The 566801-nt window shown below is 39.7% G+C and overlaps 12 protein-coding genes across 26 annotated transcripts; 3 read left to right on the top strand and 9 right to left on the bottom strand.

Moving 5' to 3' along the window:
- Positions 1-4842: 4842 nt before the first annotated feature.
- NCOA4 (nuclear receptor coactivator 4) lies at positions 4843-13595 on the bottom strand. 4 transcript variants are annotated; one of them, XM_084290445.1, is made up of 10 exons: positions 13492-13595; positions 10230-10383; positions 9648-9788; positions 9436-9524; positions 8850-8958; positions 8180-8251; positions 7376-7522; positions 6156-7160; positions 5753-5842; positions 4843-5079 (listed from the first exon to the last, which is right to left on the bottom strand). In XM_084290445.1, exons 2-10 carry the CDS (start codon positions 10368-10370, stop codon positions 5074-5076), a joined length of 1800 nt encoding a protein of 599 aa, XP_084146571.1. In that variant the 5' UTR covers positions 10371-10383; positions 13492-13595; the 3' UTR covers positions 4843-5073. The 4 variants fall into 4 exon arrangements, with proteins under 4 accessions (XP_084146571.1, XP_084146573.1, XP_084146574.1 ...); XM_084290447.1 differs by having other exon boundaries at positions 7376-7519; XM_084290448.1 differs by lacking the exon at positions 13492-13595 and adding an exon at positions 13134-13330 and having other exon boundaries at positions 7376-7519.
- A 7707-nt stretch (positions 13596-21302) lies between these two features.
- LOC311211346 (GRIN2-like protein) lies at positions 21303-23126 on the bottom strand (the record flags this gene model as incomplete). The annotated part of the gene is made up of 1 exon (XM_084289996.1): positions 21303-23126. One exon carries the CDS (start codon positions 23124-23126, stop codon positions 21303-21305), a length of 1824 nt encoding a protein of 607 aa, XP_084146122.1.
- A 24869-nt stretch (positions 23127-47995) lies between these two features.
- SHLD2 (shieldin complex subunit 2) lies at positions 47996-82293 on the bottom strand. 2 transcript variants are annotated; one of them, XM_084289977.1, is made up of 11 exons: positions 82245-82293; positions 80605-80675; positions 64688-64745; positions 61138-63673; positions 58848-58955; positions 57844-58038; positions 55659-55793; positions 53108-53314; positions 51504-51738; positions 49503-49618; positions 47996-49100 (listed from the first exon to the last, which is right to left on the bottom strand). In XM_084289977.1, the coding sequence occupies exons 4-11, from the start codon at positions 62657-62659 to the stop codon at positions 48928-48930; spliced, it is 2691 nt and encodes an 896-aa protein (XP_084146103.1). In that variant the 5' UTR covers positions 62660-63673; positions 64688-64745; positions 80605-80675; positions 82245-82293; the 3' UTR covers positions 47996-48927. The 2 variants fall into 2 exon arrangements, with proteins under 2 accessions (XP_084146103.1, XP_084146104.1); XM_084289978.1 differs by having other exon boundaries at positions 48946-49100; positions 49507-49618.
- A 292-nt stretch (positions 82294-82585) lies between these two features.
- On the top strand, positions 82586-109144 carry GLUD1 (glutamate dehydrogenase 1). The gene is made up of 13 exons (XM_084290646.1): positions 82586-83082; positions 92845-92925; positions 93640-93695; positions 94572-94635; positions 95817-95911; positions 100317-100496; positions 102147-102284; positions 102866-103003; positions 103115-103195; positions 104022-104145; positions 105137-105228; positions 107513-107575; positions 108145-109144. Exons 1-13 carry the CDS (start codon positions 82671-82673, stop codon positions 108262-108264), a joined length of 1644 nt encoding a protein of 547 aa, XP_084146772.1. The 5' UTR covers positions 82586-82670; the 3' UTR covers positions 108265-109144.
- Positions 109145-112387: 3243 nt separating this feature from the next.
- LOC311211574 (uncharacterized protein) lies at positions 112388-115513 on the bottom strand. The gene is made up of 3 exons (XM_084290383.1): positions 115295-115513; positions 112969-113031; positions 112388-112560 (listed from the first exon to the last, which is right to left on the bottom strand). The coding sequence occupies exons 1-3, from the start codon at positions 115362-115364 to the stop codon at positions 112463-112465; spliced, it is 231 nt and encodes a 76-aa protein (XP_084146509.1). The 5' UTR covers positions 115365-115513; the 3' UTR covers positions 112388-112462.
- A 6147-nt stretch (positions 115514-121660) lies between these two features.
- On the bottom strand, positions 121661-123987 carry LOC311211319 (uncharacterized protein; the record flags this gene model as incomplete). The annotated part of the gene is made up of 3 exons (XM_084289956.1): positions 121661-121767; positions 122411-122473; positions 123927-123987. The coding sequence occupies 3 exons, from the start codon at positions 123985-123987 to the stop codon at positions 121661-121663; spliced, it is 231 nt and encodes a 76-aa protein (XP_084146082.1).
- A 7891-nt stretch (positions 123988-131878) lies between these two features.
- On the bottom strand, positions 131879-144407 carry SNCG (synuclein gamma). Its single transcript, XM_084289734.1, has 5 exons — positions 144281-144407; positions 140152-140193; positions 139111-139238; positions 132783-132860; positions 131879-132181 (listed from the first exon to the last, which is right to left on the bottom strand). The coding sequence occupies exons 1-5, from the start codon at positions 144399-144401 to the stop codon at positions 132161-132163; spliced, it is 390 nt and encodes a 129-aa protein (XP_084145860.1). The 5' UTR covers positions 144402-144407; the 3' UTR covers positions 131879-132160.
- A 7384-nt stretch (positions 144408-151791) lies between these two features.
- Positions 151792-173469, top strand: MMRN2 (multimerin 2; the record flags this gene model as incomplete). The annotated part of the gene is made up of 7 exons (XM_084289991.1): positions 151792-152075; positions 164131-164253; positions 165309-165415; positions 166664-166729; positions 168070-168243; positions 169339-171243; positions 172979-173469. The coding sequence occupies 7 exons, from the start codon at positions 151792-151794 to the stop codon at positions 173365-173367; spliced, it is 3048 nt and encodes a 1015-aa protein (XP_084146117.1). The 3' UTR covers positions 173368-173469.
- A 4927-nt stretch (positions 173470-178396) lies between these two features.
- Positions 178397-260403, bottom strand: BMPR1A (bone morphogenetic protein receptor type 1A). Of its 2 annotated transcripts, XM_084289782.1 has the most exons (14): positions 260258-260270; positions 253926-253964; positions 223065-223191; positions 202655-202861; positions 193309-193471; positions 191294-191396; positions 190361-190460; positions 188930-189029; positions 187898-188042; positions 186991-187183; positions 186301-186598; positions 185243-185418; positions 184246-184376; positions 178397-183157 (listed from the first exon to the last, which is right to left on the bottom strand). In XM_084289782.1, the coding sequence occupies exons 4-14, from the start codon at positions 202719-202721 to the stop codon at positions 183032-183034; spliced, it is 1602 nt and encodes a 533-aa protein (XP_084145908.1). In that variant the 5' UTR covers positions 202722-202861; positions 223065-223191; positions 253926-253964; positions 260258-260270; the 3' UTR covers positions 178397-183031. The 2 variants fall into 2 exon arrangements, with proteins under 2 accessions (XP_084145908.1, XP_084145907.1); XM_084289781.1 differs by lacking the exon at positions 253926-253964 and having other exon boundaries at positions 260258-260403.
- Positions 260404-273844: 13441 nt separating this feature from the next.
- On the bottom strand, positions 273845-392606 carry LDB3 (LIM domain binding 3). Of its 6 annotated transcripts, none has more exons than XM_084289741.1 (17): positions 392466-392606; positions 386380-386502; positions 356917-357068; positions 342366-342441; positions 329362-329384; positions 325516-325719; positions 319982-320151; positions 319010-319046; positions 304179-304214; positions 302284-302490; positions 298508-298678; positions 289150-289277; positions 282853-283153; positions 281443-281623; positions 278625-278745; positions 277085-277200; positions 273845-275076 (listed from the first exon to the last, which is right to left on the bottom strand). In XM_084289741.1, the coding sequence occupies exons 2-17, from the start codon at positions 386470-386472 to the stop codon at positions 274987-274989; spliced, it is 2106 nt and encodes a 701-aa protein (XP_084145867.1). In that variant the 5' UTR covers positions 386473-386502; positions 392466-392606; the 3' UTR covers positions 273845-274986. The 6 variants fall into 6 exon arrangements, with proteins under 6 accessions (XP_084145867.1, XP_084145866.1, XP_084145868.1 ...); XM_084289740.1 differs by lacking the exon at positions 392466-392606 and adding an exon at positions 386602-386660; XM_084289742.1 differs by lacking the exons at positions 298508-298678; positions 392466-392606 and adding an exon at positions 386602-386660.
- Positions 392607-392681: 75 nt separating this feature from the next.
- On the top strand, positions 392682-547858 carry WAPL (WAPL cohesin release factor). 5 transcript variants are annotated; one of them, XM_084289735.1, is made up of 22 exons: positions 392682-392822; positions 399530-399660; positions 449996-450151; positions 470569-470759; positions 480060-480583; positions 498496-499545; positions 506636-506754; positions 520619-520714; positions 523485-523637; positions 523889-524025; positions 525991-526102; positions 531366-531593; positions 537910-538021; positions 538551-538648; positions 540147-540223; positions 541401-541576; positions 541903-542018; positions 542637-542798; positions 544020-544227; positions 545317-545405; positions 546448-546543; positions 546931-547858. In XM_084289735.1, the coding sequence occupies exons 5-22, from the start codon at positions 480082-480084 to the stop codon at positions 546994-546996; spliced, it is 3597 nt and encodes a 1198-aa protein (XP_084145861.1). In that variant the 5' UTR covers positions 392682-392822; positions 399530-399660; positions 449996-450151; positions 470569-470759; positions 480060-480081; the 3' UTR covers positions 546997-547858. The 5 variants fall into 5 exon arrangements, with proteins under 5 accessions (XP_084145861.1, XP_084145862.1, XP_084145865.1 ...); XM_084289736.1 differs by having other exon boundaries at positions 470453-470759; XM_084289739.1 differs by lacking the exon at positions 523485-523637.
- OPN4 (opsin 4) lies at positions 407462-430127 on the bottom strand (the record flags this gene model as incomplete). The annotated part of the gene is made up of 12 exons (XM_084290565.1): positions 407462-407653; positions 408587-408625; positions 409094-409162; positions 409728-409880; positions 411231-411411; positions 412581-412688; positions 415376-415540; positions 416451-416622; positions 418504-418707; positions 420494-420627; positions 422431-422573; positions 429984-430127. 12 exons carry the CDS (start codon positions 430125-430127, stop codon positions 407462-407464), a joined length of 1704 nt encoding a protein of 567 aa, XP_084146691.1.
- Positions 547859-566801: the final 18943 nt, after the last annotated feature.

Here is a 566801-nt window from a genome sequence, read left to right as displayed (position 1 = left end):
ACAGAAGTGCTACTCTTGTTTTCTATTACAGGATTTATAATTAATGCATTCCCTTCTACCTCCCTAAGTAGTATTGGTAGGTTATTGGCAAGATAGATAGATATATGTGTTCTTCAGTGTTGAAGCAAAAGCAGGTATGAAGTATTTTTTGCAAATGAATTGAATGGTGAATTGTGAATTAATTTGCTAGTTAAAATTATTGTATAAAAGCTATTTAAGTTTTTAAGTAGGGTAACTAAATAGATCAGAGATAATGCAAAGATCAGGGAAAAAGGCAAGAAATGTACTGTACTGCTCAGCAGGTAACGTAATGCAAAACTTTTGATAACTATGATATACCCAACAAAACAGAAACAATAGGGCAGTAGAAAAAAAGTGTAAGTGCTTACCTTTCTTTCTCTCTCTGTCAAGAAACCTTTCTTGAGGAGGAGAGGTCTGAAGACCACCTTCTTATAGCAAGCTTTTTAGCTAACGAGCCTTCACAGTTGACCTCAGTTAGCTTTGCTTGCTACCAGCTCAAAGCAGATGCTCCATGCCAGCACTGAGCTAGATGTAGCACAAAGGAAAGCAGACTGTTTTCTCACCAGCATTGTCAATGTTGTTTCTTGTTGAACCTTACTTACGTTCTGCTTTCTTTCAGTAGGTTGTGTATCAGTGTTGTGGTGTAAGAGTCAGCCCGCCTAGCGCATACTCTTTTCAGGGCTGTACCACAAGAAACTCTTGTTCTACCTGCAGACTGCAGAAAGGTGACTGGGGTGCTAGCTGCGCAGCAGGACACGAGAGAAATGCATATGGTTTTTTTTTCCTCCAGGCTGCTTTTTCTCTCCTCATTGGCATCAGAGGGATCTTCCCCTCCTGTGCTTCTTGGTTTCATTTAATAGGATTTGTACTCCTATGCGCTTAACAACAGAGGCTTGTTGGCCACTTCTGGGGCTGCTGGTGGAGGAGGATTGCTTTTAAGTGTCTGGAACTTTGCCAGGTATCTCGTATTTTTGCTAGAGACTTTGTCAGGAATGAAATGTGACCCAGGAGCTCTCTGCTCCTAGCTGAAATAGGAAAGCTGTGAATTGGAGCAAATGGCTTTCCTCCTTCAGCTGCACTGTGGATAACATAGGAATGAGCTTCTGCGTTAAAAGGTGCCACAACCCCAAGGTGAGGCTGACTCTGAGGCAGCTTAGTTTGTTATCTGGTCTGCAGTCACCTCAGGTTTCTGGGAACTGCCTGCCTCAGGGCAGAGCTGTATGATTTTCTGCAGTAGCTTTGTTTCTAAGGCCACTAGAAGCTTTGGTTTGTAACCTGTTTGCATGCAGTGATGCTTAGCTTGAGGTACCAAACATAACCGCAATGGCAGCAGCCGGGGGCTGGCTCTGGGGCTGAGCACTTGAAGTGAGCTCTGGGTGCAGCACTGCTATCAAGCGGGGAGAGAGCAGTGGCCATCTGGTAGCATCAGCTTCTGTTTGTATTTGTGGCTCCAAGCTCTCCAAAGCAAAACTGCATTGTAAGGAATCTCTTCATTGTGCTTTATCTACAGGACTTGCTGCATTCACAGTTTACTGGTGCCCACTCAGTGTAAAGCTGCTGCTGCTTCAAGCTGTGACCAAAAGCGCACCTGAGTTCAGTAGGAGTAAAAGGAAGTAAAAGCAAGGTGCAAATGTAGGGTTCGGTTAGCAAGCTATAGTCCTCCCACGGAAAATTACAGAATTGTGGGCATCAGAGGTCTCAGCTGTCCCAAAGGGCGCTGTTTTATCTGCTTGCTGTGCCAGTCACAGCATCAAGTTCTGCTGATAGAGTTCTGATAGATTTACGGCACCTTTCCGTGCTGTGGCAGCAAGTGAGGGAGTCTAAGGTAACAGGTGTAGGGAAAACTGGATGAATTTTGTAAAGCTGCTTTCGTGTAGCCTGAGGAATGGAGCAAGGCAAACTCCTCTTTCACTATTCCCTTTCAGCAAGTGAGTTCTCTTACAGCTGGAGAGAAGTTGTTGAAAAATCATTAGGCATGGCCCAGCAAGCTCAACTTCCTCAGCAAAGCAGGACAGTTAGGAAATTGGTATGCTTTAAATGGGGCCTTGTGTACTGCGAGCAGTGGTGCTCCTGCATGCCAGGCACCACAGTGACTCCAGAGGGTACTAGAGCCTGTTTCAGTGCTCTCGGTGTTCTTAACATTGGGCTTACATCCCCCCAGGAGCCATGTGTAATGCCCCTCGAGCAGCCCTGGTGCCGGGAAGCAGCAGGCTTGGACCAGGCTCTTGTCCCCCTGCCCAGAGCTGCTGCTCCCTGCTTTCGCCAGCAGGCACTATGCGGTCGCAGAGCGGGTGGGTTATTTTGCACAGAAGCTAGTTAGAGTCTCCATTCGTTAGGGAAATGCAACACTTAAGGGAGGAGGGGAGGTTTCTTTTCCTCCCTATGGACCTGGAACAGCTGTGGAATTGGGTGTTGGAGCACCCCTCTTCCTCAGTAGGAGGCATCACTAATAATCTCAGCTCACTCAAAAAAAGCCTCTCCAAATACTTGTGAAGCCACAAATAGTGTTCTCTGCTCCTGCTACTTTGTCTTGTGTGAACTATTTATGCCTTGTCTCTGAAAGCTGTACATTCAGCCATCATGCTGAGGAGTTCCACACGTAGCTGCTTCTAAGGCTAGCTCTAGTACATCTGGAAGAAAACGTGCGTATATGTGCACACACCCACAAATGAAATTCAGGCTATCCTGTTTGGAAGGCTGCCAGGCCCAGCTGCGTGTTGTCTCACAAGAATGTTCTCTTCAGGGTACAGAGCAGCTTAAAGGAATAGAAAATCCTCAAAGGAGAAATAAAATATGTCAGTCTGATATTCAAATACAAGGACAGCATAAGAGCTAGAGAAGGACTAACTTGGCAGCCAGACAAGGTATATTTGCCAGCCACAGAAGAGGACTGGAACACATTAGAACAAAAAAATCCATAAATCCTCCTTAAATACTCAGGGCAGTAAGACTCAAACGCACCATTCTGTCTAAATCTGTCTCTTGCAGCACCTGAATAAAGGCCGGGTGCTGTAGCCCTACCAGCTGAGTGTCCAAGGCCTTCTGTCCCAGCGCAGGCCAACAGGAGGCTGCCCACCAGGAGTGCACCAGGGCTCCCTGGCTGGGAAAGCTGACTGCACGGCCACATGGGCAGCAGCCACACAGAGAACTAAGCTGTGAGCCCTGCTCTGGGATGGGTGCGCTGCTGTGGCAGCCTCCAAGCATACGTTAACCAGGCAAGTCTCCTCGGCGCTCTTTTGTTACCCACCTTACAAAGAAGCCATATCACACACCTTGGCTGCAATTATTTTTAATGGAAAAGACTAAATCGATGTTTTACATAAATATCAATTAGTGATAAGTCAGTTAATAAGTAAAGGAATACATACCCCAAGTCTGAAAGGCTTACAATGAAACTGACAAGGTAGCACACAATGAGGACTACAAGGAATGACAGGAGGTGGGCTGCACTTCTGTCACCTTCAGTAAGTTCAACTGCTAATCAAATTAGGCTATTATTGGAGTTAGTCACAGTGCGGTCTTCCTGTGCAGCAACAAGGACACGTTCAAAGGGGAAAAGGAACTTCAAAACCATCTTTCTGCTTTCAGGAGCAAGCCCCAACTATTAACATACAAGCCTCTAGTGGTCCGCTGATGTTAAGCCCTTTTGGGGTCTACTTGCAGATGTGCAGTGTACCCGTCTCAAAACTTAAATACACAGGTTATTAGACAGGAATGTGGTCACGTGTTGGATCTTGCTAGTTTCTTTTCTACAGCATTGCAAAGAATTTAAATCACTTTTATTTTCAGGCAGGCTTCAGTGACGGGGAAGAGGGGGAGCTATTTTCTGTAGTCATTAAGAGTAAAGAGAGTGGAAGCTGTACCAGAAACTACAAAACTTCACAGTTTTTTCATGCAAACTGACAGATGTGATCCACATTTCTATCTGACTTCTTTTTTTTCCTATGGACTCAAAAGGTTAAATATAGTGTTCATATGTCCACAGCTATAAGGATCAGAATTATTGGAACCCCACTTTTATATGCACAACAATAGAATTCCACAGCTACAACATTACAGTGGAACAGACAGTGGGATCCACAGTTTGCTGAGTTAGTGCTTCCCAATTAAAACATCGATCTGATGAGAAAGCATCTGATTCCCCAAGTATTACCATTAAGCGCCATGTGGCCAAGATGCCTGTTTTCCAGTGGCTTAGTCAACAGAAGTTCATTCTGAATTATCTAAAACTACCAGAAACATACACATTTCGTTTTACAGCTGTTCCAGGGAAATTCAAATAGTTACTGAAGGCTGGGGACACAGTAGGTTCTGGATCTACTGATGCTTGAAAGTGAATACTCTAGAAAAGCCCATCAATCCAACTTTGCCCTATTTCTTTGACAAACCCATGTCTACCCTGTCCTCTGACTGGCTCAAAAAGTTGCAAGAAAGTTTTCTTTTAGAACTATGTTTCCAAGTCTCCTGTCTTGTGTCAGGTCCCACACATTCATGTATTTTTCAAAATCTAGACTACACATACTCAGCTGGGAGACAGCGATACACGATGCAAACAAAACCTTTATAGTAAACAACTGCTCAATAAAAAAAAAAAATGCTTCCAAAGACAGCCTAAGCTACCTCACAACCCCAGTAAGCTGGAACCCAACCCACATCAAAGTTGTAGCAGCTGAAAGTAAATGCAACATTTCTGAAGTTGATGCCAAAGGTGGACATTTGACAGCACCAGAGAGATTCTGCTTTATACTTGCATTGGCTTCAGTATACTTCAATTGACGATCCATTACAAGAAGATTCATGTAGTCCCAGAACAGATATGAATTTACTAATACCTCTGTAGTTTCAGATTGCTTATGCTCAGTGGGTGTACATTTCAGAATTAATCATAACAAAGAGACATCTTCTGCATCATAACTCCTATATTTTTTGCTATAATTTTAGAAGAAAAAGCAGATGGCCAAACACAAACACAAGAAATCAGCTGGCTGCAGTCACTCAGTGTGATGTGCGATTGATCAGCAGGAAGGGGACAGTTTCAGTGCTTCCAGTTCTTCACATCTAAACAAATTTAAAATAGGATTATTCTTTTCAATCTATGACACATAGAAAACAGTAGTTCTGGAAAAAGCACGTATAAGACACTAGAAAAAAATCTAGAACAGTTTCTAGAACTCGGTATCTTGCCTTGTAGGGGTTGCTAACACCTGCTTGCTAAGAAGAATGCCTTTTGTCATTTTTAAGAACAACGATTAAGAGTTAATCTTGGCAGAGAGGACAAACATGGTGCAAATACACTACCAAAATAAGAAAGAAGTCGTCTAGACATTTAGAGATGAATTACATGTTTTAGTTACAACAGAAGTTACCAAGATTTCACCAAATATCAATGTTTAATTGTGATCTAGTCAACTTCCCTTCCTGGCTTGGAATCAAGAGAGGAGTAGTGAACAAAACAGAATGGCCCAAGCTGCTAAGAAGGTGCATGGGAAGGAAGTTTTACAGAACCACAGAGATCATTTAGGCTGGAAAATACCTCTAAATCAGCTAGCCCAGTCTAACCGAGCACTGCCAAATCCATTAAACCATGTCACTAAGTTCTACATCTAGTCCTTTTTTGATCTTGATGCTGTTAAATACCATTTCTATAGATCTCTGAAGATGAAAGCTGCTGCCTCCTCTGTTCTGTACCCAATTTATGTTTAGGCTCAGGTACTCATTCTGTGTATCCTACCTGTAAAGGAGTGCGATACAGCCATTTTTCGTTATCTCCATTGAGCTTCATACAGGCAAAAAGGTCACAAACTGTAGGAAGGCCAAACTCCTGGAAAAGAAATCGCTTTAATTACTGATAGCTACACATAAAGACATGCTAGTGCCTCTTCAAATTCTGTCAGGCATTCATAAAGAAAATAAAACTGAATCCTGAGCCTTTGAGATTAATACCTTCTTCATTTAAGACTCATTTCAGACTAACTTCATTTTAGTTAAGACTACTTTAGTTAAGACACTTCAGAATTAATTCTTTCTGTATGTTAAACACTGGCCTCATCTACTTAATTATTTAAGTAATAATTGCTGAAAACACTAAAAGAGCTTAAAACACAGCAGTAGCAAAAACTTAGGAGCATGCTCACTTGTGCTTTCTTGCGTAGGAGCCATTTATCTTCCACTGGAGGTGGGTTAGCATTTTCTAGGTTCTTGGAAGTCAACACCCAACTATTTACGTTCAAGGGGAGGTGGAATGGAGCCAAGAGGTCTACAAAAGGACTCTTGAAACTATTCGCTTTTTCCCTGCTTGCCTTTTCTTCTGCACTTTCTGTTTTGTGCTCAGACTTGGCTAGCCAGCTTGTCAGAGGCCTTTCAAGCAGCACTTTCCATGGTTCTGCTATCTCTGCTGAATAATCCACTTTCTCTACGCTAAAAGGCTCCCCTGCGAGCTGCTGTGAGGGGTTAAGCCAGGTGTTGGCAAGGGACTTTGTCTTCTCATGCTCAGGGTTTGGTACAGCTTTCTGGCTTACTGGAACTCCGTTTTTATCCTTCCCTTCCTTCTTCAGAAGCCATTTACATAGAGCCACTTTTCCACAGTTTTCATCACAGACGCATTCTGAAAAGCTGGTGCATAGCTCATTAGCTTTGCACACATCTTCCACTTTGAAAGGGGCCTGAGGATGCTGAAGAAGCCAAACATTTACGGCAGATGTAGTGGGTGATTTCTTTCCGTCAAGATGCTCGTTCAGGCACTTCAGGTTTCCCAGGTTCTCAATTTCCACGCTTTTGACCTGGCTGCCACAACAACTGGTGCACGTTTCACCTTTGAGGAGCCAATCATTCATATTAAATTCTTCCCTAAAAGGTTTGAATTCATACTTCCATTTCTCATCTGAAGCACTACTTCCATTTTCCACCACAGGCGTAAGCAGCCAGTCAGAAAGGTCCACCTCTTCTTGTTCCAGGCATTCCAACTCCTCCACCTTTTCCATCGAAAAGGATGAGTTGAAAGTAGAGGTGGAGTCCTTGCAAGCAGGGGAATCTGCCTTCCCAGCAACATTGTGCTGTTGATTCTGCAGGAGCCAGTTTTCCAAATCTTTCAGATTTCCCCAGGCTTGCTCAAAATAACAGACTTTGGGAGAACTTAAATCCTAGTAAAAACACATCAAAATGCATTTATTAGCACTAAAAGACAACGTTCAGTACCTGTTGCCACAATTTTATCATAGAATATTCTGGTACGTGCAGAAGTATTACTGGAGCATGAGGCAGAGTAAAGAGAATTAATGAAGATCTAATTCCCACTGTGCTGCATCTCTAACCACTGTCCCCTTTATTAAACTAGATTAGTGCATAAAAGGCGTACCTGGCTGGGTTCCGACACGCATTTCTGGGTAACCCATTCTTCAAGATTGGTGCTGGGAACATATGGAGCCTGGCAAACACCCACAGGTCTGCTTCCAAGTAACCAGTCAGCAAGCGAGGCACCCACTGTCCCACACAATGTTTTCTGCTGGTAAAAAGCATTCTTGGTTATGGAAGTGTGTAATTGCTGAGGCAACTGATGGTGAACATCAAAACGAGCAATACCTCACATCAGTATTTCTGAACCAAAAGAAAAACCCAAAGTTCCTTCTAGTTAAAACAACAACAACAAAAAAAGATCTTCAATCACCTGTATGACTTGTTTTGTGATCCTAGATTATTCAGAGAGGGAACGATAAGAAAGGAAAAGACAACTTCTACAATGCACAGGTCTGATGCATAATCCAGCCGTAACACTCCTTTTGACCTCAATTCCTGTTACTAATTTGCTACCCTCTGAATCTTCACTGACACTGTTTCTGAGCAGAGCCCAACATCCTGTTTCCTGTGAACTCCTGGATTAAACCTCATTGGATAGTTCCAAGTCCTGATGTGACAACATTCAGTTAAAATACTTGGACTGACAATCAAACTCCAAATTCACATTCATGTATCTCCTTGCATGTCTGCTCCTGGAGCAGCTAGAACATCAGATTACTAATGCTTACCACAGCAACTGCTACTGGCTGCTCAAACGTCTGAACGAACAAAAGTCATTTCTCAAGCCAGCTAACATACTATGCGTGAGTTCTCCTTTTACCATTGCTTACAGTGAAACGTTCACAGATACAAGTCCTAATCTTACCTGCTCACAGTTCACTAGGGGAAAATTCTGCCCTGGGAACCAGGGAGAAGCATTCTCTCTCTCTGAGGTCTGCTATAAGGAAAGAAGAGTGAAATTCAATTTAAATCTCAATTTTGTCCAGTTTCAAGGATGATTTCTACAATGAAGCAGAAGCAAAGCGCAGTTGCAGCTGGTCAGCTCTTTGTAGCTAATCATTTTCTCAATATTTAAAAAAAAAACACAAAGATTTGCTCTAAAAATACTGCTCCCATTCTACTGCCTTTTAAGAGAATTATCTCCAATAATACAGAAGATACACTGCTTACGTAAGAATCCCAAAACATTTATAAATCACAGACAGCTTTCTACAATGTAAGTATTAACATCTAAAGAAAATATTATCATCAGTTTTCATTTGCTGGAACCATAATTCCCTCTGTCTCTGCCAAAATATTGAAGTAACATATACAAAACTAGATCTAAGCTCAGTGAAAATCACAATTAGGTGCATAATTAATAAACCACCGTGTATATATTACATAGCTAGAACTACATGACTTGTACACAAGATTTATTCAAGCTCTGACTGAAAGTGGAAATACTACTTGGGATATATTGCAATACTGCCTATATATACACATATCTGTGTGTGTATGAAGTATTGCAGTCCAGGAAAAGTCTTGATGCTTACCATTGTTTTAATTGAACCAAATGAGGTAATAGCCTGGCGAAGGTAGGATGTGTCAGCCTCAAAATTCAGGACAGAAGACTCCTCTGGTTTAAGAGTAAGACTCTCCAGTCTGAAAAAATAAGATGGTAGTTACAGAAATGTTAAAAAGAAAATTGCAACCTTCTACATGTCATCTGTCATGTTTTGGGAAATCAGTCTGTTATTTCATAAGAAGGTTTCCAAAGTGATTTGGCACTAATTAACTAAAAGATTTTTACCGTTTGCACAAAAATAGGGAGATGCCTGTTCACAAACCATGAAGAAAGTAAACAGCCAACAAAACACAAGTTTTTCCTTCACATTTCAACAGTTAATATTTGAAAAAGTCTGCACGTCCAAGCCCACTGCTTTTCATGGTTCTGTTTTGGGTTTTTCAATCTGATAAAGATGAGAGGAATCATACTTCAGACTGCTTTAAAGATCTTACTTCTAGGAACTAACTATTATGAATTAGATCTATTATTAGTTCTCCTAGAATCACAAACTGGATTAAATTCTTAAGTCAAAATAAATACCAATTATGCTAGCTTGCAGAGACAATATTTACCTCTCCAGACACACTGAAATCTGGTTTGCTAGTTCGTTACTGTAGGAGCGCTCCAGCTGATGAATAAGGCAATTGAACTGTCCCAAATACTGCACAAAGACAAAACACACATTACTGCTTTCGCTTCTCAAGTTACAATGTAGAAAATACTTGCAGAGACAATTTATTTAAAAATCCCGGTGCAACAAAATCAATTTGCAGCCAGATCTTACCCAATACAGCTGCTGAGCTTGCTGCTGCAATGCTTCCTCTTTCAGCTGCTGGATGAGGTCTACCTGCTCGAACAGCCAAACTTCACGACTGCGCAGGCATTCCAGGTGGCGACTTATGTGGCTGTGAATCTTAGCTTTTACCTGTAAGGCAACAGGCACCACTTCTGTAATATCTGTCACACAACAAGCATATACTGTGCTAATTACAAAACATTTGCCACAGAGAAGTGGTATTTCTGTACCCATTTATTTCTCAAACGCTAACCACAGTTGCCCGCAGCACATGACTCACAAGGCAGTGCAAGTTCCAAGGCTACCTCTGAAGGAGTATCAAATAACAGGGCTGTTTGCAATCTCTCTCTTTTCTGATGTTTCAGCCAACAGCTACAGAGAATTCTGCGTGCCTAAGCTGGTAGCACAGGAGTAACTTTATCAAAAACACACCCAAGTTACACACCATGATACTTGCCTGTCTCTAGGGAGATTTCATATCATCATTATATGATAAAGTACTCTAGAGCAATTAAAACTGTCATCAAAGTCATATTAGTTATTGATGCATTCTAATGAATTAAAAATTACCTCCCGCCAGTTCTCTTTAATCTGTTGCTCAGCCTTGACAATTCCAGATATAGCTGCTTCCAAGTCCTTCTTTGCTTGAAGGCACTTTGCCAGTGGCTCGCTGCTGCAGGAATTTCTACTTCTATCTTGTGGTGGACTCATTCTTAAAGTATTCCTAAAATAGGACAAAAAAAAAAATCTTAATAGTTTCTATTCCTCTTTAAGGGAAGAAGAAGGGCATCACATGAAGAACCATCTGCACTGCTTCGCTATTAAGGTGAACAAAACAGCCTAAGACCCTACACCGACGGAAGCTTTCTGTGCAACTGACACCGGTCTCTCGAAATGCCTTTGCCCAGGGAATTTACGCAACCACAGGAAAACCAACAGATTCTTGACAACAGGTCCAACCACAGGAGCTTAGGCAATCCTCCCAGCTGCTCACATTCCTCTGGCATTTGTGCCTAGCCAGCAGACTCCAGCACTCAGGAGCTGATCCGAGCAGGGCTCAGCAGAGCTGCAGGAGCTGGGAAGAATGGCCTGGCAAGTGGCAGCCACTATTTGAGTCATCCTTTTTTCACCTGCGGGCAATTTAATCAGCTCCCTTAAATTCCCTCATAAATAAGAAAATTCTTACACAGTCTGATCAGCTCAAAAACCAAGCACTGACACAAAGACCACTCTTTTTACTAAGCTGCAAAGGCCAAAACTTACTGTGGCTGCCCATTATTTTTGTTATGGTCACAGCCTTAGTAACTTTCTTAGCTTCAGCATATCCTCAACAGGGCTCAGATACAAAATTTCTAAGAAGTTATGCTAGTAAGGATTTTGGAAATAAGGGAAAAAAATAAATACAGATTTTAAGCGAAAAATGGGAAGAACCATTAAAAACATGTTTTCTAAACAATGGGTATTTGTTACCCCAGAGTTTCAATTCTCCTGTTCAGTTTCACAGGATCCCTGAAGAATTTCACAGTATCTCTGAACTTAAGATTTATAGAAAACACCCCATTTAAAATGTTAAAACTCAGCAATAACAGCTATGGAAACCATCAGCAGAATTAAGAGGTTTACATCTATCAATCAAAGTACTTTACAGATTTCACCACCCCACTGGAGGTAACTCAAAGAGTATTTCCAATACAACAAGACCACAGAGCTCATGTTACTGAGCAGCTAGTTAGTCCACAACTGCCAAACTCCACAACTGCACAAACTGCAATCCAAAAATTGCAGTTTACAACATGAATACAACACGAAAAATACAACATGAACCAACAGAGCTGCTTCTTGCCCCTCTTGTTTTGGATGGCTGTACCTGTACGATCCAAATGCTTAAATACATATCCACTGTCTGACATACATCCTGCAGGAAAACCTAAGTGGGAGCCCAGCTCTCAGAAGTAATCTAAAATTATTACCACAAAGTCAGGGAGATACCCAGCCAAGAAAAGAACGACACAAGATATATTGAAAGGTGTTGTCTACTCAAAATAAAAAATATATATATTTTTTTGATTATATTCTTGTGCAACAACCACAGTCAAAGTCTGAAAGGCTGAAAGCAATTGCCTTGTTTACTTACAGCATAAATAATGCACTTAAAGGGCTGTCATGCAAATGACGTTATGCGTGTATCTACAAATGCCAAGTCCGAGCAAAGTATACCGCACTGCTATGTAAGCATTTTCTGAATTTATGTCACAGGGGAATTCTGCAGGATGCCTGAAGACAAGCTGCTTCAGTTTTTACAATGTAGATTAGCAACTTCATCCTGGCACAGGTAAATTTAAGAAACTCCCACACAGTCCCCATACGATCTCTGAAAATACTTTCTTTTTTTCCTCTTTATTGTGCACGAGCCTCTCTCTGGCACCACCGGAGCCTCCCTGCAGCCCCCCTAAAATGGCCGTTCTTTCACTGTGAGCAGCGTCCCAGCCGAAGCCAACAGCCAGATCTGGCTCCTCGGTTCAGTTCTCCCGTCCCCTGGGACGCGGTGAGGCCCCGCTGTGCCGCACCCAACACCACCGGCGGCCCCAGAGGCACAGGGCTCAGCCGGCAGCCCCACCGGCTGATAAGGCAGCACGCCTCCCTGCACGTAATCGGGGGAGAAGTTGGGGCTAGAAAACAACAACACGCCTGAACAAGGCTTGAAGATAATGTAATTGCTGCTCATAAAATACTTGTCTTTACAGGGGAGGGGAGAAAAAATTGGCTGTTTCTCAGTACCCAAAAACTTCAGTGGAGCGCTGGTATTACAAAACCCCTTCAGCTAAACCTGGTGCTGACAGCTTCACCCCCCTTAATGCTCTGCATAATCTCAGCCTTGGGATCTTTTGATTTTCTTTGTAGCTCAACCTCCTGGCCAGAAATTGTTTTCTAAGGCTGTAATTATGCACAGTGCAGCTGGGAGCAGAGGACAACCTCTCTTCCCACACGGCTTGCTGACAGGCCGGCAGAAAACTGCTTTTCCTGGCTTCTCACTTCCAGCACAGCCACCCCTGCTGCTGCTGAAAAGATCCTTGTTTTCCATTGCCAATGCACAGTGCAAACCCTCAAAAAGATGACCTTCCCGAGCCCTTACCAGGAGGCTGCCCCGAACAAAACTCGCGTTTAAGAGACTATTTATAATACGGAATGATTTCTTTGAGCTGCCAGGGCCAGGCTGTTCCCGAGGGCTCACCGCCCGGGCTTCATGTGGTTTCCCACCAGCTGGCCTGTCTGACCCGAAGGCCCTCTTTGCTCCCACACCGCCCCACCAAACCAGGAGCTCCTCGTCAGGACCATCCCGGGGTGGGTGCGTGGGAGCTGCGGTCAAGGAGCGAAGCACCGTAGGCGTAAGAGCCGAATCTCAGAAATTTCCATTTCAATCCAAAAATAACAAGCGCCGTTCCGAGCACGGCGCCAACGCCACAGACGGCCTACCTGTGCGGAGCCTCAGCCGGGGGGTGCCGTGCTGCGGGGCTGGGAGCCGGGCCCTCTGCGGGCAGCCAGCTGCGGCGCTGGGCAGCAGGCGAGAACCCGAAGCAGCGCGGCGAGGAGCGGCACGGCCCTGCCCGAGCCTCAGCCCCAGCGCTCCGGAGGGGCCCTACCCCGCGGCGGGGAGCTACCCCTGCAGACGGCCGCCGGGCTGTGCCCGAGCCACCCGGCCGCGCACCGCCTCCCGGGGGCTCCCCGCTGCCCACCGCCTCCCGGCCCAGCCCGCCCCTGAGTCCCGAGGCCGGCGGCACCCGCAGCCCCCCGGCCCCGCGCAGGGCTCCCCCCGTCCCGTCCCGTCCCTCACCGTGCTGCCGCGGAGCGCTCCCTCGGGCTGGCGGCGCCGCGGCTCAACGGCGACCCCGGGCCGCTCTCGCGAGAGCCCCGCCCCAGCCCGCCCCGCTCGGCCCCCTGGCGGCGCGGCGGAGCGGCTGCAGCACCGGGCGGGGCGCGGAGCCGAGGGGACACAAAATGGCGGCGGGGCCGGTGAGGGGACGAAGGCGGAGCCGCACGGGGCGACGGCAGCACGGGCGGGGGTTCAGCCCCGCTGCCCCTTCTGAAGAGGGAGCGGGGTCTCAGAGAGCGCCCTGCTGCACCCTGTGCCTCGGCACCAGCCCCACCACGGCACCTGAGGAACGCTCGCTGCTACAGCGATTTTCTTCGCAAATGGGACAGGGCTTATGCACAGCCTCTAAAAGAATGTTCCTGGCACTCAGTTAGACCAGACGTCCTTCAATAATGGCAGTAATCTGAGGGAACCAGCTGTGTTGACAGCACCCCATAACATAATTTACTTTTATTAAGCTGAGCTGGCACCATGGCTGTCCAACAGACAGGACAGGGCAGCTGCAGTGGACCCACAGCACAGCAGAAATTAGAGAAAAGGCATCATTGCAGGCAAAGAGGAAAGTGTCTGCCCCTGGGGCCTGCGCCTCGTCCCCTTCTAGCAGCCTCACACACGTCCATCCCCAGCTGTCCCCCAGTGCTGGTCCTGGGCAGGCAGCAGCTGACAGTCCCAAATGGTCGAGGGAAGTACGTACACATACTTCACTTATGTAATGAAAGTAAAAACCACCAATACAGTCATTTTAATCCTCACCCAACTTGATCTGCCTTTTTTTTCCCCCTTTAATTTTTCTCTCCTGAAAGCCTCCGAAGCTTCAGCTGGTAGAAACATCTCTGTGACCACTTCATACACACATAAGCTTCTGCAGATACAGGAGATTCTTTGATGGCCAGAAATTACATCTTCCCAGTTACCAACTGGAAAGCACCCTCAGTTCAGATATGATGTGTACAGAGTGCTACTCACCATGCTTTACAAATGAGAGGAATTCCTGTATGTGTTTTGTAGGACTAGAATAGGTTTGACCACAGCTTCAGTGTAAGCAGGCATGGCCCAAAGCCAGACAAAACTTTGCTCACATGATCTATTATTTATCAGTAACTGGTTCAACAGCAGCCACTTCCAACACACACTATTTGTGTCACTGAAAAATTGTCATAAAGGCAGTGCATACCTGTAGCTAGACTTCCAAGGCCAGGACTACTGCTTTGCTTCAGCGCCTGACAGAATTCTCCCTGTGGCATTTGGCTGAAAATACTCTCTGCCACAGTGTGCTGGCCAGTCTAAAATACAGAGAAATACATTCAATAAGCAAAGGCATACCCCAACAGTGGTTCACTGATCCCAGACTCAGTGGCTCCAACAACTTAAAATAGCGAGGAAGGAGTTGAGTAAACAAGTCCTTTGTAACGTCCTGTATAAACTACATAGTCATTTTTTAATAACTACACAGCACACGTGGGATGTTAAAAAGGCTGTGAAGTTAAGAAGTCAGAACATCAATGGAGAAGCTTACAATGTGCGTGTAGAGCTCACTGCTCACATTTCAGGAACCTAGTTTCCTGAAGAGCTGCATTTTGGGTTGCAAGCCCCTGTGTTTTTCACCCTGCAGTTACCTGGTTTGGGGGACGGGGGGACAGGGCAGGACAGCTGCTTTCCGTTTGGCTGCTTTGAGGATGGCTCAGAGGCAGGCTAAGGGTGAGCAATCAGTTTTGTGCCCAGTTATCGAACACAAAGTTTCCAGTGGCCTCAGGACATCTTCTCTGAAACATTGTTCCCAAAGACTCACTTTGCATCTAGATTAGAAATATAAAAAGCATTAAAAAAAAAGTACTCCTGCACAGTGTATTTCTCCAATCATCCATTACCTCCTGCTTGTTATGGCAGGGTTGGGAGGGATGAACTTGACTAGGTTATAATTAATTGTCTTGGCAAAAGACATTTGGCTTCTGCAAAGCTAGAAAGCCAGGAAAATGATGCAGGGAAGAGCATCTGGTACTGGGTAGGAGTCTCCAATTTTCATGTCCCCACTTGAAAGAAATACTTTATGTCACACAGAGCCATAAAATACCCAGATTGTTGTTGTTTCTCTCACAGAAACATGGACTATCTTGAATGAGAACCTGAGGAGAAGACACGAAGCACCCTGAACACTGCTGCCGTGGTGCCTGCAGCACAAAGGCTGGATCCAGCTCCTGGGTGTGTGGAAAGCATGGAGCTGACCCAGGTGGGTTCCCCCGCCACAGCAGCACCTGTACTGGAAGGCAGGAGTGGGGCTGCCGGGGAGGTGATGGCAGCAGAGAGCCGGGGACCTGCTTTCTGCAGCCCTGGGGGGCAGGGGCTCTGTCAGCACTCATGCACAGCACCCACAGGCTCACAAAGGCAGGGAGGGAGGCATATGAACAGCGTGCAACGTCAAACAAATCTAACTCACCTAAAACTGGTTTTTACAAAGCTTCAGCCTACTTCAGATCTATCACAGATTCAGACTGTAATGAAACAGCTGTGTAAGGTTTTCCTCATATGCATATATAAATACACACACACATTTATACAAACACTCCAGCCAGAACTGAAACAGGAAAGGCATCCCAACGTAGGCTTAAGGCACAAGGGCTGCTTTATCTGACAGCTTTGCTACGCTCTAGGGTTTGCTGTTATTTGGCAGAAGTGGTTTGCTGAACAACAGACATTATGCAGTCAAAACAGGTCTCTTCTGCTTTTTCAGAAACACTTATATTTTTCCAAGATCCTTTTAAAGAAAGCCACTACAGCAGCATGGCACTAAATTAACCCATAATTCTGTTAGAGTGAGGTTGATGCTGAAAAGTCATAACACTTAGCAAATACAGATCGCTGAAAACAAGGAAGAAATGAATAACATAAACCATAACACCATAAATTCAAATTAATATACAGGCTTGCATGAAATTGGATTCTCAGAGGCAATAGTATTTGTAGGGTTTTCCAGACAACACGACCACAGGGCAGCATTAAACTGATACGCATGCAGGGATTTCAGCTCAGTCCCAATGTGGGGTGAAGAAACGTGCAGTACAGCCAGTGCTAGCAGTAGGGCAAGTAAATTATCTGCAGCTATTGCAAAGAGAGAAAGGACTGACTTTTTGTGCATGTATCATTACTGATGGTGAAGCGTCTGTGGCAGGGGAAGGACCCAAAATACCAGCTCCTGCTGTCAGGGCAGTATAGCGCAGGTCAGATCACACCACCCAAGCCCCAATGGTTCTGCCTGCTTAGCACGCAGCAGAGAGCTGCTCGTCAGCAGTTTTGCACTGGAAGGCACAAACAAACGGGTGTTTCTGCAAGGTTCACTGCACAGGGAGCTGTGAACCCATCTCTGCTTTACAGTTAAAGTTGCAGGATAGAAGCAGGGACCATAAGAGGGGGAGGAGTGGATCTGTACTGCCAGGCTGAGCACCAGGTGGAGCTAGGAGATGCGTTCTGGCCAGCAGCATCACTGCACAATACTTCATGGAAGGCTCCTGACCCAGATTTGTGAAATAATGCTACCTTTAACTGCAGGGGGGACGAAATTTCTCCTTTACTACATTGCTGAGCCACAGCCACACAAACAGCATTGTTGTTGGAGTTGCCTTTTTTTTTTTTTTTTGCCAGGAAGTGAGCAGGAGGTGGTTGGAACAGGATGGAGGTTTGCAACGTCATTTCCTCGCTCGGGCTTTCCTCTGCGTTTTCTAAGCTTCCTTCACATGCTGTCTGAGTGGCGTAGCTATAGTATATTGAAAGGCTGATAATAAGATAGATGACATCTGTTTAGGTCACATATTTGATAGGATTAATGCTTCTAAAGACTTACAAGCTACAGCTTAGTACTCTGCTATCTGAACACATTGGCCCTTGGACATGTGATGGCTGCCAACTCAAGGCCCAGCATTTGCAGCGACCCAGAAAGATGGAAGCTGGACACCCAAGTGACTGTGCCAACAGCTGAACACTCATTTCCTTCTTTGATGCCAGTCAGCACAAGAGACGGGGTACTTAGTCCTGCACCAGGACTTCACAGTTCAGCCCCTCTCCAAGGACCTGTCTGCAAAGCATCTTCTGGAAGAAGAAATAACTCAGCAACACCATTTTTTGGGGAGTATAGAGGTGTTGCCCCACAAAATGGGTATGCTTGTTTAAGCTTACATAGGTGAATAAGGAGCACACCCATTTTTATACAGGGCAGAATTTTTGGCTGCAAGCTCCTTTACGAGTGAGAAAAGGAACAAAATCCCGTTAAGCCATACAACTTACCCATCTCTTCCCCTTCACAAACCATGTGGTGCTCTCTAGAGCTAGCCCCCTTGCAGGGCAGGTGAGCGGGCTGCCACTGACTGCCCCATCTCTCAGCCACGGACACGAGCTGCCCAGGGCTCTACCCAGAGGCTCACAGGCATTAGTCTCCTTATTTGCAGAGAGCCAGCTGGATCTTGTGACCTATTTAAATAACAAGGCTTTGGAAAGAATCTCGATAGGCATGTTGTTTTCATCATTTCAGATCTATAGTTGTGAATAGCAGGAAACAAAAGACAGCTTAGAAACCAAAACTCTCCCTTCTCACTTAGAGTCCTAAAAGGGAAAGGCACAAGTGACTGATGCAGCCAGGTTATTTAACTGGTATGGCAGGAGTTGATTAGAATGATTTATTTCCATCTCATAAACCCACATGCTGCCTCCCTCTCTTTTGCCAATTAACAGTATTACTTAGCACTAATAGACTGCTTTCATTTTCAAGGGGCTTAGGAAGACGAATTAATCACCTCAACATGTCTGAAGGGAACAGATGGCAACGAAGTATTAACATTGCAATTTCACAGTTGGAAAAGCTCCCAAAAGAGGGGGCTAGCAGTGTCTGGAGGGCACCTGGCCCTGCTCCACGCTTGGAGCCAGGACCCCTGGTCTTGTCTCTGCCCAGAGACTCTGCTTTATTCTAACCTCACCACACATTGCTTCTCCTGAGCAAAGCTGCACAGTTTGTATCACTCCATCTTTAACGAGGAATAACATCCTTCAAGAAGGCCTCTTACCTCAGCATGTCTCCAGACAGGTCATTACTGCTTTGGATTTAAAAGACTAAATGTCTATCCAATAATGCAATTAGTCCAGCTTGCCATTATTTCTTACTGTCTATAAGCAGAGAAGCGATCAGGAAGAAATACATTCCTCAGGCCATACAGCAGAGATGCTTTTTTTTCCTCTGAAACATCTGTGGTTACAGCTGGGCACAGGACAGCTGATTGCATTTTCCTCCCCACTCACTCCAGTCTGAGCAGACCAGGGGTAGCATTGCTCTGTGGGGCCTTTTGGCTCAGCTGCACAGGACACAATTTCTCAAGCTACATCCAGAAGTGAAGCTTATTCTAGTGCAGATGTTCCTAAAGCAAAAGAGAAAAAAAAAGGGTGAGATTTGTGGCCATTCTTAACAGAACCAGCTCAGGATCCAGGCTGTAACAGCTAGCAACTGAAAGATCGCTTCCAGCAACACGAGGCCAAAAGCAAATTAAACTTGCCAGAGAAGACCGAATAAATAAAAGCAATGGTTTTAGAACTGGTGTTACACTGACTAAGCAACTCTTCAGGGTAGTTTTATTTATTTTATTTGAATGAATTAACTATGAAAGGTTTTTATTTAAAGCATTAAGAAAAGCAGTCTCTACTTCAACTATTAATCCTATAGCCACAGATGACCTCAAATTACACGTGTGATAATGAACTCAGTCAGTGACAAATGTCTGACAGGTCTTGGCCTCTCCTCTGGGAACAGTAACAGTAAATATGGTGACATACCTCCTTTGTTACTATAATAATTGAGTGAAATTAATTATTATAACTTCTTCAGAGCTATTTTATCAGCATACTGATATCATCAGTCTGCGCTAAACCACTGACCTAAGCACCTCAGCCCATTATCAGTCCCATAGCCATCAAGCAGCATTTACAGTTCAGTCCTTCTAGAGACATCAGTTACCGTGCAGGGATGACTTACCATATCTGGAACATTGCATTTGCAGGTGGCTGTTCCCATGTTTCAAAGGAAAGAAAGAGCACCATAGCAGAAGTGTTAAAGTTGCCAGTTCTGGAAACAGGATTTGTACCAAACGCAGGCCCAATTTAACTGTTTTTCAAATGGGCTCAAGAAAAGAACACACTCCGATTTCACCCTTGCTTGACAAACATCTAGATTTAGCATAGATCCACTCAACTATAAATCTAGAACATGTTTTTCTTCTACTTATATATAAAGTAGAATGAAATGGATTTTGATTTTCCTAAGTTAGAAAGCATTCAAAAACAGAGGTAGTACTCATATTTACAACAGTTAACATTTGAACAGAGATCTAACATGAAGAATATGTAAGTACAACCTGATTGTATTTCAATTAAAAAAAAAAAAAACCCAAATGCAGTGAATCTTTTTTTTTTTTTAAACATGCATTCACCATACAAATAAACCAACTTATTTTATCCACGTAGTTAACATTCAGATGAGTAGGGATTTTTCCAAGTGTGCACTAACATGTCTTGTATTTTAAACCTTTCCCAAATCATAGGAAATCCACAGATACAAACACTATTTTTGTTACCAACAGGTTTCTTGACAATTCTTTCACTTCAAACAGGCTCTGCGCTATATCTGTATTACAGTATAAAAAAAAAGGTTTCTCAATGGGAATTTGTTTGCTTTACAAAATTGTTTTGGAGAGAAAATAAATCCTTAAGCTGCCTGAATGACTAAGGCACTCAGAACAAATAATCTTATTTTGAGCTGTACTTTGATGAAGACAAAATCAGACACTTGACATCAGATCAGATATGGAGCATGGGACTGGTGAACACTACATGCAAATTGTCCTCTGTGGCTTATGCCACAACAAAGTAACCACTTCAGGACAGACACACATAAAAGGAACTCTCTGGAAATTACTTTTAATATAAGAAAAACAAGACTGCTTTTGAGTTGTAGGGTATGATAGTGTGACAGACTATTATGAACAGCTTTTGTTTTGTGTCTTCAAGAAATAAACATTCAATACGCAATTCACATTACATGAGTCATCTTTGGTAATACTTCACATTTGCATCAGTTGGTAAACATCAGTTCTGCATATTGAGGGTGTAATTCATCATAACTACAGACTATTTTGAAAGTTGCAGGAGCATCCTCCAATTACACATCAGCTTGCAAAGGGATGAGTTCAGGCTAGTAATAACAGTCACATCACAGAATTGTGTAGCAAAAGTTAGTTATTTGTAATACAGCATTCACCACTTTGTCATTTTGTCTACAACTCAAGTGGGTTTACAGTCAGTATTAGCATAAATTAACAGCAAAGTAGCTACCGAAACTTAGTGAGCAGGATGGAAAGCTAAGAATTTTGATTAAAGCATCATTTCCTAACTCTGCTTAACCCTAAATTATTAAAAAACGGAAAAAAAATCAACATTATTTTAAAAAGATGCATCATTTATAAAAGGTCTTATTCCTTACAATATTATGTAAAACCAACATAGAAGAGTAAGGGCTACATTAAATACAGTCAAAGCAGTCAGATGACATGACAGAGACAACCCTACGTCCTCTGTTGTATTGCCCAATCATGAGTTTTTCCTTGCTTTGCTGTGTAGCTGATGGCCACTGAACTTTTCCCACTTATCCCAAAGTGGATTGTCCACATGTACTTGTGTTCACACTTAAGAGCCAGCATTATTTACAATTGAAAAAAAAAAGCATGGCTGTCCTACAGCTATGCTCACTCCACTGCAGTACTGGAACGAGTGCAACAGCTGGGGTATCTCAGGGAATGCATCATTGTTCTGAAGGGTCTTTTCTTCCCTGTTTTATCAGATGTCGTCTCCTTATTGAAAGAATCCTCCTTTCTTTTCCCAGCCAGCTGAAGGGGCTCTGTCTGGAATTGTTCTATTTGAATCTCAAGATGTTTCTGAATGGCTAGGCCAAGGACCTCTGGATCCACAGATGCCCCATACACTTCCCACGTCATTCCTTCATCATCCCATCTCACTTCACGTACAGGAGATTTGGGGGCCTCCAGGTCTTGCTGCTCCAGGTTCACCTCTGGGAACACGTGTGAGTGACCTTCTGCTGCAGCTGCTGGGCTTGTTGCCACAGATTTGCATTCCATGGTGGGAAGAGTTTGTACCTCGGCATCTCTATGCTCAAGAGCTGCTTTTAGTCCTTTGGTTAGATCATTCACAGAGGTCATAGTCCACATATCCTTGGTTTTCATTACCACATCTGTGCCTTGATGGTTGCTAAAGGCAGCACAGGCAGCCTGTGCTTCTGGAGGAGATCTTTCCTGCTGAGTGCAGTGCGGAGCATGCTGCAGTTGTTCTCCAGGAATGCTACAGCACTTCAGGACTCTCTTGGCATCCAGGCCTGATTCACTTACTGAAGACACAAGCTTAGGGTATGTCAGAATGTCTGAAGTAGAAAAGGAATGAAAATAGCCAGGGGCTGCCTGCTCTTTTCCTGACTCGCTAACCGAGCACACCAACCGTGGAACAAGTTGTATAGATGGTATGGGCAAAGAATGGCAATAGGCAGGGACGGTAGCATCTAATTTCAGACAGGAGTCCTGCCTTATATTACAGGGTGCTGCAGAGTTATGAACTGGCACCACCATTGGTGAGTATGCAGAGTTTGGAACATTACCATAAATCAGACCACCGTGAATAATCCCAGTGGCTTGACTGAACATTGTTCTGTTGGGGAAACCATTGCCAGGCATGTGGAGTCCAAGAACAGCACTGTGAAATGTTCCAGGATCTGTGTAAATGGTAGTGTTACGTGGAATACCACCACTGTCAAAGCTATTTGTGGGTACTTTTTGGTCTGTAGGTATTGCTGGAAGGTGAGTCCCAAGGTTTTTAAAGTGAGATGTGTTTTCATTTGTTTCTGATGCATCTCTCTCTGACTGGAAAGACATGCTCGCCACTGATGGACCATGCTTGCTGCTGGAAGAACTTAGGCTGGAGTGAGTAGCACTGGTTTCTACATGAGCAATGTAATTCTGCTGTTTGCAACTGCAAGTTAAGTCTGAGTGGCTTCTCTGAAGAGCAATTCCTGGTTCTTCAATTTGGCGTGTGCTATGCTGGTGTACAGTGCAGGCTGAAGAAATATTCTCAACAGTGCTGCTCTTCACACACATCTTAGTGTCACCCACTTCCCAGGATGCTGGGGACCGTTCAACGATAAGGAAATGGTTTGCAGGCTTAGTTCTGCTCTGTGAATTGTTATCAGGTGACAGATTGCTCATGGTTTGGACTACTGATCCATCTGGTACCATCAACCCAGACTGTGAGAAGGACCATCTTGGACTTGGCACACTCCTGGCATCACTCTCATTTCCCAGAGTTTGGCAGACAGTGCTACTATGGCTTTTCCTAAGCTCCTGTTTGTTGCTTTGCGTTTCCTCTAAGCTTGACTGCCCAGAACAGATCAGACTCGAGGAGCTCTTTGACAGGGGGTGACTGTTGACATTCAAGAGACCAAGACAAGTAGGACTCAGTGTGTCCCTGTGGGAATGAGTGTGGAGCTGGTGGCTGTCAGCTGACATGGCAAAAAAGAAGAATCTGCAAGAAATAGTGGAGGAGAAAAAGAAGCAGTTTAAGAAGGCAATACAAAAAAGTTCTCCTTGGTTTCTACCTTCTAAAAATAGTCATCCAAACTGTGCCAAGTACCATGTCCTTTGAATTTACTGGAGCCATTTTTGGGGACATACAGAGATATCGTGCAAGTTAAGCAAAGGCAGGTATGTTTTTAAAAAAGACAGCTTTTGCCATGATGGTCATCAGCCAGCAATGCTAAGTGTACTGTCAAAACGAAGCAAAATACTGTTTTTAGTCTCTTGATGTTATCATTTCAAAAATTATTCAGTCACCACTGGAGTTTTCAAACAAAAAGGATATTGAGAATCTAAACAAATGAACAAGTTCTCCCTTTTTCCTTACCCTTCCTAGCAAGCTTCTTTCAACTCCATTTCACAAGACCACCACTACATTAGTCAACTGTTTTATCAAGTAGTTCCCATACAGAAAATGTGGGCAAAACCATTTTGACCACCAAAAGGAGATGAGTCCTGCCAAGTTGGTGTGGAGTCAGTGCCAGTGTTCCCAGAACCGGTAAGCTGGGGAGCATAGGTCGAAGATACCCACCTGGCCCACAGCATGGTTCTCATGCCTTCTAGCTTACCACTGACATGATAGGAGGTGGCAGCAAAGAGGGATCATCCAGTGAAAGGCCAGAGGTGATACTCCCCCAAGACCCACTGAGCTGGATGGAAAATCAGTTCTGTCCTATTTGTAGCGCATGCAGCCACTGCTGGAAAACACTTGCTTCAACTGATTAGCATACTATCCTTTTGTTACCCTTTTGTTACCCTTCCAAATTGTTAGTGTGTGTTAACACACCCACATTTAGGAGAAGTTGTCAGTTTCTGAATCTACCCAGATTTAGTAGTCCCCCTTTTTTTTTTTCTCCAGTTGAATCAGGTTTTCCACTGTGAGTAGTCAACTCACATTCCTTCAGCATCAGATGTCTTGCATATTAAAATAACTTGCTATACAAATACTGGAAGTATACCTGTATCACAGACACATACATATCAAGCTCATTCCGTTGAGCAGAAAAATCTTGAGCATTAATTCTTTGCTTCAGATAAAGCTTCCAGGTCAAGTACAGCTAGGTAATTTGCTGTGTCAAAGTATGGTGGGAGCCACAAGTTACCATTTTCAGAAGCTTTCCACCAGATGAGCTGCTCTATACATTCTGCATCCCTAGCAGAACTCCTACAGAAAAAGCTCACAATTTCTTGTGAACCATATTCACTGAGGAAACAAGTGTATGGAACAAGACAGCTATGTACACATGGAGGACAAAAGCACTCTGTAAACATAACATGCAAGTTCACTCATAACACCAAGAGACCAGCAAGGGAGCACATTCAAACCTCTCAGTGAGGAGCTTTTAACATGATCCTTTTAATATGATATTTACAGGATCAGAGAGTCAACTGCCAACGTAACTGATAAAGAGCACACCTTTTGCTCCATCTACAAACCAAGTGCTCTTCTGCTGATCCAAACAGCCATCAGCGCTTACACTTGTGATTGTGTTTTCATTGCTAACTTCAGCAAGCTAGCACTTCATCTTGCAAATTTCCCATCACTTGAGATCCACCTGGGCTGGCTATTTTTCATAATGAAATTACTGTGAGCAAGACAACATTTCAAGTAACAGTGGGTGGAATCACTTCTCTGAGAAGAGTCTTGACGTGCACTTTGTAGCATGGACTTGCGATTGGCAGCAATATCCTTTAGCATTAGGCTTTGCTCAAATTTGGACAAAACTGTATGCCAAAAAAGGCAATTTCCCCTCCTTCACTCATATTTGTTCAGTTAGAAGTTAAACTCGTTATGGACTGCAACCACAGCAAGCCTGCTCTATTTGTCACGTAGCCTCTCTGGCCTGTGGGACTCCACCAACTGGTGGCATCCAAGGATGCCAACATTAAAAACAAACACCCCCACAAACGCCAGCAACAAAAGCATATTTTCTTCTAGGTGTGAAATGTCAGATTCCTGGGTTAGAGGCGCTGCTGAGTGCAGCTGCAGTCAAGAGCAATCACTTCTTGCCAGGCTGGCTATTGCTATATTTCTATGAGTTTTTCAGAAGCCTCCACAAAATTTCCCCCTACACTTAGAAGAGAAGCATGAGCTGGGAAAGGGACAGTTTTAAAATACTTCCCTCATCCCCTCCTCCAGAATGTCTATCTTGCAGCCGCTATGTCTTATGTATCCTGCAGCCACTTACACCTATGGGTATAGTCTGCCACATAGAGTTCAAAGGAGTCAATAGGATTAAACACCAGAGCATAGCTGTCTGCAAGGTGAAGACCTTGTATTTAATCTCTTTACAAGATAACACCTGCAAAGGCTCTCACACACTTGGATGAAATGACATTTACTAAAGAATATCCTGTAACAAATATTGAGTCTCAAGCAAAAGAAAACTTCAAACATAACCTGCTGTAAATGCTATAAGGCTATGGAAGCTTTAAAGAGCTCTCTCAGAAAGTTGACAAGATTTAAATGTGTATGCATACGCAGGTAACAAGATCTGTGCTTTACATAGCATTTCTGCAGACACCTGTGTAACGAGCTGATGCAAATTTCAGTTTGATTCATCATCTGAATGAGAAGCAGAAACATTCTCCTGAATGAAACGGTCCAAGTATACATCACTGAAAACATCTTGTGTGATGTTTGCAATGAAACCTTCAGAGAACACCCGAGAGTCGTATTTTTTGTCGCACCCATATAGACTCCTACTGCAGCTGAAATTATAACTAAACATGGGCCAATGCTACATATCTTACACATGTACCAATACATATATAACAGCATAATCAAGAGCTATCAACGCCATTTGAATGTTATCTTTGCTCAGATACACAAACATTCTTCCATGCTAGCACAAATGTAACTATTACCCTATGACTTTTGGACCTTAAAAACCAATGAGCACACACTAGTTCAGCAAAACAGCACCTCACCAGGTACTTTAGGACATAGCTAAGGATGGGGAAAAAAGAAGTGAAAAAAAACAAAGCCCCATTGAAACAAGATGAATCAGCTTCCTTCACAATAATGCACTTCTCTGTCATGTTGAAATCCAAACTCACATTTTCACACACAGCCTGAACATTTCCCCATTTATAGGCCACCTATTGCTTTCCCCCCTCTACTGCCTGTTCCCTTCCTACTCTTGAGAGACCTACAAGCCCTTACACAACCAGTACATTTTGCCCACCTGACACAGGCAGGGCTGTGAGATAGACGCGCCCACATGGAGCTCTGGAAAAGGCGATACAGAACAAACGTCTGGTAGACCTGGCCTTTGCTCACTTCCGCTGCAGCCAAGTGTTCCCACTACATTTCATATTAGCGTGAGTGTGCACACAACTGTGTCACAAACTCCATCTGCTTCTTGACCCAGATTTTTTTTTTTTTTTTTTTTTTTTAAAACTGGCTCAGCACTCACTACATCAGATCATCAATCCAGCTGAACATCCAGCTGCACTGATCACTAATGGCAGCAGAGGAAGGAAACAAAGACCATCCCCTCTGAAGAAACACTTACCACTGCAACCAGAGCAAACCCACACAAGTGGTGCCTTTCTTCCTAAGACTTTGGAAATTACATGCAATTCCGTACCTGCCTTCCCAAACATCTTCATTTCACATGCACAATGCTGGAGCTGATTCCCCAGAGCATGCAAAAACTCACATGTACATAAGCCTCCCTAGAAGAGGTAGCACAACAATGCATGCACACACACTGGAGATACCATCCTTCCTACATGAGTACAGGCAGACAGCATCCAGCTGATGGCTTCTGAGAAGTGGAAGGAGCAGATGTGTCTAGGTGTGTACACCAACACTTATTGCTTACCAGGGAGGAGCTGGAGACAGGTGCTGAGAATGGTGCAATGCTTGTTTAAAAAGCAAGCAAAATAATCAAAATGAGGAACCTCTCTGCTACAATTTTATAGTCATGCAGTGCCACTGCATTTTGTGTCTTTTGTGTATTTCCAGCTAACCAGGAAATGGATTACCCGTGTGAAACATGAACACAAACACAGCTGACTTGGGTACTTACAGACCTGGAACTTCACACACATTGGGTGAAGACTGCTTTGCTTAACTTTGTTGGTTTTTTTGTTTGTTTTAAGGAAATTCTTCATTTCTAGGACAGTAATCATATTCAAAAATACCTATAGTATATTCTGAAATGAGCTGAGATTTTCATTTGAAAATTCAAAGGAAATCTGCACCTGAATATGCAAACAAGAAAGCATGAACTTTGAGGCAAACACCCTCTATGAACATATAGAAAATTGTTAGACAAGCAGAGAAAGGATTAGGATAGAAATGGAATTAACATCCACTATTTTTGGCTTAGCTTCAGATAGCTTATGAGGGGATCTAGTCTGCTTTCACTAATTCCACTGAACTACTTTAAAGCAACAAATGTGTATTTTGCTATGACTTATGATTAAAGTTGCGACCTATTTACTGCACTAGGAAATTCAGTCTCAGAGTATTAAATACCATGTATGTCACCAATTGAAATATTCCATGATAGGTTAAATATCATTTTCAAATTCTTCAGCATTTTTATATTGCATGCACATACTTTTAAGTACAATTTTGACAACAAACAATTGGATATAAAAGAGTAGTTCTTTATGATCATGTCAATATACAGACCAAGCTTTTATGTAATATGTAATATCACACGATATTTCAGTATGATCATATTTAGCTCCTGCATCATTTATGTGCTAGTGATTGCTTTCTTCCCTGCATTGGCCTTTCTGGTCCTACAATCAGGAAAAAAAAGCTATTTTTTAGAAGCATCAGAAGAAAATTCTTTTGTCATCTAATGTTCTGTTTTTAAAACTAGCATCTAACTACAAAATAAGTGACAAAAACAGGGTCTGCTACAGAGCTGAGAGCATTAATAAGTACATGTGGAATTTGGAAGAGCTGGGTGATTTGATTCATACCAAAAGTTTAGGATGACAATTGTTAATTGCAGGTACTAGACAAGACCCTTCCATGGTAGGCAGCAGCACTTTCTAAGAAAACACAAAACATTAAGAGGTTGCTAGGTCTTTGCAAGAAATTCACTACTTCCTTTGTATCATTCCAGGGCCCCACTATGCACTGGCACTTGCTAACCTGTATAATAATCCGCTGCATAAGAGAAACATAGAATTTCTGCAATAGCACCATTCTACAAGACAAACACATGCATGTTTTATACCAGAGGAATAGTGTGATTTTAATTAACTTACAAGATTTACTCGAATAGAAGGCTGCTGTATCTAGGTTCTTAACTCTGTTTAATCTTATTACAGACACCATTGTTATAAATTTGAAAAGGCAAGACTAGCCTTTAAAATAATGCGACTTTCATTCCAACCTAAGTGACAGCTGTCAGTTAGCCATAAACATTGCCTAAGACACAATGCAGCACACACAGAAAACTCAACTTCTGCTTAAATAGTCAAGTTACCTTGTGTATCAGAAGCAATGCAGCATGTTCACACTGTGTTCTCTTCAGGCCTGGAATTTTAAGCAATGCATCCTCATTGTTAGTGTCTACAACTGAACTTCTGAGATAGAGTTTACCATAGGCAAATTATGTAAAAAGAAATGTTTTCTAATAAAACATTAATTTCCTGTAGAGCTATAATAATTTTAAAGAGACTCATACCAACAAAATTATAAGTTTTAGTATGGTCGTATCTAAAAATTTGGTCCTGCCTGCCCACACTGCAAATTAGTGATAACTTGAACAAGGTAAGAAAGATCTACCTGTTCTGCATTTACATGAAGATTGACGTGCTATTTGATAATACTTTATAAAACCTATGAGTCTTCCTTCCTTTACCCCCCTTGAAGAAATAGTCCATTAACAATCATTAGCATCACTTGTTGGGTGGGGGAGAGTCAAACCACTCAAAAGGCATTGGCAAAACAGGATTAGCCATGTTAAAAAGCTTAAAGATTCAAGTGTCTGGGATTAGTTTTTGTCCTTTTAATTGTTATTTTATTTTGGTAAGCTATAAGGGAAAGGAAGAAACAGAGGAGTTGGAAAAGGGGAAAAGATCTTCCTCATCAAGGAACTTTGAGGATTTTATCTAAATTCTGTAAATACAACTAAATCAATGCACCTAGATTAATACAGAATCAGGTTGAGACCCCAATTACTTAACCTGTAATCCATCATCTTCCCTTAGGCTTTCCATTTTGGAATGGCATTGTATGTTGACTATGTCTTGCTCAGTTAAATCTGCTAATACCTTCTTCTTAGTAATTTGTGTCATCTTGTAATTCTTCCAAGTATTAGTCAGTTCTAGAAAACAGACTGATCTGGGTATCTACAAATACCATCATATGCACACAACAGACAAGTACATACTGCGTATGTGAATAGGATTATTTTTCAGTTCTGACAGTACATTGCTGCTTCCCCTGCACCACAAGGAGCACTGGTGACAGTGATGATCACCAGAGCTCCCTTGTAGGAGGCAGAGTACATTTGACAGGCTAGAAAACACAAGAGCAGAAGAGTTATGACACTCAGTACTCATCACATCTAAAGCATAAATCACATATATTTTATATTCATATAAACTGACTATTCACAGCTTCTCTTTCATTGCTGTTAATTATCATTTTGCTTGTCAGACTCAGCTTAAAATTCTCAGCCCTGACTTTGTCTTTCTACCAGCTGAAGCTAAGCAGTCTGGACAGACACCTCTGTGTGTGGCAACAAGGAGGAGTACCCTTTTACTGGAATTGCTGAACCGTAGCTATTTCCTTATGTAGGATCCAAGCAGAGACCTCTTCTCCCAAACACTAAAGTTACCACGGGTAGCCTTGTCACCAGTGACCTCACCAGCGGATAAATTAAATAATTACCATGTCAGAAATACGCAGGTTCAAACATTTGTTCATACGTACGCCTCCAGGCAACATAACAAGACCAGTGTGTCCACAATTACCTACAAAAATGTCACATAAGAGGATGAGCATTCCCTTTTAAAAACATCAGGCACAGCCTGTAGCCCTTCTGGGGAGTTCCGCCACAAACAGTTGTAAAAGCGAGCTGCATGTTATTTTGGGAATCAGTCTTAGTTCTTATTAATGTACTTATCCTCTGAAGTGGGTAAAACTCAGCTGTTAGATGGGATCAGGAAAGAGAAATTCAGTAGCCCGAGGCTGAACCCTAGATACCAGCAGGCTATAAAGTTGTTTACATCACTGCACACTTGAAAGAATTTAAGCACTTAGTCAGAGGCAGTAAATCAACATTCAGAACCAAGCCCAAGAAAAATAAAAGGCTGAAATGGCCTTGGCAAAGTCTGAGCCAGGAAAGAAGAGCTGGGAAGTCTAAATTCTAAAACGAGATTGCCATGGGAGATAAGGCTGAGAAGTATGAACCAAAAGAAGGCTATTTTTATGATAATTTCAGTGGAATTCCCAAGGAGAATTCACACTGGGCTATAAACAACTTATTGGGAAACCAGAGAGGGGTATCACAAGGGAGGCACATGTTGGGATGCAGCCCCGCCACCACCACACAATGCATTGCGCAAGCCTGCGTCCTCTTCACCACCTTTCTTTGTTTCATCATCTGTCCCAGAAACAATGTTAAAGATCTGCTTAGGATTTTGGTACTTTTTAGAATAAACTTACATGCAAACATTACTGCCACTGTATCTCCTTGTACACACAGACCTATTCCACTGTACAACCCGACAGAGCTAAAACACCATGAGATACTGTACAGTTGTGCTTGATGCTTACTGTTAATATAGTGCCAGTTCAATTTTTCAAGGCTCACCTTTTCAGTCAAAAGAGTTAGAACTTGTTAAATTACGAATGGAATATGCTGATATGCTCATGGAATCAGATGGTTTCAGCAGCTGGGGCTTTAAAAAAAACATCAAGTATGATGAGATCAGGCAACAGTGACATAGAATCATACTTATAGTGAACACTGTGCCTACAGAAGTGGCACATTAATAAAATTGCCTTGTTGGTTGAAGCAGAACAGAATTATGCAAAATGAAACTGTTAATTCAAGTGCCAAACCTATGCTAGTAAGAATTGCTAGCTACTGATATCCGCTGCTATTGCAGAAGTCATATGAGAAAAATATTTCATAATTTCTTTAGGAATTAATCTTTAATGAACAGATTTTGCAATGACCTATCTACATTTGTTTTTATTTCAAAGAGACAGATGTGAGCGAACTTTTTCTTCTTCATTGCAGAGGATCAAAACCTATTTCATCACATGTATGAATTCGGAGGTGTCAGGGTCAGTCTGCTATCAAATGACTCATCCTCCTCAGAGCTCCCTTTTTGGGTCCACTCTTCAGCTGCAAACAGCATGCCTCCAGAGCAAACCCACTGATCTACAACTGTGTAAAAACACATGGCTATGGCTTGTTCAGCAAGCTTCTACCCATCAGAGGCCCAACCCTGCAAACTGCATGGATCACGGTTGCTTGTGAAGCATCACATCATAATCATACAGAAAATCAGAAGTCCAGCTACAGCCTACTTCCAGTCTCACAGCAAGGGAGTACAGCTGCATATTAATGCAACCTGCTTAGGAGGCCAGCAGTTCACACATCAGTGAAAAAAATCACCCAAACTGGCTAAGTGATTAAACTATCTCCTTGTAAATTCATGTGTCGCACTAGAAAATACTCAAATCATTTCCGCTGTTTGCTTGAAAGCCTAATGGGAACAGATAGAGGAAAGAGATGAACTCAGCTTGGCTTAGCCTCCCTGCCATATGGATATCCTAGCTTTAACTTCAGGATTCAGCACTGTGGTTAGTTACTTCTGATTAAGAAGAGCATGAAGATACTAAGACACTCCACCCTGACAAATTAACGTGCATTTGACACCTAAAGCTCTGTCACAACCTGCGTGAGTTGATGGACAGTTACATGTGTGCTCTGTGCTGCCTGGAAGGTGGTGGCCCAAGCACACAGCTGACCCTTTATCTGATATGCCCAGCCTCCTAAAAGAGCAAGACAACTGACTTCTATATAATAAAAATAAGAATTGATATGATTAGAAAGAGGAAACAATTGCCTTCTGCTTCTGTCTACTGACATAATTGTATGACCTTGAGCAAGTCACTCACTTTGTGACTCAGTTTATTCATCCGTGACTCAGGGATTAGATACAGAAGCCCCTGATGTAAGAATTTAAGGCTTAATTCATGATTGCAGAGCACTCTGAAATCCCAGGATGAAAGGCACTAAATATAAGACATTGAGAAGATATTCTGTGGGTTCTTTCAGAATATTTGGTTTGAAACAAATAAACAGAGCATCTCTTTACATGAAATTCTTATTGCACTTGCAGAAAACTCATCTAACTGGTCCAGTTCAGCTACTATGTGTCTGTGAAGCATCTGCTTAAAGCACCTCCTCTTCCCAGCATCAGGCCAGGATGAATAATCTTAAGGATTCCAAATATATAAAACCACTATTAACAGCAGTTTTATGTCACTAAAACCTATGTAATTTCTCAAATAGGATCATGTATATGTTATATATCATATAAGATATATGATATGCATGCTAGTACCAGCTACATCATGCAGCAATGATTTACTCTAAGTAGATTCATTATACCTTTATAAGCAGAGCTGACAACTGGAGATCATGTTGTCCTGCAGAGCTTCATTCACTTTCATGCTTTCATTTACTGTGATGATTATTCTCATGAAAATCTCCAGCAGGAGCTACAGAAGATTCTGTGACAAATTTAAGGCTTTGATTCACACTGCAAGTTGTCTTTTCCATATACTTAAGCTGGACAAGACTTGACAATCTCTTTCCAGACAAGTGGTAATACACATGTTCACAAAGGAAAAGGACTAAAAAGAAGTCTATTCATTTATACTTTTAACACTGCTAAAAGTTCCTTTTTTCCTACTGTAGCATAAGCTAGCATATGCTAGCTTTGAAACCATACAAGCAAAGAGTAGAGCAGGAACTGAAGAATAAGTTTCCTTTTCAAAATTGGTATTTCATCACAAATAGTAGTTATGCCATTCTGTGATGTCTCAAAAAAAAAAAAAAAAAAGTAACTGTTCCAGTTCCTCTGTGGTCTAATCAGACTTAAGCAGACAAACGTCTGAACAGGGAACATCTCTCTACTCTCTCAGGACTGAGAGGGAAAAAAAAAAAAAAAAAAAAGCATTGGAGCTTGGGTAGAGGAGGGGTTTGTGCTCACAAAATGCTATCCAAAGCTTGTTTGACACCAAACACTACAGGGAAAAAAAAAAAAAAAAAAAAAAAGACACAGAAAAGTAGCAGACTAAAGCTTGCAAATATTTTCTAAATCCAAGCATATGAAGAACTTCCTCAAGAACGTATACTTACACCCTTCTGTGTAAAAAAAAGCAAGTGTCCCCTCCTCTTCCCTAATCTCAACCACAAAATGAGCTGTGGAAGTCTCCACTTATTAACATTTAGCAATGTCAGGAACACAAAACATTGAGGTATAAAGAGAGTGACCCAGGAACTGCAAGACAATGCAGGTTCTGGTGATTACCAGGGTAGAGGAAGATCCCACCTGTACCACCTAGACAGTTAAGCATCTCCTGTTATCTGCTAGCAACAAGATACCAATTATGAAGAACTGTGACATCTGTTAAAGAAATTACTTGCTTTTCAAACATTTGTTTGAATATATTCAAGACCCCAGTAAACAAAAGCCTAAAAAGCTGATCTAGCCTCACAGCCATCTCTGCTTTGAGCAGGAGTTGAAGTAGATGAGGTCCCAAGGACTCCTCAAAACTGAATGATTCAATTATTTTTGTTTCCATTCTTTTGTGTTTCCATCTGTCATTACCAATGTGAAGCTTCTCATCTTGTGTCTCAAGCTGAAATGTGTGACCATTCTGCAATATTAAACCATTTGTTTAACAGTTGGGTGGAATCTGCAGCTTTTACTGAAACAAGGTAAAACAAAAATGAGTTTTGAAGGGAACCGCAAAAGGGATCCCTGTATTATATGGCCAAGGTGATACATATGAAAGAGGCAATGAATTCCAAATATTTTTTTTTTCCAGTGTGTTAACACCTTTTTTCTTACAAAATCAACAAAAGCACTTAGCTCTTTCCACAGTTTAGAGACCATTCAGAACCAAATAAAGCTGCTGGAATGTAATACATCTTTTCCCTTAACAATATGTTAAGACACTTAGCCACCCTGTACATTCACTCAGTCACAAACTCTGAACATCCTAGCAGATCCTTGGCAAGAAGCAATAAAATATTTTTAAAAGCCTAGAAACAATCCAGTTCAGAAGAGTTAGGATGGTTTTGGCCATTGTCTCTCCAATTTCTACTTCAGGTTCGCATAGTTTGAGTCAAAAAGGAAGCTGAGCTGTCCAATTCAGCTTAGATGAACTGAGTTCCAGTCTTATGCACTGTTGACTATAGTAAAGCTTCTGCAAGCCAAATGTAGGTCTTACATCTGCTCAATCCCATTAACCTTCATTTGCACACTGAGGTATGCCCTTGCTGAAGCTTAATTAGCAAATATTCTGCAGATAGAGAAAGACTCCCACTCCTTTCTCTGTTTCATATCAAATCCATGGTGCGTAAGAGTTAAGTGATAACTTGTGAAGACACACAGCTTAAAGATGCACAAAGAGGGACAGACAATTTCAAAGGCGATCTTTCTTACGATGCTTTGTAGGTGCAGAATGACACTTGGAAATAACTCACATGCTCATGCTCATACTGAACACCATGCTGGCAAAGACCTGGCTGATGGGGATTTCATTTAGCAAGCCTGTACCTATTCCCATGTTCTAAACAAATATATATTCCTAAGCAGTCCCCAAGTGTTTTTATTGGAGGTTCCTGTTGCTGAATGTAATTGCCCTAAGTGGGACTTCATTCTGAAGATCTTTAACAGCTTTAGTAAAGGAAAGACCACCTTTCCAACAACCTACTAAAGAAATGAAGGGTATTGCTGCAGGAAGATCCTTAACACATATATGAACTATCAGCTGTGTAGCTTCAGATTAATTCAATAGTTTTAATGCATCCATAAGAAATCTTGCAAAGATCTTAACCAAAGAATGCCTCATCGAAAATCTCTCAGTATCCCTCATTGTGTTCTCATTGTATGCCTCCTGCAGATAGTCCTAACCTCTGTACTCCTTTTTTCATTCCCCCTGCTCTTTTTGCTTTTACAGAAAAAAAAAAAAAAACATCAGCATTCCCTGGGAAATGTACCTGACTACTCTTCATGTACGTTCAAGTAAGCATCAGTGATGTTATCTTAGGAAAGGACATCAACATGAACTCCTACTAGGGAAATACAAGCAGCGTCAGGTGTTATCATAAACACTACTTTCTATATACCCATGTGCAGAGTAACTTAGAATATAAATCCTCTTTTGCAAAGGCTAATTTTTTATTCCCGTTCTCTTCCTCTGTATTTTTCTTATTCCTGTACAAGGAAACTGCAAGGATTCACCAAAAGGCTAGTGCTCATAAAACCCATTGAAAGCTTCTTTCCTAGACTGCATTCTCCTACAAGGTGTAAAACTGCTTGCAAACACAAATGCAAGGGATCCATCAAACACACTCCGTTTTCATTTTAAAAACATTAAGTATAGGGGAAAGGAATGTAAAATTCAGCCTGTAATCTCCAGAAGAGTTGCTGAAGAGGGAAGAGGATTCTGCTGCTGTTCTGCAGAGAACTAACTAGCCTGCCGACAGGTATAGCATTATCTCACTGATGCAGCAAATACTTCTGCTCACCTGGAGTGTTTTAAAGCTACCTCTGATTTACGTAATTTTGCCATTGCTCTAAACAGAAAGAATACTAAACTTTAGAACTATAGTGATCATAAGGAACAATTTATGTCTGTTGCACTCTCCCTCATACATTCTTTTTTCCAAAGTTGATTTTGAGAACATGTAGTTTATCATGGAAGGAAAAATGCAGATTTGGAGCGGTTAACTAAAGGGGAATTATCAGATTTGGTAATGTAAACCAGCCCAAGTACCACTATGCTGTACACAATTTACTGCTTTTGTTGTTTATGCAATCCTAGTTAAGTGCCAACATCTAGACTCCAACGACAACTTTCTAGATAGAGTACGAGTACAGCTAAGATAAAACACATGGGTGACAAAAATCAACAGAACCAGAGAACTGTATTTATGGAGTGACTGAGCCATGACATAGAAAACATGAAGCCCTCAACAAAGCCACCATCATAAAGGAAACCTTCCCCAGACCTAATTTTTTTACACATAGACCCCATGCAGAGGTCTTTGAGCTCGGACCTTACTGCAATCTTGGTCCTGCAACCATTCAGACACATGCTTAACCTTAAACACGCAAAAAACTATGGGCAGGCTTTAATCAACATCTCGGTGAGGAAATCACTGATATTTTTGTATTGGCTGATTACTTTGAAGTAAGAGTCACTAGAAAAGAGATAGATTTTGATCTTTATATGGTCCATCTTATTTAGGCACAAGCTCAACATATTACATATTTATCCAGTTGGCACCTTCCGTCACCTGTCATGCTTAGAGTTCTCTAAGCAGAAGTAACTGCTTGTTTTCCCTCTCCTTTTTAAACCTCTTCCCCAAAATCCAGAAGAGCACCAGCACAAACTCTTACATTTAATCACAGGTTGTAATCCACAACATACAGAAGAAACAGTCTTCTGCTACAGTTTCTGATTTAAAATGTTGACTGTAACGACAACTAAAAGCCAAACCAAATCAAACCTTCAACTTAAAAAAAATGAAAACTTGAGAGAAAATTTTATTGGTCATCCTAAATAGTGATTGATCATCTATTTAGTAAAGCATAAAAACAGAGCTGATATTCAGAAGACACTGAAATATTTCTCAGTTTTTCTTTCGGTATCAGATATTAACATCTTAGGAATTTTTAAAAAAAGATGTGTTATACTTTATGGAAAATAAAAGAAACCAGATTAGTACAAACAGTAACAATTTAAAGCTATACAAAATCTAGAAATATAGTAACAAGTATATTCTACAAACACATGCTAAAAGGCATACACATACACACCTAAGTTAAAGACACGAGCACAGAAAAACACCTTCTACACAACGACATTAAATTTGATCAAAGCTCAGAGCCTAGGTCCCTTTTTTTAGTAGAACTAAAAACTACGATTTCCTATGCTTTTTCAAGTCCAGCTATTTCAGTCCCCTGCTGCCAACACAGCACTTACAGAAGCCTGGGTCTGTCTCTCTGCAGCTCCTCTCCCTTCCCCTCATCTGTTTTGTTACTCTAAAAGACCTGCTGGCAAAACGGAGAGGATTCGGTGTCCTTACAGGAGGCGAGAGATCGGGCAGTGCCTGACTCCTGTGGTCCTTACCTTCCTGCTACTCAGAGACTGCGCATCCAGCTTCCCTGCCCAAGTTACTTGGAGGGGATTTGAAATTGATGCTCAGAAATGTAAGGAGAATGAAAGCCAAAAGAGTTCAGATTTCCTTTAGAAACTGGGCTCCTTGATCTGCCTGATGCTGTTGACACTAAGGTAAGCATTTAAGGAGAAGGAGGGGGGATTGTTAGAGAGCATCAAAGGCAGGAGACTGGGAGATGGGATTTCCTACGCCTAGAGGTGACGCCCCTTCCTGCCTCCCCCCTTGGCTGGAAAGGAAATAAAATGGAGCCTAGGAGGGAGGGAGAGAGATAATCCTGCGGCTTCATCTGATTAGAGAAACTGGGCCTGTGCAGAGCCGGCAATGCCGCCAGGGAAGCACAGGGAGGGGAGGCAAAGAGGCAGGAAGAGGAGGAGCAGAGGGAAAGGAATACAAATGATAGGGAGAAAAATGATAAAAGCTATACGAAGAAGCCAGCACCTGGACCAAGCTATCCTGCATGTGTTCAATTTCAACCCTCACGGAAATGTAAAAATACCAGTAGGATACACCCGCTGCTTCAAGTAATCCAGAACATTAAAAAGGTAAGTCAACCAAAGCCACGCACACACAGCACATTCTCAGTCTGTTCCTGGGTCTTCACCTAGTACCCTCCCATCACACCTCACTCAGCTGGGAAAGGGGGACCAAGACCCCCCACCTAATGCTTTTGTGAACACAAGAGTGCTTCTCGAGTCTTCAAAACAGGCTACAAAAACAAAGTCAATGTCCATGTGAAGCCAGGCTTTGCACCTAAAAGACCTCTCCACACACACAATGTGCAATTACTCCTTTAGGCTGCAGGTCAGAAAGCATTTCAGGAGTTAACAGCTATGCCTAGGTCAGCAGCAGCTTTCCGGCCACTTCATTTTACTTGCCATGTTTATTACAATAATGAAGCAGAGTAGGCAGTTCAAGTCAGCGGCTTGTGCTGACCTTATGCATCCGACAAGGCTGGAAAAACAGAAGTTCCTTGAACCCTTCTGTTCCTGAGCACTCTTACTGGTGTTCCTGGTAGCCTGGGATCACGTCCAAGCAGATCTCCCCACAGTGGTATAGGACTTTGTGAGTGCTATGGGGAGAGTACAACTTCACAGCATTTTACTTCCTTTCTATTCCAACAGAAAGCCAGTGATGAGAAACACTCTGGCACTTGCAGATATTCCAGCACTGTTCCATAGATGCCAGCTGTGAAGTGATTCAGCACACAACCCTTCCAGTCAAATGCATTTTCAAAATTTGTTGCAAATTGTCCAATATTCCAAGAACATACACAATAAAATGTGATGATGCCATCACATTTTCTTTAAACCCTCCACAGGATGAAGTATCATAACTTACTCATCCTGGAATTGGTATGTCCAGCAAGGCTGACTATTTTTATCGAAAGCATGAAACATGCTTACTGAAAGATAGTAGTGATGAACTTGTACCTTAAGGGGTTACATATAACACCCATAACATTGTGAGGGGTATATAGCTTTAACTTCCCATTTAATAAGAAAAGGAACAAAGATGTCTCAAACCCACGTTTGCACAATTTATTCTTTCTTTAACCAAGCTCACAGTTAAAGGAAATTGAGAAGTCAATAGCCTACTGTATCTTTAGATACATTAGAATAAATCCAGACAATGTTTGTGGATTTCTCCTGGGAAGAAAGGAAGAATCATAGAATCATAGAATATCCTGAGTTGGAAGGGACCCTTAAGGATCATCAAGTCCAACTCTTGACACCGCACAGGTCTACCCAAAAGTTCAGACCATGTGACTAAGTGCACAGTCCAATCTCTTCTTAAATTCAGACAGGCTCGGTGCAGTGACCACTTCCCTGGGGAGCCTGTTCCAGTGTGCAACCACCCTCTCTGTGAAGAACCCCCTCCTGAACCCACTCAGAAGTGCCCTTCTGAGCTGACTCACAAAACGCTGCTTGCAGTTTGTTCCTATCTCTCTGTCTGCAGACTCTGTACGCAACCCCTGGAAGGCTGATATTTGCTGTCTGATGATTCAAAGCCACTTAAGCCAGTGAAGCTGCACCTGCAACCAGGCCAATTTTAGCTTAATGCATTTCTGGTATATGTACTAGCTTATGACAATAATGTAGCCCTCTGGGAACAGTATGCTGTCTTGTGGGCAACACTGCTCAATTGCCTGAATGTCATCTGCCACAGTCAATTTGGATCAGGTCTCAGACATTGCCATTGTAAAATATTGTTGAGGGTTTCTGTAGAGTAACAGCGCTTCAGTACAGACTGAGTGAGCCTTCAAAATCATAGCTAATGCACCATAGCCAAAATTAACTTCCACTATGCACAAAACCTGCTGGCAGCTCTCCACTCTAGATACTGCTAACCTCTTACTGAACTTGGCATCCCGTATGCAGTGCCAGATTTTTAGTTTTTGCCAGTGTTTATCCAGGAGAGTGCTCATGCCAACCCGAATGAGTATTAGCCAGTCCAGTACCAGAGTTAGAAGAGTGTCTGTTTTCACATGCACTGTAGGCAAATAAAATGTAAGTGGGACTGTTTGAAAGCATGGAACTGACCATCACCTACTATTTGACATAGGCAGCACAATTTTTTAAAAATAGAATTTTAGAGAAAGCAACTGTCAGACGAACAATATCACAAAAACTTCAAATTAAAGTAAAATTACACACATCCAACAGCTGTAATTCAATGATAATTTACCAAATTAAACCATCTGAACACAAGAAAGCAATGCCTTTTATATAGAAATGCTTCCCTTATTAAAAACACCTGAAACTACAGGCATTCTTTTCATGTGCAGGGTTTCTCTAAGAAGCTGAGCTCTTTGCAAAGACAGCCCAGCTGTAGCCAGCATGGTCCCTGAATAAGCCTATATTCTCTAACTTTATTTTTCTGTAAAAAGGAAGATGATTTTTGTGGGTTTATCTCATCTGTTGGTTTCATAAAGTCATTATGAAATCTGGCAGGTCATCTACATTCATCTTTCTTGGTAATAATGCCCTAATGCTCCTGACGTGACTTTGTTCAAGGAGCAGCATAGATGTGGTACTCTTCTTTGGGGGATTAATCTTTTTGAAAGCTGTCAGGCTTTTTAGTGCTGTGAAAATTGGTGTTTTTGAGCCATGTCATCTCCTTTCTCTTTCATGTTGGATTTGAGAGCAGGTTTCTCAACAAAGCAGCCAAGTTCTTTTACCTTGGCAGTTTGCAAGGCACCCTGCTGATATAAGCAATCTCATATTTCAAAGACTTCGCAAATCTCTACCCAACACTGCTTTTTTGTTTGTTTTATCCAATGAATAGAACAGCAGCTGATTACAAAGAATGCTGATCCCTCCTTAAAACAAGTTTTGCTGTAAACAAATTATTTCATGACGTGAAACCTAAAATCTCATCTAAAAACAAGGGACAGTCACATGGGCACTCTGCTCTCACTTATCCTTTGCCCAGACCTCATTTGCCCCAATGCACAACCACCAGAACATCTCCCCTGTTCTCTGCAATCGCTCAATATCCAGGAGGAACAAGCAGTAAATAATCGTATACACGCAAGAAAAAAACAAAACAAAAAAAAAAAAAAAACAAGCAAAACCCCTTCAAGCCAGTTTGAGGGTAGCTTTAAGCTGCCTTTCACAGAATAAGGGCTTTGTTCTTTTTGAGAGTTTTAATCACTTTTAGCTTCACTCTCTATCTGCTGCTTGTCTTCCACCTGTTTGTTGCTCTCAGGCTCCCCCAAAAAAAAAAAAAAAAAAAAAAACACACACCACAGGACAAAACATTACACTTTGAGCAGCCCAATCATTCGGTTTTATGCCTTGCAAATTTGGGTCTGAAGTCTTTTCAAAAGCACGTTCATTCATATAGTGATCCTCCTTAGTTTTCTTTCACAAATATAATTCAAAGAATTATTTGGTCTTTAGACAACAAACAAAGGTATTGCAGCCTTCTGAGTTTTAGCTTGTACCCAGAGCTGAGTGCTATGAACAAAGCCTGCTGTATAGACAGTTAGCTCTACTAACCGTCTTAGACCAAGTTAAACATCTAAATAAGGATTTGAACTTGGATGCCTCAGTAACCAGATGTAAAATGAGAAAATAGTATCAAGAAACTGGGGAAAGCACCAAGGAAAACACTGTACAAGAAGAAAGCAGCTTGGGAAAATAATTTCTGACTCTGACCCACATTGAAGAAGCAGCTCTGCGGCTCCAAGAAAGGCTTTGTTTTCTCATGACCCGGAATATTCCCAACTGATTTAGCCTACGGTCATCATAACGCAGTTGTCAGATGGCCTATGGACTGATTCCAGCCCATTCAACACTGCTGATCTAGCCTCCCTTTCCTTGGTAACATGCTTGGCCAGTTTACCCACCCCCATCTCTGCCCCATGCCTTCCTATACTGGTCTTCCTGATGCCTCTTGTATTCAGGATATGCTGGGGGAGAGTATGACAGAAGGAAGAGAGACAGAGGACATACTTCAGGGAAGTTGGGGGAATTTGAAGGGGCTTTAGACAGTCTCTGGCTGCCTTTATTGGTCTACCTTCACAAGAGGCATGGTCCTTGGTTAAATGAAAGAGGAAATTGTTACGCGAGCAATACACTGTGATGTTCCAAATTAGACACAGGGAGCAACAGTACTGTGTATTAGATATGGCATGCACAGGTAAGACCTGTGAAGTACACAGATTTCAGAACAGCCCCACAGGAAGGGAGTAATGCTATTTCACGTGTGACCAGTGCCAGAGGGAGTCCAGCAGGATGGACTGTAAACCCAAGGCTAGCTCTGCCTGCAATAATCTGCAGGGTTGACTCTGTGACAGATTGAAATGCAGTAACAGTGTTTATGCAACTAAATCTTGTTCTAATCTATTAGTTTATGTAACCTTTGCTCATGGACATACTGACTCATAGGCCTCAGAAATCCTAAGAAAATGTTTAACTCTCTCACATCCTTTAGCCCCTGGTTGCCAAGTACACAAGCAGGTTGTCAGAGATCTCATTCATTCTGAGGAAAAGTTAGGTTGGTATGGCAAAAAAGGTATCAACTCAAGTCCTAAAAAGCAACTTATATACAACCAAAAGTACATAGTAAGTTGGATAACAGTAGGCAGGAATGCTTCAGGTTAGCATTTCCAATGCACAATGTACCACTTGAACCTCGGGCTAGGACAGGAATAGAAATGGTTTACTTGGCTTCTGGCGGGGAAAAAAGGGAAAAGAAATTGCTTTCGACCATTCAGACACCACCCTTCTCAGTAAAGTGAAGAAACAGTGCCTGTGGGAATGACACTGATTCTTGCTAGCTTGTAAGACCGACTTGTACCCTTCCTGTATTTCTTGAATTTTTTTTTAGAATATATACCTTAAGTAAGCAACAGGAACAGACAGTGTGCAGCACTCTGGCCGCAGCAGACAGTTCCAGTAATTGCTAGCCTGCCCACATCTGCTTATTTCAGCCCTTCCTGTGAGCACTTACCTCTGTTGGCTTGTTCGTCTGGCTAAGCACTAACCTAGGGTGTTGTTTTTTTTTTAGTATTTGAATTAAAAAATATTAAAATATATATATATCTGTCAATTGAATAGTTCACATAGCTGCTATGATACTGCCCATGTGGCACTTTTTTCTTCTTGATACCAACACTGTTCCTGATTTATTTTCTAACGAAATAATCCTTAGCATTGAGGATTTATGGATAGGCCAAAGTCCATTGATATCATTTGGAATTAGGTGCATTTAGGGCCAAACCCGATTGTATTATGTGTATTGAGGACATATCATAATTTATTTTTGATGCACACAAGACACTGATTTATTTGCAGGACAATTTGCAAAAATCTCACTGTTTGCTGCAAAAGCAGTGCAAGAATAGGCACGGTGCCTTTTTATACAAAGTCCCCTTATGCATTATGATGGCTTCCCAGTGGATTCTGTGATCATATTGATTCATTCAGTGTGACAGAAGCTGGGTCAGTCACTTAGCTCCGACTTGTGCAGTGGTTGCACATTGCAATCCACCAGAGGGAGCCAAAGAACTGCGAGCTGCCTGCAGCCCCCAGAGGTTGTACAAAAAGGGGATCACTTACACGGATAAAATAAGGACTTAATTAGCTGAAAAGTTTATTCTTTTTCACCTACCATCAGGATATTCTTGGGACATCCCTGATCCTCAAAATCTCATTAGTCTCACTAAATAGACTCAGATTTTTAGGCACCATTGCTTAATTACTTTTGTTGTTGTTGTTGCTTGTTTATTTTAACATAAATGCGTGGGATGGCATCTGTAAATCTGTCATTACTATACACAAAAGTTTTAGATCTATGTACCTGCAGAAACAATCACAAGTTAAAATAAACAGATTTTATTTACTCCCCAAAGATTTAATTTTGACATAAATTTATAATCCCATAAGGCTGTATCAATTAGAGTTATGTTAAATATGACATAATTCCTATGCCATTATATATACCTATGCCATTATGCAGAAAAGCACATAATCCTATACATATATTATACATTTGTGATTTTTATATTTTAATATATTTATATTTTATATTATTTTATATATGATTTTGGGCTTTTCTACACTTCATCCAAATTTCGTGATACATTTCTGCCTACAGAGATCTATGGTTAGCAATCCCTCCCTGTTTGCTTTATACCTCTTATACTTGGTTTACATTATGCTTGGTCTAAATCTGTTCTCTATTCCAGAGGGACTGAAAGTTAGGAAAAAACACCTATTAAAAATTAATAAAAACTAGTTTTGCCTTTGAGCAACATTTGTTCTTCATCGCTACAGCTGTGTGAACAGTTCACTTTGCACGTGTACACAAGTAATCTCACAAGGCCTTGTCAAAGCTACAGAGTCTAGATTATTACTACCAAGGGTAGGTGGTATACAAAACTACAAGCCAGACATTACCCCCAGAAAGCTCTAAACCCGTGTGACCCAGAGCTTCACAAGTCATCTCTGCAAAAAAAAAAGTCTCTGTAGGCCTTGCACACATCTGTGAATTTGGTCCTTACTAACAGAAGTCTAGCTAAAGGAACATTTGTACTGTTTTTTTTTTTTTTCCTTAGAACAGCAGTAACTGTTAACTTTTTCAATGCAATTTACATTAGCAAAAATAAGCTATGCAAACATGTTACAGTAAAAGCAGACTTAGTATCTCTGAAATTCTTATTGTGAAACAGGAAAGGTCATCTAAAAGCCATAGGACATCTTCCGCATTCAGTTCCATACCAAAAAAAGTCACCTTTAAGAGAACTTTGTGTCACTCTGTCAATGCACACCAAAGCCCAACATTGGACAGCAGGTGGCGCTACAGCCTGCATAAATATTATGATTAGGGAAAACCAATGGTTACAGCATACTGTGAGCAAAACTAAAAATGTAAGGTAGAAAAAGAAACAGTTCTGCAGAATTGGTGATACGCAGACCTATGTGCACTGTCATATCAGTAGGCATACTATAACACTGCTGAGAGAAGACCTGTAAGAAGACCCTGAAGAGGAAGCAAATGCATTGTGTCCCTGTCTGTCAAGGAGTTAAATACCCAGCAAAAGAGCAAAGTATGTAAAAGTCTATCTTGCACAGCATGTTCTGCACAAGCTGTAGCAGTACTTCATAAGCTCACAGGCTCCACTGCTTTAGAAAGAGACTGGTGGAACAGATACACTTAGTTGGAAGCTTAGCTTTGCACAGGCACATAGCATTTGGCTTGACTCTCTATGAAGAATATCAAGGTTAGCTACAGTGTCAGGGGTTTTCCTGGACTAAGTAGGAACCACAAACTAGGGTTCCTTAATTAGGTTACAGCTATCTTTTATTTATTTTTTCAGCTGCCTTTCTCCCTAGGTCCTAAAGGCACCAAATGTAGCAGCTTTCAAAGATTTTTTTTTTCCCTCTTCTCTGTTTTGGCCCTGTCTCTAACCCCGACTGTTTTATACCTGTAGTATTACTGGCTGACCAGTTCTGGATTGTGACCTTGGCCACTCAGAGTGCATAAAGCATTCAACAACAGTCATCAGGAAAACCACAACAAAACATTTCTTGGAGACCCATTCCCTTCTGGATGCCCTTACTCTTCCATTCCCAACTTTTCTTTTGAAAGGAAACTGACAAATAGCTCCCAGAATAAATCCACCAAAGGATACTTCATGAAAGAGTACATTTTCTTTTATGAAACAGTCACATCTCCATAGCAAGCTAAAGCTAAGAACTAAATACCAGTTCAAAGCCAATAGTAGGTTGTGGGAAGAAATTATCTCATTAAGTGTGAATCTGGAGGAATTCCAAATATTAAGCAACCTATAAAATAACATTAACTATTACCTCAAAAAGCTTTCATGATGGTTAACTACCAGTAATTAAAGCTGGTGCACAATTCAAGAGCCTGGGAACTAAAGGCCCTATGGAAATTCTAAGTATTCTTATTATTTCTGCCTTTCACAATTATGCTTCTTGATGTACATGTAAACCGTTTGTTGTAGTTAGGGTGCCCATCAGTGCTCCCTACAGCTCCATGTCTATTGTGTCCCTGACTGATACACTAGCCTCAAAGTTAGTCACATTGTAATTGGGAAAAAAAATATCCTTCCTTATAGAAGCCATTCTAGCTGAAGGGTACCACCACTGTGAAAGTTAAAATTCACAAATAAAAGGAAGTGGTGGAAAAGGCAGTAGAACTCCAATATATTTCACATAAAACGCCTAGAGCTGCCAAATGGAATTAAAATTTAAATAATTTAACATTAAATTAAAAAATCCTTTCACTGAAAGCAATCTGTTGTAACTTCAAAAGTATTAATTCCAGTAGGGATTAGACTTCAGAGGGAAACTGCCAACTGAACTAAGCTGAAACTACTTATTGTTAGAAGGATCTACTGGTGCTTCTGATTCTACCACTCTATTGTCTTTAAGTACTTCTCTATCCTCTGCCACGTGGTGTTCCTGCAAACAGCATTTAGTAATTACATGCAGTCAACCTCACTGTAAACACAATGGTGTGAAATACATTGAGCAAATATTTCACGAAGATATCCAGTTTAAGAAATAAAATCCATCATAAGGTAAAAGATGCAAACATTTAATTTGGTGTCTCAGAAGCACAGTGAACATATTTTTAAATCAATACATTTTAGAAAATTGTTTTGTGAGAGAATATTGTTTAGACTGAGTGTTCTGACATTTAAAAACAATCTGAATTGATTTATGACTTTTCTTCCTATTTTTCAGAAGGCTTAAGGGCAACATTACAGCAGCTGATCATACTTACCTTTTCTACATATCTCTTCCAGTGCTTATGCCTGCCTTTTCCACGTCAGTTTCAACTTCACTGAAGCTAGAAGAAAGCCTCCACCCAAGCAGCCACAAAAAAAACACAGTATTATCATTCCGGTGTACAAAACAAGAGGGCTAAACAACCACCACCGAAGTAAGGAAATCACCCATATGTAAAGGCCCATCAAATGCAGCAAGAATCACAGTATTTGGTTTCTTCCCAGATAATGAGCTATGTACATTTCCAAAACCAGGAGGCAGACATGTCAAAGTTCAACAACAACAAAAAAAGACAAATATTTAAGAAATATATATTCCTAGTTGGAGGCCTGACTCCTTGCTTTTGTTGCTAATACTACAAAAATCATAAAGATGGATCATAAAGATGGGAAAATGAATACCTTTATCCTCTATTCTAAACTAAGACATCTTGGTGATAACCCTGAAGTATAGTAAATACAACTTCATAGATAAAAGACTATGTAAAAATTTCACTTCTAAAGGCCAAGGTAAGAAACAAGACCTAGACATGCACACCACAAGATACATGTTACATTATAGAAAATGAACCAGAAAGTTAGACTATAGTACAACATGTAGCTCCACAAAACATTACTCTCAGCTTGATCTAAGCTGTTCTAGAGATAAACTTTCTCTTAGAAATCAAAACTATTTTTTCATGTGAAGCAGTTGAGAAGCATGAATAATCACAGCATCAGCTGAGAAGCAGAGAAAACAAATTGATCCTGGTCAAGGCTGGAATGTGCAGAATGTGTATTTGTTAAAGTGACACTATACATTTGAAATGGACAGAGTTAAAGTGCCACAACTTGGGCAGGAAGTCTCTTAGGACACTTCCAGAATTCTCACTGATACAATAATAAAAGTTACAGAATGCGAACACAGGCAAATCAGCTTGGTCTTATATTTGAACTTAGAAATGGGCTTTTTAAACAGACAAAAAAACACCTTTAAAATAGAGAAGCTTCCACTGCCCTTCATAACCTCATGAAAACCTTTCATTAGTGTATGGACATTATGGAAAAGGCTATTTTTGTGCCCAAAAGGGCAGAAAACCTTTGATCATTTAACACAAAGGAGACAAGGGTAGAAAAAAGAAACTGTATTTTTTCCTTCCCCAAACACAAACAGAAGACCTTGTCTCTGGTGGGCTGAAACTCCATTTGCCCCCTCTTAAAAATGTTTTTTCCAATTTAGTTAACATACAGCAGAGCAAACAGGAAGACAAATATGATCACCAGGATTAGTTATTTTGACTAGTAAATTTCAATTCTTGGTTTTGAATTCTGCACACAAATGATAACCCATTATTTGGATGTAACCCAAAACGACCTAAGAATTGACAATGATGTTATCAGGCCTGACTACAGTGCATTGCATCACCATGCAGAGTAGCCTCACCAAAAAGGTGAGAAGCCCACTACAAATGTCAAAACAACATTGGCAAATAAAATTTATACATTTGAAACTGTTTAAGACCACTCAAACTGATGCAATAACTTCTAGCTACGCAAGATTAGATTCTCAGAGAGCTATTTTAAGAGAAAACAAACAGCAATAATCCTGGCGCAGAGCAGCAGAAATCTTTCTGTTAAAAGACAGAAAGCAATCACAATAGAATAGTAAAGCGCAAAGATGTAACAGACAGGATGAAAGTCTTTTTAACTACAATGATGCTACTAAATTGTGACCATCTTCCTCCAATATGCCATATCTGAAAAATTCAGTCTCTTAATACTAGAAAACTTTTCTGGAGAGTAGAAAACAGATACCACCAGGAGTTTATTAAAATAAAAATATATATATAAAAATACATTTTATGACAATTCATCAGTTTTACAGCAGTAGTATACATAATTAGCAGATATTCCATACCAGTCCTTTTTTTTTTTTTTGAGGGGAAATAAGTTAAATGCAAAAATCCTTCTTGTAGTTTAAAAAATATTTGCTTCCTTGAGCTAATTAACCTTTCTTCTGCTTGCAATCTTGTTTTTACAGTGTTATTCAGTTGTGGCAGAGGTCAATGCTTCAAAGATCAGGGTGAAAATTTAGCAGATGGAAATCCTTTTGCAAAGGATAGCTGTTTTCGTCTAGCACAAAATGGCTCTTAACTTCCAAGAAGTACAATGCTTCTGTATCTGCTAGCAGTGAATGACACAGATCTGCTACTATTGTGCTGTACGTTATATCTGAGGAAGGCACTGCAAAAGACAGAACAATTTACTTCATACTCTCATAATAGCATCTAACATTTAAGTTCTACATCCATGAAAGCTACACTGAATTACTGGAAATGTAATCTAACATCCAAATAGGATATTAGATTTCAGTTTTCATCACTTTAAGACAGCAATATGCAGAGTGCTTCTCATTAAACTATGCTTGTGAATCATATACACCACCTCAATAATCCAAACTGAAGTATCATCAGTGGAAGCCTGTCTGATACAACACCATTATAGTAATTTACTTAATTAATGTATGGCAACTATTTCTAAAAACTTCTAAGGGATTTTATTTTCTATGAGAAATCCATTTAGTAGCTGAATATTTAGCAAACTTTGCTGCCCATAGTATTTCTACCACAATTCATGAAACAGTACCTACTGATCTGTTCAGCCAGTCGGCAGGAATATTGAGGAAGATTTTTTCCATCAACTCAGACACCACATGAATATTAATTTCACATCCTCTATCTTCTACTGTCATCAAAGCAGGCCTAGGTAAGAAAACACAAGACTCACGAAAGTTAGCTGCAATATTTTTTCTGGTTTAAGTAACATTTCTAAATCAAAGTAATATGATGTAATACTACCCTCGGACATATCAGGAACTAGAAAATCTGTATGCTCTTACCAGTCAAATCTGTAGAGCTGTAATGAGCTTGATATATACTGAACTTCACTACACAATGTTAAAAATAACTTTAAAGCTATTAAGCAAGCCTTACTTCGAGACAACTGCAAAAAACAATCCTTTAAGCAACATCAGCTTTTTTCCTGAAAGACGATGCGAACTGCACCAAATGATGTTTTTAATTCCTGAAAGCATAAACATGTCAAGATGTCATGAAGCTGAACATTTGATGTTTCTGCTAAAGCCTGAATTTCACTTCTCGAGATTAAAGTGGATTGAAGATAGAGCTTTTAATTGCTAAAATTAAAAAAATCTTCTTTCATTTAAGAAACAAATTTCTCAGGTCAGATAAATGTAAAAAGGAACTGTAATAGCAATGGAAAGCCGAACCTTATCAGTCAACTTGAGAAACGCTCAGTCTTGTATTCCAATACTTTTTTCTGATAATATTCAGGGCAAAAACCTAAACATGCGAACATAACCTATACCAGATCTGGAAGAAATTCACCTAACAAGTAACACTTGTCCTGATCTGAATAAAAAAGAGAGTTGTCTGCACATGAAGTGATAGAAGTCCATGTCTTCTGAACACTTTTATAAATAAATAAAAAGCTGTCTTGCTCCAGTCAAGTTGCTAAGTTATCTGATGTCTTGTATAAGCAAAATAAATATACGCGAAAAACCATGCATCCAGATGTTTTCTCTATTAATTACCAATTTCATCCTATGAGTTTTAGACCTACTCCATTTCTAGTGATTTACATGTTTTCTTTTGTTAGTTGACAGGCAAAACTGGTTCTATCATGAAGACAAACTAATATAGATATTTTTAACTAGATACTAAAAAAAAAAATTGTTCTGTTTACTCATATCTACTATGCCTTTTCTTGAAGACTTCGGTTGCTGTAATGCTTTCTTAAGATGCAGAACTATTTTACAGAGCAGAGAATGATCAAAAGTTACACAAATAGGCTTATATTATTTAAATCAAAGTCAAGAAAAATACTATTGAGTATGCAATGATTCACTAATGTAACTCACTATGAAGTAATTTAGGAATAATTTTATAGGAAGAAAACTGATTGAAGACTTACATATCCTAGAATTCTATTCATTCTATGATTGTCTTAGAATTCACTGTACCTACTAGTCTTTCAAGTTACTATGATTCTTAAATTTACTTTGAGCTTTTGAAATGTAACTACTTATTGTTCAAGGTATTTCTACATCAACCAAATCCAAATAAGCTGGAATTTCATATTCTTTAGTAAATATCCATATTCATCTTGAGTCACAGTGCCATCTACTGGATTTTGCATCCCTGCTCCCTCAGAATATTTAATGAAAACATTTGTTAGTTCTATTCCCAAAAGGCTAAAACAGATTTACCAGTTTAGAAATATAGTTTTGTGTTCACACAATTTCAAACTTAGGCTGAAATATGAGGCTCACAGAATTTTACTTTTGTCCTGAACATTCTACTTCATCCTAACTCACTGAAACAGTACTGGATAAACCTTGTTACCAAACATAGTATTCAAAGAAAGTAAAAAGTTACGTTACTTCTAGGTGACATTCTTTGTTTAAATCCAGTACAGCAATTTATGAACACATTGTTGAAAATTCATTAGAACACCATAAAGTACTAACCACAGCTTAAATATACAATTTGATATAAGTGAGGCTTAAAACAGAAAAGTTGTAGTTTATTTCTTTAATAGTATATACTCTAGCTTTATCTTATTTACCTGTAGAATGTTTTTACTTTGTTGTATGGCAAACATCTAAAACATTGCTTGTAGATCATGTTCTCATCTGCCTGTAGTTCCAAGCCACATTTAGCACAGCCTGAATATGTAATCATAGGCAGAGAAGCCAACACACACTCCAGGGAAGTGTCAGCATGGAAGATGAGTTGCCTGTACTGGCCAGTTAAAACAGTAAACTTCAGCTCTATGATGTGGGCTTTCACTTGAATCACTCCTACAGAAACAACAATTTCAATCAAACTTCCATTCAGTTTTGTAGATAAAGCAAAGTAAGAGGTACAGCTGATTCAAAAACAAAGTCATCAATTTAACCTTAAGCATTTTTTTTTCTTTAGAAGCACATTCTCAAATATAAGAGAGAATTTCAACAGTGAAAATTCATCGTACTTTAACACTACATCTATAAAATACACCTAACTCTGTAGTACTTTGTTACTGTTGTAGTAGATCCCAATATAGAAGAGCCTTCCCAATATAGAAGAGCCTGAATAAAGGATCAAATCACAGAATTTTGCAAAAAAAAAATTTGAAATCCAGCAGTACCAGAAAACAATCAAAATGACTTTGTTAATCTTGAAAGACAACTTTTGTAATGTGGCAGGCCAAACATTATTCTGTGGTAATCAAAATATCTTTAAGAAAAATTATCAATAGAAGCTTAAGTTGCTTTTATATCACATGAACACAATGGTGAAGACTGAGTTTAAGTGCACAGAATGAAATAAGTACATTCAAAACAAATGGAAAATTATTTCATTAACACCTATAGATCTCAATGCATACAAGCAAAGTAAATTTCATATTATACAAGTTTTGGATACAGGTTATAGATATGAAAAAATACTATGAAGTTTGTCACGTGGATTTCCTGCAAGTCAAGTCCATGATCTGATGTATTAGATGCATTCACACAGTATACTGGTAAAATAACCTACCTGTTCTAAAAACTTTGTTCTGAAAAGGAGGTGTGTCAATAGAAGTGGAATATAAGCCATGATTAGATCAGAAACAGAAACTAATTGCTTTGCCTCCACTCTGATTCAGAGATAGACACTAAAAAACAGATTTAACAAGCTGTTTGCTGCTATACTCATAAATAAGAAGTTAAGCGCTGCAAAAATCAATTTTACTGATTTATTAAAGTTTAACACCAACCTTAGCAATCCTCTAGGCCTATTTATGAGGGGATGACTGTCCAACAGATTTTTTTGGTCTTCTTACAGAAGTTTCTAATAGCAGTAGCTGTATTACTCTAGCTTCAGGGAATTCAAGAGTATTCCACAATATCCAAAGTAGTTTTCCACAAACTCTTTCAATGGTTAATTGCATTATTATAATAGTTGACATAGGCAACAAAAGGCAGCACTGCCCCATATGTTTCAAAGCTATCTTTGTATGACACCACATACCACACCTATCTCAGTTGTGTGCTCCCTGAATGAAGGCTGCATTCACAGTTTGGACTCTCAGCAGAACTATGTTAACTCGAAAAAAAAACATTTAACTTAAATAAGAAGCATCTATTTTGCTTAGCTATGCACCGCACTATACAGATACCACAGTACTAAGAATAACAACTTTACCTGAGCATTTTTCATCCAAATGTGCTGATAGATTTGTCATTTTCATAACAGTGGTTTTGCTTTTCTGAAACTTTTCTTTAAATTCAATGGCCCTTTTGTCATCATCAAACAAACACTCACAGGATGACCATGGAGTTGTGTGCAGCTCCAAGTCACCTGAGACAGAACTACGTTGGACCAGAAGGTATTTAAAGTCCCATAGATGACCTACAGAGCAGAAAATAAAGCAAGAGTTTAATTTCTATATCTTGGTTACTTTACAGAAAACTGAAGTCATTTACAAGATTGACTAACAAATCAGCAAAACTTTCTAATACTGTTGGTTCCAGCAAGTTTAGGTCAAGCCTCATGAAATACATGTTTTTTCCCTTTCTCTATGAACTTTACATTAGAATTGCATGGATCCTTAAGAATACCAGAAAAACATTTTTGAGGTTTCAGAGAAGGCTCAAAAAAAAAAATCTAAGCATAAAAAAGATAAGTAACATTTTCATGTTTTTGGAATGGGTCAGGTAGGTGATACTGATGCAGTGTTTGCTCAAATGGGAACATTTTACACCGTAATTTCTTGTACTTCTCTTTAAGAATCTCTATTGTGCATATTGCTGCTTCTCAGGTTTCAGCAAGAAAATTTTAAAAATCTTTCAAACCTTTTCTGTTGAAGTTCTGGGGCAAAAAGACAGACATTTGCAGAAATAACAGTTATGACAAAGGATTATTTGGAGAAGAATTGACATTGCAGTGAGACAGAAGTATCCTTGAAGAACCAGTGAGCTTGCATGGTATGTTAAGAGACCAGATCAGGTTCTTGCAGTGGTTGATTTTTCATAAATCATGTGAGCACGCACACTATTATACTGTTTAACCCCTCTGGGGGTAGAGCTAAAATGTTAAGAAAGCTACCTATTGCTTTCAAAACAACTTTTTTCTACAAGTTGTCCCTCATTAAATTATGAAGGCATTCCTATAACAAAAGGAAATGCCACTTTTTAGTATTTACTTCATCTTAAAAAGCTTATTCTGTGTTTTCCCCATCAATCTTCAATGGGTTCAGAATTTCACCCCATGTTAGTAACAGCTATCCTCATCCTCCAAGAATGCTGGTTTACAGAAACGTATTTGATGTGTTTGGTAGCACATGGCAGATGAGTGTAAAACGTATTTACTGAATGTCTGATGATTGTATACTGAAAGCTTGGACCAACTTTTAGAAATAGATGAAAATTTTAACTTTTATCGGCAATGATTTTTAGATGCTTCAAAGCTGTATAATCTGTACTTTAAATATATACACCATTCAAAATTTACTAGTCTCCATCCCTTCCACTACAAAACTGAGTTACCTAAACTACTAGTATAAACAGTAACATATGTCCCAGCTGTTCATCTGTGTCTAGAAGCAAGAATAATATCACGTGCTTTCCTCCTGTAACCCACTCACACTATTAGCTGCTGTGTTGTATATGCTTGTTTTGTATCATGAGATATCTTTTTGCTATTTTACGAGAATCAAATGTTCACAGTTTGTCTATGATGCATATTTGAACAGTTGAGAAATCACTCTTACCTTGAATTTCAGATATAATCTTTTAATCATTAAAATACCAACCGCTAGATACACAGAACTCTAGCTGGAAAATAAGACACAAGCTTTACCACAATAAGCACTTACACTACAGAGCTGCACCATCTTTTCTGCTTTTCTACTTTAAACATCAGGTAATTACATATTTTTCTGTCTTAGAAATTACCTGTGGAATCTACTCAATTTTTTTTTGCAGCTCCAATACATAATATAAAATACTTCAGAATTGTATATTTAAGAACTAATATTCTAGCATACTAAATTTTATAGAAAAATTAAGCATTTATCTAATAAATAGCATATACCTGCCTACACTGAAGTATGCACAACAGTAAAAGCCATGTAGGTTTTATGAAGTAAAGTTAATTGGTTAATACTTAAATTGGACTGTCTTCTTCAGGTAGTCCAAGAGGCAGATCTTGCAGTTATGCAATTTTTTTATTATTTTTTTTTAAGGAGTGTAAATTATTACTAAACTGAAGCGGAACTGGCAGAATTCAGAATTTCTAAATTTAAAGTCAGAACTCAAGTCAATATTCACTGAGGTTGTTCCTAAATGTACCCACTGATCAGAAAGGCAAATTCTGGAGTAATCAATTTAAACACCTAGTTTCCAATTAAAAAACCTAGTTTCAGGTACTTTAAAAGAACAGTAGTAGGCACTGCTAAGACACAGGCTATGTAGTTCTTACAAGAGATGCTTTTAGTCAGTTAATGACTAGGTTTGTATCTAGGTTCAAATTTTTGAATATACATGCTTCTACCATGTTGTAAAAAGAATACATTCAAGTTCTGTTGCTGATGACACTATTTCCAAATAGTGTTAAAGTTCAAAAAAACATACTGCCCTTTCTAGGGCTGTATATAAAGGTTGAATGGGAAATACCACCAGTTGGGTATGTTAAAGCTACTAATAGAATCAAAGAAATACTATTACAAAAACCTACTTATAGGTAAAGACTTTACCTTTTCTCCTTTGAAGTTGAGGGCACCAGGCAGCTCCTGCTCCCCACAGCACCATTCTGTAGTGTTGATCTCTGCTCTGTTCTACTGATAGAATAACTTTTCTCTGGTTGCCGCCTCTGTAGCTATACACAGATTCTGGAAAGTTTGAATTTATGACGTTTGTTATATAGTAGAAAGCATATAGAACATACCTCAACATTAAGATAAAATCATGCTACTGTAACATTTTGAGTTAATTCTAAACAAACAAGAAAACACCTACAATTTCTTCAGGACAGAATGAAAACAATGATTTCTTCAGTAAGATCAATCTAATTCAAAGGAATGCATAAAGAGTATTAATTTACCCTTATCCATTTAACTACTTGGCAACTAGACCTCTCCCTTTAAAATAGCAGGTATCTGAATATCTTTGAGTACCCCTTACTCATCCTAATTGATAGAAGTAGAAAAAAAATGTACTCAATCTCTCAGCAATCAATTGCCATAATGGGAAACTAAAGTTCCTACGGAATATATTGAAAGAAATATTTCTCAACAAGTTTTCATAAAGTTACAGTCATGGACAGCACAAAGGTAACTGTATATATTAACTGAAATGATTAAGATATCTACAGGTAATACCTGTACGTTTCAGTTCCTAAACACTTTTCATCAACCAAATCCTAGCATAAAAACTCTTGCTTTAAATGTCCTAATCATTCTGAGACCTACGTACAATAATAAATTATGGAGATTTCTATCTTCAAATAAATCTCAATTTCTAATGAGTTAAGGTGACATTGACAGTGATAAAGTCATTTGAATTTTTGATTGATGCAAGCACTAATACAAGATGCCAGTGGAACATGACCAAAGTGAAAAGCATTATGTCAAGCACTAAGAAACAGTGGTACTGTAAGGAAAGGAAGACCATCAGAACAATTAAGCAGGGAGAAGACGAAAACTCCTTTCCCATGGGTTAGAAAAAATACGGCAGAACACCGCATAAAGTACTGAGAAGGCCCCAGGCCAGTTAGGTTTTGTTTGTTTCAGAATGTGGAAATGTTAAGCAGCAGCTGTAAGGCCTGATTGTGAAGTAATGGAAACAAATTACAAATTTTAATGGGGAAAACAGCTTCAGTAAAAGGAATCCCAAAATAACCACCTTCATTATTTTAAGTAGTGTGAAAGAACAAAACCCGTCACATTAAACACATGAATTGGTGACAAAGACACTTTGAGAAAGCAGTCTTTGCAAATACACAAAGAAATACACAGGAAACACAAATTTTGTGAATAAGTTATATATTAACGAGGTAGCTTTCTGTTCTGCTTATGCAAAGGAAATGTAAGTATTGCAGTAAGACACTAATTTCACACTGGGAATTCAGCACTGAAAACTTACATAAATAGGCATACAAGTAAAGACAATAAAGAAATAACACAAATGCAGATATGTAAGACACCAGAAATGCTTAAAAATCTATTTTACCTAGGAAAAAAACAGAAAGAAATAAAGTGTTCTGAATAAAGCATCAAGAAAGAGAACAGTTCCACTACGAAGAAAAGAGCAAATCCTAGAACAGTACATTAAAATAATAATTTACTCATTTCATTTTGAAAACCACATGATTTAGAGTCTAACCACAAGTATTCCTTTAATAACAGGAGGCTTACATGGAAGGTATCTGGAAAGCAAGGTTTGAATTAGTGAAACTTCACTGTCCCACGTGACATTTTTATAAACCAGCCACCTTTTCCAAGCAGCAGGCTATCACAACAACACACCTGTGAGTTTCAAGAGCCATTAAAAACAAGTTTGTTCCTTTGCTGTACATTCAGTATCTCTCTCTTCTCAGGGCTCTTACTATACGTTCCTTAGTGAAAATAACAATCCTTCAGCAAGTAAGAACACTGAGTATCAGTGCTCTGACTGCGTGCTTTTTGAACAGATGTGTACACTATTGATCAGAGTGTGCAGAAACTTCCCTCAGCAGCTGACTTCAGTCATTATTTCCTTCCTGATTAGTTCCATTTCACCTGCTATGACCTTTAAGTGGATCTTCACAAAGGTTTTATTTGTGACTCCTATCAAAGACTGGAGTATGGAATGAGAAACAACCAGCAATAGGTAAAATTTAAACAGTCATTTTGCAAGGCCATTCTGAAGTTCTGAAAGTTGAAGTCCAGTGCATGAACTTACCTGTTAATATGGCAATGCTGACGATTTTTAAGATCAAGTGAACCAATGTATTTGGCTGAAGCTGGTCTAGTTGAGCATACTGAACACTATTCAGTCTCTGAACTTGCCTTCGTGGAATGTGTCCAAAGTGAGGAAATTCTGATGCTACGTATGCCAGTAAGCCATGGAGAACATCACCATCCACTATATGATAAACTTGTGTAAAAACAACGAAAATTAGATGGACTACTTTTTTTTTTTCAACTTAGCAGTATAAAATTGGTACATATTTAAACCAGCAAACCCAAAACTTACAAAATTCTAAGGCAAGAAATTATTGAGATTTGAAATATTTGATCGAAAATTAAACTGTACTTTATCTGCCTCCTCTTGATAACATTCCAACATTACGCGCAGTTATGGTATTTTAAGTTACACCAAAACCTGGAAAGAGACCTGGTTTTGTAGTTGGTAAGGACAGCCTTTTGATCATTTACCCCTGAACCTCTCTTAAATCGCTGACAGCAACAGCCATCAGGAAGACTAAGAACAATGCAAGTTCAATGATACTTCCACTGTATTTTCCCTTAGCCTCTGTTGCTCCATAGCTCATGTATCTTTGAAGTCTTTATGTTTAAATAACCAGCAATTAATTATTTTCCCTGAATGTTATCCATTCAATTAAGTCTCTAAAATTTTTCCAAACAATTTCATCCTCATGAAATCTCAAACCTCTTGCAGTTGAGTCCTGTGATAACTACTGTTTCTTAAACTAAGATCAAGAGATTCAGAGTTTTGAATGTTAACCACTCAACTTCGCCATAAACTTCACATGCCTATCTGATGGCATTGTGGCCACATTTTCTAATAGCTGTTTTTGTAAAACGTTACCGCAGTGTTTTGTAACTCTCAGTCGTTCACATTTCTATTTCACCCTGTGTTTTTCGAGGCATTCCAAATAAAATGGACTACTTTGAATAGGTATTTTACTGTGATTTTGGGGGAAAACTTATGCACAATCTTACATTCTTCTGGATTGAGAGCTGAGCAGTTCCCCAGATTCAGTAACTGACTAGTAAATGTAGATTGCAGCATGATTTCTCCATACCAAAGATTCTCATACATCATGATATCTGGAGGAAAAAAAAAAATTATCATTCATGCATCCAAAATATTGAAGTGTATCATATTATTGGCTATAGAATCAAAAATCTTGAAGTTGGCTTTAGATCAGAACTTCAATTTTGAATCCTCTCCATTCACCTTGCTATTCTTTCAGAACCTCATTATCTACTGTATACTTCATTCTAAAATGGCTACCTCCCCCCCAAGGGGTTCCCTTCATTACTGAGGACTTGTTGCATCTCATCGTATGCCAACTATGGCTGACATTTATAATTACAAGGGTCTTGCAGACAATGCACATAATCAAGTCATTCCAACGGTTATGATATGTTCTTTGACATAGACAGTAAACTGAAGGAACTTCCACAATTCAGACACATGTAGCGTGCACATCAACATCTACTACTATTTCCAATGGACAATTGACAGAAAAGCTGTATGAAAGGCACATTGAAACTAGCATAACAATACAGTGCTCTGCATAAGATCACTGGGAGCTGTACATCTGCTTTAGTTTCTTGAACTGCTACTAATGAACAATTTGCATGGTAAGAGAAAAAAATGAGAAAAAAATCTTAAAATGTTTCAGAGTAAAAAGGAATACTAAAGGACTTCCTTCAAAAGTGGCAAATACTAGTTAAGCCACTTAAGAGAAAAAAGTTACAGAACCCAAAAACCATGGCTGTGTATGCTATTAGTGGCTCCACAGGAAAAACTCGTTACATTCTGGGTGCAGAACAGTCTGCGTGCCAACCTGAACAGACAAAACTGTCTGTACCAACTACTTTCCCAGCCGACCCACTGTCATCACATCTATCTAAGCGTTATGTCTGCTCGTGCTGAATGCTGCTACCCAGTGCAAGCAGGAGACTGACAAGAAGCCACCAAAGGGGAGCAATACGGGAGCAGATACACACAGCCAACAATAGAGCAAGCTGCTAAATTTAATTAATGGCAGGATGCCAGAAGGTGTCAGAACTACAGTAACTCCCACACATTTTCTGGAGTTATATAAACAGATTTGAGTTTGAAAGAGACCACTTGAAAACAAACTGATTTTTAGGACCTACCAAAACCACTTACAAAGACTTAATCACATTTGCTCAGTAGTTTAATTATTCTTATAAAATATTTAATAACCCAATATGAAGCAGCATATAAACAAAATTGCTAACAGTACGGGACAATTTATTATGCCACATTTCAGGTAAGTAAAGTACTAGGCTTACGTAGAAACGCTTGATGTCTTTTAGGATAAGAAAGTCTAAACAGCAAAGAAAGCCCAGCTTATCTTAAATCATTTTAAAATAACTACCACTCCAAAGTAAGCCCTTTAAGAACTCTTAACAAAGAGACATGTGCATCTTAAACCACAGAAGTATTCAAACACGTTTTTTTTTTTGTTTTATTTGTTTGGTTTTTGTTTCAAAATTGCAATAACTAAATGGCCAGATGACTATCAAGTTCTAGTCAACTCCAGCTCTAGTATAATGAAGTCCTTGATAGTATTGCATTCTCTTACATGACATGTATCCTATTAATCCTGGATTTTTTTTCTCCTGTTAGGTATTAACAAATACAAAGGATTCATTGGGAGGAATCTTTATTACCAGCTGACTTGAAAAGAAAAAGAAACTGAAGACAATAAGTTTATGCAGTCTATATCAGTAATTCACAACATAATCCAGATTAAGATGCTAACGCTAAGGTACAAATCTTTCACATGAGGAAAAGAGTATTTCACATCCTGAGACCATATAAACATCACAATTTTCCGGTCTGTATGCTGGTCCAACAGAGAATTACAGAAGTCAATGCATACTAGCACATCTGGTTTGTAGCAGCACATATACATTTTCAGAAACAGCTGTTTTAAAACACTGGTAGGTTTCAGGACATACCTTACTACCCACAGCACAGCTCCAGTGTCTATGCACTGCTGTACCTCTGATCAGAGACTACATGAAAGATTGACATCTTCTATGGGATATTCAATGTTCCAATAGCAGTATGACTACAGGAATTCAAACCAATACTAAGCGATATGAGCAATATAAATAATGTAATAAAGATACCAACAGATGCTTAGGCAATTCCAAATTACTAATTACACATTGGTCTAGCTGTAACAGGCATTTCAATGATCCACATTATTAAAGATCCACATTTAAAAAAAAAGAGAATTCTCACCTGAAAGTAATACAATATCCCCAGGAAACACAGTGAGTGACCAAAACGCAGCACCACGCCATAGCACCACCTTCCTCTCAATCTCTGACTGGTCAGTAACTACAATTGTTGCTACCGGCACTTTACATGAAGATTTTGGTCTAGCCTTAATCTGTATTTCTTTGATAAGACATGGATGTACTATTGTAACCAATACATTGTACTTTAGATTCTTGCAGCAGCAGTTCTGAAGTGGCGACAGTAGTTTCCTTTGAGACTGCTTGAAATCTGTCCCTTCTTGATCTACTCTCATTCCAGGACCAACCAGAGGAGAATTCAATTTTGCTCTCTTGGATTTCAGCTGCCTTTTAGATGTTGATGGGAAAATATGAAAAAAATCTTCAGACTTGTGGGCTCTTTTAGAAGAGCTCTTATGAGAACTTTCTACCTGAGAGCACAGTATTCCTGAGCTCAATTGTTCAATATGGATTTCATTTTCAAATTGCACAGCAGGAACACGAGATTCATGAGACTTCACTGAATTTTCATGAGCACTCACTTCTCTTGTAGCTTCAAAGCAAATGTTTTTCTCATCACACTGCGAAGTGAAAAGTTCAAGAGAACTTGCATACTCCTGCCCACAGCCATTTTCAACCACACTAAGACATGTTCCAGCATCAGATTCAAATTTAAAGTGATCACATGGTCTTTCACATTTATTTCCCATTTCTGTTTCTAACAGCTGTACAGTTCTCTGCATCTCATTCTGGTTCTTAAAGTGATTCTGTGCAAAAACAGCCACTTGACTTGAAGTCATTATACTACGAAATTCGGTATCAGTTGACACTGCAAGGTCTACACAAGCACTTGGTTTTCCTCTTGGTTTTGACTCTTGATTTTGGGGGAAAAACATATCCAGATATTGACTTAGATGTTCATGGTGATCATTTCTATCATCTGATTGAACACCTTGTTCCACAGACCTTAGGTGTATGCTAATCTCCTTTGTACTAACCACCAAATTAGAAATGTCAGAACCCTTATCTTCTAAATGACTGCCTTTTACTTCAGTGATGTTTGAACAGTCTTGTGATTGCTTACATTGTCTACTGGATTTCACAAGTTTTTGAGGAAGGTGTTGATCTGCAGCCGGATTTATGTTTGCAGGTTCCTGTCCGTCTCTGGATATTTGACAATCAGAATGAATTAAACTTCGGGTCTTTTGGGGTGTACTGGCACACGTTCCCACCATAGGCACAAAAGATGACAAATATTCTTTTGCTGCTGTTAATTGCCCCTGTTCAGGCTGCTGAGAGCTGTCATCATTTGCAGAAACTGCTGTGACTGGGGAGCTTCCTGCCTTAAACATTAAGCAGTCTGTCCCTTTGACTTTTTCAGAAAAAAGACTGTGCATATCAAATGAACAGTGGAGTTCTCTCCATTTTTCAACAGCAGGTGCCAAACTACTTTCTTCAGACATGTCCATTTGGCTTGGAATAGTGGGTGCTCCAACAAAAATATGAATTTGAGATCTTTTTGACATTTTTGATTGTTGGGTAAGTTTGACTTTGAACAGTATGGTTTATGCAGTAACTACAACACTAAACAATAGCACAACAAAAATTATTTCAGATTTTTCTTAGTTTAAAATACCTAAATTTCAAAGGAATACTCTATAATTTTACTAGTAAAAATACTAGTTAATGCTTATAAAATTAAATGCATGATAGAAAAGGAAGTAATTTAGTATGTTATATAAGCTTGACCCAGTAAATAATCTACAGTAGGACTTAATTTATGATTCCGATACTTGGAAACATGTAGCAGATGCAGACCTGTAGTGAAGTTCAGTATGTATTGAGAAGACCCTAACAAAGTTTCCAGGAACTTAACTTTTATTAGTCTTCTATCACCTGAGCAGACTTAAGTTCACTTATTACACTAATAAACATGTGAATTTACATTTTAACTGATGTGAAATAAGTGCCTTAAACTTTTACAGCAGTTGGGACAATTTCATCCCCTGGAAAAAATATCAATTTTAACTAAATTAAATATAGTAGAGTCTCTTAAAATTTCAGAAAAAATCAGTAGAAATTCATAATTTACATAGCTATAAATTTAACATCACTCTTTTAGCATAAATATACTGTATTTAGTAAGAGAATATTTTAAAGGCAGATTCTAGGATATTATCAATAAATTTAAAAGTATTTAATAAGCATTAAGAGGTCACAGTGAAGCTTGAGCAAACAATTTACAAGTTGCTTTAATCCACATATTTATCATACTGTTCAAGTTCAAAAGCTTCTAAGCTTATTAAAAAGTTACCTACCTTACACACCACAAAAGAGAAATCCTAGATTTTTTAAAGTTACCTGCTATATTGTCATTTTAAAGTACTCAGCTACAGCTACAAGCATTTTATGCATTAAAATGCAGACACCTAACTACGTGTTTGTAAATTTTGGCAGTGTTGTTAATAAGTTACTGCAGTAAGGAATTCTGCCGAGGTAGAAAACAGAACACCAGCAGATAAATTCAGGAACTAATCCATCTGCAAGCAGAAGAACGAACATTAAAAGATGAAACAAATCAAAAATATTTGCAGTTTTCATTTAACACTTATTAAATTAAGAGACCTTTTGTTCACAATCCACTAGGGGTCAATAAATCTGCACATTTACAAAGCTCATAGTAACAGAAAAACTGCAAACATCCTGGAACACCAAACTAAGGTGTATTAGAGATGTAACTAGAAAAACAGTGTACAACTGCTGAAATTAAATATGTCAACATAATATAAAGAAGCTACAAAACAGAGGAACTAGTGTTGCAGTTTTCCAAAATGAGTAACACTTAAATTCGTGAAGAGTATCCAAATTTCTCCAGTTTTACATTTAAATTTATGCTCATAAAGCAGTTTTTAAAGGACAATTATACTTTTGAAAGCTTTATATTACATAATTATAGAATAATAATACACAACTCAGCAAAAGAAAAGACAGAATGAACAGTTCAACGCAATAACGTATCAGGTAAGAACGAAAAAAGTGACAGTAAGACTGAATCCAGTAAGATTGAAGAAGTTAAGTGATGTTAACAATTTTTGTAGGTAAGAGGCAAAAGTCTCCCCAATACATGAGTTAAAACAATTTCAGGAACAGATAGATACACTACAACAGAATTTCTTATCCTTATTGAATGTGAACTTTAGAGCTGCAACCCAACTGAGAAGATTAAATTATTTCTTCCATCTCAAAATGTATTGTCTAATAGCAGCTTTTTTTTTAGTTCAGTTGCCTTGGTTACATATGGATAACCTTAGATACCCTAAAATGGAACAATATGTCTACTAATAAGGAGGCTCAAGTGAATAAAAGGCTCAAATGAAATAGGAAACAGTTTTATTCTCCATGTGTAATACAAAAGCGCTTAAAATCTGACAGAGATCTATGCTATTCCTAAAGAACTTAAAAGATCGGTGAAATAATGTCAAACTGGGCTTTGTAGAATTAGGAACAGTTCTTTCATTTCAACATCCTAGCTTCTACAAGGACAGAATACTGACCTGCCACAGGCGTAAGATTCAGTCTTGTCCCAGTCTGTCTGTCACATGTCTTTTTAACCTAGAAGAGATTTCAGAGGCTTATCTAAACTCTGCAAAACTCTCAAGCTTTTGTATATCAAATTGCAGAAATATTCATTATAATGTGATTATTAATTTAATTATAAGTTTATTAAGTTAATAATTCATTATGTGATCAGGTCAAAATAATTTGCATACCTATTTTCTCTACCCTCAGATTAAGCCTATAAGAAACAGAGCTCTAAATTTTCTTGTAAGGAAAAAGATTCAACTGCACTGGCAGTGAATCCACCTAGTTTTTGATGAGTTATGAGGAAAATGGAAGGGCACTTTGGTTGCTGAATAAGTGAGAATTAGAATAACACAGTTAGAGGCTATAAGCTAGTGCTTATACCAATAGATACAATGCATACATAGCATAAAGTACTCAAAATTAAGAACTGTCACATCTTAGACTGCTTCTTGTGAATATAATTGCAGGCTTCTTGTAGTATACTAAAGCAAGTTCTTGCACCTTATAGCTAAGGAGAAGAAAACGGTACTAAAGGAAGGTTTTTATGTAACTACGTATTTCATGGGTAAGCATGTCTTTTCAATACTTGAAGTTCAGTAGGAAAATAAGTTTAAGATCCTAGAAATGTACTTGTACTTCACCCGACTTCCAGCAGAGGTATCCTGTACTATATTTCAAATGCATTCTTCCTATAAATCATGTTGAATAATAAATTACTCAGTTTAACACTTCAAGGAAAAAAAAAAATCACTGAAGAACAGTATTACAATGTTTGTTTGTTTGTTTTTTTTTAATTTGTAATTCTGTAAAATCCCTATATGACTAAAACCATGGAAACTAGCTTCATTTTTTAATTCAAGAAAAAAAAATTTATCAACCTACAAAAGCAATAAAATGTGAACTTAAATGCATCTCAATAGCCCCACTACACACACACCGTATATGGAAAACAAACTCCTTATGCAGTCTCAATTAGACAAGCTACTATATTCTTGCCATAAGGTCTTAATAAAAATCTATTTTTTTATCCTTGAGATTCAACTAGATAAATTCTTCTTACATAAAAATAAGATTCTTGTGGCTAAACCTCTCATCTCCTTTAACTATCTCTTTGGGGTATTTTTTTTTTGGTTCTCTTTAATGATGTTATAAGTCATTTCAGAAAGTTTTCCTTAGCTTTCCAATTCCAAGAATTCTCTAAACTTAGGTGTCTTTTCCTGATTCCTATCTTTAAGCAGTATAAGGGTATTACATCAAAGCAATTGAATCTTTCTATTACTTAATGACTTTTTGAAACTGAAGCATTTATGTTTCCAAAGCCTTCAATTTTGATTCTTAAGATCTTAGGAATGATTAGTACCTACTTCCTGACTCGCCTAATAGGTCCACTAGCAAGGGACTTTATTTGGCAATTTGAATGGTTTGTTATATTAAGAACACTAACTGCAGTATCAGTAATCATCTGTACTTATAACTATTTACATCTGTAAATTAACAAAATGCTTTTAAGTTTGGATAAGTTTTCCATATGTAAAATAGCATAACAATGATTGTTTAAGCAATCTTTAGAACAGAGTTAGTACTTAATTAAATTTGTCATTAAACTTGTCTTGCTTTTGTTCTTCTTCCAGATTATTATAAATCTTCTAAAATAAAGAAAACTATCAGTCTAATCATATTACCAGATATCACTGCCACAAAATGATTCATTTTTATCACTTATTTAAAGGATCCGTGGGTGGACAGAGGGTTAGCTACTCAGATAACAGGAGCTAAAGCTCATAAAGATATAACCAAAACCTGAATGCACATATCCATTATGCCTGTTAATTATTACACCATTTCTTAATTTGTGAAAAGGTGCTCTATTCATAGAGCCAATGAAAGCCTCGCTTTTTATCTCTGAAACGGTCAGAGTCTGATTGACGGGTCAATGATCTTTTAAAAGCACTAACTACATCAGCAAGTTTTACATTTGCAAGACACTGCAACAAAGGAGTAATGCACCTATGACAAGAAATACATTATGGCACATGTGTCCTCCAACCTACACAGTAGTATTATTAAATACTGTTAATTTAATTCCCATACTACTGTCACTAACAGTTTATTAATCTCTAGTCATTTGCTATGTATAAGACATACTTTTCAAAGCAGCTTGAAGATTTTTCTTCCAGTAGCAAAATACCCCAGCAACCTTGTGTGAAGCTAAATTAATGCCCTTAAATTACCTTAAAAGATAACTTCTATTCCTTATTTCAGTTCTCATTAATGGTATCAACTCACCATGCATAACTTAAGCATTCAGCCAAGGTAATTTAAAAGCGTGTATGTCAGTTTCAGCTGCCTATCAGTCTTAAATATCAATAGCCAAATGCCTAAACCCATTTTCAAAAATTATATCCAATATGATTTTAATAAATGTTTCATTGCTCATATGGAAAGCAAACTGCAGGAGTTTCACCTCTCACTAACAATTTCTTCATATGTCTGTTACACAACATGGCTTTATACATTAAATATACACAAATACAGACAGTAACATATCAGAAGATATAGGGTTAAAGAAATGTAACACAAACATGTAGCTTCTTTTCCCCTCTGAAATTCTTACCACCTACAAACCCCAAAGCTTTGAGGTAAAACGAAAAAGCATGTGCATTTAACTTGCAGCTTTGATTTGATGTTGAACTTCTTAACCTTTAAGTAGCTCATAACGTGATTCCTGTAATATGCAAAGAAACACTGGCCATCACCTGCTCAAATGCCAGCCCTTTAGATAACAAATGCCTATAAGTAGGATATTCTTTAACTTCTAAATCTTAAATTTTACTGTAAGCTTTTTACCTCCCTCTTATTTGTATGGTTAATTCTATATTTCTATCTGTAGCATGAAGACAGTTTCACTGACCTCAGAACAGAAAAACTGAGTTCTTAACAGACATCTTCAGGGTATCCACTTTCAAATAAATTCAAACTATAGTATCCTTTTTGAATAAAGTTGTCCCCTATGATGGTTGAATAGATAATCCCTTAAGATATGTGTCAAAGGAAAAAATGAAATAAACCACTGCATACAGGATTATTATATCACTGAAAAATCTTCTGACACCTTTACCATGCTGCTCAAGTTTTCCCTCAGTACTTAAGTTTTCTCTGTACAGTAGCAGTACCTGGCTTAAAAAAAAAAGAAAAAAACTGAACCAACTGCAAGCAACGTAGTGACAGTTTCATATACTTTTAGAGTCTGAAACAATTCTGGGATTAAGAGATTAAATCCCAAATATTACACATTTGATTGCAACTTGTGCGAGAAACGAGAAAAATGACCTTACCAATACCAACAGCTCTTGCTTGCACTACATGTGAATCAGCAGCAGCAGCACCTACCCACCCAACCAATAAGGTGCTTGGTCCCAATATACAGATTTGCATGTATTAAGGACAGCCCTATGGAAAACAGACTGTCAGAAGAAATTAAGTGAAGCAACTCATAACGGAAGCTGTCTAATACTCTACATCTGAGTAAGGGATGTACCATATGGACCTAAGATTATATTTCTGCTGGTGCACTGGCAGCACAAGGAGACTTGAATGGATTGTTTTAGACTAAGCCAGTGGACCTACCAAGAAATCAAGAGAACACATATTTGGGAGAATAGGAGTACATATGCACAGGAGTAACAGGGAAAATGAATAGGACAGGCCATAACAGATCTCATTTTTGTCATCCCTTACTTCAACATTTTCATCTCCTTCCTTATATCCATTGGTGATAGTTACTATCACCATATACTGTTTAAGTCTTAATACAGATCTACAGTATTTACCTGAAAGCCTATCTATAACTAAGCTTGTTAATTTAACTCAAGATGGTTATTTAGCTCCCATTCTCCAAAATACTGTGCACAGGGCAGCCATCCATGGGTAGATACTGTTGTATAGCCATAACTGTGCTAGTCAGTGTCTGAATTTATGAAAGTCACCAGCCTTCACTTGATAGTAGGAATACTGTTGCCATAATAATTAGGATAAAGTTACCTCTAAATATAACATGAATAGTTTATTTCTTTCAGTATACATTTCTTTTAATACTTATTTATATTAAATAGCAGACATTTTAATCTATTAGTACTGAATTTGTTACTTGCTATTACCTGAGGACTACTGTATCACTTGGCCTCAAGACATACACAACTGGTTTACAAATAGATGTGTGTGTGTATTGCCATAAAACATTTATAAACTTTTTTCCCATCCATGGAGTTGTCAGCAATCAAACACTTTTTTTTTTTTAAATATGAAACACCTATGGTTTGGGCATTTCATGAAAAACCTTCCTAAGCACTCCTGCAAGCTTAAGCAGTGAGATCAATAATTTAAGCCTAAAACTAGACAGTGTTTTTAACAGTTCTATAGGTTGACATTTTTCAAAATACAATACTAATCAAAATACAGAATAAAAGGCCAGAAACACACTGTTGTTCTTCATAGTTATTATAATAGTTCAGTAATAGCTAAGGCAACGAATCAAATGGCACTGCTAGGTTTAACATATGCCTAAATGCCTGCGGGATCAAGGCCTATGGTTTCTAAAGTTATGCTGCAAGGAGGAGTATTTTCTTTGAACTGAATTAGAGACATTTCTTCTGTGTTTGGATTGTATGTAGCTATCTACTTACCAGTTGCATCAGACATCACTTTAAAAAGATTATTTTTTGAAACTAAATGATGCGAAAATATGGACGCTCAGACAATTCATTTTCAGTTCAGTCACTGAGATAATCTTCCTTGCATTTAAAAAAATGAGTAAACGAAGTAGTTGTGTTTTTCAATTAATAATTCATTCCTCACTCCTTTTGTGCCTTGCAAGATCTCCTTTTAAATAATAAACATTGTTTATTGATTTTTGTTTTGCAATACTTCAAAAACACAAATAGAGATGAACACAGTGGCTGTTACAAACAAAAGAAGTTAAAAGTTCTTCAGAACAGTGACCTTTTGAGTAGGAAGGCGAGATAAAGGTAAAAGGTTAAAGATACACAGAAGTTACGTGCACGTTTTGTTGAAGAACATGCATTCTCTACTTTGAGAACTATTTTAGTCAACTGAACTGCTATATTATCTGTCAAAAAAGATATTCTTTCAGGTATTTCAGTATACTTCAAAACCTCACTATACTAAAAAGACATAATTATTGCTTGTTTTCAGAAGGAAAAGCCAAGTCTGCAGAAAATTATCCAAAGGTATCATTACCAATGAAAACCTATTTTAGGACTTTAATCTTTTGATAAACTGAGGTTGATAAAGAAGTACAGGGAGAACTTAAGACAAAAATGAGGCAGCTAGTCATACTCAAGAAACGTGACAACAACAGACCTATTTACATCAGATTAACTGCATGTAGATTTATTAGGATTAAGATAAAAATCAAAGACTTTTCCAAGAAGAAAATAAAAAATGATGCAAGCCTCATATCTTGTTTTTCTGAAACAGCTTTTTGAGCAGTAGAACAGAGTTGGTTTCCAAACTGAGCAACAATTCACTGGCCTTTGATTTAATGATTTTCTGTAAAATCTATTTCTAGACTAGTAAATGCCTTTCAAGTATTCATATCAGAACATCACTAATGTTGTGCAACACGCATAATATTAACCAAGTACATCTTGCACAAATAGTTATTTCTCCAAAAATCCAAGATCCTTATTCAGGATCAAAACACAAGCTGGTATTTCACATTTTACCAAAGTTACTAGAATCCATCTTCTGCAAGAATTTTCTATTACTTGCTTTAGCTGGCTGTAGCACACAGCCATAATGAAAGGCTGCTCTCACAACTGCAGTTGCTTTAGAGGTTTGGGAAATACAGTATGGATGAGTAAATTCTATGGCAGACAAAAATCATTTACAATACCAAAGGACCATTATTTTCTTACTTTTACAAAAAGGTGACTCAAAAATGAAAATTATAAACATGTGGATGCTGACTGCACATTCCTAGACACAAAATGGGATATCACTGGTGTTCGGAACAACAGTGGGAGATAAGAGTGCTGTGCTTTTGCCTTGGTATTGTGGGAGACAGGGTGGTGAGAAGGTATCATTCACAAAATGAACACAATTTTATGCAAATCAGTTGTAGGTGTTACTTACATACATTTCATTCTCCACAAGTGGACATTAGCACTAGAGTTCAAGAGTCACACTTCCTCTTGCATTTTGAGGTCTAGTGAGGTATTTTTCATTTGTCAGCATCATTAAGCAACTCAAGTTACATGCTTAACTGAAAAATCCAGCCAGCCACCCGAAGGAGTCATACCAGAGATACGAAGTCACACGCTTGAAGGCTGTGCAAAACTAGAAGCCACCTGAACAGTTTCAGAAGCCAAATAGCACAGAACCCTCAAAACCTCTTTACACCAACAGCTCAAAAGTTCATTCTCCCCCTCACTGTTTACATAGAATTCCTCCAGAGTAACAAATATTTAACCTTATATAAACACAAACAAGTATTTTCTAGCATGACTGAGTCTATGGCACCAGACTTCTTCCATTCCCCCTCCCCCCCCCAAGATACAGATATGTCCCACAAATTCCAACCATTTCTTCATTTTCTTCATTACACAACTACATCCTTCATGTGGTGTCAGTTTGTTTTTGTGAGGTGCAACCTAAGTGGTGATAGGATATATTAAACAGGTAATCTCTGCTGATACTTTTATAGCTCAGGAAGAAGTTGTCTCCATACAATTTCTCTATAAAACTGAAACCTCCAAAGGATAGCGTGCAATATGCTTTTGATGTAAGCATTGTATTTTAAACAAAAATCACTTTTTTTTTTTTAAACTACATGATAACAACACCGGAGACTTGAATACAAGTCAGTTGCTCTTCTTGAAAATGCAGCAAAATTACCAGGTTGTTTGGGGATCTTAGCTACTGAAAAATATATGCTGCTCTGTCTACAAGTTAGAAAGTAAATTTTTTCAGAGATAAAGCTCCTTCTAGTAATTATAACCTTCAGACTCGGGCCAAGCTGGTTCTGTACAATAGTGAATGGCACTACAAAGATCACAGATGGTTCACTGCACATGCTTGCTTCTTACTGTGGCTACAGAAGCAGCATACCCACCCCTTTCTTTACAGGACTGTACAAATGTCAGCCAAGCAAAAACTTTCACAGCCATTATGGATAAGAAGCAAGGTTGTTAATTTACTAGAGCACTACCAGAAAAAAAAAATCAAGATAAAATTTCACAGTATTTTAAATTTGTGAAAACTGAAGCAATACATCTGAACTCAAAGTTTAAGAGTTCCTTAGCATTTGCCTAGGAAGAAATTAAGATATGCTACATAAAGGAAATTACCATTAGCTTTTTTAATAGATAAGCCTTTACATTTCAATGGTTTAGATAGATGTTAGTTTAGCAAGTGAGTTAAGCTTTAACAGAGCACAGGTGACACTGAGTAACTATCAACACAGCTGACCGAACCAAAGGTGCCTTTTAGATGTAAATTTCCCCATTTCAAAGACAGGTAACCTTTCACCGCCTCCTCCACCTCACTGACTTCAAGGCAGAAATACACTTAGACCATTTATTCAAAAGAATTTAATTGATGAGACTTGAAATCTGCAGATTGCAAAAGGCCAGCTGTGTCCTGGGCTGCATCAACAGAGGCATGGCCAGCAGGTCAAGGGAGGCAACTGTCCCCCTTGGTTCTGCCCTTACAAGACTCCACTTGGAGTGCTGCATCCAAGTCTGGGGCCCCCAGCAATAGGGCATGGAACTGATTGAGTGGATCCCGAGGAGGGCCATAAAGATGAGATGGCTGGAGCACCTCTCCTATGAACAAAGGCTGAGAGAGCTGGGGATGTTCAGCCTGCAGAAGAGAAGGAACCAGGTAGACCTCACCAGAGGCTTTCGGTACTTAAAGAAGCTTATCAGAAGATGGAGAGCAACTTCTTACACAGACAGTCACAGGACAAGGAATAATGGTTTTAAACTAAAAGAAATGACATTGTTTAGTAGGCAACTTGAAGATTTTTGCTTGGCAAGTAAAAATAGAGATTGTCCTTAAGTAGTATCCTTCACTGCTAAGAAATGCAAAGCCATTTGTACTGCTGTATAGAACAGTTGTGTTATATCAAGTTTACCTTATTTTTAATCCCCGGTCACAACTCAGCTATTTAAGACTATAAATGTTAAAATGAAAGACCATAGAGAAAGGCCTTGATTCACATTTATCTTTCAAAAACCGATCTTGTTCTAAGACAACATTAGTATTTATCAAAGGGGTGGGGAAATATCATGTGAGACTTAGAAGGAACTGTACAGTACCTACTCAACAACAAATCTTTTATGAGGCAAAATACAATTTTGCAGGGACTGAACAGCTCCCTTTTAAAAGTTACCTACATTTTTTCCATATTACTTCATATTTCAGGTCTAATTCCAGGCTCCGTGACAGAAATTTGCCACCATGCTTTGTACTAGTTAACAGTGCTTGCTCTAATTCAAAGACTGGTCTAATACCTTTACCTTTAGAAGACACTACTGACTTCTCAGGCCAAGAACTAAATTTCAAGAGCAGCACTATTGGTGGAAGGCTTGTCATTGGTCTTTAAGATTAGAAGAGCTTTACAAGCACTGATGAAAAAACATTCCTCTTTAGTGTAGGAATCAAACCACCTCCCAGCTGAGGAGTCAAAGCTCTGTCCACTGGGGTCCCATTTGCTATTCACTGGAAGACCAGGGAGTTGCTAAACCGTGACGTTTGTCCTCCAACAGATCAATTCAGAATTGGCAGTGCATGCAATTATGATCTGATAGGGAAAGTCATTTTGGTCCCTCTCACCTCCAGAATTTATATTCTTATTTTATTTATATTCTTATTAATTTATATTATCTTATGATCTATCTTGGATGGAAAAACAAAATGGAAAGATGAGTGCAGATGCAGCCCAAGAAATTACACTAGTTTAAGTTGATCTGACATGTCTTCTCAGCATACCCAAAGGCAGTCCTGTCTACACTAGCACATGCCCAAGCAGCTCATGCCAATTCCAACATCTATTTCATTTAAGTAATTTCACCTCACTGAGTATATTAGAAAGCTTTATAACCAAATACAGTCACAGATCAAGTTATATTACTTTCTCTTCGTTTGTCATCTTCAGACTTCCTTTAAGAGTCTGATTTCATACATGTTAAGTAGATGGAAAGAACTGAAATAAAATCTACTGGAAAAACCTACTTAACTGATATTTGATAATCATTCCTTTCATCCAAACTGATGTATTGAAATACCTTACACAGGCAGCTACAGTAAGTGTTTGTTATTCCCACGGGGAGAACTTCTGCTTATTTCTTTAATTTCCACGGATTATCTTAATTCTACAGAACCTGGAAAATTCTACACTAATTTTTCATTAGTTTTCTTTAATACTCTACAAAAAAGTGAACTGTAGTTCCATTAGAGCTCATGGATTCTGTTCCTAGGAAGAAAAATAGCTGAGTAAGATTATGCTCTGATACAAAGGATAAACATTCAAGACAATAAATTTTAGTCATCACTTTAGACAATCTTAAGACTCCTCTCTTGAGAAAACCTTACTTTGGAGAGGAAAAACTCTATTAGCTGGTTAGAAAATGCAAGTTCTGAGTTCCTAATTTCTCAGAGAATAAATACTGTATATTCGCATAATTTGTCCTACATCCATTACCAACTGGAAGATCGCAAAACCAGATCAAGTTCTGAACGATACTTAGTGTGTTTGTCCTCCCCATACCTTTAAGTAGGGAAGGAATTATCACCCCTTTCTTATAGAAACTGAGGCCAAGAAAGATTAAGTGATTTACTTCAGCTCACAGAATCAGCTGAAGCTAGCAGAGAACTCACTTTGTGCAAACATTTAATGCTTATCCTTCAAACATTGCGCAGCCATAGCCCAATGTGTAGTTCTTTGACTTAAGGTAACTATCACAGAAATATCCTTTTTAACTTTTCAGCTTACCTGTTGACATTTTAATATTTACCACCTTTGTTTAGCCGCCCATTTCTATATCTAATTTCCTCTCTACCTGTAGTGTAAGACACTGTCCTCAAGCATTTAATCCTTATTCCAGGTCTGAGGTACTAATTTATACAAGCATAAATAGCCAATTAATTCAAATTTGGTATTAACATAGTGTGCTTAGTGTTCTTTTTGTTCAGTTCTTGAACCTCATACCATTTGAAACAAACAGGTTCTCTCTTTATAAACTAACAGCTTCTTTATGTACTGTGCAGAACCAACCCACACAAAAGTTAAGATTTTCAAAATGTTGCAAACTACCTTTTGATTTATTTCCTCAGATACTGTGCTATATTCTGATGTGGCTTTAAGACTTGCATGTTCTGGGAGAAAAAAAAGGCGATGAGGGTAAAACATTTTGCTAAAAAATCTTTTTCTTTTCGTTAACAGGCCCATTAATTTCCTTGACTTAAAATAACCTCCACTGAATTAGCCACGTAATAAACAAGAATAAATTAAATCTAGTACCAAATAACACTAATGGACTTGCACTACAAGTATTGGTTCACTGCTAAGTGATGCATAAAGTGTACAGAGGGAAAAGAAACGGTGAAGGAGACTGGCTTTCTCCCTCCTTCCCCTCTATTACCTTCATGACGCATTTATCACATGGAAGCAGCAGCTCCATTTCTGCTTATATAGCCTACAGTTTTTATATAGCCCAGTGTTACATTTAAGTAACTGCCATAATAGCAGTATATCCTATAAACTTGAGGTGATCATGTGTTCAAGAAAGTTAATTTCTCTAATGATAACTGTGAACAATGTAAAAGTGTATGTTTAGACAGCCAGTTAGACTTCCTTTACTGAAGACAAACGCCAGTTTATCTAAAAAACTGATAAGGCAAAACAAAAGAAATCAAGGTAAGTGCTTTTACAAATTCCATGACCATTTTAAACTGGCGGTCAGATGACAGCAATATAATATTCCTTCCAAAAGCAAAAAAAATCAGTTACCAGCACTGATGCAGACATTCTACCTTACAAGTATTTCAAAATAAGCTTATCTCAACCTCCTGACTTTCAATGAAAAAAATGAGAGGAGATAAAGTAAAACAGATAATAAGTAAGACATTATCTTGCCAACATTGACAAGCTTAGACAACAAAGAATAATCAAGAAATATTGAAATACAACAGTCTTCAATTTGGCATTTAAAAGGAAACGCTTATCTAAATCAGATTTTATGGCTGGGATGAAGGTTTATGGCAGTAATAGCAAAGTGTTCTCACATCAACTGGGAATACTTCTCAGATGCTCTTCATACCTCCAGAGACCACTGGACTCATCCCAGCCTTGCTCCACTGCTCCCACACTGGCACCAAGCTACAATAGCAGCAACAAGTAGTCCAGAAGCGATTCCAGGATAAGGAGGAGAAAACCAGATTTTGTCTGTGCATGTTTTGCCACAACTCTATAATGGTTATTTATTTAACATTATTGGCATGTTGGCACTTAAACACCATACAAAACAGGTCATTTTAAAGAACTCTAATATTTTACAGGAAGGCATGACTCACAAACCAAGTCATTTAACTAGAAGACAACCTAAAAAGACTGGAAAATGTCTAGCTTTTTTTGTTTGTTTTCAATTAAAACAGAAATATCTCTTCTTCTGACCTGATTTCTCATTCTGAGATTCCCTGGGGATGAGTTATGTAACACAGTAACTTTCTGCTTTGGATCTCTAGATACTGTGAAGGATGTTTAGGTCTGTGAAAGAAAAGGTATCACATGATTTTTAGCATTTAGCATAACCAGTGAAAAATTTCTGGAAGTCTCTAGTGTTGAAAACTACCAGCCAGCACGTATCTCGACTTTTCGGATCAACAACTGTTTCAACTATACCAACAAGCTTAACTCCTTCAATCTATGGCTGAGATAACAACATTTTCCAAAGGGCACTAATGCTATCATCTTTTTCGAATTAAGCATTTGAGTATTTTAAGACTTCCATATCCAATGTCTTAAAAAATGAAAGAGGATAAAGCTGATTTTGTTGTAAGAAATACAAAAGCACTACAGTAGACTAGTATCCCCTAGTCCTTAATAGCTTTGCTTATTATTTAAACAATACACACTTCATTTATGGCAACAAGAACTTCTGATTGCCAGTTCAGTACTAAAGCAAGAACAAACTGGTTTGCTATCTCCGATGCTGAGATTCCAGGCTGACAGAATCTCTGCTGTAATTTTCAGCCAGACAACCAAGGCCAGCAAAAGACGCAAAATAGAATTTTCATCTGTAAATGTTGCTCTCTAACAATGCTTTGTTTGCCCTAGCAAACCATACTTTCTATTCTTTATTATGCTGACTGAAATAGACAGCAATTCTAAAAAAGAAAAAAAGAGTGTAACTTCTGGGAAATAAATTGACTAAAATGTCTTCCCTCCTCACTCTATTTAAGGGACCAAAGCTTCAAGCTCAGTGCATCTCTGAATGTTTTTATGCCTGTACACCTATCAGCTTTCCCATTGACAGCTTTTTCAAACGTGTTTAACAGTCGGGTGAGAATCTCAAATATATTGGCTTCTTCAAACTGTATCATCCCCTTGTTTGTCTTTGAAAGTCAAAGTGAGAAAGCACCAAGCAAAATCCAGCTATTATTCCACAAAGACTCAAAACAACTGCTTTAACAGATTCTCACTAATACAGGAACTAAGACAAGTCTTCCAACTGACCCCTAAGAACCTCTATAGCATAACGAACGGCCATGCTCACTGAAAGGTCACCAAAATCAAATTTGTTACTGACTTCAGTGAGCTTCAGATCAGGTCTGCAGCCTCCAGATAAAATTATTTTGTCCTACCTATCTGAAAGCCAGAAATGAAGTTACCATAAATGCTATTAAAAAAGGCATTTTATATTTCAAGTGTACTATCTGACAAACAGCTATTAGTTAACATATTGACAGTAACACAGTACCAAAACATGTCACTGAAAATTTTTGCATATCTATAGACTGTCTAAACAAGAGATGAGGACATTATCTCCTGTGTACTTGAAGAGCTTTTTATATCTGTTCTGTCACAGAGCTGAAGTAAGCAGTTGGCAACCTCAGTCATCATGCACAGCAACAATATAAACAGATGGAGACAGAAGGTCTTTCAAAGCTGACAAACACAAGCACCACCACTTTTCACAGCAATCAAAAGTGTATTTACTCACGAGGCAGTTATCAGAATCGATTCAATATTTTCTGACTCTGCAGCAGAATTATTAACATTTAAAAAGCTCAGAATGCTGCCCTCTGACACTTGCTCTGAAATGCTGGTAGAGGATCCGTTCCACTTACTGAGGGCTTTTCAAGTACCTTTCACTCAGATAATTAGGAAAACCCTCTCAAGCTGACATTCTGCAAAACAACCTACTAATTCTATTGCCATAACTGTAAAATAAGAAAGGGTACCCTGTTTCTAATGTTCAGAACAAGTAAACCTTCCAATTGTTTAAATTATAATTTAATCATGATTTTGCTGCTGATTACTTTTGCAGCAATGCTTCAAGTAGAGAAAGCAATCTATGCTTGAATCTATGCCTGAATCTGACAGGCTACTCATTTCCTTGTACAGTTACAAGTTGCATTCCCCACTGTTATAGTGCTATAGACAGACAAAACATTTTATATATATATATATATATATAAAAGCAAGATGTTAGCAGTTTATAGTTTAGTAATCATGAAAACACACTAATTACAAAACAAAAACAAAAAAAAAAACAATGGTATCTAAGCATCTCACTAACAACAATATATACTCGAAGTTTTAAAGTCTTATTTCAAAGTCACCAACATACCCCTTTCTCCAGCTCTGCTGCATTACAGAACTCACATCCCAAATCTCCAGCATGGGCATATCTCATTTCTGCAGCCTGCCTGGAGAGCCACTGAAGCCAAGTCTTCACAGCATGGCAAACGGCGCCAATAAAGAAAACCTGCCAGTCTGTTTCCTAACGTTGGTATGGCTGAACACAGATGAAGCTATTTAGAAGAAAAGTCACCTCTCAGACATCAGACAGTTAAGGGACTCATAGAGGTTTACCAGAAATTTAAGTTCACCTGGTGCCCTGTTAGTCTCTATGCAGGTATTTTTAGGCATTGATACCTTACACTACCAGTGAAAAGCCTTTTCATCAGCTTCGGTCTCTAATTGGTTGTAACGAAGTGACTGAAATAAATTCAGATTTCTAGTCAAGTCCATTCTATTGGAGTGCTTATATAGACAAGCCAAAATAAATCTTCTGGGATGTAACTAATTCATACGTTGCCTTTAACAGCAACTTTTAGAACCAGCCCTCTAGCAATGCTGACTGTGAAGCCAGATGACCATGCCACACTTCTCATTTCATCCCTGTTATATCAAGCACCAACTTTGCATAAAAAAGAAAGAACGCAACAAGGAAAGCAGCACTTAGGTTCAGACCTAAATGAGAGAGCATTACTAACTAATTTGGAATGAAAGCTAGGACTAGGTCATTCTAATCACTCCTTAGATTTATGACAGTTACATTAAAACCAAGGCACAAAGCAACGCTGCATAACACTTAAGTCCAATAAAAATGTTTTTGTCATTTCTAGTGAAATTAGGAAGGGACATCTACTCACATGGAATTCAATGGGGAACATGACTTTGCTTCAACTCATCGAAGGGATTCTTAGCTGTCCCACTGTGCTGGAACATTTGTTTTACAACTCTCTACATTTTTTCCTCAAGTTATTCCAGAAATAACATGTCTTACATGTGTAAATTACCAATATATGGTTGATAGCTCAAAATGAAGCTTGCTGAAACAACTGTAATTCCATCTGCAGTGTATTTCAAAATCCATTCCTGTTCCCAGAGGAATGTTTCCTCAGTTTACCAAGGAATTTACACAGTTTACCAAGTTTCCAAATGAATTAGTTCTCTGCCTGCTATACTGATCGACTTTACTCCTGAACGTTGCCTAACAGATGGTCCAACTGAAAACACTAAACTGGGGTAACCCTGGGGTTAACCCCGGGTTCAATGGGGCTCAGCCAGCCAAGAAGCAGAGCTGTTAAGAGCTTCACTTGAAGCTTCTTGGATCTCTCACCTGCTTTGGTGAGCTAATACAGAGACCAGGATGTGAACAGGCAATAGCTATCCTAGCTTCTGAGAGAATTTAGCATCAGGACATCTTAGGCACATTTTAACCAACACTGATAGAGAACACTATGCCGAACCTGACCTTATAGCAATATTTTCCTCCATTTATGACATTGCTGTTAATGATGTTAAACACAGGAAAGAGATTACCCTGGTCACCTAGATACTGTCAAACAGCTAATACTTCAAGTAAGATTCTCATATTAAAGCAGACATTACTGATTTCCGATTAGATCTCATTTTATTCAACTGATCTTTAAGACTTGACACATTACATTTTACTCCATTTGCTTTGAACTTGATAATATCAACCTTAAAACTGATTTCTGTGAGGAAAGTATGATGCTGTTTATTATTCATGTATCTAAAAAGTAATCAGTTCAGTGTATATAAAGATGTTTCAAAAGCTTAGGAAAAAAACTTACACCAACTTGTTTATCTTCCTCACCTACACTCCATACATTTTCAGTAACAACTTATACCAACCTACCACATGCACAGTTAAAAATGACCACATCACAAAGACCATGAGTAATACAGACAGCTCCTAACCACACAGGCACTACTGAAAAAAAGATATATATATATACACACACACGCTTGCATCTGAAGGGGGGTACATATATTCAACACTAAACTAAAAGGCAGTGCAACTCTTAGTTGTAAGAACAAATAAATTACCTCTGAAGCCATACAGGATTTTTTTCTACTGATGCTGCTCAAATACGGATCTTCTGACAGCACCACAGGTACTGCAAGAACAAAAAAGATGCTGTTAATTTTTCATCATTGCAGTTGTCATTCTCAAGCCTGATAGCCTTCTTTCCAAAGCATTTTTTGATTTTTTAGATTTCTTTATAGATTATAGATTCCTGTTTACGGAAACTTGGCTTTGACTAGTCACCACCAGCCATATAAGAAGCTTGGTATTGTATATATGATTCTTGGCAGCCTGGTTACTCTCACCTCCATGTGGGATGTGAAGCAAAAAAATATATATACAGTAGGGAACCACTGGTTTCCATAAAGAGCCTGTAAATTGTACATGCAAGTTCATTCATTCACAAAAACATGCAAAAAATGTCTACTTATTATTTAAGTCTTGTAAGTGAAAAGATAAGAAATTTAGCATGCTGATTTAGTTATTAAGTATTCAGGCAGCTTCATCCTTTTGCTAAAAAACAAACTTGTTTAGAAAATAGTACAACTGTGGTACTGCCACTACGCCAAATATAATTGTATGACCAAGTCTATGGAGAGACCCACTTTTGAGGGTCCCACTCCCAGCAAAGCGCATTCACAGGTATGCATTGTAAAGATGTCCTGATGCTGCAAGCAACTGATAATAGAGTAAAGTCCATATAGATTAGAGATGCCACAGCTGAAGGCAGTGTAGCAGCTAAGGATGTCCACCTTCTCCCTCTGATCCAAGCCAATGCACTTGGGCAAACTGGTTTAATGATTTATTTTTTTTTTTCATTCAACCTTCCTGTATGAAGTGGTATTCTAGATAACCTACAGCATAAGGTGAACATCCCTAGCTCACAGGGACTACTTACCACTTAATTTACCAAGTATTACCACCTTTTTTCCTGCAGGTTCACAAAATTTAAGAGCTTTACAGAAATTCAGCTTTAGCTAGTAAGAACCTGCAGATGAGGGACATCAAATCACAGCTCAAAACTGATACAAGCACCAAGAACACCACAAAGCTTCAAAATAAAAACAAATACCATAGTGGAAATTATCTAAAACCTACATATGCTAGCAACAAAAGAGATGTGAGAATGTAAGTTTGTCTCTGACATGATGTGAACGCCCAAATAACAAACTGGGCTAACAACAATAAAGGAGTTTGTTGTTTCCCTATCGCTTCCTATCAAGCATTTTTGTTCTCCACGCTACAACTAACACCCACCCTCATTATGAAGAGGCAACCCTTATCCTTTTAGCAGCCACAAGCCTTATTATGATGCTCAGGGTTAAAAAACACCACTTGGAACATCAAGTGCCTCACGCGAGGAGTTGCACTGCAGAAACCTATGCTTTTAGCTGACAAAACGACGCAAAAGGCACGCTGCTTTCCCCCAGCCTGGGCTAGAGACAGCTCCTGAGGGCTGAGCGCTCCTGGCTGCTGCTGCCCTGCGGCCTCCCTGCGCCCAGCCGCAGCCTCCCCGTGAGCGCCTGACCCCAGGGCAGCCCGACTTCCTCGGGCACCAACCTGGCGAGGGCGCTGCGGGGCAGAGGCGGCACGTTCCCGCACAGCCCCGCTGACCTTACTGGGGGCTGCCCCGCGGAGGCCCGCCCCAGCCTCCCCTCACCTCACGGCACTGCCAGCTGTTAACGGCCGCCTAACGGTCAGGGCGCGCGCGGCCGGAGCAAAAGGAAGCGGCGGGGGCACGCGAAGCCCCGCCCCTTCCCGCCGCCGCCCTATCAGCGCCCGAGGAGCGGGACCCTCCGCGGGGCCGCGCCCCTCCCGCCCCGCGCATGCTTACAGCACGAGCCTCCACCCCCCCCCCCCCGCCCCTCCCGCCGCCAGGCTCCCGCGCGCCGCGCCCCGTTCGGCCTCTCCGCCAATGGCGCCGGGGGCGGGGCGGGGCGCGCAGGCGCAGTGCGGGGCTGGCGGTGCCCCGGCCCCCCCCGCGCCCCCTCCCCTCCCTCCTCCCTCCCCGCGGCCGTTTAAAGGCGGCGGCGGCGGCGGCGCCCCCCGCCTCCCGGGGCAGTCCCGTCACCGTCCGGCCGCCGCCATGTACCGCTGCCTGGGCGAGCAGCTGGCCTCGCGCCTCGCCGCCGCCACCACCAGCTCGGAGCCGGCCGGCGCCGTGGTGGTGGCGGCGTGGGGCCGCGGCCGCTGCCCGCGGCGGCGCTACTGCGAGGCGGCGTCCCCGCGGCAGGAGGACGACCCCAACTTCTTCAAGATGGTGGAGGGCTTCTTCGACCGCGGCGCCAGCATCGTGGAGGACAAGCTGGTGGAGGGGCTGCGCACCCGCGAGAGCATGGAGGAGCGGCGGCACCGAGTCCGCGGCATCCTGCGCATCATCAAGCCATGCAACCACGTGCTCAGCGTCTCCTTCCCCATCAAGCGCGACAACGGCGAGTGGGAGGTGATCGAGGGCTACCGGGCGCAGCACAGCCAGCACCGCACCCCCTGCAAGGGAGGTGAGACGCGGGCGGGGCGGGCGGGGCGGCCCCCGGGCAGCGCTGCCCCCAACCCCAGCTTCCCCAGCGGCTCGCTCACCCGGCCTGCCTGCGGCCGCTGCTGGCCTAGCCCCAGCGCAGGGCGCAGCTCAGCGCCCTGACACCGCGGGCACGCAGCGCCCTCCCGCAGTAACAGCAGGGCGCGGCTCGGGGGGCTCGGGTGCCTTCTGTCCCGATCCCTGCGTTTCTAAACCCTCGGTAGAAACAAACCCTTGGTGAAGGAGCGTTTCTTACGCCCCGCCGCTCTGACGCGGCAGCAAGCACTGCAGCGCGTACAGAAGGGCAGGGCTCTGCCTGCCAGGCCGGTCCAAGGCAGCTTCCTCAAGCTGACGCGTTCTGGGGTTTGCTCCTTGGCTCTATAGGTGTCCGTACTTGGGGTCTGAAATTAGAATGTAAAAAGTAAATGACGTGGCTAATGAAATGTAGTCTCACACAGAAAATGTCAAGGCAGTTGGAAATGACAGCTGAGGAAAACACCCGCTCTCAGCAGTTTGTGCTTTTCTTCCTATGCCACTCCCCTCCACGGGCTTAGGGAAGGAATTGCAAATGATATTTCCTTTCCACTCTATTCAGTACCATGATCGTAAATGGATTTCACCTTCTAATGCTCTCTAGGAATCTGCTCCCTATCAGATGACAGGTCTGGCTTTGTAGTAAATTTAAATGGGATGTGAGATACATGTGTAGATAGACTGCTTGCGACCTGCTGTAAAAAAGGTGGGGGGAACTGGAACATTTCTTCTTAAACTGCAGAGAGAAGGCTGCTAAAGATATTTCTGCATCCTTCTGGAATGCACCAAGAACTTAAGCTTTTGTTTAAACGACTTTTAAACTAGGATCTTAATAGATTCCCCAGGGGAAAAAAATCCTAAGCCCAGGGAAATGCAACTCAAACTCTTATCGTAGTATGAAATGGAAAAACGTGCTGAAGTAAGTGTCCTACATGCTGTGGAGTCCAGAGTATGATGCAAGTAATTCACACCAGCAAGAAACAGCAAGGGACAGAAGGTCACCTTTTAAAAGAAGGGGGTGAGTTGGCATCTGGAAGGCTTTCAGAGCAGTAGGAGGAACACAGCTCCTACGTCTCTTCAGATGCAGACTTGTGAACTTCGGCTTTGTGCTGCCTGAAAAACCAAGTTTGGTACAGGAAATCTTATTTTTATCAAATGCTTTTATGGACATGTACTAAGAGCCTTCAGTTACTGCTAGGTAATTGCTAACAAGTAGGTATGCTTTGTCATCTCTGTCACTCTTTTAAGGAGCATTGTACTTTAAACTCTCATCTCCTGTGTGTTCCTTGAGCCTTACATGTTCTATCAATTGTGATCGAATTTGGCTTTGCATCTTGAAGTGCGTTTACAGAAAATGTACATGGTATGCTTTTTATTAATAAGGTGAAGAATAAGAGGTGCTGGTTGAAGAATGTGAAATACATTCTTCTGTATGCAGCTTAGAAGATGAAAGAGCACTCTAAGATTCATGTATGGGATGCAAAAAAGCAATGGGTTGCGTTTAGTCTTTTAAAGATTGTCCTACTTCAATTGCTTCTTATTTCTAAATATGTCCATACCAAAATACTTCATAAGTGACTGTATGTTACATCTTCATACCTTTTTGTGTGAGATAATTTACAGATTTAACCATGAATTAACCAAGAATTTGTACTGTAAATCGAATAAATTTTTGATTGAAATGCTCTAAACCTGGAGACAGCTTGATTACTCGGGGAAACAAACGACATAAATATTTTAATAATTCTGCAGTTTATGCAGTGTCTTACTTTTTCTACAAAGTGTCAGCTTAATCATAGCAGTTAATCTGTCTCCTGCAGCTACCGATGTCATCCTCAATTTTTTTGCCTGCTCATTCTCCCCTAGGGTAAAACCTCAATCCCTGCCTAGTAGTCCAGCCCCAATCTGGAAAGTTGATCTTTCTAAAGCAAGTTTAAAACACACAACTGCATGCAAATTATACCTGCCGGTTGAAATTGAGCCATTCATTCCTTGACTACTGGTCCTTCTGTACCTTCTTATCTGCAGTCACTTTTGTTGCCTGCAAGTAGATAGAACTCAGTGAGCAGAGCACCAGAAGAGGCATGTTTTGAAAATAAGGGTCATGAGTGGAAGACCATGGCCTGATACAGACATGGAATAGCAGACCACATGGGCTGGGCTGGATGAAGGCAAATTCAAGATCAAGCATAAATTTTTGCATAGCAAACCTTCTGTAATTTGATGGGAAAGTTGACTTACTTCTGTATAGGTATGATGCTCTTAATGCCCCAGATCTAACATTCTGATACACAGCTAACATAAATAGGATTTTATTTCATGGCTTACTTATCCTACCCTCCTCTCCCACCAAGTGGGTACAGAAACACAAGTCAATTTGTGTCAGACACAGTTGTTGCTACACAGTAGTGCATGTGAATCTTCAATGGGTCCAGAGAAATACTTTTCAGGAAAAATGAGCGCTGTGTACTGAAATGTGCTTTGTTTTTAGATTATAACTTAAATGTCTCTTCCACATCATCGAGGGAACCTGGAAATAACATTTCTTCTGGCACTTACGTATTTCATTTTTAGAGAAAATAATCCTTAATTCTGTTTTCAAGACTGCAAACTTTTGCAACTCAAGAAGGCGGTGGTTCTTTTTCTTTTGGTGTGCTTCTCTTCTGTGCTGTAGGTATCTTTACAGGATGGTCCTGAATACACCCACTAAAGTAGTAGATCTTGCAGCACACAAATCCAGGTTTTAAAGAGTGTTTTGTGCAATTCAGCTGTTTGCAGGACAGGAAACTAATTAGATGCCTCCTCACCCCTTTGAGAAGTTGGACATGAACAGTTTTCTTGCATGGTGGAACTCCAGTTACTTATGGTCCAAGCTGAGTATTTGAGACTGGGCTGATGCTCAGTGGTAACTGAAGTAATGCTGCGGGTCAGATTATTCTTTCCCTTGCTTGTGTGGTGACTTGCGTGCTAGTGGCCAGCACTAACAGGAAACCACAGCTGCTCTTGTTCATTGCAGTGACAGCTGCCTGAACTAAAACAAACCAAACAGGGTACAGGAAATGAGATGGCTGAATACAGATGACTCTGTTGAAAAGTACCCATGCAGTTCCTATTTAAAATAATGGGTCTTTGTAAATAATTTTATTGGGTTCTGTGAAAGGTATAAAACTGGTTAAGCTGCTTTCTCATGCAGCTGCTGACAACTGTTTCCATTCATAGGTCCATGTGAGAGACTAGATTAGTGAAAATAACCATTGTGCAAATACGAATAAGCTCATTGAGTTCCTACCTGCTCAGTAGTATGGAACTGATTCCATGTTTGCTAGGCAGCACTTACTGCAGGGCTAAAGCTATTAAATGGTTTTAAAACTTTTTAAAGCCTTCCCATGTTAACTGACTGCCCAGTAGGTCTGTTGTCAATGAACCCAAATCAATCAGAATTGGCAAACAGGCTAACCTGTTGTTTACGCTCACCCAGATTGCCCTAACAGAGTTTCAACTGCTTGCTCAGTTCACAGAGACCAAAAATCATCTTTCGTTCCAGAGCAGATTTAGTCTGACTTAAATTTTAATAGGGATTTTGAAAAACTTTGTCATATGTTACTTCAAAAATCATGTTTACTATTGGTATTAAAATACAGATAACATTTCATTTCCTCGGTTGAGCTGGAGGTGAACAGATCTGATTTTCTTTGTGGTTTTCAGCTGGTTAGTGGAAGGAGCTTTTTTCAGTATGACAAAACTTTCCAATTTTCTGGTTTTGGCTGTTCTGCCTATCAGAATTTTTCCTTGTCCCTTGACCTAAGTACATGTTAATGAGCTTCTTACTGTACAAGGTGACATTTATTCATCTTACCCTTGCCACAGTTTTCCAGTTGCAGAGATCTATGGCTGATGCTAATCACAGTGTCCAGTCACCAAATAGCTGCAGTTGTGCACATGACCTTGTTTAAAACAGCATGCATACATGATGCTAACCTTGTTTGCAACAGAGCAGCACAGCCCCTTGTGTTGGCTTGGCTACTGTGACATAGTTTATTCTCTGTTGGGTCCCCTTTGGAGGTGGGTTTTTTACCTCTTAACTTTGTTTAAGGATTGAAAATGTAAGGTACCTTCACTTCCACAAGGCTGTTTTTATCTTGGATTGTTATTATGGCTTTTTTTTTCTTTTTTTCAAGCAATGCACTGAAGTTCTGAGGGTCATGTCTTTGACTCAGGGGCTTAGAAGGCAATATATGGAAATTTATCTTAGGGGCCATATAACCGACAGAAGGGTAACCTAGACCATCAACAACCTGAAATAAACCATGGAAGCTGATCTAACTTTGAAGGAATCTGAGAGCTGAACAGAAAAAAAAATGGTAATTAGCCTGTGATAACACTTTCACCATTATAGCTAAAGCTTACATGAACACCTCATTTTCGCAGGTTTCTGTTTTCTTATTGTAGCTTACCAAACCTTTAATACTGGATATATAAATAAAATGAAAAAAAAAAAAAAAAAAGGATAAGAAATGGGTGGCCTATGCTATTGCTGTCTTTTTATAGCTGCAATTCTCAACGAGTTGTATCAGTTTGGGTTTTTGCCTCTGATCCTCTTGCAGGAGGGTATGTACGCCATTCTCTTCTGGCTACGAACTGTTTCAGCCTCAGCTTTCTCATGTAATCAGCTCATACTGTTTGTGCAGTAGCCAGCTTTGTCCTTGATCTTAAATAGTTGTTTTCCCTTGCTACTGTTGGCTCCTTGTCTATTTATAGAGAGATCATACCTCTCAGCATTGGGCTTTCTGGATAAACACGTGCTGGGGGAGCGAGGAGGGAACCTCTTGCGTGATTGTCTCCCTCGTGTTCTCTGGGTCATCTGAGCAGGTGTTTTTTGCATCTGATTTGCATGCATTGCATCAGCTCCATCTTGTTAGGGAATAAACTCTCAGGCACAGCATAAAAGTTCGCCTCTTTCATGTCTGCGCTGTGGTGGCTCATTGTTTTGTGGCTCCAATGGCATTTGAACTAGCCATGGCCAAACTGTTATTTCTGCCCTCTGCGCACACCCATGCACATGGTATTAATATCTGCATGGAAGCAGTGTTGCCGTATCCCTTTGTATCAGTCATTAGCACTACATTGTGCTGAGTGCAGCTGAATGAACATCCTTGTCCTTTAGTTAGTGTTAAGGTAGTTCTGTAGGTGAGACCCTACCTCCTAGCTGTATTGTAGGGTCAGGTACTACGTGCCTCCCTGGCAGTATACAAAACTTGCCGTGTTCACATTTAAAAGTGCAAGACCTCACTAATGCCCCACAAACTGTTTCCAGTGTCCTCTTCATGAACTGGACAAACCATACATGTATGTTTACAGATACATTTCAAATCACAGCAGCTTACTGAAGGCGCACAAGAAGCAGCAGGGTGTGAAGTGTTTTATCTGGCTTGGTACCTTAGTGGTCACTTGGTCACTGCAGGGAGAAACCTGGTTGTCAGGGTGGTGGGACCTGTCCCTAGGGGAGCCTCTTTTGTGTCCCAGGTTGTAGCTGACTAACGCTGTATGTGAAGAAACAAATAGTTTTATGTCCTCCCTTGGCAGTCAGTGAATTGAATTTAGGAATGAGTAATTCTTGTTGCCGATTGTTATACGATGTTCTTATTTTCCAGCACCGAATTACTCATCTGGCTTTGTTAGAGGTCTGCCTGGCATTTGCTGGGTGGTGTGGGGAAGTTTCCCTCTGAGGCCCGGGAGACATGAGAGGCCATGGCTCGCTGTGTTTTGCCTCCGTGTTGCTGTGGTAACGGTTTGGTTTTGGGGCCTGGCCTGGGCTCCTTCTTAGCGTAGGTAGGCGCTGTTTGTCATCGCTTCACTACAGGATGGGGCCATAAGGACACTAACTTATTTCAAGCGTGTGGTATCACATGGAGGTAGCTAGCAATCATCCTCCAGCAGTCGGTGGTTCTGTGTGCTGCTTTTCTGAGGCAGCATGACAAACATACTGGCATCTGCACAACATTAAACCTAGCCAGTTTTTGTTTTTAAATCCAGAGCCCCGCTACGTGCCTGTTAGTACAATGCTTAATAGAAACCAGCTGATTAGCATGGTAACTCACTGTGTGAGCACAGAACCCAAAATACAGTCACGCTGCTAATTGCTGCTTTGACGTGTATTTCAAAAATGCTGTGCCTCAAGTGCTTTGCTATCTCCTTTTGCAAAAGGGAAAACTAGTCTGTAACAGCTAAGAATCTAAGCTTAGATCATAAGCAAATTTTACTTTGAGCAAAACAAGCTTTGGGCTCAGTGCAGGAGTTAACTGGGTAAAGTTTAGCTCCCAAATTGAGGTTGTAAAATGGAAGCTTTAAAAGCCACGACAGTGCAGTGTGGTAGCAAAGCCCAAACTATATACAGACCAGTAATGAACAACACTAAGATGAAAATAATTCTTCAGCTAGACTGACTGTCTTCTGCTTAGAAAAACAAACTCCAGCTTCACATGCTGTTTAACTTCGTGGGGTGTGGCAAGGAAAAAGAATTCTCAAGCAGAACAAGAATCTGTATGTTTTTCAGTGAAAAGTATTTTCCATAGCAGTGAGTCACACTGTAACTTGAAGCTTTCTTCAAACTATTTTGTCTAGCTAGCTGGCTGTAAAAGTCATAGGTTTCCAGAGACTTCACTATATGGAACTTGCCAGGGTTTAAAAAACTATACTGCTGTGCAGCGGTGGCTTTAATTGCTTATATATTCAGAATCAAACAAAACAACGAATAAAGCAGCACTTTATCTGTGGTCCATTTTTAGAATCGGGTTATTGAATGCAGAGTAACACTGCCAAAAGAGCCATACTAATGCATGGCAATGCTCTCCTCCTGCCAAATTAGGAAGCTGTCAAACTAAATTTCACTCATGTCCAAATAGAACAGAAATTAAGTCTTTTATCTGTGTGCATCCTCTCGCTGCTGGAATGTGCAGCATTCTCAGATGCCTGGTTCTCATCAGTCCTAGCAGCACAGCACAAATAACTTCCCTGTCAGAGGTGGGCCTCCTGTGGAAGGATTACGGTTCCTGGAAAACAGTAACTAGCTGAGCAGTGAAAAGGAACAAACTGTTAGCACATCTTAAATGCTATCCATCCGTGCCACAGGAGGCAGGAACTTCCTGTCACCTCTCAGGGAACCTGAAATCCACACCCAGAACTGCATCTGACATTGTAATAAATGTTTTACTGGATAAACTGGAGTAAAGTGCCTAGCGAAGTCAATATGACTCTGAATTGTCTCATCACCTACTTAGGATGAGCTACCCAACAAGCCATTTCAATTAAAACTGGTTAAAAGACTATGAAAGAAGCAAAGTTGCTTAAAAATGCAAAGTTGCCCAGAAAAGTATAATTTCAGCCTCAAGTCTAAAAGCTGTCCCTATTCTGGTGTGCGTATTTGGGTGACAAGGATGTGCCTCAGCTGAAGGCATTTTGATACTTCTGATAGTGTTGGGTCTTTTTCCCCAGTTCATTTGGTTTGAAAGTTTATTACAAGAAAGTTTATAGCAACCTGTGACTATAATACAAGGAGATGGAGCTGTTTTGCACGCGTCTGGTTAACCTGCTGCTTGTTCACCTTTTCATGCCCTGTCTTCCATATGAGGTGCAAACAGACTGCTCTCTCCTTTTGTATTTTGTTTCCCTGTTGATATACAGAACAACTATCCTAAACTATTTCACCCCCCTAGTGCTTTCTGTATATCCATGAACAACATTTTGTGTGCCTGCAGGAGTAGTTCTGTCATAGTTTTGGCAAAACCACTTTGTGTACACAACTTGCTGAAGTCTGAATAAATATATGGGTTGAATCAATACACAGTGACCTAGTTCAGATGGGGTTGGAGGGGCAGAGTTCATTTCTTCTCAGCATAGACGGGGCTTTGGAGCTGGCTGGCTCGAGCAAGGCCTTCAGAGGAGCCCTGTTCTGAGTGTACCTGCTCAGCCAAGAGGGACCGCTGGTCCCAGGCAGGACGGTCAGTGCCACCAGTGGTGTTTGCTCTTGCTCAAGGCTCAACAAAAAGCTAACTGCTTCTCTGAAAGATCAGTAAGACCTGTAAAAGCATATGTTGTAACTTACTGTTGGGTTGGGCTTTAATAGGTAGCATGTAGATTTCACACATTACTTCCTGCAAGAAGGTTCTTGAAAGCCCAGCTGTTACCACCTTTAAGCTACCTAAGTCAGAAACCAGTGAATTCGCCTTTGGAGGCCACCCTTCCCCCATGTACACACACAATTTAAATTCTGTTCCATGGAGGCATGGTCCTTTCTTTTGCTGATTGAAATCACATAAGAAAGCAGAGCTGGGCCCTCAGCTTTATTTGAGCAGCACTCAGTTCCTCTGAAACTGGGATGGTTTCCAGAGCATTCAGGACTGGCTTTCAGAGTGGCACAGTGCTTTAGTTTGGGTAATGTATGCTGGCCTTTTTTCAGTCCTGAGGGCCTGAATATGGTCTTCTCTTTACATAATAGGAAATTCGCGGTGCCATATCCTAGCATCCAAAGGACACTCTGTGCCTGCTACAATCCACCGTGCCACTTGGCACAACCTACGGCCAAGGATTTGGGAAGTAGAGGGGGGAAATAATAAATCCATCAGGGCTCTATTTTATGGTTAGTGGTGCAGGAGAAGCTTGGGTACAAGCAAGTACAGCTGTAGAGTGTGTTTTTCTTTTCTGCTGTTGCCCCATCACTTTGGGCATGACATTGATTTTAAACTTCCTGTTTAGGCTCATGTGTGCTGTCAGTTTGGTAACAAATATTTTCTGTTCTGCAGCTACGTCCAGCATACATGAATTTTAGCATTTAATCCAGTCTATTTATTGGGCAGCTCTAACCCAGTTTTAGAAGACGTGTAAGAGTCCGGCAGGTGACAGATCTCTACCCCTGTGTAATCATTGTCTGCTGAGTGCTGAGCTGCCTTGAAGGCAGTGATCGCCCATTTTGCAACCTAGCTGCTATCAGACCACAACGATTTCAATCTGCAGCTGGACCATTTGCCAGCACATGGTTGCAGTTCTGCTGGTGACTAAGAGCAGATGAAGGTGTGGGCTGGCTTCCACATGGTATAGGGCAGGTGGCCTGCTCACACACGAGCTTCTGGGGTAGAGTTATTCCATCAAAATGTTTAAAGCAAAGTTGAATTAAAGGAGTGGCTTACAGCTCTCTGTTACGTGGCAGTGACTAGCAGTCAGAGCCCTGAAGCAGCATATAGTTTTGTTGGACCGCGGCCAATATGTTGCAAGGCTCATAACTTAACAGCAGCTTGCGTTACTCTAGTAAGGAGATGTTGATTTTAACATGCACAGGTAAGTTACGGTCAGAAACATGGTTCATCTTGTCTAAACAATGAATGAAGTTCAAAGCTAAAGATCTTACAGGTTGCTGATGAGTATTATAAGCCTCCTAAAAACTGCTCTGAGTTACCTATCGGCTTGTCTTCCTCTGAAGGAACATTCACTTTTGCTCCAAGGTTGGTTGCTGCTTTTAAACTACTTCATACAGAATTGCTTGAGTCTTGAATTCTTGATAAAGAATAGATATTTAAGTAGAAAAATGGGTGAGTGTTCTCAAAGTCCTAAAGCAAGAAAGTTGATGAATTGCATCCTGGTCTAGAATTAACCTTCCCAATATGTAAATGCCTGTGAAGTTGTTCAGTGAATTCTTTTTTATCTCTTGTGTCTTCTGTAGGTATTCGTTATAGTTTGGATGTCAGCGTGGATGAAGTGAAAGCCTTAGCATCTCTAATGACATATAAATGTGCTGTTGTTGGTAAGTGATGGTTTTTCAAGTAAGGATACGATCTTTAATTGCTATCAGTACTGAAGTATTATACAGAAAAGCATCTTAAGGATAAAATTAAGTGTTTTTAAATTAAGTTCAAACTCCGCTAGTTATTCCCCTATAAAAGTACTGCTCCCTTAACTCAAATGTGTGACAAACTTTGATTAAGAGGGGGCTAATTTTAAGGGAGCAGATAGAGCCTGTGAAGGATTCAGGCTGGAAGTGTGGAGAGAGAGGAGGGATAAATTTCCTTTACAGACATAATGAAGTACAGGCTGCTAAACTGTAGGACTGGTTAGACAGAATCTACACATCAATTGATGGAAAACAAAATACTTTCTTGATTATAGAGCCACTTCACTTAGGACTTGTAAAACAATTTTCTGAAATAAAACAGTAAAATATATGCTGTAGAACTTGCTGCTTCTACAGGTGCTAAGTACAAAAGCTGGAAGTGTAGCAAGTTTAAATCATAAACTTTTGCATTTCAGAGGCCATTTTCAAGCTGCCCCTGAAAGATATATCATTTTAGTAGAAGTACCTAGATTGGGTTATAGCTTACACTGTGAAGACCTAAATGCAGCAAAAAAAGCAAATTCAGTGCAAAAATCAAAGATAAAAGCTATTTACTCACACATATTATTGATGTATTCTGCCTGTATTGTTGAAAAAGTAAAATTATTTTCCTTTGCATTCTTGTAGATGTGCCATTTGGTGGGGCAAAGGCTGGTGTCAAGATCAATCCCAAGAACTACACAGTAAGCTTAATTAATCATAGACAAATACCCTGTTAACTGTAGTACTGAAGCCAGCCAGTTTAAAAAGTTCTTCTAAGGGTGTTACTGACCTATTGAAACTTCCTCCCACTTCTGCTTCTGTAGAGGTGGAATTTAGCTTGTGCATGCAATAGGTAAAAAAAAAAAAAAAAAAATTAAAACGTGTTTCAAAGGTTGAATCCTTTAACTTAGTTATCTTGGAATTCAAAAGACTACAAATAATTCGGATCTTGAATATTTTTAAGTTGACATTGTTACTAAAGGCTTAACTTTAATTGTTCCAAGCGGAAAGCTAATGTTTTAGTTTATTTTTGACATAGTTTTATGCTCCATTAAACCTTTTAATGCAGTGTTCCAGTGCAAATAACAACTAACTTGGCTTATAAAAAGCTTACTGCAGAATTTCCTTCCTTCCCCAATTAAAATAACTTGTACAGAAGGGAATACTAGATAGAATACGTACCAGATATTCTGAACTCAACACTCCGTAAGGATTTGTGCAAAGTAACTCAACTGTGTTGATTACGTAACCCACAGGCTGGCTACTGCTGTCGCTGGGTATAAATCTCTCACATAGGATATCAGATTTGTGTACTGGAAATGTCTGCACAGGTGGTTCTTACTGCATTGCACTCCTGACTTGTCACGGATCAGAATGTACAGAAAGAAAGTCGAACATTTCCTTGTGCTGTCTATATACCAAGGGGCTGTTAGGAAATGGCACATCAACTACATAAACATATGAATCGTCCTTTCTTCTAAAAGAAAAGGGCGTCGTCTTCTACTTGGGTGTAAGTTTTAGCAAGTATTCCTAAACACTAATGATTTCTTGTAATATTTATGGCATTTTCTTTATAGGACAATGAATTGGAAAAAATCACAAGAAGGTTTACCATGGAGCTGGCAAAAAAGGGTTTCATTGGTATGTTGCTTACGTACATAAATTTTACTGCTAAAATTTGATCTATTGTACATTGGCAGCATCAACTAGATACTGTCCTTAAAAGAATTGCATTTGAGAACCGTAAATAATTTGGGTGTAATAGTTTCAGCAAGAAGCTGCAAACTGAGTCATTGCTATATCTTAACCTTTTTCTGTGGGCTGTTGTGCTGCGAAAAGCCACAAGAGTTGAGCTTGTAGGATCCAAAATGAATCATGTTTTTCTTAGAGACAGATTATAAAGTTGTGACCAAGTCTGTTGCAATTTTAATCTCTAATATCAAGCTGCTCACTGCAACTGTTTCCTGTAGCCTCAGTTGAGGCTTTTGGCAGGTATCTGAGGAAACAGGAAGGAAGATCCACCCCAGAGAAAGTTGCTGGCTTCACCCATGGCAACCATAGGCTGCAAGGGAAGCATAGGCAAGAACTATAGGTGCCTGTTGTAACAGAACCTGTGGCTGGTGCTATGTCCTTTTTAAAGGACTTTTCTAAATACTTAGAAAACAAATTCGTAGAGTCAGAATTGGATTTAAGATCATGCTGATCAAGGTCCTCTGATCTCATATAGGTTGGGTAAATGCTCTATTTAGTTATGTAGAAAAACGGAATTTGCTTTTATTGCAACAGATGTGTGCCAGTTATTTCAAAGGCTTAGTTTGTGAAGATGAAACTCTTTCTTGAAAGGAGGGGTAAAATCAAGTATGTGCTACAGTGCAATGGTTAGAAAGAGCCTATCTTAAATTTTTAAACAAAAAAAATACTCAGCCAGAAACAATACAGAAATTCTAATTAAAAATATATGGCATGGTATATAGAAGTCATACCTAGATATTGCCCTTCGTGCTGCAGCAGTGATCATTGAAGAGGTAAAATTACGGTTTTGATGCATTATCTTACTCTGTCTCCCTGACAAACTGACTTTCAGTTTACTGAATGCCATGTGTGAAAAGTTGGAGGTTTTGACAGTGTTATGGTGTAACGTTTAAAACTGAACTGAATCCAGAAGAAGCAATTCCTTGAATAATGAACTGAGGATTAAACATGAAAACAGTTCCCCTCTGCCAAGCCCTGCTTAGTTCCCAAGAGAGTCATGTTTAAAGATAACTGTTCATGTTAGATCCCCTTTTAGGGATCTAACATGATATTTTTGCTGTTGCCAACAGGTCCTGGAGTTGATGTGCCTGCTCCTGACATGAGCACAGGGGAAAGGGAGATGTCCTGGATTGCTGACACCTATGCCAGTACAATAGGACACTATGTAAGTTTTGAGCAGAGGCTTGGAAGTAGAAAAGCTTTTTCGATCTTTGCCTTTTATCTTTGCCTTATAAAAGTCCTTTTATCTAGAAATTTATTACTATGCTGCTTTATCACGTAATTGTATTTGATTATGTGGATCTAGATACATTCTTAACAACTGTAACAATTGATATGAGTTTTTAGGGTACAGTTAAAGAAAAAACAACCTAGAGGTTAATCTTTTTTATATTTGCTTAAATTAAGTTTGTCCGGTCCCATACTGATAGCAACCATGCAGCAAAAGGATTGTACCTTTTTTAAAAGTCTGAGGCTAAGATTTTTTTTTCTTTTTCTACCATTTTGCCCTGTTTTTTCATTAGTACTATAATTACAGTTTTGTGTTTGCTAGATGATCATTTAATAATAGTTGGTATAATCTTAAAGTACTGACATCTCTCACTTTCAGGCTATTGAATTTCAAGTTTCATTAAATAAATGCTTTGATTTTGTGCACTCGAGACCATGTAAGTTCTCACTTACTGGTATAACACAGAAAAAAAAATGTTTTTAAGTCTGCGAAAATTAATTTTTAATTATAGCCCATTAATCAACCTTTGTCCTTATATTGCTTAGTAGGTTATTTGTACCTGCGTTGACTGTACCAAAACCATGACTGTTGACCAAGCAAATACTTACATTATATACTTCTGACAGATTGAACAGAAGAAAAATGTATTTTGGACAACTTAACACTACTGTCATGCTATCTAATCCTTCTAGCTTGCCTTTCAGACATTTTTTGCTACTTCAGCAGGTCATACTTTCCTAAGAATCTTACCGTAGTTTCATTGTAGGGTGTAAATATGCTAAGCTATTGCTTGGTTGCCTTATCCAGGTCCTTCTGAATTGTTAAGATGCTTTCTTTTCACATTCCGCAGTTACTTCCGAAAGTTTCTCAGAAGTACAGCAGGGCGTATACTCCCAGTAACAAGGCATTAGAGCCCCCAGACACGTATTTCTGTGTGGCATACCTGTACCAGATGAGTCTGCCTCTCCTGAGAGAGCAGTCTCTTGGCAGATTATTAGTCTTGTGCTATCAGTTGCCTTAAACGAGAGGAGGAGGGGATGGCATGCTTTATTCTAGGTCTCAAATACAATCTGAAGTATGTTGCAGGGTGTGTGTGTGAATGATTGAGGAATAGGCTGTTAGCTTGTTGATTACTCAAGTTAAATGGCACGTGCACAGAGCTGTCAGGGAAATTAGTCAGCGACATCTACCTCCCTTTTGTTATTCACGTATATAAATCTTATTTAAAACTGTAAGCCTGATAAAAAGCCAAAAATATAACTTCAGAAAGACGTAAAGGTGCAAAGCAGCAACTTGCTCCCCAGCCACAACTTAACATTGCAACACTTGAGAAAACTACTGCCTCAAGGCACTCTAAGTTTTAATATTTAACTCCTTGCACTAAACTGCATATTTCACTGTGATTCAATAGTGTTGCTGTATTAAAAGTGACACGGAAGGCTTGCAGCACACATCGTGGTTAAATTTTTGCTGTATTTCTAAATAGGCAGTTCACATACAGTTGTGTATTCATTTTAAATGTGGTTGAAAACTAAATGTTCATCCAGGAGAAGATGTTTAAAAGGCTGAATTTCTTATACTTTCCACCTTGTCATCTCAGCTTATGTAATCCTACACATGTATATGTCACTGAAGAAAGCAACTACTGAAGATGTAGTTTGTCTTTACTGTGAAGATAAAATCACATCCCAATTATGCTACAACTTCTTTTGTTCCTAGCTTCTCCCTGCATGGCAGTGTCTTAATGTTGAACAAAAACAAGTGAGAGGATTTAGATATTTTTTTTTTTCAGAAAAGTGAATTAGAATTGAAATAATAAGGAAAAATTAAATCACGGTTACTTAATTTTGTTGACTGCATGAAAGAACAGCAGCATAGTGGGACTTGTAAGCTATTGTGGAAAACGAGCAAGTGTAGAGAAGGAAGGTGAGACCTCTGGCATGGCTGCAAAACAGTGGAATAATCTGTCAGAAATAGTCTGTAGAGGAGTATATTTCAGGTAAGTATCTGGCTGAGACACAAAGAACAAAAGTGAAGGTGACTAAGGAACTACACGATATATATGGAGTAAGGAGGGAAAAGCAAGCTAAGAGGAAAAAAAAGGACAGAAGCTAACCATAACTGAGAGCAAAGGGAGAAGCTATGCACGGGACTACGTTCTCTTGGGTGGAAACATAACTCTTTGGTGAGAGGGAGCTATCTGAAAAATCTACAGACCCAATGAATCAGTGTGGTTGCACACAGATGTGTTTAGAGAACTTGATGTGGAAAGGAAAAGTCAAATAAGAGATGAACAGATTGGGAAAGTCTGCTTGAAACCTACCATACAAAGGCTCAAAGCTGGAGAAACAAGCAGAGCATTACTGCAACATGGAAAAGGGTTAAGAAACAAGCAGAAGTTCAGAGTGGCTGAACTTCACCAGCGAAGTTCAAAGACTAACGCAGAACTCTTTTATGATAGCCATAAGCCATTTTACCAGCTCCTTATTAAAAACCATGGTCTTTCTTTTGTCCTGAGATACGCTTTTTTTTTTTTTTAATCAACATAAAAGCAAAGTTTTCAGGACTCCAACATCAAATGTGGTTTGTGTTATGTGACTTTAAGAAAACTGGGACCTGCCCTCAGCTCATGCTCTGTTTTCTTGTCAAACCATGCAAGTCTTTAATAACTACCATGTTAACTGTTCCAGAAAATCCATCCTGAGTTACTGGGTTGCTGAACAGAATATGGCTACAGTTTTGGATTAAATTCATCCTTGCCCCTCTTCTGTACTTCCTGTCTTACTAGTCAGTTTGACATGACATTTGAAGGGACTTTAATAAATACAGTATTGTATGTGATAGAAAGCTATATTTCTTCTAGTCTTTATCATGTGATTCTATGATTTATAAAGAATACTTTCTCCTCCGTGAATGCACAAAGGCTAAAAATGTGTGTTCGGTCCTAAGAACAGAATAAAAACATGGTAATACTCGGAACACCGCACCCAAGTTGTTCCTAGCAAACCACCACCACGGATCTTGTGTTTGATATGCCACCAGAGGGAGCATACATACAGCTTAGTCAGAGAAACGCAGCTATGTTTTGGGAATTAGGAATTGCGTGTCAAGCCTACCATTCCTTTTATTGCTTTTAAAGAGGGGCAGTTAGAGATTATGTGTACCTCACTCTTATTTTCAAACAATAAGTAGCTCTACTTTCCATTATGGCTCTGGCTGTCTCCTACCATTTCGCCTCTACTTATTTTTGTGCGTTCCTTTCCTTCCTCTCACCAAGCATCTTGCACTCAGACCACTGGCATGCAAAGATTTGGCACAAGTAATGGAGAGGAGGGAGCCTCCCAGTGACTATGCTGCTGGTGGAACAGAAACCCATCCGGCTGCTGGCAGACTCATTTCAGTGGATTCCCTTTCATCCCCACTCTTTCCCTTGCATCGGGTGCCAAGGCACTGTCTGACTGTGCTCCGAGGGTGTGGGAACATGGGAACTGGTGGTGACAGAAGAGCGAGGCCTGAGCAGCGTCTAGTCTGGGAGAAGTTTTTTCAAATTACTAATTTCAGCTGAAAAGTTAGTCTGATTTTACATAGTCTATTTTTTCTTGGGTAGCTGTCTAGCATACATAAAGCAGTAGTCTTGACTGTATGTACTGCGTTTCTGAATACAAGCAGTCAATGCATATACTGCTTTTCTGAAATAAAAGCAGTAAATGGTTATCTGACTTCTCCTGTGTGACCCTTATGCTGTAGATTTTCCTCTGAGATCAAATATCCATGTATTCTAACAACAGGAAGGTATTAGGCCTGTGTTGTAGCTTCTGAAAAACTGATTTTGTTATTAAGGAACACTAAACAATGTTTATAGATGATGAAACAGCTTTAGCTGTGACCAGCCAAAGGGTGTGTCTAAGCCCTTTGAAAGACTGAAATGTCAAGAGTAATGATGGAAAGTATACGGCTGGAATAGGAGCAAATATTGAGAAGCACATCCCTCAGAGCTCTTTGATTTACCAAAGGTCTGCTCTGTGCTAACTGTGCACTGAAGATGTCACTGTAATTAGCTGCAGATTCAAGTTAACAAACACTTTAATGCGACAGAAAAGTTGCAGCACATACCCAGCATTGCATTAGGTAGCTTTTCTGACATCTGCAAGAGTGCTTCTGAGATGCTGGCCATACAAGCTCAGGAAGGAAACTGACTTTACAAACTAAATGTATGTGAACTGTATCATGTACCAACTCCCACAATACCTGTTGTCCTGTCCCTGAAGCATACAAAATTTCCTGTTCCAGCTGTTCTTTGATGACTCCCATAACTCACAAGTCCTTCCCTGTTTTACAGGATATTAACGCACATGCATGTGTAACTGGCAAACCCATCAGCCAGGGTGGGATACACGGGCGTATATCTGCAACCGGTCGTGGTCTCTTCCACGGGATTGAAAATTTCATCAATGAGGCATCGTATATGAGTATATTAGGAATGACTCCGGGATTTGGGGATAAAACATTTGCTGTTCAGGTAACTTTTTTTCCTTCAACTGCATGGAAAAAGTGGTAAAGAAAGTTCAAGGAGAGCTACTTTGAAAAAGGGCTGTAGCAATAAACTCTGTTAGGGTTTTATGACTTCCAAGTTAACCTTTACTCCTTAAGTTTAGAAATGCTTTTCAAGCAACATAGGTGCCCTTTATTTTGGACTGTTTTATAGAAACTGAACTTTCAATTGCACTCTATGGGTACAATGCCAAATTTCCAGGCGTTATAAACACAGACTGCAAAGAGCAAAGTGAAATAGATTACAGGGGTTCCATAAACTAAGGCATTGCACACTTTTCAGTGAGGTATGACACTGATTCTGCCTACACAGAAGTTTTTACACCCTTTTTGAATTAAAAAATTAGGAAGAGAATGATGTTCTTGTTCCACTAAGGAATAAGTAGTTGGAAAAGCAGAATCCAACACCTCATCCTAAAATTGTAGGGTTGAATGTACCTCCTGGTGTTGATGTCCATAAAAATTCCCAAGTCTCTAATTTATGTAGTTGAATTTTTAAAGGATTCGGTATGCAGTAACACATGTAATTCTTAAAATTTCAAAGAAATAACTCATTCTATTCACCAGCTCAGAAAAGAAAGTTAAATTGAGGATTTAAGGGATTGCTTTGAGTTGTCTTTAGTACCAACGCAGTGGTTCTTGAAATACAGTAATTGTAACCTCCAAGTTGTCCTCTAGTTAACCAGTGGACTCAGACAAACATCTCTGCCCTGCACTGATGCAGCAGGACGCGCTCTCCCTGCACTTAAGCATGCTCACGCTTGGCAGAGGGCTGACTGACAGGCACTTAAACATAACTCAGACTGAAACCTTGGCCAAAAAAATAACTAAAAATTCATCTGGGAAAACGAGGACACAGCATTACAACCAGACCTAGTGCATGATGAACTGCATCAAAGTTTTCTTCTAATGTATATATAAAAATCATAAACATAATTGAAGTATATTTTACTGGAATTTCATATTCAACTTTTTACCAGTGTGGAATCTTTCTACAGATTTTTACATGGATTGTGTAACCTTTTGGTCTTTGGCCTTTGCTTCCACAAGGTCGAATAATGGCTTAGAACTAGTGGGTTTGTTTGTTTTTTTACTGGGAGGGATGCAGGAAATGCTAATGAAATACAAGGTTATCTAAACTTAGTTTTGAATTGGACAGTTTCAGAAATTTATTAGAAACAACACGCCTTCCTACTAATTCATATGTTTTAACGTGACAACTTGCATTGTTTTATATTTGTTAGCTTGCATATGTTAGTCAAAACTCAGAGTCATTATAGAAAAATCCATGAATCCCTTTAAGACCATAGCAGCTACAGAATACGTATTGGTAATGTTCCTCTGTGGATAAACATCCTTTTTTATTTTCATAGTAATGTTGGCACTTGTCTTTCCAGTACAAAAAACTTAGCAAAACTGAGTTGCCAGCTACGACGTATAATTTCTACAATACTGTTCAGGCCAGTAACACATGTAGATGTTTTCCATCTTTCCCATATGCATCATTTAATGCTAGGACATAACAACAGGGAGCTATTTAAAGCTATATAAGCCCTAGCAACAATCATCATTTTAGCTAAAAGGTTAACTACTTTTCCCTTTCTCTTTTCACATGCAGGGATTTGGTAACGTGGGCTTGCATTCTATGAGATACTTGCATCGGTTTGGAGCAAAATGTGTTGCTGTTGGAGAATTTAATGGTTCTATCTGGAATCCTGATGGGATTGACCCAAAGGAACTAGAAGATTACAAATTGGTAAGAAATTTAGCTAGTGATTAGCAGAAATGGTTTCATTTTTTGCCAGCTCTGCAAGCACACAGCGTGACTACAGACAGGTTCTATACGTAATAGTTAAATCATGCTGCAGTTAGTACTTTAAAAAATGGTGCAGGAACATTGATTCTTCTGACTTTCTCCTCATCCCCGATATGAATGTAGGTGATTAATGCTAACTGATTTTTTGGCTTTAGCTGTCTGTTTGGTTTATAATGTACATTTTTTACCCTTTGACCCGACTCAAAGAAATGGCAAGGGATTGCATGCATGTGGGTTAATTATTTTGGTTTCAGAACTGGAGTTCATGATTATTTTGCCTTTCTTATGACTAAACTATGAGGCATGTCTCAGGAAAACAGGGCAGGGAGGTTTCTGAAAGATTGCTGTCTTGAGAATCAGGCACATGGACACTTAGAAGTGCACTCTTTCTGCTTCTGTCAGATGTTTTTTACTGATGCTTCTCCTTTCTCTCTCTTTTTCTTGTTTGAAAAGTTAGAAGAAGGAATTGGGAGTGAAATGAGTACACACTAAAATCCCTCTGGTTTGTTTCCTTCCAACAGCAACATGGGACAATCATGGGCTTCCCAAAAGCACAGATACTTGAGGGCAGTATTCTGGAAACAGACTGTGACATTCTCATCCCTGCTGCCAGCGAAAAGCAGTTGACTAAGGCCAATGCTCACAAGGTCAAAGCAAAAGTAAGTTGGAGAGCTCAAATACAAATAAGAAGTAGAAAAGGCCAGTTTAAATACTGGCATTCAATGATTAGTATGAACAGAAACATATTTCTCTTAATTTCTTTTTTTCAGATTATTGCTGAGGGTGCCAATGGGCCTACAACTCCTGAAGCTGACAAAATCTTCTTGGAGAGGAATATCATGGTTATTCCTGTAAGATTCTATTATGACCTTTGATTTTCATTACAGGGTAGTATTTCTGTAAACTACAGCAAGACATTGTTTATTGAAAATTTTTATTCATTCTCTCAGAGTAGCATTTAACAACTGGTATCTTGGAAATGGGTATTAGTGTTGCTCAAGATTGGTAGTAATTACTCAGAGATCTCAACTGCAACTGTAAATGCCCAAAGATATAGCTAGTACACAAAGGCTACATATTCAGAAGAGAGCAAATTCAGTTACTTCTTAAATCTGTAGTTTTGCCTGTTGAACTATTAACTGATATTTGGTTACTTAGCCTACTAAACTAAGAATGAAGGCAGAGTAAATATACTGGGCAGTTTGTAGACCTCAGGGCCTACAAGCGGTGCTCCGACAGAATTGTTTATTGCAGATCGTATAGAGTAAGTGTTTGCACATAGAGATTATTTTGAAGATCTAAAGGTGTAACAATACCTTTTCCCAGAGAAAGGATGTCCTGATCCAGAAAGAAGAGCTAGAAAGAGTAGCTGATCTTCTAACTCATTGACATAGACCAAGAATGCCCTTATTTTCTTTATTAGAAAATTGTGCTAAAATAAAATAGTCAAGCACACCTGAACTTCAGATCTTCTAAAGTCAAGTTCTCTTTTAAATCAGTAGAAGTAATCGGTAGATGCCAGAAGAAGATAAATATTATATCATATATAGAAATGCTATCTGGATTGTCTTCTGTATTGTGGTTTAAATTTGTAGATAATACTGCTTTCTTTTCCATAATACAACAGTGTTGTCTATCACATGGTAACACTTCAAGACACGTACTATTTCTTTGCAGGATCTTTACCTGAATGCAGGTGGGGTAACAGTATCCTATTTTGAGTGGCTGAAAAACTTGAACCATGTCAGCTATGGTCGCCTGACTTTTAAATATGAAAGGGATTCAAACTACCACTTGCTCAGTAAGTGCTACCCTTCTGCTTTTACTCCCTAATTGATAGATTGAACTAGTAAACACCAAATGTGGGAGAAATGAGTATAGAGCCTATTTTAAATTCACCTTAGTTTCCCGTAAGTCTATTATTGCTGCATGCTGAAGAGAAGAAAAGATTTGATAGGGTAACCGAATTACAACTCAAATGAGGATAAATGCTTACTTCAGTTATCTTGTAATTCATGAAGTGATGGCTTTGCTCAGTTTTGTGAAAGTACTGAAGTCACTTTATGAACTTAGGTCTATTATTTATTACTTAACAAATGTCTTTCACCTGTACACGTGGTATTTGAAGAATATTCAAAGTTTGAGTAAGTTGACATCTGAGTATTTTTAAATACAGCCTTTTCTTGTAAGTGACACCCATCAAGGTGTTTCTGAAGTGGTTGAGGATTCTGGTAATTCCAGCTGAAATCCCTTTCTTACCGTTAATGTTCTTTTCTGAAATACTCTGTTGGTTTATGAGACCTTATTAGTTATATTTCAATAATTAAGATGAAACAATCGATTAAAAATATTAGAGCATTTCTGATGTCCTAAGGAAAAAAAAAATGCTAAAACTACACTTCTTTTTACTGATAGGGGATAATTGATTGCTTCAAATTCAAGAAATATTTGGTCTAAGGCTACCGGTCAAGTTATGAATGTTGATATTGATTGCTTTTGTCAGCTTTATGAATTTAGTGAGGTGGGAGAAGTAAAGCCCAGTTGCTTGCCACATGAAATAGTCCTATAAGAATTTTACTACTAATACTGGAGGAATTCCCCTCTATATAAAAATTGGAAACAACATCTTCCCTGTTTGACAGGAAACAAAATTAAGATGACCCTTCTGTCACCCTAGCCGCTACAATCTGCATTTCATGCCAGGGAATGCTAGTAATCTTGGGGACAGCTAATTTTGTTAGCAGTTGTCCTTTTCTTGTCCATTACATTTCCTCTGCTTTCTTCCCTTCTAGTGTCTGTCCAGGAAAGCTTGGAGAGAAAATTTGGGAAACATGGTGGAACTATACCAGTTGTGCCTACAGCAGAATTTCAGGATAGGATATCAGTAAGTAGATGCTGTGGGTGTGCCTTTTGTTTTTATAGTTATAATACCAGGATACAGCTACCTAACAGTAATCAAAATTTCACCTTTCTAGCTATCACAGAGGCTTTTGCCCCAAGGCATTAGTGCATAGTTAGCTAGATGGCCAAACAATTAAAGGAAGCAAGTGATCTGAACTAAGGAATACAGGACGTAAGCTATTTTGATTTTCTTTTTCGTAAGGCCTTGCAATATATCTCCACTATTGTTGAAAAGCTGCAGTTTTAGTACAGACCCATTTTGTATTTGTAACTGCTTTGTAGTGTCAGATTGGTATTTAAAATGCTGTCCTAGTTTTGGCTGCAATATAGTTAATTTTCTTCATTGTAGCTAGGTGCTGAGGCATGGTGCTGTGTTTTAGATTTAAGATAAGAATAATACTGATAACACTACGGGTTTGTAGTTGTTACTGAGCAGTGCTTACACCAATCTCCTATTATAAAAGTATCAAATACAGCCTCTTTTTGTGCAGTAACACTAGAAATTTGGATGCTTTTGATGTTTTTTAATCTTTGATAGCCAGGCATCAAAGACATTATCAAGCTTTTGTAGTGGGAAATTCTGCTTCAAACACTACCAGAATTTGTTTCAGAAATCTTGTTGGTAGAGGTTGCCTGGATATCCAAACAGCTTTCAGTAAGATCCCAGACAGCTTCATATGCTGTTTCTGTAACTCCAAAGTAATAGACAAGAGCTGATTGAAAATTGTAGAGTGTTCCTCTAAGACTTGGATTAATGGGCAAAAAAATAAAAGCCAAGGTGAAATTCAGTGTTATCTAATGGGTAATAACATACAGTGGGAAAATTTTTATACAAAATGATAGGTTGTAAGCTCATTTGAATGCGTTTGCAGTCGGAAGGAAGATCTGCAGGTAATGACAACACAAGTTTAGAAATCCATAGCAATCAAAAAGCAAATCCAGTGTTAGGGACTGTTCTGAAAGGAAAAGAATAAGACTATGATGACACCACAATATAAATCCAGAGCATGTCTGCCTTCTCAATCATGCATGCATGTTTGTTCTCTATCTTAAAACACTCTAATGGGGAAAGAGGTCAGAAAAACATAATCAAAGATACAAAAGCGCCTCATACATGGAACAACAATCTAACCTAGGCCCTATTAGCCTGAAATAGTCTGGGAATGGAGATTAATCTGTAAAATGAAAGGTGTGAAAATGGATGGATAAAAATAGCCATCACTGTAAAGGAAGAGCGAACAAAAATAAGGTGCTGTTAAACAAAACCAGTGGAGGGAGATTCAGGATGAAGAAAAGGAACGATTCTTAGCACAACAGGCAGTTAAGTTGTGGAATACCTTGCTAAGGGGTGTACAGGCCAGTTTGTTTTTTGGGGGGTGTTTTTTGTTTGTTTGATTTTGTTTTTTAAACACAAGTTCAGTAGATAAGACAAATAACTAGGGAAAAAAAATATCAGTAAATGACAGAAATCAGGGGAAGCACATGTAAACTTGGTCTGCTGTCAGATGATAGAACTAGATCTTTAGCCTGATCCAGTAGGGTGCTAGCATTTTCAAAAACATTAGAGTGAATGATTAGTATGTTAAATAGGTTCAGTGGCTTAGTGATTGCTGTGATCTCTTCAAGAGAAGCCCAAGAAACCGGTATAGGAATTTGTTCACCTAGACCAAATTGGTATTTGAAGGCAAGCATGTACTTCATGAATCCAAGTCCCCCATCATTAGTAAGTGACAACAGTCAGGATGATGGACCATGGAAGATGATGCTCAGTCATCCCAATTCAGGCTATCTTCAATTATTTATTGTTCAGTGTATTTAAATTCTAATGGGAACCAAGTGGTTCTGGAGTTGCACAGGGCTGACACGGCATATATGAATTGGGGATTCACACCCTTCCTAAAACCTGTCTTCAGAATAATTACAAATAACTTCTACAGATTATTGACTTCTGAGAGCTTTTTTTGTTTAACATTTACCGTGTGTTTGGAAGGCTGAAAGCAGTAGTTACAACATCCCTAGAAATGCTAGCATCACGCGTCTAGAAGCTAGACTTCAGTGATTTACATCTAAGGTTTTAGGATTGAATTGACTGTAATTAGCACTTAAGTAACACAGTGTAGGCAATTCAGTTTGTCTTACACTAGTCATTAGAAGAAAATGAGAGCAAGCTTCAAGTAATTATGGGACTCCTATCCATTGTTTCAATATATGACTAATACCTTTCTATTCGTTAGATTAAATCCTAATTTCATTCTGTGTTGTTGCAGGGTGCATCTGAGAAGGACATTGTCCACTCTGGGCTGGCTTATACAATGGAGCGTTCTGCTCGGGTAAGTGTTGCTTTAATAACCATACTTACAGGAAGAACTTAACGTGGCTTAGCGACATACACACAGTTGGTGGTAGTGGATGTCACTGATTCTGAAATACATGTTCTGTGTAAGGGTGGCCAAGTTTCACTAGGCACAGAAGACAGACTAACATATATCAGGAGGTATTTTCTGGAAGAAGCTATAGTGACTGGAAACATATTAATTGTCTTCTTGTACCTGAGAAATACTTTAGAGTGCTTTACTTTGCCATCGGCAGTTTTAGATTTCTCTCTTTATGCAGTACTTTTAATTAGTTTTTGCCCCACTATGTGAAACTTGGTTGCTTCCTGTATCTGAGTACACATGGATCCAAGACCTGATAAAAAGCAACAGAAATCTGCGAAAGATTTGGTTCCCTTTTAGATCTCAGAGATTAATTGAGAGATTCTAGACATGGTCCTTAAAGAATCTGAGCCCTGATACCGGTATAGGAGTTCTTCAAATACTACTTCTATCCTATGAGCAAAATCTCACACAGTTCCTATAGAAAAACTTGCAACAATCTCATGTAAGTTTTCCTGTTTCAGCAAATCATGCGGACTGCCATGAAGTACAACTTGGGTCTGGACCTGAGAACAGCTGCCTATGTCAATGCGATTGAGAAAGTCTTCAAAGTGTACAATGAGGCTGGCCTGACCTTTACATAAGCAGGCCATCACTGCTTCTTGTTGTATCCCATCCCTCTTGCCGTAAATGTACCCTCTTCTTGGAAAAGCTTATCACAAGTTTACATGTAACCACAAAAATTTATTTTCTTCTGACATTATAGTGGATTCTATTCTCAATTAGTTTCAGTCCAAACTAGTCTTTTTTTTTTTTTTTTTTTTTTTTACAATAAAAACCCATGGATTAGGAACTTGTATACAGGCACGTATCTGAAGATAACAGTTCATCTGCACTTGTGGGGGCCATTCTGGGTATTTCACCTACAAAGCAAAATGGTACATTTTGTGTGTGAACGAGTGGTCTTGCCACCTGAGCCACTTCTCAAACTTCAGATCAGATACTGTACTAGATGAGCACTTAGCTCATTATTACTTCATGCACTTTTGTTTAATGATGTAATTTTGGCTTTGGCACTTTCAATAAGGCCTTGTATGATCAATGCTATTGCATTGTCAGAGGAAGAATGGGCCTCTAGCAGGGATTAACTTTGATAGGAGTCTAATTTTTATTTGTAGTAAAGCTTCAGGCCTGGTTCTCTTTAAGCAATGTTTTTTCTTTACTGTGCTGCTGTTATAGGACTGCATTTTATTGCTTGTTCAAGTTAGCTTGACCATCACCATGAAGTATATGTAGAGTCGACAAACTAATATTTTTATAAGCTGAAACTATCAAGCAACTCTAGTTACATTTTTAAAATCAAGCTTCTACGTAATTATTCTGACTACAGGTTTTCTTTTTTTTTTTTTTTTAAAGGGATAGTTTGAATTTTGGTAAGCAATCATACCTAGGTTTTTAGCATTCTTTTTTCAGTCTTTTCGTTTCAGAGGCTTGTTGAAAATTAGATGCTGCCTCAGTGAACAACTACAGTGAAATTGAACCCAGAAGTTATTGGCCAAACTACAGAGGAGCTAAAATGCTGCTATAAATTTGATCCACTGTCTTAACACATAGCCTTTTTTCTTTTGGGTCATCAGAAGATCTCAAAAGTTCTGTTTTGACCATATTTGAATATGACAAAATGGACCTCAACACAATATTGTATCAAGCACAGTTCTTAAAGTTCAAGGCTTTTGTCCAGTGGAGTCCCCTTGAAGTGCCAGATGTTATTTATGTAATGAATGTTTTTTTTAAGAAAGACAACTAGTCCCTCCCAGAAACTCATGCTTTTTTCTATCTACTTTGTAACTGCATGACATAACATGGAGAGAAGAGCAGTTATTAAAAAAAAAAGTTGACCTTTCCAAACCTACTATGTTGGTGTATTACTGTCTTCTATTTCATGAAATAGCCTTCAGGTTTTTTCAAACTGAATTGTCACAACACATTTGTATATTCCCTACCTGGCTACTGGTAAGAGACTGTCTTTTAGTTATCGAAAGGGGCTCACTAATATAGATCTCTATATATCAAACTTGCCAGTCAACAAGATGGCTGAAGTTATATATGGCTTAAATAGTTTCAGGTCTTTAACATGTTCCTGTAAATTTGTATAGAGAACTGCTCTAGCAGTGGGAACTACTCTCATAGTTATCTTGGAGCTATAGGATACATTTATCCAATAGCTTACTCCATCACAAATACTAATAGCCAGGGTTATAAAAGTGCTTTAAATCACCTAAATGCAGCATAAATACCCTGACATTTATATAAAAAAAAAGCTGTGAGCACGACATAAATACTGTGATCAAGGGATAGATCTCTAAATGCAAGATCTGTATCTTGGATCATATTTTCAGGTGCAGATGCTAGATAATTACACAAAACTAAGACTGCATGCCTCTGGCAACTTGCAGTCTACTTCGGCTAAAACTTGGAGAACAAAAATTCACAAACTGTATTATTGAAAATTAATCTTAAAAGCTGTTATACACTATCTGATGACATGGTTAGTGAAAGCAGAGTGCAGTAGCAGTAAAGAAACTTGGCTAATTGTCTGTTTTCTCCCCCCCATCCCCCTCTCCTTCCCTCTAGTAAACTACTCTCTCACTACTTCTATCTGGCTGTGCAAACAGGAAGAGTGGGACCCTTTCAGTACTGGAGCACATAGGAAGCCAGCACAGGTAGCTAACTGGGGAATTTTCTACCTTCTGTCCTGGCTGAAGAGAAAAAAAAGGTAATAGCTGTGCAGTGCCTAGCTTCAAATCCCCCAGTTCATTAGCATCTTACAGTCTTGTAATACCCACCCATTTGTATGTGATTTCCCAGGAGCTTCTCTAAGATATCCTCAAAGAAATCAGACCTACCACCAGCCATGATTTCACCAAACCTAGAGATGAGCCTTTACCAGAGAGAAGCCTTTAAAATTGACTGAATTTCTCCCTCAGCCGATTTGGCTGCACTGACCTTTTGTTAACAGTGTCACTGTGGAGACCTGTGAGGCACAACTTTCAGCATAAGGAGAACTTGGGGTACCTTCTGACAGAGACTGGATTCTTGATAAGACTGACCTTTGGGGTTTGACTTCAGATTAAAGCAGATCTGAAGATTTGCCCTTTGCCTGTAGCTAAATGCAAGAACCAAGTTGTATTGGTGAATCCAGACTTCTGGTGATTGATGTCCTGCACTGAAGTGATGTCCTACATTAAAAGGTGCACTAGTACTGAGTATTAGTGCAACATGGAGCTTAGTTCCATTGTCATTACATAGTTAAGGAAAAAAAATGTTCCTTATCACATTTTTTAGCACCTCCCTCTCTCTCAACCAGGCAACAGGAACACACAAAAAAAGTAGTAAAACTTCACACATTTGCTTTGAGCAACCCTAGCCTTTTTGTAGCCACAGGTGGAAAAAGCAGTCATGCCCTAGGACATAGATTATAAATATAACCATAATGTTTTATTGCAATAACTATAACACAAATTCAGTCTGAGATCAAACTTTATGAAGAACTCCCCTCCTTGCACAGACACTTGCCACACACATTTTGCCTCCAGCTAGCATCACTGTCACTGCTTGCGTTCACTGACGCGCCTTTACACGCTTCACCAAGAAATTTGCCAGGATGCTTGGTAGGGAGCCAGTCAATGCTTCAAGTCTGATTTGAGCACAGATTTGAAATGGTTGTGAAACATGCCTACTAGCTAGAGCAAGTGCTACGGGGATAGTTGTAGCTGAGTCCCAATAAAGACAACTACAGTTTTCAGTTACCTGCATCCTGCAAGCTACAAAATATGAAAAAATCTGTTTTACTGGCTATTTTGTATGCCAATCATTTCTCATCCCAGCAGAGAAATGAGTACTACATCAGTTTTCACTGAAGGCTCCTGTTACCATCAGGAGAAAGTGCTGGAACCATGATAATTCTCACTGTGATGCTAAAGGATTTCTAAATTATACTGTTAAAAAGTAGCAAGTTTGTAGTATCCATTTCCTCATCGAAGTAGCAAAGCAGTTCTTTTCTCATTGCTCTTGAAGTTCATACACATGCAGGGTGGTGACTTTGTTTCAGCCCACTTGTTCTTGGTTCTTCTGGCTCATGTTTCATTACTGTCTGTCTGCATTTGATGGGAACCATGCAAATGATGCCTCCTTTGTTGTACTGTGCACTGCATTACAGATCAACACTTTGCTGTGGAGAGCTGTTGAAGTTGCACTGACAATCCAGCCCAGGCACCATTAAGCAGTTCAGCGGTGAGTTAAGTGCTTGGCCAGCAGTTTTTGCTGTTAGCATTGGTTCAAGTGTCGTGGCACTGTTTTATGGTTGTTCTGTACACCTTAAACACGCTTCAGCCTTTATTTGCACAATTCCTAATCACCATTTTACAGATAAGATCAGAAGTGAGAGCAGTCACAGAATAGGTACATACCTTTTCTTGAAATGGGTGTTTATGTGCTCAGCTTCTGAGACTTGCTCTGATGGGGCCCTAATTTTAGCTCAGTGACTAAACGGGAGAGGACCCCAAATTGCAAGTCCTTGGCTTGTGTTGTGTCCACTCAAAACTATCCTGTAGCTCACACAAAGATATGGTGCTTGGCTGGATTAACAGCATAGCACCACTTCAGCAGTCTGCTCTGTGCAGTAATCCAGTCTTTCTACACCAATGACTACGATTCAATGTGTGTAATCAAAGTAATCCCAAAGAATGCACGCAAACCATGTAGATTATAGGGGTTTTATTTATTTAAGAGTACATGCAGTAGAAATTTTACAAAAAGTTCAGTGGTGTTACATTATTATCCTCATTGTCCAAAGCTTTTGCCCCAGGAAGTTGCTTGATTTGCTACGTTTTTTACAGCTTTTTCTCCAGTTTCAGCAACTTTGTAGACTTCATCAAGAGCTTTTAAAACAGAAAAACAAAGATAAACTGTAGAATTCCTGCAATAGTTGCTCTTTCTCACCAGGTGTGGGTGGGAGGGGAGTCTAGAGGGGATAACAGGAGTCACTGAAGGAGTCTGGTTGTGGTACAGTTCTGCCCAGGCAGGCAAAGTGGCTGATGTGGCCTTGTTGCTTTTGGCTGGTCAGCCCTAGGACCACAGCACAGCCCTACTAGCTGTATCCCCAGAGCCCCCACATCAGCACTGAAGTGCTGTAGTCTGGGTGGAGAGTACTGGGAAAGTACTCTTCCCTGCTGCTGCAGTCACTGAGGGCACCAATGCATCCAGGAGCCTCTCACAAGATGAGGGGTGCGGGATCTATCTGGGATTTCACTGGAATGGCATTTAAAGAAGTAGAAACAGTATTATACCTTTCTGACCAGCATCCTTAGCCTGATCCACTGCTTGCTGCACAGTCTGACCCACTGTGTTAACTGGAATTAAGAAAACGTAAGCATAAATTAAGCAGTCTATCTTTCTCCAAAATTCAGTAATGACAACTTCGAAGGGTTGCCTAAAAAAAAGGGGGGGTGTAAACAGCCTTCAGTTCAGCCTGTATGTTTTATTGACGTTGGCTCCAAATGCTGCCTTCTAAAGGCATTGATCTGCTCTGCCCAGCAGCCACTGCAGGACAGGCTGAGTGAGCCAGAAAGAGAAGAGGATGCAAGCATGCTGTGAGGGGCTATTGCTTGGGTGAGAGGACAGCACTGAAGCTTTAGACACCCCTCACCCACCTAAGAACTCCTCCAGGCTTGGACTGAATGGCTTTCCAGCAGTAGCTGTTGCATTAACGCTATCTCATAAACCAGCAGCCTATTTCAACCTCAGTTTCTATGAGCTTTTACTGCTTAAAAGCTATGCTAATTATCACCATGCATCGTCTTTTGATGCAGCTTACTAACTGGTGGATGATGCAGGCTGATCAAGGCTAAGGAAAATGCTTTCTGTACCAATCCCAGGTCACATCCAAGTTCATGGCTCCCTGTAGAAGCTCTGGAGCAGGTGCCAATTTCAGATGCTTGCAAAGACCAGTTGTTCCACTCCAAACTTAGCAATGGCTCAGGGGACTAAGCCCTCAGGGTACACGCAGGCACCACTCAAATATTTCAAAGATAATTTAATTAATAGCTGCAGAACCACCAGTTGGACAGTCTTGTTGTGCTTTGAAAGAAACGGCACAAACAACCTCCTTCCCCCTTTTGTTTTCATTTAATGGGGATTTGGAGGATACCTCCACTGATAATACTTCCGAGACTGGGTGCGGCACTGGCAGCGACACAGCACAAGTTGAGCACCACGTGCTGTTTATTTACTGCCTCTCAGCAAGGCATGCAGCAGCGCATGGAAGTGGCCAGAGTCAGGCCAGTGCCTGGAAGCTCCTGTTGTTGCTCCAGCTCCATCTGGAAGAGAAGCTGGACTGCAACATGGGGCATGCTGGAAAGATGCGCATGGGGTTCAGGCCAAGGTGTCTGCTGGTATCCAAAGAGCTGGTTCAGCATCGAGCACTTTGAGCAAAAGGGGAAAGTGACATGCTAAAATGGACAAATGCCACGTTTAAGACTTCCGTGTCAGTCTTCTAGCAGAAAAAAACAAACAAACAAACAAACAAAAACAGTAATGTTCCTCTAATATTAAGGAACAGAGCATTAATATTAAAAACCCTCCACAAAAACAAAACAAAACAAAACAAACAAAAAAAAACACCTAGGGCCACTGTATAGCAAAAGCAAGAGGGAATCTTCATTCAAAAACAAAAAGTTCTGTTCAATTCCTGGTGTTTTTATTTCATGGTTCAGCATAAACATAGTTGGTTTAAGAATCAACTCAAATTCTTAGGAATAAGGGGTAGTGGGTGTGAGGTTAGGGCTCTCATCTCCTAGCAAGCTGACCCAGGAATAGATGGTAAATTAGTAGCAGGCTTAACACTTGCCTCACTGAGCACTGCCTGGCGATCTGCCCATAAAGAGATTCTTTTTTAATATTATTTCCTATTTCGACTGCATTTGAGGTCACAGTATCCAGTTTCAAGACTCACTTTCCATGACGTTAGGTAATCTCAACCATTCACGTTATATGAAGCACTAACACCTCAGGAATTGCATCACTACAGTGCCTGCTTGGCTTCACCAGCAGTGGCTCACCTCAGTGGCACGCTACTTAATTCTGGGCAAATGCTGGAAGTGTGTCACAGCAGCAAGCCTCAGGTGCCCAAGCCCCAGTGATTACACCAAGGCTTTTAGTGGCATGAGTAGCTACAACATCAGCTGGGCTGGAACAGATCAAAGACCTCAGCGCCTCAGGAAGCTAATCCATTACACTACTTCAAAACTGGTATTTATCATGGCTGTTCATAGTTAAAAAAAAAAAAAAAAAAAAGCCTAAGTCATCTCACCTCCTCTATCTGCTTTCTACCGTCCTCTCATCTCTTCAGGACATCATCTAGACACCCACTTGTTAAAAGTGAGCAGAAGTATGTAGAAATCAGTAGTTCATACTGGTCCCTCACTTACTGTAGTACCAAAGGGTTTTGGAGACATACCAACCACAGCCCTGAGGAGAGCATCTATAAAGCCAAGTTCACACATGAGACATTTGCTCCATGCTACAGGACAGAAAGCCCACTGGGGTGCAAGCAGGGCACATACTTGAACACCTAAAAAGAGGTACAAGCAGAGGGAAATAGTGGTTTGCATTTACCTGCCACCTGTGCAGCACTTTCAGCTTGTTGTGTTGCTTCCTCAGCGAGCTTCTTCCCAATCCCAAACATGGCTGTTTTCAGTCTGCTCTCTCCACAGAGGATGGGTGATCAGGTCCCTAAGTTTGGTTCTGTTACAGTGTTCAGCATAGTGCAGCTTTTTATAGACAAAGCAGAACTCCTCCCAGTAGTTAGAGGGCAAATGCAGGCTGGAGCACGGGATAGCTGTGAGCCCTTGTTAGGTGATTAATATATGATGCATAAAAGGGTGAACAGACATTGCTGTTTGTTGTGCTTTCCTCCCCAGAGAGGGGGTGTGGATTAATCGGCAGAAGTTTTCCATAGCCCAGGAATAAAAGCTTTGTTTTTCCATGGCAATAAGTTGGTAAACAGAGCGCATTCCACAGCTGTCCTTATGAAACCATCCCAGGAGGCTGCTGGGGGCAGAAAAACATCCAAAATCCTCAGCTGAAGAATTGCCTAAACCAGCTCTGATATTTCAAAGCCTTACATAGAAAAGTATCCAGTTTCAGAGGATTCTTGCCGACTTTTTCCCCCTCCAGTCAAGACTTAAAACGCAGAGTTAAAAAAAGAAACAGGCGGAGCTAACATTGCTTTTTTAAAAAAGTATGTGATGAAATCTTTGTTGTGTTAGACAAGCCTAATAATTTCATGGTGTGTCATAACATTTTAACTCTCCATTTCCAATACCCGGCTGGGGAAGCTGAAAATGGAAGGCTGGTGCCCTTCCTCCTTCCCCACAGTGCACGCTTGCAGGGTCTGGCTCAAGGAACAGTTACAGACAGGTTTTTCCAATAGCAAAACACTGCAAGCCCATGGTGCTCCCACCCTGCTGGGTAGGACAGGATGTGGCAGCAGGCCATCGCTGTGCTGGAGGCTGCCAAGTATGTCCTGCTCACGCTGTACCAGAGGAGCAGGATGCAGCCCTGCCTCTGGATATCCCTGTGCTAGGGAGTATAGTTGTGACAGGGAAAGGAAGAGGCAGAAAGCGTCAGGGCAACTCATCCCCACTCCATTTTCTCCAAGAGAGCTCCTGTGCACTACCCAGCTATTCATACCCATGGTGACCAGGCCTGTATTTTGCTGAGATCACCTGCTTTCTAGTAGAGTTGCTTTTTGCACCCTTCCACACTACGTATAAGCATCTCTCACTCTGTTCGTCAAACAATTGTTGCAAAAGTAGATAGAAATGTAATGTACCGTAAAACAAGATGCTGACTGGGCAGCCTGGTCTGCTCACAGCAGGCTCTATGAGTACCTCTCTCTACCCCAAACATTTAGCTTCATGAACAGCTCCTCTACAATTTGTCCACCTGTGTGCGAATTGTAAAGACATTTTACCATTGCAGTTCCAGTTTTACCATTGCAGTTTACATAGTAAAGAGACATTTTACTGTTGCAGTTCCTCACTGACGTAGAGTAGGCCTTTGCACTCAATTGTATAGGATACAGAGGGATTTCTGAGCATGGAGAGGGACACATCGACATCATATTATCTTCTGACAGCATATATGAAAACAATTTTTACCAAAATATACTTAAAAACAACAACAATAGCATGACAAACATTTAAAGTTTTCCCTGAAGTTAAGAGAACTTGACAGAAGATAGGAAAGAACATACAATGTAGCAAAACCCTGAAATATTTCTGACAACCCAGAACAGCATTTGACCTGTGGAAAACCATTGCACAACATCAGAGCAGTAAAAAATTCACCTATTGTTCTCTACAACATCCTCAGTTATCCACACCTAGATCCATTTTCAGGAAACAGCAACTTCCTAGTCTTGTACTGTTACTGCTCCAGTTATTCACAGTACGAGATTCATGAGGGCAACAAGCCTTACAAATCAGCCACAGGCTTGCACATTTCACAAAACAACGGTTTGCCTTAGTCAGAGGCACCAAAAACACCTCTCTTCAGCACCAAAGGCACAGTCTGAAGACGCCAAGGCACAAGCAGGTACTTGCGCCAAGCTCAGTCAACCACCATGGGCAAATACTGACAGACAGAACGTGCAAGAAAAAAAAATCCAGAACCTTTCATCACCAGCCTAGGCTGTAGGACATCTACACCCTCTGTGACAGGTAGCCACTGCCACCACACATCACCCCCTTCTCCCCCAGATCGCGGAATCACCTCGCACTCCTACCTTCCTGCTGTATCTTCCCATCACACCTGCAGCCAGGCCCCCCAGCAGCTATTTTGTGGCCTCAGCTGGGGCAGGGGGAGGCAGTTTCAGGAAGGTTCTGTGCCCTGCCCTGCCACAGCAGAGCCATTATTTGCCAAACCTGGCCAGGGTGAGGGGGCAATTGTTGTAAGTGGTAAGAGATAGCTGTGAAGAGAAGATCATCCTCCACAAGTGGCAACTGCCAGTGAACCTGCTGCTACCTGGGATTCTGGGAGCAGACAGCGTTGGCAATGCCAAGGGAGGTTTAACAAGTTCATAGGCAGATCTGTTCATACATGGAGGCCTGAGGGAGCAGGCCAGGATGGCCCCTCTAACATCTGCAGTCCAGCACTTATGGTTGCTTGGACAAGAGAGAACAGGCTGCAGAACATCCAAGCTTGCCAGAATCCCCCAAATCTCCATTGCTATTGCCACGGCTTGGTGCTGCTCCTGCTGTTTGCACTGGCACTTCTGGTCACAACACAACAGCACAGTACAAAGCAGCCTCCACGGCAGCTTCACCAGCAGCCACCCATACCCCAACCATCCCCATCCTGTCCCTGTCCCTGTCCCACCACTCATCCCCAGGGCCTGGGGCAGCGGCTGCCTGTGGAGGGCCAGGAGGGCTGCGGGGCCAGGAGTGCAGCAGGTGCCATGCTGACAGCACAGATGCTGATTTGGGAGGGTGCGTCCTGCAGGACAGAGGCTGTATTCCATAAACCCATGTGCCCTGGGTTGGGCACGTGACATAGGCAGAAGCTAAAGCAAGCAGGCATGAGAGCAGGAACCGGGGGAAACTGAGACAGGGTGCCATTCTGGTGGCCAGCTATGGGGCTGGCTATGCTGAGCCCAGCAGGAGAGGCATCCGTGGCTTCCCCTAGCCAGGGCTCAGTTAATGTTTAACACTGCATGCCTCCCTGGGCATGCAAGCCAGCCTGCTGCACAGAGTGTTTGTGTTCTCTGCCACCTAGGTTTAACACACACTCTGCTGGCCCAGCTCCTAGAAGTAACCCTGAGCGCTAGAAATGCTTAAGGGAGGTGGTTCTCGCTGGGGCAGATCTGCAAGTTGTTCAAAAAGGGAAAAGGTATATGTTCAAACTACTTTTAAATGGGAAGAAGTAGCTACTTACGAACAGGAATTGCTTGCCTGAAATTCCTGGCAATTTGCTATCTGAATATTTTGACATTTCCTATCAAAAGGGAAGCTAGAGGCATTGCCTCTGTGGCCCCTGCATGCCCAAAGGCTGAGGGGCTTTCCCCAGCCAGCAGCAGGACAAGGTGCTGCAGCCACAGGGCTCGGTGCAGGCTGCAATCCGCCGGGGGAGTGAGGTCGGGCGTGAAACCGACTGCGTGGCCCCGGGTGGCAGCCGTGGCCTCCTGCCCCACACCGTGGCCGGAGACGGAAACAGCAGGGAAAGACCAGCGCCTGGGGGACACGCGAGCTGCTCGACGAGAACGGAAAAACGTCTGGAAAACTGAAAATATACGTTTGTTTCTGTTTTAGAGAAGACTCCCTGGATTTTGTACATCTTTACTAAATAAAAATGAGTTTGGGAAAAGTTATTAGGAGCAGCTGAGACGGTAGACTCAGTTCTGGTATTTCATCCTTTAGGATTACAGGCTGAGTTGTCCCTACTGCTACTGCCGATGGCAATCAGGGAAACAGCCCTAGTGAATGGACTGCTGCAGCCAAAGCTGAAATGGGTACAAGGAGTTCATAAAACTCCGTTCCTTGATAGCCCAAAGGTATTTATTTGCTGGCAGCATTCACCTGTGCAGGTGGGGCCAGGCTGGGGGTGAATCTGCTTAGATCAGACCTCGAGGCTCAGACAGCTAGGGGCACACCCAGGAACAAATTTTAGGGAATCTGAGAACACAGCTGGTGGAAGCTCAGGTGTTAGATAACGCCACGTGTCCCTGTGGCTCGTGGCACATGAGCTGGTAGGAGCTGTAAGGCTCTCGTTTTGCTTTGATGCACTATCCAGAGCCTTTTGTTTTAGACAGGAATACACAGCACTCGGTTGGGAGCTGGCTGCCTGTGTGGTACACAAGGGAAGGATGAGCCCCAAATACTTCAAGGCCAAAGAGCACTGTGAACAAGGTGGTGATCTAATTTGTGGAGCAAAGCTCTAAAGTTTAGCCCTATAAATACTTGCCAGTAAGTGACTCAGCCTCACGGGTGCCTGTGCAACAGCATCTGCCCTCAGGACAAAGGAGCTGTGACAAACTCTGCTCAGGCTCCTGGGATCAGTGCTGAAGCAGCAAGGGCTTCGTGTCACGTCCCTGCTCCTGGCACTGAGTGCTGGGAGTTGCCTCCTGGTGCTCCTTAGCCAGACAGACACTGGCATTTCTGCTCAGTGGAGGAGGGGGCTGGCCTCTAGTGTGCCCCCCGCCTGGCAGTCCCCTCTGTGGCTGCAGCGAGGCAACGTGCAACCTGCATGCTGAGTGTCTGGCCTGTACCAGGAGCACAGAGCACCACGAACAGTATCAGTTGTTTAAGACAATAAGTGGTTTTACTGGGAAAACCAGAACAAACACACACTGCCAATCTTTTTGGTAATATGAACTAAGAAATGCTTTGTAGAAAATAAAGTGTAGTGAAGACCAATGCGTGGCCTACTATTACCCACAAACGCAACACCAAGCTGTGAAATTCCAGCCTAAGTGCTCATTTTCTGAAGATTTCACCATGAAGGAAGTAACCATGGAAAGTACTAAATAATTAAGTACTATTGAGTGTCACCTGGTAACTGACAGTGCAATAGTGTTGCTCTTTTTCTGTGAGCTTGCACTTGGGTAAATATTTAGGCTTTTAGAGCTTTAAATGACAGTGGACATTGCATTGGGACACTCAGTGCAAAGCCCTGGACTATGTTTGCTCACAGGTGATGCATCACGTATAGGTTCCTCTAAAGGTTTTTCAGTCTGTGCAGTCCTGAGCAGATTGCAGCCAATTCTCAGTGCTCTTCCTGTTCAACAGTGAGCTGCTCTGTCCCAGGACTGCACCACCAAACATCAGAGCTTACAAAAATCCCTTGTCACCCTCAGCTCTTGGCCAGCAGGTGTGAGACAGTGGTGTTTAAACCTGGCCTGGGCTGCCCTGTTTCTTTAGATCCAGATGCCTTTAGTTAGTCTTTGGTTTTCTTTTGTAAGGCCCAGATTAGCTTTTTACCCAAAACAGACTGGTGAGGCTTCAATACAGTCAAAAAAAAAAAAAAAAAAAAAAAAAAAAAAAAAAAAAGGCAAATATTGCCAAAATTGCTTAGCAATGAGAAACATCCAAAGGCAAAGGTAAGAGCACTTACTGTGAATAAGTGGGTAATAGTGCCTTCTGTTGACAAAGGAAAGCCTAAGTGGGCATCCTGCCAGGCTGCAGCCAGGCTCTGATTGCTCAGCAATCAGCAATTTAAAATAAATATTTCCATCTCCCAGGCCAGCAGATTGCCCACTCTGCTCTACAGCACAGCCAGCTCTAAGCACCAACACCTCGAGAGTGGGTACCCACTGTGCTGTGTGTGCTGTACCTGTGACCAGTGCTCAGGGACTGCTGCTCATTGCACCTACCTTATGGGACGGTCACTGGCCTCTTTGGGATTCAAAGCAAAAGAGGCTGGCTGGACATGTTGCGATCCTCTACTGAAAGCCCAATGACGCAGCAAGAGTACTTTACAAGGTGATATATTTCGGGGAGGCAGAGGGGTGGAAATCTTAATAGTACTTTTTATTTATCTCAATCTGAAAATACAGCAAAATAGAATGAGTGAACAACCGCCATGAAATATAACACCAGCTTAACTTTTGATTACTGAGAGGAAACTTAATTTCATCATGTGAATATTCTGGTGCCCCAGAAAATTAACAGTTTTGCTATTTTTGTAAATACACTCAACAAATGTGGCAACAATTATTGCACTGTTGTAAGAGCAGGGCAATAACATTGCTGAAGCCTTACAGTCCATTTTGAACAGAACATTGTGAACAGATGTTACAAGATGTGCTAAGAGATGTAATTTTCCTATAGGAAGGATAAGGAGAGCATTCTGCCTTATGATTTTTTACTTGGGGAGAGAGTAGTCATCCAGATCTCAAACAGCTTTCAGTTTTCCAAACACAGGAGTAGGGAGTTGCAGAACTAAGATGGATTTGACATGCAATACTGTTTGCTTAAATTAACATTATTTCTTAAGTCCACATTTTTTCCCAAAGCCAGACATGGCTTCTGCAGCTTGTCCAGTTGCTTTTTCTACACCATCCTGTGCTGTCTTGGAAGCCTTATCGATAACTGAAAGAGAGGGACAAAAATTAACAGATAAGCAAAAAGCTTGAAAGAATGCACCATGGTTTAATAGTTATGATGAGAAGGGGAAGTGTGAAAATGTTTAGTCTATAAGAATACAGGGATATATCTTGCCAGCGTCCAGTGATAAGAAATGAGCTGCCAAAGCGCTGTGCTCGGCGCCCTTCCAGCTTGGATCATTAATGATTGACCCCAGCTGCTGCCTCAGCAGGCACTCGGGGCTGGCCTGGGCCAGGGTGGACTCCTGCCGTCGGGGCTGGAGGAGGCGGGATGCATCGCCAGCCTGCTGCAGCCACAGGGAGGAAGAACAAAGTTTTGTCTGCTCTGTTGCCACAAGTTTTCTCTAAAGGAAGGCGAAGTCTGAGCATGAGGCTGAGTGCCATGCACCAGACACGGTGACTGGGGGCAGGTCATAGTTTGTGGGACGTCTGCTGGTGAGCACATGGTGCTACCAAGGGGCAGATCCAGAGATCCTTTCCCAGGGGTTTTGTGAAAGGCCAAAATTGTCACTGACAGCAGAGGACTGTCATCCTGAGCGTGCCCATGGGACAGGGGGCAATGGGAGCTGCCTGCTGCGCGTGTGTTCAGCTGCTCCATCTCCTGTTGACTTGAACCTAATTTCTCATACCTTTCTGGCTGGCATCTGTAATCTGGTTGACTGCATCCTGTGTAGCCTGTCCCAGTGAATTTGCTGTAATTAGGGACACAAAACATACATTTCCATCTGTTCACACTTATGCTCATAGGAGTTTCAGGTGTCAGTAGGCTTTCCCTGTTGGTGGCAGGTTATGTCCCTGCCACAGACACGCTGGGGCTGTGGGGTTTGCTCATGAGCACCCTATGAAGTATGGGTGCTGCCAGAGCAGGCTGCTGTGAGATTGTCATCAGCACTTACTGATAGCCGGGCACACAGATGACAGATCAGAAGATAAAAATAGTCTTGTGCTATTGTAGCCAAGCTGTGTGACAGCTTATCAAAGTGGCAGCTACCTTACCGCCTCCGCTAGAAGGTGAAATGATCCCTCAATGCCAGGAATACGTTCAGGAAGCAGCAAGGGTTATTTCATTTTTTCAGAAAGGAGTACCACCAGGTCTCTGTGCCTACTCTACATTTGCTCCCAGATGTTTAGTACTCTACTCTACCTTATTCCAACTCTAAAGAAGTCAGTGGAGTCACTCACAAGTTTCAGCTATACTGCAAAGTGCTTGCAGGACCTAAATCCAGCACTGTATTGAATACAAGTTATACCCTCCTAGGAATGGTCTGCACACAAACTCTAAAGATCATACTATAAAACGCTGTAGTAAGCTATACACATTTTTATTTTTATTTTTTTTAAATTCATTTAAAGGTGAAGCTATTATACTTTGCATTGCAAGGTTGGCTTCCAATGCACAGTGCTAATAACAATAGAGTACTTGGTCCTACAACATGGGAATATTTATGACATATACACAGGCTTTTTAAACCATGTAAAATCTGGTGGTCACTGATGGATAAGACTACAATAGAAACACATTTGTATTATTTCTTACAAACAGCCCATTTTGATCAATGTAGGTATTACTAGAAGGCATTGGTATTCAGGCCAAGTAGCAAACATTCAAGGCCAACTCCAACTCTTGAACAGAGAGCAGCTTAAAAACCACCACAGAGAACGGAAAAAGACCACACTGAGCAAAGTAAATGCTAAATACAAAAGGTCATTAGAGTTAAAAAAAAAAAAAAAAAAAAAAAAAAAAGGCTCCAATGCTTCAAACCCACCAGGTTTAAGATCTGTTTGGGGAGAGCTGAAGGAGAACCGTGCTCAGCAGTGCCTGCACCAGCTCTGCAGAGGCAGTGGTGGTGCCTGGGCTGTGCTGAGAGCCAGGGCTGGAGCCTGCTCCAGGTGATGGCCAAAGTGTAGCCCCAGGGATGGAGAGGAAAGGAAAAGCCATGCCCTGCTCTCAGCGTGGGCCTGCCTGCAAGCAGGGCAGCATCTCTTTGTCAGGACCTTTACTGTCCAGTCTCAAATGTTATCTGTTAACGGGAAGTCTAATCAGCTACAATGAAGCTAGAATTGTAGCTTCAGATTTTGGTTTGGGTAAGTGAAAGCAGATACTAACCCCGCTGCAAAAAGACAATGAAATTCCATTTTTCTTACCAGCATCTTTTGCTGCACCTTCTGCCTGCTCCTTCAGTCCCTGGAAGCTTTTACTCGACATGGTGGCTCCTGATGCCTCTTCGCAGCCCTCTGCTTCAATAAAGTTCAACACCTGGCAACGTACAGCACACTGTGAGGGGTGTCCTGCCCCATCTGCTTTTATACATGTGCCAGGAGACCTGCCGATGCTTTTGGGGATGATTGGTGCGATGGGTGGAGTTTGAATTTGAGGAATGAGAACTGAAAATCTAAACAGAAAAGACGTTTATTTACCCTTCCCAATGAGAAGGTGTGCCCAGGTGGAGATTTCTGCTTCATCGCTTTGTCTTTGTTTATAAGTGCTTTTTTTTTTTTTTTTTTTTTTTTAATTCAAAACCAGAAAAAAAATCCTGTTCCACCATAACAGACAGAGAAAACCACTGAGCTAAGCTCCATAAAGAGGTCTGGAAAACTACTACAGAGTTCACCCTAGCCAAGCTGGCTTCCTCCTTCCTTCCCCAAGTGTTATGGCAGAGCTGAACCTCCTGAGGACAAGCTGCAGCCCAAACTTCATTTAGATTTTAGCAGTTTTAATCACAATGCACTTTTCTGGTCAGATGCAATACTTTCTGATTGTGAGGGCTGTAATTTTACCTGTGTTTTCATACGAAAATGCAAATCTGGCATCCTCCCAGTTGCATGTTTATGTTGGATTGCAAAAAGCCAACATTGTGAAGGCCTTGCCTAGGCTGGGTGACAGCTGGGAAAAAAAAAAAAAAAAAAAGCTTGAAAAGAATGCACCATGGTTTAATATTTATCATGGGAAGGGGAAGTGTGAAAATGTTTACTCTATAAAAATACAGGGCTTGCAGAGTTATGAAGCCACCTCAGAAAATTCCTGAAACGTCTTACATCATCTTTATTTACTTTGTGAGTTAATGTTACTTTTAAAGCTCACATGAAGCAAGAAAGACAAGAAAAAACACTATTTCCTAGTATGACTTCGTATTACAGATTTTGTTGGTACAGCAATGTTGTTTAAAATCATTTCCTCACCTAACATCACTACTTAAATAACAGTTTCTGGCTTTAACCTCTGGCATTTCACAGGTTCCTGCCAGCCTTTGAAATTTATGTTTTCTGCCACCAATCCTGTGCACAAAGAAACTCGGTACAAATAAACCGCTGTGCCTGGGCAGAGCTGAGGGGCAGTGGGTTTGCCAGCTTCGAGGCTCCTCATTACCAGCCTCCAGTGCACAAAGCGTCCTGGATCAGATGTTCACGCTCATGGCCACATTCATCTTCCTGAGTAAAGCCTTTTTGTTGGGAAATGGGCACAAGAACAAGATACCGTGGATAAACTAGGGTGGGAAGTGACAGCTCTTGTAAGTTCAGTACTTCATTAGTACCCAAGTGAGCAAGAGCAGCAGAAAACAAGCCCAAACACAGACTGCTTCCCTCTGCGGCTTTATTTGGGCTGGCACTGCACAGAGCTCTTTTCAACTTCTGCACTGCTGGCACCGCTCACTTATTTCAGACAGCAATCCTCTTTCCTCCAAGACAGGTCAGTTAGCATTTAGTTACGCATTCCCATCACATATCTTTCTTGATTCCTCGCTGATTTCTTTTTTCTGATCAATTTTCTTACTTGGCTTTGCAAAAACTCTGATAAAAGACACCAATATTTTGGGGTTCGTGGCAGTTCTTTGATAAAAACACCACCACAGACCTACTTATCTTTCTTGCTCAAACCCAAGAAACTAGCAACAACAAAACCACAACAGTCAGATTTCACCAGTTCTCAGCACCCTCAGCCAGCTTGCTGCCGCCTCAATTAATTGTGTGTGGAGTCGTACTAGCAAAAGCAAGAAAGAGGCTTTCCAGCGTCCTCCAAGCAGGTTGTCACAGCTCCAGAGAGATGTCCTCCCATCTCTTCTGTGCTGCTGGAATTTCAGCTCAAGGGCCCCACTGGCTCTGGCTGAGGGAGTCTGTCTGGAAGGGAGAAAAGGAATTTGGATAACATTTGCAACTGAAACATGCTTGTACCGAATATTAAACAAGCCCTGTATTGTAACAGTATTTTAGAGGCAGCACAGCAGTATGGCTCCTACCCTGATGTAATCCTTATCATTAATATAACCCTTATCATTAATATAATTGTCCCAACTACAGAAAACAAATAAATGAATACACAAATCCAAAACCAAGTTAAGACAATTACATGTCCCCAACAAAATGACATGGTAAATCATTATAATACAATCCAGAATAGAAGAAATAATCATATTGGGCTAGTGCATACCCTATCATGTAGAAATTCCAGGTAATACGTGCTCCACCGTATCTCCATGGTAGGGTACGAATTAGCCCCACATGATGGGACCAAAAGGTCTGTGCATCAGGTAGCTTGCAGAGTTATGAAGCCACCTCAGAAAATTCCTGAAACGTCTTACATCATCTTTATTTACTTTGTGAGTTAATGTTACTTTTAAAGCTCATATGAAGCATTTAGGACTGATGTTAGGCATACATCAGAGTGCTCAGAAATAAAAAGGATGATTGACATGAGCAAATATGATGACCTGAATTTCATTTGCTCAGGAATTTGCAGAAGTTTGTTCCCGTGTTTTCATTTTGTTATGAATATTGAGACTGCTAATGTAGATCAAATCTATTTCTGCTTTTACCAAATAAGTATTTCTCTAAATTATTTAGCCTTGTCTTGGCCTCCAAAGGGAGTAATATCACAAGAGAAACAGACAGACTATTTAAGGAATAGCAAAAGTAAAAACGTAACTTATTTCTAATTTTAGATCCATGAACTATGCAAACTAACCATATGGCTTTACATTAATTCCTGCAGGATACAGGTCACCTGACAGACGTTTCACCGAGCATCTCCCCATGCATGTTCATGCTGGGCTTGCCGTGGATCTCTCATGAGTGCCCTGGAAGTACCGAGCCCACGAAGTGTGGGTGGCCACCACCAGCCCCCCAGCACCAGCCTGTGCCTGCAGCTGCACTTCAGTGCACTCATGGTGCCCTGGGGAGCACTCCAAGTGCTGTCTCTGCTTCAGTAGGAGTTAAGCTATCCTGAACATCTGGGTGAGCTTTTTCAGTAACTTGGCGTCCTCATTAATCCCAGTCTTTGCTTTGACTCTATTGTATGCTTTTTGATAGTCTGCCACCATTGTCAGAGATGATCCATCCCTCTCCTGATGGACCTGACCTGCAAGTATTGTGGGATTGTTCATTTTGCTATTGTCAGCGCTCAACTGTGCTGTCTCAGGAAAAGAAAATCTAGGGGTGGGGCAGGGTACTATAAAGTATTTTGAAAGTTGTATGCCAACACCCTGTGGCCTCTGTGCTCTGTCTCTTCAATTCTTCATGATATTGACCCACTGCTCCAGCCTCTAAGTACACCTACAGCTTTTTACTCCTCTTCCTCCCAAGGACTACCTCTTTCTCAATGGGTTTCCTGGTCTTGGGTTGCATCATTCAGTGTGTCCTAAGGTCAAATCAAACCACCCACAGGTGGAAAGTTGGTTTGGACTTTTGCCCCATTCAGTCCCTAGTATTTGCTGAGACTTCAGACACTCCAGTTAACACCAGCTGTGGCACCAGGTTGTGCAGGCAGAGCTGCATGCTGAGATTCCCCTAACATTTCAGGCTATTCTAAAAGTTACTCTGTGTGGGTGCATCACTTACATTGCTTGGCCAGAGCTGAGATGTGGAGAAACATCACTACTGATGGCAGCACGGCTCCTCCAGTGTGCACCCTGTCCCACCAAGATGCTCCTTGCCTGGCTCCTCAGACTTCTCTGTATCTGCACCTTCTCAGTCTGATGCCTCGACAGTGCCTTTGATCAGCAGTGGGTTATTTCCTTTCAGGGGGAAGAAAAACAAACACTGATTCTTTAAGCTGTAGGAGGGCTCCACAAGCCACGGCTCTGCCTGGAGCTAGTTGGCACCTTTGAACATGCAGCCCAACTAGCTTTGAGACACTGAAAGCCAAGCTTAAGCCACTGCAGGGAAACCAGGAATTACTCTGACTTCCTTTCTATTCCCACCTCCACCATGGCAGGACACATCTCTGAACACCCTCACATATATCAGTAACACAGCCTTTCTGGTCGCATTACCTGAGAGGTGTGAGAGGTACTCAACAACAGCTAGAGCTCATGTTGTACGCATGAAAATAGCCAAACAGGGTTAATTAAGTGGAAAGTGTTGACATGTATTTGTTGTTTGGTTTTTTGTTTTTTTTTCCTGTTGTTGTTCAATTATACTTTTACCAGGGCTGGGGTTTATAGATAAATGGAGTTTCCAACAGTAAGGTAAATACAATGATGCATCAGGGCTGAAAAGTTTTGCACAAGTCACTTCTGAAGCTAACAAAGTATGTGACATCCAACATCTCCATTTGCTATAAGAGCCTGGCACTAGAGTGGCCAGGATGTGATGATTACCTTAAGAAACAGAACTGTTTGCTGACAAAAAAGATGTAAGTCAAGTGTTACTCATTTAAAGATCAAGCTAAAGCTGTTCTAATTAAACTAAATTAACCTTCCAGTTCAAATGTAGAAATTCAACTGGGAGAAAAGTAGGTCTGACTGAGTCTTACCTTGCAGGGGTAGTAATGTCCCCCAGAAATCCCCAGTCAGGTCTGCTTCAGACTTGAGATTAAAATAAGGCCAGTATGTATGGACTTCTCCTGTAACTCCTGGATTGTCAGGCAATAAAAAAAAAAAATAATAATAATAAAAAAAAAAGTAAAAAAAAAATAAGTCTGGTCCTTAGATTATAAGAGTTAAAAAGATAAGAAAGCCTGGACTACCACCTTGAGATCTGGCACAAGGCTGTGGAAGAGAGACCTGGTCCCGCTCTCCCAGGACTGGTGAGGTGCTGAGCTGGGCTCAAAGCTGAGGTGAGGACCATGGGATGGCCGTGGATATTTTCTAGATACATGGAAAGGAAGAAGAGCCACAGGTCTTTGAGTTGAATTTTATTTAGGGCATGCATTATCTAGACATGAAAACTGGGCTTTCTGGTGAAGTGGGGCTTTAAGAAGTCTATTATTACCTGATTTGCATTTAAATTAGCAAGCACACGTTAAGGCATTCATGAGAGACCCGCTGCTTTTTTACCTGCACACCAGGTAAACCCCTTCGGAAACCCTGGCCTGTGTGTTCCTCAGCCCTTAGCTAAAGCCTGGTTGTGGGGGGACAACCCCCTCAAGGACCAGGACCTGCATCAGAACAAACCACTTGATCAAGCCTAACTCTGGTTTTACACTGAAAGTAAGTTCTGCTGTTACATGGAGGGGAATAAATAAATAAATCAGCCTTTTTTTGGTCATTCATACAGTAAAGCTGAACCTCCATGGAGCAGCGGCTGTTCCTGCCTCATGGGACCACCAAGCTCCAGCCAAAAGCAGCGGGGATGGAAGCTGGCGTTGCCACCCCACAGCAGGACTGAATTAACATTTTTTGTGAGAGCAGTGCCATGCTGACAATGTCCACCTAAATAACTCACAGCATGAGATGTGCAGAAGAACCTCTTGGTCTCCCAGCTCACGGCCCGTCAGCAGAAGACTCCTTTTGGCCTGTTCATCTCCATCAGCACTCACCTGGGGCAGTGAGGTGGCCAGCGTTTCCCTCAGGCCCCACCATGGGATGTTGTTTGACACATCTCCACGCTCACGCTTTTCAGTTTCTTTCCATCGCCTGTAGTTGTGTCTGTGTGAACACCCGTTAAAAGCACAGGTGTCCTTCCTACACGGCGAACCAAATAGTTGCATGCCACAAAGCTCAATGAAGTAATTAGGAGACAAGCCCTCAGCTCTTTCACGCAGACCCTTCTCCCTCAGGGGAGGCACATTTCCAGCTTCCTCACCTCTGTCAGGGCCACCAGGGCTGTGCCCTCCGCTCTTCTCACCCAGGCTGAGGCCAGCCTGAGGCAGCGGCGGGGAGGAAGAGGAAGCTGCCAAGCCCATGCGTGGGCAGGGTGAGGCAGGTGCTGCGGCAGGAGGAAAGGGCACAGCCTGACCTCCTGCCCGAGGCCCAAAAATGGCCTTGGCAGCTCTGAGCACGGCTGGGACAGAGCAGGAGTGTGCAGGGGCCGAACCCACCCAGCCTGCCCAGGAAACTGCCCACTGGTGGGAGCAGAAGCAGAGCTTTGGGCAGCATTCAGGTATTTATGCAGTAGCTGGGCAGTGTTTTTAGTGTTTTAAAATCAAGATACAGGTGTGTAAACATCAGTTAAATCATTTTCTTCCCACAGGAAAAGCAATGCTGCAGCGTCCACAAGTGGCGTGCTGCAGACCACTCCCACAGGCAGTTATAGACCCTGCTGCTGCAGCGCAGTGCCTCTGCACCCCTCGCTTTGCAATTCCAATTCTCCCTTTTAAGCTGTTCTGAACCAGGGCAAAGCCTGCAAGAGACAACAGGCGTCTGGGGAGTGGCTTCCTCCTTGCTTTGATTTACAATTTGGCTAGGCTGATGCGTGCCCCTACCTTCCCCATGTGCTGGAGCTAGCAAGGGCGCTCAGCTCCACCTTCCTTCTGCCTGGCAGAACATTTTTTTTGCATCACTGTTAAGCAAAGCTTCGGAGCAAGGGGTCTGTTTTCCTGCCTCTCTCCAGTGAGCACTAAGAATAGCCGCTAGCCTCCCACTGCTAAGCATGAGCATCACAACCCCTTACACCCTCTTATCTTGTCCTGAGCTTTTGTTATTTTATGGGCGAATTCTGTAGATGTTTTGCAAGGCATCAGAAAAGAGTGCACATGTTGGATATAAAGCCCTTTGAGGGACGTTGTTATCTCTGCTAGTGCTTTTTTGTTCCCTGCCCTTGTAGAGATCAAGCATCTGCGAGGATGGAAATCTGTCACGCTCTGCAAGGCAGAGCTTTATAGATAGCATTAATAAGTGAGAGAGGCTGGTATCTCACTTGCTACATCCTTCCACACTATAGCTAGTCTCTCCTGCAGCGCCTTCAGTAGTTATCATTATGCCCCTTAATGAAGGTCAACAGCCTGATTTTGAAGCAGCCTAAATCTCTACAGGTTACACTGCTTTCTCTTGAATCCAGGGATGCTCTGCCTATTGGTTGATAAAATATAACACTTTTAGATCCATACATATTGATGTGTTTTAAAATTATTCTTCAATATTTACAGAAATAAATTTGTAACATTTTTCAGTTCTCCACACTTGTGAATGCAGAAGGTCTCTACTGCCTCACCCAGCAGCTTACCTGCAGACTGCCTGGCTGTGATAACTGATAGCAGCCTACATGTTCTCATCAAACTAATAATTCTCTGACATCTGCTACCACACTCATTTCACAGTAATCCCACCTGCCTGTACCAGCAGTAACACACTTTAGATCTCACAGGCTCATGTCCGTCACGTTTCTTTAATCACACACTGGCTGTTCATTGCACCCAGAAGGCTGCAGGATAGGGTTTTCAAGCTCTGGTGTGCATAGGGTAAACAGCAATGAACAAATGCCATCTAAGCTCAAGGTGACTTTTATATTCCTTTATAAAGCACCCTTTTTCCCAATTCCCCTCATATACAATCTCTTAAACACAAGGGTATTCTTAAAAAGCGTGAAGTCTGTATTTAACTTTATTTACTTAAAAAGTGAAAGTCTTTATTTTTCAACCCTGAGAGACTGAAAGCTGGCCTACCTACGCTGCTGACTTCAGAAATACAAGTTGTCACTATTCCCCATCATTTATATCACGATCTAAGGCCCTCATGGTCTGGAGATGCTTGTATTTTGGTGGCACACTTGCACAGGAAGAGATCCTCAGTTTGGAAGTACTGACATGTAAACTGTGCAAATAAAACCAACAATTTTTTCTTCAAACACTTTTTTATTAGTTTTAAAAAAAATAATAATCCACAATACCTAGAGATCCCAAGTGCCAGTGCAGGTGGACATGGGCCATGGATCAGTGAGCCCCACCAAAACAAACCAGAGCACCAGAACACGCAAAGCTGGGGGTCAGGAAGCCACAAAGGAAATGGAGGGAAGGGGGATCACCCCTGGTCAAGTGTCACACTTTCCTTACAATCGGGAGCCTGACTTACATTGTACAGTAAGGTTGGTTTATGAGGCAAATGAAAGACAACAGTGCTGAATGCAGTTAGTCTGTGGACAGCAGGACTTCCTTGTTGCAGTGTCAGTTAGTATTTCCATGTATACTCTTGGGATTCCCTTTTTTGAGCTAGAAGTCATTAAGTTGATTAATTGCCTTCACTTTCACCCTGTGAGAGAAGTAAGAGGAGAACAGTTACATATTTTCACATGGAAAACATATATAAACTGTGGGACAGCCAGGGGTCTTTGGACTGAAGTTGGCATGGAAATGCCACTTGGGCAGTATTTGTCCCTCTTGTGCAACAACAGCTCTACTGCCCTAATTCAAGAGCTGGAACTGACCCCAAAACTGATGTTTGGCTTTAAAAGGGCATTGCAGCTAGAGTAGGGGAAAAAAAAAAAAAAGTCTGGTTGAGACCAGGGAAAAGCTATTCTGTGTGATGATAAAACCATAGGAAAACGTTAGCTATTATATGTGTGTTTACATTCCAAAATAAGCCAAAATCAAGCAGCAGTTGACAATCTGTCACTCATGGCAACCTCTTGGTCCTTAAAAAGGAAGCGGCAAAACAACCTCTGAGCTCAGCTCTCATCCAATAATTCATTAATAGGGAAACACCAATGGGCTTAATGTGCAGCAGATTCACAATCACCACCGTACAGAGAGCAGAACCCTCCTGGGGAAAAACACCACCACGGAGGACAACCAGGTGCAGCCTCGAGCTGGGGGGCTGCAGGGAAGCTGGGCTGGGGCGTCCGTCTCCTTACCTCTCTGCTGCCTTCTGCGCTCCCAGCTGTGGCCACCTCTCCCGTGGCCCCCGGCTGCTGCGGCGGGGCCAGCTCCTCCTGCCAAGCCACAGAGGAGAAGTTTGGTCTCAGCAGCACGAGCACAGACATCACCCTCAGCTTGGGCTGGCTGCCTGAGGGGGCTGCGCAAACTGGGTCTGAAGGGTACATGTGCGAGTAAAACGCTACAGCGGGGGGAACGTGTTGCTCTGAATCCATTTTTTGTGTAGCTTATTAGAGAGGAGGCCTAAGAAAAAGAAATTTGATTTCCTGCAGCCTGCCTTAGGTTCTACCATATGTGATATCAGTTCTTTTCCTGAGGTTTTATTTTGTGTCACTGAGATCAAAGATGATTTTGACCCTTTCTGTTTGAAGAAACTTGGGAGAAACAAACTTACGCAGAGTGCGATCATGCTCAGCCTTCCCCCATGTTATCCCATTTACTCTAAGCACTGGTTGCACAGACTAAAACTAATTTTACATAGAAGCGTTGTGGTAGCATTAATATCACTCAGATAAAATTTTATTATCAAAAGACAAGCTTTTCTTTATGTTTGAAATCCAAGCATTTTTGTAAGCACTTTTTTTTTTTTTTTTTAACCACTTTCCCACATCTTTCAGCTACCTTCCCATTCAAAGAAAAAGAAAAAAAAAATATTACAGGAAATTACTTTAAAAGTGATTTTTACCACATGAGAAGAAAAGACACAAATCCTGAACATGGTGGATGTGCACAGCAGATGCACAGAGAGCAGAGATGCACTTTTATGCAATTGGCATAGGTCATCGGCAAGAGCAGGAGGAAGCAGAAATAACAGCGCCTCTATGGAACAGCCCCACATCCCTGGGGAACAAATTAAAAAGCTTCCCTGGAGTCTGTCTCTACATCTGCGAGTGCTTTCCTGCTTTTTAGGACTGCATCTGGATGAAAATGCTATTAGGTACCCTTCACTTCTACATGTGTCCTTCCTGTCCCATCACAACCGCTCTCAGCAGTGGGAAACCAACACTGCTGCTTTTAGTACTGAATTAAGAAAGAAGACATGATGTGAAATTAAAAGAAAATTAAAAAAGCACGTATTTCACAGTTATGAGTATTAGGCAGATCCCTTGAAAATTTAAGCAGGAAATTGAACTTCACGTTCTTTGTAAGAGATGGAGCCACCTGGAAAGACAATCGCCAAAGTACCAGTGGCAGCCCAGAAATCATTCCCACTGCAGCTTTGGGAATTCATTTCACCCAGCTCCTGAGATCTGACTTGTTTGTTTGTAAATAGAGCCTTGCACTGGGGGTGGCTCCATATGATGAGCGCAGAGGGATTTTTTTCCCTAAGAAATGTGTGCTTAGTTTGTATTGCATTGCTGGCAGAGGTGATTATTGCCAGCATTGGTCTGGCCTGCGCCAAATGAGCCCAGGCACTCCAAAAATATTAAATTGTGCATGTGATGGAGATCTATATTCCAGCATAGCAGGGAGCTGAGGAGATCCCTCCCTCAGGACCCCGTTCAGGAAGCTGCACCTGAGCGAGGAGCGCGCTGCCGATGCCCCATTGAGCCCCTGTGCTGCCCGGTGCATCCCTTACGTTGTGCTCTCTGTCAAGACTGAGTTACAAAGGGTAGGAGTGACTCACCCCTCTATTTATAGAAAGGGAAGCAACCATGCTTTCTGAGAGCTTTCCTAAGCAGTGGCGGCAGGAACCAGCACAATTGCAGGATGAAGAGGTGTCAGTCTGTGTTAAGGATTTCTCCTTGCAGCCTTTTTCTCACACGCTCCCCACCCTGCCCAGAATAGCCAGCACTAGAGGAGGACCGGCTGCATTCTTCAGCTGGGTGTTAGCTGGCCGGGCTTTTGGTGACTAGCCAGTAAAACAATACATACAGCGGGCCACGTGCTGTAAGGGGCTTCGTGATGGATGAGGAGCCAGAGATTCACAGGTAACAACCCCAGCTGTAACAGCAATACGCAGTGTGCTGCTGGGCAAGAAGGCAGGGGTGAAAATCCAGCTTCTCATGAAGGACAGCAAGAGCTTTGACATTGCTGTCAGTGTTCATCCTCTAATTAAAAAGAATAAAATGTTCTAAGGGAAAGGCATGTTGCAACCATGACGTAACCTGTTAAATGTTACTCCTGTTCTTGAACGACAACCAGATAATTATTTTTTTCCTCAGAAATATATTGTCTTAGAAAAATTATTTAAAATGGGAAAAAAAAAAACTCATTGCAATTGGTATGGGCTGTTTTCTACTTTCTGGGGGGCAGGTGTTGAATTGTTTTGGCTAGAGTAGAGAGAAAATGATTTAACATAATAGTTGAATGAAACAAAACCTTAGGATTCATTACAAGAATACTACATAGATTTTATATATATATGCATATAGAATATATACACTATAGTAGATTTTTGTAAATAATCTCTCTCAAAGGTATGAACCATGGTTATCTGTTCAGATATCGCTCGTGAAAAACAGAAAAAAATAGGACCTGCCATTTCTAAAAGCTCCTACAGAGTTGCATAGAGCATACTATCTATAGGCCTTTGGGTTTGGATATTTTAATATGTTCTGTAAAAACAGATTTAAAAAATTCACAGGTTTTGCAAATAAATTATTTACGGTTTGATTCTCTGTTTCTACATTTCTCTATGGAATAGATTTCTGTTCATCTATATTGATTTCTCTGTTTTACAGGTTCTGTGAAATTCCTTTCTTCAGCTCACACTTGGAGCTGTATGCTTCTCTGTTTGTACATGAAATTAAATTCATATGTTTATCCATATTATGCTTTAGGCATTTTTTTTAACAGCCCCGCAAATTATGAGATAAATAGGGAGATAATCCTGATAAAGTTAAGGAGGGAGACTCTTAAATGCTGGATGCTGAAATATGAGGTACCAAACACACAAATTCACTGGCAAGCAAGATTATTTGATACAAATAATTATTATTTTAAAGGTGTAGAACCACAGAGGTGCACTGGCAACCTACCCTGCCACAAATCTAACAACCAGCCACGGGACACCAATGGCATGAGGCAGAGAAGGGCTCGGCCCCTTGCAGCAGCAGAGCACCTCGTGCTGGAGCACAAGTAATGCTGTTGGGCAGCCTTACCGAGCCCCCAGGAGCCTGTGAAGGGACTGTGGGGGGCTGCCTGGGGCTGAGCACAGTTGGACAATGCTGAGAGCTCTGGCTGAGGGTCTCCCTGACGCCAAAGCAAGTGCAGCCTCCCCCTGGCACTGTGGGTGCGCAGGCCCAGGCGAACCCTCTGGGTGGTGGGATTTTCATCTTCCTCACAGCCAGGCTGTTGAAGGGTTTCCTGGGGCTGCTTATACAAATAAGACATTTTTTATTGTATTTCAAATATTATCTGGCAGGATGGTCAGGGCACAGCCCTCAGGCAGGAACATGCTTGCCAAGCCTTGTGGAGTTCAAAGCCTCACGGGTGCTACTGACCTCCTGTTCTGCAGGGGACAGGCGTGCAACTCCTGGGTGCACAAGTGAGAAAAGAGCACAGGCTGCATGCTGAGCGGCCCTGTCAGCTTCTGCTTTTAATTCCTCTGGTGCAACTGTCTTCACATGAGCAGAATTAAGTACACGTACACGAACTGCTCCTATCCAAAACGCAGTGGTTATGAAAGCTGCAGGCTCAGGCATGGCACATGTGCACCACACCCAGCCCAAGGAGGAACAACGGGAGCCACAAACACACCCAGTGCTTGCACAGAACTGACACCTGCCAAAATTGTCCATGGAGCGAGAGGGAAAATGATCAAAACCAATTTAGCATGGCAGAGCTACGAGGTGACAACTAAACCATATGAAAATTGACAGGACAAATAGATGTAAAGGGAAGACTGAGGTGGAGGGAGAACTGCGGGGAAGCATTAGCTGCTGGGGAAATTCCCCCATCCCCAGGGATTTTTGCTGTGCGTGTGTGAGCCTGTGTGCTTAGGCACACGTGCTCGCTCCCAGCCACACGGTGTCTGCAATGCAGCAAACTTTGTGCTGTGTCATGCAGATAAACAATTAATCCTCTTCTCAGACAGGGATATTTAATGGGTGGTTATCTCACTGAAATCCCTCAACTGTCTACTGCAGGGACTGAGATGGGTACACAGCCACAGACAAAACCCATTATTGATGGGTCTTATTCCTTTGCAAATCAGAAAAATACGTGGAGTGTTTATAATCTTTTAACTTAAATATATTTTAAAAACTCCTCACAAACTGTTGGTCCTTTCACGTACTCAGTTAGCAGTGACCAGGGCAGCAACAAAGCCCTACCGTGCTGTGCCAATGCCACCAGGAATAGCTGGGTTCTTCCAAAGTCACCATTTACTGCACCCGTGCTGCTCAAAGACCCCATGGTGGCAGCCCAGAGCAAAATGTAACGATGAATCTCTCCTCCTTGCTTGTAGGTGTCTGTCACTGGCACCAGCTGTCAAACGTGCAGATTAAATGTCCACAAGCCACCCGTAATTGATACGAATACTGGGAATGTGCCTCCTCGGCCACCCGGCTCCTGCAGCACTGCTCACTGCCCCCACCTACCCACACAGACCCTCACACAGAGCAGCCTCGCCATACAGCCAGCAGGGAGCTATGCTGGGGGCAGCTGAAGACAAAAGCAAGACTTCAGCAGCTGCTCTGTGCAGTAGAAAAGAAGGACCAGCTGGACACGGACAAGTCTCAGGACGGGATACAACAGCTATCCCAAACTTCAGGGCTGGAACACTTGCCTATAATCTCAGGACTGCAAGGTTTTCACAGTACGTATTCAATTTTTAAACATCTAACTGCTATCCCTTTTCTGTCTTAGTGCATCTCTAATGGGTCTCAAATGCATTACAGTGCCCCGTACTGCTATTGGCAGCCTCTGGCTGTATTTCCATTAGCAAACTGAGCAGCAAGGTAGGCACAGGCCTGGAGAGAAAGAAAGCAACTGGTGCAAGAGCCCAGCTTCCAGGTCTCCCCTCTGAGCAGCTCTGGCCCCATGGCCATCAGCCCACTTGCAGCCAGGACATGCTTGGGGTGCGTTCAGAGCCCGGGTGCCTCGCTGGCACAGCTGAAGTATGGTGAGTGAGGATGACTGGCACTCCTAATCCAAACTAAACTACAGCACCAGAGTAGATGAACCCCTCTCTCTCACAAAAAAAATTTTTTTTTTTCCTTCCATTTATTTCTCCTGTGACTTGTTTGCTTTGCTCCCCTCCCCCCCCCCCCCCCCCCCCCCCCCCGTTTTCATTCTGCTGCCCACCTCTGCTATTTGGCATGACACTGTGATATTGTATCAGAAGCAGTTTCCTGGCTCCCTCCTGTATGCTTCCCTTTGGCATGACACATCCTACATTTTTTTCCTCTTGGTCAGCCCCCATTTTAACTCTAAGCAGGCGGGTATCGACAGAAGGTGCCAAAATGACAGTTCAGAAGCCTAATCCTGTGGAAAACTTGCCTACTGCTGCTCTGCCCTAGCCAGACGTGCAGGCAGCTCAGGTCTGAATGACAGACCTATGCCATCAGCAAATTCTTACCTCTCCTGGGCCAACCACCCTTGTGCTTGGTCACTCAAAAGGTACAAGAAGTTGCCCACTCCTGCATATGGGGGATATATTTGCAGTCCTGCAGCCTAGCTGCTGGTTCCTGGAGCAGTAGAGATTAACCTTATACCAAGGGCTTAGCAGATCTTCTCTATCTGCCCTTTCTGCATATTCACAGGACATTTTGCATCACTTGTAGCTGCTGTTCTCCTCTTTTGTTAGGCTATTCTCTCAGGATTTACGTGGTGTGTAAAAGCCCCATTTCACATCACAATGTGTTTACTTTCAGGTCAGGAAATTCATCAGCCAACTGTCTGAACAATTAAACCAAATTTGGCCAGCTTTTCTTTGCTTTGATTCTGGGTTTGGGTGTTTTGTGACTAATCTGGCTCATGTCACTATCAGCGCTATTGAATGCAGCTCTGAAAAGAGGGCAAAAACAACCAGGCTTACCAAAGAGCTGCCAGCCTTGTGGCTCCTGAGGCTCTTTATACCATAACGATGGTATAAGTGTCCCACAGAGGTTGTGGAGTCTCCATCCGTAGAGATAATCGACACCTGACAGGACACAGTCCTGGACTACTTGCTCTTATCCTGCTGTCATTGACGTTATGGGACTCAGACTAGATGATTCTGTGATTGTATATTAAGTATTTTGTAATAATATAAAGCATTATTTAATAACAGATATTGTTGAAAACCTTAAATAAGTGAAACCATAAACTGCAAACATTTGCAGATAATTAAAGTAAAATCCAAAGAAGACACAAGGATACCTTTTTTACAACTCCTGTAGTAGCCACGATGGTCTCTGCTCCTTCTACCGTCTTGTTCGCCACTGTGTTCACGCTGGCTACTACAGCTTCTCCCACCACGTTGGCCTGCTCCTTGGTCTTCTCAGCAACTGGGATTTCAACAGCAGCAGAAAGTCAATGAGTGAGGCACTGTTAGAAGGCTGCCAAATTAGCTAGGACAATAAAACGGTTGCATCAAGGTAAGGGAAGGAATCAGCTCTGTTACAGACTTTATTTGGATTTTATTTATTTATTTATTTTTAATAGGAGAGCACATCAGAATTTAGAGCATACGTGTGAGGGCTTTGTCTCAACCAAAATGCTGCTCAGGGTGCTGCAGGTGCTGAAGCCTTCATGGGTAACTGGGGAGTGAAAAATTCATTGTAAAATGATAAGAGATAATTGAGCAAATAAAGTATTTTGGATTTCAGACTGTGTATGACCTCTCTCCAGGTATCTTCTATTTGTCTGTTCTGTTTAACGTAATACAGCTGGGTAGAAAGTTAGGAAAGTCAGTCAGGAAATTCTCCGCAGAAGGGATCCATTCACCTCTCTTCAAGGCAGTCCAGACCATTCACTGCCTCAGAGCTTGTGGCTCCCAGAAAAGTCTCTGCGGGCCACTGGCAGGCCACAGTACCTGGCATGAGTCCCACAGAGCATGGCTGTGCCCCAGCAGGAGCTGAAGCAGGCACAGCCCCCTGCAGGCCACGCAGCACGTATGCCTTTGTGAAACGCTGAAACTGCTGTGAATCAGCCCAGTCGGCCAAGTAACATTTGTTAGATGTGGTGTTTTTTTTTTTTTTTTTTTTTTTTGACCTGCTCTGCTGATTAAATATTTTCTCCCATCCATGTGCAGTGCAAATGACAGACCCTGAACCCTTGCTCCTGGCAAGCACTATCCATTCATCAAATGGAAGGTCACACAGATCAGTGGTGCTCTCCAGAGACCTTGCATTTGGCCTTATCAAGGGCTACAACAACCCATTACAGATTTCCACATCTCCCCCAGGGCTGTGCACTTACCTGAGGTTACGCTTTGCACTACGCCTTCCTTGGTTTTGGTACCTGTGAAAGGAAACAAGTGGTCAGTCGGTGTTATCTGGCAAAGAACCTCTGGTGTCTGGACGTGGGTGGCTTTTTGGCCTTCTGAGGCATGGGGGGGGAGCCGTGGTACTGCTGGCAGCTCATGCAGCCTGCAGAAGGGGTTGGCTTCCTTCCCCAGAGAAGCCAGGGGGTACCTTAGTGCAGGCAGTAGGTTAACTCCAACCACCTGTGGGCTGGAGATGCCCAGACTTGAGAAATCTTGATTCTAACAAGATTAAGTATGAAAAAACTGTCCCTGGCGTGCTTCCAAATGAACAGAACAGTTGAGTGGAGGTAAGTCAATGTTAGGCTAAGAGTCAAAACAAACATGTACTGGTAAAATCTCGCTTATTTCACTCTTTCACATGGAATTACACCCAGGACTCTCTCTTGCCTTTCAGCAGGGTATTGGGCTGCAGTGGTCATTTGAAGGTTCGTCCCATACTTTTAATAGACAGTCTGGAGAAACTCGAGGCTGACTACAACACAGCCACCCACCTACTATGTACCTACTGCCTGGATTCCCACTTCAGTGCCTCAGACCATGCGGTAAGTGCCTGCTGGTAGCAATAAACAGAATGCAGATGTTTGTATATACAATTATAAATACACACCATGTATATGCTTACATTGTAACCTATCTTGCTGTTCTCAAGGCAGAAAAGCCAACAGGATGTGAGGCATTCAGTTTACAACAGAAGTAGCCCTTGAGGAATAATTAATCCCCACAGCTTTCCTCCAGACATGAAATGACCTGCTGTACGTCCCTTCTGCCTGCGTGCTGCAGCACGTATGTTATGTGGAATCACGCAGGGGATGGGCAGCCCCCACCCCCAATAACTAGATGTCATTTCACAGTAGGGAAAAAGCACTCCAAAACCAAAAAAAGGACCAAATCTCTCTATTCGAAGTTGAATAAACACACACCAAAATGTTCCACTGGCTCCTTTGTGCTGCCCTTTGTAAGTCATCTGTACCTATGCAGACTCCTTTCAAGTTTTCCATACTAACAAAACAAAATGGTTTTTATGGCCAGGTTTCAAAGCGATAGAAATACAGAGTGAGTCAGACCTTTAACTCCAGTGGTACTGGAGCATCCCTGGGTGTGGTGGGAGAAGTCAGCCACACCTCATTCCCATTAACAGCCTGAAAAGCAAAACAGGTGCAGGGCCCTGATAACAACAGCCTGAGCCCAGTTCTCTCCTGCCTGCCTGATATAATGGTATGTACTATTGAACGTAATTCTCAATTGTTAATTTATTTTGGTGGCTGCAGTGGTTGCCTAGGGCAAAACAAAGCTGTCCTGCTACAATGTGCCCTGAACATTTCCCTCCACCCTCCCAAACTGTGATAAAACCGAAGGGATGAAACGCTCACTTTGTGCTTGTTATGGCTGCAGACTGCATCTACTAATTATGCAGATGCTATGCGTGCACTGCTGTGTACTGGATTTTAAAATGATGTGCATGAGAGACAAGTGTGCACAGATGTACAGCAGTGAGCAGAGCAGCTGCACGTTGCATTTATGCCATGAACATGAGCTCCTGGATGGGCCGGGTACACCAAAATCAGTTCAGATGGAGGCCTGAGGTAAACCAAGTACTTAATTTGCTGTCCTGGCCTCAGCTTTGCATTAAACATAGCAAGACAAGAGCCGTACTTCTGTACATTTATTTACACGGCTCTTGGTTTAAAGGCAGGTGGCACTGTTTGTGATAGAGACACAGGCAGAGGAAAAACACCCGAACACATTTCGGTCAGGAGCAAGAGCAGCAGGAGGTGCTGCTGCCTGCAGTCCAGGGGGAGCCGGCCGCGCCCCGTGACTCAACCGCCAGCTCCACATGCGGGTCGACCTTCCGCCAAGCGCCCCTGCCAGCACCAACAGCTGCTGAATCAGAAAGCGATCACCTGATGCTCAAGCTCATTTCACTCCTTAGTCCTCACCTGCGGCTGGTGTACACGGAATTAAGTGTTCATGCATCCTGCCCCTTCTGCACGAGTCAGCCTTGGGTGCTCTGTGCTGCAGGTGCGGGGCCAGGCCTGAGGTTCTGCCGTGTGCGTGACTGAGAGGGGCTCTGGCAAAGCGGAAGTGCTTCTGAATGTTAAATTACATTAATGACTGTGTACTCATTCCTCTGATGCAACATTGCATTGTCTTCATGAATTAACCTTAGCATCACTTATCCCCCATGTAACCCACCCCAGGCAGCGGCTGACCGAACTGCCCACGTGCATTGTCCACGTGAGACCCCCATCGATGCCTGGGCAGCCACCATCCGGGGGAGGACAGAGTTTGGGCAGAGGCTGCTGCCTGATTTCTCCTACTGCATCTCACTCAGGGGTACACAGGCTGAGGATGAGGCAGTGTGGCTCGGAGACAGCAGAGGTGGCAGCACGGCACCTGTGGGTACCCCACGGCGAGTGTTTTGTTCTGGTGGCTCCATCACAACCTGCTGGGACAGGGCTGTGCCCGGGAAGAGCAGCGCAGGTCTCCGATTCACCCTTTATGTGGCACACGGAGGGACAAGGCATCGTGCACTGTGTGCTCATCGCTAGTTTTAATGGCTATACCTGGCCTCTGTCTTCTCTGCTCATTTATAAAGCAGATCTGTGAGCTAATCAGCATCTGGCCTTTGCTTCTCATGTCCGTGAAGGACCAAGTGTTGTTCAGTGCATGACAGGGCAGAATTGGTGGTATACAAAAGAAAAACAAACCTCCTCATCTCTACCTTGATCCTTACTTGATCCTCATTCAGTCATTTTAAGGCTTTTAGAAAATAATACTGAAGAGGCTGCAATCACACGAGCAGACTTCATACTTTGCCCCATGGCTGTGTGAAAATGGAAAACAGGTCGGAATATGGAGACATAAAACACTACCAAAAGGAGATGCAAGGAATTAGGTATAAAAATTCAGAAGAATCCTTTCTGACATTGCTCAGACCAGGGAGCAGCAGAAGCAATAGGGATGCCACAGTTTGACACCTAGACATGACATTTCACAGGCTGGTGTTTCAATTACTGTGGTTGGTTTAATTATTTACAGGGATGCTGTTTACTTTTCTTCTTGCAAGTCAGATTCAAACCGAAATGCGAACCATTACGCATGTTCATTTACAGCATACCAATAGCTGAGTGTTTAGAAATTAGGGATAAAGACATTATCAGATCTGCTGCACATAAAATTAATATTTCATTTCTAATTTATATGTGTACATATATACGTATAGCTACTGTCAATATAGCTGTTTTAAATACAGTAGCTAGATACAGCTGTGGATATTGAAGCATGACAGCAGGAAGAGTCTGCACGTAAACTTTCCTTCTAAAAAAACCATCTCCCTCATCCAGCAGATATAAAACCTGTACAAGGGGCAGCAATAAGCAGCAGGGTAATCAGTCTTGGGAACTGAGGCCTTTGCAGCTTTTATAGCACCTGTGGTATCTGGCCACCCAGCCATGAAATCGCATGCACTAGCTAGTGCACGTACTGGGTCCCAGGGGTGACCTTGAGCTGGGAGGTTTAATCGAGAGATTTCTGGGCAGGGCAGAGGACGCAGAGCCTTCCCATTGTACATAGTGAGTTAGGGTGTCTCTCGCAAAGTGAGATGAATGTGTGCACAGGGAACAATGCAGGCCGGCAAACAAAGGAAGGATTTCAGGACAGAAAGGTGCGCTTGCCCTGACACTGACACTGCTGGTGGCCCTCAGGGACCGGTCAGAATGCAGCAGAAGGTGCAGCAGGGATCGAGCAATGCCCTGCAAGTCCCGGCCAGCAGCCCCAGCACAGACCCGCCACCCAGGTGCACGCTGCTCAGCACCATGCCAGTGCTGCCTTCCCCAGGCAGCAGCAGTTCCTATGCCTAATTGGCAGTTGGGGAAACTGAGGCACGGGGTGGACATGGTATCCTAGGCTTATACAGCTCTGTGACAGGGCTGTGGACATCACCCAGACCTCCTGATGTTCACTCCTAAGCTCCAGCCACAGAATAATTTCCCCAGACTTTCTCAGAGACAATCTACATGGCAGTTCATGCTCAAATGTGGATAAAAAGCAGCTCTCTCTTACCTACATACATCACACCTTCTTTAGTCTTCTCTGCAGCCTCTGTCACTCCCTGCTTGGTCTTTTCTGCAGCAGCCACCACACCTTCTTTAGCAATGGAGAAACCTTTCTTAAAGACATCCATCCTTTTTGCTTGTTCGGGTACTACCTGGACGATCTGAGTGAGGGGCAGCAGCAAGCAGCACCTCGAGAGCGAGACTGCAATCTGCAACCCTGCCCTTGCTGGATGCTCGCTTTCCCTGCCAGTCTCTGTCTTTGCTCTTATTCCTCTGCTGGATGAGGACGGTGTGTCAAACCTCGCAGCCTTTGCTGGCTCTTATTGATGAAGTGCACTGCAGAGTAGCCAATGCCTGTGAACAGCTGATACTGAAATATTAATGATATGGATCTGCTTGGTAAGATTTAAGAAGGGAGGGGGAGAGGAGGACAGAGGTACATAAGGGACTTACTGGAAATTTTCCAGATAGCTGAAGCTTTTAAAATACGCTGCAGCGCTCTCACTCAAGGATGCTCTCAAGCAAAGAGGGAGAGGTTTTAGCTAAAGAGCTGAGATCCCGAAAGTGCCTCTGCCAGGGGCTGCAAGCACAAGCTCTCATGGGTTCCCAGGAGGTAGAAAACATGTAAAGTGTTTGCAACAAACCCAACAGGGTCAGGTCTCTTGGTCTAGCCATTACCAGAACCCATCCTGCACAAAACAGTAACAAGAACATTACTTCTAGTAAGCACAGATAGGAAAGGGGAACCAGCTAAAGGTTGGTGCCAGAGGGAAGGGGGCTGGAAGTCCCATGAGCCACATCCTTAATGCCTGATGCTGGTCCCCAAGGCATGGAGTATAAATGATGGTTTTTGCTCATCTGCATGTCCCGTTACAATGGTTTTCTTCTGAAAAACCCGGTGGCTGTTGGGGGAAATCCTGTTTCCTCTTTGTTTCTCGGAGTGGCTGTAGGCAGAGCTTGGCCGAGCCACTGCAGAAGCAGCCTCAATGGAACAATTGGTGGAGGAAACCTTGCAGCCTGCACCGCCAAAAATGCTCCCCTCCTCAAGGCCTCAAAATATCAAAAATAACAAAAAATAAATAAATAAAAAAAATAAAAAAACAGCAGAAATATCAAAGCACATGATCGTTAATCACAGCTGGATATCCTAACGTGCTTAATAATTTAGCTTATTTTTTGCTTGTTTGTTTCTGAAATTGCCCCTAACTGGCCCAAATCAGCTTTCCTCTCACTAGCAAACTGAAATTGAACAGAAGCGAGTGTGAAATCAAATACCAGTACAATGAGGTGGCATTTTGCTCCTGGTGCCATACCTGTAGCTGTGAAGCCCCGCTCTGCACACACAGACCCTGGCCAGCTCTGGCTGCTTTCCTTTCCCAGGCAAATGGAGAAGGAACAACCAAGGCCCAGCAGTGGGATGGGGGCAGCACACAAACAGAGCTCAGGCTGCTGAAGTCAGCACATTTCTTTAGGTTTTTTGAGTGCTGACTTACTCCATACTGAAACAACCGAAAGACTAGACTGTTGGTCTGGAAAATAAGATACAGATTTCTTAGTCTTTTCCTTATCACTGGTTTTCCTTGCTGCTAAAGCACAAATCCCAACTCAAATATAGAGGAGCTAAGTCTCTGACAGACTAAATAGACTAATAAACTTGCCAACTGTTAATTCAAACAAACAAACAAAAAAATCCCATGCCAGATTCAGTGGAATGGACCACAACTCAAAGTGCTCAACCCCCAGGGTATTCCATGGGGACGTCTAGCCTGGTAAGGCTGTGAGAAGTATATTTTGATTTTGCTAAGCTATTGTTCTGTCACTGGATCTCGTACAATTAAATGCTACATATTTGGCATTGTTATAGAAGTTAACAAATACATGAAATATCAACCCATCCTGCACTATCCAACATGAGTCATCACCAGACTGCCTCAACCCACATTTGAGTGGGATACTCCTTTCCTGCCTTCTCCTCTCCTGATGACCTTCAGACAGAACTCACAAGAGGTATTTAAAACTCTCTGGATCACTCCCAAGACAGCAGGCAGCTTGCACAGGCATTGTTTTACCTTGAAACACTTTTAGGAAAGCTCTGGACACAAGACAACATTGTAGGTGACCTATATAGGACAAGCATCTATAGCAGTTCCTGAACATTGGCCACCCCATGGCATTTGTACCCCACTTCTACTCTAAGCCAAGGATTTAATCTTCATTTGTTGCCAGTCCTGCCTCAGGTGAACATAACAGCAGGTTAATTTTGTCCCTGAAAAATTGTTCTTCCCTTGTAGTAGATAGAACAACTTAATCAGCAGCTAGAGAGGAGTTAGGAGTTCCTCCAAAGGACAGTTCAGAGAACCCAGGCTCCTACATTGCACCCCGTCTGGTGGCAGCCTCTTTTTCCCTGTTACCTACCGGGGACATAGTGCAGAAGCCAGCTAAGACAGGCATTTCTGAGGTACCTGGGCTGCAGTAAGCTCCCAGTTGTTTCTACTTTGCTTAACACGTACCACTTTGTGAAGTTGTACCTCACAAAACCCAGTGGATCTGCAGAATACCAAAGAAAGCCCTGTTTCATCTCTGTAATGACAAACCATCAAGCTGATATTCGTTTAAAGTCTGAATTTTGCTGGGTCAGGCTTGCCCACTGGAGGCTCTTGCTGCTCACCACCGCTCTTTCTTGACAGTCTCCGAAAGGTGCTGATCCCACATCCCACACACCACAGCTCTCCCTGGGGGTAACGGCTAGTACCTGTAGGCCTATGCAATGCACAGGTTCTCTCAGTGACTCTGCAATATGTGCAAGACAGGTCTGCCTCAAGTCTACCTATTCCCAAAAGCACAGATGCAAAAGGAAATCCAGGAATGCAAAGGAAAGAAAGAAAGAAAAAAAAGACTCCTGTCCTCTAGAGCCATTTTGTTTGTGACTATGATGGATTGAAATATAATTTTAATTAATTTGTCTCTCTTCCCTCGTTCAGTTTCCAAATTGTCAGTTACTCTGCACACAACACCTTAACCTTGTCCTTTAACAAGGAACTTACTCTGCAGACTGTCAGCTGATGAAGGCATCTCGCTGGGCGACAGGATTGGAATTTGGTCATACTCTACTGAAGTATTTTGAGGGGTTATGATGTCTGGAATACAGGTACGGAAAGGAAAAACAGGCTGCTTTGTGGCTGGTACATATCCTTTGTTCAGGATGCTTTTGTATGGAGAACAATACTAACAGTAACAGGATCAAACCTCGCTCTAAACAAACAGAAATCCTCTCTCTCTCTCCCCATCTATGAACACTTCAAAATGCAGAAAGAACTGTCTCAGATGATTCATTTTCGTGCTCCCAAGTAAACAACCCGTTCTGCTCGACATCCTCCCGGCACACAGCTGACGACTCCAAGCTGGTAGGGTACGTAGGTTTGCATAGCTAATGAATGATTTCCTCTGCCAGGGAGCGACCATAACAGCGGGTGGCTGACAGAGGAGCCTTTTGCGAGGCACATGTGCAGGGCGCTGCCCGTACAGCACACGGCAGGCTTTAGGGGCTGAGCTCTGCTGCTGAACACCATCGGTGGATTTGGAGCAGAATGATACATACACAGTCAACAAGAATTCACCTTCCTCCCCTGAAGGACAGATCACTGAAGAACTGTTTTTCCAGCCCGGCTGCCTGCCTGAGGAGGAGGTCGCGCTCCTGCTGCTGCCCTGAACATGCAGGAGCCCGGCTGGGTGCACGCACGTGGGCCTGCAGCAGCGAGCAGAGGATGAGACAGCATTTTCCAGACCTAAAAGCCAACGGCGAACGAGTAGCTGCCCCCTTGCTGTGCAGATATCAACAAAATTGTCCTATTCCTCTTCACAGACATCAAATGCATTCAATTATTCAGCCTGCTTCAGAAATTTGAAGCTGGGATAAACAAATCTGGAGTAACTCATGCTTGTTAAAATAAATCCAGCTTCTCTTGTTTTTTTTTTTAAACATTTTTCCCAAAGATCTTTTTTTTCTTTTTAAACTCTTAGATTCTGAATTTAAGGCCATAGTATTAATTTAAGAGCATTACAGAATTGTTCTAATATATTATAGCAGTGAATCTGGGAAGATACAAAAGAAACAAAAAATAGTCTGAATGTATTAATTGAAAAATTTCGATTCTAAGGGATCTTTTTTTCCAGAGAAGCTGTCTGGCATGACCAGTGCATTTGCTTTCCAAGTGCACAGAAGCCATTTCTCAAGCACGCTGCTTGGCGCTGCTTACCTTGTGCTCTCCACCTCCTGTCCAGCTCCGACATGGGCTCAGACTCCAAGCAAGCAGATGGGGGCCAAGATGAGAAACTAGATCTCACATCTTCCACAAAGCACCCAGAAGTCAGCACTGTTATTTGGCACCTTGGTTATGGAGCTACAAAACACATATTGAGTTCTCAGGGCAGGCAACATGGAAGGGGGTAAAGAGCTATGCTTAGCATAAACAGCTGTAATTAACAGAAGGCAAGAGCAGTCATGACAGTTAATTGGCAAGGTCACAGGGCGCACGGATGCGCCTGGTGTTAGTATTGCTATCAACTCCTTAAAGACTGAAGACCGTTTGAAATAGTTCTCAGAAATACTGGGGAGAGAAGTATTTTCATGAATAAGGGCACGGGAAAAAAGCCACTAATGACTGGGAACCAAGAAGGAAGAAACATCTCTCCTGTCAAATTATTTGCTAACATAGAGAGCAAATTTGTTTTTCTCTAGCTGTTCTGAGACCTGCTAGAAACTTCTGAGAAGTATCAGGGCAGCTCCAAATGTCTCTGCACCACTATTACTATGTCACTTACTGACAGGCTTTCAAGTATACTCTTGGAGTAACATCTACTGCCAAATCATTTTCCAAATTAAATTTGAAATTTGATTTATCTCACCCATTTCTTCCATTCCAGCAGTGGCATACAGCTCTGTAAAATGCACCAAGTTTCCAATAAGGTAAGTAATGGAATAGTGAATAGACATCTACTTAGTTGGTGCACGCTTGTCTTTCTCATCTAGTAGGTGTCTCTTGGAGGAGACTGACCTCAGAAGGCAAAGAGCAAACTGTCATAGAAAATGACCTTGTGTGTCTATTTTCCCCTGGTTCCTTGCTGAAGCAACAGCTCAAGAAATAAAGTGATGTAGTGATGTGTCATGCTCCTAAACAGGTACTCCTCACACCTTTCTCCTCTGCAGATGTTAAACATGAGAACTTCCATCCCAGTCCACTAATATATTAATTGTTATGAACCAACAGTATAAACTGAGTATGTTATTCAGGGACCCTAAACCAGGACAGTTAATAATTAGACAGAAATCTTAACTTGTGTTGTTTGGTAATGAGAGTACTTTGAATAATTCTCGCCTTCTGTATTCATATCAGCATCCTGTGCTATGCCCGTCACGAGGAAAGAGACGTCAGTCCCTGGCATGCTCAATATTTTAATGTCTTTCATAACCGCTACCCAAAAGTCACGTTAAATTATTAACTTGCAAATGGCTGAGCAATCTGTGCCTCCCAACTGCTGCGCTGTGGGCAGCACCGCTGCAAAGACAGAGAGCGAGTTCCTGCACCTGCAGGAAGAGCAGATGTTTGAGCTGGGAGGATGGCAGAGCAACTCTGCCCCACTTACTTGTGAGATACCACACCTGGGAAGAATAAAGATTTAATGGCTGACTAAGTGGAATGGTGTATGCTGAAAGACAAGACTAAAGGGTTAGAAAATAGGTCAGAAATGGGATAACTTCATCATCTCCAGCACAAAATCACTTTTCTGCAAGCCATGATCATACAGCCATTCAGGTTTTAAGCCTGTTGTTTATTTTGCCTCATGCTTGTTTCAGTTCCTTCCCTATAAAGGGTCACCTTAGATAAACAAACACAATGCTCAGGTCCAGTTCCTTATAAGAAAGTCACATTTGCATGTGAAACACAGCACATAAAACAGTCACATATCAACATTAACTTATATTAGCAGGATGTGCACAATTATGTAATAAAAGCAGCAGGAAGGAACAGAGGGAAGTTGCTTCTTTCAGTCTTAAGTCCAGAATCTGTGATTTCATCTCCCTGGAGGAGTGACTGCAATAGCAAGAGCAGGTTTTGTCCTTAGAAAGACCAAAATCTTTCCCTGCCTTCCCCTGTGACACTGCTGTGCCCTTGCCCTGCAGTGTCACAGCCACCAGTCAGAGAGGGCATCTCCATGTTTCTAGGTACTTCCATTACACATACAAGAGGTGCAAGCAGGAATAGAGGGCTCCAGATCTAACCTGTGATAAGGAGATACAATCCTACGGTCTTTAATAACAAGATTTTCTAAAAACAGTGAGAGACTTTACCCTCAATTTTTCAGCTGACATTGGAATGACTCCAAAACCCCTTTACAGTTAATACTCACAGGACAGCCTGAACTTTGGGATGCACATCTCATCATTCAAACCAAGACATGATCCAGCAGTCCTGCACCAGAATCCCCACCTACTTTGTCAGGGAGCATAACCCTGTTTTAATTTTATTCTTAAAAAATGACCGAGTGCATCATGCTGCAAGACAGGGAGGAAAGAAATATACTCTGCTTTATGACAGCAACCAAACCTAAAAGCAGCACCATAAAGTGAAGCAAAACCAGTTAAAAAACCTACATCAATCTTCCACAGCCTTTTAAAAATTATTACTATTAGGATGAGGTGGCAGATGTAGCTCCATATAGGAGCTCTTGGCAAATACTTTCTTGTGATATCGATTAAAAATGAACAAATAAAAAAATTAGGCTTAAGATTTAGAGATGACAACTCCCCAAAAATTCCTAAAAATATTCAATATTCTTGACCCCTCTGAAGGTCTACTTGAAAATCTTAAAATTTGGTGGGAATAGAAAAAGATCCACAGAGTTATTTTGCAAAGTCACACAAAAAATGGATGTCTAAGTTTTTTGCACCTACTGTAAGCATTCCGTTGCTAAAGCCGGGGTATTTCAGCCTTTACATTTGGGGAAAAAATGCAGATATTAGAGTAAGTAGGTCTGTGATATTTTCTGGCACAGTAACAGGAGCCTGTTACACCACTCAATATTTTCTTTCCTTTCTTTTCTCTTCCTTTCCTTTAGAGCTAACATCCTTTTCCTGTGCCTGAGGGAGAAGGCAAGTTGATAAAAGCTGAGTTCCTGTTCACAGATAAGTTTAGAAGGCAGCCAAACTCAGAAGTTCCTTGAATAAGTTATATTCCTACCACCTTTTTTTTTTTTTTTTTTTTTCTCCTTTCCTCTGTCAGAGGCATTTGAGCCCCACACAGGAACCAGGCTCACATTGTTCGATGGCCACAGACATTTCCACAGTAGCTGGGAGGGTCGAAAGCTTTTTCCGCTCTTTGTTACAAATCTTTTTTTTTTCCTTCCTTCTTCCAACTTTTCAGTTAAAGAATATTGCCAGGGCATTCCAGAACTAATTCAGGCTGCGCTTCAGAGACAAGAACAAGAGACAGGTGTAACCAGGTAGGAAAAAAGCCCACGATGCTTGTGAAGCTTTTGCTCATCTATCATGCAGTAGGACTGGCAAAGCTGGCCAGGCACTCCGACCATCATGGGCATCACGAGGGACCCATGCACAGCTCAAAGCCACCAAATTACGAGACCTCTGCGTACTCTCAGAGGACTCCTCTCTCACGTGAGGAAGCAGGTTACTGGGAGGCAGACAGGCGCAGGGAGGATGCACGAGACTACCCTTCAAGCATCATCTCCTCACATCAAGAAGAAAGAGAGGATTTTGAAGCTGCAAGCTCACAGTCCCAAAATGGGTAAGTACCCAAATATGCATGTTATACACGTAACGATAGTGGAACCGTGTTCAATAAAGATATCCTGCTGATGAAAGACATTTTTTGGTTAAAGTTTTTCTTTAGAACACACTAGATTTTAGGGAACTATCTATATCCAAACAGGAGGGGTTTAAATGTTTTATCTACAGGAAGATACAATTTAATTGCTCGTGGAGGATGAAACCATAGATGGGACTGACTCTTTCTCCTAGTCCAAGACAGCTGAATGGACTGAGGTGCGTGGACACACCTGGCACAGCAAAGCCATGGGGTCAGGGCTTTGCAGCTTTCTTGTAACAAGACGAAAACAAATAAACAAACAAGCAAACAAAAAAACACAACAAAAACCCACCACTGTTTCTGGCAAAGCAGAACTAGACAAACTTCATTTACTGCCTTTTTCTCTTTGCACCCCATTATGGATTTTTGCTGACTGTGGCAACTTTTGCCTAGCACCAGAACATACCAGCTGCAGACTTGGGCCTTGGGAAAGAGAAAGGTGGGAAAGAGAATGGCAGGATGTTAGCTAAGTAAAAATAGTGAGGAATAAATATAAAAGGAATAACAAATAAGCATGAAAATGACTACAGATTCAAGCATTCCTCCTCCTGAAAAACAAACAAACACCATATTTTAACAATAGTGAAATGCTTCTCACTGTCATCATGGTCATCTTTAGCAGAAGCACAGCCAGTCTGAGTAGAAAAAGAATGCACTGCACTAGAAAGATTTCCAAACGCTGCCATTTTTGAGTTTTACAGAGCATGTAAGTAGGTCTCTGAATGTTTAAAATAGATGAAAACCAAGCAGGACAGTGTATGAATCTTTTATAGCACTGATGGAAGGCTACTGCAGAGCCTTGTTTGGGAGAGCTGAAAGAGCAGCACAGCGAGTGCTGTTCACAGCTCACTGCTTCACGGTGCTCCGATATTTTTCTTCAAATGCTCTTGAGGCAAGGAAAAAAGGGAGCTGGTAAGAGACTATAAAACCTTGTTCATGGCATGTTTCCCTTTTGTGAAAATGAAAGAAAGTATGCAGTCATGTTTCTAAATCATATCTACATGTAAAATTAAGGCCTCTGTTCTGCATGGTGTTTCCCTTCATAGTACATCCTCCCACAAATCTGTAGCTCAAACTGTTAAGTCATTTTCCAAATCCTGCAAGTATTGACTTGCAGTTTTCTGATGGATAGCGTTCAATAACGATACATACTGTTAACTCACTAACTCCTGACTAATGCTCTGTCAGAGCAAGGAAAGCAAAGCAGAACCAGCGCCCTGGCCCTCCGTGCATGCTGTGCTGCAAGGTGGCAGTCATTTGATTACTGGTTGAAGCGCTGAGGGCATTCTAAAAACTAGAAATATTACAAAAACTCAAAGGTGTAAAAAAGGTGTACACATAGGTCAGCAAGACACTGTAATATAATATGCTAATAGGGATTTCTTCCTTTGCTATGTAACTTTGTTGAGCAGCAACTTGTGTAATGCTGTTCAGCACAAGCTATTACTCATCCTAATTTCCTCCCAAGAAGAGAAATACTTCCTCCTTTAATGGAGATAGTTGCGTAATGAGTCAAATCACAATGTTCCCTCAATTATAAAGTAACGTTGATGACTACAGGCAATCAAAATCTAATCTGGCAGTAACTCTAAGGTATTTGTTCTTTTGCTGAAGAAATCACATATATAGTGCACAAGTAAAGAAATGCAAGACTTTGAGAGGAACTGTGGCCAAAACTGAGCGGAAAGAGTGGCGATAATAAGGGATGGCACTGCTCTACCTGTACCTGCGCTCCAAATTCTTCAAGTCACTGCAAATGGCTGAAACAATGTACCTTCAGGCTCCTGAAGCCCTTAAGTCCGTATCAGGTAGTTGTGGCTGGAGCAGCCTGCTGTGCATACACAAGAAGTTATCATGAGTTTGGTATTTCCTCCCTGCAAATGTGACACGTGTCCTGGAAAAACCATTGAGAAGCCAGAGAGAACTAGGAAAAAAGCACCAGGAGTTAATGAGGAACTAAGAGACACAGGGAGACAAACACACTCCATAGAACAGGCTGGGGTGGGGAAACAAACCAACAGGCTATGGCTATATAACTTTGCCTGTGACTTCTAGTCTTTCTCACAAAAATGGTATTTTTTGCCCAAACTCTTGCTGTTTCCCCAGTGTATCAAAAATAGTGGTTGTTACAAAATATCTTTACATCTTTTTAAAATAAATGTTAGAGTATGATTTTTCTTATTGTGGCTATTTGAATAATTGGAGATCATAATGACTAATGTGTCCACAGTAATTAGAGAGAATACCCTGTTTTCTGTTTCAGCATGTAACGTGAAATGACTTATTAAATCTCATTCAAATGCTTGGATATGTGACTTCACTAATGAATTCTTCTCAGAATAACAATAATAAGGGCTTTAAAATCAGAAAATTGGTTAGAAGTCACTGGCCTCAGGTGACTTTTAATGAGAAAGGTGTGAACAATAATCTTTTTGTTTTGCCTGTTCCTTAGAGGAAGAACTAGGCAAGAGTTTAGTATCTTAGCTGTTGCTTGTATCTGAGTGCACCAGAGAAGCTTTGCATGTTCAAAGTGGGCAAGTATTTGTACGTGTTATTTACAAAATCAAAACCAGTTTTCCTCAGGAAACCATCTTTTTCTTTTTTTTTTTTCTCTCATTTTTCCCCTCAGCTGTGCCTCATATGATCTGATCAGTTTGACATTACTTACTTCCTCATGGAAGAGGTAAATGGATCCATGTGTACACACACTTCCATCAGAATTAAAAAGGGAAGTGAAAGCACAAGTATATGGGGAGATATGGAGCATATTAGCATCTGTTTTAGCTATGGAAGATGAAGAGTAAGAACAATAAAACCAAGTTCTGGATTTCATAAATACTCAATGCATAATACCCATAATACATGTGCACTCCTCATCTCCCATGTGAAACAGATGCTTAATGCTGAACTTCATAGGAATGCTCTGTCGTCTCCAGTGACTTTCCTATGTGTGGGTATGGACAGCTAAACTGAGCCTTGAAAACATTCTGGGGACATGTGGATGTTTTAAAAGTGATCCAGAAAACATGAAATAAGAGCTTACAAGTTTGCCTCACTTCATCACCTACTTTAATACTTACCACTAGGTGTAACCAGTTCAACTACTGTCTGATCAAGTCATATTGAAAGGCATAATACATCAAGGAGATAATACATCACAGTTGTTATCCTGAAAATTGCTATGTAAACGACACCTGATAGCTTGTGAAATCTCATCATAAACTGACAAGCCACCTTGGAGATTTTTGTCTCTTCAGAACCACTTCCATCAGATAGCTGATGACAGGTAGCCAGAGCCTGAGCTGATGAATGTGATGAACCAGCCTTTGAAACAAAAAGGTCCCTGGCCAAGGGAAGAACACAACATTTTATCTGTACCCTTGCCATCAACCCACCTCTATTTGTCTAAGATCCATGGAAGGACCTATACTGTAATTACATTCAGAAGGGTTTCTTTCCCCTTCCTCCAAACAGGTTGTTTCTTGAACCAAACAATGCAGCACAGCTCCAATACCAAACCACTGTAGTGGAAGGCTCTTATATTTTCTCAGCATTGAGAAGAATTACAGCTGGCTGGCTTTAATCCAATCCATGTGCCTGCAGCCCCAAGAACAGTCAGGTTGACAACTCGGATTTCATGCACTTAGTGTTCATATTTCATTTAAAAACATAAATGAAGCATCTAAAAGGTGCAATTCCATCACATGCTAGCTTGGACAGCACAGCCTCAAGTCCTCTGTGTCCTCAGGTGGCCTGATCTGTCTGTCAAGTAACACTGTAAATGAGACCACTTAAGTGTTCCAGGTTAAAAATAAACTTAGGAAAAAGCAGAAGCTTTTTTTAACCTTCCCCCTCAGTAACCACGCTGACAGAGTTGGTCCCAGATGGATGGCTCACGCAGTAAGGAAGAAATGGACTGTGGTGATGAGATGGGAATGAGCAGAGGAACTAAAGCTGGATTCCCTGTCTGTAACCGAGTCTCTCAGAAGTTCTTCTCTCTTTCCTCAAGTGGAGTCACTGTGAAGTAGCCCCTGCCCAGATTTACTGTATCTCCAAGTTGGGCAGGTCGTTTAGTTCTCCTTTCCTTTTATTTCACAAACACATGCTCAGTCTCCCATCTATTGCAATTTTTCTTACAATTAAAATATTTACCAAAAAAAAAAAGAATCCCTAATTATAAATAGAAAAGGCAGAAATCTGCAGAATAAGTAAATCCTTGACTGTATTAACATATGTCAAGGTTTGTATATGCAGTTCTGTCAAGTCACCCTTTGATTAGAGTGCGGCTTCCTGATGTCAGGCAGGAGCATTGTTATCTCAGTGAAACACACGCCTCTCCCTTCAGCTCTGCTCTGAGACAGCCACAAAGCAGGCGTCTTCTTGTGATTAGCCAGGGTGTCAAAATATGGAACAACTATCCTCTGAAGTGTAAAGAAGCAGAGAAAACCAAAATCTCTCTTATTCTAGAGAAAGTCTAGAATGCTCATCCTTAATAGCTTGTTTTCTTTGTCTGCTTTTACAGGAAAACATGCATTAATTTAATTAAGACCAGTTTAATACTGACTCATCTATTTCTTCCAAATTAGACAGGGGCTTTCTTAGGAAGCTGATGGGATACTGAAATTTCCCACCAAAGTGGAATAAAACATATGCTTAAAATAAAACAGGCCTTGGAAGAAATGCAGCTAAATGTGATCCTCAGCCCCTGACATCCTGCACACGAGTTGAATGGCCATTGAGTGCTCAACAATAGCTTGTGCAGTGCCAAGTTCGTTAACAGGAGCAATGGATTTCCTATCAAAATTAGGCACTTGGCTTCTTTCAGGACTTTTGGAAATTCTCTGATAAAGCTTCTGCCTCAGACCGTGACTGCTGGCCAAGAACACCGCTTGCTATTTGACTCCAGCTCTCCTGAGCAGCACGTGGAGTGGCTCCCCACTAGTGTACTTGATGCGAATGACCAGTTCCTGACGAAACACTGCTTCATTGCATGTGATACAGTAGTTACCAGACCCTTGGTGTCCAAAGGATTGTCTTACTTCCTTTGTTACACAGCTCATTAGTGCAAGCTTCAAGCAATTCAGCAGACAGAAAGGGGTCTCCTGTTAGTACAGTGACAGACTCCCCATCAGCACTGCCAGCAGGTGGATCCCATGCTGTCCTGCTTCTGGGGCCAATATCCCTGAAACAAGTCGGCAGTGGCCAGCCCTGAACAAACTGAAGCTTTTGCCAAGGCCAGCCAAAAGACGACCAGGACAAACCTTGGTGCACACTGTCCTCACCCTGAGTGCACGCAGTTTGGCAAGCTTGCCTTCCTCTGCATTTTGACTCCCTGCCACCAGCACAGCCATGCTGGGAAGTGGCCACTGGCTGTGACACTAGCTCAAGGCAAAGTCTGACAAAGAAGTGAGAGTGCTATATTAGCAGTGAACTTTCATCTGCAGAAATCAAAAGATGAAATCCAAGTGTAGGCTGCCCTCAGAGCGGGCCACAGAACTTGTATTGTTGCAAGGATAATATACATGAGGTAATGGCTGCGGACATTTTGTGAAGAGAGAAAAGCCTCCTGCATTTATTTTTCTGAAGTAGCTTGTACAGCAGTTGGGCTTGCCTCAAAAGCAGTTGCAGCCAAGTCTGCTTTCTCTTGAACACCTGCTTACAGCAAGGCTCCAAGCTGAGGACAGGATTTACTCAGAAAGCCTTAATTGCACTAAGTTTTTAGGACATTCTGCAAGCCAACTGACAACTAACAACATACTAACAGGCACTACTGCTGGAATAAAAGTGTCATTTAACCAGCTTTGGGCACTGGAAGACTTGCAGCACTGCAGGGAAATGCAAATACTTGACACTACCACTGCCACTCTTTCAGCCTAGCTTTAGGTAAACTGCTAATAAGTCAGTCTACCTTAATTAACCCTAAAGGAAAACTGGAGTAGTCCATGGGATGAGGTACAGGAAAATCCCAGATTCCTGCCCAAGAGGGAGCTCTACCCATTAGCAAGGAAAGACAGAGACGCAGGAGATGTAGTAGTTTCTGCTGCCTGACTGTAATACACGCTGCTGGCTGCTCAGAGCAGAATTCACTGATGTGCTGACAAGTAAGCAGTAATCACATGCCAGCTGCTAATTAAAAGCAGGGCCACACCTTGTTCCCTCTGAGAGCCAGTACCTTTTTCAAGTACTTAATCCCTTTGGCATTCCACAATGAATAAAGATACGTCCTCCTCAAACTGACGCACATGGCCCTGGCTTACACTAAATTAAATGTAATGCTCGATCTCTGTTTTATGGAATGCTTTTTCTTGGTGAGAATTTTGCACTGCAAGGAAAACAGCACACAAGTTGTTCTGCAGCTAAAACCTCAATCTTTTTTTCCACTTCAATTGATAAATGTCAGAAGTTCATATAACTTAGTGGAAAATCACTAGAAATTTGAGCAGAGCAGTCCTCTATTGTCATCTAGTAGCACATTTTAGCAGCAATAATTGCATATCTTTGCACTGCACAGCAAACGAAAGTGCCAGGGGCCTGAAAAGTTTTGCACTCTGTCAGTGATAGACACAAATGGCTGGGCAGGAGTTTTCAAAGTAATTACAGAAACTGGCTTCCTTGAGATAGAAACATGAGGAAACTGACGTGAAGGACAACTCAATTGTACGAGTACAGACAAAGGAATAATAAAACTTATGGAAAAACAATGTCCTGAAGCTTTTGAGGCAAAAATTCCACTGACTTAGCAAGTGTCTACAGCAACACATTACAGTGCCAATCAGGAGAACAAGAAAAATAAACGTGTAAGTACATAACTGAGCTAGGAGGACATTATTCACATCCACCATCACGCTGCTATTGGCACTGTAGTGCTGTATGAAAAAAGAGCCAACCTTACATTAATTTTAGCATGATGTTACTGATAGCAGACTAGGCACCTTGCTTTATCTCCTACCTTTTGAAGAGTTGTTCCATTTGCTATAATAGCAGGATGTCTGACCAAATCCTAAAAGCAGAGACAGAACTGCCCGTATTTTGCTATGTTTCAGTAGAAGCAGGGATAGGATGCCATATAAGAAAAAAAACAATAATTCTAAGTTCAATTTTTAGTTTTAAGACTTCAAAGGTTAAAATAAAAGGAGCTTAAACTAACCTAAATCTGCTGAATCTTATTTAAATATAGGTTGTCTTGTAGCCAAATTTATTTAACCTCACAGAAAACAATACACTTCACTCAAAATAAAGCAGAAATAGATGCATGTTAAGACTCTATTCAATACGGAGATTAGAAGAAAGACTAAAAAAACAAACAAACAAACAAACACCTAGTCTAGTAAAGAAAACTATTCAGATGCTTTTTTCTGGGTTTAAAAGAAGATCAATTTACTTGGATTGTAAAACAGGAAAAGCAACTGAACAAATGTGTAGCCCTGGTTTGCTAGGGTTCACTAAGGCGTTGCTCCAACTTGCAGTTCTGTTATAAACTTTACCAATCCCTACCCTGGGGAGAAAGCTCTTCTGCTCTCCTCACCCAGCAGCTTCATTCTACTCCCCTCTCCTTGGTAGCAGAGGCTTAAATCAAAAGGAAACCCTATTAAAGGGAACAAAAGCAGAGGGTGTTAAGTTGGTTATATATATTCAGCGAGTGAAGCTACACAATCACAAAGATGAAAAAATGCAGGAGCAGAACACAAAGCTTCTGTGTCCCAGAAACAAGCTGAATAAAGAAACTCCTATGTGTGAAAGGGCAGTTCTTTGAGACTTCATAGCCCACTGGTGTCAGCAGCAGAATTCCCGCTCGCCTCACTGAACTTTAAATCAAGCCTTTTCAAGTCTTTAAATTGTTCCACTAACAATAAAGAATGACACATTTCCCTCAAGTTTAATAGAGTCAAGAAGTATTTTTAGTAGTAGATAGCGAAGTTCCCTTAAAGGAAGCATTTGACAAGATGTGCAAAAAATACTGCAATAGAAATTTCACCTTTTGGCACACATATCTATATTGCAGCTTATTACAGATGGGAAAAATATGCTTTATGTACTTGATGGAAGAATAAATGTTTGTAAACTTCAAACTCAAAACCACCAGAACTTTTTGTGGTTAAAACCCAAACTTGATATTATACAGCTACTCAGCTCCATGAGTAAGCTTTTAATATTAGGAAAAGGAGAACTAGTGAGAAGGTAAAAAACAGAAATAAACATGACCATCATTAAAAACAGTTTTTACTGAAAGTCTGTCAAGTTCTCTGTTGTTCATACTAGTCCTGCATAATGCATAAGTGTCCAAAACAAGCATCAGTTTGCGATCAAACATTGATTCAACTCCTGATAGCTCACAACGCCTTTCTGTTGGTGGGAAACTAGAAGTACACACACAAGACGCATGCAGCACATCAGTGGGCTTAGAAGAGAATCCTAATATTTTCTACTAAGTTTAGATGTGCAACATAGCAAAACACTCATTCTCGGTCACACGCGTGCTCATGCATATAAACATTTGGTTTAGATTTGTACGGCTTACATGACTCAAAGGACTTGTTTGGGAGCTGCGTATGGTGGGAAAAGCAAATCAGCACAGATTATGATTCATGGGGCGTGCATTGTTTTCATCGAGGAAAAGCAAAACATGAAAGCAAAAGAATCCTATCTGAAAAGGAGGTTTTCACATTGAATGCAGGTCCTGCCGGGATCTGGCAGGTATACCACCAGGCAGGTCCGAGGTACTGCACCTCGTACCAGTGCCAGCTTGGTCTAACAGCATGGCCAGGTCAAGTTATTTCCCCAGAGAAAAAAGGGCAGAGGGGATTTGAGCTGGAAAAGTCACTCCCAGCGATGGCTTGCCAGGCACGTGACAGAGGACTGCATAAATACAAGCACAAATCAGGTCTCTGTTTCTGGGTTATTAACTGTATGCTGCCACTGAAAAGCAATGCAGCCTTCTAAAACCTGGTGGACTTGCACACACCTTGGAGCCAAGTGACAGCCAAAGCATGTACATTGGCCTCCTGACATTAACTGTGCTGCCTGGTCACACAGGCAGAGCACTGGATTATTCAAGAGTAATAATTTAACAAAAGCTTGAGGATTTGACCTCTGGTTCAGTCCTAGGGAGCAGAAGTACCTAGGGGCAGAGCTCCCACAGAAAATAGACACAAAAACTCATCCAGCCATTCACTTAAAACTACAGCTCACCAAAACAGCTCTTTCGGCTTGGAATCAGAAGAAAAGCTACAGCACATCGCTTCCATGCTCAGCTTTCACACCTGCCTCTCAGAAAGGAACAGTTTTGTCTGCAGGGTGCTCACTGATGTCTCAGTCACACTGCCCCCTGAGGAGCTAGGGAGCAGAGAAAGCCTGGGAGAAAAATGTGCCCACTTTGCCCAGGCTTTCTGCTTTCCCTCTCCATGCTTCCAGCTTCCTCCCCTTCTCCAGGCTGCCCTGCTTCTCCCTCCGCTGCTGTGGCCACAGCTTCTGCTTTCGTGTTCGACCTGGTTCCCCATTGTTTCTGCAACTCATTTAGAGAGGCAAACTTTTTCCATATATGCTGATTATCAGAGATTTGGTTCCTGTGTTCCCATTTAAAAATATACTGCCTAAAGTTCAGTTGTTGTTTATGAGGCACAGCTCTCCCCCACACAATGCTCTGCTCCGTTTTAACACAAACCCATGGAGTACAAAAACCTCCCAATCTTTCCAAATATCCCAAGGGATATGACCAGTATTATAAAAGGCCTGAATCTGCTTTTATTTTGAGAATCTAGAGATTATTTCTTATGTGAAAATAGTTTAACAGCATGCACAATGGCATATAATATGATTTGTAATTTCCCTTCAGGCTTCATCTAAGCAGATACACTGCACGTACTGACACCTGCAAGCTGTAAGTTCACAGCAATGGCTATGACTATAGGGGATGCTTGCAGGCAGGGAGAGGTAGAACAGCATACTGTTAGAGATGGCAGACAAAGGAAAAAAAATCATAATGTGAAAATAGCACCTGTTTAAACACCAGATTTAGTCCTGTGCATTCAAACTTTCCAGCAACAAATTTCTGACTATGAGATCGCTAGCGGCAGCATCAGGAAAAACAAGGTTACAAAACCCAACCAAACAAAAGAGACAACCATAATGAACAAATCTTGCCATCACTAATACACCTGTCACTTGGGCATCCAACAGCAGAGCAGCTCAGTTTTTGAGATTTCAGTGGTCTTCAACCAGGACAGCTAATTTCATGGCCGTCAGAAGGGTGGTTCTTCTGCGGGTGCCTTACCATAAGGAGTTATGAAGATCTCAGACAGCTTTTGCAGCCAATCTCATGCCAGACTTTCCTTCTGGAATATACACAGTGGAGCTGTGTGTCTCGGTTCGGACTCCCAGCAGCCCTGAGGGACTGCAGGTCCTGCTGCAGAGTGGGAGCTGTGCTGGAGGGGCTGTGTTCCTGCAGGCCACATGGGCTGTGTGAAGCCGCGGCCGCACAGCCTCAGGCAGAGGCCGAGCTGGCAGAGCTGGTGCCTCGCAGTAAGCGCATCAGCTCTCTGTGGTAACAGGCTGCCCAGCCCCACAGCAGCCTGCTTCCACCTGCCTCTATTGAGAGGCTCTGGAAAGTTAAGCTGAATTATCTTCAGCCGTGACGGCGGTATATAATTTTCACTTATTTCTCCCCACTGCTCAAGCTTACCTCTTCCTAAAGGAAGAGGATTAGCACATTTTCATCATGCTGCTGAATGTTATGCTGCGACTTCCTTATGGCCCTGTACATACAGCTCCAGAGATCCCCGTGCTCCCCTGCAGCGGCCAGGACCGCGGAGCCACACCACCAGAAACCCCTGTGGGACACCAGGCCCATGCCTGTCCTTAAGGTGGGTAGTGTGTAAAATGCAGCTGCTGGTTCAGTGACCCTCTCTCAAGATTTTATAACCAGAGATAAACAGTGAGGCAGCAGGGACTGCTGGTCTCTGTACAGCTTCTTGGTCCCAACAAAGCTGTCACGGCCCTCTTCTACGCATCGCTACCCATGGAGCGCACCAGGGCGCCTTGGTGTTTAACTGGTGAACTTCTGTAAACACGTCATCTGAAATAAGGCATTCAATATGTGTACAGACTTCCAACAATAGCTGCAATTACACATTAATCAGATGCTATTCATCGTATTTTTTTTCCATTTCCCCCTAGAGTTATTACTTCTCACACCCTGTCATTAGTGAACTTGGTTTTTAACCATCAAATTTCAACCAACAATACACTTCATCTTGACTTCTAACTCCTGAAAATAAAGATGCTCATCTGCACTCTGAAATCAACAGATATCTATACAGCTCTGTTTTGGAAAACTGACTGAGGTAGTTATTAGTGAAACTCACTTGTCCTTGACAAAAGCACAAAAGCCAAGAAAATAACCTTCATTTCCCCAATATTATTTTTCTGTAGGGCCTGGCAAGAGGTTATTTCAAAGTTAGCCTAATTAATAAAATCTGATTAGTTACTGGATCGTCTTGAAGCAGCAATGCTTCGGAAGACACCGATTATTAATGGAATTTCTGTAGGATTAAGTTTCCAGAAGCAGTCAGCCCAGACACGATGAGTCAGACACGAAGCATCTGAACTGGCAACACGCCGACCCAGGCAATTTGACATTTAAAGTGACATTAACCTGCAGGTTATCGTGGGCTGCAAATGCCTCCTGCTAAATGAAAGGCCTGGAAATGGAACTAATGCATCAAAGTTCAGACAATCAACCCTTCTGAAACAAACTCTGATAAGCATCCTGAATGAAAACAAAGGAACTGGGAGTTGAGGGAGAAGCTAGCAAGCATTTTCCACTTCTATGATGATGAGGAAAATCTCTCCAGCTGGAGGAAAAAAAAAAAAAAAAAGAAAAAAAAGGCGGTCCCTCTGCATCTCACACTGTTACAAATAGACTTTAAAAGACCTTTTTCAAATTCTTTTCCTGACTTTTTTTTTCCCCCCCCATCAGGAACTGGTGTTCCTTCACGCAGTCCCGCCTAGTAACATACATAGAAGCCTGCATGAAAGAGAAGTACATTGTCAACTCCCAGCAGCCCTGTGCGAACGGAGCTTCAGACTGCCAGAAGATCATGTAAGTACCCCATACAAAGCCACTGGAGGCAACAGAATCTTCTGTGAAGTATCTAAATGATACTTTCAAAATTATTTAATGGCATGTTTAAAAAAGAACTGAAGTACCAACCACACACACACAAGTAACTTCAAAAACAAAAAGAAAAAAAAAATAAAAACAACTGCTGCCTGTGGCCATCAGTGAGACTGTTCACAGTTAGAGACACGCAATTGCCCAAGTGCTCACTCTTCAAGACTGGCTGCCCAAAGGGCACTGGTGGAAGCCAGCAATGTCCCTGAAGGCACCATACTTGATGCATTTTTATAGTTGTAAGACATTGATTCTAAATTCACTTCTTAAATGAAGCAATATTTAATACCCATTTAATAAATATTTTCCCATTTATGTCGTTCATTGATTTGTGAAATAGAAGTGCTTTTGCTATTTGTTACTACAATTCATTTTTCTCTGAAACAAAAATAGTTTTACGATCACTTCTAGTGGCAGTTTTAACAAATTTATGTCTTTCTTGGTGCCAGTGCCATCCTGCAATGGTTGCTTAAAAACAGAGCTTTCTCTACAACTCATCAGCACATGGCAAATGTTAAAGCTCAGTCCAAGCTCAAGTGCAAAGGACTAAAACAATAAATATTCAAGTTGCATTTCTGATAGTTACAGAAATTTGCCAGCTGTAACATCTCTCTCTAAGACTCCTGTCATACTAGTGCCAATATTTTGGAAAAAGTCTCTGCTGGACAACAGCAGGGGTGTGAAGTAGACTGCTGCAGCCCTGCTAACTGAATACCATTTATATTCCGCCAGCATGTATGAATCTCCATACACCTCCTGCTGGAAGCAGCAGTCCTGAAAAGCAATCTTATGCGGGGGAAAAAAATGCTGTCAATTACTGCTTAAATGTTACTGAGCAATAATGATAGAATTTATGACAAACTTCTTAACCACTTTCTGTATTAGTCATCTAGGACACACTTGGCACCAGACTACAGTTAGTCAGTGAATTTCCATCAGCTGACAGCAGCTTGGACTCTAACGCCTGGACCCTTATTCTTTAGGTACAGGACAGCCCTGAAGCCCATCTATCAAGTCAAACAGAAGGTTTTGAAATCTTTGCAGTGGAAGTGCTGCCCTGGATTTACTGGCAAGGACTGTGAACAACGTGGTAAGGAAAGCCAGAGAGCAAGCATGAGAATTCAGACTAAATGATATTCACTGTGGCAAGAAATAGCAGTTTGCCTATTTGTTTTTCCTGTTTGAGGATTGATGCCTTATATTCTTTGGTCTGCTATGCAGTGATCTGGGGCAAGCAATAGGTATAGTTAGCTGCAAATAAGGCTAATATAGCATCAGCTACTTTTCTCTAATTTTCACGGATTGAGAGAGGTATTCATTTAGCCAGGGCAGGAGGGGGGCGGCCAGATGTACAGCTCCACCTAGGAACATCTAATTCCCTGTAGAAACTGAAGAAATTAGGTAGCAACACAAGCATATGGCCTGTCTGAAAGTTAGTTTACAGGAAAAAGTAATTTGGTAGGGAAATGGCCTTGTATCTAGTTTCAGACAAACCCTGAACTACCACAGCTCCGAACACTACATAACGATGCCTGCAGCTACTAAGTAAAAGAGAAGGGAGGACGGTGTGGTTTTAAGACTGGACTGCTTCATGAAACTAGCAAGATTTAGCAGATAATACTTCATTTGAAAGTGGAAGAATAAAAGTTGAAAAAAGGTAATTCCCCATAGTAATTAAGACAATCAAGAGTCAAACATTAAGGTGAAAATCTTTGTCCAATTCTCCTACCCAAACGGACTCCGCTGATAAAATTGGAGTTTCTGTTTACATCTCTGTGAGTTTAGCTTTTCTCTGCAGATACCTTTTCTTCATAGATTTATCTCTAAGGTGATGCATGTGCTTTCATTTGTAATGTTAGCAGGATGTTACCAAATGCAGTGCATCTTGTCCAGCCCCTCCTCTGTTACACTCACTGACCAAAACCAGCTGCTTCCGTATCTCCTCATTTATAGAGCATCACCTGCTGTAGCTGGTGCACCACCAGAACATTCAGGTAACTGGCGTAGCAAAGTGGAATCTGCAGAGCTTTTGATAGGACTCTCCAGAAAACAAGCATCTATTTGTAACAGACGCATTTCTTATCAGTAACACAGCATGAATTTAAAAAACACCCCCCCTACCACACAGCATTAGCATTTACACAGTGCTGCATGTCAGTGCAGTGCCACAGGTGAGGTTCTCCTGACATGATATTGCTTGCCCTAGGAAACCTGCAGTGCAGAAGCCTGTCTCCACATCTGTCACATTATACATGAAATTGCCCTGTCTTGCCTTGCTGAGCTGTAGTGGTTTCTGTATCTGAAATGTTTTCACAGACGTATCACATGTCAATTGCAGATCCCAATTTCATTCCAGTGCCAGGAAATGAAACTGAAGGATGGGAAGAGGAGTTCTCAAACCATAGTATGTTCTTGAACTTATTTTACTTGCCTTTCCCTTACCTCTCAGTCACTGCCCCAAAAGACACATTTTTAGCCGCTATTTTAACATGATAAGCTATAAATGCTATCTGTAGTGAAAGCATTATTTGGGAACGCTTTTACTCGATGACATTTCATTTATTGGCACTAATGAGGGCTTTTGCTATAACATTGCATGAATGCTCTTGACAAAACAGCCAAAAGTTTAAAAATTAGCTGCTGGCTGGTCAGTCATTATTGACACCTAGTGAGTGCTGGTGTGTTAAACCTTAACACTACCTACTGGTACAGTTAAACCTTTCATTAGTACGGATGTTTAACTCCTTGTTCCGCTCAGTGGATTCACAGGAAAGCACACCATGCTCAGAAGATTTACCAGAAAAAATATCTATTCAAAATGCCACTTCAGAGCAACTACCCAGTAGCTTTGAGAATATTGTTATGAAATACCACAGAACCGTACCTCAGGCACTCTGCCCTGCCAGTCTAATATTCAAGAAGGACCTTTCCTTACCCTCTGGGAAAAGGTGGGGCCCGTAGTGCTATTAAATAACTTCTAGCAACTGGGTTTAGGGTAGCATTACAGCCCTGAAAGAGAGAGTCTTCTTCAATTTATGCTCTCAGCACTGAGTGAATAAGCAAGCAGTTGCTCTAGAGGATTCAAGATTCTAAAACATTAGATTGAAAAGTCAAAGGTAACCCTGGAGGGCAAGAGGCCCTGAGGATGGCGCAGTTAGGGTATACCAGTTTCTGCATACACTTTGAATTCTACAGCTCAAATTAGCAGGTATTTATTTAGAGTAACATCAGTTAAAGGGCCACTCAGAGAGAGTCAGCTGTGACATGTAAACCCTATGCTCCTGAATCCTTGAAACACCTTTATTTTTCTTTCATCCTGTCCTTTTATTCTGGTTTGTTAAACTTTGCAATCCTTTCATTCAATTGGATTGAAAGCAGTCATTATTCCATAATATTTTTATGGCACGGGGAGGTCTTACATGAATATTTTACTGCCATGATGGCAAACGTGGCTGAAGGTCTTTTGTTAATATTTAAATACATACTAAGTTTCCATCACTGTTGGGGAAAAAAAAAAAAAAAAAAAAAAAAAAAAAAACAACTTTGCAAAGAAACTGAGTTAAGCTGCTATAAATCAATAACCCCCTAAATGTCAGAATGTCAGTGTAAATCAATAACCCCCTAAATGTCAGTGCAAGATTTCCAGAGCAAGAAGTACAGTGGTGTTCTCAGAGCTTACAGGTCTTGTAGGAATACGCGCTGTACTCCATTGCATGACACTTTCTTTTTGAATCTTGTGATTAGTGTCAACATCAGTGGATTCAACAGAACTGTTGGAAGTCATTCAAAATCAGGAGGCATTACTGGATGATCTTCAAAGTGATATTCATCAAGCAGTCAGCAACTTAGGTGATTTACAGAGAATATTTGAAAACAACGGTACAAGCATGGTGTTAGAAGTGAACCAGAGCAATGCAGGTGAGAGGTCTGACGAATTATCAGCCTGCCAGCAGGCCCTATAAAACCATGCAGATCAGAAGGAAAACCTGGAAACAAGAATACACTGATATCCCTTGGTCTGCAGGTAGCTTCCAAAGAGAGCAGAAAGTGGGTGAAATTCCAGTACAAATTAACAAACCAAATCCAAGCAAAACTTGAAATGGGAGATGAGATGAAAGGCAGATCGCTTTGTACTTTCCTGAACTTTCAGAATCTGCCTTAACCACATAATAAAGAGGTTGCTTGTACTAATTTGTTAGCTTACTATTCTGCTTCTCTGGCCGCTTCTTTCCTGCAGGGATGCAGTGTTAGGTTTGGTTTTTGTTCTTTTTTCATACTCATGCTAGATATTATGATGTGCTGAATCTCAGACTGGTGTATGTAATAAAAATAATTTGCCCCTTTATTTAAAACATTATTCCTGCTGTATATTGCAGTGAAAAAACAACAACATTTGACCTACTAATGCGAGCCACTGGCTTACAGAAACATTTTCTAATGTACAGACTATTGTCTTCACTGAACTTCAAGTCACTCAGTTTGAACCCTAAAGTTAAAAATCAAGCCTTAGTATAATGCACACGTAGTACAGATAACTCACAGAATTTTCAAGTTATTGAGTCCTGGCCTGGAATATTCAGATGCTAGGATGCTGCCTAACTTTGTGAAGTAGAAGGTACATTGTAGAAAGCATCAGAAAAAGAACAGCATGAAAAAGTCAAATAAGCACACCAAATGAGAATTATTGTGAAAATGGGCAGTTATGGCCACTAACAAAACTGTTCTCTAAGGGTTTAAAAATGCAGTATTTTTCAGACTTAAATGGGGCAGACAATATATATCTAAGTTACTGTCTGCAGACTTAAAGATACAGCATGCTTTGCACTAACTTGGATTTAAAATTAGATTATTTTTGCAACTGTAAAAACTATTGCATGTGCTCAAATTTTGGCGAGTAAGATGTCAGTTACTGTGGAAAAATAGATACTCAAGTTATCCTGGCCAGATTAAGATGCTTTCTTAAAGCAGAATTTAAATTTAATTAATTACTTTTTAATCTTTCTGTGTTAACAGATTTACAGGAAAGGCTTCTGCAGCAAGTTTTGTTTCCCCATGTGGAGAATTTTCTTAGGAAACATTTTAACCCAATGTGGGCAAGCTTCAACAGAAGCTTACAGAACCTCTCCAACATAGTGAGAAACCTGTCCCACGATGTGGAAGTCAACAAGAAAAGCATAGAAAGATTTCAAGAGAGCACTGTACCTAAGAGGGAATTCCAAGAGCTAGGAACTAAGTTTGAATCTAAAGTCCAGGAAAATGTGGTGAAAGCTGATCACATAAGAAGGGATATAGAAAATCAATTGCAAATGCAGCAGGCTAGTATTCACTATAACCTCACCATGATCAAGGCTGATACTGACACAAAGCTCAAGAAGTACCACAAGATCCAGCAATCGCATTTCTTAGTTTTGAACAACAGCTTAACAAACATGAAACACGAGCAAAATAAACTTGAAAATAAATTTGATACTTTGAAAAAAAATTTATCAGAACTCTCCTCACATCATGGTCCCAAAGATGAAACCACCCAGTTAGCCATCAGACAAATAAATGATATGCTGTCAGGGCATGGAAAACAGCTTAAAGAACTTTACATGGAGTCAGATGTGGCCTTTCAGAATATAGCAGTTTTAGAGAGATGGTTTAAGGAGTTAAAAAAAAATATCTCAAAGTATAGGCCTGAAGATCTAACAATAACTTTAATGGAGAAATCACTTCTTATAGAAGAAAACAAAGCAGCAGTGGAAAGGCAGATATCAGAGCTAAACTATACTCTCTCAAATCTTCGGGAAAACTATTCAGATCTGTTGAGGTACATGGAGGAATGTAATTGCCAGAAGATATCTTCAGACACTGATATACTCGAGGAAGATTTCAAGAATATCACTTACTCAATTGAAGGCACGCAATCAAACCTAAAGGATATGAAGCAGTTAGAATCTGTTTTCAAAGATCTCTTGAGGAATGAAATTGAAAAGCTCTCCTCAACTTTTCCATCTATCCATCAGTCCCTTAGCTTCCATCAAGAGAACAGACAGCTTCAGTCACAAGTTACATCTTTGTCAGGAGACATAGTCCTCTTGAAGAAGAAAGATGAAGAAATTCATAGACACATCAAGTATCTCAACAGTTCTTTTGGTTCTCTTTTAGAAGATGCCATGCGGCACAAAATAGCCCTGGAGGCTTTACTGGGAGAAGAGTTTATGGAATTCTTGTTTGAAGAGGATCCTACTACCCTTGTAACATCAGTGGTTCAGCTGCAAGAATCTCTCAGAGAGATCTCAGATAAACTCCAAGAACAAAATATGACCTTAGAATCTCTTGTAAAGAGATTTCATCTCTTGGAGAGAGGTCAATGGAGTACTCATGATGCTCGTGTATCTTCAAAGCATTCCAAACAGGAAACTCAGACACCCTCTGCATTGGATGACGTTAGTCAGCACAGCAATGTAGAGCATATGGAACCTAATTATGAGGCTTCCAAAGACGACTCCTTGGATAGCTCAGCATATAGTGACATCATGACTCTGAAGAATGACATCAAACATCTGAGCCTGGCAATCAAGAGGCATGAAGCGAGAAATGACATGAATATCTGCTGCAATCATACAATAACAAATGCAGTGGAGCCACTGAACTTTTCTGTGGAAGTTCTCTCAGGAGATTTAGCAACCATCAAAGAGAAGCTGGAGGAACATCTGCTGATTTTCAAAAAGCTATTTGGAAGCAATGAAGAATTAGTTGCCTCCAATATAAGCCTGGATGTTGCAAAGATTCAGTCAATGCTGACCAGAAAAGTGAGAAGGCAACAGAAAGGTCAAGACAAGCAAAGACACAAAAAGAAGCTTGAGAAGCACAGAGAAAATACACAGATAGTAAGTGGAAGAAATACAGTGCAGACAGAACTTCTGGAAAAAGGTAGGTTCTTTTGTTTTACTTGCTAGCGTGCAGGTCTAGCTTCATTTTGGGCCCTGCTACAGGTCCTGCTCCTCCCTCTCAAAGCATATGAATTGTGACCTGCCAGATATCTTATGGGATGTTGTGTTTTGACACAATTTACATCATGCCCCTCCATCTCAACACTTTGAGTGAGAACCAAGTCGATGCACTGGTGAACTTTGTTCAAAGCTGATAAAATGACACCCATTACAGCTGCTAGGGAATTGGCCTTGAATTAATTGAACTTCAGATATTTAGAACACAAATTCTGTCTTTAGGTGCTCATGTTGATGCAGTAACAGTTTTCTCTTTCAAAGCTGATAGGGAGTGCTGGGCTTCCTTGTTTTGCTTCTTGTTCCTCTGTTACTTGAGCCTGGAAGGAATGTACTCAAAGCAACAAATCCTAGCTTATCTGGACAGATGCATTAAATTCACTATAATAACTTGTGCAAGTAGAACATGGAGGATTGACCAGAGAAACTCTCTCTCAGCGCTAAGCTGTAGAGACAAGTTTTCCAGCTTGTATCTAACAGTAACTTTAATGGAGACATCACTGAGGCCTGTTTTTGCTGTGACATCTGCCTAAGTCACTACAACTAGTTGCTTCTTCAGCTACATCAATCTACATTTGTTTCCTCAGCTATTTCAGAACTTTTTTTTTAAACTGTAGTTAAGCTTCTATTGACTTTGCTTCTTTCCCAAGAATAAGATGTCTCATGTGCCAGCAAAACAGAAGTATTTTCTAAAACATGTTTATCTTTCTCCTGAGAACCCTAATTTAATGATTTTACGTGAAAAGAAGAAAGGAACATTCTTTTAATAGAAAACTAAGAGTCTACTCATGTCACAGGATCTCAATGAAAGAGGCTTTTCTTTGATTAAGGAATTTTCCTTTGTGCTTGATTGCTTCTCCAAAAAGGATAATTGCAAGAAGACATTCCACAAATTTGAAAACATACTGCAACATACAAACTACTCCTGAAAATATGTGCAGACAGATCTCCCGACCAAATTTTCAGTCCTAGAAGTTCAATTGTATGTAGCATTTCTTTACAATAAAAATAGTGTTGGGAATAAATAATTATTAAACTGTTTCCATTTAGATAACAACCAGGAGGCTGAAGCGATGGGAATGCTCCTGCCTTTTGCACCCCTGTCCTTGCAGCTGAGGAGGGCAGGCTCCTGGAGGGCTGCAGTGCAGTATTTTCTCACAGGAAGCAACGCCCCCAGTCTCAAAGCAAGCTTGGAAAGCAACCTGTTATCTTTCAGTGTAGAGTAAACCATGGCATTTCATAGCCCTGTGTGGCTCACAGGTGCATGTCTTTACAAGCTCTCTACTTCTGCTAACAGTCTCAGGCATGACTTAAAGAAGAGCTTTCATGTCCAAAAGCTTTTCAGATATTTTCAGTTCTTTTTTTCCAATGATGTGAACTGGTCTAGTTTTACCTCTTCCTGACCTCTCACTTTTTATAATGTTAATCTTATAATAGCTGCAAGAACAAGTACTACTTCTACGTTTAAAAAGAGGAAATGTGTTTTGGATCACAGACAATGTTTCTAAAAGACTAGATCTAGAATTATCAATGAAAAAAAGCTGTTTCATGGCTTGGGCTCCTGTATAGATAAAATAGTAAGTAATAGCTGGAGAGAGAATGCTCATTGCTAAAAATTCTAGTCTCTCATTGCTAAAATTCTGTTCTTCTCTCTTTTTCAGACTCATCGGTGGCATTCCATGTAGGATTCTCAGACCAGAAGGATAAAGAAAGAACTCTGAGACTTAATGAAACATACCTCAATTACGGACAGAGCTATTTCCCTGAACACGGCTACTTTAAAGCACCACACAAAGGTGTCTACTTCTTTGTCATCTCTGTGGAGTTTAGATCAGGACCGGCACTAGGACAACTCTCTTTTAGCCGTGGGTACAAAAGAACTCTCTCAAGTAGTCAAAGGAAAACACCAACTGGAAATACTATGACTACTTTTGCTATGGCAGAAATGGAGAAAGGGGAGAAAGTATGGTTTGAATTGCTGCAGGGCTCTGTGGTAAAACGGAGTCCACCCGGGACAACAATGGGTGGATTCCTACTATTTAAAACTTGAACAGTGACATTTTGTTTTACTGGTATCTTTTCCATAGATGCAATGGATCAATTCACTATTGCTTCATCTGTGATGTATTCAATCCTACTGCATGTGTTTAAACATAGCACTACTCTAGATTTGTCTTCAAGCTTCTTTTCTGGAAGTGTTTGGCTTTGATTAGTTGCTTATAAGCAGCAATGGATTTCCTTTCAAGTGATAACCTAATGGTTTGGACTCCAAACGTTATCAGGACACACATTCCCAAATCCTTCCACCATGAGAATTATACCTAATTAGAAAAAATGCTTTGTGGGACTTTCTTAATTTACATCACAACTTGTTTCTCTTTCCCCCTTTCTCACAAGCACCTAGAGTAATGCAGTCAGCTCTAGGGCCTCGAACTATGAATGTGGATCTGTTGGAATGACTCCAGAGGAGGGCAGTGAGGAGGGTCATAGAGCTGGAGAACCTCTCCTATGAAGACAAGCTGAGAGAGATGAGGATGTTCAGTCTAGAGAACAGAAGAATCCAGAGAGACCTTATAGCACCCTTCCAGTACCTAAAGAGGGCCTACAGCAAAGCTGGGGAGGGATGTTTGTCAGGGAGTGAGGTGATAAGACAAGGGGTAATGGCTTTAAACTAAAAGAGGAAAAATTTAGATTAGACATTGGAAAAAAGATTATTTATTCAGAGGGTGGTGAGGCATTGGCACAGCCTGCCCAGAGAAGCTGTAGATTCCCTATCCCTGTAACTGTTTAAGGCCAGGCTGAATGGGGCGTTGAGCAACGTCGTCTGGTGGAGGTGTCCCTGCCCATAGCAGGGGGCTGGAAGTAGATGAGCTTTAAGGTACCTTCCAACCCCAGGCATTCTATGACTCTGCAAAAACAGCACCCTCCTTATGGCAAATATCCTCATCGTCAAGAAAAAAAAAAATAAGAGAAATGAAGAAGAATGATACTTTAACACTTAAATGTAGCTGCTCAAAACCAAGAAGCCAGGACAATTTTACCTTTCTGTTCTGTGTGGTCCATAGGCAGTCACACACTGTTTTATTACAAACTTCTGCAGTTCACTAAAATTCAACATTTCTGTCCGTACATACCATGAACACTAGTACAGATCTATCAAACCCAGTAAGGTGCACCCTGTAACACTTATTGTTAAGCAAGGATCTTAGAAGCAGCCTAGTTTTTTTCCTTGTAGGTCTGTGCTGTATTTCAACTACACTGTAAAATTTAATAGTAATATAATATTGTCCAGATGTTTCTCTAATATATCCTAACATCAGGAAAACGTCGATGATATTCAAAAACATTGTTGAAACTGCTCCTTATTTCTACAGTTATTCCTGAAGAATGTTGGGAATATAGCACAGACAGTCCAAAATGTAATTAGTAGTTTAAAACCAAGCAAGCAAGCAACAGCAAATAGACATGCTCACTGGTCTACTGCCACTGTTGAATATAAAATACATTTACAGTTAGAGTAAACCAAAGAGCGGAATTTCTGAACTGCCGATGTTAAAGTTTCCAAAAACCTCATAATGAGTATGTCTGGTCATGTCCTAAATTTTTCTTCCGTCAAAGGAAATATCTCCAAAGGCTTTCATTTTAAAGTTACATTATTCCTTGTTTACCATATTTTTTACCTTACAAAACAATATATTAAAAATGTTAGATTTGCCAAAATGAAATATATCTAAAAATTCCCAATAGTTTTGATGAAATAGATAAATTCCAATCGTGTACTTTAGGACTTTTTAAGATAGCATTTTCTAACAATTACTAGAAAAATGCTCTTGAGTTTCTCTCCCCACCTATCTGCATTCTGAGCAACATTAAACTACAGGATAATTAATTAAAAACACTGATACCAGTAAACACTGCATCTAAGACAAAAGTTTGACAAGCATCTTTTGAAATAAAATTAAAACTTAGCTACAACTTGCTAGGTAGATTGTTACTCTCCTTCCAGAAAAAGGCAACAAACAAGTAAAAAGGTACTGCTTCATGTTATGGATCTGAAAATTGGTATGATTAAATCCCTTCCAGAGATTCAAAAACAGAGGACCACATATGAAGATGTTCATAACTCTGGAAAGAGAAAATGCCATTTCTGACCTGATTAGCAGCCCCACATACTCCTAGTCAGTGCTCCCCTTCGTGTGAGACTAACTGGACAAGTCTCTCCATCTACCCGGCATGGAGCCAGGCCTGCACTGCTCTGCAGTAGGCAACACAGAGCGCCCACAAGCTCAGCGTCATCTTCTGCCCTTCACATGGCTCAAGTATCTGAGGGAAAGAAGAGAAGAAAAATGTAAAGAGGTGAAATGTCAAAAAGGAAGAAAATGATCAATCTATAAGCCTGGGTTCTTTTAGTAAAAAGTCATTGTACTGAGGTGACCCAGCCATTTTGACCAGCAGTCCTCCAACTACGGACTTCTTTGCTGGCAGCATCCTGCAGTGTTAAGTGTACTGCCCAGGTCAGGAGAGAATAAGGAACACTTCATTTCTGGTGCACTAACTCTGCACCTCATTTCTGGCACATTAACTCTGCAGCTACTGGTCAAATGCCAAAATTAATCACACTGAGGGGATATATATATATATATATATATATATATATATATAATATATATATATGTACATATATATATGTATGTATGTATTTAAATAAACATGCTTGGTTTTTAAAGCTTTGACAGAAAACTTCAAGTGGAATGAAAACCACACAGCTGCTTGGAAAGGGACAAGGTAGGTAGTAGTTATGATAGCAGGGAACAGAGAAAGGTCTATATGTCATCTCTGATCCTAGCAGTTATCCAGGTAGGACTTTTAAAGGTTTGTTATCTTCGTGCTTACCAGTTTATTTTTGTTGAAGAATAAGCCAGACAAGTTCAGAGATCACCAACTCGTGTGAACACAACTTTAATATAAAGATGATTTCATGTTTGTATTCTTCAAATACATGCTTAAGTTAACCACCTGAATACACAAAGAAGAGATACTTGACTGGAAAACTCTTGTATTTGCATTATGAATCAAAAATTTAAGGAATATAATGGTTTAAAACATTCTATCGACTGCATAAACCAGGAAGTTTTTCTTTTTATTTATTATTTTTTAATATACCCACCCACCACTATCATCAACCTGAGACTCGTATTTAAAAATATTTTCCAACTTCTTGGAGTACTTCCCCCAAATCCTCTAATTGCCAGAAAACCTTGCTGTTAGTTCCAGATTCTTGATTTCCAAATGAAACCACTAAGCTTTATAAAATATATATTTTAAGAAAGTGCCCTACATATTTCAATGTCTTTGTGGAACTTTTGTCAGTGAAACTTTTACTGCTTTATGAATGTCAGTATCTTATAGTGCTTTGCATTTTAAAATTAAAGTCTCTTCATGTGTTTTTTTTTTTTTTTCCTTCTGCATTACTAAGATGATCTCCTTACTTCACTCACAATTCATGTACCCGCTGTGTATCAAAAAGTTTACTTTCTATATACCTATCAATGCCTGTATTCTCTGGTCAGATTCACCTGAACCCATTTCACAGATCCGCATCATGCCAGCTTCTGAAATCCACATTGGTCGCCCCTCATGAGCCAGTTTCATAAGGTGATTTACCTATAATTAACAGTCCTCTCATGAATCCAAGTCACACCTGGTATTGAAAGACAACATTAACATCAGTGAGATGGACTGAAATGGTGTTTTGGGGTGCTGTGATGATAAAGCTAGAGAAAGGATTAATGAAATTTACGGAATTGAACCCAATCCTTAATGTAAACAGTTGCAAATTGCAGATGCTTCTGCAATTTGAAGTTTGTCATTTTCAGTTATCTAAGCACTTTTTTTTTTTCCAGAAAGATTTTCATATCTTTAGGATATGGCACCATCCTGTGGCCGTTTCAAGGAGCTACATTAGATTGCCTGGTCAAAACAAAGACTAGTGCAAAAGTTTTAGTTACCCACAGTCCTAAATTATGTCCTCCTATAATATGATTTAAAAACCAGATTTTCATCCCAACCACAATCAGTGCTATCTGTGAAGATACTCTACAAACTATAGCCACAACGGTGAGAGAAAGTTTCCTCTTTCAAGATACTAACTGTAAAGAGGGCAAATCTTTGTGCTCTGTAAATTTCTGCAATAATGTGTTGAGGGGAAAAAAAAAACATATAAAAACTAAATACAATACTTTCTAGAACACTAATGCACAAATATATTACTTGAAGTTATGGAAAAAATGTTAAAATTTTTATAATATACTGGTACCTGTTTATGTGGTGTTCAGATATGAAACATTTCCAGCTACTGTAAAAAGCTAAGTCTAAAGAAAATTTTATGCCTGATACCAACATACCTATACACAGACAAAAAGGGGTAGAAATTGATTTTATTTTTCCTCCTTGCAAACTAGACCTGAACTCTATATGCAGTTTAGTAGCTGGTGCATTACTGCAATGAGAAAACACATTCACAGATTTTAAAGAACTGTGTACTCACAGACAAGATATCCCCTTCATTGGTCTTCATTTAGTTGAACCATAAAGCAGAATGAACCTAAGGTATACAGAAACAACTACATAACTGTGTAACCAACAGCACATATTAGCTCAAATCTCATTATCTGGATAAAACTACACAAAAAGAATGTGTTCTCCCTCTGTGAAAAACATCCCCTCATCCCTTTATTTTTCCCTTTTTACTTGGTGAGCTCGACTGGCTGAGGTGAATTTTTATAGATAAAAACAGCATGTAGTCAACTTGCACATGTTCAAAAAGATAAATATTCAACTTACACTTGTTTCTGGCTTTGCTATAAGCCAAGTATAAAAATCAGACTAGGGAAGCTTTGGTTTTACCACTGTGCTCAACTTTAGGCCAAGGAATACAAACTTAAAGCACTAAGCAATTCTGAACCCCACTGCATAGTCAAAGTTACCAAGAACTGTGGGAAAAAGACACAAACGAAGTATTAAAAAGTTGGGAGTATTTGGTTAGGGTATTATGACTTCCAAGCCATTATATTTTTAAGGCAAAATGTTATAGTAACAAAACACATTACTAATGTGTACTAAAATAAGGTTATTTACTTAAAAATGATACATTGGACATAATCTGTGTACAGAACAAGCAATTCATGGTAAACTTAGTAAGGCACCTTTTAAAGCAGATGCTGTACAAAATACATTAGCGTGTTACATTTTTAAAGGAGTATTCTACACTTCTGGCATATAACACACGAGAGTGTGACCATTTACCTTGTTCCACTCTTCTTTCATACTTTATTTACATCTTCTATACGTTAACTACAATGTTATTTATTCTTCTTGTATACAATATAGTACATTTTATTTTGGGCACGGCATGTCAGAGCACAAACGTCACTACTACATGATGTGGGTGTTTGTAACTGCATTCAAATATAAAATATTACAAAGCAACAATTACATAAATTTTTTTCAAAAACTAAAAGTAATGTGCACTCCACTTCTGCTATACCAAACAAGGCTAATACACCATGGCTCCATAAAGCACTGTATCATGCAACACTGCCAGCTGATTTCAGACATCACTCCCTATTTGGAACAAAGATTGTGGGCACCAGATAAAATCTATTGATTTCAGAGGCACTCTCAGAAGAAATGAGCATGTGCTAAACCATTCTAATATTTGACTGAAGATGAGTGTAACTTCCCTTTAGAAATGTCTGCTATAGCCAATTAAAAAAAAAATAAATTACTGTATTTGCTTTTCAAACATTTTAGACTGCAGAAATACAGTCTATAAAAATAGAGTAGATGAAGTGTGTCCTAATGATGCACTTTACAAACACATTCAATTGGTCACTTAGATCAAGATCTAATGGAGGTAACTTAAAACATTCATTTTACACTTCATATCTTGAATATTTCAAGATAGATTAATCAAGAAAATAATCAGGATGATTAAAATAAGTGATGCATTTTGGGAAAACTGTCTGTTTCCTGAGTAAAACTCAGGAAAAATAACATTTTGACTAAAACTCAAAAAACTCAAAAGGAAAACCTACATTTTATTGTGGGAATATCGTGGAATTTGCAAGTTAGCCAGGAACACAAAATATTTCCACTACTGTAAGAGTTTTTTTTACTACTGTAAGAGTAAATTTACTACTGTAAATTGTGTAAATTACTCAAATTATTTTCCAGCTAACTAAAGTCACATGGAGTAAGTTGAATTTAAAATAAACCTTCTGTATATGAGTGTAAGAAATTCTAAGGCAGTCTTAATACTCTCAACATTTATTCCACATTTCTGATTGTTATTTATATATTTATGCGCATATATAAACCATCCATTAGGTTTAGGAGACTTATTTTAAGATGACAAATCCTTAAAATTTCATCCAAAGAGAGGTAAATACATGACAGACAAATCCAATTACACACACCCTAACCTTAAAGGCTTCCGAATTCTATGGTATTGCATAAAGCAACGGCTTAGATTAGGAGTATGTTTAATTATGTTATAATTAACAGGCTGGCTTAGAGCTAAGATCTGCTTAAATAGCTAAAATATCAGTATAGTCACACTTAAGCTCCAATCAGTGGATTACTTTGCATAGAATGTAGATGTGCCAAGTGCTTTATGCAACCAGGTCCTTTAGCAGTTAGCTTTTTTTTTCCTTCTTAATATTAAGGAATCAAAAAATACCTAAACATCTAGCAGCTCTTCATGACAATGAAAACTGCACGTGCAACATCTGTTTGCATACGAACCTACTAACTGAAGTGCTGAAAAAATTAAGCTTAACCTTACAGATTAAGGATTTTTTTTTTTTCTCACAAGTATCATACATCATCTTTGCAGCAGTCAGCTTACTTCTTCTGTGTTAAAATGGATGGATAAATCAATTCAAGTCTTAAGATGTCTACCAAAGATCACCATCCTATTGCCTTGCAAATGCCTAAACAATAGAGGAGAAAACAGATGAATAATTAAAAGCTATAGAAAGTCACATTTCCTTCTTTCGCTTATACTACCACCAATGGCTTCTTGAAGATTTGAGATCAACTAATTTTAAAAAAGTTTACCGCTTATAATGCTGTAGCAACTTCTGAAAGAAACAAAAATAGGAGTGGGTTAATTTAAACATCTCCATGCTCTGAAAGTTTAAGCTAGCAGGGTATCTACATAAACATTTCTCCTTCTTATTGATAAAAATTCTAGAGATGAGAACAAAAAAAAGCTTATCCCTTACTTTTTTGGCTCATACCAATTATTTTTCAACTACCTGTGCAAAAATTATGCGCAAAGATATGATTAACCATTTAAAACGTGTCATGTATTTCTTGGCAATGGATGGAGAAACCTTCTTTTAAAAATCCCTTTAACATGAGAATTGTGGCACAATATTGTGTATTTTTACCATTTTCAAATAAATTAAAATTAAAATTGATGCACCTATGAACTTTTCAGCCAGAATACATATTAATACTTAAAGGCATTACTGAATAAAAGTAATGACTTTATTTAAAAAAAGAAACGTCCCTTGAAATAGCTAGTTATCTATAAAATATGTAGCACTGTTAAATAAAGTCTGTACATCACAATAGAAAATAAAAATACTGCTATCTTTTGTCTGACCATTTACATTATGTCTACTACAGAATTAAAAAGAAAAAAGCATGTTAGAAGGCTGTAGTTGTTCACAAATCACATCAGTTCTGCATTACACTTTTTTATCAGATGTATTTTCAAGGGAAATTTAAACATAACAAAACAATCTCCATGTACATACTTTAAGACAAAAGATAATCTGGTATAAAGCAATCTGAAGTTTTACCATTTTTTATTCAATTTTCATATTATTCCTTTTTTCTTCAAATCTCAGCTATGGCATATATGTGTGTGTGCACGCATGTATCTAATTATACACATGTACATAGGACTAGATTTTTTTTTTTAATAAAGCACAAAACACACTGTATAAATAACTTCCCTTTTTAAAGTTATCTAGAACAAGATTTACAGTACAAAGTTATAGGCACTTAAATTATCAAATAGGTTCAATGATTCCAATACTGTGTTTTCATTCTTCTGATGATTCATGCAGTTGAAGCTTCAACTTTATCGTACTATTTTCTGACTTCAAAGTAGAAGTGCCAAAGAAATTATAAATCATTAATTCTGCCTTGCAGTAACCTCATGGAGGGGTTCTGGTTTTCAACCAACTTGTCTGGATCAGAGGAGAAAAGGAAGGAACTACAGTTTCTTGTGCATGCCAAACTGTTGGCACAATAGGACCAAATTTTGCAATTATACTAATTTATTGTATCTTCATAATGTATCTTTCAATGCCATTCCTCAAAAATGTGGCTAACTACAACGTAAAACACCCACTGATTTACTTTTTCTCAATTCTTTAATTTTACAACCGTCCACTAAGTGTCCCACAGACATGACCTCCTGCGTTTACATCAGAGCAACCTAGCACAAAATCTTCTGCATGTTGTGGATCTTACCTTCAACAGTTCACGTATTCTGTTCTGCAGGTCTTGACCTTTATTGTATTCTCTAATCTTCTAATCTTTCCTCCTTTTGTGTCTTAAAATGATACTGGTTCTCAAGCCTTTAAAAACTTACCTTCTGCCTAGTTTTGTCAAACAGTGAGAAAGCACACTTCTACAGCTGACTAATTCCCTCCTGTACGGAAAAATTCAGACTATGACAGGCACCTACCAGTGAGTTCCACTAAAGCGTAAAGGCAAAACCACAACATCAGTGGCCTTTCTGTTCAGATATAAAGTACCCTACAGCAAGAATACTGGCTGCATGTGGCATTGTGAAGAATATACCAAATTTCAGTCATCCAATTATGGAGCCCACTATTCCGTAAGCAAGATGACCAAGGCAGTCTGTACCTCTAGAGAAGATTGTTTCAAGTGCTCTACAGACCAGGTAGGCATTTCTTAATTTACTAATTGTTCACATTTTAGCAGTTCTCCTTGTGACCAAAACAAGAGTTAAAATAAAACTGAGATTTTTGAAGGATAGCTTAATGGCAAGGAGTAAGTTCTGTAGCAAAACTCTAATTGTGGAGCCACACAATAGAACCCCGATAATAAAACTTGGTTCATTTAAATGTTTTCTTATCTATTCCAAATGGCAGCAAAACAATCCTGGCACACACATAAAGGCATAAAGAACTGTTAAACTGAGTAGTATCATAAACAGATTCATAACCTACAAGCTGTTTCACAAAAACTTGGTATGGATTGACTAGGTTTTTATCAGGTAGAGGCAAATAAAAAGCTTATATTCTCCATCTCTGTTGAATCCATATAGCTTGTTAGGCTTTCACAGAAAGCACTGTAATCTGAACATTCAATTCAGTACCCAGAGTTTTACTGGAGACTCACTAAATGTGACTGAAGTCTCAATGCAGCTCAAACAAAAACAAAATGTGTATTTTACCAAGGCTGTCCATATATGTAGCATGTAGTGTACAGAGGCTCTCAGTATCACAGTCTATGAAGTACTGAAAGATTGGATTAGCAGCCTGTAGAAGCGTGGTGAGAAAATATACTGAATCTCAGTTATTTCCTCTTTCCACATAGGTCTCACCCACGTTTGGGTGAAAAAGTTCTAGGAGTCCAGCTTTGCTCTCCAATGTCAATTTACTAAGTCAAATCTTGACATCTTGTGATTCCACCATCTTGGCAAGCGTCTTCTTGATCCTCAAGGCAGTGAGTCTTGAGGCAGGATTATGAGCCCAGCATTCAGACATTAATTTCAATATTGCTCTTAAACACTGTTAAATAAGAAACAAAGGAAGAGTATTTTAACAACTGACAGACCTGAGAGGTGTATAATTTTGCTTCACTGTCAAACCCAAATTAGAGAACTCAAGTCCAAATCTAAAACATCCACATTTTCAGCAAATTTGTTCATAGAGAACTTTCTCTTCCCTTCCACTACCTAGTATTATAATAGTTGGAATTAACTGAAGTATCTCTTTAGTTTAACAGAGATGAATTGCCATGATTTATTGCTACAACTCAAGAAAGTCAGTGTAACAATGATAGCAATAAGCAGAAAACACTCCATCTATACAGCAAAACAAACTGTAGACAACTTTCTCACTGAAAATGAAGAATTGACAAAAATTCTTAGCCATCCAAAAATACTATGGGGAAAAGTGGGAATTCCTATAAAAGAAATCAAGTATTTGGAGAAGAAAAGCTGCATATGCAGCTTTCCGTGAAACAGTTAATTCTTATTAATTGGGTTCAAGCTGTGGCCCTTTAAAAGCACATTCATATTTAATATTTTAGTAATATCATAGCATAAATACAATGTATTTTGAAAATGAAGGACTGATCTGGAATGTACCAGAAAAATGAAGAAAAAAATTCCTATCACAATAATCACATGACATAACGCTATTAATAACCCTATTCCAGGGTCAGATATTCTGAATTCAGGATATACTGTCCAAAATAAGGGTAATGAAATTGCTCTATTTTCCACAAAATGCCTAATGTCACAAATACATATGCTATATACATTAAAACTAGTAAAAAACAAACAAAAATTTAGTTTTAGCTTTGGTCGGAACACTGAAAAAACACTCCACTGTCTAAATAGAGGATCGCACTTAAAGCAGTATTCATACAGTTGGGCACTGCTTAAGGATGTCTTCCTCTTAGATCACTGAAAAGATATGTAAAAATATGGTATTTTGTGTTGATTTCAAACAGATCTTTAACCTACTGTTGCTGTGTGGTTCAAAAATATCAGAATAACTGAATGTGATTTACAACACTAACATTTCTAAACTAAAATACCCTTCTGTAGTAATAAACAAACTGAACTCATTCTTCCTTTCAGCATACTCACTTCATCACTATTCCATCTGTTAGATACTACTGGGCGTAGACGTTTGACACACACCACTTCTCTCATGTCCTCATAGGATGGGTCGTTTGGCACCATGTCATAGTATGGCAACTGATACTCTTCAACAATACCTGGAGATGATTGTGAAAGAACAAGCATCATTTAAGAAAAAAGTAATAAAATAATTTAAAAAGAACGTTTCTACCAAATTTCCTTAAGCAGGAGCAAAAATAACAATTTTGTGCCAAATCAAATGCAACACGCTGTTATACTGTAATAAAAACTCAAAAACATCATTATAACAATCATTTAACAGAAAAGCTCCAGCAACTATGAAAAGCGAGTTTAAATTTAATCCCTTGCAGTTCCTTTGACTTTTTACACATAACGTAGAATTTGGCATCTTCTAACCCACTCTTATGCTATAAAGAAAAAGGGAGAAAGTGTAAGATGGAAGAACAGAATACAAGCCAGAGGACCACAAAGGAACAGTAAAGAGAAAAGCAAGGATGAGTCACAAAAATGTGTAGAACACTGAATTAGAACAGAAGCACAATAAATTATAGCAAAATATCCCAACAATTACATTTTAGAATTTGCATTGACAGCACAGTAGTTGAAATACAACTACATCCCACTACTTCTTCAAGACCAGGTATTTTGGTATTTGAGTAAGGAAAAAAACCCTGACCTGCTTAACTAACAATCAGAAAGGTTTAGTTCACTGCTTTTCAAGCTATATGAAATTATATATGAAATTATATAGCTATATGAAAAGCTATATGAAATTATATATGAAATTATATAGCTATATGAAAAGCTATATGAAATTATATATGAAATTATATAGCTATATGAAAAAGCTATAGGTTGTTTTGACTGCTTCAAAATAAGACAAGCCTTTTGATAGCAGGCTTGTTACATTATTTCCTGGAGGAGTATTGTTAAAGCAAGACAAAGGCCTTGTAGATTTTATATATAATATTTAGAAGTTTACCTCCTGTGACACAACGCCGAGCCATTTCCCAAATGATTAGCCCAAAACTGTAGATGTCAGCCATGATATATGGTTGAAAATGGTTTTTATTCAGACTTTCATCTAGGACCTCTGGAGCCATGTAACGTTTTGTTCCCACTCTAGTATTCAAGGGAACATCAACTTCATTTGTGTCACTGCGTGAAAATGAGAAGAAGTTAGTGAATTGTGGAATGCTACAAGATGTGGTATGAAATCCTATATAATGCAATCACTACAATGTAAAGTTCCCATTTAGAAGTTTTTTTGTTTGTTTGTTTGTTTTTTGGCATTTCCCTCTCAATGCTACAATTACAATATATTGTACCCCCCTGAAGAAGATTATACATGAAAATAATCATGAGTATGGAAGATGGCAGCTCACATCCTGCTTTGCAATATGTTAAAAAAAAAAAAAAAAAAGAATTAAAAACCACTATAAAGATACACGTATTTGGCAGCAACTTAGACGAAAATTACTTGCAAATGCTTATTCTTTCTTTCAGACACTAGTGTAGAAAGAGACATTTCTGTCTTTCTTGAGATTATATATATATAATCAAGATTATATATATATATATTGAGATTATATATATATAATCAATTATATATATATATATAATCAAGAGTACTATTACCATATTACTTTCACCATTTTCACCATTAATTTCATCAATTTCAACTCCTTTTATACTGTTCACATTTTCTATGAGATAATTTATAGTGAAACTACATAGCAATTACTATAAAAGGTAAGTTTTGAGTAACGCATAAATTAGTCTTCTCTTCCTTTCCTCTACAAAACTACTCCTTTCCACAAGGAGAGGGTTTTTTCATTGTTCTCTTCTTAACAACCTATTTTCATCTTGATGCTTACCAGCATTCAAGAGATTAACTGCATTTTAATCTCAAAACAACAACAAAACCCTGAAAGCATGAAACCAAATGACTCAGTCTCAATTTTAAACTGGATATCTGGTGTATTAAAAATAATGTATAAAATAATTTTTTTCCCATTTATACAGGATTTGCCTATTTACCTGTTAAACTTGACTGCAAGACCCAAGTCAGCAATACAGCAGGTTCCATTTTTCTTTATCAAGATGTTTTTACTCTTTAGGTCCCTGTGTGCAATAGCAGGCTTGCCTTGTGTCCCATATATTTCTGTGTGTAGATGGCACAGACCGCACGCAGCAGAATATGCCAGTTTGAGGAGAGCCCTGTTATCTAGTGTAGTGCATTTCAGAAAATCATAGAGTGATCCATTTTCATGATAATCTGTAATCAAGTAAAGCTGTGTCCAGGATCCGGTTCCTTTAATATCTGCAGCTATAAAACCTATCAAATATATAAATAAGGTTACAATTTATTTGCATGTGAGTTCTTTATTCAACAGATTTGGTAAGAATTCTTAAAAATATATTGTCTAGGACTGTACCAAAAGGTACCCATTCCCCTTATGAAAACTAGTGACACAAAGAGTTAAGATTTCACCTAAACGAGGTCAGCAGCACAGAGATAGCAGACGCATGTTTCCAACCAAGAGCAGCAAGAATCTATTATTTCTATAACATATTACTGGTTATTATTTCTATATTTTCACTATTTCTATAACATTTTACTGATTATTCCATAGCAGAAGCCATATGCTCCTCATCCCATTCATTAAAAGCTCTTCCTCCTTCACCCTAACACCAGCCTGCCAAACAAACAACACACTGCTTCCTTACCAAGGATGTTTTCATGACGCATTAGAACAGTTTGGTAAATCTCTGTTTCTCGGAACCAACTGGCTTCTTCTGTGGTGAAAAAGACTTTGACTGCAACTTTTTCACCCCTCCATTTGCCCATCCACACCTCACCGTATCGTCCTTTTCCAACTTGCCTCACCATCTGGATTTGTTTGGCAATGGTGCGCTGAACCTACAAAAAAAAAAAGGAACGGAAGTGGCAGGGAGAAGAAGAATATCAAGCAGCTAAACAAACAGATACGGGCAAGCTGCCTGTCAAGCCCCAATTGCTTTGAATTTTGATTCTGCTGGAAAATTTGTTCTGTACTATTTTCCAATAATCTCATTCCAAAATTACTGTATCTAGGGAAGAATTGTCTAACAAACTATGAAGATATGAATTCAATTTCCTATTTAAATAAGATGCATTCTCTTGCATTCTATTTCTAGATTACAAATTTATCATCCATGTCACTTGCTAAATCTTCATAGAAGTATTAAACATGACACTGAATCAGAAAATACGAACAACCACAAACCAATAAAAAGCATGTATATTTTATGAAAAGGTAAAAATTAAAAAAAAAATCTTTTGAGTTCCCTGAATTGCATACTTGTGTTAACCATTCAATACATTTACATCTTAATGTTTTTAAGGCTCTAATTTTTCTTTGTGCTTTGCTGATGTCGAGAGATCCCACAAATAATCTAATTTTGTACTTTGCTTTAGTTGACTAAGTGAAGACAGGTTCCCATACTTATTCAGTTTGTACTGTATGTTCCACAGTAATTGAATATTAAAAATAATTAAAGGATGAACTGCTTTACTCTAGGCACTAGGTACAAACCCAAACTTTTTATTTAATGGAGAGAAATTCAGTGAAGAAAATCTTAGTTTATAATTTACCAGCAACGGTAGTCCTGATCCACTGCCAGAACTCTGTGACTGGTCAATAAGGTCTTTTAATGACTCCCCAGCTGGAATAAATGCTTCATCTTGTTCCAGGTCACGATTATAACAGTGCCTCTTTGCCATTGACTTACAATAATGCCTGCAAATATTAATGGTAGAAGTACAGTTGAGCTCCAAAACACTCGAAGTATGCAGTATATTAAATAGTTTTTTTCCCCATTCAAATGTACAACTTTTCTTAAGCAAAGCAGATTTTGCTGTACAATTTTATCCAAAAATGAGCTAGAGAGGTTCTTTTTAATATTAAAAAAATTGTTGCAATTCATGGAGAGCACATCAATTTATTGTGAGTCATGTATAAAAGCAGCATTTTTAACAAGCAGCTCACAGCCAGTGTTACTAATGTAACCCGCCACTGGTTTTGGATTACATGAAAGGACTGAACCTTGAACCACAGCAAACGAGGCTGACACATGGACGTTGCTGCTGAAGCTGCCGGAATAATGCTAAGCTCCAGCAAAGGGGTGGAGCAGACAGAAGCAGGCACAGTCTATTGAACTGCACCTGTATGAACTACCATAGATACCATACAGAGCAGGCAGTCAATCTTATAAACACAGCAGAAGTTAGAAAATACATCCTTGCTGTTTAACGTTTGCAAAATCAGAATATACAGGTAAATCTCAGAAGTAGATCAAGTTTTGGTATCAAAAGTGATTTTGATAAATCACTGGAAAAGATCCAAATATACAAATATTATTTGACATACTCCTGTTAAAGTGGATGCTGTAGATACTACAGTAAAGTTATACATAGCTTAGAAAACTGCAATGACCTTGTTATCTAGTGTAAAGGATCATATTCATCTAAATTCTATGCTCTGAATGTTTAATTTTAACCTAAAAATGCTAACTTGTATCCACATAGACGTGAAATTTAATTGCAATGGTTTTACCTCCAACCTATTTTGTTTACAATCACTTAGGAAATGAAAAATGTCACTAATAAAGGAAGAGCTTTCCTTACTTGTAACAAAAACAGCTAAATAAGATGATCATGACAATTATGCAGACTGCCATAGAAATCAACACTGCCATCCAACGAATGCTGCCATCAAAGAGTCCATCTGTTGAAAAAAAAGAAGTTTCCAATGCAGTCTATCAATTAAACATGTGGTGTAAACATAGCTTATCTAAAACATGCACCTAGGGCCCCCTATGTAAACTCTTAACTGCCAACGTTCAAGACATTTATACTGGCAAATTATTAAGTAGAGCTTGCTAGTCTCTAAGAACTACTCATTTGCTATTAGACATGTTCTAGGAATCCATACTGTCATCCCAATGGAAACGCTTATTAGAGATAACAATATATAACAGGAATTCATTTAAACGGAAGAACAGTTAAGTAGAATCTGGTGTCCCAGCTCACACATGAGATATTACAGAATTCATATATTGCAAATTTCACAGCGTTCCAGATTCTCTAAAATTCATCTGCTTCCCCAGACTTTTAAATGTTATTAAAAGCAGTTGTGTGACATAAAAAAAGGGAGATGACAAATCTACCTCAAGAACATGAGGTTCATCTATCCACTTGTCTCATTAATTTATTCATTTTTTCAACACAGGAATCACAGTCCATATACTGACCAAGTATTTTAAGAGTAAATCATGATTCATTAAGTTGTTATAGTGACTGCAAAATTTTCTTTGGGAAAACAGATCACAAAAGCCACAAAGAATGGCTGTATCACTGTCACTGATTGTTATAAGGTAATGAAAGAAAACGAACACAGAAACAAAAAAAAACAAACCACAAAGAGCTTAGAAAACAGTGAGTGATGAATTACTCCAAACTTCATAAACATACATTAGCTTGCTATGTGCCTTTGCCACAAAAAAGGCACTGTATCATAGGCTGCATTAGGCAGAGCACTGCCAGCAGGTCAAGGGAGGTGACTCTTGCCCTCTGTCCAGCACTGGTCATACCTCGAGCACTGTGCCTGGTTTCAGGCTCCCCACCACAAGAGAGACATGGACATACTGGAGACAGTCCAGCACAGTGTCATGAAGATGTTGAAGGGGACTGGAGCACCTCTCCTAAAGGAAAGGCTGAGAGAGCTGGGACCGTTCAGCTCAGCTCAGAGAAGGCTCAGAAGAAATTCATCAGTGTAAATAAACAGATCAGAAGATCACATGCAGATCAAGAGTGAATGAGTGAATGGAGTAAACGTACTGTAAGCGACTGTGGAGGAAAACCTCATTTCAAGTGGCAGAAAACTGAGAAAGAGTATGCAGCATAGTTCTGAGCTTCACATCAAAATGACTTAGTAAGGAAAAAACATTACTACAATACATGTAATTACATTACATTTTCTCCTTATTTTCAATCTGTTGATCAGGAAGACAACCTAAATAGCATAAGCAGCAGTATGAATGCTTAGGAGCTGTTTACCTGTGCTATCAAGTGGTGGTAAAGTTGGTTGTAAATCCTGATTGCAGAAGTCGGTCCTACAGCACTCAATTGTCCGACGTAACTGTGCTTTTGGTGAATCCTGTTGAAGGAGAATTGAATAAACATTCAGATTCTGAAGTGATCGACTAGGACAGACACTGGAGATGCTACAGATATAACATCAGATACAAAGGTTTAGGTCATTCTATTTCAAAAAAAAAAAAAAGGTTCCACCTCACCATTTAATATATGGTGTGTGGTGTCTTCACACTGGCAGACACGCACCATCCAACCTTTTTGGGTGCATAAGTTCTGTGTTTGCATTTTTTTTATTTTTCATGTTAGTGCACAAAAAGACACTTGTGGTTTAACTGGCTAATTCATACACTGCAGAATTTTTAAGGTTGGCTAAAAGCAGTTAATTGTACATTACATAAATACTGCTTTTAACATACAAAAAACAACTCTTTTACAAGTTTTTATCTTGCATTCATCACAGCAGCACTGTTTGCTTCGAAAACATCTTCAAAAACAATATATAAAAGATTACTAATTAAAACAATCGATGAATCACAAATCAAAACTTAAGCTCCTTGGATCAGTTAGATTTATTGTGAAGTTGTCTCTTCAACAGCTGACAGAAATAAAAGGTTGTTGTCCTCTCTTCATTTTGTCAGTGACTTGCAAATGTTTCCAGAGAACTCCATCAAGCCAGGATTCTACTCCAATCTTTGCTCAAGCACCATCAAGAGCCCTTTCTATCACTGCTCACCCATGACTATTCACTCCAGTCATATTCTCCTCAATAGCAAAGAGCAAAATGCAAAACTCTATGCTGGCAGTCAAGCTATGGAGATTGTTGCTTATGCAGTTTCCCTACATTATCTTCAAGGAGATCTTGGATCTTAATGATGTCCCATTTTACCCATTTACCTTGCACTGGAAGTCTGAACCTTCATACTTCATGCAACCAGAAGCAAGCGTTGGTTCCCCATGTTCATCTTCCTCAACAATAGCAAAGCAATGCCCATTAGTTCTGGAATAAACAGATCAACTGTGCTTTACAATTCTGTTTGGTGTTTTACATGCAGCATTAGAAATTACTATGAACTTATTAAAAATACTGAAACTGTGGTATCTAAAAAAACGTTTTGTAACACAGTGGTTGCCATACAGTTTGAGATCAAACACACACTCCAACCCTTATTTTCAAATCAAACATTGCAGGGATGTTTTCTACCAAGTTTCTGCCTTTACTACCCTCCCTCCCTACCCCCATCACTTCCAGATTGCTGGTAACCAACCACACAAAGAGTTAGTTCAGAAACAACTGAGGTGGGTGCGTGAGTGGAGATGGGACCAAATCGGCTTATTGATTTACGATGACATAGGATAAAACAAATGAAGAAGCCCAACATTTCCCTTGAGTCTGTTCTTGAAGCTGCAATGATAACGATAAGCTGCAATGATGGAAAAGAAAGTCCCAGTATGTGAAAATTGGTTATCTTTATTTAAAAGGTGCAACAACCTACATTAAAAAACAAAACAAAACAAACAACACTAGAAAGCAAACAACAAACAACTCTGAACAGAACACCCACAGTCATTTTCTGAAGCTGACAGCCATGAATAAAATTTATTAACAAAAAAAAGGCACATTTTTGATTTCAACAGTATATGAAAACCTCAATGATATTTTTAAGTAATACCAAAGCAATTCCCAAAGCCCGTGCTTTCCACACTTATAAATTTAAGATTTTATAAGGTCAAAATTCATTCACTACCTCACCACAGACATTAAAGAAAACAAAACCCCAAATACTTTTGTTTCCCAAAAAGATTGTTTAATTAAAGACACTCTGATTTGAGAAATGTAATTCCATAAAGTACCCTGCATACGTTCACTGCATATGCATTACTAATTCTTTAACAGCTTTATTTCAGAATAATCATTCATATTGCCATTAGCCACTTCTGAGGCAAAAAAAAATAATGGCTACCCCAACTTTACACACTAGAGGGCGATAAAAAGCAAAAAATAAATATCGAAAGGAAATTTTAAGACAAAATACTGGGTAATACCTGACAATTTTCTAGGTGTAGAGTTACGTTTGGAAAATACTGCCTGTATTTGCATTTCAAAACATGTTGTCAGTGTTTGTTCCAGCTCCTTAGGTTCCACAAAAACTATATGCCAAACGACAGTTTTAGATAGTTAATGTGGTTTCAAGTAGAGTTAGAAAGCGATTAGAAGCGACATCAGAAAGAGATACGCTTTCTATTACATACCTTTGGGTTAATTAAGGAAGAAAAGAGAGGGGCCTTAAAAATGGAACATGGTGAATGAAGAAAAAATGAAAGGGAAAAAAGGACATTTCAGGACATAAAAGTAAAAACATCTTACGGAGACAGATACAAAAGATTCATAAGATACCTATGCCTATCCAAGTTAAAAGCTACCCAGATATCCTATGTTCAGAGACTCCCTCCCTGCCTTTCCCTCACTCACCTCTACAAATAACATACACATAACAAGAACAATTCTCAGCAAACGGCTATGTAAAAAAATAGTATTATATTCTGAATTCTATGTGAAGATACATTAGAAATATAAACAAGCATGTGGTTGTATCAGAAGGTGTAGATTTGGGTCATTTAATGCTCACCCAGTTACAAAATGCTACATATGGGTCACTAAAACCTTAGTCCTTCAAAGCAGCTGCTGGGGGCAAAATGGCTGGTTGCAAATGATGCTAAGATCCAGTTATTGTTTACATACAGATGATTGCAGATTTTAACTCTCAGCTTTCCACAGAACTAGTCAGTTTCTGATCAAGTACAATCAAACCACCCAAGAGAACCTAAGTCAGCACACCAGAGATACTTCATGCTCTCATGAGCAAAAAGCCTCTTCCAAGAGCTCATTCTCTCCTGTATTCAGTACTTACATGCACGTGTTATTAATAGCATCATCTGGACAATGTCCTGAGCAGTAGCACTTAAGAAACGGTAAGGTGTCTTCTGGAGCAAGTGTTACCCCATTTGCTTGTTTCTTCTGGTCAGGATTTGTCTTCATTCCTGTGCCATGCAGCATGCTGTCTAGATTTTGTCCTGGACATTTAAAAAATAGAAATATTTTAATTTTTTTTTAAATTCATTTCTGCATCTCTGATAATTGCTTTGGAACTTCAGAGGAAAAAAAACACCACCACAAAAGAATAATTTTATTATCAAGTAATTATGCAAGATATCAGAACTTCCCTGAGATTACAGTAGAAATTCACGTTAATAACGTTACTCTAGAACTATCTAGATCATATTTTCTATGTTAGTAGTAGATCTTCCAGCCATAATCAATATAAACAGAAAGGATATTTTTCCTTTTTTTGAGACGGGGCAAAAAAGTAGTGATACAAGACTGGTACCAATTTTCTGAAGAAAGCCCTTCTCGTTCCTCTGCTCAGAAAACCAAAATGCTGGCCACTGGTTAACCACAACAGTCTAATTTTATGCATGACCGAACATACTTAATATGCAATTTTGTAATTCTCTGAACTGAAGTCATTTTTTATGGATTCACAGTCTCACAGAAGAGTAGTAATAACTCCAAAATCTCTTGGGTTTTTTGATCTCTGTATGCATTAGTACTTCAAAACAGAGCTGAAGTAAATCTTGTTTGCAAATTAAATTTCAGTAAATGACATGAACATCCACACAAATGAGCTTTCAGAGAATAAAAATAGGGCTAAATAATGTTCCACGTAGCCTTCAATTTCTCAACATTAGTAGATTTGAGCATCATATATTCTAGTTCATATTACTGAAGTGCTTTTCTGAATGTAGGCATTCATAAGAAAAATACCATCTGTCTTCTTCTGAGGCAAGAACATCCAGAAAAAAAAAAAAAAAAGGAACATTAACTGCCTCCTTCAGAAGATGCTTTGTGACCACTATGAGAGATGAGATTATCTTCACCCATTTCTTCCAGTTTTATCGCACATAACGTCACTGACAGAAAACCTCTTTCTATTCATTTCCTAACAGTATTCTCAGTACTCGGAAGTCCCCAAAGTGTGAGCCAAATAAAGTCAGAAGAGTAGTGGAACAGCCTGTCACCTGCACTGACAAAATTTATAGTCAGTCTCTGTGGGATGCGTAGCATGCAAGAGGAAAGAACAGCCACTTGGGACTGTGGAAGCTTTCAAGAATTCAGTTATTAATTCAGCAAGTACAGGTACCTCAATACCTCTCAAAAAGATTTGCTCCAATGACAACTTTCAATTTATCTAAGAATAGAAGGTATTTTGGAGGACATTCATGGTCTCTTTTAACAGATTTTTGCATCTTCTTGTCAAACCCACTGAACACTAGCTGTAATAAAAACATTACCCTAATGCTGCACCTTGTCTGGAAGACTTGCAGAAAAGATGAAAAACTTGTACAGCTATCACATTCTGCATGAGTCTGTTCTAACATCTGCTCTGTCATGCAGCCAAATGTGCAATTTAATATTTGTGAAATTTGATCATTTTTCTTTTTTCTAATTTTCTAATACAGCACACCCAGTGCACCGTCCTGATTCAGCCATTTCCCTGAAAGTACATTGTGTCTCCTTCAGATATAATTAAGAGTACATCCTAATTTACCTAAACGCTCAAACCAGTAAGCCATGTTTTATTTGAAATGTAGTTTTCAAACAGTATTTCAGCATTATCCGAGTTAAATATCTCTAATATGCGCAAGTTGTTTTTCACACTGGACCTTCTTGTTAACTTCACATCAAGTTTATCCATGAGATAGGTATTTCCAATTTAATAAAAAGAAAATTTTCGTGTATGAAATGGCAACTTCTCCAATGTCTGCCTAGTTTTCTTCCCAGCAAAAACTGAAAAGCTCATTTTAATACTGTGCTGCAGACATTATACAACATTGTTTTCACATTTAAGAGCTCCTTACTTGCTCAGAGAACAGGTAATTCCACTTAATATTTACTTAAAGGAAAAGCCACTGCCTATGTACAAATATTATCTTGCCTTCTAATTCTGTTGAACTACTAAAGTATCTTTCCTTGATTTAGGAACTAAATAGTTAATATTGTAAAAAACAAACAAACAAACAAAAAAAAACCAACACTTTAACTTCAGGGACATTCCAGATGTTAAAGGCCCGCATACTTTATGATCTACATCTCAAAGTCGCTCATTCATCTTCCTAACCTGAACATGAAATGCATTTTCTCAATTTGTTAGAAGAAACTATCAAGGAACCCTTAATGCATGGCTTCTCCTAGCTCAGGGGAGAAAGAATAAAATACTGAACTGCAGTTTGCAATAGATCCAGGCTAACATAGCCTAAATCATTCTCCAGGATTGGTGACAGAAAAATCTGTAAAGCACAACTTTTATTATTCACTGCCAGTGCAAAGGTACCATCTAACATTTTTATTTTATGACCAGCCTGGCATTTTTCAAGCAATATTATTCTTAAACTAACACTGCAGCATGACTACATATATACCACCCTTTAACAGTACATGTTTAGATGAAATTAATTTTTCCTCTTAATTCTATAAGATGACTTGCATTGCAAGTTTTATGAAAAATCGATACCCCAAGAAATCCATGCTAGATAACAGTATTTTCATATATTTGTATTTTGTACAGTCTATAAGGCAAAGATTTCTATTCAAAGCAAAAATACAACTTCATTATGTTTGAATGGGAAAGAGAAACAATATTCCATGGTAGCCTGCTTTCGTCTTGCAGGCTGTATTTGAATTGTACAAAGCAAAAAAAAAAAAACACCACATCCCTCTTGCATTTTTACTTTCTAAGAGGACAAAGAGAACTCCTATTAAACAGAAAAGACAATTCACTGAGTATCAAGGGAAGGAAGAGCAAGGAAAATAGTCTGTTTGGGATTACTTCACAAGAAAGTTAATAGCTCACAGCTAGTTTTTGCTCCCCACTATATCCTTCACTGTGATACTACAATTCAACCTCAGCATTTCAAGTGTGATTAGTGCCCATCTTCAAGATGGTAGGTCTGAGGAGATGAATAGGGATAATAATTTGGCTCCCATTCAACTGAAACGTGAAAGGGGCAGACCACGACCCAAATGGGGGCACAAAGGTGTTTCATTGCCTTTTTTTCCTGGCTAATAGATACTGAGTAAACAAGCAAGTGTGAATGAAGGATATAATAAATAACATTTTGCTTCAGGAATCATGTGGCAGTGTTGTGCCAGCACTCTTGTTATTGCCACACGTTAAAGCTCTGCCTGTCAAACATTCACTCTACTTTATCTTCCTCTGGGTAGCAGAAGACAGAGATAGACAATTACATTTTAGAGGTCTTGTGAAGCGCCTTGACAATATAGTTAATGGCTTCTTTTCTACTACGTAACCAGAGACTTCAGACATAGCAAAGCTCCTTTCTGCATTATTTCCTACCCTTTGCCCATAAATTGCAAAAGCCTGGTGGAGCTAAGCGATATACATTAGTATTACATGAACAGTCATGCGTTGGAGAACTTGATCACGATTGAGGACCAATTTCAGCCTGTTTGTCCACCCTTGAGAATACTTCCATCATTTATCTTTTAAAATAGGAATTCCCATACAGTAGATGTTTTATCCCATTGCTAAAACTTACAACACTCAAATATCAGTGTGAGTTGGAGCATTATCTTTTTGTGCAACCACAGTGCCAGAGAAAGAGAAGCTGATGGAACTTCAGTGTCACTTGCTCCAGACCATCACGACAGTGTCTCACATGCACTGCATTGCTTCTAACAGATTTCTAGAAGAAAAATGTGAGCAACTGCTGCAGACAGGAAGATGTTAAAATGACTTCAGCACTAAACTTCCACTAAACTTCTTTAAATAAAACCAGTTTGTTTTTAAATAAAACCTACCAATGTATCATACTCAGCCGTTGATCAAAAACATCAATTATCCAAAAAACTTCTTATTCCAATCTTAGAACAACATTAGACTGCAAGCATATGTTAAGAAAATACAGTATATACGAAAAACCACACTAGGCTGGAAATGTATTTCAAATCTTCAACCACTAATATGAATATGGATAATCCTAAAAAGGTATTGAACAAGACAGTGAATTGCTATTAGCCACTGTGAACTGAGCTGCTATTCAATGCCAGGTTGCATATGTCATTTGACCAAGTCTTCTGATCTAAGACAAGGTTTAACACAAAAAACAGTTAAGAAACACAGAGGACAAAAAGTGGAAGGTAGAAATACGAAAGCCAAAATTATGCCTATAACTTCTTATTCAACTATATCACCTCTATCTCCACAAATAAAGTTGTAAGGCTAAAACCAGTAGCCTATAGCAGTCAAGTTCTTCAACAGCTTTCTGAATTCATAAGTTTTCCCCTGATTTGTTTAACAAAATTAATATAGACATATATAAAAACATTTTGATTGCAAAATAAATTATCCTTAAATGGCATTTATCCTTGAAGAACTCCACTAATCTAAACCTTTTTTATGTTAGGAAGGCCTGGCTTATAAAAAAGAAATAATTGGAACTTTTTTTATGTGGCAGTTTAAATTACTTCTTCCTTGCTTCACAATGCAGATGCTGCAAATCATCTACTACAACAAGGACTTGTCACCTTTCTGCCTATAACAAACTTTCACAATGATTTAACATGTACTGCTATATGAATTAAACCTTAGTATAACTGATACAGCTTGAAGAAAATATCAGTGCTTTCCATTAAAAACACTAGTAAAGAAAAACAACACAAAAATGAGGTTTATGGGTACAAAGGAAACATCTTCAGTACTTCTATTAGCTCTGCTTCTGGCATTTTTACCCTAATTGTTCACATAGTGCTTTTTTTTTTTTTTTCTTTTAAATATATCAAGCCTATGATCTCTAAAGACCAGGCACGTTAGAGGTAGCTCCATCTAGCAGAACTGGTTCCTAGAGAAAAAAAAAAAAAAAAAAAAAAAAAAAAGGACCAGAAGTTCCATCAAGTTCCCAGCCTACTTGTTTAAAACCTTTCACTGCCACCCTCCAGCTACCCCAGGAGTTACACCGTGGTGGTCATTACTGAGAGGTAGCCCAGCAAACCCTGGCCTCTGGTCTTACTTCCCTGAAATGTCATTTCTGAAGAATGTTTGCTGCTCTTGTGCTTTAAATGCAAGAGACATAAACAAGATTTTCTTTATAATTTACTTTAAAAAATATATATACTGCATTTTAATTTACATTAAATGTATTTTTAAAGAATAAAGTTACTCAAAACTATCATTCAGATTACAATATAGAAATATATAATCTCTTGGTAATTCATTAAAGTAACTTAATAAGCCAAATATTTAACAATAATTGACAAGTTTTCATTTATAATAATTTAAAAAGTTTGTTGTCAATGCTTTAAAGATAGATGTGGCCATTAATTGGGGAAACCATTGGTAAACTGAAGTACAATACTTTTCAACAAAATATCAGCTTCTGAACACTCTAAATACCTTTCGCAGATTTTAGATTTTTTATTCCAGATTAATTACTGAACTTAAACACAAACTATTCCACCCGAAATTCAAGAAGTGCATAAAAGTTAACTGATTTTTTGTATCAAATCTTTACCTAAAAGGAGGTACAATACTGAAACAAGCCTCAACAGATTTATTTTCAGCTCATGAATGGACAACACCAACTTTAACAAGTCTTTTAATATTTAATATTAATACTACTTGAAAATTTAACTTCTAGTAAACTTCTTCATGCATATTGAATGCGATTAATACTTCTTTGTAACTCATTTAAAAGGATTAAAATACTGGTCTCCTGCAGCATGTCTGAAGGACACACAACAACATGATGATCTACATATGTAATATTACCTCGTACTGTCAGGATACTGTATCAAAGTGCAAAACATAAAACACGTTTAATTATATTTGAAGCTACTTGACCACTCCATTACACATATTGATTAGCTCTGCTCATCAGTGCACTGTAAAAACAAAGAATGCTGCTCTGAAGTATATCTGGTTCTCTGAACTGAAAACCTGCACTAGTGGTAAGACAAAAGCGTATTTACCACAGTACTTAATTGCTATTGAAGCTGACGAGCTCTAGCCTTAGATGAGCAGAGGTAGGTGGGTGACTATGTAAAGCAGTAGTGAGTGCAGAACAAATCACAAGCCTGAAGATATTGCAAAGGCCTTCCACAATGAGAAAGGAAATACAACAATGGTTTTTTGCATTTTGTTTTTTAACAGCTGTTACTCAACTTAGTTATCTGCCATCCAGATTCATTTTTGTTCATTTCTCTATTGACAGAAACCAGGGCAGTGTCCCATAAACTGAAAAGAGGATCCTGTCCAAAAGGTGACCGCTGTGTTCCCCTGCTCCTTAGTACCAACAGCCAAGCAGCAGCTGCTCCCCAGTAATTTCATGGATTTGCCTGCCTTCTGCTCTTGTTGGAAGAATATTTTCACATCAATCAACACATGCAACCACTTGTTTTTTAGAAGTTACCTATTAAGGAATGTGTGTACATATACTTGCACGTATACAGACATTTGTTATCTATCCTCTCAGGTCTCAGTAAGCCCTGAAGCTCCCACAGTTCTGAAGCAGCCTCCAACACAACTGAGCGAGCAAACCTTGGTACCACTCCCTGAAAGCACATGTGCTCAATGTTTCCTTGTCTCCCTTCTTCTCTCCTCTTTCTATAAGTTACACAGATTCTCTTTGATTCCTCCTATTGTGTGTTCTCCACCTCCGCTGGTTTCTATATGTACACTGATGCATTTTTGCAACATCTTGCAAATATCTTCCCTGTCGACACTGTTCTTTTCACATTAGATTTCCTTTCCTATGAAAATTTCAAATACTTGATAACTATCAACTTTCACACACACCCCCAAACACAACTCCTCCAAGAATGCAACAAAAAGCGGAGAGACGACTTTTTCTTGCCACCCCTAGGAACCAAACATATTTCATGTGTTTGAAGACAAGCCCTTAGGCAAGTTGCATCAAAGAAACAACATTTCAGCTAGCTCAACTTTCCCAGGGCTTTCAGAACTTGCTCAGTATTGATTTGAAAGTCAGGGATATTCTTAAGAGTAATTCATTCTTTAGAAGCTGAAATTTTATTTATGTTTCCCAGTGTATTTCAACTTTATTTAGTGAAATTTATTATTGTAATATACATTAGAAGGTACACATTGAAGCATTGTTAAAATGAAGAATTAATCTAGTTTAATTGTAAGTCACTGTAAGACCTACATATTTATCTTACTTCTATTTCAGAGATAAGAGAGAAACAATTTTGCTCCTTCAGTTTCTCCCACCTGGAGTAAAATACCGAGTATTGACTATGCTAACGGGTAACAATTTCAGTATAAAGCACAAAACAGATTTCCAACTTCTTCATTGGGAGAAGCTGGTATCTCCTGCAAGAAGTAGCAAAAGTGACTGATGAAACAAGCTCTATTGCAAATTGCTAAGTCTGAAAACAACCTAGCGTGGAAGAGACCTCCAGAAGGCACCTGGTACCACACCCCCGGTCAAAGAAGGACCATCCTGGAAGTTAGACCAGGTTGCTCAGTCATTCCAATCAAGTTCTGGACAGCTCTAAGGACACGTGTGACAAGTTCTCAGGCAGCCTGTTCTATGCTTGTTCACATTCACTGTGCGTTTGCTCCCACCCCTCAATTTCTCACCCAAATTTCATTTATTGTGATTTGTTCTGGTTACCACTAAAATTACCACAGAGCTATCTCTGAATATCTGTAAATCCTATTTTCAACTATACTTAAACTATGCTATTTCTGTCTAAATAGACTGAGCTATTTCTTGCTAACTAAAGATTGCACGTTCACAACGGGATGAGGGACCAGTATTGAGGATTTCCCTCTCCCAACTTAATGTAGCCAAGACTCAGATTCATGTTTATTTGTACTGCTGCCTTCAACCTTGAAATCTTTGCTACAATCACAAAGCTTCAAATCAATACCCATGCTCTTCCCCAATCTTGAAATGTGTGCAAACACAGCCAAAAAGAAATGCAGCTTTAAATACCTTTAACAAACTGCAATTCTGCACAGATCCAGAGAGAGGACTTGTGTTCCACAGAAATTTAGCTGTGAATGTGGGTGGGATGATACCAGAACAAGCTGACAGATAATCGGCCTTGCACAGAAGTGCTCATCATTTATTCTTTGTATAGCTGACCAGCTCTCTCAGTCAATTCCAGGTAAGAATCTTTCATGTCAGTCTAGTCCAACTGCACCCCCGCCAAAAGCTAGGCTCAACATGGGTAGAATAAGAGATTTCCATTGTTAATTTGAAATATCGTTTATATTTACTGCTTGATAAAGTCTGGTAATCTGTGAAAGTGCTTCTCCTCACCTAGGTTAGCAGCTGCGGCAATTCCCAGATACAGGTTAATAAAATGGATTCACTGACACTATCCTAACAACCACTAGTGGTATTCTCTTTGCACCCATCAGAACAGTACAGTACAGGCAGTTTACTTTTTTCTCCACACAGAACTACTTATAGCCTTTATACTTAAGCTTCAATTCCATATAGAGTCAGAACAAGGTGACAGCTACTTTGGTCTGTCTACTCCAAATACATTTTAATTTAACCCAGTTTGAGAAAGGACCAGGAGACCTAATGACAACTGTAAGTCCAGATTTTTTTTTTTTTTGATAAGCAGTGATCAACAGACTCACTAAAACCAGGCTCTTATGACCACTATGTAGTCCCACTTCATCCAATTAATAAGGACAAGCAATTCATTTAGATTACTTAATGCCACACCATCCAAGGTGCTGGGAATGTTAGAAGGCATAGAGAATTCCATGCTGCAATTTCTTCAGTGGGTCAAGTATAAAAGGGTCAGACAGTTACAGGAAATTGCAATTCAGAAGGAATTCTGCACCACAGAATTTCTGCAGATCTGATGCTCACGTAAGTTGCTCCAGAGAGTACTACGTATTTTTGGTAACTACTCAAGCATTTGCTAAACTAGACTTACTCCATGATCTACCCTACAACAACATATGACCGCCATACTATAACGCTGCTTTTTTTTGTCAAGCTTCTGCATGGTATGTCAGGCAGATAAGCCACCTGACTGGAAAAAAATGGTCCTCGTGTTTAAACAGTTCATTTCTAAAACAACCAACCAAACAAACAAAAAAAAAACACAAAACAACAACAACAAAAAAGCCACTGGAATACACATATTCTTCAGTTATAGAAATATACTTATTGCAGCTAGCAGATATTTACCTTGAACATGTAAAATGATAAGCAGGTAGGCTCCAAGCAATCGCTCACAAACTCTTAGTCGAGTCATTGTTCACTTCTAATCCTTCCTGTGCAAGGCAGTGGCCCTTCTGCTTGACAAACGTTGAGCTTAGTCTGTTCGGTGAAGCCTACTACCAGATTTGGTGCTTGACTGCAAAGATGATTTTGCGATTTTTCGAAGTCTGTTTCCTGAAAGACACAGTAAAGCAAAATGTTAAATCATTACTTGCATTTCTGAAAATAGGTAAAAAAACTCACGATACTTCACTGCATTGAGCATAACTAGGTTGCTCAAATAATTAAAAAGGCATATATTTATTAAGATTAATAATTGAAAACATTAGTTGTTTTTACCCTGAAATATGCTTGGTAATAACCAGATTCACAGCATTTTTTTTAATATTCAGATCGAAATTGTTAGATTTGTTAACTCATTAGGTACAGCCATGTATTTTAGACTTTTATACAGCTAACATAGGTAACATTTAATAGATTAATGTGCAAAAGTTAATGTTTAAAACCTGTTTCCTTTACATGAATTAAAGTTCATATTCATTATTTTTCATAAGGAAGAATTCAGCAGGGTTATTTTCTAAAAGAACAACACATTTTGCTTCCAGCTGAAAAATGCTTGCAAAGATCATAGCAACAAAAACCCAGCCTCTCAGCTGGATGAAAACCAAATTTGTACTAAAATACTTAGTTAAGTAATTTACTTACAATATTACTTTAAAGATTTTGTACTATTTCAGAAGACAAAAAACAAACAAACCGAGTAACATTTAACATCGAACAATAAAGAATAAATTTTATTTAGTATCAATTGTATTCTAATCCCTCTTCTTGGAAACTAGCATGTTATATAGTGTTTGCTGGAGAAGACAAAGTTGGTCCAATCCACAGCATCAACAAAAATTTGTTAATAATGTTAACTGCAATTCAAAGTCCTGGTATCTTTCCAGTTTCATGTATATAACCCCAATTCCCAAAATATTACACTATCATGTGTGCACATAATTTGCTCTGAAATTAAACGGAGTTGTTCTCATTCTGCGGACAAGCACACAGATAAGACAGTCAAATTGAAAAAAAATTACTTCTTTGGACCACAGTGGTCAAATACTACTCATCAATTCAGTGCATATTCGTGGTCATGTTCTGCTTAATAAACTTTTTACAGTGATTAACAAAGGAAGCGTAATTAAGCCTCAAAAGACTACAGAGCAGCTCACACACCTAAACAGTTAAGAGAAACGAAAGCGGTTTTGCAGGAGGAGGAAGAGGAGGAGAACCCTGATTCTGCCTCTCTCCGGCCTCTTGTTTCAGTGGGCCTGACCCCCTGACCCCTGTCAGCCTGGCGCTGCTCATGAATGCAAACACTTGCATTTGTGCAAGGATGTGCTGCAATTACTGCTGGTGGCCGCTTCCACCATAAATAACTCAATCTGTCTGCTGGTGAGACCCGAGAACTTTTAATTTTAATTAGTGCTTCAGAGGCATTTGCCATGGAGGGAAATTAGCGGCAGAGCCGGGAGGTGTCTGTCACTTCAATTGCGGCAGGGAAGGGGCATGCAGCCTCCGACCCGTGCCCTACTTTTCACACATCTCTGACTTCTCCCTAATGAAGCAACAAAGCGCTTGGGCGCTGGAAGCCGCGGGGTCCGCTTCGGACAGGCCGCCTCCGAGCTGCCGTGCTGCGCCTGGACGCGACCACGGCAGTGGTGTTTGCCATGAGGGAAGGCAGGTTGTCCTATGGTCAGGCCGTATGTACAACAAGACGCCTTGCAAACATCCTCGAACACTCCTAGCTGCAAAATAAACTTCCTCTCCAGGCAAAAATGAAAGCAATGTGGTAACAAAACTATTCTCTCTTTAGCATTTCACAATCAAAAGAAATATAACCGATTCCGACAGCTGAAGGGGACATCCTTCTAATTACAAAAATGTCAGGACACCGACATAAAACTATATATTATTACTGCAGTTCCTGTTTCAGTTGTGATGAACTTCAATCCTCAATAAAACACATAGATGATATGAGCGGCCAACACCTTGTACATAGTTAAGCAAAGGTTTAATTTACAACACCACTGTAGCAGTCCATCAAGGAAAAAACCCTCTAATAATCTGATTAAAGTGCATTTAAAAATCATTTCTGCACTTCTTCATGCAAATTTCTATAAGTGCCACCTATTCTCACTGTCTTTCACATTTCAAGAGGAGGAGTGTTTGAAACTTTCAGAAAAGTTTACATACTGCACAACACAGTACGCTACCATAGCATCAGGAAAAAATTGAAAAAAAAGACCATTTTAAGGCAATTCACTTCCAATTTCATGGTGATTTTAGTTTCTGAAAGACATTCTAAGAGTTTTCAAAAAATTTTGTCCAACCCTGTAGGATATAATGCTCTCAGCTTAGAACCCGTATTTTGTACCTGGGTCCTCCTTTCACTAATATTTCACTTTTCAGAAGACAAATACGTATAAATATATACATGAAAGTGTATGTAATAAAATGACAACAGGAACAAATTTTAATTCCCTATTTTTAAATACTCTAGTTTTAGAATGCTTACCACCACGTAAAAGAATACATCAAAAAAAGGAAACTAAAACCCAGCAGGACTGCAATTCCCTTCTGTTCCCCTGAAATGCATACATGATATGACTTCACATTGTTACTTGAATTATCTTTCTGTAGTGTCAAACATTGAAGCATCAGGTTTGCTGTTAGCCAGGAAAGCCCTGCAGCGGGTTTAAGGCCTTGGTAGATGGGAGCTACAAATATTGCTGTACTTACAGCTGCAGTGACGATGTCTTATGGTGCGGCAGGGAAACTTAAGCCACAAATTTAAAAACCAAACAAAAACCAACAGATTTAGAATAAAGTGCCACAACACAAACTACGAGAACATGTCCTGTTCTATTGCCCACACTTCAATAGCAACAAATGAATGTCAAAAACCTGATGTGGGCAGGCTGAGGCAATTTTTTCAGTAACCACACTAACATCCAACAAAGCTTCTCTGCCACAGCTATCATACACGATTTGAGGTGTTTCTTATTCATCTTTTGAGCTGCTCTTCCTTTTTATGATTTCAGCTTCTGAGCTAAGCTATGAGAATTAGTTCAACAGCCTATGCGGTTCCTTCTCAGGTGAGGAAACTGAAAATATTTAGTTCTTAACATGACCTGGTACTCTGATACAGCTATATAGTTCAACAGATTGAAAAAACAGACTGTTTTAAAACAGACTAGTTGTTCTAGCAAACACCATACCCCAAAGAGTGGTTGTTATGACCTTCGTCTGAGAATATCTTTAATTAAAACAAGACAAAACAACAAAAAGTCCATTTGACAGAACTGAAGGGGCCACAGCTGCACCTCTTCAAAGTTGTTCCTTATTGATGGGAATCCAGAAAGTCTGCAGCCATGCTGTAGCACACTGAGGTAAGTAATAGCTGGAATTTCTCCCAAAACTGCCTGGTATTAATAGTCTAGAATGACACAAATAAATGAGCACTTCAAATGTGTTAAAGCACCAATTAACTGCTGGAACATCGGTCTGCCAACACAGTAATGCTGAAGAACTTCAAAACCACAACCCAATTAGTTGTTTTCAAACTCCTCAATGTCTATTTTTTCTGTTATAACCATGAAGAAGTATTCAACTATAATCTTTCAGAAAGCAATTTATTCCTAAATCGTAAAGCCTGATTTGTCTACAGTGGAATTTATTATCTTTCTTAGAAATATTTTATTGACGATAATGCTTTTGTTATTATAACTTTTTTTTTTTTTTTGAAATTGGAACTCAGCTGTGAATTTATGAACCAGCATGGGCATCTAGCCCTACGCTCTGTATGACTCCAAAAATACGAAGCAAAAGTGCACAAGATTTGTTGTATGGTCTGAAATGATTTTAGAAGTAGGGAATCTAGTTGTAATTGTTCTTTAGATGTGGCTCTGTAATAGTTTTAACAGCATGATCCCCAAACCAAATGAGCCGCACTATCCCAGATTTTAATAAAGAATGATAGTGCTGAACATAGCAACAAAGACAGTATTGTAAAAAGGGAATTTATCTTGTAAAAAGGGAATGTATCAAAAGAAACATCAATCTCTAACTTCCCAAGAATTAAAACATCAAGTCCATTTCAACACACAGGATACGTTTCAAAACATTTGCAGCAGTACGTACAGTACCAAGTAAATCTGTTTGGCAAAGCAAAACTGGAAAATATTAGATGTAGCCCCTATGTGTAATGGGTGCAAGACGTGGTTGAGGTAATTATAAGCATGCTGCCTCAATCATACATACAACTTCGAGGTTGCACAGAATGCTGGAGAAACTGGATTGTCAGTCTAAGCCAGCATACAACAGCAACTTTTCTATTACAACTATTAGAGCTTTAGAAAACCTGATATGGTGCTATAATTATTGATTTGCATGAAAAAAATAACAGTAAAGAATTCACTACAGAGCAGACAATAAGTAGTTCTGAGAAAAGAGATTACAACCACAGTTCAAACAACATTCAAAGACCTGGATTCAAGAGTATTTATCAACTTTCATTACAGAACTAAGCACAAGGAGTAGAATGTTGATAAGCCACACTGGCTAACATGAGTTGTCAATTCAGTTGAGTGTTGTTTCTATGCAGGACTTGGATCACATGAAGAATCGAAGCATTGGGACTGGAATAAAATACAATGGCACGACAGTGGCAAAGTTAAACATATAAGGAAGAATTTCTTCTCTGTGTAGCCTAGGAATTCGTGCACAGGAGACAGCTATAACCAAGGACTTGAGTACACTAACTGAATACCTCATGTCAGAGACACCGGTGAGATGTGGCTAGGAAACAGGCAAACATGACTCTAAGACCGTGCAGGAAAATTTTCCAGAGGAAACAGTAAAGCATGAACAGCACTGTACAAGAGACAATACAACTGACAAATTCAGCATATGCCTAGAAGGACTGATAATATTATCTGGAGAATGGGAAAACCCTATGAATGGAGACAAAAAAAAAAAAAAAAAAGATTAATAAAGTGAAAGTTGGCTAGGAAATGATTACACTTTGGAAATACAAAATATGAATAAACACATGGAAAGATGGGCAAGCATTCAATCTGAATAGAACTACTGGCTCAACAACGATAAGGTATGGATTAGCTATTAAAGTCTGTTTAGATCAGAAATTGGAAGACAATTTCTGAACCCTGGTTAGGTTTTAGGGAAGACTGTTAAATAGAGTCCAAAAACTTAATTTCTCTGTAGCTTATAAAGGCTACCATCTGATCTAGGTGCAGGTGACGGGAAATGAACAAACTGATCTGAGAGCCCTTCCAACTCCATGTTCATAGAAAGGGCTGTAGTTAACTTCAGTCAATTCCACAACAACAGGAAGTTTAAATGTAAGTTTCAGGTTCTGTACTGGCATAATTTTGTCAAATACTCGTACAGGCCTATTTTCCTCAGACTTTTAAAACAACTCTCTATTATTTTATTGCAAGGCATGCCTTCACAAACTATTTAGAAGTGTAGAAGTTAAACATAGGTAGTACAGAACTAGTTAAAATGTTTTTCAAATATGATACCTTAAAAAATGAAGGTAAAACTGCTAAAATCTATTAAGAAATCATAGAGTCAATGGAGAAAAAAATACTGAAAGCCAGTTGTCTGCATGGCAGCAACAAAAACTACTCCAAAGAAGGCCGTTTTTGTTTAGGTGCTAATTTGTGCAAGTCCGCAAAAATATTCCACTGAACTGCAGATTATATTAATCTAAAACTATTAGTGACTGCAAAATTTAAAAACTAAAAAGATTGTTTAAATTATTTCCATGTTCTTTTTACCTTCACAATCTGCTACAAAATTTGAAATATTAAATGAAGTGTGTGTGCATTATACACTCCTTGAGACTGAAATGAAGAACATATCTCAGTGCTATGCAGAGAATATTTATAAACGTGTTTATAATGCACCTACTGCAATGGTGGATTTGTTCATCCAAAAACCATAAACTCTAACAATTACCTTCTGCAGCAGTGTTAACATTCTTAAGAAAGGACTTATTTGTGAGCAGCCGGAAGAGAAGTCACCAAAATCCACCCTGGGCACTAACAGAAATCCTACAAAAGGAAGATTTCACACTGCTCGCCAGAAACAAATGCGTGTATTACTGCAGACTTTAGAAAGCAAACTACTGAATTATGATATATCTGTCCGTTTCACAAACAAAGTTGTTAACCATGAAGAAATTAAAGCATAGCTGCTTTTTACCATGCCCAGCACAATTAGGTAATTGGGGACGCCACTCAATGGACTCCTGAATGCCCATCTTACTGTTATTCTGGAATTCCAATTAACTGCTACAAAGTTTCTGCCATTAAATTAACAGTAATGAAATTCACTAAACTTACTTTCCCAGTGCCATCAGGTATTCACACATATCCTTGTGTGTTATAAACATGACGCATTCTGTTATTTGAACATATTCAAACAGGATCTCACTACACAGTTTTTATTCATCTTGACCCAGTTTCCCTCTTTCAACTGCACCATTTTCGTGATTAGCTGGCTGGGAGCTTCTGCACTTAAGGGAAGTGGCAAGTGGACACCCAGGCTCTTTCCTACCACAGAAGGCATTGATTTCTGCTATTCTACTAGAAGCTATCGCCCCTAACTGGTTTTTAGTATCTGTTTATCGATTTTGCTAGTTCCTTACTGTCACGCCAGTCAATGCAAGTTGGAGAAAAAAGCCATTAAAATTGTTACAAATTTCACATGTCACTATTGAAGATATTATGTGGTCATACTACACTGCCTATGAGACCTAGAATGTACTTCGGTTCTGAGCTGTATTTAATACAAATAAGACACCTAAGCTGGGGATGGGAACATCCTTACACTACATTTATTTCCATTTAAAAATGCAGGCATGGACCTAAAGTCAGGGCCAGTACCTTCAGAAATACAAATGCTTTTATCAGAAGGTTTTCAACACATAACATCCCTTTCAGCATTACAAAGATGATTAATGAATGTTTTAACAGCCTTACAGTGTTTTTTTTTTTTTTTTTTTTTCCTTAATTTAAGAACAATTGTTCATTAATCTATGTCAAAAAAAAAAAAAAAACAAACCAGAGAAGTGACAGGGCAAACTTTATTACGCTCGGTCTCGTGGTGTTAGCCCGCTGCTGTTACTGCTGGCCTTTGCCCAAGGCAGATAAGGGGCCTCCTGGCCACCTTGGGTGTCCCAGTGAGGACAACCACGCAAATCCCCCGGTGCGGGGTGAGTTCTCCAGCACCTGGACTCTGGTTGGAAGTTCTGGCACCCATTCTTTGTTTTGTGGCGCTTTTTCCTGGTGACTGCAGCCAGCCTCCGGCCAGGCCTGTAACTGTCTGCAGCGGAGCCCAGCCGCGACACGCAATGTGGCCTGGCCACAGCGCAGTTACCACACGAAAAGCACCGCTCTGATGTCAGATTTGGTGCCGAGAAGAAAATGAGAGCAACACATCTGCGACGGGCCGATCCTCCCCCCGACCTCCATTAAAGAACTGACTGGGAGCCCTCTCCGCTGCCCCCATCCCCTCCCCTGACGCCTTCCGCAGGCGGTGGGCTTTCTGCGGGCCTGCGGCCGACTGCCAGCTGCAGTGAGCACCGCAGCCCCCGGCCGGCCCTCCCTGTGCAGCCGCGGGCGCCCGGCAAGGCTGTGCGCAGACTTGCTGGCTCCAGCACCATTGTCCGCATGGCTGCCCCCTGCCCCTCCGCAGCGGGGATTAGCATGGTGGCACTGGCTTCCCCTCGGCCGCCAGCCTGCTCCCCTCCAGAAGACCTTCCCAACAACATGGTTTGGGGTTTCTACTTCTTTTTTTTCTTTTCCCCTCCCTTCTCAGACTGTCTCCATCTATCGTCTTTTCCTAGTCAAGACTTCCCAGAACTAAGCATGAAATAAAGTGCTCAATAACCATTGCTGACAAGGCTCAGAAATACCCGGCTGAATAGAACAGTAATTAGCAAGGTCACAGGAGTCAACTTGGCAATGCTGCTCATAGCGCCTTTGCTCTTCACACTAAAGTGTGTGAAATCAACTGCTATAATTTTACTTCTTATTTTAAATGACGTACTTCCTAAACAGAGTAGCAAATAATTTCTGGTAGGAAGCAGCGGAATGGAGACCTTAAGAAAGCCCCTTTCCTTTTAGTTATTCCTCAAGATGGAATTTCAAGTTGAGATCAGGAGGGAGCAGGCAGAAAGCATTACTGACCAAACCCCCCAGCTGCTGGTAGCAACATCTTCAACACAGGAATCTCTGCTGCCTACCTGAAACTGCAAATACTTCTCCTCTGGTATCTGACCAAGACACCAGTGTCCCTTGTAATGCCAATGACATGTGACCAACATTAGAAAAAGGTCAACAAAAGAGTATTTCAGGAGAAGCAGACTGCTTGCCTCAAACTGCATAAACTGTCAACAAAAATACTTTTCTGTTAAGCTACCCTTAGAGGTAATTGATGTCCAAATTAACTCACAGATCACTTTGTGAACAAGATAAACATAGCAAACGCTACTTCATAAATAAGCCACATCATTTTTTAAATCATCAAACTCACTCCTCATTGCTATGCGAAAGAGAAAAATTTTTCTTTACTAATATTTACTTAATACAAACACAAAGAGACGAGGCTGACAAGTTCAACATCATCACAACTTGCTAATACAAAATGCGTCTTGGCAAGGTAAGCCTTACTCCTCATTTTCCTCACATGCTTGCCATGCCCATGGAAGCACCATAGCCTGCTGATAGGAAAAATTTTCTGGATAGCTGCTCTCACAAATCATTGTAGAAACAAAGCACAGTTATTCTCAAAAGCGCAGTCTCTGTCAATCTTCCAAAGAGGTCTTTCAATAACTGCACAGGCTGAATAAAGAAGTGGTAGCTGCTGCTCCTTCAAACTCCTCTAACACAGATGGGGCAGGGGAAAAGTTTTTTTTTTTTAAAGTATACTTACTACAGAAACAAGATTTTAGGTATGTACTTCACAAGTGACATGTAACTCTCAAGTCTGCTATCCCTGTTAGTTACATTGCCCTTCTAACTTTAAATTGCTGAAACACGCCCTTTTAACCTCTTCTCATAATTCTCTTGAGTTACACGAACAGTCAGCTAGCAGCCCTTCTGTCAGCCCTGAGCCTCGACACTCACCCTGGAAACTCACATTAGGGTATTTTTAAGAGGTTACAAGTTCCAGCCACAAAACATGAGGAGGTGACCACCTCCACAGTGAGGGCACAAGAAGTGAGCAAGCATTGTTGGTGGCAAGTCTAGCATAGCCTAAACCAGAATCACTGGCAGTTTAAATTAATATGCTGGGCTCTGAACAGCTGCGGCGATGAGCTGGCACATGCTCAATACTGCCTCAGAGGCACTGACCTCCAGCAAAAGAGCATGGTGGCCGGGGGTAGCAACCTCCCAAGCCCTCACACCAGCAACTCCTGGGGCTTGCAAGGACAGCCCTGACACATACAAGGAGGTTAACAAAGCTTCAGCAGGCGCAAGCAGAAAGGAGGGCAGGGGGTTAAACACCAAAATCCTCCTGAGAACAAGCGTTCTGTAATTACAACATTCATTATCTAACCTCATACTTTCCAAGTTCTATGCAGTTCTCAATAGCAGAGTGATAAAAGCTCATACACAAAGCATGCCATGCTCACGTACAGAGTTATTTCACAATACTGGAGGTATTAAATTAGATGTCTATACTAAGAAAGTGCTTCCACAGTACAAATCTAGAATTAATTCTGTGCTACATTCACTTTCTACTTTTATCCCCCGTGCTTAGCTTTTAATTGTGAAGTATGCATGGAAAGCATGACAGCTTTGGGAGAATTTTCCAGGACTGGATGAATGCAGCTGAGCCTCTCTGGCCCTGTTAGTATTCTAATAAGGTATTCTGCAAGGCTTGCTGAGATGAAAATGAGAGTTTAACCTCGATTTGCTTAAACTCTAAGTGCACTGTAGATTCGCTTGGTTAAGTAACTAGAGTAACAACGTGTCACACAAACTACTCCTCATAAGTTTGAACAATGTACTTTCATCGAATATGGCTTCAAAGACATTTCTAAATCCAAACACTGTAATCTTTCAATAAGCAGACAATGACAGAGTTCAAAGGTAATGTTTATACTTCAACAGTTATAGTCCCCTATTTCCTTTCAGTGAAGTGCTAAAGCAATACTGTTAGCTTTTTTTCACACAAAATTCACTTAAAACAAACACACAAGGAGCACAATTGGAAAGCACAGTAAGATTAAAATATTTAAACTTACAGTTTAATAGTTTTATTATTAGTATATTTCCCATTAGTACTCATGAGATTACATCACTTCTTTTTCTTAGTGCAAACAGGTTATTTTAAATATACCAGGAAAGGAGTTATTCCCCAGTCATTCAAGATCACTTTCATGTAACCACCACATCCTGCCTTTTTCCACGTTACTTCTGTTAAGGCAATGAGCACATTTAAGTCACATAATCCTTCCACATCTCCACTATCAAAACCTTCTTTCTTTCATGATCCTTTATCTTTCACTGATCACCTCCTAGTTAGTGCATAAGTTACTTCATATTTCAAGGATGAACCTCCCCATCCTTACACACACTTCAACGGTCCAGTGCATCTGCACCACAGAAACAGTCCGTAAGCATACCTGACTTTTTACTACCATTTTATACTGCAGTAAAATAACTAGACACCTGTCTTATAAAACTGAAGTCAAGGTTTAACCTAAGCTCCCCTCCACCCCTGGCTTTAGTTGTAAATAAATAAGCTCTTTTCAGATAACACTATCAATATATAACACTCTATTAATAATTTATTTTTCTCTGTAAGCCAAAGAGCAGGAAGTAAGATTTATAGTCTGCTCAGAGACTGCCACAGTCCTTTAGGAACAAACAGAACACAAGACACAGCACCGGTTTTATTACTGGTCATTACAGACAATCTCACACACCAGCTGTGCCATAAACATCTGAACTTTCTGTTTTTACCAACTCCTGTGAAAGTGAGAGAAATTCATATTGTCCTTCGCACGATGTACTTAACTTCCCCAAAACTGCAGCTATAGGTTATGGAGGAACTACTGTCAAGGTGAAGAACTCCATAGAGGCCTCAATGATGAGAATATAAACCGAATCTACGAATGGGAAGGAAAAAAAAAAGCCTTAATAAGGCATAAAGGAAAAGAAGAGTGGAATCATTGCGATGATAATAATATTGGTTGTCAAACTACTACTTTCAACACTCAATGTAAACATATAAAAAAAAAACAACAAACAAAAAAACCCAACCCCTCAGAGCATTCCCAGCAAAGAAACATCTTGTTGTTGACAGATCTAGATACACATACTGGAAATATTTAATATCCAATCTCCTAATTCTTTCTTGTTTTCATTCTTGGTTTTCTTTCTTTACAGCAAGATCAAGTATTGGCATCACCTGCTAAGGTGAAGCAGAGAGCAACCCCCCACTTTACCTTCACCGTGGCTTAGCTGTACCAGTGATCTTCAGTATAATTGTCTAAGGGTTGAGGGTCACCAGCCCCCATCCCTCTCACCTGCAAAACTTAAAAGACATTCTTCACACCTCAAACACCAGGCTGCGCCACTGGGGCAGGTCTGCCTGGTAACAGGTACTTCTTCCATTACAGCTGACTAGAGCAAATATGACAGATGCAATGAAAAAATTAAGTATTACTGGCAGAACTCAACTTGCTGCTGGAAAGAACCATGTACGAACCCAATCCAAAACCTGCGTTTGCATCGAGTGTCTGTGACACAACAGTTGCATGCAAGCACTCCACAGAACTGCTGGATAGAAGAATGCTCAAGCACATGATGCTTGTCAAGCAATTCATACTGACTTTCAAGTAAAACACAGCTTGCTTCTGCATCATGAAATAGCCCCAAATCCTATTCTTTCAATATATATTTCCTCTCATCTCTACCACCTGAAATCCTCCAAGTGCTTAAAAGTTACTGCAAGCTCTAAAAGTTTTTTGTATCAAGAAGTCTAACAAAGGGCATCCCTGATTTCTGAATTTATTCACATTCTCAAGATAGAAACTAAAAAAGACAATTCCCATGCAAAACAAAATTACTTTAACTGCTTTAAGAAGTTGTCAGCAGAGTCCTCTTTCCTGTTCGTAATTTTATAAGTGAAGTAACTTCAGAAGTAACTTTCTGAGGGTAGGAAAATTCAAAAACAGCACAACTGTATCATTTGCTAGTAGAACAAAATAGCGCTGATTATTTCTGCCTCTCGAATGGAACAGGTTCATTGGCAGTGCTCTTTGAACTTTCTAGATTATAAAATTGCATCAATGTTTGTAAATTGTTTTGGATGTGGTCCACAAAGAGGTGACAAGGGAAAGGATAAAACTGGGTAAAAACTTGTGTTTCAGGGCTGGTTACTGTGACTTAACGTAGCCATACAATAATGTAACGAGAATTATGACTGATTAGTCAATTTAAATCTGTGAAGGGAAAAGAAAGGGTTACAGGAAAACCTCAATGAATGGAAATAGTTTTTATTGTGAAGAGTGTAAGCAATTATTTTTGGCAGACAGAAGAATTCATCATTACTAAACCATGTCTAGCAAATGCAGCACAGTATCTTGTAATGACCAATCCTTTGTCACTTCCCCAGTATTTTTCCATTCCCTTCTTTTTTCTGTGACAGTTTTTAAACATTTAGAAGAGTATAGAAAACAAAACCAGTAAATGAAACACTGTGGTATTATTGCACAGCTCCGCTGCAGTATTTTTACACACCTCTGCTGAAGAGGCAGATTAGTCCTATTACCTTACCGTGTCCTTAGGAGGTCAAGAAGCAGTGTTTTGGGCAACAGTATAAAACCCAGAGAACAGTTAGAACGCTCTTTGTCCAGATGTCCCACTTCTTTCATTTCTTCTGCTGCAAAACATACCTATAACACCAATATCCACAGAGGCGCTACTCATCATGACTTTACCCATCTACCCCTTTAGATCCATTCAAAATTTTAGTCTCTACAACAGTTTGCAATAACCGAATACCACTGCGTAGCTCTGCCCTACATTTAAAAACAAAAACTCACAAACCTAGAAACTGATCATTAATACTAACACCTTCACAAATGTTCTTGATAAGCAATCAATTGGTTGCCACAAAGTACATGAACATGCCTTATCCAAACTCCAGTTTGACAAGAAAACTGTACAACTTCTTCCCTAATGCGTAGAATCATTCTACTACTCACCTCCCCCAGGACAGCGTAGGACATAGAGCAAGCTATTTTTGTTTATCCACTCTATCAGAAGCACAGTATCAATATTCTTAATATTCTAGCACAGAGAAGCAGCACAGCATATCGAAGACATGCCTCCCAGACAACAGACGTATAAATGCATCACATGCCACATTATAACTGCTCCCCTTAGATCTGACATTCAAGCATTTGTACATAAGCAGAATTACAAGTTCAAAATTAAAAAAAAATAATCTTTTCAGATGCCTTTTTTTAAGTTTCCAATCACTGAAACAGTATGCTTTATTTTTGTGAGACTTTATGCCCACAGAAGGCTTCAGCTACTGTTAATGTGAAAGCTTTTCATATGCTTTATCTGACAAATGAAGCAACCCATCCTTCAAAAACTAGCACTTTGAAGCTACATGTCTGAATAAGTACAAGCATTTGAACACCTTGGAGGACCTTCTGTACAACTTCACTGTTGAAACTGATCATCTCATGACCCCTCTAACGTTACTCTGTCTCCAACAGATTTGCATTTTCTATTAGTGTGACCAATTGCAGACCTTTAAAACCTGGGTGTACGATGCCCTGTATCTATCAGAACATGGAATAATCCATGCATAACTTCCTCATTACTGTAAGCAAGCCGCAGCTTCCAGGAAACTTAAACTAAAAAAAGTCACGAGCATTGAAGCCTCTGTTTTTTTCAGAAGTCTGTACACAAAATACACAAATGTAGGCAAAAGCTTATGCCCTGTCCCTGCCTCCCCCCACATGACTATTCTCCTAATACACATATTAAATGCTCTTCCTGACAACTTTTCACAGAGGCAAAACCTCTGAGGATTGTGTAAAACCAAGTCCTTGGTTCTAAATCAGCAGTCGGACTTGTGCACTCACAATGTCGCAGAAGATAAGGCGAAGAAGAAGAAGATCCACTAGGTCAGCTTTCTGCACGCACTGGAGGTGGCAGTATCCAGGCTCCCAGGAAGGGACGGGTACCAGGCCAGTTCTGGCAGGTCACTCACTCTTCATCAAGGTGACACAGGCTCCCACAGCTCTCCAAATGCAGCTCTGCCATCACGTTTCTAAAACTTGGCAGTGAGGACTTCAATGTCTACGTCTCTATTTCTTATCTATTGTAATGTTTTAATATTTTACAACCACCTGCCTTACTACTTTGATTAAATAAATGCCTACTGTGACAACACTGAACTCGTTCTAGTGAAGGCAGCAGCAAGGCTTGCCTCATTTCCACTAAAGCAAATATTTGTTTGCTCATTCTACCTGAATAGTTACGTTTTCCTTCCTTAAGTTCACACTAAATAGATCAAGTAACCTTTTCCTTCATCACCAGTCATTCTACAGTTGTGTACTTCCTTTATTTTTTTCCAAGTTATATAATCTTGCATTTTTCCTGTTAGCTTGCTCTCAAAATTATTAAGAAATACTGCTAAATTAGTGTTACCTTTTGGCAGACAGCCACCTCATTGGCTTTTTTTTTTTTTCCCCTTTTTCAAACTATTCCATTATGAAAATTGAGTATTTTTATTCCATTGTTATTAACTCAGTTACAAACAAGCAGAAGTGGCTTAGAATCTAGAGCTGCCATGCAGACTGGCAGCCACAGCCGCTCATGCAACAGTTGAGCCAGTGTGTTTTACATCTGTTTTTCCCTATGCACACACATTACCATCCTAATACTTGGTTCATGTTATTAGAAGTAACTACTGCCATAATCACAAGTCACTTCAACAAAATGTACATGGAGTAAATTGTTTTAAGAGTAACTTGCACCATCAACAGCCAATTCTCCATTCTACGTATTATCAGATTATCCTGTTTCTAAAAAATAGCAGTATATTTAAACTAAATGGCATATGACTAACCAAGCCATGAATATTTACTGCCTGATTATTCAGATTATATTCCACTGTCAGTATTTTAACAAAGAGGAATTTCAAAACATGATATTTAGGTTTGAAAATAATGCAATTACTCAAGATCCTTAAAACCTGTACTGCGTTGTAAGCAAAAAATATATTTTAAGGACATGATAAAAATACGCCGCCTTTACCAAGACTTGGCTACAGTTCACATTTAATATTTTAAAGGATATCACATGTTTACATTAGAAATGAGGAAACTAATTATTTCCTATCACACTTTTTTTTTTTCTCTTTTGGACAGTAAGGATGTTATACAAGGACCCTTATCTAAACTAACCTTAGATTTTGCTATTGTAACAGGTAACTGTTTATTACTTTAAAATGCATTTTAACTGGACTCTTATATTTATTTCCATGTAATTCTGTTTATAAACTCTAACACTTCAGAAACATTTCACCTAACATTTCATGAAGCTTACCATAATGTTAGCAATTTGGAATCTCCGGAGAAGGACATCCTTAACTTTTAATCCTAGCTCAGGGGATCCTAGTCCATATCTAATATTTTAATGTTTCAAAACAGTACCATCATAAATAAGTGTTTATCTGCTTGGTTTTGCCTTGGGAGAGTAGCAAGACAAAACCTATTCTTCAAATGAAAACAAAACAAGCCGTGTTATTGTTTAGGAGATAACCACATCTTACCATTCTTAATCTAAACAGCAAGTCAACAAATAAGCAAAACAGAAAGCTGTGTATGTTTCTAATCGCACATTCGTGTTACTATCTCATTGCAAAATATTAATACATTAATATAAATATCTTCAGATTGTATGGTAAATGCATTTCCTATGTACTTCTCTCACCTTAAATTCTTGAATTAATTTTCCATCCTACCATAAATTCCCATACTCAGATACAGAAATAAGACAAAATTTAGTCTCCCCTTACTACATAGGAACTTGCCCAGATTTCTTTGAGATATGCTACACTTTCAACAGTAGCTTCTGAGCCTGACAGGTTCAATGTTTAAAAATAAATAAATAAATAAAGGGACTGTAGGGCAGTATAACGTGATCTTCCTGAACCTGGCAGTCCAGGTCCAGCAGGGAAGGTTCTTAATTTAAGCTGTCTGAGATTGAGATGGTCATGCTACTCACACAACCTGGGCTAAACCAGGACAAGTGGGTTTAAGTAGTGCCAGGAGGATGCTGACCACAGACGAGCCATAATTTACTTTCCAAAGGACCAGCAAAGTGTGTGACAACATGCTTTAGTAGAGAACAGCTCTGCAGTTGAATCACTGGCACTTCCTGTTTTGATCAGCAGATTAAAAAGAGGACACATTTCTAGTTACTCCACTCCTGGAAAATGCTTTCAGCACGCTGACCTGCATTCCCCATTCGTGGTTTGAGCCGGAAGTGGCTGAGCCTGTTTGTTATGGAATTAACTCTGAGCAAATAGTTTGCTGCCAAGGAAATTCAGTGACAGCTACCCCGACCTTACAGAATAACAGCTTCCTAAGTGAATGGAGATCTTGCATAGTCTTGATGGTTAATAAGAAAATCATCACAAGAACATCTCATCACTTGAAGATTTTGTTCTGAGACATTGACGTGTGTCCTACTAAACAAACAAGCTCCGTTCCACGAGCTGAGATGGCTCTACCAACACCACTTTGGGATTCTACAGGCACTAGAAGCTGAAAAGTAGGAAGCTATTCCAAAACCATCAACTGAAGTTACTGGCCAAGCAGCTCTGTATCACAGGCCTTTAATCTTCTTTTAATTATTGCCTTGCTAGAAGAAAGACAAACTAAGGGACTATATCACAGTTTAATGGAAAAAATACATAGAAGCAATCCAAGTTCAGTTTTCAGCACTCTAAAGAAAGCAATGTAATCACACAACCAAAATCTTTATGTTAAATAAAGACACAACATGATACAGGAGACTAGCTGCAGAAGGTAATTAAGCATACACAGCCATACTGATCAGGTGGAAAATACTAAACTGTATTTCTCCAATTACATCATGCAAATGTTGAAGACTTGCACAGATTCACAGCTACAATTAAAAAAGACGTGTATCCTGCTAAGACATTAAGAGAATTTTGCATTCTCAAAAATAAAGTACAATTAGCTAAACTACAAGAAGTGCCATATTACCATCAGATTCTGTATTAAAGATTAAAATAAACTAGGATTATTCCTCGTCTTGAGATCTTAAAAACTGTCAGACATGTATGATATGCTTCACTGAACCTTAAATCTCTCTATCTCCTCCATGTTAATTGCAACTTTTCTCTGTACACCATCTAGGAACTAACAAACTATGCTCCAATTTTAGATGCTAACATCTTCTTTTATATGATATATATTTAAGATTAAAGCATTCACTTTCACAGAGCTTTATGGGTGTCAAAATAACAAATGGGCTAGAAAAATTCAACTGAAAGCAGGTCACGCTGTGAAATACAACACTGCTGATCTCACTCGAAGTATATAAATTGGCTGATCAACATCTGGGCAGATATACTCTGTCCATATCCAGTATTCATATTCTTTCCCTCTTTTGGCTTTCATAACCTTATTTTTTTCATCTTTTGTCTTTGTCACTTGGCTATTGAAATTAAATTACAAGGTATAAAAAGAGGAGATAAAGCATGTAGGAACACAAACGACTGGCAAAATAACCTGTTTTTATTTGGTTCTAACACACTCCTTCTTGTTATTTGCATGCTTGTTGACTTACAAGTCCACAATCTTTAGTAAAAACAGGACAAGCTGTGTCAAGATAGTGAAATCTTGTGGTGGAGCAGTGGTGCTATTTTACTTTTTGTCAGATCACCTATTTACTTACGGGGAAACCATAAAACACCTTCCCCCCCATCTATTGCTAATACTATTAAAAAATATAATGGACAAAGGGGAAGGAGTGAGGGCAATCTGTGGAGCTATGGTGTTTCTTTTTTTTTTTTTTTAATTTAATTTTCAAAGAATACTTAAAAGGGAAATACAGATAGTATCTCAAAGACACACAAAATGAAATTTACTGGTATTCTTTCCATAGAGAGCTCACCTATACTTGGTATCTTCAAACACTCACCTTTCGTCAAATCTCTTATATGAAAGGAATGAGATTTTTTTCATTAAAATTTAAAAGACTACTTGCATAAATATTGTTATCAATTCTAAATGCATTGGGAGTGGGATCACTGAGAACAGTGGGCAATAAAAAACTGTTTTATGATAACCCGACCCCTTACAATTCTCTATTCTTATAAAACCTTGAGATTTAAGCAAACACAGCACATTAATCACTCTTCTCAATAGCAGATGTGGTTCTGGTGTTCAGAGCAGACTGTCTAGGTTAATGAAGCTATTTACTGCTACAAATAGCCCCTAATGTTTACAACTTCCTATTAGTATGCACACGTTCCCCACAACCTCAGTTCTGAAATTCTTGTAATTACATGGCTGAAAACAGAAACTGTTACTCCTGGTAGGTGAAAGAGTGACCTTACAAGACTGCCACATCTGTAGAGTCCTCCTTATTGATAAGAGAGAGAGAGAAGAGAATTTATGTGTTGTTCAACTGTCTCTGTCATTGGATGAGAAATGATCTGCTCCCTCCCACAGTGAGAAAAAGGGAGGAAATTAGTTTTTGGTCATGTCACAGTACAAAGCCTTTAATTTTCAGCACTACCCTTTACTTTTTAGCAGTACGGAAGTGTGCTACATCTGTCATATTAGTTGCAAGATGCACAGTAGAACTGGCTTTGTAATTACCCTTACTTCGATATGTGGAATATGGATTAAACACACACACACAAAAAATAGCACTTGCCTGTCTTCTTGCACTGTCAAGCATAGAATAACCTGAGTAAAACAGAAACAGGGAAGAAGCTAACATACATCAAGACATGTTCAATGTAGACCAGATTAAGATCTTCCTCACCTGAAGATTGACTACAACTCTTACATTTGCCAACAGAAGTTTAACTTTATACCTTTGTTAATGTGTTTATAGTGTACAGGAAGTTACTACTTTTGAGTAATGAGTCAGCATAAGAAAAATACAGGTTACCTGAATTTAATGCTGATCTTTCCCTTGGAGCTTTTTCTCTAAAATTACACTTCCACAAGAGGATAAATGCCTATATGGATAGGTTATACCTGTCAAATATATGAATTCTGGTTAACCTTCCTTGGTTAATCTCTGTAAGTGGAAGAGGTATCATCCTGCTTTAAGTGAACTTTATTTTCTTGGAAAGGGGATTAATTTCAGTTTGTAACAGGGGCCACAATCTACAGGACTACAATAATTTGAGACACAAACTTCTTCTAAGAAAGAACAGAGGATAACTGATCAATCTTGGCAGCATAAGTCTCTGAAGCTGTCTCACCTGTTATAAAACCCTGTTTCTACCCAAATGGGAAAAAGTGAGAGGAAGGGCCAACACTATCACATCTTCAACACTGCATGTGGGCATTGCCTAAGTTCTAGTTAAGCAAAACTAGAACAATGAGAAGCTAGATGTATGAGGGCCAGTGATCACTATCTTGAAACAGTTAGTGCTGCAGGAGAGAGTTCTGAAATGTGTCAGAAATCGGATGTTTCAGGATGTTTGTACATCTTAATTACATATACGAAAAAAGCTTTAGACACCACAAGGCAGTAAATTTGAAACAACACACCTCCATACCTATCACTCACAATTACAGGAATGACTGAGTTATCAAGGCAGTGGAATTTATCATGAAAAAACATGTTATTAATAGCAGTAATAATAAAAAGGACAGCATAATAAAATTTTGTACCCATCAAGCACTATGCCAGAAGACAAGGTGCCCAACTAGCACATCAGTTCGCAGCATAGTCATTTACTTCAACTACAGGATTACTAATAGTTGTGACTGAACAGGTTGCAGTGAACAGAATTTGACTGATATGGTACAGTAACTTTTTTCCAGTATGTCTCCATAAAAGAGGTATCTGTAGCTGATACTGTTTTGTCTCTTTTCATAACTGAAACATTGAACAGAAAATAGTTCAAACAGCTGTTTCAGAATGGCATTAAAAGCTCTGTTATCAGCATAAAAGGCTCAAAAAATTTAAAGGCAAGATAAGGTGGCTATTTATTATACGCATATTTACTCCTGAAACATTCAAAATACAACTTTGCATGCATTTACCTTATCTCAGAATTAGGAAACTGAATGAAACTGTATTGTACTTCAAGCTTCCTCCAGACTGTTTTCATCTGTACTTCCACTTCATTAGTTCAAAGGTGATAGTATGGAAATGCATATTTCTATCAATCTGTAAAACAGTAAGAGAATTTGATTTAAGCGTTATCCAAAGAAATTGTATTGTCAGTTTCTAGTACATAATGCAAACTGCAGAAACTGATAGCCAGAGGTACACAAGCCCTTTGCTATTATGAACTGCCTCAAGAAAAAAACTTCTTAGACACTTGCATTTGTAGTAGTTGTACAGCTGAAGTATATTTGTAAAACACTGATACTAAAAAGCATTTAAATTTAATTTTATTTCTACTACATACACATTTGTCCTAGATGAAGGGAGATGCTTGGGAGGACGGGTATTAAAAAAACCCTGTGTATTGTTTTCTTTTGAAAATATGCCTTTCTAATCTTTCCCAATAACACTCTGATTCACCTGGCCTGCACCAACCTGATTAGCAAGCCACTAGGTTTCTCCAATTTTATTTGTTTTTAAAACTATGCAACAGATTAGAGGAAGGACACATTGTGTGGTGACACCAATGGAAAAAATAACAACAAAAATGATGCCCAAGTCAATCTTTATTAAACACAGAAGAATCCAAGACTGAAGCCTCACAACACAATTCCACTGGTGTCACCCCATTAGTTCTAGTACACAATGAGCCATATACAGAGAAAAATATAATAATAAAATAATAATATAGTAAATAAAATATAATAATAAAATATACAGAGAAATAAGCAGTAGGTTTATCATAGCTACGCAAAGGTATGACTGTTCCTGGGAAGAAAAAGCAAGTCAAGAAGTTTGGGAAAAAAAGTAAAAATACTGGCAATAGGGTGGGCTTCATTTTTTGTTCATGTTTTTGAACTGTCCTACATCCAAGCATCAGAGGAAAGCAAGGAACAAGCTCTTACCGTGCATTCTAACAGTCGTAGTAAGCCTGATTTCTGTCAAGTCCCATGGATTTTAAACATTTTCGTGGAAAGCTAATTTGGGCTTATCAGCTTTACTACTTAGATTCCAACTCGAGCATATGGCACATATTGCCAGTTCTTCCCACTTTATCACAATGTCACAATTTGTGAATGCTTCCATCATCCAAACCTTTCAGAAATATAAGAGCTTCTAGTCTTAAAACTGCAAAGATAACCCTGAAAGTAACAAATGCTCCAGCATCAGCAACCCAGACGTGCTGTTAAAAAATATACAACCAATCTTATAATCTAGTGATTTAATACGTTATTTCTGAATGTGGAAACCAACAGTACTGCATGAATCATGAGCCTAACATGATTTTTAGCAAAGGAAAAGTTTCAGAGTCCACCTCTCCGCTCCTCTCCTTTCTAAGCTCTATAAGGACCTTTACCATTACAAGGTCAGGATACTCCTGTCTCCATGTCCATTTATAAGCACTGTTTCTAACACACTGAGGTTTAATAGTCTTGGTAATAAATAATAAATCTGTGTAAAATGGCAACCCGAAACCATCCTGAATATCAGATAGCAGCAGTTCTTAAAGACAACTGTCTCCACGGAGCAGACAGGCTGACACTTGATTGCTATTTCTTCCACGGTAGAATTGGAAAAACATTCTCACCATGCAAAGGTGTTTGTGTAGAATGTTTTTGCTTTTTTTAAAGCGAGTTTGTAAAAAATCTGCAAAATAAATCCATCTCACTCTCTCTCTCATCAAGACTCCAGTTCACCTTCTGTTGGACTCCAGAAGACAGGACTATAAACAGAAAAAGGTCAGTGTGCTTTCTGTTTTTACAACATGGCCAAATCCCCTGTATCTAATATCTGATTATACAAAGACCACTTTGTATTATTTAAAAAGCCTGCTTTGTAAAGGCATTTCTGAACACTGCTAGTCCTTTTTTTTTTTTTTTAAATGATGTCCTCTTTCCAGACTCCCAAACTGATGAAAATTCTTAGTAAATGTTAATTTCTATAAAGTATTCATTGAATTTCTTGATCTTACTCCCATGTATCAGATACCCAAGTTCCCTCAACAAACAAAATGATTTTAGTGAACTTCCTGATTCACATGACTGTGTATGTTCATACTTGAATTCAAATCAGTAGTGCTCTTCAGAAACCCATCTCCCTAAACACCCCTATTTTCCTTGCTTTACTTTACACAGCAAGGCAGCCTCTGTGCACATGAAGATTTATTTTGAGTATATGTAGATGAGAAAACAAGCTTCAGAAAGCACATCGTAGATGCTCCAACCACTCACAGGAATTCAGCCACAGACTCAGAGGAGGACTGCTTTGAAACAAAACCCCCACAACCTGTAGAGCATGGCTGTCAGGTTCTCAGCACCTGACAGATCCCATTCTCTTAGCCACACTGCTGGGTAATGTGGACACAGACTCTTTCCTGACTCTCTCAATTTCTGCATCAGTTCCAAATTCACGTCTGCCTTTTAAAAAAGGACAACTACAAAAGCTCAGAGATGAGTGAAGTTAATGCTAATTACTAATTTATGAGAGTAACCTCAGTATTCTATTTCTTCAATTTCTTTATCAGCATGCAATGCTACTTAAGAACAAACTGAATTTTATAAAAAGCAATTGACTTAAATATTTATAGTTATCCAAAATGCTCAGCTATTAATGGATTAGTTTTTCAAAATATTTAATGTCATTCTTGATGGCATTTTCCCAGAAGAAATGCTGTTGATAACCAATAAAACTATTTAATAAGTTATTCACACAACTCCATCTTCATTTTATTAGAACTTCATCTACTACAATGGCTGCAAGAAGCACTAACAAATTCAAGAGTACACAGGCTCACAGCACTTGCCACTAGTTACATATTGAATCCAGATTTATCTGAAAACTTTTGCATCATTAAGATTAAGCTTAGGATCTTCATACACTATTAAGTCTGGAATATTGCCCTGCAATCTGAAGAAAAGAAAAAATCTGAATGACATTAATATACTGACTATAATATACTAGCTAACCCAAAGAGCTGTAACTTTGCAGTCACCAGCAGGCCACAGGGAACAGTCCAAACACCCAGCATGAGCTGATTTAGCCTCATTTGGCGGGAGGAAGGGCTTTCCTGCTAATGTGGGGCAGGAATGAACAGCCCTGAGCAGGACAGGCAGAACGGAGGGACTTGTAGTGGCAAAGCTCGGAGCAGAAACCAGACTCCAGCTGTGGATTCCTCCTCCTTGTCGTCTTGCTTATCTCTAGGATCAGCTTCCCTTCACAGCAGCTGCTCCCGTTCCTCCAGCTCCAGGGCCACATACAACTCACTCCCCTTACCTGTCCACACTACTCTCGATGAGAAGGAAGTTGCCTGGTGCTTGACTCTCCCTGGCTTTGTTTCTCCAAGTCATTCCTCCTACATCCCCAACTGCCTCACCAGTTTTCATCTCAGTTAACTTTATTTCTCTTAGATGATCTATTCCACATAAACACACCTTTTTTTATCTTGCAGTTGGGGAAAATTGAGAATTATCCTGCATTTTGAAAAGAATCAAAAAAAGGAACCTTCAATGAGTTAGAAATTTTAGAGCAGAACAAAACAGAGGTGGACGAGGGGCTATTCCTACGTGGCTGTAAACATGTAATAGCTGACAAATCTATAGCTGAATAACCACCACAGCTGTTAGTCTAGAAACAGACAGGAAAGGTTGGCACAGTGGAAGCCTGCGAGTGAAGGACAGGAGACTCAGGAGGGCTCTGCCTTTACATGGAAACTGACTTATCATGGATCTTAGGAACAGAAGGGTAAAAGTGCAACTATTTGCACAGAAGTTTCTGTTAAGCTCCAGTAACTCAGGTGTGCATTTTAAATGCAAAATTATGCATATTTAAGGAACACAAGTTTAGAAAGCAATTTTGAAGTAACATAGCAGTTGAAGTAATTCATTGGAATCAAGTACATGATCACAGAAGAATTCATGGGTACAGATGATGGGTTAAAGACCTGTCAATTCATTCCAGCTTCCAGTTACATCTTCCTCACTCCTAAATAATCCAGCCACCACTGCTTCCCTTCTGCAGGGTTCACGAGTTCAGTCATACCTTTATCACAGTTTATGAAACAGAACTTTGTTTTAATGTTCCTGTGAATTCAGATCACAGGCTTGGGTGATAACAGTCAGAAAACAACAGGGGCAATAACCTTCATCACTCGATACTTGGGGTTTGAGCAAAGGGAGAATGAGGAAATCAGGTGGTGCTGGCAACACGTCTCTGTAAGCAGTGCAGATGGGTTCACAGCCAGCTGATGGTTCTGCTAACAGATAGGAGAGGTCTCAGAAGCAGAGCTAGCCATTCTAAGGTAAAATATAGTCAAAAAAAAAAAAAAAAAGGGGGGGGGGGGGCTTTTTTTTTTTTATAACTCTGGGTACGCATAAAATATAACAAAAGCCCAGACTGTGCCTGTGGAATATGCTTTAGTCAACAGTCTCATGACTGCCACTAGCAAATTTAGCCAGAGCTCCTATAAGCTAGAAACAGTTCAAAAATGGTGATTACACTGCTATGAGAAGTCTACTGTAGCCATGAAATTTGAGTGGAATTCTAAAGGGAAAGCTGCCATAGCAAATTTCCAAATCCTACTTCAAAGTTCACATCCAAGGATATGAATTTCTTAAGGAAAACTTTTTCAATAAATTTACATGTGAGTAAAACCCCACACTACACTGGTAAAGCAAATACAATATTGACTGCAGCACACACTAGGCTTGATGGCTTTGTCAGTGAAACATTGCAGGTATACGAGGATCTTGGAGCAAACAGTCCTTCCAAAATATATGGGACCATTTCATGAAATAAACTGATGCTTAGGTTGAACAAGCTTACATGTATGCAGCCTATAAGCACCAAGTAGCAAGTTGTGAAAGAAGAGCCTGAAAAATGGTACAAGCACATTTATCCAACCCTTGAGGCAAGCCAGTTTTGACTGATCTCCTACTTCATTAAGAATATATCTGCATGAAAACTGATTTTAAATTTTAATTTTAAGCCTGGCTGTATTCCCTTGAATTTCAATAAAGAATCACCAATTTATTCTTGCGAGGTATTTAAAATGCAAGGAACAATAAGATATTCCAGCACTACATCATGTTTCACATCTGGCCGTGACTCTCAAAATAGCTCACGATATCACTGATCTTTTAGCACCTGTAAGTTATTCTCAGAAAGCGTGGATTTCATCATCTTCACTGATTACTGTATGGATCCCTTATGGCAAAAAAAAAAAAACAAAAAAAACCCACAACTTTTTATCATTTGTTGGCACATTTGTTGAACTTACCTTGAAACAGTTTGATGAAAACAAGATATTGCGTATAGATAATACAGACCTAAACACCAACGGGTCAACTGAAGTACTTATCTAACCTGGCTGATGGCCTGTGCAGGCAGGTAGGACGAGTGCTGCCCACCAGTTCTCCCTCCTGTAAATAGGGGAGAGGGTCCCTGAACAACCTCAGGCTTTACTTGCGAGGCCTTACAACTGGGCAAACTTACTGAAAGGCAGAAGACACCCTAAGTAGGTAGTATTTGAAGGACCCACCCTGCTTAACAGCTTGGTACTCTACTCTGTGCTTGTTATGCGTTTCTGTTGTCATCATCTGAGCTCCCTGCTGAGACACAAGACAAAGTGTTCTACATGCTCAAACTTCTGAAAAATCATTGCCCCAGGGCCTATCTGGAAAGATCAGAACAGAAACTCCTGAGTGAAACCGTCGCATGCAGTATGAGACAGACAGAAAAAGAGGATGCATTTTACATAGTGACACGAATCTGTATAAATCGCAATGCACTGCACCCTCCAGAAGGCCTTGTGACACAAGGAATTTATTACTGGAGCCATGATGAAAATCCAGACATGAACCTCCTGCGATACTGACTTAGACCTGTAACAAAAGTCTGCTTTGGCAGTAGGGCCAGAAAATTCTACCAGGCTTTTACCTCATCTTGACAGACACAATTTCCTATAGCAGAAAGTTTAAGCCTTCTCATTCCTTAGCAGGATATCTTGAATATTTCTTTCTGGCATAGCTAGCTACATCACCTGAAGTCACCTGAAGGACTCCACAAGGCTGATCCTCTTTAGCCACTGTGCAAGCAGGCTCTACGCTCACAAAGAAGCCTCAGTATTTCTTTCACTTGTCTCAAATGTTCTTCATCCACAGGTCCAATGAGTCAGACTGAAAAAATATCAGCTGACTCTCTACACTTTGGGGCTAAAAGCTATCTGACAACAGCCTGGTGTTGAATCAAAAACAATTATGTAGTTTGCCATCCCCAAAGGCAACCCCATCAGCCTGCAGCACTTGCTTGATGAACAATCCTGCTCTGATGCATCACCATGGAGAAGTCAAGACAGAATACCACTCACCAAGCTTTGTAACTAAAACAACTGGACAAGAGACTTTTCTTTGCAAGTACTTCTTTCATTCACAGCTCTCCAAGTACCCAAAACAGTCCTGAAAAGTGCCTCTGTTTTTAAGAGATCTAAAACTCAAACTGTTTTACCTCAACTTTGGAGATACCCAGCAGAAAGCTAGCTCCCCCATCCACAGCCTAAGCTTGCTCTCAGAATTGTGAAGACTGACTGGCCTCACAATTAACCGTCTTCAGCTGCATTTGACGTCCCTGAAAACACGGCTAGCTGCGATACCATGTACTTAATAAGTCTTCCTAAATTTTGGAAAGTCATCAAAAACACTTAGGCTCTACGCTGTTCAGTCATCAATCAAATTTCATAGTCAGCTTTTCAATGTGCTTCAAAACCTGCCTGGGCCCTATCACTTGGCTAGTAGTTTGCCTCATGCAGATGAAAGTAACAACAATATGTGATCACTTGGCACACAGACCTAGAGGCGCGCATTCTTATCATAATACTGATCCTGGGAATGCTGCCCAGGCTTCAATTTCTCTCTGACAAAAGCACCAGTGAAATCTACCTTCTGCCTGTGCTGCAGGCCCACTACGCCACATTTTGCTAGGTGATCCTTTTCCTCCTCCTGCTATGATTCCTGCAAAAAGGTCAAGTGTTTCTTCGATCTGCCTTTTCATGGAGTGATTCAAATGTGATAAAGATTTTCAGGAATGCCTTGATTTTATTTATTTATTTATTACATATTTGTATCTTACATTTATATACATACGTTACAACTTCAAAGTCGCATGGTCTTGGACACTACCAAAACACTGCCTTTAAACCTACAAAACATTCCTCTTAGTTTACACACTTTCTGAATTAGCTGAACACAAAAACCAAAACCTGGTACATGAAAACCACCCATCGCTTTTTCAGGTCCTTTCACACCAAAAACATAGAGCCATGACCACAACAGTCCTGAGCACATGGAAACGGTGACTGAACCTTCACAGAAACCATCAGTCTCTCACACAAACACACACACAGAATGGTTAAAGGCCTCCACCATGAGCAAACCCATCAGGTACGGAAGTTTTCCCCAACAGAAAATATTTAGACGTGCTAAAACTCAAAAAAATACTACTTTTTCTTTGAGATACAAGAATATACAAAGTAATTTTCAGCAACTTAAACAGACTTTATGTATTGTAAGAGCCCTTAAAATTAACTTCATTCTAAAATCATAAAAAGACTTTTTAATACCCCAAAAAGTGTTCCTCTTCACAAGCAATGTAAGCACCTGCGTCTTAGCTTTAACTTGGTCTTCTACAACAAGAGGCTTATGGTATGAATCCTTTCTACTTTTAAATCTGACACACAGAAAGCAATTGAAGGTCAGACATAATGCCTTTTTTTTTTTTTTTTTTTGATTGTCAGTGATGATAACAATTTACAAAGAATATGGAAACCTTACGGTCCAGAAGTTAGCAACTCGCACAGAGACAGAGTTTAATCCTCCACCCTTGGGGCTACAAAAATACACATCCTCCATTAAATGGCCTTTACTGAAACCAAAATCCTATTGGCATTGGAGGCACAAAAACACAGAGTTCTTGCCTTGCCCAACAGAAATTTGTTCTGCTAAACATATAAACCTTAAAATTTGCATTTCTTTCCACCATTGTAAAGTAAAATAAAAGAATCAGTTAATTATCATTAACTCTTAAAATTGGCAGTGACTATTAAATCAAGGCAAGTATGAATTAAGTTCATGCCGTGCACGTTACACCAACATCATGGAGGAGACTGTATTTATATACTAAACCATAAATGTAATGATGTAATCCCTTGTAATACACAATGGCTACTTTATTTTGTGTAACTGGTTAGTCATACTTTAATCAACACTAGAATTTTATTAAAATGTACTGCAAAGTGTTTCCCTTCAGACTAGTTATGATTTATCGATACTGCTTTAGAAAAAACTGACTATAATAAGGATGGTCAGGTAAGGAGGCTCAAAGCTGCAAGAGACCCGTGCATGATTTGGTGATACAGATGACTCAACAGCCGGAGTAAGAACATTATATGTAAGTTTGGTTCCCAGTAGACCCACCCGTATTTCCCAGAATACAAACACATTCATGTGAAATGGTGATAGGCCATGTGGAGAACCACTAGACTCACCTCCAAAAATCTATAGAGCAGACAACCAAAGACAGGAGCCTTTTGCACACAATAGCTTTATGCTAAGAATACGAGATCCCATTCAGCCCCCTGCTCTCTTTAGAGGCATTAAGATACATTATGGTGGCATAACAAATTCAGAAAAGAAAGGCATATAAAAATACTGCAAATTATTCTAGACTACTTCAGAATTTATTCTAAGTGCTTTATCTGAAACTTAACTATTTCCACAGCCTATACAGCAGATTCTCTTGCATAAAATTTCAGGAATTCAGGATTTGATATTCCTCCAGCACAAAATGTTCTGCAAGGTTATCTTAAAGGATGGTCTGGTTTTATGCAAATAACTGATATTACAGAAAAATACTATACATCTTCAGCAGAGAAGACACAAAACTAAAATTTTTGCCATTTTTTCGTAAATCAATGGTACAAAACCCTTCAACTTCTATTGGTAAGGCAAAGTGAAGGTGTGCTTTATAACCCAGAAAACTATACCAGAAAACTATATGAAATTATCTTGGTTGCATTTGATTACATCTGATCTCAAGTGGACTGGACTTTCCTTCATCTGTTTAAAAAATGGGGTCATACCTTCAGATAACCCTTCCCGGTATGGAAAGATTGATTGTTATTCAGACAATGATTAGTCCCATCCCCGGAAAACAATTGTGTTTTTTTTTTTTGAAAAAATGATTATACATTAAAGTAAGTATATACATCACCGCTAAAAAAAAAAAAAAAAAAAAAAAAAAAGAGCAATAATTATTGAATCAGAAGTATTTGATTTAAAAGTTTGCACTAGGGACTTATCCTTGTAATCTTGGTCCCTGAAAATTCCCCCAAAATTATTTCAGAACAAAATGAATTAAGGAAATTAGAAGGAAAATCCTACATAATAAAATAAAATGGATCCTGCTAAAGCATCATTTTACTCATTAGAATCTTGGAAAAAATGACCACAACAAGAAGTTGCCCCCCTTACCATTTGCATGATGATATGGAATGTGATTTGCAAGTCTGAACTATCAGGCCGCCGTGGCCTCAACTTCTCAAACAGAGCTCAACAGGTTAGAGAAAGGTAATGCATCATGCAGGAAGCAATACCCACAGGTAACTCAGCATAGGGACAAAGCTGCCCCCAAATCCTCAGCCATTTTAACTATTAAGTCTAACAATTTTAAGTTCAGAGTGCTGAAACACTGTGTGTCTGTAGTTCTTTGGCCACCAAATCATGGACCCTTTCAACTTGACCTAAAGACACTTTTGTGGGGAAAAAAAACAACAAACCAAACGAAAACAACAACAAAAAACACATACAGAATAGACCTTAAGGGCTTAGACAAATAAAAGGTAGGAAAACTCAAGACAGAGTTCTGGGACACTGAATAATTATCTAAATTTCAAATCTGGCCTCTTGCGTGTCCTACTGACTTACATGTTCAAAAGTATATAATAAGTAAAAGTAAATAACTGTAAATAATTTCTATCACTCTCAAATTCTCTTCTCCAAATGCACAGGACTACTGGTGCCTTCATCAAGGAACTGAAGAAAAACAATCTTTTTTTTTCATTAAATTGTATTTAATACTGGTGACAGGCCACTCACAGAGAACAATTAACTGCTTGGAAACAGGTTCACTTTATGTAGCACGACCACCCATCTGTGAACAAATACTGTAAAAGACTGGCTATAACCTGGACCAAAGTAACTTCACAAAGAATTTTTAAATGTAATCCATGAAAGGACTTAGGCACCACAAGCAGGATTTACCTGATGCTCAGCTTCTTCAGCCATGAAGAGGTTTTTGTCAACAAAGCTCTACAGCCAGAGGTTTGCTACTGCTCAAGCTGAAAAGAGCTCATCTGCTTAAGCCTGCTGAGAAGTCTAACCTGCTCGGTGTTCTGCATGCATCTTTAACCACTCCAACAATGGGGGCATGTTCATGTGAACTGTAACTGTCAGACACTTCTCTTCAAACAGACTTTTAATTCAATAATCTAGAGGTTGCATCACTGTCCTACAGGCTTTGGATGACAGACACAGACAGACCCAGAGAACGCAGGCAATCTCTCCACTGTGCCTACAGAAGAGACACCTCTTTACAGAGAGCAGCACAAGGCCCATGGAAGAAGGTGCCAGAGGGAGGAACTGTTTTACAGCCAAACAATTAAGCATATGTGGGGTGGAAAAGGAATGCTGAAATACAGCCACAAATTTTAATATTTGCTTTAGAGCAAAACATACTCCGAACTGTAGGTCACTTATTCTTGGGACACAGAGAAGGGGGATAGAATCCCCCTCATCTAATGAAGCACGACTCCTCGGATTTCCTGTCGCAGAAAGCATGTCATCTGCAAGGAGGTATAACTGTGTGGACTCGTACTCAAGGAAAGGATAAAACAATAACATAGTTCTCGGTAGTGTTAACAGTGAAGTCTACATTGTAATAAAATAATATAAAAGCTTCCCATCAACATTGAGATGCTCCATCAGGAAAATACGTAATTTGTAAACTATAGTGTTTGTAGTTATATGTAGTAGTTGTATATAGTAAGTTTGGTTGCTTTAACTTCCATGTTTCTTTTAGTTCTGGAAGGTTTGCCTCCTTGCAAGAAACTTAAGATACCTGATGGTGTTGCTTTAATGTGCCTTCTCTTTAACAAAGGAAGAAAAACTCTGATGCTAGCAGCTTTTTCTACTTAGCAGAGGCACAAGAGCCAACAGCTGACATTTGAATTTCATCTAAATTCAAACAGGAAATACACTCATACGAGTTATCAATTACAGACTGATTCACTCATGACTGCAGTGAATTCTCCATTGTGAGAAGACACACTAGATACACTGCAGTTACATGCACTTAGGGCACACTTGGGCAGACATTTACCTAGATTTCTTCTTGCCTTAAACAAACTAAAATGAAACTCCTCACACCTGAAAACTGTGCCCAAGCAAAGCACAACCATGTACAGGACCACTCTGGATTCCTTGGAGAGAAAATCCCATTGTACGGACCAAGGACTATCACAGGAAGATCTCTTCTCTTCCAGCACTGTCCTATTTGTTCCTAATTAATATTTAGGCTTTTACAAAAATCATCTTGGAAAAAAGCTTAAAGTAGAGCTATTTCAGATGTATGCACTATTACACCCTGTAACTCGAGTCTTTTAACAAAAAAGCTGAAGTAATAAATCGTACAGACACACTAAGTGATTAATTACCTTAAGTAACTGCTGCTTCATTATTACATTCTGGGATATTCAAGAGCTAAAAAAAAACAGAGCATCTTTCCATGCTTCCTTAACCTAGGTATTTTAGATTCTATCCAAATAAGTGAATAAAATTCTTGTTTTAAGAAAGGAAAAATGCAAAAGGAGTTCAAATATAGAGCTGACCTCTGCCCCTCTCTACACTGAGAACCATCTGGATTCTATTAAATTGTCAAGCAAGTACCAGGATTAATACAAAGAGAAATAAGAGAACCACTGAAATGTTTAACATTGGTAGCTTCTTTATAGGCTACTCTAAATCTCCATATGAACCTCAGCTGATTAACACTTCAAATGCATGACATCTATTTTATAAAATTACACAGACCACTTTCACTCTCCCTTCCCTGTGACTCCTAAGCAGAGCTGCAGCTAAAGACTTTTCGTATTACCCTACTCTACGGAGCAGCTGCCCAAGCAACTTATGAAACTGTAAAACAGCCATCAGCGTTGTGAAACTCAGGGGAAACCAGTAAAGCCTCCCATTTAAGGTTGTTAGATTATCTTACCTCATATAGTCCTGTGCTTTAATGTTGTAGTATAACACAATGCAAATTATACAGAACAGAGTTCATGCATTTCAGTACCCAAAGATTCAGCAAGAAAAGGGCCTAACTCCAAACAAACAGCTCCGGGGCTCTGAAGAAGTTCAGCCTCATCTAGGTTTACAATTAAGTGACAAGCTTCCATATGACTTACAAGCCTCACCAAAGGGAGCATTCCTCAGAATAGTTTCATACTTTAAATAGATATACGACTGAAGCATCAGCTTTCAGGTTGGCCTTCTCAGCATAACATCGTTCCCACTGAACCCGAAGGCCAATTAATTTCCATCCTCCTTGCAGAAAGGAAGTTCAGCTCACTGATGATTTCCTGGCACTTCAGCATTCTCCACGTGATGAGTATGTGACACTCAGTAGTACTGACAGATTTTAACGGATAGTTTCTAATGTATTTGTGGGAAACAAAAAAGAATCCAGATTCGGGGTAGCAACCTCCTGGTTCAGGTGAAGAAAGGTAAGATGCTGCACAAGAGCAAAATGAAAGGAAATGACAGATGAAGTCATTTTTCCCCTCAAGCGTTTTATAAAAGATTGGTAATTAATATTTTGCCTGTTTTTACACAAATATATATCAATTTCAAACTCCAACACCAATACCACACAATTACACAGGATTACAAAAGAACATGATCCATACACACAGTCATGACCACTTCTGTTTGTTTAAACCCCAAATGCAACTGTGGGAACAACTGGGGAAAAATGTAGGAGCTGTAGATTCAAGTCATCTGAATTTATAAGATGCTGCATTTAAAACAGAAAAAGAACATAGCCCCTTCTCAGTAAGCCACATAGTATAAGGAAGGTTGAAATAACCATCCTTTTCTTTAAGAGTAGTTTTGCAAAAAAGAAGAAATTGACACAGAATTACACTGTCAGGCATCAGCAGGCTCCCTCTGTCTGAACACCTCTCACTTCGCCCCACAGAAGTACATAGCCTTTCAAACCGTTGGCCCTACCAGCTCAACACAGGGTCAAAAATGGGTGACTTCCTTGGCTTTCCTCTAACAAAAGGAGATTCTGCATGAGAAAGCATGCACCCAGATACGCCACTGCATTTACTTCAAGTGATTTGTTCAAGTATACACGACTGCAAGTCAGGAAACAGCTTGCAAGCATACGAGGAAGATTAGAACAGATGACGTGGTTGTGCCAGCTCTAAAGAGTCGTGAGATAAAACAAGAAAAGTTATCAAAGCAAGCAGAAACAAATGAATATTTAAATAGAAGTTGTGCTGCATGAAAGCAGTGCTCTTGCACATTTCTTCTCACATTAATATATTCTCAAAACTGGAATGGAACAAGTATTTGAGTAATTTAAACAGAACCACACAAGTCAGTAACAAGCTTACAGCTCTTTATATTTAAGAAGAAAACAGAACTTGAAAGATCTAAGCAATGCAACTAAATCTTGATCAAAGAAGCATGCAATCATATTCTGGCAGTCGCTGGAGCAGATGCCTGCCATTAGTTTAAGTATCTCCATAATCTAACTCATCCTTAGTTAGAAACAATATCTGGGATAAGAACAAAAACAACATAAAACAAATGACCTTGAAGTTACAGGAAACCCAGGAATGAGTGAGTTCAAGACGCTGTAATATATTTTGCTTGTGCATGTATGTCTGGAAGTCAGGTGAGACCCAGAAATACTCAAGTTCTTTGATACACAGAATGTCTGTCTCTAATAAACAAGAGTGTTTCATGGTAATTCAGTGATCTGATTAAATGAGTTTTAGACTATCAAGCCAACAAAACGTCCAACTAGTTTGGACTACATGGGTCTTGGTCTTTCTTAAAAGCAGAGAAGGGACTGGGGAACACATGGGGGCAGCGACAACAAGGGACGCAGATTCACATGATCCAAAGCAAAGAACTCCTGACAGCATCCCTGGTAAGTCTTGCCAAGGCTTGCAAAAACACAGAATGGCTTCAGGTTATTTTGTGATGAATGAAGAGCTTGTGGGCTTTCCTTGCCTGCATGCTCACTCAGGGGTAAGGTTTATCTCTTTGTCAACAGAACCTAATACGCTGCAATTTGTTCAATGGTGATACCAGTTCTTAAATGCAGAGTTCGGCAAACTGGTCTAGGGGAGGTGGGGTTTCCTTGGCTGGCTGGGGGGGGAGGTATGCGTGTGTGCTTTGTTAAATAAGCTGAGACCTGCCTGTAGTTCCTCCCTACTTGTTATAAGTAGCAAAAACATTTTTAAGTTCTTGAGAGGAACATTCTCAGATACTGAAAAATAGCAGTGGTTTAGATACATAATCCTTATCGCACTATTGTAACTTGATCCTGGAACTGACAAACTCAAAACCAGCCTTGGAGCCCTATTACCTGCCTCTCCTGGGGGGAGGAAAAGAAAGAAGAAAAAAAAGACACCTGATCATTCAAAAACATGATGATCGAGATGCTATTAAACGTACCAAGTGGGTTAAGCCAAAAAACTACCAGCAGAAGGAAGCTGTACCTTTCTGTTTGATTCAACAGGTACCAGCTGAGGAAGGAAGAACAAGATTTCATTCTCCGTCAGCTTCAAAGGTCACAAAACAAAGCTTGTCCGTTCAGCAATGTGTACAGGAGGGACTTTCAAACAACTGAGTAACTGAAAATATTTATACTTTGAATGGGATGAATAGGAAGAAGGCTGTGTAGCAGCACGGCAGAGGTAAGGGAAGGATACGGAGAGGGAACGGCTTTGTTTCAGCCACCACTCCTCCAGGAACTGATGAAGCAGCTCCAGCCCTCCAGCTGGCCGCACAGCCCAGGCAGCGCCCACCTCAGGGCTCCACCACCCTGACACGCTGCTTCAGGTGTGCTGCAGCCCATGAGCAAATCGCCCACTGTCCACAGAGTAATGACAAACCATTGTTGCATTATTGCAGGGATACTCTATTATTTTTCTACCGGTCTTTCAGTGCCTAGATGATTTAAAACAAAATAAAAATACACATTTTAAAAACGGTATTTCTTGACTCCCAATTACTCCACTAAACTCACCCTTTAGTCAGCTGCTCTTTCTTTCATTTGGTCATGACTGTTAAAAGTTCTAATAGGTTATGTGCACCTAAAGCTGGAGGTATTTTTGATGAGCTACAAGGGCTTCTTTTCACTTAAAAGCAAGATGGGATATGGTGCTGAACAAACAGAAAAGCCCATTTAATACTTTACAATGTTCCAATGTTATGTTTTTAGGATAAATAATTGTGACAAACACCAATTATACAACACCCCTGGGATACACAGCTGCCACTGAGAAGAAGATAAAGAGTCTTCCAAGCCACTGTCAACAACAGTGAAACCAGAATAGTTTATGGAGAATCTAGGAACTATTGGAAATCATGACTCCTGCTACTGTGGCACTGAGAAACAGTGCACAACTATAATGGGAAGATGCCGGTCTTATCTTTATTACATACATCTTATTATCTTTATTTTTTCCACTGTAAAAAGGGCTTGCTCTGATGCTATTCAGTTTATGTGCTACTATAAAATAATGAAAAAGGTCATTTTTTATATGTGAAGTTTTTCCAATATAGCTGTTACAAAGAATATCAGGGGAAGGAATTTCATTACCTAATCCTCTGCAAAAGCACCTCTACTTTGAAAGCAATGATATTTAAATGTAAATGATAAACAAACAAACAAAAAAAAAGACAAAAGACAAGGAAGCAAACCTCAGATTCCAAGGAATTCCAAGGAAAGGGACTGTTTATTAAAGTCTGTGCTTAATCCAAGTGGAAAAACAAAACAAAATAAGCAACCCCCTCTGCTACAGGACAACTAACTGTATTGGCCTGACATTTTCTTAACTTTTCTTTGATAAAACTACAGCCACACTTGAGAAAGCTTTCCAGTTCAGAGATTCATTCTATTTCTTGTTGATGCTGCAGTAAATTGTAATTAACAATAAGAAAAACATCAAATACACAGTTTTACATAAAAGCCAAGAAAGATATTAAACGTTTACATTTCCACCTTATAATGATGTTTAGGGGAAAAAAAAAAAAACAACAAACAGGCTATATAAAAGAAGTAACAGTTGCAGAAATGCTACCAATGTAGAACATAAATAAAGGAATATTTTGTTTTCTGGCTTAACACATATGCATCACCTTACAGATAAACATGATTTGCAAGCTAACGTTGGCCCTTTGAAGTTATCACCATACATTTAGGTATGTGTGCTACAGAAATTGTCATTTTTCATCTGTCAGAATTGAAAGATGAAGTCACAGGACAATAGACTAACAGGTCTTACGTAATGCCAGTATAAAGTTTATACCTGGAAAAAAGACAAAGAACAGCAGGTTAAGAAGATTCGTGCCTTCAGTATATGGGGAATTTTCTCTACTTCTGTAATCTGCCTCAAGGTTTCTGGTCTTCCATCAAGTTCCAACATGGTTTCTTTAACAATTTAATTTAAGCATTTAAACTAAAAAGGATTCTGGGGAGTTGGATGATAACACTGACATCTGCTAACATAGCCAAGAAAATCCAACTGAAAAAAAAAACAAACAACGATTTACTCGTGTGAGACTTGCAGACAGTCAGAACACCAATTCAAAACCTGCCAGAGTTTATTAGTGATTATTGCAGAAATATCACTGTCGTTTGAGTTAGAAAACCCTATGTGCATAGATGTTTGCTGAACAAATTTGCTGCAAGTTTTTGGTTACATATATAAAAATAATTGCTTACAGGTCAACAATTTCACATACAGCCATTTCAAATCCTACCTCACAAAAGGAGGAAAGAAATCTACGATTAGCTCACCTAACAGCGGAGGGGGCGGGGAGTTTATTTTTAAGTCCTACAATATGATTTTAATGTTTGCTGAAAAATCATGGGTCTCACAAGAAGTACATGAAGAGTTACTCCTTTCCTGGCATACCGTTTCTTGTGTTTGTGAACCACTGCCAAATCTAACACTGACAGAAGAAACACTTCAGAACTTCAGCATTTTTTAAAGTCTTTCCATTGTTTCAAATATGCTCTTAGAAACAAACAACAATTAACATCCATCATATTATGTTCCCTTTCCCAGGTCACAAACACTGATATTTTTTTAAAAATAGAAGAAATTGTTGTAGCACAAGACTACGTACAGCTACTTTTGTTAATTCAGATGCTAAAATGTAAAATAAAATAGGAACCCAGATCTATTTAGACAATTAAGTGGTCAGACAAAAAAAAAAAAGAAGAAGAAAAAAATGCTAGGCATCCACCCAACAGCTCCCACTGACAAAATATTCAGATTGAGATTTTCAGATAGCCTGTAGCACTAAACCATTTGGCAGCTCTCCTGCCTCAGTTCTCTGTATACAGACAGGCTTAAATCAGGGAATAAGACTACCACAAGTGAGGGATAAACAGAAAAAATAGTCTACATATTTCTTCATGCCGCAACCTAAACCTTCAGAAAGCTCGAATTCAGGCCATCTGAAATAAACAAGCTCCAACGACAAGTAACTAATTTTAGAAATGATATGAAAAACAATAAATTGTTTGGTTGCCTTCTAAAGAAAGACCTACTAGAAAAGCTCACCCATCTGACCCTAAGCACAAGCCATCACTCAATGCCATGTCTACTATCTGAGTTCTTCTCTTAAGTGTGAAACAAACAGAAGATCCCGGTACACTTGGAAATTAAACACTGAAGTTCCACTTTGCATTTTAATTTCCTGATAAGCCACACAAATCAAATTTAACTACGGCAGACAGGTAAACATACATGGCTGGTGCCTGACAATGTCAAGAGATTCCTGCTCCTGTCCTCCGCTGACTAAGTAAAGTGAAACGATGCCAAATAGGAAGGATCCACCAAGCAAGCTGTCAGACGGGGCTGGGCAGCAGCCGAGAGCTCTGGAGGCAGACAAGGTAACCGCTTACCACAAACCAGCAACCCCACGTGCCTGATTTGCTGCTAGTGGCACCGCCACCCCACTGAGGTCGGAAGGGACCTCTAGAAGCTGCTTACTCCAACCTCCTGCCCAACACAAAGCCAAAGAGTCAAAGTGAAGCTGAGTTACTCAGGACGTAGCCCAGTAGTACCTTGAATGCTTCCAAGAACAGCAATGCTGCAACTTCTCAGTAAGGTCCCCCAGTACTTCACCATTCTAATTGGGTTTTATTATTATTTTTTAAATCCCGTAAGAAGTTACTCTGCTGTAATGCGTAACCACTGATTTCTCACCCTTCCAAAATACACTTCCAGGAAGAGTCGAGCTCCACCTTCCCCAGAACACGTGCCAGGTGGCTGAGGACACCAAACAGGCCACCACTCGCCATTGCTCTGCAGGCACTGAGCACCTCGGCCTGGCGGCCCTTCCTCCCTCAGTCACAGGTCACCCCGCTGTGGCCGGCTCTCCCCTCCTGTGGCCCCACACCTCGCAGGCCGAGCACACACAGCACCCGGCTAGGGCTTCTGATCCCATCTGCCAGAACCATGAGCCAAAACCATGAGGTTTAGCTTGGGTCCCACAGTGCCCTTTCCGCCACCCCCCGATTAAAGACCAGAGACAGTACTCACTTCACCAAAGGATGAAGCTCCTCAAGTAACTGATGTGATGGTTTTGGGGTAGGGTTTTTTTTTTTTTTTTTTGACAGCTTACTTCTCTCTCAGCTCAGTAGAAAGGAAATGACTTAACCCAGTCGTCACAGTTGCTGGATGGAATATAACAAAAGCAGTGAAAGGTGCAGATCCACCTCTCTGGCCATTATCTCACTGCACTATCAGATGAACAAACACCTGAGAATTTTACAGAGAAAGCAACACTGGAAACATCCATCTGCACGGTTGTTAGCTGAAACACCAATTTATTTTAGTGCCAAAATAATTTTGTTGCTTGCCACGGCACATTAAGGGAAGTGTTTTTATGAAGATCTATGCAAACATTTTGCAAGGTAAGCGTGTGGGCAGAAGCTACATAATTCCGATATGCCTGTTGCTAGCTTTCAGCCCAACTGCAGCAGCTATTTCAACTAAGGCAGAAACTGGGTGCTGGTGATGTAGTTTTACAGAGCACTCTGCATCCACTGGTCTGCCCTGAATCTCAGCACAGTGAGTTCACCATCAGCACTAAGCCGCTTGAAGTTTCTGACCTGGCACAAGTACCTAAGTAAAATACAATACGAGTGCATTTGGAGTCGTTTTCTGTGGCATTTTCTGCAGCTGCATCCACTGCATGCTGCTTTTCTGGAATAAAAAGATTTTCAGCCAACACTACACACATTTTCAAGGACAGTTATAGGTCGCAATGAGCTGAGCAAACACCAAGAGAAATTTGGCCAAGGAATGGATGATCAAGTCATTTATTTTTACTATATCCAGTCTCACTACGGAAATGAGATGGAAAGTCTCTTTTCATTTTCGCTCTTAGGGGTAAATCCAACCTTCCTGCAGAGTTTATGTTCACATTTTAAACGTGTGCAGCAGACAGTAATTTGTGGAGAACAGATTTCTGATGTTCAGGCAGAGAAGAAAGACACTTCTGGTAGGAGAGGGGAGAGACAGAAAAGACTCACTGCAGTGAAACAGAAAGAAACAGTTTGATCCTTGGTCTGGGAGAATACAGGGATAAAGCAGCAGCAGCTTCTAGAAAGAATTTTCATCAGAACAAGATACTCCGTGAGTGCTTTGTGCCAGCTAACTAAAACAACTGGGGAATTTTGACATAGGACTCCCAATTTCAGTGGGCGATTGCTTTTATTTTTGGGAGGAGGGAGGAGAATAAAAGGAATTCCTTTGATGAGAGCTGCATTGCTAACCACAACCAGGATCATTTTACCTCTATTGCTACAAAGAGGTTACATGCCATGACGAAAAATTCCATGATCTAACAGCTTCTTATTATTTTACAAATAATGCAACCCCAACAAGTTATATATTTGCAGATGGTTTGTTCTGTACATTTCACAGCACTTGATATATAGACAGTGTTCACCATCCAGGCTCCAACAGACGTGCTATTTTGTAACCTTGATGAGACAACCCATGAACTCTTGCACTGAGCTCTTGAAGCAAGTCTGGAGTCATTATATATTTCATTTTTGTGCTCTCACAAAGAAGGTAGAGGCAAAAAACGTGTGTGGGGGGGGGGAGGTAACAACAACAACAAAAAACACAGAAGCACATGTCAGAATTCCAATTTTTTATTTCACCCTTACTTTTTGTTACCTGAAAATACTTATGCATCAGCAGAGAAGCACACAGAAGATGTGTTAATGACCTAGAGGTGAAGCAGATATAAGCTGATATTGCTGTATCTTTAGACCATAACAACTGCAATAAACACTGCACAGAGCATTTTGTTCCAAAGTCAACTTGAAACTTTAAATACAAACATAATTATATTAAAAAAAAAAAAGCCATAATGATATTCTACTGAAGGTTTTATTTATTTTAAGTGGTGAAACCTTTAAAAAGTGTGTGCTAAGTACACAGCCTCCGAGGAACAGCACTGCTGCAAGGCAGACATTAAATGGAAATTACATAATCCTTAAAACACACTACTTCAAATTGCTATTTCGTATTCATGAGAGGGGGAAAACGAGCGAAACACACCAACCTCCATCTCTCTGCGAACACCGATTCGGAAGGTGCGTTACGCTGCAGATGCGGGCAGCAGCGGGACACGGCCGCAGCACTCGGCATCGCAGCGCCAGCTCCGAGCCCTTCCCCGGCTGAAAACCCATCCAAGACCCCGCTCCCAAAGCCAGCAGGCTCCCGACGCGGCCCGCGCTTCCTCGGGGCAGAGCAGAGCCAAGGAGGGCCGAGGCCGAGGCGCTGCCTCCCTCGCTCCCTCCCTGCCTCCTGCCCGGCCTCCCCCGGCTGGGCCCCAGCCGCAGCCGCCGGGCGGGGGCCGTGGGCGGGGGCCGGGCGCTGCGCGGGGCCGTAACGCGATCGTGCCCGGCCCGGCGGGAGCGCCTCAGCCGCCCGCACAAAATGTCCGTGGCCGGGCCTGCTCTGCCGCCACGGGAAAGAGCTTTTTTTTTTTTTTTTAAATAAACGTGCCTCTCCTGAAGTAAAATGGAGGAACCGGGCCTGCCGCACGTCTGGCTCTGGCGCCTGCAGCCGGTGTGCCCAGTGATTGCCCCTCAAGGCCAGCCTGCTCCTGGCAGCCCCCACTGCTTCCCTAAGGCTGCCTCCGGCCCCAGCTGGGCTCCAAGCCCCTTGCTGTCGGTGACCTGGGGAATATAAACTGCACCCAGGAACAGGAGCAAGAGCCCCAGGACCAGTGCTGTACCTTAGCAAAGCCTCGTGTACCAAAACCGGGACCCACCCCCCACCCCCAGAGCAATGCCGCTTCATAACCCCAAATGAAAGGGACTTCATTATCAAGTCATTTCATTTTCAAACTGTATCCATACAGTCCACAATGCAACTACACCACAAAGTCTAAGTTTTCACCTACCCACATGCACAGAAATAACCACAACGAAGCTATGCCTCAAGAAAACACAAAAGCTGATCTTACAGACAAACCCTTTCCCTCTTTTCTAAGACAGCGTTTCTGTAGCATGAAAAAGGCAGCTGCAAGTCAGAGTATTTTCCTGTAAACAAAATAGCCAAGATTTTTACCATTCTGAACATACTGAAATTAGTAAGATGCCATTATCCTACTAGATAAGAGACAAAGACTTGCAGAAAGTAACTAATCAATCATTCTAGTAACAGCACAGTGTACGGAGCGAGGAAAAAAACACGCTGAAAAACATTTTCCAGCAGTAGTAATTTTACTTACTCAACACATTACCAAATGTTATTCTATCAGGAACAGTGAACAGGAAAAAAAAAAAAAAAAAAAAAAAAAAAAGCCCTCAAGGCACCTTGGGAGGGTTGCGTCTTTAGGGCATCAGTAGGACAAGGAGCTCACACTGACTTTCTTCTTACGCGACTTTCATAGGAGGTGGTTTGTGCTTTTGTTGGCTTAACTAAACAGGACTGTGTAAAACGCTGGTAAGGGTGGCAACTCTTCTGCTCCTCTTCCAGGAAAAGACCTTTAGACAGTGTATTCTGTGTCTGCAGAATCGCTTTGTTCGTGTAAAAACACGTCTCACTAGCAACAAAGGCTGCCAGAAACTCGTAACTGTCATCAAGTTCTGGGCCTAGATTTTAAAACATATGTAAGAAGTCAGCAATGGAAATTCAGAGCTGAAGGATCTTTAGATACACAATCCTTAACTCTCAGTTTCTGGTTCTGGTTCCAACTACAAAATGGAAACAATTTCTAATAGGGAGATGTTGAACTGGAGCAGTGCTTTAATGATAAAACCCCAGAATGCAGTAAGGGAGGTCAAATACCACTATGATGGGGGCTTCCAGAAGGCCTAAGACGTGGAAGAGAAATTACAGTAGACTGGATGTTTATAAATATCACCCTTATCTATATTCTAATACATTTAACACCTTCCACCCCCCAAAAAAAAACAAAACAACACACAACAAAACGCTATGGATATTTTTTGACCTTAACCAATAACCACTGTAAGTATCAGAAGCACCAAGAGCAAACTATTTTACCCTTACATTCTAGGCAAAGTAAATTCAGAGTGTTTTTTTTTTTTTTTGTGATGAATCAGAATAAAAATCTTACACAGATGCCTCTGATACTTACAAAATATAACCACTTTCTACACAATATCTTCATTTACTGCAAATGCTGACTTAAATTTGCAAGACCTTATTTCACAGAAAGCAAAACAGTTGTTTTCCTGTATGCATTACATGCAACACCTTCTATTTTTCCCATTATGCAAAACTCTAAATCTTTACTCCCTACGCCCCCCCCCCCCCCCAGCCCCCAAACAAAAGGGTATTACAGCTCTTATCTGTTACTCATCTATTGAATTTATTTCAGAAACAGTTACTTCTGATCTACAACTTGGGATCTGATATCTAAAGTTCAAAGCAAGATCATGATTTCTAACTGTATTTTCTGTTTTACATCATGTTTCTGTATTAAACTCAAGGTAACAGGAAATTCCCCAAATATTCTAAAGTAAACAATCAGTTATTTTTCTTTTAAAATATATTTAATAATGCTTACTCGTTTGGAATAAAATGTATTCAAATTGGTGGTCAGGAGTGGAAAAGCAAGTATGTTTACACATTAAAATTGAAGTTCAAACCACCATAACATGATTACCCTACAGATATTAAATGCTTGCACAACATTGGGAGTGTTGAGTCTTCTCCAGACGGCTGACATAACAGTTCCATCCTCAGCATCTTCTCTGCAGTTGTGCCTCCCTCTCTCCTTTTCTTTACATGTCAACCCTCCTCTCCCATAGGTTGCGTTCTGGTCCCCAGGACCTTTTAATGGTATACTGCACACAAGCACTATATATATATATATATATATATATATATAGAGAGAGAGAGAGAGAGAGAGAGAGAGAGAGAGAGGGGGCACTATATATAAAGAGGGCACTGAAAATACAGTCATCCTGAAGTCTTCAACACAACCCACCACCCTAAAATAAAACATGTCCACATATTGAAGATATTCTCTGCTGGTGCACTGCTTTCCAAGAGAGCAGTTGGAAAATATGACTCTGAAGTTTTATAAGGACACTCACAAATGCCTTCAGTACTTCACTTCAACACAGATTTCATTCCAGCAAAGATTACAGCCAGTCACTGGAGTGGAAAAAAACAAAACTGAACAGATAACCAAAAAAAAAACACCCCAAAACGCTAAGCTCCCAGAACATATTGAAAATGGAGAACAATTATGAAAGATTGGAGTTCTGCTTTCTTCCCCAGACTGTTAGGTCTAAAATGAATCCACTATTTTAGGTTGCTATTTGATCTGTGTATCTCACACAGTTCCCTTTTTTTTTTTTTTTTGTCAAAACAGTTGCATGGAAATTATTGTAATAAATGACAAGTAATGTCAGGAAACATACCAACTTGTAACAAATTTTGTGGTTTCACAATCACAACCTTCTTTGAAAGCTACAGACCACGTATCAAAGAAAAATACATAGCGGAATGGTGATTATCAGCAGAAAAGAGACAAAATAAATTACAGTTAAATGGTTGCACAATAATTACTGTTAAAAAGCGGTACTGAAATGGAAAACATCCTCTAACTTCTTTTCATTGTGCTAAGGTTAGGTGTATACCAAGCCTGACAAAAGCCCTTCTAAACCAACCATCCTTCCAAATGTACTTCATGAGAGAAATGCAATTGTGAACTTCATTCACAGCTTTAATAAGGGCCACTTTAGACACCAATCTGTAATGTAACTGTGCCCAAGTAGTCCTAGTGTGTTATAACTGAAGTGAGTCTAACCAAATGAAGTTATGCCTATGTTACTGCTTTCAAAAACAAAGAAAGTCTTCTGCAACATGCAACTAAATATATTAAAAAAAAAGTTATAATTAAAATATGTTTTTAGAAACTTGCACTCTGCAAATTAAAATAAACAAAAACAATAGCAATTGGGAAATTAGTTTTCACGAGGATAAACTATTTCCTGGTATACCTCCCAAAGCTGCATGCTCTGGACAATAATTAATACTTCCCACTGGAAAGAAAATGCAGTGCAAAAGCATTCAGCAAATCCAACATATTTAGGAGTAAGTGACCCTGTAACAGGCAGTTTATACAAAACCTGTTTTCTAGGATAATATAATGGGTTTGGTAGGTGGAGGAGCGTGGACTGCATACATACTAATGTATAAGCACGGGTACTCCTTGGACCTTGTTGCACATTTCAATGCTATTTTTAGATTATTCTCTCACAGCAACTGCACTGGGAAGATGGCATTTATTTCCATCATGTCCACTGTCAAAAAGTGGGTCTTCTGCTTCAAGTGCAGCAGTTCTTTGGAAAATACATTTAAGTATACTGTATTTAGCTCTCAACTGTATTTCCCCATTCATAGCTATGAGCCAGCTCTGTATAATACACAGAAAAGACCATCCGCATTTCACTTACTAGATTTATGCCCTTTCAAGCTCCTTTTGACTATGTAAAATTGCTTGGATCTGGGAACAGAATATACGCTGCTCCATAAAGATTCTATTGTTTTCTCTGTTCTTCTGAAGCTTGAGTTACCCGAAGAAAACAGAACAAAAGAACTTAGTTGAAGTGACAACTCCTGCCCTGGCCACGAAGCCAATTACCATGGTATTTCTTGGTTCTTACATCTCTCCTACTCTTTTCATTTCAAGTTTTCTCTCCATTCAGGAAGAAAAAAAAAGTCACCACCCATCAAACAAATTGCACAGCAGGCAACAGACCTAGGAAGGCCTGGTTTCCTACAGATGTATGCTTTCTTTTGGTATGCATATTTTCCCAATGCAATTGCTCCCGCTGTCCCCCCATATCCTGTAGGATTTCACTCTCACCATCCTTTGCAGTGCAGCCACTTTTCTACCGACATGCATATTCCTCTAACCACAGCTATCTACCAGTCTCCTTCCCACATCTCCTGGTGCCGAACAATGTCTCGCTGGCTGGATTGCATGTGCATATTGACTTCCCCTCATCAGGCATGACAAGCTTACCAAACACTTCTGATATCCTTCATCTCTGGGGACACGAACACAGATTGAGTCCTTTGAAATCAAAACAGTGGCACATCCACTCCATAATATTACCAAACACCTAACCTTCAAGCTTGCTGATACGTGCAGCTTGTCTTTTAAAGTTTCAGGACCAGAGATTTGCCAAAATCCAAAAATCTTACATACTACATCAGATACAGAAACACTTAACAAAACTGAAGCAAAGGACAGCACTGCAGAAGGAAAAGAACAAAGATGAATGTGGGGACAGGAAGACACAGTTTCTACTCATCCCATTTTTGGGTGAAGGGAGAACGTGCTCACTGTACACTAAGAAGTTACACGGGCAGACTATTGTTCCAGGCAATGAAAAGCAGCGTTCCCAAATGGCTAACACTCCCACTGAGCTCTGCCCACGAGCACCCAATGCTGCCGGCACGCTGCAGCTGCAAGGGGCATTCCCTAGGCCAACACGGTGCTCGGTCCGCCCTCAGCTTTACCATGCTGGACTGGCAAAAAGCGAAGCCAATGGGGAAAGAAATAAAAAAAATAGAAGAAGAAAAAAGCTTTCAGGCAGTAGTTTGACTTCCTGCGGCATGACAGTGCTGCTGAAAAGGGAAAGGTGAGGAGCCGCATGGGTGGTGGTAATGAGCGCAGAACTGGCCTTTCTAGCACACCTCGCTGCTGGGCTTGCTTATCTGTAACATAAACCCACCCTCAGTCTGCTAGTTAGTTATTCGTCTAGCAGATTTTCATGGCAGACATCAATGGAAGCCTATCTGGCTGTAAAGCTGCAGTCCTCAGGAAACTGTATCATCAGTCTTTCCACACTAAGCAAAATAAAATACCTGAACAGAAAATCTTCAAGACAAGTTAGACAGCAAAAACATGTTACTTCACGTTTGATGGCAATATCATTAAACCAAACCCAATGAATGTGTCAATGAAGGCAGCTAGACGCCAGCGCAATGTAACAAAAAGGAGGTGTTAAAGACACTTCTGAATACACAGCAGAGAAGCTGATGTGCCTGGGTGTGTGTGTGAGCGTGATAAAAGGCCTAAGGATTAGCATAGTGATTGTACCAGATGTCTGGCTGAGTCCTCTGCTTGGGACATTGCCTGTAACCAGACCTGTCGGGAAAGAAGGGAGGAACAGCACCTTCCCTTGCCCCCCCCAGAAGCCCACACAGTCCCTAACCCACGTTACAAGTCACCACGCTATTGCCATTAATGGGCATCTCCTTCAACACATCTGTGTCATCCCGAACTCCTGCGATGCTTTTGGCCCAAGCCACACATTCCTCCATTCACTCTTCAACAACAGTATCGCTGTGAGAGGGGCAAGGAACTCCACCTTTTGTTGTGCTTGTAGCATGTCTTTCCTTATGTTGTGGAAAAGAAAAAAAAGTGGTGAAAATGATTCCCTATCAATTTCTTAACATCATTTAAGGTTTGATAGATGACCTTCACATTTCCCTCTCAGTTGTTTTTCCTTTCCCCGACTCAAGAAGCCCATGTCTATTTAGTATTGCATCCCATTAGTACTGCTGGGAGAAGGGAAAAAAAGAATAACAAAAACCCCAACCTTCTACTTTTAATGGGATTGTTGAAATTGTGTTACCAGAGTTATATAATACGCATGTTTATGTATAATCAATGTGCACAGCTGCATAATCACATTTTTAAAAAAACACATATAATGACTCCATAGAATGCTGCTTCAAAATTGGCTTAAGCTTATTTGAGACTGTGCTGATTGCAAGAAGGGAAGTGCTGCCCCTCCTCTCGCATTACTTCACATCTGGTCTCATGGCGAGCTGGAGGGGCTGAAAATCCAGGCCTTTTTTGTAGGGGTTAGTTTTCAGTCAGATCAGCAAGCAAATCTGACCTTCCACCTGGCCACAATTACTAGCTCTGATGCAAAACTGAAAGCATAAACAAAGACAAAGAAGAGGATGGAAGAGAATAATAATAATAATAATGAAGACTTTTAAGACTTTTTAATAACTGTAAGCAGGTAGTTACAATCTAAAGTTAGATCTTCACAATGAAGAGCTGTTCAGAAAACTACCCAAGATCTCCCAGAATGTTAATACCTACTTTTGAGTCTGTTTCCCCCCATCAGAATTAAATCCCATTGCACTTAGTGTAGTATTTTGTCTTCCAGACATTCAGTAGTGCTACAGCAAGTCTACGAGCCCTGTATCCTCTACAAGTTTCATCACTGTCCACTCCCCTTTCCAAATCATTCCTGAACACACAAAATGGAACAGGCCCTGCCACTTGCTTCCCAAGAAGCTGTTAGTACCTTTCCACTGTACAAATAACTGCAAATTTCTTACTTTTTCCCCTCATTTCTTTTGTATCCATTATTGACACACGATAGAATTATCCCCCTACCTTTTTTCCTTTTTTGGGTGGGGGGGCTTTTTGGCCTTTTGTTCTTTTCAGTGGACATAAATATTTCCTAACTTCAAGACGACTTCATGAACTGGATACTGCTAACCAAATACCTGTTGTTCCTTGAAAGTCTAACAAGAAAGGTATGACCTCTGCTTATACAAGTTGCATGCCTGCTCCCCAGTCTGTGCATATGTGTGTGCAAATACTTGCATATACACATCATAGTTCATTAGACCAGTTGGCCTAGTTCTGAATATCTCACGCCTATAATACTCAGTATTACCATCACGTCTGCCACCTTCACTTTCTCTCTCAGAGAACACAGATTTAAAATAGTAATGTGAGCAGAAAGCAAATTCATAGTGATTCCCCTTAAAACTCTTGACCCTGGTAATTTGTGTGACAAATTACGCATTCCAACACTTGGTTAATGCTTTGCAGCAGACAGAAGTTCGTTAGCAGACTCATAAAAACAAGAAAAAAAAATGACCAAACAAACCAACAAAAACAGACAGGGGTGAAAATTATTTACCATTAGCCAGAATACTAAAGACCGAGAAAAATTCTGAATCCTGGTGACTCTGCAGACAGAGGGGGAAAAAAAGAAAAGTTATGCTAGCAGCTCAACTATTTTCAAAGCCAGAGCAAGTGGCAAAGCCAGTATGGAGGACAGCGAGTTTCCAGTTAGTTCAGAAGAGTAACCGAGCGAGAACAGTGCCTTCCCCTCAAGTCCTGTCTGAAATGCAGTTGGTAGAGTTACTTAAAACTTGGAAGCTTCCTTCCCTCAGGAAGATCACATAACGCTTGTTAGATGAATTCTCTTGAATACATTCAGGCACAGCTCTGCAAACAACCAGGTAGATTTAAGAGCTCCCTTCTCTCCCTTCCTTCCCTCTCGCAAAAGCGCAGACTCACCCTGCCTCCTTTTGCACCAGCTCTGGTTCATCACGTCTTTCCGCAAGTCATTTTAACTTGCTAATCCAGAAGTAACACGCTGATTCTCCCTCTGGCTGGGTTAGTTGTCTGCTGTACTAGCGGCCTGAATTAACTTAGAGGGGTACGACAAATGCTAGCCCAGGTTAATGGCACGGTAGATGGAGGAGGTAGAGGATCCGTTCACACAACAGCGAAAATATTTCAGAGACACAGCTCCCTTACTCATCCAACTTGAAACTAACCAACAGAAATTGCAACTGACATGGCAGCAGGCCTGAAAAAATTAAGAATGAAAGGCTAAACTGAAAGATAATATTCTGAGAAATTCAGAAGGAGAGGTAATGAAAAGCAAAGGGTTTAAGGAGGAATGAATACCTAGGGAATACCCAGATTTGTCTAGGCTGAAAGAGGTTTCAGCAAAAAAGAGGTTTCTACCAACTGAAGCCAGATTTACAGAGACACAGAATGGTGGAAAGCAACCCCTGGAGATTGCCCAGTGCTCACAGCGGGGTGAGCTGCCCCACACTGCCCAGAGGCATGTTCGGTCACGTTCTGGGTATCCCTAAGATGGAAAACTCCTCAGCCCCCCCGCCAACCTGAGCCATTGTTTGAGCAACCTCACAGGCTTTAAAGAATAAGCACAGAAGTGTTTCTGATGCTTAAATGGAATTTCCTTTATTGTACTTTGTGCCCTGCCACTGACCACCACTGAGAAGACTCCGGGGCTATCTCCTTTACGCTCTGCTCTCCCCTCAGGTATTGACACAGGCTGGTAGGACACCCCTGAGCACTCTTCTCCAGGCTGAGCTATTCCAGCTCTCTCAGCCCTGCCTCACACACAGGTCCTCCAGTCCCTTAGCACCACCAGGGCCCTTCACTAGCCACCGTCTGTCATGTACGGGGAACACAGATAGGTCTTCCTGGTGCCGAGACAAAGGAACAACGATGCTCCTCGACCTGCTGGCAACACTTCCCAGCGCAGCCCAGTACACCACTCACCTGCGTTGCTGCACACACACCTTGCTGGCGTATGGTCCACTTGTCCACAGGGACCCCAGGGCCCTTCTGTTAGGCCAGTCCCCAGCCTGTACCACCGCAGGATCTCAGTGGGACAGTGGCCTCTGATTTCTCCTGTTTGTTCCCAGTACATCCCACAGTACGTGGCACGTGGAGTCAAATCAAAATACGCAAATACAAGCAGCAAAATGCGTGGAGGGAACCAGCATCCTGACAAAACTTCAGCAGTGGAAACCTCCTATCACACTGTGCTGAGGTCAGAGATGCTGGAGTGAGAAACAAAAAATGACAACAGTGGAAAGCAAACTACTTCCTGGGAGGAAAAGCACAGACAGAAGGAAAGAGGTGCGATGCAGTACTAAATGGAGAACCATGAGCAGTTCTCAGGGGGAAGGAAGCACCCAGTGCCCACCCCACCCCCTCCTGTGTTGCAGAGTTCAAATCCATCCAACCTTCCTCGCTGTCCCACTGTCTTGTCTCCTTCTGCCCGAGCCCTCCTGCCCCAAGCCCTGTTTCTGCTCTTTCAGATCCTCTGGAGACTGTCACCTGTATTTGCAGTTCACTCAGAGCTTCTTTTCTCAATTTCTGAAAAAAAAAAAAAATACCTTTAGTAGTACGCTACATAAACTCAATATTTAAAATTTGGGCCCAAATTCTTTGAAGCAAAATTATCTTGGTTGTAACCTTTTTTACAGAACAAAAGGCCATCACAGGCTCTTACGCTGAGTAAATCGCTGTTTCTACAACCTGTGCTCATAGGCCTATTCTCATATAAGTAAATTTCAGTATCAACAAGCAACTGATTAAAACCAATGCTATCAGAACAGTAGGAAGAAAAAAGCAGCGCCAAGGAAGATGTAAAATTACACACTTTTATATCTTAATAGCTCGTGAAGACATTTTCAATTAAAACCAGAACTCTTCAGAATACTAAGATAGTGTATAGAAACATGCTGTGGATACATAAACATATTTAATGTCTCCAGTAGCTTCGGGTTATTGGGATTTAGGGAGAAGCTGCCACAGAGTGGTGTAATTCCACAGCTGCCTGCTGCAGACTGTCTCATGCTTTCCTCCGGAGTGCTAATGCTGGCCATTGCTGGGAGCAAAACACTTGAGACTGGTTTCTTTATCTGTACCATTCTTCTTTTGCTAGTGCACTGTCATTCCGTGTGTTTTTATTTGGTTATTTTTTCTGTGACCAACTCACCTTTGAAATTACAAGCCAGCAGATTAAAAGATACCCACAAAGAACCACTGAGAAAGGAAGTCACAGACCTTGGTGCAGCGGACAGGCTGAACGCTACAGATGCTTGCTGACAAAGGCATTCTCACACCGCTTCACCACCTCGTCCCTCCACCTCTGTTCCCCTCCATAGATTTCTAAGACCATCACCTGAACTATTCCGAAGCGGCATAAATATTATACAACGGCATCTGAAACTCTGAGAAAAAGTTTACCAATGCCATGTCTGCAGCAGAACCCCTGCCTGAGGAATGCACAGCTGCCGAGCAGATGTGTAATTTCAGCATTTAGATTACATTATTTCAAGGGTGATTTTTTTTTTTTACTAGATGTTTTCAGATTTTCTATTTCCATCTGTTTTTTGACCTCCCTCAGTTTAGTCCCCTCCTTTCTGTTTTAGTTCATTACGCCAAAATAATTTTCTAAATTAGAAACATCTCTGCATTTAAAAACTTGTGAATTTGAAGAGAGGTGGGGGAGTGAAGCAGGGCCAGGGGCGGAACAAAAACAGACAGTTCAACGGAGGCTCGGGTTTGAATAAAAACTGTCCTGTCTGGGTCGGCTTTTATTTCACAGTTCCTGGTTCAACCCAAATTGGCAAGTCTCTCTCACTGCATTCCTTCCATGAAATTTTAAGAGCAGGAAACTAAAGAATATCAGCTATATGGGAATGTTCCTGCACTTCGCCATAGTCCTCTGCCCTAACTTTTCGGTAGGAAAGCATTCCAATCCCTCATTCTTTCTAAAAACAGTATTAAACAAACTATAATTGTAATTAAAAAAAAAAAAAAAAGTAACTCACCACGTACCAAAACAGTGTTACAAAACATTAAGATCCGCATAAACCAATACCAGTGGCTGTCAACTTCAATTACTTCAGTGAAGATCTGATTCATGCAAAAGTTGCACCAAGATACGGAAATGGAGTCAACACGGTTCAAAAAACAATTTCATTCAGCTAACCAAAGCAGAAGACCAAGGCATCAATGATACCTCGATACAGTCATGCTTAAATTTGGGTACACAATAAGAGTTTTAAAGAGAAATTATCACTAATAGGATCACTGGTTCAGCTTGGAAAATGTGACAGACATGGCCCCAAAAATCACAATGAAAATTGATAGGTTTAAGTTCACAAGAACGATTTGCCACTGATTTCCAGTCAAGTTTGGAAGTTTGGGATCAGGCTCTTACATGGGAGGTGTGAAGGCGCATGAACGTGGTTTTTTTTTCCTCCCTCAAATCAAGAAAAAGTGGTTAATAATTAACACTGTAAAGGCAAGAGACTTCAGGAAAAGCAAATACAGAAAATTTTAATGGCTGCAACAGTGAAAAGGAAATAGTTTCCACAAACCAGGTCTGTATTCTGGACTTCTGAGACTTCCTTTGATATATTCCCAACTTATGCCTGCTACATCTGCTTGTATTTGTATCAGCCAAAACTCAGGAAGATTGACCCTTCTTTTCTCTCCTGTACCATGGTGAACTGAGGGAATATGGCCAAAGAATTGCTAGCTCCTTCCACATTTTATGCTAAGGAAGTTGACTGAAGCCACCATGAAAAACAATTATCTGAAGAAACATGGAGAAAATGTGATTTCAAACTTCTGTAAAAAAAAAAGTTGCTGCTGTTATAAGGTATCGTAGAAATTAAGCCACGATACTGTTGATCTGCACCAATACTACTGACTTTTCCCCCTTTTAATGTACAGCCAACCTACCACATAATAAAACTCACATTTAAAGCTACCACATTTTCATCTCTATTTTGGGAAATTCCATTTGGGGCAGAAAGAAGTATCAGAGCACTGAACCGCACGCTGCAGGTACCACACCCCACCAACTATTACTTCACAGATTTTATCGTGTAAAAGTATTTAAATAAGTATTTAAATAATGCACATATCCCTCACGCTATTCAGGACGCCGTTTCCCCCAGCGAACACAAAGACTGATAAGTTCAGTGCATGCAATCCCAGCGATGAGCTCACAGGAAGCGCTCCATCAAGCCAGCCCATTTCACTGCAACACATCCCATAGGGAGAAACTCTGAGGCAGAACACACTGGACCTTAACTAAGGCTTGGGTGTTGCTTCTGCTTTTACTTACACAACCTATGCATTTTAACGCAATCACAAACTAGAACTGATTTTCCTGCTTTAATACTTGTTTTTATTTAACAGACCATCATGTAACAGTCCAGCTGAGTGAAACGCACGTGACTCAAATGAAATAGGAGGGCAACTACATGACACTACATGACAGAAAAAGGCGAGGAGTAATCTGACAGATAATATATAAATCTAACAGATAATGATCATATCGTCCACAGCATCCTCATACAGCTGAAACAACGGTGTCACAAACAGAAGCTAACACATCTTATCTCTACCGTAACACGAATGAAGTCTTCCACCCTCTCAATCCACCCCAACTACGACAACAGTAGTTGCTCCCCCGTCGTCAGATCCTCCAGAGGTTGCACCCCACTGCCTCACGGATCGGGACACCATCTCTCAGAGAAACCAAAGGAACCTGAAATTCACCCTGCCTACAGAAGAACTAAATTCTCAATATTGAAGACCAGGGTGAAAATCGCTTTTGGGGGGTGGCGGCACAAAATAAATACGCAGAGTACAAAGGACTGAGCATACATCTCTGCACTGAGCCCCTCACAAAATGGCTACTGGGTGCATATCATTAAGAATATTAAGAATGCAAACATGATGTTTGCTCTCCAATTAAGATAAATGAGGTGACTACTTCAACTTTTTGCCCTATTTCAAGGATCACCTACTACAATCTCCATATAATTTTTTTAGGATACAATATAGCAGGCTAAATTTTGCGTTTGTTTTTAAACAGTTTTTGAATAAATAAAGCCGTCTGAGAAAATCAACCACTCTACAGACCTTGCTGCGATTTTTAAGTGTTACAAGAAAGAGAGAAGAAATTCCCTGCTTTCCCTTTAAAGTGCTAACTGTTTTAGAAGGCACAGAAACTCCATGACATCATCATGACTAGGGATAATCAGCAAGAGTTTGGTAAAGCAACTGCAGAAGATTTTGCAGATCTTGTTCAAGAAAGAAAAAAAACCACTAAATCATAAGCTAGAGGCAAGTTTGCTGTCCAATTTAAGCACACACAGTCTCCCCACCCCCAAACCCTGAATTTCGGGAATGTTAATGAGTGAAACAAGGCTCTAAGCACTCCATCAATGCTTAGAGTCCATGTAACTGCTCTGAAGTGATCCATCTTCAAATTACCACGACCCTTCCATGATTTATTGACAGAAACTATTAAGGTACATGAAGCAAAACCCAGGCACTGAAGACATGCTCTTTTACACAAGACACAAACAAACTGGGGAACCAAGAAATACCAGAAGCTTTCCCAAACACCCAGACAGACAAGGCTTGAGCTGATGCTTGCCAAACACAGGAGAGAGGTCCCCATGTGTTAATACACCCTGTCACATCCTGCCTCGTCTCATTTATCCACCCAGCTGACTGAAGAAGTTACAGAGCTCCACATGTCAGACATTTACCTGCCATTGGAACAAGGCGCTGTCCTCATGAGAGAAGTTACCAGCCACAAGGAAACAAAGAGCTTGTTTTTTTCCTTTTTCGTTTTTAAGGACTTTGGAGAAGATGAGTTTGGTCCTTTTGAAAGTCTGACTATACCAAAACCAGTGCAAGCACCAGGATCACCCGTTCTTTGATCCCTTCAATGAAGGGGATGTAGTCAAACCCTTAACTGTACCCGTGACACATTTGTGCCTGACACTGCTCTGGAAAGCTGCAGAAGTTCTTAGTTATATTGACTGATGCACAATTCAAGAGAGATTCCATTAATTCAGAGTTAATACCATTATTTTCAATGCAATTTATTCTTTTAAAATATAAATATATTCTGCATTGGTTTTTCATAAAATTTTAAGTTAGGGAATATTCAAGCAAGTCCTTCCCTGCTTTTTTTTTTTTTTTTTTTTAATACATCACGCAGCCATGTGATCTCTATACTTCTTCTTAGAGAACAAATACAACATGACCGCCATTCCTAATTTTAAACCAAGAAAAAAAAACCATCAAGCCATCCATCAACTGCTTGCGTTTCAGGACTGCAGGAAGCAGACAGAACCGCGCACTGGTTCCTCAGAGCACTTTTCGCAGTGCAACCCTCCATGGCATTTCACACCACAGCAATACTCATCTACAGCAAATGTCCATTTTAAAAGAAGTTAGCAGACTTGGTGCACTGCACTTCTGAGAAAGCACCACAGTCAATCCCAAATGGGATCAAAATTTGGCTGGCCCTAACTTGTAGTAGTTCAATAAGCATGCCAACTACTACACAGAATACGGCTATTGACTTTGGTTACATCGGCTTTAGACCCTTCATTCCTGAACGCTGGCACCCAGAAAAAGTACATTTATTGCTTACGGTACAACATTATGTATTTGTAATTCTCCTAACAAAGCATTAAGTTCTCACTGCAAGGGTCTTGATGAGCACCGCACCATCAAACCCACTGGGAGATGGATCCCACATGTTGGCTTTAGGAAGCTCTACTTGATCAGTGAATTCCAAGCTGCGGGGTGTTCCTTGCTAGCCATTTACCAACAGCTGCCCTCTCTGCTTTGTGCAGGGGCTGCACCCAGTAACAACTAGGGGTCCCTTCCAAACTAAACAACTTCACGATTTCAGAGGTTAAGACTCAGGTCCGGCCACATAAACTCACTGTCCCTGGAAGAGAGCTGCCAATGGGACACGTGAAAACCTGGCAGCTGAAACTCATGGCTGCACGAGAAGGTCCTCCACAAAACCTCCCATCCAAAGCCCACCGGGGCGCGCGCGTCCCTTCGCACCCACAAAACCCAGGGGCAGCGACACCACAAACCAGCCACCCCTAAGGAAGCACCAGACAGACAGCAACAACACCCTGCCTCCCGCCGACACCTGCTGTCAACGAGAACTCGATCAGGCTGCTACAAATGCCACGACACGGGGGTTCCAGCGGATAGAGACGAAAACGAAGCATTTCAACGTGCGATGGCTTCACGCAGGTTTGTATTTGAGGACGAGGCTCCGCCACAAGCCACCCAACGAGCCCTTCCCTTCCTAGGGCCAGCAGGCCCCGAAGAGCCACAGAGCGCGGCCGGGGACGGGCTGCCAGCAACCCGGGCCCGTCGGGGGGCGCGGGGAGCCCGACCCGCAGGGGCGAGGGCCCCACGGACCCACAGCGACCGCGGCCTGGGCCCGCCGCGACCCCCCGCGCTGCCGAGCCAAGGCGAAACTGCGAGGGAAGGAGGAAAGGAGGGAGGGAGGGAGGCGCCATGGCAGCGCCTCAGCCTCCCGAGGCGCGGTGCCCGGCCCCACATCGGGCTCGGGGCTCGGCGGGCGGGCAGGGCCCGGCGGCACGGAGGAACGAAGGGAAGGCGATGGAGGCCCTCGGGCGGCCCCCAGGCCCCCGCAGGAGCTGTCCCGGGCCACGGGCAGCGCCCCCAGCGCCGCGGCGGGGCGGGAGCGGCCGATCGGCGGCGCCAAGGCACCGGGACGGGGACGGGGACGGGGACGGGACGGGACGGGACGGGACGGGGCGCTCCGGCGGCAGCCGCGACCCCGCACTCACCGTCGCTGCGGGCTCCTCATCCTCCGCGGGCGGGCTGCGGGCGGAGGTTGGCGCTGCCCCGCAGGCCGCGCCGGGGCCCCGCGGCTCCGCCGAGACGGGTGCGCAGCGGCAGCCGCGCGTCGGGACGGGTCGGGCCGGGCCGGGCCGGGCCGGAGGGGAGGGGAGGGGAGGGGGGAGCGGGGCGGGGCGGGGCGGGTCGGGCTCGGCGCAGGCTCGGTGCCGGGCGGGCGCTCCCGGCGCGGGGCGGGGCCGCGGCCGGCCGCGTGCACGGCGCGAGGGAGGGAGAGGGGCGGCGGGGGCGCGCGCAGCCCGACGGCCAACGGCCGCCTCGCGCCGCCCCCGCCCTCAGGCGGCGGCTGAGGGGCGCCGGGCGCGAGCCTCACCCCCACCTCGCCCCCCCCCACTTCCCGCCTCAGCGCGCGGGGCAGCCGTTGGGCGGTGGCGGCCGTTGGGGCCCCTCAGAGCGGCGGCCGCCCCGCTCCTCCTCCTCCTCCTCCTCCTCCGCCCCGTCCCTCCCCACGGGCTCCCCGGGATAACGTTGGCCGGGAGGAACCGGCCGGGCCTGCTTTTCCTCCCCTGGAGCCCCTCCTCGGGCGGCAGCGTGGGCCGCGGCACAACGCCGCCTCAGCCGGCTGGGCGCTGCGCCACGGGCCCCGCCGCCCCCTCAGCGCTAGGAGCGGCCGCCGGCTGCAGGAGGGAGTTCCCGGCCGGACCCGCGGAGGAGGCGGTGCGGGGGACGAGCACGGCAGCTTGTGCTTGAGGCTAGTTGAGGGGGGCCTGCGTGCGAGGGCGGGCGGGCGGCGAGCAGCTGCGTGTGGAGAAGTGAACGGCTCGAACGGGCCTTCTGGCTCTTTGGGAAAATGGCGCTGGGAAATTTGACGCTCCAGTGACGCTGCGAGGGATGAGAGTGCCGCTGCAAAGACCAGAATTGTTCGCTTTCCTCCATTTCCTGTGTCTCTAAAGGAATAAGCCCGGTTAGTTAGATCGGAATACATTATAACTCCTGCAACGAGCTTCTTTGCTCGCTGATAAGTCTGCTAAAGGCCATGATTTGCATTGCATTTCCAAGCTCCTCGTCATTAGGGCGAATTACCAAAGTAACAATTCGTCTGTCTGTCTTCAAGGGATGTCTCCCAAGAGCAGTGCAAAAGGAGCCTTAATGATAGTATGCTATATGACAAGGAGGCTGCACAGTTCCCACCCTGCCTGCTGTTTTTAATTCTTCACTCAGCAGAGTGGCAGCGGTTGTGTTGTTGACATGGTCTTGATTTTCAGTTGTCCCATTATGTGGTTCTTCTGCATCAAGAACTTCGTACGCGAAGCCAGCTATGGGGGCATATGGATAACAAAAACCTACTGACTTTTCCTTTGCTGTAGCCCCAAACACCCTTTAATGGTAAGCAATTGCTAGTGTCAAGATGCCTGCCCAGATAAACTGTTTCTACAGAGTAACCAATTGAGAACCAATTCACTCAGGGATGCCGAACAGCCACATGTGCATATATTGTGGGAAACACTGGTTTGCCCACTGTGATGGCCTCTCCACAGCCCAGCTGCAGTTTGCATGCTTGTTTCAGATAGGATCTGTATTGTGTGCTCCACTCTAGAGATGGCACCTCAGCGCTCTCACATTCATTACAGTTCACATGCATCATACACACAGATTGTTAGGCAAGTGCTTAGCCTGCACACCATCCCATATAGCAAAACAAAAGAGGAAATGTAATTTCAAACCTATCGCCTTTGCAGACTCTTTTAAAAAGCAGACAATTAAAGGCACACCCAGTAACTGTAGGTGGCCAGATACTACAGTGAGCAGCATTTAAAAATACAGGTCTTGCCTTACTAGACTTTTGGAAAAAGAATTCTGATGATCCAGAAAAATCCGTCAGTGTCCAAAACAAAGACAGCCTGCAAGAAAGAAAAGATCACGGTGTTCATGCCAAGCAATACAGAACCTTTATGCTTATGTTTATAATTTCAAAGGAAAATATGAGTCTGCTGTTCCTCCACTCTGTCTACTATCAGATTATAGCAACAGAATAGACACTCAATATGGAAGAAGAATGCAACATGCGTGTGTGTGCTCCCAAGCAGAACCAAAGCTGTTAGAGCTAGCATCTCTTTAAATAATGATCTGTGTGGTAATACAGTGTTGGGCTTTTCAGATGCTAGATAGTGATTTGAATCCAGTGTGCCTGGATTTGGCAAAAGCCACTAGCCTTGAAATTTGATCGAAACAAATCTATTTCGAACCTTGTACAAAATAGATTGTTTTTAACCACTCTCTAATAAGTAAATTTGCAAATCACAGAAATTACTCTCTCAGCTGCTACTTTTTAAGTCACTCAGGCACTGAAGTGGTATCACTCAAGTGATAGCCCGTTAGGTCAGAAATAATGTTGCTGAGAATGAGGTTTTCATTGCCATACCAGTGTATCTTTTTTTGCATTGGTAAGGAGTATCGGGCTGTGTAAATACTAGTCTTAATCACAAAATAAATTCAGTAAAAGTAAACTACGTTATCATAATATAAGGGCTATAGGAGACAGAGCTGAATCTTGATGTAAAATGATGAATCAGAACAACCTTAAAAGGTATTTGGATCGCAAGATTGTGAGGGATGTCTGATGAAACATCGTGTGGAAAGTACTGGCATCTTTCAAAACAGTGCAGAACTTACAGTATGGTTCCAATTTTGTATAGGTATAAACTGATTTTTTGAAATGTATGGATTAACAACAAAACTATGAAAACAATGTGTTTAAAGTAAAATTCCGCACTGACAGTCATACAACTGTGTGAGAAAAGGGGATTGCTGGCCAATGCTGATGTGTGAGACGTTCGACCTGGTGATGCAAGAGCCTAGTTGTATTTCTCCTAATGAGAGTAACTGTGAAAATTTAACCTCAGATTTTTGTCAAGGATAACATGAAGAATCAAACCTGTCTTGATCTGTTTTGCCCTGTTTACCTTGCGGGATAGGTAGAGATACCTGTTTAAATCAAAGACGAATACTTCAGGTGATAGGCACTCAGAAAGATGCAGGGTTCCAGTCAGCTAGTTATCAGTAACAGACATGTGACCTGGTCAGGATTTAGGAATCTGCAAAAACTTGGACACGTCAGGTTTTGGTAACATGAGGTATTTATTTTGTTAATGGAGCAACACTCATAGACACTGCAGTCTGAAAATCTGAAAATAAACATGTATTCATTCTACATTTGGCCAGGATGGGCTGTGGAAGCCTAGCATGAAATACAGAAAGAGCAGTTCAAGATTGTCAGGATGAAAAGAGCTGTATTAAAGAAATAAAATCATGATTTTTGGATAGCCTTCCAGCTGCTTTCTTTGTCATTTCCTCTACAGAAATTTCTTATTAGTTCTTGGAATCACTTGGGAACTGCAAATCTTAAATATCATAAGATCTTTAAGAACAAAGGCATATGTATAGGTAGAAGGTCATCCATGTGATAGGACGTTATCTTTGTAGATCCTTCTTCACTTCAGTCTCTGGAATTCATATGTCTAAAATCTGAGCCAAATGCAATTTTGAAAACTGTTTGCAATTAGATGAGTGCTTCTCTGTTACTGTTACCAAAATAAATATTCCATGTTACATATTAAGAGAATATTACCCTTCAGACAGGGACACAATTTTTTTCACTTTAAATGATGTGAATTTGGCTTTGCCTTTTTCCAGAACTGTTTTACTTGAAAACACATTCTTTTGATTATAGATTAATTGAGCTGTCTATTAGTTAGACATGTCTTGGGTTGTATTAAGTATTTTAAATGTAAGCATAATTAATTTGATAAGGCAGAATCAATCTATCTGTGGGGGAAGATGTTTTGCAAAACTTTCTGCTCATGAAGCACTGATATTAAAAAGGAGGAAGTATTCATCAGCATCGCAAGCCCTGTGCAACCTTCAGCCCAAAAGGCGTGATGTGGAACCAAGCACGTGGCAGGACTGGAGAGCGCTGGGAGAGACTCCAGAGTGCCAGCTCAATGTGCAGAGCGCAGGCGGGAGGAAACAGGAAACTCTTCCCACAGTGAAGCACTTGGTGTACTCCGGGGTTCCCTCTTGGTCTCTGTCGACCAGATTCTTCTTTAGCCTTGTGCATGCAGACAGCAAGTAAGGAGGACATAAGAGCTGTCTGTACCTGTGACGTGCCTTAGGCAGCTGCTGTGGGATGCAAACGGATTCCTTAATGAGCTGTGTAGTAGGGACCACAACTGCATCTTGCCAAAGGCTGTAGTAATGGGAGTGTTTTGCCTGATTTTACAAGTGCTCTAGGAGACATTTTGCAGTCAAGAACCAAATTTCCTGTTGCTTTTTCTTTTTTTTTTTTTTCCTTTCCTTTCTATGCCTTGTTGAGCTTCGCGTTTCTGTTTTTTCTCGTGTTGTTTTTTTGAGAGCTAGGAATATGTTTTCCCCTATATGCAGGCAAATCAAATCTAGAAAGTCTTCATTTGCTCTAACAAGATTAAGTGTTTAGGGTTAGAGTCCAGTGCTGATTTTTAACATGACATTCAGAATTAACTGCCACTCTGCAGTGCCAAATGATCTGCAAGGAAGCTTTAATTATTAGCTTCTCTCTGAGAATATTTATATGTTAATATATCTGTGTTTCTCTACCTTTTATTGTAGGAGGCGTTTGTTAGTCTCCTTTACAAGTTTGGGTAATCCTTAGATCCAAAACCATATCATATTAACTTTTCTCCTATTGATGCTGAAGCTTCATCTCTTCAAGCCTTTTTAACAAATAATACAGTTCTTGACCACTGTCCTTTTCAGCTACAGAAACTGAATGCTAAAATAGAAAATGTTTTTTAGCCTGCTGTTAAACAAGGAGAACTCTTTATAGTACAGAAAAAAAGTCTGTCTTCATATAACTTTGTCCTCAAGAGGTGTGGATTCAAGCAGCTTTGTTGCTGGCAGCTATGGTGGGTAGTGTTGGGATTTACAAAGAGGGACATTTACAGAACTGAAAATGTTGTGTTCCAAGGTTGTTAGAATGAAAGAGATCTGAATCCTATACAAAACAAATGAACCACGTAATTATAATTAACCATGAATGCATCACCAGTAAATAAGAAGAAATGCAGCAAAATACTCTCACCTCTTTTTTCCATACTCTCGCACAAACAATATAATACAGGTCTACTAAATCAAAAAGAAGAGGATACGCTTGTATTTCAGTCACAGCAGCCACCTAATCTGAAAATGTGTAATGAAATTAAAAGCACAGAAATTAGGCTTTTCTCCCTCAGTCTTGAAGATACTTGAATATGCACGGGAACTTGAACAAGTTTAAAAAAACATCACGTGCAACTAAAAACAACTCGTGACAAACAATCTGTAACCTCCTTTGCTTCCAGTGAGAAATGGCCTGTGTCTGCAAGTCTCTGGATTTGGCAGCTATACCTCATTCAGTTCAAACTCCCTCTGACATCAGCAAAACATTACCTGATTAGGAATGCAGGATTGGATCTAAGATAGTAGCATATTAAAATGCCATTATAAATTCAAAAGCTACTACCCAAAATATAAAATGTTCAAAGCAATCAAACAGCTCTCAGTGTACACATTCAAAATGCTAAACAATAGTAGGTATTGCACGTGTGACCATCAGGAAACGCAGCTGTGCTTCTTTGTGTTACAATTAATTGCTTCCGTTGTATATAAAATTGAAAGTATTGGTACTCTGGGGCGGAAGAAGGATATCCTGATACACTGCTCCTGTTTCCTTAGGAAGGCCTATTACTGAACCTTTCACCATTAATTCAGTTACAATGAATTATCCTGTGATGAATAAAGGAAGGGTAAATTGGGTGGTTAATTGTAGTGTTAACGGCACTTTCTCTTTACATTTTCACACTCTTACATTTATATCTAACTTTACTCTTTTCACATGTGCCCTCTTTAATAGCAATGGTTCATTTTTAAGTAATGGAACTTAATAATGAAAGGACCAAACATTTGGCTTGAAGATTGTTCCTTTTTCTTATAATGTTACTAGATCAGAAGAAACAAGACTTTGTCACTGTTTGTTAGCAGGATGAGTAAAAATCTTCTCAGCTTAAGTTTTTGTGGTCAGATTCTCTGAAGCTGGCACACAGAGATGTAATTTATATCCTTCTGTGCCAATAAAGTTCCTGAAGCTGGAGGGGGATGGAATGAAGAGTCTTACCAGAGTTAGGAAGCAGTAGTAACAGCTCAGCATTTCTGTTACCCGCTTTTTTTTTTTTTCCTTCTTCTTCTCTGGTGAGAGCTATGTGAGAGCAAAGACTGTTTGAGGTTGTACAAAATAGTGCAAATCTGGTCCCTAGTGATATATGCTGCCCCCAAACTTTACTGTCTACTTTTTAGTAACACTGAACTTTTCTGCTTAGGGTGCTTCCAAACAGAGAGCAGCTTCTGTGATGGCTTAGAAAATCAGTGAAGTCTCCAATAGCCATGTAAGTCTATACAAGGGGGATTTTGTATTTGCTACTAAGAATTTAATCCCTCAGGATGTTCCTCCTAACCATAGGCATGCATAGGTGTAATTAACACCACCAGCCTGTTTAAAATCCATAAGATGTGTAAAATCACAAAATAAGTGTTGTGGCAGAATAGTGGAGTCCTTCAACAGAAGCACAGATAAATTCTGCCAACTGAACCAAAATCTTTGCAAATTTGAATTCAGTCTAGTCAGGGTCATAGAAAAGTAACCACAGAATGCCAACTCAGAAAAGCTGCCATTGCAGAAACCAGTCTACATAATACAGATGGCAGAAAATCATCATCCACATAATAAAATACAGTTGTATTCTCCTTCTTTTCACACAGAATTTCTAGGTTGGAAGAGACCTCAAGATCATCGAGTCCAACCACTACCTAACGCTAACAATCCCCACTAAACCATATCCCTAAGCTCTACATCTAAACGTCTTTTAAAGACTTCCAGGGATGGTGACTCCACCACTTCCCTGGGCAGCCTGTTCCAGTGCCTCACAACCCTTTCAGTGAAGAAGTTCTTCCTAACATCTTACCTAAAACTCCCCTGGCGCAACTTTAGCCCATTCCCCCTCGTCCTGTCACCAGGCACGTGGGAGAACAAACCAACCCCCACCTCGCTACAGCCTCCTTTAAGGTATCTGTAGAGAGCGATAAGGTCGCCCCTGAGCCTCCTTTTCTCCAGGCTGAACAAGCCCAGCTCCCTCAGCCGCTCCTCGTAGGACTTGTTCTCCAGGCCCCTCACCAGCTTCGTCGCCCTTCTCTGGACCCGCTCAAGCACCTCGATGTCCTTCTTGTAGCGAGGGGCCCAAAACTGAACACAGTACTCGAGGTGCGGCCTCACCAGAGCCGAGTACAGGGGGACAATCACCTCCCTAGCCCTACTGGTCACACTGTTTCTGATACAAGCCAGGATGCCGTTGGCCTTCTTGGCCACCTGGGCACACTGCTGGCTCACATATATTTTGCTGCAGCAGCTGGTGGAAATACTGTCTGAAAAGCTAACTGTACTCTGTCATTATTCCATGACAAGAGTTTAGATTCAGGTACACTATATTTGATATGATAGCTAGAACCTGAACCCCTCTGGCTAGGACTACCACATTTCTTGCAATGATTTTTTGGCCAAAAGTATGTTCAGCGTAGCATAGATGCTATGTAATGTACAGTCAGTAAAGCAGAAACTTTCGGTAACTGTCATATATATTGTGTATCCACAATAAATTTCAGTAAATCTGGTATTTCCAGGATGCATTAGACTGAGTACATTTCCACTTAACTTCACAGCACATTACTTTGCTTCCTACCCCAAATTATTACACAGCTTGCAAGCATGTGTAACAGTAAGTCAGTTCAGGTTTCCACATGTGCAGAAAACATAGACAAATTTATTACGTCCTCAGAATCAGCACAGGGTAGAATTTCCAGGAAGAAAAATAAAAACGGTCATGGAAGATGCAGGCCTACCACTGGCATTAGGTACTGCAGAACAACATCTGGTTATGAAATGTATTTGTTTGTTTGTTTGTTTATAATGCATAAATAAAGTTCTTATTTGTCATCTGAAGTGGTGTGTTTTTATACGAAGCCACATTCTTGAAAGTGTGCCCTTCTTTCTGCTCCCACATCTCCTATGCCATGCCAAGTCTAGAGGAGCTCTCTCATAAAGCACAAATACCTGACAACAAAAGCTAGGTCTCTGAGTGCATACAGTTTAATGCTTTATTATTATGCTGTGTATAGTAAATGGACTATACGACTCCAACAATTTAGGCTGAAATACTGCAAGTACAAAATGCATCCAGTTAAAGGGAACCAGAGACGCAATTCTGAGTCGAGTCTTGTTTCAATTCACGCACATGTTCCATACATGCATTTATGCATGGTTGCATTCATCAGCATTAAGATGTCTTTAAACCAAGCTAAACCTTGATCCCAACACTATTTTACAGTCTATGATTAGATCTTAAAATTAATTTTGATTAGATCTTAAAATCTAATAAAAGATCTTTGATTAGATCTTAAAATTAATAAAATACTGTAAATGTTTCTTTTCTTCTGAAATAAGAGCCTTTGAAATTATGGATATAGATATTTATAAAGCTTCCCAGAAATCCAAAACAACCCCTATAATGCACCATAAGAATAAAACATTCCAAAAGAACAGCAACTTTCCTAGCTTTCTGGTAGCAAGTTGTATTCCTTCCACAAGGACCATCTCTTTTATTAAACTGAAAGTTATATTTTTCTTTTTAATGTACATCTCGTAATTAAAGGAAAAATAAATAATAACTTCAGTTTCAGAAAGACCTCAACTCTTTTTTGGTAACACTGCACATAGTAAGCAGAATTCCCATAACACATCTTTGTCATTAATGAAAATAATCTGAATTCTAAAGTAGCAAGACTATAAAATATTTTACAGTAAAGGAAGATGTATTAATGACACTTTATGTATATTTATTGATTATTCCCTCACAGTTAAAATCTGGAAAATTTTAAAGGAAAAATATGTTCAAAGGGTTAGTTTCTAAAAAAAAAAATCAGGTTGTGCTTATTACACTGAAAAATTGTGTGACTCAGTCTGACAGTCCTTATTAATACATTTGTTTCTGTTTTCTTTTGATCCAATCTTCCTGAGAGAGGAGGAACTGTACTTTTAACAGATATCTAAGGGCATGTTTTATATGCATACGGTAAAGAATTTGTGCCTGAATATAATCTGAATCTCATCCATAACTCTCTGATTTGGCCAAGAGAACAAAGCATTTCATTGTGTATTCAATAATGGTTTCAGCAATCTCATTCACACATTCCTTTCTTTCTTAATCAACAGAAACTGGCAGAATTTAAGATTCATTATTTAGGGGGAAAAACAATGCCAAAGCCTATAGTTTTGAAATCACCATTTTCTTCAGAGCAAAGTATAACCTCTCTTCTATTAAGAAGCTCTTAATGCAACACTTGTCAAGCTATTTTGAACCACGTCCTTCTCTAATGAACTTTGTTCACTTTTTTGCACCCTATTAGCTGGCACAGTACTGTGCCTCTATTGCTTCCACTTCCTACAGCTGAACTCTCCCGGGATCGTGGTGCACTGTTTAGGCACAAATGGCTAATGCCAAAGTTAAAGGTCAGAACAGACAATCTGGAAAAACAGCAGTTCAGAACTGACAGCAAACTGGGTACGTTCTAGTCATTCTTATGAATTGTGTTTTACCTTAGGCACATTGTAAACAGAAATTATGGTATAAAATAAAATCAGAGTGTGCAAAGTTGCAATTCCTTATGCTGTACTTTGAAATGCCATCTAAAGCCAAGTCTGTCCATTTATTATCTAAGTTTTTAATTAGCTTTAATATAATTAGTTGTACCTTTAAAAAATACCGCATGCCTGAGGGGTGTGGATTAGGAATGCACAAAATGGCTGTTCTAATAAACCATGCTGCTATACGAAGATCTCCTTTCATTTCAAAGTACTTTTTGGCACTGGAGTTCAATGAGAACATTTAAAGCATTTTGTATATTATTTAAAGTCACTTCTGCTAAGAAACGGAAGAACACCCACCTGAATTTAGGCAACCAAACTTTGTTCTCAGATGCATCCATGTAACTCAAGACAGAAGTTACCCATTCCTCGTAAAGTTACTATAAACAGTAGTTGTTGACACAATAAGGTCTGTGAATATACAAGTCGTGCTAAGTTACAACATGTACTGTTAATACACTGCATCTTTTAAGCACACTAACATTTGTTTAAAACAGCATAATTTGGTTAATAAAACATTCAAGACTGACATACAATACAGTTGAACCCAATGCTTTTATTTTCAAATCTGAAGTAGAGAATACAACCTTGTATATGCTTTCTTATCAGTACTACATGACTGAAAGCTGTCAGTTGTTCACATGCCATATTAATAAATATACCCAAATCATAAAGTTTTAAATGTATTTGTACATTTCTTTTATTACTAGACTGTTTTATTCATGTTGGCACAGATAATCCATGCAGAGTACAGTTACTCACACCTCATAAACCATGCTATATTTTGTTTCTGAAATAACTAGGAACTTAAGAAAAATATGTATCTAAAAGCAAGGGCACTTGTGGCATCAAGTTAACATGTAAATATTTTATAAAACCTAGACTTCTAGTATGATCACTGCAGGCAAGAAATCACTCCATTTCAAATTCCAATGTTTATAAATACTAAACAAATTAACATCTGCTACCTGGAGACAAGTATTGCCAATAAATATTAGTGTGCCCAGCATTAGACACTAATAAGTGTGTTCAGTGCTGTGGACATTCACATTATTAAACATAAATATGAATAGTCTTTAACAAAACATTTCACTCAAAGTGCTGACCACTGAAGGACCAAAGTAAAATACTTTTCCTTGTTTTAAATTAATTTTAGAAATGCGCCGTGTGTGAATCCAATACACTAAAAACTAACATGAAAAAGAAGTCAGGTCAGTGTTCTGCTTTTTTTTCAGATAATAAAAGCAAAGTTTTCTTTGGAAATGTTTAATTTACTCTTTTCTGCAAAAGCAGCAGAAAAAGAGAAAAAGCATTAAGATCACTTTTGAAGCCTCTGACTGAAAAGAAACTGAACACTTTTTAATTAGATAAAAGATGGGTCTTCTTATTTGACATTCAGAGGTCCAGGATCTTTATTTTATTATGTAAAGTCCCATGTTAATTAGAATGAATATAAATATTTAGAGGAACTTATGACTTATCCCAGGCATCAGTTACAAGACATAAAACATAAACAAGTACATATTATTCATCTTGCAAACACTATTTTTGTACAGCATTTGTATTCAGTGATTGTTGCAGGGCCCTATTCTGAATTATAGATCTATCTATGCGTCTTCCCCCCTATATCACAAAGGTGAGATGTGGCAGAAGAGTATCAGCAGTTAGGTGGGATTCTACCCCTGTGAAAGTTAAAATACTATACTACTATTCACAAATTTCTGGTTCGCATATGTGCAAAAAATATATCTTATTACAGATATCAAGGGCAGGTAAGTGGATTCCCTACTTTTGGACCATATTATGAAGCAGCACAAGTCAAAACAGGAAATTTATTACATGATAATCCTCAGGGTATCTCTGTTCTTCACTCAGAGATATCACTGTACCTCACACAGTGATATGTAAACTAGCTTTAATCTCACTTGCTCAGACACCAGCTGGAGTCAGGGCATGCGTTACAGTGCAGATTAGCTGTCCAAGGAAATTTTCAGGGCTCTGTCAAGTTAGTACAGCTCCCACTGAAGTCTGTGCTGCGGCATTTTCTCTGTTGCGACTCCACAAGCTAGCTCAGCTATACTTACACATATTGCAGTCACCCTTCTGCATTGCTGACTTCAAAATTACTAGGTGGGATCCTGGACCTTCTTTGCTAACCCGTTCTGTATAAATTCGTATGTGAGCTTCTTGTACCCTAATTTCTTGCTACAAGACCTTTCCTTGGCTGTAACGAGTCAGCCTAGCTATTCCTCCCCTTCACCCTCTGCCCCACCCTGAGTATCTAATATGTCAGCTTCGTGCAACTGGCCTTATCTAGCTCTTCCCTTCCTCCAGCCCCAGCTTCAGTAAGGACTTTCCCCACCTCCCCAATGCCTCACCTTTCCACACCCAGCTGGAGGTCTCCCAAGCCCCCACATTCTGGCTGCTGGGGGTGCTCTGCCCTCTCTGATCCAAGCCTCACTTCTCCCTGATGGAAGTCCTCCTATGTCCTACACCACTGTGCACCTGAGCTCCTCACAGGCTGACCTGGGCCACTTCACCTGTCAATCTCCGTGTAAACAGGGAGAAGAAAGGAGCAGTCCCAGCCTTGCAGCCTACCACCATCTCTACACAGACTGTACCCCTACCAAAGCTGCAGCTGTTCCTCTCTGACCATCTCCAAAATGTTATGATAGAATCGTAGTTACAACCTTCACAGTTTACAACTCCTTCACAGTGACAGCAAAGAGGGAGCTTTTAGGGACATTGAGGGTGGAGAGGGAGAGAGACACACACGTAGATTAGATCATGAAACTCCTGAGGCATCACATGCCCTAGTATTTTGTGTCCTGTCAAGGAGTCTGACTCCCTGTTTTGAGAGTCTGATGATAGTAAGAGACTAGTCTCAGTCAGTGGGTAACACAGAAATGTGCCTACTGAGCATCTTCAATGCAGTCTTAGTATATAATATGCTGATACAAATTCTCTTAAATAATAGAGAATACAATTCATACAATTTTGTTCATGGCATTCAAAAATTAAAAGGAAATATAGAATTGTCTCACAGTTTTAAAAAGGTATGTAATGAAGTTAAATACGATTGAGAATTATTTAATTTCCACGATTACAGTTAATTCTTCTGGAGAACATTATAAACCCAGAGCTTTGGATTTCGTGATCAATGGAATCAGATTTACAGCAGCCCAGCACTGACTGAAAACAGAAAATGTGTTTGCTATAGAAAAACAAAAGGCTTTGCATATAATGTAGTAATTTTAGAATAATTCATGCATAAAAAATCTGACCCAGTAGCACTCCAGATCAGATCACTGCTAAGATCAGTGAGAACTATGATACCTACTGAATAAACTCAGGTCATACATCTCAGAATTGCCACAGGCAGTTTAGGTTGTTATTTTTTTTTTCCAAGATGTGGACTGCCTCCAAGCTAACTTAATTCATATTTTAGAACCCCAATTTTCTTCTATTTCCTCCTTCCCCCACTTCTCCCTAAAGCTTTGGATAATTTTTCATCACTAAAAAGACCTATTTTCTTAAAATGGGCATTACCTATAGGACGCAAAAGGCAGACAATGCCAAGTCATTCCTGGTTACTCAAAACAGAAGGTACAAGAGGGTTGCAGGTGGTACCAGAACATGGCCCACAGAACTCAGCCTCACCAATACTAATTCAAAACTGTCAGTACTACAAGCTGTCAACACACAATCACAATTCTCATTTAAACAAATTAATAAAACTTGAATAGTCATCAGGCTTTCCATTTTAATTCCACTTTCTATTAGACTGTTGTCTCCAATGCGAAAGTCATTGATGTTTAAAATTAAAAATTCAAAATCATTACCAGTACTACAAGTATTGCTCTTTTGAAAAAAAAAAAAAAAAAAAAAAAAAAGTTTGATAAACGTTTGAGCAACTTGAAAGTTGTAGGATAGAGTAGGGAACTTTTGCAAGCTATTTACCATTTCCTAGTTGTAGTAGATGGAAGTGAGTCATCATTGTTAATCAATGTGAAGATCCAGATGTAGATTCCAATTTCCCACTGATATCAATGGGAATTAGAAACCAAAGCAACTTTCCATATTTTTTTTTTCCACAAGAGGAAAGGCAATCTGGTTTTGAATTAACAGCCATAGTTCCTTTCCAGCCAGCCCTATTCCATTCAATTTAAGAGCAAGCTGGAAAAGCCAGATGCCCTTTTCCATTGTGATTTAAAAGTGAGGTATCTACCACCCATGTAAAAACCCAGTGCACTAGCAAGGTTGACCCAACTTGCTTTTCTCAATCTTACGGCGGTGTGGAAGGAGATAATTAATTCTGTTTCCACTTTATTCTCAAACTAAGTTAGTCATTGTCTCCTAGACTCCCAGCTACATATGCATTCAAGGCAAACTTCTTATTTGGAAAGAATCTAAAGTATTTGATGCTATGAGGTAGCACCACAACATAATGGAATAGCACACACTTTTCATAGAGAAAACCCTAGCCTATTTATTTCCCTTTGAAAGCTATGGCCTTTGGTTCTACATATTATTATTCATGTAGCACTTACTCATTCTTTGTAGGAAAGAAAATGAGTTATTACAAAAAAGGACTTTTCCTGTTATTCTTAAACACTAGTGTGTGGTCTAAGCAGTAAAACCGCAGTGGGTAGTTCATTTGAAACTGTATTTCTATATTACATTTTATGTTACAGGTTTTAGTCAATATTTCTCCAAACTGCTGAGCTAATAATCTATTTTCAAATTGACTAGTTCTTTTGTTTTTGATTATTCATTAGGTTTTTGTATGAACCATGCAAATGCATGTTCTGCTTATAAGAAAGAGATTAAAATTAAACTTCAGAAGTGTCAACTTCCTAGCTTTTACCAAGAGAAATGCTAGTCATGGATATTAACTTTGTAATTGCCCAGTTAGTCATCACTTTTTCCCAACATTACTGACTTCCAAATCTTTTTTTAAACATTGATTGCATGGGCATGTTTCTTGCACAGTGGCTTATCCTTCTTGGAATAGAATGGTTGACCTTCCAAATTCACATGGCATACCTAGAATTAATAATAAACACAATCAGAAATCACACAGGAAAAAAAGCGAGAAAGAGAAAAAGAAAGAAATGTGATTATCAATTTGAACTGTATTTTTTTTCTGCTCACATGTTTCTTTGACTATGTCTAGACAATACAGAAGTACATTTGATTTCCCTTGGCAGGTTTCCTACTCCATGCTGAAGTTAGATCTTGGTTTGTATCAGCTCTCACTTCTGTATTTTCCTGCCACCACTATCCACTAAGTTCACTAGTTTCTATTAAGACCAACCGTCTTCAGCATGACATGTCCATAGTGCCTATGCAGACCTCAACAAATAGTGGCACACTCAAGCACATGTAGCTGGCTCAGACTTTAAGACCTGGATTCTGATTCCTGTAATGTACAATCTTACAATTTTAACAGCTCTGGTTAGCTACTATGGTCCCAGGGGTACCACCCTGCCAGGGTACCAACAGATACTCATTCCCCTCAGTACTTTGTTCTAATATTGGTGTTTATGTGACCAAGGAATGAGTCATTCAGACAGATGATAGCACTGAAAACAAATTACTTCTTACCAGGTTCTTTTTCAACCAATAGAATTCACTGCCTGGCTGCATAAGTGCCAGTGTTGACATAAAGCATGTGAAAATGCATGGCTGAGGGCGGGGCAGCCCAGATTTAGATCAGTTTTAACTGCCCTGGAACTGTATGGATACCCACACAGGGCACTGCAACACCACTTGCAAGGTCAGTGTTAACCAGAACCACTTAAGGAAGCCAGTACATCAGAATCTAGGAGCAATAACATTGTCCCAAATGCTTATGGCAGGCTTAAGACCTTAGTGATGTGCCACATCATGTGAAAGGAAAACCATGTGAATGGATATAAGGAAAAGCACATCAGAAAAGGTCACTTGTTTATTTGCATATGACTTTTAGCTGACTGAAACTAAAATTAGCTCCTGCAAAAACAGCTGTGAGAACTGCATTAATGAAACAGATTTCACCTCTACTAAAAACTGGGTTACTAATTAAATAAATACATAAGGATCCAGTTAAATGAACAAGCAAAAAAGAACAGGAAGCGTTCAGGTAAAATGTCTTCTATAAGTGACTAATAGCTCTTATTTTGTGAAGGAAAATGGCTGTCTTGGTATTGCTTTCCATGTTAGAATTTCAAAGATATTTCCGTATTCACAGAACACCATTGTGCTGCTACTCACTTCATGTACCCTTGAAAGACCAGTAGCCAGCTTAGCCTAAGATATTTATGGACATTTTTATACTTCCTACTCTTCAACCTGAATTTTAAAGTCTAACAAACATTAGAAATTCTCACTTGTGGTGTGGCCAACATACTATTTTTAACTAATTAGATGTTCGAACTATTACTACCTTAGGAACAATACACTGGGGAGCAGCACAGCTGCATTAGATCTATATGAAAAGTACCATTTATCATATGGCTTTTACTGCTTTGTGTGCATTGTGGGAATACAGCCACACTATATAGCTGTACGCACACCACAGACTGAAGAGCATGACCAACTTCTCTGTTCATTACTGTTCATTTTGTTCACTCTCTAAACAGACTCCTTGTTGCAAGTTTCATCAAGCATTCTGAATGGAATTGTAAACTGTGCTGCTTTGTAAAATTATGGCTATCCTCTTCAGTATGGTTTTAATTTATTCTATATCCTGATTTATATTTATTTGGTAAATACTAGAAAGAATAATAGCAAATAGTGCTATATGTAACGGTACATACAGACTCTCTAAAATTGTATGCTTTGTTAAAAAGCACCCACTTGTGATGGTCAAACTTAATAATTCTAATAAAAGTTTACAGAGGAGAAGAGAAATGACTCCCATTCCACTCCATCTGCAAGTAAAAAATGAAATTCAATCCCTCTGCATCCTCAGGCATATGTTAGTCATTTCTGCTTCCAGATCTTCTAATGTTACTTAACAACTTTTATCATAAGTATAAAGAAATGAGATAGTATTTGGTATAAAACCTACAGCACAAATGAAGCAGGTGTCATGCCAAGTGTGTCCAAGGGCTTCAATGAATTTATCTCCAGCTTCAACAGGAAAATCACAGCCATGGCATTTTGTGCTGAACAAAGCGATATAATCTAGAAACAAACAAACAGAAACAATTAATTTAGAACAAATTCTTTAACATAATCTTATTACACCCAAGAGAAATAAAGTTTCCAGCGAATAATTTTTATTATTTTTGCCCAGAGTTTCTTACTACATTCAGCGAACCCCTCCCCAAATGAAATTCTAAGCTGCTTTTTTCATTATTTAAATACAAATTCAGTGCAACACCCTATGTCAGTACAGAACTACAAGCTGTCACCACAAACACAGAGAACAAGCATCAAATTCAAAGTTATGTTTCTCACATTAGTCTTACATTAGCTTTAATGTATGTGGAAGCTATTTATACGGGCAAATATGGTCATACAAAGTACAACCTAATGGCCAGTAAGCGTTAACTTTAAGGGTGGTGTAGAAGCATAGTTTAAGTTTCCATGAGTAGATTTATGTCATCTATTTAATGTTGAAATGCTATGCTTTTTCTGCATTAAGAAAGAACATTACAGAAACCCCGTACTGGCTGCTTAATACGTTTTTATTTTGAATATCATGTCCAATATGGAATTACCTTGCCTTGGAAAAGAATAGCAAAAACTCAAAAGATATATGGAATTTTTGAGAGTAATTAGAGGCTATGGGAAAACCTCCAACTTTAAAGGGTAGGTACCAAGTCAGTCATGTTGTAGGATTTTCATTCTTCACTAGGAGTTACTCTGTTATGTAAAACTTGATTTGCACAACCATGAAGACTGCATCTCCAGAGAGAACTAGGCCAGAAGCATGTTAAATGGATAAGGCTGAGCTTACAGTGGGAATACCAGTTTAACCTTTGCCTGCTTCCTGACCCTGTCAGGCAACTCACTTGCATGGCAAGCTCCAGTTATTAACCCATATTACTCTTTCTATACTTTTGGAAATCCTGACCTTTTCTGATCTTAGTTGGCAAGAATCAGTTCATTTATTCCAGCACTCAAAAAGCAAAATCTGTACTACCATGTGTTGCACATCTGGGCAGAGCTCTTTTCATATGTTGATCAATTGTAGGGGTGAGTAGAAGTATTAAAAACAGCGTAGTAGAGAAAATAGGGGCAGCAAACCACACATACTGTATTGAAGCACTACCAGAAGAGTTTCTTGCCCCTGTAATATGTAGCTTTCTGGTTGATAGAATCTACCAGGCAAAGCATGGGGGACAGGAGCAAAAGTGGAGGGAGAGAAATGAAAGGTAAGGTGCTCTGGAACGTAGAGGCAAAAAGACCAGCACTCTGCCAGTCTATCACAAAGTGGAGAAAAATACCAAGAAGGAATCATTTGTATATGCAGGCAGTGGAAGTAAGATCCATTCTGGATGGGTAGCCGGTTTTATTTTATTCAGCAATTGCTTTATTCGTATGTTGCTTCCATACAACATAAAGTACATGATTACTAAACAGAAGTGTCCCGTTTGCCATACCTTTCTCACAGTATGGCTCTCCATCTTCCATGTGAAAGAGGCTATTCCCAAAAGGCTTCTTACAAGCGGCACAGACAAAGCAACTCGTGTGCCAAGTCTGTCTTAGGGCATGCATCACTTCCTGTAAAACAAACGAAAATCTCCAGCAGACTAGCATGCACTGCAACTACCTACTGAAGAACAAATACAAGGCAGAGATGTTCTAAACATTTAACTTCTGTATCAGCCAGTTTCTTTCCTCAAAAGAAATTACTGTGACATAAACTGAGTTCCTTTGGGAAGAGAGAGGAAATTGGACTGCAAACTTTCTAGAGCAATATATTTGCCAAAAAGAAACAACATAGTTCAGCCAGCTGTTTGTATCAACATGCCTAGCTGCTGTTGCAGGAAATACTTTGCACAAAGATTTCATTTTTTTTCTCCATTGTTTTAACATTATGAACTCTTCGATGCAAGAGTGTGATTTGTTAATTAAGTTGTAAAGGACAATTTTATCTCTAAGACCAAGAAATGCATGCCAGTGATAGGTGATTTAAGTCTGATGTTTTCAAAGCAACTTAGATTATGTACTCATTTCTTCAAGACTCTCACAAGAACTCTTTAGAAACTAATGTGAAAATTAAAAAAAAAAAAAGTTCTTAGATTTTAATTTATGTGATTAGTCTAAAAGAGTCTGCATGTGTGTTCCTAGGCCACGTGTTCATCACACAAAAAAAGCAAAATCCCCACAACTGATACTCTCTACAGAAAAAAAAAAAAAAAAAAAAAAAAAAAAAAGCTTGATTGTGTACAGGTCACAGTTTTTAAACACTTTTACACATGCTTGTTATGAGCCATGCTCTGTGTAATTGCAAACACTGTAAAGCAACTGTAAGTCTCTGTCATCAAAATGGGATGTCCTTAGACTCCTACCATGCTCAATTGCTTCTTCCTCCCCTACACAGATACCACGCTCATGAACAAGTATTTGTGTGACTAAACCAGGGAACAGACCTTTCTTTATCAAGCTACCTTAACCCTTAGCAGTTCTTTAGTCGTGTGCATAGCCACACAAAAGTTTATCCAACAACAAGAAATGGATAACATGGGATAGGAATAAATGATTGGAAGCAATGCAAGTGTTTAACAACTTCAGGCATGAGTATCAGCTTACAGTACTCATGAATGTGTATGTTCACCTGAACTAATGGAGAGAGTCATCAGCCAGACTCTGACTAACCCCCCTTTTTAGTCCTATCTATATAATATGCACCTTAAGCACAAAAAACAGATTTTATCAGTTTCTTTTTTCCATCCAGTACAGAGCAATCTCTACTCATTTTTATATTGTCATACAGAAGTCCTGCAAGTCCAAAAGCTGTTGTACTGAGCTCTGATGCATAGTTACCTGCTAATTTGTCAGTTGTACTTGTGCCCAAGAGTATACTTGACAGCGCATCTCTGTCCAGATGTCAAAGGACCAGATGCTCAACTGGAATAATTTTATTTAGCTTTGTTAACTTCAGTGAAACATTGATTTAAAGCAGCTGAGAATCTACATCTAATTTTGTGTTGCTTCTGATTAAATACCTAGATTCTGATTCTCTTTTGAGCAATTTTAAATCTCCATTGACTAAGACAAAAGGGACTGAAATCTATTTCCATGCTTTCAATCCAGTGAATAGACAAAATTGTCTAATTTATGGTTACCATATAGATCATTAGAGAATCACCATTGAGATTCATTAACCTCTGTTACTGTTTGCAAAACAGTTATCACTGATAAATAGGTTTGGATCCATTTATGAACCTCACTGAGCTAAGAAGCAAAAAACAGATTGAGAAATCTTATTAATATAAATAGAGGCAGCTGGCATCTTTGCTATTTTCCTGATGAAAATCCATAATGGGGAACTGATTTGCGCCAGCATTAATTAGATAAGTTAAGTCAGTACTCTGCTGCAAAATTACTCCTACTGCTGCAGCAAACAGGACTTGGTTGGAGCCAGAGCTTCACCATAAATGTCTAAGACTGCCATCCCTAATTGGCAGTTGCAGAGAAAAGCAAAAACATCTACTCTGTCAATACCACTATTTAGACAGATATCAAAAGATTACAGCAAAGCAGTAAAAACCAGCGTGGTACTTCTTGCTTCCTCATTTAAGAGAATCTTATCATATTTTCACTATAACTTCATGCATAAACACAATGTTAAAAGTATCTTGCAGTAGTCCAGCCTCACTGCCATCTGCGGTATGTGTAGAGCATATTTAGTTGCATCTAGGCATGAGTATACTCAGAAAAAAAAGAGGCATCTATTTTTGCCTTACTGGAATTCAGATCTTTTTATTTACTCTTTATTTTCTTAATTAGAAGAGGTCAGCAGAATCCCTCTCAGCATCTGTGTTGTTAGCTAACAGTGAGGTGCAGCAAGAGCAATCGGCCTCTTCACGATTCCTGACTTCTCCATGGAGCTTTAGACTAAGTCTTGTATAAAAACATCCCTATTCAAGTCCCTCTTACATAAAAATAAGGAAGAGACAGATAAGAGAAATATGCTGTATGTTCATTAGCAAAGAACAATCCAGAAAGTGTTATGTATTTACACCTGAGAGATGGTAATTGGATTACACATTCTAAGAGTTGAATAAAGTACAGAAATATCCCTGATTTTGGATACATAAAATTTGTTACAAAATATGTTTTTCATTCTGAAATTATCAACAGCCTAGGAAATTATTATGCAAAAGAAAACAATATCTGAATTCATTGTCTACAGTCTGAATTATTTCTGTTTTCAGTGAACCATGTAACTGGAGAAATGGTTCTCTTGCTTACCCCCATGATCTTGGTGTGGCATCTGGCACAAGTAGGTGCAAAGAACTGCTCATAACAGCGCTCACAGTACACACTATTCTGCTCTTCCACAAAGCACACATCAGCCAAGGAAGTCTTGCAGTAAGCACAGTTGAATTCTTCTGGGTGCCAAGAGCGACCCATGGCGACCAAGAAAGGACCCCTGTAAAAAAAAATAATTTGTATTGCAAAGGTATTGAGTGATACTGATTACAAACCCATTTTGCTAGATACTGCATCCATGTGTAACAAACAATGGAAAACTATGCAGGTACATATTAAAAGAAAACCTGACCAGAAATGGTACTTTTCAAGATTATTACTAAAACACTTTGCCAACTGGTTAAAATATTTCATTATTGTTTAGACACATATATTATAAATATATTTATAATAGACACATATATTTATAAACAAGTGTTGGAAAAGTAGTCAATTGTTTTTGTATCTGCAAAGCTGTAAGTGATCTTTGTGACCAGCTGCAAAGACAACAGGAAAAGACCTAAGTATGTAAAGACAGAAGATTAAGATACTATTTGTAAGTATGAAAAGGCAGGCAAATCTCCAAACCTACCCACCTACATCTCACAAGAGCTCTTGCCTCCTGCCTTCTTTTCATTTGAGAGACTGCTGCATCCTGCATGTACTAGAAGTGTCAGACTATCAGATGACAACTTGCTGTTTTATTGTATGGAAGACAAGTTGGTTTTGGTGATTTACTCTCGATTGTTATTAGGTGTAGCTATCAGGATTTCATTCTTTTATTACTGGAGACTTTTTATTTCAGAATATATAAAAGATGACAAGCATCAGTTCCACATCACAAAACTAGCTCCTTTTAGTGGGTAAGACTGCATTAAACATGGTTTACTTCAAGTTGCTTAGCAGTCTACAGGGTAACACTGGGCACTGGTCCAGCAGAATGAATTGGGAGAGAAGGGAGAAGCATGCTATGAATCACTGGTAATAAAGTGTAGGCATTATCTTTCTCCAGACACAAAAGCAACAATTACATTTGGCTGCTGTTCCAAAATGATGTCTCATTCCTTTTCTACCATGCTCCCCTTGCCCCCCAACTCTCCCAACATAGTGGTATGTACCTCCTTCAAGGACTACTGTAGGAACCAGAAATTTGTTTAAAAAACAGTGATTTGCCACAGCATCCGTGAAACAAACAATTAGCACGTATAACTTTGCAGTGATAAAAAGTGAACCACACAATAGCTAAATGAGTTCTGGAAATGTTAAATTAATGAAGCAGACAACAGACATCCCTGCTGGGTAATTTAACTGAGTCTTAGGCTCTGGTACTATATATTAACATACAATAACCAGTCTCCCTGTGATATTTTCTTTTCTGCTTCATCCCTCTCCAAAACCTCATGACCTTACCGAATTATGCTGTTACAATGCCCACAAAGAGGAGTTCGGCTGCTGGCTGGAAAACGCTCAGCCCTCTGAATTGTTCCCCGGGCTACTGCAGGAGCCTGGGAAGAAGTTGAAACTGGAGATGGGTAAGCAGGAGTTGAGGCAGGAGATGGTACTGGAGCACCCCTCGGTAGGATGTTCTTTGTGACAGTGGTGGTGGTTTTTCCAGGTGCAAATTTCTGGGAAAAGGAGTCATCCGTTACCCAGGGAGGACGGCTTGCAGGCTCAGTGTTGGCAGGGGTGTAGGAATGAACTGGTGCTGGTGCTGTTTTAAGCATGCCAAAAGAAACCAAAAAGTATTTTAAAGTCTTCTCTTCCAATAGCAAAACAATAACCAAAGCTTCAGATGACAATTAATTATGGTCTGTCCCATTATCATTCATTAATTCTGGACCGAAGCCAAGGATTTCAGCCCAATCACTGGCTTTTAATCCATGGGCATTATAGAAATGTTTGCCTTCTGGCTTTTACAGATTTTATGGAAATCATTTTCAAAGATCTCTCTTCATTTTTTAATAGGAATGGCTATGAGAATTTTGTGATAATTCAGAAGGCTGCTGTGTAGTGTGTTTAAGACAGGTTTAAAATTGAAAGAGCAGATCACGTAATGAAGTTTTGGACAGAATTCCCCATAATTTCAATAAGAAGTTATGCTGAAATTTTGATCTCATTATATTCATTAAAATGCAGTGTTTTCCACAGATGTCACTATTATTTATCATTTGTAGAAAGTTATACTCCTATTTTCTGAAGAAAAATAGGCTCACACGGAGCACAGAGATAGAGAGCACTGGAAGCAACAGTGAGGGAGCGAATTCAGCTCACATGACCAGCAAGACAAAGGCAGCAGCACTTAGAAGAAGGCCAGGCTTGTGGTTATAACTGATCTCAGCTCTGTTCTTGGCTCTGCCACAGATTTCCTGTATATCTTTGAGCGAAGTGTAGTATCTCTGTGCCTCAGTTCCCGTGTATAAAATAGAAATATTATACTTCCTTTCTTCCACCCTTTGACAATCAGATAAAATCTTCAGCGCAGAGACTGCCTCTCCTCTGTGTTTGTATGTACCAGGCTTTAATCTTGGGTGGAGCTTTATCGCATAAAAATAAGCAGAAGCTAGAGCCTGTACATACTGAGTTTTCCCTTTGCCCTTGCTCTTTTCAAAACATCAGATCTAGCATTGTGTAGGACTGAAGTTACTGCCTGAGAAACTGCCTCACTTTGCCAAGTACACGAGCACTAAAAGCAGTTTTTCCTTTGCAAAGAAAACAAGTGAAGGATTGTCAGTCTGAGGAGGAACAGAAGCTTGGAGAGTTGAAGTGTTTTGCCTAAATCTGAGAGTGGGGATTTGGGAACAGAAGCCAGGTCTCCTGCACAGTAAATCACAGTGCCAATAAAGTGATGAGCAGATACAAGATTTATAATTTTAAGGGGCTTGCAGGTAGAAAGCTTTTCTGAGCAAGAAAAGGTTTCAGAATGCAGACAGATCTCTCTAGACAATAAAGTGGTGATAAGATTATGTTCTACTTAACACTCCTCCATTAGTTCACACTCTACCACATAGAATAACATGCGCTGATTATTGGCATGCTTGAAGTAGATATAGATGAATCTACTGGGATCGCCCTCATGATCTCTCATTTTATTCTTTTTATTGAGTTCAGAGTTGAATCTAATGCACTTTCTCGATAAAACTTTATTATACAACAGCATCAACAATTTTTCTGTTTCATAAAACTGTATCCCACCTTAGCCTGAGGCTTCTTTTTTCACTTGGGAATGGTAAACAGTATTTAAAGATTTCAGAACAGAGAGTTTATATCCAATCTCTTTTAACCCTGGGGCTGTTGCTATTTATATACTATGGTATTAAGCTAGGCAAAATTAGAAGGCAATATTTCATCTCTAATTGGTGAGTTCAAAAGGCTCCTACCTATGAGGCTCTGTAATTAAATAAGGTGACTTCTAGCTCACTCAGTTTTATGAAAGGATTCTCCCTCCCCCAAGAGCCAATTCTCGTTCATGCAAAGTAAGACACTGTATACCACAGAGGGCCTAACAAAATGGTCAGATATTCAAATAAAGAGATCCAAAAGTGAATGCAGGCCAGCTGCCATTTTTATGTCTTTTTTGTTTGTTTGTTTTGTTTAATGATCGTCTTTAGTAAGTTTTCCACTTTTTCACCCTACATCTCATAATATCAATGTTCTGTTTGACTTTTCCCCGTTTGTTTATTCTACCCATTGTAGACAGCATATGACTTATCTAGATTCAAGTTAATCTAGACTCCTTTGAAGGATGGGTCTTTGTCTTTCTCTCTACCTTCATCTATTTCTTTTTCACTACTTTTTCCACTTGTCACTGTAAAAGGAAAGCAACAGTTTGTTGTTGTTGTTGTTGTTTTTTTCTTTTTTCTTCTCACAGTTGCTAAAAGAAGATGCCAAGGGAATTATTGAAAAATGACAAATATTGGGCATTTGTAACTGCTCTGATCTCTCCATAGTTAACTAACTTTTCAGCCATTATCATTTCATTTTAAAGGGTGGATTTATTACCACATTTTCTCCATGTGAGCAGGCTGGAATAATTTTAAAATAGTTTCATTGCCATACATTAGACCTGTTTCACTAACTATGAGATTTTAGCTATTGTTATTAAAAGAGAATTATTATCTGTCTTATATCTCTAATCTGTTATGAACAGTTTTTTTCTTAGCAGCTACTGCCATATAAATTCACTTTTCATGTTTATGTACTTCTGAAGTCTTCCAACATACATGTATATGCAGCAGATAAGAGATGCTCTTTGCTGCTAGCAAGCACTAACATTCAGTATGTCAGAGAACAGCTTCTCAGAATATCAGTATTCTATCTGCTGATGCTGAACTGTTCAAGAGTGAATACTTTAAATAATTCAGTAACTCGAACTCTATCACCTGGTTTCTTTGAGCCCTCAGATTCTCTCATAGTAGGAGAGAAACAATAGGACTATTGTTATCCTGGGAAAGTTGTAGAAGAGGTCTCTTAACAGCCACAGAAAAAAACTGATTCCTTGCTACTGAGGAATTTGAAATTCTTCTCATCAGCTCTTAATTTACTGTCAATGGATATTTTCCTTCCAGAATAAAAAAATCTAAAGATTCATATAGTAACGTAAAGATTTGGATAGTTTCAAATGCTTTAGTTTCACATACTACACTGCTTAGAATATATAAAAGCACTATTGTTGTCGGGGGGGAGGAGAGGGGGGGGAGTACAAGCTGGAAGATGCAGGTACTTTCTGCCATCTAGTGGCCCATGCTCAGAAAATAAATGTGTGCCTGTTAATAACATGTTATGAAATTTGTAGGACAGAGAAGGGTAAAGATCTCCCTGTACGAACAAAAATAGATTTTTAGCAGCAGAAAGTTTCCAGCAGAATTAGCTTAGTCAAAGTGTTACTCTCCTCACTTCATAGTGTAAACAATGATATACTCCTATCTGAGGAGTATCCTATCTCCTATACTCCTATCTGAGCAAGAAACTCAGCAATTCAGTTTCATTTTGAGATCATTTTCAGTGTAAACAAGATTTAGTCCACTTATACCTCAATCTGAGCCATATTAAAGTAGTCTTGTAGACCTTCTTAGTGACTGATTTGGGTTTCTGGATATTGTACACATGGGGCTGTTGATAGGTGTTTTAATCTGCAAATTGCTGGCCTGGAATACTAAGGGAAATAAGGCATTTCATTCCCATTAACACTGAGGGCTACCATAAAGGCATCCCTTTGCTAAATCTTCCACTGCAAATCCTTATAGTTATATCCGTTATTTCAGCCTTTTCTCACAGTGGTTTTAAACAAATAAAAATCTAAAAGAAAATTTGCTAAGTGAGAGTGCAGTTAGACAAAGGCCTGAGATTGGAAGAAAAAAGATGGATTTTGTGGTCTCATATGTCATCCTTTGAGAATAATTGGTCTTCTCAGAACAAGGTTGCATTTTACACTGTAGGAGAATTTATATGCATTGACAACATTGGATGAGGAAATTTTTAACAGCCTTTGTGGATCTTATCTGTCAGTGACAGGAAACATAGGAAACACTTTTTACTCTATTTCTTCCCAAGCAGCAAGTTTGCGGTTGCTCAGAACTGCAGCGGTCTTTTAGAAACAGCTCACATTCTGAAACCAGTTTGAAGTGCTACTATGCTAAATGTATAATACTTGAAAAAGGTACCAAACAAAAAATCAATATTCTATAAAATCCCTGTTACCTCATGTGTCTGTCACTTTGGGGTTTAATTATAAAGGTATTTTACAATCCCTTACCGTACATCTCAAATTTCTCATTACAACTTCCTTTGGGGGCAGCACAGAGGGAGGTGCTGGTCTCTGCTCCCTGGTCACTGATGGCAGGACACATGGGAGTGGCACCGAGCTGCACCAGGGGAGGCTCAGGCTGGGCATGAGGAAAAATTTCTTTACCGTGAGCATAGTCAAACACTGTAAGAGGCTTCCCAGCAAGGTGTCTGATGCCCTGTGCCTGCCAGTGTTCAAGAAGCACTTGGACAATACCCTCAGTAATTTAACTTTTGGTTAGCCCTGAGATGGTCAAGCAATTGGACTTGATGATCTTTGTGGGTACCTTCCAACTGAACTATTCTGTTCTATTCTATTCTATACTTCTAAAAAACACAGAGAGACTTACTGTTTCTTTCTCTGCCAACTCTTTACTGTTATTTGCATTTGTAATTTATCACACTATGTATTACTCTGAATTTTCTCTTGTCTTCTGGAATACATTATATCTTCATTGTGCCTTCAAAATAAGAATTTCCCACATGCAGGCAGACAATACATGCATCTGAAATGAGTTCACTGTATACATAGCAACACAGAACATAGTTCCCATACTGTGCATTTAAAGCCATCATTGTGAGGCAATGGGGCCCAAAACCAGTGATATAAGGTATTGCAAAGAAGATGCCCATCACAGTGGAGAGTAAAAACATTGCCTCTTATTCCAAGTCAAATTCAACAGTCAGCTTCTTCTTTAATAGATATACCTTCTAGTTTATTTCTGTGGCAGGTTTGTGTAAACCAGTTTACACTTCCCCCCAAATAAGTGTGTGATTTGATATTAATCAGTTTATTTAGGAGATACTTTGACATGCCAGTTTGCTCTGAGCCATACTAAAGTAAATCCTCTCATCTTTCCTTCTTTTGCACCACAGAAATAACAACATTTGACTTCAGTGAGAACAGTATATGCTGACACACCAAAATCAAATGAGGAGAAAGTGAAACTTACTGACTCTGAGACCCCTAAATAGCTTGTTAGAGCTCTGAAGTGGCTTTTTCCCACCTTTTTATACAAATAAATACAAAGATAAATCAATCTGTTTTATATTTAAGTAAAATTTTAACATTTAATTTTTAAAATTTAACAGTTTAATTTCAGTAGGTCCAAATACAAAGCATTACAGAAAAAAAAAAAACAACAGTTTAAGATTGTTAGAATTGTTGGCCTTTTCATATTTACTTGACTGACAAAATATAAATCAACTTTTTAGTTCTCTTGCTAAGGTCAGAACAAATTTAATTTGAAACAGAACTGCATTTAGACTTATATTGTTGCCTCATGTAATTTGTTCATTTTGAAGGTTCACATTTTGGTCATCAATGGTTTTGGAAGTTCACTCCATTTGTAACACATTAATTCAACTGGGATTTAAATAACATCAAGGAGCATATTTTCCACACAAATGAATAATCAAATATATTCCTCCAGTAATTGAATCTGTGGGAAATGGAAGCATAGCATAAGTATTTTAACAGGTCACTCTTTATTCCAAATATAAGCCTGAATTTTAGAGGTTCAATATATGGCCTTATCTATTTTGCAAATAGGCTACTTTACTTATTTCATCTCCTTCCTGACATATACATTTTCCAGATGGTTTATCAATTCCGAAGTGCCCTGGGATTCCTAAAAGGGTGCACTAGGCTATTTTACAAATGCATTTATTTGGAAAAGTTGGGTCACACATTGTTCTTAGAAACTTTTCCCTTGCTTTTCTTTTTCTTCCTCCTTTGTTTCACATTTTCCACTCTAAAGCATGATATAATGTAATCCTTGATCTGAAGCAAATCTAGCAATCCAGCAGCATTTGGTTCCATCTATATAAATCTTTTTAGATGTGTGTGTGTACTATTGCAAAAATGCACATATTCTTTTTCTAAAAGAAATGCACATATATTTCATTACTCAGAAGTCTCCTTACCTGGCTGGTAGACAGAGGGCTTTATGCTGGCAGTAGTGATAACTCTTGGTTTCGAAGCAGCAGAAGCAGCAGGACTTTCACCATAGCTTGCAGAAACAGGCATTGGTGTATATGACTGGGTTGTGTTTCTAAAAGCAAAATGAAGGTATGAGCAACTTTTATATATAAACAGCAGAAGTTACTGATTAGGAAATCAAGAGATCTGGAAGCTTCCATAGTATGCCAAAGGTATCGTCCTTGAGAGCTACAGAGAGAATACTTTGAGATTCATTAATCATTGCTAAGAAAGGCTTGGACAGTTCTTCAGAAAGAAAAATTAACTGGATAAGGGTTTTAAATAATGCCAAGTTGCTCTTGTCAGAGAAGACAGCTTACTGAAGGAATAAGACAAATTTATTAGACATTCTCAGTTTAAGAATGGATAGGACGTCAGGAACATGCACAAAAAGTTTTGGTTTTCTGGCCCCTTACAAACCAACAAGCCTGTTCTTGTCCAAGATAAATCAATGGGGGATTCCTCATTGACTTAAAAAGATACTGGCTCAGAAGCACAATTTATGGAATTTAATTACTAACTACTGGTTATATAAACATAGTACTCATTTCAAAAAGATTAGACTGCTCTTTAAAAAAAAGATTCCTGAAACTTTTCCATATTTGGACTGAGATTAATTTATGTTAAATTTTCTAATGCTTGGATTCAGCTAACTGAAAAGCACATGATACGCAATACTGTGATGTGATTTCTGCATTCCTTGACTAAAAACCTTTGCTCGGGGTTCCAAACATTAATAAGGAATCATTTTTCTTCATTTTACGGATCAAATAATCATTCTGAGTTTGATTATATTAGCACATAGAAGTATACGCCTCTTCTATTTGCTTTTTACTTAGGATGGCTCTATTTGATGATTCTATTTGTAATAATTTTGATTAATTGACTGCTAAAAGAGCATAACAAACAAAGCAAGCAAGAGAGAATGCAATAAGGAAGAACACGGAAGAGGCAACAGATAGATACTGAGATCCCTGCAGTAAAAGAAACCATTCAGTGTTTAACATCTTTTATACTTACCCTGGTAACATATCTTTATCGTTTTTCCTTTCCGTTTCACTGTCTCAATAAGCTAGATACCTATCTATTTGTGCTGAGATTTTAGCATTTATTTTTATACTACCTTTGGCTGTAACAGACAGTTCACAAGCATAAGAATAGAAGAAATGTTCTGCTTTGCAAGATCAATGATTAATCTTTGCTTGTACTTTCTCTGACAATGGAAACAAACTTAGTCTGGAGAGCATGTTATAATTTTTTAACTGTGACAAAACCAGCAAATTCCTTCCAGTAATGGTTAAAAAATCTTACAAACATAATATTTTGATTTGATTTTTAATTTTTTTTAATAACAAAACTATCCTGAAAACACCATTTTTTTCTGCTCTGACAGTGCTAATACTACAGATCTAGTATACTGAGCATCGCTGCCTCAAGCCAATTTATTTTGCTTATTTATTTAGACCTGGCAAGACTGCTGTTGCTATAATGATGAAAGCTCTTTATTTCAATACCTAGTCTAGGACTTAGGGCCAGATTTGGGACCACTTGGGCCCAACAGGCTCTCCAAGATGAACTATTTCACTGATTTTGGATTTAATGTAAATTCTGTTGTGCACTGTGCCAAGATTTTGTAACAACCAAAGCACAGTAAGACTTTTTACTTTCCATTCATAACATCTACTTCCTATTGATCCCTCCATATCTATAACGCATAAGAACAGACTGTACTTGGGGTCACTGGACAGAGAATCATTCCTCCCACTGTAGCACAGAGAGGAAGAGTGATACTTCACGTACGCTCACGTCACACATATCTATTAAAATGTCTTTAGCTAAATATGCAGTATCTAAAGATTTTCCCTTGTTTAAAAATCTGTTGTTCAAGGTAAACTAGACAGAAAACCAGTAAAAAAAAAAAAAAAACAAAAAAAAAAACAAAAAAAAAACCACATACTTACCTTTACAGGATCAGTGATCGATATTTACTATGTGGATTAAAAGATTTAAGTCATGTGTGTCATACAGCCTTAATATGAAAATGGCACACAATCAGGAAAGCCTACTGCCAGGGGTGCAGGTCCATTGTGTAAAGACTCATTTCAACATCTCTTAACGCACAAAACACAAGAAGTTCTGAGCCAGATTAGTGATACTTAGACTGCCATGAAGAAAAATGTTTTGTTTTTTGTTTATAAAGCTAATAGCATAATAAAACCATGCTACCAGATTTCCTTGTATGTGTAGGGAAAATAAGTTAAAAAGACAAAAACAATACCAAAAAGAATTGTATTCTTAGTATCAAATTCATGACAAAATTAGAAGCCAACTACTGAAATATTTTACAAATATATGATGCATATTAAATACAATAAGGAAGATAAAAAGGGTTGTCAGAGAAATAAAGTGTTATACTACATCATTAAGGGTTTTAGTGAAGTTAAAATATTTATCAAAATTTTGCTGAAAAAAAGGAAATAGCATATCATTAAAAAAAAAAAAAAAAGGAAAAAAAAAGGGAAAAAAAAAAGAGAAAAAGAATGAAAGAAGAAAGAAAGAAAAAAGATGTCCTAAGTATTGAAGATGCTCTCATGTAACAGGAAGCAATGACATATAAAAAGCAGTGAAAGCACCTTTACTGAATTTATCTGTAGCAGCCCATGGCATGTGACAGGCAATGAATTAAATACTGGCTCTGAAAACTATTAGTTGTAAGAAAGTAAACATTTCTAAGCAGATTTTCATGTTAATACTTCGCTAGATGCCTATTAGCAGCAATAAACTGTTAAGTGCTTTCAAGGTAGAGTAGCTGCACAAAACGTTTTTATACCTCTTCTTTGACTGGTAGCTGATGGAGGTGGAAGAATGCCGGTTGAAACTAAAATGAGACAAAAGTTGTATTTGAAAAAAATATACCAAGAAAACTGGGATATCTTGTCCTACAGTGAATTTCTTCATGAATAGGAGCTACTCTTAGTAAATGCTATAGTAAGCAACATGTACATATTTATAATGATACAAGATCAGGATTACATTACATTTTGCTTAACTTAACCAGGGAATCATACTGAAACCTCAATAAGGGTAACAAGTAAATGAGCTGAGTATATTGCTCCATAAGCTGCTGTCACCCAGTTTTGTTTACTTTTTAGTTGTGGAATTCTGATTCAACCACTGAGTCTTTGACATTCACTATCAATTTGTATTATCACAGAAAATTAAGTTTCTTTTTGTCAGTATCAAAAGCTTAATTCATGTATCAGCAAAACTTGAATGAATGAATGTTCAATGTTCAGCTAAGTTTCCTAGGGAGTTATGAGTCAACGAGGATAACCCCGCAGAAAGGACAAGCAGAAAACAGTTGAAATGGCAGCATTAAGCTATCACTATCCGTTTCTCCATTGCAGTACCCTTCTACTGTTTGTGTGTTGATCATAGCTCTGGGTGAACAGGTAGATTTTTTTCCTTGGGGAAACTGTATCATTACAGAACAAATAATTCATTTATGCATCATAAATGCAAGTACTGAAGATTTTGCACAACATATGATCTGAGAAACAAGAGGGTTCAGAATGAACACGAGTCCTGTCTAAATGCACAGTTGTGTGGCAGTGATCACATCACACAGGAACACAGGCCCCATTTGCCAAAAATAACAGTAGGACCCCATCAGGTACCAGTTACTTTCTATGCTTTGGAGAATTGTTTTTTCTTCCCTTTACCCCAGACACAGTGCTTGGATTCAGACCCTAGAATCACAAGAGCTACCCCCCACTTTTTTTTTTTTTTTTTTTTCCCCCCCAACCGTAATCCTGACTCTCCATTGCTTCTCCTGTTTTTATATTCCCAGAGTGCTGGTCTCACTGGTTGCCCTGCTTTTACCCTCCCAATGGAATCACCAATCACATAAAGAGCTTTGTGGCTTATTTAAAAGACTCCTGCTGTGCTTTCTTCTTTGTAAGCAAGATTGTAAGTGGAAAAGATTAACATTGCGGGTTTAAAAGTAAGGGAAATGTGATCAGTTAAAAATTAATGACTAAAAACATCCTTCTTCAAGAAGATTATGAAGATTTTACCCATGTTAGTCGTTATGTATATATACAGCCTTGCTCAAAAAAGCAAAAGTAAAAAATAAAAGTAGATAAAACTGACCTAACAAGCTTTAAAAAAGATTAAAATAGCTAAGGACATTGATCAAGAAATCCTCCTGCATTTTCTTGATAGACATTTTCTAAGGTATCTGAAGGAAGAAAAAACAAACTATGGGATCAGTGCTGGGACATCCTTAGACTCATTCTACCTGAACAAATTTTACAGGACAGGTATACTGTTGTAAATAAGATTATCCATAAGATTATCCTAGTTTAAAATAAAATACGAACTACACTAATGCTCCAATGGTATATGTTAAGGTGAAACCGAACCTTTTAAATCTGTATTTTTTCATGCTAATGCATTGCTTGATTTCTAAATGAAAAATATCAAATGCTCAACAATTTAAGTTTTAAATGAATTTAGAAACACCTTTTAGGCCCTCAGATAGACCACACTAGCTATAATATGTGGCAGATTTTAAAATAAACAAACATGAAACTAGTGCACAAAGATAAAGAACGAATTTCAGCTGCAACATAACTTTCCAACAGAATGTAAATTTGCATCATGTACCTGATTGTCAGGGAAGCAATTTTTAACAAGTCTTACAAGTTTCTGATTTGCCTTTATGTCCTAAGGCTTGTTGCATTACTGAACTACCCGGAAAGATACTACCTAAGAGAATAATACATGCCTGCTGATCACAACGTCGTTGTATAACAAAATATATGTCAGCATGATACCTCTGTCATCCATTAGCAAGGAAGATTTTAGGGCACTGGAATACAAAGCTGATTGCTGTAGATTTTATATCTCTGACTTAGATAATTGCTGGCTATGAGCAGTAGCTTTTAGTAGTCTGATTAAGACATTGGACACCTGTTTTTCATAGATTCTCAGGGGCTTTCAGGTTGGGAAGGACCTCAGGAGGTCTCTCATCCAAGCTCTTGCTCAAAGCAATGCCAGCTCTGAGGTCAGACCAGGCTGCTCAAGGTTTTATCCAGTGTAGTATCAAAAACTTTCAAAAATGGAGACCGCTCTGCCTCTCTGTACAACCTGTTGCCCTGCTCGACTTGAAGGGTGGCTTAAGGTGTTTTCCTTAGCTAGTCAGAATCTCTCTTTTCAGTTTGCAATGCCTGGCTCTGTCCTCTTAATACTGATACGTAACTAGAAATGAATTAATAATTACAAATGATTTTATAGCTTCAAGGCCTCATATTGCTTCCCTTTGCTGAACGAAAGGCATGTGTAATTAAAGTGGAATGGATAATTCTGAATGAAGAAATAGTGTTATACTTGCTCTAATTTATTAGTTGTTGTAGTTAGAAATATGTTCTCTCATTCAAGATACTTAGATACGTACAAGATACTTAGACACACAAATTATGAATAATACTTTTTTTTTTTTTTTTTCCACTGAAGCGTAAAAAAAACCTTTCTAATCTAGGGTATGCAATAAAATAAACTTTATTGCAGTTTACTGATGGATCCCTGAAAGTGATATATGCAATGAACGCATCTGTGATTTTATCTTTCTGGATTGCTACAAAGTTGTTGACTAAGTAAAAGTTTTTCATTATCTAATAATTATTCTTAAAAGAGCTAGAGCCTGTTATGAAGTTATCTCAATGAAATTACTGCAGAAATAAGAAGTGCTACATGCTGTATTACTACATGCAGGCTACTATGTAAGACCTATTACTAGCTCTTTTGTGTAATTCTCACTTAAGGTAGTAAAACACAAAGGAAATCTCTTATGCAGATATGTAAAAATACACCTATAATATCAAGATTTATACGGGTCCTATGATATAGAGTGATGAAGTAAATAGATATCCACTGACTAGCCAAAATAGTCAACTTGAATTTCATTTCATGTTCTCACTGATGGACATTTCAGTCCTTAGCTTGGAGAAATACTAAAACTGAGTCTCTTCTGGAGCTCAGAAAAAAATAAATGGATTTTGCACACCAGTGTTATAAACAAGCTCAAATACACACAGTTATTATTGTTGATCAATAAGCATGGGTCTTTTTTTTTTTTTTCTTATTAAAGGCTTTTAACAGACTCCTAGAAGAGCTATGTAGTATGTAGGACCCTATTATCATAAAGCTATGTGATAATTCCAACTGACTGGAAGAGATTTGGTAGTTAAACAAACATCAGATAAAATAATACCTAATGACATATAAGAGCCTAATCTGAGCACAAAACTGAGCACAAAGACAGTGTAAGAATTACTTCTGAAATGCACTGAGCACTCATAATTTGAAAATTAGGTCCTCTTACAGTATTTTAAGATGGATACCCACAAATAATGAATTACCTACATAACTAATCTCTTGGGAATTTTGCAAGCTCATACATTAAACTAGATGTCACTGGCAGTAAAAACCCTTGCAAAATCTTCTGTTCCATTCTGTCCTTCCATTCTGGGTAACACTCTTTGTGACATTCACCAAATTCATGATGTAATTGGAACTGAAGATATGAGTATTGTACTTCCACCCGAATATATGGAATTGCATCAACAGTTAGTTTTACTTCTTACCTTTTAGCAGCTTCATACAGGGAATTATAGAAACAAAAAGCCATGCTTACATCCTAAAACTCACAATTCTCCTGATCTTCTGTTCTGTAGCATTTCATTTTTGCATTGGTTTCAGTGATGTGAAGCCAACCAAAATGCTTTCAAGGATGTAACAGTGCATAATGCTTAACTGCTGTTTTTATGATACTCTTGAATAAGATTATTTTACCTCTAATGCGTAGCCTTCAAACTTATATGCTTTGTTCATTTCAAGCAACACTTTTGGGTGATTCCTAACTACATTTTGTTTTAAGGTAAAAAAGACTTGGGATAATGACCACTTCAAATGTATCGCTGACTCACTTTTTCATTATTTGTGAAGACTGTTCAAATAATGAACCTTAAAATCTACTGATTTTTCCTCTGTTAGTCTTGACAAAGTGTTAATGAAAGCTAAGAAAAAGTTTAGCAGTGGGACAGTACAGCAGCATTCTTTCTTGTGATAGATCCTATCTTTGCCTATCAGTAGTCTTTCATTAGTAGTCTTTCATTTCACAACTAAGACTGTAATAGAAGGAATCTGTGGTCCTTTGAGAGTGCATCAGATGCTTAAACTATGATCCCGTGTCTTGACCATGAGGAGAAAAAAAAAAAAAAAAAGTTTGTCATTCCTGCCTGGCCTTACTGAGGCCTGACACATCTTTTCATTTTAAGATGGCAAAAACAGGACAAATTAATCAACTGAAATACCTTTGATCTAAAAAGATGTTGTGGTTACATATCCTAAGACTAAACCTTAGGTGTTTACTGGCTGGGGTTTAATGTGAATGATCAAGCAAGAAGACTATTCCATTAAACACATCAAGCTTTTCAATATTCTTCACAAAACCAATCTCTTAAGAAGCAAAAAACCTTAAAATTGAGAGAGTAATACAGAATCAAAACAAATTTATTAAAAAGAAACAGAAAAGAGCTTTGTAGATATACCTAGACTGAGATGAGATAGCAGATGAAATAGTGGAAGCTGCTAATGACATATTCTTGGACCCAAGGAAAGGCTTAGGTTGTGAAAGAGAGCTGGGGGCTGCAAGCACTCTGCAGAAGACACAGTAAAAGCATGAAAGTATGTACAAAATAATTTCACAGGGACAAAAATCATGATATCAGAACCAAGCTTTGTCGGAGTTCAGGTACAAGAGGACTGCTGCATAGTTACCAGGAACCGGTTTTCTGTAGTGTACATCTGCAGACTTACAGAATAGCACAACCAAGCAACAACCCTACAAACACAAGACAAAATGCACACATAATGTAAAAGATCTTAAAAACAGAATGTATTGAAAACTAAGACAGACAATATTTCAGGACAGGACTTTTGCCAACAATACGTATTTTTACCTGCAAGACCTGAGGATGTTTGAGTCTGAATTCAAGCTAAACGTTTTAATATGAAAGCAATACCAGATAAAAGATTCTCCTTAAAACTTATGGCATGATTAGTTGAATAGAGGCATTTGTTTTTGAGGCATGTATTAGATAATTCTTTTTATTTCATGTTACAGTTTCAACAACAGGATAAAATTGCTTTAGCCATATCATTATTTCAGGTGACACGCCTTTCAGCACAGTTCTGAATTACAGTATAATATGTTATTCAAACCTCCTTTGCTGGCTGGACGACTGGTTTTCTTGCACTGAAATAAAAACTCTGGAATCCAGTAGGTGATGATTTGGAAAAAAATGACTGAAGTGAAAAACTAAGTAGTTGGTATTCGTATATAATTTAAGTGAAATAGGAAAAATTAAACAAGAAATAGAGCTAAGAACACTTCTAAATCTATTAACAGAATTCTAAGATATGGCAGACTACATCTTAGATCTCACTTATTTAAAGTAGTTTGTATTACTGATTGTGTGTTTTTCCTAGGATTTTTTAAAGCAGGATAAAATATAAACATTTTAGGAATATTAATGTAGCAAAACCCAAAGAAGAACGAATAATATACAGCAAAAATTCACTCGTACTATCCCCAAAACTGCTGTAATGTGACGGCAGCATAATTCCCATCTATTTCTTCACAGACTGAGACTTATTGCTTCTGATATACCACTATAACTCCTAGAAACTCACATTAGCTCTATAACTGAATTGCATTAGAAAAAAAAAAAAAGAAAGTAGATCAAACTATTAGAGATGAATTGCACTCAATCATAAGATGTGTGGTTTTACTGGTCACTGTGCACCCTGTTCTACTGACATCTGCTACAATATGATAAGCTCCATCACATGAGTAAATTACTTAGTTTTTTTGAATTTTCCATTTCATGTCGTACTTTAGAAACACTATTAAAAGAAGCTGTGAGATGTTGTTTTGGTTTCATTACAAGCAGTGAAAAAAAACACTTGGTTTTAACCCCAAACTTGTTTTTTTTGAAAATGTAAGGTATATACCAGACAATGCTATTTTAAAAAAAAATTAGGCCAGTTTTATTTTGCAAGTTCTTCGCAAACATGAATGTACTTTAAAATAAGAAAGCAAAACAAAACAAAAAACTAAAAGCATATAAAAAGGCTACAGCATGTACATACAACATTCGTAAGTTTAGAATGTGTATGCAGCATTTCCAGAGCCATACAGGAGTACATCTGCAAAAGGAAAAAGCAACAAAGCGTTACCTTTGGAAGGAGGATGAGAAAGACTCTTGCACTACTGATGTGGGAGTGGTTGCTGGCGGTGTCATCAGACTGGCTGTATTTTGAGCAGCAGTAGCAGGCTGATGTGCTGAAGCATGTGGTGCAGGCGCAGAGGCAGAGCTGGTAGACACCGGAGCATGCTCAACAGGGATACTAATTAGAGTTAAATTAAATAAAACAAGAAGCATCTTAAAAAGGTGCATATTTAAATGTAGAGCATGAAACCTATGTTTGCAGCTGAATCTGCAAACATAGTAGCAGGCTGTGTTACTGAGAGAAAAGCACAATTATTGGGGGGGGGGGGAATAAAAAAGACATTTGTTAGGCCTTTTCATATGAGCAGTTAAGACTGTAATGCAGTTTTTGGTCCTGACTGAAATTTATCCCAGATCTTATACAACACTGAAGTCCTCTTCCCACTGAAGCCAGAGACAGGGAGCGTGGCGTGCAGTACTGTGATAGTTGTATAGACCCTGTCACAAACTCTTTGAGTTAGGATAAATTTCATGCGATATTTACTCCAGGAGCTGAAGTTTACATTAAAGAGTAAACCTCCTAATTAGATGAAGAAAAGCAGTTTAAGGAATATTATTACAGTTTTGTAGCAGCAGGTTTCCTGCAGGTTCTGAAAGTCTAGAGATATAGTCAACACGCTTCTGTGCTGACTTCAGTCAGTTTTCTGCCCTATAGGTACTGGAAAGATGTGTTTAAGAGTCCACTGTTTGTTAGCTCATCTCTGCCCTAAATTCACCCCATGTTATGCTGGCCAACCTATCAAATGATGAGACACCTCACCTTTTTACACATAAGAAGAGTATGTAAGAAAAAAAAAAAAGTAGCATAACATTTTACTATCTTAGGTTTAAAACCACTTGGGTGATGAGCATGAGTTATCCTTGGGGTCCTCTTGTGGCACAGATAAAATAAACATTTATACTTCTCTGTTATCATGTTATCTTTGATTGCAAAATAGATTTAAATAAACAAAGTCTAGTCTTGTATCCTGTGGCCATTTTGCTAAGGTCTTGCACTGCTTGCTATGTGAGCGTGCAGTGCTCGTTAACGTATTTTAGCCTTACACTGTCACTCAGATTGGAAAGTATTATTCATCTGTTACAGACAGACAAATTGGGTAAAGTTGATCCATTAAACAACCTTGAAAGATAACAGAGTTAAAAATTGAAACAATCTTTTGTGAGGTTCAGTTCGTCTCCCACTAGCTCTTCTTAACATCCAATGAAAAAAATATATATATTTTGACAGATTTACAAGATTCTAGGTCTTTGCTGATTGTGTCAATGAATTGGATATTAACAAAAGGAGAGTAATATGTATATTCATTATTTAGTTGTCAATAAAACAAATAAAAATTACTATGTCATTTAAAAGTTCTCGGTGGGGGAGTGGGGAGTTCTGTCTTTCAGCCATTCTGTCTAATATTTTCTTTTGCTTCTCTCAGAAACACTGATCTTACAAGTTGCACTCCTCAGGAGCTAGAATGAGCGTTTAGTACTTCAGAATTCAGGACACCTCTTGCTCTTCAAGGGACTGTCCCATTTCCCCTGTCCTCCTCTCATATGACACCTTGTTCTGTGGGTTTGGTAGTCTAAGTGATGGTGTCTCTTATTTCAGCTAAGTATTTTACTGTTTGATTAGCTGAAAAGGAAGCATTTTTGCTACATCTATCAATTAAACATAGCAAGTGAACTTTTGAAAATACTAACCTTGTTTGCAATTCTGGATTTCAAGTCATTATGTGAAAAACTTTTGCCTCACTTTTGCAAAAGTTTGTTCATCATAATCTGCATTTAAATTAGAGATTAACTCTTCCTCTTGATGCATTTGCATTATGTTGTAAATTTTTCCACGTCATTAATACTGCATCAGTTAGATAGCTATGTAGCAAAGTAACTGTATCATACACATCACAGGTATGGATCGTGGGCTAGTCTATTCCTGAGTTTTAAGGTAAAGGAATACTCTCACAATTCCCCCCACCAGCAACAACAGGCACTGGAATTTTCACATTACATGATGTTGACTCTAAATTTTGTACTTACACATCTTTGATTGAGCAAACATGAAAGGACAAACTGTACAATATTATATTCCATTTTATAATGGAATTTCATGCATGTCCTAAAAAAAAACCAGTGATTTCACCTATTTTGTCTATTTTCACTGAAATGAAAATTGTTACAGATATCAAAAGAATCAAAACTTCATACCTTAAATAGAAGAAAATAGTGAGGGTACTTATATGTCGTAACAATCTCCAAAATGTTAACCAAAACACATACTCATTGATACATATTAAAGAAGAAAGAAAGAAAGAAAAAAAAAAAAAAGAGGAAAGAGGGAAAGAGGAGAATGTATGTAGATATGGACCTGTGTAGAGACAGATGTCAACTGGACAAACACATATGAACTAAATGCAAATATACTGAAATACCTTAAAAAAATAAGGGAAATAGAAAGAAATTTTATCTTACATGCTGTAATAGATTTTTAATGTGAGTAAAATGTTAGAGGCTTGATCACATTCCTGCAGGGCAGAACACATTAACTGTTTAACAGAAAAAGGAAGTAGAATAGATATAAATGAAATATATAAAAACCTTAAAACTCAGGGTGATCTTATTACATGTAATGTGTACATTTGGTAACTAATTCTCTTTTATAGAAAGAATTCAGACTAACTTGACTGTTTTTAATTGACCAACTATGAATGCTAATTAGATAGTTTATGTAGATATTAAATATTTTTTCCCCAAATCACCTTTCTAGAATTTCAATTTATTATTATTATGTTTTTAAGTTATTCAGGCATGGAAGAATTTTGGTAGTTTGTAAACGTGAATGCCATTTTATAAAAAAGTCACCTATTTTAACAGCTTCATTATTAAGTTTGTTTTCTATTTTAAACAGGTATTCTGTACGCTTTTAATCTTTACAGTATTTTGCATTTTAGGGAAAATCAAAGGAAATGTATTTTCTGAAACATCTCTGTATTTCTAACAAACATAAAATGCATGATGTGAGTAAGTTAAGTGGATGAACACAAACACATACTCTACTTGACCGATTTTCACTCATGAAAAGTAACACAGATCAGTAGAGGTTAAGAGGATAATAATGGTTAACAACCATAATGAGGAAACAGAGGAACAAATGCACTCAAACATTAAAAATAAATTGCAGATGACTCTTGGTGATCTCAGTAGAGTCCTAAATTATGTGACTTTCTGTCCAAATAACAATTGAATAGATTATTACAGCTGCACTTAGTCTCCTTTATATAATGCATGAAGTCCTTTTTGTTTCAAGTCATCCAACAGATGTCTTGTATAAAATTGAAAATATAAGGGTCAAAATCAAAATGAATAGGCAAAACTTATCTGTTTTACATTAGCATTTTTAGAAAAAAGTGCTGGAGAAGATATTTAGAGAAAGACTGTGGAAAAATTTTGCATTTGAATATGTGAATGCTTGTAGAAATACAGTGAATAGTATCAACTGCTGCTTTTCTGCAGAAGGTGCTTAATGGCTCTAGCCTGTATATTCTAGATGAAATCCTTAAGAGTGTCACTTTAACATGTAAAATCCATGGGAACTTGAGGTTGCTGGAATTTATGGAACTTACGCATCTGCCTTTTAGGCCATGGGCATTTCTGTCTGGAGGAGTTAGAGATTGTTATTACCAAACCATTCCAAAGCTCCAAACCAGGTCAGTTACGCAGTTACACGTCACAGTGTACCTTCGATTACTGGATGAAGTTAGAGGGATTTTCTGGCCAGTAGTGATGAAACTGGCTTCCCTCTGACTTGTACCCGCTCCAAGCCTCACAGACCCCTTGGAGGCCACTGGCTTAGCATGGTCAGTGCTGGCATCCTTGGTGCATGACTGAGGAGGATGCCAAATACTTGAGGTCACATACTGTGGCGCATGTGTAGTAGCTGAAGGCCTGGGTAACAAAAATTACAAGGGAATTTGTAAATGAGATATTTGTTATCATGTCACCTAGATAACAGCAAGTTTTTGAGGGAGAGGGAGAATTCCAGCCATAGAAGAAGCTGGTTGCTTTAACAGAAAAAGGGTTGTTTGTTTTTTGTTGTTTTCAGAGATACTTGGTGTTCTCTACCCATGCCAAATAAAGTAGCACCTTAGAACACTAATACCTGCCCCTTTAAGACAGCAGTTATTATTTGTATGCAGCAGGCAAAGCTGGGGCAGGAGGGCCACACAAGAAGACTAACAAAGGTGCTGAACCTCTTAACTGAAAAGTCAAGTCTGGGTCTAATAATGAAGGCTTAATTTTTCTGTCTTCTCTTTTTCCTGGAAGATTTAAATCTGTAAGTACCCAGCAGTGTCCTCTTTTTGTATCCCTAAATTCCTTACACCATAGGAGATCATCATGGTACTGCATTTGAAATTGTGACAAAGCTTGATAGTTCATTACAGCTTAAGACCAGGAAAGGATTTAAGAACCCAAAAAAGTACCTTGCGTTAAATCTGGAAACCATATTGCTAGGCATACCAAAATAAGACACATAGCAAAGCTGTGATGATAATGGATGTAGAGAAAAGCTATGGTGTGACAAACCATGCAAGATTAAGGCAATGTAGTGTGACACTAACACCAGTCATACATCAGAAACTGTTCCTGGTAAAATCCAAAAGAAGAGATTTCAGTGGAGCAGCTGCACAGTCCTGTAGATGGTTTTGCAAAAGTCAAACAGCTACTGAAATGCTAACGTGTTACTTCAGTTTTCAATTTAATTTATATACACTTGTTATGCAGTAATCAAGGGGTTTATTTAATTCTTCTGACAGAATTCTTATTTTACCTAGCGTTCCAAGTACCAGTTACCATTGCTCGTGTCATTAGTGAGGATAATGCTTACACTTGGATTTTAGTTCTGGGTGACCTTTGTTCAAATGCGAGAAGTCTTAAAAACAAAGTAGTTGTGCACTGTTTATGGAGGGATGAACAAGACAGAAAAGCAGTGAGGTAAAATTTGTTTCATGGCATGAACTAATAAGAGGCATTTCTTTGCTCCATTAAATAACCGATCAGACTAATTTACTTTGTTCCAGTACTTGTGTGTACCTTTATAGATATGTTTCTATATGTAACTGCAAAGTGTGCTGGGATTCTTTGGTAGAAAACCACTTTTGAATTGAAGGAAGTTACTTACAGTGGTGTGTTTTGAACCTCAAAGTCCACCAAGGATAAAACAACATATGCAAGAACCAGATATAAAAATGTTCTCATAATACCCAAAAGACTCTTTCTTAGATCTTAAAAGCATCTTGAACAACCTAGACAAAGTTTAAAATGGAAATTGTTCTTAAAACCCTATCAAACACGCAACATTCCATTTCAACAAGACCTGATAAAAGCTTCTAATTTTTCAGGCTTATAAATTGAGCTACTCGATCCACCCCCCCCTGTTTCATAGTTTGCTACCATCTCATAGAAATTTGAACTCTACATTAAAAAGAAATGCCCAAAAACCTGTTTAGTTGCAACCTCTATCCGTAATTGCCCACTCAAATTGTACAAATTTCATATGGCTTTGAGGTAAGAACAATGAGTAAAATTGAGACAAATTGAATAGGAATAAACAGAACACGCAGAGCAGACATTACCTGTTTTCTGATGCTGCTGCAACATTTTCCTTGTCTCTGTGAAAGGAGGGGATACCATATGAATAAAACAAATGCAACTCTAAGTGGTGCGGGGGGAAAACAAAAACAAAACACAAAAACAACAACAAAGAAAACCAACCACACAGCACAAAGGAAGACGAATTGAGGAGAAATGTTTGGTTGCCAAAAGCATCCTAGAGTGGTTGCTTGTAAATAAAGCTGAGAGAAACACTTTCAGCTCTCCAAGCAAAACCCACTGAATTTGCAAGCTTCCTGTGAACTTTTTCTCTTGTTCAATATTAAAGAAAAATGAAGAGAAATTAACAGTTACAAATCTGGCATTATCTACATATATAATTTTAGGCGTAATTTTGACTTTTGTTTAAAGTTCTCTTTTAAAAGAAAAATACAATTGTATTCCAGCAAAACATAATCTGATGCTAACTCCAAGTGGTAAAAATCTGACTTGGGCAGTCCTCAAAGATCCAATACTATGAAGTGATAAGGAATTAAATAGTTAACAAAGACTCACATCTGATGGACTGTATATGTCTGGCCTCACTTAAAAGTTCTCTGTCCTGCCCAAATAAGTACTAGTTTTCTCAGTTCTAAGTTTGATTAGAAACAAGAAAAGTCATCCCTTCAGAAGTGAGAAGTAAGTCCACCTCAATTTCAGCGATAGAACATTGAGCTGTTATCCTGTAAACACTCACACACGCCTACAGAAATAAATGATCAGTTTAAGTGCAAGCAACTGCATAGTTATGGAAGAAGACAACAAATGGGTATTTTTGTGAACACTATAATCCTTAAACTCTAGACTCCTATTTGAAATCCAATTGAGTTAAATAACTGAGATAAGTCTCAATATTTAGCAATACGGTGGGTTACATCTTTTCTTAGTCAATACGTTGTGCTGAAATTTCAGCATGCTTAAAGTTAAAATATGCCAAATTAGATCCATAACTGGGATCTAAAATTACAAGACACAAAGTGAATTTAACCTCATTTAACCAACTGAACCTCCTTTCTGAAAAGTTCTTCAGTAGAAGAAATACAATAATTTATTTAACTTGTTTTGTTGAATGCCAACCATTGCCTTAAATTACGTTTCAAAGACTGTTCTTAGTATTTTCTGCATTATTATTAGTAGTTTATATATTGGTCTGTGTTTATTTATGTACACATGCATACATACACACATTTCCCTTAGTTTAGCAGCAGTAAAGTTATAAACACCAGTCCATCAGCAAAGATTTGGGCATAGATACTCTTCCAATAGATACCCTTCCAATTTTTAAAAGTTCTTGACTAAAACGTAACCCCAAAATAAATGAATTGAAGCCAGACTTTCAAACACAGAAGTAGATCTGAAATGAGCCTCAGATGTGTCTAAGAATATTACTCTCATCAGAATGGAAGAATCTGACTAGAACATAAATACCACCTAATAAGATGAATTGTTCACCACTCTAAAGCAATGAGAAACCAAACGCTATCTGTATGGTAACCAAGCTGCAAGTTCACTGGAATGTCCTGTGTTGGAAAGCCAGGCTGAAACAAAGTGGGGGAGGATGCATTAGAAACTGGTGGGGGTACAGGTAGGACAGGAGAGTGTTAGCATACACAGAGCCATAATCATGCACCAGACTTAAAAAACACAGTTGCAGCCAAAAGAGAATAAGGCATTGTTTATTTCCAGTGTTACCAAATATTCATGAAAAAAATATAGGCAAGAGGAAAAGGCAGGTAGTTAGGGGTAGGGCAGAAGCAGCATTAAGCCTCTGGTGTTACTATTAATTTGATCAAAACTCTTCCACTCTCCTCACTGTGGCTATACTGAAAAACACAGAATCCCAGAATCACTTGAATCGCAGAATCACTTGACTGGTTGGGATTTTACAAAAGCTTTTTTCCTGAGCGTATCAGTATAGGATGTTAAATGACAATGGCAGGGGGAGTTTTGAAGGTTACAGATAGAGAGAGATGTATAGTAAACATACTTCCACAGAATAAAGCAAAGGAAACGGCAGAGAGTAAAGGAAAGACAAGTTCAAAGTCACACAATAGTTCCTTGACGGTTTACTTTTAGGAACTATTTCTCTTCCCAGTCAATAGGCATAATTCCTGTTCCGCTAATGGTGAGAAAGGTCAAAATTAGATCTGACTTTTATTGGTGATACTCGTCTTTTGAGGAACAGGCTATTGAATTTCCAGCCTTTACATTCAAACTGTTTTTGCAATCTAAATGTAGAATTCATTTTACTTTTGAGTCAAACACATCGCCGGGACAGGTTTGGTAAACTCGATACCTTTACATGAAAGAATTTGGCTCAGAATATTAGGAGCACTTTGTATCTTTGTGGTTACACATGCTGCTCAAATAAATGACACTAGTGTTGAACTACCTGGGCAAGATTTAATATTAATGGTTTTGTTTTGTTGCTTCTACAGTCCCTTTAGGTCCCTAGCTAAAATATCCTTTGATAGAAAGGCCTTAGTCAATGATTATTTGAGAGAACACTCGAACTCCCACAGCTTTCATTAAATATTGGACATGTCTCAAACAAGACTTCTGTACGCAGCAGACTGTCTATCCCAATAACTCGGTATGTTATACAACGGAAGCTATGAAATGTTTCTTTCTCACAAAGCTATGCTACGTGATACGGTCATAAAGACAGAGTGAATGGAACAACTTGGATAGCATCCTTCCCTCCCCCACAATAGGGAGAGCTGTATCAGTTGGGGTAACAAAATGCAAAGTTCATTTGCATTGTGTTCATTCAGCTTGTGCGTTCTAGTGGACACTAAGATAGGGAGAAACTTCAGAGAGCTTCTAATAACTGATTCTGATGAATCTGAAATGTATGTGCTGAACAGCAGAACACTTTACCATTTTATATTTGGAAACCAAATGGAAAAAGATTTCCAAACAGTCACATACATGTAACAAGCTAATCGAGATTTTGAGAATGTGCATCTATGTTCCATCTACCTTCCCCTTAGAGGATCTAGACACTCTTGAACAGCTGCTTGTTGTTCCACTAAAATGTAGAGACAGAATCATTTAATCTGTAATGAAGATCCGAAGGCATTGGGAAAGATTGGCATCCTGAGAGACCACATGGTCTTTCAACTTTTCTTTCAGTACTGAAGTAATAAATGAACACCATAATTATTTATTCTCAGCATTGCCATGCAGCAAATTGTTCTCATTTTACAGATGATGAACTAAATAGAATTGCCCATGGCCAGATAGAAGGCCTGTGGCAGGACGGAGAATTGAAATTAGTCAATCCCCCAAACTCAACTAAGTATTTAAAATACCAACTCTCACTGTCTTTAGTAAGAAATAAAGGAACTATTTTTATAAATACTAATTGAATTATAAATATCAATTTACAAATTTATAAATTCACTTTATTAGTATTTTCCCGTATCGATCATCCAACAGTCTTCTAACAAAGAAGATGCCTGACAGATCTGCTGTCAAAGAGTAAATAGTTACTAAGACTTACAGATGGGTCTATAGGGTCTCCTGAAATTAAAAATTCTGTTTTTCTACCAGCATGTTGTGAATTCACAGGACTTTTCCTTATTAGACTAATAATAGCTTTCATCCTAACAGATGCTTATATTTACATAAGCATATTTACCTATGGATAAAATTTCCTTTTAAGAAAATAAAGTCACAAAATAATTAAAAAAAAAAAATCTTATAGGTTATCTAGGGAGAAACTTGTATGAAAGTTATTTCCTAATTGTCTTCCAAACATTTTTTGCCTTGAAGGCATGAGATACTGATACTCTTGGCATCTGTACACTGAGCTACATTAACTGCTGTTCTGATCCAGAAGGCATTTTCTAGCTTTCTGTGTTTGCAGCTAGGAATTTTTCTATAGACACATGAATACAAAATCATTGAGATGGCTTCCCCCCAAGCTATATCTTTGTAACTGTAACAAACTATTATTTTAACGAAGACACCACAAGACACACACACAAAAAAACATAAGCAGTTAACTGGAGAGGACAGAAGATGACTATCATGCTGGTTTAGTTAAAACTTTAGCTTGGGATCAGAAAAAAAGGAATAGAAGAAGAGCTAGTCTCTCTTTTTCAGCCACTGTAGTTAAGAATGTGAGCAGCCCACGCCAAAACAATCACAATATATCCTGCTAGTACGTCTGCTTTTCAAAACAGGGAAATACATTTCTCCCAGAAGGTATCCTGGTTTGTGCAGACAGTGCCACAGAATAGGAAAAGCATTGCCATATATTCAGTGAAAAAAAACAGCCAACTCATTCTCAACAGGTAGTATGAAACTCAGTCAAAGCAGCTCACTACATCACAGTAAGTACCTCCTATGGATGCATTTTAGTGGCATCTATGTATGCCGTTACATCAAGCATTCAAATAATAAATACATCTAGAAATACGGCAGCATCTGCGTTTGTGAAAGGGAAGATAACTTGTCCAAGATTTATGTATGGACATTTGGCATGCAAGTATGTACTCCAATGTATCTTATTGGAAAACTCAGCACTTAAATAAGAACAAAGACTGTAAAATCCTGAATGTATGGAACAATTTAAGCTTGTGTATTTTTGAGCTCAAAAGCTATGGCAGATCGTTTTCCCATATCTCGGCCTTAATTCTGTAATCAGATCTATCTGAACAGTTCCCTCTAACTTTTTAGAACCCCGCTGGTAAAGCACAAACATCTGCCAGCAGGCACCTGAACACAGGATCAGAACTTTCAGTTTGTGTTTGTGCACTTCTTTGTCTAGAGTGCTCACAGGTTCACCTATTGTACACTGGAAGCGATTCCCCAATCACTGAAGCATTCTCTCTCATCACAACTTCATATTGCTCCAGGGCAGCTGAGAGCAAAACAAGAACTCATTGATCTCACTGTCCGCTGGCAGTTTTTAGAGCCAATTTTTAATTTGTGCACATTGATGGTGAGAAACTTCATACTTTCTCTACACAGCATTTTCATCCATTTGAAGGTGCATTAGTGCATCTTATCTGCTTGGTTCCTGAACCAAGTAACTAAGTGGTGTGAGTTACAGCAGTTGTCTTTTTTTTTTTTTTTTTTTTCTTTTCTCTCTCCTCTCTAGAATGTGGAGTACATTTTATTTCACAGATTCCCTTAAGGGTTTTCTTACCTTCCCTCTCTCTTATTTGTAATCACATAACATTTTGGTCAACAACAACAATTGTTTACATGGTAATGAACTATTAGGAAACAGTTAGTATTTAGCATAATTCTGCTGACATGACTGCAATTTAGAAAAGCAGAATAAGAGGAAGCAGTGCCAGTGCTGTGCCATCAGCCAGTTCTCCAGCTTGTCCTAAACAACGCTCTGTGGACTAGTCAGAATCCACAGACCGCAGCTCGGGACCTCAGCTTACCCATGCCTATTGGAAAGTTGCTACATGCAAGAATTGCTTTTTCCTTGTTGGACTGAAGGCGATGGCAGAAAACAGAGTACAGTAAGAGACGAAGGCAGTGCTGTGCACTGGTATTTTGATTAGCCATCGGCATCAGTGGAAGGATGCATACAAGCATCTCTAAAGTTGCACAGAAGGAACAAAAGTAATGTGAATTTCTGCCCATGCTGAAATGCGGACAGGAACATGCAGAAGAGTGAGATGGTAAAGAAAAGATTTTAAAATATAGTTCACTACACCCACACACAAAAGTGAATCTTGAGCTTTGACAAGATCTGTTAGCTTATGCCTTACTTTCTAGATTTTGAGAAAGATTTCATTGTATTTGCTTGTTTCAGCCGGAGGCCTCACTCTTTCACCTTTAAGCAAGTGCATTCAACTGGATACAGCAGACCTAATGGCTCCTATCTTTGATCAATGGATTCTACAGAGAACTGGCTTGGAAACAAGGAATTTGTGGTCCCTAAATTCACTTCTCCCACAGAACTTCAAGGAGTATTTGCAATGTTTTGAGAAGACAATTGATCAATTTTCCCTTCTGGTTTCACTCCAACATTCCATAGAAACAATTGAGTTTATTCACTATTTCTACGTTTTTGTCACGCTTCAGGCACTAAAAGGTGAGTGAGAATCTGAATAAAATGATGTATTTATTTAGTGTAGTAATCATGGAATGGCTCTATGATTCTGTGATAACTGCACTAAGTAAATACCCTGTTTTACTCTGATCCTCACTCACCTTTTAGTAATGATCCTTAAACATGGAAAAAAAAAAAAAAAACAAAAAAAAACCACCAAAAACACACAAAAGCTAACCACAGAAGCCTGCTTTATTTTTGTGTGCTGTTGTAGAAAAACAAGCTACATCCTTCAGAAGGACTTTTGCTAATCTGCCTAGCATAAAGATAGGAAGTTTTTGACTGCTGGTAAGTTAGCAAGGTGAACCATTGCAAATTCTGGCAAATGAAGGAAAGGAGGTGAAGGCACCTTAGCTTATCTCAGTGGTATCAGATGGCTTTGTTAAGCAGAACAAAGAACGTTACTGTGCTTGGGAGTAAATTTTTGCCAATTTTTTACAAATACTGCAGAAGGCGGCTGATTAAAGGAAGCCATCGTGTGGTATGACCAAGATCTACTACTGTCATGTACTGTGCCAAAATTCTAACTTTTTACATTTGCAAAGTGGAATTTGTTCATATGTCCCTTTGTTTTCTGAAGGTATAATGGTCACTGAAGCCCATGGTAGCCACTGCTAAAGAAGTCACAGAATCACTTATTCCCTGCAGGAACCTGAGCGTGCAAGTGCTAAGTCGGTCACCCCTTCCTGTCCATGAAGGCTTCAGACAGCTCTGTGAAACATGTTTGACTTCTCAGAGGTGATAAAGTATTCCCTAAAATATCTGTACCTTACTACTACTGAAGATATACTCCACAATTGTACATAATGATAAACTGCAATGGAGAGAAAATGACCTCTATTTTAACATCGCAAAAAAATTTCTTCTCCTACCCATACAGGCAGGCCTGAAAAGAGGGAGGCAAGGAAGGGAGCCACAGAACCTTCCTTCTCTTGCAATTTTTTCATGCACAGAATGAAGAGAGGTCAAGTTCTCATGCCTGCTTACTTAAAGGCACACTCTTGCCACGTCCCATCAGCATGCACTGCATGCAGTCAGTACTCCTGCTGCAAACTAAGCGCTGTAAGAGGTGAGGAGGAGGCCATTTGGGTAGAGGACAAGGCAGCAGTATTCAGGAAAAGGGTTAGTTTAGATCAAACGGTCTTATACCACAGCAGAAGATGAGCATTTCCCTGTGTCATAACCAGACAAGCAGATTTACCTGGAAGGCCTTTTGGTTTTGATTTCCTAGTGGCATCAGCTTTGCTGTATCTTCATGAAATGCTTCTAACACTAAGCTTTACTGGCAGTATTGCAAAGGGCCGGGTACTAATATCACTATCCACGTACTACATTTTACTATACCTATTGACATGAAGATTATTTAGAAGACACTATTGTCACCAGCCCAGTGTCATTTGCTCAGCAAAATAGTCATGGTTCAGAATACCTTTAACCTGGGAGAGGTATGCCTGCCCCTCATCAAAGGTAATTGGAGGTGTTACATGACTCATTACTCTTCAGTGGGGAACCTAGTCTGAGCCTTACGTTCACTAAGACTAGTTCTTCTAGGCGAAACAGCAGACTCCCACAAATGGTCAAGAAGCACTGGAAGATGGGGTTGGTTGATCAGGAGTGACATACAATGAGATAAGCCTGGACAGATTAGAAATGGGACATAACCAGGCCAGCCCTGACCTTTAGCCATAGCAAAGCTAGTGGTTTGTCAAAGCTACTGATGAATTCTCACCAGATCTAAGCCTGTCACAGCCTCCAGCAATGCGATGTAATAGAATGACAAATGCAGCCCAGTTTCTCCACCTTACAGAAAAGCCTGCCTCCTCCCCAGGAAGGAAAAACAAGGCCTGTTAATAATTACACAAGGAAATAAATGTAACATTCATTTCTGGAGCCCTAAGATCACCATGACAATGTAAGAGCAGATTTTTGAGGTGTAAGAGTTAAGCAACTACAAAGCAAAATATAAAGAAGCTGGAGAGAAAAAAATTGACTGACTGAGTTTAATTAATGAAATTCAACAGTTGGGAGATTGTTTTTTGAAGGGGATTGGACTAAGCAGTAGAAATACACCGTGGTAAACAATCTTGCATTAGGGATTAATAACAACACCTTCACAAAAAGGTCTTCTGGTCTTGCATTTAAAAAGGTTTAAAACTTACCAACTACTGATGATTTTTTCTATTTTTTTTTTTTTTTTCCTGTGCTTACATAAAGAACTGAAATTCTACAAGCTTGTAGAGCATTTAGATTCTATTTTCTAGCCTCCAGGGAAACTGGTCATACCTGTATCTCTTTATGAGTGAGTACATGGTATATATGCACTGCTTATTATTAAATCTACAGAAGCAAAGGTAAGATGTCCCTTAATTACATTTGCATTAATTTCATACCTAACCAAACTATGCTTTTCTGATCATTAAAAGGTATCTTTAAAAGTAACATTAAACAAACACTCATACATAATATAGACACTTTGTTTTTAATCATATTACATGCAGTAGGTGGATTTGAAATAAATAGTATCCATGTTCTGTTCATAAAACATTAAGGATACACAACTCTAAGTGAAAACTCTCTCATGTACTTATTCAGAAAACCATTTAATTTGGTTGAAAGATACAACTGGATGATTTTCTACTCAAGTACATCTGTTGTTTAAGAAAAAAGTGAACTATGTTGATATTTTAAATTTCACCACAATTTTCCACACAGAAATAAAATTTACCAACTCCTGAGTTGATGTCTGATCTAAGCAACACTCAGAAAAAGATAAAATGTTGCTCTTATTTTATGCAGCTCTATTATGCTGATTTTCCACAGATGCTAGTGAGATAAGATCAGAATTTGTTTGCATTCCCATAAGGAAAATATAAATGAATGTTGTACATTAAATAGCATGTTTACTGAATTGCTATGGTACTTATATAGAAAAAAAGTGCATTTTATAATGAAATACTGCCCATGTGGTCTTAAGTAATACTCAAACATCTGTTTTTTTTTGTGTGTTTTTTTTGTTTGTTTTTAAATGTCAGCTAGTTGTGCTTTTTTTTATTAATATTATTCTTTAAACACTCATGTATTTGGTTGATTTATGCATAATCCTCTGTGATTAGGAGCTTTTCCTGCCCACAAAATGAGAGTTTAAGTGTGCCTTGTTTTTGTACTGCCTGTTGATATAAATTGCAGATGCTTGAAATCAGTGAAAAGTGTAAGATTTTCAATTGCATACTTTAATCCCTTTGATCAGAATTACTGCTACCGGATAAAGGCACCTAATCTGCAGTTTAAAGAATTTTATATAAAAAAAAAATTCCTTAACTGGGCTGTAGGCAGGGCTGCAACATAACTAACCCTCCGTTGCTGAAGGAGAGACCTGTGCTTTATCACCAGCAACTTCTGCTTCAATCACTGCTAAGGATTCCTAATGCAGATTGCTGTAAGGGTTAACATCAACTGTTTCTATGGAAACTGTAAATGCAGTTTAATTGAGTTGCATTTAATGATCAGAATATAAACTAGAAAGGGAAGTGATACTTGACTTGGTGTACTTTATACAGAAACGTGGGGGCCTTTTGGATAGACGTGCTGCATTTTGACTGACACAGTTTAAAACTGAAGCGTTGCTGTAATGCTGAAACAAAGATCCCACTCCAAGCACCACATATTAACGTGGTACTTTTGCTGTGTGCACGTTAATGCATTATTGCCAAAGAACGCATAGCATTCAAATGGATGCCTGTGATGGCATCATCAACAGGTTGTCACCTAGCGTCTCCCAAATATGCCATGCTCTCATTCACAGCTAAGAATGTATTTGTTCATTTATGTTGCTGTTTTTCCAACTACTTTGTCAGGTTTATTCTAATTCAGATAATTTAAAAGGTCAGTAAGAACTACGGGTAATAGGCAAAAGCTTTTTGATCAAATTTTCTTTTGTGGAAAGATGAGTTTTTTTCAGTTATTTTTTCAAAACAGAATAAAGTACTGTGTAAAACAGGCACATAATTATTTTAGTTTTAAATCCTTTTATTTCAGATAAAGCATGGTGCTATATACAGAAAAATGTGGGTCAAAGCAAGAACAATACAGAATGGGCAACACATTTCTTAAAACTTACAAGATGCTTTTAAAAGCTTCAGTGCACCAACAGTAATGTATATTCTTCACACTCCTAAACATATCTAGGAAGAAGTCCTGAACAACCACATTCTATCTCTATCTTTCATCTAATGACAAATTCAGGTTTCAAACAAATCTTACAGCAATGGTTTTGGCAAATAATTTTTGCTAGCATAATATATTGAAGAAAAATAACATTGCTAATGTCTTATTTCAAACAGCATCATTCAACTACGCAAATTAAGCACGCTGTATGTTTAGCAAACTCTAGGCTAGGCTCAGTCAGCTTTCCTTTTCCTCTTGCTTTCTCCTATTTAACTATCTTTACAGCCTCAGAAAAATTCATTAAAAACCTAATTCCTCACCCTAAAGTAAATCTGCTTTCCTCTCATTTTCTCCTATAATCTAAGTCAAGAAAGTACAATAGTAATCTTTTCCTTCTATCTGTATATTGAAGTTACACTGAACATCATGAAGGACAAAAGCTAATCTATTTTGTATCAAAGAACATGAACAGGGTTGTATGGTTATTTTTACTTTCAGTGACAGTGAGTGGATTCCAGGCTAACAACAGAAATCTACCAAAGACAGGCACTCAGAGAAAACCCCTAGCAATAAGTCTTTCCTGTATGTGTGTGACACTCTTAGGCTCTAACTCAGGACAGCAGTTAATTCTTTACTATAATTCTCTGTTTCACATATTTGCCCGCTAAATGTGGGCTTTTAACTTTTAACATTAAGGATTTGCGCCGACAGGCCGTGATGCCAGTTGCGCAATTTGGCAAAGCGTGGGCTGTTACGTTCCGTTTCAAACCTTTCCCTGTGGCATGAAGAAAGAGAGAGAGAGAAAGACAGAGACAGAGAGAGAGAAAGACAGAGAAGAAAGGAGGGAGAAAGAAAGGGGTTAGGGAACATGACTACTACTCCCCTGCCTTACAACTAGGGCAATGGCAATTTATTTGGATTTTTTCACAGCTTTCAAATCAGCGCAAAGAAGGCTGGGCGATCCTTTTTAGACTGCATATGAAGTGTTTTGCAGTTGTTCATTTCTGAGAAGTAACTTGATATAACTTCATATTCTGTGCCTTTTGTTTCGTATTACAGGGCTGCTTTTGCTAGAAATGCAGTGTAATCCCAGTGTTTTCCTGCCAGTGGGTTCTCTCAGCTCTTCATTCCCCAACCCAAGCAGTCAGTGAAAGTTAATTCAGTACAAGAGCAAAATCAATGCAATATTTTCCATTCTGTAGTATCTAGGTCAATGTGAATATAAGTATAGATAGATACATTGATACATTTACCTCCTGCTGTCCTGTAATCAGCCACAGGTTTCAGCAGTACTTTCTATAGGTTTTCTCAATAGGAGTGAATATAAGCATTGACAGTAGCATAAATATTCCTGGCCATTTGATGAAGAGCAGAATGAAGTGGGATTTTAAGAATCACAGTCCTGTGAAGTGTCAACCACCTCTTGTGAATACCTTTGTCTACAGACTGAGGCACTTGAGCAAGTTGTAAGCAATGTTCAGCACCTCTCAGAGCTTAAACTTTTCTAGATGTTCTAGAGTTTGAATTCAGGTTTTGCAAATAAAAAGCTGGAGGAAGATGACATGGGATGAGAGCACAGTCAAGGAGATGTATATCAAACAGAATGGAAAATGTTATTTGCAAATGTATTTGTTTCATTGCAAACAAGTAATTTTCCCTTCATTATTTAAACCCCAAATGCAAGGCAACCATGTTAATGCAGCAGAACTCGAGAGCAAAATCAGCCAGACAGAAAGGAACAGACCAGGCTGGTTTTAATCCTCAGTCTGAATATAGCACAAGACAATAAACAGAGTAAATGTCAACAAATTCACTGATATTTCTAATTCGTCTTTCTAAATCTAAGGGAATCATGGTGTATGGCTTTTTGAATCATCTTTTATATTTTGAAGTAATTAAAAAAGTATTTCTCACTGAAATGCTAAAACTTCATGGTGGCGTTTTTTCAAGTTACATTGGAACATACTAGTTACAGTGGGTCTTACATTAAATTTAAGAATTCCCTTACTGCTTCAAAGATAAACCTCTCCATTCAAGAAAGCAGTATTAAGAAACATCTGCCTGACTTGAAATGGATATCATCTTTCTGGAAAGCATTTCCTAACAATCATCACAACAGCAAACTAATGTTTTTATAGCAAGGTATAACTGTATGCATGCCTTCAAAATAGCTGTAACACAAACAAAAGGCTGTCATGCACTACACTCGTTAGCATTAACAGAAAGGAATACTCTGCCACCTGAAGATTCCTAAGCTTTTTAGGTTCTGTTCAGAGAGTGCGTCAAGAAGTTGGAAGGAGCAAGTGACAATACCCTGCCCAAAGTAAGCTGTATGTTCTTTTTTCAAGCATTTGAAAGAAATCTTTGGCATTATATGCTGCCTACATTGAAGAACTGACACAGGGAGAGAGAAGAAAGCACCAGAGAAGGATTGCTCACAGTATGCTCTAGGGCCAAAGTTCTCCATTCTAGCTGTGTAAGTTTTGGAAAATAAAGTGTCGCCCCCCCCCCCCCCAATGGCGAAACAGTTCAGGATCAATGCAACATTGAATTATGCAAGACTGTTTCCACAATTCCAAATAAGCCTTTTGCTTTTGGGAGTCCAGGAAGCCTTACAGTTGATCCCAAATGGCAGGCATGGCGCAAGGTGTGGTTGTACAAGTTATGGGGTGTCTGGAGAAGACACTAACAAGGAGTTCCTACTCCAATACTGTGGTGGGAGAGGAGAGTTCAAGCATGAATTTTGTGCATCTGACACAGGTCCTTCTATCCTTTACAAAACCAACAGTGGCAGAGGACCCTCCCAAAAGATGGAGCAGATAGGAACCAATAAACCTGAGAAAACATACAATGGACCCATGCATAGCCAGGACTATTGCTAAACAAAGTCCAGAGGTGGAGCAGGTACAATGCTTGAGGCAAGCACCGCACCACCATTAGGCTATCAGTCTGCTAAGCTATCAGTGTGCTAGATAGGAGGCCCCTGCAGAGCTCATACCCATGGCACTGTGCCACTGCATAACTACCCAATATATTCCCTTCTGCCTCTGCTACCCAATGAGTGTCCTTCAATTTCTCTAGGTAATGCAGCTGTGCCTACATACACTCAAAATCATTACTGTCCTCATGAGAGGAAGGAAAAAAAAAAAAAAAAGGATAACACACACTGATACCTCAACACTGCAGAAAACATGCACTGTACAGCAGATATAGTCATGTACTTTAAATTACCTCACTGTCTTAAACATATCCAATACCATGTTAATTCCCAATACCTAGTATCTTCCAAACCCACAGACAACAGCTAGAAAGATTGCTTCTTTACGAGAGTATGTTACTGTCAGATGCATGCAGGGGAACTGTTAGGTTCAGTACAACATCTTAAATCCCACCATAGTAAGGATTTGGATGTGTACTATTACATCAAAGCATGTAATGCACAACACATTCACTACGAATTAGGCTTGCACATTTGAGGGAAGAAATGAATCCACAAGGGATGTAACATCAAGCCTGATACTCAGACACCCAGCCATGAACTTCAGTGAACTGCAGTGGAAGGTTTATAGCAGACATAAACTGAAAGTAAACGTATTGTATTTTCACCGGGATGATGACAGACGTCTTTCTCACTGACTCAATGTTTGTAACTTGCTCTGTGATCAAAAGCTCAAAGCCTTTATGAAAGACACGCAGCAGTAAAAAGAAGAAAAGGAAAAGTAGTAGTAGGAAAAAACAAACAAACAAACAAAAATGCGAGTATCAAAAACACATCACAAGCCAGCCAGCGTATTAGAGAAGCTACCATGATATAGGGATTTTAAGTATGCAAACAGAAAATTAGGCTGCATGCAGGATGCTCCAATTAAACTTCAATTTTTAAGCTGTGCAAAAGAATCACTAATAAGTCTATTTCCTGGCCATGTAGGACAACATAAGGTGATCACTGGTCTTTAATTCCTTGTTATCTCTCTGAGCATACCCATTTTATCAGCATTATTGTTAGGTCCTAAAAGACAAATACATTTCTCCACTAGCAAAAGCAGTCCTGTGCCTCTATATTCTACAGGTTTGGGTTGCACTAATTTCAGACAAAACATAAGCGAATGGTTATGGATATGGATGGAAACAACTCCTTTACTGTATCATTCCAGATCAATCGGATAGCAGTCAGGATCATCCAAATAAATTGCACATAAGTTTCAATGCTATCACAACATTATGTATTTTCATACAGTTACACCATCAAGCAGTTACACAGGGCTTGGTCTTAGGATCTCATTGCATTCACACACCCAGTAAAGTACACGGAAATTGCATGTGCAGAGAGCTTTCAGATCTGAAATCACACTGTTTGTACCATCTTTCCTAAATACATGCCAGTTTGTTACCCTTTTCATTCAAATTATTCTCATTGATAGCATTTTAATTTTAGTGACATTTAAGCAAAAGTGTTAAAAGTATTTTAAGACAAGAAAATAGTTGTATATGCTTGTATTAATGCTGTTTTAAAACATTATTTGGTTATCAATAAAGAGAATGCCATATTTTTCACAGGGAGTGTCTTACCTTGATCTCCTCAGGGCTTCCTCATCTGGATCTTGCACTGCAGATAAAAAGGGTTGCAGTTAGAAAAAGAATGAAAAAAAGAATGAAAGAATTGACTTTATGATAAAATTACAAGTTCTTTAGAAGAGTATCAAAACCCTGTCTAAAGATACACCCATGCTGACTTTGCAGCAGTAGGTTTTATAACAGTGGGAAGAGGAGCTAGAAGCAGGATGTTAGGGGGAAAGTGGCTATTACAAGTACTTTCTCATTCGTTTATTAGCGGTGTTTCACAGCTGTAGGCAATGATCCTACAGAGAGGGTCTGCTGTTTTGTCAGAAAGCATCAGAGACAGCAGCACATTTATACAAAGAGAAAATAAGTATTTCCCTGTGATATGGGAAACTGAACTGCCTTCTCTCTAGATCAGAAACAAGATCTGAGGTTAGTTACCAGGTGATCAGAAAAACATTTCCATAGTCAATAAGCAGCAAAGTTCAAGCTCCCATTACATTCACAGCAGATCCAGGTTTACATAAAAAGCTGACACAGAACCATTTGTATGATGCAAATGATGATCCATGATTTTTTTGACCTTAGGAAGTAACTTCTATAAAAGACTGTGACAGGAGAACTAAGTTATCTTTTTTCTAATGAACTGACTGCTTTGTTTGTCTAAAATGCTGAAAAGTGAAAGATTACTCTGCATAGATTTGATTTGTAAATATGAAGAATTTCGGCGTCACAGATGTTCTTCTACTGAGAGCCTTGGCAGATCAAATAATTTGCTTCTTAAAGCAAAGGTGAGATGTAACACTTCGATTTCATAGTTCCTTTTAATTACATACAGGGCTCTCAGATCTTAGCTCTCACTGAAAATAACTACAAGCAGGACGTGAATTGTCCTGGACTATTGGTCACTAATACTGGTGCAAGAAAATAAAGGCATAATCTAAAATTAGAATGATGGGGGTGTTTTGATATTTGACTTACTGTACTCCGTTCCAGTCATCTGGGCAAGGATGCGGAAAGACTTAGACTGCAGATTGGCAGAACGGCGGCCCCAGTCTTCAGTTTCATCTTCAGGCTTGTTCTGAGTTTTAAGCACAGCCTGATACACTGGAGAGGCACTGTCTACGTGAGGATCTTTAATAGGAAGGGTACTGCAATTCAGAAAGTGAAATGTTGTGAAACAGCACATGGTAACTTTCATCTCAACCTCACTCTGGTCTTACAGCTTCTTGTCCAAAATAACAGCAATCTAAAGCAAAGCTTTGAAAATATCACTTTTAATTAAAAATACATAGATCAATATTAGGTGAGTTAACAGAGATTATAACTCTGAAATGACCTGCTATCACTCAAACTGTATATTCAAAACTATGTGAAAATACATGGAAATGTCTGTTCATGATTCCCCAGCCAATGCAGCCACAAGCTTATGGTGGTTATAACAATGTGTGATGGTAAAGGAGACTATGCCAGTCAAAAATATTTATTTCTCTGAGCATTCTTGTCCAATATCATTTCTTACAAAAACAGCTTCATTTTGATATTATGTTTTGTTATAGTTTTGAGACAGAGTACTTTAAGGTGGCATTTAGAAATAGAAAACATATTTCATTATAGAAGTAATATAATAGGCTTTTGCATTTTTTTCCAGAGATCATTATTCTTAGCCAAAATTCTGAATTAAACATCCAGCTGCCACAACGCTAGATTCATCATTTACTAAGCTTGTGAAACACAAGAAATCTTGACTTGTACTCAAGATTTCCATACATATTTTATATCTAAAATCTTCAGCAGCAGAACATACCTCAGGCTCTTACAATGTCCCTAATTGCCTTGAACAGTGATATATCCAGAAACTTCCAGTTTTGCACACGTAAACCAAAAGCTACAAAACTCTGTAGCACAAATGAGGTAAGCTCCGTTTGATTAATAATGCAAGCGAGAAATAGACTTATTAAAAGCTTTTTCATTTCTGTGAAAATAATTTCTGCATAGCACAGTTTAAATAGTGACAAACTGCAGAAATATACAGCGAGGGAATGATGTATGCAGTCATATAGTAATTTGACTCCATGCCTTCTGTAAATACAAGGTCTATTTCTGCAGCAAGTGATTTACTGTAACTGGTTTAATGTGCTATTCCATGTAGAGGTTTGCAAGAAGCATGCTAAACTTCACAAAAACTGAGCAATGACTCTAAAACATGAAGGGCCATATGGTCCAACTAAGTCAGTGCTATAAAGTTCAGGGAGCTGTCACCTGCTGTAAAAGTTGCTTCTGTGCTTCAGGCTCAAACTTGGAATTCTTTGATGCCATTTTGCAGAGAAAATCTACAGGGAACTAGTTTTTGTGCTTTGAAAGTATAAGAAAAATCAAGAAAAAGCCCCAAAGTATGTCTGGTATTCTACAAACAACAAAAAGTTACACTAATAAAAACATATTACCAGGCAATGCCTTAAATATCTGTACTTCCCAGCTGACACACATCTCTACTTCACATTGCATAACATCAGCTGCTTTAATGGGTTTGCACCTGACAATACCATAGATGCATTCTTCAGGTAAGACTGCAGGGGGGGGTTCAAAAACATGATGCGTGCTTACATATGGATTTGCAGCACAGGCAATACAGGGTTGTATCATGCCCCAACTCCTTAGGACTATTTTTTTTTTTTTTTTTTAATAAAAGGAGTATTTATATTCCTTATAACTCCTGAATATGCCAACTTCTCACTTTCTTGAGGGCCCGCTGGGCACAATCAACAGTTCCTTTCCTTTTGTGTTTCAGTACGGTTACCTACATGGTAGAGTGTAGCTTAGGAGAAACAAAAAAAAAAAACACAAAAACCTAAATAGGAATCTTCAGTTCAAGATCTGAAAAAAAAGTTCCCCCAAAGCAGTCCCAGTTTTTCAACTTTCCCTTTCTTCAGGCATTTGTCTTAGTATTGACTAAGCATGCAGTATCTTTTGTCTTCTTACTGTCCTAGGTGACTGCTTTTATCTGGCCAACAGTTAATATAATCTTACACTTGCAATTTAATGCTGCTGAAGTTTAAAAAACTGCTGGATATGATAACAAATTTCACAACTGCAGACTGCTGCAGACTGGATAATAAACAACTACATAAATAATAGTGCTGATTTCAACCATGGACTACTGTGGCAACAATGGTATGCAAACCACGGACAGTTCAAATTCCTTTCTTTAAATACTCTAGCTAAAATGCTTTATTCTTATATTATGACCAGTATACAAAGAAGCTGTTTAAAAGTGTATGTATAGATATGCCATTTGCATAAATGTAGTTAAAACAAAACAAAACAAAAAACACCTCTAGAGCCTAGATCACAAATTTTACAGCAGTAACATGTGACATTAATACGACATATTAATATCTTTGTGGTAGATGATTAAGGCAGGAAATGGAGCTTGGTGAATTAACCTTCCCTAGCAAAGTGAAATATGCTCCTATAAATTGAACTGGATTAATGCAATACATTGGAACATTTCCAACTCTGTCTTTAATGCAGCAGGCCTCTTTTTCTAAAATTGTAATTATATTGCAGATGAATAACTAGGACATATGAGCCACTCAGCATGGAAGTGCAAAACACAGAGAATCGCTAATTATAAGCACTTCATAAAGCTAAATGTGACAGTTGACTCTTAGAAATAGCCGGATGATATACATAACAATGTTAATAAGTAGCTCTTATACCTCTTGTTAATTTATTTTTTTTTCCATCTGGGTGTGCATGTGCAGAAATATCATGCATCTTTAAGCACATTACCTCAAACTGATGTTACTGAAAAAAAAAATCTGCCCTAAGGAGTTAGATCTTTTGAAGGTTTTTCATACAATCTCCTAAAATACTACAGTAGGGTTTGACAAAAAAACTCTCCCTTTTCCACATCATCATACAGGTCAGGTATTATTAATACTAAAATGATCTTTAAAGACAGTCAAACCTCTTTGCATAAGTACAAATGTGATTTTATCTTGCACTTGGGTATAAACCGTGGCTTACCATGTGAATCGCTTCCTGGAATCATTACTCAGTTTTAATTTGGCCAAGTTGATAACTGGTAAGTAAAAACACAGGAAGGACTATGGAGTTCTATAGCTAACATAAACATTCAACAAAATACTGTGACATAATATATTAGACCGATTATACCTAATAATGAAAGTTCTGAGAGGTAAAAACAAAAAACCAAACAATTCCTGCAGGTTGGTAAATCACGCAGCCAAGTTGACTTATTGTAAAAAACACTAGACTTTACTTAGTTTGTACAATCACATTATTGATTCTGCTACTGGAACTGTCAGATCTTAATCCTCATAAAATTGTTGGATTTACATCTGCTTACAAAAATCGTGAATTTGGCTGAAACTGCCTAATGGAATTCAGAAGAGGTTTGACAGAGATGTACTTGAAATACCTAACCACAATGTTTTATTGCAACCAACTCTTGGTTCTTGGTATATCAGAATCAACTGTAACAAAGCAGCATAGAATAAGAAAAGACATGAAGTCAGGACAGTTAAACAGTGCTACCTTCAAGCTCCAGCATGAGGTCTGAGTTAAGTGCAGTGTAGTTTATAAGCTTTCCTTTAAGTTCTCCTTGGTGGCCCAGTATATGTGGGTTATTCTCTAAGCAACATACACACGATGCTGATCTCCCTGTCAGGAAGCATCACTGATTTCAAATGGTCAAGCTGCAGAATGAATCCTTATCCTAATTCTAATGACACTGATAACAAAAGTAAACAGTCTTTTGCCTGCCAAAAAGAACCAAAATCCTTTGGATCTTCAGTGCAAGTACACTTACTGTCTTACATACTGCCTCGTGGCTTCAGGACTTACCAATAATGTAATGCTAAAAGCCCAAAGAAGAGTAAGTGCCAAGACCACATTATAGGCAGAGAATTGAGACCAAATGAATCAGTACATAATTTGGTCTGCTTTTATATGACAAGCTTCTCATACAATGCATTTTCTGCATTAAGCAAGCTCTTATCTCAGACTTGATCAACTAGCAAACTAAAGAGTATCCTCAGTTTCCACTGCAAATTAAAGTTCAGAATAACACAAATGTTGAAGCAACACCTTAAAGAAATGAGTTACGTGTTTGATCAAATGATTGCAGGTCAGTTAATGGGTAGGCTATTGTTACATCAACAAGAACCCTGCCTTTGTATTATTAACACAGCATTCTAAATCTAGATATAATCTACTGAGAAGAACAAAAAAAAAGTTACAAAACAGGCTGTAACACACAACACAGCAGATTTAAAGAGTTTCCTGCACCTGACTGAATGTAGAGATAGAAACACCGGTTTCCTCTGGAGTCAAGTGAATGTTAGGCTTGGGAGACAAGTTTTTAAGCATTAAAGTACTATTTGCGTTATATAATGCCATAGCATTTTACAGAAAATACCAATATATCAATCCATGCCTATGAAGGATGTGAACCATTACAAAAACCACAGTCACAATTTCTTTCCTTGTACTTCGCTAATTGGAAATATGGGTCTACTTACACCTGTGGAGATTCACTGAGCTATGGTCAACATGAACAAAAGGTTGAGAGGAAAGAGTCCTCCTCTCAATTAGGGAGAGTCATGATAAACACAATGAAATAATATCAGTGCAGAAGAATTAGTGAAATAAAAAGTCTAAAAAATAGAAAAGAAATGGCCAGTAGAAGGGAACACAAGCAAATACATGAAGTATCTGCATTTTGAATAAGGCTGCAGCTAGCATTTAAAAGAAATTATGTTTGTGTGTGTTGCTGTACCTATATTTTGGTGTCATGTGATAAGTAGTTAAGTTCTGTTTTAGGTAGAAAGAAACTTGATAAGAAAGAAACAGCACTACATTCATGCCACATATAATTTCAGTTAAGCCATAAGAAATGTGGATAAGTTTATCGGATAAGAATAGCCGAAATATGCACTAGAAAAGCAAAATTATTAAAGATCAATGGATTTTGCCATAGTCCAAAGGATACCAAAGCATATGCATAAGACATATGCATATGTACAATATGTAATCTAGGGATAGGGATAATACAGAACATTCTGTTCTGAAGAATAAAACAGTAGACAGTACTAAATAAATATGTTGCATTCTTTATGTATCAATCAAGACCCCATCCCCTCCTTTTTTTTTTTAAATCTATGCACATTAATACAGTGGTTATTACAAAGCATGGTCATGATAAGTGTAAAGTCATCTAACTTCATATATAGTGCACCGAATATATTTTGGTGGGGTTTACCATTTCTAGGAAGAATACTAAAAATAATTGTTACATTTTCTAATTATCCACCCTTTTAACTTCAAAATAATAAAATGATTTCAAGCGCTATCTAGAATTGATTTGTATTTTTCACGGATAAGATACTCCAGAAAAAAGAGTCAAGGAAGAGCTGTTGTCATGCACATAGGGGTTATTAGGTGTATCATGCAGAGGAAGAACATTTTACATAAAGAAATAATCTTACCCAGCAAATTCTCCACCTTGGGCTTGTGCCTGGCCTGCAATTGCATCCATGATAGCATCTTGGGAATACATGCTGATCGGAGTGTTATACTGGGCATGAATTATAGTAGCCTTGCCGCCTAGGCCTTTCACCTCAATGGGTTTGTGTGTAGACAGGGCAGAGTCCTTCAGGACATTGGGGTTGAAACGCTCCGTGAACTCCGTACTGGGTTATGCAAGAGTGAGGTTCAAAAGGGAAGGGAGAGAAGAAAGGAAAAAGGTGTGATAGTTAAGTGGGAGAAAAAGCACCAAGAGAGGAGTGTGCATGTGTACTCATGGCATCTCACCACAAAAGCTTCTGTTCAGAGAATAAGAGAAAACATAATAACAAGTAACAGCTCAAAGCTGGCTGCACTCATGGATGGCATTTTTGTGTTGGCTCGCAAATGTGCTAACAGAAAAAAAGGTGAGAGTTGTCACTTTCCAAAAAAAAAAAAAAAAGCATGAAAAATCCCTATTTGTATTATTTACAGATATTAAAATTATATTCTTACATGAATATATACATGTAAGTGTATACATACATATACGTGCACACCTGTATATATCCATACCCACGGATGCATGTATGTACTTGAGAGAATTCCCAGTGAAGGGTCTTACAAAGTGCTAGGAAGTACAATGGGGTGAACAGATGTCAGCTTCACTATTATTTGGAAGGTTACAGTGTTTTTTCTCAACATGATTAATCATAGTGAAATTTAGTACTCAAAGCTTTTAATGTTCAAAGCTCTTTTTGTGGACTCTAAATTAATCTGCACAAAATCTGCAGATGGCCAAGGCACTGCTGTAATGTGACAAATGCTCAGTCTCAAATCAAACTACCTCACACTGCGATCAATGGGATAATTCCAGTTGGAGGGTGTAGCCATCTTTTTTCCAGGGGCTTCATTTACAAGGAAGGGCATTTATTTGAGAAACTGAACCGTGAGCAAGATAACTGGAGTTCCCATAGCAATAGGAAGAGCCAGTTTAATGTCAGACTCCCACCAAATTGCACCTGGGTTCCTTGTACCGCCTAGCTGTATATTGTCACAGTCCTAGAGTGAGGACTGAGGATTGTCTGGAGTTTTAACGGATCATCTAGGTCTCAGCTGTCAGTCACTGAAGTAACTGCTCTTCTCTAAACTGTGGGAGATAAGATTAATATCCAGTCTGCTGTTCTTATCTTGCCAACAGCAGGACAATGTCAGCAGTATAGATTCTGGATGCTCACCAGAACTGAGCAAAACAGAGTCTGTCCTTTGAGAAACACAGGTATGTCACAAAGGTTTCATTTTGAACTGAGCCAAAAGCTAGAAGTGGATATATTCCACTCCCTCCCATCCCATCCCCCCCCAAATCTTATTTTTATGATTACTTATTTTTAAATTATTTATATATATAAAAATTATAAATTATAAATGTAAATATTTATTATTTTATATAAGCATACATTTTATTTATAATTTATATATTTATATATATTTATATGTTAATATTACTATATTTTTAAGATTATTTATTTTTAAATCAAGTTTCATTTTCAGTTTAAAACTACTAGATCATAAGTTTATCAGCCAGTATTACATCTTGCTGAATTTCTTCCTGTGACTGAACAACATCAGCTCTGGCCATGGAACAAGCGTGTTCCTGTCTGTCATGGGTTAGCCACAGGGGGTGTTTGAGTATTAAATCCAAACCATCAACTCTGCATGTAGGAAAATGGAAAATCAAGTCGGGCTGGCAGCCATCTGGCTTAGTTTTCTGGTGATTATGAAAGGTGCTGTGCCACCCCTGAATCCAGCCAGAGGACTCCGTTATGCTTTCAGCTTTTTTAGTGGTGGGATGCCCTGATTGAAGATGGGCAGTAGGAGAGATATGATTACACGACTCAAAACGACTTGATAGAACATTACAGCAACATGCTCAAGAAACAGAAACTGAGATACACACATGCTGTATTACAGCCAGAGCTTTCAATTACACACACCACTGTAAGGGAGGGAAACAAGAAGCTGCATTATGTTCGCAGGGCAAAGTGAAAATCATCTTTTTACAGAGACATTTTCGCATTTAAGATGTCCCTTCATTAGCTATTTTCAACTATGACAATATTATATAAAAAAATCATCTGTTGAAACATGATGTGCAAAGATGTGCAATCTGTTATACTCCTGACCTTCCAGCATGCACATGCCTTACTCTAACAATGGTATCTCTTTTCTTTGTAATACCCTCCACAATCACCTGATCTTTAGGAACACAAAGGTCCTTGAGATCTGGAATTCAGTGTTTTCTTTTCCACATACTATTAGACATATCGAAGAGATTCTAAACCCAAGATCGGATAAGACTATGAATGAAAAGACAGAGGTTGAATTTGCCACTTCTAAAGAATAACGTTCAAAACAATTGGCTTCCACAATCACATAAATAAAAGCTACTAACCTTAGAACAGCCTAAGCTTTCCTAACAACAATAGTCATAGTGATTTAGCCTTTGACTCATGGTATTTAAACAGTTTCAGTGATGCCTTCCAATAGTTTTAGTCATATTACATGTACCAAGGCAAAACTTTTACTGAAGTCAACAAGATTCCCATAAAACCAATAGAAAAAGCTACAGATTTTCAGCTGCAGAGCTTTCATTATAACCCTGGAAGTAAACAGAAGGCATGAATACTTGTAAGGGATGCTGTGCTCCAGGACAAAGTGGCAGAAGTAAGATCCTACAGACAGCCGGAGCAAATGTCCGAAGTGACCGGGATTTTTCTGCTAAGCTGGAAAAGGACTACTGATGATGCAGAAAAATGAATGCCAAAGAAAGTAAGATAGTAACACCTCTGTAATGTGACTTCTGCTTTCCAATACAAGTGTAACAATAATTATCAATGTAAATTGGCAAGAACTTCATTTGTCCAAAGGAGCTACATCATATGCAGGACATCACTCTCGCACCTCATAAAATCAACTGAGAATGCCAGACCAGTGTAAATTATATGCATTAAATATTATTTCAACTGTATGTCTTCTACTGCTTCTAACCTTCTCTTTTCAGTTTAAATTTGACGTTTAACTAAGACCATTATTTATTTTAAGCTGAATTTAGCCCAGTCTCTTCAGCAATTTCTTAACAACACTCAGTTCAGAGACAGAGGCAGGAATGTAGAGAGAATCCTCTGCCCTTGCCCTAGGAAACCAAAGATCAGAGCTGAGGACTCCGTGAACTTCCCTAAATACAGCAGATAAATCACAACTTCAAATCAGTGGTGTCTTCTTATTTGGGGAACACTGTTACTCAGGTCAATTACTTTTTAGATCTTTTCAATATCAGTATCTAGTACAAACTTAAATGTGAATTTCAGTGGAGTGGGCCTTCAGAAATTAACTTAATACTTACGCACAAATATACATCACTAATAACATATCAAAAAAGGCTTTGATAAGGCTCCCCAAATCCTGAAGGCATGAAGATTCTTTAAAAAGTTAGGAGGAATCCATTCCTGACTGTAGAGATGAAAAAATCTGAAAGTATTTATAAGAACTGAGCAAACACAGATGCTAACTCCATTTGCTGTATTAGAACATCACCATGAATGCCAAACACATCATGTGCTTAGAACATAGCACCACTGGACAGCAGTGGCAGCGTATGACACTTGCCATAACAACAAGATTATTTAAAAAAAAAAAAAAAAAAAAAAAAAGCAATACTTTTAAGCAAAACACAGCAGGAACACAAGGGATCATGCTACCCCAGAAAGCAAATCTTCGCACATAGAACGTATTCACACGAATACTTGGCACTGTATAGAAGTGATACTAACTTGGAAGTGGTGTTGGTTATAACCTAAAAGAAGAGAAAAAGAACAAACAACATCAAAAACAACTAAACAGAAAATAGCAATAGTTTTTAGAGTGCAAAGGGCAAAAGGTATTTACAGAAGCTTACTAAAGCTTTATTTTCAGACCACCTACAAATAAGAGCAAAAAGCAAATGCATGCCTGAGAACCCCAACATGATTAAAAAAGGAAAAAATGCAGGGATTATAGTTTATCCACCAGGACTTAGCAAGGTACCATGGCATTTTGGCTGACCCTTGAACATGATTTTATTGCTGTGCATCCCTGAATGTGCTGTTGTCAAAGTCTATGGTAGAAAAAAAAAAAGAAAAAAAAATATTGGCAGAGTATATTCTCATCTGACAATACCAAATGAGTTGCAGAGATCATCCTTTTCCTTCAGATACTAAATATTCAGGGGTGAAGTTTGTTCTCCTGCCATCCTCAGAATTGCTATTGCAAGATTGACTTTTTTTGTCTTTTACTTGCTGGAAAATACCCAAAGAATGTTTTAAGTCTAAACCTAAAGAATATGCCTTTATATTTAACAACTTCTTGGCTTAAAGTTGACTGCACCTACATTATGCCAACAGTGGTGTAAGCCAATTAGTTTCTGCATAGTCATTCCTAATTTTCTGCACATGAAATGAAGACAGATTCCATGGATTCTGGTATTCTAATTTGGCTATCCAAATCTGAACGTTTTATTCCATGTGTTACATACAAAGTATGAAGAAAAAATCTGGTCATCCTATATTCTGCTTCACTCCATAAATAAGAAGAGACTCTGATTTGCATGGTCATTCCTAAGGAACACAATACCAGGCTCAAAATGTAGACCTTATGCAGGCCAAAGCTTGAAGCAATGAAGATAGCACGCTCATAAGGTAATATTATATTATTGGCAAGTAACTCTTTCTTTTGGATGGAAAAATAGCTTTAACAGGCTGCAATATTTTTTCCCTTAGTTTCTTCAAAACTTAGATAACTAATTTTTTGCTCTTATTCTTGGATGAAGAGTAATTTATCATAGGTTGAACAAAATAAAAAGGAAGAGAGTCCAGCATCAGTTAATAAACATTTCTTCCTATTTAGCTGCACAGAATGCTGTTGACAGAACCGGGCACTGAACCTTCCAACTTGCTGCTGTAACATTGCTGGATCTGGAGTGGATCTGGGATTGATACAAACCACTGAACAGCAATATTAGTGTGGCATTCAAACTGGATTTGGCTCTTTCTGCTTTTGTCTTGGGGAACCTTTGATATACTGCCTTTATATATATACATACACACACACACACACAGTCCTTTTACAATTGGCTCATCCTGTTGCATTTTTCATGAGTGAAAAATACTCTAATGAGACAAAGTTGCAGTAAAGGATTTGCACTTCTGCATTTTGATGGAAAAGCGATCACAGATCACCCTCTACAATTACTGTTCTACAGCCTCTCAGATTCAGGAATATTCTTCTAACTTTATAAACCCTATGTTAAGCCAAATATATCAGTCTGTTACGGGAACCAGCAGAGCTATATTAGGAACAAACTGCAGCCTGTAAGCACCTCAATGATCCTATATCCATTTTAGGTACCTACAGGACAGCTGGACACTCATTTACAATGAAACATGGTGTAACAGTATCATTTTCTGAAGTGGACTCTGATGGCTGCTTTAATCCTCTAATCCAGGTCTCTGCCTTGCACGTACAGGTACACTTCAAAGGCAGAACTGTAGGGTCCTTAAGACAGGCCATAATGACAGGAACCACTTATATGCACGTAAAAATATGTCTATAGATAAAAAAATCATTACATCCACACACTAGGAACAGCTCAACAGCCCCATATCTCAGGAAAGATTCTTTTAGACGTGAAGTCGTTAATCATTTCCTTCAAAATGAGCGCAGCTTTCCTTCTCTTTATGTTCAGTGTGCAATGAGAAAAACCTCTCCAGTTCAGAGCCACACACTATTTTGGCTTAAGTCTAAATACAGACATGTATGAAACACCCAACTTACTGCTCACAGAGGTCACACAGTAAGAAGCCAGTAACCCAAGCCACCTGGCACATACACACGGGGCAGGTATTTACTGCCCTTGACCTACAACGTGAAAAATAACTTACGCTGGAATGAAAAAGAACCACATGTTAGAAGCTATGAGTCACTCTTCATATTTTTTAACGCTCCCCTTTCCAGAGCTTTCAGCACATAAAGTTCCACACTTTTAACAAGCCACCTCTGTCTTTTCCACCCTGGCTCAGGATGATAAAATCTTTATGTAAGAGTGTATCAGAGAAACACATGCTTTGTTATTCTTCAAAGGTCAAGGAAACAGTCTCAAAATTAATATTAGTTTAATGATGGGATTTTCCAAAGGGTTTAGCTAAGCCTCTGACAGCAATTCACACAATTAAGCTTAAAAGATTTGGTGAAAACAACACCAAACTGAAATACAAAATACATATTTAGATCTACCCCCAAACCTGAATTTTCTTGGAGATTTTACTATACTGGTAAGTGGATGTTCACAAATGCTTAATAACTTCAAGTCTTGAAGCTCCATAATTTAATAATCTTTATCTCATCCAAAACAACAAAGTCCAAAGCTGATTTTGTGGGTCTTACAGTGCTTTCCCTGTGTGCTTCTTCATATATGAGATCAAGACTATCATGGATGATACAAAGTTCCAAGACAGCTGCACATTCCATGTTACTATCTGCAAAGCAGTAAGAAAGATGCCTCTCACTTCACGGACAACACTCCAGTGGGAGTGGGAATGAAATTTTTTTTTTTTTTTTTTGAATGTAAACAGAGAATCAGAGTGCTCTAAAGCTCAGAGGAATTACTTGAGAAGACACAGGTACTTAGTAGCTCTTGGCTCTTCCATCTTTTCAGTTTGCTCCTGAGCTGCAGGATAAAGGCTGATTTAACAGAACATTTAGATAATTTTTCATATATTTTCTTCTTTGTTCATTATTCCTGTTTAAAATACGGACTGTTTATCGCTGCTATGGACATTACAGGCAGTTAGTCAGCGAATTGACTCAAATATTGCGCAAACTCAGAAAAAAATCTCACATGGTTGTTCCAAGGTAGAACCTTCCTTTGTTATTCAGTGTATCACCACGGGTGGGCACTAACAGAGAACTTTAATTATATTTGGCTGTGAATGCACACATAAAAAGGAGACAAAGTGTGGAAAAGCAGCAAAGTAAAGAAAGTGAAATGTTTTCTGCAGCTACACTTTTCTACCCCAATAGTCACAGCCATTATATTATTATGTAGCCCCATTGCAACACTCTCTGGCATCAAAAATGTGGTTCACATTGACTCCAGTGAGTGGTAAATGCAGCTGTGTTGTAATTGTAGTAATAGAGAAATACTCAGAATGCTGAGCCATCCAAAATACAGCCCCTTCACACTCACCCTTGCAGATGTTAAGAACATATGTGAAGATAGTGGGAGAAAGACAGTGAGATATACTCTCAGGAAACTTTGTATATTGAAGTAAGACAAGAATTAGTTGTCCTGAAAAAAAAACGTAAATGAGGAAAGGAGCATTTTGAGGTTTATTTTGCTGATCTTGCTTATTACTTTAAGTTATTTTTCTTTAAACATGAAAGGCCTTTCTAAATTATTCAGTATGAGAAAAGAGTATAGGATTTCTTCAGATAAGTTAATTAAGATTGGAAATGCTGACTGCTCAAGAGAGTTATGATGAATTATCTAAACTGCATGAATCATCTAAAGCATGTGTATATGATTTTTTATAGGAATTAAATATCCTTTGCAACAATTTAAAACCCTTAGTTTTACTCTTAGAAAGAGCTTCTGCAATCAGATATAAAGTACCTGAAAATGTGCATTTATTATCACACCTTGATGGACTGTCTGATTTTTTTCCTCATGTAACCATGAGGAAACACAAGTCCCTAGTGTTGAAATGACACTTTTTCCCATATTCATGTCTCTCCATTTTTAAACAAACACAAATAAACAAATTTGAGATTTGCTTGCACATTAATATATCAAGGCAGAAAAAGTGGGAAAACTTGTTTAACATTGCTCTTTCTCATGTACTGTAGCCCAAGTTGCTTACTTTACACACTTACCTATAAAACAGACTGCAATACGCTAACACACTGAAAACCTTGACAGTGTGAGATCCAAGGCAGCATCTGGAGATTATACCTTCTTAACATACAAGTTAAGAACAAAGCTCTGAGATCAGATATGAGACAGATGATGTTAAAACCAGAGGATTCAGCGAATTGAGATTTTGACTCATTTTGCATAGGAAAGCCAATACATTAAGAAATTAATAGACACTGCAGTACAGTAGGATGTCAGATGCTGGTCAAAGCAATTTCTCTTTTATAGCAGCTTCTATAATGGCTGGTATGGATACTAGGCTCTATAAGACTGCATGCATTAGTTTAAAATAGAAAATGCCAAAACTCTGAGGTGATTACAGTTACTTCAGTCATAGTGTTCTTCCTCATGCTCTAGTGATTATTGCCAATCCATATTACAATTCAGATACCAAAGACCAAGAGTTATTCTGCAACTGTACTGCGTATATATTGTGGGGGGTACTATGCAATTTAAAGATTATTCCAGACCTTAACGACAAATACAAGACAAATGTGCAATAGGGTAGGTACTAGTACATTCATTTTTTAGCAAAATCATACTTGAATATTATTATGAACTTATTTAAATATTAAATATTTTACCATGTTACCTACCCTCTAGGAAGTCCACCTTCTGAAGCCCTTCGTCTGAGACTTAATTTATGCATCTCAGCCATTTCCCTTAGAGTCTCTGCTGAGTAAAGGCCAATAGGGTTGTTATACTGCCTTGCAGGGCTCAGCTGGTGTACGGGACTATTGCCATCAGCCAAGGCAGGGCTTAGTTTTGAACCTAGATTACTCTTTGCAGGTGAAATGTCAGGAGTCACAGACTGAGAGGACATGGAAGATCTAACTGTGGTAGTCTTTAAGTAGGAAGAGCTATTTGAAAAGCTGATCTCTTGCTTGTTGAGGTAGCCTGAAAATGTTCCATTGGTTGCTAAAACACTACCCATAGGCCCAGTCGCCGTGTTAGTTAGAGGACTGAAGGTTGTTCTGTTGTCATTGATTTCCCAAGCAGGTTCCTGTAGTAGCAAACATGCAGGCCAAGAAGAGAAAAAAAGAAAAGAGCTATCATAGAACACATGCAAAAAAATAACACACCTGCAATTATTGCTTTTTAAACATATCAATAAACTCACAATAAACAGATTAAGGGCCAAAGCATTCAACCTTTCAGGAAAGATTTTAAATGAAGAAGCTCACTGTTTCAAAATAAAGATAGCAAAACATACTCAGGCATTTTTATTGCTTTTTAGTTCAAATTAACAAATGAAAGCTTATAATTAAAAAAGCATTTACTACTAGTCATCCTCATAGCAATAACTGCATACAAAGACAACACTGTCCATTAAGTTCTAGGATAATTAAGGAATCTTCGAAGATGTCTTGAGGTCAGAATTATTTGAAATAACATACAGACACAAGAATAGTTATTATCGTTATTATAAAAATACATCTTGTTATTATAAAAATACAATTATTCTATTTTTCATAAGTACACTTAAAGTTATTGAAGCCCACACATTGCATTGCTTTCACAGGCTCTCATTCATGCTAATTAGGCCATGCAGCACGGTTAGCAAATAGACCAACTGGACTCAAGAACAGGTATCTGCTCAATTGACAGAAATAGTCTATTCTGATAATTTCTGCATAATTCCCACTTGAAGGAATGTGTGCATGAGTATATAAATGAAGGTTGTATGATCCCACAGCTATGTCCCAGATAGTATTTCTAACTAGGGCAGCAGGATGCATTGTTTTAGTCAAAGTCACAGCTCTCCTGACAATAACTATACCCATAGAAGTATGGTGCTGTGCTGTGCTGGGGCTCAAATTAAAACCATACTTACAAGAACTCATCCTGGAAAAAGGCAGTATCATGCTTCATTTTCATAAATGATTTGCTATTAATGCAACTTAGTGAAACTAAAGTAAAAGGTACTATCAAAAAAGAAAAATACTGCTTTTCTAGCAACACAATATAGGAAAGAGCAATTGTCAAAAAACAAACAAACAAACAAACAAAAGCTGAACGTCAGTTAATAAATACAGCTCATTCTCTCAGTTTTGAGGAAGTTACATGTAAAAATTCTGTGCTCATGTTGGCTAAAACATCCTATCTCTGCTTCTGCCCTTCAGTTCAAGCTTGTTCTGGAGTAGCACTATCTAAGTCACTGGGACTGGAGGGCACTCAGCACTTCACAGGAAACAGTGAGTACTCTTTGGGTTAAATCACCTTTTTTCCTTCCATCTACTGGCAGTGTGTGACTGCAGTTCTGTACTTTTTAGAAGGCTGCCTACCTGCAGTATAGACAATTTCATCAAAGAAGATACAAACTTCTCTTTCAGGTAGTCATTTTACACCTTTCCTATTGATTTTGTTATTTTTATTTATTTATTTATTTTAAATCCAAGATAAATTAGAATCTGAGAACATTCGTTATGGTTGGATATGGAAAAAAACAAACTCATTTTTTTGTTTTTTAAACTATTCTGCTTGTCAGCCTTTGTCCTGATAATACCTAACTCTGTGGTCTTTTTTTTTTTTATTTGAGCAAATTTGTTTCCATATACACACTATATTAATCTTTAAGCATGTCTGTTCAGCACTTCGGGCTTTCTACATGCAACGTCTTTGAAAATATTTTGGCAATTCTTTTTTTGGGAGGTTGCTTCACACAATGTGAATAATTAGCATAATCAATTATGAAACTGCCTAATCTACGGTATGGTGCAAAAATTTTGCATGTTTAAATGAGAGAAAAAAAAAATCAATCTACAGCTGAAGTACCCAACAAACTATTTGAATGCCTGGCAACTTATAGATCTCTCTGGAGCCCACAATATTGATTTATAGTTTTTCTCAGAAACTTAACATCCTGGCTTCAGCCTGATTCAGGCTACATGTGTCTTGCTAAAGAAGGAGGATCACTTTCCCCTCTCCCTCTGGACCTAGACACACTGCAGCTGCAGCTGGTACCCAGATACCTGCCCGCTCCCAGTTAAGAGGCCCACCAGTAACGCTGCCAGTAGGCTGCAGTCCAGTCTGGGGGACAGGAACAGGGGACACTGCTCTGCAGAAGGGATGGAGCTCACAACCTGCTTTCAGTGAAAGCCAGAACACCAGCAGGTGTAGGCGTGCAGGGACATTGTGCCTGGCACTGCTTTGATTGCCATATTTAATATCCTACATGCACTTCCCCCAGCCTTACAAGAATCACAGGCCCGAGAATAATTTGGCCTCTGATTTTCTGCTTCTGCTACTATTGGTTACCATTAACATCATTTACTGATTTTCATTTTAAGGATCACTACAAAGATAAATATTTTATATTCTCCTTGGGAATTTTTCTATATTACATATTTAAGATTAGGGGTTTAGGGAGTTTAGGGGAAAAATCAAGATAATATGACTTGACTAATTATAATTCATTGCAAAAAGCAAACAAACAAACAAAAAACCCAAGCCCGCCCAACAAAATTAAAGGAGGATAAAATTAATCATAGCATTAATACATTTAAGACATTTTGAATCAAACATGTAAGTCAGATAAAATGAACTGAGAACATTTTTTCATGGTAATAAACAGGAAGAGATTTTAGCTGGCAATAATAGCTGCCCAAGGCTTTTGAAATAAATAATCATATAAGTGTTTTTCAGACTATTCTGCTTTAAATAAATAAATAAAATTGAATTACGTACTTCAGCCATTATACCCTGATGTTGAAAAGGTCAACCAACCAACCTTAAGTGGCCTACAGCAAGTTTCCAAGTATCAATAAATAAGAAGAAAGCACAGATTCTCTCTAAAAATGTTTTTAAAAAGGGGCACATGCACAAGGATGTGTTCATAAATTAAGTCACCACTTGTGCAAATTAATTTTACTTGCTAGCAAAGGGGAAAAAATAAACATTAAAAGCAAACCAAAACAATATGGAGGCAATGAAGATGGAAAAGTATATAACAGAGCTATATTAGTTGGTAACCTTGAAAACTCTTTTATCTAAATTTACTGTGGGTTTCCTTTCTAAACCATGTAATAAAGGGATATGCAAAGAGTACTAATTATACAGTATCAGTGTCAACTGCTAATGAGAGAAAAGCCCGACATTTCCTCAATCAAAATGAATTTTTGTAATTTTGTGTTATTGGACATTAACAGTAAGCAAAGGGAAAATTATAGGTCAGCCATAAGTAATGATGGTTGATGATTTTGCCAGGCTTTATGACGTGGACGAGCTTTGGTTTTACTCCTCAAACAATTTCCAGCTGGAGTACTAGCACACTAGTAGCCCAATAATAGAACTCCTAGGAGCCCAGCAGTGTCAGGTCAGCACTCTCCATTTTGCATTAATACTCATGGTAGTTTCAATGTAGGTGTTTTCCCTTTATCTGGGGAGAAAGGAGTGCAACAGAAAGCTGCTGTTTAGTTTCTGCAGAAGAATTACTGCCCAATAATCAGCTCATTTAGCTCTTTCTTGTGGTGATTTACAAAGTATCTCTCATTCAGTTTATTTAGTTTATTTCTGGGATGATTTTTTGTTTTGTTTTTTCCCCATTTCAGTTCAGTTGTAAAACGAATCAATGCAGCAAAAGGGTTTCTGAAAAGTGAAGGTCACATTTCTAATACTGAGCAGCAGTGTAGCCAGTGGCATGACGCCTCATGAATATCAGCAACAGTAACAACCACTCTCTCTTGCTGCCCAGCTCTCTGGTCCCATTCCGTCTCAGCCTCTGTGGCTGGAAAAGCAAGCTAACATTTCCACTTGTGCCAGTCTGATGCTACTCTTCAGCCGACCAGAAGAGGAGGCTCTGACATTGAGCAATGGGCTTCTTTCCCTGAAGCAGGATGCTGTGATCTTGCAGCAAACCCTTACACAACGTGGGGACAACTGGGTGTTGATTTCCCAGTGTAATGTCAGTGACTAAGCTTAAAACTAGCAAATGCAGAGGAGTTTCAAACTTGTGGGATTACAAAGAAGCTGTGAACCAGCTCAATTTCCACTGTGCAATATTTTATTCTTTTCCTTATAAATATTTAATTTCTAAGAAAGGTAAATGCTCCTTCTTACATACAGGAAAAATGAGAAACAAATCTATATAGACAGATACTTTACCTTTTTTTGGGGGGTCTTCATTTGACAGACCAAGTTCTATTTGTCTGTTCCTATGACCATACGGCCTTTCATAAACTACTCCACCTTTTTGCACTTTTGGGGGAACAATTTTAAAACTCTCTGGTGATAGTAATGAACTTGACCTCCCAGCATGCCCAAGAAGAAGCTAAGTGTTACCTTAAGCTTTCCACAGGAAAGAAAATAGAGGCACAATGACATTGACTCCTCTCAAAGACACCCAATAAACAGCTTTTGGCTCAGCCTCTTCTTCCACTTTATGCTTTGCTGAAGAAGTCAATCATCTCTTCATCTATTTTCTCTTAGCCACACAGGTTTCCAATTTTGCCATGAAACAAGTCCTAAGCATTATGAGATCCTTAATGGGACTTTGAAGTAAGTGCGTTTGGTACTGTAGTTATATTATTAAAATTAAAGAGGCTGTGTTAATACCTTTACACAAAGGGGCAAGCATTAAAGATACGTGTTTAGCCTTCAAGCTTCAGCTCAAACATGTTGAACTGCACTGAGGTGAATCCTCACCTGTATTATGTCCCCCTGAACAGCTGCAAGAACTCACTGACTGTTGATGACTTAGTCTCAAGTCTGTGGATTCACGCACATTCTTGCTATTTGAATACTTCCAGCCTTAGTTATGCCCTCCTCCCAGCTATGCCTCATCTGTGCAAAATATCTGACCTCAACTCATCCTAAATCAAAATTGTTGCGAGTTTGACGTTAGAGAAGGAAATGGGTGAAAATGCAAATCAGTCAACCTCTTATTTCTAATAAGAGTTCTACAGCACTGCTGATGCCATACGTATGGTTGCAGAACCTGTATCATCCATAACATGGATGAGCTCAAGATAGTAAGGAGAAAATGAATGTTACCTGTGGAACATAGACAAATTTCTATCATGCTGCAGAACTCAGGATTTTCTTAAACCTTCCTCACATCTTTTTAAAAGAAAAAATACATGCTTGAAAATTAGTGGAAGCTAGTCAGATCAGCAATAATGTGCAAAGGAATTCATGGCTTATACTAAGACACTGAACTTGCACATGCAGATTCTTTAGCTAACAGTGCCATGCCTTAACCTTGACCCAGAGAGAGGTAAGAAAAACTTCCCTTGATGTTCAAGGACAGCCCTATCATGAACCTTTTTTAAGGCATTTTTTTTTGCTATTTTGGAAATGCAATTGAACTCATTTCATGTGAACCATCGGTCTAAACACTGTCAGGCAGTGATGTGGAGGAGACAGCTTCTTGCCTATGTGTCAAAGAATTCTTCATTTCTACAGTGATAACCGCTAATAGAAATAATAAAGGGACAAGCAGGGAACCTTGATTTTCAAGTATATTTACTTTAACATACCTTATTTCAACATCCCCATACAGCTCTTTGCAGGACTGAAGACTTTTTATTCTGGATTTTGAGACCTCTTTTCCAATGGTTCATTCCCTTCCAAACCACCCTCGGAGAAGTCTTTCACTTTCTGCACTGAGTATTACCTTGATTACTTTCTAACAGTTAAAATTACTGTTGTCTACCTCCGTTTTTCTGTTACTCAGGTACGTGCCTTAGCCCAAGAAGACGTAAATCTGGCTTTCACAATTCCTGTTTTTATATCTGGTCAGGAGTTTCTGTACTCCAAAACAAATGTCACTCCTCCTGGCCTGCTACTAGTGCCCCACTGCAGCACTCCACTGCTGCCTGTTCCCCTAGGCCAAAGACCCTACCCAAAAAAAAATGTCTGAATACTGTTAAGAAACCTGTTCCTCACCATACCTTCATTTACATGCTACCTTCTCCCACAGACAGGTCCCTGTAAATCTTTTTTCCAGCTGCAACTACTGCCTGTAGCCCATTCAGAATAGGCTACCTTCAACATGCCCTATAAACCTTTCCTAAGCACCGACACAGAATGCTCAAGTGCAAGACAACACACTTTTTCAAAAGGACCAAGCCCTTTGATTCTCATATCGCTCTGAAAGATTAAAATAGAAAATGTGAAGTGACCTTTTTTTTTTAATATCTTTTATGTCAAAAGCATTTTTAGGACTTTTAAAAAACTACAGTGTGTGAAGTTAACTCCTCTACAGGGTAGTTAGTTACAGGAGAAAATAGTTTTGTGTGGTGAACAGCTTTGAATGTCTATAGCAGTAATTTGAAAATTAACATCTGCCAGGGAAGAAGCGCACCTAGTATAGAGTATTTCTACAGGCTTTTATGTACCTGTGGTGGACGGAAGTAGTCGGATCTGCCATACCTGCACAGGTGTGATTTAGGGTCTCAAATGATAGTTGTCAGTCTTGTGTTGGTGAATGTCTCTGAAGAGAGATGTGTACTTGCTGCCTTGAATACTAACAGCATTCTGTGTAGTTCTTAAGGAAAATAAGTACTCTCTCCCTCTTCCTGCACTTATTACTTTGCTGGTGCAGTGCAACACCAGTCCAACTAAAAGAATGATCCTTTTTCTTCTAGGAATTTATGTTTGGTGACTTACAATAACTTTCTCCCAGAGTGTATTTACAAAATCACAACTTAAGCAGAAACAACTCTGAGGAAGATAAATCGTTGATTTCTTTTTCCCTTCCCAAAAAGTTTACAAGATCCGGAGTGAAATAACATTACTTCTGTCTCAACTAACAAATAGCCATTCAGGTTCATTTCAAACTTGGCAAAATAAAGTTGAATCAAATTATTCTCCCCAAGTTCATTCTCTGCTAGTTTGAATGTGTCTGCAGCAGTTAACATGGATGATGTTTACCTTAGGAGCTCTGAATTTGGAAAGCATGGCATTTATTAATTTTTTTTTTTTTTTAATAAAAATTATCTATGGAAATCAGAACTGCTAAGAACTGAAGATCACCTAATACCCCATGTATTTTAATTTTATGTGTTTCTTAGTTATGTTATAAGGTTGGGATGAAACTGCCACTTACAGAATGGGTAAAATTACAGCAATGGAGATTTTACCTCCTCTCCATTTATCTAATTAAATGTATCAGCAATACAAACATCCTCCCCAGAGCTTTAGCCTAAGGATCTTTCAGTCACCCTTACTTCTCAGTGCCTCCAAAACATAGATGATGAGTTGCCAGGTACAGTCAATGAATGATGTTTGTTCTAATACGGAAATTTAAATTATGGAAGATAACAAACTTTGACAACAGAAACCAAGCCATCCATTTCCTCTGCCACTTGCTGTTATTCATTAAATTGACCTACCTTCTCTTTTATTTCAATGTTTATTTAATAATGCAACAAGAATATAAAATGTAAGTCCTCAAATGCCCTAACAGGTCCCCTTACCACATCACTGACTTTTCAGTTGTAGTCAGGATTTAGTTACACCGAGACACAGTCTAATGGGCTTTTCCTGAAGAATAAACAAAAATAAATGTATATTTTGAGAACTTTTGGTAGTTTCTCGCAGCCTAGATGAAAGCAAAATCAAGAAGACAACAGATTCCAGCTGCTCGACTAGACCAGATTTCATCAGAGGATAGCTAGATGCTTTAGTTCTACCAATCAGAAAATATCAAAGTACAAATTCACAAGTACACTGCATTATAGGCAGTTTTGCTACCTGTGCATTCATTCCATGTTTACTTATCTGGGAGGGGCAAAATCTATTTTCTGTAGTAGGTTTACCTTTACCCATTTACCTTTACTATGGTAGATAAAAATGTTAACTTTGGATGAGTAGAAATGTGTCACATACCTTCTGGTGGGGAATTACAGCTCTGGGAGAGTCAATTTTGGGTGCTGTGGTTGAAACTGGCACTGGACGTTTAGATCTGGGGATCAAAAAAAAAAAATTAATCACGACTCCTAATTTTTGGATAAAATTTTACATTTCATGCAAAAACGTTGCTTCATCTGGAGTGAAAGCTAGGCAAAGCTTAGATTTTTTCTACAGATCACACTGCTTTTTCTACATTCTCATTTGCAAAAGTCGTGGATGTGAGAAATAAAGTTTGATATATTTTCTCTGAATGACAAAAAACAAGCAGTTACAGAAGCAGCCTCTGACTTGGAAGATCATCCGTTTTCCACTACCTTGTGACGAACTGAATTTTTATAGATGCCAATCAGCCACAAGACATAACTTCAGGTTTGGACAATGCTCTGCAAAATGGGACTTGGAGGAGTCTTACAATGCAAAAACTAAACTTTGATTCTAAGGCATCTCAAGATCAAGTCCTCAAGAGATTATTAAATACCTCAAGCTATGTAGCAATTAGCATACTTTAAACTCCTGTGCAGGGAGAAACATGAGCTTTGTATTGGAGAACACATAGTTTCAACAGGAGTAGATCACTAGCTAGTTAACTGCACTCCAAATGCCCACCTTTCCCCTGTGTATGATAAATATACATACACGATCATTGAAGAAAACAGATAATCCTTATTAAAATGATTGCAAAACACACTATTCGCCCTTTTACTGAAACATTACAAAAACAGACAGTAAAGCACAGTGACAAATGTTAACTGAAGTACTTTGGGATGATCAGCTAAGTGAAGACCTATTTGTGGAGCTTTTGTGAGAACCTGTGTAGCACTGAATAAACCTCTGAAATCCTCCCAGAAAACATGGGATCACAAGAGAAAAAGAAATGAAAAACGTACAAATAATCAAAGGAATTGGTATTACACAACTGCTACCCTATTGCCAACCAACAGATCAGTATGCCTGGAATTCTTGTCGATAAAGTTACATTTCCAAATTAGGACAGAGGAACAAAAATGAAATTAATATACTTAAAAGCACACAAAACTGTTACTCAGGCAGAACTGATTAAGACAATTGGAACTGCTCACTTTAAAGAGGAAATGAGTAAGGGAAGACATTACAGGGGTGTAGAAAATAGTGAATGATAGAAAAAGGGGAATAAAGCTGTGCTCCTGGACATTAAGTGAAATTGAAAAGACAACACATGTACAATTGATAAAGGCAAACATTGCTTCCTAAAGTACTTGACTAACCTGAGGTGAAACTCATCGTTACAAGACAACATTGAGACAATGAGAATAGTAGGATGTCACAATGGGTTAGTCAGATAAACTTAACAAAAACTGCAGAAGATGCTTTAGGTTCAGTAAAAATTAGTAGCCATCCAGTAGTTGGCCTGTTAGTAACAGACCAACAGCGGGAGACATTCCATGCTAGGTTCACTCCTGCCTTACAGAGGGCTATATTGCACTTTGCTCTGAAATACCTAGCAGTGGCACCTATCAGAGAAAGAGAACTGAGCTAGATAAAAGCTGGGCTTATCTAGTGTGGCAATTCCCGCATTAATACCTATCTTCATGTTGAGCTGTGTATATGGCTTTAGCTGACATACATAAAATACCCATATAAGCAGAAACAAACAAACCAATCAACGCTAGGAAAAATGAGCTAATAATCCATTCAGAAACTGGAAAATTTCTTTATACAAGATATGGAAATTATGCTAGTTTTGAGAGTTGAAGTCAAAGACAATATCCTAATCTGAAAATGAACAATCTGAGGAGATAATGAAAACTGGTATTTTGGTAACCAAAAGGCAATTAACCTATGAAATTCACTGGCATGCTGTATTCCTGAAACGGCACTAACGCTGATATTCATGGTATTCACAGTTGGACTATATCATTGTGTACTTCCTAAAAAATTAATTATATGAGAAATATATACCTTCAAGTTCCAAGAACAGCTAACCACTAACTGCCTAGAACAAACTTTCCTCAGGCACATTACTAACTAATTTTCCTTCAGGAGTGATGCTCCACCCTTCCTCCAACCATTTCAGCTTAAAAATAGAAAAAATAAATCATATTTATGTGACATGCACACTTACCATGAAAGAGCCGAATCAGAGAATGGAAAAAATATACATGTATCTATCAGCTGCAGCCCAGAACAAAGAGTTGCTGAAAACTGACAGCAACAATTTATGGATAGGCAAAGATTTAGGGGGAGATTCTGATGCTACTTCCATTCCTGTCATTTCTCAGTAAACCCAGGTATTTCTGTGAAGTTGTTGACGGGGACCCGGGCATAATCAAAACCAGAGCTGGGCAGAGCAGACATTAAGTGTCCTTTTTGCTTTGTCCAGTGATTATGAATTTCAGTGCTAAAGTTGCTCAGCAATTTAAAAATTTTTTGTCACTTAGAGTGACATAGCAAACATATACTGCATGTTTGATGCCTAACTGAAAAATATTTGTATTGCAGCAAAGGGATTTATTTACCAGACTACTCCATCACTTCTGTGGTTTATTGTCTATTTTTCTCAGTCATTGCCTGACCACAGAAGATGTTAAAAAGTTGTATGTCTTTCAGATATTACTGATAATGTACCTCTATCATTCACAGTGCTATCTGCCTAGGATTTACATTTCACACTGACTTAGAGATTTCAAGACTTTACTTGAAATCAAGGAGGTTCCTACATCTCTTCGCCCTGGATGTTTGTAGCTGTGATATTTAAAAACAGAATGATGAGGCTTGCTGGATTTAAGCACAGGTTTTCACCAGCGAAACGGGCAGAAGAGGTGAAATCAATTTGTGGAATGAGAAACATATGAACTTGTAAAGTGATTGTTTACATAGGAGCTATTATTCCTGAGAAAAGCATCTGCAAATTCAGGACATTTTTTTCTTCCCCCTTTTGCTAGATGAATCTAATCCTGCAGCAACACTTCTAACTTACAGTTTTGCTTTCCAGGTCATGATGGTGCTGCTGTACAAAAGCAAACCTAGGTTTACATTTTAATCCACTGATTGCAAAATTATTTTATTCCAAACACTCAGGGAATGTACTTGCTTAGCAGGGCTGTGAGGAGGATGAAAGTCCAAATTTCACAAATGATTGTGATAGTTACAGATCTGATGTTGAAATGTTCAATAAAGAGAGTTTTATTCCAGTCAAAGCAAATAATTTAACTTCAACTTTCATACATTCTGTTCTATATTTTCAAAGTTTAAAATGGAAATAAAAAGCTCGTTTCAATATAACCCCCCCCCCCCCCCCCAGCCTTAAAAGAGGAACAAATGAATCATTCTGGCATTTTCTGAATTCCTTCTCCCACAGTACTGGTCCTCTTCCTGAACGAAATTCAAAAGCAAGATGGATCTAGTTTTGCAAAGCAGTTCCATTTTGATATCACTGCTGACAAAACTGTCAAAAATTCTACTTGTTCCCACCTACGCAAATATAACTTTAATTGAAGAGCACTTGAATTCAAGCCTGATATTTTTGCACTTGCAGCAAGGGTTCATTAGGGGTCAACTGCATTAAGAAGAGCTGCGAGAGAGTTCTGTAACGCAGGAACACTTTAACCCTTCCTCAGGGGAGCACAGTACCGTACTTGCAGAGAGGTGACATGATCTAAGAGATAGTAGCTCTTTTTCATTTGCACATGACTTCTTTTATATTTTACAACTTTACCAGTCAGTGTCTCTTCTTCACTTCTTGAATTCTCAGGACAGCTAAAACCAACATTTCTTTTCTTAGAGTAATCTCTTGCTTTCATTTTGTTGCATGTGAGCACACGCTCTTTGAGCATCTTAACAATTGTATCGGAATGTCTCAGGCACTGAAAAATGGAAAAAACATCAAGTCCACAGAAAGGTAATAAAACATTAAATTAGGGTTAGAAATACTTAGAAAACATTTTACCTACTTTACTTTTAATGAAATTGAGTAATTATGGAGTGGGTCAGCACACAGTGGGATGCAGAATATAGTTTACAGAGTTGGGGTTCTGATATATATTTGTGTTAATGCAATAATATTTATACTAATGAAAATTTGAAAAGAAAAAGTAAAAAGACTAAATCTTCTTCATGGTCATCAGTTTGACATGTCCGTCTTCCACCAAACAGTGAATTACATTGCCAAACACAGAAGCTTCTTCTTGTTTCTAAGCCTTGCAAAGAGAATATTGAGTCTTGTTTTTAAGTTCTCTAAGCCCTGCTTGGGACATCAGTAAAACTGCCTCAGAAACTTCAAAGAGAATCACACACACACACACACAAAAAAAACAAAACCCAAAACAAACCCTGAGCATTTCACAATACTTCAAATATCACTGTGATCACTGTGGGGCTAGGAAGAGGCATAGTTTTCCCTTATCAGGATATTATCTGTGCCTGCAATAAAATTGATTAATACTTCCATCAGCAGTTTTGCTCTATTTCAATGGTGAACACAAATATTAGTATTTGGATGGACGACTGATCTGTTAATTATTTCCCTGCATTGCGTTGCACTTGGATGGATTGTAGTACTGGCAATTATGCTTTCTGAGTCTAATGCTCATACCCAGAGCAATATATGAAAAAAATTTAAAAAAGCCTTATTCGTAAATGTGACCAGCCTGAAGGGAAGCAGCTATCCAAACGTTCGTGAAAGAGAATTTGTTTGCAAGTATGTAATACCTGACTCCCGTACAAGGGATCTGAGCAAAGGCTAGATGTGAATGTTGTGGGAAAGAGAGGGAGAAGAACCTTGGAGAGTTTTGTGGAAGGGAGCAATGGAAGAGAACAGGAGAAGCTGTGATTTTGGAAAAGGAGTATGTATCTCAAAATGTTGGAGAAGCAATCAAATTCTATCCCCTTCTTTTCTCTTTTCTCCTCCTGTCACACTTCATAGTGCCTGCTCCATCTTTTTTACTCTCCCCCTCATTCCCGCTAGACAGTATCTCTTCACTCCAACTCCTGCACAATCTGCCCTCGAGCCTGTTCCCTCTGAGTGGTGTGCCTGGCTACTAATGCCTCCATCGCCTCTTAGTTGACTTGGCATCACCCCTTGATTCCTCCACCCCAGCAGCAACTGTGGGCAGAATTTAGATTGCCAAGCTACAGAGAAGGGTTTTACAGAATCAAAACTGAGAGACTGAAATAGAATCAAAATAATCAGAGAGTTCAGAGCTTAATTGTCTATAACCTCACTTGAAATCCCTGAGTTCAGCATAGTTTTTATTATTCATGATTACATGGTTGTATTTATTATTTCTAATTACTGCCAGATGCTAAAAGATCTAATTAAGGTAAACAATAAAATAATAAAATGATTTGTTAGAAGAGAAGGACAAGGCATTTGGGTTATGGAAAGACCTAATAACGGAAAGCAGAGAGTTATAAAAAGCAGGAGAGGCGCTGTCTTTATTCAATGCTTGTATGTAGCCTATCATAACCTGGTCTAGAGACGTGAATCACTCTCCCCAGTAAACAAAATAGGTAGTAATTCTGAAGACTTGGACATCAAAAATATTTCCGTAAGTTCTTCAGCTGGAAAGCATCTGATGTGCAACATAGCCATTTCCCCTGCCACGCAGATAGCGTACCTCTCATTTTTAGACTACACCATTGAAGTAACATCAGACTCCAGGGCAGTCCTGCAACTCTTGGCTTCTCAACAGCTTTCTAAAGGGTGAAAGGCATTCAGCTAAAGATTACAGAGCAGCTCTTGGGGTTGGTGTAGAACATCACCCTGAAGAACCACCAACAAAATCAGGGAATCACAGCCAAGCCTCAAAGGTATGATGATGAATCTATCTCCTTTAAAAAAAAAAAAGTTCACAAAAGAATAAAAAGCTTAGTAACTGCCTTCTGTAGATACGCAGGAGTTCAGGTGTTGTCCAAATTCAAATAGGCTTCTCATGTTATGCAAATGAAGTCTATTTTTTCCCCTTGCTTCTCGACTAAAAGTGAAAGCCAAGCTCTGGATACTGTGAGCATCCTGACCACAAATAACTTTGGGTTATTTTAATTAACTTAAATTTATTTCCTGAAGCCGTTACTGACGCACATTCACTGGCTGGTTTTCCTGTAATTCCTCTTACTTGGAACGTGGACATTACAATGTGCCACATGGCTTTTAGAGCATTTCTAATTGACACACACAGCATATATGGAAAGAAAAATTAGAGAACTGGGATAATGAGATCTTAACTACAGTTCAACTCATTTATGCATTCACTCTTTCTATTTTCAAGCTAAAATACGTCAATAAGCTTTCCATAAATAACTTTTTTCACCACCTTTTCTGATTGTTTAGAGGACATGAACAGTTGTGGTGTACATGGAGCCAAACACCCCTTGGCACTGTCCCACCACAATAACATTCAGTAACTACTGTCTGGCCAAAGCTTTAGAGCTTGTGAAAGACAGGGAAATCTTCAGCTGTTGCCACAAGCAACTGACATGTTTGCAAGCGCTACCCAGAGATACCTGCAGAGATGCATGTCCTACTTGGTAGTGTGCCGATACCTATATATTTACATCTTGGTTACTAGGCAAAACAGACAAATTAGCAAAGGCTCTCAAGAAACACAAATTGAAAAAAATACATATACCACAGCTACTACGTCGGCCAAATGTTCTTTCTTCACCAGTAATTGAGATTTGTTGAAAAAAGAATGAGGCCTGGCAGCTTTTTTAGTGGCTGATGGGCATGCAACTCCACAATAAAAAGGATCCAATGGAAACCAGTATCCTCACATCCACAATAATGCATCACAGGATTGATCCTGCAAAGCCTTAGCATTTTGCCTGATTGAATGATTCCTCATACCACTTCTTAAAAACGCTGTCTCAGCCTTTCCAATCAGATGGAAGCAAATAATTTACATTTTGACACATCCATGCTTAGGCCAATCAACATCAATCAATAAGAAAAGGTCCCAGCCCTAACACATTGTGACCTTCTTGTCAGCTGTAACATTTGGGGTAACATATCAGCTTCCTGGTTGCAGAATGCAACCAATAACTAACTACGCATTAGAAAGAATGTAACTGTCACGTGGATTGAGTTGTGTAAGCCCATTGACTCTGATGAGATGCGCCAGTGATACTCATCGTGACCTTTCCATGGTGAGTGCAACGTAATACATACAAGAATTCACATGGAGATTATCTTTAGCTCATCCATAGAAAATTTCTCAGATGAATAAAAGGATGATTTTATCCTCACTTCAGAGCTAGTATTTGGGGGACAGGGAGGAAGTGATGTGCATGCTGAGAACCATTCTAATCCCCAAGCAGAATCTTGCTGTAATGAAAACTTCACTGTCCTTTAAAGCCTTGGCATATATCCACAGTTTCCAGGCTCTTTTCTAAAACTAACAAGGACACTTAATGCAGTGAGTGTAAATAGCAGTCCACTCAAACTGCTCGTGTAAGGAATATATTTATATTCATTGCAGTTACTGACATTTATATTTTATTTTCCATGGAAAAAGCTACTCATCAATTTTTAAAGCATTAAATGTTACTACTCAAAGACAGTAACTAACAGCCTTCTCGAAATGCCAGCCTAGCATATAGTAACAAATCCTACTATCCTCTCATACCTGTGTACAGAGAGGATTGGGTAGGCAATGGGATTCACCTCTATTTCAACAAGGACTGAGGGAGTACTACTTGTCAGCTCATAGTAATACAGGTTAACTTCCTTAATCCACTAGAAGAGTATGTCTTTTTCAGTGCTCTGAGCACTCAGCATCATCAGAAATTTGGGGAAGAAACCATGGATATTGAAGGTAAATGGTTGTCAGAAGCTCTAGAGTCAAATGTCTAGGCAAAATAAATAGTCTCACATCACATTCACCATTATTGTTACTCTTTTTTCTACTAACCTGATTAAAATTTCAAATTCATACATAATTTGATTAAGTAGGGCATGTAAACATCTGCCTATGCTGTTATCATCTTTCCAACAGTAGCTTTTGTAATACCTCTTGATTAAGGAGGTATTGAGGAGGTATTGGGGAGGCAAGGACAATCCCCAGACAAGGACTGTATATCTCGAAACAAGACACTGGAACTCATGATAAGGAAGCAGCAGACGGACAGATAAACAAATGTAAGGACTATAAATCTCAAAACTGGACATTGGAATTCATTATAAAGATACAACAAACGGAAGAATTAGCAACAACCAGCTCTTGCAATTAAGAAACATGCCAATTCAGCAGATTCCTGACCAAAGGTGAAAAGTACACTGTGAGGAAGACTCGGGGTCTTCCTCCCAAAGACCCCTGCCCACGTCCCAAAGACCCCTGCCCACAATTCTTGGGAGGCTCTACGCAGGCGCAAGGTGCCCAAAGGCTAATTAGCATAAGAAGCGAGGGAAGGCGGAGATAGGTAATGAATATGTATAGGCGCTTGTAGAATATTGATAGATTGATTGTATAAATTCAAGACTGCTTTCCGCTTTGGGTATGCACGATAGGTGGAGAGATCCCCCGTGCATCCAGCGCTGCAATAAAGAATATACCACTTAAAGGAATTTCAGCTTCGATCTTTGAATCACTCTCTTGAATACAGGTACATGCAATTACCTACAGGCTGAAGCATCCAACTGAGTAACTGTCCTATGAGGAGAGGCTGAAGACCCTTACGCTGCCCAGCCTGGAGAAGAGGAGGCCAAGAGGTGACCTCATTGCTCTCTACAGCTTCCTGAGCAGGGGAAGAGCAGAGGAAGGTGCTGATTTCTTCTCCCTAGTCACTGATGGCAGGATGCAAGGAAATGGCACCAAGCTGTGCCAGGGAAGGCTGAGACTGGATATTGGGAAAAAAATATTTACTGTAAAGGTGGTCAAACACATGCACAGGCTTCCTAGGGAGGTGGCTGATGCCCCATGCCTGCTGGTGTTCAAGGGGCATTTGGATAATACCCCTAATAACATGCTTTGGTTTTTGCTTATCCCTGAAGTGGCCAGGCAGGTGGACTCAATGATCTCTGAAGGTCCCTTCCCACTGAACTACTCCTGTTTATTCTGATTTGCGCAGGTCTCTGAAACACACTGTCCACATGGTTGCAGATCTTAGTACTCGGCCCAGTCTAGATCAGAATTACTCCAGTGAACATGACATGGAACATCTAGCATTACACCAGCTTTGAATTTTTTTTCCTGATATTTAGCCAGTATTTTCTTGATTTAACTTGTAAATTCTGCTGATAATCATAATAGCATATTTAAACAATTTTTATAGAACTCAGGAAAGGAACAAAATAAAGGGCAGTGCTTAATTCTTTTTTTCTTTTTATACTCTGATATTCTTTTCTCTTAAGTGTCATCTAATTTCAGACTATATTTCTATGGCAATATGAACATATTTGTACTTGAAAATACGGTAAGAGCCTATCATTTCTAGTGAAATGTTATCGAAGCAAGTTGAAACGTGAGTAGTGTGTTTTGAACACTTAAGGCTGAATTGTTAAATACTGTGTTCTGATAGGGGACAGGCATTCATATCCTTAGTCCAGTCTGACACGGTAGCAATGGACTTGCTTCTGCATCCAGTATTTCAGAAGCCCTCACTGGAGTCTCGACTGGGTCCTTGTCCCAGGAACTTTTCAGTGCTGCTGTGCTAGCCATTGAGTCCCAGGTGGAAATCCTGAGCTGTAAAAGTGTTGCTGCAGTCTCATCCAAGAAGCAGTTGTTTGGCACTGGGAATTCAGCTTCCATGGTTTTAAGACAGCAGTTGAAAGGCAGTAACAATGAGGAAAAACCTAGTTACTCCCAGAATGGACTTCAGGAAATGCATTTCGAATGCTGAACATAAGCACTAACAAATTATCACTAGCATCAGCATTGCCTTCAGAAACAGAAAAAAAAAAGTCACGTTCACATAGGCTCAGATTCTCCTTTTATAATTAAGTAGTGCCTGAATGGAAGCATCACTAATTTGATGAATGTAATAAAATCATTCAAAGAAGGAAAAAATTTTCAAAGCCATACTTTTATTTTCAGTTGGGTTTTACTGATAATTTCTTTTTTGGCAATGTTTCTACAGAATAGTTGGAGTACCACTATTTTAAACTGTGCTTTCATGGCAATTGCCTACAGAAAATTGTTTACCCTTAAAGTGGTATATACACCCTCTTCTAATTTTTCAAGCATAAACCCACCCTAGATCTGGTTCTGATTTTAAAATGTGCCTATCAGCAGACGTAAAACATGCACAGAATTGTTTACTATTTACAGCTTCAAACAAAAGAAAGCAGTTTACAATAACCACTGAATTTCCTTTGCTTGCAGTTTACTGTCACCACAGGCTTTATTTATAGTAGGCCTGAAATAAATACTGCAGAATCAGCCATCTTTTGGTGCTGCGCAAAAAAAGGAAAGCTATTAAATATTTACCATAAATCTCTCATAGCTTTGCCTCTGATTCTTTCCCTTTTGCTAGAAAAAAAGGATTATTTAGCTCCTGATTTTCCAGCAAAAGGCAGTCAATTGTGGCTGCCTGGAAGTAAATGGTGTTCCATCATTGGCATGCCCTTGGAGGGGGAGGTTGTGTCAATGCCCACCAGGCACAGAAGGCCTGCACCTTCCCTGCTCCCCTGCAGCAGCACATGGTGACGCCAAAGCAGGCATCTTCGAGTGTCACAGGAATGCTTGTGCCAGCAGAATGAGACACACTCATGTTACAGCACTTTCCAAAACTAAGTCAGTACATTTGGTTAATCTTTTCCAAGGAGGCTGATCAGATTCCTTGAGTTAAGATCAAATGAATGTTGTGGATGCTCCAGTGAAATGTGTTGACAAATAATACTGCACTCATTAACTGCATTTACTGTGAATTTAAAAAAGAAACCTATTTGTAGCAAATAAAAATAGATTTTGCATGCATCTCATTTTTCACCTGTGAAATGAATGCTGGAGAACAATAAGCAGATGGCCTAGTCTCTGTGGAACAGACATCTTGTTAAAGATGAACTTTGACTGGCCCAGAACAAAAATGTCTCAGGGCAGCTGTGTAGCTCAAGTAACCGATTAGAAACTGATACTGAAAAATGACTGAGAACTAAACTCCAGTAAGGCACAAAAGGATTAAAAGCAACCTCTTTTTCCACCAGAGTTCATCACAGAGTATGATCATAGCCTTCCACAGCATTGTCTTGCAGAGCTAGCACTATCGCATTCAGTACGTCCTGAGTAATATGGGTATCGAAGGAATCACACAACAGTCTGGGTTGGAAGGGAACTTAGAGATCATCTCCTTCCAAACCCCCTGCCACGGAAGAATGAATTTGCTGCAGCTGTGTAAGTACCTAATGTTTTAGAACACCAACATTATTGTTTGCCTGAATATTATTGTACCTCATGGAGCTCTACTGTGTAACAGTGCTCAGTGTCAAAGAACTTTCCCTCACTGCTGCTCTCTATCCTGCAGAGAAAGAGAATTCACTTGCTAGATATATCCTTTTGTTTTCTAAACTGAAGGAAGCAGAGCTGGCCTGGCCTCTCTTCCTCTAAGAACAGTCCAAATACTTCAATTCCTTTCCACACCACTTGCCTCTCTGCGTCCTTTAACTTCCCAATAGCAGCACAGGGAAGGACACTGCAAGTTTGAGAACTAGGTATCCAGAAATCGAAAATAAGCAGTCAGGAAAAGGCAGCATTTCACTCCAAGGCCAGTAACAAGTCAAGTTCTGACTGCCTGATCAAACCTCTGGCAGAGTTGGCAAGACCTCCATTCATGTTTTGTTGTCATGTTTTGTGAAGGTTCATGTGAAACCATAGCGAGGATGAGGTGATGAAAGGTAAATTTAACAGTGAGTTTAGGGAAGGAAGTGGTCAGAAAAAACTTGACACCCATAACTTCCTGTAGATATCCCATAATGGGATATCTACATGACAAACATGGACAATTGAGCGCTGGACAGCACTGCACACCAAGCACTCATTGAAGAGCTATGTTAGCTACACTGAACAGTGCAGATTGACAGTACTTGAAGAAACACTCTTTGTGTACTCAGAGAAGTGCAGATTCTCATTGTTTGGGCAGAAAAGTATGGATGGGCAGTCTTATTGCTTCCCCTCTGCTATATTTGATGTCTTGCAGTTCTATGTCCTGCACAAGTGCTGACACCGCGTACGCTTTTCTTGACAACCAAATAAAAAATAACCAGTCCCCCACCCTGAAAAAGAAACTCCACAGGAAATTTAAGTGTGATAATAAAAGTGAGTAGCAGCAAACAGTGTCTGAACTGTCAGGTTATAAACAACGTTCATGAAACCTTCTTGGTCAGGATCAATAAAGGAAAAGGCCATCACTCTTGAGAGCCAATAGCCATTAGAAAAATAAAAAGCTTTTGGTCTCAGAGTGCTTACATCTAGATTTCCTGTTCCACTGCTTCCTCTTGGCATTATAGACTAAACAAGCAAGTTCCCTGTGACTTTAGTGCTGCAACAGCGGAAACAAGCCACAGATGGCCTGGTAAGGCATTCCATGATCTTGAAAAGTGTTTTGTAGAGCAATAAGACTACTTCACATTAATGTCCAAGATCATCAGAAAGTAGGGCTTAAATTTTCCTATCACAGCAATCAATTCCTAATTCGCATATATGACTTTCCATTTGAAAGGATTTCCATTTCTAAACTTCTACGCATATTAGATAATTTAGTGTCCCCATCTCTATAGCATGTACAGAAACTAGCTTTTGTTTTCCATAGTAGTAGTACAATCCACTCCAGCTCCATTGCTGCAAGCTATTTCAAAAATTTAAAAAAAAGCTTTTTTCCTGGTAATCAGGTCACAGAAGATATTGATTTTGTCCTTTTGATCTTTCTGTGGTTGAAAATTACAGTCACTTGCGACCTATCCAATATTTTTTGTGTTAACTATTCTTCTGCTCACAAATGCAATTTTCATAAAATTTTGTGCTGAAAAATTTTGTCTCAATATAAAACACAATGATCCAATAGAAATCAAACAGATGTTCTAGATATCACAAAGGTTTTCCTTAACTTCCAAATAACTAAAAACAATTTAAATAATTTTTTAAAAAAAGATGTCATACATATCTCTTTATCATTAACATTCATTAGAATATAAAAATTAGAGTATAAAATAGAGTATACATTAGAGTATAAAAATGCTGGAGTTGGCCACATGATGACGATTCAACTACATGCTTCCAAGATATTGCCCCATCATCCTCAAGTATTTCCATGCCACAATAATTTTAAGAGACCATTTTTAAACTGGCTTCTGATATAAAGCCCATTTCAGTAAGTTTAGGATCAGGCTCCTGGTCGTTTTATTTTGGCTGAAAATCTTGCCTAAGCATATTAGAGAGACACTTGCACATCATATGAGGTGGTAGAAATCAGTCTAGGCATCTCCCTATCTTCCTGGCATTTCTTGAAATAGCTAGACCACAACCTCAAAGAAAACTCTTTGAGAAAGTCTGAAACATTTGAAAAGTGGAAAGTTCTATTTTAAGCTCTTTTCTGGGAAATATATAGATCTTCCAAGTGTTCTCACAAAAGCTACCAAATATGTTGCTAATTTGTTAGCATCTTTTCACTTTATGTACTTATTACCTGGAGCGTCCACTTAAAGACAAACTTGAAAATTACAAAACCATGTGGGAAATTCAGCCATACATCTTTCTTTAGAGTATTCTGCTATGTCTTGGAAACCTAAGAGCTAAAGCTCTGTGTCCCCTAGCTGTTAGCCTGTTCTTGATGTTACGTAGCTCAACTCTGTATCAATATAAGATTTTCTGGTATGTTCTGAGGAATTTTATTTCCCCATTACAATTTTTCTAATTACCACTTTCTACGTCAGTCTTTGCCCAGCCTATGTAAAAATTACCTCCTCAACAAGGCAATAAAAATGGCAGTTACTTTGCTTCGTACTGTAACGGAGCTGTAAATGTTAATGCAACTATTACAGAACATTTCAGTGCAAGCTTATCTGACTTGAGAGCAAGTTTTCTAAAACAGAAGCAATATTAACCTGGAAAAGTTAAGAGATCTGTTATGTGAAGGGATTCTGTGACTTCCAATCTCACAGGTGCTAAACGATGAACAAAAATTCTCAGCTTGCTGTGAGCATGCGCTCTGGGGGTGACAGGTTCCCCCCATTGGATCAGAACACTTGTGATATGATGGCTGTATCTAGAATAGTCACTCATAAATGACCAAACAAAATTGTATGTTGCTCACATGGGAATTTGAAAAAGAAACATCACTGTTGGACTTACTTTTTAACAAGAGCCTGAATTCACAGGAAATACACCTGTATTCAATGGGCTAAATTCAACACAGAAACATTCACATAGCGTATCAACCATACCAATACCTATAAAAAGCCACACCAACTTCTACAAGAATCACAGCAGATTTTAACTGTCTACATCATATCTGTGCCTGCTTCAAATAAATCTAACAAGCAAGGACGAAGCACATATCCTTTAGTCATGAGTTTCACAGAAAGCCCTTCGGAAAGCAAGAATTTTAACTTAAATCAACTTACTTCTGAAGAGTGAGGCTCAGGTTATAGTTGGCGGACTTGATCTTGTTCTGAGCCTCTAAGTGGGTCATGCTGTCAGTGTTGACTCCATCGATGGCTACCACAAGGTCCCCTTGGTTCATCTGTGACTGTGCTGCCTTGCTGCCAGGGGTGATCTATGTGGGAGAAGAGAAGAAAAAGAAAAGTTCTCATCAATGTAAGTCATTCTGCACGCAAAGCACTTCTACAGAACCTGTCCAGAATTATAATGGGAGATTTCCCCCAACTACTGCTATTGCTGCAGCTATTATTGTATGAAAATTAAACAAACTCACTTAACTCACATTTCTGAAAAGGTCCAAGACAATGTCTGCTTATCATTATTTACACGTTAAGAAGTTAAATCCAGTGTAGTGGTTCTCTTACCACATATTTTCTCCTCCTCAAGGGGATAATTATCATTACTTATATTGGAGTAGTATACAGAGACGTTAGAATTGGAAAACTAAGAAGTCACTATCTGCAGCATGATTTTGTTGTTTTTTGTTTGTTTGTTTGTTTTTTTCCTCCTAAAAGTCATTTTTCCCTAATTAATTCATTATCCTGAGCTGACAGAAAATGGTTGTGTGTGAGGGGCCTTGGGCATGCTTTCCTTCTTTTGTAGTGAGCTTTATAGGAAACACATGTAATTCTTCTTAACCTTACCCACATGCATTTACAGCTCCATTACCAAGACACACCACTACATACCCAAGATAATCTCATCAGTCTGTTGCACTTGACACTCCAAAAAAACCACCAGCACATTTAGAAATAAGAAGCCCCAATGCTCTGACTACAAACCCAACTATCGTGACAACAGTTTAAAAACTCTGGTTGCTCAGTATGGCATTGCTCCATGTCAGCTCCAGATGCCTTGTGGCGTGCATCTTCTTCAAGAGGACAGTATCCCGAGCTTCATTTTATGTAGCCCCCTCAGCCTGCAGCTGTATGACACTGATTCACTACAGCCATCTCTGCAACTTCGCTCCATTAGGGAACACGAACTGAAAGAGAAGAGTTCCCACATACCTTCAGCCACATCTTAGTGAGTACATCAGATTTGTCCTCTGTTCTCTGCACTCAGTATATAGAGGGTACAGACATAAGCTGTAGTCTTATTTTTTTGATACACACTTCCTTACATTCCTCACTTAAAACAAACAAACAAAAAAAAACACCAAAAAAAGCACAACAACAATAAACAACACAAGGATAATCTAAAATGCTACAACAAAGACTGCAGTCCACAATTCTTGTGCCTTCTATACATTGAGCATAAAAGTGAGATGTGTCTGATTGTAAGCCAAAATTGTTGTGTGACGGGGTGAAATACATTGACTTCTCTCTCAGTTTCTCTGATTTCTGCTTCTTCCAGTCCAAAATTCAGATGTTATATCTAAAAATAAAGACACAGTGGGTAACTACTACTGACACAGAATTAGAGTCAAAATAAGGGCGAGGAGATGGTCATACTAATGACTTGGTTTCACTTACCCTAGTGGGATATTTTCTGCCTAATACTTTTAGAAAACACTACCAAAATGAAATATGTATCTATCAGAAGAACCTATAAAGCACATATTCCCAGGCAAATATGGATTTTTAACTATGGCCATTGCATTGGCCTATCTGACGCTAAGAGCTACAGAAGTTCTACAGAAAAATTGTGAAAAATAAGGAGATGGTCATGATCATGGCTTACCAGCCAGCATTCCTTTATTTGAAAATGAAAGGAAGGGGATTTATAGTCATCTCTTCAGCTACATATAACGACAGTAACAAATTCTGCACTGTATTTCTTCATACAGCTCTACTGTTCCAATTCCCACTTCAAGAGCCAGTGCAGCATTGATGTCAATTTCCCTCTAAAATTCAGGTTATTAGAGCTGCATAAACAGTATTATGTAAGACTTGCAAATTTTAAAGACGGATCCAATTTATTCTATCCATAATTCAGAATTGTAAAAACATCAGGAAAGGATTATTTCCTTCCCCAGTCTTCTCACTGGCTAATAAATATGTTGTGTAGATTACCTGGTTCCCTACAGCTTTACATAGGAAGCACTGTTAAAATCCAGAATTCTAATTTGTATGAAGTATCCCAATCAAAATCAAGAAATAAATCTATTTTAGACAGAAGCTAACAGGCCCATCTGAGAAACTTTCAAGTGAACCCAGAGTGTGCAGTTACAATGGACATTGAGAACAGTCAGCAATTGCTGGGGACAAAATACCAGTGTACATATGGAGATACAGGAGAGCCAAATCTGAAGTATCAAGGCACTTTCAAGACTATCTTGTTCCCATTTTTAAAGATCCAGCAGAAAGGAATGCAAAGTGTTTATCTATTGGCATGCTCCTTACCCTGAAAATTCAGCTCTCATCTACTATTTACTTACTAAATAATCACAGACAGAGAAGATCTGTCTTTGTGAAAACTTCAGAAATTGTTTTCTATGTAAAAAGTTGTAAAAAAAATATTTAGAAAATGAAGTGTGAATTGTTAATTCTACCTCAAAATTAGACTGAAAATCCAGGCGCAATTGTCACAAAGTCAATTCTAGTTTGCTTGTAACCCAGCTTCTCTTTAAATACAAAATTAAAAAAGAGATACTGAATATAGAAATATAATACTGCCAATGTAAAATATATCTGCCAATTGATTTAAAACAAAACAAGAAAAACAAGCCAGAATACAGCTGACACTAAGATCTAATTTTAACAGCATTTCCTTAGCACGCCAAGCACAGACTTCATCTTGAAAAGCAAAGCATATTTCACCTCTCTCAGAAGAGCACAGAAGCACTCGCTGCTTCAGAGATGTGGATTTTTAGCTCTCAAAAATTTCCTACAAGGCAGACATCTGACTTCCAACATCCCCAGCTTAAGGCAAGTGGGCTGGCTGGAAGTATCACATGTTGCTTTGAATGCACCACAGAGAATTCTTACTACACTCTTTTGTGAGGAGAGCTGTATACTGGGTGAATATATAGCACACCAGTGACAGCTGTGCCCTAAAAAATAAGTCTGCACCGGGTTCAGAGTAAGTGCTACTTAGCAGGAGTCCTGGGAGGCAGCGTACAAAGTGCAGCTGCTGCACCACCTTGAGAGCAGCATGTGTTCTTGTGCAATCCCCCTCAGCTCCACTCCGAAGGGAGAGAGACAGGGATCAGGCAGCATTTGAGTGGCTGAGTGTTAAAATACTAATGAGAATGCTTGTATAAACAGATGGATGGACACAGCTTCCCTGCCCCCAAGGAATTCCTAATTTACAGACAGACAAAAATACATACAGAGGCCTACGCAAGTGAGAAGGTGCTAATACAGCAGCTTGCAGCATTAGCCAGGGCATCTTCTTTTCCTAGGACTTGAGCTATGCCTGCCCCCTTCCTGACCCAAGCCCCCAGATCAACAAGTTAAACTTTTCTCATTTAAGAACAGCATCTCACTAGCTCTAGAAATAAGCTAAAGCATTGTGAATGAATAATCTCTTCTATTCAGGATGTCTAGGACAGAAGACAATATTGAAAGGAAATGCTCCTTTCCATAGTCACAAAGGCTAAAACTCTGAGACAGGACATAAGCTATCAGTTACCAGAGTACATATTACTGCAAGATAAGGAATGGACAGATGCTAAGGATCATTAGAACGTAAAATGTATTACCCTGTAGAGAAAGCAGCATTTAATCTCCCTCTTAACTTTTTGCCACTACATTTTTATATAGAAGCTTCCAACAAACCTTCAGAGACTTTCTAAGCACCAAGGCTCACAGTGGCTGGGAACGGCAGGAAAACTTCCCAGAGGGGCATGACCCACTGAAGGAGACGTTGAAACCCCTCTGCAGCCCGGTTAATACTGAACGCCCATATGAATCAACTACTTATCTCTGGACTGAAGGCATCAGCTCCTCTCCTATTTACATTGTGAAAAAGTTCACTAGGGAAATTTATAGTATTGTTTCTTAAATGTTTCCCTTCCCATCCCTGTCTCCATAATAAATGTGCAAGAATTCCAGAGGGAAATTCATTGGTTTTCTTAGATCATTCTGGACAAGAAATGACAGCAAAGAAAAGGAGTAAAACTCACTGGGGTAATCCATCCGATAGAAATTCACCACTTCACCCTGCACATTGCCAGAAGGCATGAAACAGGAACAAAGGAAGAAACAGCCTAGATAGCCTTCCTTATACAGCAAGCATCCCACTATCTTTGATGATAGCTTTTATACCTTCCAGGTCCAGATGGAAGAACTGAGCAACCCTGATTAACTGTAAAGGCAGGGGGCTGCAGAATACCGCGAATAAAAGTCCTTGTACATATCATTAACCACTCTTAGAGAAAGTAAGCTGTAAAAAGCAGCGACCATTTTCCCAAAGACAATGCCTGACTGTTTTTCAGTTTACTACAAGGCTCCTTAATAAAAACAAATATTTTGCTTGGGTTTTAATAGGAAAACAAACCTGACCTTAAATAAATGCTCAAGGGATCTGCAAAATATTCCACTGACACCTTGAAGAGTTTCCATTTATACTAACTAGAGCCGAGCTGGCAAGCTGCAAAGGCATTCTGAAGTGGCCTCTCAGCCTGCGCTTCATCTGTAGTTAGGAAGGAAAATTACAATACATGTGAGAACACCCAAAATAGCTTTAATCTACCTCTCTTGCATACCAGGAGCCACAATGCCACAGCAGCACAGGGATTTTGTGGGACAGCCAAAGGCTTACAATACAGGACACTCTGTGCTGAGATCTGTACTGCAACAGCAGAACTGCAATTAGCACTTGAGCTGCACAGCTTACCTATCAGCCAAACCATGGTGGCACAGAGCAATGCATAACCAACAAATATTTACTTTCTTTTTAATGCCTCCCCAAGGCCCCTCTTCATCCACAATATATAGACTTTTCAAGGGAAATGACTAGGAAGCAGCTCTTCTTGCTGAGCTAAATAGACCCAGGTGATCAAAATAAGCCAAAAGTAAAAGATTTTCAGCTGGGAAATGGAAGGAAGCACATGGGCAATATTTAGGGAGAAAAGGCTGTGAGGAATATTTTGAATGAATGCAAATGCTCTTGTCCCTGGTTAGGAGGCATTCCAATCATTCCCTTCCCTGTTCCCTCTCCACCTTATCCTTGTTTGAAATAAAGGATAATCTACAGATGAGATAGTCAAACATGGATGGGGCTCTTGAAAAGGATTTGTTGGCATAGCCAGAAGACTATTCAGCTCTCTAAATCTTGTATAACATTACTGTTAATAATCTCTTCTCTCTTTTTCTGCACTGAAAAATAGCTGTTACATCTCTTCAGTCTACTCAGCATCATGTACTGTGCCATGACAGCGTGTGCTGTGTATCTTGCAGAAATGAAATGGAAGCAGAGTTGAGTCATACAATAGACTTTGATTGTTTTAAGGAACAAGTGAGCAAGTTCTTCTTTGGTATCTGAGTTTAATGTCCTTAATGCAAATAAAGTTTGAGAATATACCTGAGGTACTGATGCTTCATGTTCTGGCAACCCTGTACATGTATTTCTGTCAACTTCCACACAACAACTCGCTGCAGCAAAATTACACAGAACATGTAAGTGCTTGAAGGATTACAATTGCCAAATTTCTTCAAAGTTTCCCCCTTCCTTACCTCTCTTTTATTCACTTCGAATTCATTTTGAGGCAATTGATAAGGTAATAAATTGATAAGGTTCTAGTAGACAAATCTTACCTATCAATATAGCCTTTCAGATTGTCACAGCTCTCAGCTTCTTGAAATCTATTCTGTTTTTTTTGACTTCCTGATACAATTTGTCTCATCTCCCACTACAGGCATTAGCAATAAACTGAGTTTATGTCTTTTACTATTGGCCACTATGGTAAGGTTTTCTTTAAGTTCGTTCTTCTTAAGGCATTTCATTGTATATAGCTAAGACCACAATGCTTTATGATCTGACAGGGTTTTGATCCATTCAGCAACAATAAGGCCTCTCTGAACGTGCATTTGAGACAATACTGTTTTAGTCTGGCATTTAGTGGCCCGCAGCCATTTCAACATTAAGCAGCTCAGAATAATAGCTTTGACTTTGAGCCTGTCCTAAGGATGAGGCACAGATATGTCTGATCTATAAGTGACTCTTCTGCTCCTGGGTGTTTGTAAATTAGGATGCTTTGATGCAGGCTTAGACTTAACTCTTCTTTAGATAAGCATGTTTATTGAGTTCTTTTTGTTTCTGGCTGCCAGAGGTATAATTCTTCCTCTGAAACAGTAGCTCCCGGTTTGGCACAGCAAATAGCAGTCCTGTCTCTAAATGAGAAATATGTAGCATTCAACTCCATGCTTTTCCTGCAGATGCTACAGTAGCACTGTACACATAGAAAGACATATGTATAAGAGAAGAAGAAATGTAGCACATGTCCACAGTGACAAGGATGTTGAATCAGAACTAAATCTGCAGGAACTACACCCAATAGCATGTCACTATTTTGTCTCTAAGGATTTAGAGGCTGTATTTCCCAATGTGAACCTGTTTCAGTTGGACAGCCCAACATTATCCATCTACTATACAACATCAGTTACCTATCAAACACTCTTCTTATCTCCAAGAATAAATGTTTTGCTCCTATGGCATTCATCCATGCCTTGTGAGAGAATAAACAAAAGCACGAGCTTCAAAATGTTAGCATGAAAAACTCCATAAATTTAAGTGAATTAGGAAAAGAAATGAAAAGAAGCCAAGATCCCCTGAGGAAGTGCAATTCAGAGTTCTTTTGTAATATGCTGTGCCATGTTTAGTGGACAATATAACATCCTGCCAGGTATCCCAGCAGCATCTTTGAATTTTCCAGCATTTTGCTGGATATATCAGGAAGCAAGCAAAGTTCTAAAGACAGAGAATGTTTCTTTTACCTGTTAAAATTTAACAGCTTAAGCTTTGTTCAAGCTTTTGTATCAGAAATGCCAATTCCCTTGTGAAGCGAAAGGAACCACATTTGTTTAAAGGGGATTGATTTGAACACATGGATATATTCTCAATGTTTGTGTATAATCTCACTATAATCTCTGAAAGGCAAAACTTGCGATGATGAAGATTATGAAAAGACATAAAACAAAATTATAAGATGACAATCTTTTAATTTTTAAATAATCTTTTAATAATTGTTTAATAATCTTTTAATAATCTTCCTCTTAAATAAAAATGAAGAAGCTTATTTTACTGGTCCTTTATCTTAACTAATGAGAGAAGTGGCTGTTGCAGAGGACAAGGCTTTGACTTTTATTGAATGATGATGCTGATGCTGGTTGTGGGTGTTTTAACCCATTACAGTGGTGGGTACAGCAATCTGCAAAAATTTCCCACCTAAAGCTTGAAGAGAATAATGCAAAAGCAGATCTTATTTGACAAAGTACCAGCCAATGACATATATGGCTTTCTCAAGGCAAAAGCCTTCCCTCTAGGTGAATTTCACATCCACCAGGTTTGTAATCCTCTGTTGCATAAATGTAGCTAAGTACCTTCCCACACATCACACTGTGACTTCAGGGCATGTAGCAGAATTAAGCTCAACAGTTTTCAGAATGCATTTTTGGTCCTTTTTTTTCCATGAACATATACTCTACAATAACCAATTTTTATGTGACTCCAGAATGGCTTCCTGTTTACAGACAAAATGAAATAATAGAAATGAGGTGTTTTAACATACTGGTACTGTCTGTAGCTAAAGGCTATTTCAGACTCAAAATAAAAAAGACAAAGGAGTAAGATGGAAAAATAGTATCAATTACTGAGAAAAACATTGATTTTTGTTCAAACACTAATTCAAAAAGGGTATATTCAGTGACCGTAAGTTCACCTGCTTGCCTTCTCTCCCCTCCTCACAATCAAGCTTGTGATGAAACAGGAGGCCAAGTAAATCCTGTCAGCATGGATCCTATATAATATAGGTCTGACAAGCTTGTTTCATATCATGTCAGAAAGAAGTTGGATCAGCTGGATGCGCTACACACAAAGGTAACCTGGACCGATAGCCTTTTTTCCCCAGCAAGTATTTCTTCATCAGCCCCCTTCTCTACCTGCACCAATTTGTATGGAGAATCTGAAGAAAAAATCTTTTACAAAACACTACGCACAAGACAGAGATAATATGTTCTGAAAAGGTACAGAAAGTCTTCATTAAACTAGCATGAATGCTGTTTATAAGCCAACATATCCTGACAGGTACAACTGAAATTACAGGTAAAGTACGAACTTGTAACATTAAGAACGGTGCACTGAAATAAAGTTCTAACAAGGATGTCCCATAAATTTGAAAAGCCATAAGCTGATGCAGAGGCAGATAATTTAGGAAGAGCTTTAAGAAATGAATAGCCTCAGCTAGTTAATAGTACTTTGCCTATGGTGAGTGGCTCTTCATTTGAACTGACCTATGTTTGAAGATCCAAACAATGCCACTCACCTTCATCACTATGTCTTCTATTTTTATGCCCAAGTTTCGGGTTGAAACACGACTCAAAAATTCCCAAGCACTACCAAGAAAGATATTCTTGGGGAATTTCCATCCCAGATAAAGGAAAGAATCTGTGATCTCATGATTCCTAATTCAGCAGAGTGCATAGTTCAAGCAGCCTCAATTAGCTTTGGATAAGTGACTGAGTTTTTAATTTGCAGAGTTGTTTTTTTTTGTTTGTTTGTTTTGTTTTGTTTTGTTTTAATACTCAAAGTCCCAGTCCCTCTAACAGTTCTCTAAAATGGCACAGCATTTTTACTTTACTATCCCATTCAGCAGCATATTCCCAACCTTGTTAGAAAAGTATATCTACTTCAACAATAGGAAAAGCACAAACTTTGACTTTCACAGTAAAAATTAGTTACTGCTCTGACAATGAAGAAATTTGGATCCATTGCAACAGTAATACCAGGGGTCTTACCTATTTTTCAGCATTTCTCTGCCAGTCTTTTGGGAGCCCAGAGAAGCACTCTCTTGTGGACAAGCTAGTCTGGAGCAATGTTTTGCTCAATCCTTTTTGGATGTTTTGCTTCTCTCCTGTTTTACCTCAGCTACATATGGTGTTCGCTATTTAATGGTGTAAGCAACACAAAGTTAAGGCAGGATTATTCTTCCAATGCACTCAGGTTTTAGTAGAGTGCTCCAGGTAGGGCCTTGAAGCACGCCCTCTATGTCTACTTCAACTCTCACTCCTCTCTACATTCGTACTTCTCTTTGGTAACTAATTGCACTTCGAAGAAAAGTGACAGAAATGACAGATGATGTCTACAAGTTTCGTAGCATGCTCAGTGGTACAGAAGCTAGGACATATGTTTGAAAATGGATTAGGCATTTTTCTAATAAACATTCTTAAGTAACAAAGTTTAGATGTGTGAGTTTCATGTGAAAATCATCCTTATCCTCCTTGGTATATTTAGCTAAACTTTATTTAGGTGAATGTGAACATGGTTTTTAGTTTAAAATACTCACTTATGCTTGAATCAGAGCATGGACCACTATGGATAACGAAGCTGTATAACTTACACTTGAGAATTGTTCTGCAAGGTGCTTCACTTCCATTCCAAAACTGTATTTTTTATCTTTTATTCCTTCCTTGGAAACTGCAGACATTTTTTTTCAGAAGTGCTGGAGTCAGAGGTTGTATTGATCTACATACCTAGCCACAGTAAGTTTCAAAATTCAGCATGCCGAGTTTAGGAATTTTCCTCTCCTGCTCCAGGGCAAATATGCTAATTATGATAATCTGTTTGCATATTTTGTGTTGGAATAGATGTTCACAGGACATCTATTTAGGTCCATGGAAGGAATGCATTCAAGTTAAAAATTTGGCTTAACAATGTTTTCTTTGGCCAAGCAAGATCCGAATTTCTGCAGTGGAGCATGTCAAAAGCAACTGGCTTGGAGGAGGCAGCAGGGAAGTTTGTTTGATCAAGAAAATTTCATAAAGTTTGAAGTGGGATGCCTCTCTGTGCCCAGTTTGTCTTTTTATCTTCATCTAGCACTAAATTAATTGCTAAACAATGAATTGTGTAGATGACGAAATAAAAGTTACTTTAATAGGGATTCCTGCTGCTAATAAAACTGTTGCTTGTCTGATACAAATAAGGAATGAAAGGAACATGTGGAAAAACAAGCTAACCCTCCACTTTGATCTCAAATGAAGACTTAGCTAAACTGCAGAACAACGAGCTTCATCATCTTGTTTTGTCAGAAAACAAGCCTCTGAATCGCTAAATTAAAGTGCTGGTTTGGATTGCATAAAGCAAAAATGTCTCTAAAGGAGACAAAAGATTGATGCATTCCCCAATATCAACATGCAGATCTCAGATCCAGCCAGAATTATAACTGATGGTATTATGAAAGTTCTGTTCTACGCAGAATTATATTTACAGTAATGTTTATCAGAGCTGTACACCCATGCACAAACAATCTGTACGCATTTTGGAGTTTTAGTATGTTGTCAGTTTGATCTTAGCCAAGTTTCTCTAAACCCTCTTTAATCAGGAAATTGCTTAGTAAATGACTGGCTCCCACCTCTCCAAGTCTCTCTTTTTCACTTTTGTTTTTTTTTTTAATATCCTTCTTTCTCTGGCTGCATCACACTCAGCAAGATTGCTCACTCTTGTGAATCATGTTTGCAGAGAAAATATTTAATAGCTGTCAGCAACAGAGCTTTGATGTGCTCCACATCAAGAACGTGCCAACTGCAACTGCAGTAGAAAACATTTCTCAGAGTGAATATGCACCTATTTAACAATGGGAGGCTTTTACTTCAGATACCAAGAAGTGGAAATAAATTAAAATTAAGATTGCTGGGATGGTAATTGGGCAGCTGGGGAGATTTCTGTGGCACACGAAAGTGCCGAACAGATCTGTATTCATAATCTCTCTTTAGCCAAGGATATGTCTTCTATTTATAGGATTATAAAGCTCTTCAAGAGACTGTAAAATTACATACACATATGATATGGGAGCAACACATACATTTTACATGTAATTGCCTAATGAAGTCTGAAAATCCTCTCACTTTTACTAGACATTTTTAAAATAGGACCACAGATTATGTCCATCTGGTGTTCTCAGCTGGTGACAGGCATTTTCTTCTGACTGGCCTTTCCCTCTGCCTTTTTGTACCATTTCCAAGACTGAAAGAATTTTGGCCTCTATATGCTGCTTCCACTTCCAGTGGACCTTCTACACAATTCCAGATAATACCAATGAGTCTTTTGGGTCATACCCAGTCCAGGATACGTGCAAATAAAAATCATTCCTATCCCACACAGTGACATGAGCCTCTTATTATATAGCTAGAAAGCAACAATTCATGTTTCATATTGATGCTATTCTTCAACAGCTATCCAAAGTCAGAGCTTGGAAAAGACAACATTACCAGGTCTTTAGTCCTTACTCACTACTAGCAATAGCATTTTACCAGCAGAATTTTCTTATCAATTTGGAAAGACTCCCAAGGTTGCAGAGGGAAATATTAAATTGAAGTGATAGCTGATATTAAAGCTACATGCATCAGTCACACGAAGATGATGTAAATGCAAACTTAGATTAACCTATTAGTCTGCTGGTAAGACACCAGAAATGTGAGGAAATTCTGTTTTTAAACAGCGAGGCACTGACTGCTCTCTTTCACATATGCACAGTGCCCAGTGTAATGGGGCCCACACCATTCCTGACACTGTTCCTTAGGGCAATGCAAGTATTACAAGCAATAAATGTATTTGAGAGTGAAAAGTAAGGCATCAAACACTATTTTGTGACAAGGATACAGAAGACTAGTATAAAGTTGTCACCTGGGTATTAAAAGGAATTCTTAACAAAATACAAAAAGAAATAAAAAAAAAAAAAAAAGGAGAAACCAAGACTTTTTTTTTTTTTTTTTTTTTTTAAGATCCTGGATGCATCAGAAAAGAGCAAAACTGTCTTTACTCTCCACTTCTCCACTTCAAAACATTATTATTCCTTGCCTAACTCTGCTGCTCTGTGAGAATACCACAGACAAACAGAACTGACATAAAAACACAGATTTCAAGCTCTGTTCTCCTCTGCCCTGCAGTCCAGGCAGTGGTTCTAGCATCTGCTGCAGCCCTCTGAAGAGATGTGCAATGAGTGCAGACCTAAAAGCTCTGCAGACAATAAGGTATTAGTCATATCTCTTGGGAGGCCCCTTATCCTTTTTTTTATCATGCATGACCCTGTAAGAATGTGCAATGTGATAGTTCAGAGAAAAAGCAATAGGCTGACAAGCTGGGCTTTTGCTGGCTGCAACTCAGATATGACACAAAGTCATGCCCATCTTATGTAAAGACTGATAAGAAGGCAGTGTGCTGTTTATACTATGTCAGTGTGTAATTAGAAAGTCTTGTGCTTGCATTAGTAGGTACACTGATAATCAGCCCTTAAAAAAAAATGAATGGAGAACTGAAAGTCCAAATATCAAAAGCAGTTAAATCCTTCTACAGAAGTAAGTGGAAAGAACAGCTTTTGAAACAGCATGACTACAAGTACCTTCCCCAGGTGAGGTGTGAATCAAGCTGGTGTGGAAGTTAGTGAGTCAAGGAATCTCATGCAGGAAATTAATTCCTTTGTGCATGCTCCTCCTGTGACCACTGCCTGTTTGTTTGGAAGACCAGACAACTTCTGTCTCTCATATTGACAGGCAACAAGAAAATAAAATCCCATTACAAGTAAAGCAAAAGCATTGAAAAAATATTATGGTCCCAATTTGCTATTACTTAGCCCAAAGTTATTCTCTTGAGTGCAAATGCAAGCATTTCAGTTTCTCTGTAGCCCTACACATGACTGCATAGTTGCCTGGAGATGGTAAAGCAGTTTACATTTTCACCTCAGACAAAATACCAACAATTTCTTCTCAAATAACATTTGGAAAACATACCTTTAATTTACAATAGGATTCTGGAAGCTCTTCTGTACCTCTGTTGTTTTAGGATAATGTTTGCTGGTTTTAAGAATATGGAAATAAAACTAAGGATGGTGGACAGCCTGGTGCTTGTGTGCCTTTTCTGTCCCTTACTTTGCTTCTGTTTGAAGAGCACCCTTCCTGCTCTTATCAATAGTAAGAGCTTGAAAGTCCATTTTACCTTTACATTAAAGAAACCGTCTCTAGAGAGTATGGCTGGAGACACTGCAAACTCCACAAGAGAGCAGGCTGGCCCTTCTGCAAAAAGCACACCTTTCACTTTGTGACAGACAGTCCACATCTCCTCCAGTATGTGAGCTGAACACTAAATACACAGTTTTTGCAATCTTTTGAATAAATGACATGTAAGCTTAAATCACAGAAACTAATGTTTGAAGATCCATATGTTGGCAGAATGCAGAAAACTATTCATGTTAGTAGCAGAAAGACAGGAGAATAGTCCATCAACAGGATCCAACTACATTAATTTGCAGTTCCATTAAGCAACTCCTTGTCAGGACAAACCTATGAAACATGAAGTAATGAAAATAAAAATATATACACAACAGATCTAGGAGAGACTGAATTTCAGATTTCAGAGTTGTACACTTAGCTCAGTGGAATGAAAAGATGTTTACAAAAACTTCTGAAGTAAGTATGAGTTAATATTAAGAAAGTCACTTTTTATTTTTCCTGAAAAAAATATTTTGTTTTCATTTATAGCTTTGTGTAATAGATATAACAATTCAACTGGGAAACATCCATGTATAGAAAGTACACAAACTCAAATCCAATCATGAAATATAATAATGCCAAAGAGATTGAGGAGTCTGTGAGATTTTACATAGCTATAGACAAAGTATTTGTCAATCCATAACACAGCTATTTCCATAGCAGACAGTCATTGGAACTGTGCTGACAGTAGTAAAGGAAAAAATACTAATCCATTTGTTGCAAGCTTGTTATCTAACCTACAGTAGTATTTTCTGTACTTAGAAATACAACCTTGCATTTCTGAGACTTGACTTAGGAACATTCAGTGTAACAGCATTCATTAATACATCCAACCACTTAGTTGTTCTAAAAAATTCAGTTTCTTTGTATCAGAACTTGTTTTGCCTTGTTAAAAATGAAAGCATTCCCATTCTGTATGAGGCTTGCACTTACACATACATGCCCCTATTTCATGAAGGGCAGCAATCCAAATTATTACAAGGACTAAATGCTAATTAATTCTCCCTTATGAGTTATGATAAATGATTTCAGGGTAAAGCTATACATTTTCCAAAGGGGCTTTATCACAGCTATGTTGACAGGACTTTCAGTATGGTGGTATGCTCAGTACTACCTTGAAGTAGCTGAAGTATGTGCCACAGCAGGTGCCACAAGTAGAATATAGATTTGCTTTGACATCAGAACACAGGGCATACAGTGAGTGCAGAATTGTTTTATGGGTTTCAAAAGCATATGTCATGAATGGTTTGGAAAAGCTGAGCCTTTGGGGTACAGCATTAGAGTCAAAGCTAAGCTAATTCGAAGAAATCTTGCCTCATTATGGTAAGAGCTGTTTGTACTTTATGACTACTAGGATATCTGCTATTAAAGAAACATTTTGCCCTCTAAAGCAAAAGCTTGCTGAAATAAGACCCAAGTATTAAAACACTGTTGGAGCTTTAAAGGATACATTTCTGCCATAGAATTGCAAAAATTAAATGTACGTTTATTACACAAAATGTAAAAACATCAGCATTTCACATTTTTGATAATGATGTCTTGATAAAAAATTCATCTTTAATTTTTGCACCAACTCCCAGTGTCATGGGACACTGGTCATCAATGATCGTCCTAGTCATTCAGTTATGAAGTGGCATAATACATGACATCTTTTACCAACAAAAAGATCTCTCTGTATCTACAACTTCGTGTGTCCATAACCTAGACTGATCAATTCCCTCTAACAAAGTAGGAGATGTGGAGCACCTCCTTGTTAGCTATAGTTATACCTCCCTGCTGACACATACACTTCCTACAACCACAAACACACATATGCTCCTCCACTTTTCATCATCATTTGGAAACTTTCAATAATATTGTGATCTGTGCAACAAAGCTTTATAAAAATTTCTTTCTAGCTTCTAACAATTTTGGCCTTTGTAATGGCACTCTACAAAGATGTTGATGATTCCGTTCCGGGTAAAACCATCTCGTTTTCATTTTCACAAATTACTACTGACCTTTCTTGGGCCATCTGCAAAATAAGTTTATTGCCTTACCTATGAATTAAGGTCAAGGATAACCTGCAAAAACTGAAATGAAATATTTAACCAGTCTGCTTGATAGCCAGCTTATAGACGTGAGGTACACCAAAACTGTAGCTAAAATTAAAGATGTGTGAAAAATAATGGAAACATCCCAAATGCCACAAGGAAAGCAGCCTATGCAGTGTATGTATTTCCTAGATTAACCTTAAGATAAATATATATAGAGAGAGACAGAAAACCTCGAGCCTAGCTCTTAGATTAAAACTTTTCAAGCCAGATTTTCAGATATTAGAAAAAAAAAAAAAGCATATTCCATGGTGCTCAGTATCCTTAATGGAGTGATGTTGGCTTAAACCAGGTTAAAAAAATATATATATTATTCTTATTTTAGGGAATGTAGCATTTCTCTTGCAGAAATAATTTTATTTTTACATTAAATCATATTTTTTCCCTAACCTCCTTTTAACACAAGTGACTGAGGAGTATTGTCCTTCAACTCTGAAGGGTCTTTACAAATATATTTCCCCTGTAACTTCATAGAACTAGTGGAATTATACCAGGAATAAATACATTCCAGTATCTTCAGTTACTCTGTTTGGAAACCAGTCATTTGCCTGACCTTCAGTGCAATGCTAAAAACAGAGTTTGTCTGTCATCGAGAGCCAGTGAGATTTCAGATAAAACAGAAGTCATGGCTCCTGCAACGAAATTCCAGAAGTGTCTATCAAAAGAAAAGCTTGCCAACAATAGCATCTCACTCAGTCCATACTTCTATACTCTTATCAAAGTAAGAAAAAAAGAGGAGATCTGACATTTGGAATTGGGCAGAGACTGTAGCATTCCTCAGTATGTGAATCCAAAAGGATTCTTTAATTATATTCTACACACTACTTAAACTTGTGACTTGAATAGCTTTGGTTCTCTAAGGGTCCAATCATTTCTCACAATTCTCAGAAGTGTGTGTGTGTCCCCCCGTTCAAAATATTCAAAGTGAAATATCACTTATTAGACCATATGGAGAACTGCTCTTCTCACTGCCAACCCAAGAACCACTATAAAATAACATACAGATCAACACAAAATCTTTGTTCTAAGCCCCAGCATAAAAAAAGTGAGCAAGCACTGAAGTGGAAAACAGGACTCTTTGTTCTCCAGGCATCCTTGTTTAAATTAAAATAGATGACTCTTGTGTTTATTAGAATACGAGGCTTTCTTACAGCAGGGTAGGTGCCAGGTACAGCTTGAACTTTCTTCCTCGTGGCCCTATGCCAGCATATAGGCTTAAAGCCTTCTCTCCTTTTTCAGACCTGACCCTCTCATTTCTCTTGACACCACTCAATCCAAACTTAAACCTCAACATACTGTCCCACACCTAGCAGGATATTACAGAATGGTTTGAAGGTGGAAGATTTGTAAAACACAAGTCACCAGAGTAATTTCCATGTTTTCTAGGTATCTGTTAGTACACACATACCTTGTTTACAACCTCACTACCTTGGAATAAGTTTACAGTTCCAATCTTCGTCCAGCCTTACAGTTTCTTCTTACTTAGGTCTGCACTAACAGGACATAACCATGCTTATGGATGGGAGTGGGTTGGAGGGAAGAAGCCAGCAAAAAGGTTACCATGTCATCCTTAACGTCGTGTGCTTGTATCACAAAACTGGCACTGTATATTTTAATCCAAAACCACAGACCTGTCCTAGTCTCTCTCTCACTAGTCTCTGCAATGAAAATTAGCCATGAAAGTATAAAATGGAAGTGTCAGAGGTAAGAACAGAAAGGAAAAAGACAATGTCAAGACAATGTCAGGGCTCACAGAAAGTGAACAGAATAGTTCAAGGCTAAATAGTGATTAAGAATCATATTATCAATTTTTAAGAAGAGCTTACAGACAGCGCTCCTTAAAGGTGATGTTGTGGCCCTCTCCCGTTAACTAACTGAGAATTTTAACAGTGCAACCTATTTGCAACACAAAGTGAGGCAAATCACTAGAGAAATACTATCAAGAGACACAACCGAACCAATGGCTCTTTGCTTGTGCTGTCACAGCAGTGCCCCACTCTGACAAGTTCAGAGCCTGTTGGACAGGCTTTGTAAATTCATCTGATGGCCATAAAAACGATTGTCTAACTAGGCAAAGCAGACAAAAAGACTAGAAAAAGAAACAATGCACTAGAGCTAGGAGACAAATCCAAGTCTCAGGTGTCACTGAATGTTAAATGAATTAAACTGGACAAAGTAAAAAGACACCATCAGCACAGCCTAGATTTTTACTGATTCTGGTAGCACAGCAAAATAAATTGGACAAAATGTAAGTGATGGTGTGACAACTGATAAGGGGTAGGGTATGTGTGTATATATATGTACATACATATATACATATAAATCATGGGGGGGTCTGTTCAACACCGACATTTAAAAATAAAGCATGAGAGATTTTTCTATAGGCCACTTGTATCCAAAGACATATACACAAATCATATGCAGCATATATTCAGAAGAAGACATAGAGAGAATATTTCTTGTGTACCAGCCCAAAATATAGAACTAAACTCAACTAAAAATACACCAAGGACACTGAAAATCACCATCTTCATCTATTCTCATGATGTGGTATCTTTGTAAACTAACATGCTATTATTTGATCTCCTTGTATTAAAACAAAACAAATGAAAATAGGGATGTGGAGTGTTTAATATTATGGAATCATTAAAATACATGAAAATATTCAAATAAATATTGGGAAATTATTTGATGTTTCAACTTTACCTCAAGGTGGTCACCACCAGCTATTGGTTGGCGAGTCAGAATTCAGGCAGAAAAATGGTTTTAGTTTACGACACGCTGAGTAAACTATTTTTTACTGAGTATCACATTAATGTAACCGTAGCATCAGTGGGAGGATACGAACAGAATATGGCATACACGCTCCTCTTTTTTCAGAGAGGTTTTGGGAATTTAGTTTTTTGTTGTTGTTGTTTGTTTGTTTTCTTGATAATCCTTGATCCATATTTCATTATTATAAAAATAGGTGAACTGCAGCAGAAAAAGATAATCCTTTAAATAGTTCTTCCTATACTACCTCTTTTTGCAGAATTAATAGGCACTAAGACACTGTCGTATCAGGGAGGATATATGGACCAGCCATTACTCTCAGACGCAGCAAAGAACAGGCATTGTAGGAGACGATTAAAACTAAGGACTGCTGACCTTCAAGCCAGCACATTCATTGTAAATGTTCTAGAATTAAATGCCAAAAAATAAAGTTTTTTCCTAACCTGTTTTTCTACACATTGAACAAGGATGCTTACCAATCAGCTACCTGACATGAGACCTTCCTTGGTCTCCTAACACTGGAAACACATTTAATGTTGGGATCCAATATAATATTTTCCAAGACCAGTGGAGGAGGATCAAGACTAAATTTAGTACAAAAGGGTAATGTTATTTACAAGTCCTCTTAGCAAAGCTTTCCTCAGAAATAATTAACTGAAAGTCCAGTTAACATGAGGCAAATCATTTTAAGTGGTAAATTGTTTTACAACTGCTCCTTTGTCCTGTTTCCTGGCAACATTGAGTTTTATTAAAACAAAAAAAAAAGTTACAGAATAAATTAATAATTGAGGTAAATGCTCATTGTGGCAAGAGAAAAAGACATATCACAGCAAGAAACTCAGATCCAGTTCTGAGTTCCAGAACTTCCCCATGGGAAGGATCAGCATCTCGCACTGTACTTATAAAATATAATACTATAATACTGTACCAGAGTGTCCTGCCTCCTTTCCAGGTTGTCTTTAGGACACATGAACTCCAGGGAATTGTGGGTGGAGTGTATGAAAGATCTTATTGCAGCTGCTTGTACTGCACCTGTTCAAGGGATAAATAAAGCAGCTAAGTTCTAGTTTTGGTTTCATTCGCTGACAGTCGCTTGATGCGGAAAGAAATGATATACCACCTCCTCATCTTGTCAATCATTCGGCAAATATGTATTCAATATTGTGGAAATGATGAATTTTCCCCAGAATGTTCCCACAAGCATGGATAAGCTCTCTGACAAGTCACATACACATAGGGAAAAACTTACGGCTCTTTGCTCCATACTCTTCCAGACAATAACCCTGTTCACATAAATTATTAATCCTGCAACCTCATCCTATTTTTACTGGGAAAGGGATTAGAATTAGGTCTATATGAAACCATAATTAAAACTGAATTAATTCAAATTCTCTGGAGTTTATGAAAAGTTTATTCTGTTGTCCCCTGCCCCCTGCCCTCCCTCTCCCCCCCCCTCTTATTTATGTCTGATTTCCAATGCTTGAAGCATAATATTATACTGTGTAAAAGAAGAAATATGCTAGATCTTTATGTGTTGAAGATCCAGACCTTTTTTATATGAGTCACTGGGGTCTTTCCATTGACGCTGGGGACACAGATGTGCATCTTCACAGGGCACATTTTCCACAAAAGCTTCAGGACAGATTTTTTTTTTTTTTTAATCTATTTTGCTTGCTTGCATATTTCTTCAGGTCTCCTAAAGAAAGATTTCTAGAAACACAATCAAGTGGATTATGTTAGCCTCAGAAGACACAACACAGGTTGAGAAAAAAGAAGCATGTTCCCATATTGGGAAACTTAACTGTGTTTTACCACTAAAAAAAGGTGGAAATGTTCATAATGGCCACCCATTAGTATTTTTCAGGAAAAGAAACATGTCCTACTACCCACATTCAGCAGATTTTCTTCAGAGAAAAGGTTGTAGATAGCAATCTGAAGCTGTGTCTTATAGGGTCAGAAAGTGAAGCTCTGCAGAAATGTAGCAAAAGAAGGAAATTGCTGATGAGCAGGACAAAAACATTAGACTGTGGTCCATAGGACGCGCGGTTGTAAAAGGAGGAAAGGGTCTTCCAAAAACTTTCCATGGCAATACACTTTACTCTAAACACAGAAATGATACTGAGATTAGCTACAGCTTGGGTTCCCCAGCGCAGGGTAACAGACTATTTAACACAGCAACGCGTGTAATCAGAGAAACAGGAAACCCAACAGCTACACAAACAGCACTTGTTAGCCTCCATAAGGTACCCTTTTTAACTAACTTCTTCCTGTATTGTTTCAACCAGAATATTCTTTCCATCTTCCCCTTTGGTCTTCCATGAGAAGTTATAACACCTTGTGGAAGGATCTGAGATTTTCAGTTTCCAAATGCAGTCTTCATTTCCTTGCTCCTCCACTCAGTGTGCACTAAATTTAAACATCACTGAAAGCTGGAAGCAAAAAAAAGATGGCAGACCCCGATGAGGGAGAATGTATGGGGCAGAGCAAGGAAAGGCAGGCACAGGAGGCAGCCCACTGCAGCCTTCTAAGTGTACAGAAGCAGGAGACAGCACAGTGCCATCCCACATGGAGCAAGGATGAGTGCCAAGAGACAATGTTAGGGCTCTCCCACAGGACCACAGGCCACAACAATATCAGTACTTGTCCTTGCAGTCATCTAAGGCTTCTGAGAAGAGATTGCTGTTCAGATGGGTTTGGTTTGTTGTTGCTCAAGAAAACAGCAACGCTTGCAGACTTTTGACCACTTCTTGTCATCAAGAAAGCAAACAAGTAAAAGTGAAATCTTATTTGCCCCATCTCATATAGCTGGCCAAAGGACTTGATCTTAAATAATTTGTTAGATCAGTTAAGCAAACAAGTGAGACAAGAATCTTCTAGACAGAAAAGTAATTTTGACAGTAGGGCAGGACTGTATTTGTACTTTGCCACTCCTGACAAAAAAAAATCATCAGGAAGACTGTCCATTTATTTCCTAGAGTAGGTAATTTTAGCCAACTCCGATAAAAGAGAACATCTTGTTTTGGCTGTCTATTTCTTTTTTAAACACCTGCTATAGTACCAACTGCCCTTGGCCATTTTTGAACTAGCTATGACTAGGTAAGGAGAGAATGCTGACATTCTCAAATAGAGCAGGACAGTCCCAGTGAACCTCAGGATCAAGAAAAGGCAGCCCAAATTCACCCTAATACCAGAGCATTCTGATTTGGCACTATGTACCAGAATCTGGGGTTACATGTAGTATTTTTGGAATTTTGGATACCATGTCCCATTCCAGAAGCTTGAGGTAAATGTAGCAATCGTTCCAAATCAAAATAGCTTCCTAAGTTACAGGATGCTTTAAATATAGAATGAGAGTCCCACAGAGGCTTCTGAAAAGCATGTATGCCACCCTAACCAGGTATAGTAAGTACTACGATGCCTTACAGTGTGTTTTTTTTTCATGCCACAAAGATGAATTGCCACCAACACTGGCTTTAAATTGAATAGCCATAAATTGTTTAAAGTGTGTGTCCTTGAACTAGTTACCTCTAGTGAGAATAAGGGTTTGTGCCTTTAGTAACAAGTATGGCTAACCAAGAGCAGCAAGTGAGGGAGCCAAAATAGCCCAGCAGCTGGAATTTGGACTCTAAGCAAGGGAAAGGAGGAGGTATGGTGCCAGCACATGAAAGGCTGAGTTCCCCCTAATCCTCAGCTGCCATTGCTACAAATCAAGTGTATTTAGAAGGATTTTGGAGAAAGGTTAAAACCTATTTATTCAGAGTCCAGGCACTAGACACCTGTGACATAGATAATCACAACTCCAGCTACGCACGTGGGAGGTGCAGAAAGTAACTCTACCCTATCCAGGGGATTTGCATGCCTTGAAGACATTTGACCCATTACATCTTCCTAAAAGAAGAGCAAGAGCTCACTGACTTTCTGGAAAAATGGCTGTTAGCCACTGTGAGCAAAAAGAAGAGTCATCTTGTAGTAAACATGTTCAAGATGTCATCTGGAGACATTTGTAAGCTGGAAACTGATTATTTTCAGGTTGCCTACTTCCAGAAACAGAGTGCTTACAGTCAAAGTGACTGGAAAAATTATGTTACATGTATTTCTTCCCCCTATAATTAAGAGCTGATTGCTCTTGTTCCCCAAAGTCTCTCAGAAGAATATAGAAACAGCTTCACACTTGAGGGAAAATTATACTTTTCGTGGACCCAGAAAGGAGACTATTTAGGACTGTTCCCAAAGAACACGTAACAGGAGAGCTGGACTAAGCTTCTGGGCCATCCTCAGGCTGGCAACTCATTTGATCAAGCTTTCATTTTGCTGAGCTGCTATTGTAACTTAAGGGCTTAATTAACATTCATAATTCTTTCCTCATCATCTATACAGCACATTTTGAGGGATTATACTTGTTTGTTTTTTAATATACCATATTATGTAAATCATGGGTCAACACAATGCGACTGAATAGCACATTTGTTGACATCCTTGTCCTCACTCTGTACTGGCAAGAATTCAATTCTTTATGAACTCCTATTTAGTTAAATATTATAGCATACCTTTATAAAGTTTTTTTTTTAAAGGATTTAAGAAATTTGACAATTTTAACAAGAAGCCTATTCTGAAATTTCATTCTCATGTAACTTTTTTATTAAGACTTTAATTACAGTAGTACTAGAAAAAACAGCCCTTTCACATGCAGTATAAGCCATTCTTTTCAATTAGCATTATTCATTTTAAAGCATGCATAGCTGACATTGTCAGACACAGTTTAAAATTAATTATTTCCGTAAGACTTACAAGTATTGATTTTTGTCACACTCAGCAAAAGTTTCCCTCCTTCTCTCTTTCTCATGATCTTCAGTGGGGATTAATAACTTACCAGCACACTGAGCAGCCACTTCTTTCTGCAGCAAAACCCAGTGAACAAAGAAGAGCACTATCTCATATTACACTGGACATCATTTAATGTTACTTTATAAAACGGTGGCATCTGAGGTAGTTATGTACAGAAACTTCTAGTTATATACAAAATAAATCATCCATATCAAATAGTGGGCTGGAGCTAGCTGAGGATACAATCAATGCTAAATTATAATGAAGACCTTTCCATTTAACACACTGCTTTAGTACTTCAAAGGCTACTGAAGGCTTTTTACAGTTATATAAAAACTGGATTTAAAAAAATAAGGTACTCTTCACACTCCTAATTAGACAACAAGAGTGACCAGATGAGAACTGCTGATGCTAGTATAGAAAGTTAATGCTAACATATTGGCAGAACAAATTTCACTCTGTGTCACGCTGGCTGAAGAACACTTGGCAATAATGATTCAGAATGGAGCTAATGACGGTGCTATCTGCTGTGTTATGGAAAACTGCCATTTGCTGGGTTCAAATATCTCACACTAACAAAAAGTATCACCTGAAAAAAAAGTGTTCAGCAGCTTTAAATACATAATTTAATGGTTACCTCCTGTTGCGTTTTCTGGTTCTAAAGGATCTACAAAATTATGTTCATTATTAGTTAAGTGAATTTGACAATTTCTTGAAATACTACATCAACAATATTCACAACTAAATTAACTCTAACCCAAAGGCGGAGGAATTTGTCACACCAGAATACCCAGTTGCCAGGGAACACTTAAATGTTAAAACAAGATAAAAAGCAACAAAACTCATTTGAATTGTGGACTTGTTAGGTTCATTAGGTTAAGAAAACTCCTCCTCTTCCATAAAGAGGAAATAAAATAACTATCGTTATCCCCACTCTTGAGCTTCTCAGTTTCTTAGCATTTTGGGGCCCAAGTTTCTTATCACACTTAACATTATGTTTCCTATTCCAGGGAAAGGTTATGTTTTCCTTTCTTACAGGAAAAAGCCGAAAAGTCGCTATGGAATTTATTTATTTTTTTTCTCTCCATCAAGAAATAGTGACTGTATTTATGACCAAGTTAGTAATTGCATAGATTCTATTCAGTCTAGTTATTTCATACACTGAGCTTTCCTACAGATAATGCCACACCAGCACTGGTGATTCAGACACAGCCGCAACACAAAGAGAACAGCTGCATTTGGCAGGTCATAAAGAAAGGGCTTCAAACCCACTGGTTATATATTATGTCAGAACAATGAGAGCAGCAGGTTTTATTATGTAACATCCTTTAAGCTAGTACTTCAGCTATTACAGGCCATTATTCGTATTTATCTGGCCTACATTCTAACAGGGCTAAATGTGTCCCCTGAAATTCAGAACAGACAGAATTGAGAAACAGAACCTTAAATAGAGCTATGCATAATGTCTGCAGAGATGCTGTGTGGAGTACATAATACTATTTATATACTCCTGGCTTTCAGCAACAAACTAAGTATTTAGTATTACTTTAATTGCACAAAAACAGGTAAGAGAGGCTGCCTTTTGTTCCATACACATCCCTGCTTTAAAGGAAAAATCATTAGACCAAGAGCTGCCGTTAGTTCCATACCCTTCCTGAAAGTTACTTGAATATAATACACATTCAAATCACATTGCATCATGATGCTGAGATTTCAGTAAAGACTCTTCCACTGGAAATCCTGAGTTTAAGGATGCAACAATAAGCCGTGTGGATTTTTCAGAGTGTTTTCTGAAAGGAAGATACCAAAATCTTCTTACTTACATCGTGATTGCTTATCCAGAGGGGAAAAGAGGACATCTTACAATGAAACTGCTTTGTGTCCTCCCCAAAAAATCATGTTGGTTGAAAAACAAACCTTCGCATAAGTTAGCTGGCAGCTTACATGAAACATCCATTGTGATTACTCCTCAGACCTTGCAGGGTATTTGTGGTCAGGATAAGGAAAGTTGTGTACCTCAGAATATCTACCGCCCTACCTCCCAGAGGACCAGAACAGCCAGCTTTAAATCTCTGCTCTGCTTTATTCAGAGCGGAGCCTTGAATGGAGAGCCCAGTACCCAGGAATGTTCTGATCCCCAGGCCCCTGAACCCATGGTATTTATTGGGCCAGAGAAACAGAATACAGCTATAGCATTAGCTCTTTCCCTCCTAGTACAATACAGATCTGCCACTTATGCTTGATGAGAGATGCAACCATATCAAACAACTGCCCTTTATAGCGTATTGTCACTCACAGCGTGGATGCTGACTACTGCAATACCTCAGATAAACAGTACCAAACCAGGGGTTTTAGGAGTTACTTGTAGAGTTAAGGCTCACCGAAATGCAATCATTTCCAATAACTGTGGCTGTAAACACACCATAATGGGATTGCAATAGTTGGAGAGCATCAAGTAACTAGTGCTCTCTCATGTTACCAACACATCTGTACATCCAACAAATGACTATGCATAATAAAAGTCAGAATTGTATGACTTTGCATGGGATGACTGGATCATTCAGGAAGTGATCTAAAAGTTACAGATCATCTCAAAGAAATATTGATGCCCACAAAATAGGTATTGTGTTACAGATAAGAAAATTTTGGAGTGGTCTTCAAAGCTGCGCTGGAAGCACTTCATTTCCCTGTCACAAGGAACTATTTGAAGTTAAACTGTAGAAGACAGGAAGAATGTGAAACCATCTGTGCTAAGAAGTTACCACAGTTTATCGAGCCGTAAGACAGTCTTTATATTCAAGTCCAATGACTTAGTCCTACTCTCAGAAGTTGATTCAAAGTCATTTGAGATTTTTTGGGAAAAAAGGGGAAACATCTCTATTCATCAGGAGTTAGAAAGGAAGGCTTTAGGAAGACAAGACTTACCTGTTAGCTTTACAGAATATCAACGATTTTAAATACTAATCAGTGGTTTGGGGATTGTGAAGGACTTCACATTTGGAGATGAAACAAAGACTTGGAGTTCTGGCTCTAGAACAATAACTGCTCAGTGATTAGATTCACCACACATGGCTGCTTAACACGTGACATGGACTCAGTGTTTGAAATGAGCTTGTTAAATGTCCTTAGTTCAATCAATGCAGGTACAGCTCACTCTTCTGATTGCAATATATATTCACCACATGGCTATCCAAATGACAGCAGCAGGATGCTTCCTGCTTGCACCTGAGGTTTCCCTGCCTTCAAGCACAGAATAAAAAAGCCAAGGAGGAATCCTTTTGCCCATCACTTGCCTGTTGTAAGGCACTGATACCTGATACGTAATAAAGCAAATGGGAGTACAGAATAAATATTATCACATAGTTCCTTGAAGGAAAAGCAGTCACAATGAAAGGATGACATATGTATTCTAGGGAATGGAGGAAAGACAGGACATAATCAGGAAAAGGTGCTAGTAAAAGCATCTTTTTAAGAAGGCTTTTCCTATTTGTGTTTCCCATTTCTCCTCATTGCAATTACATCACGGCCAGATTCCAACTACTTCTTAACTTAACAGAATAAAGCCAAAATAGTTCTCTTACATTTTGTTTAAACATTGTCTCCTTTGGTATCAGGTTCTGACTTTTCATTTGGAACCCAGGCAACATTAAAAAAATCCTCTCTATTAGGAAACAAAAAACTGACTGGACAATCACAGTAAATATACCAATCATAAGCTACTGCATTGTTTTGGGCGATATTTCTGCATACCTTTCGGCTCATTGCATCACCTGCAAGCCAGTCTGTCTTACTAGAAAAGTTTGCTGTTATTCACAAATACACGAAGAGATTCTGCTGTCATATCTATCCATGTACAATCACGCCACCTTAGGTAACACTGCAATACACCACTTGAACTATACTTAAAAGCCTTCTTAGGCAGGATTAGGTCTATAAAATTAATTCTGCTCGCTTCAGACAGTTCATGCCAGCAGTAGGAGAAAATAAACTGCTTTGTTGCCCACATTAATTTTGGAAGACCAGATTTGCACATATGACCAGGCCACCTGTGTCAGCTCTTAGCGGTGCCAACAACCTGCAAGTCTCATTCACTTCAGTAGGAGTGACAGATGCTCAGCTTCACTAAGAGTCACTAAGAATAGTCACTAAGAATAGCACTAAGGTGCTATTCTCCTACCTCTGGTACCTGCCCATTACATCTGATGAAATAATCTGTTCTAGAGGGTAGGATGGCTTCTGGGGTGGAGACTAGAAAAATATCTTTAAAGTCTTCCCAGATTATTTTCTGATTCCATTGTTAAAGGAGTGTGAAAACTGCAGAGTGACCTTAACTCTTCTCCACTTGTTTTTGACTCCTCTCTCCTCACGAATACCTTGGAAATTTAAGCAGTTTTTCTTTCCCCATAAGACAGCAATTATGATTGAGTACAAAGCTCATCTCACTTATGACTGTAAATTGCTGATAATGGGAATATCTGATCTATTTGAAGATATACTCGTGTAAAAGATGATAATGTCCTTAAAACGTCTATTTTTTCTTTGGCAAAAGCCATGTCTAACACTGTGTTCCAATTAAAAATATCACAACTCGCTCCTACTCCAGCCCTCCCTAAAACAAGCTATGTTCATTCCTGCATGCCTGCTTTTTCCCTAAGGCAGGCTACAAAACCCAATCTGAGCCAAAAGCAATCCTCTCAGCTAAGAACTGGGCCTCACCGAGGAAGATTTCACAACATTTTAACATTAACAATTTCAAAAGATTTTAACAGTGCTTTCTGATACTTCTATTGCTAGAAATTCATCCAGCTGTGTGAAAAGGTAATTCCGCCCCATCCCTGTGAATCCCACCATTGCAGTTCCACTCCTGCTCATCACACGATTCTCAAAGGCCCCAGCAGAATCACATCGCCTTCAGGCACAAGAAGCGTACCTTATGAGATCATAACCTGTGACAATGGACTCGCTTTGAAAGAACTGTCTTTTCATTTCTGCAAGTGTAAGTGCCATAGCCCCAGATGTTGAATAGCAGACTCTGTGACTGAATTACTTATAAAAAAATATCAACACCTTACAGTGCAGGCTGCAAAATGTTATGAAAATGCCTACAGAAGTATGTTGGTACCTCTCCGTACTTAATTTGGGTGCAATAAAGAAATACCAAAACTATTTACCAAATACCAAAAATCTTAGTGAAATTTATACAAGCGTACGAAGTAGATTTATTTTTTTGTAGGCTCTTTTTCTTTTTTTCTTTTTTTTTTTTTTTTTGTGTGTGGCATTACAACACAGACAGAACAGCTTCCTTTTCAATTACTGAAGAACAAAGACTGCTTTTGCAAAAGCGTTTATGAAATGGTCATCTCATTATAGGACTTAGTGTTAAGGTAAATATGTCTCTATGGAGAAAGGAATATTGTATATTAGAGTAAGGGAGATCAAATAAGACAGAGCTTTACAGTTTAAATATGAAATAGGATAGTTAAGGTTGCAGAAGCTCACAGATGACTCTGAATCACAATTGCTGCAGGGATCTCAGTTTGGTACCTACAACTCAACAGACTAGTTGTTTCATTATGAAAAAAAAACTTTTCAAAGCAGTGTAGGTGGCTCCCCCCCACTGGAGCAGACCATTTGTTTGCATTCTATTTGTTTATCTGATTAAATCATTCTGGTATTCCTTTTAAACACTGTTATGTAAGTAACCTCTCTTGTCATTGCTCTGCAAAATACGCCTTCTGCAGGTGGTCTGCGGAAGAACAAAGACATCTCTAAAAGATCTAAACATTCTGGAATAGATTTGAGACTGACAAAAAAGAAAGAAGCTGTAGGAAGCAGCATAAAGCAGGTATCTCCCAAACCAGAAGTTACAAAGAACTATCTAGCTTGGTCAGAAAATAGTAAAGGGAATGATTTTGAATTTCTTTACAGTGACCCGCAGTTTAAAAAATAAATAAATTTAAGAAACCAATTTATTGGGGGTGGAGGTGGGAGGAAGAGATGGCTAGAAAATAAATGGGCTAATCTATAATCGACATGAGGTAATTAATTATTAAGTCACATGCTGATTATCAGCTACAAGTGGAAGGCTTCTGCATAATTTAAGTCTGCATTTTAAGCACTATCTTCTGCTTGACGTGCCTAATTTTCATGGACATATATCCTTATCTTTGCCCACTTTGAACAGACCAAAACTTTACATATTGACAAGCAGTTACATAATTACTTTCTAGAAGTACTATTTTGTATTCCCATTCATAGTTGTTCTACTCTCTTCCCCCAAAACAGCACCAGCAAGGCTCCTGTCAGTAGAAAAAGAGACAACACCATACAAAATAGAACTGGAAGCTCATGTAAAAGGAGACAGCATCATCATTCTTAAAAATATACAAACAAGAAATGTCTGAGACAGCATCAATGCCAGGCTGTGCTGTGAATTTGTGTATTTGGAGTCCACATTATATTCTCCGATTCTTTGTTCAGACCTAGCTGCAAAGATCCTCTATTTTACTTGGCCAGGTTGGAGTGTACATACAATTAGTTTACTGCTACTTTCAAACCTAAACAAGCCCAACGAGGCTTTTTGTTCACTTACTCTGGAGATTGTCAAGGGCATGTTGAAGTCCTTGCCCCCCTGCAGTCGGAAGCCCCATGGTCCAGGTCCATTCAGAGTCACGTTGTAAGCCATCCTGTACCTCCTTCACAAGGCACCAGGACACTGCAGAACAGAAGGATGGGGTAGAGTGATGGGGTGAGAAGACACAGTAAGAAGAGGGCAGAGTTTTATATAATGACAGCAATTTTCTTTCTGCCTTGCCTGTTCAGTCGTGCTGGGATATCACCTAAGAATAGATGGGAGCTATAATGCAGATGCTGATATCCCAGCTGAGTAGGGCCCATAAAAGGTTTGTAACCAGACACCTACTATGCAAAGACTTCATGACTCAGAGGTCTAATATAGCCCCCAGGGAGGGGGGGGACAGATCTTTCTAGGCTTCTCAAGACCCTCTTCATGTTCAGTTACTTCATGGGCAAAACACATTTGGAATAAAACATGCAAATAGAATCCCATGCTAAAATCCCAAACATACAAATCTCATTTCTAATCTATCAAACATTTACATAACCAGTTGTAATTTCTTACATACAAACACTTACATAACCAGTTGTAATTTTCATATATATATATATATATATACACCTTTCCATACACAGCAGAAATAAAACACCAAAACTGTGTATTTACCTTCTCTGACACTGATCTATTAAATTGAAATAAGTACCTACTACGCACATGACAAAAAAACTTCATAACTTCATTTTTGGCTCTTGCTTCCATAGCCTACACTTTCTCAAGGGACAATTAAAATGTATTCTCTTGGAATGCATATAGAAGTATAAGCTATTTCTAAGCAGCATTTAATTTCAATAGAATAAGCATAGTTTCATCACATACTTGTCATACTGTTTTGATACAAGTCTTCTAAAGGCATGACAATTAAGAATACAATTAACTAGCTGCTTCCTCAATTCACTCCATAAGTTTTCATGGTTTATATAGAATTTGTGTTCAGTGTTCCATAAAAAACGTTATAACCCTTATTTGGTAACACGGGATACATTTCTGCCTTAGACTGGGAATAACTAAAGCACAGAGAACAAGAGGGAAGGGGAGAAGCTGCTGGCAGAACTAAAAAGATAAACAGCTTCTGCTCTTAGGATAAAGCTATGAACTTTAAATAACACTCACCACTTTCAAGTCATTAACATGTGCAGGAGCTCCAGAAGCACTCAAGTGTATCTCTGCAGCACCCTTGCTTTCACCCTCACATTACAAAGAAATTCCCATTACGTTAAGGTGAAAAACAAGCACGGGCTCTCCTCTGATAATGAAAAAGACAACCAAAACCACACAATGCACTAGTGAGGGAGCTCCATTTGGTAGTGTGCCAGTCTGCCCATGCACCCATCTTAAAATGTCACAGAAAACTGATGGTGAAACTACAGAGAGCAAACATAATCATGGCCTCAGCCTTTATCTGTGAAGCTGATCAATAATTTTTCAAAACCACATAAGTCTTAGTTTGTTTAGCATGCAGAGTGGCAGAAAAGCCATTTGTACAAGGAAATAATTATGCTCCACAGACTGTAGGCTATACCACATAACCACATTTTTTAGTCCAAGGTCCAAATCAAACCACAGAAATTCACATGGGTTTGACTCAGACAGTAGAACCGGTGCAAACCAAAACCATAGCAAGATACAGTTTCAAAGAAAAAAGGTTAAAGTCTCACAAATACTTATGGAACATGTTTACATGAACTACGTCTGTAAGCTATCTCTGTATGAGGCCAGAAACAGTGATGTTTGAATGATGACTTAGAGAGGGGAGAAAAAGGACTTTTGCACTTTGAACCATGCCACTTGCAGCCTTTTCATTTATCCTGTAGGCCTCTTAATTCAGATACTGCTTTTTTTTTTTCAATTATTATTATTATTTTTGAAAAGGTCACAGGCAGACACAAGAGAAATTTCCACTGCACTATTCCTCTCCTTTTTCTAGGAATTCACTGTGTTTTTCTAGTGCCTTTTTTTGGCTCCATTTCAAAGGTTCAGAAAAATATAAGAAAAACATGAGTAAAACAAAGATGACAAGCCATCGTTTCACTAGTAAAGAAAGTGTTATAGAAAAAAATAATATTAGAAGAGAAGTTACATTTATATGGACGATGAACTCCATGCATTCTACCTTCCTGTACTTAAATCTTCAGTCATTTGAAAAACAAAAACAAACTAAAAAATGGCAAGAACTGTAACAGAATAAAACTGCACACGCAGCAAGCTGAACAGACCTAAGCATTAAGAAACAGAAATGCTGCTTAATCAAACACTATGTGCTTCTATCCTACTTTGACATCCGCAACATGCCATGTGCTTATCAGTTTAGGACATGTGAAAGGGTTTGTGAGATCCTTCAGGCTGGGTTGGGTGCTATGTAACTAAAGTGGTAATCTCATTAGGGGCACTCACATTTGAATGACATGTTCAGCTGAGGACACTTGTTTCTACTGCCTTGGTTTCTGTCTGTGTCCACAGAAACATTCAGCGCAGCTTGGCACTTTTACAAAGAAAGTGCAGGGAATGTGCCTGCATCCTGGCCCACGTTGCCTTTCGACACAGCAGGACCTCTTTCATGTGTCCATGCAACCACTATCAGGTACACAGTTTTCTTTTTCCAGGCTTAAGTCCTTTCCTCCTGTTTTTGTTTCCCCTCTGCCAGCCCTCAGGAAGCTCCACATTTAATTATGGAGAACTGCAAACAGCAAAGAAGCTAGAGCTGCAGTCACAGCTTCACTTGAGGGGATGTTTAGCATTGGTCTTGTCTGCCTTTTATCCTGCTACAGGCAGATCAGAAAGCCAGTGATCCACCCAGGTGATTATTTCAATCCTGCCTTCTTTTCAGAGGTGAGACACACAGGTGCGCTCACCATGTCAAGTATCCAGAGCAAACACAGGGAACTGGACTGTTGCAGCAGGTACTGTGCCATCAAAGCTACCATCACAAACCTCCACAAAACCTTCTGGGAAACCTGAGGATGAAATGAACTGAGTATACATAGTAGACAACCCTCCTGCTTTCAGAAGCCTGTGGTGTTTGGATTAGGTTTTAGTTGCTTTACATAACCACCTATTAGACTGTTCCAAAAATCACTTTTTGTTTGCTCAAATAACAGCATTTTGTTTCTCTTGGGGTGCCTTCTTTCCTACATTCTCCAGCTATGTCAAAACCTGTGATGTGCGTATAGTTCCCTTCCTTCAGACAGGAGCTATGCCGAGTCAAATGAGGCCACTGGTGTGAGGAATGATATTTAAAGGTAAAAAACAACAACACACAACACAACATATTCCAGGAGCCAGGTGACATTTTCTCTTCAGATAGCAAAACAAAGATTTGTCCAGAGCTCACAAAGCCCCCCCAGAGTTGTCCCCAGGTGACTGATAGGAGCAGCTGTGAGGAAGCTGGATGGGTACCAGGCACCACAGGCCCGCGGTGCCAGCAAGCTCTGCGCGCAGAAGCATACTGCAACCTCCAGCAAATGCCGCAGAGCCTGGGCAGAGCCATCCCTCCAAAACGTCAGAGGCATTACACTAGCGGAAACAATTCACATATGCTAGGAGACCATGTGGTATTACAGCAAAAAGACTTTAGGAAAGCTACAACTGCACGCTTGGGAGTGCATAGCCATCAAGTGAATGAAATAAAAACCACTAGAGTCAATGCTAAACTAAGATGAAAGGAAACAAGTCATGGAAATTCCAATTGTTCAAGTTGCTACCACTTTGTTAGGCTGGCTGCATTACTCATCATGTATTTTAGTTGCAATGGTAGATGTGCTCCTGGGAGAGCCTTGAATTACTGCTACTGCAGCAGCAAGGTTGTGTCATTCGTGTCATTTCAGAAGTAGATTGCTTGAAAGTTTATTTGACTTCTGATCTGCAACAGAATGTGTGCTTTGGTGCACAGAAAGACACCTGCGAGGTCATGGTTGCTATAACCCTTTATCGTTTTCTTTGGGCAAGCAAAATACTTGAACTGCAGAGAAATGCTATCACTTCTTTGCTGATAAAAAGACCTTCACCAAGAAGGACCAGAAAAAAGGACAAAATAGCATGTATTTACTGTATATTGGCTAATCAGTACAAAAGAGTTCGATACAAATATATACAAATTCTACACGTTGTCAATGGAAAACATTTTTAACTCTTAATTCCTACCCTGACAATGTCAAACTGAATATAGAAGTAACTCCTGGGATCAATGTTTTTTTTTTTCAGCACAAGATCATTATTGCTTCCAAAGCAATTCTACAGTGCCAATGAGCTCATTGCCATCTCCCTTCCTTCACTGCTACAGCCTGAACTAAGTTCCATTACTCCTCCTTCTACTTCCACGTACAGTGTTGTTCACCCATTCAATCAAAATCCTTCTGCTCTGACAGAACTTCTTTCTGAGTTCCTCTGTCGAGTTGTTAAGTCTTGTAGTTTGTACTTTCTTCAGAAACTAAATTTTCTACCCTTGGCTTCAGCAAATTCTGCTTTGTTGATATCTTTTTCACATGCCGGTTTCAGGTCCCAACAGAATATAGTATTCTTAGGGAGACAGCTAGAGCAGCATAATGGAACATTATCTCCCTTCTCTGTAACACAAAGCCTTCAGAAATGCAGCTCAAACCACTTTCTGTTTGGCCCTTTGCTGCTGCCCATATCACCTTACCAGCTCATTGAATTTGCAGTTTACTCTCACTTCCAGATCATTTGCCATTAATACTTTCACCATTACAGAGAAAAACAAACAAACAAACAAAAAAAAAAACAGTATTTTTGATGTTAAATACTCTTTTTTACTCTGCTACAGCCTCCTTTTACTATGAAAAAAGAGTGAATATACACCATAGAGTAGCCAACCTTCATCTTTAGAAGATTTTATGACTTTTGAAACTATGTTAAACTGCAAACCACACCTGTGGAGAGGGGGAGAGAGACTAAGAAGCTGCTTTGGGAAGGGAGTAAGTCCAGACTATTTACTGCCACTTTCACCCCCATATTGCAAAAAGACTTCAGTGTGTGTTACAAACTTCTCGCCTTATCAGCATCTCAGTTATGGTTTTTAAATGCACCCACTACAGCATGTAATACTTAATGCTTCTGTGGCACCGACTTCACCAAGATACAAAGGATTTTGTTTGTTTGTTTGTTTTAAAGAGAAAGAATACCCAAACAACTGTTGTTTAGGTAAACGTTACCAACTCCTTTTTACCTATGGAGCCAGAGTGCTGAGGTTACCAGCTTTAGGTCACTAATTGAACCAAGAGCAGCAACTGGATTAAAATGCAGCTCAGTTTCAAAGCAGGTACTTGAACCAGAAAAAAGGCTGCAACGTGCTTTGCTGTTTTGTTTTTATTCTTCTCGCCTGGCTCCGGGCTGAAACCAGAAAAGCAACCCTGCAACGACTCTAATTTGTGCCATGCTGCAGGGAATCCTAATCAACAGTTTGGGCTTACTGAGAGAAAAGACCCAAGAAGAAAAAAAAAAAAAAAAAAAAAAGGAAAGAAAAGAAAAAAAGTAAAGAAAAAGAAAAAGGGCTGAAGAGAGGCTTCGTGCAGATCGCTGTCAGCTCCACAGGGCCATAGCCAGAGCTGACATCTGTCACAGGGTTTCTATGAGCCTGGCTCGCTGCCAGCGAGCCGGAGACTGGGCACGGCACGCTGGGGGGGCAGCACGGCTCAGAGGAGGCACCCCGCGCTGCCCCTGTGGGGTCGCCACCCCAGAGCCCCCTCCTCACGGCTCCCGGTACCGCCCCGGTGGGGCAGGGCCCCCCTCCGTGCCCGCCCACAGGTGCAGCGATGCAGGATTTCCTCTTCAGCGAAGAAGGCACCCCAAAGCTAGGTTTGCCCCAAATGTCTCACCTCCTTTCTGCCTCCCCAGCACAGCCTCCCCTGGGCAACACCTCCCACTACAGAAACTTTCCCTCCACGGGGAGAGTTTGAACAGCGGCAAGAGGCTGCCGCCCTATACCCTCCGCTCGCCAAAGGCGCTTTTCCTCTTGGGCCAGCACAAGCCCTCCCGTTTTCCACCCTGCGGCTGCGGCGGGCCCCTCGCCTTCCCTCAGCGCCACCCACCTGTCCCGGCCGTCGGAGCCGAGCTGGCGGGGCGCAACCGGTAACTCCAGGGGCCGACCGGGAGCCGCGGGCCCTCAGCGGGCGGCGCTTGCGGCCAGCGGGGCTGAGGGGAGCGGGGAAGGGCGGCGGCACCGCCCGCCCCCGAGAGCCCCGCAAGCGGCGGCCGCCCCCCGGAGCGTGCCCGGCGCCCCCTGGCCGGGCTGGGAGGAGCGTGAGGGGAGCCGCCGTGGGTGCGGGGACCGTTACTTTCCGTGCCGCTTCCTAGCGGCCGGCTGTGAACTGAGCTCGCCTCTTGGCGTGGTGGCAGAGCGGGAGAAGCGGCAGCGGGCTGTGGGGAGCCGAGCGCCGGGGCAGCAGGTACTCGCGGCCGGGGGGCGCCGCTGCCCGCAGGGAGGCGGCGAGGCACGAAATGGCGGCCGGAGGGTGGGGTGGGGGGGGTGAGGGGGGGAGCGGGGGCGCCCCCGGCGGGGCTCGGCTGCAGCCTCCACCCGCCGGCCTCCTCCCCGCCGGATCACGTGGCGAATCGCTGCCTTCTCCGCTGTGCCGGAGTTTTATGTATTTATTTATTATTACTATCATTAATATTATTATTTTTTACTTGCCCGCTTTCCGTGTCCCGCAACCCCTGTCACAGAGCCTCGGGGCCGGTTTCACCCTCGGCCTCGTCAGCGGCTCCCTCCTCGTGTCAGCCCGCCCGCCTGTCCCGCCCGGCTGAACGCGCGGGAGGCTGCGCCTGGCCGACAGCCGCCCTTTTCCGAGTTAAAAAATCAAATCAAATCAAATCAAATCAAATCAAATCAACAAAACCCTCCCCGAAGCCGACAGGCTGGCGCTGCCTCGCGGCCGGGCGTGGTTAGAGGCGCGTGCCCGCGGCGTAACGGCCCCTTCAGCACCAGGGACAGGCCCGGCGGGTCGCTGTGGGATCCCGAAGACAGTGCGTCAGAAAGAGCTCGGGATCTTTTCCCCTTCTGCCACAAGAGCTTCAGAACTTGATGAGCTGTTTAATTTTTCAGCGTTGAACAGCGCTTTTACCATGCTGCAAGCCTCCATCTTGTGCACGTTGCTACCATTGCACTGAGGGGCTTTGATTCCCTTTGGGAGGATTCAGTGGAAATAAATGAGGGCAGAACCTGATCTGACCTTCTGTGGCACTTCTGTGTACTCTGTGCTAGTTTCATCATATGCTGTGTGCATTTAAAACCCTCCACAGCCCCTCAGTAGCATGTTTAAGGGGTAGGAATTGTAATTGTCAGAGGAGTTTTGCAGTGGATCTGTGTTAACAAGTATCAGGATGAAAATACACACTTCGCTCTCCTTGGAGTTAGCCTTTGCTCTCTGCCATCCGTTGAAGTCCTCATTAAGTCTGCTGGCTTGTAGAAGCCCTCTTTAAACAACAAAAGCTGCAAAATCACAGGTAGTTCTCCTGCAGTTGAGCAAACCTGTTAAAGTAGCAGAAATGGTGACTTAGCTGGAAAATGTGGTACATACAGGGGGGACATTATTCTTATTTGATGATAAATAAAGTGATGATCTGTTAGATCATCTAAGGCACATATCTGAAGCTGTACAAGACCATTAACAACTTGGAATCTGCTCCCTGGAGAACACTGGCAAGGAAGACTGCAGGTTGGCCTGTTGGCCTGTCCTGACAAGAGGCTGATGGGTTCTGCTTCAGAATATGGTTTTGTTTGAAACAAGGTTGAATCTGCTAGCTTGTGCATTGATAGTTAAATCACTCGAGGCCAGAGAAATTGAAACTATGGGAGCTCAACCTCTTCAGCAGTCTCTAAGGGAGCCTACAAACTGTTTGTTTCCCGACAGCTTGTGCTGGTCTTTCGGAGGGACAGAATCCCCTATCCTCTTTTTTCTAGGAGGCACTGGTCACAGTATTAAACTTTAATTTTAAACAATGTTTTACAAAAATGTTGCTGATCTACCAGTGGTCTTGGAATAGTTCTGTGAAACACCTCCAGGATCACCAGTTGAAAACTAGAGACTGCTGGCAGGCCATCCTGTGCAGAAAAGCCTAGCTGCGCTCTGGAAAGTGACTTACTGAAGATTTAACTGTCCAGTCTTCTCTGACACTCAATGTGATTTGCTTTTGACCCATGAGTTTTAGCCCAGCCTGGGCTATTTCCTTTCTTGGGAAATTCTGGTAGTTCTGCCAAGGGTTAATTATGGGTTTTCTCCAAATCTTTCTTCAAGTCTTTTGTCCATCCTTCTAATCGCAGTCTGGTCTCCCCAGCTGCTTCATTGGCTGTTCAGCCTCAGATCAGTCACAGAAGGATTGTTTTCCTCTTAAAATAAACAATATAAAAAAAATCCACACCTCACATATTTCATAAATTCCTGTAATGTGATTTCATACCTGATTATGGTTTGCCCAATTTAGTTGCACTAAGTGTGAACTGAAGGCACAACCATTGCAGATGGAGAAGTAAAAGAATGATCTCCCTCAGCAAGGCTAGCCTCCTCCACTACTGAGGGGTTCCTCGCCAGTGATGCTGTTAGGGAAATTAGTGAGTAAAGTAATACATTGCAGCACAAAGTATGGATGTGCTTTCTCCCAGGATAATGCTTTTGACATCTGATCTCTTTCCCTTGGCCACTGAAGGGGTTACAGTTCTGAGTGCAGAAGTAGTGGCAAGCCAGTGATGAGTGTGGCTTTCTGAGAGCTTTTGTTACTTTGATTGCAACCGATAACAAAATATTACCTTTAGTCTGATTTGCACTGTGTAGGTGTTATTTCTCTGTGGTGACTTTGATGTGGCTGTTGCAACAGAAGAGCTCACTTTCAGTAGAGCACAGATCTGGGGTGCATTTGCACTCCATCAGCTCCAGTAAGTGAAGCCTTTACATTTGTGACTGTGTTTGTTGCTTAGCACTGTCCTTTGTGCACGCTGTGTAAGGGGGCTGGAGATTCAGTGGTCTGTTCCTTCTGTCAATAGTGAATAAAATCAATTGGCAAAACCCCCCATTTTCACTTCCCCTCTAATAAAAGCCTAGAGGAACTCCATTAAAGCAAACACTATAGGAACATCCAGTAACAGTCCAATTGATGTGGGATTATAGCTTAGATATTGGTGTTGGCAAAAAAGCTGCCAAAGGAATCTAGTATTTTGGGTCTTCACAGTTATTTTGCTTAGCAGAAATTTTACAGAAGATCTTAGGGAAATGTACCAAGCATAGCTCAGATAAGAATCATCTTTTTAGTGTGGCTCTACCTTGTAAGACAGAGATCTGTTGTTCCCATTTTCAGTCTTTTGCAAAGTTCCTTGTGCTGCCAACATAGAAGGGCAAACTCATTGCAACTCATCTTTGCTCCAAATGAGGTGGGTTTTTTGATTTTTGCCCAAAACTAAAAAATAAGGCTGTCAATATGGTAACCTTCTTGGACTGTTCCTGTCATTTCTTTGAGCTGCATTAGTAGCATAACATGCTCAGCACAGGGTCAAAGCAGAGTTAGGCCAGGAGGTAATTCAAGATGGGCCATCAGCGGGAAGGACTCCAGCAGCGCAGCCTGACTCATAACCCAGGCTGTTTTCATGCTTGGGGCCAGTCCAGCCTCAGAATGCCTACACAGTATCTACAAATCTGGTGGTCCGATTTTAGACAGAAGAAGAGCTTGAATTCTCTTCAAGTTTAAATTCGGTCTGTTTTCAGTTTATCTAAGTAAATGTTGGCCTCTTAATTCTAGCTCACTGGTCATCTGTAAATACTCAGGTGTAAATGCACGCTCTCTGAAGGACAAGGTATTGTGAATGTCTTGCTGTCTGTTTCACTTGATACCTCTCTGCAACTTTCGGTTGCGGGCTGATTAATCCATCACTACAATTTTCTTAAAACAGAAACTTCAGTCCTCTGTTTTGTTATGGAAAAAAGCTCACAGTTTGGACCCTTTACACAAAACCTTAAAAATATTGCAGCACTCCCAGAGTAAATGCTTTGCCTATTGAAAGATAAACTTGGGTACCATGGTAAATTGCATTGTCAGGGTTGCAGAGAGACTTCATGCCATACTCTCACTCAGTGCTGATTATCATTGGAGCTTACCACAAAGCAATGCCAGCTGAGTATCAGCCTTGTTCAGTGTGGTTACCTGGCGTCTTGATCTGATGATTTGTTCAGCTCATCCTAACGGTTTATTGAAACAATTCGAATAGTGGCCTCTGAAGACTAGGGTAAACTTAGCTGAGAAAGTTGAGCCAGTTGGCTCTTCCAAATAATGGAAGCACCACTCAAGTACCACTTTTCCTTGAAAACTAAAGAATTTGGAGGTAATTATTTACAAATAATTCTTTGGCCACTTCATAGTTGTGGGTGAAGATAATTTTAAAGATTTTATAATAATCTTGGCAGCCACTGGGGAATGACTGCAGGTATATGGGCGTTTCAAAGGGTAGCATCCCAGTGCCCCACCTTTCAACATCCCAGAGAAATTTTCCTGGCCCTTGAAGCATAAAGTATATTTGTTTAACACCAGTGCCTCAGCAGGTACACCAGAGTAAACTATTGTTGGAGTAGTGTGCATATTAAAAATTAAATAGAACAAACTGGATTTAAACCTGAACACAAGTTTTCCTTTAGTACGTGTGCATTTATGCTAGCACTCTGCTTTGCCTGCTATATAAACCTACACAAGAGATTTCTCTGCAAAACTAAGTATTTGTTACTCAGTGTTCATAGGAGCCTGTACTCAAATTCCCCAACAGAATACAGTGACAGAACAGCTTCACAGGAGGACTAAGGTATTTAGTAATGATGTAACCAAAGTCATCTCAGTTTTCATTTGCACATTCGTCCATTCCTTTCTTACTCCTTTCAGTCATACTGGGAGTAACGGAGGAACTGAACTCAAAGCATTCGGGGATAACAGGCCTAAACACATCACTGCTGCAGTAAATGAGGATTCACAGATTCCTAAGGACCTGGAATGACTGGTCCCCAGATTCCATGTTGCCAATCTTCTTAACCATTCTTGCATTTTTTCCTAATTTCCAGCTACATCTGTGGCATAGGGCTATAGTAGCACTAGCTTCTAACTCACGTGGTTCACATCGTTACTGTATGTATGGATTCATGATCTCTGGTTGTAAGAAGCACAGGAACTTGATGTATTAAACCCTTTGGCTTATCCAACAATGAGAGGTAGAGCTGCTCACACAATTTATGGATTGCCAAGATGTGGTGTAATACTTTTGGAAGAGTTACAGAGGCTTATGGCTAGATTAGAAGGGCAGGGTGAGGGAGTGTGCTGGCTGCCACAGGCCAATGTGATCCCTAATGAATGTGCTGCATGCTGGATTTTAAGTAGTAAGACAAATCAAACTGAATTAATTCAGAAAAGTTTAAAATGACAATGACATGCCATAAAGTTTTCTAAGAAAGGCAATTCAAAGGTTAGGTTATTGTACAACTTGCCAGAAAACCCTATGTTAGTGTTCCAGTTTCCATTGCAGAGTGAATGTTGCAATGAAATATGTGCTGTGATTTTTTTTTAAGAGATCTTGCAAATTGAGATTAAGTAAAATAATAACAGTCAAATTATAACTGAAGTCAAGTGATTCTGCTGGAGCCAGTGTTTCTTAGGTAGAACCAAGCCGCTACCTCTTGGAGGGAGGAAGCAAGGGAAGACAAGTGCCTATGAGTTAGTTTTATGTTGAAACAGAAACCTCATGGTGTCCTCTTGACTTGTCAAATCAACCGATACTTTGAGTGTAATTTGCACTGAGCATGTAATAGCTGAGACTGTTGCATTAATACTTATGCAAAGTATTTCAGTTGCTGAAGTTCCACTAAATATTCCTTGCACAAGCAGGATCCTTTTTCAGATATCTCTTCACTCCTAAGAGGTCTAAAACTGGGGATGAAATACTACTGTTGTGAAAATCTTAAGTAGGAAACTAATCATTAAGACACAAAGTGCTCAGTAGGGGATGTTGCTTTACTGCCATGGGACTTTTTGTTTTCTTTTGTTTTAACATTGTTAATTGGCAAATTTAGAGCTCGTTTGAGATCTCTGTGAAGTGCTTCAACTCTCAGAGAATCCTCCTTAAAAAGTGGGTGAGAAATTACATTTCTCTGGAACCCAGCTTCTATCAGGATCTACCCATAAGACTGAAGTATTATATAGTAAGTCCTTACTGGTGTTACCCTGTTCCTACCTGCATGGCTTTGCTGGTAAGGCCATGTGGACCTGGCCAGCTTTTAGCAAAAGAAATGCACTGATGTTACCTAAAGCCCAAATCCTGTGTTTCCCAGAAATAGTTTCCAATGATGCTGGGCAGTCAGCTGTATTGTTCTGAAAACTCCTGCGGTAATTTCATTTTTAAAATCTGTAATTCAGGCAGCTCAAGCTATTGCCATGTTCATGACCTGATCTAATAAGCAATTGCCTTTGTGCTGTGACCCAGTAAAAATGGAGCATGTTCGGCTGTGATGGGGATTCTTTCCATTTCAGGAGGCAGCATAATGAAAGGAAGCTGGCAGATACAGCTCTCTAACCCATGCTGTGGCCTCCTTAGCCCTTTCTCTGAAATCGCTATGGTCTGGGTCCTACACATGAGAAAACTCGAGGAGGTTTGAGTCAGTGAAAGAAGCAAGGGGAAATCTGACGCCAGATGGTAACTGTTGTGTTCCTTTTGGTGATAGTGGCCTACAATAGGAAAGAGGAGAAACATGTTTTATGCAAAGGTATTGTGCTTCATGATGCTTCAGGATTCTCTGTCTACTTTACAGCCACTTTATTTTGATAAATTGTGAATTATGTTTTCTTTTTTTTTTTGCTTCCTTTGTTCTTGGCCATCTTCTTAAGTAACAATTTGGGGTAAATCAGGAATTAAAATGGTTGTGATTTATTGAAATGGAGTTTCAGAGGGTGTTTCATGGAGCTTTCATGTTTTTAATTCCTTCGGAAGAAATAAATGACCCCTGCAGTGTGCAAAGTGAACAGCTTTTACTGTTAAAACTGCATGATCCATTTCTTATCTGATTGAACATAATGATCCAGGACCTGAAAAATTGGTGTGTTAGTTCTTTTTTTCTTTTCTTTTTTTCTTTTTCAGATGAGAAATGATTTTCAGAAGTAATCTATCCAGTGATTGTGACCTACCACAGAGCTGACTAATGCTACTACCTCAACTTCGTCCTTCATAAGATTAATCACTCTTCTTACTTCGCTGAACAGCAGCAGAAAGTGAGTTTTAATTAGTGCATCTGGAAAACAGCACTTCAAATAAGATGTATCAATACACTAAAAGGGTTCTGACATGTGCTTCTGTTACTCAGAGACTTCAAGCAGCATCAAAAGGATTCATATTTTTAAATAACAGTTGAGGGATTATTATAAACCTGGATTCCATCTGGTTACATGCTAAGGTAGAAGCATCCATGTTTCCTTTAAAAGCCGGGAGGGGGCTGTATTTAATTAACGATGGTATTGGTGTCTGAGGACATTGGGAACTGCTTGGAAAGGGGTACTGTAAGTGTGAACTAGGGAGAACTAGAAGATGGTGACACTTCCAGGAGGCAAGACCCAGGAGGGTTTGAAGGCTGGGCTGCTCCAGGACTGTCCTTGGGGTGATGGATGAGGATCTTGGCCATCGTATCTGCCTGGTAAAAGGAGCAGAGATCTGGGCTTACAGGGTCTCCAGAGGTCAGGGTTACAAAGAGAGGTGAGGTGAGAAACAACTATTTCATGTCAGGCCCTTGAAGAGGGTAAGTGAAGGCCTGCCCTCTGGAGTAGCTAGCAAGGAGATGACTGGTCTCTGCTGGGACTGGGAAAAATGAAAATCTCTAGATGAGGACTGAGCTGAGCAGACTCTCTGTACCCGGTGCAACAGGATGAAGGTGAGTAGTGGTGTTGAGAAGGAGTTTCTAGATTCAGATCTGAAACCTATGGTTTAAAAAGAGAAAAATATCCTGGTTTGTTTTTAAACCTGCTTCTTATTTTTCCTCATTTTTAAATGGACTTTCGTAGTATGTCTAATATAAACAAATACAGGGAGAGGTATAACCTGAAATGTTCTGTTATATTGTATTCTTTACCTGTTCTTCAGTTGCGTGTTTACAACTATGACCAGTCTAATACATATTAATACTACTCAAAGTCTGATGGAGATCTAATTTTCTCAAAATCACAGCCCAGCACTGGGCAGATGCATTAGAATCCAGAGCTTTGTAATGATAGCCACGCTCTCCAGACACTGGAATTGCTGCTTAGAGTTCTTAGTAATATAATCCTATTTTTTCCTTCAATAACTTCCTTTTCCCACTGATATTTTTTGCCCATGAATAGAGCAGAAACCTTACCCATGAGGCATCAGTCCTCTTTCAAGGATCTCTCACTTAAAATTGTCCCCTGTAAATTAGGTGCTTCTCCCCATAGGTCTGTTTCAGTGCCTTCTCCACAGATAGTTTTTCTTTCAACTTATGTACAGTAGAGGAAAAACTTGATTCGGTGATTTGTAATACAGTTTCCTCAAGGGAATACATTATTATACATTGGGCTCTTCAAAGAATGTACTCAATTGCATAATACAGATTTTTATTAGTTATATTTTACCATTAAAGTGCTGATTCTACTTTACTCTTGTAACAAAGTAAAATATACCTGTAAGTGGTAACTGAAGTCAACTTGGTGAGTGTCTATAAATTATTTCTGTTGAGTACCTCCTGCTGAGAAAATGAATTACTATGCATCCCTTCTACACTCCAGTACAATCTCTGGCTTTCATCTGTAATTATTTCACAATTAATTCTTTAGACTTTTTGATAACCATGTAGTGAAAGATGAAAATGTGAACAGTTGAAGAAAGAAGTATTATTTCCAGTTGTGAATCTGGGAATGAACTGCAAAAGTAGAGAGTAGCCTCACGATGATGAAGAGGATATTATCCCTATTTTACAGCTAGAAATACTGGCATATGAGATGATTAAGTGATTTGCCCAAGGTCACCCATAAAAGATGGGGAAAAAAACACAAAAAATAAAATCTTCAACGTCTGATTCTAGCTTTGCATTGTTGCAGGACTGTCCTTTCTCCTCTTTGTAAGAATTGGTTTTATCAAAGTGCTTACTTCTTGCTACATCAAATCACAGTTTGCGGCACAAGTTATCTGTCAGTATTAACCTTGGCTTTACAAAGTGTCAAACTTAGGAGACTTATTAATATACAGTTGCATGGGGTTAGCCGCAAATACTAAACTGGAAAAACATCAACAAAATCCAGAAACTTTTGGTACAGACCTAATGTACTTTTAACTCTCTCAGTTATGTATCCTGAGGGGTTGTGTAAATGTCTATGCATGCGATTAACTTCAGGCATATGAAAAAAATTGTTAAAAATCAATTATACCAGTCCAAAGTGCACATTTGAGCATGGATAGTACATTTTAAAGTACTAGGGCTTTTGAAGGAAGGGCTTTTACATTAGGTGTTTGGTCACTTTCTGTGTGAACCTTCAGGCATGGCACTTTGTGGCAGGGTACAGGTGTTCTGTTCTATCTTTCTAGTCAATGGAAAATATACAGTAATTGTAACTATGCCTCTAAGTGTCCCACAGGCTATTCAGGAAATGTCTTTCATGAAACTTTACATTGGAGCACTTGTGCTATCCAATCATGTAGTGTCAGATTTTTGTGGCTGTCTCTGAACTGTCTTGTACATGTGTGGTAGTTACAGTGAACGCTGAATAGTGAGGAAAATGAATAATGGCTTTGTATTTACTTTGTGGTTAAGGCATGCTTTGTGCAAGTTCCCTTGAGCAACTTTTTTTTTTTTAACATATATGTCATAGTAACATTCTTAGTGGCTGAACCTAATTATTCCTAACAAAATAAAATGCTGAAGCTCTATGGTGTTACTGAGAACAGGTTCTTCTTTGTGGGGAGGAAGAAACAGATGTAAACTATTATAATGTAACATGCATTGTAACTGCACTATCATAATGTTTCCCATTACTAATGTAGGAGGTAACTATCTCCAGAATAAACTGTAATATAAGAAAATCACATACAACTCCATAAATGTAAGCACCAGACAGCAGTGGACTAAGAGGCACACCATGAGCTTTTTTTCAGGTCATGCCTGCGTTAGATTGCTTGCTGAGACATTTTAACCTGAGCTGCAGCTCTCTCTGCTCTACAGCATATCTGAGGGTTGACTTAAGCTTGATAAAGTTAAAAAGCATTTCCACTAATTCTGCTTATTCTTCAAGTGACAGATAGCATCAGAAGGCCTAATTAGGCTTTTTTTTTTTTTTTTTTTGATGTGAATTTCTGTGCTTCATGACTGTGTGTGTATTCTAGTAGCTCAAATGAAAGTGGATATTAAAAATGTTCTCCAACGTAACATCTCGTTGGCAAGGGTTGGTTACAACCTCACTGAAAGCAGTCAGAAATGTTTTTGGTACTGACTCTCAATACTGCTGTTTGTGTAAGCTTAAAAATTAAGGAGTGAGAAAAAGGTTGCTGTCAAGAGGGATAAAACCATTTCCATTTTTCCCAGCCACTGGTCCTACTGTTTACCCCCAGTTTCAGGTGAATCGTAAGAGTCAATGTCATGGCCAGAAAGTGTTTATAGGCAGTATGCCAACCAACTACCGTGAGACAAGCGATGTGGCCATGAGATCCTGACAACTCTGTAACCAGTGAGGTGATATCAGTGTTTGGAAAATGTACCAGCATTTTCCTCTGCTGACGTGACTCTTCCAGCATTTGCTTTGCTCTGTGAGCCAGGTACATAGAATTCCCGTGCTGTCTCTCCAGCAGAAACCAGCTGCTGGCAGGACTGCTGTAACCAAGCTAATGAAGGAGTACTTTTCTCAAAAAAAGAAAAGAGCTTTTTTTTTCTTTTATTTTCCTAGAGTTTGCACTTTATATTAGACTAATAAGGCTAGATTTGCTCTTGAAAAACTGCTGGCTTTATTAGGCTTACACTGCGCTGATCATCTACTCAGTCTACTGTCCTGATAAGGGATGTGTGAAGTTCGCAGTTGTCAGGATTTGTAAGTTGTCCTATTTACAAGTTTGAAAATGAGCATTTAGGCTGCAAATTTGATGGGGCAATGAAGATACAGTAACCTTCCTTTTTGTTCTATATAAAATGCTTAGTGCATGGGACTGTAGCCCATGTCTAAGGTTGCTAGGCATGACACTACTCATCAGTTATTTCTCTGTTATAAGATTTCTTTTATATAAACCTATTTATAACGTGGGTCTTTTCACATTCCTATGACATTAACAACTGCAAAGCTACAAGCACAAGTGTTTAAACTGAGATACCTGTTGCTCAACAACTGAAATACCATAGACTGATACTAATGTTGCTTTGCAGATAAAGACCCTCTCTCTTTAGAGTCCTGTGGAAATAGTTGTTTCAGAAGCAGAGACATGCAGCTGCCCTGCCAGAGTTACTGAGATGCTAATATCTTTCCTTGAGGGATCAGAGAAGGATGAGGATTACACTGCAGCACTTCCTGCAATGGCCTGAGTAATACCTGGCACCAGTCAGACTGAGAGAAACAGGGGCACATACAATTTTTTCACATTATGCCTTAAGAGGTGTAGAGACTGCCGAAAAGCACTGGATGTGCCTTTATTATTTTTTTTTCTGAATGTCAAACTTTTTTTACATAGGATTTTTTTTACACAGGACTTCAAACAAACAAACAAACAAAAACACTCTTTGCCAGCAGAGTGGACAGAGAGCTTTTCTTTCTGTTGGTCACAATAACTGTAGTAAAACTCTGTTTACACCTCTGTTCTGCAGGCTCTTTGATAGCAGTCTGTATCTGTCTTGCGCGAGAATGTGTGCAAATTTACTCGTTCTCATGTGATGTCACTTTCTAGCCTAGTGCTGGATATAAAATTGTTTCCCAAAAGTGTGGAAGATGAGGCTGTAACCTGCAAACCACAGGAACTAAGATCCTTGACAGTATGTGAAAATTGGAAAGACAGGCAGCTTGCAGCTGCCTTCTTAGGCAGTACTTCAGTCCTAACTTCCAACAGGCTTCTGTTACACGGGATCATGATACCTTCGTTGTAGGACCACCAGTAGAGCGCTCAGCAGTTTTGCAGAATTGCTTGGAGGATTCGACTAAACATTTTCACTTCTGATCCAAGTTTGAATCTGAGCTGGAGCCCATGGAGGTAAAAAGCATGTCTGTGAACTCACAACAGTGCTTGCTGTTGCCTTTGCCAGCAGGCTGCTCTGTCAACAGCTGCTGCAGCACAAAAGGCCAAAGGGAAGTGCCTCAGTTTTACCAAGTCCTTTCACACCTCCAAGTCACTGGAACATACCTAGTGCATGGTAAACTGCAGGCAGTCTCGCCAGTGCAGAACAGGCTGTACAGTTGACTTTAACTGCAACATGAATCATCTCAGTCCTAAATTATTTTAATCCAATCAGTCATATCTCTGTTAAAGGGTGTAAAGAGACAGCAAATTGGAAAGAATGGCTGCCAAATAGAGGATACAGGACACAAATAAAGCTGCTAAGATGAGATGGAATATGAACTAATAATGATTTATTCCAAATGCCACTGGGGTTACTATGCGGATGACTTGGAGATAGATTCAGGTGAAATGAGTTTTGAAGGCTTTCCCCAGAATGATTTTTCTCATCTCGGTAGAGGTGAAGCAAAGTCAGAGCTGTTAGTTACATAGGGAGTACACACAAGAGTTTTGAAGTGCTCCCAAACAAATTCTCCCTAATTAATATATGCCTTTCAAGCCTCTTGTAAGTAGACAAGCACTAGCAGCTGCAGTTCTTTTTATAGATACAAACTAATCTCTAGTACATGTTGGAGCTGAAGGATAGACAGAACAACATGCTGCAGATTCGTGGGGCTTTTCTAGCCGTGGACATATTCTTTTTTATACCCTCTAAAAGTGGAAAAGAATACAGAAGAGTGTATAGTCTTCAAGAATACTTCTTGGGAGTGAAATCATATCAGGAGTGAAGGGTCTAGCTCTTAATGACATACTATTCACAAACGCATCTTACTAACACGAGAAACAGCATGTGTGAGCTTTGACCTGTTTTCTTGATAGGTTCCACCTTTTGCAACCCATATAAAACAGGCAGCATTTGCTAGCATTTCTTCTCTATTTTCACATGGCCTTCATGACAAAGGATGGGCAGAATTACATGCTTCATGTTTTCATATAATTTTAAAAGCTAGGAGAGTAAGTCATAACAAAATTCTTTAGGCTTGATGAATATCTTTGAATTTACTTCCTGTTTGAAGGTGATATGTTTCCCCCCTTCTTTCTCTTTGTTGCTAGCTGTATATATTATCAGTTTAATATTGTTTTCTGCCTGGAGACAATATCCAGTAGTGGGAGGTGGAGGGAGGAACTGTACTACTTCTTTTCCACTTCTAATGCCTATGATTTTGTTTCCATAAAAACAGCCTAGATTTTGAACACTTTGTTTCTTTTGGTGGTTTTTTATCTGTCTGAACTGGCCAGTTATTTATGATCTGATATTTGGCTGCTTCAGAAGTCATTATCACCTCAATTTCTAATTTTAATAACTATTCTCTTAGTAAACCTCAATTCAAGTAAGTTTCCAAAAATTTGCTTCAAATCAGTGCCCTGCATCTTCTGGAACCCACTGAAGTTATTTTCATTTCAAAGGAATAAATAAACTTGTTAAATTTTAGGGTCTTATGGCTTTCTCTGATGTGACATTAAGGAAGAACTGATTTACTTAGGATAAAATGGCTTGGGCGGTTCCCACCATTCATTCAACCAAAGGCAGAACTATTGGGGCTCCCTTGTGAATAAGTGTTTCGATAGCTCTTTGTGCCATGTGCTTTTAGGTTTAGAAGGTATGTATTCCCCCTGTGGGCTGACTATACCTCATCATTCTTGTGATACATATCTCTATAGATCACAAAATAATTCTGTCCATTTATACTGATGCTCTAGAAGGAGCACCAGGGAAAAGCAGAAAATTACTATTATTTTATAGCACTGTTTTCCTTTCCTTTCTGGGGAAATAAGTACAATCTCATGGATTTAGTCACTGTGGAGAAATCCTTGGCTAGAAGGATGCTTCTGTTTAGAGAAGGCAAAAATTGAAGTGCTAAATTGGGGATGCTGCAGATTCTACACACCTGTAGAACAATGTTTTTTTGGAGAACTACACCTGCTCCTCCCAAGGCTTAGTTTGGAAAAGCACATCTAAAGATAAAAAAAGATAAAAGATAAAAACTCTGCATTCTTCTCATGAAACATACTTCAGGGAAGTTGGAGGGGGCTTCCAGAAACCTTCCTATAACTCTGGAACATTGGCTAATTGTGGGTTAAGTTGGTCTTTTAAGTGACTGTTGGATAAAGAAGCTCAGTATGGAAAGAAGCGTAGACTCGTTGTCAGATTCCTTTCTCTTCCCCCAGTATCTCAGAAATTAAAATAAACATCTGAGACTTCAAATTACTGCTCAAGTGCATTACCTTTCGATCGCATTGTACAAGAAAATGAAGGAAAATGTGTTATTAATGAGAGAAGGGAGCACTGACTGTGTGATTAAGTTTTCATTTGCTTGACAAACTTCACTAACGAAGAAACCATCTCCAGAAAGTAAAGTAAGTTTTTCCCCAAATAGCTTTGAAGTTAAACCACAGTAAGTGAACAAAGGCCAGTTTTACATCTCATACTGTCCTTTCCTCTCAAATTAATCATAGTAGGCTTATAGGTAGGATCCATGATGTGGTAGAGTATACCTAAGAGTAAAATCCAGGTGAAAGAAATAACTTTATGAGCTGCATAAAGAAGAAATAATAAAATTGCAATGTGATTCAGATGAAGAAGTGAACCACTGGAGACAGTTCTGATGCTGAACAGGTTACTCCCCTTGATTTTATCCATGCTTGTCTTGTGTTGGGTGTTTGTAGGAGTGTTTCAGAACAATGTAGGAAGGTCTTCTGGATTCAGCTAGTCCATGGTTCTTGCAGAGGTAGTAGCTAAGGTGATATTCTGTCTTGCACCACTCAGCTACTGGAGTTATTGTTCTGCCTGTGGCTTTTGATCTTAGGGCTTAGGAAACCAGAGCTGTATCCAGAAGGAAGCTCTACACCTTGCGCGTTGCTGTATGTTACTATAATGCTGGGTATCTGGGCTGCAGATGGTCTATGGCGAGGCTCTCCTTTTCTTGGTCCAATACTGTTCAGGCACTCACCTCTCTAAAAGATGCAAGGATTTAAAAGAAATGGAAAACAAATAGCTACATGGAGATCAGATGGCATCATCTATGAAAATATGGCACATATTCAGATCAGCACTTTGTCAATCCCTACTACCATCTCAGTGCCAAACTGAAAGGATGGAGAAAGAAGTAGATCTGAACACTTTTTGCAATGCCTCATGAGGATCTCATGAGGAGAAAAAAAAAAAAAGTTAAATAAGATAATATAATGAAGCACAGACTTTGCATTTGATACTTAACAATCTGGTTTACTTTGATGAAACACCAGGCTAATGGCAGCACATTCAACTGTGGAAAAAAGTTCTGACAATGTGCTCCGGTGGTCTGTGAATTCAGTGATGTAAGGAGTCCCTCCATAAAGAAAGTCCCTCCATAAAGAAGTCCCTCCATAGATGACAAGGCACCAGTTTAGGTTCACTGGGGCAAGAAATGATGTAGAACTCAGGAAAAACAGCATGGATATTTTGAAGGGTAAAGCCAATTGGAGAATAGAAAACAGGATTCCTGAAAACAGGAATTGAGGGAAAGATTAATTTATATTCAGTAGTAGTGCTTAGCTTTCAGTAGCACAGGACCAAAAAATGAGTGTTAGGACCAGGCTAGCATTAGCTTATTACCTTATAAGAATTACTACTAACAATAAATGGTTAAAATGTTTATATTACATTCTGATTATTACTGCAAAGGTAAAACTGGCTTTTCTTTACCTATCAACTCTCTTCCTCTTATTTCCCTGTCTGTCAAGAATTAAGGCAAGTTGATTCACTTGTGATGTATATATATATGTATGTACATGTATATCAGTATGCCATGGCTTTACACAGAAGCTTTACATGCTACATGGAAGAAGAGAGAGACAGTAGGACAAGAGCTTACTGAAGAAATGGTATGGCACATTTCAAAAACTTACCTGTATTTCCTCCATGTTGCGTTTTTGTGCTGTTTTGCACTAACCAAAACAGAGAACATTAAATAGTTACCTGTGTGACTTTGCACAGTGGTACTTGCCACAGATTACAGCTGTCTCAAAGGGATGGCTATCTGAAAGGCTATCTCAGCTTGCTTTGTATATTATTCAAAAAAGGTATCCTAAAATAATGCTTCCACACTCCACTAAAGAAATCACAGACATCATCAGGAAACCTACTGAATTAAAAAAAACAAACAACAACAACTCAAATTCTTTTTAAGTTGGTCTTCAGGAGAACGCTGTAGTGCATGTGTTCTATATCAATCTCTGCTTAGTTTCAGCAGTGATCTATTCTCTGTGGTCTTATTTTCTGTATTCTGGTGGGAGTTTTGTGTGATTTTTACATGTCAATGAGTAACTTAATTTGCTCAGAGATTGGTAGTGTCAACAGTTTTTGTTCTCTCCCTTAGTTAGACCCATGCCAAATATTTAAATAACAATTCTTACAGTAGGTGTAGTGGAATACTCTGCAACATTCAATTCCACCATTGGTATGTCATCAGCATCTACAGCTGCCTGAAAAATTAACACAGACAAGAAAGACATAAATGATGTATAGGTATGTCACCATATCCTACAAATGTGAAATACAGAGGGTGGGGAAAAGAAAGGGAACAGAAGAGGAATGTAGTAATATACTACACGTAACCTTGTACTACCAAATATAGGAATGTCCTGAATATAGTCTTGTTTTTTACCTCTCACTGTGTGTTCATTTCATAGCAAATGGTGAGACAACAGAAAGATGGATCAAGTAATTTGGGAAATACAAGGAAATAAAAATATTACTGAATATACAATTAAAAGCAAACACAAGACAACATACCGTTCAGATGCTAAGTTCAGTAGTTCAATATAGCAGCTCCTTTGCTTGTCAGAAATGCAACAAGGAAGCTGAATAATGAACCAGGGAAATAAAAATCTGATGACCTTTTACAGCCTCAAAGACATTACTTACTGTGTTAACTCATAGGTTAGTACCATCTTCTAGGCAGGAACCTTCATGATTAATTACGATAAAATGTGCAGATTTGTTAGCCTACTATTTGTCTGAGAATGTAGATACTATACAATCTGTTACCTTCTCAAAAATCCCAGAGTGATGGCTTTGAAGTTTAGGTTTGGTTCTTAGGTTACTAGTTTCAGTAGTGTCTTTGCCCGTTCCATAGGAGACCTGTCTGATAGCAGGACTGAAGATCATACTGGTAATATCCGTTTCCATATCAGTATAGCCCTAAAATGAATACAGCAAAAACAATCACTTTAGCTTTCTTAGACTTCTGGCCAGATAGTATCATAAGAATCAGTTTTGCCTAAACAGAAACTGTAAGAGAGATAGACTGTGCATAAATATTATTTTTACAGAAACGATGCCACATGTGATTTCATAAAATGTTTTGCTTAAAAAGAGATACAAACAAAATCACCAAGTCTATTAAACCAAGTTTGGCTTTTTCTTCCTCTACAGAATCCACTGCAAAACTTTAAAAAAAAAGAAAAGAAAAAAAAAAAAAAGCATTCAGTTATAGACTGGTGTTGAAACTTTTCTAATATACCTGATCAGTCACTTTAGAAACACTTTGTTCCATGAAGTAGTTCTAATTTATAAACCGTGTTTCAGTTAATGGGAGAACATACAGGGGGAAAAAAAAAAAAAAAAACAAAAAACAAAACTCAAGAATTTCTTAGGAGTCAAACATTCTTCTCTGAACTACCTTCTTTTCCTCACTCTGTCCGCCTTTTCACTAAGTTTTAATTGAAGTAAGTTAAAAGAACATAGTGTCTAAAGAAATTGAAATGTCACTGTTAAAAACAACTGTCAGAATGTAGAGCTTGACTGCTTAGATACAATGATTACCTTGACTGTGAAAAATAATCACAGAGAAAATAATGGCCTTTTCATATATTTCAGAATTGTATTTAAAACAATTACAGAGTTATTAATGTAACTTTGGGTAGCAAGAGAGAACTTGGGATGCCAAATATTCGCCTTGTTTCCAGCTGCTGTGCAAGACATCTGGCTTCGCTTACACTGGCAGCAGCAAGGTGTTGAGGTCATCTGTGAAAACAATTCTTCAATGCATTTATTGATTTTTATCTATGTCTGATGATTAATGTTTCCAAATACCTCCCACTTCACCTTCAGAAAGCATTACCTGTATCCTTAAAACTTTTTTTTCGCTAGACAATTGTTTAGTGACAAGAAGTTTGGGGTTTTGTGTGTCCGGACTCCAAATTTGTGGTCAGATAAGTACCCTCCTAGAAGGATGGTCAGGCTTTCAAGGGTGCTCTGACTCTTGAGCTTCCTTTACTTTCTAAAATTCCGCTTGTTCCATCTTTCCGCCCTTCCTTCAGTGTCACAAATGGGAAGGAATCAAAGAGCTACATTTTACTCTTACATGTCAGCTTACTGTCTTTAGTTTCACTTTGACCCTTGACTTTTTCTGGAGCACTTGTAATAGGTACCATAATGCCTATATGCTTAATGCTTCATAAAAAACCTAGGGCAGCTACCATTTTGAAGGACTATGAAGATTAATTACTCTGCAATTAGCAGTGTGTGTATGGGAAGCATCTTCCTTACTGATTCACTTTCAGAGACAGAAGATAGTCGCCTTCTTTCTTTCTGCAGCCCACTTGTCTCAGAAGACTGGCTGGTTACAGTGGCTCGTCTGGAGGAGGGATAGCTGCTGAAAGATCGTGAGTCTTTTGGAGAAACTCTCAGCAGGGATCCAAGGCAGGGAACATATGTTGCAATGGCTGCTCTAATGGATGAGAGGTAGAACCAGTCAGATTTTTTCTGTTAGCACAAAAATTCAGTCATCATAAACAATGCATTTATTCAGAGAGATGGACTTATGCCGCATGGACTGGAAAATTACTGGGCACAATAAAGAGTTTTCCAGATATCCAGTGTCTCATAAACAATCACCCTGCAAGATCACTTATTCACAGTGTTCTGTGGAATTCAAATTTATTGCTTGGCAGGGGCAAGGGCATTAAAGTACAATTCTTTGAACCGAAGGGAGCTATTAAAATGATGTTTTATCTGCTTTCAGCTTAATCAGGGCAAAAATAAAATTCTGTCCCTTTAAATTGAGCCTTGCAGAAGTACCACATAATGAATTATTTTAATCTTCTCCTAAGCAGCTATTCTAGCTTCCTCTTGCACATCTGTCTGCCTGGTATCTGTAGAGTAGTACAAAATGTGTAGTTATATTACAGTATTCTTTTTCTCATATGCAGCAAATCTTTTTGCAGGAAAATCTTTTGTACAGCTTTTTCTCCCTCCCAGTCAATCTTTCCACCTAGAAGTCCGTGTCTGCCTCTTCTCCATCCACTTCCCTCATTGGTCTGTGTAAAGGGTGAAACAAAAGAGTACGTATGGCTTTACTGCCATCCATCAGATCCCGCAGGCTTTATCTGAACTCAATGTGGTAATGACCCTAGATGTTACAAGCTAGAGGAAATACTATCTGAAATATGGAAGCTTGAAGAAAGGTGGGGAAGACACACAAAATAGTGAGGGACTGGCTTGACTTACTAAATTGCATCCCTCCCTGGCCTGGTTAGTTTAACAAACTGCTATTTGTAACACTGACAGATGTCCGGCTCTCTCATGAAGATAGTTAACAAAAATTTACAACGATTTTCTCTGAGCTAGGAAAGTCTCTATCTTTTATCATGTGATCTGTAAGTACAGATCAGCATTCCATAAACATCTCTAGATCCCATCTGCACAGTAAATTGTTCCAAGTACAGATTCCACTGACATTTATATGGCATTGAGAAGTTTTCTTGGGGAGGGGAAGGCAGTCTTGCAGAGGTAGACTGAACAGGTGAAGCAGAATTCAAATACTAGTCCCTTAAGTGACAAAGTTACTGTCTGATATTTTCTGCTATATATTAAACATAGCTTACAAAGTGAACTTACCTGTATTTGGGGTGAGTGATGGCATAAATGATAGGGTTATGGATGGCAGAAGCTTTGGCAATCACAGCTGGTATTGAATTCATGAAGGGTGTTAGAACATGGGAATACCTAGAGTAATGCAAATGGATTATATATTTAGTATTGAGCTCCATATAGTTATATATATATATATATATATATATGCAGTTACACACTGATGAAAACCCCTAATCACTGCTCTTCCAAACAATGAGAGAGCAAAATTTTACATCTTTTTCCTGCAAGGATCAGCACCAGCCTAATTGCATGTCAGAAAGGCGACCTTCTTGGTGCTTCTCTTGCAGCACTTCAGTTTTATGACTCAGAGGTAACCCCTGTATTGCTTACCCTAGGGACAAAGTCTTCCTGCAGTGAGTGAATGTGTGTTCATCAGAGTATCTATCTGTTCAAAACTCAGCAGATGTACTTGCTAAATTAGGATAACCTAATGGGTGTGCAGAATGAGGCATTATAAGGAAGGATAATTAATAAATCATTTTTCCTTTTCAAACTTTGCTTTTTGCCTGATTTGATCTAAAATAGAGGAGGGGAATGTGTCTTATGGTGTCATACGTTTGGCTTATGTTACTGTGGCCACACATGTATACAGGTTATGAGCCTCTAAAGTATACAGAAATTATGACTGATGTCCATCTGCCATGCTCCTGTCAGGCAATTCATTTGAAGATAGCCTGAAGTAGCCCACAGAGTCTGGGTCAGAAGAAAGTCAATAGAACAGCTCAGACCAAAATAACAATAACATTTCACAGGTGGTTTCTAGCAGGCAGTTTCTCCGTGGACCTGCTTAGGGGCTATGAAGACCTCTTCCTGCACTGGTAGAAAGTGCTCTAAGTGAAATGGCCCATTAAGTCAGTCTTTCCTTCCATGAATATCATTCTTTCTTTGTCACAGCTCTTCTTCCTGAGAAGGCAGTCTAAGTTCTGCCTTTCACTTAGCCTTGCATTCCCACTTGTATTCCTGAAATGCTCAGATTATCCTGTCTCAGAAGGTCTCTCATATGAGTGCTGCAAACAAACAATGAAGAGGATTGCAGAAGTAAGTGGCAGCTCATCATCCTGGTAAAGACATTTTTCATCGTATTATGGCTATGTTTACGCTCTGTGATGAGGAAATGGTTTGCCAGTGGTAATACAGGAACCATTTTGTCAGCTGCCCAAATGGTGAGATGCCATTTCACCACTAATTTATAGTTTTTCTCTGATAAGAATTGTCCAAGAAATATGTTCTTCCTAATACAATAATTAACATGGCTGATCCCAATCATTCTTTCAAAGCATTGGTTAGAGGAGTAATTCTTCACAGGATCTGGAGACCACAAAACAGTATGACCTTTATGGAATGGAGTTTTAGACCCTGAGATGAGAGGCATGGTGCTTTGGTGAGACTGGCAGAGCGTTCAGCTGACAGAAACAAATAACAACGAAAGATTTTGTTTAACCACTTGCAGAAAGTACAACTTTAATGTAACCCGGAGATCAACAGTATTAGTGATCATGACTGTGTTCTAGCTCAATAGTCCCCTTCCACAGGGGGAATCTTATAAAGGAGTTTTTTGAAGGAGTTAAGATTCTTCTTTCTTTTTTGGGGTATGTTGTTGCTCTGTCAGATATTGCTCTGTCTTTAGTCCAGGACAGTAGCCACAGACTTCCATATTTTGGCACGCAGTGATTTTTGTCTAAGTTTATTGTAATAAAAGGCAGCAGAAGGCCTCCAGGCTTGGTCTGTTAATCTCTGAAAAATCCCGGAAGTATTGCCCCAAAAGCATAGTTCAGAAATAGAAGAAAAAAGCTGAGTGAAGATGTGTTGCTCACCAGCTGTCTTTATGAGCAAAATTTGCAAATGCTCATTTGTCAGATACTGCACAGTTATAAAATTGGCCATTTGTTCAGATTTTAGTATGAGACGTGGGGCAAAAGTCAAGCTCAGGAGGTACTTGATCATCCTAAAGTAGATGCTGAATCTTACAGAACAGCCTGACAGTTCTATATGGCTAAAATGCTTAGTTTAAAGCATTTTTATTATTATTTTTTTTTATGTGTCTGAGAGCAAGTAGTGCTGCAAGGTAGCTGTGATGCATTTCTGTGTCTTCTTTCTTCTCATCCATCTCTAGTGGTCTCACATCCCCAGTGATCCCCAGCAATACCAGACAACAATGCTGTGTACAAATTCTGCATTAATAGTATCACACTTCTGTTGAAATTACTGTATAAAACACTGGTAATTAGATGAACATGCTTATGTGATTTATATTTACTCTATTTTATATCGAGCACCAGAAAGCTCCCCAAAGGAAGTATGTACTTGTCTGAGTTTGCTTATGCATGTAAGGAATTTCAGCAGTTTGATGTAACACAAGCAAATGAATGGACTTTTGTAAATAGAAGAAGTGGAGAAAGAATCTCCATTGGGTGAATCTTTTTGCCTCCCCTAGTTAGCATTTTGGTGCTAAATAAAATTAACATAGTTCAGATGTGCAAGCATAGAGAATCTACATGCAGAAATCACTGGCAGTTTCTTATTTTGCTAGTAATAACCTTCCTATTCCTGTTTTCTTTTTTTTTTCTTCTTGAAAAGTTGAACTAAGAAAAAATCACAGTCACTGTGTGTCTCATTTGTTAAATGTCACTCCTGAATATGTTGTTTTAATGCACTTCAGGCATTAGACTTGACAGGTATCTTTGACTTTCATCTGTCTTTCACAGTTTCACAATTTCTGCTTTCACTGAATATTTCTTTGCTGATAAATTCATAGTTACCCAGCAAAAGCTACCAGAGCAACAACAGAGTATGGTGACCAGGAAATGACATAAAGCAAGATGACAATCAGTGCAATCTTGGCCAGCTTCCACTCATTTTTCATCCTCTGGTACTGTTTCTGGAACTCTTTATTTCCATGTTTGCATCCAAATGTCTGTATAGACCTAGGGGAAAATAAACATAAAACAGAAAAAAACAGAAATAGGGAATTAAACAAACTACTTCATAAAATGTGGCAACAATTACTCTTACACTATTTTATAATATGTCTTGTACTTTTATTGTATATTTCTATATGTATGTGACCAGTCCCTTGCAATTCAATGTACTTCTGTTGGACTAATCAATGGCAAAAATCTGTGGGAAAAAAAAAAAGTCTTGTACCAGAAGAATTTCCACACATAGCATTGTCCAATTAACTTAATACCCAATTTATTAAATATAGTTAGAGAAATCTTTGCTTCTGTAAGTCAGAGTGTGTTACCATACTGTCACTCTGCCCTTTCTGGCTATGCGACTAGATGTGCTGATATCTACAGGACAGATAGCTGCAGATTATCAATGTAGTGGCAGACCCTGGCCTTTATTTTTGCAGTAGGTTTTGTTTCAGAGACCTGTAATTAATTTTTATCTCTTTTTCACTCTTTGTCAAACATGGAATTTGCAGTTTAATTCCATTTTTCTGTGGAATAGTTTTTATACTCAGTTATTAGGCGTCTCTGATGTCCCTTTAGTATTTTGTTGTTGTTGTTTGAGTTGGTTAATCTCTGTTAGAGTTCGTTAATTTCTATAGTCCTTTCTCATCTTTCTGATTTCTGAGGCTGCTACTCATACCCTTTTCTGTATCGTTAGCAAGAATCCTTAACAGCTCTGGTGTAAAGTCAGAACCCTGAATGGCCCTTCTAAGAACCATATTTCTTACCATGTTGACAGAACTCTTGTTTCCTGTCTCAGTCACACATATGAACAAAAAGTAAAAAAAAAATAAAATTTTCTTTTGTTAATCTTTGTTTTAAGAAAATAAGCAGTCATTTTAAACAAATAAATAAAAACTTAAGACTGTTGGCTACTTACTTGTTTGCCTTCTTGATAGCCTCAAATATAAAGACATAGCTGTATATGATAGCAATTAAAGGAATGAAAAAGACAAAGCAGAAAAGCAGCATTGTGTAGGCGCGGACTGATGGCGTGAAAGTCATGTAGTCCCAAGAGCAGGAAGTCAGCAGACCTTCAGGAACATATGCACCTAGAAAGAATGGCAGGAGAAGGCATGAACCATGAAGTGATTCTTATTGAGCATTCTGAATGCAAAAGTTAGAGAAAGATACTCAGAATAACATGGGATTTAGACCTGTTCTCTTGCAGGGGAGAGTTTAAAAAGATACACGATTCTTTGTTTAAACTAACACTTTTATTTTCATTTATTCTGTTGCCCTATTGTTTTTAAGTTTAGCAGTCTAAGGCTTCCGTAGATCTGAAAACTGAACCATTTCATTTCCATGCTTTGTTATAATTTAAAGCTGAACCCAGTCCAAGGGCATTTCTCCAAATACTTCAGTTGGTCTTGGATCAGACCCATGCTGTTTTCAGATATGCCCAATTCCGCTCAAATTGCTTTCTTCCTAAAGAAGAAAGAAGGAGTGAAATTAAACTGAAAATGAAGCTATAGCTACTACTTCTTTAAACTTCTGCATATTAGAGAAATTTACTGTGCAAAGGAGAGTGATTTAGTGTGCAGGTCAAATGAATTTTGTCATGAAATAAAGGTGAATACATGGTTAAAAAATGTCATGCATGCATGATATTCTGCCTGAAATAAAACATAATCTTCTTAGAGCAACTATGTCAAACAGGTAAAGACATTGTCAGCAGCAACTTATTTTTCCTTTGTATTTTTATTTTCACTGTTTTCAGTGGTATTTTCTGTTGAACTTTCGAAAATACTGCACCAGATGTGCTCAGATGCATCCAGTTATTGCGTGAGAGTTAGTACTGTGGATACTATTAGAATCTAATTATAAGATAACAACACCCTTCAAGTAATTATGCTGCCTTCTCCCATTAAGATTCCAGAATCTAAGACTGTATTGTCATTTTGTTCTTCTAATACTGCCTCAATTCAACTGAAGGATGCTTCTCCCAGTATTGAGGTTTGCCTGCTTAAACATGCCTCATGTTTAAGGGGGACCAGACTGACAATAACAAAAATCTACTAAAACTCAACTCAGTAACTGAGCCTGTTGCAGCATCCTTTGGGAAGAAAAAACATCGCTATATTCTTACCTCAGCTGAGCTGACACATTCTATTCTGGAATTAGGGAACACAATAATGGGCTGGAGTTTTTGAATGATGAGTTCATTCTGACTTACTGACTGAAACTGGTGACTCATAGGAAACAAATAAATGGTGCCGAGATGGATCTGATGAGGAAGAATAACAGAAACTGTCTTTGTTACAAGTGGCAATGATCAAGATACTGTATACGTGTTCCAATTTGCATGCATAAAATTAACATTTACAAAAGCAAATTGGTTAATTATTACTAAATGCCACCCCTACCGGAAGCTTTAATGAAGATACCATTGGCTGAGTGGGCAATGTGACCGACACCTAGTGCTGTTTGCTCATCTATAATATAGTCAAGACTTTTTCATGATGTACTTGCACAAAATATTCAGACTGTATTCCTCTTTTATATGAAGAAAGAAATTCAGTTTGCCACCACTCTCTTACACAGCACCTCTGGGAAGGAAAAAAACCATCTGGAAAAATACAAATGTATCTATTTCACTTTTATATAGTTCAGTTTAACTCAACAAAAGTAGATAGAGGATAATAGACAAGCACACCATTCATAATTTTGACCTTTATTTTATCTCCTAATCTTTTTACAATAAATAATGAGCTCAAGGAGAAGTGCCAGTGTCATGTAATTTGTTCATATGCACTGGGTGTTTTTTCTTCTGATTGAGATCTTCAGTTTCCATATGCTTTTTATCAGTTTTTCTCAAATTGATTTGTTGATGCCTAATATGCAAGCCATTTATTCACCCCCTCCTATACCTGTAGCAGACCAATCTTAATCCAATGATATGAGGAAAAAAACTTGTATTCCATTTCACTTACTCCATCCAAAGAAGGGTGGGAGGCTCCACGCCAAAGAGTACAGCCAGACTCCTACCAGGATTATCAGGGCCTTCTTCTTTGACATCACTCGAACAGAAGCCAGAGGTTTTGTGATGACAAAGTATCTGTCCAAGGCAATCACCATCAAAGTGATCATAGATGTAATGCCAAAAAGAGCTCCGCAGAAGGCATACAGCTCACAGCCTTTCAATGAAGATGACAGAAGTAGCAGTGAAATTATTCTACCCATGCTAATTTATTTCTGGGAGGTTCAAGTCTGTGTTTCCTATCAACTAATGTCTTCTGGAATTCATAAGCAATGGAACTTCAGCTTTGCAGCAGTTGTAATGCTATTTCAAAGCAACTGTTTATCTTGCTAATTGTATTATCCATGGAGATAAACTTCAAAGATTTCATTTGCTTCGATTGCTGGAGACAGCAATACCTAATCTATTTTCATTCATTGACTTATGATGTTCCTAGTGGGAACCTTTCAGCAGTCCCATGTCTTGTGTAACTCTAGTTTTACTGCAGCCCCCGTAGAAACAGCTAGTTTGTTCTACAGTGTGTTCTAGCAACTGTGGTATCATGGAGTCATTTCCATCTCAAAGTCAGTGTAACTGGAGTAAATATTCAGCCTGTGAATATATTCATGAGTGAAGTTGTTTGAATATTTCAAATCACAATTAGAAGCCAGTTGTGTTTTTTTTTTTTGTTGTTGTTTGTTTGTTTTTTTAAAATTATTTCTTAACATGTGCAATTGAACACTTCATGGAAGTGTTGTTTGCTTTAAAAAGAAAAAAAAAGACCATCAGAAATAGCAACCCCATGTCTCATATTCCTCTCTGTCAATACCTATTAAAGAGGCAAAGACTTGTCTTCCTCGTACTGTAGTTATAGAGGAAGAATGAAAGCACATTCCTCAAACAGGCTTTTTTATACATTATTGATTGTGGGCTCCTTAGGACTGATTTGTGCACCTGTTATACCAAAGGTGAAAATCCCACTATTGAAGTCTGCAGCAGATTTGCTGTTGACTCCAGTGGTGCATGTTTCACCTGGGGTTTCAGACTCTGTTGCAGGTGCATCGCCTTCTACCTGCCAGATCAGAGGTTCTGAAAGGTCAGAATTAAGAGAAGAATGATTCAGCAAAGACTGAAGGCTGTGCATTATGATTATTATACAGTTTAAATCGTGAGAAAGGTAGTGAATAAAAATTAATAAGAAAGAGCAGCTTTGAATATGATAGACCGTTTTAATATTTTTTTTTTTGTAAGAGGCAGCTGACAGAATCTGTACTATCCCTTGTGGTTGAATCCCTTAATATCATCTTTCCTTTTATATTTGCTATTTAGATTGTAACCTGGTTTGTACAAGAATCAGAGTTGATATTTTTCTTAAGTACCATTGCAGCTTTTTGTGCAGTCCAGTCAATTGTTCTCATGCAACCATGACCAGATGTTTTCTGTAAATCATACATTAACACTGACTCCCTCAAGAACATTTTTTTTTTCTTTTACAGGAAATGTTCAGTTAGCATTTTTGATGTGAAAACTTGCTTTTGCTAAGCTTGCCAGTGCAAGTCCCTGAGCAGTTTATCTAGAACAATTATTAAGCTGTTGTGTGTTGAGTTGGTGGTTCTTTGTTGCAGGTCTCTGCCAGTAACTACATGAGATGACTGGGGAAGATGCTGGCAAGGAAGCTGCCCCTGTATCTTATGTTGCCCGTGTCTCAGTCATATCTCATGTGTGTAATTTTCCTGGAAGTGTTCAAGGCCAGGCTGGATGGGGCTTTGAGCAACCTGGTCTGATGGCAGGTGTCCCTGCCCATGGCAGGGGGTTGGAACTGGATGAGCTCTAAGGTCCCTTCCAACCCAAACCTTTCTGTCATCCTATGAATTGCAAGTGTACCCCAGGGAATTGTAAGTTAACTGGCACTATGGTGAGAACATATTTGGGATTTCTTATAATTAATAAATAAATATACAAACCTTTCTCACCAAAAATCCAGCGTTTGTGGAGACTGTTGGTGAAAAAAACTGGAGATTGCGTAATGGACATAAGGAAGTCACTGACAGCTAGATTGATGATGAATATGTTGGCTGGCTTCTGAAGGGTCCTACTCCTACAAAGGAGATCAGAAGGAATATTGCTAAACACTACTCAGTGTTAATTACGTTGTTATTCTTTCCTGTGAGCCTTGGCAGCTTCACTGACACCAAGGCACACCACAGAGCAAGCTAGAGCAGAGTGCTTCTCATTTCTCCTGTGAGAGAATGTACGCAAGGCTCACTTTTACACCCTTACTCTCCTGTGCATGTTAGAGGGTTGTTTTGATAACCAGCTCAGTGATGGGGATAAAGCATGTTTGTCTTTAAATACTCTGACCCAGTGCACTGCATGTCCATGATTAACAGGAAATTAAAGCTGACGTACTCTATGGATTTGCTGGATCTGGGTCATGTTGAACTGCGGGAAGGGAATGCATATCTCCCTGATACTGATCTTATGAGCAGTGACTTCCAAATATAGGGATTAGGCAAACTCACTAGGTACCACACCAAACATTATGTTTTACATCAGTTCTGCTCTATGACACGCATTGCACTTGCCCAGACACTGATTCTGAAGAGGTCTGTAGCTAGCCTAGAGCATATCAATAGCATATGCAGGTCAAATAATATTATAGTACAATGCCTTAAAGGGTACACATAAAAGCTCAACTGAGAGCACCTCCAATAGGGGTTCATTGTAACTGTTTTAGCTCCTTTTTCAAACTTTTGGTCTTACACAGAAAAAAAACCTATCAGAATAAATGATAGGTCTCGATTTCTTGAGACTGCTTTGTAGGCATCCAATGTGTTCTCTGAACTTCTGATACATTTGTTACTTTGCTATCAGTGTCCCTTTTTGTCTTTATAGCATCTTCTAATGAAGACAAGCTGTGTCCTCCACTGGAACCACAACTGCCACGGTTGGACTTCCTGTGTGGGACCAGCCAAAGAGCTACGCTAGGTCACTTAGTTCATCCTTGTCTCACATATCTGGTCTGTGAGCCAGCATCTTATCTGTTCTTAAGGCCATGTCATTCACACTGAAGTGTTGGTACCTACTCTGAATGCACACGCTGAAACAGAAAATATGAGATTGCCTGGGCAAACGTGCTGCCATTTTATCTTTTTAACCTATCATTTACTACACCAGATAAACTCAGGCTCAAGACCCAAATTGATTTGGTCTGTATTCCAGCGATTCAAGTTAACACCATCAAATTGTCATATATTTGTTATTGTTTAGGTTTACAGAAGTGTGTAAAGATCAATCATAAAGCAGGAGCTCACTGGCTTGACATCATTCCAATGCTCTGCCACACAGTGCTGAGTGTGACAAAGCAGAAGCAGGGTCAATAAATAGGAATGGTGAAGATATCATTGTTGTCAGAGATCAAATATCTTTCAGATAAAAAAGCTTGGATGTGGCTTTGTTGAAAGGAAATAAGCCAACTGTTAGAAAAAGTAAAAATGAGAGACATTGGCAGTAAGGAACAGGGAACAGAGCAACTGAGAAGTAAGCAGCAGGATGAAGGAAACATCTAAAATACTGAAGATACGTGAGAGAGGCAGGTACAAAACATCCCATCAGTGCACTACAGAAACTGTTTAGCCAGTAGCAAAAAAAAATTCACTGAAAGTTTTCCGCTCTGGCTGCATTTTTATCACTTGGTATATCTGGGTGATTGTTTGCCATTTTGCTACCAGACCATGGTGATTGGGAATTCAGAGGGGAATGGCAGGTTGCCAGTTTGTTTCCTACAGCAATGTCTCAATGCATTTACAGTGGCAGTATGTCTGCACGGCATACAGAGCGCAGTTCTGGTGCTGTTAAGTTCATCCATTTCAGTATTTAAAAAAAATCTAAACCAAGATACCTGCAGAAAACATAGATGACCAGGAAATTACCCAGAGTTCCTGCGATCCCCACGATAAGAATGACTGCTCCAATTGTGTAGTGGGCATGGTCTGGGACATCCACTGTAGGAAAGGCACCAGGAACACCTTTCGCTGTCATCTTCTATGAAGTAAAGAAGAAGTCATACATGTAGGTATACGGTCAGATTTTACTGAATAAACTGGCACATGCTTCTGTAGAAGGGGAAACAGTCAAGAATGTGAAAAGCCAGCAAGCAAAAAAAGTCAGAATAAGCTAATTGATTTCAATTTACAGTTGATCATCTTCAGGGACTATGTATGCCATCAGCAGCACAAAGGTCAACATTGTTTTATGTGTTTATTGTTGATTGAGGCTTCTGGTGAAGAAAAGCAATCTGTTCTCTCCCCAAAGAGAGAGAAGGATATGGAAGAGAAAAGAGAGACAGGAAGGGACCATTTTATTGATCTGACATTAAGTAATGCAGAGCTTAACAAGTAAATTGTCTGCAGTTTTCCTTTAATGAAAGTTTCTGTACCTGTGAAGTGTGATTTCTGTTGTCCTCTAACATCACTGTCTTAGAATTCTCTAAATAAGTAGAAATGACCTTCTATTGATAAACTTGCATTTAATCCTTTAGCACCGTGGCTATTTCATTTCTCCCACTGAATAACTACCCTGAAGACTTAGTTACCAAAAGCTGGCAGTATTGAACAACAGTCTTTTGGAAAGTAAATTAAGGATTAGAAAAACTAAACCACCAAAACTTTATAGCATGTGTCTTGTTTGCATACCTGCCTATTTTCACCCTGGACTGAAAGGTTATTTTGCTCCCTGTGAAGTTTGTGATAAAGCACATGACGAAAACGTGTTTTACTTACTGATAACTCATGGCAAAATTCACTAGGCAAGTATGAAGACTGCAGCATTTTAAATAATAGTTTAAAACATTTTCTTAGTGTCAGGAACCACGCAGAGTGTTTAGACCAAGTGACCCCAGCTAAGTAATGAAGTAAACAATAAGTCTGCAGCCAGGAAGCAGGATGACCTAACAGAAATTGAAGAGGACAGCCAAACGGTCACTGTTCTGCTGCCTTTTTGATATAAGGTCTGGCAAGGAGATTTAAACACTCACCTCCATCCATGTGCTACTGTCCTAAACACGCCTTGGCATCAGCTCTGAACCAGCTAACGTAGTCATGATAAATACCAAGCCCTGTACTCATTCATCCGCACAGACGTATCCTGTCTCTTTTTCATAGCCAGGTTTTTCTCATCAGGGGTGGCACTCGGGAATGGCATGCCATGACCACTGCTCATAATTCAAGTCTGCAAGCTGCAGCCATGGCATTCCTCAGCTACTGGGCTACAAGAATCATGCCAGAGTTGAGAAAAGCCCAGGAGGTGTCTTGAATAGTTTATATCTTGCCTCCTGTAAATATCATCAGTCTGGCTGTGTCCTAGGATCCAGGGCAAGGGAATTGCTTGTATCAAGGTTTGTGCCTGTACCAAGTGTAAATAATGCTTTGAGGCTGGATATGTTCTTTCCCATCACAGGTACTAGTACAGCTGTCATATGCTGTCCTTCTTTCCCAGGAAAGGCAGGTTGCTGTCTGGAAAGGAGGAAAGCACGTAGAGGTATGCAGGTATGGAGTTCTCACATTCTTCCTACAGCTGTGTCAGCCACTGGCATTCACAGTTAGAGCAGAACTCATGATTGCCTTTGACAACACCGCAGTTATCAAAGGACAAGTGTATTTCCAGACAATAGGGGCAGACATTAGCTCTGAATTGATCTCTGAGATTGTATTCAAGTTAGAGAGACAGTTTACATTTAAAACCAATGTGCCAGTAGCAAGAGTCAAACCCCAGGAGTGTCTGAAATTGTACAGGAGATTGTCTCTGCTTGTGTGCTGAGGATCTGCCTGCAGCAATCCTCAACAGGAGGAGTGTACTCCCTGGGTTTCTCCATTAGCAGGGATGAAATGCTGGACAAATAGTCTCATCTCAGAGAGTGAAAATGTAGCTCTGGCTGTTGCTATAATTGGAGCAAAATGTTATTATTGCATTAAGGCAGATATGCTGACTGAATGACAGTAACATGATGTTTATTGCTCAGGTTCCTTCAGCAAGTTGGCTTCACATCATAAACACCAGTGGGCATCTTACCCATGTAGAAATTGCTACACTTAACGCACTGTCAGTAGAGTAACACAAAATCCCATACGAATAGCAAGTGGGAGAGTCTGAGATAAAACTTAAATAAATGGGATCAGGTCTTCTTTGGTTTGGGCTTATTTTCTTTTCCCTTACCGTTATGGTTAAAACATTTTTTAAACTGCTGCTCTGCAGAGAGTTAATCATGATTATTAATGGAATGGAGATTTCTGACGTTTTCCCCCGTAGCTATCCATTTAATCAGAACTGGATCAAGGTAACAGAAATGAAGCAACTAAAGGAGCTTGTTTTGGCTACAAAGAACAGATTTAAAATGGCTTTGATTTAAATGAAATTTGTGGGGGACCAAGGACAAGGAAAAATTTGAAAGATAAATATAAATACACAGAGAAATATCAATAGAGGAAAAGATTATTTAAGGGACAGCAGAAGACTTCCAGACTTCTTACTCAGGGATGAAACAAGTTCAGAATGAATAAAAATGTCAAGTGTGAAAAAGAATAATATTTATAATGGAGGAGTGATAAGACATAAAAAATACTAAATAGATAGAGAAAGAAGAGGTCTGGCAAAGAGAAATAACTTCACACTTTAGTATGGACTTACTGGAGGCCTGTTATTTTCAGCACAGGATCCAATTATGTCTGTTCTCCAAGAAATACGTTTGATTATTTAAAAGAAAAAGTCATTTCAATCTTTTTATTGGAAGTACTGGTCTGATTCAAAATGTCTTTAAGTCAGAGAAAGGTGCTACCCAACCCAAAAGGCATTAGATCAGGCCTAACCACTTCAGATTCATCCCTGAGTTGCATGCATACGACTTCCTCGCTAGGAGATGAAAACACATGCCTATCTCAAGATCATCTTACAAGGGGAAAAGATGGTGTTTGAGAAAATCAGGACAGCAGGATAATTGAGAAATCAGACAATTCCCAAAGCTTTTTTCTATTCATTTTCTGCAGCAGATAAGCTTTGTTTAGACTCTATCTTCTTTTGTCACCCCCAGTATTAGGACTTGGGTGGCATGAGAGAAAAATCCCACTGTTAGCAATCCCCACCATAGCAATTGTCCTTTGTGAATGCTCAACCTGTCCAAACTATTTCAATTGCATTGTTAACACAGAACATAATTGTTCTGCATGTTCTTCTGTTCAGCCTTCTTTCTATATACACTTCATAATGAAGTTAAAAAAAAAAAAAAAATCAACAGGCAAAACCAACACTTACTATTTCTCTTCTAAGTAATATGACAAAACAGCTTGTTTTATGTAATGTGGTTCAAAACATCACCAAATGAGCAAAGCAGCAGAACTGTAAACCAAGAGGTTGGACATCTTCCTGTGGGTGAACAATGCACTACAACTTTCCTGAGACAACAAATAAAGGCACTTGCATTTGAGGCCCTGGACCACTGGGTGCCAGTATACCCACAGGGTTACTGTGCTGTGGGTAGCTTAGACTAGTACTAATTCTGTGGGAAACAGTTCATTGGGAAGCATCAACTTCCTGACAATCAATGTAAGCATTGCACATTTCTCAAAGAAGCAAACAGAACAGGTGCTTGAGAAGTTGTGGAGGACATACAGGTAATAACTGAAATGTAACATGATCTCTTCACTGCAAGTACCGAGGGTCTGTTTGAGAATGTATCTTCTAGCCAAGGATGGCATTTTAGGCATCCTTAAAAGCAGGCTTTATAGTATTGCTTGGGTGTGTATGAAAACTGGCCTTTTGCTAGAACTGTAAAATAATTTCTAAGTGTAATAGGCAAGCCATTTATTATTTACACTGTGGTTTTGCAGAATTAGATGGATAATTAGGGTTGTTGAGGAAGCTGGGAAGTGGTCACTGATTCATACCAGCAGACATGGCAGAATACCAGCCTGCACATAGCTAGGACTGGGTGTCTCGCAGAGCTGTGTAACGTGCATAATGAACAGTGATGTTGGAATTCCTTTTCCACCACAGAGTCCTAGCAGTTGGTCCGTACCCTAAAACAGTGTTATCCCTTTGAAAGGATAATCTTAATGGAGGGTATTTTTATCCTTCATATAGAGGTGTAATCCTTTTCTAAATCCTGCTCTGTCATTGCCTTAAGAGTCTGTGGCAACGAGTTACGAAGGCTGCTCCATATCAGTGTATTTTCTTCCAGCAGGTTTAAGTGTGTTCTTGGAGAAGCGCTAGAAAAAGAGGGAAACAACTCCATTTAACACAGTCTGCCTTCTTAAAGTGTTCATTGTTATCCCTAAAGGAATGCTTGTCTGCTATCTGTAACTAACCTGCTAAAGCAGAACTGGCCGTGTTTTCAGCTATCATTCGCTATCATTGATGGAGTCTTAGAATCATGAGCTGCTTTTAGGGAGTTTGGAGAAAAGAAGCATTTGATAGTTGGTGAAATCTGTTTAAATCCTTGCTGTTCTGGCCTTGTGCATGTAAGCTGCAGCACAACGTGGAACCTCTTTATATTTACTGCCTGCTGCAAAAGCTGGTTGCAGGAGAGGCAGAATCTTTCCTGGAAAGCCAACAAGGGGAGATACCCTACCTATTTCTTTGGGAATAGAGCAGTGGGCAGGCCCTTCTGCTAAGGCCTGGTGCAAACAGAGAAGGGGTAAACATCAACCACTTGCAGAAAGCATCAGTGTGCAACAGAACTCATTTCTGTGTGTAATTTGCCAAGAACCTGCAAGGGGCTGGTCTGAAGGAAGTTGTAAGGATAAAGGAATTCTGCAGTTAAGGACAAAGTGTTTTGCCAAGGTTAAAATGAAATCTACACCAGGAATATTTGATGCCTTCATCTATTCTACCTTGGAAATGTATTTATGATACACATTTTTATAAAAAGAAGGTTATCTAGGTAGCTATTTTAAAATTGTTAAGAAAGCAAACAGCAATACCAGCTCACCACTGAATAATTTCTAGTAGAAGACATAACATTGTTGAGTTCTCATGCCCCCTCACTTCCATGGCATTAAAAAAATACTTTTGTCTAAGTGAAAAAAGGGCATCATGCAAACAATATGGTATAACTACTACTGGTAAAAAAAATGTTCTTGTTCAGAGTAAGAAAAAAACACATTGTTTAATTGCTCTTCTGAGAGACCTCGGTTACTGGAATCCAACTAAAGCTAGGAGTGATGATGATAGAAGCAAGGCCACTGATGTAAATATTTGTACTGAATACAAATCACATTTGATGTAGCCCATTCCTCATATTCTTCCTATGGCAAGAGTGTTTAGTTTATAGGAAAACAAGAAATCCACATAGGATAGAATTTGAACATATTTCATTCTGATTGATTGATTTATTCCTCTGACATTGTTTCAGAAGTTGGGAACAGAAAAGACTAGGACAGGGACATTTTTCAGCTAGTCCTGCCTGAACACCAGATGGATTATACTTAACAAGACAAGAAAAGGGAAATGGGGAATGCTATGTTGTTGTTCTTAGGCATTCATCTAACTTTCCAACTGTAGTCCCTGGTTTTGCAGAATGACTGGTTTAATGGAATAGAGCCCCGTTCCTAAACATGGCAAGTTTGGCAGTCTCATTTTGACTTCGGCAATGTATTGGGTCTCTTTGTTCTTAATTTTCCTACAAACATTGGTAATGAAGTTGCTTATTTATACAGTGCGGCTTATAATATTAATAGTAGCGTTAAGTCTTTTACATTTTAAGAAATCATATAGCTTGGAAAAATGATCAGAACCAAAATACTGTCATTTCCTGGAGTTTCTAGGTGCAGTTTTAGTTCTGCCTACCTACCAGAGTCTTCCAACAACTGATAGTACTTGTCTTCACAATTTCTTGCTCTGATTTCTGAGCTTGCCTCTATTGGCACTTTCCCTGTGATGACACACAGCACAGAGAGGAGTGTAATCAATTCCACCTCAATTATGGTTTCAGCAGGGTGACGCCAACTGCTAAGCCCTCATTCCAGTAGGCAGCAGGGCTTTCCATGGATGATGTTTGTCCCATTGAGCAATTTGGATGGCAGATTTTATATCCTGTCTTCCAGATTTAATCTCAGCCACAAGTAGCGCATATTGCTTTCCGTCCTGAAACTCTCCTAAACCAATCTTGGTATCAAATTAAAATGCAAAATTTTGAAAATACTTGACCTAGGGAGAAGTGGACAGATAATTTCATCTTTTAGCAGAATAAAGACAAAAATCATTTTGAGTTTTCCAGTGTGAATCATTCTGTCCCCAGAATCCTTTTCTGTTTTGTTTTGTGCTCTCCAGTCCCATTTCTCCCTCCCTGCTATGTTCTGCTATCCTCTTTCATTATGTTATCCATCTAATTTAGTTTGTAAGTGCCTTGGCTCAGGATACTTCTGTTTATTTTCCTGTAATACACTGTGTACTTCCAGGTTTTATTAAAAAAATAAACGGGCTGCATTATTAGTATGTAAATAATAAAATATTTACTGCTGCTTCATTATAAATTAGGATCAAACTGTAGCACCTGGTCCAACATGCTTTATGCATAAAAACTTCAGAAGTGTTTGAAACTTTCATGTGTTTTTTTTAAATAGTCACTGGATTATGTGGCTCATGCCAAAATACCTGGGGTGACCACATCAATGCTTTAAGTTAAATTTCAGATTTCAGAAACTCCAAAAACTAGCGTGGCTCTTTTTTTGTTGTTGTTATTTTCTTTTTAGCAGCATTTTGTATGAACAGCAGCCAAATAAACACTTCACAGATCTAATAGTATATAGAGATATATAACCAAGAAGAGATTTCTGAACCCTTTTGGTTTGGTTTGTGGGGTGTTACGCAGAATATTTTTAGAAAACCCAAAGGGACTCCATCCTGAACTGTCATTACCACAGATTCACACCATCACACTTCAAAGGAATTTTTCTGTTAGCATTTAACAACTGAGAAAAAGCTTTGGTAGAACTTACCTGGAAAACCTTTCTGAAAAGCTTTCTTGAGTAACTGCAAGTAACAACTCTACAACATTTACATAAGCACTTCCTTATATTTACAGACTATTACAGAAATTATGGGGATTTCCATTTTGAATAATACCACCAGCAAGCATTGTGTTTGAACTGCTGAACAACTGTTTAACTTACAAAAACATGCTCTTTTTATAGTTTGCAACACATTCAGTGTACTTTGCCTTTAGACACCCTTTCCTGTCTTCTGCCCATGTAAAACTGCCAAAAACTACTGTTTCTACAACCCTTTCTGCAGTAGGTAAAAACAGAAATAAAAGAGGGTTTTTAAGTTTCCATTAGATTGTTCACTATTGCATTACAACATTAAATATGCACATGTACCTTAAATATCCATTTACAGTTCTATAAATGCCAGCTTTACCAGCAGAACTACCTGCTACAGCTTTTAGTGACAGAAAGCACTTACTGTTGGGGCTCTAAGAGGCAGGTCCATCAGTGTGTAGGCAACCGCTTCCGAGTCATTCCACACATCAAGGGACTCCACAGTTTTGGTGCTGTTGGGGTCCTCAGAGGGACAAGAGATCCCCCTTCGAATAGGCTGACTGTTCATGTGAACAAAATCTAAGCAGTAGCAAAGAAAGCAAAGCTCTCCCCTGATTTTAAGTCAGCCAATTTTATTTTATTTTATTATTTATTTATTTTGTGTGTGTGTGTGTGTGTGTGTGTGTGTGTGTGTGTGTGTGTAAAGCAGATTGTCAAGTCCTCTGTCTGGAATACTGTGAGAGCTAGTGCAGAGTTTCTCACTAAAGCTTCAGATTGCTTTGCCCCATTTTCAGCTTAGGAAAGGGCAACAGCAGCAGCTTCCATTTAAATACAGGAGCCTGCAGCGTCTGCACATGCCCAGTTCGGTGCTCGTTACATCCAGATTCAGGCTTCACTTTAATGACAGTATAAAACTGATGCTCACTTAAAAGTATTGTTGGTTTTTTTGTGTGTTTGTTTGTTTGGTATTTTGTTGTCTTTGACAAAGTTATGTCTGAAGTGTAATGCTATGTATGAAGACAAAGAAGGTAAAAGGTTGACCTTGCTATCTCTCTAAAATGTTAGACTTTACTGCTCATTGTCACTGTATTGGTGAATTAGTTTTTTGTACTCAGTGATTAAAGAAAACGTATGTGTACAGTTCTGCTGAAATTGTCTGAACTCAAATAGATTCTGATATTTAACAAAGTGCTTGTGCGCACTTCTGTCTTGTAGAATTTAGGTCATGGTTATTTGTTGGTCCACTTCTAAAAATAAGCAAGAGAAAACAGGGATAAAACCCACTGACATCATCCTTTTCTGCTCTTTAGCTTAAAAAAAAAACCAAAACACACGCAAATGCCTTAGGCGCAGAGAACAGCAAAAAAACATTTGTTTCAAGAGTTGTCTGCTTTCTTTTTTGGTTGTGTTTTGTTGGGTCATACATGAGCAGATTCTCATTCACCCACATCTGCCTTAACATTGGTTGCACTGTACAGAGTTATGAGTTACTCTATTCCCAGCTGAAGGCCCATTATAATGGTAAACTGCAGTTTAATTGCAATGAAGTATTTGGTACAGAGTGTGGAAAAGCTGTTCTAGCACATACTGCAGCCTGAGTATGAGTGTGACAGGGTTCAGGCCTTCCAGCCGACATCAGAATGACCCTACTGCAAGGTATGAGCTTCATTGCAGTTGGTAATAAAAACAGACAGTGTGAACTGTTTCTGGAAAGCCTTTGTGAGAAGTTTGTGATTCTAGCAGGGAGAACTGTGTTCCCTCCACTCTGCACAGACTCCCCTTCTCATGTACCCTTCCTTAAATTCATACCTGCACTACCTGACCTTAAACTGAGGGAAAAGAGTTTGCATTTCTTTGTATGAACAGGAGGCGTGTCAGTACCATGGATGTATGTGACCTGTGCCTCCATATCAAAGGCGCTCACCTATAGTGCCGCAGATTCCCTTTCATTGCCAGTCATTTAAGTAAGGTAGCATTTATCTTGTATCACCGGGCCACTGAGCAGCAACGAGATGAGAGACTTTTTAGGTTCTACAGGCTGTCAAACCGTGAGACTTTAAAAATAATTATTAGCAGACCAGTTGTGAGAGGCAGGCAGAGAGATTTCATCGAATAATCCCTGCCCTGCAGAGTTAGGTAGGCACACCCAAACTTGGTTTAAACTAGCTGTGGCTTGAGGCAGAGCTGGACTCAGAGATGGCTAATCGCCTGACAGTTTTTATCTTTGTTGACTGAGATTCTGTAGTCGTTTTCTACGGTATGCTCTTTCCCTCTTATCCACATCTAGCATCATACACATAAATACCAGAGTTGGATGTGGTGTTAATGCTGTGAACTTCAAAAGAAGTTGTCATGAAGTCAGAATCCATCACTGTGTTTTCTTAAATATGTGGATTGGCTGCTACAGCAAGCATATAGCATACTGTAGGTATAAGGCTGCAAATTACGATGTTTGACATCTTAATGGACAGGACCTTTCTGGAATATAATCTTGCATTTTACTACTATAAAGGTAGGAGATGACAGAAAGTCACAGTATGAAATTGGCAAGAACTTGTACTGTCTTCCACTAAGGCATACCCAGGGAGTACAGCAGAAAATACATTTAATGATTGAAGTGGAGAGAAAGGAAGGAATGCGAGATCTCCCATTTTTGTGAACTTCACATTTAAAAAAGTTGTATACAGCTATATCCTGCTCTTACCAAACTAATATAACAGTGTTCAATACATAAAATCTTCAGGGACAGGCATAAATACTAGATCATAGCTGTTCTTTGACTCTGTGTTCTAATTTTTTTGCTCAAATCCTCTTAGTTTTCTCCTTTATATCTCAGTTTTGGGCAATGACAACATTCAGTCTGTTTACATACTTGTAACATTGTACATTACATCATATGTACATCACACAGCTTGTACATTGCATTTTCCTTTTCACTGGGTCACAGATTACATTTTTCTTCCTTTCTATTCCCTCTTTATGACAAATCAATGCACTGAAAATGTTTCATTCGCAGTTAGCCTGGAAACATCCATCTCTTTGGACGGCATCCTAGAGGAGCCCATATGTTTGGCAGAGTAATCAAGTCATAAAGTAAATTTGGTGCTTTTAAAAGTAAACCAGACATTATAGAAACTGTCTTCTTGCTTCATTAGATTTAGCTGTGTTGTACATGCCCTTCCAGACAAATCAATTTGATTAGTTCATTAGCTGCTGAGAATGTATTATGACAAAATATGCAGTAGAAAGGAAAGGAAGTTTCCACCAGAAAGAAGTGGATGTTAGTCCAAAGTGGGCTGTTGATTTGGTGTCCTTCCTTAGCCTCCGGGGACTGCTTTTGAGAATGTTAAGCAGTAGCAAGCTGGGTGAAATCATTTTTGAAAATTATACCCTAACGCTAAGATTCAGGTTCAATGGAAATGTCCTCATACGGTTACAGCTTTGTGATCCTGTGTTGTAGCTAATTGCTAGAAGCAATTCAGGTGACCTATTTCGTGTGTGATGCCTCAGCTTCCTTGGAAGAAGAGGAATCATGTTGTAGAGCTGCACAAGGTGTGAAGCATGAGAAATCTCATTCTCTGTACATAATGTTTGGGAAGTAAGGCAAAGATACATACTAAATAATTCACAAAATGTTTTCTTTCGGATTTTCATCTGTTTTATATGCAGTATTAAGCCAGAGTGAACAATTAAAAAATAATTTACTGAGCAATAATTGTTTCTCTTTATAGGTAAGGCTATTTCACTTCAGTCATCAGACTTACAGACTTACGGATCTGGAAGGAACTTTGCCCTCTGTCTTTCCCGTTTTCTCTTGACCAAAAACTTACATCTCTTCTATCCCTGCAAAGCGTAATGGAGAAAACGTATCAGTTAATGACCTCGGGTACTTTCTAAAGCTTCTTTGTTCATCTTAAATTTTTCAAACACTTCCTCTACAGTCTTGTGTGTGAAACACAGCAGAAGTCCATTTGGCTTACGGCCCAGATCTGAATTGCCATGCAGGGTCAGTTCTGGAGAAAATAAAACCTGCCAGAACTCCTCTCTCTGAATTCTGTCACATTGAGGTATGGTGAGAACATCCTTCCCAGCTTTAAAGCCCTGACTAGCAACTGCACCTCTTGGTACTGGTAATTAACTCTTGTTCATAGCTTTTTATAAAACACAGACATAAACAGCACAAAGGCTGGGGACTCTGGGGTCCTACCATGAAACTGAGAAAACTGCCTAGCAGAACAAAGGAAAGATAATCCATGGGCAAAGCTTAATTAAAGGCAGATGAGCACAGGATTTCTTTCACAAACAGTGAAAGGGAACAGTTTCTTTTGATAAAATATAAACTCACTTTAGGATAGAATAAAGCTTGTGGATTGATATTGTATAAACTTACTTTAGGATAGAATAGAACTTGTGATTAAAAGTTAGCAAGGACAAAGTAAACAACATCTTGTTATCCATAGACCTTCTGTTACGTTTAAGCATTTTGTTATTTGAAAACACCCCATTATCCGTTAACACTCAGTCAGGCTGAGACTTGAGATAACTTGAGTCAACTGTCTGTTCTGTCCTGTTAACTGAGACATCCTGTTATCCGCCGACCCCCAGTTAAACCGAAAGAGAACTCAGCATTTTTACAGCCTGGAAAACAACCGATTAAGAAAGTGCATTACGAGGAAGACCTACGGCCTTCCTCCCAAAGACCACTGCCCACATCCTGGAGACCCTGGCCCACAATTCTTGGAAGGCTTTGCGCAAGCGCAAGGACTGATAAGCTAATTAGCATACGAAGCGAGGGTAGGCGGGGTTAGGTAATGAATATGTATAGGTGCTAATTGAATATTCGTTGTTTCGCTGTATAAATACGAGATAGTTTGTCACTTCGAACATGCACGATAGGCGGAAAGATCCCCCGTGCATCCAGCGCTGCAATAAAGAATATACCACTTAAGGAAATTCGGCTTTGATCTTTAAATCACTTTCTCTTTGGCTGGGAGCTCTGTGTGGAGCCGAGGCAATCGGCTCTGGGGCAGATGCGTTCTGCAGCGAAGCAGGGATCGGACAGGCAGGGCTAATTTTTCCAGCGTCGAGCCTACTTGAGGGAGCCGCCAGGACCCGGCAGCCCTCGTGAGGGAGGCTGATAAGGTACAGGCGGAGCCAGCAGCGCCCCCTTCCCGGCCGTTCATAAGCTGCCCCTAGGGAGCGCGGTGACCAGGGCGGGCAAACAGGGCATGGTGCGGCAGATGGTGCAGGCAGGGCGAGCAGACAGGGCAGAGCGCTCCCCCCCACCCATACGAACACCTCCTCTAATGGCGGCCTCCTGTTAGCTAGGCTGCAATGGTCTCCACCAGGCACGGTGCTCTTTCCAGGAAGACAGTACACACCCAGACCAACTGCCCATCCAAAAATGCAGCAGTTCAGGTCACTGGATGCGGGGAGTGTCTGAGCCTGTTGATGCCATCAGCGGGAGGCAGAGAAACTATGTGCATGAGATGCGAGCAGGTGGATGACCTGATCCGCATGGTGGCAGAGCTCAAGGAGGAGGTGGAGAGGTTGAGGGATATCAGGGAGTGTGAGCAGGAGATAGACTGGTGGAGCAACTCCCTGTACGGCCTGAAGGACAGGCACCGGGGTGAGACACCCCAAATGGGGGTGGACCCCCTGCCCTGTCGCTGTCGGGCAGAGGGAGGGGACCTAGGAGTTGAGGAGGAATGGAGACAGGTCCCTGCTCGGCATCGCAGGCAATGCCCTCCCCCACTGGCCCCGCCTTTCCAGGTGCCCTTATGCAACAGGTTTGAGGCCCTGGAGCTTGAGAGACCCGTAGGTGAGGATGAGGTAGGAAGCCTACCCAGGTGGATGCCTAGGGCGAGGAAGTCAACTCCACGCCTCAGGACTGCCTCCACCAAAAAAGAAAGAAGGGTTATTGTTGTGGGAGACTCTCTTCTCAGGGGAACAGAGGGCCCTATTTGTCGGCCTGACCCTATCCGTAGGGAAGTCTGCTGCCTCCCTGGGGCCAGGGTCAGGGACCTTGCCAGGAGGCTTCCCAGCCTGGTTCACCCCTCTGACTATTATCCTCTTTTGATAGTCCAGGCTGGCAGTGACGACGTTGAAGAGAGAAGCCTCAAGGCTATCAAAAGAGACTTTAGGGGGTTGGGATGATTAGTGGATGGAGCAGGAGTGCAGGTGGTGTTTTCAACTATCCCTACGGTGGCAGGGAGGGGTAAACAGAGGACACGGAAAGCCCACCTGATAAACACATGGCTCAGAGGCTGGTGCCAGCACAGAAATTTTGAGTTTTTTGACCATGGGGCGCTTTACTTGGCACCTGGCCTGATGGCTGCAGATGGGTCCCTGTCTCTAAGGGGAAAACGAATCCTGGGCCAGGGGCTGGTGGGGCTCATTGAGAGGGCTTTAAACTAGGCAAGAAGGGGGATGGGGCTGAAACAAGGCTTATTGGAGCTGTGCCAGGGGTAGCAATGGCTAGGCCGGGGGATAAGGCAATGGCCCAGCTGAAGTGCATCTACACCAATGCACGCAGCATGGGTAACAAACAGGAGGAGCTGGAAGCCATCGTGCAGCAGGCAGGCTACGACTTGGTTGCCATCACGGAGATGTGGTGGGACCACTCATGACTGGAGTGCTGCAATGTCTGGCTATAAGCTCTTCAGAAGGGACAGGCAGCACAGAAGGGGTGGTGGTGTGGCTTTCTATATTAGAGAATCTCTTGATGTTGTGGAACTTGAGGCTGGGAATGACAAGGTTGAGTCCCTGTGGGTTAAGATTAGCGGAAAGGCCAACAAGGGAAGCATCCTGGTCGGGGTCTGCTATAGACCACTGAACCAGGATGAGGAGACGGATGAGGAGTTCTACAGGCAGCTGACAGAAGTTGCGAAATCGTCGGCGCTTGTTCTCGTGGGGGACTTCAACTTCCCAGATATGTCCTGGAAACACAACACAGCCCAGAGAAAGCAATCTAGGATGTTTCTGGAGAGTGTGGAAGATAGATTCCTGATGCAGCTGGTTAGTGAGCCTACCAGGGGTGGCACCCCGCTGGACCTTCTCTTCACAAACAGAGAAGAACTGGTGGGAGATGTGGTGGTCGGAAGCTGTCTTGGGCAGAGTGACCACGAAATGGTGGAGTTCTCTATTCTTGGCGAGGCCAGGAAGGGGACCAGTAAAACCGCTATATTGGACTTCTGGAGGGCTGACTTTGAGCTGCTCAGGACACTGGTTGGTGGAGTCCCTTGGGAGGTGGTTCTGAAGGGCAGAGGAATCCTGGAAGGCTGGGCGCTCTTCAAGAAGGAAATCTTAATGGCGCAGGAGCTGTCTGTACCCACGTGCCCAAAGATGAGCCGGCGTGGAAGAAGACCGGCCTGGCTCAACAGAGTTGCAGCTTGAGCATAGGAGAAAAAAGAGGGTTTATAATCTTTGGAAAAAAGGGTGGGCCACTGAGGAGGACTATAAGGATGTTGCGAGGCTGTGCAGGGACAAAATTAGGAAGGCCAAAGCTCATCTGGAGCTCAATCTGGCTACTGCTGTTAAAGACAACAAAAAATCTTTTTACAAATATATCAACGCAAAATGGAGGACTAAGGAGAATCTCCATCCTATACTGGATGCGGGGGGAAACCTAGTTACAAGAGATGAGGAAAAGGCGGAGGTGCTTAATGCCTTCTTTGCCTCAGTCTTTAGCGGCAATACCGGTTGTTCTCTGGATACCCAGTACCCTGAGCTGGCGGAAGGGGATGGGGAGCAGAATGTGGCCCTCACTATCCATGAGGAAATGGTTGGCAACTTGCTATGGCACTTGGATGTGCGTAAGTCGATGGGGCCAGATGGGATCCACCCGAGGATACTGAGAGAACTGGCAGAGGAGCTGGCCAAGCTGCTTACCATCATTTATCAGCAGTCCTGGCTATCGGGTGAGGTCCCAGTTGACTGGCGGCTAGCAAACATGATGCCCATCTACAAGAAGGGCTGGAGGGCAGACCTGGGGAACTACAGGCCTGTCAGCTTGACCTCAGTGCCAGGGAAGCTCATGGAGCAGATTATCTTGAGAGTCATCACGCGGCACTTACAGGTCAAGCAGGCAATCAGGCCCAGTCAGCATGGGTTTATGAAAGGCAGGTCATGCCTGACGAACCTGATCTCCTTCTATGACAAAGTGACACGCTGGGTGGATGAGAGAAAGGCTGTGGATGTAGTCTACCTTGACTTCAGCAAGGCTTTTGACACTGTTTCCCACAGCATTCTCCTCAAGAAACTGTCTGCTCTTGGCTTGGACTGGCGTATGCTTCATTGGGTTAGAAACTGGCTGGATAGCCAGGCCCAAAGAGTCGTGGTGAATGGAGTCAAATCCAGTTGGAGGCCAGTCACTAGTGGTGTTCCCCAGGGCTTGGTGGTGGGGCCGGTCCTCTTTAATATCTTCATCGATGATCTGGACAAGGGCATCGAGTGCACCCTCAGTAAGTTTGCAGATGACACCAAGCGAGGTGCATGTGTCGATCTGCTCGAGGGCAGGAAGGCTCTGCAGGAGGATCTGGACAGGCTGGACCGATGGGCTGAGGCCAACTGCATGAAGTTCAACAAGGCCAAGTGCCAGGTCCTGCACCTGGGGTGCAATAACCCCAAGCAGAGCTACAGGCTGGGAGATGAATGGTTGGAAAGCTGCCTGGTGGAGAAGGACCTGGGAGTATTGGTAGATAGTTGGCTGAATATGAGCCAGCAGTGTGCTCAGGTGGCCAAGAAGGCCAACAGCATTCTGGCTTGCATAAGAAACAGTGTGACCAGCAGGGCTAGGGAGGTGATCGTCCCCCTGTACTCAGCTCTGGTGAGGCCACACCTTGAGTACTGTGTTCAGTTTTGGGCCCCTCGCTACAAGAAGGACATGGAGGTGCTTGAGCGAGTCCCGAGAAGGGCAACGAGGGTGGTGAGGAGCCTGGAGAACAAGTCCTAGGAGGAGCGGCTGAGGGAGCTGGGCTTGTTCAGCCTGGAGAAGAGGAGGCTCAGGGGCGACCTTATTGCTCTCTACAGATACCTTAAAGGAGGCTGTAGCGAGGTGGGGGTTGGCCTGTTCTCCCATATGCCTGGTGACAGGACGAGGGGGAATGGGCTAAAGTTGCGCCAGGGGAAGGTTTAGGTTGGATGTTAGGAAGAACTTCTTCACTGAAAGGGTTGTTAGGCATTGGAACGGGCTGCCCAGGGAAGTGGTGGAGTCACCATCCCTGGAAGTCTTTAAAAGACGTTTAGATGTAGAGCTTAGGGATATGGTTTAGTGGAGGGCTGTTAGCGTTAGGTCAGAGGTTGGACTCGATGACCTTGAGGTCTCTTCCAACCTAGAAAATTCTGTGATTCTGTGAGATTCTGTGAATTAGGTTTTGGCTTGTCTGCAGGAATACAGAATGGACTGAAAGAAAGGGGAACCTGATGCTTAGAAGACAGACAGACTGCTATTTGGAAGGGCCAGGAGAGTTGGAAGAAAAGGCCTATGGTCAGCCAGGCATGAACGTCCCTGAGATATATTTACACAAAATCACCTGGGCTTCCTTCAACTGTCCTCATCCAAAGCCAGGATGAAGAAACAGGAATAGACCACTCAGTAAGGGGCAAAGTAAACTCTTACTCTTCTGTGAATACTGATACAGTTCTGGAATTTGAGTTACCACAAACAAGGAATGCACAGAGCATGGAAGCTGGGTGTTTACAAGGCTTACTAGTGAGCCAGGTCATTTTTCCCCAGTTACAATGGGGAGAATAAGAGTGATAACCCTGGTAAAACATTCTGGGAATAACAACGGTAACCTCAATTTCATTGCACTAGTGACAAATGTAGATGTTTTTGTTAGAGGAGCATCAAATTGTTCTTGCTTTGTGGACTGACAGTCTTCATTTCTTCAATATTCAGTCTGACTGAAAAAATATTTCTTCAGTCTTTTCATCACTTCAATCTTCATTTCTTCTTGCTCAATTTCAAAAACAAACAAAAACCAACAAACAGCTGCTTTCTAATGTACCAAGTACTATTTTTTCATTTTTGATTAAAAGGCCCACCTCATCCTCCTCAGCAGCTGGCTAGGAGGTTTAAATATGCTCTGCATGCCCTCCAAACATGCTACCTCCTCCTGAAAGTGATGGGATAGAGGAAGGCATTATTCATTTGTCACTTGAGAACCTACCCAGTTTCACTATCAGCTTTTTGAAAGGCACTGGCACACTATAAGAGTCTGAGTTCATCGCAGCCTTCCTTCTACAATCCCTGCTGTACAGGATTTGTTAGCCCAAGGTATCTGCTGTACTAATCAATGTCAGAAACACCTGAAAACATGCTTCTCAGAAACATTTTCGGAGGCCTGCTTTTGTACCAGTGCCTGCAACGAACTGATTCGCTTAGATAGGTGGGTGAAAATGTGTTGTTCATTTTACACAGATATCCATTTTCTACTCCCTGTATTCTTTTTGCCTTTTAACACCTAAGATTTATCATGTGGAAATTCTCCCCCTTCCTAACTGTTCCCAGACAGCGTGCTGCCATTTTGGCATCCCAAGTAACAAAGGAGGGAAAGGGTTGTCTTCTGTGCGCATCTCCTTTGTGCTGTATTAATCGCAGAAATTAAATTTAGTTGTTTGTGCCTGGAGTAACTTGGCAAGGGAGGCTGAGGCAAGAACACCCTTTGTAAATAAAATTGTTAAACCGAATACAAAGTTTTGTATGGCCCTTTATGGGAGCATGCTCTTGGGACTCCCCAAAAATCAATAGACAAAATAGAAAACAGTAAATCAAATCAATAGAGTTTCTGCTCAGCTGTAGAAGTGAATAATTTACCTCATAGGTAGTTCTGGTTTTAGAGGGTAGCCAAGATCTGTGGTGAACAGTGAGAACAGGGACCATGGAGCAGTTCAGCCCCACAGCAGCGGAGTGAGAATCTGGAGTGAACCGAGTACAGATGGGCCGGACAGGAGAAACAGTAAAAAAGTCTCTTCCCCAGAGATGAAAAGATTATGTCAGTCTTCTCTGCAATGGTACAAAAAAAAAAAAGGCTGCACCGATGGGCTGAGGTCAACTGCATGAAGTTCAACAAGGCCAAGTGCCGGGTCCTGCACCTGGGGCGCAATAACCCCAAGCAGAGCTACAGGCTGGGAGAGGAATGGTTGGAGAGCTGCCAGGCAGAGAAGGACCTGGGAGTGATGGTGGATAGTTGACTGAATATGAGCCAGCAGTGTGCTCAGGTGGCCAAGAAGGCCAACGGCATCCTGGCTTGTATCAGGAACAGCGTGACCAGCAGGGCTAGGGAGGTGATCGTCCCCCTGTACTCAGCTCTGGTGAGGCCGCACCTCGAGTACTGTGTTCAGTTTTGGGCCCCTCGCTACAAGAAGGACATCGAGGTGCTTGAGCGGGTGCAGAGAAGGGCGACGAAGCTGGTGAGGGGCCTGGAGAACAAGTCCTAGGAGGAGCGGCTGAGGGAGCTGGGCTTGTTCAGCCTGGAGAAGAGGAGGCTCAGGGGCGACCTTATCGCTCTCTATAGGTACCTCAAGGGAGGCTGTAGCGAGGTGGGGGTTGGCCTGTTCTCCCACGTGCCTGGTGACAGGACGAGGGGGAATGGGCTTAAGTTGAGCCAGGGGAGTTTTAGGTTAGATGTTAGGAAGAACTTCTTCACTGAAAGGGTTGTGAGGCACTGGAACAGGCTGCCCAGGGAAGTGGTGGAGTCACCATCCCTGGAAGTCTTTAAAAGACGTTTAGATGTAGAGCTTAGGGATATGGTTTAGTGGAGGGCTGTTAGCGTTAGGTCAGAGGTTGGACTCGATGACCTTGAGGTCTCTTCCAACCTAGAAAATTCTGTGATTCTGTGATTCTGTGAAATTTAGGTCTGTGACATGGCATTAGACTGCCACACTATGGCAGGACACCCTCTAGCCTCTCCTCTGCCTTAGTTTCCCTGGTAGTATTCCCAGTTTACTCTAGTGGTTTATGGCTTCAAGGTCAGGTAGCTTGAAAAGGCCAACCCACCCCTGTCCCTCTGGTCTTCCCTCACAGAGTAAAAGCCTGAAGACGAGGTAGTCACACACAGCACTCCCCAGCACAGCCAAGTCCAATCTGCAGTGCCCCCAGAACAGCTCATTAACTTGCTCCCTGGGCTGAGCTTTCAGGTTCAGCCTTCCCTGTCTGCTGTGGCTCAACCTCTGCACAAAGCCAGGGAACTCTGGTTAACCAAACTTGTCTCAGATAGTTTCAGTTGGTAGCTTCCCTACTTCCAGTTCCCAAATAAGAGTTCCCACCTTTCAGCCCTTCTTGCATGTGAGATAAAAAGCGAATTGTACTGGTGCAGTTTAGTGCCTACTGTAGGCAGTGGAAAGATGGTATTTTAAAAATGATAAAATGTTGAATTGGTAGCACTTTTTATTTTATTTTACCTGCATACGCAGCAGTTACTTCTGAAATGCAATGAAGTCAGTGACTAGAGCCTATCATGGCAGGATGTGGCGGGGGGAGCTGCACAAGTGTCTTGATGGATAAGATACAGGGCAAAAGTGGAGACAGCCAACTCTCTGATGGAAAGACTAAGTGAAGAGGAACAATGAGAAGCAATTTGTACCTACACACAGCAATCAAAGTGAAAACCCTGGGGTTTGAGAAATAATAGCTCATGATAACCAGAAGGTAAAAAAATGTGGTCTCATCTGATATTAAAGAATTACCATCCTTATCCACAAATAATAGGACTATTGTTTTCAAACTATCCCCAGAAAATACGTATACTGCCCTAATGGCTTTGCAGCTATTTTTCCTGGCACATACTGTCTTGTCTTACAACATCCCTGTGCAAGAAATCCTGTCCTTTCTAGAAGTATCATCAGTGATTCTGTTAGAGGAAAAAAAAAAAAAAAAAAAGGAAAAACAAGACAAGATTAAAATCACCAGTAAAATCGCCAAAATTTCAAAACCTTCTGTTGGAATTGTTTCTAAAGACAGCCTGAAAGAGTGAGTGCAGGTGAAAAACACCAGCGGATGTTTTAGCTGAATCTGTCATAGATTTCAGTGACAAGTGCCCTGCCAGAGACAAAATGGCCAGTGGCAGCTGAAGCAGGAGGTGGCTCAGACTACAGCAGTGGGCAGGATTTGGACAGGGTTTGGGCAGGACCGTTGAGAACAGAGATGTTCTGAGGCATTTCTCCCTGCTGCAACTTGAGCCTCTAACACAGAGTCCAAAATCAAACAGACCTAATGCTTAAGCTAGAAGAGAATCCACTGCAGCTCTGTAATCAGTGTCTCTATGTACAGAGGTGTAAAGCCATATATTTCTTTATAAACTGCTCTGCTAGGGCTATCATCCAGCCTGTCATCGCCTTGGACTTTGATTCCCCAAGTGTTCATGTGAGGCCTGTACAGAAACAGAGCTGCTTCTTTGTCTAGCTCTCTGCAGTAAGGACTGTGTTAATACCTACTCTGCTAAATGCCTCATCTGGATCCTCACGGACTTTTGTTTCAGTTGCTATGACATCCTTTCTCTCTGACCTTGATTAATGGAATGTAACAGGCAATTATCACAAGGATGCAGACAGGATGCAAGTGGGTTGATGTGGCTGTGCAAGCAGTTAACACCGTGACTACGTCCCACCCAGTCTAAGCCCTTTTCAGCTGGATCCTGCCCTCTCCCAGATCATTGCTTTGATGGCTATTGCTGGGCATCATCTTAGCTCCCCATTTTCTATTAAATCATATATATATTGCCAGTCTTCGCATCCAAGGGCCTCGATGGGATGTCTATCTCTAGCTTACCTGTCATCTTTCAGACAGTGCTGGCTTTCCAGCTCTCATACTCTGTCAGCCAGTGATGCTCATTTCCATCGTTCACTTAACACAGCTACCAACATGCATGATTTACTTGTCTTCATGCAGTTCCTCATGCTGGTGGCAGTGGCAACAAAAGACACTGACACTAACTAGGCTACAGGCATACAGAGCCTCCTGGCTGTATTGTCCATGCTGACCTACATTGTCTTATTCTTACCTGCTACTTTCCTGCCAGTATGCCTTCACTCTTCTCTCCATATACTTTGGTAAGTCCTCTGGAACAGAGACTTTTCACTCCATGCTGGTATAATGCTAACATTTCTAGGCATGAGAGTAATGCAGACAATGAAATGGTGGACTTGTGCTCTCCGATGACATCATAAATTTCCTCATATATACTTACTTTTTTGTTGATGAATTAGTAGTTCAGTATGGCCACAATACAAAGTCAACTGAAGCTTGGGTTTTTTTTTTTTGATATGTACGTAGATTATTTTTTTTTAAGATTTTTTTAAAAAGAATACAGAGAACCTTCTGTTCTAAATCAACAAATATCTAAAAACTAAACCTATATGAACTAAAATGATGGGAAACACTAGCACTTATCCTCAGAAAGCCAAACTTACTTTTCACTTCGCTGTAATTTTGTAGTTGTGCCTGCTTTGTACAAAACCGGCGACATTCCTGTCCACGACTTGCAGATGATGCTTCAAATCATGAAATCACAGTTGGACAGTAATTTCACAGCACAGCAGACAAATGCAAACAAACATGCCATCTTTATTAAACTTATATGTTTTTCACTGAAAGTGTATGTGAAATTCACGTGTGATTGGGAAGACTTTGCACTGTATTCTCTCTGCTCTTTGTAGATGACTACCACTTTACTTGAAACAGCAAGCCACACTAAAACCATGCATCTTTAAATATAGAGTGAGTTTCTGGGCCTGATTACCCAAAGCAGTTGAGCTATTTCACACAGAACCATACCCCTTCCTTCTTGTGCCAACTGATATTTCAGAATGTCACCAGCAGGAAATGACTGACATCTCCCTGTCTAATGAAAACCTGGATCCCATGCTGAAAGACATCACATTTAGACAAGCCTTATCTCACTTATGAAGGATTGAGCGTCTTCTTTTCCTGGTAAGAAAAGGAATGCTTTCTCTTTCTCTGCAGTTTCAGTAGGGGGACATAAGACTGCAGAACACATCAATAAAGAATGGACACAGAGGCATTTCCCCCTGATTACAGAAACATCTTTTTTGTTGTTTTTGATTACAGGAACATTTTGCAGCATTTAGTAACAAAGGGTATTTTTTTTCAGAGCAAAATTCTCATCACCTTCTTTGCTCCCCCCAAAAAACATTACTCAGTCAGAAAGTTAAGACTCTGCCCTCCTTACCTAAAGGCTTTTTTATTAAATAAAAGCATTGTTGCTGCCTCATACACAAGAAGCAAAGGTGCTTGATTTTATCATTGTTTATTTGTAGTAACCAATTGTCAGGGGGAACAAGTAGTGAGAAATAGTCATGTCTCGCTTACACATTCAACTGAAAATGGCAAGTTCAAAAAACCCTTGCCATGCAATCAGTACAACCTATTGATTGCTATTGCATTCCTGACTATGAACATACTTGATCTATTTGGTATTTTGTTTTCAAATTCACTGACTTGTGGCGGAATTACTTTCTTGCATTTCTTTTCAAGTGAGAAAAACTGAACTCTTGATTTTACATTTCCCAGGGAAACATCCTTGTGCAGCAATCAGAACTAGTTACTGTCATCAGACAGCTGGAATGGTCTTGATGTGCTCCGGAGTCTTGCAGACAGCAAGTCAACAACGATCACGTTGGCTACTCTGTAAAAAGAATAGAAAAATAATCTCAGAGCAGCATTCAGAAGTTATGTACCAAAGAGATTCAGACCTATTTTCTGAGCATATTTCACACATAAGGCACAGTGTGTCTTTTAGGACTTGACTTCACAGTTCACCAGAACAGATATTCCACAGAAGGTATGGAAAGTTTCTGGGTCATTCTGCCCTTACAGAAGTAAGCTGTTTTGCACTTTCATTGTGGATGAACTCCTCAGGTAACATAGATCAACCCAGGGATGGCAGCCAGGATCAGCCGAGACTCTCAGCTATCTGACAAGCCCATGATCTCAGGGCAGGTCTGAGGTAAAACTGTGGAGAAAAAAAAAAAAAAACAAACAAACAGCAAGTCAGGGGCAGTGAGAGTACCCAGAGCCAGACCAGTGAGGTCCAGAGCCAGGCACAAGCAGAGCTGTGCCAGAAACAGATACACAGTGAAGGGCCAGACCCACACTTAAAATGGAGCCCTATAAGCAGAGGGGTGGATGGGCCCCCAGGCAAGGCCAGCCAGGGCAATTAAGACCTATTAACAGTGTCAGGGTCCTGACAGATGCTGCTTCTCAAGTTCTTGAGAAAGCCTTACTAACTTCTTCCTGCTAAAATGAAGTCTTAATAAATGAGCACATTTCTCAGGTACAGAGTGCTTACTGCCTTGCACTTAACTGCTCCTTAATACCCATCTAACATCTGGCCATTTATTTAGGGTCTTAATTTTAGAATCTTCTAACATTTTGGAAATTTTGAGCAAGAGATCTCAAGGGATATTTTTACTTCAAATCATCTGTTTCATTACATTAAAGGAAGATAGCGGGGTTTAATTAATATGCCTAAGAACAGAAGAATACCAGAATGACCATTCTGAGTCAGTCCCCAGCTCCAACCTCCAACATCAGGCTCAAAGCAGCATGCTAGGAAAGAGTACAAGAATATGGTGAGATTGCTGCCAGAATAAACCTGCTGAGACACAGGCTCTTCACCTCCTTTTTCCTAGTAACTGGAAGAGAAATCATTCCTCTCAAAATGTCACTCATGTTTTAGTGAGGCTTCTTTTGTGTAGATTATAAATAGTCTTATTAGAAGCTCTGATTTTTAGGATTTGAAGATCTGAACTCTGGGACTAGTATTACAGAAAGTGCTTGCAACTGAAGCACTCAGAATGGCTAGCTGAGCATTTCAGAACAGGGGTTTTACACACTGCCCCATAGGTTGTTGGGCATTTAGTCCTTTAATGATCACCTGTGCTACTGCCTTCTGGTGCACTGGTTCCTGAATTTCTCCTCTGTACTTGTGATCACTTGATGCACTTTCATCAGATTAAGATGGTTGGGCAAAAAATTTGAAAAGAAACGTTTCAGCTTTATTATGGAATATCAGATACTCCATATCCCACTGATGGTACATTTTGCTCTCTTCAGTTTTGGGTTTTAGAAATACGTGTTTTGTTTCAGTTGAATCTTACAATTTGTGTTTAGAATCCAGCAACTGAGCTGGATTATTTAAGTTCTGTCATTTCTGTAGGAGCAGCAGTTTTCAGTCACATGTAGCTAGCAATTTTTATGACATATGAGCCAAGATGAAACTCAGCAGTTTGCCTTGATCATTTTCTCTCTGTACTGTTGAAAGGACTTCAAATATCAGTACTCCTGTTGGCAACTTACATTAGAAAAATGGAGTGATGACTGTGGTATGAAAAAGCTCTTTCAACAGAGGTTTGGTTCCTTCCTCCCCCTTAACAATAAGTGTTTGAAAAACATGGTGTAGATGTAATGACATCCTACAGACTGGGCAGCAATGAGGACCAACAAAAGCCTGTAACTCTTATTTCTAGCTGCCACAGAAGTGAAAGGAACAGACACCTTTATTTACCATATGTCTGACCAACAGGTGCTCTTTCCCCACCAGATTTTGCCTGAACATGCCTGAGAGTCACTTGATTATAAAAACTATACTGACCCAATGTTTGTGAAGATGTAGATTGAACTTTTGTGGAGGTATTTGATCATTAAGTGCAGCTGTTACTGAAAGTCATTATTGGAACATACAATCCAATGAGAATCTTGCAAGCTTTAATAAGAACAGTGTCATTCTGGGTTGACTGGGGCCATTGATTAGTATTACAAACAGTGTAGCAGTAAAAGCACATTTTTCCAGTGATTTTACCTGGTATGATTTTTATCTTGTTTGATAAACAAGATCATCTGCTTCCCTGGGACAGTGTCCAGTTCTGGGTTCCCCAGTACAAGAAAGATGCAGACTTACTGGAACAAGTCCAGCACAGGGCCACATGGCTGGTGAAGGAACTGGATCATATTTTATATGTGGAGACAGCTATGAGACTCTTCAGCCTGCAGAAAAAGTGGCTTTGAGGCTAAGGTTCGATATCAATGTGATTAAATATCTGGTAGGAGGGAAGGAAAAGGAGAGACAGACTCTTCTCTGTGATTTCAAGTCCAATAAAAACAAAAACTAAACAACAAAACAAAAACAAGTTCCCTCAGAACACTAGAGGGTGGTCAACCACTGGGACAGGTTGTCCAGAGAGTTAGGGGAGTTTTGATCTTTAAGAATATTCAAAACCCAACTCACTGTAATCCTGAGAAGCCTGCAGGGAACCAGCTGTAGCTGACCTTGCTCGTGAAGGGAGTAGACTAGATGATCACAAAGGTACTGTCCAGTCTCAGTTTCTTTCTGACTGCACAAAGAAAACTAAATTCTTATTTACCAGACATCTACTAGCCAGAACAGCAGGAGGAACATATCAACAAGTCTAATGTGGATAATATAAAAACAACAGTCCTGCATGCTAACAAGCTCAGAACTCAGCTTCAGGCACACACAAAAAAAATAAGGAAGAGAAAATCTGAGAAATCTCTCTCCTACCACACAGTGAATGCTGACATGAAGAGTTAAACACTGGATACTTATTCAGGCTGCTAATTCCATTCATACTTTCAGAATAATGTAATTCAGAACTTGATAGCATTTAGCTGTAACTTTCTCAATTCATAGACATGAACAAATGGTAGCCCAAGTATATTTTTGAAGGGATGCAAGACATGGACTCCTGAGGGCTCTTGGACAGAAGACATTTATTACCCTTTTTCACTACTACATATACTTTCCCCATAGCCCCACGTGCTGTCCACACGCCCACATCTGTTATACAATTGGTTAGAGACCCTCAGACATGTGCCTCAAGCCAGCCAGCAATTGCCCACTGCCCCAAAGCTCATCTTTAACACAGCAGCCAATTTACTTTATCTCAACCTTGCTCAAGTTGTCATTTCTACCACTTGTTTTCTCATTATCTCTAATTCAGGGACACGTGAAACAGCATGGAGCCACCTGCAAATTCCTTTCCCACTTATTTTTCACAGCACTTTGCCATATACTAATAGCTCCTTCCTTGAAATGAAGTATGCTAATGGACAAGTCAGAGAAGTTCTTTGTCCAACCATCTGCTAGTTGTTTTCCTGTTCTGTCACTTGAGAAGTCACAATGGAAGCACCTATTGTCATTTAGTATCTATTAATATATTTAACTGTTAGCATACATTTTACACTCAATTTTGAGTAACAGAAGATTTTACTAGATAAAACACTTTGTAATAAGAAAATGTAGTATGTTGAGTTAGCTCCTTTATTGCTGTCCAGTAGCCTACAGCAACCTCTCCCTTTATTGAAAAGAAGTTCTACTAGAAATGTATTTGTTTCACGTTAGAAAAAGTAGATTTAGTGCCATTCTGATACAAGAACATGGTTGTCTGCCAAAGGAAGCTTCTAAGATGCTAAGGAAACCCCCATGAGACAAGGCCCATGTCCTTCATCAGAATAGTCATGCCTGCTTTAATTGATATGTTTTGCTAGTGGACACAATGCACAGATGTTCTTGGTAGCACAGGTGCCCCTCTCCAGCTGAATACAAGACAATTATAGCACAATATCAATTTAAGAGTATTTTCAGACAATAAAAAGCAGGAGCATCCACTTCCACACATGTAATTACTCTGACAACTTCTGTGCAGACGAGCACTTAAACAGTGTTCATTGTTAAACTGAATCTGAGTTTCAGGCCAGTGGTCCTTCTGCAGCACCAGGGTTCCTGCGGGTAAGGAGTATGTCAGTCTGGCAGCTTGGGCTTCCCTGCATCAGCTCCACACAGCCCTGGCTGTTAAAGACCATAGTGATTGGCTTGCCAGGTCTTTCACCCTTCTCTGAACTATTTCTCTTCAGTATCTGACATCCTTGTGTTGATTGAACAAGATACAGAAACAACCCCCCTCTTTGACTGTTACTTTTTCTAAAGAAAATACAGTTATTCAGTGGACAACAGTCCAACTGCTTTGAAACTTTTCTGCATTTAAGGAAGAAAGCTTTCTTCAGGCTAGTCTGCAATTTCTAGAATTCTACCAGATATTTTTGTTTATAACAGATGTTTATCATGTTTTGCCAGAGGCTTGAACAGTTGGCAGCTTTTCCTAAGCATCAACTGTTAGCACAAGAAGTACAGGAAAGCTGACATACCTGCCCTTTTACAACAAATCGTGATGAAGAACATTGCCAGCTATAATATGAATTTTTCATTTTCCCTTTACTGAATTTCAGAAGAAATTTAGCATTTACTGCAATGAGTTAGCATTGTATGAGGCAGGAGATTAACACTGAATTAGCAGGAGGTTTAGTTGCTTAAATTCAGGGTACAACTTCACACTGATTTATTTTCCAGTAAATAAATACTACTGAATTGATTGAAATTAAATCTTTTTCCTTCACAGGTAAGATACGCCTTCCAACAACCTGCATCCACCCAAAGAACTTTCTGCTGCACTTCAAAGTGACTGCTTAACTCTAGGTCTCCTTGCAGAAAAATAATGGCTAAAGAGGTGACAAGATCTAATGCAGAAAGGCATAACCGGGACATGTGGAACCAGGTATGTTTAAAACTGTTGTTTTGTAACTCCTCTTGCACAGTCACCTGCACTTGATAATTTAGAACATGCACAGGCCTTGCTTTACATAGGCATGTGACATTCATATTATCCTGTCCCACAACTGATGGAGGTGACACACATTTCTAACAATTAACTCAGGTAGCTAGATCTTAGAGAAATTTAATAGATAACCTAGTATTGAGTAACGTTTCTCAAAAATACTATTTAGTGCTTCAAGAAATCTGGCCTTGACAAATGATATAGATTACCAGTGCTAATGGCCTGAATACATCCAATTAGAACTGTAGAACAAAAATAATGAGGGACTTAAAAACATAGGTGATAATTAGGTTAGTCAACAAAGTGTCTGTGGTCTAACCAAAGACATAACCTATAAGACGCCTGTAGAATAGCATGCAAAAAACGATATATTTGATCTGTACTGAATATGGAGGTGCTAATGACTGAAGTATATTTGTTCAATACATAAAGTAATTGGAAAATGCAGAATAGGAGATGATAGCTAGAGCAACATGCACATTGTACAAATTACTAGTTAAAAGCAGCTTTATAACCTTTAGATTCAGGGGACTGAGGAGCTAGATCTGGTTGTGTGGGGATTGGTCACAGCCTGGATAGCACCCTACTGTAAGGCCCTGAATGGAACACAAATCTAGTAGCCATTATGTACCTGGGCACTGCAGACAGCTCGGTCCCTCAAAGGGGTGGCATGAGGAGCAAATGGCTGTTGCAGTGGGTGAGGAGGAGGCAGCTCCAGCATCAGCAGCAGCTTGCAGTCCCTTGACAGCAGTAACAGCCAGGGCCAGAGCAGCTTGTGGCCAGTGGCAGAATCAGGCTCTAGAAGGAACAACGAATATGAAACACCACCATTACCTTAGATAAAAGGAAAACTCAAGCATGCACAGCATTACATTTTTGCCCTACCTTGAGTTTTCTGAAGTTTAGCGCAAATTCCTCTTCCACAGAAAGTAGCTGGAAAGGGCATAACATTTAGTTGAGTATTACAAAAACAGTAGTTAAGGGGAAAACAGGACAGTGGAATAGGACAGACGAGCAGAGGAAGGGAAGGAGCCTAGCAAGGAACCAAATCAAGCAGTAACATACCATTCGTCTAATAACAGTAACAAGAGGTGCCAGGTCTTTATATTTAATGCTGTGAGTAGATTTATTTCTGCTCTTAAATCGGTAATGCTTGAAATCAATACCGTAACAAACTAATGGATCTGAAGTCATTAGTGGCGCGTAGGAAGCTTACTTCCTAAAAGTAATCTGCATGAACATTAACATTAGAGCTAGTCAGAGAATATATAATTTTGCCTATGCAAAAACTGATATTAAATCTTCCCAATTAATCTGAAAAGCAAATTATTCCTATAAAAATCCTAAAATTCCTTTTAATAGGTCCCTCAAAATTTTGGGGGTAAAGCTTCTGAAGTAAAACATTTTTCTCAAAAATATTGAGGAAGAAAACAGATTTAACTTTTTCAGGATTACCTCAGTAAAATTCTTAGAAAATATCTAGCTCAACTGTCTTTTACTGATGGGCAATATGTAGAAATTTATTTTAGTAAAGCTCTATCTAGCAGCAAAAGTTAATGATATGGGAAATAATGAAGTACAGTGACTACACTATCCTGATTCCTTTGCTTTTAGCTAGATAAAGCCAAATAAATTTCTGTTGTATCAGGAAATTGAAAGACTGCGGCATTACAGGAACATTGTTGCAGACTTCATTATTCTTTAGTCTTACCATAACCCTTGGAACCTTTCTTCTAATAAAGAAAATCAAATGTATTTTTATAAGGAATATCTACTGACACTGAGCATGTTGATCTTGCTAATGGTTTTGACATAATACTTACATGAGAGGATTACAACTTCGTAATGAAAGTTTGTCACTGAAATTATCTGTTCAAAGAAGGGACTCCTCTGAAAGAGCAGCTATACTTCATCAAGAATGTCCTTTGCATCCAAAGCAGATGAAAAAGGTCACTCCCAGGATTTGCTCATGGAAGTGATTTAAAGATCAAAGCCGAATTTCCTTAAGTGGTATATTCTTTATTGCAGCGCTGGATGCACGGGGGATCCTTCCGCCTATCATGCATGTTCAAAGTGACAAACTATCTTGTATTTATATAGTGAAACAATGAATATTCAAGTAGCACCTATACATATTCATTACCTAACCCCGCCTACCCTCGCTTCGTATGCTAATTAGCTTATCAGTCCTTGCGCTTGCGCAAAGCCTTCCAAGAATTGTGGGCCAGGGTCTCCAGGATGTGGGCAGTGGTCTTTGGGAGGAAGGCCATAGGTCTTCCTCGTAATGCACTTTCTTAATCAGTTGTTTTCCAGGCTGTAAAAATGCTGAGTTGTCTTTCGGTTTAACTGAGGGTCGGCGGATAACAGGATATCTCAGTTAACAGGACAGAACAGACAGTTGACTCAAGTTATCTCAAGTCTCAGCCTGACTGAGTGTTAATGGATAATGGGGTGTTTTCAAATAACAAAATGCTTAAACGTAACAGAAGGTCTATGGATAACAAGATGTTGTTTACTTTGTCCTTGCTAACTTTTAATCACAAGTTCTATTCTATCCTAAAGTAAGTTTATACAATATCAATCCACAAGCTTTATTCTATCCTAAAGTGAGTTTATACTATATCAGAAGACAGATCCTGCTATTATAAGTCGATACTTGTTGCCATCCTGTTTCTGTGCTCATTCCTATCATTTATGACCCTACAGAAGACAGCTCTGTTCTGGAAAAAAAAAATACTCTGAAATTCTGTATTAATTATTTTTAAAAGTAACCTGCAAACATACAAGACCTTCGGAACATAGCACAAATGCTGATTGTTACATTTCTTTTCACCCTATGGGAGATTTAGTAACTTCAAGCACTACTATTAATTTGCTTGTGTTTTATCCTTTCAGTCCATTTCTTTTCTTCCTTCTTTATGCCTCAAAGTTGCTATTTTCTAGAGAAGTGTATTAAAAGAACCAAGTGTGAGATCTAACTGGAAATAACAAATTCAGTTGAATACATCTATAAATAAAGCAAATTCTAATAAAACTGATTTCTGAACACCTGGCAAGTTCCAGAAGCATTTATAGATAAAAATATATTTTAAAACATTACAGAAAACCTGTAAGAACCTGTGTAACATAGCTTAACATAATTGCTATCACTTATTATCTATCAAAACTCATAACGTAGTCCCAAGCTAAAAGGACAAAGTTTATAGTAAATACTAATGTGTTAAATTGCATTAATTTTAATGGTATCTGTGTGTTGCAGATTAAACACAGTTACTTTATCAATCTTTCTTCTTGTTAGAAAAGTAAATATTAATATACCTGTTTCACTAACAGATCCTTGCTAAAGAAGTGAATAATTTACAGTACACAAAGTCTGGAGGTATGGCTGTAACGAAGTCGACTAAAGTATACTCTGGGTAAAAGCAAAAACTGCCATTAAACCCCACAATGATAAGGACTGGAAAGAGGGTTGAGTTCTTTCAAGAAGATATTAAGATAGAACCACTTTATATGATGTAGTACATACCAATCTACCAGTTCAGAGTATGTCATCCTAGGGGTTTGAAGCCAGTTGAAAACACTAGATATACACTAGTAGAAGAAACTAGCAGTGGGATGGGCCCTCAAAGAAATTGTGCTCAGAATTACTTAACTAGCATTCTGTGAAAGACAGAGTTCAAGCATCAGTTCACTTATTTAAAATACACTTTTCTGTTCTTGTTGCACTGCAAGTTTTTCCTTAATGCTGAAGTAACTTCTACTCTCACCATTCCCCTTACTCTGGTTTTCTGGACAGACACCACCCCCTCCCCCCCCGCATCGTTCTTTCATTTTCTTCCCATCCTTCATTTCTTCTTTTATTCCAAATGGCATCTTTCATTCATTCTCCTCATTCTTACTTAATCCTTTCTTCATTTTGATATATTTCAGTCTGGGAAAAAATAAATATTTACCTTTGTAGGAAACTGGAAAAGCACAAAAGCAAGCTATTTTTCATAACAGGATAACAGGGAGGTGGTGAACCATGTCTGCAGCAGCCTAATTTCTGGAAACAGAACAGTCCTTGAAGGGAATTAGTCAGAGTTCATCTGCCAGTCCCACTGATTGTGCATTCAGGAACTCTTTGTGTGCTCAGAAAACTAAGAAGCACGCTAACTTTGTAACAAGACCTTTGAGACGCTATCACTGCAACATTTAGCACAAATTTAAGAACTTATCAGCTAATTAACAAAGAATACATTGTAGAGATATTAATGACAAAACGAGAACAAGGAAGCATGGATTTCCCTCACAAACACACATTACTACATGTTGCTGCATGCAGTGCACCAGTTGAATTACAGTCATTTGGAACAGCCTGCATTTACTCTGAAATTAACAATTTTTAAGAAGGTTCATGCCCAGTGCTAGAAAAATGTAACTAGATATAAGACCCTTACTAAATACATTTTGACATTTTATTCCCACTTCAGTTTTAAAACAATATCGTTCTGTTTTTAGAAGCTCAAAAAAGAAAATGGAATTCTTTTAACAAATAGCATTAAACTAAAGGAAGTTTTGGAGGTACTTAGTAAACTTTTTTTTTTATAGTCTAGTACAATCTATTGAAAACTAAACAATGTAACTGGGTTGTGTGTTGTTCCTTCATTTGATTACATTGTTCAAGCAAATGCAATCACAGCAAGATTAACTTGTCTCTGATATAAGACACAGGGCTCAGCCAGAGGCAGTTGTTAGTTTGATATCTGTTTTATATGCAATTACCTGTTTTCAAGTCAGAACTATCTGACATGAACAGGGGGTAGCTTGTTTTACACGTAAGAAGGGCAAGCTAATTTCTCTGGATATGGTTTCATTTGACACTTTTACATTGAAAGCATTTGAAAGGGAACAATCCCCGTACTTACTACCTACTTTATCACATGACAATACTACAGTGCCTTGACTTCATCTTTTCTGCAGCAAGATATCCAGTATATATTTGTTACTTTATAGGAAATACCTTTCTTTAGTGAAATGATAGCCTCAACTATCAACTGAAGGCTTTCTGAAACAGTACAGCAATAAGTGTTGTAGCAAAGAGTTCAAGTCCTTAGAAAGACCTCTTGCCCATTCACAGTTCTTTTGTAATACATATTCTGTACTCACCTCTTTCCTTTCTTTGTTCTCATCTGCAATAAAAACATACAACAACTTTCTGAATCTATAGGAAAATAGTGTTCTACCACTGAGCCTATCCTCTCATCAGAGAGCCCATGGAGGACCAGGTTTCTCATACTTCTTTCTCCCTTGGTTCTACTCTGAAAACAACACTTGTTTCAATCTCAGTAGTATCTCTCTTAATTCCCCCCACCATCATTTGGCAAAAAAAAAAAAAGAAAAAAAAAGAAAAAAAAAACATCATTTGGTTCGAGTAATTCTCAGTGCTTGAAAAGCAAGTTCCTCCATAACATACCATTCATTAACATTATTAGATTATATTATCTATTAGATTATGATTAATCACTAAGATCTCTAGGAAATTTAAGTGAGGCACATACTGCTTGTTACTTAAAGCCACCTGCTGTAGTAAGGTTGGAAATTATTCAGCTGCTATGAAACAGTACCATATGATCAGATTTTTTTGCTAGCCCACTTACCAATTTGATTATATCAAGAGGGAAAAACAGCAGCAAAAGCATTTCTTAATTGTTAGAAAGACAAGGGAAAAAAAAAAAACAAAAAACAAAAACAAAAAACAGAACAAATCACCAGTGAGGAACACCACCTCATGATCATTCACCACTTAAGAAAGGTCCTCAGTTGGAAGTTGCACTAAGGTTTTTTGATATCTTTACGGCCAACTTGGTTCAACAAAGAAAGGAAACCATTACAGTAATCCACAGTAAGCATCAACATTTGTTTCTATCCCTTTTCATAACGTACTACAGCACTGTCCAATTCAGACTGTAAGTTGTGATTAGCAAAGAAAACACCAGTTAGGCTGTTCCTCAGGAATCCTATGGCTCTGTCACAAAACTAGAGTTACAACAAGAGAGACCAATCCATGCAAAGTTAAGCTTGAACATAAGTAGCCTTTCCTAAGCAGAGCTTTATTGCAAGGACTCTGACTTGAGTTCAAACAGTAGTAGTAGCTCTCAGTTGCATTTTCTAGAAGCAATGTTTAGGTATAATAAATCAACACAGCCTAACATACACTGGTGATACTCACTCAACATCCATCACCTAAAATTGTGAGTTGAGAGGACCTGTACATACTTAACTCTATTACCTCCTTCTGATCTAAGAGGAGCAAGCCTTGAAACTCTTGACCAGTGTGGTAGTTTTACCATGCTGGGCAGCTAAACACCACAGCTGCTCTCTCACTCCCCCTCCTTAGATGAAGAGGGCAAGAAGTAAAGCAAAGAACAACTCATAGGTTGCGATAAGGATAATTTAATTAAAGGGAAATAATAATAATAATTAAAGAAAGATTATTATGAACTAAATAATTTAACTAAAGGGAAATAAAAAGGGAAGTGGGAAAAGGGGAAAAAAAGGAAAACAAATAAAACAAATGAAGGCTATGTGGAAGTGCAGAGGACAGAAATTACTCTCTACTTCCCACAAATGAGTGATGATTGACCACGTCCTTGAAGCAGGGCATCAACACATAGCCGGTGTTCGGGAGGAGGACCGATGTTTTCACAAGAGCCCACCCCTCCCCTCTTCTTCCTGTTTCCACCTTTTATTGCTGAGTGTGACATCATATGGTATGGAATATCCCTTTGGTTGGTTTAGGTCAGCTGCCCTGGTGATGTTTCTCTTCTCACTTTTTGCCCACCCCCTAGGAGGATTGGAGAGAGGCCCGATGCTGTGCTAGCACTGCTCAGCAGTAGACACAACACTGGTGTGATAACACTGCTGTTCAGCTACAAGTGCAGAGCACAGTACAGTATGGGCTGCTGCCAGGAAAGGTAACATTCCAGACAGACCCAGTACAACCAGAAATGAGCTCAAGCAGAGTCCTTGTCTTTCAGCTTTTTAAGTGCCTAAGAATCACAATGATACCAGGGATATTATCATGTTACAAGTAACAGATTGGATAGAATTGTTTATGGGCTTATCACTTAATAGTGGAAACTCTTACTTTGAGTTATTACTGAACTAATACTTCATACGTGTATGTAGGAAAAGCATTAACACCAATTTGAGTTTCATGCAAGAAGCAAGTGCAAGTTAAACAATACCGTGATAAAAAAAAAATGTGAATAAGAGCATCACAGTTACAGGCAGAGGGAAATACTTTCCTAATGAAGTAGGATAATTGTATATAAGGCTTAAATTAACGTATAATTATCATTTACAGTAAAACTGAGCGTAACAATCTGAATTAGTGCGTAAAGACTCTTCGAAAAATAGTAGAAACAATATGCAATGCAACAGTATGAAACTCTTACTTTCTTACAATAGAAGGGTTTTAAGTGTGATTCACCTATGGAAATATTATTCAACTAATTCTGTTCCTGTAGCCCATATTGAATTACTAGCATTCATTTAAGAATATAAGAGAATAGGAGTACTTAACTCAAGATACTGCTTTCAACAAGTGAAGCCAATGCAGAAAGTTTTGTGCCAGGAAACACAGAGGAGCAGCAGCTCCCCAAAGAGCTACAAACCAGACATGGTAGCAGTCAGGAGAACCAGAACTTCCATCAGCCAAGGCCCAGCCAGTCCCCTGCACCTCAGAAAAACAAGCAGGAGAAAAATCAGCCCAGGGAAAGCAACTAGCAGTATTAATCTTCATATGTACTCTTAAGAGCAATAGAGGATTACGTGATCTAAAATCAAGTTAAGGAACCACATCAGAATTAGATCTAAGGGATATTCAAGGTCAGATATAACTTAAAAGAATACACCTGAAATCACCCTAAAAAAAAAAGAAGCTTAACTCTAGCTTAACAAAATATGACAGTACTAAAATTCACACACCAACTCAAACAAAGGGTAAGCTTTTAAGGCTGAGCTTAAATAGAACTTCTGGGCCTGTGGGCAGAAGGCGTGGGTGGAAGTACCAGCTGAAGGTGGCGAGGGCAGTTAAGGCCTGTTAGTTCACTCAAGGCACCAACATATTGAAGGTGTTTTTTGCTCCCATGAGAGTGGCTTATTTACTGCTATCTGTGCAGCTATTCTATTGCTATTTCTTGTCAGACATGATAAAGTTTAAACAAAAGAAGAAGCCTCTCTTTCAAAGTTGCACTCTGGTTGAGCAAACTTGAAATACGTTCCCAAACATTCCTCGTGTGACATTTAAAATCACCACAAACTCTCTTCAAGCTCATGATGTGAATGATATTTAAGTTATTTTCAACTCCTCTTTTATTCTAAATTGGACTTTAACAAACCACCAGGTGAAACAGCCATGAGGCTGTTCCATGTTTCCACTCCTTTTATCAACAGAGCAAGAATATTCTGAATCAGGAAAACAGAAGGCATGTCAACACCATACAGTGCACCATGCACAGATGCTGGTTTGGATTGTGGAAGCGGAATGGAAACACCAGTACAGTACTTCTTCCAGGCCAATAACTCCTGCTGAGCACTGCTTTTCAGTAACATTAACCATTCTAACCAGAGTACAGAGCTAACTTTGTTCTGAAACTTCTTTGACTACTACTACCTTTCTCCTCTGCACAGTACAATAGCACACGTCATAGGTACATTTAAAATGATCTATAATAAAACAGACTGAGCTCTTGATTTTCCCTTTGGAGTCATTATAAAGATCCCAGATGTGGGGAAGATACACCCACAGCCTGTTCTGCAAGGCATTGCTGGACATTCTTTAAAATAGCAGGTGGAGCGAAGGAGAACTGGCCATACTGATGGAAGGATCATACTGTGGCGCTCTTGCCATTTTCCAAACAGTAGCTGTATGGCTGCAAATGAGCACAGGCAGGACAAAATGTTCTGAGCTGTCACAAGGCTGACAGAAATGTGATCACATGCTGAGCAGGCGCAAGTCATGTGCAGAGCCAGCTGTGCCAGTAACTGCTTGAAAATTAAAGTGTGGAAGCAATGGGGCCTACGTAGTCCTGTGATATCTGTTTGAAGCAGTACAATTCTTCCAAAATATCCTCGGTATACAGTGCTTGAGAAGCTGTGGATTCTCTGAAGAACTACGTTGCTTTTTTACCTTTTGTTTAAGATAAATCAATTATATGTACCAGGGCCAGGAGTGACTAGGCCTTAATAGCAGTAACCAACCTCAGGTGGGACCCACACCCACACACATACTTACTCTCTGACTGTGAACCAAAGAGTTCTACTGAAGCTCAGTTCAATATCTGTTTGAATTTGGTTGTAGAACTGCTATTCTGTAACTCAGCTGTGGTCTTCTTGGTTGTTGGTTCCAGACCTAATTTACAGGCTGGCTTTCTATCTTGGTTTTGGGCTTATCCTTGTTGTCATGCATCTACTGAGTGCCTACCAAGTTTTGTTTGACTGTGATTATTTCTGCTAGATTAGTTTTTGCCTGAAGTTTGATTGCCTGGCTTGACCTTGGACCTCCATCATCACCAAAATTTGCTGTATAATCCAGATGTTTAATCAAATTTGGCTACTATCCTTGAGTCAACCTTGCTCAGGTAACGGAGGGCTAAATGCTGCTAACCTTGTTACTGTATTTAGCTCCTTGTTTATTAAAGAAAAGCTAGTTCTTGCTGTCCCCTGACAAAATGAAGTTTAGTAGCAATAGAACTAGTTTGTATGATTTTCAGACATCTGGAATGACTGTATTTGTATTCAATAGAAAATCTCAATGCTCTTGTTACCAGTGCTTTACAGCTCATGGAAATCCCTATGCTTGTCTTCTTCAACTGTCCTTTAGGTCATTCTTGGAGTTTGTCACTTGTGTAACCCATGTTTAAACTGCCTCCTGAAGGTATGGTTCTTCTTTCCCTATCCTGAGGTGCCTGTTCTAGGTGCCAATATGAGCAAGCATGCAGTGAGGCAATATAGAGAATTGAAAGCCAAGGATAGAAAGCTGATGGAGGCTGAGCATAAGGGGTGAGACAGGCTTACCTAAGCAAAAGAGATTAGGTATCAAACTTCTTGTAGCTTTGCTTCTAGTTATGCAAGAGTCACAGGCTGGCTTTGGTTGTTCTTTTACCACTTCTGAAAGCGATTACAGGGAAATTATTTGAGTGAAAACTTTACTTAGTGCTTGAGACAGCCCCTGCTGTCAAATCGCAGTGGTAAAATAGTGACAGGACAATCCATGGATTACAACATGTAGTTGTTTTAGTCTTTTCTTGTCTTATCTTAAAAAATGTTGTTAAAATGTTTGTTATGAATTACAATGGGCCAAACTGCAACTCAGATGTGACCACTCCTGTAGTATCAGTCAGGTTCTACCATACTTTACAAGGGAGGCCTGCCAGGCCAGATACTGTTCTCAGAAAACTAGCCTGCTGGGGAACATTCCCTTCTCTCCAGAGCAGTGTTTTTTACCACTGAATGACTTCTTTTTAATGAGTATCTGTAAAAGATGGCAGCTTTGCATTCAGAGCCTCAAAAAGAGGAATTTCCTCTGTCCAAAGCCATACCGATGGAAGACAAAAAAAAATGTTAGCAAGGCAAGAGCAGTATTTTCATTGTGTACTTCAGAAATTGTATGTGAAGTAAGAGTTGTGCAAGGCTACTCAGAAACACAGGCTGCCTGAGTCCCAGCCTCATCTAGAAGACCTATCTGTGTCTTTGCTTGCGCAGGAGAGGACATTCTCCTGGAAAGAAAACAGATTAATTCTGCCTGATGGTTATTACTAGAGAAGATACTGGCTGTTTGGTAGCAGAATCTGTATTTGTGAATGTGAGTTATCAGCTCTTCTGTCTATGATAGTCCTTTTGTTCTGTGTGAGAGCTGTGAGTTAACTGAACAACATATATTGAATTCTGGTGTTTGGTGGGGTGTGTTGGCAAACTCTATAGTGGAGTGGGATCAATGGTGCCAATACAGCAGTTCCCAGTCAAGCTAAATTTGCATTCCTCATAAAGTGCTACTGCTGCCTCTGCAGGATTCAATTTCCTTTCTATTTTTATATGATTTTCTAAGTCTGTAGTTAATATTAACTGACAGGGTTAGCCGAGAATCTTGGTATTTCCTATTACAGTTAATTAAGGAAACTACTAATTAATGTACAGACAGATGCTTTGTGGTAAATTGCACTGCATGAATATCATTGCCTTCACTGCTAATTCTTATTCCTACTGATTACCGACTCTGTCTTATACTATAAGATGCTAGAAGCATGCGTCAGGCTTTCTAACAAATAGACTTGTAAAGCAAAGAAGCTTTTATTTTTAAGTTTTTGACTATTTTTTGAGTCAGTTGTCCAATATCTTTTTTTTTTTTTGTACCTAGAATATGTGGGAGCTTGTATTTCTAAGCTTTATTAGTGGAGCTTTGAGAAGAGCGTAGAGGGCGAAGGAGGACTTATATTCATCAAGAACTCTTGCAGTGCACCTTCGTTCTTACCAAATTGGTGTAAGATTCTAACATAATGTAGAATCCAACTTCTCGTTTGTCTCCAAAGAATTGTCTCTGAAGAAATTGCCATCAGGTAACCTCAAGAATGGGCTGCTCCACAAGGGAAGGCTGACAGGAAGGTAGGCAGGACAGTGGCCTTGCCAACGAGGGTCGCAATTCCATGAGATCTGTGTGGCAAGAAGAGCCAGCATAGCTATGGATTAGAGGTTGCACTTCAAACCTGTTGAGCCAGACCAAGTATGAGGGCCTCAACTTAAATGCAGCATGAAGCAAGGCAGAGAAAACCCTGGTGAGGCTTTTCACAGCTCTTGCACACAATGTGTTTGTCTGCATCATGTCTGAGCTGGCCATGAGCACAGGCAGCCAGAGTGGGGTGGCGAAACCTGCTGGAGCACTGCCATAGCAGTTGTAAACTACTCTGTTCCTGAGCTGTTTCCCAGACAGGAGGTAGGAATTCAGGTTAAATGGGTCTACAGTCTGATGTGGTACAGCCATTGTTAAGGTAATGCGTTAATAAAACTTTCTGGCCTTAAAATCTTAATCTGACCATGCAATAACAGGACTCCAAAATTCATCTGAATGAACTGCCTCAGATTGAGCAGATTTAAAGCATAACATACTTTTGTAGACTAGTGCTTCCTTATTAGCTGTCAGCATATAAGGCTGTATTCATAAAAGCAGGTAGCTGTGATCTGAGGTACAAAGCAGCATTCTCTAACACCTCATGGAGTAGAATTGTTTCCTGAGAGACTGGCTGTTTACCTTGTCCTTTGTCTGATAGTTTGCTTCCTGTTCTCTAGGAAGGGACATGCTGGGGTCTCCTGACTCATACCTTAGCAACAAGCAGAAGGTTGTATTTGGATTGTAATGTGTCTGAAGACAATGCAACGTGAGCCGAGAGGAAGGAGATCTGTGCTTGAGACAGATCCTTCTCAGTTGTCTCCTGCAGGAAGAATATGAGAGCACTCTAATTGGAGTTGTACCAGTTTGCTCTGTTCTGCCCACACTTGGTCCCAACAGGGGGGACACCAATGGCAGGTCTGGCTCTTGCAGTCCTGTCCCTGAAGAGCCAGCTTCAGTATGCTGACTCAGACCAGAGACATCCTGCCTCAAGTACAGGTACAGCCCTCAGCTTAATCAGTGGAGCTGGTACTTTGGAGAGGAGAAAAAAGCTTTGCTGTGTTTGTAAACTTCATTTGGAATCAAGGAAACACAGCAAGTATGGCCTGAAGGCAATAAGAGATTAATTCTTGAACTGGCTCACCAATAGGCAGTTCATTCAGTTGAATTTCCAAGTCTTGTTCTTTTATGTCCAAATTATCAAATTGAAGGTACTACAGCTCAATCAAAACTACTAGCAGGCAAGCTCAATGCTAACTTGCGTTGTTTCAAAACAAAAGATTTTGGAATTGAGCGTGGAAGATGAGCAATCAGTACAAATAAACAGGACATAAGTTTGATACAGCATGATTGTACTTGGCTGAGTATCCTTTAAAACAAGAATATGGCAGAGCACAGTCAATGGATTGTGACAAGCTCCATCGCACCAGCCTGCTTTTCTAGCCGTGTTGTACTTCTGCCTTTATCAAATACCGTATATTCATATCTCAGCGTGGTTAGCCATGATTATGATCATCCTGATATCTGTTAAATGAGCTGCTTTTTACCAAGCGTAGTTTCCAAGACCATTAAAACCTACCTTTAAACTAGGTAGGAAGGGGGATGGGGCTGAGGCTAGGATTGTTGGGGCTGTGCCAGGGGGAACAATGGCAAGGCTGGAGGATAAGGCTATGGCCCAGCTGAAGTGCATCTACACCAATGCACGCAGCATGGGTAACAAACAGGAGGAGCTGGAAGCCATCGTGCGGCAGGCAGGCTACGACTTGGTTGCCATCACGGAGACGTGGTGGGACCAGTCTCATGACTGGAGTGCTGCAATGCCTGGCTATAAGCTCTATAGAAGGGACAGGCAGCATAGAAGGGGTGGTGGTGTGGCTCTCTATATTAGAGAGTCTTTCGAGGTTGTAGAACTCGAGGTTGGGAATGACAAGGTCGAGTCCCTTTGGGTTAGGATCGGCAGGGACAACAAGGCTAGTGTCCTGGTCGGGGTCTGCTATAGACCGCCGAACCAGGATGAGGAGACGGATGAGGAATTCTACAGGCAGCTGACAGAGGTTGCAAAATCATCAGCTCTTGTACTCGTGGGGGACTTCAACTTCCCTGACATATCCTGGAAGCACAACACAGCCCTGAGAAAGCAGTCTAGGAGGTTTCTGGAGAGCGTGGAAGATAGCTTCCTGACGCAGCTGGTTAGTGAACCTACCAGGGGTGGTGCCCCGCTAGACCTTCTCTTCACAAACAGAGAAGGACTGGTGGAGGACGTGATCGTCGGGAGCTGTCTTGGGCAGAGTGACCACGCAATGGTGGAGTTCACTATTCTTGGCGAGGCCAGGAAGGGGACCAGTAAAACCGCTGTATTGGACTTTCGAAGGGCTGACTTTGAGCTGCTCAGGACACTGGTTGGTGGAGTCCCTTGGGAGGTGGTTCTGAAGGGCAGAGGGGTCCAGGAAGGCTGGGCGCTCTTCAAGAGGGAAGTCTTAATGGCGCAGGAACGGTCTGTCCCCACGTGCCCAAAGACGAGCTGGCGGGGAAGAAGACCGGCCTGGCTCAACAGAGAATTGTGGCTTGATCTTAGGAGGAAAAAGAGGGTTTATAAGCTTTGGAAAAGTGGGCAGGCCACTAAGGAGGACTTTAAAGAAGTAGCGAGGCTGTGCAGGGACAAAATTAGGAAGGCCAAAGCTCATCTGGAGCTCAATCTGGCTACTGCCGTTAAAGATAACAAAAAACGTTTCTATAAATACATCAACACAAAAAGGAGGACTAAGGAGAATCTCCATCCTTTACTGGATGCGGGGGGAAACTTAGTTACAAGAGATGAGGAAAAGGCGGAGGTGCTCAATGCCTTCTTTGCCTCAGTCTTTAGCGGCAATACCGGATGTTCTCTGGATACTCAGTACCCTGAGCTGGTGGAAGGCGATGGGGAGCAGGATGTGGCCCTCATTATCCATGAAGAACTGGTTGGTGACCTGCTACGGCACTTAGATGTGCACAAGTCGATGGGGCCGGATGGGATCCACCCAAGGGTACTGAGGGAACTGGCAGAGGAGCTGGCCAAGCCACTTTCCATCATTTATCAACAGTCCTGGCTATCAGGGGAGGTTCCAATCGACTGGCGGCTAGCAAACGTGACGCCCATCTACAAGAAGGGCCGGAGGGCAGACCCGGGAAACTACAGGCCTGTCAGTTTGACCTCAGTGCCAGGGAAGCTCATGGAGCAGATCCTCCTGAGAGTCATCATGCAGCAATTGCAGGGGAAGCAGGCGATCAGGCCCAGTCAGCATGGCTTTATGAAAGGCAGGTCGTGCTTGACGAACCTGATCTCCTTCTATGACAAAGTGACGCGCTGGGTGGATGAGGGAAAGGCTGTGGATGTGGTCTACCTTGACTTCAGCAAGGCTTTTGACACCGTCTCCCACAGCATTCTCCTCAAGAAACTGGCTGCTCTTGGCTTGGACTGGCGCACGCTTCGCTGGGTTAGAAACTGGCTGGATAGCCGGGCCCAAAGAGTCGTGGTGAATGGAGCCAAGTCCAGTTGGAGGCCAGTCACTAGTGGCGTCCCCCAGGGCTCGGTGCTGGGGCCGGTCCTCTTTAATATCTTCATCGATGATCTGGACGAGGGCATCGAGTGCACCCTCAGTAAGTTCGCAGATGACACCAAGTTAGGTGCGTGTGTCGATCTGCTCGAGGGTAGGAAAGCTCTGCAGGAGGATCTGGATAGGCTGCACCGATGGGCTGAGGTCAACTGCATGAAGTTCAACAAGGCCAAGTGCCGGGTCCTGCACCTGGGGCGCAATAACCCCAAGCAGAGCTACAGGCTGGGAGAGGAATGGTTGGAGAGCTGCCAGGCAGAGAAGGACCTGGGAGTGATGGTGGATAGTCAGCTGAATATGAGCCAGCAGTGTGCTCAGGTGGCCAAGAAGGCCAACGGCATCCTGGCTTGTATCAGGAACAGCGTGACCAGCAGAGCGAGGGAGGTGATCGTCCCCCTGTACTCAGCTCTGGTGAGGCCGCACCTCGAGTACTGTGTTCAGTTTTGGGCCCCTCGCTACAAGAAGGACATCGAGGTGCTTGAGCGGGTGCAGAGAAGGGCGACGAAGCTGGTGAGGGGCCTGGAGAACAAGTCCTAGGAGGAGCGGCTGAGGGAGCTGGGCTTGTTCAGCCTGGAGAAGAGGAGGCTCAGGGGTGACCTTATCGCTCTTTTTAGGTACCTCAAGGGAGGCTGTAGCGAGGTGGGGGTTGGCCTGTTCTCCCACGTGCCTGGTGACAGGATGAGGGGGAATGGGCTTAAGTTGAGCCAAGGGAGTTTTAGGTTAGATGTTAGGAAGAACTTCTTCACTGAAAGGGTTGTGAGGCACTGGAACAGGCTGCCCAGGGAAGTGGTGGAGTCACCATCCCTGGAAGTCTTTAAAAGACGTTTAGATGTAGAGCTTAGGGATATGGTTTAGTGGAGGGCTGTTAGCGTTAGGTTGGAGGTTGGACTCGATGACCTTGAGGTCTCTTCCAACCTAGAAAATTCTGTGAAAAAATTCTGTAAAAACAAAGACTAGGGCTTGCTATTAACAGCACAAAGGCAGTCCATGTACCTCCAAATTGTTACCAGTTCTTTATTTCCTCTCCCTGGGAGTGCTGCAAAAACATATCCCATAACATACTTTTTCTATTCATCTGAATAACCAGCAGTGTGCTGAGACCTGTTATTTCTATTCATGTGCTGTAATTGCCCTAACCTATAGTGTTGGTTTTACAGAAAATGCAGTATCCTGGAGTCTCTAATTTAGGTGCTAACAATATAGACAGATGAAGTTAATATGTTAATAATCTTAATATATTAATAATAAAATATAAATATAAAATATAAATATTTTATATATAAATATAAAAAATAAAAATATAAAACATTAATAATATTAATAATATATAGGGTAGCTATTAGTGTATATATATGATACCATCTTCAAAAAGTGTATGGGTCCCTTGGCACTTACCTGTATATGTAGTTTATCACGGTAATCCTGGTGAGAAGGGACCTCAGGAAGTCACTCATCGAACCTCCTGCTCAAACCATTGTCAGGTGTAAGGTCAGGTTGCTCAGGGTTTTATCCAGTTGGGTCTTGAAAACCTTCAGAAATGGAAACTGCACAGTCTCTCTGGGTAACTTGTTCCTTGGCTTTCCTGAGAATTTTTTTTCCCCTGTATCTGCAGTTGGAATTTCTCTTGATATTACAGTTAAATCCACAGTTTAGCTGTTTTAATTAGGAGTGATGTCAGATGCAGAACACAGTGCTGAGACCTGTGTTGGCCTTAGGTGAAGTGCAGGTGATGGGGACAGAGGATGTCTGTAAAATCTGTGCTCCAGGAGGGATGTAGGAGCCCTACTCATGCTGCAATTAATTGCACTTGGAGCTCTGTCTGTAACTCAGCCAGGGTAGAGGTTGTTATAGAAAAAGTGCCATGACACCCTATGTACCCAAAAGTCAAAGGTGTGTGAAACTAAGTGATATATAACCACTGAATTGGTCTTCAATACTTTGTTTACCCAACAAGCTTTATCCTCCTCCCCTGCAATCTAGGCATGATTTGTCTGTATCTGATGCTGCTCATATCTTTGTAGAGCTACAAAAACAGCATGAAATCGATGTGATTTTCTTTCACTGCTGCCCGAAAGGGGCTGAATAGCAGCCCTGGAACAGAGTAGGCTTGTTGACTTCATTCTGCAGCTGCATGACAAATCTGCCTCTAAGCCTGCAGCTTCAAAAAGACAGCACAGTATCTGTTCACAGAAAAGATAGCTTTTGGCTTGTCTTTTTTTTTTTCTTTTTTTAATAATAATAAATTTAAACTATTGGGTTTAAATGGAAACTTAGAAACAGGTGACTTAGGCTTTCCTCACTTGCCAGGAGAAGCTTCCTACTTATTGTTCACAAAGGAATGAATGGGTTATCCTCAACTTAAATATTTTTGCTCCACGTGTGGGGAGATTAACATCTATTTTACAAGAAGCTTAAATCCTGGTATAATAATTATATTCTGTTGTGTGAATCTGTTTATTCAAGGTGTGAATACAAAGTCTCTTTAATTTTTATGGGCTTGTTCTTCCTATATCCCTCTCTTTCTGTGTGCATTTGTCACCATGACAACTTCCCATGAGTTTGTCTGACACTGTGCACTTCAGCAAAGTTACAGTTAACCCTGGGCCTGAATAGAGTGCCAGGGAATAACATTTGAGCATCCAATTTCCATGACCTCATGCATAGTTCTGCTCTGGAGTCTGATGCATCCATGTATGCAAGTTTTAGAACAAAGATTTAACATTTACTTCACTGGATTCAAGCTGCAACATATTGCTATTTCTCCAATACCTTTTCATTCTAATTATATATACACACTACTGACATGTTTGTAAAATCAATATTAAATTATCACTTAAAATACTAATAGCCTGACATATAAAGGTATCCATATTTCCTTTAGAAGTCATTCTTCTTAGAGTCTAGTTTAGATTTTTTTTTTTGAGTACTGGGATCATCATTTAATGTGCCATTTTTCTACCCTGGAACTGAACTGCCTCACACCTGCCTCTGCCCTTTCCAGTAACTTAGAAAAATATTCCTGCCTCTGCAAACTCGCCTGATTTGTTTTCTTTAAGTCAGGAGTAATTTTTGAACTTAAATTGTGGTACTCAAAATCTCTGTGCATTCCTTGATGTGGGATGCCCATGCTGGTGTCTTTGGGAGCTGTGTTGATCTGTGCTGCTGGGTAGTGGCTGCTCGTTGCCATGTATCTTCACCCCTCCACATATTATTTTTGGTCTCCTGGGAGAGTGCACAGATCTTTTGAGTACCAGACACTGGGACACTTTACCAAAATAGGCTTTTGGACTGGAAGCTTCAGTTCCTTGAATGACTTGTAGTGTGTTTATTTGGCATATTTGGTTTAGTTCAGTGATAAGAGTGCCTTAATGTTAGAAAAGGTGAAAATGAGGCAACTCTGAGCCTGCCAGAGGCAGTAAGGACAAAATTTTCAATTGACTTATGGATGGAATTGACCCTTATCAATGTGATGTTTATTGCCAATTGGATGACAAGACTGGTTAAAAACCTTGCATATGCTATTTCCCCTTCACCCTCAGAACAAAACCCTCAGCCACAAAGTTTCTTAAATATACATGCCAATACACTGAGTTAGCTCTCATAGGGGGGCCTACATTGTAGCTGGAGATACTAAAAGTACTGCTTCTGCTTATTGTGTTGGTCCTGCATACTCCAGCTGGTAGCTGCCGTGTCTCTGGATGTACATCATGCATAATGCATCTGTTCTCTGAAGCAGACCTGTAAGAAATGTATAAAGCCTTGCATCAAGCGTTGGAGTTGTAGGGAATAACCTGAAAGATGCACAGAGGATTCTCCTTTCCTAAACAAAATATCTCAAATATCTGAAATGGAAATCAGTTAGCTTGGTTGCATTACCTGATCAGAAGGGTATGTAGAAATGTGACAGCTGTATTTCCACTATAAAAAGTCCGTTCCAGTCCTTGCTGAAAGGCTACTGGAAATAGCTTCTTTGAATTGTGATTCTGGAGACAGGAGAGGTAGGCTAATCTTCCTATTGTCTTGCTATTGAAATAGTGTTCCAGGAGCTTTATAGGACTCATCATGAAATCTCCTTAACAGGGTGAGAAAGGTCAGTTTTCTATCACCTAACAGAAAAAGAATGCACAAACTACTTAACAGAAGCCAGAAAAATGACTCCCCACTATCTCTTAGTGAATTTGTTGGTGTTTATTCTTTTACAAGCAGTGGCAGAAATGTTGAGAAATACCTGCATGACCTACAAGACTAATACAGCTGTGACAAACCAGTTCAGCACTACAAATAGGAAGGATTTCTTAGAAGCAAAAACACAATCTCAGCTGGTTGTGATAATGGTGATGCAATTTTAATTATTGGACTCCATGCAAAAACGCATTCAGTTGGGAGCAAGTGAAGATGTATTAAGTTTAGTTTCTCGACTGTAGTTGATGAAATGGTTAAAGAAATATTTGGAAACACGTCAGTGTACTCCGAGCCAAAAATCCACTGGACTATTCTACTGTACTACTGTCAATAATAAGATACGATTTGACAATATCCTTAGTGATAAAAATGCAGTTCCAATAAGTTTACAATTAGATGGCGTCAAAATCCAGTTTTCAAAAATAAGCAAAAATCTTTCCTTCAACTCTAACTCTGAATTGTAACATGATTCTCAGCCTGAGCTGTCAAAATGAATATATTTAGTGATCCTGAGGGCAGGTGCATAAAGTAATGCTTCAGCATTCAGTAAATGTTTGGTAACTGCTTTATTTACCAGTAGGTGTCACTGGAGTCCAGCAGAGAACTGTTACTTTAAAAACGTCTTTTCTACTTGATCGGGCCTTCATTTCATAAACGTTTAGTATTTGTACATGTTGACTTATAACCAATAACAGTGAAGAAATAGAATCAATGCCCTTTCAAATATGTGTTTTTTTTCCACTCTCAGCGACTGGTAACTGTTAATGGATAATTCAATGGATTGGGAAAGAATTTTGATTTTTTTTTTTTTTTCCTCTGCAGCATGCCTGAATTTGATCCAAACTGAAAATGACTAAAGTGATTATTCAGTGCAAAGGTGAAGCCAGTAAGCAATGTCTGTATGATTACTCAGCCTTTACTCAATATTCCATTGGCAGGGGGGAAGAAGATGATGGAAAATCAAGCCAGAAGACTTGGATCTTCAATTTCTTTGGCACCTACACTGAAAATTACAAAGCCTGGGAACTCAATGGGACAGGAAAGATCTGCACTGTCAGCCATGGAGCAGCTTTCTGCAAGTCTGAGATAAAGCATTTAGGGAGGAAATCTAGTGGAAGCTCCACTTCTGGTATGTGTAGGTACCTACCTCTGGAAATAAGCAGTATGCTCTTACTGATGTCTATTTTTCTCCAGTCTTAAAGGTAAATTACTTCCAAAGAATACAAATAAAAGGAAACCTCAGAGGTTATCTGTATAACCACCTCTCAATAGCTTTGTGCACTAGTACTTCATTAGTGGGATATTTCTTTGAAGATTTAGATATTGCATCTTATAACTTCCATTAGGAGACATGGAGCACAGCACTGATCAAGCCTGCTTAGGAGTGAGCTGAAGTAGACTGTGAAATGATATTTCTTGTTTTAATGAGCTCTTGTCCTTTTTTGCCATGCCTCTGCTGGGTAGGTGATCAGCAATGGTATTTGGGTTAAAATGTACTTTCAGGTACTCATGTATTTGCTATCTGTAAAGCTCAAAAAATCATCAGGTAGACACCTGTGGTTACCAAATGTTCTAGCTGTTTGAGATAACACATCAGAAGATGAAAAGAAAGGGAATTTAGGTTTTGTTTTCTCTCAGTTATTACAAAGATATGGTAAAAGCATTCTTCATGAAAACCAGCAGGGAGCCATTATGAGTTATTTGTAGCAGTCATAGCTTAAGCCTAAACTCTTGCATAAATGTGTTTCTCCAGTCTTTCAAATATTTACCAAGGAACGAGGTGATACACAGTAAACATTCATCTCAAACTCAAGATCACACATCCAGTGGAAAACTATAGTATAAGGAGGCTGTTACAGGCCAGTATTATTAGGGTAATAATGTGCTTGTGGACAGTGAACACACAGGGCCTGTTCTGCTGTCTTGAAATGTAGCAAAATCCAGTAATGAGTTTTGGTATGTCTAAAGAACCAATTGAAATGCAGGTTCTTTTTTAGCCTTGTGCTAAATTTAAATACAATTCTGAAATACTTTATCACTTGTTAGCAGGCACTTCTGTACGTGGTCTCTGACCATTTCACAAAGCATGGTAACGGTGTATGTAGTGAACCTTGTCAAATGCAGAAAGGATTGCAGAACAGGCACCATGTGTGGTGTTGGGTGTACAAAGTTCTTGTGCAACAGGCAGAAGACATTGCAGCTCTTTATGGTACTGCTCTGTAATTGGAATAAAGGGGAAAGTAGTTGGTTCAGAGCTGTACTGTGGCAGGAAACAACAGTAGCCACTAACTGATATTTTTGTTGCCTCCTCCTTCAGGAGGAAGTCTGCATGTAGTTATTTTTTAATTTTCATTTCATCAGTTTAATTTGCTAGGTAATTACCTCTGCCATGAGTTTCGGGGATGCATTCATCAGTTCTCCTTAGTCCTGCAAGGTTTCAGTAGTTTGTCGATTTGCTTTTCCAGTTGTTGTTTGTTCTTTGTATCATCATCCACAACTTCCGAAGGCCACACCACACGTACAGGTCTCAGTGCAACTACTTAGTTGTTTGACCTGACATTGCTATGGCTTAATGTTTTGTGACTGCTATAGAAGCACTTGGTTTCTGGCTGAGTTCTACTCTTTTTGAAGAACAGAAACAAGTATTTGCGAAATACAAAGGTGAAAACTAAAATCTTATGAATCAACTCAAAAGGGACAGAGTGATTATAGCATCTGTGTTTGAAAAGCCACACAGAAACCTAATAGGGAGGAGAAAGGAATGTAAATGTATAAGTGGAGGTCATGTACAAGCAGGTGAAGGAAGCACATTAATGAAATTAGCAAAGGTAATGGCTGCTACCCTAGGAACAGAGCAGGGCAGTCAGTTCAATCAAACTCTTTGTAAGAAAGAAGATTTAAAACACCAATTGCTTTTTGCATTGCCGTGTCTTTCTCTCCCCACGAAGTGCTATGTTGGTACATTTTTATAGCTTTCATTAAGGACTGCCAGCTTGAAGACAGAGATAAATTCAACAACAATGAGAAACAAGTTCTTAAAAGAAGAATTCTTAGAAAACTTCAGGGAGGAATTTTATCTGCTCCTCTTGTAAGGTTGCAAAAGATCGCAGGCATTTGAGAGTCAGTCCCACTTAGTTTTGTAACAGAGCAATGTAAACTCTATCTGACCAAAGAACCTAAGCTTTCCTGCCTCTCTTGCAGTGACAATGCAGCCTAACTTTAAATGAGTGTGCTTTTCTTTTTTAACCTGGAACATGCTGTTATATTGCTAAGTCTTCATGGAAAAAGGCACAGGCAGTTACTCTCAGCAGAGCTTGCTGAGATAAACTGCACAGCAGAAGAAAGTTGACCTTGGCTATTATAACAAGGTGAAAGCTACTTTGTGCTTTTCCCACTAGTACTTCACCACAGGTTTTTCCAGTAGACTTGCAGGCTGATCACCTAGGGAAAAAAAATTGCTCAGAACAAACACTGAGAATTTAGCCGTAGGTGAATGACTGTTGGTTCGTCGAGTAAAACTAGTATTTCCAGAGGCTTTTATGTTGTAGAGATGATGCCGCCTCTCACATGATTGCAAAAGATGGGTGTGCAGGCTGGAGAGAAGGTGGAGTAGCACAACTTTTTTTTTCTGCTAGCAGCCTGGGTCTGATTCGTTAGTGCCAGGATCCAGAGAACTCCTTTTATCCCCCCCCCAAAACTAGCTCCTTGCTGCACTCCCATAAAGCATTCCTTTGTTTTGCTCAGTAGTGCTTCCTTTAACCTTTCAGTTACGAAGCTTAATGCCTTGTCTTGGCCATCTTGTATGATGAGAAAGCTGCAGGATAAATACAGAAAAACATGATCCCAGACTGCATCAAGATCCCCTACTTGAATGCCTTTCAGTCTTCTCAGGGATCAGTGTCAGAGAGGTAACATGCTGCCCATCAGGAACACCATGCTAAGAAAAGCTGTTCTTGGCAGAAATCACCCTGGGATGCAAAGGGGGCTTCAGGTCTCCCCTTCTCCCCTCCCCAGCCCTCTGAGCTCTGTCTGATCTGAGCGCTGCAGCTCTTGGCACAGCTGTTTTCACCCATGCTGCCTCTGGTGGTTTTGCTGAACTTCCTCCAGCAAGCGTTAGCAGTGATACTAATGTATAAATAACTATTTTCAAAGCTGCTTCAGAGAGGTTGACTAAAGCATGGTAATTAGTTACTTAATGTGTCTCTTTATCCTCCCTTCTTTGCTATGCAAATAGGAAGAGGGAAATTCTAGCCCCAGTGGAGTGAAATGGCAAAGCCCTGAGTGCTCTCACCCAGGTGTGTGGGGTGACACTTGAAGGACAGGAACAGGAGGAGACAGACATTTCACCAAGAAAAAGCAAAACACATTGAAACATTTAACATTAAGTGGCACTAATTGAGACATGAAAGCCCTGCAGCAGCTGTGAGTGCAGCAGGAACAGCAAGACATCCTCTTCTTCCCCATCCCTTCCCACCTGCAGAAGAGGCAAGGAAGGAATTACAGTAGGAAGCTGGTGAGAACATGGGAGGCAAACAGTGACTAGGTGAGACACAGAAGAAGGGGGAAGAGGAGGAGGAGGAGAAGAAGATGCTGAGTGGACTGAGGTGCCACTGGGTTTTGTAGTTCTGGGGGAAAAGTTCTGGATGTTAGGAAAATGGGGAGAGCCTGCCTGTGAGTTACGTGTTGGGTAATGCTTATGAGGGAAGCGGGGCAGTGGGTTACTGAATTTATTCTCCCTTGGTGGGAAAGGGAGCGAAGCAAGGATGCATTATGCTGTGAATTTGTATACTTGCTATAAAGGATACTTACTGCCACGCCCCTCTGAAAGTCTGCTTGTAGCCTCATATTAAGCTGTCGGATGCTCACTTTGACTATAAGGCAACAGTGCGAAGCCTTGCTGACAGTTTCTGGAAGGACACCGCTGTCCTTATCTTCCCCCAGAGTATCTGCTGCATGGGAAACCTTCCATTTACCTGCGGTGTTTCCTCCATTTTCTTTTGGAAGAAAATCCAATCTGAAACAGTTTAAAATGTTTTAATGTCTGCTGTAAGACTGAATTATGTGAAAGGCTCTGCACTAGGCTACAGCTTCTTTTGAAAAATCTGGCTTGTAACTTCCCATCCCCTGCCCTGAGATCTCAGCACAGAACCTCAAAAAGAGAACTGGGAGGGCCATAGGGTGTATTAAGATGAGATGTATCCAAATAACCGTTCTGTCCTTCTTATGCATTCCTCCTTCTGTTTCACTTCTCTCTCTCATCTCCAGCTTTGATGCCTTTCAGTGCTTTCTGACTTCATTATATGTAGTAAAAAGGTTAGTTTCTTTTGAGGGGGGGAGTTAGAGAATGCAATAGTAAAGCTGTATGACACACTCTGGCTTTCCAGAGTAAGTTTTTAAGATGGGAAAAGCTGGAGATGTAATCAGATGGCTGCTTACCTCCCACTGCTTTCTTCATGGAGGCAAATGCCAAACTGAAGTGTTTTGTGTGGTTTGTTTCTTGTGAAGTTTGTGGTAGGTTTTTTTTTTTGATGAAGGGAGATGGCAACTATCAATAATAGAATTCCACACAAGGAACAAGATGCCTGTTGAATTCCACCCTTTATGAGAACTGAACTTACCTATTGCCAAAAGTAGATGGGGTTTGGCTTTTATTTGCTCTGTCTTGTTGTCTGCATATTTGAGGTAAGCCAGATAAAATGGAAATAGCAATGTTTAACATGCTAATTGCCAAAAGTACTGAGTTACTGGGAGTAAAATTTTCAAACATATCTAAAGGAAAGCAGGTGTAGGAAAATTGTCCCTCATTCCAGCTGCTTTTTATCATAACAATGTTTGGTTCCCATGATCATTTAAGTAAAAGGTCTTACTGGACTTACAGGCTTCTACTGATACCTAAGATAGGAGAGTTAGCACATAAATTAGGTGAGCATCATCTGCTAGTCATGTGGAATGCCACCATGACCACGAATCTGCAATGTGTTAGACTACTCTGTGCGGAGATAACTTAACATAACTTTATATCCAAATAGATTTAGAAACTATTTCCAAATAGTTTATTGGTTTTAATTCCATATTCTTCACTCCTGATTTTTGGGATAATACTTTTAATGTTGTAAAGAACTCCAGAGAGCCTTGAGGTATTCTGGGCTCTCACAGTGCTGTGCTTCCCTCTTTGTCTAACAGATCAGTCACCAAATAAGACTTTAACTCATGCCATGGATAGCTAAACCAGTTTGAGTTTTGCATACTGTTTTACTCTTGAAGTTTAAACAAGCTAATTAGTAGCTCTGATACAAGAATACTCACAGGAAAAAAAATCTTCTCACCTTTTATATTCAAATTATGTACTTTAAAAATTGTAATCACTTTTCAATGGCTCTTCCATAACTGAGTCAGGTGTTTAAGGTATAAATAAACCTGTAAACCTTCTTTGAAACATAACAGGCACTTCTATGATATTTCAAATCGCCTTGTATTTCTCACAAGACCCAGTTGGTTTTATCTTCGCTTTCTTGAGCACCAACTGCGGTGTTTTTACAAGAGCACGTTCAGTGTGTTTGTTCCTCAGAAGTTATACCTACAAGTTTGTAGTGTATCAATAGGTGGCAGGTAAAGGCAAGCAGTTGGTTTACTTGAGGGATCATGACACAAAACATTAATCATACGTCTCTTTATGGAAAGCCATTAATTTGCACTGGATAAAGATTAAGGAAAAAGCCAGGTTTCTTAACCAGAAGTATGGAGACAACCCTAACCTCGTGTGTGCAACAAAATAGGCCTCTTATTTTTGTTACTGCTTAAAAATAAACAAATTGTGGTTGGCACACGTATTTTAAAACCGTTTTTCCGCGGGCTGGTGTAAGCAGCAGTGCTGTGAAACCACTGCCGCTGCCCAGACGGGGACTTTTAAAATTTATTTTTCGCTTTTGGGGTGTTTTTTCACTCTACACGAGCCCCCCCTAGAGGCTAAGAGGTGCGCACGAAGCCCCTGGACGGGGGTGGGGGCGTGGGCAGCGGCAGCACGGGGCAGGCCGGCCCCAGCCCCCGGCCTGGCCGCCTCCCGCGGGGGGTTGCGGGCGGGCCGGGCCTAGGCCACCCCTCAGGCCTCAGCCCCCGCGAACTACAACCCCCAGCGTGCACCGCGGGGGGCGGTGCCGGCGGGGCGCAGGCGCGGCGGCGTCGCGCTGCGTTGAGCAAGGCGGGGTGCGATTGGCTGCGGGTGCGGCCGGGCGTGGGCCGCGCAGTGGCGGAAGGAGCGGGGCAAATGGCGGCGCGATGGTCCCGGGCCCCGGCCCCCGCGCGGCGCTAAGCCCGGCGCGGAGGAAGCGGCGCCGGAGGAGGCGGCGCCGTGGGCCCTGACGGCCCTAACGGCTCTAACGGCCGCGCCACCGACGGGCAGCGCCTCGGCCAGGCGGCGGCAGCCAGCGGCGCCCACAGCCTCGGCCCCGGCCCGCAAGGAGCGGGCCCGGCCCCGCTGCCACCGCCCGCACCCAGGTGGGGCCGGGACCGCGACCGGCACCGGGAGCCAGGCGCGGGGGGCGGGGAGCGCGGCGGGGCCCGGCCGCTGCGTGCAGGCCGCGGGGGACGAGAGGCGGAGGGGAGGGGGGGCTGGGTCCGCGCGGTGCGGTGCGGGGCTGCCCTGCGTCCCGTCCGGGGGGAGGGGGCGGCCGGAAGGGAAATGACATCAGGCGGCGGCGGGCGGGCACGGCCTGGCCCGGTTCCGCCCGCGGCCCCGCGGGGGAGGGCGGCGGAGGAGGAACTGTCACCGCCGGGCCTCGGCCGCGCTCCGGCCCTCGCTTATGTAAGGCGGCGGGGGGCGGCAGCCGCCACCAGGGCCGCCCCAGGCGCTGCCCGCCCCGCCGAGTTCCCCCCCTCAGCCTGGCGGGTGGGTTATTTCCCGGCCTCGGCCTCGCTCTGGGGAGCGCAGCGCCTTGTGAGGGGAGAGGGGGCAGGCGGCGGGGGCAGGGTGAGGCTGGTCCAGGTTTTTGTTTCACTCTAAGCAAAAAGCGGGGCGGAATTGTAAGTAGAGAGTAAAGATCCAGCCCCGTGCGTGCTCCGAGGTCAGGAAGCGCAGCTGTACTTCCTTCTCTTCAATTCTAGCCTAAACTGTGCGGTCGTACAGTGCGGTACTTACCGCCCCTCCATACTCAGCCTGTTTACATCCTATAGTACGTATATCAGAGCATTGATCGTTGGATTCAGATCTCATTACGAAACGATCTTGATTTTTAATTCTCTAAATAGGTTAATCTATATTTTGGAGCTCTGCTTTCTGAAAATGAAGTCCTCTCGACAGCAAACACCTCCTCTTTAAAGCTGCAAACCAATTCTCTTTAAATATGTCATTATTTTCGCAGGTGCTAAAAACGTAAAGTGTTGGAAATATTTGAGTCAGGCTTTAGGAGGGGAAAATTCACTTGTTGCGAGTCTTTTTCTCACAAGAGTTACATAGAACTTCAGATGTTAATAAATATTTCAATTTAGTTTCAGTCATTGTAAAACTGGCCTTTCCTGTATAAAATGTTCAGGCATTGCAGCTCTAAGTATTTTCAAATGGCTTAAAGTAGAGCTAGTTACTCTGGCTTGGGGGAAGATCATAGTTTTGCTCTTGGATGAAAGATAGGAGATGAGCAGGGGAGCAGAAAGTACTGGTTTGGCAGTGTCGTGCTTGGAGCAGCACACAGGAGGCTCACAGCACTGTGAGAGAAAGAATCAGAGATGGGGTTGAAAAGTAACAGCACTGATGGTCTGTTTAATTCTCAGCAGCGATCAGAAGCAGTCTAGGGAGCAGCATTTCTCGGCAGAATTCTGGTCAGTAGGGAACTATGTGCCTTTACCGCCCAGCTGCTAAACTGCTGGGGAGAGGAGCGTTTCCCCAAGTGGTTGTTCCTTTATCTTTGGCATCGCAGCACCACCCGGCTGGTAAACTTCCAGAGCTCACATCTGATACTCTGAATTCACCAGGGCTTAAAGCTGGGCCTAGAAACTGCTCCGTTGGTATAAGTGAAAGTTGGCCTGGTCTGATAAAGTGAGGCTACTGTGAGTGGGGCCATCTTGCTAGAACAAAGTGCTGGAACGACATTTCTGGAAAAGTCTGGCTCTTTTGGCAGAAGCTATGCTAGTGCTCCAGGTTGATAAACTGTGCATGTCAAGATTAAAATGGGCAGAAAGATGATATATCATTTATTAAGTGGAATAATAATAAAGAGTATTGTCTCACAAATAGTTCCTATAGGAACTTTAATAGTGATGGTTGTAAGCCCTGTTTTTGATATACTTTCCTGTAAATGAGGGCAGTTGACCCTTAAAAAGTTGGATTTCTCTGAAATGCTCCCCTTCTATCCCTTAGCAGGCTTTTCTCCACTATGGAGAGCAGCTTAAGACAGGAAGATGGACTTGATTAGATTCAGACAGACTATAAAGAAATACAATTTCCTATTTGGGCCAAAACAAAGAAGGAGACACGCTGGTGTATGAAAGAGTTACACTTGTTTTTATGTTGTCATTTGTCCTATAGTTGGACTATTTGTTTTTCTGGGGGGCAAACCAACAACCTGGTCTGTCATCCTTCTGGAATCAAACAAAAGTAGGAATAGAAGGGGTGCAAGGAGCGGTTTAAGTGTGTTCCAGTTTAATTTGTTTATATTTAAACTTGATTCTTCTGGCAGAGCAAGCCGTGAATCAGGCTGCAGTTGTAACAGCCAGTGGACAGTCAGGGTTTGTGCTTGTCTGCGTAACATGTCCTCCATGTTCCTAGCCAGGGACTGAGAAGTGTCTCCTCGCTCCTGTCCCTTGATCGAATCACGTGCTGGTGGAGGCGTCCTGTGTACCAGTCTTTACCGTGACTGCGCAGATAAACGTGCTTGCTAAGTAGGTCTGACGGTGTGCAGAGAAGAACATGGAGTTGTCATTATTCGTGATGAATTAGTATGTAAAGTGTCTGTAGCAACTGAAATACTTCGAAAATCCTTACGTTTTTCTACTGAAAATCTAAAACCATACAGTAGTATTGGACTCAAGCAGACAGCTGCACCTTTGGATGGGGTGAAAATACTGTTTAGTTTTCTGCTGATGCTTTGTGAGAGGAGTACCTTCTATACTTCAAAATACAAACAGATCAAAGCAATACCAAAAGTAATATATTTGTAGCAGATTTGTAGCCTTGTTGTGCTATGTCTTGTTTCGTAAGTGTGCAAGGAACTAAACTTTGCGTTACGTTGGTAGATGAGCTGCTGATTGCAGAAACCTTAGATGTAGTGACATTCACAGGTAGATGAGTTAGTGTCTATAAAGGAGCAGATGATGTGTCTGTCTATTGCTTATGCAAAACGTGACTTTTGCTTGTGCTTGTAGACCCAATAAACCGCAGAGGTGCAATCGGTTGTACTGAAAAGTTTGTAAATTTGCTTCTCTCTTTCTTTTCCAACAGAGAATATGAAACAGGAGCCAAAATGACATCCCGATTTGGAAAGACCTATAGCCGGAAAGGGGGAAACGGCAGTTCAAAGTTTGACGAAGTGTTTTCCAACAAACGGACCACCCTTAGCACAAAATGGGGAGAAACCACCTTCATGGCCAAGTTAGGACAGAAGAGGCCCAGTGTCAAACCAGATATTTCTGAAGTTCCTAAAAAACCCAAAGTTGAAGACGAGGTAACAGAGGATCCGTTTGGATTTGACAGTGATGAAGAATCTCTTCCTGTGTCTTCGAAGAATTTGTCACAGGCTAAAAGCTCCTCTCAGCTGGACCCCAGTGAAGCTGCTCAGTCTGAGGACTTTGCTTCTCTCCTTGAAGCTAACAGCAGAATTAATCAGCCAGACAGCGGAGAAAACATTGCATCCAGCAAGCAGATACCTTTTGGCAATACTGTTCCTCTCTTAAAAGAAAAGAGCGCAAGCAAAAATGTGGAAGATGGAGAAAGCAAAGGCAGCAGTGCTAAACTTGTAGCTGCAGGTACGTTTACTCAACTGTCCACTCAGTTTTATTTGTTTTTTGCTATTCTATATTTAGACTTGGTGCTTTCTGGGGTTGGTTAACTGTTCTAATCAAACTGTAGCAGGCTCTAATTTAGTGCAGGTACATGGGTACTTCTGTGCAGGTATAGCTTGTGATCTGCCTGTTCAGTGATTTGTATGGAAAAAGTAGTCTTCTGAACTTCAGCTGCCTAGAGGTCTGTATTTTTTTTAATTAGCACATTTTTATCAATGTGTATGTAAAAAGCTTCAGATCTATCAAACAGAATTCTGTTAAACTTTAAGGAGCTCTTTTCAGACCCAAACAGTTTGTAAGAGATCTTCATACTTTAGGAAGGGAATTTGCAGACCCCATGGTGCTGAATGCTGCTGTAATCTTGTTCAAGTCATTCTTAGATAAGATCACCTGTCATATCTCATTAGAAGTTTTCATATAATGGGCTGATTAAACCGTAGCTTCTAAAATTGGGCAGAAGATCACATTAGATGAACCTTGCTGAAGCTGACACCTACTGACTTGCTCTGGATTATCATAATCAACTTTAATGAGAAGAAGTTATGTAACTTTGAATTCTCAGATGCGGTTAACTTATCCCTGGGATCAGAACTTTGAATGGTCTTTTTTGCAACAGACAGGAACCATGCTGAATAGCGCAAGAAACGCATAGCTTGGTAATTTGTGAAATAATCTTACTCAAGAAAAAGTGTGGAATGTTGATGGGGTTTTAGATTGACAAAAGGATTGGTGGGATATGTAGTGTTCTTTCAATTTTACTCTTATTTTTGCTGCTAAAATCTTCATGTTTTTCATATGGTTTTCTGCAGTTTATTTATCTGTAAGCATGGAACACCTTCAGTCTGGAAATACACTTTATGCTTTGCTAAGTTTGAATTAAGTTTTCTTAAGAGATTGGAGAGATTCATCCCCCAGTATTTACAAGGAATGAAATAGTAATGAGTTTTCCTGATTGTTAATGAGAGAACGTAGCAGAGCAGGTTTTAGAATGAAATGGCTTCCACGTAGAAGAGCCTTGTTAGAGCAGTATTTTTCAGGTAGGAAAATATATGAGCTGTGGGGAGAAAATTTGTGTTGCATAAAAGGCTGGGAGGAACAGACCTTTGCAGTTTTATTGGTGCTTCGTTGTTCTGGTAGCGTGGAAAATAACAACACAGAATATTTAAAACAGAAAACCTTTTTGTAATTTGCCTGTGTAAATTCCAGGACTCCTTGTTAGACAGTGCCACGTATGCCATGAGTATATACGGCTCTGAAAAGAAACTGATGAGTCTCAGTGGATGAGGCCATTGGTGGCGGTGGTCTGGATGCCAAGGGGGAGGTTACCTCGACAGCTCACTGAAGGAACAAATGCTTGCCTCATGTGCTTTGCTGAAGTATCTGGCACTGGCTGCAAACCAGCCAGTAAGTGAAGGACAGGGTGGATCTTGGCCTGACAATGCTGTTGTTTCAGAATGTATTCTTACAGACAGTTTACACCCCATCATATGAAGACATAAACCCATCTCATAACTCCCTGCTTCAGAAATCAAATTCAACTGATGGTGAATCTTTGCGTAACATCCTATTAAATAAGTGTAAGGAGACCAGGACTGGCAATAGTGTTTATTTTGGACAGGAAGTGTAAATGAAACTTGGATGGTTTAAGCAGATATTATACTTGTGTGTGGACTTAACCAAAATAAATAAAAATGGTCCCTGAAAATGTCACTGAGAGCATTGATCAATTTGAGAGAGTGGTGTAGTCAGCCACCATGGATGTAGCTTCTTCAAAGGCTTCCTTGTTACATTGACTAGTGAGTAAAGTTTGATGATACCGGGCTGTCTTTCAGACCTGCAGAGATGTAGTTAGCTTGATTTGTGATGAGGCAAGAGGGAACTTGGGGGAGAAAAACGGAGTAACAATCAAAAGGTTGTTTCTTGGTGTGTGGTCTCCTAACATACAGCTCATGTACTTGCACTGCTTCCATGTTTTCCCTTCCCTGGTTCCCTCCTTCCTGGTGACTCTTGAACTCTGCTGGGTTCAATCAGACTTGTTTGAAGGGCTTACAGATTCTTGTGGGAGCAAGTTCTGCCATAGCTGAAGAGAGGGAAGGAGGGGAAAAAAAGGCAAGCAGGTAGAACAGTATTAATATTTCCAGAGTGAGAGAGACTGCAATGTGAGCTCAACCTTAACCCACATACAGCAGAGTATGTCTAGTACAGGAAACTAGGCTAAGTCCATACTGATGTTCGTGTTGTGCTTGTGAACTTGTTGTAAGTACAATTTACAAGTCCTTGTGGTGATACTGAATAGACAAGGTGTCAGGGCTCCCTGATAGCACGTGCCGTCACTGGATCTTAATCCTTACCCCAGAATAAGGTGAAAACTGAGACTACGTGGCTGTGGGCAAGCTGAGAACTACGGTTTGATCTGACTTTGCACCAGATAAGGCTCCCTGCCTCAATGCTCATTTCTTTGGTTATTAAAATGGCGGTGATGCAACATGCGTTAATTTTAACTACTGTTTGGTATTAAAAAGCAGTCCCCATTTTTTTGATTGTTTTAATGGTTGTGCAACCTTGTTGTAATGCAGTTGGGGATCTGTGTCGTTTATTTAAAATGGTGTGCCTTACTGTTTTTTTAATAGCCTTCAGCTAGTACTTGTAACAATCTCATTTTAAAGGCTTTGAGAAGCTCTTAATGTGGAAAGCTTCTCATAATCTTACCCTTATGTTGCTTGATCGAGACCTAATGCTGGCTGAAGAATGTTCATGAGTAATCCTGCATGTAACAGGTAATTTACAGAGAGTAGGAGTTTAGGTAACTTAGAAATAGCAGAAGAGTGTTCTGCATTAATAGTTGCTGCTAGGTCACCTTTGTTAAGGTAGAACTTGGTAGCTAGCAAGTAAGTTGAGTCATTTGAAAATTATCAAGCTGGTAATTCATATTGAGCAAAAATGCAACAATTTAGTAGTCAGGTAAACCTTTTATGAGAGACTTGCAGTGGAATAAGATGAAAGCCTACAGATCCATACTTATTCCATACTTATTTGGATTTCTGAAATACCCTGGTGACTTTTTTTTTAATGTTAGACTTATACTGTGAGGCACAAACTAAAAACAGTAATTGACACTAGATTCATGTTCACACAAGTTTTAATATAAAAACGCTTAAAGCCCTGCAGAGCAAATTGTGAGGTGCGAGTTTCAAAAAATTCTCTAATAACTCTTCTATTAGAATATGGTAGCTTGTCTGTCAAAATCAATGTTGTACATTTTTTCAGATGAAATGTCAAGTCAAAGCGTGATGCAATTTAAGAAATGGTATGGCATTTTGTAACTGCATTAGGGTATGAATATGTTTCAAAATGGATAACTTTCATTTCCCTGCTCCAGCCACTTCAGCTTAGGGAAATGCTGCTTATGCACTTCTGCCATTCGTATGTGGTGAGTTTGCTGCCAGCCTTTGTGGTGTCCTTCTTTAACTCAGGCTTCTGGAGGCTCTGTTCCACGGTGTTGATGTACTTCTGTAGAAGGGGCATTCACGTTGAGTGATGTTTTGAGTGCTTGGGTGTGTCTTATCTGTGTGCACCTTGTTCCTGTTCCTTGGCTGTGTGATAATACTGCTTAGATTAATTCTAAGTTAAAATAATTCTGGGTGTTTTAAATGGGCATGGATTGCTTTAAGTCTTCTGTATTTTAAAGCCTATGAGTTCTTAAAAATATATTTTATTTGGTGTGGAGAAACAGAAAACAAGATGGTTTAAAACGTCTTTTCAGAATAAAGAGCAGTGTAGGAGTAGTATCCCTTTCTGCTGTGTTGGGGTGTTAAATATATGTATATGTGTTTGGGGTTACTGTCTAGGCAGTGCAATTTGAGTTTGTGCTTTTTTCTTCAAGAATAAAAGGGCAAATGATTGCATATAAAGTATTCGTGAAACTTTTGTTTCTTGCCCAACATTTAGAATATTTATGAAAAATGCTCTGCCGTATATTGTCGTTTGTTATGTAGTAGTACTCAAATCTTTGTTCCCCAAGTTCTTTCACTTATGGGACCATAAGGAAAAAAATGGCTGTGTGCTGTGTAGTTCTTATGTTTCTAGGCAGGTTTGTAATGCCCTTGTTTCTTGCTTGGGGCTCATGTACATATCAGTAGCAAATCAAAATGACAAATGCAATCCTGCTTAATAACTTGGGCTTATGCAGTGCAGAAGGGAATGATACAACTGTGCTTAACCACTTCAGAACCCAGCATTCAGAGCCAGCCTGTATTTAGCTGCTCAAAAGGAGTACCAAGGGAGTAGTGCAACTTGCAGAAAATGGTTGCTCTGAAAGGAAGATGGTTCAAGTCACCGTGTCTGTTCCCTGCAGGCTGTCTTGCTAGAACCCTGATGGATGTGTCTGCAAAGCTTCTGCAGCCTGATGATGTGGGTGGGGGAGCCCTATCTTCAGAGCAAAGTTTCAGCTTCTCAGCTCTGAGTTTGGTATCACTTCATAATTACATTTGCTAGCAAGATTTGCCAGAGTTGTATCTTTAAATTCTTTTGAAGCTTCTATTTTGTGTTTTAACAGTGGCTTGGACATATTAAATAATACTTAGACTTGAGTAATCTTACCTTATCTTCCTTTGCAGGGCTGTTTAGTGCAATTTATTTACCTCTTAGGGAAGAATTTCAGTTAAGTCATCTTCTGTCCAAAAATGGAGCAAAAAGTTGGGGGAAACTGAATGAGGTCTGTGCATTTGGCTGTCTTAGGAGACAGCTGGTAGCAACCATGATTAAAAAGAACAGCAGCTGTCCTCGGTCTTAATCAAAGCATTAGGAAACTGATAGCAAGGAAAGGGAAAGGTTTGAAAGAAATTATGTACCCGTAGAATTTGAGTGTTGTGAAGCTTGTCTAGATGGCTGCAGTGAAGTTGGGTGTACAGGTAGCTGCAGTTTATCTGCTCGACTCTTTTCTTCCTTTGGTAGTTTTCATGTTTCCCCTTTTTTGAAGGGGGAAGTTGTCCCTTCTCCCCATGCCCGCCGAGTTTCCTTGCTGTGATGGTAGACAATGTTCAAACTACTGTGATGAGGGTGCTCAATTTTTTTTTTCTATAACTCAGATACTTTGAAGATTCCTTCCTTTCCCCCTTCCCCATCGATGTTCAGTGTAAAAGGACTGAAGTTCTTCATAAATTTCAGTATTTATACTGATTTACTAAAATAGCAATACTGGAGGAAACAGTGTTTGGGAAGCGATCTTGTGGTTTCTGCAACCCAGATTTCCTAAGGAGAGGGAAACGTATTCTCAATGTCTACATACAGAGCACATGATTTTTTTTTTCTCCAAATCTGTAGCTACGCTTTCCCAAATTACAGTGAGCTTCTTAACCCCACTTTTGGAATCTATACTTTAGAAATCATTCTTTATTTATAGACTTCATTCATACACTTAATTTTTTAAAAGATCAAGTTTTTCACTGTCAGGTCTCTTGCCAAGAGCTTCTCTCATGTTTAACAAGTTGAAATAAGTTAGCATTCAGAACAGTTGTTCAGTGCTTCTAGAAGAAAGCCTGTTAACAGGCATGCTGCTGAAGCTGACCAAAGTATGCAGGAAAGCAGAAAACAGTTGGTAAGGCAGCCATTTCATGTTCAAACTGCTGAGATCTGTATTAGTATTGCTACCTTACAATTAACTGTATGGAAATTGGTCTTCAAATTCCAACTGTTAGTTTGTATGTTCATACAGGAAACTGCTACTATATTCAGTAAAGGGTTTCAACATATTTATGAGTGGTGTCTGAACCCAGACTGACCTAGGAGTCCCAGGATGCATTTGTTCTAATGGTTATTAGTGCTGCTGTAGTACTTCTATGCGGTAAGCCCTTCTGAAAAAACTTGGTGCCAGCTATTTGTGTTGCCCATGGCACTGTCTGGTGTTCCCTGCAAGGGCAAAGTGGTTCGCTTCCTGGATCAGCTTTCTCCTGCTGCTCTCAGCAAGCGATGTCCTCCAAGCTACGAAGGAGGACGACTGTGGCTGTTCACTGGACTTCCTGTCAGAGGTGAAGACACGGTACAGCTCTGGAAACTCCTGCTGTACGGAGTATAGCAGCTCTTCTGACAGTTGGATTCAATGTTGGACAGTGTCTCATCGCTTCAGGGCTGTTTTAGTTTAAGGTTTCTGACCAAGCAGTCTTGCTTGCACTGTTGTAGAGTTCTTCATTGCTGAATTCTTCATTGTTAGACGAAAAAGGAAGGAATTTTAACATTGCTTATTACAACTGTGATTTATCCTATGCCTCAGAGAGCTGTGGACTTTGGTAACAAATTGGGTGTGAGCATTGATAACATGCTCCATGGTATTTTTGGTTTTTACATAATAATTCAGTGTCTAGGGAGTCACATTGTAACTTATTATCAGTGTGGATAGATAGAAATGCAAGGCAATAAGGTTAAGAAACAGTCGTGTTTCTCTTGTGGGTATATACTTGTGGAAGAAAAACAGACTTTAAATGAGGTTTACAGAATGTTGTAGAAGATTTTAAAGCAAGATTAGGAAGAAGAGTGGAGGAGAAATGTCAGTTTTTCCACCTGTGAAAGACAAGCTGAAAGACTAATATATATAACTTGGATGAGAATACCTATCTGGGAAAATGGAAAGGACTGAAGTGCAAGGGGTCATTTAAGGAAACTTGTAGGGCTTAAATTTGGTAGAAATTGAGAGGCAGGGTATAGCTGATGACAAGCAACCTAGGCTAATTCTTACTTATATTTTAAATGGAGGAGGAAGTGCCTTCAGTAGTGAAGGAGTAAATTAGTCATGGTAGCTTTGTTTCCCTCCTCCCCCAGAAATGTTTGCTGGGAAGGCAGTCGTGCTATGCACCACGCTGTGTGCAGTTTGGCCGGGTAAGTACATGTAGACTGGTATGAAGATGGTGATGAGCTGTGCAGTGACTGAAGATGCAGTGAAACACCAGTGACCAAGCAGAAAATCTGCTGATTGCTGGCTGAAGAAGTGGTAGGTGAGAGGAAAAGCAATTAGGTTGTTACTTAAAAACAAACTTCCTATGTATTGGAAAATTAAGCCTGGGATAAAGGCAGGTGATGAGAAGTATGAATATTTTTCTGTGTGAGAGAACCTGTATTCCATTGAAATATACAGGTTTTAGAAGCAAGTGTTACTCTGACTGGCAGCAGCTATCATTTTTGCATCAGCATAAGACAGCCTCTCAGAACGGCTGTTGCTAGTATGTTCTCCCAGTGGGGAAAAAGTCTGTGAGGAGTAGCTTCATGTGGCTCAGCAGAGGTCCAAGGTGAGAAACAGTTGTGTGGTACTTTGGGTGTTTTGGTCCTGTGCAGCCTACCACACGGGAAGGGTGTTGGGCTAACAGCACTTCACCTTCAGAAAGCCACTGGAGAGCTTGGCCCAAGTTTTTCTTACAGCCCTGTAATAACGTGTTTGTTGTTCACTTGAGAATTTCCTCGTTCATTGAAAATCTGTAGTTCTTTTAATTGTCTGGCACGTCGCATAGTGCTGCTGTGCGGTTATGCTTCATTACATGGGAGGAAGAGCTGGGGGCTGTATTGTGACTAACGGACCCACAGACACCAGCACAGGCTGCGTCCAGGCCTACAAATGAATCTGCTGGGAGTGTGGAGTGAACAGAGTGACTGTTTAGAGATCCCATGTTACCAAACTGAAAGGCTGCTATTAGGTGATAAGGAAAAATTAAAGATGTTTTCTGTCTCATGAGCTATATGCTTAGAATAACTAACTGACATGAAGAGGTGTAGTGTAATTCAGAACTTGGTTCATCTATGCAAGCTTGTTAAATAGTAAATTTGGACTTTTCATATAAAGTACTTCAGAATTTTCACTTTCAGGGTGTAACAAAAAAAGCAAACTATTCTTAAGGAAAATAGTTCCGTGATAGCAGTAAATTAAATCTCATCACTTCAGGGTTTTCAGTGGAGTTCTGCAAAATAGGGATACAACATAAAACATCTGCCAAGAAGCAAAGCAGTGTCTATCCAACCTGCACGTGAACTTAACGAGAACTCATTTTGTTTCAAAGAGTGAAGAACAAGAATTACGTAAGAATCTGTAATCATAGCTTTGGATGTGGTGGTTCTATAATTTTAGCTCTTTCGGTGATTGTCAACCATGAAACTGGTCTTGAGAGTCTAATCTTTTGAGGCTCTTACACTTCTTATCTTCTGTTTATGCTCTCTAACAGGCAATGCTTTTCCAGATCTTGCGGGTATCAGTGGGTAATGATGTTATCTAAGTGGTAAATTTTTGCCCATCTCTTAGAACTGTGTATTTTATATCCATAAGCTTTTTTTTTTTTTTTCTGTTCCCCAGCTGTTCAGTCATAGGCAGAAAACATAGCAAAGGAGTCTAGTCTGTAATCTTTTCTCCTTACGAACCACAACATTTGATTTCCAATAGGGAGTAGAGGAGAGAAACTAATGAGACTCATTTTCGTATTTGGAGGGAAACATGGCTTTTCTGTGGTTAGTAAGTCTGCTAGTTTTCTGTCCAAACCAAAGAAGACACTGAACGTCTTGGTTGGGCTCTCTTCTCAGAAATGAAGATTATGATACAAGCACTTGCTAAAGATTTGTCTTTTCCTTTAGCTTGGCCAGCTTTGAGTTGTAAAGCGATGTAGCTTTATGCCCTGAAAAATCAGTGATAGTAAAGTGAAGCTACAATAAATGAGTTTTTGGGAACATCAGGCAGACCTATAGCTAATAATAAGCTTACAAACTGGTTCTTGTCTCCTGTGTCAGTGGTCCGTTCATGTGCTGTGGCCTGCTTATGTGTGTGCCCTCAATAGCTGGTGATATCAGAAGGTCTTGGATACCCGTTTTTTTATTTAATCTTATTGCTGCTGCCTTCTTGATGTTTCTTTTTTCTTGGTGAGATGTCATTGCCTCTGAGTAACTTTAATATCTATACATAGGCAATAAATTCTGTGCATTTCTGTGGTTTAGAGTAAAGGAAACCTAGTTCAAGTCTGTAGATCTGTTTCCTCCGTGTACTAAGTCAGTCATGTTCTTTTCACTTTTAACTTCGTTACCAAAAGGGTTGTTAAACATTGGAACAGACTGCCCAGGGAAGTGGTGGAGTCACCATCCCTGGAGGTCTTTAAAAGACGTTTAGATGTAGAGCTTAGTGATATGGTTTAATGGAGGACTGTTAGTGTTAGGTCAGAGGTTGGACTTGATGATCTTGAGGTCTCTTCCAGCCTAGAAATTCTGTGATTCTGTGATTGAGTTTTAAAATGAAGGCTTCCCCAGCTTGTTCCACGGCAGTGAAGGTATGTAACATCTCATTGTGCACCAGCTGTGGAGGGCAATACAGATCCCGTACGTAGCTTCAGCGTGCTTCGCTTAGCAGCCATCGAGAATGGAACAAGTGAGAGAAAACTAACCTGGAGCTGGAGTTAGTGGGACTAATGTTTAATACTTCCAACTCTTTCTAGAGTAAGAGAAATAAGCATTCGCTTTGCATACATGATAATATTTTGACGTCTTAGCCTGGTTTCTTAGCATTGCAAGACTACCATTGACTGTTGTTTTGTTCTCTTCACTTCCCTAGTAACTTCTGTTCCAGTTAGCCAGTATGGGTCAAATCTTGAAAGGTGGGACCTGCAGCCTGCGCTGCCTCCTGCCCCATCAAGTGGGCCAGTGCTGGGGGGCTGCAGGGACAGCTGTGTGGGCCATGGTGCTTGGTCTGCTTGGTGTGCCCTTGGGCCCTGCTGAGCAGAAACAGCCCTCTAGAGATGGTGCTCTCGCAGGTGGAGGAACTGGTCTGTGCTCACCGTGACTTCTCAGTGGCAAGTACAGCACTAAGGCTCTGCTGCTGGATTGTTAACAGAATACATGTACAGTGTTGGACTCCAGGCAGTGAGTGTCAGGCTGGAAATGTTGATTTGATTTTGTGAAGGTGAAATCGATGTTTTCAGACTCAGAGCCAAGCAACTTAGTCTTGTAAGTTAAATGGAAATTAGATTAAACTGAAAGAGGGCCTGAGGTGGGGTGTACATTTGCTGGCGGTTGGTTTGGATTTGTAGTATTTGTGTCAACAAAAGTACTTGGTTTCCTAAAGGATTTTTTTTCCATTGACTTCGTTTAGGATTCCATCTTGGTTTATGCTGTACCCTAAGGACCAGGGTATGACATGGTTAACTGCAGATTCTTCTATGATGGCAAGAGGGTTATCAGAAAAGACAAATTCCAGTGTTTTCCTCTCCAAGTGAGAATGCTTTGTCACACTCTGAACCTGCTGTGGGAAGTGGAAGGAGCCACTTTTGTGATTTCCCATTTCTGCATTGGCGTGCTTGCTGCTTTTAGGCCCTGCCTGGCGCAAATTTGGGCCAAGTTTGTATTAATGCAACTGTAAACACCATGATGGTGAGCCATGAGCAGGAATGAGGATGGCTGCTTGTAATGCATACCCAAATGCTAAATGTGCAACACTAGGTATTTAGTCAGTCGTTTCAATGGAGTTTCATTGATGTAAATACTCGAGTGTGTCATCAGTGATGATATGAGAAAATACAAGTTTGAGCTGTCTAAAGAATTCTGATAAAAATCTCTGAAGGTGCCCAGGCAACAAGATAAGTGGCTCTATTTTGACAAAGCAGAATGACCGTGGCAAGATGGAAGAATACTGGAGAAGCTCCCAGCTCCTGGAGCACTTGTGCACCCGCTGGTGCTCCCGTCCTCTCCCTCTTCCCCCACATAATTTTAGAGGCTTTCTGCTATTCTCTAGCTATGTCGCCTTTGACAACCACCAGACAGAAAACTCTGCCTTAATTACTCACTGCTACAAGGCATCTTTGCCTGGCTACTCTGGGCTGTGCTGGCCTGTTGCAGCTCTCAGTATTGCAGCTGAGTTTTGCCTGGTCTGTTCCTTGTGGTATTTGCTGCTCGTTGTAGGTGCCATGCTCACGTGTCTTTGAACGCTGCCTTATGCTTACAGGTGTTAGTCAGTGGCTGTTGAAGTTCTGTTGCTTATGCAACTAACTTCCCCTTACGTTTACTTCGTGTTATCAATTTACTTCATGTTATCAGAGGAGAGAAGTACTGAATGCACTCCATTGCGTGCAAAACAGTGGGGGGACAGACAAAAGTCAGGTTTAGAAATACTCGGGCATCTGCATTTTTAAAAAACATAGACTTTGGTCTCTGTTTCTTTGCTGGTTTGAATACAGCATACAATACAAACTGACTGGAGTCACTTAGTCAATGCTGAAGGTAATTTGCTAGTTGTCCCTTGTATTGGTTTTTAGGAATCTGTTTTTCTTATTCCATCATCAGTCCAGAAGTCAAGGTTTTGAGCCATGGAGAACAGAGCAATCCATAAGAGTCCTCTTCTGCCTCTGCTATAGAGAAAGATTTGTGTTACTGTGTCCTGCTCAACTGTTCCAGCATGGCTACTGCTCTGGAAAAGCTACTGGATTTATTTTTGTTGTTGTTCTTTAAGACAATATATAACTAAAGGTAGATGGTAAGAAGTATACTGAAAGTTGTATGTCTTAGTTCAACTACAATTATTCTTGTGGGTGACATAGAATTAAAATGGAAGTGATTCTTTTTACTCTGAGAGCAGTTTCTGGAAGCCTTGCAATTACTATTTTTTTTATTTTTTTTTTTAAGACCTTTCACCATCTCAACAGGTCTGTATGTTTTTTTTTTTTGTTATTAGCATGATTGAACCAAATGTTTTGCAGATGAGGATATTTTCTTCATTGTACTATGTGAAAAAGAAAGAATTAGTGATGCTTCTAAGGGTTATTTGGGAACACACTTCGAGGTAGTTTTTTTCAGAGGAAAAACCTTTTAAAATTGGGTGAGATGTATTATGGGTGTTTAATGAAAAAATGAAGTTGAAATCTGAGGCATTTAAAGTCAAAATTATGAGAGATATCCAGCTGAAGAATGTAGGTGTAATACCTCTAAAGGAAATGGTTTTCTTTTTCTTAAAAAAAAAATATATATATATACACACAAATAAACGAAGTCTAGAATAGCATTCGCCCTTTGTATGTGACCTTAGAAATGAAAAGCCAAGTGGTAGTTCTCCTGTAGCTACTCGTGATAGTCACAAGGCACTTTGTGTTTTGTCAAATGTAGGAAGAGCGTTTCTTCCATCTGCCCGCTAAGTGACTGCTTATGTTAAGCATGTATTTGAAAAAAATACAAACAGAAAATTCACTCTATATCCATCTAATATAAATTATGCAGGTCTAGGTGGGCTCTTGTGTAATGTTTAAAGGTTATTATTAGAAAAATGTTTATTATTGGAAAAGTGGTGGGATTTGGGGAACTCAGTTACGCTCACACAGTTTAAGCATTTCCTTTTATCTAGAGGAAGAAAAATTGAGTGTCTTGCAGCATATGAAGTTTTTATCTCTGGTGGTCATCTTACAAAGCTGATGAGAATAATCATTTTAGTCACTCACAGCTTTGTGAAGTTTAGTCATGTTTATCAGTCTGTGAAAACATCCTATGTGTTTAGTGAGAAAGAGTCGAAGTTTCGTATCTTCTGTATTCATCAGCAATTCTTCAGACATCCCTATCTTTCCACTAGAAACTAGAGCATAAAATAAGCAAGGGGTATGTATGTGTGGGTGCTTTTATATTCATTAACATTTAATTTGCCTGCCAGTCATTGAGATTGGTTCTCTCGTACTCTGGTAATTAAATTCTAGAGATTCAAGCAGAGCAAACAAATCATGATTAGTACAGGAGATTGTTATGGTTCTTCGCAATATTGTGCTAACACCTGAAAAAAGACTCTCCCGTGGTTTATATAGCTGTGTGATATTGCTTGCTGATCTGAGATTTCTTGGGAGATTTCTTCTGCTATTTGGGCCCCAAAAGAGCCTAATTGCAGGTAAAATTAGGAGGGGAAATTACGTGACTCTTTTGAACTACAGAATATCTAGTCATTCACGGTTAGTACTTCAAAAATAATTTCTCTGTGCCTTTTGCATCTGTAAATAAGTTGACATGTTACACGTTTATTACAGTCCTGCTAGCTTCAGCTATAACAGTTACTGCAGACAGCTATAGTAATTCTTAAAATCAAGGGTAGGTTTCTGGGATCACTGGTATCGTACACCTTTGGCAATGAAGGATTTTCAGTAATTTTTGTTCTAGAAGCTTCAGCCTGGCTGCTTTTGACCCACTGATGAAAAGAAGACGATGTCTTGATAAAGTATTCGTTGAGGAAGTACTTACCTAAATATCATTGCTTAGTTTTCCACCAGCGTGTTATGATGACCCCGTCTTCAAGTCAAACTTTCTATCCTGTGTACAGTAAATAGCTTACTAGTCAAGTTTTTCATCAACCTTGCTTATGAAGAGGGGGAAAAAAGTATCTCGTGGCAGTTAGCAGAGGATCCCAAGTATGAGGTGGTTCTCAACTACTGCTGTCTGATAGGCACAAAACAAGTGGGGAACAGGCTGGCTCACTGCCACTTGGTTGCTGTTTGCCAGTAACTTTTTGTGCTGTATTGAATTACTGTCTCAATGAGCGCGAAAAATAAGATGCAATGCTCTGCTGCTAGTTAAGTCTTTTCAGAGAAGACTCAAAATTCTGAGTTACTTATGCACATATTCAAAGAGACGCATTGCAAAGGCAGTGGAAGTCCTGCTGTGGTACAGAAAGAGCTGTTAATGGGGCATGCTTGCCTTTAAAGATCTTTTTTTGGAAGTCTCTCCTCAAAAAGAAGCACTGGTAAAACTGTCTGATGGGGATGGAATGGGTTTGTTATTTATTAGTTAGCTGGGCTGACTGGAGAAAGTGACTTCATTGACTGACAGATGAAGAGAAGTGAGGAATTCAGGGCTGGGAGGACTGGTGTATGCTGCTGCTGCCTCAGCTCCGTTGGATTGAATTGTTCAGTGGCGCAGGCACACAAATGCCTTGCATGTGTTTGGTGGTTGTCTTAGAGGCAGCAGAGACTGGTGCTGAGGGGCCGATAAGGGAACCCAGGACACGAGTTGGGTTATCGGCTCCGCTGGGAGCAGCAGCGCAAGGAGAGCAGCAGGTGGCTTGGCCATGTGTGGAACTGGCAATGAGAATAGGAGCCACATCAGCACAAAGGATTAAACAGTGCCATCATTGCAAGCCCAGGAAAGTAGAAATGGGGAAAATAGATGCTATGGATGGCTCTGGTCATGAGGCACCTCTCAGCTGATGGCTGAGTTTGCCCAAATGTGGCTGCTGCAGTGAGGGAACAAAACTTTTTCCTCACATAGTAGGTTACAGATGACTGGATGGGACTGTGTTGCCTGCTTGGAGTTGTACAAATACTGGGCTAATTTTAGCCCATTCTGAGATATTCTAGAACAATGTGTAGAATAGTTCTTCAGTCTATGTAACTACATAATCAAAATCAAAGTTTTCATTAAGAAGGAATTTTAGTTATTTGTCATGTGGATTTATTATTACTCAATGTAATATCTAATGCATGTTAGAAAAACTTAATTTTAATAAAAGCAGCAGTGGGATTGATAGAAGGTCAAGGATCATCTTTCTTACAGGAACGTAGCAGAAGAGAGCTTTAGCTCCTACTTTGAGTAACTTCCTGGTAAAGAACTGAAACACGAAAATGGCTTCAGCAGCCAACCACTGCCTCTGAACTAAGGAATGACTACAAGAGTTGTGTTATAGATAGTGATTTTGCATGAAAAACCTAAATAAATAATCCCTGAATATCTTTCCTTCTAAATATTTAATGCTTTTTTAAAAAATATTTTTTTACTTTTAAATAGTCTACTGTTTTTTAAAATCTGGAATTTTGAGAACAGAGATGAAAGTGTGTGTTACAGGGTGGTTGTTAGTTGAAGATTCCTTGGCATTTCTTCCAATAGTTTTTTTGACAGTGGTGGCTTGTGTATATCTGTAGATACAGATACATACATTTGTTTGACATCTTCAGTCTGTTTTGCAGGCTGGGTATGTACATTATCTTTTGTGCTTTAGGTGTAACAGTAATGCTTCAAACTATGACAATATAACACTACATTTTTGCAGTACTCTTCTCAAAACAAATTATTGAATTATTTGACTGTTGGGTTGTAATGTGCATATGCACGTTTGTATTGCATTCCTTCCCTGGGAAGAGCAGATCAGGTTTGTTCCTGATATGCCATGCAGGTCTTCAAAATCCCAGGCATCCTTAGGATAGGAAACCCTTTCCCTTTCCAGATACACATGCTGAAACTTCTTTGTAACAGTTCAAAGTGTTGTTTATTAGTCAAAGGCAGGCATATGTTAAAGGTGTGTATTTTAAATGTTGCTTAGGTTTTATTAATTCAAGTAAATGTGCACTCAGATATGGAATAGTAGTGGGAAGGCTGCGCTTCAGTGAGAAAGTCTGGAAATCAAATTTTGTAGGTTTAATTTGCTGGTTTTCATGCCTATGTACTACCGTGGCTTTCAATTACACAGTAATAAACATATGGCAGGAGAAGGGAACACAGTGTGTGCTATCAGGATCCCTTTTTAATTCTGGAAAAACTAATATTGGGTGGACGTCCTGGATTATCACTAGTATCAGATTGAAATGGGATTAATAAGATTCCTTGTGTTATGTATTGATTGCTCAAAACAAAGACTAATTGAGATTCCATTGCCGAGATGGCTAGGACTCATGGTCTTGAGAGAACTTAGTATTGCATCTCATATATTCTCTGAAGAGCTTTTTTATTTCTAGCTGAGTATTTAAACTTCGACAACAGACCTCAGGTAGACTCCCAAAAAACTTGAATGCACTGTGAAATATTACTTGTCCTGTCTCCCTGAGGAATTTCAGCTAGGATTAGACCATTTACCTGCAAAACTTGGCTTGGTAGTCATTGCTTTTAGTAGAGTTTTTCTTCTGAGCCTTAAAATTCTTTTACAGTTGCTATAAGCAGGGATAGGCATTTAGGTTTTAATGTGAAAGCAGACGAACAGAAATCCCTGAACTGTATTGATGCTCACTTCCTTCACCAGGAAGGTTGAAACCTTTTGGTCAGTGCGATGGAACTTCTGTGCCACTTGGGTAAGTGGTACCTGATGAATGCAGTCAGGACCAGAACTGAAGGATGCCAAAGCCTCAATTTTAGTTCAGGAAGCATTTGCTACATGACAAAGCCGAAGCTTAGCAGTTGTGTTCTGCCTGTGGAACATCTTCCATTACTGTGGCCTTCTGTGCTTGTCTCTTTACAGCATGTTCTCTTCTCGCCTTTTGTCTGCTTGTCCCTGTCACAGTTGCTTCTGTTTCTGTGGTTTATCTCATCATGTGCTAGTCCTCGGTGTATCAGGGCCTTCTGCATCCCAGTCAGACTCCTTATCTTGCTTCTCCTGGCCCATGCTGCCCCTACAGTGAGTGCTGATAGTGCAGTAGGCACCTGGGTCCATGTGTGCTGTCGCTGGCTGACACAAGTCCTAATGAGGTTTCTTGGAAAAAGGATGGGCAGGGCCAACACTCGTGTGTTTTTTTGGGTATGTGGTGCAGTAGCAGAGTATGGCAAATGCAGATAAAATCTTCATGAAACTCATGTGCCAAATCTACCAACCCTTGGTTGGTGTTCAGGGAAAATAAAGGCAATGGTTTCCATCGCAGTTCTCTGCTGTCTCAGCTAGCATTGCTATTGTGGTCAGCTGAGAACAGACCCGACAAACAGTGCTCACAGCCACACCTGTGCTCCTTGACAGCAGAAGATGCAAGTGTGGCTGTGGGCTCGAGAAGTACAAGACTAACTTTGGCAGCAGCTTTTCCTCAGATCTGTGGAAGTACGTTGTAAAAACTGCTCTTGAGAAGTAATTCAAATTAAAATTGTGATGAGAATGAGGTTTTTTATATTTCTTCGGGAAGTTTAAGTATTTTCATTTGATGCAGCAAAACGAGATAGTTGCTGATGTGTGTGCCGTTATGATCAGGGCACATGATCGAGACCTCTAAGATAGTTTGTAAGGGTCTGTAGCATATTTAGTACAGATTTTACTGGATGACTTTTACTTGTTTCAGTTATTATCATAGACAGTGGACTGCAAGGTAATTTTCAGGAAATTTACTTAATTGATAGGTTCTGTAGCTCATGCTGATTTCCATGTCTACTGTTACATTGCCTTGCTGCTATCTAGTCCTTAGTTAGACCAGGAGCATACAAATGAGTGGTTGTAGCCTGCTCCTGCATCCCCTTTCCTATATGCATCTGGTAGTATTAGAAATGAGCATGTGCCAACTTAGCCATGCCTTTGATTCACGTGTTTCATGTTACCATTATGTTATGTTGCCTGTTATTTTCAAGTGCTATGCAAAAGCAAGAAAACTCTTAAACTAGGGCGACTGAAGCAGATCAGGCACTAAAATGTGTATCACAAAAGTTGATTAAAAACAAGGATTTGCGAGGGACATCACTCTTCCTATGTAAAGGAAGGAAAATAATACTTTTTTTCTAATGTAATTAGAAAGTGAATTATAATCATCCTTTATCCCTAATTATTCATTGTAAGACACTGAAACAGATTGAATGGTGTTTTGACTTCATAGAATATTTTGTTTCAGACTTCTCCTTTTTTGTTGAGGTTTTGTACATCAGTAAGTGCTTCTATTTGGGGGATATTTTATTCACGATGCATTTGTTTTCAAAGTGACACTTAATTCAAGCTGGTGTGTATTTTTGCTAGGGATGATGAAGAGACTTTATAACAAAGATTGTAAGCTGGAAGACATAAAGTGTATCAGTATTAATTAGGAGGATTGAGACTCCTTTAACGATTTTTTAAATTAAGTACCGAATATTTACTGTTATACTGTGATTTTTTTTCAAATTTGTCTGCAAGGGTGATTATTTTCTTAGCAGAGCTTTTTGCTAATAAATTTATTTTTGTTTTCTTTTAGATAAAATGCAGAATTTGAACGAAGATAATGAGAAGAACAGTCATTTCACCTGTGTGAATGCTGAAGACAGTAACAAAACCAATGCTGAAACTACAGATGCTTCTGGATTCAATGCTGAAGCCAAGGACTTGCCTGATTCTTGGGACTCCCACATCGGAAAAATGTCAGATTCTCCATCAGAAGCATCTCAGACGAAGGGGCCATTAAGAACTCATTTGTATGAATGGGAGGATGAAACTGAAGATACCAGAACTGGAGAGTATGTATTAGATTTTGACAGTGAACAACTCTCAGAGGTGAAGAGCAAGGATGAGGAGGGCGATAAAGAAGATACTGAAAATCCAAAGGAAGCCATTAGTGAAGAACTTGTGCAAACTATTCCTCGGCCAAGCAACTGTAGGACATATTGTAGATCTAACAAAGCAAAACCACAGGGGGCAACAAATTTTGACAAGCTAATGGATGGCACTAGCCAGTCTTTATCCAAAACAAACAATGAGTCAAATAATGATGGTCTGAACACTGCAAGAAAAGCTTCTTTAAGTAGTGGGACCAGTTTTAGAGGGACGGTTGGACGGACTAGAGACTACACTGTTCTACATCCATCTTGCTTGTCAGTTTGTAATGTTACTATACAGGATACCATGGAAAGAATTGATGAATTTACCACAGCAACCCCTACTGACTTAGGAGAAGCTGGACGTTTAAGAAAAAAAGCAGACATTGCTACTACAAAAACTACAACCAGGTTCCGACCAAGCAATACCAAATCCAAAAAGGATGTCAAATTAGAGTTTTTTGGGTTTGACGATCAAGATGAGGGAGGGGGAGATGAAGGTGCCTCTAGAAGTTCTGGGAGTTCCAATTACAAAATTAAGTACTTTGGGTTTGATGACCTGAGTGAAAGCGAGGATGAAGAAGAAGAATGGCAGGTAGTGGAAAGGAAAGCTAACAAAAAACGAAGTAGAACTGCACCATCTTCCTCACTTCAGTCAACCTCCGAGAGCAATGAAAACTGCTCCCAAGATAGCCAGCTCAATACTAATGCAGGTAAACAGAACTCTTCTAGAATACATGGTAAACGTTTTAATTCAGTTGGCCTTTATTTGGTTCTTTTTTTCAGTGTACTGAAAGATTCATCGAACAATACTCTTGGGTTGGATATCTGGAAGTTACATTTGCTTATTTCTGCTGTGGTTTTGTTTATTTAGTGTTTTGTAGCAACCTTGAAATATGCCAGAGGTAGAAGGTTTCCTTTTCCTTTTCCCCCCCCCTTTTCCCCCCCCCTTTTCCCCCCCCCCTTTTCCCCCCCCTTTTTCCCCCCCCCTTTTCCCCCCCCTTTTCCCTTTTTCCCGTTTCTTACCTATTTTAATGTGTTTTGCATACAGTGCCTATACCTGGTAGGCCGATACCTTCCTACAGAAGCCCTGTGGCAACCCCAGATTACTGAGCTGAGGCAGAAACTTGTGCTTTTCGAACACATTTGCGAACAGTTTGCACCTTTCTCAAGCGAGAGAGGCTCTGGGGGCTGTTGGAGTGCCAGTCAGCTACCTGGCTTTGGTTGTGCCCCTGCATATTGAAGATTTTTTGTTTCCAAGTTGCTATCTCTTTTACATAGGCGGTATGTTGGTATATGTGCGTTTGTACGTGTGTGTACACACATGAATAAAAGTGTTCAGGCAGAATTTGCTAAGCACCTTGTGGTGCCTTTGAATAATTGGAGTATTGCTTGGTGGTCCTTGTGGTGACTTTGATCAAGGCTGAAGGTGTGTTGGTGAAGAAGAGGAGGAATAACCATGGGGAAAGGTTTCCTTCAGCTTTTTCTTACTGAAAACCTTTCTGAAAACGTGTAATACCAAAGCCTCATGCGTGTTGGATTAAGTGTTTCAAAACACTGCTAATACTCTAGAGAACTTCTTGGCCCTGCACTTTGAAGCATGAATCTGCAAAGAAGTTTTTATCCATTCATCGATGGTTAAGACTTTCACCAAAATGTGTTTTATGGCAGTGGGGAGAGGGGAGAACTTGAGTCTAGCCTTGCAGATGCTGGAGAATCCGCTTTTTTCCCTTGTGCAAATAATTTCTGCTAATATAATCCAGAAATAACATCTTATAGGAAAAGATCTTCATTTTTGTCTTCTAATTATAGCGTTCTTTAGGAACAGAATTGCCTTTAAGACCTTCTAATTAAAGATTAGAAGAAGACTGGAGACGTTGCAAATTTTTAAAGGACCAAGTTAATACTGGTATTATGTGGGGATATAGTGTTTTCAAACAAAAATACTTGAAATCTCAAATTCACTATGGTGAGAGACATGCATTCCAGCATCTTTGGAAAATGGGTTTAATTTACAGGGCTGCTTATGAAGTACTCCATTTGGGTTCCTTTCTCTGACAAGTCTTTGGTCAGCTGTTTATTCCAAGGAAAAAAAAATCCTTACACAGTTAAGGCAGCTGAGATGCTGATCCATCAAATCATCCTTTCAGCTACTGTCCTCTGGAGCCTCAAAATATCTCCTGTTTACATTCAGCGCTGTGTTCACAGAGGAGGCTGTTATACTCTGACGTATCACTGATTATTTCTCTGATGTGTTCTACAGAGATGGCCTTGGCACAGGTATATGTAAATTTTTGTGGTTTCTCAGTTTCTTAAATGCACTTCTCCAGTGTAGAGGTAAGAGCTCCCTCTCAGTATGTCCACTGGTGCGTGCTTCCCCTGTATTTGTCTGCTTTACTCAGTCAATTCCTGGTTTGGGTTACTGGTAAGCAGGTGAGATTTGCCTTTTGAAAAGCAAAACTTGAAGCTTTTTCCTAAGTCCCGGCATGTTCCCTAGCTCAGTCCTGTAGTACAGATTGTAAAGATAGGGAGTTGAATGTTGCCTTGAGATTTGTAATCCTTTTGCTATTTCTGGTTGTGTTCTCTCAGACCTTTCAAAAGGTTGAGTGTTAGGATCACTTTGGACAGTCGTTTGATGATCCTTAAATATAGTGATACTGAGTTAGAAAATTTATCAAGGACTTCTGGATCTAAACCTTATGTTGAGGTAAAATAACTTCGGTAAGTTATGGAAAAAAAGCTACATTCATGGGAAACACAGGTTTCGAATCCAAATTCAGAAGCGTTCAGAATATATTGCAGAAAAACCTTCTTCACAAGTTGCAGTATTGAAAGGTTGTAGTGCTTGCTACCTGAGTTGTCTGCTCTTCTTTCTCATACTGATGAATAGACCTACAGATCAAAATTCAGTGTGCCAGTTCCAAGATGACAAGTGAGATGCCACCTCTTCTCTCTGAATTCCAGCTCTGGAAATCATTAGACAAAGTTGTCATTTTTCTCCTATTTTATGTAGACTCCATTTTATTTTACAGAAACACTGACCATGTGGGCTTACTCCCAGTGTAGTAGTCTACATTTCAAGCATTTTCACAGAATTACCATTGGTCTCCCCTGAGGAGCCACCAGTCTTTGCAGAGATTGTAGAACAAGTAAGGGTTGGTGGCTGACTGCTGCTGGTAGCTCAAAGAATAAAGTCATGATGTCTCTGTGGTGGAAGGAACTCAGGAAGAAGATGAGCACAAGCAATCAGATGGTTTGAGAGGTAATTTTGAAAAGGTAACATCACCCAAAGAACATAAGAAAATCTGTGGTGCTCTGTTAAGAGCTGTCTGACAGACTGAAGCATTGAGCTGTGTCTAGGAAAGGTTGTTCAAAGGCATACGCTTCCCAGAGCACACAAGGCTTCTTCCCCTTGAAGCTTAAGTGAGACTATCTCCTACGTTATTTATCAGTATGGGAGAAATGTTTCCCATCTACTGTAAATACAAGACTCCTAGGAGCTTTGAGATCTGTCATGGTTCGCAGAAGGGGCAGCTGCCCTGTCAGCTCCCCGTATCAGCAGGCACGAATGCTGAATCCTAGGGATGGCTTTTCGTGTTCGTGTGCTGGCCTCATCGCTCACCGTTTCAGCAGGGAAGGGGATGAGGAGAAGCCCTTGAGAGGGAGCTGGAGGGGGTTGTTTACAGGGAACAAGGCTGAAAGGATCGAAAGGGGACGCGAAGTGATAGGACATGAGAGATTTTCTTGTTTGTTTCCTGTTTTTTTTCAGTGAGTTGTTCTGGGGGAATTGGTTTCAAAATGCATGAAGGTTTCAATTTTTGCACAAAACTCCTAAGACTGACTTTTGAAGTTCTGTGAATAAGTAGTGTTATAAGATATAGTAAGCTTTTTGAAAGAGATCTGGTGCTTTCTGTTGCAGTCTCACCCTATTTTTGCCTTAATACTAATTTGGTTACTTAAAATAATCCAGACTTATTTTTATGAAACACATTTTAGAATGTTACTCTGAAGCATTATGCAGAGATTTTCTAACTGTGGAAATGGGCTATTCCTCCCAGGCTGGGTGGAAAGTAAATTTAGTAACACAAATGCAACTGTTCCTGCAAGTTGAGTGCAAGGAAGCACCAAAGACCAGATGGGTAACACTGTTAGTGCAGGAAAAAATACAAAGTAGGTAATTTCAGTTTGAGTTTGAGACAGTCTCTCACATAACTGTGTCTGTTCTGTTCTTCACTTGTCCAGTAAGCTCGCCTGAGATGCTCTGCCTTTTAAATTCTTAGGCCCTTCTCACAGACTCTTCTGTTTTAATGGAGGCACTTCATCACTTCAAACCTTAGACCTGTAGTGGAGCTCTCAGTTCAAGTCCAAGTTGCCATTCCTCTTCTCTACTTGCGGTCTGGGATTCTCTCACCCTGGTCGCAGCAGAGGCTGCCTTCTGTTAGGAGCTGCATCCTGCCAGGGGCTAAAGATACCAATTCGGCTGGACTAGAGCAGAAATGGTGCTGGTATCATTTCTGTAGCCAGAACACAGGATGGCTCTAGGAGAGAGAAGCCTTTAGTACCGAGGTGACTTAACTACTTGACTGTATTAGTGGGGAGTTGCATCCAAGAGCAGTCTGCAGTAACAGCAAAGAAGAGAAGGTAACTTTATAAGTATATATGCATTTTATATTTAAGTAGGTATTTAAAAATAAGCTGCAGTTTTGAATAGCATGCCTGTATCTTTGGGGCAGTGTTAAACTGCTGGAAATAACTGCGCCATCAGTTTGTTTCTTCCTTGCCCCCAAAGGTCTGGTCCCGTCTTGTCTGTCAGTGGTCCGAGAGATCTCTAAGATGCCTGACATACATCACTCCTGAACTTGCATCCCCGGAGGGCTTCATTTCCCACCTGTTCAACTGGAACAGCCAGGACTTTGTTACTACTTGCTTTGTTACATTCCCCTTTAGCCAATGACAATGAAATTATTACAGAAAGTGACAGGAATTTAAATTTAAAACTGAGTAAAATTGTGTTTCATTACCTTAATATAGATTGACACAAACAGGATAGCTCAGTTGCCCTAAAACATTGCATTAAATGAAGATATCAAGATCTATATTCCTTTATGTGCTTATTTTTATTTCCTTCATGTCCTTCTTCACTATATTTCTCATAAGCAGCACAGTAATTAAGGGCTACAGTATTATTGACTTAAATTACGCTAGCAGGTATGTTGTTATGGTAGTATAAGCATCACAGCTTAGCCTTTTGCTTTGTAAATCAGTTCTGATATACCACTAAATGCCTGTCATGTGTTCATTTTCCTTTCAGTGATCAAGATGAATTTCTTATATTCCTTCTGGAAAGTCATGTAGCTTTTTCATATCAGCGTCTAGCACTCAGTGCGTTTATGATGAGTGAGCTTAATTTTTTTCTTTATTTACATCTCATTCCAAACTAAATCAGCTTAACAGGGTAAATATTTCTAGCCAGTTACTAGTACATTGAAGTCCTCAAAACAGAGTCCTGTTTGGGCTTCAGAAATCTCCTGCAGAATAACTGTCAGGCTCTAAAACAAAAGTCAGTTTGTTTTTCCTCTGGTTTTGCCTTCTCGTTGATATTTGAACATCTTTCTGATTTAGGTAAGCCAGACAAATGATCTCAAAGATTATAAATGCCTTGAAGATGGTTGGATGGAGGAGCAAAGGACTTACATGCTTCTATATTGAGAGGAAGGCCAATAAATTTTTTCTAAATTAAAAAAAAAAAAATCTATGTAAGAGAGCTGTTAGAAAACAAACTTAGTTAGCATCACTGCTTGCACATCTACTCGTGCCTTTGCCTGGCTAAATTTATGTTAGTAAAAGGCTCTCCCCACATCACTTAACTGAGATTTGAAAGTGTAGTTAGGCACAAATGCAGACTGATTTTAGGATAGCCAGAAGGCCACAAAGGGCATGGCTTAAATGAGAATAATCCAGATTTTATGAAATTAATTATAAAAGCATTTGATGTGCTAACGTCATCAAAAGATGAAAAATGTTTGTCATAAATAGAAGTTAATTTTTTAAAATCAAATTCAAAACTATCTGACTTAAATGGGATAGTTAATATCACACAAGAGTAGAGAATTCAAACAAAGGAACTTAAGTGATTTAAAAATTGTGGCCTAGTTGGTTTGGAGCCCTACCAGTCATTTTCTATCATGATACCAGCTCCAGGTCTCTGCTGCGAGTCACAAGTTGGGCTGATGGGGCTGGTGAAAACCACTTCTGAGTTTCTAGTGCTTGGCATGTTTGTAGTTCCTGTGGACAAGTGAGTTACTTTTTAGCTCTTTATCTGGAAGAGGAGGCTCTGTGACTGTGGGTTTGTTTGACCCTCTGTTGGAATTGCAGCCAGGGCCTGTCTTGTCTTAAGTATTTCAGAATCTGGAAGAATATGCATCCAAGCAATTGGATTGGACTCCTTTAATTGGGAAGTGCCAGTGAAGGGCTAAGGTGACTTTTATGTAGACTTGGAAGTAGTTTTGCATTATTTAATTAAAGGTAAGGGGAACTGGCCTGTAATTTTTTCCCTGTCAGACTTACATTACCCAAACATCCTTTAAAAAGCCCCCCTTACTTTCAGAGGGATTGGTCACGCTCCTGTGCTGACGTGGGGCTGAAGGGAAATCCAGCCAGTGGGGGCATGAGGCTGGGCCTCTGGGTCTTCTGGGGTGGGTGCACTGCCTCATGGTGTTGCCAGAGCTGTCAAACTCAGCGATTTAAAATAAGGCCCCCAAGCACTTTAGGAATACTTATGTCTCTGGTACTAGCTCAATTTTGTGTGCTTCCAAGTGCAGTTTGAAATTCACTTGCTTGGTTTGCATTGGATTGCCTCGTCTAGGAATTTGGCTGGTCCTGTTTACTCAGTGCGCTGAGGATTAAAGTAACTGATCCAACCTGCTTGTATTTTTGCAGTGCAGCTTTCAAATAGCAGCTGCTTTGGAATAGATAGGTTTTCTACATGGTTTATCAGATGAAACAGTGCTTCTCTGTGCCTGTCTTCATTTCTGGTTTGAAATTCTATGGTAACTTCTGGTTTGTGCCAAGTCAAAGAACATAAGCTGCTCTCCAAGGGATAATGCTTTGAAACAACACAAGTTTAGAGAAAAAAAAAATAGGACAAGGGTTTAATTAGATCAGTGAATTGCAGGTTTATAGTGCAAAACTGGTGAATAGAAATACAGATAAAGGAAGTAAGTATTACAGCGGAAGGCCATTTTGGGGGCCTTCAGGCTGACTCCTTGCCAAACTGATGGCTGCATTTCTTTATTACTGTTGCAACAGCACAAGCAAATATAAGCAGGTTGCCTTCATGAGACGCAAAGTAAGGTCAATTCTTCATTCCTGTACTTGCAGTAGGAAATGTAAATCTCTCAGTCTTGTACTTCTCAGTACAAGAACCTCAGCTGCAGTTTAATTTATCTGCTGCTTGGCTGTGGCTGTAAGCTGTGAACAAGCACATGTAAGCTGTGACCTGGAACTCAGAGGAGTGCACGTATGTATGGGGAAATAATAACTTGAAGATTATACATTGGGCTAGTGGTGCTATAGTGATTTAGGCAGTGTACCTTGTAATGCATCACCTGCGTGCTATGACTTCTCCAGTCAGTAAACATGAGCTCCGCCAAGAGCTATGATTGAGCTGAAAACTGAGTTTATGGTGAAGAGTGTTTGATTGTTACATGACTTCAGAAGTTACACGTTGAAATGTTAGATACAATAAATGCTTTAACAGTTCAACAACTTTCAGTAAGGTTTTATACTTATTTCCTTTTGCAGAGCTTCTGGAATTCTCAGAGGATGCATCCGGTGTGCCTGAAGGCAATAAAAAATCCACAAATAAACAAGGTGATAAATCTAAGGAAAACACCAGGAAGATTTTTAGTGGGCCAAAGCGGGTGAGTAATAATACTTAGACCAAGTTCTTATTTTAATCAGCTCTTCAGTGTTAATGTTCTTTTATAGTTAAACAGGCCTTTTGTCCCACTTTATATCTGTGCTTGGATAATCGTTGTTTTGTAAGATTACACCTTAAATGTGGAAAAGGAAACCTTTCTTCCAGTGAGAAAGTTCTTGCGTCAGTTACTGGGAGTATCAGATTCAAGTCTGAACTCATGGGTTGTGCAATGGTAACTCACAACCTTGATACATTCCATTCTAGATGATGCTTAAGAAAAAGCACTGTTAGATGCTGTGTAGACTTATTTCTTCTCTCTATTAAGCCATATGTATCACATTGGAGGATTGAACCTCAAACCTTTCAATTTGGCATTGGTGTCGTCTTTATAAGGACAAGTGCTTTTGACACATGGAAAGTAAGATTTTTTTTCTTAAAAAAGAAAAGCATCCCCAGGTTCCATGCTACCGTATACCCCAACTGTGTAGCATTCAGTATGAATTTGCCATTTCACATTGTGAACAGAGCTTGCTTATTTTGCTAATGCTAGGTGTATTTTATCTTACCTGTTATTATAGGTCACTCAGTATTTTGAGGCTTTTGAAGTGCATACAGCGAAAATTATGTTCAGCTGTTCAGCTGAAAGTTTACAGTACCGGGATCCATGTGATTTCCATTAAATGAAGTTTTTATGACAATTGTCTAAGACACCTATTTTTAGCACCTGAGGCCTTTTAACATGCTTTTTGCATTGTACATTCCCATTGTCTGGACTAGAGTGTAGTTGTCTCACAGTTGTTGCAATCCAGAACTGGGGTAATAAGAGAGAGAGGGAACTGGAGAGGGAAAAGCCTGTATATTTCGTCTTTGACTTTGATTTCCTTAAGTTTTACAAGACCCAGCAGTTGTATGCTTGAATATAAACTTCTGTGTGCAGAGGAGTTTGTTCAGTACTCTAGCAATTCTAAGAGATTTTTAAAAATATATTTATTTTTTCCTTTGCTGTGTAATGCTAAAAGATCTCATAAAACTAGTTAATTTCTTGCAAAGTATCTTCACTTCAAGTATTTTACATTTTTTTGGTTCGTTTTGAGAACTAAGTCATCTCTTTTATCCCCCCAGCTGTGTTGATATATAATTATTTTTCGCATTAAATGTGGATTCATGGGTAGAAGAAGAAGGGCAAATCTGTAATATTTTTCAAAACACACACGGGAATAATTTGATTTCAGGGGCTGCGTGACCACTAAGTATTTTCAGTTGTAATGCCCTTTTGAAGGGAAGTACTGCTTCTTGGTGCCTGGTGACTTTGGGCAGAACGAGGAGCCCTCAGCTGCCAACTCTTGCTTCTGGAGTCTCAAGTCAGGCTGTCGATAAGTGAGGAAGGTTTCTTTTAAAGAACAGAAATATTTCTTTAAAATGGGAGTTCCTCTGCTTCTGCTGATAATCTTTTTTACAAAAGATCGGCTTCTTCTCAGGGAACATGTTAGAGCAGACTGAGAAACTGAAGTACTGAGAATGTAAATTTGACTGAACCTGTTCTGCTGTATTTTCAGCAGTGTGTAACAGCTCTGGGTGTTCTGCTGAATATGGGTTTTGTGTGTGCTTAAGTACTAATATACCTCACATTCTAGTCTATGATAACTTTTTATTTTGTTTTTGAATATCTGTACTTGAAATACTTGAGGGATTGTATGAGAACTGTTTTAATTTTGAATGTATATGTGGGGAAAACCTTACAGCAGTATTGTATTATATGGGGAAAAATTGATTCAACTCTGGAAGATTCTCAGTTGGGAATACACTTAATTCAAGTGTGACATGTGAGAATTAAGCAACCTTTTTGACCCTGCAGTGGTATAATGAACATAGAAGTAGAAATAGCTGTAACTGCAATTCAGATTTTAAACTTTAATGTTCTCTAATCATACAGCTGTTACATGGAGTTAATAATAATAATAAAAAAAAAAGCTTGTAAAGCTTCTGGTGGTAATTAGAGGTGCTATAATTATCGTCCTAAATTATAGATATAAACTCTTAATCTCAATTCTATTTTAATGGAATTTTCTTTCTGGGAAGGGAAAGAAATGAACTAAAAGTACTAGTCTGACCTTGACTACCTGATCTTATTAAAAATACAGTAAAATAAAATTCTTGCACCTTCTCTTTTTTTTCTTTCTTGCAGGAACTAGCAGTTAAAGTATTAATTATTTTCTGCTAGGTGGTGATGTTAGAGGTATGGCACTTTGTGTCATGCTGAGCTGAAAAGTAAACAGCGCTATTACTCAGGAAGCAACAGGTAGTATTGTTAAACTTCAGTAGATCCAGAAAGCTGAAGATTTTTTTTCTAGTCTGTAATCAGTAGGGCTCTTGCTAACATCCATGCTTTTTGAAATCCAGCTGTCACACTCCAATGTTCAAGTCCAGTTCTTGAAATTTGGGGCATGTTGTAATGAACGATTACAGACATTGATTGCTTCTAATGTCAATAGCAAATACGTGTTTCAAAAACTGCTTTTAATATAAGCAACCTCGCTAAAATCATTGACTATTCATACACATAATGAGCTTAAAAGTTGCAATAGTGTGTACTTTACGTATGTAGAACCTTAACCTGAATTCTGCTTTTAAGTGACTTAATACTCTTTATCCTGAGCCTGAGTTACAAGGGGGATATTATGTACTGTAGCAACGTAATTATGTACTTACAGCATATAAATATTAGCATTACATGACTTGCAAATTATGAGTGTGAAGCCTGCATGAGTAACATCTACAGAAGTTTGTTTGCAGCTGTCTACGAATTTAGTTCAACTTGTTCAGTAACTCACTGTCCAGGTAGTAAGTCAGGGAGCTCTGTGTGCCTGTGGTATGCTTACCTACTGGTCCTGCAGGGCTTGGTTTGCCTTCCACAGATGAAACTAATTCTCAAGTGTGCAAGAGCTTTTTGGTTGTGGTGCTCCAAATCTAGTCAAGACTAAAGACTTGAAAATAGGGACCTTTTTTTTTTTTTTTTTTTTTTTTTTTTTTCTGCCTGTCTCACCACAAATTTGGGCTGGAGTCAGCAAATAACAAAAAGTCAGTTCTGTGGGAGTACTTAGTACAGTTCTCAGGGGTCTTATGCCATGCCACTAAATAGGAAGCTGGAATAAAGCCTTAGAAATGGAGAAGAGAGAAGTAGTCTATCCTCACACTTAATCTTTTGATTATCCTTAACAAGTTGATGAGTATGTCTGGTATTCTGTGCCAGGGCTACATTATCAGCTCAGTGTTTCTCTTGTCCAGCATGCCATTTAGGACCACTAGGTCCTCTGAATGGGTTTTGGGATTGTCCTCTGCTGTTAAACCTTAAATGTGTGATCAGAATGCCCTGTAACATTGTGCTGGTCTATGGGAGGCCAGTCTAGGCAAGGTGAATATGGATTACCTTTGCCATATTCTAGCATAAGATTGTAAATAGAATTACTTACCTTAATTAAAAGATATGGAAGTCTTTCAGCTTAAGGGGCCAGGGGAAAGACTCTAATCCTGTTGGTGCTCTCCATTGCTGCTAAGACATAAGGGAACTTACTGTGTCACATGAAGTAGGACAAAGCAAGTATAACAGAAAACAAGAGCTCTCCTTCAAGTAGACACGCACCTGAACAGCTTCTGTTGGGGGACAAGTAGTGTGAAATTTCAAGGTACTAGGTCAGTGCTGTGTCAGGATTTCAGTGGTTCTGTGCTCTAGAATAAGGTAACTTTGGAAATTAGCCTTTTGGAATTAACTTCTTAGATGTGGATTTTTTTTTGGCGCTATTTTAAAATATACTGTAAAACTTTTTGGAGTATATTTCATAAAGCTTCTGTGCTAGTATTGACAGAATTCACTTCAGTACAAAAGTACTGAACTGTCACTTTCCTGAGAGAACAAAATTTCTACTTGTTACAGTTGGAAACATGAGGAAGTGAGTACTTGCAACGTGCATGGTCTGCATCAGGGATTCATGGGCAAGTGTTCAGATTAAAAATTAATGTGACTTATTAAGGACTTGTGATGTCAGTTAAAATTTGTACATTTCTCTTAACTACTCTTGAAATGGCAACTGGATGTTTAAAAACAAATTTAAACTTCCTTAAGTATCTCCTTCTCTTTTTCTGATAAACTTACTTTAAGAAGGAAGTTTTCTAAACTTGTGCTGAGATTTTGCCCCTAGAAAATCTGTTTTGTGACTGTAAAATACATATGCCTGATGTACACAGTGAGTGGGATGAAGAAAAAACAGCTATGTGTTTCTTGTTACACAGTCGTTGGATTGTGTGGGAAAAGGTATGGAAAAACCTCTTCACCACTGACACTCTGACAGTGTTTCATTTGTGCCACTCACTCAAGTGATGGACCATGAAGTTCCCCTTGCAAAGCTGTTCCATTGATTTTAATATATAGCATATTGCTTAAATTATTCCTAGCATAGAATGCGTTAGCTAGGAAAAGTTGATCTTGTGGTGCATTAAAAACTAAAAGAAAATTCTAGGAATGTTTTGGCTGAAAAAGGAGGGAAGAAAAAAAAAAAAAAGAAACTTGACGGGAGTATTTGATGAAGCTGACTTGGCTGTGCTTTTGCCATACCTGCTCACTCCTTTCCCCTTCTTCCTGCAGTTTCATAAGGTGCTGAACTGACCGTAAGGTACACATTGAACTTACGTGAGGAACTGATGTGTGTTTAGAAAATAACCTAGTAAAAGGAAGCATTTAACACAAATCATAGTCTGGTTCACAAGGAGACTGTGGACAATTGTATCTGCTCAGTTAAGGGAACCAAGGAAGAAGAATTAAGTCGTCTTAACCTGGTTAAGTCAACATTGCAACTGAGAAATGCTCACTAAACACAGCCGGCGTTAGGAGGATTACATGCATTACTTTGATCAAGTGGCATTAATAGATTCAGGCTTGACAGTAATGTTGAATACATGAATGAAATCACTGCTGAATTCAGATGTGGCTTAGCCCAAAGACTGCTTCTGAACTCTGTGGCCAAGATAGACCTGGTTTAGTCATAACCCTCTAGACATGCTTCATGTTTTATTTGAATTTTAGGAGTAAGTGCTGTGTTTTGCTGCAGCAGGATACAGAAACTTGTATGAATTATCAAAGCATGTTTTTTGGATCAATCAATTGGAAGGGTGTGTCAAATCTCTGCTGTTTGAAGAGCACAAATTTCAAGGTAAATTGGCTATCTTAGTGCTGAGCCAGCGAAAAAATATTTTTTTCCTTGCATGACTTCAGTGTGATTTGCAAATAGCAGGTAGCTTGTTATTTGATCGCATCATTCTTGTGCTATGAGCAATTTTTTTCTGATTAGGTTTTTATCGAGTTCTTCCGTATTTCTGTTACAAATTTTAGGCACTGTGAGAAATTGTCAGTCCTTGAAAATAAAACTTATATGTGATCCTGTTGTTCCTGATAGGAGTTGTGGTAATGCAAGTTTCAGCGTATAACCATGAGATATTTTACAGGCGGATGTGAGCTTTTTCCCCTGGTGCTTCATGCTGACTAGAAGCTATAAATATTAGCTTGAAAGAAATGCTGTGTCTAGGTTTACTTGCAGTCCAACATGAAATGCTTCTGCCTGATCTTTGTAAGAATTTTGAAATTGAATAAGTAAGAAACCATGCATGTCTCTGGGTTTGACTAATTAATCTTATGGCTCACAAGGCAATGACGTGTGTGTGGGAGGGCAAAGAAACTCTGTGGTGAGCTGTAGTTTTCCACTGAGCTCGTGTGATACTTTACGGTAGATGTTTATTGAAGATATCCTGCAAGAAACATTTATTTTTGCTTGCTTGCAAATGAATCTGCATTTCCCCAATTCAAACCGAATGTTTTAAAGATCTCTTTTAGATTTGATATTTAATATATGTGAAGATTAAATGCTACAACCTCAGCTGGTTTTGGTTAATTATTTTTCCATAGCTTAATGTAAGTGAATAGTCTTTGGAAAAACAGCAGTGGAAATGTAATTCTACAGTTGTGCTACATCAGTCGTAACCCTTTCCATAAATTTAACCATACGGTCAGAGTAGACTGCTCAGAACTAATACTAAAAACAACTGCTTATGCTTAATTTGCGTAACCATTAGGAAAAAGTATCCCACCAGAAGGATGAAGAGATATAGCAGGGCACTTTTGGGTGATTTTTAAATAGCTGATGCTAAACACATTGAACTGTTTTTCTGCATCCTAATTTAGAATGTCAAAATAACGTTTTTGTAACAGGAAAGATTATTAGTTGATATTTGCTACTTTGACTATGTTGAGGAGTTGAGCTGAATTTTGACAATCAAAATATTCTGTAGAACGCCTGGCTTTGATCAGAGCCGTGTTAAGCCAGCAGTCTGTTTCATCAGCAGTTTGACAAACAGCAGTGGTCGGATCTGACAACCTGTGACAGCATGTTGCTGCTTCTGCAGTAAATTCCTTTCATTTACTGGCTGATGCTTCTGGAAGATGGTCTGCCCAGTCCTGAGCCTCAACTGTTTTTGTGGGGTTTGTGTTTTGTCCAAAAACTATTAGTTGCAATAATGAATGACTGATGAGCTGTTCTAAGTGCTAACCAATGATAAAGTTTGTGTACTTCAAGCAACTTCTATATTGCTGAAACAAAAACGAATTTAGTAAAGTAAAAGACAAAAAAAAAAGTGCTTCTAAAACAATTAATTAAAACCAGTTTTATATTGATATGGTTATTTCAGTAAACCTTTGAAAAAACAGGTTCTGTGCTAAGCGTATGTGTTTCATACTGACTTCCTACTGCTTATTATTAACATTTTTTCTTATATTGTTACTGTAAGTAGAGCAAGACTTCTGCTCAGCAGTCCCATTTCTCCCGTGTGGCGTCAAGGAAGGGGTTACCAGCTGAGGCATGGCTTTGACTCTTGGGGGTGCCAAGTGCAGCGTGAAGGTAAAAGGCCAAGTCCTCATACAGGGATGAGGAGGAAATGTGGGAGTAGTAGGTATGGGAATCCTTTTCCCCTTGTGTGTACTTTCCACTTTTCAGGAATATCAGCTTGAGTGGAAGCTGTATTTTATCCTTCCAGCTCCTACTGTTACTAACTCTTCTTAGTCAAGAACCACAGATCATTTATTTTGAAACCAGATTGTCTCTTGCATCTTTACATTGTGTGTGTCCCACCCTCCCCCCTTTCCCCCAGCTGTAATTAACTGTGTTTTAGTAAATCAGGCGTTACAGGATAACTGTAGGATAAATTAAATGCTTTGCTACACAAGGCCTCAGTCCTATAGAATTCTAAAATGCCAAAAACACTAAGAGAGCAAAACATCATAGCAGTTCCGTTTGCCAATGGGAGCTTAACTGGTATGTGGATGAATATGCAAAATTGTTCTCGCAGCTCCTATACGCTGTATGAGCGTGGCTGGTTCCCTCAGCTCTCTTGGGCCTTTATTTACATTAGGTAACAGTGCAACACAACACGAGCAAATCTTGAGTGTGAAACACTTTGTGCTGAGGGCCCAACATCATGTCTGTCTGTCTGTATGTAGCAATAAAGTGGGCAGAACTAACAGTGTATGCAAGGATGTGTTTGTCAGTAAATATGGCAGTACGGATACTTGCTGGCTGGTAGCTTTTCTCTTCTCTTGATTTGAGGTGATGTCTAACCTGTTGTACCCTGTCCCTTTTAATTAGAATTAACGTAGGTTTCAGGCCACGTTGGTAACAATAACCATATGGCTTCTTCTTCCGAGCTGACCAGCATTGATGACACTGGGTGTAAGCAGCATACAGACCCTTATTTCATTCTGTTAAAGGATGTGTCTCATGTTGATCAAGTTACCCTGTTTTTAATAGTTAATTATCATGTTCTGCTTTGATGTTTGACCCATCTCGTTGTGTCCCGTAGGCTTCCTTTTCAGCTATGAGGAAGAGAAAACATCTTGCAGTTCTTCAGAAAGCTGATGCAAAGAAAGCTTCAGTGCCATTTATTTCTGCTGCCGGTACTCTGAAACCTTGTCTGATGACCAGCTTGTAGCTGTTCAGCCATGTGCCCACACGTTTGTGTACAGCATGTATGTAGGGAGAGTAGTGATTAACAAAGAGGAGGGATACAGAGAAGATGGAGAAAAGGGAAGAAACACTTTGGATAGCCTGTAGTAGACTGTCTGGCTCTTGCACTTGTTCCTTGGGATCTTTTTTCTTCCATTTCTTTCAGCCTCTACAGAACCACAAAGTGCCCACAGTCCCAGTGGTCACTGTTCTGTGTTCAGTTCAAAGGCATACGTATGGATCACATAGACTGTTTCTCTAGAAAACTGTTATCAGTGATTGTGAAGCAATCTGTGTGTCAAGCAAGTCTCCAGAGCCGTTCAAATTAGTGGGATCTGTTTTAAGTGTTACTCCACTCAAAGTAAGTAAAAACGTTCAGAATTTGCTTCACTTCAGAATCATCAGATCACCTTTCCAAATATAATTAGCACATAATACCGAAGTAACTAATGGACATGTTTGTTTTTTATAGAGACATGTTGAGGAAAACATTAAAGGACATTGTTATTATTAAAACATCAGTATTTAAAATATTAAAGGAGATCAATATTTAATAACAATAAAGGAGCTTTTTCCCATTGTAGTGCAGTTTTTTTATGTAAACATTAAAAGTGATTTTCAATAATGTAGCACAAGTAGAAGAATTGGATATGGCAGTATTGTAGTCTGTCATATCAGTGCTTTGGAATCCTGTAAGGGAACACTGTGTCTAGATGTTGAAAATATTTTTACAGCCCGGCTCAAAACAGATTTTATATGAGACAATCTGAAGATAAATGTATGTTTTGCAAGAGTGATTGAAAATGAAGGGACTCTCGTGACACTGGTCTTTAATAAGAGGTGTCCACAGAGCTATTCCCAGTAACTTGGGAATTTTGCATTCATGTGTTGAAAAACAACAGCTGTTCTGTCCCCGCGAACAAAAGAGCTTAGATACCGATTCTAGCTGTATAGATGTTTCTGTAGATAGTGTTAAAGCAAACCTAATTTTGTTTGTTGTTCTGAATGGTATAGCAGCTCATGATTAAGCGGTCTGTGGGACCCAGAGGTGATTTATTGGCACTAATCTGCTGCTCTGATCCAAATAATGGAGATGCGATTCACATTAAGGACTGAACAAATGGCTGGGTTCTGTTTTACTTCTTGTTTTTAACTACTGTTTGAACCTGCTGTCTTATCTGAAGTCTAGATTAACTTTTCTGTCTTACAGACACATGGTTGAGGCTGTGCTGAACTGATATCCCATCTTCCTATTCTGAAGTGTAATTTGTTTTTCTTTGCTCTGAATGGATGTTCATTCCTTCCCTTTTTCAAAAGAAACAGTCCCTTGTGAATAGTTTTCTTGCATAACATATTTGTTATATTTTTTTCTTCCTCAAAGCAAGACATTCAGGAGAGAGCATTGCTCTTAATGACTATGAATCCTTAGTGATAAATAATAAAATAGTTGTATTTATTTGGAGTTTTTTCTTGTAGTTTTGACAAGCATCTGGTATGTGGTTGTCTTAAATGCCCTTCAAATATAAATAATGCATTTATCAGGTTATCTATTAAAAATGCGTGTTTTTTCCCACTGTCTTCTACCTTGGAAACATTCTTGCCTGCAAATAGCTGCTGTCTTTCTTGTTTTGCTAGTATTTTCAGAATGACTCATGTCCCTGCCTCCTATTTTCTGCTATTCTTACATCCGTGAATGGCAGGCAGTGCCTCATCAATATGTGAAGAATGCCAACTCTTAAAATTTCGGCTTTGAAGCTTTCAGGGATGAGAGGTTAAGCATGAACCACAGTTTATGCTCTTTGGAGATGATATTTATAAAATTGACAACCCCATTCATTTTGTAAAAATCCCCGGCATTAGTTACAATTTTTCATCCCAGCTCACCCCTCAGAGCCACATGCAGAGTCCCATGGTATAATACTCTTTACACCATCACAGGAATATTTGCGCTCTTTCAGATATCTATTTGTGTGTAAACAGCTGTCAGTGCTCTACATATGAAAAGGGAAACTCAGCTAATCAGCAGAAGCTCTTACAGCTGATTAATATTGCAGAGCTTATTTGCCTTACGAACACAGAATTCAAAGGAGTGATGTACATCCACTTGCATGTCTTCGAAGTTAATCTTGAGAGGAGGAATTCTGGAAGACAAGTCTGCATTATTTGAATAATTGCAAGGTTGTCTTGTCTTTAAGAGAGACAGTTTATAAAGTTACTTCTCCTTACATACCGATGTTGCATCTTCAGAGAAGCTTGTTATCACAAGCATTTGAGCAGCTATTTTATTGTGTGTGTGATCAAGCATCTGAAAACTGTTCACCAGCCTTCATTTGATCTTTTCTGTGTTACTTTCCCTGGCTACAGTAATCTAAAGCAAGCCGACGCAGTGCTTACAGATTGGTCGGTATCGATGCTGTTTCTTTGCAATTGTTTTGAAAATTTATCTGTGTGTTTCAAAAGGGAAAATGTGAAGGTTGCTCTAAGAAGTGGTTGCAAAGGAGGGATATGTTTATGCCCACATCTGTGTGAGTGTGAGAGGCTCCAAGACATCTGCATAATTGATTAGAAAATATTTCTAGAAAATTCTGTTGTAGAAAGTATTTCTTTGGAAACAATATGTTTGTTTTTTTGTTTTGTTTTGTTTTTTGCAAGTGTTTGTGGTGGCTGAGCTGTTAGTGTGAGCCAGGATGTAGCTGACTGAGGAGTCCTGGGATCACAGGTGAAATCACTTGGATTTAGAAGGGCAAGGTAGGACTAGGGAGAGGAGCCAAAAACTCATCTTCCACTGAGTTTTGATTTTTAAGTAATTACCATTTTCAGTTACAGTTTGGGCTCTGTTAAAAGGTAACTTTTAAATGTAGACCATCTTTTCTTGAAGCAGATGTTTATTGCTGGCATTACTTGATTTCTTACATAAAATTCGTATTCCCTGTATATCGTGTTGCTAGTACCAAAGCAAGCTGCAAAATTACATGTCACAAAACACTCTGGGATATCCCAGCTTTTCATCTGAGAAAGGGGTTAAAGAAAATCATGTGAGTAAAGCTCATTTCAACCCCAAGGCTGCCAACACTTCGGACAGGCAGTGGGCGAGGGCCGGCCCACCTGCTGCCTAAGTGCCTGTGGTGAGGTGAGCCTCCTGAGGTGAGGCGATGGAGATCCTCTTGTGCTGGGCCTCGTGTGGCTGTGCTGCTCCTGCGCCTGCCGAGGGCCGTGCTGGGTTTGTCACAGTGCTCAGGGCCTGAGGAAACCAGAAGCGCAGGCAGGTGTGGTGCTAGCAAAAACCTGTTGCACCAGGTGAGCACATACAGTGTGCTCTTCCCCGAGCTTCATAAAATCAAGAGTCGTGCAGCAGCAATGGAGCCTGCCTCAGTCCGTCGTGGGCACGAGTCCAGGAGGCACTTCTGCCCAGCCTCACGCGTGTGCGGCATCTCCCTGCCACATCCATACCAGACAGCAAACTGAGTAATACTGCTGTGTTTGTATCCTTTAAGCAGGGCTAGAATACCATTTGAGGTTGTATCTGAGATTTGAGACGAGTAATAAGGAGCATCCTGTGCTAACAGGACCTTGGCAGCTGTAACGCAGTACGCTGTTGTCAGAATTGCAGTAGTTAAGCTTCCCTGCAAAGTTAATAAGAATTCTGCATGATCTTTTCACCAGCAGTCACACTAAGCTGAACCTGGCACTAAATATACTTTGTACTTCCTTGCTGGTTATTTCACAGTGTGTTATTTCTTTGAATTACCGCTTACATCATGGAATCAGAGAATATCCTGAGTTGGAAGGGACCCACAAGGATCTTCGAGTCCAACTCCTGGCTCCATGCAGGTCTACCCAAAAATCAGAATTCAGACCATGGGACTGAGAGCACAGTCCAAACGCTTCTTAAATTCTGACAGGCTTGGTGCTGTGACTGTGTCCCTGGGGAGCCCATTCCAGTGCGGGACTGCCCTTTGGGTGAAAAACATCTTCCTGATATCCAGCCTGAACCAGCCCTGTGGCAGCTTGATCAGGATAAGGTGCCCAGAAATTTGCACCCTCTCTGCCACAATATAAAGCATGCACTGTGATACTCTTCACAGCTCTTCCACAGATTAAATAATAAAGTGAATGTGTAGAAATCAACCAGTGGTTCATTGTCATTACAGACATTTCTGAAGCATTGTATTTTTCTTGATTTAGGAAGGCATCTTTTATTACGAAGTTCTCTCATTTGTTCACCACAAACCCTTATTCAAGTTCATGGCAAGAACTTGTTAATCAGAAATGCATGGGGGATAACACATCTTAACCACTGTGTCAACAGTCCCGTATTTTCTATACAGCACCATTTTCCTGATTTTTGTACAGTTTTGTTCATAACTGTAGCAGCATGAACTGTTTTAAGTTTCTCACTTTAACTCTTTGAGCCTGATGCAATTGTCAGGAAATGGTGTCAATTGGTGCTTCTGCTACATGGGAAAGTTCAAACTTTGAAACTGTTACAAAAACTTTATTTTGTTATGGCTGTCTGTGACTGTTGTGGCTATGTGTGGCTGCTGAAAGACTTTTTATATCTGTCACCTGAAAGTGTCTGGTTTAAAAGAGCTACTTTGGAAAATAGATAAAACTGCTAAAACAATTGGATGATTGCTGCTGTTTGGTACGTGAGCTCTGCTTTTAAAAAATAAAAATCAAAAATCAACTAAGGTAAGTTTCTTAGGACCAGGACAAAGCACAGCGTAGGAGGAAAAGAGGCTTTTTGCTTGCTTGGAGACTGAAATGATTTAGGGCTTGACAGATCTTTTGGGCTCTGAGAAACTCAGCTGAGATTTTCGTTCTGTTAGTGTTCTTCCAGGTTTTGATAGTCAGGCCTTTCTCTTGTACAGAATGGAAGGATGTAGCACAATAGGGTTTTAACAGTAATGTAGAAACTCCCGAGTTACAAAATCTGCTTACCAGCTCTTGAAATGCTAAAGCTTTGTTACACTTCACAGAGTAGTGTGGAATCAGTAGATGATTCTGCTGGGTTTGCTACACATGGCTCACATTTTGACAGAAAATTATTTTTAGTGCCCAACTTCTAAAAATATTTTTCCACATGTAAAATACTATATAGGAGCATGTGAGAAGTTTATGTAATTAAATAATTTACGCAGTATTGGAAAATAGTGGAAAATTATAATGGCATCAGTCTGAAATATGTTATGTAATTAGATTGGTAAACTCATGTGCTAGAACTACAATGCTGCCGTAGCTTCCTCAAAGACTTAAATTGTATTTCCCCCAAATTGAAAGATGGTAAATTTTGCTACATCTTTGATTTGTCTTGACACATCTTTGGGCAGGAAAAATAAGCTTAATTTATCAATATGGATAAAGGCATTTTATTTCAGTATTTTTAGTTCTTCCAAGCATCAAGATCTAGGTTGATTTTGCATGTTGATTCCAAACTATTCATAATTCCTACTGATGTGGTGTTTACTGTCAATTTTTTTTCTCAGTAGCTGTTTTTGTCTTTAGGAATGTTGCAGACCTTTTGTATTTGAACAAATTTTAAAAGGGAAAAAAACTCTGAAATATTTTAGCCATTTGTTTTTTGCCATTTGTAAAGGTCCACATGTCTGTAAACCCATAAGATGCTTCAAAGCCTTTCAGATTGTCTGATATGTACTATATTGAGAATTTGAATGAAAACTTGTGTTGCTAAGATGAGAGAAAGGAAAGAATGAAGCTCATTTTACTTTTTACTTTGTCTCTTTTCTTGGTGTAGCCATTTTTGAAGTATATAGTGCTTACAAAGAAATCTGCATAAAAACATTTTGATTTTTTATCTTGTAGTCTCCCACAAAAGCTGTATATAATGCTAGACACTGGAACCAGCCGGAATCAGAGGCTCTGCCAGTACCACCAGTTTTGAAAACTCCCAGTGTCCCAGTAAGTAGACTGTTTATTTTTTCTCAAGTTTAGCAAATCTCCATTAAAGATTCCCTGGTATTCTTTGGAAACAATGGAAGTTACTGATAGTTGGTAATGTCACAGTGATTCAGAATGAAGTCCACTTTGTGATGTGAGCCACTGGGTATTTGAAAGAAAAGGAAATTGTAGTGGAAATAAGCTACAATGGTATTTTCCGTATCATTTTAAGTTGTAGATACCTAAAAAATACTCAGAATTGTGTTCCCTAGCCTGCTGAAGTTAAGCTTTCTAACAATGGACTCCATTTCGTCTCCTGTGAGAATTAACTTGCTAATACCCATAAAAAATCAGCAATTTGTAGGTCAAAAAGAAAAAAATCTGTAGAGAGATTTTATTTATTTTACCTTTATGGTGGAGTAAAGTTTAGTTAATACCTGACTAGAGCCTTTAGCAGTATAGGAGAGGTGAAATGTTCTTTATATACATAGAAAGACTGATATTAACATATCAGATATAAACATGCATACAAGGTGTTAAGAAGAGATGAAAACAATTCTTAAAAAAAAATCTTCAAAAAACAGTGTTTATTTAGAGCTTTAAGGTAATGATTTTTGGATTGCTTTTAGACTCTGAGAATCCAGGGTCTTGGACTTAAGTACATGTAAAAGCTGTTACAGGTTAGGCTAGGAGGACATTGTATATTGTCAGCAAACGTCACTTAATTTGTGGTGTTACTTGCATGAGAACAGAAATCAGAATGCAGTTATTCTAGCACTGATGTGTCTTCAGCTTTTGTTGTCACCAGTTTGGGTTTTGTTTTTTTTTATTTCTACCTGTGTGTGCTTTGTTCTGATAGCTCTTTGTTTTGTGTGTGTGTGTTTTTTGTTGTTGTTTGTTTGTTTGTTTTTGCTGTCCTCACTTTATTCAGAACAGCCTTTCTTCAATGTTAACTGCACTGCCTGGAAAACACAGATGATTCATATTGAAGTAACTATTAGCAGTAGTTTTTGAGAAGAGCAGAATTTTCAGCCCTGGCTTTTTCCTTTTAAAAACAAACAAACAAACTAAACTCCCTGCTCAATTTGAAGTGTGTGCATTTGAACTGAAGCTTTAATTGCTCACTGAACCTTTGTATTGATACTGACTTTTATGAACTACTCTGATAGACAACTTTAAGGCAGATTTTGTCCAAGTCTTCTCAGACAGTCTTTGAATATATCCTCTTCAGATTAGTAGAATGTCTGGATCATCCGTATTCAAACAAGACATTTTATCTTTTGTCAAACTTCCAATTTGGAACCATCAGTATATTAATTAAGTAATATGGCAGAGGTTTGACTGAACAAACTACTTAGGGAACCTGTTTGTGGGTGTTCCCGATGGGATGAAGTATACCTGAAGTTACTTCAGTCACATTCTTTTAACATCGATTTCTGTGTGCCTGATCAAGACTCGAGAGTAATGAGGAATGAGCCTTGTTCCAAATGTTCAGCAGGAATTACTGCACCGATCATCCTGCCTCTTCAATTTCTGTGCATACTTGTTAGCTATAAAGATACGGATAAATTTGTTTTCAATTTAGAGTGAGAAACTATAACATGCAAACTGTATGTGCCAAATATTCTTCCTTATGGCCTCTCCAAACTCCCTTAGAATTTGTTTTGAAGGGGAAGCCTTTAACCAAGACTTGGGTGAGATCATTACCCTTCAGTGGATCTACTGCTTTCATAAACTAAGACCAGAGTCCTTCATTCAGTGCTCTAAGCCAGCTTTTCAGGGTGGTTTATTATCTTTTTACCGCCAGAGCAAATACTGAAGTGCTGCACGCTGATAGAGGCAGTGTTGAATGAATACTTTGTTAATATACCAGGTTGTTTTGGCTTCTATCTTAATTTTGACTGCTAGTGTACAGTGTACAGCAATAAGGTTTTCATCTCTTATATCCCCTGGAGTGTGTAACAGTTGCTGTGTATTCTGTGCCTGTGTTCAGTTCTTTCCTACCTGTTGCATGTTCTAAACAGGTTTTGCTGTAGTATGTTTTTTCTAAAAAAAAAAAAAAAATACTAGTAATGCATATATGTACAAGGCCAGTGTATGGAAAACACCTATTTGAGGCTTTCACCATGCTTTCCTTACTTGTATGAGAATTATGATACTACAAAAATGATGTTGGGAGTCTTCTACCTGCAGACAAAATACACTTTGGAGTGTCAGGTTGGTGACGTTAGCTTCTGATAGCTATACCCAGAGTACAATTGTGTGGTAGCCTCCAGTAGTTAAAAATGAGAGCAGTAGTCATAGTTTTTCAGCTCAAGATTTGTTGAGACAATGATTCCTCAGTGCTGTGATTGTATGCAGACCATTGGGCTTAATGGCGGTTCAGTATAGCCACCAATTCAATCCTGGAAGCTCCAGTTTGAGGGGGTAAGATACCTGTAACTATCAACAAATAATTGTTTTGCAACAGTCAGATTTGTTGCTTCGCTTACCCTTAAAGAACCACTGTAAAGGATCCTTTTTTTTCAGTTTCAGAATTCACTGGAGTATTTCTGACTACTTAGAACTGGTTTTTGTACTTAAAAATGCATGTACTTTCTGACACTGTTAATTTTTTTAAGAGTAGGTACATTATCACACAGCTTACGCAAATCTTGGCAGCGTAAGGCAAGGACTAAATAGTCCCAAAATGTGAGTTTGACAATTGCACACCTGTACTGTTTCCTGATGTATTTAGTGTATGTTTACATGCTCAAAACATCTGCCCATTTTAGCACTTTCTTATTAATAGGTAAGGCTATCTTCAAAGGAGGCAATTCATAAAGATGATGGAGTTTTTAAGGCTCCTGCACCACCTCCCAAAGTGATTAAAACTGTGACAATACCTACTCAGCCCTATCAAGAGATAGTAACTGCATTGAAATGTAGGAAAGAAGACAAAGAAGTAAGTATTCTTAACAAATTTTTAAGATAAAGAATTTTTGGTAATTCTAAGTACTGAAGGAACATTGTCAAAATGAAATTTGGCTTTTCTATTAAAGATAATATTTTTTTTATCTAAACAGTTGAATGGCCTTCCTTGACTTCTTAATGTTTCCTTGCCCTTGAAACTGAATAGATTTAAAACTGTACTTGTTAAGGTTATAATCAATCCCAAGAGCAACTTACCTAGGTCAAAATATTTGTCTCTTCCAGTTATACACTGTTGTTCAGCATGTAAAGCACTTCAATGATGTAGTGGAATTTGGTGAAAATCAAGAGTTCACAGATGATATTGAGTACTTGCTAAGTGGATTGAAGAGCAATCAGCCCCTAAACACACGTTGCCTTAGGTAAGATATCTTATTATAAAACACTGAACGTATTTTTAAATAAAAAAATGAATTAAATATCCATTAAAGAACTGGACAAACTTATAAATGTCATTTGGTAGTTAGTTTCCCAGCACTTCCACTGTGAAGTGTAACATTTGAAAATAATCTTGAAGGTGACAGGCTGTGATTAATCATTAGTACGAAGGAGATGAAAAGATGAAATAGAAAACTGCACAGTAAGATGCAAAACCTGTTTGCCTTACTCTAAATTAAAAAAAAAAAAAACAGGCAAACAAAAAAAAACTTTGTTCAGTGTGATTTTTGAGTTGCATACTGTGTTTAAAGAAAACCTCAGTTCTAAAATAAAATCTGTAAGATTATAAAGTGTGCTGACTGTAATCTAGAACTAATCTGTGGTGATGTGTTAAAGTCTCCAACTGTGTTGTCTTCATTCTTTGTTGAGAAGTAACATAGCTATCATCCACTGGAACCACTGAGTAATACCTCAGTATTAGTTGGTAGCTTTCCTAAGTTGTCTGGAGTACTCACTGCACTTTTAATGTTCCAGTTGCACATTACCATGAAATTGGTGTAAAAAATGTTACAGTTGGGCTTAGAAAAAGTTTATTCATTTTTAATATTGGGTTCCATTCTCCGGACATAAAATTAATTAGTGATGTTCTGTACCCACGTAATTTATTATCTTCTGTTCTGACACTTGTGAATTGCCTCTCTGTTTACCACAGATAAAATGCTAGAGAAAGGAAAAACTTGAAACCTAAGACACGGGTGTTGAGGATGCTTAGTGATTTGGCTGTGGATAAGAAAAAGCTTAATGATTTCAGGAGAGTTATTATAAAAACAACTTATTCTTTGCATTCCTCAAAAAAATAGTTATGTTGCTTTAGTATAAACTCAAGAAATCTGTTACCCTATTTGCATTTACGTTCTGAAAATAAATTAATAATGTCATGACAAGTCACGAATATTTTTCACATTATACTTCCTCATATGGCAAGCTTCCTAAGACCTTAAACCAACTTCTGACTTGCCAAAATTTTATTATTGGTGTAATTTACATAAACGCTACAATATTTTTTATTTCAGTTAACAAATGGAAAGGAAGTCATATTTGTAAATGAAATCCATGTGTAACAATAGCAATTGATGTAAAAGAATCAGAAGCTGGTAGATGAGATCTAACTGGTGCTGCTGTGATGGGCGACAAAAAGGCCTAGTTGTTTTTAAAACACTATACTATATGAATCTCATATTGCTTCCTTGGTAGTCATGGACGACTTCATTCCAGTATAACTCCCACGTTACTCTACATTTTAAAAGCAATGTATTGCTAATTGTCCATGTGTTGGGCTGTGCTGGGAACAACAAGACAAAATTCTAACAAAGATAGGGGAGAAACGTCTTTTTTGAAAAATAGAACTGTTGTCATTGATAAGACCACTGCATTAACTTCAGATTTTTCCTCATCGGTGGTGTTTTCATCAACTATAATTGCAGAAATATTAAGTATTTTACTTGCGAAGGTAGTGTCAGACATGAACACGACTAATCAGTCAATTAAATAGATCACTAATAGATTGTGATGGAAGCTCATGTTCATAATTTCTAATCATGTCTCAATCTGTACAGAGGTCTCCTATGCCTCTAAATTGGTTTCATGTTTGATCCATTAATACTGCATTTTTAATACAACTATTCCAAATTATTTCAAGTTTTGTTTGAAAGAAGCAAGTTCAGGGAATGCTTTCAAATCCTGTTCTTGGCCAAAGTTTGGTAAGCAACTTCTGAATAAAATGCTGGTCTCTTTACCAATTACAAAGGTGGCTTATACAAGTTTTAGAAGAAACGTCCTGACAAAGCTTGGTATACAGTCAGTTGTGTAATTTTTTAGACTTGTTTAGCTACAGTTTTTGTAAATATGGTGATATTAGTTGTTCTAATTCAGAATTATTTTTTTTCTAGTGTAATCAGCTTGGCGACAAAGTGCGCCATGCCCAGCTTCCGAATGCATCTGAGAGCACATGGGATGGTAGCCATGGTTTTCAAAACACTGGATGATTCCCAACACCACCAGGTATGGATAGATTGTGTATTTTATTATAGTTTTGCCGTACCTGTCTACTCCAAGGTCAAACATCTAGTGCAGTGTGTATCTAGAATCAATAGTGTCATTTGAGAAACAAGAAATAAGTTATTTGTGTCCCAATGACAAATTCCCCTTCCACTGTTTACATGTTTCTAGGCTTGGACAGTTTTTTAAGAAAGCTTTTTAGAAATAGCTTTATCATTTTATTTTTTCTTCAAAATAGATTTGAAGGAAAACTACGTTTTTCTTTCAAATAAAAATACTTGAAATTAAAAAGGAATCTTCTTTATATTTAAATATGGCTCTAAGTGCTTATCTTCAGACTTGCTTGAATGTGAATTGTTTCTTTTTCTCTGGCTTTTGTGGGGTTTCTTGCATGTTTGGGGCTTGTTTCCTTGAGCAGTGCAGTAATTGCATTTGTGGGATGTCTTGAATGTGTGCAGTGTTCTGTGATAAATTTCAGAAAGGTAAATTTTCAGTTTTTATGCTGATAGGACCTGAGACTTGAAAACCCAAAGCATTTTGTCCTTTTCTTCTTACAGCTGAATTAAGCTTGTAAAACTGTTAATAGAAAATGGTTCTTGTGGGTGACGTCTTCCCTTTTTTTTTTTTTTCCCACCGGTTGAAAACTCTGCATCTATGGGGTACCCCTTGAAGTATTGTTACAAAAGCTGAACATGGGAAATGTTACTCGAATGAGGTGATAGTTATGTGTATCCAGTCAGGTTTATTATTATTTTTAAGTAGCTCAAGAAAAATTTGTACCCACAGAAATAAACATTCAAAAGATTGCATTTGGCGTCTTACAGTGATTGGGGGGAAAAAGCTATCAAGTTCTAACTCACTAATTTTAGAATAAAAGCTTCTTCCCCTATTCCTCACAAATTAGCAATGGCTAACTGTGAAACACGAACCAAGTTCAATGTGTTCATTATTTTGTGAGCTATCAAAACAGTGCTGAGTGATACTAGCATAAATAAAATATAGTCATGCTATTCAGGACAGATACCACCACTGAGTTGTAAGAGATCTGCAGAGGACAGCTATAGTCACTTGGAAAACATACAAGCTTTCTCAGTGTATTTTAGGCTGTCGTTTAACAGTTACCATTATTCCTTCATTTTTCAAAAGAACTTGCTCATACAGTTCAAAAGCAAATTGCATGCTATTATTAGTCTGCAGTAGCAAAAAGCATTGATTATATTCACTATTTTCATTGTATCTGTTGAAATGCTTCCTTCTGTCAAGAAAAAATGGAAGTTAATGTTTTAATATATATTTCTTGGTGTATGTTACGGTGTTATAAAATCGCTGATTTATCAAACTACTAATAAATACTAAAATACGTGCTTTAACTACTGACGTCATATGTTTCAACAGTGATCTTATCTGTATAACCTCACTGTCTTGTTGTTTTGAGGTTGTTTCACTAAACTTTTTAAGATGGATAGAAATTTCTGAGTATTAGTGCAAGGCAACTCTAGAACAATAATTCACACTAGGCTCGACTTGCATGTCTCAAATCCATTTAAGATGAATAGACTGGGGGGAAAAAAAGAAATGTACAGCTGTTTTGTTGCTATTTTCTGTCACGTGTTTTGGAGATGGGAGATAACTGTCACAATGATAGTGCTAATGGAAACAAATACAAGTGTATCCTGCATTCAGTAATGCTGTACAGTGAATAGACTGAGAAAACAGAAGACTTGCTTATTTCCATAAACATATAAAATAGTGGTTGTAGAGCTGTAGTTCACTCAGCAGAAAAACAAACAAACAAACAAACAACAAGATAACCAGTTACATTATAGAGATGTGCCCCCAGAATATTTCCATGAAAAGTGCTTGCAGCATGTAAATTTCTTGTAGATTGGTCTTTTAAGCTGACTTTGTCTCTTCAGCTGTACGCTAAAGGCTTTGGAGTATTGTTATTAATTTTTAAACTAAAATCTATATTTTCATTACAGTTGTCATTAGTTAAGCACAGAAATGTGGTTTTGTAATGTCTTCAGCATGTGAGGAAGTAAAAATAAATAAATAAATAAAACAGCACATTAAATGTAGTGCTGAACCCTAGAAAATAACCATCTGTTCCTGCAAGTTGGAGTATAAATAGAGTGAGCAGGGGAAGGCAAGGATGAGCGTGGGTATGACTGGCCTGCAGTTTCTGGAGTAAATGTTCAACTAGGATGTCTTCCTGAATACTGTACAAGTATGGTTTGCAACTCCATAGTTAAGTATGCCATAAAGTTTCTGTCCAGAGCAAATACTATTTATTTTACTCTTTTCTCCCCACCACAACACTTGTTAGGAAGCAGGATGTATTTTAAGTGTCTTCAGGAATAAAATGGGAGAGATGAGATGGAGCAAGTTCACTACTCCAGTCTGTATGGGTGTTTTTTTTGTGGTTTTGATTTTTGAGGGTCAAAAATTAGTTGTACAGATTTCTGCCTTTTCAACATCAAATTCGATGTATGATAGAGTATGAGTTTGTCTGAAAGCTATGTGGTTAATTGTTTTTAACATTTACAAAAGACCAGAGCAAAATGTATTCTATTTAAGAGTTGCTCTTTTTTAAGATGAAACTAACTTGTTTATAAGGAGTAAGAAAAATGAGCTTTAGCAAACCTTATTGGTGGCATGTAGTTGAAGCAGGCTCATCCTGTGGTATAAGCACTGTTAATATTTGAAGTCCTTGCTTATTTTGCAACATTATTTTCCAGTTGCTCTTGAGCATTTGGAAGCTTACTGGCCTGGTTGCTTACAGGTTTTCCTTGTTGCAGGAATCTCGTTCTTTTTAAAAGTACTTAACTCCGCTCCCTTTTGCTGGCTGGCAGTGCTCCTGCAGCCTGAAAATTTTGGTATAATGTCTTAGTCCCCACCTTGGTTCCTTTCTGACCTAAGCATTTTAAAATCTGGGTTGGAAGGTCTGAAGGGAAGTGATGACAGGTGCTTATGTGAGGGAAAGCCATTACTCGCTGTATAATAGGAAGTCAGTTGGAAAGGAAGCAAGCCTGGGTGAAGTCAAGGGCTTGGTGCAGGGGCTTATGAAATGAGTCTGATTGCTATTACCAGACTTCAGTGTCTGTGAGTTAGTATTCTGTGTAGCGACCGAAGAGCAGTCTCTGGCTTCTTGAAATGCATAAGAATTGGTAGTCCAGATTATAAATTCTACCGTTTCCCTCTTGACTGCTGTGTAGTTTGTATTTCAGAAAGTGTTTTGAAGGCTTGAGCATTTTTCCACCAGGAAGGTCACCTGGATAATGCTGGTCACTGGAAGATAGCTTTTCATCAATGTTACTAGAGCAGTTCCCCCATTTGATGAATAACAGTGAGGAGTGCTATGTTACCTTTGTTTTATATGGAATGTGTTTTTCCTAGATCCTGTTCTAAGAACTGCTAGTCTGAAGGAACGGAGTACAGTCACTTCCCAGTAATCTGCAATTTTTTACAGTTTAAACTAGAAACACTTTATTGAATGTAAATGATAAAATTGCAAGGTTTATTTGAGAAAGACAGGACATGCGTTTTCCTGTAATTTCTTTTCACTAGCTGCAAAGACTGCTTCCTGCCTTAAATGATCCAGCTGACAAATCTGGAATAGTGACATTCATAGCTAAGGTGGATTTTTTTTCATTTTTTTTTTTTCTGAACAACTCTGTCTTGAGGTTGTACTCATGAAAGGAGATGTAGATTTGGAAAATTGCTTCCTTCAGTATTCCAAATGCGTTTTATTCACCTCTGCCCTTAAGGGTTTCCTTGACTCAGAAGGGAGTTTTAACATACCTTTTGATAGACTGTCAGCTGCCTAATCCTGCTTTGGAAATGCTGGTACTGCATTTGTATGTCAAATGCAGTACCAGCATTTGGTATTTGACATACCATGTATGTCAAATGCATTATGGTCATACCTGGTCATACCATGTATGACCAGGTATGATAATCACTTCTAAAATAAACAGAAGCAGCAAATGATTGCTTTGATGGTTAGCTGAACCCTTAACAAAATGTTAATCTGTTGTGACCCAGAAATTCTGCTCCTTCCTGTTGAGCTGTGCAACATTCACATCCCAGACTTAAATTAAATTCACATCACAGAATAAAACTTTTCTGGAAAAGCTTTGAAATTACCCTATATGCCAAAAAAAAAAAAAAAAAAAAAAAGCACGTTGACTGTTCTTTCAGGGTTGAACTCAATAATTAACAATTATTTGTAGTAAAACACACATGCACAGCTTTTTTTTTTTTTTTTAATTTCCTCTGGATGTCTAGAAAGGGTTCTGACAGTGTTGTGCCTAGCATAACTTGATTTTTTTATTCTTTATTATCACTTGGACCTCACCTGGATAGATATCGCTTGCACTAAGAGATGTGTACTTGCTGGCACTAGGGACAGGTAGCCAAGGTCTGACCTCTTCACTGCTACTGTGGTTTATCTCTTTCTGACAGCCGTCTTCTGCCTTTGCTTTTCTGGGTATTCAAGAAGATGATTTTTAATTGTTTCTTGAACTTGAAGAAAGTTTAAGTATTCTTTAGCCAGTAAGAGGTTCCTATATACCATTTCTGTCAACTCTCCATAAGGTAGAGGTGGTCAAACTAATAGGATTAGCTTGTTAAGAACTGATGGGGAGGAGGGCTGGTTTGATTAGTGCTTTGGCTACTTTGAAAGAGCAGAATTCTACTGGAAATTGAACGTGTCTGGGCGGGGGAAGGTTTGGATCAACTACTGACAGACAGACCTGCTTGGCAGAATCGGAATGTATGTCACTGGGCATTTTTTCTTTTCACGTGTGAATGCTGTCTTTATGATCTCTATCTTTTTGGTGTTCTCTGTCACCAGCTTAACTCATATAACTAGCATTTTCACCTACCTTGCCACATGTCCTGTACCTTTTACTTTGTTCCCCTGCCACCTGTCTCTTCTGTAATTGCATATTATTGGAGTTACTGCTTCTTATTCTGTCTGCAACAGAGTCCCTTAAAAGTAGAAAAACCTGCTTATCTTCCAGGCTTTTGTAAATGTATTAAATGATTTATGTCTTATTTGTATGGGGGAGGGAAATATGTTAGTAAATTTCTAGAATGAGTCCACTTATGTACTGAAGTAAGTACTCATGCAAGTGCTAGTGGAGCCTGGGACTTGTCAGGCTTTTTCTTCTGTAAATTTTTATTTTGTTTATTAAAATTTTTTAAAACTTCTACCAAACATAAAACTAAAAATATATTTTTTTCTTTCCTCTCCCAACCGAAGAACTTGTCCCTTTGTACAGCAGCTCTAATGTACATCTTGAGTAGGGATCGTTTGAACATGGATTTAGACAGAGCTAGTTTAGATCTGATGATACGGCTTTTGGAATTGGAACAAGATGCTTCTTCTGCCAAGCTCCTGAATGAAAAAGACATGAATAAAATTAAGGAAAAAATTCGGAGACTATGTGAAACTGTTCACAACAAACATCTTGATCTCGAAAACATCACGGTGGGTATTGTGCTTTTGTTTGAAAGACAACAGTAGTGGAATGTTTAATAAAATGAAATTGATAGTATCAGCTTTAATTTCCTATATCACAACTCAGAATTCATGATGCTGTCTGCGATGGTGAAAGTGTTGCAAGTGTTGATTGCAAGTGTTTTCTTTTTTTGAACTTAAAATTTCCTTCATAAAAGCCAGATGAAGTTATGTTCTTCAGCTCTCTGGTTCACTGACTGATAAGTTCGTTAAAGGTAGCTATTAAAACAAGTAACAGCCGTGTGTTAAAGGATCGCATTCAGTTTGACTTTTGTTTATCTGCCTACATTTTCATCTATGTATATTCCTTCACAAAGAGTAGTGGTGGTTATGTGGGAATACGAGTGTTGTGTGTTAAAGTGGAGTTGTGGTACAGGAACTTCTATTTAATAATAACAATATTGTCTGTCTTCCAGAAACCAATTTTTCTCTGCAGGGAGTGTAGTAGCAGATCTATCAATAATCTTACCTGTGGATAAGGGTTGGCTTTTATACTTTGTTTCTCGAGCGTACTTGTTTTTTATGAATGCAACAGATGCACTTCAGATGCAACAGAGTGAACACATGTTGTTTAAAAATAAATTTGGCCATGGTTTGATGCTAGTTACTGAGCTAGCTTGAAAAATCAAAGGGTAAGTTGCAAGTCTTCTGAGAAGAGTATTTTTAAAGACTTGATGACAGATTGACTAGATGACTGGTCATAGATGGCACAACTTAGTGCTTTTGCTTTCATCATATTTCAGTATGACATGTTAAGATGTTAATTTTTTTAACATCTTTTAATACTTTCTTTAAAGTTTCAAGATTGTTATAAGGTTTTTGCTATTTTTAATCTAGTTCTTCACAGTGACAGGAGATCTGATCTATTGCTTATGAAGTGAGCTTTTTAGAGTTTTATCTCTGCAAGAGATGTTTCAACTCATCAGTAACCTGAAGATAAGATTGTGTTCAGTGTTCGAGTAGTCTAAAAGATGATATGCCTTGATGAACCGGCAACTTCTTCTGTAGTTCCAGTGACTTCTTTTTGTCCTTTTGACACCTCAGCCCCAGCCCAAATTTCAGATGTGGAACAGATAGCTGAATTGGCATGAAAAGTCAGTATTACATAGCATTGGGAAGAGTTGAATATTAGGGGAGGAAGGTAGTCTTGATGGCATAATTCTTAACCTTGATAAGCAATTTAGGGTGACAAAGGAGAATTATTTCAGTGTTTCAGTTTTAGGCATGTTTCCCATAAGTGTGTGGAATCTGTAGGTAAAGAACTCAGTTACTTTTCTGGCCTTTAGAATCTGCAAAAGCAGAAAAAATTTGAGTTGATGTTCTCTGCCTTCACTGTTAAGTCGTGTGATAAAATCTTAAGATATCAACACAGAACAAATTTTGTTTTTTTAGGTGACAATTAGCAAGGAATTGGTGTAATTACTGTCTTAATTCTGAAGACTCATATAGCTCGCTATCCCAGTGCCAAGGTATCTTTTGCACTACAAAATGTAAGACAGCTCTGTTTATTAAGTGTGGAACAGCTAGCATAGGTTCCTGATTGCTAAAGCATCCAGCCACGCTGACCACTGTCTCCTATTACAGCTTTTCTTATATTCATGATCTCAGCTGGCCTAATGTTTTTCATGAACTGTAATTCCGTTTTTGTTTTCTTAAGCATGAGTTTTAAAAGGGAGAGGATATATTAAAGGGACTCAGTCCTGCAAGAGATACGTCCATGAGAAAAGAATTTTATCATCACACGTGTTGTTTTTTTTTCCTGAGGCATCTTGATTTCTTAAAATTATATTGAGCTGTTGTTTCAAATGTGTTAAATACTGTAGTACCTCACAGATGGAAACTGGTTCCCTCCCAGCTGTGCCATCTAGAAGTAGACTATTCCAGTGTTCTGAGAATATTTGCAAACCAAATGATACAAATAGTTTCTCTGTCAATTTATGATAGTTGCAATGGTAAGTTGAGACAATAATGAACTTCATGTGTGGAGCATAAAGTTGTGTTCACATTGGTCTCTGTCATGAGGTATAATACGTAATCTGTTTTGTACCAGATGACAAACAGGCAGAAAATTTTAACAAAAAATGCAAATCGGGGGAAAGGGGGAGGGTTATAGAAAAGATTTGTACTTTTTCAAACTCAGACATAAACACTGAGAAACATCCAGATTGCAACAGCTATTTTGATAGCTCCGGTTTGTGCTTAACCAGTTACACGTTAGGTTTTTGAATCTGAGCTTCAATGAAGGTGACCAAAGTTGCCCATATCTTTAACAGACAATGTTGTTTGTGTTACTATATCTGGAAACTAGTTTGGGCTAATTCTTGAGTATTCATAAAGCTGTTCAAAGGATTTTGTTTTCTAGACTGCTATGAACAACATTGAAAATGTAAAGCCAGAAATTGAAAAGGACTTCTCTGTGTGTTCAATTTCTTCCAAGTATTTTCTGGTTTAGGAGAAGATCAAACCTGAAACACTTAATCTTCCTGATAGCAAATTGCACTTGGCTGCCAGTCAGCATAGCCCAGTGTAGTTGATGCTTGCAAGCTAGCTCTTATCCATTGCATCATGATGAAAATGTTCAGAAGTGACTTCTCTTTTCAGTTGGTGAAGGGTTATTTTGTTTTTCAGTCTCAGCATAAGGCTGAAAACTTAAAGAAAACACGTTTTGAAACTTTGGTCTTAAAATTTTATAGTAATTGACATAATATTCATCAGAATCATAGAATTATCAAGGTTGGAAAATACCTTCAAGACTTTACTCAAAAGCAAGAATTAAATCTTGAATGACAATTTTTAGTATATACATGTTTTTAAATGTTCTCTTGACCAGTTGTATGAATATCAAATAATATTATCCTGGAGTTTTTGAAGTCTCACCACCCCTTGTAGGAAGACCAAGTACTGTATTTGAAGTACTATGTGGACTTTGAGATTTCGTGGAAACACATACAGAAGATTAGTTAAATCTGTTGTAGCCCTTAAAATCTCTAAGGAGAGTCTCTGTTCAGCTTCTACCAATCTGATTTAGGTTATGCCTGGCTTCAGATACCTATGTTACAGAATTTTCAAGCTCAGTCTGAAAGCGTGAAAAATTTTCTGAAGATGGGAAAGCTGTGGAGAACTAGGGATCTGTCAAACTGTAGTCTGCAGGTTCTTTCCCTTCCTCCCTCAAAACACTTGCTCATTTGGTTGGCATCAGAAGGGCAGTTCTACATCCATTGCTTAAAATGTTGTCTGCTATTATGTTTTTAACTTAATTTGTAAAAGCAAGGTTTTGGACCTTTTATCTCCCAGTGATAAGAAAAGTTTGAAACCAAGTGGGCCTAACTTCCTTCCTGTGGGAGGACTGAGTGAGTAGCTGCTGGCAATTAAAGATGGTTACCTGTTGCCAGGGTGGTGAAACAGTGGCAGGAGTAATTGCAGCTCTGTGTTTGTTTCCTCTGTGATGGGAAATTGAGATGCTGATGACTCAGTGAGCAATGACCTGTAGTAGATTTGCTGCTGCTCATGTTCTTTTACCCCCACGATGCTTTCATGACGCAAGGACACTTCCACTTACATTGGAGAAATGCAGTTATTAACCTGTATGCTCATCAGTGACTGCTGCAGAGGTTGCTTCTGAAAAAAAATAAATAAAGAGTTACTTTTGGGTAGTAATTCTTCTTTATCAGCATTGATCTTGAACTTTCTTCTCCTTGGAGATCAATAATCTGGAAAAAAAAAGGAAAGCAGCTGAAGCTGTCAAGGTTGGTGGGGAGGAATCATACAAATAACAACTTGGTTTTCAAAGACAACAGGGTGTTTATTCAAGCCTGGTTAGTACTTTGTTGAGGCGATCGGCTCCGCGGCAGACGTGTTCTGCAGCGGAGCAGGGGACCGAGGCGGGCAGGGCTTTTTGTCCGGCATCGAGGCCACTCGGGGGAGCCGCCGGGACCCGGCAGTCCTCGCGAGGGAGGCTGACGAGGTGCGGGCGGAGCCAGCAGCGCCCCCTCCCAGGCTGTTTAAAAGTTGCCCCTAGGGAGCGCGAGCGACCAGGAGCGCGGCGAACAGGGCATGGTGCGTCGAAGGGCATGGCACGGTAGTTTGCGCGGGCAGGGCGAGCAGGGGGACTGTTGCAGCTGCCTCTCCCTTTGGTGCTTGTAACCTGCTTGCGTAGAACCTGACCATGGTATCAACCAGGCAGAAAACCGTGGCCTCCGCATCTCGTGCGGCATCTCCAGCCACGGTCACCAGTGTGGCTACTCAGACGGAGGGCTCGGGGAAACATGCAGCCGTCCAGGTCCTGGGCTGCAGAGTGTGCCCCCAGCCTTCTGTCGGTCTCCGACAGCAGTGGTGGGTATGCCTGTGGGAGGTGTGCCCAGGTTGAAGAACTGCTCAGCCAGGTAGCGGAGCTCCGGGAGGAGGTGAACAGGCTCAGGAGCATCAGGGAATCAGAGATGGAAATTGACTGGTGGAGGTGCACTCTACCCTCTCTGAGGCAGGCTCACGAGCCTGCCACAGCACAGGCGTCTCCTGTTGTGCAGAAGACGGAGGTTCCCTCCTCCTGCCAGGCGGCGGGAGGAGGCCTAGATCAAGGGGGGGAATGGAGGCAGGTGCCTATTCGGGGTGGTAGGCGAGCCCTCTCTCTGCCCACCTCACCTTCTCATCTACCCTTAAATAATCAATATGAAGGACTAGAACAAGACAATCTGAATGACAAAGTAGATAAAAACCCATCCCAGTTGGAGGGGGCGCCTAAGACAAGGCGACCTACACATCACATTGCCACATCATCCTTCAAAAAAGAAAGAAGGGCTATTGTTATGGGGGGCTCCCTTCTGAAAGGGACAGAGGGACCGATATGCCGACCGGACCCAACCCGCAGAGAAGTCTGTTGCCTCCCTGGGGCTCGGGTGAGAGACTTTGCCAAGAAAGTCAAGCGCCTGGTACGGCCCACTGACTACTACCCGCTACTGGTCTTTCAGGCTGGTAGCGATGAAGTAGCAACGAGAAGTCCAAAGGCGATCAAAAGAGACTTTAGGGATTTGGGGCGACTACTTAGAGGATCAGGGGCGCAGGTTGTGTTTGCCTCTGTCCTTCCGATAGGAGGCATCAAAGCTGAAAGGCGTGCTGTTCACATAAACTCGTGGCTTCGAGACTGGTGTGACCAGCAGAACTTTGGTCACGGTTCTTTGATCACGGGAAGGTCTATGATGGCACCGGATGGGATGCGCCTCTCTCGGAGAGGGGTAAGGATCTTTGGTCAGGAGTTGGCAGGGCTGATAGATAGGGCTTTACTGTTATTCCCAGGAGGTGCTGAGGTTTGCGCTTGTATCCTGGAATATGCTGCGCATCTCAGAATAAGCACAGCACTCCTTGAAGTGTTAGAAATCAAATGTGTCACGTAGGGAAGATAACTATAAAGTGGTTGAATTTGGTTGACTTTATTGTGATCTTATGGCTTTTTCTCTGGCTGCTCGTTGTTGTATTTGTGGCATGTTAAATTATTAGGCTTATAGTAGTCCGCATTTACTTGTGTGTTTTTCAGAGATTACAGAATTCAATATTCTGTGTAGATATAAATCTTATGCATATTAGACATGTGTGTATATATATATATAATGTTTTATTATTAACATTTGGCTCTTTTAGAAGCTCTTATAAAAACAAGATAAACAGTCTTTTATAGATGGGGTTTGTTCTGCTTAAAAATACTGCAGGAGATTAACTAAGATAATCACCTAAAATCTGTTCAATTTACAGAGAGTAAGCTTATCTTCAGTGCTGTAGAATTTCAGTATGTATTCCTCTTAAGAAAAAAGAATCCACTAAATATAGTAAGATTTTTTATCAGCATCATAGTTGATTTTTTTTCTTTATTGCATTTAAAGTAAAGTCACAAAAAACTTGGTTAGAAACATGTATTTTACAAAGCAGCAAAGTTAATGTATCTGAGGAAAGAGCAGTGTTCACTGCAGGTTTTTTCCTACCTGGCTGTTTTGTTCCGTTCCTTCTACCACTAGTCTCTTTTGGTAACAGGAGAAGCAGATGAAAACAGGCTGTTTAGACTTTCTAAAATATTAAAAATGTCAAAAAAAAAAAAGTTGAGAGTGCTAACATATCTTTTTAATGAGTACCAAGGTTTTGTATTTTTTTAGATGCACATGTTTCTCTATTCTTGCTCCCTCTGGTGGTTTTTCTACTCAAACTGTAACCTTGTTTTGTATGAGGTGTATTTGTATGATCCGATGTGCTGGCTGCAGCTGCATATGCTGACTTCACTAATTCTGGAATCAAACTCTTTCAGACCGGGCATTTGGCAATGGAGACATTACTGTCTCTTACCTCAAAACGAGCTGGGGACTGGTTTAAAGAAGAACTGCGACTCCTAGGTGGTCTTGATCATATTGTAGATAAAGGTATATCAGAGATCCTGTTTTTACAGTATGCAAAAATTAGTAAATCCAAGATGTTTGATTTTCTTAATATTAATTTTCTTTGCTCAAGAATAGAAAAAATTATATATTCTCAATTTTTTAAAATGCACAATTTTATGTCAAGTTATTGGGAAATATTAGTGACAAATCTCTTTGTGTGGGATTGAAAGTACATTAAAGTACTTCAAAGTACCACACAACAATGTATCTGTAAGATATGTGGACTTACTTGCAGTTAAGAAACATAATTATGTACTGTACAATCTCTTAGTAGAAAATAAAATATACAGATAGTTAATTAGTGTGGCAACAATCACAGCCTTCTTTTAATTTACCTAGAAATGTAACAATTTTGGAATGCTGATCATCTCTTTGAGATTGTTTCCTAGTATTACAGGGTTATTAAGGTGTAAAACAAGGTTGATAGCAACTCTCTGAATAGCTGGTTAAATAGGAATGCTTGGCTTTTGAAGGCATCTTATTGACAGTGTAAAATTTTTTTGTTGTTTAGTTAAAGAGTGTGTGGATCACCTAAGCAGTGATGAAAATGAAGAGAAATTGGTTGCCTCATTATGGGGTGCAGAAAGGTGTTTACGGGTCTTAGAAAGTGTAAGTATGAACATTACATTTCTGAAAAATGCTTTCTCTAACGTGTTCGGTAAATATATAGTTATATAAGTAACAATAAACGTTTTAATTGAAGCTATTAACATTGTGAGGTTTATCAGTGTTCCTGGAAAGTTGGAAGTTTTGTTCATTAATTTAGAATATCACTCACTGTTGTTGAGAATAACTGTGTATAACCTGATGCTTTTTTTACGTTCCTCTGAAAAACTGCTGTTTGTTTTCTTTTGTCATGAGATGGACTTTAGCGTGAGTCTAGTATAACACAGCATAATGTGTTTTCTTAAAACTATAAATTGATGTGTATATTATATGAATTACTGCATTCAGACATCAGCTAGCTAAGTGCTGAAAGAGCAAACTGCTTTGAAGGTCACAGTAGATCTGTAGTCAGTTGATCATGTATATTGAGATGGTAAATGTTTTTCAATGAGAAGTTTGAGCAGAATTAAAATGTGTGGTAATTTTTGTAGAGCTTAACTGAGAGAAACCTTGTGCATGTGCTTCCCTACAGAGCCTCATTTTGTTAAGTTTCATATTTGTCGTTACTCTTTTTGCTTGTGATATTGTAAGCAAATAGAAAAATGTGATGTTTTTGAAATATTGCTCTGCATGTCAGAAAGGGGTGTTCAGGTTCAAAGTACAGGTCAATGAGTCTTAAGATATTAAGCCTGAGTCAGAGGTCAAGTAGCTGCAGTGATACTTCCTGACTAAAATAGCAAGATAAACTCAAGCATACTGTAAAAGTAAGCTAAAAAGTGAGTACAATGAACAAATGCAGATGTGGCTACTTCAAAGTTACAGTACCTATCCCTTTACTTCAGAATAGTGAGAGAAAAATTTTCAGATCTGTTTTCTGCTATTATATTCTATGGATGGAATTGCCAAGCAACAGCACAAGAGACTTGTTTAGTGGCAGAATATTCAAAATTGAATTTGATGATGGCTTGTGATATAGTAAAATCCTTAGGAATTTGGGAGAGAGGACAAATCAGCGTACCATATAACAAAAATTTAAGAAGAGCTTTTACTGTTTCTGTAAATCGATTCTGTATTCCAATCAAGAGAATTGAGGAAAAAGTTTATAGTTAAATGCTCTTAGTTACAGCTCTTAGAAGTGGAGTTGACATCAAGTCTTAAATAGCAAAATATTTACTTGTATATGCAAGCGCATACACATGCATTGGGACTACAGTGTCCCAGGATACAGGTTCAGGTTCTGCTGTGGCAGAATATCCTCTTACAGAGTTCCTGTGTGCAGCATATCAGGGAAGATGGCTTTATATGCAGTGCCACAATCTTGTGGGATTACTTAAAAGTAGGAAACTCCAAGGAAATACTGGTACAATAAGTGAAAACTTATTCTGGATAATAATCAAGAAAAATGGATCTAAATAAAGTGGAGTGGTAGTGGAAGGGAATAGTTCTTTCAAGGAAAAGGTTGTTTCTTTTTTTTAATATTACTTTCTCCTCCCCTTTTTAGGTTACTGTGCATAATCCAGAAAATCAGAGCTATCTGATAGCATACAAAGACTCGCAACTCATAGTCTCCTCAGCTAAGTAAGTTGTAACAAAAAGACATTTTTGCACAGCTCTGCATGTGATAATGGCAAGGAATTTGGAATTTGCTATACAAGAAAATTCCAGGGGAAAAAACTTCATTTCTGTGTTGCTTTTCAGTAATATTCAAGTTATTTTAGATGAGGGTATTGGTAACTGCCTGAGTACTAAGAACATGTAGTTATTGTTGGTTCTGTTGAAGTTGCAAACTGTGGATTAAGATTTTAGTACCAAAATAAGGTGAGCACAGAAGAGAAGCTACTTTTGGTAAGCTACTTTTGTTGATAGTGTTTTATTATCTTAAGTGTTCTTTGGAATGAAGCATAATAGTGAGTTGACAGTTAATGTAACTAAGAATAAAGAAAATTTTGTTCTGAACTGTTCTCCCAGCCCCACTTATCAATCAGGATGAGGTCTCAGTTGACTGGCAGAGACTGAATCTCTCTTGCACTACCCAAGTGGTTCATACGAAAGCAAATTAGGCTGAAAATTTGACTGTGCAGACCTCACTAGAAAAAGAATGGCATGGTTGTAGGCTAAATATTTTGAGTGGTTCCTTAAATTAAAGAAAAAAAAATCTACTTACTGTGCTAGTTAGTCCAATCTGTCCTTTTGACATCTTAGTTGTGTTTATAATTGAAATCAGCACTCTCACTTTGTCAAACTAATGTAATGCAGTAGAATTATGTCTGATCCGGTAGTGTTATGAGATGAAGGCTACTTCTGCTGGAAAATCACGTGTCACTTATTTGTCACAGAATAGGCATAGCTCTGGGGACAAGACAGGTGAACAGTTAGAAAATACTATCAGAATAATGTTGTGCCTTGATGGTCAGAGGATACGAGAGGCTGTTTTTAGGGAGAGGAGATGCCTTAAGACATTGTGATGAAGTTGGAAAGAAAAATATGAACTTTTGCACTTGAAATCTCAAGCTGTTAAAGCTCTAGGCAACAAAGCTTTCCTGTTTTTGTTTTATTTTCACAAATTCAGTTGAACTCATAAAAGATTTTATAGGTGACAGGCTTATCATCTAGCCATACAGATTAGGCACCTTACACTTTTATAAGGAAAATGCTGCATAAATTCCATATTTGCTGTTTTCCTGATTAAATAAGTATAAAGTGAAATATCCTGTATGTTATCCAGGTAATTTTGTTCTGCGTCTTCTCTTTGCAGAGCATTGCAGCATTGTGAGGAGTTAATCCAGCGATACAATCGTGCTGAAGATAGTATCTGTTTACCAGACAATAAGCCTCTGCCTCACCAGAATGTAACCAACCATGTGGGTAAAGCAGTGGAAGACTGCATGAGGGCCATCATTGGTGTCTTGCTCAACCTAACGAATGATAATGGTAAAAACAAACAAAAAAATACACCTATTCAGTGTTACAGCATCAGAGATAGTATGTTAATGTAAACCCTTATACTGATGCTTTTTTTTCCATGTACAGTGCAGTAAAACAGTATGGTAAAGTATGGTAGATGCTTGCTTTGTAGCAATCAGTAATTGTTTTCTGGGAATTGGGTGGGTAGCTGCAAGTATGAAGTGTAAACAAGATGCATGCTTGGGCCAAGAAGGCCCAGTTTATCCTGAGGGCCAAAAGGTTTTATCCATCTGTTCAAAATAATGAAAAATCCATCTTCTAAAAATTGAGCCTTTTAAACTTTTTGTTTACAGAATGGGGTAGTACAAAAACAGGTGAACAAGATGGTCTGATAGGCACAGCTATGAATTGTGTGCTTCAGGTTCCAAAGTTCCTACCTCAAGAACAGAGATTTGATATTCGGGTGCTGGTAAGCTCTTGTGTTTGTTGCATGAATATTAAATGATTTGCTGCCTGCTTGTGTGTTTAACCACTCCAGCTCCAAATTAAGGAGCAGCCTCTACAAACTTCATTGGCCATGTCCTTAGTGAAGTACTTAAAGGAGGTTTCCGTAAGGTCCAGGGAAAACTCAAAGATTTGATGACTTTGAGCTCTCCTTTTCTTTGTGCATGATGGGAATAAGTAGATGAATTGTGAGAGACTTAGGTAAATAAGTCTGAATTACCTCATTTTCAAATGTCTTTTCAATTTTAGAAATATAGTGGATGTTATTGAGATAAAGGCAGTGTCAAATTTACTTCAGCGTACATAAAATGCGTCTGTGGCCTAAGAAACACTAAAACTGTATGTGTGAATGGTCTTTTAAGAACAGAAGCTGAAGGTTGGACCCCTGAATCCCTAATCAATAAATCAGATCTCACCTTTAAAAACATTTGAAATGGTTTTATTCAGAATTGAAAAATCTTGTTTATCAAACTGTTTTATAAAGGTGTTAGTATGTATGTTTCCTGAGAAATATACAGCCTAAAGACGTTTTGATAATTTTTTTTAATGCGTGTAATATTCTTTGATTTTCCAATTCTTGCAGGGATTGGGTCTGTTGATCAATCTAGTAGAATATAGTGCTCGGAACAGACACTGTCTTGTCAGTATGGAAACATCATGTTCTTTTGACTCATTCTGTGCGGGAGAAGGAGATGATAGCCTAAAGATAACTGGACAGATTGATGCTGTTCAGGCTTTAGTGCAGGTAAGAAAGGAGCCAAAAATGTGTTTTTCCTGTAATAGTCACCATTTTTCATTATCAGACTTTCAATGAAGAAGAAAAAACTTTGACAATCAAAGATGCTTGTCAAAGTTTTTTGTTACGCATTTTGAGAATGTAATACAGCACAGTGAGGGAAGAGGGGTGCTACTCACAACTTGGCAGCATTATTACAGACATCTGAAAGCTGCTCTTGTGCTCTGTAGAGCTTTCTTGTTCCTGTGTAGTTTATTCCTTGTGCCATTTTTAAGCAGCTGTAAAAATTGAAAGCTACTTGTCTCATCTACTTTGCTTTCATAGATTTTTAAGTACTGTTTCTATGGGAGTTTAAGACCTTTTTTTTTAAACCATGCTATATCAGGTTTTTAATGTGAATATAATGCATGTGGGTTTGAAACACCATTCTTAAATGTTGAATTGACTAACTTCTTAAAAGAAATCCACTAGTAATTTTGGTGAGTAAGCTCCAACATGCAAATGAAAATAAAAGTAAGTAACAGGATCATTTACAACCTTTTAATTTTAATGGAGATAAGCTTACGGATTTTTAGCAGTTGTTATATTTCATTATGTGAAATGACTGTCCAGCAGCAGACAAAAATGTCAACAATCAGGATATTAATAATATTAAGTATTTCAATGTACACAGCTGTGCAAAGCAATATTTAAAACTGGTGGTTATATGGTTTGGGAAGTAATTCACAAGATGTAAGTGTGTAGTACAAGATTGGTTAAGTCACACTCACCTTAAAATGACTTGCTAAGTCATCTTAAATTACTCTTTAAATTTTCAAATTTTTACTTTTTACATATCAAGGGAAAAGTTAACAGAGCAATTAGAGGATAGTTCACATGAAAAGAAAAAAGAGGATTGGTAAAGAACAGAAATTGACAAGAAAATTTGGCAACTTTTACTCTTGACGCTGTCTCAAAAAAGCAACTAAGCATTTTTGATAGCTAAGAGGAATCTGCCAGTTGCTTGAACACTGGGGAGGGAAGGAGTCAAGCCTTTTCTGTAGAGCACAGCATTAGTGTTGTGATAAATCATGTTACCCTTTGAAGAAGAAAAGGCTATTGTAAAGAATAGTATTGAAAGCTACCTTATTAATGGGTGAATTGTGAAGGAGAAATATACTTTCAAGTATTAATTCCGTGTGTGTAGGGTTTAATTTATAATTGAAATCTTTCTGAAATTTTCCTTATCAGCTATTTCTTGAGCGTGAGCGAGCAGCGCAGCTGGCTGAGAGCCAGACAGATGAATTGATTAAAGAAGCTCCCACTGCTCAGCATGATAAGAGTGGGGAATGGCAAGAAACAAGTGGGGAGATACAATGGGTCTCCACAGAAAAGTCAGATAGTACTGAAGAGAAAGATAAGAAGGAAGAAGATGATGAAGAACTTGATCTTAATAAAGGTATGTTGGAGGGTTTTGATGAGCTCAGAAAAAGGCAAGAACTCTGTGATGGCGTAAACTCTTAACTTGTCTCCTACTTCCTGTCTATCTGCAGTCCACTAGGCTGAGATTTCCTCAGTGTATTCCCCACAGTACTACTACTTACTTAATAGTGCCTTCTCTCTGTCAGTCCCTTTAAAAATAAAAAATAAAAAATTAGGTATGTTCTGTGTAAGAAATTCTGAAATGGAACTTTTAGGCCTTTATAGTTTTCAAGGCCTTTTGCAGAAGAACAATATCTGCCTTAATTTCATATTCCACTGTGTTTTGACCCTTCTTGTTTCATACTCCATTCGGTTCTTTTCTCTTTTCCCTGATTTACTTGCATGTATGCTGCTTCTGCCTTCTGTCCCCATTTTCTTTTTCTGAGTTCTTCTTGCTCCATCAGTGGTATCTTAGGTACCTGTGTGATGCCTTGATGTGCCTCATCTTTAGGAATTTATTTCAGGAATTTGAACATCTTTAAGCTGAATTACATGGTTTGTTTCTGGAAAATACAGCTGGTCAAAAACATTAGTCGTTCTCAGTTGAGTGGCTCATGTTAATCTTCTGATAGCAAATGCACTATCTTGCTTTTTTGAGCCTTGCTCTATATTCTTCTTCCTTTTTTTTTTTAATTCCATCAGCCATTGTCTGTAGCTATTTGTGGCTTGTCCCACAAAATGCTGAGCCAATAGCAAAAAGTCCTGTATCCATTATTTGTAATATGAAAATCTTCTCTTTTGTGCAAATCTCATTGGCTTATAGCATCACAGGAAACATATTTGTATTTTGTTGTTAAACATACAATTTGCCCATTGAAATGGTATGACGATAAAAGTGCTATAAAATACAATGAATTGAAAGGGAATGAACACCATTTTTCTGTTCAAGAATGTCTGCTAGCGAGTTAAGTAAGGAGTTTGATTCTTGCCTCTAAAATCTCAGTGCAAAAAGACATTTTGTTTGAGAAAACAGAATTCTGGAAAGTGATAATGAAAGATTGTATTTGAAGCAGTAAAAGATACCAGCTGCTTAGAGGATACAATACACTGTTGTCTCTTTTCACAGCTCTTCAGCATGCTGGGAAGCACATGGAAGACTGCATTGTGGCCTCATACACAGCATTGCTTCTAGGCTGTCTCTGCCAAGAGAGTCCAGTAAGGGAATAAGTCAATAACTCCAGTAAAATATTTAGTGAAGTAGTAATTTGCAGTGTTGAAATGGGTTTATTAAATCAGGGTTCAATGTGAGCTGGTACACTGATGAAGCTAACTTAATGTATATAGTTCTATGGAAAATTGCCAGAAGCATTCCATCCAAAACAAATCTTTTGAACATCAATATGTTTATCAAAGAAAAACAGGAATTGAACATTTAACCTCTTCTACCTTTCTAGTGTTTGTTGTTAGTCTTAGCTCACAAATGAACTAACACTGGAAAGGTGAAGGAAGGTTGGCTAACCTGTTCTATAATGATAACAGCTTGCTTCGTTTTTCAGCAGTTTCAATAAGCAAGTTAACAGCCAATCTGTTTTTCATCTTAGTCTGCTATTTTATTTCCAGTGAAGTTTGTATGAAATTGTGTATGTCCACATTAGTTGAAGATGATTGCCTTGGGTTGGAAATACATAATGGAAAGTTGAAGTTAAAAATGTGGAACTCTGGCATTTCAAAACTTCATAAACTTTCCTGTCAAATGCATGCTCAAATGAAGATGAGGTTCAGCATGCCTTCAGGCTAGTTTAAATTTACCATGATGGCAAAAATGTTCTTGAGCGTTCTGTTCTGTGCTTTACACCTTAACTTTCAATTACCTGTGTATAATTTTAGTGTTTGGACAGGTACTGATAGTAAATTCAAATACTTTCAACCCCTGACAGTTATGAAGGGAGATTGTTTCCACATCAGTAGAATAACCTCGTCATTTCTTTGAGTTCTTGATAACCTTGGAGGTCCTGGGGAGGTCTGATGTTGATAATGATCTTTAACAGGGAAAACGAGTTGCAGGAGTTGCTGTTTCCTAGAAATAAACACCTTAAATATATGAGTTTTGAGGGACTTGAATCATAGAGATGACAGCAAAAAGCTATCTTAATCATGCTATGAATATATTTGTCTTGCATCTCATGTGAAGAGTAACATAGTTCTCGGTGTTGGAAAAATATGTCACAAATTAAAACTTTTTTTTTTAATTTCTTAGATCAACGTGACTACTGTGAGGGAATACTTACCTGAAGGGGACTTCTCAATAATGACTGAAATGCTTAAAAAATTTCTCAGTTTTATGAATCTTACTGTAAGTAATACATACATACGTATACATATATATATTTAATTTGATGGGTATAGATATTTGTGTAATTGTGTTATCTGCTAATAACCCATACATTTTTAGAAGTTTTTACCATTTTCATATGTCTTCAGAAGAGCTTTAGGGGGATTATCTCTGTTTTTAGGTACTGAAGGCCTGTTTATATGATACTATTGTAGTAAATAAAAGGAAGCTACTCTGATTCCATTTCAATGCTATCGTTCAGGAAAATATTGTGAATCTTCTTCCTGATCCTAATTATTTTTACTGATAAGTAATTCTAAACCCTAAAATTCTGGTATGAGCATAGCTCTCAATATTTTAGAGGTAATATTGCACATGCTTATTTGTTACTTCTTTCTCTTCTTTCAGTGTGCTGTTGGAACAACAGGCCAGAAATCTATCTCTAGGGTGATTGAATACTTGGAACACTGCTAGATACTTAACTTCTGCTGCAGGCACTCTAATGCTGGAGCTACCCTTAGACAAAAGAAGAAGTCATGAAAGAAGTCCTTGAAGAATATACCAAGAGCATTCATCTGTGTCATTCGTGTTCGGATTTTTAAGGCTACCTGGTCTCTTAACCATGCATTCAGCATTTTCTAAAAGACAGTTACTACATCAATCTGCAACTATCAAAAATGAGGGGAAAAAGGTTCTGAGGAAAGTAAATAAAGAAACCATGCTGTTTATGATGCAGTGCAGTATTTAAATATTTTTGGCAGGGTTTACCCTCCCTATCTTTTTTTCTTGCTTTGTTCGTGACAAGTTTCAAGGGGAAAACTTGCTGCTGATAGTGCAACTGCTGTTTACTGTTGAGCCACTGTTTCATGCCAGCCAGGTGCAAAGGCAGCTTAGCTACTGAGGTATCAAATGTCCTAATAAAGAAGTTCTGGACAGCAGCACCGCTCCTATTTGAGTTTAATTTGCTCTTGCTTTTTTATTACTAGATTATTCCAAAATCATAAAATATAAATTTTTAAATACTTTTGTGATTTTAACTACTGTCTATATTTAAAATTTGTTGGAATCCAAAGAGGCGAGGATTGGATAGTTTATTTTTTATACTGTTTTGATTGAAATTAGGTTGTTGAACTATTTCTCAGTTCTAAAACTGTCATGGCCCATGTACTGTAAACTGATAGACCATAACACTTCGTAGATCCAAGAAGCATGCAAACCCATAGACACATAAAGCCATTTGAGAGAGGGTGTGTTATCCGTAAAATAAAGAGCAATTGTAAAAAAAAAAAAAAAAAAAAAAAAATTGTACCCTGTTAAAAAAAAATAAATAAATAAATCCCAGGTTAGTTTTACACTTCTAATGAGCAAAACCTTTGAAATGCTGTTTTAATTGTTTCAAGGAACCGCTCAAGATGTATTTTATAATGTTCAATACAAAGAATTTGGATGTTATAGGGGGAGGAATTTTAAAGAAGCTAAAACACCAATGGGGATTAATGGTTCCAGCTGACATAATCTTTCTATTTCATTCTTCTGTAGTATGACAAAGTTAAAATGCATACAACACAAAGCCTTAAATTGCTGATATAGCTAAGATTTTGTTCAGTCTGAGGTCTAGTTCATAGCAAAGCATTGTGTTTGAAGACTTAAATGGAACAAAAAATCCCAGAAATTACATGACTTTGTTTTTAAAAAGAAAATAAACAAAAAAAAACCTTCTTGCACTCATTATTCAGACCAAAAGAATTGGTAATTATTTTTATTAAGCTGGTCTTGAATATTTGCAGACTGTTCTGAGATCTGCTTCATCGACATTTTTAAATACCTGTATGGGTAGTTACATCATGTTATTCCATTGAATTTGTAAAACTTGAAGCCATAAAAATATTAGTTCTATGTATAATGAGGGGGAAATAACAGGAAATCTAACCTGCTTTTAGATCTTGTGTTATCTCCATGTATAAAGTTACAAACTCGTGCTTTTGTATCAGTGCCAGCTGTAAATTTTTTACATACAGTGGCTGCCTTCTATGTCTTCCTATTTTTGATAATGCAGATTGTTGGGAATTCTGTAAGGAAGTAACTGATTAGTGGCAAAAATCCAATGTTGGTCATACTTTTTTGCGTTTTCTCTCATCACCTTCTAAAACTTAGTGTATCAGTGTAACTTAGAAAAGTTTTTGAGGTTGTGTTCCCCTTTGTTTAAAAACTAAACAGAAACAGCTCAGTATTGAGAAACAAAAGCTGTATGTCAATCATCTCTACCAGGAGGAAATTAACGAGTATTTTGTCCATCTAGTCTTCTGATTTCAGAGATTTTCAATTGCAGTTGGATTTCAGAATGATTGTATAGTTTCTGTGGAGTTATGGCAAGAGACAATACAGATATGATGTTGGGGGGGAAAGCAGGGACAACTACCTTTCTTTGTTACACTGGTAATTGTTTGGGAATTGATTTACCTCAGTGTTTAACAGTTTTTTTTAATGTAACTAATTGTCAAGCACTGACAAACGCAGATTTTTTTTTTTTGAGGGTGGGGGGAGAAATCACCCTGTGAACTGCAGTGCATTTTTGTGTGTTAGACCCTCAAATAACTCTGCATTAAAGGGTACTTGAGGCCAACTTGCAAATTAAAGTTTTAAAGTAACTTTTTTTCCATTGTAAATATTTGTGTAAATACTCTCAATTGGAAATTAGAACAAGTAGAGTACTTTTCTGAATCCAATCCTATTTTTATTTTATACAGTATTTCTCAGCTGTGATCTTTGGAGCAAAAGCCAACGGCAGGAAAAATAGTTTGTACCAGTTTCATGAAGTATGTCTTTGGGTTTTTGTAAATAATTTTAACTCAAATAAAATTGCTACTTTCAATACATATCTTGTCTTTTAACATGTAATAAAGCACTCCTCTGAGTGACTGCAGAAAAAAAGGCAGTGTCAGGTAAATTTTCAAAAGAAAAACATAATATAAAAAGAGGCCTAAAGGTAGTGCTGTATTTTGCATTGGTGTTTTGGGACAACAGAATTAAGTGCCTGGACTCCAAGGTAATTGAACCAACTAGAGCTTGACATTTTCTGGAGAGTTAGTGAATCTCTTGATACATTTTTGGAGTTCTCCACACAAGTTGCTATTGATCTGAAAGCTGAAGGGGCATGTGACAAATCTGAAGAGCTGTAGTTGAAGTAACAAAACGTGTAAGAGCATAAGGGTAATGGGGCAGTTTGTTTTATGGTGATCCTTTTTACATTATGAAGAACGTTAATAGCTGCTTTCTTCAGCAGAAAAATTAGAAAATTGTGTTGTTCTTTTTGTTAATAGGAATGATGCTTTAATTGATTCAGGATGAATTTTTTCCATGTAATTTTCTTAATTGATCCAATTACGATACAGGTACAATATGCAGAAAGTCATCAGCTATAATAAGGACAATTGAAACTGTGCTGTGTCATCTAATTGCCACTCTAACAAGCATCAGCATAATGGAATTTTATTTCTGTGCTGTGAAGGGGTCCTTCTGCAGTTGGAAACATGGAATGGTATGTTATTGGTATGTGGCACTGTTAAAGACAGATACAGCTTTATGTAGGCAGGTGTTTCCCATGAAATTCATAACATCCAGTAAAAAGTATTTCCTCTAGGCAATTTTATCAGTAGCTATGTAATAGAAAAAATAGAATTTGTGGGTGCTTTGAGATGACATCAGCATCTTCAGATAAACAGGACAATTGTGAAGCTTCTATAGATTTGGGAGTCAGCCTTTCACATAGATTATTTCATTTTCAGACTGTTCTGAAAAGCAGGGTTTCTGGATAATGACAAAGTAGTCTGGCATGATCTGTATAGCACTGATTTATTAGAAGCTTAATGTAAAAGCAGGTGATAGCGTTGGAGATGATTTCTCAAGCTGGCCTAATGGACTTTGTTTTCTGCTGTCAGCAGATGGAGTCTCTGAGTGGGAAGACAGGACAGTGATCACAAAGGTATAAAAACTTTCTTCTTGCCCTGGAGTGGAGCATCTGTGCCAAGTGTGCAGCTGGAGTAGTGTAGTTCTAGGGAACTGTCACTGCTGTATGGCCACTTCTGGGTGGACAAAGATGCTGGTGGGAATTACTGGGTTTAGTTCTAACGTTTCTTTAACAGGGCATTCTAACGGGCATTCTTGGTGTTGACCATGTTTGTAGGCTCAAGTGACTCACTGAACTAATGGAGATGTTTTTGCTGTCAGATGCACTAGCAAGTATTCTGTTTTCCCTCATTTTCCCTTTCTGGACATCAGTAATTTCTTCTTTGGGTATGTGGAAGTCACAGCGTATTTAGGTAGCTGGGGCTGTTACCAGACCCAGCCTATGTTGCCTTTTCAGTAGAGTTCTTTTTCTTCTTTAATGTGCCTCCATGTTCAAGCAGGAAAAAAAAAAAGTGTACTTGAGTTCAAAAGATAAAGGAACTTAAGTTCTTGTCATTCTTCTGTATTAAGTGCTTCTTTATATATATATATATATTTTTTTTTATTATTATTATTATTATTATTTTTTGTTTTGAGATTGGAATTTGTCCTGAATCTCCTTGCCAAACATTTTCAAAATCAGGTCAATGTAATTTTTGCTGCTACTGTTTCTCATCCTACATGTAATACTTTAATTTGCCTCTGGATAAAAGACACTGCTAGATTCTTTTAGCTATGTGGAACAGAAGCCATTCGTATATGCTCTTTTTTACCTACGCTACAGATCCCCTGTCTAAGGGACTCCAGTTTATTAAGACATTAGCAGCACCAGTAGGTGCAGATAGTGTTACTGTAAATAAAAGTGAAACCATTATAAATAATGGAACTGCCTGAAGTTGTTTTCCAAAAAGTAGATTGATTTACTAATGCCACAAGGATCTTCATTGCAGTTTTTGAAAACTGACCTCGATCTGCAACTATAGCGAAGTCTCAGGTTGCCATGCTTGGTATGATAGCTGTTAGTGACAACAGGCTCTGCCTGGAGATGTTGTAAAGTATCCTGGAGAAGGCAGACTCACTGGGAGGAAAGAACTACACTAGAGAGAGTGCCTTAAATATGAAGGACGCATTTGTATCTTTTACCTCGTTTTATCCAAACTGTACCTCCAAGTCTCCTAAACCCCATCTTCTGGTACTATGCAGTGAACTTCTGTTTCATCAGCTTGCAAGTAAAGGCCAAAGAATTTCTTGAAATGTGTTCTTGAAAGCTACATTACTAAGTAATAAAAAGAGTTGTGAAAATGTTAATACCTAATTCCTTTTATATCCAGTACAGACCTTAAAATTCTAACCTTGCTTAGGTAATCCAAAGTTATCTAGAAGATTCGTTGCTGAATAAACATTAATAGTAGGGTAAACTCCTGCAGTGTAAAACTTGATGATACAGAGTAGATGACTGATGCATTTTGGAGTAAATGGAAGAGCAGCAGGGATTTTATTTAGATTTGCTGTTCAGTATAGGAATTCTTAATCAGTTTCCTGTTTTATAACGTAAGATTTAGTTGTGTGCATTTATTTTTTCAAAAGTGGGGGAGAAAGAGTGTTAACCTAGAACACGGAACAGATTAAATGGTTCTCATTCCACCTGTAAAGATGACCTTGTGATTGCATCCTAGTATGACAGTTCAGTGTTGGTCAGGTGAGTGAGTTGGTGTGATGGTTTTTTTACTCTTTTGGCAAAACTTTCTAGCTCTGTCACTTGACCTCCTTAAGGGGATTAAGTGTGTTCTTTCCATTGAAAATAAAGAATAAAGACACTGAAAAGAGAATGCTCTACTGGGAAAAAGGCTGGAGTCAAAGGTGCACTGAAGACTTCATGTTTAAGTGTGGAGATGGTTAGTTGTCACCTGAAGAAGTATTTTTTAAAGATCTGAAGCACACTTCAGCAGGTTCTTATCTTGCATTTTCTTTTCCTTTAGTTTCACTGAAGTTTAATGAATCCAATAGAAACTAAAATGAGAAAAGTTACAAGGGTTATGATTTGAAGGAAAAAAATGAAACAAACCACAAATGCATAAACTAGAAATAGTTCAGCTCTTTCCAGCCAGTGATAGACATGAAAGTGTTAATTTTGCTATGATAAATGCCCTAGCAACAGTTCCTGCTGTTTGGGTTCCTTCTCCATTACAGTATTGTATCTGGTAGGAAGCCTACAACATAGTTAAAGTAGTCTAAATTCAGAAGTCAAGCAAGCCCTGCTGAAAAATATATGGGAGAGTATGTATGTAGATAAACGCATCCACCCATTTCTCCCTACCCCTATGTATTTTTCTGTTACTGCAGAACTAATGCATAAAAATCAAAGTGAAGGGTGTTTCTGCAGAAATATGAGTGAGAAGAAGAAAGAAATTGCTTTGGTATCAAATGAGTCCATTCAAAATACACACACACATTTTCTGGGAATGATCCCAAAGTTCTACAACTTCTGTTTTACAGATGTGGTGTTGGCCTGTTGTTCCACAAATTTGGCTCTTGGTAACATTTCTGGGGCAAAGTTTTTAAAATATCCAGCCTGCATTGTTTTCCAGTCAGCTGTTTAATTTATAGTTAGGATCTGAATGGAATTTAAGTACAAACCGTAAGGAAAAACTTGCAATGAGATTACTTTGCATCACAGCTTTACTCTTAGGCATGAATTTAGGTTCAAGATGTTGATCTTCAGGTTACTGAGCCTCAAACTTAACAAGTAGTTGATTAATGTATTACATAAAGTTGTGTAGCATTGGTGTTGTTTTGCTGGCTTATATCAAAGTTTTGTCTTAAGGAGTTTTAGGGCAAAGCTTGCTTATCCAATTAAAACGGTCATCTTGCTTTTCCAGTTTCAAGTGCTAAAATGAAAGATTAGCAGCAGAAATGGAGCTTCATAACTAAATAGAATTGTACGCTAAATAGAAGTGATGCAAATGTTGTTTGTAGTCTCCTTTGTCCTAGCTATTTTTATAACCTGGCAGTATATTTAGTCTTACTATTAAAAATCTAATGTTCCCAATAGAAAAATCAGATTGGAATTTGTGTGCTGCATATAGTCATGTCATATACACCTGATTTTAAACTGAAAGCTTATCTCACAACATTTTTTTCCTTCATTTTTTCCTTCAATTCTTTAGATTACAATGAGATTCTTATTGAGGATCTTGGGGGATGGGGGAGGAATAGCTATTTTATACCAAGCAATCATAAAAATTTCTTCTTTCTTCTTTAGGTGTAGGTTATACTGGTTCTTGAAAAATGATTTCAAATGAGACAAAACAGTATTACACAAGGCTTCACATGTCATGTATTCCTGTAGAACATCACTTAAAACTGTTGGGACAAAAAGGTACTCTAGACTGATTTGCTAGTCTATTATATATCCAATTTAAGACTGTCAATAACTTCTCTTTAGAGAGGACTAAATCCATTTATGTTCCTCAGAAGAGGATATAAATATACAGCTATCCTATTGTTGTCATCCCATGTTAAGATGCTTATACGAAGATTAAACATACTGCAACTGTAGTTTTGCTTAACACCATGGTTAGCCTTCAGATTCTCAGCAAGGAGAATTGGATCATGCTGCACAAAATGTAATTTCAGCTTTTTAAAATCTTATGAAAATCACTTAATGTGCCACAGTTTTTAAATTTTGCACTAGCTGGGACCAAAGTCGTTCCTGAAGTACAGCTACCTATGTAATTCTACCCTTCTCTGTGAGGATTTTCAATAGATATGATTTTCAAAATGCAGAATTAAATGTCTGAATGTTCTCTTAAACTAAGTTCAGTCTACACCTTTTCCTGTGAGAAACGCTTGTCAAATGCTCTGTATATGTGTAGTTCTCAGCAAGACTGAAAAACCTCCTGAATCAGTGTAGTGTGAGCATGAGGTCAGACCCAGGGGAGGGTGGCTGGGAGAGGTCCATGTGGCCAAGCCTATGCACTTGAAGAACCACTTGAAGAGCAGCAGGGGTGTGATGCCAAATACATTGGAAGAAATCAGCATGTTTACACAGCTTTGCTGAGGTCAGTAGAAGTGGCCAGCTTGGACTCTGGCCTAGGAGCTCAAGCTGTTCACAAAGGAAAAGATGGAGGGGAAGAAGGTTCTCGATCGGGCTGCTTCTACTGAACGCCATCTTCTGCTGGTACTGGAACCCCCCTGTGTTTCCCAGGCCTGAATGCAACCCCCTCAGTGTTAGTGGAGTCATGGCTAGCATCTTTCCAGGAAGTGGAGCACTCAACACCACTGGACTATACTTTGTCCCAGGTCTAGCAAAATAATAAATTGCATGTTGGAAATGTTGCAGCCGGGAGAGCCAAATAAGTTCCAAACCCAGATTTTACTTAACTACTTTCATGCATGAGATTCCACATGTGCATTTAGAGAGGTGGAGATCATCTTCCTTTCAAAGGGGATTTTAGGAAGATATGTATAATTAGGCTATCAGGAAGAGCAGGACTGTTCTGCACAGCCTTAGTCACTGGCTTGGTTGATGATGTTTCCTCAACACCACTCACTTATTTCAGGAGTACATTAAATTTCCAGTGTCCTGAAGATAAAGTGAGAATTCTAGAGACTCAGATTTATGAAAGGAAATAATGTTAGCATGCTACTGCTAAAGCTTGTTGCCCATCCTTAACAGAGACATAGTGGGGACAGAAGACTTTTAACTAACAAGCTTTCCATAGAGATGAAATTAGAGCTAGAGAATTGAGTAGAAGGCTGGCTATGTAAACTCTATCAGAAGTTCGATCAACATCTGGGCCTGGCATATGGTTGCACAGCACTTCTGAAGTGTCAAGTATTTCTTGTAAGAACAAGATGGCACTGAAGAGCTCTCAGGCTCCACATGGGCTAGCAATCAGCTGGTGAGTACCCTTCGCTTCCTGAATGAGTTTCCAGTAGTAGCTCATGCTGTCTAGAATTAGTTATCTCCCAGCATGTTGCGAAACATATCACCTACAAACACTTGCATTGAAGACTGCATGCACTACTGCACCACTAACAACTTTGCTGCAATGCTGAGAATTTAACAAGATACAGCAAAGGTCTGCTTTACTTTGGTGGTATGTGTACATCTGCAAACATGATGGCAGGTTCCAGAACCAGACTGGGAATAGGTTGCCAAGTGCTTTGTTGGGAAACAGCTTTGCTTTCTTCCATTGACTGCAGTTGGAAATCACGATACACAGCTGAGATCTCTTTACATCACCTTCTATACCTCTTCCACCATCTCTTTTTGACATCAACACTTAAAGATTTTACAAGAAAGAAGTCCTTGCTTGCAGACATGCCTAAGACTTGCCCTTCAGTGTGAGGAATGAACTTTTATTCTCTTCTCTTCTTGTTTCAGGGAAAGAAAAAAAAAAATCTCTTGATCCAATCCTCAAGATTCTTCTAAAATGGCTTCTGTTTCAGGACATGCATGCTGACTTCCATCAGTCTAAAGTCCCAATTGATTCTTGGTTTATGGCCCGGATTTCCAGTGCCAGTTTCACAGAAATACTGAGCATACTGAAATTGATCAATCCTGAATTTGCACAGCACAGTAAGGACCAGCAGAGACCAGTTTGCTGTTTACTCAGGAATGAACTCACTAGTGATAAATGCAAAGCAATACACATAAGGAAAAATAGCTCCATATTTACAAGAAGTTAGATGGTAAATTAGCTGTGGCCAGCAGGACAAAGTCTCAGACTAATTTCAGCATATGGCAAAAAGACAAGTAAAACATTAGGCATTATTAGGAAACAAATTGAAGAAAAAAAAGAAGGAGACATCTTCATCTCACAGAATGTATCTGTGATGTTGCCTTGCTTTGAATACAGCATAAATTTGGGGAGAGAGCAAGAGAGGCAGAGACAAAAAGCAGCCTCTTCATTTTCTGCTCTTTTGCTTTATAACCTGAACTGTTAGCCTTTTGCGACAGGCAGAAGAGGTTCAGTCCAGAATTTTTCAGCTCAAAGCAGAAACAATGAGGGGAGGTATCTGTCAGGGAACAACAAATGCAAATACACTGTGGAAAATGTAACTTAGAAATGACTGTTTCTCCCAAGAGCTCTCCTTTGCTCTTCCTCCCAAGAGCAAGTCCAGTGCAATCACTAAGCAGTAGAACATAAAATAAGCATAAGGAGGTATATTATAATGCAGAATTAAGGACAGAATTAAACTGTGGAACTTGCTACCTACCCCACAACACTGGGAAATGTTCACGCTGAACTTTTTGCTACTTGGCATTAGCTTTCGTCTGTAAGGCAGCTAAAAGTCACTGAATTGTGGGAGGGAGTAGCAGAAGGTCTCCCCAATATCTACAGCAGTTGGACTCCTTTCAAATCTGTAGCAGTCCCCTCCCTTACTGTGCCTCTAGTCTGTGGTAACACATATGCTCTCCAGTGTGCGCTTGCAGCAGGAGCAGATTTATTTGGAGCCTAATTCCATGGTTACCCAGCAGTGCCCCAGATGCTGCCATGTTTCAGGATTAGCTGGGCTTAAAGAGTCATGTCCCTGGATGACAATCCTAGAGCGACAAACCAGCCCGACCCTGGAACCAGCTTCCCCAGAGGGCAGGGAGAGGGTTTCCACCCCTACTGCCATGGAAGGATTTCCTCGCACATGCTTGGAAGGTGGCAGAGGTCTGTTCCCATTTCTGTTTCCCATGCCCTTGGTATTTGTTTTCCAGGGCTCACTGTTACAGAGCTCACATTTATCCCCTTCTTGCATATCTTCTACCACTAATTTCCCTTCACCTCCCTGCTATCTTCCAGCCCACGTTATCAAGCCTCTTATAAATAATCTGTATTCTTTTCAAAAAGTGAGTCCCAGCTGAATAATCTGTTGCACTCAAATTTCATTTCCAAAAATACTAAAATAACATGGCCAGACAGCTATGCCAGCAGATCTCACTCACATTTCAACCCTAGATTGGTTTTCAACTTCTGAGGGCTGGAGATGGATTCAGCTCATTTGTCAGACATATCCCCTTGAGCTGTTCAGGTCACATGAAACCAGGCTGGCGAGAAACCGCCTTACCCAGCCTTTCTGCTGATCATTGCCTTGTACATCACACATGCCTTTCAGGGGAGCTCAGCTCTTTCTTTAACGCTGTTCTTGCTGTGGCTTCCTGAGCGTGACAGGGAAGAGGCTGTGAGATGGGTGCCCAGCTACAGCGATCCCTGCAGGGGCAGCTGAAGCTGCAGGCACGCTGCTCTGTGCCTTACAAAATGCTTGTCTGAGGGCAGCCTGCGTGCTGAGAGCACCTGAGAGCTCTTAGGCACCCATAAAGTGGCAATGCTGAGGCCAACCTCTGTCACACACCACTCATTCTGGGTCCACCTGAGGAAGTGTGAGGGTTTTAGCACAGCTAGGAAAGTAAGCCTTAAAACAGGACTCCTCAGACTTAATTGCATATGGAAGTGACACTAATTCAGGGAGCATCTAGCAGGAATGTATACTGCACTGGTGTCAGTCCTTCTCTGTGTTATTAAGGAGTGGTATTTTTAGTTTGCACTTGCAATAGATTCCACGTCTGCAACTCTTCGCAATGGCAAGTATTTAATTAATGATAACCTTTATTTTTAAGGTGCTATTGCAAACAGTAGAGATGTTCTGTTTGAGGAATGTTTGATTTCTCTGCTGCTCCTTCCCTGCTGGGAAGGCTAGACAATTGTATGAGTTTTAGATATGCTTTCTAACATTATAGAGAGCCAAGTTTGACCAGGATATAAACATAAATCCATAGAAGGGGAGCGGGAGTAGAGGTTGATTTACAAGAATATGGAGCTTCTTCGAAAGAACTGTATAAATATCTTAATTACAACAAATAATCTGCTATTTGGTCAATCAAGGATGTATACTTTTTTAAATAAGTAAATAAGCTTTTAATTGCAACACCTTAAAAAAACCTTTCATACAAAAAAAGATAACCCTTAAATACTTGGCACCTAACCCTAAACCTTACCCTTATCCTAACCCTAACCCTTACGCTAACCCCTAACCCTCAACCTAAACCCTAAACCCTAACTCTAGCCCAGCCCTAGCCCCTAACCCTAACCCTAACCCTAGTTCCTGAGAACTACATCTCCCGGTATGCTCTGGGCACTCAACATGGCTTCCCGGAAGTGCAGAATCCGAGGACTACATCTCCCGGCATGCTCTGGGCACTCAACATGGCCTCCCAGAAGTCCAGAATCCGAGGACTACATCTCCCGGCATGCTCTGGGCACCCAACATGGCCTCCCAGTGCCGGAAAACTACACCTACCAGCATTCCCCGAACAGCCCGCATGGCCAATCACAGGACGAGTGCTCGAGAACTACATTTACCAGCGCTCACTGCAACCCTCACCGCCCTTACAAAAAAAGCCTCAAGCCCTAACATCAAAAAAACCTCGAAACCCCTACAGACCTAACCCAAACTATTTACCACACTAAACCCCTGAAGACCTATGCCTAAAACCCCTAACCCAAAATCTTAGGATGCTCAAAACCCAAACCCAACCCAAAACGTTAGGATGCTCAAAGCCCTAGCCCATAAACTTAGGACGCTCAAAACCCTATCCTAGAAACAAAGATGCTCAAGACCCTATCCCGAAAAAATTATGACGCTCAAAACCCAAACCCAATAACTTTGGATACTCAAAACGCAAACCCAAAACATTAAGATGCTCAAAACCCTATCCCGAAAAAATTAAGACGCTCAAAACCCAAACCCAATAACTTTGGATACTCAAAACGCAAACCCAAAACATTAAGATGCTCCAAACCATATCCTGAATATTTAGGACGCTCCAAACCCTATCCTCGAAATATTAAGATGCTCCAAACCCTATCCGGAAAACTTTGGACGCTCCAAACCCTATCCCGAAAGCTTAGGACGCTCCAACCCCTAACCCAAAAACATCAGGACGCTCAAAGCCCTAACCCAAAAACATTAGGACGCTCAAAACCCTATCCTGGAAACTTTAAGATGCTCAAAACCCTTTCCCGAAAACTTAGAATGCTCAACACCCAAACCCAAAAACATTAAGATGCTCAAAACTCTAACCCAACTACTTAGGATGCTTAAAAGCCTATCCCAAAAAATTAGGGCACACAAAAGCCTAACCCAAAAAATTAAGATGCTCAAAATCCAAACCCCCAAAATTAGGATACTCAAAACCCTGGCCCTGGAGAACCTAACCTGAAAAAAAAAAAAAAAAAAAAAAAAAAAAAAAGATCTTAAAACCCTAACCGTAAATAACTGACCAAAAATAAAAAAATAAAACCCTAACCCTAAAAATAAAACTCTAACCCTAAAAAACGTATCAACACTACAACCCAAAAAACTCTAATACCCTAACACGCTAACCCTGAAACCCTTAAAACCCTAACCCCCAAATCCTTAAAATCCTAACCGTTAAAACTCCAACCCTAAAAACCTTAAAATCCTAAACATAAACCCTGAAACCCCTTACCCTGAAACCCAACCCTAGTGCCCAATCCCTGAAACCTTAAAACCCTGAATCAATCTGTAGCAAATAGCATAGGCTGAGTCGAGGATCTCAGTACAGTAGCATTATTATTCGAGATTACAATGGCGGGTGTCCCACAAGCAGGAGGGTGCCTACTAATTCCATACACAGTTTATACACTTTTTTTTTCTGCCGAGGACCGGGACCCTCCCCTGTTTCCCCAGTAACTGTGCTATTCAAGGTTCATAATCTAGCTGGTGCGTCACAGAAAATACACAGCTGCTGGCCTGTTACAAGTCACATTTCTTTTGAGGTTTTTACTCTTTGAGGTGGTAATGTTTCTTACGCCGTGATTTCCACCTAATTGCTGTAAGGATTCTGGTTGTCTGCGTTTTACAAGGTTGTCTGTTATAATAAATAAAAGTCCCAAATAGGATTACAATCAAAGTTCACAATTCACTGAATGAATAGAGGTAAGCAAACAGTGCTGGGTACGCTGGGAGTCTCTGCTCCACCAAGACGCGCACCAGTTATACACCAGTTACCTCCCTTAAGGGATATACAGAAGCTCTCTCAGATACGGCAGTCCTACTTCTCGTGCATGCAGCCGGAGGTCGGTCTAATTCTGGTGCTGTTGGTGGTGGAAGCTGGGGCAACGGTGGTACTGGTGGAGATACCACAGCCACCGGAGGGGGAACCGCCGGGGGTGGATTGTTAGGATATGGAGGTGGTAGCTTATCCAACGGCTCATGTTTATCTTCTTTTTCTTTTTCATGTTCTTCTTGTTCTTCAAATTTCTTACCTGCTTTTAGTGTAAATATTGAGGCTGGAAAAGGACGTGAAGTCCTCCTGATCCATAATCCTGCATAATCACTTTCTTCCTGGCTAAAAGGTTCCTTTGAATTAACATGGATATTTAAGGCCTGGCAAATCCAGTCTTTGAAGGATCCAAAAACAGCCTAAAAGACATGTAGTCTTAAAGGCTCCTTTGGCCATTCTGTCACACAATACTGGACCATTTTTAATTTACTTTTTCCTTTTCTGGGGTCCCTATCATTCCAATTTCTAATCGTTATTCCTAATGGACTTTCTGGTGGTATGTCTGGTAATTTGCTCCCTTTCTTCTGGTCCCTGGTCTTCCATTTTCTCTGACCCATCTAGGAATTTTACTATGGCAATTCCCACAGCCCTTGCTTACCTTAGTAAGAGTGTCTTGCAGGGGGTCGAGGACCTATCACACACCCACAAATCCTATAGGAATTGCTTCGGTCCTTCACCGGCCAAGTCCCTCGCGAGAGATTGGAACTGCGGTTAGAAGACCTCCACAATCGCTTCGGAACTAAGTTCCATCTCAGTCACACTCTTACACACACAGGCAACCGAACCCCACCCAACCGAACGGTATACGCTTTAAATGCTTACGACTCCGTCATCTTCGTTTGGATCTTCACACACAGAATTATGGGCAAAATATAGTGCTGCAGCTGGCAAGGGAGCTGAAAAAAATAATCAGAAACTTTGCTTACCTTTATTCAGGTTCAAGATGCCATTAGTTCCGACCTGACTCAAACAGCAGCCACCAAATGGTGGGGGTGCCTCTCCGAGATCAAACCAGAAATCAGGAACCAAAGCCCTCCCGGACGAGCCCCCAGTTGTAATAAATGACTGGGTCCCAAATCGGATTGCAATTGAAATTTACAATTTATTAAATGAATAGAGGTAAGCAAGCAGTGCTGGGTGCACCAGGAGTCTCTGCTCCACCAAGACGCACACAAGTTACATCAGGCGGCTGGTTTTTATGCTGCTAGGCTAATACATATTCATTACTACTTCTACAAAAGGCAGGGTTATTCTAATTAGTTCCCAGAATCCGAACCCTCCCACTGGTGCATGCGTTATCAGTCTCCGGTGGTCCCTCTGGGGGCTGCTCGTACTGAAGGCTCGTAGTCTTCCTCCCAGGCTTTTCTCTTGTCCTTCTCCTTTGTCCATCTTGGCTGGATGTCAGACACTTGCATAGTGTCCCATGCAACAGTTGTAATAGTTAGCAGTTATTCTGAAACCCCTTTGTTCTCTTATCCCCTGTTGACCCGAATTGCTGGACCATTCCTTTGCTAGATACAAGAACTATATATATTAACCACTGTGGTTTTCTCAGACGTGTGGTTATACAAGGGTACGTAAGACAGAAGGTCACATTTCATCATATCATGCGGCCCTAGCATTGTTCCATATTGACACGAATCAGATGAACTCATTTCACACTGTTAAGCTGTCTTATCGCTGCAAGCGTATCTCAATACCACCTTCCTTCCCTCTACAGGATGTAACTGCGCAAAAACAACATTTTTATTCCCACAACCTTGATCCCCTTACCCTGAAAGCCTTATTCTCCTTAAACCTAACAACTCTAACCACAACCCTAACCCTTATTATCCACCCCCTAACGCTAATGACACTGACCTTAACCCAAACCCCAAACTGCCCCTAACCCCAGACAACCAACAACGAAACACACACACACAAAGATGGAAACTACAAAAAAGGCAAAACCCTGGATACAGGCCCCAAATCACAAATACGCAACCAAAACGCTACAGAAAAGCCCCAGATGCAGGCCCCAAATGCTACAGCTAGGCCTCAAAAGCTCAAGATGCATCCCAAAGCAAAAATGCAGACCCCAAACGTTACAGAAAAGCCTCCAAACCCAGGCTGCAGAAGTCTACAAGCAGGCCCCAAACTGCCAACAGAAGCAGGCACCAACCACACCCAGATGCAGACCCCAACTGCCCACAAGCAGCTCCTACCCCACCACCCCCTCCCAAGAACTGGACTCCACACAGACACTGGCCCAAGACCCGGGCCCGCCCCCCGCCCCCCCTCACCCCCCCACCCTCCCCCCCGACACAGGTGTACAAGCAGCTCACAACCCGCCTCTTCAGAGAACGGTCCCAGCCCCCCCCACCCCCCCCAAGACATGGGATGCGGAGGTGTACAACCAACTCCCAACTCCCTCCCCCTCAAAGGGAGGCCCCAAAGACCCCCAAATGGAGGCTCCTAGAGTGAACAAGCACGTCCCAACTCCTCCAGGCACAGGCACCCCCCCCCAAACACAGGCCACAAAGGTGTATAAACAGTCCAGACCCTCCTTCAAGACCCAGGCCCCTATAGTGTACAAGTAGGTCGTACACTTACCCTAGCAATTACTCATTCAATTACTCCTACCCTTACCCTTACCCTTACCCTTAGCCTTACCCTTACCCTTCCCTTACCCTTACCCTTATCCTTACCCTAACCCTCACCCTTACCATTACCAATACCCTTACTCTTAGTGTTGAGTACTTACTGTCTTACCATTACCCTAACTGTTACCCTTACATTTCCCGTTACCATTAACCTTACCCTTACCCTAACGCTTATCCTTACCCTATCCCTTACACTTATCCTTATACATACAACTTACCCTTTCCCTAACACTTAACATTAACCTAACTCTAACCCTAAACCTTACCTGAACCCTTACCCTGACCCTTACATTAACCCTTACCCTTCCCATAGCCCATATCCTAACACATACTTGTACCCTTAACCATACTGTTACCCTCACCCTTACTCTATCCGTTACCCTTACGCTTTCCCTTAACATAAACCTTACCCTTAACCTTACGCTTACCATAAGCCATACAACAACACTTACACGTTCACTTACGCTTACACTTACCCTAGCAATTACTCGTACAATTACCCTTACCCTTACCAAACCATTACCCTTAACCTAAACGTCAACCTTACCCTTATCCTAACACTTACCCTTACCGCAACCCTTACCCTTTCTGTTACACTTACCCTTAGCCTAAATCTAAACCATACACTTACCCTTACCATAACCCTCACCCTTACCATTTCCCATACCCTTACTCTTACCCTTACCCTAACCCTTACCCTAACCCTAATCCTAAACCTTACCCCAGCCCTTACCCTGAACCTTACATGAAGCCTAACCCTTACCCTAAAACTTACACTTACTCTTAACCTTAACCTTACCCTTAACCATAACCCAATACTTACCCTTTTTTATGTGTCACCCTAACCCTAAAATTAACCCTAATATTTACCATTGCCCTAACCCTAACTCTATTCCTAACTCTAAACCTTACCCTGAGTTGTACACTTACACTTATCCTTAAACTTACCCTAACCCTTACCCTTACCATTATGCTTACTTTTACCCTTAACCTAAACCTTACCCCAACCATTACCCTGACCCTTACATTAACCCTAACCCTTACCCTAAACCTTACACTTTCTCTTAACCTTAACCTTACCCTTAACCTTAACCTACTACTTACCCTTACCCTAAAATTAACCCTAACCATGACCCCAACACTTACTCTTACCCTAACCCTTACAATGACCCGTACCCTTACACATACCCTTACCCTTACTCTTACCCTAACCCTTACCCTTACCATAACCCATACTCTAACACATACTTCTACCCATATCCTTACCCTTATCGTAACCCTTACACTTACCTTTACCCTTACCCTTACCAGTAACCTAACTCTTAAGGTTAAGGGTAAGCTTATGGTTAAGAGTAAGTTTAAGGTTTAGGGTAAGGGTTAGAGATAATGTAAGGGTCAGGATAAGGGTTTAAAAGTAAGGGTAAGTGTAATTGTACGAGTAATTGCTAGGGGAAGTGTAAGTGGAAGTGTACATGTAAGTGTTGTTGAATGACTTATGGGAAGGGTAAGGTTAAGGGTAAGGTAGGGTTAGGTAGAGTAAGGAAGGGTAAGTGTCAGGGCAAGTGTTGGGGTAAGGGTAAGATGAATGGTAACAGTAAATATAAGGGTAAGTTTTAGGGTAAGGGTAAGGGTTAATGGAAGGGTCAGGGTAAGGTTTGGGGTAAGGTTTAGGGTTAGGGTTAGGTTAAGGTTAAGTGTTAGGGTAAGGGTAACTTGTATTGATAAGGACAAGTGTAAGGGATAGGGTAAGGGTAAGTGTTAGGGTAAGGTTAATGGTAACGGTAAGTGTAAGGGTAAGGGTTAGGGTAAGGGTAAGAGTAAGGGTATGGGTAATGGTAAAGGTTAGGTTTAGGATAAGGGTAAGTGTAAGATTTAGATTTAGGCTAAGGGTAAGTGTAGCAGAAAGGGTAAGGGTTACGGTAAGGGTAAGTGTTAGGAGAAGTGTATGGTTTAGGGTTATGTTAAGGTTAAGGGTAATGGTATGGGTAAGGGCAAGGGTAAGGGTAAAGGTAAGGTTAAGGTTAAGGGTAATTGTACGAGTAATTGCTAGGGTAAGTGTAAGCTTTAGTGTACTTGTAAGTGTTGTTGTATGGCTTATGGTAAGGGTAAGGGTAAGGTTTAAGTTAAGGGTAAGCATAAGGGCAACGGATAGAGTAAGGGTAAGTGTAAGGGTAACGGTAAGGTTAAGGGTACAAGTATGTGTTAGGGTATGTTATATGGTAAGTGTAAGGTTTAGGGTAAGTGTAAGGGTAAGGGTAAGTGTAAGGTACGGGTCAGGGTAAGGGATAGAGTAAGGTTTAGGGTTAGGTTTAGTGTAGGGTACATGTTAGGGTAATGTTAGGGTAAGTACATGTTAGGGTAATGGTTAGGGTTAATTTTAGGGTTAGGGTGTCGGATAAGAGAGGGAAAGTATTAGGTTAAGCTTAAGGGTAAGCTTAAGGTTAAGAGTAAGTGTAAGGTTTAGGGTAAGGGTTAGGGTTAATGTAAGGGTCAGCGTAAGGTTTGGGGTAAGATTTAGGGTTAGGTTAAGGTTAAGTGTTAGTTTAAGGATAAGTTTTATGGATAAGGATAAGTGTAAGGGATAGGGTAAGGGTAAGTGTTAGGGTAAGGGTAAGGTTAATGGTAACGGTAAGTGTAAGGGTAAGGGTTAGGGTAAGGGTAAGAGTAAGGGTATGGGTAATGGTAAGGGTGAGGTTTAGGATAATGGTAAGTGTAAGGTTTAGATTTAGGCTAATGGTAGGTGTAGCAGAAGGGGTAAGGGTTACAGTAAGTGTAAGTGTTAGGATAAGGGTAAGGTTGAGGGTTAGCTTAAGAGTAATGGTTTGGTAAGGGTAAGGGTAAGTGTAAGTGTACGGGTCAGGGTAAGGGTTAGGGTTAGGGTTAGGGTAATTGTTAGGGTTATGGTTAGGGTTAATTTTAGGCTTAGGGTGAGGGAAATGTAAGGGTTAGTATTAGGTTATGGTTAAGGGTAAGGTTAAGGGTAGGAGTAAGTTTAAGTTTTAGGGTAAGTGTTCGGGTTAATGTAAGCGTCAGGGTAAGGGTTGGGGTAAGGTTTAGGGTTAGGGTTAGGTTAAGGGTAAGGTTTAGGGTAAGGGTAAGGGTATGGATAAGGATAAGTGGAAGTGATAGGGTAAGGGTAAGTGTTAGGGTAAGGGTAATGTTAAAGGTAACAGTAAGTGTAAGGATAAGGGTTAGGATAAGGGTAAGAGAAAGGGCATGGGTAATGGTAAGATTGAGGGTAAGGGTAAGTGTAAGTGTAAGGTTTAGATTTAGGCTAAGTGCAAGTGTAGCAAAAAGGGTAAGGGTTAGGATAAGGGTAAGGTTTAGGGTTAGATTAAGGGTAACCGTAATGTTTTTGGTAAGGCTAAGGGTAAGGGTAATTTTAGGAGTAATTGCAAGGGTAAATGTAAGCTTAAGTGTACTTGTAAGTGTTGCTGTATGGCTTATGGTAAGGGTAAGGTTAAGGGTAAGGTTTATGTAAGGTTATGTAAGGGTAAGGTTTAAGGTTAAGGATAAGGTAAGCATAAGGGTAACGGGTAGAGTAAGGGTAAGGGTAACAGTATGGTTAAGGGTAGAAGTATGTGTTAGGTTATGGGCTATGGTAAGGG

The sequence above is a fragment of the Netta rufina genome (assembly GCF_964035555.1).
Source record: "Netta rufina genome assembly, chromosome: 7".
Classification (NCBI taxonomy): Eukaryota; Metazoa; Chordata; class Aves; order Anseriformes; family Anatidae; genus Netta; species Netta rufina.
Note: the sequence above shows the minus strand (reverse complement) of the source record. Positions and strands in the feature narration are given on the sequence as shown.

Excerpts from the sequence above, each read along its gene's own strand:
- BMPR1A (XM_084289781.1), bottom strand. The coding sequence starts at position 202,721 with ATGACTCGACTAAGAGTTTGTGAGCGATTGCTTGGAGCCTACCTGCTT. Across the intron at positions 188,043-188,929 it reads TTTAGCTGTTTTTGTTACAA|GCATTATTGTAAGTCAATGG; the intron begins GTAAGGAAAGCT and ends TAATATTTGCAG. Across the intron at positions 183,158-184,245 it reads ACAGATGGAATAGTGATGAA|TGTTTAAGAGCAATATTGAA; the intron begins GTGAGTATGCTG and ends CTTATTTAACAG.
- SHLD2 (XM_084289977.1), bottom strand. The coding sequence starts at position 62,659 with ATGTCAAAAAGATCTCAAATTCATATTTTTGTTGGAGCACCCACTATT. Across the intron at positions 55,794-57,843 it reads CAGCATTGCCATATTAACAG|AATCTGTGTATAGCTACAGA; the intron begins GTAAGTTCATGC and ends CAAACTTTCCAG. Across the intron at positions 49,101-49,502 it reads CTGGCTGAACAGATCAGTAG|TGCCTTCCTCAGATATAACG; the intron begins GTACTGTTTCAT and ends TGTCTTTTGCAG.
- WAPL (XM_084289735.1), top strand. The coding sequence starts at position 480,082 with ATGACATCCCGATTTGGAAAGACCTATAGCCGGAAAGGGGGAAACGGC. Across the intron at positions 524,026-525,990 it reads CTAAACACACGTTGCCTTAG|TGTAATCAGCTTGGCGACAA; the intron begins GTAAGATATCTT and ends TTTTTTTTCTAG. Across the intron at positions 542,019-542,636 it reads GATTTGATATTCGGGTGCTG|GGATTGGGTCTGTTGATCAA; the intron begins GTAAGCTCTTGT and ends CAATTCTTGCAG.
- GLUD1 (XM_084290646.1), top strand. The coding sequence starts at position 82,671 with ATGTACCGCTGCCTGGGCGAGCAGCTGGCCTCGCGCCTCGCCGCCGCC. Across the intron at positions 93,696-94,571 it reads TCAATCCCAAGAACTACACA|GACAATGAATTGGAAAAAAT; the intron begins GTAAGCTTAATT and ends TTTTCTTTATAG. Across the intron at positions 104,146-105,136 it reads TTCAAACTACCACTTGCTCA|TGTCTGTCCAGGAAAGCTTG; the intron begins GTAAGTGCTACC and ends CTTCCCTTCTAG.
- SNCG (XM_084289734.1), bottom strand. The coding sequence starts at position 144,401 with ATGGATGTCTTTAAGAAAGGTTTCTCCATTGCTAAAGAAGGTGTGGTG. Across the intron at positions 139,239-140,151 it reads AGTGCAAAGCGTAACCTCAG|TTGCTGAGAAGACCAAGGAG; the intron begins GTAAGTGCACAG and ends TTGAAATCCCAG. Across the intron at positions 132,861-139,110 it reads CTACAGGAGTTGTAAAAAAG|GAGGAGCTGGCCCCGCCGCA; the intron begins GTATCCTTGTGT and ends GTGGCTTGGCAG.
- LDB3 (XM_084289741.1), bottom strand. The coding sequence starts at position 386,472 with ATGGCTTACAACGTGACTCTGAATGGACCTGGACCATGGGGCTTCCGA. Across the intron at positions 329,385-342,365 it reads CTGTAATTCCCCACCAGAAG|GTTATAACCAACACCACTTC; the intron begins GTATGTGACACA and ends CTCTTCTTTTAG. Across the intron at positions 281,624-282,852 it reads CATTGTAACAGCATAATTCG|GGGTCCTTTCTTGGTCGCCA; the intron begins GTAAGGTCATGA and ends TTTTTTTTACAG.
- LOC311211574 (XM_084290383.1), bottom strand. The coding sequence starts at position 115,364 with ATGTTTGGGATTGGGAAGAAGCTCGCTGAGGAAGCAACACAACAAGCT. Across the intron at positions 113,032-115,294 it reads AAGTGCTGCACAGGTGGCAG|TTAACACAGTGGGTCAGACT; the intron begins GTAAATGCAAAC and ends TCTTAATTCCAG. Across the intron at positions 112,561-112,968 it reads TAAGGATGCTGGTCAGAAAG|CTCTTGATGAAGTCTACAAA; the intron begins GTATAATACTGT and ends CTGTTTTAAAAG.
- NCOA4 (XM_084290445.1), bottom strand. The coding sequence starts at position 10,370 with ATGAGTCCACCACAAGATAGAAGTAGAAATTCCTGCAGCAGCGAGCCA. Across the intron at positions 9,789-10,229 it reads TTAAAGAGAACTGGCGGGAG|GTAAAAGCTAAGATTCACAG; the intron begins GTAATTTTTAAT and ends GTTGCCTTACAG. Across the intron at positions 8,959-9,435 it reads ATTTCAGTGTGTCTGGAGAG|ACTGGAGAGTCTTACTCTTA; the intron begins GTAAATATTGTC and ends TTATTTTTTCAG.